Raw genomic sequence first — 445,632 nt, 5'->3', positions numbered from 1 at the left:
GCTGAGCAGGGAGCCCGATGTGGGACTCGATCCCGGGACTCCAGGATCATGACCTGAGCCGAAGGCAGTTGCTTAACCAACTGAGCCACCCAGGCACCCCCAAAAAACCCACTATTTTTAAATGGAATACCAATCAAATATTTCAAGAAACCTTCAAGCCCCTCCAGGGACCCCCAGAATACAGGTTGAAAACTTCTGAGGTAGATGAGTTTAAAGACTCCCAATACCAAAATTCTCTATATCCCTCAGTTTTACAAAAGACAGTAGACTTCACTTTCTAGCTGTAGGTATTTTTGCCTGACCTCTTTAACTATTCTCCAACAGCTTTTAAATATTTATTCTGCTTACCCCACTAATGGCATCTCTTCATCCCTTCATCCAGCTGCTGTTTATGGATCCTGCTGGCATCCATTTCAGGCATAATCGCCAACTCACAGGATCTGAGATGTGTTTGATTAGCTGTACTTCAAGATGGCTAGAGGTAATGAGACTTTCTTGTCATGTGACATATTATTTCAGAGGTGAAACCCTGATGAGCCTGTATACAATTCAAGCTGTAGATCCTGATGATATACATATGACAGAACAGTATTTTTAAGACAAGGGTTTGTGTTTATTGGCTATTTCTCCCTCTTCCTCCTATTTCAAGTTGGTAGCCAGGCCATTTGTATTTTTTTTGCTCCTGGACTTTTTACGGAGCTGGAAATAGAATCATCTCAAGGACAATAGCCATTCCTATCTTTTATAGAAGTATTAGCTCATGGATGAGATCATTTTGGCTGTCCCAGCAGATGAGGAGAGAGGGGCAAAGAGAATTAGGCCACAGAGGCCAAATAGAAAGAGATGACATTTCCAGAACGTGTGAAGGGGACCAAGATTTGTGGGACCCTGACTCTCCCTAGGTGGCAGCCTCCAGGGAGCCTGGACCCAGTGGTTTCAGTCTCTACAAGGATGGAGGACACCCAACAGAAGAGAAACCATAGCCACTGGACTGAAGGGACTGTGCTTAGTGGTATGATGTCTGAAATGGCATAAGACGCTGCAGACCCATTACTTCCGGGGGATCAGAGATACTCGACGTTGCACACAAGCTTTAGATTTTAGACCACCATGCATAGGGGGCATAAACCAGCAATGTCTTAGATTTAATTTTTTTTAATTTATTTTTTTATTTTATTATGTTATGTTAATCACCATACATTACGTCATTAGTTTTTGATGTAGTGTTCCATGATTCATTGTTTGTGTATAACACCCAGGGCTCCATTCAGTATGTGCCCTCTTTAATATCTACTCCAAATGGAGGCTTGGAGATGGACTTACGATAACTTAAAAAAATAAAGAAATATGATATGCATGTATATGAAATATATAAAGATTCATACCAAACGTAGGTCCCCCCTTCCTTAGGCAATAATGACCTTTACAAATATTAAAAAATAAGTTCTCTTCCTTGATGACATTTCTGTTTTACACAGAATGTTAATCAAGTACGAGCTGTTGCTTCAGGTTCTTGTAACTTCTGAACTTATTTCATTAAATATGGTTCTTAGCAATCACATTTATTCAACTAAAGAAAGTGACTAAAGCTGACATTCATCCAATAGAAATTTTCCACTTGGATTTTATACCCTCAGGAAATGCAAGTAAAAGGATGCACAGGACATTAGAATATCTTTAAAAGATTAATTACCCAACACCGAAGGACTAAGCAGACTAATGTCTAATTTCATCCATTTCAATATATTTAGTCTTTAAAAAATTGATACTTAGATTGATGGTATGACATTCAGGTCTAGGTTTTGAATCTGTACATTATTCCTCTGATGGCAATGCAGTTGGATACATAATTATCTTTAAAAGATGTGATGGGGATGCCTGGGTGGCTCAATTGGTTAGGTGTCTGACTCTTGATTTTGGCTCAGGTGCTGGTCTAGAAGTTGTAAGATCAAGCCCCTCCTTCTCCTTCTGCTCCCTGCTTGTGTGCACGCTCTCTTAAAAAAAAAAAAAAAAAAAAAGTGTGATGACTTAACACATTGTGAACTCGGGCAAGTTGTATTAGTCTTTGTTTTTGTTATCTGAAAAGTTTATGTGATGTGTTTGTGTTTTGTCTATTTAGTAATTGTAATTCACAGAATCTAAGGCCAATGTGCATTAATGGACACTGGATTGATTTTTTGGGTCTGCCCAATATCCTTCTTCTGTCTCCATCTAACCGTTCTTCTACAGTAATCCTGTTCAGTCTTTATAGTTTCGATAGGGCTGACTGTTGTCCATAGCTGTCTTTGCAATCCTGCCCACAATTCAACTTGAAGCGTGTGACTGGAACAAGACTAATCATAACCCTCCCTAGGATTATTGCTAGAGATAGCAGGAAAGATGCTCTCACTATTCCATGATCTCCGGCTGCAAGGCCCTTGTGACACCATAGCTGCTGGTGGCCGTCCTTCTAGTCACACAGAGGCAGTCTGAGAGAGAAGAGAAGGAAGCCAAAGGGTGACATGGGAGACCCTGCTGTTAGTTAAGTATCCAGCATGTTTGGAAAACCACTCCTGGATTTTTCAGGTATGTGAGGCATTTTATGCCATTTTTCATAAGCTAGTTTCCAATAAGTTTCTGTCACTCATGACTAATAGAATTTTCACTAGAATATATTGTTAAGTGTGCTTCAAAGTCAGACCACATGCAATGAAACCTCAGCTCTTTGACTTGCCAGGTTTGTGACCTTGGACAAGTTACTTTCTTCTTTTTTTGTGCCTCAGCTTCCTCATCTTTAAGTGGGGAGTATTAATTGAGATTGTGTGTGTTTGTATTATAGTACAATGTCTGGCCCATGATAAGTGCTCAATAAATATAAGCTATTATTATCACATTAAATAGCATACACACTGAAAACAAATTACCTGGGTGGGAAGAGATGCATTTAAAACAACCAAGTCATAGCATAGAAATTGGAAACAACACTGAAGCAAAGCAAAAGTAGAGAAAATATAACACGTTGAAATTAAAGGGCACTCAAAGAAAGGTGAGGAAATTCTCAGCAAAAATTGGAACATAAAAAAAACTGAATACATAAATTCTTGGATTTGATGACACCAGCAGCACAAAATCCATGAATCAAAAGTTGCCAACCAGTGGCCCAGACATTCTATTTATTTTATTTTTTAAATGGAATCTTTGATTCTGGCACTAAAACAAAAACTCTATGGATAGCACCAAACCAGCAGATATTCTAAATTGGCAGAATTTTTGTTAGCTATGTCAGTACCTTAGTTGTAAATTTTCCTTAATTTTTTTTTCTAAGAGTGGTGTTAACAGAGTTATATAAAACTTGAGTATTAAGTTTCCAGTTCCCTGAGAATTTTAGGCACATAGAGTAGACATTTCTACAGACATGTTGTAACAGATATTTAATGGAATATGGTTCCAGTCTGAGGCTTTTAATTAGTGTATAAAGCAAATAAAATGATAACACTTTAAAATCAAATTATTCTGCATTAAAATAAGAAAATAAATTATATGGCAGCAATAATTAAAATGATAATTTGTATTAAAATGTCTCATTTTTAATATAGCTAGTCAATTCCTAGGCTTAAATAAAAATGTAAGAATGTAAGCTGGATGAAAAATAATACAATGTAAAAAAATAGAACAAATCCTTAAACTTTTTAACTATAACATATATTTTTTCATAGCTGTTAACTTATAAATGCAACCACTTGTTCTTTGAACGTGGATCTTTTATGAATAATAAGATAATTTTTGTTAGTTTTTCTCTAACATGAATCCAGTAAGAATGCTCTAGGATAGAAATATAGCAAAGTATCACAAAGGACTGAAAATTGTACAGTTTTACATAAAATGAGTGAACTTATTTGACTACTAGAACTAATCACTTCTTACAATATAATATCAACACTGTCAAATAATTAAAAGAAGTATTGAAACAGTATAATCCCTACACTTATCTATTTGCAGTTCTGTCTCCAAAATGCCTGTGACTTAGATTATATATAATTATGTGCATACAGCTCCGATCACCAAGCTCTTTTAAATCAACAGATAATTATTGTGAAATTAAATTCACACATATACTACACAGATGTCCAAAGAATGCAAGCATCCATTATTATCTGTAGCTCTTCTAAACTACCCACAAGGAAAAACAGACACTGGAATTGGAGGGAAATTTTAATAGCTCATTATTTTTTGTTTTGCACAATGTCTTTCGATTTGAAAAAACTCTACTGCATTAAACTCCAACATTGAGATCCACAATTAAACCAACTGCAGGGATCTTTCTCCCTTTCACTTTCCTCTTGAAACTGAAGTTAGGGTATTGGTGAAACTTGGCCATCCTTAAGGCACGGGGCACATTTTCCCTAGTCTTGTGTGGTCCTTGTATCAGCGTTTGTCATGCAGAGCCAGTAAAAGTGCCCTAGCATTTTGCACTCAGCTCCTCTCAACCAATACTGTTTCCCCCCACCCCCCACCCCCCCACCCACCATGGTGGAGAGGGGTCAGCCTGTGTGTGGTCTACCAAGGTTTTGAATAGAAAACAAAGTGAAAGCTATTCTGTTTCGTACTTTCTCGAGAACATGTCTAATACATACCCCCATGATTCCTGGAGCACTAGCCTGGAAAAGGGGAAGGGAGAACATAGAACACAGGACACAGACCTTTACTTCCATGATGGCTGTGGTCTTATTCCTCCAACTCAAGTCAATCAGGCATGGTCTCTCTGTCTCCTCTCTATATGACAAGGACTGCCCCACTTTACTCTGATTTTGTTCGATTCTTGGCTTATGATAATTCTATGATCTGATCGTCAAGGGTTGGCCCCAGATATGTTAATGAAATCCTCTTCTTAACAAAGCCTGTCTTTCAAGTTTATTTTTATGTTATTGACTCAGAAATCCCATGTTGACTGCATCTTCCTCTTGGCATCCTTCCTTTAACAACTAAAATCTGTCAAGAAAAAAAATAATACCTGTACAAGATGAAGGGAGAAGAGTCGCATAAAAGGAATTTTTAAAAGGATAAAAATACACTAATGTATTTAAAAATCTATCATTTACCTTTCAATGAGAACAAGCCAAGAGTTCCTTTATTCAGAAGTATCGAATTGCATTGTTATGATCAGTAACAGCATCAAATTAAATATGTTTAGATATCATGAAGGTTCATGGAATGGTATGGAAAATAATGTTGATTGTAATACAAATTTAGCTGTATGAAAATGGAAGAGAGTGAATATATTTGGAGGATGTATGAGAGGTGCTACAATGATCTGAGAATTTTGGAAATACAACTATCTCTTTATACTCTAGAAAATATTAGATAATATATACTCTATTATAACCCATTTTTAAGACATTATTTTCAACATAAATAACTATTAGATTCAGAAATGTAATTTAACTTGGTGAGCAAATCCAAGGAAGATGCTCAAATGGCAAGGAATGTTGCCTACAAAAATGAAAGAGCCCACCAAACATGATGACTCTTTTGTAATTAGTGGGGAAAAAAAATGGAGCGACTTGCCTTTTTCCTTTAAGGGGTTTCTCCCCATGCACTATCTCCTCCTTCTTTTTAGGATTTTATAAAAATGTTGTATAAAAGTTGTCTTTAAGTAATACAATAGTCAGTTGAGCCCATGATTGAATCTGAAGACTAATTAACATAGCCCAGAAAGGGGACAGTGCAGCTGTCTTCCAGAGATGGATTCAGTGGGTATTAGAAATTTGCTTCCCATTTCGGGGAAACAGAAGTACATCTCCATCTGTATGAAGTATAGTTGCATTGCATTGGGTAGAAATAGGGAATTTCAAATTTATATCTCAAGTTTTAATATGGATACTGAGTAGTTTAGGTAGATTTGCTAGTTATTAAGCTATTCTCTCTCAGCTCCAAACCCATCCTTCCATATTCATTTTAAGATAATATGGCTGAAAGTCTGTGTATCACATTGCTGCCTTGCACTGGCTCTCTATTGTCCAGTTGGTAGCTGGCACTAGAGAGGGACACTCAGAACTTTAGGAAAGAAAAGAAACTTGTTCCATCCTGTTTGCTTCCTGGTCTTATGAGCATCATTTTATCAGTGCCTTTTTTTTTTTTAAGATTTTTAAAAATTTTTATTTGACACAGAGAGAGAGAGAAAGAAAGAGAGAGAGCACAAGCGGTGGGGGGTGGGGTGGGCAGCAGAGGGAGAGGGAGAAGCAGGCTCCCCGCTGAGCAGGGAGCCGGACATGGGGCTTGATCCCAGGACCCCAGGATCACGACCTGAGCCGAAGGCAGACGCTTAACCGACTGAGCCACCCAGGCGCCCCAATTTTATCAATGCTCTTAAAAACATTTCCAACAAAAGAAGCTGTGTGCCATTTTGCAGTAGTGTTTGCATCAAATTTATATAGAATCAGCCTCATCATACTGCCTTCAGAGACTCTCACAAAGCCAGTTTTGCTTTTTTCAGAGACCGTGGTTCTAAATGCAGGGGCCCCTCCAAGTTTCTAATTTTAATTAATTTTCCTAAGTCTAAGAGTGATACCTGCTTTCCTATGATACTGTAATGTTCTCCTTTGCCTTTTCAGTTAACTAGATAAAAATTATTTACATTAAATTTCTCCTTTTAAAATATAAATCCTTTCTTTTAAAACCAGATGGATACAAATAATACATTTTTATGATTTCCTATGTATGACTTTTCTTTTTTTTTTTTTAAAGATTTTATTTATTTATTTGACAGAGAGAGAGACACAGCGAGAGAGGGAACACAAGCAGGGGGAGTGGGAGAGGGAGAAGCAGACTTCCCGCGGGGCAGGGAGCCTGATGCGGGGCTCGATCCCAGGACCTGGAATCATGACCTGAGCCAAAGGCAGACGCTTAACGACTGAGCCACCCAGGCGCCCCAGACTTTTCTTTTCCTTATTAAAATATTTGCTATATTTTTGGGGTGTGATGTTCTATATAATAGTAATGACATGTTGCAGACATCTTCTAAAGACATTACATATAGTAATTCATTTAACTAAAAAAAGAGTAAGAAAGAAAGAGTAAGAAAGTAAGAAAAAAAGAGTAAGAAAGAGTAAGGTGACACATAGGTAGCATTATAACTCTCATTTACAGGCAAGAAAACAGAGGCATATAAACGAAATAACTCATCTAAGATCACAGAGCCATTAAGTGTTGGAGCTGGGATTCCAAATGTAAGAGCGGGCAGAATATTGCTTTTAGCTGCCATAGGTGATAAATGTGTATTGGGTTCAAAGTCCTATCAATCAGAGTTAGTGCAGAAAATAGAAACCCACCTAGATATTGCTAGCAGCAAAGGCTTGACTCCTAAGGGGGAGGTTTTTACAAACCCATTGGGTGAACTAGAAGGGCAAAGGCTGTAACTGAACTTTGTATTTGAATTTCACACCCTGACACAATAATCCAGAATTCAGAAACTATCGCTGCCATTCACAATTCTGGGGACTGCTGCTGTCACCGCATCCCTCTACTTGAGACAGCTATGCTGAGGCAGGTACTTTGCAATGGAATACCAATTCTCTTCATGCGCTGCTTGTTCCAATTTCCTTATCTCCAGACTCACAACTCACATCAAATCCCTGTGTGCTCCAGGTTTAGTAGGCTGAGTAACAGGCTGAGTAACAAGATGCCGGACAGCCCACTTTTAAGACTATGTGAGCAAACATCAATTCTCGCATCAGACAGCACCAAACCAAAAATGGTTAGGACTTGAGGATGGGGAAGGGCTTTTCCACAGCAGCTGCAGAAGCAAAACAAGGAAAATACTTGGTTGGCTATAGTTTAAGTGATTGCCGTATGTGGGAAAACTTACTTGGCTGTTTGTGATTGGGTGTTCTGAAATGTGTTTTCTGGGATGGGAGAGCATTAACAGGAACTGACTCTGGCTTAGGTTTCAGTTTGTTTATATAGGCTACTGAGGCATTAGAACCACCTCAATCAAATGGCCTCTTTGTTCAATTACTTTAACAATCCTAATCCTTGGGACCTTTGAAGAGGTTATTTTACAGAAGGGAATTTGCAGATGTGATTAAATTAAGGTTCTTGAGATGCGGGAATTATCCTGAATTATCTGAGTGAACTCAATGTGATCACAAGGAGCCTCATCAGAGGGAGGCAGGAAGGTCAGATTCAGAAAGAGAGATTCAAAGATGCTACACCGCTGGTTTTAAAAGTGGAGGGTGGGTCTCCGAGTCAAGGAATGCAGGCAGTCTCTAAAAGCTGGTAAGGGCAACTGATTCTTCCCTAGAGCCTCCAGAAGGAGCTCAGCCTTCCTTGCTGACCATTAAGGGCTACTGATATCCAGAACTCTAAGAGAATTAATGTGTGTTTTAAGCACTAAGTCTGTGGTCATTTTGTTATAGCAGCCATGGAAAATTAGCAGATCAGGGAACAAACACAAAGTCTGACCCAGGAGAAGACCGTTTATACTGGAAAAGAATTTCATGATTTTGCTAAATTATATAAAGGAATCAAGGGAATGTGTGTGAAATGGCCCAACTAATGCCATGTCCCCTCTTCTCTGATTTAGCACTTTTCAAAAATCCATCCCCACATGCCTGCTTCAGAGAAGGTCATCACTGGGTCTTTAAGTTAGGCAGAGCCAGCTCATGGGAGGTTGCAAGAGAGGTGGCCTCTGCTGGCAAAGGGAGCTCTGTGAGATTTGTGGATTCAGAACTCTTGGATTCATTCTACTCCAGTCTAACCCCAGCATTCCAATCCTCAGAGACCACTGCTTCTCAATCAACTCCCACACCTCCACATACTTCCACGAGTCCTGGAGAACCTGGGTAAATCTGTGATGGCAGAATCAGACATGTGACTATAGGATCCGACTCTGACTTCTGGCTTACTCTGCTACATTCTCACTTGCCACCTGCCCTTTACCTCCACTCTTCCTTAAGCGTGCTGCGCTTTCCCCACATCACCACACTGCTCCTCAGATGCCTCCCCTGCTCTTGTCCTTCATGTCTACTCCATTCTCTGTTCAAGAAAATTTCACCCATCTTTCAAGATCCAGATCATGTTTAATTTACTTTTTTTTTTAAAGATTTTATTTATTTATTTGAGACAGAGAGAATGAGAGAGAGAGCACATGAGAGGGGGGGAGGGTCAGAGGGAGAAGCAGACCCCCCGCCGAGCAGGGAGCCCGATGCGGGACTCGATCCAGGGACTCCAGGATCATGACCTGAGCCGAAGGCAGACATTTGACCAACCGAGCCACCCAGGCGCCCTGAAAGAAATATTTTTAAGGTGTTTCTAAATTTCAAAAATCAGATTGGCTGAGGTTGCGAGCTTGGCTTCCTAAAGTATTTTGATTTTCTTCATAGATTACCCTGCTTCACACGAAGCTTTAAACAGCCCATGGAAACAATCCATTAACAAAAAGCATCAAGGAGCAATTAAGAAATTGTTGAAAGTTTTCTAGGTATGATGGAAGGTAAGATTTAAATAAAAATCATTAAATAATTTGGTAAATTCTCATTACGTATGCCTGGTCTTTTGAAAGTCTTTTCTTAGCCATGCTAATCATTTTCTCTACCTTTAGGACAACACAGACAATCCCTCTACTTCTCTTCCCCACATTTCATTTTGCAGAGAAACTTCCTCCTGCATCTGGGAACTAACCTGAAATGCTTTCGTCCCCCTTAATAAGGTCATCAAAACAGCTTACTCAATAAAGCTATTTTCCCTACACTTGAATTGTTGTGCTATTCGCTAAAAACAAAAAATAAAAACATATTTAAAGTGTTACATCAGTAGAGATGGCTTTGTCTACGCTTATATGCATAGGTGATTATAGCTAATATATTGGCTGATGTCTCCTAGTTATACAATTTTATTGTACTGAAATAGTGACCTCTTATATCAACCATAATAGCCTTTTGAGACATTAATTTTTCTCTTCCTTTATAATTTCTTAATTCTCTTTCATATTCCTAACAATCTTTTTTTTCCCGCCCCATAGCAATCTTTTTTTAATCAACTCTTTCCCTGATTCTCTCCCTTCTGTGGCAAAGTGAATCTATTTCCATTAATTTTTCTTGATTTCTAATTACATTGTGGTTTTGCACACAGCCCTAGATATCTTAAGCCTTTGCATAAAAAAAAAAAACAGGAACTTGTTCAATTCAGAGTAGTTATTTCTGTAATTCATGGGGTGCATCTTCCTTCATGTCCTGACTCTTCATATTTCCTCCACTTCATTAACTTTGTAAGCCACATCAACTCTGGTTCCTGTTAGCTTCTATTTTCTCTTTCAATTAATGACAAGAACAGTGGGTGGTGAAATTCTGGGTAAACACACACACAGTATGCACCATGCTCTCTGTTCACAACTAGCCTCCAATACAGTAATGCAAAGGAGAAACTGAGAACTAAGTGGATCATGCCCATACAGAAAGCAAAAAAGGCACTGAAAGAAGGCAGATTCATGGCTGACAGACACTGCATGTTTTACTCCAAAGAAAAGGAAAAGCAAGTGGCTAGGGGAATAAAAGTAATACATGTGAGAAGTCATAAGGATTAATATCTTTTCCTTGAATGATTCTTACAACAAGAGTTATTTTAAAATAAACCCTAAACATTTGTGCTGTTTTTGTATTAAGCAAAGTATTGAGTGTGAGTTATATGATTTTCAAATTTCATCTGTGACATACTGCCTCTAGAAACTTTTGGTAAATTTAGGTATCTATGGCATGTCACAAAGAAAATATAAATAAATCCCAGTGATCTCTTGTATTCTCAATCACTCAATCAATCCTTTCCTTTGGATTTTAGCATAGAGATCACAATAGCCACGTATGTGATGGTTTTGTCTTCCTCATAAAATGCAGCTTCAATGACAGATGAAATATCAAGTCTAATTCATAGGTGTCCTGGATAACAGGAAAAGTTGGCACAGCAAGACCAGGAAAATGGGGAATTCCTGAAAAAATATAAAGCAGTTAGGAACAAGTTGGTCTCAAAATCTAGAGATTAGAAAACTCTTGGGGCGCCTGGGTGGCTCAGTCATTAAGCGTCTGCCTTCGGCTTGGGTCATGATCCCAGGGTTCTGGGATCGAGCCCCGCATCTGGCTCCCTGCTCCGCGGGAAGCCTGCTTCTCCCTCTCCCACTCCCCCTGCCTGTGTGCCCTCTCTCGCTGTGTCTCTCTGTCAAATAAATAAATAAAATCTTTAAAAAAAAAAAAAACTCTGAAATTCCAAAAAGGTGATATAAAAAAGCCACAAATCCAAAAATTCAGGTGTTTTTTTTTTTTTTAGCCAAACCTATCAATAACCACAAGATGGGAGAGTGCAACAGGGATTGAATGAAAATGCAAATAATAAAAGCAGAAGAATTGAGGCTGTCTGAGTCACTGACTCTTGTGTTTGTCTTGGGCCATTGTCACCAACGAATGAATAGTTTTCACCCAGCAACAGTCACGTGACACATGTCCCTTCTGTTCACTCCCATACCTGTACGATCAGGGGAGGCTGGGTTTCAAATCAGCACTCTCTTTGATGCCTGGGGAATAAATTATCTGGAGCGATATTATTTAAATGTGTTACATCAATTGAGAAATACAGAATGAATGTTAGTATTTAGAAACAGGAAATTAGCCTTTAGAAAGTAGAACTCTGTATGAGTAATATCAACTTGCCAGTAGAAGACAATAAAGGGGGGGGGGGAACCTGATTAATCCAGCAAAAGTGAAGAAAAGGAAAAAGAGGAAACATATTATAACAAATACAGTTTTTAAATAGAATAAAGCAAAATGTTATTCCCCCCAAATCTGCCTTTGCATTGCCATCCATAATTTATCCATCCACATATTGCTCTGCACTCTCCTTATGTGGGGATGAAGTTCTTAAGACACCTCAGGACACCAAGTCCAAAAGTCAATCCATTTGAGTCCCACAAGCTAGTTCTTAGGGTAATGCTTATCAGAATGAGAACAGAAGGCTGAGTTGGGGTAATAAAAATTAAATTTAGGGGTGCCTGGGTGGCTCAATCGTTAAGCGTCTGCCTTCGGCTCAGGTCATGATCCCAGGGTCCTGGGATCGAGCCCCGCATTGGGCTCCCTGCTCAGCGGGAAGCCTACTTCTCCCTCTCTCACTCCACCTGCTTGTGTTCCCTCTCTCGCTGTCTCTCTCTCTCTGTCAAACAAATAAATAAAATCTTTAAAAAAAAAAATTAAATTTACCCTGCACCACAGAGAGTAGCTGTAACTAGAGTATTACCCCATACAAATTTCAAGTCTTATTTGCCTTATTTCCTCCCAATGGCACCCACCGGTGATTTATCTCCTTCTCTTCCTTGCCCTTCCTTTTTAGTAATGCTCCCCAGGCTGATTAGCTTCACTTTTATGTTTTGCTGTGTTTATTATACAGGAAATGACTTAATTACTATCTTCTTCAGTTTGGGGATGCTGGAGCAAAATGTCACCAAGCTTTCTATATCATTAAGTTTTACCTATTTGTTCTAGCAGAAAAGGGCAGTTGAATTAAAGTCAGTCTCAGGCAACTTGAATCTGGAAAGGCACAGTACATCTCCCAAAGACATTCTTTATGTGTGCATCTTAGTAGGGAAGCAGTACTGAAATTTGAAATTCAGCAGAGATAAGCCCGGAACAGAACTAATGAGGATTTTGCTCCCCACTCATGGTGGACCCAGACCTTGGGGTCCACAAGAGTACCCTAGTCTCTGAACCTAACCTGATGGACACAAGGCATAGCAGAGGAGTAGGGTTCCTTCTGGTGGGCCATGGTTTTGTCAGTGAGCAGAACAGGCAAACAATATGAATGTGTTACTCCAGCTTTACCAGAGTCCATGGGAGAAGCAATAGGTGGGAGTGAGTAGAAGCTTTCTAGGCGCGCAGACATATAGACTCAGGCTGCCTCTTTAACACAGGAAAGGGTGGAAAAAAACATACTGAAACGTGTATCCATCCCTGTAAACCCAAACTGTTGTTCCCTCCAGGCTGAAAGAGGTCTGATTTATTTAACTTGCCACCAAGGGGCTGTTGGGTTTCTTGAAAAATGGTACCAAATTGGGAGTTGAACGTTAATTTTTTTCTTTTGATTGGTTGAAATCAGCACTGGTAGTAACTGTATAATACCTGGGCAGCCTTTGGCATACGTGTGCAAACTGTTATCCTTGATGTTCTGAGTACTCCATTTCAAGGTCAATTTTGCAAGCACTGTGCTGCCATGGATGTAGTCAGACGTCAAGGATATAGGCACATGCATATACTTACCTCAGACCACTTCCCTTCCACAGCTACTTGATGACTGGGTATACCATTCAAAGCTCTGCCCATAGGAGGGTTTTGTGTCACTGGTGTCTTTCAGGGCAACCTTGAGTAGGATTATAGCAGCAACACACTTCTGAATTTTACCTACATGACAGCCAGAACCCATCGTATTTTGTCAGCTGGTCACAGTGAACTTCCCCACTGGGCCATCATGCCGTCTGTGGGGTTGGCATTAGTGCAATAGAGAAAGATGTCTGGAAGGGAAATTTGGATAATCTTTAACTTTCTTATCCCCTCCAGGCTCCCTTTGGCCTGAACTTGAATGTATCCTTTCCATCTTACGCTAAACTTCAATCTTATTACTTGGTGGGTCTGACAACACCCAGATATGGATGGGCATCTCCATCCTACAGTCACCTGATGCTCTAAAGTCAGATGCCGAGCTTCTGTTATGGTGTAGTACCACAATAGGAGCTACTTTTCAAAAGATGAATAGTTCTCTGTAGTGGATGATGTCGTCTTGCTCCAGAATAATAGGGTGTCTGCGCAATGGCTCTTACTTTGGTACTTGCAGAATATGTACATGGCATGCTTATCAAGAAATCTGCAGCACATAGAATCTGCCATGACACGTGACCCAAATAGCAGCAGGGCTGGTAAGGAGCCCCATTCAAAACTAACAGCTTTCCATGTTACCCAATAAATGGTTTTACATCATCTGCCACAATTCATCTCTCTTCTGCAGGTACCAGACAGTCAGGTTAAATGGGGATATAATGGTAATTTTTATCCTTTCATGTTTTTGAGGTTAGCACCGATCCCTGTAATTCCACATAGAATGACGTATTGCTTCTGATTTATTATCTTGGCCAGAGTCAGCAAATTCAAGAGCTTCTACTTGGCCTTTTCTCCCCTTCTGGCTGTTACTCCACAGGCCAGGGAAATAGCAGGAGGGTACAGTCAGCTACCAAGTATATCCATACCAACTGAGCACGCAGAGACGAGGAAAATGACATCCTGGTCCCACTGTGAGACAAACTTTGAGCCAAGACACTACCACTGGCCCCCTGCATTCTTGCAGGGGAGCCATGATGATGTTTTTGTACCCTGTATTAGAGTCCTCTCAGTCCCTGTATTCAACTACCCCTAAAAGATTTGAGTATTATTCTCCTTTCCCCTTTGAATACATGTTACCTAGGAAATGGTCATAGCTCCCCAAGAAGGAGGACTAAGAGAATATCAATATAAACACCAACAGAATGGGAGAAGATATTTGCAAATGACATATCAGATGAAGGGCTAGTATCCAAAATCTATAAAGAACTTATCAAACTCAATACCCAAAGAATAAATAACCCAATCAAGAAATGGGCAGAAGACATGAACAGACATTTCTGCAAAGAAGACATCCAAATGACCAACAGACACATGAAAAAGTGCTCAACATCACTCGGCATCAAGGAAATCCAAATCAAAACTTCAATGAGATATCACCTCACACCAGTCAGAATGGCTAAAATTAACAAGTCAGGAAACAACAGATGTTGGCGAGGATGCAGAGAAAGGGGAACCCTCCTACACTGTTGGTGGGAATGCAAGCTGGTGCAGCCACTCTGGAAAACAGTATGGAGGTTCCTCAAAAAGTTGAAAATAGAGCTACCATATGATCCAGCAATTGCACTACTGGGTATTTACCACGAAGATACAAATGTAGTGATCCGAAGGGGCACATGCACCCCGATGTTTATAGCAGCAATGTCCACAAGAGCCAAACTATGGAAAGGGCCTAGATGTCCATCAACAGATGAATGGTTAAAGAAGATGTGGTACACACACACACACACACACACACACACACACACACACACACAGGAATATTAGGCACCCTTCAAAAAAAATGAAAATCTTGCCATTTGCAATGACATGGATGGAACTAGAGGGTATTATGCTAAGCAAAATAAGTCAATCAGAGAAAGACAGTTATCATATGATCTCACTGATATGAGGAATTTGAGAAACAAGACAGAGAATCATAGGGGAAGGGAGGGAAAAATGAAACATGATGAAACCAGAGAGGGAGACAAACCATAAGAGACTCTTAATCTCAGGAAACAAATTGAGGGTTGCTGGAGTGGAGTGGAGGGGGGTGGGAGGGATGGGGTGGCTGGGTGATAGACACTGGGGAGGGTAAGTGCTATGGTGAGCGCTGTGAATTGTGTAAGACTGATGAATCACAGACCTGTACCCCTGAAACAAATAATATATTATATGTTAATAAAAAATAATAAATAAAACACTGCACAGATATTTAAGAATCTTTCCTCAAGATAACTTAATTTTTTCCTAAATCCATGAGCTCCAGATCTGAGAATAGGCTCAGGTCTGGAAACTGGCAAGGGATCATGACTTTAATATAGCTGACAGAAATAAGCCTTCTGTTCTTGTACTCTTGATAATTTTTTATTATAGATCTTAACCAATACTCTTGCTGGCTGCCCATCTATCTTGCCCCTAGGATCACCATGTTCTATAAGCCATTACCATGGACTGATCCCTATGGGCCAGGGATCCCTGGTTGCCTCTGACAGTGCTGCCCACTACAGTAATTGCATTGATCTTGATTCTGATAATTAAGTGCCACCACCTGGCCTTTGCTAGTCTAGGATCTCATTACCTTCAGGGAACCCAGATCTGTACTGTTACGTTACCTATACTTTCAGCCCTGCCTAAAGAGTACCACCACCTGAGCTTCTCTACAGTGCTGGTCCTCCTTCATGAGCAGATTCCTAAGGTTCAAGTGAATGGAAGTTTTCTTTGAGACCTTTAGAGCAACATAGTCAACACCTTCTCCGGTGTTACAGAATAAATCCATTCTGACATGACTAGTTTTCTGAGCCTTTCCTCAGTATTTATCCATGCATTTCCAGCTTTTCCAGCTATCCGTTTTTTCCAGCTTCAAGGAGCTATATTAGTAGTCTATTAGGAATAGCTCTAGGGGTAATTGCTAAGACATTCAACCCTAAATCATAGGTATCCTCATCCACTACCCAGCATGCTCTTTTGATCCCTGCCAGTACACATTAATCAGGTCCTGCGATGTTTATGATGAATAATCTATTTCCTCCCAATGGTTTCCTGGTCAGGCCACGTTGAGACTGAATCTAGTTCATGGTTTAGAAGCCAGGAGGGAAGCCAGGGCAGATTTTGAGGAGGGCCAGAATCATCTTGCAAGGCACACATCTCACATGAGGACTTTAAGTGGTCTCCAAGCAAGGAGAGGAGGCTGTTGGACACCAAGGGGAAGGAGACAGTCCTGCTGGCTTTGAAGGCTCAGGGTAGACCTGAGAGTCTGGCTCTCAAGGATGTCCAGCCACAAGTTCTCATCCCCTATCTCAGGATCTCGCTCATTCTTTAATCAGGGCTTTGACATTAACCCAGATGACTTTTGAGGGCTGTTAGTTAGTTCAATGATCTTTGTCAATCTGCTCATCTGAACACCAGGTCCTGGGACTGAACTTTACAATAGTCTGCCCTGTGACTTCAGGAGACGAGGAGGTCTTTAAATGCTGCTACCGTGGAGGTCTTTTGGCTTTCATATGTTGACCTAAAAGTTAACTCATCTGCCACTGTTGTTTTCCTCCCTTCATGAATAAATAGCACAGAGCAGCCACTAATCAGCTTTAGAGCCCTTATAACTGCCCCATCTTTCCCAGAGATCTCGCTAGCCCTATCCCAATCCTCTAGCAATCAGATACTCATTGGCTCAACAGCTTAACAGCTCAAGTGGCCTTTCTTATGTGCCTCTGAACTGCATTTACTCCCCTCTCAAAAATAAACTGCCAGACCCTTCTCTTCTCCAACACCCCCCCCAACCCCAGACAACCTAATTTGATAAGGTGACTGCATGACAGAAAGCAGATGAGATTGCAAAACACTGAGAGGGAAAAAAGGCTCTTATGGAACAAGGTAGAGCTGAGAATGCATCTTCTCACCAGCTCCAGCTGGAATTGAGCGAGAAGAGAGACAGAGACACAGAGAAACAAAGAAATTGCCCTGAATGAGCTCCCAAACTTCCCAGTCAGATAAATCCTCCTTCTCCTCCTCCGAGGAGAGAGAGACAGGCAAGGAGAGGCTTCCTCTGGTAAAGAACCTCAAGAAGATGCATGAGGAGGTATGAAGAAGTCAGGAAGTATTCCCTGCTACTAGAAGGATAAACCGGTTTTTCTTTACAGGATTATCTTTGAATCGTAATTTGTTTTAAAAAAATCAATTCCTAATAAACAAACCATAGTATAAGAGCTCACTAGATAATACTATCTTTGAATGGCTAATGCTGGCCACTCTTCCATAATAATCAGCTAGAATCACCATTGAGTACAGTGTGCCCTGGGAATGAATCGATCCCACCTGCAACACACATGAACACTCTCAAGACACTAGAATATGACTTAGGAAGGTCTGTTTGCTATCTTGCAGTAGCACTGGGAGAAACTGGCTTCTTTAAGAAAGAGTTTTAAACCCAATAGGAAATAAAGGCCAAGCTATTGAGTCGCAATAATATTCCTAGCATACATCATGCACGATGGAATTTTTTCTACGTGCTGAGTTCATTCTCCCTTTCTGTAGAATTTGGTTTGGCCAGACAGTTGATTCTCTAAGGCACATCTGGCTATGTCATTAAAAGTTATTCCTGAATGTTTTGGCTATTGCCAAAGCGGTCTGCTGGTTTACAAAAAAAGAAAAGAAAAAAAAAACAAAAACCCAGAGTGCCATCTTGGGAAATATTACTCTTGCAGACTGTTGTTTACCATCCAACTCAGTTATCCAGACAAAACTATTTTTTCTGCATCTCTTAAAATCCTTTAAGAGAAAATGCAGTGAAGGGTTTATGTTTTTATTCATATTTAAGGTTAGTCACTGTAAAGTGTGTGACCTGTCTTGGGAGTATTGTCCTATTTGTTTTCTTCCTTATTAACAATACACTGATCAGAGGTGTCAAAATGCTCTTAAGTGCAGAGGTTCTTCCAACAGATTTCCATCTTTGGAAAAATAGAAAACATCCACCCAGGGCCTCTCCCTTCAAATTCCTAGTAGAAAAGGGGACGTAAGTGGAAACCCTAGATGTTCCTTTCATTTGCTGATGTTGGACTTTTTGGGTGTTCAAGTTGGCAAGAAAGTATTTCCAGTATGTGACTCATCCCCAGGTAACAGATAGAAACAGTGGAAACACTGTCCTTTTATTCTTACTCTAAATATATAACCCTCCTATCGGTGACAATTTTATTTTCAAAATTATTTAATAACCACATACTGATCTTTCACAAACTTAAAAGCTACTATTTTAACACTGCTGATATGCCAGACACTCTTCCAAACACCTACCTGATATTACTCATTTCATTGTCCCAACAACTCCATGAAATGGGTTATATTTTTGTCTTCATTTTATAGATGTGGAACCAAGGCACAGAAAGGTTATGTAACTTGCCCTAGCAAGCTGTAGAACTGGAATGGAGATTAGGCAGTCTTTATCAAAGCCTGTGCTCTTATTCATGAAATTCTACCCCCTCTGTGTTCACCTTCTTTATTTACATCTGAGAGGAAGCTGAACAACTTGATGGAAGAAGGAAGGAAGAGAAGATCCTTTCTAAGCCCCCATTTCCTTTCTCTTCTTTAGTACTCGCTTGGAGGTCTGATGGTCAATTTGACATGAGAAGCCTCGCAGTGTTTTCTCTTCTTTTTCTTTTTAAAGTAGGCTCCATGCTGGGCATGGAGCGTGGGGCTCCAACTCACAATGGTGAGATCAAGACCTGAGCTGAGATCAAGAGTCAGATGCTCAACCAACTGAGCCACCCAGGTGTCCCAGTCTCCTCTTATTTTCTAATGTCATACAAATAATGTTTTAGTGGATACACCTGCAACTTAGAGAACGATCTCTGACAGTCTATCTAAGTAAACAAACCCACCAAAACAAAATAAAAAAACTTTGGTTTTAGTTCAACCAATTGCACTTATAATTACCTCATTTTCTTCATTCTAAAATGCAGGGCATGTTCACAAACCACATAAGTGCACAAAGAGAAAACCAAATAAAACCAGGAGAAAGGAAATTCCCAACAAATGAACCATCCTGTCTCGTGTCTATTCCTATCCATTGTTACCATTCTAGTTCAAGCCACGAGCACTGCTCACCTGAACCAATTCAATAAACTCCTAACTGGTCTCCTGGCTTTTACTCTTGCTCTCCCTTCAATAATATCAATCCCAACCTTAACAGCTTCCCACTGCAGTCTGAACACCTCCGATCTTTTCAAGATCCTTCAATTCAGGTTTCCGGCTACTTCTGCAGTTAACAACTACTCTCTTATTAACAGCTCCTTCTATTAACAACTTGTCAGCCTCACTGAGCTTCTTGCAGTTTTTTTTTTCTTACAGTTTTTAAAATATATTGTTTCTGTATTCCTGAGGCTCTTTGTACTTGCTACTTCCCCTTCTATTAACTGCAGGTAAGACTGACTCTTATAATCATTTAAGTTTTAAATGTCACTTCCTTAAAGAGGCTTTTCCTCACTTCCACTTTCAATGAAATTTTTTTGTTCTATTCTCTTTATCACTGTTCTTATTCTTTGAAATTACCAGTTTGTTATCAAGAGCTTATTTAGGTCACTGTCTAAATCTGTCTTTTTACTAATCAACTAAGTACCTAGTGCACATATCACATTATCTGTCACAGAGCATCCACCACCAGGTGGCACCAAAGCACAGCAGGGATTAAGGTGGATTTGGATCACAAAACAAGACCTTTGGACTCCAGGTACATCATGGTTAAATTTCCTTAACCTGGTAACATTACCAACCAGCGTTTTAATTTTTGGACTATGCCCCTCCCCATATACATTACACTGAGGTTTAATTGTATTGTGTTCTGTTCTCATTCCATACTCTGGAAGAAGGTTGATAAATGAGAGAAAACACTTTTCATGAACTAGATAAATTCTGGTTCTAAAGACCACAACTCAAAAGTTTTAGTGATGTAGCACCTATATCAAAATAAATGACTATTCTAATAGTTAAAGTTATACTTAAACCTATTTTGGATGTAATGACTAAATCCCCGATCCCTTGAGTTGTTCAGTGAGAGACCAGATGCTCAGTTGCCCTGATGTGGTGTAAGAGATTGAAACTGCCGGAAGGAGGATGGGTTCGATGACACCAGAAATTTCCAATCTTGAGAATCTGTGCATCTAAAATCCAATATAAATGTTTAAAAATATATAAAAGTTCTTTAAAAACAGTTTAGGAACAATTGGTATTATTCTTCAGGGGAGTGACAATTCTCCTTTAGGGCCATAACATAGTCAAAAGTGCTTAGATATTAGAATCAGAATGATCTGAATTAAAACCCAAATTGTGCCCGTTTGTAGCTATGTGCCCTCAGACAAGATATTTTACCTGTTTCCTTATCTCTAAATGGACCCAATTACTGAGCTATCATTATGTCTCTATTAGGCTAAAACCATTAATTACATTTTGTTTTAAAAAGATAGTCCATTCCACTATTAAGGTATACAATAAATAAAAAAACCAACAAATGATCAACTACTACCACCAATGTAAACAACAAAAGCCCAGAATTTCTCTTTTGCTTATTCCAAAAACAAAGACGGTTTCTGAGTCATTTTTTAAATGGCAAATAATGTAGGAAGATTGAAGCTAGAGATTTTTTTTTTTTACTTATTAAATCTATTTTAAAAGTAGAAATAGTTTGGAAACTATTTTCCCCTGTTCCAGTAGCAGCTGGGCACAAATGCTCTTTTCTTTTGGTTTTCCATCCTCTGGATAATTAAGAAACAGGAGGATTTAGTGCAAGAGACCATAGAAAAAAATTTCTGTATCAACAGGAGTGCTACAGAGGCAAAAAGACCTTTACTTTTATTAGCTTCAGCAGCTTAGTGGAATTAAAAAGATCACCTGTGGCTCATACAGTGAGAGGTAATATCCAGCAGCTGAAAGACAAGTTGCAGGGGCTTTGACAATAAACCAGCCTAAAGCCAGAAGCTACCGAGGCTTAAGCCCTGAAAATGACAGTGACACTAAGCTAAGATTCAGGGAGGTTCATTCCAATATTCTGACCAAGATCCGTATATAAAGTAAACTTGAGAATAATATGAAATGTATTTAATTCTTTTACTAAAATTTATCTCCACATGTGACAGGGCACTGGACTTAGAGGTCAGATGACTAGATTATCATTGCAACCTTATTTCTCACTTGTGGTCTTAGAGTCACTGGATCTACAAATCCGTACGATCTGGGTCCCAATCTCCTTATCTGTGAAACTGGAAGGTTGAAGCAAATGATCGCTCAACTCTCAAATTCCACTCACTTAAATTCTCTGACTTAAATTCTTAAATTTTCTGATTCCATACAAGTTTATTCATTTCTTCAGTAAGCCAATCAGTCATTAGTTTAAAAATTCATCCATCATCAATGCGTTGGCACTTAGATACAATTTATTCAACCGCAAATTTGTAATGAGTTCTGACTACATGTCAGGTCCTATTCTTCGCTCTAAAGACAGTACTGTAAAAAAAAGAAGACAGAAGTTTGTACCTTCCTATGCTTTATATTACTATTTATTATTATTATTATTTATTTTTTAATTTAATTTTATTATGTTATGTTAGTCACCATACAATATATCATTAATTTTTGAGGTAGTGATCCATGACTCACTGTTTTCTAAAAGGGAAATGGATATAAAATAAGCAAGTAAGTAAAATATATACCATGTTAGAGAGTGCTAAGTGCTGTGAAGAAAGCCGGGAGGAAATGTCAGGGATTGAAATTTGGGATCTCCCTGGGAAGATCACGTTTGATGAAAGAGGAAGAAAATGAGCAACACGTGGGAAACATTTCAGAGAAAACATTTCAGGAGAGAAAACCAAATAAAGGTGTGCCTGGCAGGTCCAAGGGTCAGCACAGAGGCCAGTGTGGATGAAACAAAATGCACAAGAAACAGGATAAGAGGAGGTGATGTGTATCCATTCAGATCCTGGGAGTCCCAAGTGTGACTAGAGAAAATATGGTAAGTTATCAGTAGTGACATATCCTCCCCACCACCCCGAACCTTCTTAAATGAATCAGTCGTGAGATGCTTTTTATTGAGCAAGATGATAGATGAACATGCAAAATTGTGGATCCTGGAGAGAGATGCACTGTCCTACAGAAGAAAGGCACAAAGAAACAGGGGAAGATTCAGAGTTCAGGGAAGAAGAAGAAACACAGGAGAGAGGGGTCCTGAAAATAACTGAAAGAGAAGACAAGGAGAGACACTGAATGTTTGCAAGAACACTGGCAGTTGTCTTAGAGACAAAAAGAGTAGAGATGGTTAAGTGATGAGAACTTGACTCTGAACCATGAGAGGCTAGCTCCCTCGTCTGTCTCCCTAAAAATGTTTCACAAAAATCCTACCTTGGGTTTGTTATTTTTGTCATGGTTGCTGTTGTCTTATTAGTATTAGATGAGATGATCTGTGAGACAATTCCTTCTGGGTGTCATGGGAAAGTAGGTCTGTCTGCAGGAGACGCAGGTTCCAGCCTTTCTCCTTGTGGCTGTGGTGACTCCACGTTCTTTGGAGGCAAACAACAGCTAACTTACATATTTGTGCAAGCCTGCCTGCCTTCTACAAGCACACTACTGTGTTGGTGTTACCGTTAGTACTTCTTAGTTTCCTGCTATATGCATTTCAAACTCAAAACACACAATATAATAAAATTGGAACCAGACATCTTCTGACCTAGGTCTAGACAGCGCAGTGCTATGAGGCTGTATGCCGAGCTTCCGGTCTCTCTCTTCCTAGTATCACCAAATTCAGCACACAGGGGAAGCCTGTGGGCTCTGGCACCTGACTGTGCAGCTTGAAAACAGTCTCCATTTCTGAGCAGCCTTGGGTTACTGGGTTACAACGTCCATGTTCAGATTCTTCCCCTGTAGAAATTTGGTTAATTATAGTTCCTGCGAAAGCATGTAAAATCCTTAGCACTGTGCCTGACACAAATCCCTTCCTAAATGACTGACTTTGGAACATTCGGATCTCTATTTCTCATTAAGGCAAAGTCCAAATTAACTTTGTAACCTATATTTACTTTTCAAAATCCAAAGATACTTTTCAACAGGTATCTGGTGGAAAGAACATATACTGATGACTACAAATATTTTTGGCTTTATGTGTCCTTGCTTGTTTGTTTGGCTTGTGTATCAGAAAGACCATCAAACTCCATTTAAAATCATTCTTTCCTAAAGGTGGGTTTTTAAAGGATGTGTATGTCAGAGAATTTTATTGGTTAATATAAACAAATGATGAGTTTGCTTTCTCTCTTTTTTCCCCAACTACTCTTCTTTTTTTGTTAAATTCAGTTAATTAACATATAGCGTGTTGGTTTCAGAGGTACAGGTCTGTCATTCATCAGTCTTATATAACACCCAGTGCTCATTACATCAGGTGCCCTCCTTAATGTCCATCCCCCCCACCCCGCCCCAGCAACCCTCAGTTTTTTTCCTAAGATTAAGAGTCTCTTATGGTTGGTCTCCCCCTCTGGTTTTGTCTTGTTTTATTTTTCCCTCCCTTCCCCTATGATCCTCTGTTTTGTTTCTTAAATTTTACATATGAATGAGATCATATAATTGTCTTTCTCTGATTGACTTATTTCGCTTAGCATAATACCCTCTAGTTCCATCCACATCATTGCAAATGGCAAGATTTCAATTTTTGATGGCTGCATAATATTCTATTGTGTATATATATATATATATATATATATATATATATCACATCTTTTTTATCCATTCTTCTGTTGATGGACATCTAGTCACCTTTCCATAGTTTGGCTATTGTGGGCATTGCTGCTATAAACATTGGGGTGCACGTACCCCTTCGGATCCCTACATTTGTATCTTTGGGGTAAATACCCAGTAGTGCAACTGCTGGGTCATAGGGTAGCTTTATTTTCAACTTTTCCCCAACTGCTACTCTAAACTCCATAGCCTTTTACCCGTATTTTCATTATTTGTTTAAAAAGTATTATATTGTTGTCAAAATAAAACTTTTTAAAAATAGGATTATCTTTTTTGGGGGTGGGGGGGGCTGGTATCATCCACAAATAACTTTTCTGTTGTTCCACTGCTTAAGTATTTCAATGTTGGTCTCCAAATAACTTGGTTCATAATATGCCTACCAAAATCTATATATCTATATCTATATCTATCTCCAGGACAATTTCATAGTTACTCAAAATCCAATTACTTTTAAATGGGTTTAACTCTCTCCCATATATTTTGCATTATAATGTCTAGGTTTTTTTTTTTTAATTCTGTGGTGTTTATTACGTTCTGTTCCTGCAACTTAATTAATGCCTGTTATTCACATCTGATACTATTTCACTGTTTTCCTTTCCATTATTCTAATATTCTTTGTTTTCATGGTTGTAGAGTTACATTTTCATCTCATACAAATGCATGATGATACTTCTAAGATCTCTAAGAAGATCTCTAATTTTTTCTCCAGCTGATTTTAGTATTACGCATATTTTTGCAATTTTGGCACTTTTTAAATTTTTTCAAATTTTTAGAATGATAAAACTTATAAATACTTACATTTCCTGATAAATAGCTACTACCTAGTATCTGTCAATGTCAGCAATTATAGATTAAGAGGTTGGTTTTTTCTCTATCATTTGATGTTTGTGCACTTGTCATTAGGATCATACAAAAACCTCACCTAGCTGAAGCTGGAGGGAAAGAACCTAACTTTCTATGTGTATCATTGATTAATCCATCAATAAAACAGCAGAAAAGTAGGTAAATAGATGATAGATAATAGTAACATGAATGCTATGAGCTATTACTTGGATTACTAGAATCTCCATGAAATCTTTCTTGACAAAATGTTCCAAAACCGTATCCTTAATGTCACGGTAAGTACACCTTTCTTTAGTGAATTCACTGCAACTGTCTCACTGGTTGGTCTAAATGACTGCTCAGCTCCTTTGGTTTCTTTAATAACCTTTCCTTTGGAACAAGGGTGAACTGAACTTGACTAGTCATTTGTCTTGATGGTCCACCAGGATTATATAATTTACATTGAAAAGATCAACAAATGAACACTCTCAGGATTAAAGTAGGATTAATTTTCAGGAACAAGTTAACCCAAATTTAAAATGGCCCAGTTTAATAGACATTTATTTCTTGCTATCTTACTGGTCCTGGCTAGGCCAGTGAAAGGGTATGGTTGTTCATGGACCCAAGCAGGCTGAGATTGTCATTTCTACATCAGGTTCTCATGGTCACCCTTATAATGACTTTGTTTTATGGCAGATGAACGAATGGCAGTGAGATGAACAGAGTGAAACTTGAATAGTGAGTTAGGCAGTGTTAGAACCAACTTACTGTAATGGTTTCCAATGCTAATGGTTAGAAAGTTTGTAATCTGTTGTGAGATTCCATTTTTAACCTTAGAAAAGCATTTAGAGGGTTGTCTAATTGGCATACTATTTTCTAAGTTTTTACATCAAAGAATCTTGCATTCTTTCCCATTTATTTTTCTAAATGATATTTCTAGCACCAAGGCACGATTTTAGTAAATGATCTGCTCTCTAAAACAGGCTCCATTTCTTTTTAATAATCTAAAATTGTTGCAAATAACAACAAAATACACGTACTAAAAAACATGCCATCATCCTAGCATGAGTATCTCTCCAAGCTATAAAAGAAGTATAATTGATGCAATTTGCTTCTGAAAATTGAGTTAGGGACTGGTTGGCATCCAACTATTACAACTTATGGACATTTATTCTTCAGAGAGAATTTAAATTATGTAGCAGATTAAGCAAGGTCCATATAGCTCACATAGCAGTCAGTTTGGTCTTAGGCTTGGTACAAGTGTTCTTCCCTTTTAATTGTTTCTTTATCGTATTGTAATTCCATATTTGAGCCCATGGCTTCTAACCCCTGTATTCTTGGATAAGGATCAAATTATACTTCAGCCCAGATCTCTTCTTCTGAATGCCAGACCTGAATTTCCATTAACCTACTTAGCACATCCCCTTAGATATGTCAAAATCACTTTGGATTCATCATGCCTAAATTGAAGTCATGATCTTTCCCCCAAATCTGGCCCCAGTAAATGGGACCATTATCCGTCAAAATACATAGGCAGAGACTTAGAAAATATGTATTATGTCCCCAACTCTATCACCCATATATATCTCTAAGCAAATCCATTGATTAAACATTTTTTTCTCTATGTCCTTCTCTCATACTCCAATGCCACTAGGCTTGTCCAACTGAATATACGGTTATTGCATTCTGCCTCAAGACCAAAATCCTTAGACATGGACTCAGACATCTCAATCTTAGCTCATTCTTTTTGCTTCCATGTTTCTGCCTCACTGACCTTCTTCCAGTTCCTGCAATATACAAGCTCCCTTGATTTTCAGGGGCCTGTGTACACTCTTCCCTGTCAGAAGACTCTCTCTTTGACCGGTTAACACCCCTTTGTCATTCGGCTCTCACGTCACATGTCTCTTCCTTGAGAATTACCTGGCCACATCCCATACCCCATCTCACAGCAGCCTACAATTCCCTTCCTAGAATTTACATAGCAGAGTTTGTAGCGATGAGGAATAGTATTATCTTGGCTTATTTACCAGCGTACACCTACACTGTAGCACTACCTACTCTGTGTTTCTGGCCCAAGTAGTGAATAAGCATCTGTTTTATCAGTGAATGCATAAACAACCTAGCAAATGCACTGCACCTTTGGGCTTGGGTGTACTCTTCTTGGTCTTCTAGCACAGCTCCTGGGAAGCCTCAGTCAAAGGGAGAGGAAGACTGCCAATGTGACCCCAGGTACTACTAACTCACAAATAAGCAAAATGTTTAAAATGCAATTTTGTAAACATGTCTCTCTTGATCCTCAGTCAGTTCAAACAATTATATTTTTTTCAAATTTTAAATTTTTTTAAATTTTTTTTTTTTTTAAGACTTTATTTATTTGCGAGAGAGACAAGGAGAGACAGAGAGCACGAGAGGGGGGAGGGTCAGAGGGAGAAGCAGACTCCCCGCCGAGCAGGGAGCCCGATGTGGGACTCGATCCCGGGACTCCAGGATCATGACCTGAGCCGAAGGCAGTCGCTTAACCAACTGAGCCACCCAGGCGCCCTATTTTTTTCAAATTTTAGAAGTAACACTGGTGGGGCGCCTGGGTGGCTCAGTTGGTTAAGCGACTGCCTCCGGCTCAGGTCATGATCCTGGAGTCCCGGGATCGAGTCCCACATCGGGCTCCCTGCTCGGCGGGGAGTCTGCTTCTCCCTCTGACCCTCCCCCCTCTCATGTGCTCTCTCTCTCATTCTCTCTCTCAAATAAATAAATAAAATCTTAAAAAAAAAAGAAAAAAAAGAAGTAACACTGGCAATCTGGAAGCTTGAGACTAGCCAAAGATTGCGAAGTTAGAAATTGTGGAATTGGCTCTAGAAATCAGACCTTTGACTCTTTCTACAAGGTTATTTCTCAGCTGTTTTCTGTGCTGTTTTCTAAGTGAGCTAACAACCCAGAGACCAGTGGTTGACTCCTTATTCTCACTTATGTTTCAGGTAGGTAGCATAGGCTATCTCAACTAGCATATCCCTACCTCCCATCTGCCCTCTCCTCTACTTCCTGCTTCCCCCCTCTATGTGGCATCGCCACTCAGCAAACTATCCCTACTATTAATATCAGCTCATGCTTATCAATACTTCAAACACTTCTTTCCTGTTTTCAGTAGTTCAGCTAAATCTCATCCCAACCCTCAACAAATTCAGCTGCATATACTCAAGAGACATGAAATCAATTACTTGAAACCATCGTATTTTAGGAGTTACTTCAAGTGCAGTTTCACCTGAGATGAATGACCAGTCAGCGCCAGTGGGAGCTGTAGGAGACTTTAATATACTTACTCAGGGTGCCATCAGTTTTGAAGAAATTCAGACATAATAGTAATAGCAATTATAATTTATTAAAACCTCTTATGCTTAGCTGTATTAGGTACATTAATTGTATCCTTTTTAGTGATCTTACTACTTAAATATTACGTTTTAAAGATGAGGAATTTGAGATATAGAATAGTTAAATGACCAAGATGACCAAATTAGAAAGTTGTTAGACTAGGGGCGCCTGGGTGGCTCAGTTGTTAGGAATCTGCCTTCGGCTCAGGTCATGATCCCAGAGTCCTGGGATCGAGCCCTGCATCGGGCTCCCTGCTCGGCAGGAAGCCTGCTTCTCCCTCTCCCACTCCCCCGCTTGTGTTCCCTCTCTCGCTGTGTCTCTCTCTGTCAAATAAATAAATAAAATCTTTAAAAAAAAAAAGTTGTTAGACCCAAGATTCGAAGTCTGCTTTTTTCCACACCCCAGTACTTGAAGAAGTATCTAGTGCCAGTGATTAGACAATGCCAGACAAATGCCAGCTATCAGAATTCATTTAAAATATAACAACTGGAACAATAGACAGTAATAGAAAGTGAAGAAAAATGACAAAAATACCGGTATGAGAGAAAAGACCCCAAATGAAGAGGGATTTAAAAAGTAATAGTTTTTACTGTCATTTTTCTTATTTCCGTAATAATACTGGTTTGTTGTGGATAATTTATAAATTACAGATAATTTAAAACACATAAAAATACACAATTCCACAACCCAGAGATAGCAGTACACTGTTCAAAGCTTAGTACACCTTTCCAATTTTCATACACGTACTTCCTGTGCTTTTTGTTTATAAAAACATGATTAAAATACAGGCACTGATGTCACATACGGTTGTATGGAACGTTCACTGCACAACAGTACCCTACCAAGGGAGCAAGTGGGAGCTAAAATCCAATTTGCAGCTCCCTTGCCAATAGGGGCCCATCATGGGACTACATTCACCCATAGGGAAAGTTGCAGTTTTTTTTTTTTAAAGATTTTATTTATTTATTTGAGAGAGAAGATGAGAGGAGAGAGAGAGCACATGAGAGGGGGCAGGGTCAGAGGGAGAAGCAGACTCCCTGCCGAGCAGGGAGCCCGATGCGGGACTCGATCCCGGGACTCCAGGATCATGACCTGAGCCGAAGGCAGTCGCTTAACCAACTGAGCCACCCAGGCGCCCGAAAGTTGCAGTTTTTAATTAGCCCAAAGACATAGTCTGCTCTCCATACTGAATATGCAGAAAGCTGTATTGCCCAGAGGACACATTGTTTTCTTGTTAACACAAAAGATGCTTCTGGACTAGCAGTGACTCTGACTGTGTCTGCTTTCTTTATTCACCAGAGAAAGAATTTTGTATGCCAGCATCCCCTGGTATAACATGCCCTGATAAAAATGAATCTTATGGGGCGCCTGGATGGCTCAGTCGGTTAAGCATCTGCCTTCGGCTCAGGTCATGATCCCAGGGTCCTGGGATCGAGCCCCGCATTGGGCTCCCTGCTCAGCGGAGAGTCTGCTTTCCCTCTCCCCCTGCTCACGCACTTGTGCGTGCTCTTTCTCTCTCTCTCTCAAATAAATAAAACCTTAAAAAAAAAATGAATCTTATTATGGTAGTACATTGTTACAGAAGCTTACCTGATTCAATTATTTCCTGGTTTTATATATTTTTATTAACTTATTTTTTATATTTTTGGTAGCACTCATACAGGGTTTTAAAAAAAGCTTCTCATATTGAGTGAAAAACAACACAGATGTAAGAAAAATTCAGTATCAGTTTCTATTACACCCTCTTATTTATTTTCTAGCATTTTAATATTAATTATTCCTGTCTCCTTAGAGGAAAATTTGACTCCACACTGGACCTACAGGATATTTGGTGTTCAAACATGGTGCTCATTCTTGAAGGAAAGCCTCAGAGAATACCAGATTCCTGTCTACTAGCCCCTATGAACTGCTGGTCCTCTGGATTTCATCTACTATGTGCTGGTGTTTGCTACTTGGAACTTGAGCTGGTGTAGAAGATTCTGGGGAGATCTTGGCATCTTTAGTATTTTTCAGTTGCTCTGTGATTTTGACCAATCTTGAAATGTCTCAACATTTTTTATTCTTCCTGGGGTAAACATGAAATTAGGAGCTATAGATGCCTTTCGAGTGCTCTTTTCCCTGCTAGACTTTGTCAGCATTTTTGATTTTGAGCAATCCATTTAATCTCTTCTCCACATTGCTGCCCTTGGTGATGGCGATAGTAGAGATGAAGTTTTTCCTTGGGGGACAGGCCTGGCACACGATGCCTCTAGATTATAAGAGCCTCCAAGCAGCATGGAACCAAGGTCATGTAATCAGTGACCCATCTGTCATTGGGACTTAGCCTTCCAGAGCCTCAATTTGAGTCCAGCAGACCAATTATCTTTGTCCTTCTATCGTGTGCTGCCTTCTATGTGTCCAAAGACATTAAACCTAACCTCTTTGCCTGTTTCTTCTGTACTAACCCGACACACAAGACGGAATTCAGAACAAGCTGCTTCCCAAAGTGCTTTCTGCAGAGAGATGGAAAAGGAGCTCAACAAATGGGTTTCCAGTTCATATGTAGCCACTGCAGGCGGGTCAGATTCTCTCTTCAACCTAAATCATGAAGGCTACATCCCGCGGGGCACAGAAATGCCAGCCATGGAAATATGGTCTTTCTTGCCCATTTCTGCCTGCCACAAAGAGAATACTTCTGGCACACACCACCTTAGTCCTAGTCCCAGAAAGCTTGATCTCACTTCTTTTTACTGAAATTGTGATAAAATCCAGGTTTTACTCACAGCAGAATAACCTGCAGGGCTGGTTCCTTTAACTTTGGGGAAGGTATCTATACCAACTTTTTACACAATGAGCTTAGCATGAATGCCTAAATCACACTCATCATTATACAGCTAATTTTTAGTATAAACTTTTCATTCTTTTTTGCAGAATTTAGTTAAAATGCTAAGTTAGTGCTTCAATAATTCTCTTTGTTGAGTTCTGGGAGTTCCTCTTGTTTAATCTGTCAGGTTGGCCTGGATCTCTTATGTTTCTACCACCTCTTCTTGTCCCAAGATATTCTGCTCAAGAATGACTATTATTTGTGTTACTATTTTCAGATAATTCTCCATTTCTACAGCTGCAATTTATTCAAGATTATGCAATGTATACAAAATATTTATTCATTGTGTTTTTGCAGACATTGGTTTTCTTCATAAATATTGCCTATTCCCAGTGGGAAGAAATGCCTTTCTCTTTCATTTATTGTCCATTCACTTGCCTATAATTTTTGCCTTTCCAAATGTATCTACATTCTATACCTACCAAAAGGTTTCTTATGAGAAATGGACGCTTACACACACACACACACACATTTAAGAATATTAACAATTTAACAATTTTATGCTTTCTTATAGTTTACATTATTTCAGGTTATGACAAAGATTTTGTGTTGAAGAGGGTAGATACTATGCAAAATTTCATAATGATGTGTAACCTGAAGTTCATAGTTGAGTTATCCCCTCCAGAGAAGATTAATTACTCAACAAATAACAAAGATGGCTTAGAATCTAGTTTTAATAGACAGGCTAAACTAAGGAGCCCAGTGTCTTCTGTCTTGAAGCTGTGTCAATTTAGAGAGATTTTAATCTTAATCACAGTACCACTTATTAGCACATGATACTGGGTATGTTAATCATTGTCAGTTTTCTTATCTATAAAATGGGGATGATAATATTATCTACCTCCACTAGCTTGTTGGAAGGACTGAATGAGGTTATTCATTTAAAGCCCTTAAGACATGGACTTACACACAATGAGAGTTCAATAAATACTATAAAGTATAGTTGAATTAGAACATAAAATCTGGGTTCTTTCATCTGTTCACTTTGATGCTTTTGACTTTCTGATGTTGATTTCCAATTTTTTTTAAAGCCTACATTTCTTAAAAATTCCCTTGAAAAAGTGCCTGCTTTTTAAATATGAGTTGAGAAGACATGGAAAAAGCACTGATCCCAGAAAGCTGTGATGTTTGGAACCAGTCGCTATCTCCACTGATGTGGAGTGTTATAGAGTTAGTGGTTCAGTGGCTATCTTCAGAAAGTTGTGAAAATTTTGAAGGTAGCTCCCATAATGATCCATGGCCACTGGGTCCTTACAATTTTTTCTCTTCTTGTATTGCAGAAGCCCTTCAGAAAGATCAAAGGATGAGAGGTGTGTTGTAGCCCTAGAGATCCAGGGTATGGTCAGGCTTGATGTGAACGTGGAGAATTGGTCTAACGCTTATGGATTATGCAGAAGAGGACCTGCCAGTTCACGGACAGTTCTGGAATCCCACTGCACATTTTATCATCAGTTTTTAGCTCTCTGCTCAATGAGAGCAAATGAAACAGGAACATGCTGATGTGCATTAAAAGTCAGGAGATAAGAACTTGCATTTGCCACAAGGAAAGTGATAAAAATCAGTAATAGAGGAAACATATTTCATTTTTCAAATCTGTTAGCGGTGAGGTAAGATGAAAATATCTTTAAAATTACTTTGCATGCCCTTTTAAATGTAATCATCACAAGGCAGTATACCTAATAGGAGACCACATGTTGAGATAGAATACATAAAAGCAAAATGTAGCCTCTTACTAATGAAATAAATAAATTTTGTCTTAAAAGTTCTTTGAATGTTCAAGTCATGGATACTGGTCTTGCATATTTCTCCCCAGTATTGACTGTCTGTTTGGTGGACCAAGAGTGGATTACAAACCAAAGGCCACCTCACATAGGACACCTTGGTTTCTTTTTTTTTTTTTTTAAAGATTTTATTTATTTATTTATTTGAGAGAGAGAATGAGAGACAGCACGAGAGGGAAGAGGGTCAGAGGGAGAAGGAGACCCCCCGCTGAGCAGGGAGCCCGATGCGGGACTCGATCCCAGGACTCCAGGATCATGACCTGAGCCAAAGGCAGTCACTCAACCAACTGAGCTACCCAGGCGCCCAGGACACTTTGGCTTCTAAGAAGGCATAGGTTCTACCTTCTGAAATGATTCTCAGGGGAAAGGGAAAAGTTTCCTGCCCCTGAAACAAGACAGGTTATGTAATGCAGATGACTGTAGAAGAAAATAAGATGCAAGTGAGGAAGAGAAAATGCATTTCAACCTTGCCAGAGTTATTAATATTTGCAAGTAGAGAGCTACAGTTTACATTATTTTCTTTAGCATATACACAGCCACCTGGGATGAGGAGTAACAGCAAGTGTATGCGCAGAGATTAAGTGAAAAGCATCACCTTTAATGAAACCTTTTAAGTCTGCTTTAAAGCTCAATATTTCAGAGGCAGTACTATAGTCAAGGAGGAATTCAAACGTTGTTAATATGCATAAATATACATTGAAGACATTCATCAAAATTCCACTGAGAAACATAGCTTCTAAAATCAGTATTGCTGATACGGTCTCTCATAATTTATTCTCCAGCATCTATGTGCATGCTTCAGGAAATTCTTCTAAACCAGGAAGTAAAGCAGTTTTGTAAAAGTGAAAATGTTGTGCAAAGATATATTTCTCACTTTTAATGACCTCTTTTAAAGCAATTATATGATGTGGTATTTTTCATACTGGCATGCAAAAGAGAGCAAGGCTTATATATAAAAATGATCTTATTATGCCTTGTCACAAATAAATGGTTTTAACATGCACATAGAAGGATTCTTCTAAGTACTTCCCATTATGTTTTGAATGAAAACTTTACCTGTGAAATTTTTGGTCTCAAAGATAGAACACTCAGAAAAAACTAAGTAGGTCACTACTTCCTATTCTAAAGGCTTTTCTGCCAGTATTTCATTAGAAACATGTGAATGTCTGTGTGTGTGTTGTGCATAGATTAGAAGCACTTCTCAAAAACATCCATAATTGTGAAGATGATCTTGTAATTTTCATAAATTTTAGATACAAAATGTTAATATCTTGTCTGATACACTCCAAAATATCACCTTTGTATTTTTATCCAGTGTTGTATTGTTATATTTAACTGTGTTTTAAAAATGAGGCTCTTGAATGCTCTTTAAAAAGAACTATGACCCATTTAAGAATGAAGGCTTCTTGGATCAAAGATTAAACTATAAAACGCTAGGACACCTGAAAACAACAGTGTAGGTGTGCTGGCAATAGTCAGAAAGAAGATGGAGTCAAATACTCTTTGAAAGGTGAAGTGTTCTCTTAAAAATATAAAATTAAGGGCGCCTGGGTGGCTCAGTCGTTAAGCGTCTGCCTTCGGCTCAGGTCATGATCCCAGCGTCCTGGGATCGAGCCCCGCATCAGGCTCTCTGCTCAGCGGGGAGTCTGCTTCTCCCTCTCCCACTCCCCCTGCTTGTGTTCCCTCTCTCACTGTATCTCTCTCTGTCAAATAAATAAATAAAATCTTAAAATACATATATATATATATATATATATATATATATCCCTTCATGGTGACAAAAAGTTACTATGGATTCAGGAAGCATACAGGGAACAATATAGACTCAATCTCTGATAATGTGCATTAAGTAGAAACTTCACTAAAGAGAGAAAGGAGCAAGGTTTATCATGAAATGGGCAAGGTGAGTATCATTGCCTCTGGCCAAGAAGGACAAAGATCACCAGGTGTTTTAGTACTTGGTGAAGTTAGTTGCCTTGGAGCTAACTATGGATCTCTTCAAGAAAAATAAGAAAAAAAATCGGAGGGTTTTGTCCTGTTCAAGCTCAAAAGGACTACAAGTGGTATCTAGTGGTTCTTATTTGCATTTCCTTCATGATTAATGATGTTGAGCATCTTTTCATGAGCTCATTAGTCATGTGTATGTCTTATCTGGAGAACTGCTGATTTAAATCATTTGCCCATTTTTATTGGGTTATTTGCCTTCTTATTGTTGAATTATGATAATTCTTTATATTTTTAGAAAAATAACAAATGTTGACAAGGACATGAAGAAATTAGAACCTTCCTACATTGCTGTTGGGAGGAAAAGCCATGCTGCCTCTATGCAAAGGACTTCGGCGATTCCTCAAAAAGTTAAACACTGAGTTATATGACTGAGCAATTCCTCTTAGGTACATATCCAAGAAGACTGAAAACACATGTTCACACAAGCACTTGTGCACTAAACATGTGTCTATAAAAACTTGTTCATAGCCGCATTATTCACAACAGCCAAAAAAAAATGGAAATAACTCAAATGCCCCTTAAAGGATTAATGGATAAACAAAATATGTTATGTTCATACAATGGAGTATTATTCAAAATAAGAAAAAATAAAGTACTTATAGATAAACCTCAAAAACATTAAGTGAAAGAAACCAGACACAAAAGGTCACTTATTATGATTTCATCCATATGAAATTCCGGAATAGGCAAATACATAAAGTGGTTGTGAGCAAATGGGAGGAACTGGGAGTGGCTGCTAACAGGTAGGAGGTATTTTGCAGGATGGCGATGGAAATGTTCTGGAATTAGTTGATACTTGCACAATGTGATAAATACACTAAAAACCACAGAACTGCACACTTAATGGTGTATTTAATATGAATATATAAATATCTCAACAAAAAAGGCACTAGAGTGGAAAAGATGGCAGAGGAGTAGGGGACCCTATTCTAACTGGTCCCCAGAATTGAGCTGGATATCAACCAGACCACTCTGAACACCCACAAAATCAGTCTGAGATGTAAGATAGATCTGGATCTCTACCAACAGAATATTGCAGGTGGTTGGTTTCCAGGTACAAAGCAGGGAGCTGTGATTCCACCAGCAAATATCAGAGGATAAATGGAAGGGGGAGGGAGCCATGGGGATCCTACACCACTGGTGAGAGGTAGCCTCCCGCGCTGGAGACAGGGTACAGACTTGCAGACTGGTAGCGGCAGGGAAAGGACTTTAGGGCAGCCCCCTGGACTGAAACCCTGAGTGGCAGGGCTGTGCGTGCAAACTGGCAGTGGCTGGCGGTTTTAGAAGCACAAAGAGCAGAGATGTGCCCCGACCTGGAGGTGAGAACTGGGAGCGCTGCTGAGGGGCGCACAACCCAGGATGCTGCACAGACAGAAACGGAGATAGCATGGCCTGGAGAGCTCACTGAAAAACAGACTGCAATCTCTCTGCTCTGAGGCAAAAGGTTGGAAACGATCTCTTCTGCTCTAACTCTTGGAAGAGACGCGGAAAGCCACCAGGGAAAGCCGCCAGAGAACCAAAGCCCCAAAAAACCGGTTTTCGCTGAGCCCAATCCCCGCCACAGGGGACAAGGCAACTCTGCCCAAACAGGGTTGCCTGAGTAACAGCGCAGCAGGCCCCTCCCCCAGAAGACAGGCTGAGAGAACAAGAGGCCAGCAACCCTAAGGTCCCTATAAAACAGGTGCATCTTGCTTGGGTTGTGGTCAGTAATTTGGACTCTGTACATTCCCTCAACCACCCCTCAACAGAATGACTAGGAGGAGGAACCCCAAAATAGGAAAGACTCAGAGACTGTGACTTCTGCCACAAATTTACAATTGGTTACAGATATAACCAAGATGTCAGAGATGGAATTCAGAGTAGCAATTGTGAAGACAACAGCTAGAATGGAGAAGTCGATTAATGGCAACATAGAGTCTCTAAGGGCAGATATGAAGCTGAATTGGCAGAACTTAAAAATGCTATCGGGCGCCTGGGTGGCTCAGTCGTTAAGCGTCTGCCTTCGGCTCAGGTCATGATCCCAGGGTCCTGGGATCGAGTCCCACATCAGGCTCCCTCCTCGGGGGGAAGCCTGCTTCTCCCTCTCCCACTCCCACTGCTTGTGTTCCTGCTCTCGCTATCTCTGTCTCTGTCAAATAAATAAATAAAATCTTAAAAAAAATAAAATAAAATAAAATAAAAAAAATAAAAATGCTATCAATGAGATCCAATCTAATCTAGATAATCTAACAGCTAGGGTAACCGAGGCAGAAGAACAAATTCGTGATCTAGAAGACAAATTAATAGAGAAGAAGGGAAAAAAGCCAGGGAAAAACAACTCAAAATCCATGAAAACAGAATCAGAGAAATAAGTGACACCATGAAATCTTCCAATGTCAGAATTATTGGGATCCCTGAGGGGGTGGAGAGAAAGAGAGGACTACAAGATATATTTGAGAAAATCATAGCTGAGAACTTATCTAATCTGGGGAATGAAACAAACATTCACATCCTAGAGGCAGAGAGAACCCCCCCCCAAGATCAAGGAAAACAGGCCAACGCCCCGGCATGTAATAGTTAAACTCGCAAATCTTAGAACCAAGGAAACCATCTTAGGGGCAGTTAGGGGGAAGACATTCCTTACGTACAGAGGGAGGAACATCAGAATAACGTCAGATCTATCCACAGAGACCTGGCAAGCCAGAAAGGCCTGGCAAGACATATTCAGGGCACTAAATGAGAGGAACATGCAGCCAAGAATACCTTATCTGGCAAGACTGTCATTTAGAATGGACGGAGAGATGCAGAGCTTCCAAGACCAGCAGAAACTGAAAGAATATGTGACCACTAAGCCGGCTCTGCAAGAAATATTAAGGGGGCTTCTATAAAAGGAGAAAGATCCCAAGAGTGATATAGAACAGAAATTTACAGAGACAATCTATAGAAACAAGGTCTTCACAGGCAACAGGATGACAATAAATTCGTATGTTTCAATAATTACTCTCAATGTGAATGGCCTAAACGCTCCCATAAAACAGCACAGGGTTGCAGATTGGATAAAAAGACAGAACCCATCCATATGCTGTCTACAAGAGACTCATTTTGAACCTAAAGATACATCCAGACTGAAAGTGAAGGGACGGAGTTCCATCTTCCATGGCAATGGACCTCAAAAGAAAGCTGGGGTAGCAATTCTTATATCAGACAGATTAGATTTTAAGCTAAAGACTGTAGTTAGAAACACAGAAGGACACCATATCATTCTTAAAGGGTCTATCCAACAAGAAGATCTAACAAGTGTAAATATCTATGCCCCTAACATGGGAGCAGCCATCTACATAAGCCAACTGTTAACCAAAATAGTCATATTGATAACAATACGTTAATTGTAGGAGACCTCAATACTCCACTCTCAGCAATAGATCATCTAAGCAGAAAATCAACAAAGAAATAAGAGCTTTGAATGACACACTGGACCAGATGGACCTCATAGATATATACAGAACATTCTACCCTAAAACAACAGAATACTCATTCTTCTCGAGTGCACAGGGAACTTTCTCCAGAATAGACCACATACTGGGTCACAAATCAGGTCTCAACGGATACCAAAAGATTGAGATTATTCCCTGCATATTCTCAGACCACAATACTTTAAAACTGGAACTCAATCACAAGAAAAAAGTTGGAAGAAATTCAAACACTTGGAAGCTAAAGACTACTCTGCTCAAGAATGTGTGGGTTAACCAGGAAATCAAAAAAGAACTTAAACAATTCATGGAAACCAGTGAGAATGAAAACACATCGGTCCAAAACCTATGGGATACTGCAAAGGTGGTTCTAAGGGGGAAATACATAGCCATCCAAGCCTCACTCAAAAAATAGAAAAATCCCGAATTCACCAACTAACTTTACACCTTAAAGAACTAAAGTAAAAGCAACAAACGATGCCTAAGCCACGCATTAAAAGAGAAATAATTAAGATTAGAGCAGAGATCAATGAATAAAAACCAGAAACACAGTAGATCAGATCAACAAAACTAGAAGCTGGTTCTTTGAAAGAATTAATAAGATTGATAAACCACTGTCCAGACTTATCCAAAAGAGAAAAGACCCAAATTAATAACATTATGAATGAAAGGGGAGAGATCATGACTAACACCAAGGAAATAAAGACAATTATTAGAAATTATTATCAACAACTATATGCCAATAAATTGAGCAACCTGGAAGAAATGGATGTCTTTCTGGAAACCTATAAACTCCCAAGACTGAAACAGGAAGAAATTGACAACCTGAATAGGCCAATAACCAGTAACAAGATTGAAGCAGTGATCAAAAACCTCCCAAAAAACAAGAGTCCAGGGCCTGATGGATTCCCTGGGGAATTCTACCAACTATTCAAAGAAGAAATAATACCTATCCTCCTGAAGCTGTTTCAAAAAATAGAAACAGAAGGAAAACTTCCAGACTCATGCTATGAGACCAGCATTACCTTAATCTCCAAACTAGGCAAAGACCCCATCAAAAAGGAGAATTTCAGACCAATATCCCTGATGAATATGGATTCCAAAATTCTCAACAAAATCCTAGCTAATAGGATCCAACAATACATTAAAAGGATCATCCACCACGACCAAGTGGGATTTATCCCCGGGATGCAAGGGTGGTTCAGCATTCGCAAATCAATCAATGTGATAGAACACATTAATAAGAGGAGGGAGAAGAACCATATGGTCCTCTCAATTGATGCAGAAAAAGCATTTGACAAAATAGTTTCCTTTCCTGATTAAAACTCTTCAGAGTATAGGGATAGAGGAAACATTCCTCAAGTTCATAAAATCCATCTATGAAAACCCACAGCGAATATCATCCTCAATGGGGAAAAGCTGAGAGCCTTTGCCTTAAGATCAGGAACACGTCAAGGATGCCCACTCTCACCACTATTGTTCAACATAGTATTAGAAGCCCTAGCAACAGCAATCAGACAACAAAAAGAAATAAAAGGTATTCAAATTGGCAAAGAAGTAGTCAAACTCTCTCTCTTTGCAGATGACATGATACTTTATGTGGAAAATCCAAAAGACTCCACCCCCAAATTACTAGAACTCATACAGCAATTCAGTAATGTGGCAGGATACAAAATCAATGCACAGAAATCAGTTGCTTTTTTATATACTAACAATGCAACTGTGGAAAGAGAAATTAGAGAAACGATTCCCTTTACAACAGCACCAAAAACCATAAGATACATTGGAATAAACCTAACCAAAGAGGTAAAGGATCTACACTCTCAGAACTACAGAAAACTCATGAAACAAATTTAAGAAGACACCAAAAGATGGAAAAACATTCCATGGTCATGGATTGGAAGAATAAACATTGTTAAAATGTCTATGCTACCCAGAGCAATCTATACATCTTCAATGCCATCCCGATCAAAATTCTAATGACATTTTTCAAAGTTCTGGAACAAACAGTCCTAAAAATTGTATGGAATCAGAAAAGACTCTGAATCGCCAAGGAAACATTGAAAAAGAGAAACAAAACTGGGGGCATCGCATTGCCTGATTTCAAGCTATATTACAGAGCAGTGATCACCAAGACAGCATGGTACTGACACACAAACAAACATATAGACCAATGGAACAGAAGAGAGAGCCCAGATATGGACCCTCAACTCTATGGTCAAATAATCTTTGACAAAGCAGGAAAAAATATGCAATGGAAAAAAGACAGTCTCTTCAATAAATGGTGCTGGGAAAATTGGATAGCTTTATACAGAAGAATGAAGTTTGACCATTCTCTAATACCATACACAACGACAAACTTAAAATGGATGAAAAACCTCAATGTGAGACAGGAATCCATCAAAATCCTAGAGGAGAACATAGGCAGTAACCTCTTTGACACAGCAACTTTGTTCAAGATTCATCTCCAAAGACTAGTGAAACAAAAGCAAAAGTAAACTTTTGGGACTTCATCAAGATAAAAAGCTTCTGCACAGCAAAGGAAACAAGTCAACAAAACAAAGAAGCAACCCACAGAATGGGAGAAGATATTTGCAAATGACACTACAGATAAAGGGCTGGTATCCAAGATCTATAAAGAACTTCTCAAACTCAACACCCAAAAAACAAATAAGTCAAAAAATGGGCAGAAGACATGAACAGACACTTCTCAAAAGAAGACATAAAAATGACTAACAGACACATGAAAAAATGTCCATCATCATTAGCCATCAGGGAAATCCAAATCAAAACCACATTGAGATACCACCTTACACCAGTTAGAATGGCAAAAATCAACAAGGCAAGAAACAACAAATGTTGGAGAGGTTGTGGAGAAAAGGGAACCCTCTTACAATGTTGGTGGGAATGCAAGTTGGTACAGCCACTTTGGAAAATAGTGTGGAGGTACCTCAAAAAATTAAAAATAGAGCTACCCTATGACCCAGCAATTGCACTACTGGCTATTTACCCCAAAGACACAGATGTAGTGAAAAGAAGAGCCATATGCACCCCAATGTTCATAGCAGCAATGTCCACAATAGCCAAACTGTGGAAAGAGCCGAGATGCCCTTCAACAGATGAATGGATAAAGGAGATGTGGTCCATATACCCAATGGAATATTACTCAGCCATCAGAAAGGATGAATCCCCAACTTTTACATCAACATGGATGGGACTGGAGGAGATTATGCTAAGTGAAATAAGTCAAGCAGAGAAAGTGAATTATCATATGGTTTCACTTATTTGTAAAACATAAGGAGTAGCATGGAGGACATTAGGAGAAGGAAGGGAAAAATGAAAGGGGGGAATTCAGAAGGAGAGATGAACCATGAGAGACTATGGACTCTGAGAAACAAACTGAGGGTTTTAGAGGGTAGGGGGTTGGGGGAATGGGTTAGCCTGGTGATGGGTATTAAGGAGGGCACGTATTGCATGGAGCACTGGGTGTTATATGAAAACAATGAATCGTGGATCACTACATCAAAAATTAATGATGTATTGTATGGTGACTAACATAACATAATAAAATAAAATATAAAAAAAAGGACTAGAGTTACAATAAGCAGAGATTAGTATCTAGTTGGCATCTAGTGTTTATGGGTTCATTTGTAGATTCAGTAGTGCAGTTTTGAAACTCAAAGTGAATTTAGCAAACCTCTCAGAGGTTGCCATATCAAGAACTTAGCCCCTGACTAGTTTAGATTCAAGAGAGCTATTCCTGTTTGAGCCAGCTACTGAATACAGAAATGAGTTCTAAGGGGAGGACTTCATTTGTGACAATATTTATTGAGAATTTAGGTAGGATTCTGCCAGACAAAAAAAGAAAAAACCTTTTCTGCAAACCAGCTATTGTTTCTCTTTCAGAGAAGGGAGTCGGTAGAAGGACATTATTCTTATTACTCAGTTTTTTTCAGAGGTATATTTTTGTAGAACTTTTTTCTGATTCACAAGGTCCAATTTCATATTTTGAAAATTTTTTTAATAAAATGCTGTTGTCAAGATTTCTTGGCAACTGTCATTTTTTATTTTTTTGTTAGGATAGCATTTCCCTAATTGAGGTCAGAAGAATATACACAAGTTATTTGAGAAGAAGAAAAAAAATGTGCCTATTTGAGAGTGGGGACAATTCTGTGGTTAGGTAAATTTGGGGACACTGCAAACTCTAATACTTTCTTAGAGAAATCAATGAAATTCTTATCATCATATGAAGACTTTAAGTCTTACAAAAACCAAACACAATAAAAGACAAAAACAAATCTTTTCAAATTTGTTGAACCCAGCATCCCAAGTTTGCCATATTGCCATTTTCAAGGACTGCTATTAAAATCTTATCAATGGGCGCCTGGGTGGCTCAGTTGGTTAAGCGACTGCCTTCGGTTCAGGTCATGATCCTGGAGTCTCTGGATCGAGTCCCGCATCGGGCTCCTTGCTTGGCAGGGAGTCTGCTTCACCCTCTGACCCTCCCCCCCCTCATGTGCTCTCTCTCTCTCAAATAAATAAATAAAATCTTTTAAAAAAATAAATAAATAAAATCTTATCAATGTTCCTCTGAATACAGTTTGATAAACAACTTGGTGAGAACCTGGCTTTGCTCTACTTCTCAGTCTGAGATAAATGTGTAATTTTAGTTGGACATTTTGAAAATGCATGCTGTTTGTTTGAAACTCCAGGTCGATGTTTGGTGAAACTTACATTCAGAATCGGATGCTTTTTCTCTCTTTAGGAAAACTATATGCTCTACTGGTCCCTGGGCGATAGTGTGGTCTTTGTATACAAAGGACAGTATTATCTTCAGAGTAAGTGTGTCAGACCAGTGAGGTGTGTTACTCCTGAAAAAATTTTAAAGAAATGTGGTTTTATTTAAGAATGTATTCAGTAAAGGTAAACTTCTTTCTTACTTCACCTCACAATGTTAGAATTAATTTTTTTAAAGATTTTATTTATTTATTTGACAGAGACACAGTGAGAGAGGGAACACAAGCAGGGGGAGTGGGAGAGGGAGAAGCAGGCTTCCCGCCGAGCAGGGAGCCCGATGTGGGACTTGATCCCAGGACCCTGAGATCATGACCTGAGCCGAAGGCAGACGCTTAACTGACTGAGCCACCCAGGCGCCCCTAGAATTAATTTTTAAAAAATTCTAATACTTTAGAAAAAGTGACCTATGTGAGAATTTAATCTTAATATAGCTTGTTGTATTGTTGGGTTTTTTTTCCCCCCTCACTATGTACACATTTTGGAAGATTTTAAAGTCATGGCTATGCCCTGTTAATGACAGTGAAATTCTAATTTTATGAGAAATGGTGTTCATTCATTTTCTAGAAAATATTTGGACCCTAACTTGAACAGAGAATTTTTTTTCAGACAAAGCCTCCTGGCTCAGGTTAGTCAAGTTTGTTCCTTGCCGTCAACACTGAGAATGTACTAATTGTGGGAAAACAAGACTATCAAGTTCCAGCTTGCAATTAGCTCAAAAATATAATCGCATTTATAGGCTTTGCAAAATATTACTAAGATTTCTACTCTAATCACTTTTTTTTTTTCACAAATATGCCTGACTACTCAACTCCAGCTACTAACATTACATTTTAGGCAAGCAAAGTTTAATATATGGCGTACCTGGCCTCAAAGATCTGATCGTCTAGTGGTAAGAAACAGAACACTAAAGCCTTGATGATGGAACAGCTTGTTTGAGGCTGTCATAGACTATGCACGTCTAAAGCAGGAGAAGTTTAGAAAGCCTTCATGGAATAAGTGATACATGAACAGAATTTTTGTTTGTTTGCTTTTTAAAGATCTTATGTATTTGAGAGCAAGAGAAAACATGAGTGGGGGGAGGGGCATAGGGAGAGGGAGAGGGAGAAGCAGAGTCCTGGCGGAGCAGGGATCCCGATGCAGGGCTTGATCCCAGGACCCTGGGATCATGACCTGAGCCAAAGGCAGACGCTTAATGACTGAGCCACCCAGGCGCCCCTGAACAGAGTTTTAAAGAATAGGCAGGATTTAAGAAAAGAATGAAAAGCAAAAGAACTTGCAGGCAGAGGGCATATTAGAAATGAAAGTAAAAGCAGTAGAAAAATGCAAAATGAACTTGGTCAATCATTAGTAGTTTCTGTGGCTGTGTACCAACACATGGATAGGCAGGGCAAAGTGACAAAGAACTCCACCAGTAGTGGGGAGGATACAGTGTGTTCGGAGAGGAGTCCATGGAAAGAGAGTCAGGAGGGAAGAAGAACAATGAAAAGGCTATGGAAATAATCAAAGAAAGAAAGGAAAAGTCCACATGAATTAAGTAGCAGAGAGAATGGAGAAGATGAAATGCATAATATTAAGGAGACAGGATCCCCAGTACTGGGTGCTTGTTTAAATAGGACTGGAAATCTGTTACAAAATAAAAATGGAAAGCTCCCAGGCTACCCATCAGGCCTCCGGTTTGGGCCGGTGTGGTTTTTTTCAGAAGCAGCAAACAGGGGAGAGAAGTAGGTCTGGAGGACGCACTCACTTCAGCACAGACACACAGTGTAAGGCGCCTGCAAGCAAGCCATTCTGGTCAAATAATGTGAAAAGAGAACAATCGTGATGCCCTGGGAAATCGGTCACAAGTGGATTTGTGCGCACTGCAGACTGGCTTGTTATTAGTCCAGCCCCCTTCTTACATACTTTCCTGACCTGCAAAGGTTGGAAACTTGAGGCTGCCTGTCCCTTGTGTCTCGCAGGGAGGGTGTCAGAACTGAATGGGATTTTGCCAGTTAGATGTACTCTTACAAAAGACTTGGAGTGAAAAGTGATTAATAGAAGGAGACAAGGCAGGCTTGACCCTAGTTTTGCAGGCCCAGGATGCGGCAGAGGTGAACGGCTCTGGAGACACAGCGGGGGCGGCCACTTTGGGGTCCACAGCTGGTTGATCATCGCAGATGTGGCAGGTGCTTTTATGGCTTGAGGCTTAGGTATTGCTTCCATCCATTTTCCCTAGAAGCATAACCTACTCCATTTCTTCAGTTCTGCTCACCATTCTGGAAGAATAGTCGATCTTCCCCTTTGAAGTGAAGCCAGAGTGCCTGTTTCTGAAAACAATGCATGTCTCAGTTACAGGCATGTGTGTGGCTCACAGAATCTCCAGGAAACGGAACTCTGGGACAAGTCATGTTACCTGGGAAGGATTGTGCGAACCTGAAATGGTGGGAAAGTGGTCCAGGGAGACCACGGGAAAACAATTTTCATGTATGGTCATTTAATGTGAAATGAGGCTAATTCTTTGGTAGACCTAGTAGCTACTGCAATGAACCATTTGAGCATGAAGAGCACGAACACAGCGGGTGGCTCGCTGCTTCTAACCACACCGCGCAAGAGAGAAAAGAACCAACTCGTAGTTTTATGTTCTCAGTACAAGGCACAGTCAGAGGTCGAGAGAACTATGATTTTCCTAAAAGAATCTCTCATCACTGGCTACAAAGGCTGGTATAGCTGAACATCAGAAACAGTTTAGTATTATGGAAGGTTAAACCACAGTGGAGAACAATCGTACTAAATGAAAGGGAGGAAATTTGGGATGATTATAATGAATGTGAGATCTCAGGCCTTAAACCTCCACCGTGGCACTTGCGCCTCCAGCTAGGATGGAATTCAGAACATCTAGAACATTGAGAATAGTTAGCCAAACACGAAATCGCTCCAAAATACAAAACTGTCTGTTTGAAGGTATTAGAGAGTTCCCGCGGCAACCTGAACACAAGAAACAAGATCACAAAGAGACCTGAATTCTGCTTTTCCCCTCGAGGTATGTGATAATTATTGTTGGGGCTACTGGGGAGGCGGGCAGGGAAACTAGGTGGAGAACTACTGATAAGAAGCAGAGATGCCAGAAGAGCTTTGGGCAACCGCACGGGGCCGGAGGGACAAAAACTAGATGTGGGGTGGCCAAAATGCTGAAGAGAGGGGGTACGGAGGAGAGCCCGACACTTCAAGGCATCTCTCCTCGAGGTAGCTACACAGAGACAGAAGCTAATCAATCACATCGGAAAGCCTCTACAAAGGAAAATCGAATTTTGGGCAGTCGCACGGTGTTGAGAATACAAAAATTAAGGTAAATGCCCACCTGAGAGGCACTACAGAGTTTTACCTAGATTCCAGTCTTAATCTCAGCCCCACTAGGTAACAACTTTATTGCTCTGAGATAATTAGGGTCAGTCACCCAGTCCACGTATGTTCATATCCAAAAAAGAACATGTATCTGAACATAACAACAACCTGTGCAAATCAAAAAAGAAAAAAAGACAATGCAAAAAAATATTGGGCTGAAGATCTGATTAGACACTTCATAAATAAGACTATCCTGGTGGGAACACACATATTTAAAAGATGCGTCACTGTTTTAGGTATCGTGGAAATGCAAATTTCAATCACAAGATGATTCTGTACACACTCACTAGAATGGCTAAAATTACAAAGGCAGGCAGTGCTGAATATTAGCAGGAATGGGATGCAACAGGAATTTTCACATATTGCATAGAGAATTGCAGATTGGTACAAAAAGCATACTCTGTGACCAAGTGATTCCACTTTTCAGTATATATTAACCAAAACACATATGTAGATGGTACCCAAAGAAGCAATCCAAAAAATCTTCAAATAATAGATTGGCTAAATTGTGGCATATTTATAAAATAAAATACTGTGCAGTGTTCGTTCTTATCTGGGAGTGATCTTAAATGTCTGGACAACATTTTTGATTACCACAACTAGTGGCCATGCTGATGGCGTTTAGCGAATAGAATCCAGGGATCCTGCTGCTACACACACACAAAACACACACCACCTAATACAGGACACAGCATGTAATGACAATGATCCGGTCCAAAATGTCAATGGGGCTGAAGGTGAGAACCCCTGCATGTTAGTTTTCTATAAAATCACAAATTAACCCAAACTAGTACAAACTACCACAAATTTAGTGGCTTAAAGCCACACAAATGTGATGTCTTACAGTTTTGCAGGCCAGAAGTCCAGTGTAGGCTGTACTGGGCTAAAATCAAGGGTCGACAGGGCCGTATTCGTTTCTGGAAGCTCTAAGGAAGAATCTGTTTCCTTGTGTTTTCCTGCTTCTAGAGGACACTCACTTTTCATTACTGCATTTCATACATTTTTATTCCTTGGCTCCTGGACCACCTCCTTCGTCTTCAAGGCTAGCAAAGCCAGCCAAATCCTTCTCGTATTGCTCACTCTGACCTACGGTTCCGCCTCTTCGCTTCTAACGACCCTCGTGATTACCATGCGCCCACCTGGATAATCAGAAGAACCTCCCTATATTAAAGTCAGCTGATTAACAACCTAATTGTATGTGCAAATCAATTTCCCTTTGCCTTGGGCGGTAACATTTTCACAGGTTGTAGGTATTAGGATGTTGACATTTTTGGGAGACGAGATTCTGCCTACCTTACTGAGCTGCAGCAATGAGAAAGATCATAACGATTGCTGCGCAGAGCAGCAGGAATGGATCTCACAAACTGATGGTGAATTGTTGACATAAAACAGTATATAACTTATGGTTCTGTTTATATAGAGTTCAAAAATAGGCCAAAGGAAGCGTATTTTTAGCTGGATGGAGACTGAAGAATGATTTTCGGATTCAGCAGGTAGCGTCCTGAGTATAACACAAGCGCCAGCCGCTTGGGTAAAAGCTTCCCAGTTCGCAGAAAGCGTCCCGATTCTACACGGAATCGTGTAGAACCAGGATAGCGGCTTTTTGTTAGCATATTCTGAGGGTGGCTTTGGGCCTTTTCTAGAAGCTCATGCTCGACTCCATTTCTTCAGCCCTCCCAGACATTCTGGAAGTGGTTTAATCCTCTAAAAGAAATCCCTTTCTGCATAAAGTAGCTTGAGTGGATTAGATTCTCTGTAACTGAAATTTCACCAATATTATGAGGCATTAGCAATAGCAGAATCAAAGCTCTTTGTCAGTTTGGAGTATGAAGCCTTGCACTAATACTTTATAAATATGATCCCATTTAATCCTAACAATGATTAGGTATTATTATCATCTATCTTAAGTGATACCATTCAGAATCAAAGAGGTTAAGTCACTTATCCACAGCTAGTAATGGTGTTAGGAAGCAAATCCAAATCTCTGCAGGTCATGCCACTCTTCTTGTACTTTGTCGCTCAGTTTCGTTACCCTTTTAGAGTAGAAACATAAGTTCTTCCAGTCAAGATTCAAATGACTCAAAGAAGCAGCCAGACCTCGAATTTCCCCCCCGATTTATGAGCTAGCATGGTGTCTCAGTCCTAACAGATGTAAACAATAGGGTCTGTTCTGACTAGTTTCACCAGAAAAGCAATGTATTTAAGAATATCAGAAGGTTAATAGATTCACTGGGGGAGGGGGTGGGGGAGGTGGGAAAGAGACTCAAAAAACTAAGCTTCTAGCAATAAGCCTCCAAAACGCGACGTGGAACTGGACGATTGCGGAAACTGGGCCCCGTGCCTCTGTTGGGTGCCGAATACCAGACGTTCAGCGTGACGCACAGCCAGCATCACTAATTGTACTTCTGCACCAGGAACCCAGGGCTGCCACCTCTGGGCGGCCGACGCTGTCCCCGCTCCTTCCATGGCTCGTTTCTGAGCAGAAGGCTCAGCAGGTGTGTCCGACGGCGGCGCCCTGGTCACGTGCCTCCAGGCGCTCTGCAAAGGAGGCTGACAGTTTACTTCCGACTCACACTGCAAAGGTAATGATCGTACTGCAGACACTTCCTCCCAAAGAGAAAGGCCATCCAAAGATGATGGCGAATGAAGAATGGGGTAGATGTCCATGAGAAACAGGGTTGAAGTGTAGTCCCCACTCTACTTTCTACCCACCTACTGAAAGAGTTAAGAGTTGACTAGTCCTGACTGTTTTGTATCAGTAATTAGAGCTGGATCCCATTTACTGATACATTTTGAGAACCTGTCATTGGCTCTGCTCTATTTAAAACAAGCTGCTAGTTTAACAGAAAAATGTTTCTTAAATGAAAAATTATGGTAGACAGTATTCACTTCACCAATTACCCATCTCAGAAATGAATAAAACAAATGGTCATTAGCATGCTGCTGATTTCCCAGTTGTGCGTAATTTTGTTTTATTTTTGAGCCTATAGAAGCTCCTGTGTGTCTTGTGTTTGTAATGGAATTTTTTATACACAGATGTTAGAGTACTGTCGTGAAAATAATTGAAGAATTATGAATTGGACATGTAAATTTTAATCACCATCCCTTTTAATTAGGCCCATTTTATTTTTCTTCTGAACATATGATTTTCTGTGATGATTTCACTTCACTAATACTTCATAGACCTTTAAAAGATCACTGTTGATAACTACAGTGTATATTTAGGATTTCAGATTTCCACTTACTAGATACACATAGATGAATTGAGTACCTCTTTACATCAGGCAAAAATCAATTCCTTTCTCAGAGCTCCCACAGTTGGCGACTCTCCTCTGCTTTCCCTATTTCACTGGCTTGAAATAAACGTCCTAAATACACATCCTCTCATCAGGGAGGAACTAGGAATACACATTTTCTGAGCATTAAAAATGATTTATATTTTGTTGCATTTTTAAGGAATTAAAAGAAGATTTATCTATTTATTTGAGAGAGAGAGAGCGCACGCACAAGCAGGAGGGCCAGGGAGAAGGAGAGAGAATCTTAAGCAGATTCCCCGCTGAGGGAGGAGCCCAATGCGAGCCTTGATCTTGGGACCCTGAGACCAGGACCTGAGCCAAAATCAGGAGTCTGTTGCTCAACCAACTGCGCCACCCAGGCACCCCCAAGGATTTTTTTTATGTTAGTCTTTTGCCTAAATGATATCAATTAGCTGCCATGACCTGTTAACATAAGCATTTTAAGGCTTCTTTCAACTGTGATGAGAGGTAGCTCTTTATTTTCCTTATTAAAAATGATAAGCCTGCTTTATATTAAAAAACAGTGAAAGAGGTAATTAATTAATTTAAACAATAAGTATGACCTTTCTGTGATTTGCCAGCTAGGTAGCAGGTACTAAGAACATATAAATGGGTGTTAAATAGAGCACTTAACTCAAGGTACTTGCAATTATACAAGAAAGACAGACACATGGAAATAATGACATAAATAGATTTTTAAGCCACTTTCTTGGGTAGATGAATGTTCCCTGTTACAAAATCTTGACCCATCTTATGTTCCCTCCTCCCCAGTTATCATATCACTTCTCTCCTCCCCTATTAACTAAATTTTTTTTGAGAATTGCTATGGTAAACTTTCCATCTTCTACTTTATCTAAAACCACTTATATGTGAATTCTGCCAACCTCTTCCCCACAAGGTCACCGAAACCTTTCTCACCAAGGTCACCAAAGTCCCTTCTTTCTTGATCCCATAGCAGAATTTGCTAGAATTACTGCTGACCATTCTGTTCTTTTTGAAACACTTGCCCCTTCCTTTCTGTGACACTGCACTCTCCTCAATTCCTTCCTGTCTTTAGACATTCCACTGGGGCCTTCTTTGCAAACTCTTCTATTGATGTCTATCTTTTCAGGTTGCTTTTTCTTGGGAATTGGTCCTAATTCTCTTTCTCTGTGTGTTCCCCAGGACATTTCACCCATACCTACTGCTTAAATTATCACTTACACACCAACGGTTCAAAGCTCCAACACAACTTCATCACATATCCGTGTCCTGAAATCCACACTCACTATCTACCTGCTGTGGAGCATGCTATCTGGACTTAGAAGCACCTGGCACCTCACTTTCCCAAAATGTTCACAAGTGAGCTCATGTTTCAGAACAGTGATTTTCAGACATCTTGCTATCGGTCTTAACAACTATTGGGCCCCACAGAGTTTTGTGCATTACATCTATAAAATTTTGCCACATAGCCTTTGAAAACTTTAAAATGTATTTATTTATTTTAAAAATAAACCCATTACACATAAACACATTAAAATATAACATTTTTATGAAAAATAAAATATATGTGGAAAGCAAAAAGCTTAGTGAGAAGAATAGCATTGTTTTGAACTTTTTGCAATTCTCTATAATATACGGTCAAACATAAGATAGGTAGACTCTCATATCTGCTTCTATATTCATTCTGGAAAATTCAGCTGCATATTACTAAGAGTAAATGAGAATTTAAAGAAGCAAATGACATATAAGTATTAATATAAAATTGACTTTTACCTCACTGACCCCTGAAATAGTTTGAGGGATCTTGAGGGCAGCCCAGATGACATTTGAGGAAAACTGGTGTGAAGTATTACTAGAAACCAATGAGGGAATGGCTGGGTTGACCTACATTAAGGATCTCAGCTAGATAATTGTAACAGAGGATCAAAATAAATATGTAGTGCTGGTAAGAGTGGGGTTGAAAGAGTAAGCCTGGGCCCAAATTGGGTAAGGAAGGATAAAAGCCAGAGAGAAACTGTCAGTCTGGCCAAGTCAGATTGGGGAATAAAGTGTACATTTGAGAGGGTCCTGAGGGCCCAGCTGAGAAAGAAGGCTCATGACTTAATGATGTCCATGAAGGTATTGCTGAGATGGAGGGAAAATGATGCAGACTGGATAGTTACCAAGACATAAGAGCCTGCACCAATTTGAGTTAAGGGGATAAGACATAGTGCGGACAATAGAAAGAAGAGTCAAGAGCAAGGAATAAGGAAAAAGTACAAGAAGGATGGGAGCCAGGAAGCTACTTTTCAGCAAAAGGGGTAGGCATCCAGTATTCAACTTTGACTATATTCAGCAGGGACCCAGCCTCTTAAATATGATGTATCACATTAAATACGAAGAAGATGGAAGCATCTCAAGACTTGGGTACCACAATGCAAAGAGCTTTCAACCAGTAAGATGGTATAATTTTCTTTAGTAATCTAATGGGTATAGAAATACTGGATGACTCCAGGGTTTTCTGTGGTCTTTTTTTCCTGATGCTTCCAACTAGATGACCCCAAAAGAAAGCTTTCCAGTGGTTCCAATGGGTCTAAATCACCCCAAGAGCAGAGCCACCACAAATGGCAAATCAGATCATGCATTACACAGAGACCCAGGCCATCTGGCCAGGGGCAGCCGAAGTTCTGTCCTTGCTCTGCTTGCTACGTTGTATACCTGAGTGGTTGTTGTTACTCAGAGAGTGGCTCTTTTAATAATTCCATCCCAGATGGAGGCATTTTTCTAATTTGCAACAATGTGTCACAGGGGCAAGCTGTGGCCCTACATGAGAGAAATGTTTTCAAAATTGAACAGCATGATGGTATTTCAGTGGCCAATGCCATCTTTTCTCTTGGTAGGAAAAAAAGCCCCCAAACAAAGTTACCACGGCAGGAAAATCGATTTCTTGTGTTAAAAAACATGCTAGGAGTTGGTGGTGAAAGCAAAGCATTAGCTAGAATCCATACCTGTTGTCTTTGTAATTTGTCATTTCTATCTGGATACACACAGTTAAGAGATCACCTAATTAGAAATTTAGCAGGACTGGCACCTTGGGGAGGTTTTGAGGTGACAGTTGAACACTAAGACAACCAGGAAATCTTGATGACCAGCCTATTTCATCACTTTCTAATGTTTCTATTTACAGATCCCTAGAGCTCATCTAGGATAAGCGAAGGCTGAGTTTCAGAAACAAGAATGTGTAGAGTCCGTGCACTGGAAATAATTTACACAAAGCCATGACTGTGGCAGCTGAGGGATGTGGTTGAACGAAGCATACTTACCATCATTTGGGGAATCGGATTTCTTTCCCAGAATAATCATGCAAATCAGTAAGAATTCTTAATCATTTTCCATGTGTAGGAGACATTCTTTTAAATCTGTACATATGTATATATGTATTTATATGCATAGCTCTCCCAGCCTCCCTTCTTGGGAAGTAGAGTGGGGATTATTCCTTTCCTAAGCTGGATAATTTTGGAGGAATTGTGGGGCCCAGTCTACTCCTTACCAACACAAAGGTGGGTCCATGATCCATGCTAGCAAGTTAGACTCTCTGCTCTCAGAGTTCAGTTATTACGTAGAAACACCCAGAGGCAGAAGAAAATTGGAGGGGTTTGCCTGCTGATAAAGCCCAATGAGAAATTCCTGAGTCCTTACTATTAAAATACCTGAAACTATTCTGAATTTAGTCCGCTCTAAGATTTCGTTTTTTTTTTTTTTAAGATTTTATTTATTTATTTGACAGAGAGAGACACAGCGAGAGAGGGAACACAAGCAGGGGGAGTGGGAGAGGGAGAAGCAGGCTTCCCCGCTGAGCAGGGAGCCCGATGTGGGGCTCAATCCCAGGACCCCGGGATCATGACCTGAGCCGAAGGCAGACGCTAAATGACTGAGCCACGCAGGCGCCTCCTAAGATTTAGTTTTACAACTTGTCCTTTGATTTTGTAAGCTACATATTTTTCTTCTAACATACTCTTTCTCCCCAGGTAAGTTAAGCATAATTGGTTTCTGTTGATGACAACCAAAGAAATGTAACAAAATTAGAAATAAAAACTGGGTTCTAGCAAAAGACTCTCAGGAAAATGTGAGTTATCTGGATTTGGTTTTTAGATGAGGTGGAGTAAATGTAGCAGGACTTTTGGATGACCAGATAGCTGCTCATGGTCAGTCATGGCAATGGGATGAATCAGTTCATCAGGACTGTTCTCCTGGGCCAATGTGCCCCCTGAGGCTGACACTCTGGGATCACGTGCTAGTCCACAAGGCTAATTTAAAGGGGATAAGGAATGCCAGACAGTGGGATGGAATATTTGATCCTGATGGTCAAAGCTAGAGAAAACAAGCTCATAATGTATAATGCTCAGTAAAAACAGAGGATGAAACGATTAGCCTTCCTTTGACAGTCCTAGAAAAATACCTTATTGACTCCAGCAGTTGGTTGGAGATCACTGAAAATCAACCAGAAAGACTGATTTTTTTTGAGTTGCTGAATTACAGCAGCCTTTGGATTAATAACCTTGCCCAAGTTTTTCAAGGGAAACTTAGAGCTTAGATTTATTAAGAGTGAGTTTTTGATAACCAAAACAATGAAATCGGAGATGATCTTGAAGATCTTGAAAGCCCTGGACCAATGAATCCATCTGAAATGATTTTCATTGCTCATCTCTTGGCTGAACAAAATGTACCTCCCTGAAGAAGAAAAGCTAAAACTTCTACTAACACTTTATTCTAGTAAGTAGGATTTAAAAAATCTCAACCTTGCTTAGGTGAAATGAAAAATCAGACTAAAAATTATTACAGGAATTCGTAAATGTAAAGTGCCTGGGGGAAATGAATATTTTGCCTAACCAAGGATGATGAAAATAAATTTTTGGATTAGGCTGAAATTTTTATGAGTGAGCTTACTAGAGTCTCTGTACCAAACATAGTAGCGCCATGTAGATGTAAACATTTTCCAGGTTCATTAAGACAACTTATACTGAACACAGACCATAAGTAGCAAAAGGGATCAGAAACATCTTGACATAGTATGGAAGAAAGAGTTGAAAGAGTTTGGGAGATGGAAATGCTAGACTGAATATCCCATGCTAAAAAAAAAAAAAAAAGAAAAAAAACCCAAACCACAAAAAACAAAAAACCTTACCTCATTCTAGGGCTTTCACACTTGGGATGAAGAATAGATTGATGAGAGAAGGACTAGAATCTTTAAAAATGACTTTGATGGTTGTTCATTCTAGGCCAGGAATTCTAGTGGAAAAGGCAGCAATTGAAATGGACAAAATTGGGGGCGCCTGGGTGCTTCAGTCTTTAAGCATCTGCCTTTGGCTCGGGTCATGATCTCAGGGTCCTGGGATCAAGCCCTGCATCGGGCTCCCTGCTCCGCGGGAAGCCGGCTTCACCCTCTCCCACTCCCCTGCTTCACCCTCTCCCACTCCCCTCCCACTCCCCTCTCTCGCTGTGTCTCTCTCTGTCAAATAAATAAATAAAATCTTTAAAAAAAAAAAAAAGAAATGGACAAAATTGTACTCTATGATTTTTGCAAAAATGGGAGGAACCTGGAGGGCAGAGCCTACATAGTGGCAAATGAAGCAGAAGAGTGGAAAGAGGTGGTATCTTGAGGAATGATTTGACACTCAGAATTCTCTAGAATGGTTACATAATAATAGAGGTCTACCAAAATAAAATATTCAGAAAGTCAGTTAGGTATTATGTAAACTGTAAAAACCCCCATTCTATATCTGGTCAACAGAGGCCTGATTTGAGTCACAGCCTTAGAAAGTCCCAACCACTAACTAGGTCTCATGCCTGAGTGAGATCAAGACTCAGAGCACTTTGGATAAAGAAGAGGTCATGTACCATTAAGGAGAGGGTTATGAATTTGTCAAATTAACACTTAAATGGAACACAGGATGCCAGATGATGAGTTGCTGTGGTTCAACAACAGACCACAAGAGACATTGAAATACGTAAGTTTACTGCTCGTAGATACTGGAGGAAGTACCCAGCACACCTTGGGGGGCCACATGGGAGGTCAAGGCAGAGTGCAGACAGAGAGCCAGGACCTGGGGCATATGCCTTTATTAGGGTCTGTGGGTGGAGTGCTTTGGGGTTCCCAGGCTAAGGCCAGATTGCTCAACTGAAACTGAAAGAGGAGGGCTTTGGTAAGCTCTGTGGTGGGGGCTTATCTAAGGGGGCACACAATGGGAAGGTCCTGGGAGGCAGGGCAGGCTGTTCATCCCAAGGACTATTGGAAAAATCAGATCATGAACTTACATTTGCTGGTGACTCTCTGGGCTGTTATCTAGAGTATGTGCTTGCATGGAGGTGGGATGGCTTGTGTTATTTTAAAATCACTGCAGGCTGCTCGGCCAAACAAAAAGGATACCAAGGCAGCAATACATGGAGGAGATTAGCTAAACTCTGGACAGAGAAACCCTGTGATAACACATGTGGGTGTACCTTCATCTGCTCTTTCCTAAAGAAACTCTCGAGTAAGGAAGGACTTTTGTCTACAAAATAACATTACTTTCTGGAGGTCTAGGATCCCAGTTCACTCTGATAGTTCCAGTGGACATTAACTGGGATAAAAGTATGTCTATGTTAAGCTTATTTTATGGTAGACTGAAGGGGATCTTCAATATCATTTGTGGTTATTTCCCAACTCCCTTACTGTACACTTGGAATACATATCTTGAGCAACTGGAAGAATCTTTTATCCATTAAATAAGTCCTTTGGTCTCTTCTTTCTCCCAAACTAGCAAATTCAAAGCAAAATCATTTCACTGCAGGAAATGCAAGATTGACATCTACAGTCTGATCACATCCTCATTAGATTCCACTGATGGGGAGTTACAAATACTGAAAAGTCTTGGGGAATGGCAAAGGGTTATTAGGTGTTATTAGGTGTTATCAGGTGATGACGTGAATTGCAGTTTGTGTTACTGAGGCACCACATCCCTTCACAGTGTGGTTTCCACATTGATAACATCATGCCTGTATGTCCCGAAGAATAAGAAATAACAGGGACCCTAGATGTCTTGGTGTTATTTCCAACGGTGAAAGCCGTGGTCAGATTCCCCTATTTAAATCCCGAATCACTTCACATTTCTAAAATTAAGGACTTTTTTTCTTTTTCTCACTCTCTCTCTTTCCCCATCTCACCTCAGGAAAAAAAGAAAGGATATAATAATAGCAAAGAGTGAATGTTAAGCAAGTAAAATGTAGCATTTCAGAAAAATTAATTTCCTATGTTGTAGCAAATGGAACATGTGACATTTTCTGAGTTTCTCTCAGAAATATATTTCTCAAATAATGCCAATTTATATTAATGACACTAATAGAGGACAGGAGGGCCCAAACAATGAGCCTTCCTTATATGTAATGGTGAAGATTTGGTAGAACTCACCTGTGAAACCATCTGGGCCTGGTGCCACATGTATTTCCTTAGGGAATTGTCCATCTGGCCTAGGTTTTCAAATTTATTTGCATAAAGGTCTACAAAATAGTACCTGAGAATTGTTTAAAAATTTCTTCTGTTTCAAACATTATTTCCTACCTTATCACCCTTTATCTTGTATATCTGTGCTTTTTCCTTTTTTTCTTTGCTCAAGCTAGCTATTTTGATTGCTATTTTGAGCTATTTTGCTAATCTTTTCAAAAACACAGTATTCTGATTTATTAATTCAGTTTTGTGGTTTTTCTATCCTCTGACTCATTAATTTCTGTCCCCTATCTGGTGTTTTCTTTTTTTAGTTCTATGTTTTGCCATGTACCAATAATATCACATTAAAAAAGAAAATTTAGCAATATGAAGAGCTCAGAAATATTGTCCTCCTGGACAGAGATGGTAAAGATAGTTAGAATAAAATGTTTTCTTATTACAGTCTTGTATATTGTGCCTAATAAAGTCTTACTTGATTCATTAAACATTTATGTTACAAAATATATTTTGGAAGCCTTAGTCTGGACATAACATCTATTAACTAATAAGAGAAATACATCAGAAAAGGATGTGTTTTGCCTGAGAGACATATTTATCTTATTTATTTATTTATTTATTTATTTATTTATTTATTTATTTATTAGACAGAGAGAGCGCGATAGGGAGCACAAGTAGGCAGAGCGGCAGTTAGAGGGAGAGGGAGAAGCAGGCTTCCTGCGGAACAGAAAGCCTGATGCAGGGCTCGATCCCAGGACCCTGGGATTATGACCTGAGCCTAAGGGAGATGCTTAACCCAATGAGCCACCCAGGCATCCCATATCTCAATAATTTAAAAAATCTTTACTTCTCAATGACAAAAGAAGATTGATGGAAAATATATCTCACTCTTTTATATTTTATTCTTGTCAGAATATTTAGCTTATGAAACTTACTAAAAATGCAAATTTGAGGGTACTCTATGGATCTTCCTTCTTTAGAAGAGAGTGTGAAATTACATGAAATATACTGACACGTTGGGGAAAAAAGCATGTTTACTGTCTGGCTGATAATCTAAAAATAGAAAAAGACAACATTACTCTTTTTTTGCTGTTGTCTTTTTTTTTTTTTTTAAGATTCTATTTATTTTTCGACAGAGAGAGAGACAACGAGAGAGGGAACACAAGCAGGGGGAGTGAAAGAGGGAGAAGCAGGCTTCCCGCGGAGCAGAGAGCCCGATGCGGGGCTCGATCCCAGGATCCTGGGATCATGACCTGAGCTGAAGGCAGATGCTTAAGGTGCCCCTGCTGTTTTCTTTTTCTGAATGTAAAATGAATCCTCTCTTTCCTTCATCACTCTGAACCTTCATAATACTTAGCACATTGGAGTCAGGGATTATTAGCTAGTGTATGTGTGTGCATGTGTATGTTGGTGTGTTTTACTTTTGTTTTTCAATCTAGGCTGTAAATTCTAAAAGGACAGAGGCCAACAATTCTCTTTGGGCTCACCTGAACTCCAAGCAAAGCACCACACATATGTGTGGCTAATGAACACAGAATATATTTCATTCACCTGAAAGAAAATCTTTTAGTTATTCGCTTTGTCACGTTCATCCTGTGTTCCTAAATTGAAATTGTAAAACCCACCATCATGCTCCATATAAAGTAAATTCTGGGTCAGTTACATCCATTGCTAAGGTCACAGTGAGAGAGACTTGTTGCTGTGCATTGTTTTCCCATGGTGATGCAGGGACAGGCAGATACCGGAAGGTAACATCCTACCCAGGCAAAGACCAAGAACAGAGATGTGTCAGCTAGGCAGCAAGTCAACACTAAAGACTGAAGATAAAATGCCTAATCTATTTCTTTTATTTTTTAAACATGGGATTTCTTATGGTTAACTGTGTACTGATGATAAAAATGTCAATCTAGGTAAACTGAGATAGTAATTTTAGGCTTCATGCACCTGAGTATTCCAAAATGGAATTTTCAACTTCAATTTTTACTACATTTCAATTTAGTCACTTTAAGAACTTTCCTTTTTCTATTCCCAACAGTATTTCTCTCATATTCTTATCTTCTTCCCAGTAATGGTCAATTCCTCTATCTCAAAGAATTTATAACAAGGCAGTTAACATTCCATCTCAGGAGACTATCCTCATAAGATAATTTCACATTGAAAAACCACAGAACTCAACATTAAATTATTTTTAACACATTCTTTAGGAGACATTGTATTGCAAAGAAAAGCAACCTACCCTTCAGAAAGGATATTAAATGAAGATTAAAGATTTTGGAAATGCTTAGACAACTGTTTTGAAAAATCAACAATTTCTACCAGTACATACCCCAACACAAGGGAGAAAGAAGAAATATTGTAATAAAAAGAACATTTAAATGCACTCAGGAACAGCTGATGAAAAAGGTAATTTAAGAAATCAGAAATCTAGGGGTGCCTGGATGGTTCAGTCAGTCAGATGATTTCAGCTCAGGTCATGATCTCAGGGTGGTGAGATTAAGCCCTGCATCAGGCTCAGGACTGAGTGGGGAGCCTGCTTGAGATTCTCTCTCTCTCCCTCTGCCTTCCCCCTCCCCCAACTCATGCATGTGTGCATTCTCTCTCTCTAAAAAACATAAAAATGAAATCTAGAAATTTCTAGATTCCTAGTTTATAATTAAAAAGCACTAATCTGTTTTCTGTCTCTAAGATGCTTTGCTACGTGTACTTTCCATTATTTCTCAACTTTAGATGGCTGAGACCGTCAAAAGCTAAGGCTATCTTCCAATCTAGACAACACTGATGGGATTTTTATATCTATGAAAATACTCCTTATTCAGTGCTAGGGAGGGGGCTGGTTGGCTTCAGGGTTCAGGTGGGCTAATGGTAAGAGATGGCTTGCTGCATAGCGTATGGTGCATCAAACTGAAAAAAACAGAATTAATGCCTTACTTCCAGAAGATGTGACAAAATTTAATAATTTCTGATATCTTAATCCAAGAGTTACCATATTTTTTTTGTTAGTATTCCCTAAAGGGTTTGTTAAAAATGCAGATTTCAAGAACCCATTCTTAAAGTCCATGATTCTAGGGTCCAGAAAGCTGTTTAAAGAAAAAAAAAAAAGAGCTTTCCAGTTGGTTCTAACCTAAGCAGTCTATGTAGCACATTTTCACAACATTGGCTTAAACTACATTCTAGATACTATGCAGAACCATATAAATTTAGATAATCAAATACTCTATTATGATATTTTATATAAAATGCCCCATCACATAATTTTTATATTACTCCTACTGCTATGGATGACAAAATTGAGAAGCATTATAGACATTGAGGTAATGGAATTTGAAAGAGGTTCTCTGATATTTTCAAAAGGGCTTTAGGGGCAGGTTTAGGTCACTTGATGTGACTTGTTTTGTTGATGTTATTAGTTCACTGGTACGTTCTGTCTGGTGACTTCTTTTCCTCACTGTGGTTTTTCCTACGGTAAGCACAGACTAAGAGATCAAGCCCTGGGTAAGTCTGTCACCTATAAACGTCTTCCTGTTTGCTGAGGCCACCCCTTATTGACATTCTAGCTTCATGCTCTAGGCAGCCTGATGTAATAGTGGACAGAACTGCTGAAGACTTATGAGAAAATCCCAATTTTTGTACTTTAAATTATTTTGTCAGTTTCCTGTATTGTTTCACGTGTTCAACATCAAAGTTTTGGTCAAGTTTTAAACAAATACAGGCAACAATGTTGTTCCCAATTCCTCAAATCAACAGTATTTTTGCTCCATCTCCAAGCCCTACATTTGCCCAACAGTATGGCTCAAAAGACCGCTAGACCACTGGTTCCTTCAGTCAGTTTTGTTAAAGATTGGTTATGGCCATTGGCAGTACTGCCTTAGACTTAAGCAAGCGAGACCCTTGCTCTGGCTGCTCCTCAGAGGGTTCCATACTTCAGAGTTTCTGACTCAAAAATGTATAACTCCCTTTCTGGAATCTGAAGCTAGACTATGCCAGCAACGTCATCTAGGCTGAAGCCTTATGCCCAGCTAGGGACCTAGTGGATCCAAGGCCCTATTTTTCTCCTTTGGGGAGCTCTCTGACCTGATAGCCCTCCCAGTTATGTGAGGTTGACCAGATGTGCCACAAAGCTTGAGGACTCCGCCTGTTGGATCATTTCAGGAGCCAGTGGCCAGGTCCCAGTATCAAGTGGGCAACCTGGTGAGTATATCACTCCTGCTGCCAATACGTATGGTAATTGTCTTGTGAAATGGTGCAAATTTATGCCTCCAGAATGGAGTTGTCATGCTGATTGTGGGTGACACTCACTCATATTGGGTATGGGACAAGTGCATGGCTTTGGGACACTGAACTGCCAAATCATGGGCCATGTGTGTGAGCCAGCACTCACCCACCTGCATTCTAACCATGATAGCTTCTCTACTCTACAGCAGAGATGTTTTGGTCATTCTTTACCCTGTGTAGAGGGGGTTTCACTCGTACCCAGGATAGTCACACCAACTCTGCTTGCAAGCTTACCACCCTGAGTCGGTAGTCCTCCTAGAGGGGCCACCCCGATCTCTTCTGAGGGCTTGAGGGTTTTCAGGACTGTTGCTAAGACACAATTGGCTCTTCAGATAAAAGTCCTCTCTTGCCTCAGATCTAAGCACACTAAGCATTCTTAAACCATGTTGGAGGAAGGACTGATATTCTATTCACCTTCCCATGAATACCTCCCTTATCCTTCGCATTGTTGGCAACATGTGGAAGGAAAGAGTGTGGCCAACATTGAGAAAGATCACATTCCAGGAATGCCATGATTGTGTGCAGCCTAGAGAGAAATAGAAGATATACTATTCTACATTTTATGCTATAAAATTTGAAATGATGAATTTAACATGACCAGGTATAAATTATTGGTCTCATTTCCCTGCATACTCTGGGTACACATCCATTTTATGGTCCTTATCAGTGCAGCTCAGTAACAACCTTTGAGAGGATCGTCGGAAGCCAGTGTTCGTGGGCCACATGAAGGATTATGCACTGTCATGAGCAATGATGGAACCAGCAGTAAATAAATGGTGTTATGGAATTACAGAGGCAAGGAAGTCTATTTTGTTTCAGTACAAAATACAAACAGAAATTCTGAAGAGCATAGCATTGTCTATAATAACAGTGTTGCTACCGTTTTTCTCATAGTGGGAGACATGCAATTGGGATGGTATGTGTGACAGTAAAGGTCACAAGAAGTGGTTCTTCGACCCAAACAGGAAGAAATGGTATCTGAATACCACAAAGAATCTTCATGTGCACTGACTGGACAATAAACAAATATGTGAGGACCTTTTTTCTTCTCATTAGATATTCATCAATAAGTCAACAAACCTTACCTGTTTCAATAAATGTTATAATTGCTTTAAATCAAATTGTTTATAGAGACAGAGGCCCCATTCAAAATATTTGCTCAGGGCTCTCCAGTCCCAGGGGCAGCCTCAGCGGTAGGTATCAGTGACAAAGGACTGAGGATCCACAATATGCTAAACACTCTACGGCTGGTGTGTGTATTAACACTAATCTTTAATCCTCACAACCTCTCTGTTGGGTAAATTTTTTTTTAATCAACACTTCAAAGATTATTTATCTATTCTAGAGAGAGAGAACACTTGAGAGCAAGGGGAGGAGCAGAGGGAAAGGGACAAGTAGACTCTGTGCTGAACATGGAGCCCAACATGGGACTCGATCCCAGGACCCTGAGATCATGACCTGAGCTGAAATCAAGAGTTGGATGCTTAACCGACTGAGCCACCCAGGCACTCCTTTTTTATTAACATTTTAAAAAGAGGAACAATTGAGACTCAAAGAAGCTAAGCCACTTGTCCAAGGCTATAAAGACAATCGAGTCAAGCATGGATTTATTTCTAGTCTGTCCAACTCCAAAGCCCAAGCTCTCTCTTACTAAATCATAAATATGAGCAATGACAATGTAGAACTCTTCAAAGCAGATGTTTGGGAGGTAATATGTATATATTAGCAGTAATGCTGCTGCTACCAAAAGATATCTTTTGGGATCACCTCATTTGAAATGGCTTAAAAGAGTGTTTAAACCATAAAAATCACAACAATGGATAAAAGCCATTATCTTTTCACAGGGGCAGGGATAGTCATCTTTGGCCCCAAATCTTTCTTGTTTTCCTACTTCACTAGCCTGGCCCCATGGAGGAAGGATGGTGGAGGGTTATAGGAACACGTGAAAGGTTAGATATGCATGGGTCTAGTATCTAGAGTACATTAAGGAGAAGAGCAGATTGAGGTTCATCTTTGTGCTCTCTGCTGACAATGAGTACAGTCAATTGATAACACAGATTTAATTGGCTGAAGGCTATAAAAGAAAATTGCTGGACATCGTATTACTGTACACCAAGGTCTACTTATATGGTACATTTAACTTTCAAAGCACTTTGTATGAATTACATAATGTCATCCTCTTCAGGCTCTGTGAGGATGATGAGAAATGCAACTTGTCAGCTCTGTACTTTAAATGTGTTTGTAGTCTGCAAATACATACAGGATGCTAGTGCTGGTAAAGACTGAAGTGACCTAGGACTAAGTTTTTATTTTCTGATATCAGAAAAGATGTGTAAACTTGAAAGAGAAAGATGAATGATGTAATATTAAAGTTACCTATTTTTGCCCTCATGAGTTAGTTGGTCTTAGATAATTGTAACTATTAATTTTGACCATAGACTAATGTCCTATCATCTAAAACATTATATGAGTTATGTTAAAATGAGATAGTTTCCTGTGCATAGCTGTGTGGGACAGGAAGCATTGTCAACAGATAAATCATTCAATGAGATAAAAAGGACATTAAAATTCATTGGTTTTCCAATAAATCTCAGTATTTTCTCTTGTCATGATCTTGGAACAGAACGGGATTAAATGATGGGTCAAGCTGGCAGTTGTCAGAGTGGCTGCCCCCAAGAGACACTGAAACAGCATTGAAATTGATTAGAATCTGGCATAAAAACACAGATCCAGTCCATTTATTCAGGTAGTTCTTCATGACTATTTAGATGACCAGAAAAAAAAAATGCAATTTTGTCTCTCTCCTCTTTGAATATAAAAAAATGTCTTATTTTGAACTGAAATGTATTACAGTATTAAATATGTAAACCCAATTGCCTCTTAAGGAAGATGGGGCATAGGTGTGGGGGAATCTTTCATTTTCTGAGCATGATCAACATGTCTCCCCTCATCAAAATGGCCTTAGACACACTGAATGTATATGAAGTAGTGGGTTAAATTGAATGGTTTGCAGTAAGAATCAGGGATAGAGCTAAATTGCTGTGTATAATAAACCAAGAGAGAGAGAGTAGTGGTGGTGAGTAAAGGGGGCTGGGGTAACACAGGATGGAGGCAAGCGCTGTAGAGCCAGAGCAGGGAAAAGGGAAAGAGGACCCCTGATGGATGTGAGGCCAAGAACGGAAACTTGGGAGGGGAATATGAAATGAAAAATTTTGAAATGAATGTTATACGCTGAGAAATAGAATCCCTTTCCTTGTGACCTGTGTTAGGTTTAATAAAATCCCCATTATTTATTAATGCTCCTTTGCAAAGAGAGTTTTATGTGGGGAGAGCCCAAAGGAAAAGGCCAAGTCACAAAAAATTATATAACTTTTTTATCATTAGAGAATTATTTTCATGAAAAAACAAGCTGACAGAATCAGGAGAAAGAGACAAGACATTGTGGTTAGAGAGTTCTAGTACATTCTTCTCAGAAGCAGAAAGGTAAAGAAGACAAACCATCACAAATATCAAAGTTGAATAATGTAATTAACAAGCTCAAACTAATAGCTATAAATAAAATTTTATATACTGAGTGGAGAATACATACATTAAATAGTCACTAAATATATGTGAAATAGTTCAATTTCCCTAACTTACTCGTTGGTATACCAAAAATCTGGCACTTCAACTTAATTCAGCATAGGCTACCTTTGGGTCCACATTTGGGATGGCTAACCAAGAAAACTGTTAGAACCATTTCCAGGCCTTCAGTTTTGAATACAGAATCTCTGATGAGTGAACCCTATCACTTTATATTGCTTCTATCTTGATCCTATACTTTAAAAATCTATTCCTATATATATTTCCCAGCTTTCTGGAAAAGTCTTTACTTTGTGTGTATCAGATCTCATGGATCATACTTCCTGTTTTGTCCTTTGAGGCTTCTTGAGTCTTGAGCTTAGTTATAGGTCTGCAAGTAAAGAGAGATGGTGAGAGTAGATCCCGAGGAAGATCTGTAGTGCCTTGCAAGATAACTACCTCTGGGGAAGCCAGTACATGTTCTTTAGCCAAGGGAAGACTAATCTCATTAGGCAGAGGTTAAAAGTCTTCTTCTCTAGGCAAAGAAGGCTTGGCAGAATTTTGAGGTTCCAAGTACCAAGCTTCACTGGAATTTGCCTGTGTTACCCCTTTCCAATTATTCAGATTCTACTCCAACTATATCAATGATCTAACGTTAACAATAGAGATTCTATAGGATTGGGAATTTGATTTGCATTTGTAATTCAGCCATCCCCAGGATCAGACACTGGGTTTGATTTTGGGAATTATCTTCCCTATGGCTACAAGTGATGAGTTTCCTTTGGACAATTATTGAAGTTTCCTTCCCTTGGGCAGACTTTCAGCTTGGAATTTAAAGCCCTGAGCTCATTACTTTCTTTCCCTCATTTCTGTAGCACGATAGCCAACCAACTCCATTTTACTTTTTAAAAATTTTTCTTTTTAAGAGAGAGAGAGCATGAGCAGGTGGTGAGGAGCAGAGGGAGAGGGAGAGAGAGAGAGAATCCCAAGCACGAAGCCCCGTGGCTCGATCCCACAACACTGAGATCATGACTTGAGCTGAAATCAGGAGTCAGACGATTGACTGACTGAGCCACCCAGGTGCCTGTATACTTCTTATTTTCACTAAGATGCTCTACGGAAGCAATTACTAGGCCTCCCAGAGCATTGGCTTCAACGGACACATGATTACATTGTCTATAGGTGATAATTTAAGTAATCGTTGTGAAATTATGTGCCACAGATGACCAAGGTCCCTTTTCCCCTGGACATAAGGTCATTAATGCCTAAAAGTCTAATCTGATCAGAGGATCCAGTCCAGAAAACTCAAAGCCATTTCTGAGAACTAATCCTAAAGTTTCTACTCCTCTGGAATCACTCTTGGTACCAAATTCTATACCAATCAGCCTTCAATCAGAGCAGCAGAATCAGTAAGATATGTAGATATACATATGATGTAGATGGAAATATAGCTGTAGATACAGATGCAGATATATAGAGATAGAGGTACATAGATACAGATGTAGATCTATTAAAGGATTTGCTACAAGGATTTGACTTTATACAATTATGGGAGCCTGTGAGTCAATGTCTGTAATGTCTTTGCATTTAATGTTGGAGCCAAAGTCTGCAGCGCAGGCAGCAGTCAGGAAGGAAAGATGATGTAATGGAGGGAAGAGCAAAGACAAGCTTGTGACCCCAATCAAGAGCTGGAACCTAAAAGGATAGATTGAAACACACATCAGTTCTTGCAACCTGTGACCTTGATGGTATGGATGGTGTGTAAGAGAAGCTATTGCTATTGTCTGTCATCATAGAATTTGACACACACCTGGTTCAAGAGTTAGGGTAACTGAAGGAGGATCAGGGGAAGGTGGAGCTTGATGCAGCCCTTTTACTCTCTTATTGTCCTGCCTATTCCTGAGGGCAGAATATGGAAGTCTTCAACTATAATTGCAGATATGTCTATTTCTTCTTTAAATTCTATCATTTTTGCTTCTTGTACTTTGAAAGCTTATTATTTGGTGCATACTTATTTCAGATTGTTGTATTTTTTTTTTAATTGACTACTTTATCATTACATAATGTCTCTCTTTATCCCCAATGATATTCCTTTCTCTGACATCTATTTTGCCTGATAGTATATACCTATTCTGTATCTTTGTGCGTAGTGTTTGCATGGCATAGCTATTTCCATTCTTTTACTTTTAACCTATTTATATATTTTTTATTTAAAATGTGTTTCATCAGATATCATCTAGTTTAGCCTTAAGTAGCTGGGGTAAGGAACACTTCTGCAAGGCTTATTGCAAAATTCTTTTGTTGGTTTTCTACAACCAAATTCTCACTACTTGAAATGCTAATGTATTAAATTTATGTTTTCAGAAGGCCCACTTAAAATATAAATATGTACGTATTTGTATATATTTATATATATTACACATAAGTATATATATATATATTTTTTTCTTTTTTTAAGAGAAAAAGTGTGTCCACAGAGGGCAGAAGGCGAGAGAGAGAGGATCTCAAGCAGACTCTACACTGAGTGTGGAGCCTGATGCAGGGCTGGGTCTCACGACTCTGAGATCATGACCTGAGCAGAAACCAAGAGTCAGACTCTTAACCAACTGAGCCACCCAGGTGCCCCTGTAATATAAATATATTTCTTGAGATGAAGGGCACATCAACGAATTTGTTATCAGTCATCACCACATGAGTGGAAGGAAAGTTCCAGAGGGACTGGAACCCACTATGGGTAAACTCTGAAATCTACACAGGATTTGAGATGGAAATGGAATATGGAGGCTAGGAGGGATTATCCTGTAGGTAAGTGACCAAGCATGATATAAAATAGATATATAAGGGAGGACAGTAGACAAGAGAAAAGAAAGGAAGTAGTTGCCTAAAAAGCATCAAGGGAAATGAGACGAATTTCATGGTGGGTTTTAGAGTAAAAAAAAAAAAAGCCTTATCTTATTTATCAGTTTTTCTTAGGGCCAGAATTAGATACTATCCTCAGTTAATCTCATTTCAGCTGGTCTAGTTAGGATGTGGAAACCCTTGGAAAGGCCATCAGAAATAGGAGGACAGAAGTTTAAAACGCCATGAGTTAACTCGGTTCTGCAAAACAGTTCTTTTGTAACTTGACATTTTGACCTGTTAAATTCTGTATCATCTCCAAATTGCTCACTATCAAGAGATCTATCTCTTGCTTACACCAGCTATGTGGTTCCACTATATTTGTGTGTAGTTCAGTTTTTCGTTCTGTGGAAACTGTTCTATTTTTTTCTGATGGCACATTACTTTCATAATTCTCTTTTGCTTGGGGCACAAAATGACTTTTCCCATCATAGTTAGCTAGATACCCAAAGCCTTGCTCGTGTCAGAATACTTATGCTACATTTATTTTGGGGGCATAGAATGGCTGCATGATTCTCAATAGCCTATCTGGCTTTAAATTGTTTTACCCTAGTTAAAGACTCTCCCAGCAAATAGAAAACGATCCCCGCTTGCCATAGCAGAGGAACACAAAGACATAATGTCACTTTGGATTCCAGATAAGCCAGGGACATATATCCTTACCGATGGTCACTGCGTATGTTAACAACTGAAAATGCTGAGTAATCCAGTGTTACTCCACCATACCCTGCTATGCTTTCCCATTTGCCATCATTATGCTGCTGAGGAGGCAGTGGGGGTGGGCAATGGAAAATGACAAAATAAAGCTGTCTCTCTTTGGCAGAACACTGCTCACAAAGCATTCTTGCTGAATGTTCATTCATTTGATCAGTCCAATGTTGTGAAGAAGGCATGAAATGAGTCATTATTTCTTAATGGATGAAGAAGTTCCAGCTGAGTGGGAGACCTTCCCAAGGTCACTCACACCGGTAGGAACTGACCGAGGCTGAATTCTAGCCTCCTGACTCCTGACCCCGTTGTCTTTGCTGGTTGATTTTGCCGGGGGGTTGGGGAGAGATAAATTTGACAAAATTGTCTCTTTACTTGAGGCTGAGAGCTCAAGAAACTGACAGAGATCACTGTGTAAACAAATCCAAGCTAGAATTTCTTTCGCTTTAGTTATTAATTTTTTGTAGCATAGATCCATTTTCAGTTATTTTCTTAAGCCAAGTAAATGTCAAAAGAAAATCAACATTCACCTGTTCAGCACCCTCAGCACCTGCCAACCTCCACGGCATAGGGCACAAATAGTTTGGTCTGACTCACTTTTATGGGCCTGAAAAGTCCTTCCATTTATCTCCGCCTACTAAAATTTTACCGGTTCTTTCAGACCTATTTCAAAGATCCATGGTTTCTATGAAACCTCGGATCCCCCTCCACCAGGTATGATCCCTTCTCCTTTTGAACTGCCATTGTAGTTCACTTGTGTTTATTTGCCATTTTATACTTTCTATGTGCTGTTAAAGTAATCAAACAAGGAGGCCATTACACAGGGGGTGTTCTTATGCCATGGTGTCCTACACAAGCAAACCAAAATCTAAGCCTGGAAATGCCTCAAGGTCACGAAATGAAAACGTTAAGGGCAACCAATCACAAACAGCCAACTAGGCTTTAAGCTACGGACAATCAGTAATTTCTTTTCTTTATTTCTGTGCTTTCTCTACATAAATCTTTCCCCTAGTTCCCGTCCACAGAATGTCCCTAACCACTTCCGGTTTGGCACTGCCTAGTTCAAATCGATATTTGTTCAAATAAACTCTTAAAATTTTTAATATTGATCTTTAACAGTTCTGGCATCAGAAGAGGAAACCAAAGGAGACCACAGATAACCCCAGGAGCAAGGGGCTGACACAGGTGTTTGTCGAGCTCCTTAAGCGTTCTGCTCTCTCACCGCCTCCTGAGGTCCTGGGTAAGCCCCTCTCAGATCCTAGCTCCACAGCATTTGCCTTATGAGGTTTCAGACTTTATTTGAGCATTTCTTTTTCTGGACTGGGTCTGAAAGCAGCCAGATTTGGACTGGGTTCAGAGCTGGACTGGGTCTGCTTTAACCTGGACTGGGTCCAGTGTGAAGCCTCCAGTAAATAAAAATTTGTTTTCATGCTGAACAGGTAAATTAATCTTACCAAAGGTAATCTGGAATTATGGTGGCCACAGTGGAGAAATTTTAACCTAGATAAACGAATCCATTGATGAGATACTCTCTAGAAAAAGGGGTGTTGGCCAAGCACTCACTATAAGAGTAGAGGAGAGATCATCTTTCTTCCTCTACAGTTTCTGGTGACCAGATGAAATCCACTGGGACACCCCACTCACTCCAGAGCCTGCAGATGGGATCTGGTGAAAACCGACAGAACTCAGCAAAAAATAAGAATTTTTACCAAGAATTTATACTAACTCTCCCAGATTTCTCTCCATGGTGTGTGGTTGAGAAAGCAAGGTAGAATTTCATTTTATTCCTTCCTTTCCAAATTCAAATTGTCAGGAAAAACATTTGTAAGAATTAGATCTTTGAACCATGACATGAATTTGCTTTTGGGTACCAGTTGGTTATTGATCCTTTCCCAGAAGCAGTTATTGCCTTTTTATTTGTGTCGCGTGCAGAGAACCTAGCTTGGCTTTCTGCCTGCTTGGGGCGTGTGTGCAGGCAGCTCAACCTTCAGGTTGGGGGCTCCGGAGTATGGCTGGACAGAAATGTGAGATGCACCCCACTTACTAGTAGGGCTCTACTAACCATTGTTCACTCTCAGGGGAATTGCCCAAGTCTCTGTTTCTTTTGGTTATTTTTGAGAATGGCTCTGGATATTGCAAGGGTAGTATCTTTTGCACCTTCTGTGGGGATGCCTGTCACACCCAAGGGATTTTCTAATACTGCCAGGAATTATTATTGTTTGTCCAGGCTGAAACCTGATAAGATATTCAAAAGGATTTTTTCCCAAAGATTTTATTTATTTATTTGAGAGAGAGAGAGCGAGTGCAAGCAGGGGGGAAAGGCAGAGGGAGAGGGAGAGAATCTCAAGCAGACTCCACACTGAGTGTGGAGCCCAACATGGAGCTTGATCTCAAGACCCTGAGATCATGACCTGAGCCAAAGTCAAGAGTCAAACGCTTAACAGACTGAGCCACCCAGGTTCCTGCAAAAGGATTTATTTTTTAAAGTAGCGCTATGGTCAGAAGTTGGCCATGTTGGAAACTACTATTCAGAGCCTGATAGGACCTTTTTTTTCAGGCCTTCTCCCCTAAGTTAAAATGAAACTATATACCCAGAGGGAAAGAAAAATATCCTGAAGCTATTTATGGAAGGATTTACTAAAACATTCTAAAGACAAACAGCTCTCAATCTAGGATGCAAAAATCTTTGATTTCCATCTTAGCTGAAGATCTAATTTGTCTAATTTCACTAGAAATGGAAGTTTCTAAGAACGCTAATCAATATGTGTGTTTCAAACCACTGGGAGTAATGAGGCAAAAAGGAAGCAAGTGCACATGAAAATAGTTTTACAAAAAGTTGCAAGTATATTTGGAAAAGGAAAGTTATGGGGGACATGTTTTGTTGTTGTTAAGGAGAGAAAAGAGAGTAATTTTGACCTAAAGTAAAATGACTGCTCGTTCCAGAACGTGCAAGTGGAAAAACAAGAGTGGGTAAGAGCTCTAGAAAAGGAATCTTGGGGAAGGAATTTTATGTGTGGTCAAACTGGTTAAGATAGGAATGAATGTATTTCAATTTTGAAAGAATGAGTCTTAATATCAAAACTACCGTGGTACAAAATTAGAATTTTTTTTTTTCTCTGTAAAAGGACAAAATGTTCTTTGACTACAGGTCTGCTCTTGATAAGAGATTGTGGACGTTTTTTTGTCTTTTTTTTAACCATTTAAGTAATCTCCCTAGAAAACCAAGATCTTGTGTCTTGGAATTACTTCTTGTGTTTCATGTTGTCTTTATCAGGCTTTTCATTACTTAAGGAAGTCTACCCTTCTCAATATTAAAAGGGCTAAGTTTTGTCCAAAACTCTGAAACCTTCTGTATTTGCCTTTAAAATCTTCTATTGTCACTTCAGTTAAATCGATAATTATTATTTCCTAATGATGTGTGATCCTGTTTAGTCAGATGTTCAAAACTTCTGATGTTTTAACAACTTCCCCAAATCAAATTCCAAATGGAATCTGTTTGACTTCAAAGTAACTTGGAGATTTCCCAGAGGGTCCCTGAAAAAAACATCTCAGAGAATTTGTCTCCACCTTGTAAAGGAGAGATATTAAACTATTGTGGTTTATTTGCTATGTTAAATTCCATGGGAAGCCTTATGAAGCAAGAAGTGGTAGTACACCTTCTTAGGGCACATGTGTATGGTTATATGTTACTAATATAGGTATTCCAAAAATTGAAGTCTCTAAAAATTTGTCAGTACTCTCATTGTTCAATTATTATTCAAAATTATTGTATGTCATGGAAATAACGGCTTTTCCTTATCAAATGAACTCTCAGCAGATCTTTAACCATGGCCATTTTTTTTAAGAGTCCTTTTGTCATTTATAGTTACAATTTTACTCCGAAACATTTGCAAAAGTGCTTCATCTTCAGGAGATTCATGGAAAAGACTCTGACAACCACTCTAGAATACAGGTTTCTGATAACTTTAAGATCATGGAACCAAACTGGGTTAAGAATTTCTAGAACTAATGGAAAAACTGGATTCAAGCAAAACAAGAATAACAGGGTATTGAATGAAATGATGATGATGATTATAATTATTTTTTCAACTTTTTCTTTGAAGCATTCCTGGTTCCTTAATGTTTTGTTTTTCTAGATTTAAGGTAAGTTTTTTTCTCTTTTTTTCTTAAGTTACCTATGACTTAAAGTAATTTTGTAAATACACCTTTGTAAACAGAATGGAAACATTTACTTTTTCTCCCTACGTAATCTCTCCAGAATTCAGAAACTTATTGAGCATTCTTATTTTCTTAGCAAGATAGCTTTTTGCATAAATTCAATTGGAATCTGTTCTCCTTATAACAGGACACAACTGGAAACATTGGTCTATTATTAAGGCTTTAACTAGACTGTCATATTTGAGAATAAGCATAAAATCAGTATAACCAGACAGACTAAGGAACTAATGTTGACTTTATGGAGACAATAAAAAAGGCCCTTGGAAAACTGGCCCGATACCTGCTGACAGGATTCCTTGATGCCTTACCAAGTGAGTAAGGAGGGTTACTTCCTGGCAGTCCCAGGAACTTCAAGGTATTTTAGGGACCTCAAAAAGAGAGAATTTAACCCCAGATCTATAGATATTCCAGGTGAGGTCCGATGGTGAGTCTTTGACTTGGTCTCTTAGCCTTGAGAAGCTTTACAAGACTACACTAAAATTCTTTATTAATAGTTCTTGCAAAGCAGGTTTGAAAAGAGCCTATATGGTCAATCACTACTCTAGCTGTACTTATTTATGTAAATAATCAGGCCAACTTTAATGAGATTAGACTTATTTTACAAACAAATTAGTCTTACTCTCATATCTTTGATAGAAATGAGGGTTATTATAGAGTAAAAAATTACATTTCAGTAGAAAACTATAACACATCTTTGTGGATATCAGATTCTAGTCTTCAGTGGCCCTGTTTGGTCAGAATTTGGGATGTAGGTTGGTGGGTCGCCTCAAGTTAAGAGAGTAAAGAGCTTTACCAGCTTTAAAGCTGCTTCTCCTTCTGTATCTGGGCAGGGAATCTCCTCCCTCATCGCTGAATACAGCCTTCAGCCTATCTGGCCAGGGAACCAAACCAAAGCACACTGGATGCCACATAGCCCATTCAGCAGCCCTATGTACAGTGGCACTTGAATAGAGAGCACAGCCCATGGCTTCATCATCAACACACACAAATTAATCAATGTGATGCATCACATTAATAGAATGAAAGAAATCATATGATCATCTCAATAGACACAGAAAAAGCATTTGACAAATTTCAACATCCATTCATGATAAAAATTCAACAAATTAGGCGTAGAAGGAACCTATCTCAACATAATAAAGGCCGTATACAAGCCCACAGCTAAAATTATACTCAATAGTGAAAGGTTGAAAAAACAAGACAAGGGTGCTCATTCTCACCACTCCTACTCAGCATAGTACTAGAAGTCCTAGTTAGAGCAGCCAGGCAAGAAAAAGAAATCTAAAAAATCAGAATTGGAAAGGCAGAGGTAAAATTGTCAATATGTACAGATGACATGATTTTATATATAGCAAATCCTAAAGATTTAATCAAGAGACTGTTAGATCTAATCAATGAATTCAGTAAAGCTGCAGGATACAAAATTAATGTATAAATTCAATAGCAGTACACTTATAACAACAAATTTTCTGAAAAAGAAATAAAGAAATAGCATCTAAAACAACAAAATACTTAGGAATAAATTTAACTAAGGAGATGAAAGATTTTTATTCTAAAACTACAAGATTTGATGAAAAAAACTAAAGACACAAATGAGTGGAAATGTATCCCATGGAAGAATTAATATTGTTAAAATGGTCAATACTACCAAAAGCCATCTACAGATTCAATGTAATCCCTATCAAGATTCCAAAGACATTTTTTACAGAGGTAGAAAACACACTCCTAAAATTTATATGGAACCATAAAATACCTCAAATAGCCAAATAAATCCTGAGAAAGAAGAAAGAAGCGGAAAGTATCACATTTCTGGATTTCAAGATACACTATACAGGTACAGTCATCAAAACAGACAAAATGGATTAAAGACTTAAATGTAAGACATGAAACCATAAAACTACTAAAAGAAAACAGGAAAAAAGCTCATTGACATTGGTCTTGGTAATGATTTTTTAGATATGATACCTAAATCACAGCATCAAAATGAAAAATAAACAAGTGAAAGTACATCAAACTAAAAGGCTTCTGCATGACAAAAGAAACCATCAACAAAGTGAAAAGACACATACAGAATGGGAAAAAATATTTGCAAGCCATACATGTGATAAGAGATTAATATCAAACATATACAGAGCACTCATTCAATTCAATAGCAAAAGAACGAATAACCCAACTGAAAATGGATAAGGGACCTGAAGCTGTGTCTCCAAAGAAGATATATGAAAGGCCAACAGGCCCATGAGAAGGTGCTCAAGATCACTAGTCATTAGGGAAATGCAAATTAAAACCATAATGAGATGTCATGCCATCTTCATTTCCAATATGAAAGCTTTATTCCCTTTGCCTCTTCACTGCTTGCTTTTTCTCTCTGCTAATGGCCATCATAAAAAAGATACAAGATAATGAGTGCTGGTGGATGTGGAGAAAAGGGAAGGATCATGCACTATTGGTGGGACTGGGAAATAACTCCGACAGAGAAAGACAAATACTGTTCGAACTCACTTACATGTGGAATCTTAAACAAAATGTACAGAAAAGTAGATCAGATCTGTAGTCACAAGGGGTGGAGGGTCTGGAAGAGGGGAAGGTGGTCAAAGGGTATCGACTTCCAGTTATATAAGGTAAATGAGTACTAGGGATGTATGATATCATGATGACTGTAGCTAGCACTGACATTTGACATACATCTATATGAGAAAATGGATGTTAGTTCCTCCCCAGAAGCAGATAGGATCTTGAGGTGGATAGCTAACAGATTACAGTCTTCATCTCCGGTATGAAACCTTTATTCCATTTGCTTTTTCACTACTTGCTTTTTTTTTTTTTTTTGAAAGATTTATTTATTTATTTTAGAGAGACAGAGTGCATGAGTTGGGGGAGGGAGCAGATGGAGAGAATCTTCAAGCAGAGTCCCTGCTGAGCTCAGAGCCGGAGGAGGTGGAGGGGTGGGGCACGGGCTTGATCTCATAACCCTGAATTCACAACCTGAGCTGAAACCAAGAGTTGGACACTCAACGGACGGAGCCACCCTCACTACTTGCTTTTTGTCTGTGTTAAGGCATGTGATGACAGTGCTTCTTAACTCCGGCAGTGATTGCTGAATCTGCTGCTAAGGCCACAGCTGCACCCCAAAAGTCCCTAGCCTTTCTTGCTAAGGTGGGTCTTGGGTAATAGAATTACCTAATTCTTGCTTGGTAATTGCTTTCAATTCCTTATTGGCCGAACAAGGAGGAGTCTCTGCCAAAGCAAATGCCTCCTGCTGTACCTGGATCAACACTTCCGGTATTGTAGCAAATACAAGATATTAACAAACAAGCCCCCTGGGCAAAACAGGTTGATGCCCTTTCAGGTACGTTCTTTGATTTACTTGACGCAACAAACACATACACCGAATACAGCAGGATGCAATTTTAGAGCATAATTTTGGGTAAGATAGTGAAAACAATATTATTTTAAAATACTGAATGAAATTGAAAGAGTTCCCAAAATATTAAATGTGTACAATAATGAAAAGATTAATGAAGCTATAAGCTAGGCATGGTGATATCACATTTGTCAATATTTTATAGAATTTACAAAAATGCACTGGAATATTTGCTTTACAAATTCATTTGCAGGTGGTGGAACCAAGCTATCTCAGGAAACAAACACTACACAGAACTTTAAAATAATCACAACTTTCACCTTCTTTTTGAAAGGCAGCTCATTTAAGCCTACCCAGAGAAGCTCTCTGACGTAGAACTTTCTGAGAATAAGTTTTCATTTACCATTCAAGGATAGATAGGTAGATAGATAGATAGATAGATAGATAGATAGATAGATAGATAGATAGAAAGAATACAGTAAAACTGATATTTCTGGTGTATAGTTTTTAAAGTGGTAATACCTATATAGATCTGTGTATTAGCCACCAGAATTAGGACACAGAGCAGTTCCATCTCCCCCCAAAACACTCCTTCAGGCTGCCCCTTTGTAGTTACACACTCAAACCACCCAACCCTTGGCCACAGCTGATCTTTTCTTCATGGCTATCCTTTTGACTCTTGTCAAATACATTTTACTCAGCGTTTCCCACAAAAGTTCTTACCCTTCTAGGGAGATCCCAGAAATCTCTGACTCTCTGGATGAAGGGGGTAACATTAATCATCTCCTCGTGGATAGGTTCAGAGAGGAAAATGTATTGAAATAGAAAAAGGAGGTTAAGATGATGTCATGATTCACCCTCCATGGGCACACACACAGGTGGCAAGATGAAATGGGAAGGACTAACCAAATATTGATACTAATTCCTTTCTCTTTCCCTAGCACATCTGCTGTCATCTTCTCAACTGATTTCTATCTCAAACCTCACTGGCAGAGGTGAAGTAGCCTTCCATGGAGGGCAGGGACCATAGTCTACATCATATCATTCAAAGATGCTGCTCTTATCACAAAGCAGGACAGACTCAAAAGAGGTTTACCTGATCAAAGTGATTTTCTTCCTGTCTTGGAATGATAAAAAGTTCAAGTTCTGGAGGAATATCGTTTTAGATGGAGGGAGGAATGGAGATTCTCATTTCTTCCCAAGGGTGGGTGAAGAAGAGAAAGGAAGGTAATGTAAGTGGGTACCTTGAAAAATATGGAGTTTCTGAGAGATGAAACAAATTTGCTATTTCTTGGATATAGTTTGAGAGCAGAAACCTCAGAGATGCACCCCATACAGTGAGTTCTGGGCAAAGAGGAGAGATGAATAAATGGTATATTTAGACAAGATCTCAGTTCTCCCTGGCATTCCCTGTGGCTTGGGAAGAGCATTGAAGCAGTCTATACTCATCCCATGGCTCCAGGGTAAGCTGTGAAAATGAGCTTGGAGAGTGAGCTGATGACCATCTTAAGAGGCCACTTGACTAACAGAAAGTCACAGATTGAGGAGATGTGCATTACAGTGACACACGGGGACCTGGAGAAGGGAGCTGATGCCTGGCGAGCCCAGCACACCATATGGGTGACCACGGTGTCACCTGCAGGAGTCAGCTCCACAGAGCACTGATGCCATGGGATAATGAAAGGAAAAGGAATGCCACTCTCGCTGCCATGGGTGTGTGCATGATTATCCGGATGGACTTCTCCTTCCCAGACCTGTACCCCCTCCAGAAGAGGGTGTAGGAAACTCAGAGTCAAAATTTGAATTTGACTGAGACTGAATTAGTAATCCTGATAAATGTCTCCTTGAACTGAATTTTCCCCAAGACTATTTTTTCCGGAGGCAGATAAGTAGCTCCTTTGCTCCTCACTCAAGCCCTTGGCTGTAGATTTTAAACCAGTTACACAAATCTGGCATCAGATGGATTCATTTTGTATCTCAGAAACCAGCTTTAAAGACAGTATGTGGCAAGAGCGCTAACCTCTGACTCACACAACAATCCTGCTGACACACAAGAAAATCACTATTGCATTACCCATGAGGGCTCAGGTTTTCCCAGGATTTCTTCCACACAAAACACATTTCTAAGATTCCATTTAAAATGCAGTACCAATTTCAGCACGTTTTAAATATCAAGTACGTATTGAACAAAGATCGGCTTTTAACTATATGAAGGGTTACATTGCTCATGAATTTTGTATTCCCCTAGGACAGTAAAAAGGCTGGGGATAGGGCCAGGACAGAGAGATGACTTCTATCTGCCTTTTTGTTCCCAGAGGAAAATGCTACCAAGTGGACCATGCATTCATGGGAGCCGAGAGTGGGTGTCTCGGCATTCACAAAACAACCCTGGATAATGATGGGCCCCCTCATCCCTAATCCCCAGCTTTGAAAGAGTTTGCTAAGGAGCCCACACTCTTCAAGATCTTTTCTCAACCTTAAGAGAAAGAATCACTCGGGGAGCTTGTTAAACGTGAAGACTCCGATCTAACTGTCCCAGGATTCTGCATTTCTTAACAAGCGTGCCCCACAATTTGAGTAGAGACCGCATGGAGGACTTGGTTAATGAGTTCTGGGCACTCAGCTTGAACAGCTTGGTCTGAAGACTTCTCAGTATGGGACCTCAATTACCGTCACCTTCCCGCACTGAACACACTCGACAGTCTCGGCAGGGCTCTGCTCCCCACGCTAGGCCTTCATCAGCACAATTAATCACTCCTATTCTTTGCAAATTCCCTCATCTGTCAGGATTTCCATGTTCTGACACCAAAGAACTACAGTCCTCAAATTGTTTGGGAAGTACTTTCCCATCCTGGTGCACACCTGCCATCTGGTGGTGAGAAGTTAACTCCGAGATAAGGGAAATATAAGCCATCAGTTCTTTCCACTTGCCTGCCCCCTTGCTACGCACCTTCCCCCCAACCCTTGGTTAAAAACTCAGGAGTGTCTGCTCCGTGTATAAGTTAAAAACATGATGTTGCCACGTTGTGTCTTGGTGCCCTACCTGGCGGGATTGGAGAGTGGGCATTGGAGGGATTCATTCCAGTAATACCTCTGCTGCTGCGGTGAACCTGAAGGTCTGCCGGAGGTTATGTTCTCCTCCAAGTGGGTTTGAAGTCAGTGCCTACGGAACCAGGCTCCTGTCCAGGCTCTAGAGGAGCTGGGGCTTCTTGGGGCTGACGGCTAAGTTAGGGATGATCCGAGGCGAGGTTGGAGAAATCAGATCCCGTGCTCTGGAGCACTGTGATAGGGGAAGACATTCTACCAACGTTATTTACTAAGAAAGAGCAATTCATCCATGAAGGTTCTTAATCAAGGGGTCGAGGGTTTACTTCTTCTCTTACATAGAAGCCACATGAACCTGAATGGACAAACTGGCACAAGCTTATGGTGTTTGCGTTTCCTGGCGGAGGGAGCACCATCGTGTTTGCACTTATTTGAATTGTGCATTTTCTGTGTTCCCTCTGGGAGACTGGGGCTGAACGAGAACACACTGTGGGTGGAGGGGAGAAGAGAGAAACTGTTCCTGTTTTTATCAAGATCTGGAATATACCAAACTCACATTCCAGTTATGAGGACCTGAAAACGAGGCTGGAAAAAACATCCAGAACAGGTGCAGATCATCGAGGCTCTCACTTCAGTTTTTATTCAGACACATCTTTTGATGGCTCTGCGCCTCAGTCTCTTCTCTTGTCAAAGGCAGGTTTTACGCTTCTCTCCCAAGATCGTAGCCGAGAAGAAATGAGGTTGTGGAAGTGGAAGGGTTTCGAAATTATGAAACGCAGAAAGTATGATTATGTCTGTTGTGTTCCTATTGGCCAGAGACAGCTCAAATGAGGGCCAGATGAACAGGTCAGGTGTGTGTGCAGCTGGTATGGGGTTGGGGGAGAAACTTGCTGTCTACTGGTATCCGCTGGGAATCTTTCTGAATAACTCAAAAAATGGCTCTACAGTTGTGTATTTATGTGTTGATGATAATAGGCGAGGGGGGGGGGGCGGGCAAACCACAAAGCAGACTCTTACCTCCAGAGAACTGATGGTTACCAGAGGAGATGTGGGCGGGGGCGGGGGGAATGGGTTCAAAGGGTGATGGGTAATAGGAGGGACCTTGTTGTCATGAGCACTGGGCGTTGTGTGGAAGGGATGAGTCATTGGATTCCACACCTGGAACTAATATTACACTGTATGTTGATGGAGTGGAATTTAAATGAAAACTTGAGAAAAAAATAAAAAAACCTATTTTTAAGAACCAAGTTTAGGATTCATGAAAAAGTCTTGGGATCATATTAAAACATAAAACAATGGCAGGAAGTACAGTGGCATTATTCTCTTAACTATTGAGTGTTGATTGGAAATGTTTTAACCTTTAAAAATACATATGTTGAGAAAGTTTCGCTAACTGCCATTTCATTTATACCAACTGATGAAGTTTTGAATCTAGCCTGGCCCTTGTTTTATTATTCAGTTAAGAATCTAAACAGCGTTTCACCAACCTTGATGCGAATTCCAATGTGAGGGATTGTAGCAATTATTTCATAATCGGAAACAAATTAACAAGTTTAATTAGCATCAGAAGAATGCCTTCTTCTCTTTGTCAGGAACTTGAGAACAGTAAGTATAGTGTCAGTAAAACTGTGGGAGTGTTGAATCTCATTTCTTCTGGCCAAAGAAACCTCATCAGGGAACATTTTATACCGAAACCACCAATTTCCTAATTTAAAATATATATGTATATATATATTAAAAGATTTTATTTATTTGACAGAGAGAGACACAGTGAAAGAGGGAACACAAGCAGGGGGAGTGGGAGAGGGAGAAGCAGGCTTCCTGCCGAGCAGAGAGCCCGATGTGGGACTCGATCCCAGGACCCTGGGATCATGACCTGAGCCGAAGGCAGACGCTTAACGACTGAGCCAACCAGGCGCCCCTTAAAATATATTTTTAATTTCAAATTTTTCTTTTGAAAGAGCCTTTCATCTTTGGTTTTTATATACATATAATAAACCCACACAGAATTCTCTACCTACTCAGTATCTTTCCAGTAGGTCTAAGGCACTGAGGAAAAAATAAGAGCACCAGGAGATACCACATATTTGAGGCCGAGAGGAAGATGAGGCAAAGGAGAGATTCTGAGGTAGAGCATGAATCAGGACAGTACACGAGGAAGTCTTGCCCACTTCCTAAGAAGAGAGGGCCCGGTTTGCTCCTGAATTTTTCCAGCAGTCCGCACAAAGAAGGAAATTTGATCAGGTCGGTGAGTCATGGTGTTCCTAAAAGGAGAGCAGAACGACCGCCCTGGCAGAAAGCTGTGTTCAGGTTCTGAAATTGCCCACTTCGGTTGAATATTCTCACCTCAAGTTGGGCAAGAGCCTGGACTAAGTGATTTTTTGGAAGGAACCAAAAAAGTTACCTTTCCTCTACAGTCTGTGAGACTCAGTGAGTGTGTAAGTAGAAATCCAGAGAGCTCGAGATTTAATGGCCCTCTCTAATTAAGGTTTTAAAATTCTTTTTCATATCTGATAAAACTACGTCTTCGGTTTTATGAGGGGAGAATTTAAAAACTGCTAATAGACAACAGGTATAGGGAAAAGGGGAATTAAAAAATATTTAAAGGCCCAGAGAGCTAAAAATGGAGAAATTCTGACCGTACCATAGCTGACACCGCGATAGATGATTTAATATTCCTCAATTTTTAACCAGTTGGAGGTTGGGAATGGAGCAATCTCTAGGAATACCATTACTTTTGGCTTCAGCCTATTTTGTGGAGTAGAGACAGGGGTTTATGCCCAGGGTCCCAGCTCTGCCTTCGGGAGAATGACTCCAGGGCAGCCATATCGCTTTTCTGGCAAGATGCGCGGGACTCAAAACCAGTGGTTGCCGAGGGGAGGCGGGAGCTCCTGGCCACGGGACCACACTCCCGGTCATCAGAGCGGCTGGCTTAGCCCCTCCGCTGAAAAACGTCTCGGGTAAAATGCATTTTCAGGGGCTAACGGCCGGCCGTAAATTCCACCACCAGGTGGCAGGAGCGCACTCTGTATAAAGGGAGCCGTCAAGGGCGCTTTTTCTTTGTTTTCCACCCACTGAACTCTCCACTAGGTGGCAGCAACATGAATATAATTGGAATAGCCGTTAACGGGTTATGTAAAGAACAATTTCAATTCTCTTAAATCTGCGAGCAGCACTTTAAAACAGTATCCACACTTGGAATGTTTTTCTCTAGAAAATTACCAGACTATTTGCTTTTAGGCTTCCCACCCACTAACCTAATATCCGAAAACACAACACAACACAACAAAACAAAGCAACAGAATAAAACTTTTTGGTGGGGGAGCACCTTTGAAAGAGCCTGGGAAAGAATACCCTTTGAAACCATTATTACTGAAGAATTAGTGGAGCCCAGACTTGCTTACTCCAATTTAGAAAAAAGTAAGTGCCTAAACGAGTCACTTTTTTGAAGATAATAGTAGTTATTATTTATTGACTACCTATTATGTGCCAAGGATTGTATTTAAATGCTTTAAAAACATGGATTCACTGACTCTGGATCAGAGCTTTTTTCAAAAGCCCAGATTTGAACGTAAGCCTGCTTAGGGCCATCACCTCTGTATTTTCCATGACCTTATTGTGCTTTTTTTTGCTAGAGCCATTTTCAAAACCCATACCAAAGGAAAGGTTGGAACGGCTTTCACAGTATGATTTTGAGTGCACACAAGGATGTATTCACTCAACTTATGACTCTCCCTTTCGTGTAGATGCATAACATCAATCCAATGAGGGATAATAATATATTTTGATTCTACAGTTACACTGAAGGCTAAAGTGAAGATTGGTTTGGGAGCAAGAGCAAAGTAATAAACACATTCATGCTGAAACATAAAGGAAGGCTAGCATCACGGAAGAGAGCAGAGGAGGGCTGGAGAGATCAGGGGGGTACCAGGTGCTTGACTGGACAGAAGAGAAAGGTAACGAGATGCGGGGAGCAGGGCGCCAGAAGTTGAGGGGGGCAGCCTGGCACACTTCTCCTGTGGTTATCCCTGCTGAGTGCCCTTTCGGAGCCTTACCTTTGTGCGGCCCCAGACAGCTGGTTGTAACCTAGTGTGGCACAAATGCTTTCCACGCCCCCTGAACATAGTTTGACTCCCTTAGAGGCAAACACTGGGCAGTCAAGCTTTGAAAACAGAGTTAAGACCGAGCGGTCGTCTGCCAGGCATCCACAGTGAGTGGGCCTGCCCTCGGGAGTCCCCAGGACCTTTGTCTCTCCTTAATTCAGTTCTAAACTGGGCTAGAACCTATTATAGAGGAGAGGAGGAAGAAGAAGTTAAGCACTACAAATACGGCTAAGACAATGTTCTTTATTTCAAGTATCTTTAAGATACAGTAGAATGGTGTGGTAATCCCAAAGGCTGATTCATGGGAAGAGGAGAAAGTCCCTTTTCTGCTTTGGGCACTAAACTGTCTGGGGGGTGGGGGAGTCCTGAAAGAACAGAAAGGAGCAGGGATGAGGGACTTAGGGTCTGGTGTTCTAGGACAAAGAGAAGGCAGGGACTTGATTCTCCATCTGTGACCAGCATCACGTCCCCAGTTATCTGCAGGCAATGGCAGGTAGCCTCAAGGTGCCAAAACCTTAGCACATATTCATAGTAAGAACCGTCCTTAACTAGGCAACTCCTAATTAGGAGCCCGGTGTTGTTCTTACCTGTCTCTTGTTTAGTCTTTAGACGAGCCCCACCGGAGAGCTGAGTCTATCCTTTCTCAGAATAACTTGCCCAGGGTCCAACAGTTAGCAAAAGGCACAGCTAGGATTCAGGCCTATTCCCTTAGCTTTTCTAGGGCCTTCCTCTGAGGCCATGGCTGGTGATGCATACTTCCTGAGAGCCACCAGGGCTCACACTGGTCAATGTGGATCCATCAGTAAGCCCAGCTGGCTCTAAATGTAATTAATTATAGAAGTAGGGCCTGTTCCAGTTTAGGTCTACTGAAATTGCTACATCAAATGGAGGCATTTATAAAGCAATCCTGAGAAAATGAGAATAGGTTTGAATAAAGCCCCCCACCACCCCTTTCCCAGCTTAAACAGGAATAAAAGCAGATAAAACAGCATGAATTCAATCCAACAGGCAGCACAACGAGTTTTCATCTTGCACACCTGGGGCTGCCAAAAAATGCTTTGCTCAACTTTCCTAGGGATGACGGGGCGGTGGGGAGGGTAGTTGGCAAGGAGTTAAGACAAGCCTGCTGACAATTATTGGTGCTGTTTTGTTCTCTATCCTAAGTGTTTCGTTTGGGTTGTGTATAGCGGCTTTTCTGTGGTTTTGATCCCAGGAATTCCTGCTTCCCGAAGGACAAATATCACTCTGGAATTCCTACCAAGGCTTCTAGAACAAAGCAGAGAAAGCCGGCATAGCTCAGGGAACATTTGCATTCTACAAGACAATGACACTTAGCTGGACATTCCACAGTACATTCAGACCCCTGAGCATGTTTTTTCTGCAAATGTTTATTTAGAAAGATTTTTTAAAGAAATTTCAAGTGGCTGTATCTGCGGCAGTTTCTTCAGGTGAAAAATGTGCTAACAGTCACTATGAAAACCAAGACACAGGCAACAAGGAGCAAAATCAGACCTATGCGACGGTATTTTGAATGTTTCTCTTGTTCCTCTTCCTTTTTCAATAAGGTATCAAAACCGGGCGTGTACATGTCTCCCAACCAAAACCGTAGGTCATTAGGATTTTCCTAAAAAGAAAAAAAAAATTACGCAGAATAGGATCAATCAGTAATCAGTGTTACAGACTTACTGACACTGCAGAACAAGACACTCTGAGAGGTATTGAAGGTTGATATCTACACTGTCCCTAGTGAGGCTTAAAAGTGTCACAGCTCGGGGCACCCGGGTGGCTCAGTCGTAAGCGTCTGCCTACAGCTTGTGTCATGATCCCAGGGTCCTGGGATCGAGCCCAGCATCGGGCTCCCTGCTCTGCAGGAAGCCTGTTCTCCCTCTCCCACTCCCCTTGCTTGTGTTCCCTCTCTCGCTGTGTCTCTCTGTCAAAAATAAATAAATAAAATCTTTTTTTAAAAAAAGTGTCACAGCTCAAACAAGAGAGGCTAGGCTTTGAAGAGCATCATTATTTCTCATCAGCAATGGCTTGCGGCTGAGCTGCCCGCCCCCTCTCTGCCTCTCTCGTCTCAGTGGACTTTGAGTCAGCTTCAGAGGTCAGTGAATTAGCTTTGGACTTCTTAGCGCCCTGCTGGGAGCCGAGTGGGCACACACGTAGGGAGCTGGGCAGGTGCTGCTGAGCGCAATACAATTCCTCCAATACAATTGCTGCAGTATCAACTTCCTGGTCTTAGAAAAGCTAAAATAGTAAAATAAAATTTGGATGAGCTCTGCAGAAGGATAATCTTGCAATCCCTGTGTACTTGACTTGTATCATTCATTTACTTTGTGTTCTAATCAAAGGCAAGTCTAATGCCTACAATCCTCAGGAAGAACTTCCATAATTCCAGACTCCTCTTACATCCTGCTCCTAGTTAGCCCTGGTAACTGCATATGGGGCTTCTTTTCTCCTTCCTTACTTATAAAATTCTTAGTGATTTAGAAAAATGGTATTGACCCAAGGCACTTGGAGCTTTTATAGCCCGTAAGAGGTGAAAAGATTTCAGAAAATAAGTTAGGGGCTCTGTTAGTTATGAGATGCACTGGGATGGTGATGAAAGAAGTTGAATGAACGAAGTATAGAAAGAAATTCTAATGAAAAAGAAAGTCATGACTTTCAGAAGTATCCCTCAAAAGAATGCTAAAGAACAGCTTTGAGGTAAACCGTATGTGTGGAGGATGGGTGGGGAGAGGACAGACCCCGGGTTCAGTGAAGCAATGCACTCATCATATTTATATTTGATCTTCCTAAACATAGCTCACAGAATTTGCCAACAGGAATATTCCTCATTGCCAATGATGTTCAATCTCCTTAGCCTTCCATTCAAACACTTTTTAAAGTGTTTTTGAGCCTCATTTTCCCATTATTCTATTACTTAAATTGTAGTGTCAGCAAAACTGGACTACTTGTTGTTCTGCCAATCTCTCTCACTTTTTGGTATTTGTGCCTTTTTTCTTGCTACTCTGGACAGAAGAGCCTCCCCGCTCATGCAAACCATCCATATCTTTTGGAATTCTATGCATTCTTCAAGCCCAGCATAAATTAACTTTTTCATGAAGCCTTTTTTTTTTTTTTTAAAGATTTTATTTATTTGAGAGCGAGAATGAGAGACAGCATGAGAGGGAGGAGGGTCAGAGGGAGAAGCAGACTCCCCGCCGAGCAGGGAGCCTGATGCAGGACTCGATCCCAGGACTCCAGGATCATGACCTGAGCCGAAGGCAGTCGCTTAACCGACTGAGCCACCCAGGCGCCCTCATGAAGCCTTTTTATAATCCAGTGTGATTTTGTCTTCCTTTCGAATCTGCATAGCCCTTTCTACTATTATTACATTATCCTCTTCCTTTATTTTGTTCTATAATTATGGTTTTACTACTCTGATCAGTTAGATGAACTTTTTTGATGCAGGGACAGCAATACTTATCTTCATATCCTTTTGCCATTCAGGTAAACACTAAAGAGCAGAGAAGAGCCTCCGGCACTCAGTCAAGAAATGTTTGTGAAATAACACAATTCATACTTTCCTAATTGTAGCAAGTGACTTTTTAAGCAGCTGAAGTGTCCATCAAAAGATGAATGGATAAAAGGAATGAAATCTTGCCATGTGCAGCAACATGGATGGAGCTAGACAGTATAATGCTAAGCAAACTAAGTCAGAGAAACACAAATACCATATGATTCCACTCATGTGGTATTTAAGAAACAAAGCAAATGAGCAAAGGAAAGAGAGAGAGAAGGAGAGAGAGAGAGAGAAGCCAAGAAACAGGCTCTTAACTATAGAGAACAAACTGATGGTTACCAGAGGGAAGCGGGTTGGGGGATGGGTGAAGCAGAGGACGGGGATTAAGGAGTGCACTTTTTGTGATGATCCCTGGGTGAATTGTCGAGTCACAATATTGAGCACCTGAAACTAATATAACACTGCATTTTAACTACAGTGGAATTAAAATAAAAACTTAATAAAAAAAGAAACTAACTTCTTAGAGGACCTGATCTTCAGACTCTTGATTAAAAACAAACAAACAAACAAACAAACAAACAAAAAACCCCCACAAGATTACTGTTGCTATGGGGGAATGTTTGTTATGGAAACTTCTCTGGAAAAGAGGCTACATTAAGAAGGAGATACATTAAATCTACTAAGAGATTAAAAAACCTCAAAGACTCTGGACTACAAGATATTTCAAGAGTGCACATTTGAGGTTTTTCAAAGTGTAAGATTTTAAGGGTACACAATATTGTCCCCTTTGCAACAGAAAAAAATCTTCAGGTGCTTAAGGTATGGGGATCAGAGCAGATACACCTTCTTAAATGAAGTGTATGTGGAAAAAGTCACGCCTTCCTGACCTTAGGGCAGGGAGAGGCAAGGGGAGGAATCCAGTCCACTCAGAAAACAGAGGGCCACTCTCCTTGCTTTGCAGGTATTTCTAGATCTTCTATGTGATAGATGACACCAGGGGGGAAAAAAGAAACAAAGAAAAACTGAAGTTGGGTTTAAGCTGGGTGAATGAGTTCATTGCATACTTTTCCTGTGTTGAAATGTTTTTGTTTTGTTTTGTTACTGAGACACAGGAAAATGTCCAAAATGTAAATCTGCAATCTTAAATCACTGAGTGGGCTTGGAATAAGATGACCCTTGATGAGAACTTCTTTGCCCCGTGCCTAAGACAGAGCATTGAATAAATAGTTTTGAATCAATGTAGATGAGGGAATTCTTAAGTCTTCATGAAATAAATGGTCACAAAACTAGGGGAAAACATACGTCATCTGGCAAATTAATTTTCAAAAACATTTTACCTTCTAGGTCAACCTTTCTGTGTCACATTATTTCTTTCCCTCTATACCAAATAGGTGTCGGTAATTGCTGACATAGTAAAAGTCAGAACAAATCCATAAACACATGCTGCCTGGGAGCAAGAAAGGGATGCCAGGAGCCCACATGACCTGAAGTCTAATGATCTGGGTCTAGTGAAGAGTGCTTGTCACCTTAATACCCATTTTTTTAAAAGGAATATTTGACTGATCTTCATCAATTCAAGGAGGTGATTCTTTGCTTTGAGTACCTTCAGATGCCCAGAAAGGTTTGTGTGCAGGGAATGCCTGTCATACTCCTCAACGGTCCACGAGGGATGCTTTTTCCTTTCTTCCATAGCTTCCTCCAAACTTAGGTCACCATAGAGTGGGTTATTCTTCAGAACTGATGACAGGGATGGTGGGGGATGATCCACAGCACTCTCCGCACCAGACAGTCTCATTCGCTGATTGGTAATGGTCTTCTTTTCTCTCTGTTAGGAGACACAGTGACAAGGCTCCTCTTACCAATGGGTCACGGGTGGCAGAGGATGAAACGTGGAATAATGGCCCCTGAAAATCTGCTGATTCTGCCTGGAAACCCAACAGATTAGGACAATGAATGAGGAAAGGATTCTAGGATCTAGTCTGACCTAGAATCCTGCCACTAATTAAGCTTTTTTCTTTGTGTGTGATCTTGTTCAGCTTCAGTGATCATTCATTAAAATGCTCTTTTATAACCACAGAGAAAGAACATTGTTCTTTAATTCAAATAGCAGAATTCCGAACAAAGCCAGTGTTTTTCCAGCTCACTTGCATTGAGGTTTAATGACATTTTACTTCTATTTGTGCATTCCATGACTGATAAAAATATATTTAGCATTGCTGTATTAATCCAGCAAAGTTAAGAGTAAAAGGTATTTTATAGATATGCCTTGGCTTTCACAAAAACTCTCTTGAGACTCCTATTTCAGACAGCTTGGAGGACAGAATAGCATCGTACTCCTTTACATGTCTACACACCAGCTAGCTATTAGATGGCTCTAATATTGACTTTCAGATTTTTAAAATCTTTTTTTTTATTGAAGCAAAATATACATATAGAAAAGACACATATCATAAATGTATATAGCTCAATAAGAAACATAACATTACCAGCATACCTCCTCTTTCCTTCCATAACCCTTGTCCTCTCCCTGCCCAAGGACAACCAGTATCCCAAATTTAGCAGCTTAGGGTAGTTGTGTTTTTCCTGTGTCTGATTTGACCTTCAGGGTTTTACTTTGCTTTTTTTTTTTTTCTTATGACTATAAAATTACTATGGAGGTAGAAAAATTTAGCTTTAAAATTTGTTCATTGGCTGAATAAAATTAAGAAGAAACAAAAAGCTTATAGATTAATGCCTCAGTTATGGGGCGTCAAGGGAGATGAATTCTACACAACTTAATTTTCAGAAAACTTAGGTTTAACCCTTAAAAACTGGCGACACATTTCATGTATGTACAGCAATTTTTCAATACATGTGTTTCAAATACTTCAGCCTTCCTAAACAGAGAAGGTTCAATAGCAATTAATATTCCTCTGAGTCATATTTATGATCATCAAGACACTGGTTTCCTCAGCATATTGGCATATGTTGTGGTTTATAGGTCACATTAAATATGTATTTGTGTAAGCTAGGTTGTGAACTAATATTACATACAGTTTCCTTCTGAAATGGCTGATAAGCAAAAAAAATCATCTAGCTAAAACCATTCACATTCTCTTTGGTCTTAGGTTTCCCTAATTTTCTTAACCCGTACATTTTTTACATACTTAGAGGTCAAGTTGGAGATCTTCTCTGAATTTATTAGGTTGTTGGTCTGCTCAAATTCAATTTATATTCTTCAATACTGAAATTTGCAATGAAATAATACATCATCTTGACTTAGCATTTGTCTTTAAGATGGATGGCCTCATAAAAATGTTTCTGAATTGAGAAAAAACAATTTGATATGAAATTTAGATCATTTCAGCTTAGCATAATTCTGACTCAAGGTTTTTTTTTCCAAGGCTAGACATCTTTGATCATCTTTGAGAGAGATAATTCTTCAGACATTGACAAATTTGCTTTATCAGTTTTCTTGCCTGCTTGACTATTCCTTGAACTTCTTAAATAAGAAAGCTCTATAAATGAGGAAAATACAGTTTTGGGGGGTAGGAAAAAATAACAGACTCTATTACAATGTATAAAGGCCTTGAAAAACTAATAGGTATAAGATAACAAAATAATTTTAATAATTATTAACTCAGAGCTATAGTCTAAAAAGAACATTCAAGCCCTTAATTCTAAACCACATTCTTGAAAGTCTGAGGTTTATCCTAATATATGATGCCATTTATTTTTTGTGTTGCATGACAATTTCATGTCTAAAGGGCATGTGAAGAGAAAATTAACAGAATATCTTTGCTAAGAATTTGATGGCAGGATAAGAAATACTAATTATGGTTGAGGTTCATTTATATTTTGGTAATTTTTTTCAAATACCTTAAGAAAGAAAAAAAAGCATGTATTTGATTCTAGCTCTTGATACCACACTCTGGATAGATTACATTTACCAAAGGAAAACTCAATAGTAATTCTATTATTTTAGTCATATAAACTCTAAAATAATTCATATTTTAAAATATTTAAGGAATGTAACACTTCAAAGCTTACCTAGACTTTTCTGTATTCACCATTACTTTGTCCATTTATCTTTTATACATTTTAGCCATTATTTACACCATTTAGATATAAGTAAACTATCATACAGTAAAAAGAGTGAAATAGAATACATGTTTAGACAAACAAAAACTTAGACTACAGAATTAATAGGCCAATAAAGAAAGAACCTCTAAAAAAAGGTACTTCAGGAAGAAACTTGATAATAAAAGTAAAGATTAAGATGCAAAAAGAAATGAGCAAAAAAAAAAAAAGGAAAAAAGAAAGAAAATTGCTAAGTATTTATATCTAAGCAAGTATTGATTTTATGGTAAAATAGAGATAATAATTACTAATTTGTGATTTTTTAAATAGCGACAATTAAATCACTGGACTGTAAAATTTAACACAGATATTTTTGATTCTAACATTTTAAGAAATCACGTCAGTGAGAGCATAGAAATATTATGAAAAATAGAGAAAGAATATATAGCTTCTAAATCAGTAGAGCAGTAGAAAAAAGATAAAGGAAACTTGATCTTAAGACAATAAAACTGAAACAAAGAATAGGGGGAACTTCAGGAAAACAGAAAAATTTTAGAAATCATCATGTTAAATGTAAAAGACTAAACCTTCAATTTTAATGACAGAGATCGTCAGATCAGATTTTTAAAATTAAATGATGTAATATTTACAAGAGTAATACCTAAAATATAAGGGCTCAAAGAATGAGAGTGAAATAATGTGAAAAGATATACTGGCAAATAGAAATGAGAACTATGTATTGTGGTGACTGGTTAAATGCTTACGAATTTTATTCTCCCTTCCTGAGCATAAAGGATGACTGTCTTTCCCAGTCTGGCTTGACGTTACAATGGGGCCAGCTCTTTCCTAGTTGATGATGTATGGATAAAAGTAACAGAAACCACCATCGAACCTGGTCCCTGAAATCCCCCACAATATTTTTGATTCACTTTCCTCATTTCCATTTTTGTGTCACTATGAAGCAAGGGTTCTGTGATGGCAGAATTACAGGATGAAAGAACTTGAGGCTGTGAGTTATTTCTTGGAAAAGAGCCGCCACTAAAATCCATTTGTCCTGGGCGCCTGAGTGGCTCAGTTGATTAAGCGACTGCCTTTGGCTCAGGTCATGATCCTGGAGTCCCGGGATCCCTGCTCGGCAGGGAGTCTGCTTCTCCCTCTGACCCTCCTCCCTCTCATGCTCTGTCTCTCATTCTCTCTGTCTCAAATAAATAAATAAAATCTTTAAAAAAAAAAATCCATTTGTCCTTCCTCAGACTTTTCATGAGCAAGAAAATTCTTTTATTTTTGGAGTGCCCGGTGGCTCAGTCGGTTAAGCATCTGACTCTTGATTTCAGCTCATGTCATGATCTCAGGGTCCTGGGATTGAGCCCTGCATCGGACTGTGAGCTCAGCAGGGAGTGTGCTTCAGAATTTTCTCTCTCCTTCTGCCCCTCCCCCTGCATGCACACTCGCTCTATCTCTCTAATATGTAAAGGGATCGTAAAAAAAAAATCGTTTATTTTTAATTAGTGATATTTTGTGGGGATAGCTGCCATCACAGTAGAGCCTACCCTATCCTCCCTAATACAGAAAGTAGTATATCTTAAAATTCCACAAACATGTGGCATGGGCTTAGGAGCCAAGAAGTGGAAAGGGATGGAAAAAACAGCAGCAGCCGGAATGATGGTTATTCATATCCTATAGGAAAAAAAATTGGCATAAATGTCATCTGTCATAATTGGGAATCCAATCACCCATAGCTTTAGGAGAGATACTTGTAAATAATCAGAGCACTAATGTGATACAAGAAGGAGATGAGATTAGAGGAAGAGCGGGACAGTTGGAAAGAAGAAATGAAAGAGAGTAGAGAGGACCTAGAAATTTGATGCCTTCTATCTTACTGTTGAAAATCTGTTTGTAGAACCCAACACTAAGACACAGAATTATTTAAAAAAAAAAAAGCATTGAGCAAAATATGCCTATTGAAATTTCTCAGTCGAATAAAGTGATTCAAGATAAAGATGCTGTTAGGCTATGCTTTCATAACTCTTATTCCCGAGAGCCTCTCTGTGGTTGTCACTGACTCTAAAAATACAGAAACGGAGGCAGAAAAGTAAGACATTAAAGCCTACTTGAGAGTTATGCCTTCAAAGAACTTTAGGTGTGTTTACTGACATATAAAATTGATTGCAAGTACTCAGTCAGGTCAAGTAAGATTACATTAATAAATAGCTTCCTAAATTCTGTAAGAAATATATGACCAAAGTAATCACAAGCCTATACCTAAAAGCTTTTGAATGTTTAGAATTAAAAAGCAAAGCAAAACAAAAGAAAGCAGCGATAATAACCCTAGATTTCTAAATTTCCTGGAGTAGGAGTAAACTTTGAAGCTTATCCTTGAAGGAGGGTCTACTTCTGATGTGGCAAAAGAGAATAGTGAACAAAGGGATGCTTCCTAGAGGGTGGAATCAAGGACTATAGAGAACAGTACATCAGAAGTTCTTCTAAAAAGCAGAATCATGGCCTAATCAATCTTCCACACCTTCAAGGAAGGAGGCCACACAAACTATTCCCATGAGACCTCAGAATTACTTTGGAATAGTGACTGCCATGTTTCTATTTATTTATTTAGTTAGTTATTCATTTATAAAGATTTATTTATTTTTGCGAGAGAGAGTATAAGTATATATAAATATATATTATGTAAATGTGTTTAAAAGAATGATAAACTGTGGCAGAGCCTGGCTAGCAAATCCATTTCTTCTTTATGGGCATGCAACAGTCTATGGATTAGGACATAGGACTGGATTGGGACATATCCCAACTCAGGGTTGACCCCTGAAATCCCTGGAAAGATTCCTGGATTACTCTTTCCAGTATACAGGCCCAACAGAGATTCTGATATAGTAGACCCTCAAGAAGGAACAGTCTGGATTCCACTTGGAAGTCAGGCGCCTAGGACATCCATATCACCCATATCAGACCTTGTGTGAGAGATACATTTTATTGTGTTAAGTCACTAAAACTTTGAGTGTATTTGTATCCACAACATAACTTTAGCTACTATGAAGAAAGCATGTATATATACATAACAGACAAAATAGATTTTAAGATAAAAGACTTTGTTAGATACAGAGGATTGCTATGAAATGAATAAAGGTAGATATCATTAGTAAAATGTAATAATTCTAAACTTGTATGCATCTAATAGTCTCAATCTTTATAAGGCAAAACTGGAGAAAATTACAAGGAGAAATTTATACATACAATTTTTGTCAAGCAGACAAAACAATTACTAAAGATAAAGAGGATTTGAGCAATAAAACCAAGTTTGATCAAGTGATATATATTGACATCTTTATTAAACAACTGAAAGCATTAATTTTTAAAATATACCCTGCATATCTTCAAAAATTGATAATGTGCAAGACTCTAAAACAAATTTCAAAGACTCAGTATTATATGGATCATGCTGTTTGAACACAGTCAACTTAGTTAGAAATTTATATATCAATATCAAAGAGTTAATTTAAAGTACCACATTTTGTAGAAAACCAAAACACATGCTTTAAAGAAATAATAATGGAAATTAAGAATTTAGAACAGAATGAAAATGAAAAATGCTACATTTGTAATATTGTTGACTGGAGCTGAAATGATATTTTGAGGGACTAATATAGAAATATATGCTTGCATGATAAAAGCAGAATGAGAAAATTAATGAGGTAATAAGAAACAATAAAGATAGAAGTAGGGAAAATTACACTGTATGTTAACTGCAATTTAAATAAAATTTTTAAAAAGATAGAAATCAAAACATATTACAAAGGAAAAAACAAATACACAATGGAGAGGATGAACAACGTTGAAAGCTATTTCTCTGGAAGGGCTGGAAAGACTGAAAACACCTCTGGCAATACTGCTCAGGAAAAAAGACACAAATCCACAGGGCTAGAAATGGAAAAGAAACATGAGTAAAGACATAGCAGAGATTAAGAAATGTAAAAGGAGAATAATGAGAGCAATTTAAAAAAATTTACATGCAATTGGGCAGTTTCCCACATAGCTTAGCAAACTTAAGAAAAAAATAGAAAATGTTAATAAACCTGTGATCATTTGACTAACTGAATCAATAGTTTAAAATCTACCCCAACTGCACACAAATTGAAAAATACCAGGCCAAGCGAGTATTGCAGTCAACTTCTACCAGATATTCTTGAAAACAGATCATTCCTATTTTTGTCAAATCCTTCCAGAAAATAGGAAAACAATGAATACTCCCTGGTTCATTTTATGAGGTTGGTATAAACACCAGACAAAGGCAGTAAGTAAAAGAAAAGGTAATTTAATTATAGGCCAATTTCTCTTATAAGCACAATGCAAAAATCATGAATAAACTATTGCTAAACAGAATCCTACAATATGTAAAATTACACATACCAGGATAAGAAAGATTTATACCAGGAAAGAATTTTTACCTAGAGGGTGATTTAAAAAATTAGAAGATTAATATAATTCACCACATAAACAGGAAAAAAAGGTAGAATTTTGCAACAGATTTTGAAAACATTCAAACTATATTTAAAGCACACTTTCTTAGGAAACTAGAAATAGGAAATCTTTAAAAACTAATTAAGAGAATCTGCCCAAAATTTCCAGGGCACAGTTTACCAAATAGTTGCAATATTAGAAGCATTTGTTTTAGTTTCAGAATTAATACAATGATGCCAATAATCACAAACATTTATACGTTATTGTAATGGAAGCCCTAAGCAATACAATAAGAACAGAAAAGTAAATAAAAGGAAGAAGGGTTTTAAATAATGAAACAAAACAGCAGATGGCATGATTATCTATAGAGATATGTACTGTCAAAATAAAACAGATTAACAGATCAATATGTAATAATTACGTAGTCTATAATAATCAGTGCCATACATGAGTAACACTTTATTATGAAATATGATTTAAAAGGTTCTAATCTTAAGAGCATAAAGTGCTATCAATATTTAGATATAAATCTAATGAACTCTATGAAAACTTCTATGTGGAGAATTATAAGACATCATTGAGCCATATGAAGTACTGAAGAAATGAAGAAGATATACCATGTTTATGGATTGGGAAAATCAAGCAAATAAAGATTTCTATTTTTCCCCAATCTGTACATGCGATGAAATCCCTTTCATAATCATAATGCAAACAAGGCATTTTGTTTATTTATGGCTTGTGGGAGTACAAATTTGTGGTCCTCGTGACCACAGTAATTCTGCTTTCCAAATTACTAGAATGGCTATCTTTATAAAACACAGGTTTGATCGCGTGATTCTCTTGCTTAAAAATTTCACCAAGCCCTCAAAATTTTCAGGATAAAATTTAAAATCTCAAACAACAACTACCAACCCTTTGTGGTCTGACCCAGGCCTCTCTTGAACCTCGTCTCCTGCCTTCCTCTCTACCTGACCAGGGCTCTGGAGTCCCACACATGCTATTGTAACCCTGAGGGTGTCCTTCATAAAGCCTTTAGTGCCAGAGACATTTGGGTCTGGTCTGAGAGCAGTACGGTGGGACAGTTCGGGTGTTGTTTCTGGCAGCACACCCTGGGCAAGGCTAAATTCCAGACCCCACTGGAGACCTTGTGAAGTGCATACATTTAGCATAACTTGATAAATCATGTTCTGATATTTGCACGTAAATCCCTGAGCAACTGAGTGATGCCCCTCAATCTTCTTCCTAGATAATAATTTAAGGGCCTCAGAGGTTCTATAACATTTCTTTAAATGTAGGCTTAAAAATGGGAGACTATTGTGTATGAAGGGCTGTTCTTTTCAGAACAGTAAGTGGAGGATTAGGAATAGAGACATTTTTAGAGAAGGCATGACAGATCTCAAGGACCTATCCAAAGACAGATTGCTAAGAGGTACAATTATAGCCTACAAAACAAAACAAAAAAACCACCCAAAAGGGAAAAAAAACTGAGATAGAAGAGACATTAAAATTTACGGGGAAAGATTAGCTATTGAGACTGAAAATAAAAGCAAGGAAAGGTGATAATGGAATAAACCCAGGAAATGAAACTGTCTAGAAATCAAGGGAAGAAAAACCTCTTATCCTTGGCTTTTTGGTCCAGCTCACAGGTTTAGCACAGAATGCTCCTGGAAGCCAGGAAAAGATAAAACAAAGAGATTGGTCTGAAAAGATTATGAAGTCTAACTGCTAATGAAAAAAAAAAAACGGGGGGGCCCACTACAGTATCTGAAAAAACATATTTTATCATGTAAACTAAAAAAATTTTTTTTGCCTTTTCCTTTCATTACCTTGTTTTATAAAGGGATTGGCAGAAATATTTGGAATACAATTCCAAATGCCTTCATCAGATACATGGCCCAAATTATTTTAACAACCAGAAACATTAGATTTTGGCAAACGTTTGTTCATTGCACTGAGATGAAATTTATTGTGAAGCTTCTTTACTTCTTTAGTGAAAGAATTTAAGAAAAGTATAAATATAGTGGGATCAGAAAATACATGCTCATTTTCTCTCTCCCTGCAAACACGGTGACCTGTGGGTTTGCGCAGCATGAATTTCACAGTGTCTGGGGCTATTGGCAAGAGTGAGAACAGGGCTTACTTTTCTATATGCCCGGAATTGCTTCTGCATGTAAAAATGGCTGACAGAATTTCCTCTGAAAGTGGAATGTGAATTTTTAAAAAAGCTTTGAGAGATAAATCATGGATAGAAATATGATGCATATATTTAGGAATTCAACTTCATATTTGGGACTATAGGATATGTGTTTTAACTGCTGAGTTACCATTAATTTTGAAAGCAATAGTTGTAGGTTAAGTCCTTTGACATTCTTTGAGGTGGTCGGAATCCTAAACACCATGCACCTGGGTGGTGTGAGACCCAGGGGTAAGCCGACATGACTCTGAAGTCTGTGGATTTTGTGTGAGTATAAAATCTACTGCTTGAGTTATGGATTGACAGATGTATTAACTATGTTCCCTAACACCCCCATCTGCACACACACCCTCCTCCATCCGCACTACAAATAAAAAAATGCAAGTATTATTATCTACTGTTTTTCAAAATCTAATGAAAGGATAATTTCAACACAATTTGGAATATGTCAAATAATAATAATAATAATAATAATAATACACATTTCTTAAACTTTCATAGGAAACCTTTTCTCTCAATTGTTTTTACCTCATGTTATTTTTATTTGTTCTCATTTTTAAACAGATACATAATATTATACTAATTTTTCAAGTGGAAATACTGAGGCATGAATGAAATAAGGTCATAATAGAAGTCTCTTGAAGTGGCTTATTGTGGATTTGAGACAAGAAACCAAGTTTCTGGGGCGCCTGGGTGGCTTGGTTGGTTAAGCATCTGCCTTCGGCTCAGGTCATGATCCTGGAGTCCTGGGATGGAGCCCTGCATCAGGTGTGGGGCTCCCTGCTCAGCGGGGAGTCTGCTTCTCTCTCCCACTGCCCCTGCTCCTGCTTTCTCTCTTACTCTCACTGTGGTGCATGTGCGCTCTCTCTAATAAATAAAATCTTAAAAAAAAGAAAAGAAAAGAAACCAAGTTTCTAATCTCTTTAGCCAATGCTCTTCCTATTGGCTTAATGTATCCCCAACAGAGTGAGGGTTTTATTTTTTATTTTTATTTTTTAAAGATTTTATTTATTTATTTGAGAGAGAGCAAGAGTGAGAAAGAGCATGAGTGGAGGGGATGGGGAGCTGGAGAGGGAGAGGGAGAAGCAGGCTTTCCGCTGAGCGGGGAGCCCGACTCGGGGCTCGATCCCAGGACCCTGGGACCATGACTTGAGCCGAAGGCAGATGCTTAACCAACTGAGCCACCTGGGCGCGCCAGAGTGAGGGTTTTAAATGAAGAACTTTGAGACCTGCCACCTTATACATCCCTAACACATCGATACACCTGCTATACTCACTGCCTTCCTCCAGGAACACTCCAGCCCCTTAAAACTTTCATATGTCCTCTTACTTTAGATTTATATTTTATCCAACAAATACATCATTCCTGAATTTTAAGATCCAACCAGGGAAAGCAGAATTACTTATCCACATATTACAAATAAAAGTAGTAAATGTAAATCATACTCAGTCCTAATTTGTGTCATGCCTACCCAACTATCTGAATTTATAAGATTTATTCCCCCCCTGCATCATTGAAATGCATCATTTCAATAGTAAATTGGCCTTTATTCTGTCATTTAACATTTTTTTAAGAGTAAAAGGAAAACTAAATTTACTAAGTTTATGTGTAGTTTACAGTTACCAGTAACATTAATCTAAAGACACAGGAAGCAGATTTTTACCTCCTTGTTTTTTTCTTGGATAACTACTTCAGCTCATCAGGGCCTACCTGTTGAAAAAGATGCCCCTTAGAAATTAGATACATTTCATTCAGGTTTAGGAACAACCCGCAACAGAGCTTTAAACCATGAAGATTCACATGAAGGAAATAGGTCAACTCTAGTACCAAACAAAAGATGTTAGATTGATGTGTTCCAACCTCAAAGGAACTTATTGGATACGTTTTCTTTGACTAAACTTCACAGCATAGGAGGGCCAAGATTTTCTGAACTGATTTTTGAGTCATTTTGTTCCATGATATAAACAATAAGGAAGGAAAAGGAAGAATTTCACTGCATTTAACTTAAAATACAAAAACAATAACCAAAAAGGTGTGTACGGGTGGGGGAGAGTTTTGAAGATTACAAAAGGGAAGGATGCAAAATTTTTTACAAAGGCAGTTGTCATAACAAGCTGCCTGATGATGGAAATAAATTAAAACCCTTATAGGTGGAGGAAACACTTACATAATCATTTGAGTGTACTTGATTTTGAATGATCTCACGATAAAGGTCCCGAGGAGCCCACAAACACACCACAAAGGAGTCACTTTACACCAGGACTCATGAGTAGCAACTGTTTCTTAAAAGAAAACAAATTTCTGTTCAGGGAATTTGAACAACTCCAAAGGATTTAATGACTTGCAGGGGTTTGTAGGTCAGTCACATCTGTTCTGAAAAGAAATGCTTCTTCCTGTTTCTAAACTGACTAACCCTTAACCCCATTAGCCCTCACGTCTTAAAACAGATTATTCCTGTTTCATGGGCTGTCCAACAGTCAGGGCCTTTATGTTTATTCCAGCACATGGAACTCATCACAGTTTTATTCTTCTCTTTCAGTCAGCAAAGAGAAGGAAGATACAAAAGAAGAAAGCAACAAATAAAGTCTGCACTGGGTTTGAAGGTCGGATCGTTACATCTTGTCCACATGGATACCTGTGGAAAATAAGAGTATCTAAGACAATAGCCAGCACCTTTCCAAGGAGGAGAGTTCCTTCTATTTTCATTGCCTTCAATCATTAGGTTTCTGTTGTTGTGCTGAGTCTTCTCTGCATCCAACGAAAGGGAGCCAGTCTAAGGGAGGAAAAAGCAAGTCCCCTGGTTGTCTCAGAGGCTGTGTATGAATCCCTGGTGTAAGCGTCGGCTGCTTTGTGCTTAGAATACACCAGAACATAGAAGTAGGGCTGTCCCCCAGAGTCTAATTTGCAAATGTAACAAGTGGCTTGAAAAATTCTGAAGGAAAGGAGTAAGATGAAAAGTAGGCAATAAAATGAGGACAGGCCAAAAAGCGAGAGCTTGGAGGAAAATGAGTGGTCGGGGGAATTCACATATTTTATAAAATGATCAGAGACTTTCCATCTGATGCTAAGGAAGAGAGAAAGACCTTTTTTGTATTGCAAGAGTGAGCTGCTACCTTGTACCATGTTCCCTACAGCCTTTTTTTTTTTTTTTTCTGTACAAATAATGACCTGGTAGATAGTGAGAAAGAAACGAGCCCCAGCCCAGGTGCTTCATCTCCCTGGTCTCACCTGTGTGTACACGAGGTTTTGCCAGTGCTGCGCAGCAGGGTAGCTCCCCGCTGGAAACCTTGCCAGGCTGGCCTGAAGAAGGGCTGAGCTCCTCCTGAACGACTTCACATCGAGCTGCAGGAATTTGTCAGGATGGTTGTTGTTTGGCAAAACAGAGAGATCCATGTCTCCCTTCGTCTGCGGTGGAACACAAAGGAAGTGAGGCTGCTCTTGTCAGACTTGTCCATTATTAATGAGCCTGAGGATGCTCCGACTGGCATCTGAAACCAGGGCTCTCAGCTACACTGGGGAGCCACTCTTGAAAGGGCACACCAACACACAAGAACAACGCAGCACCCTGCCTTGCCTTTTACACACAATACACAAACACACACAACACACAGACACACACCACACGCACGCACGCACGGTGCTTGAATGGGACAGATGGGGCTACACTCACTAAATTTAACAAAATGCCAAAATCGGATATGTAGCGCTAAATGTCCCTCCATACAGCATCAGAAAGAAGAGTTCAAGAGGAACTATTCTTTGGATAAAGAAGATTGCCAGCATTTCAATGTCATAGTCCATAATCGGAGCACATGAAATATCACCTCTAAAGGAGAGCTTACTTAATTTTTCTCTCTGACCCTCCCCGAGCTAACACAGCTAACTTGGCCCGGCCCACGCAGCCTCCCACGTGATATGCGGGATCTTGTTTCTTCTCCTGTTTGGAGTCCCAGAGTCTCCGGCTCGTGTGAAACCTGACCACGTTTAGGTTGTCAGCTTTGGTCTGAATCGAGAAATGGCAAGAATTTGCTTTAGAGTTTGCCACAGTAATTTAGTCCCCCAGTCTACTGCCTTGATCCATTCACTAGCTGAGGCCCCTTTGACTCGGTTCCGAGCTACGTAAACTCTTCCTGTGTGTTTTGGTGTTCGTACAGTACACTTGGAACCAAAGGGGAACATGGATGCTGGGGTTGGATGATGTGCTGTCCTGAGCGAACCCATCTGCTGTTCAGAGAGCCAAGGTGGGAGTGAGGCTGTGGACCGTGTATGAAGCCAGGGAGTAGTGATGACTTAAATGGAGATAAGCTCTCACATTTCAAGACACGCTGCCTCGGGCAACCCATACTTCTCCTTGGGAAAGTATAGGTTTCCATCTAGGAAAAGAGGAAAGTTTCCCACTGTGAGAAGGTAACGGATAGACACATCAGCGGTTTTAAAAAGACATAGGTTGTTTGTTATGTTTGCACCTCTGTAAACCCATCTGATTCAGCAGGAAGGTTTCTCTTCCAGGGGTAAATGGGGTCACATGTGGAATGGATCAACCCAGATTTCAGAGGAGTGTCATATAGCCTATAAGCAGCAGCTAGGATGTTTTCAAATCACGCAAGACCCTAGAGAGTACTTACCTTCTTTATAGCAATAAACATGGGGGAGTTAAAAAAAAAATCATGTCCTACTTATAGTTGGAAAACAGGATTAAACAATCAACGTTTTCTGTAAATTATTTTTGGGATCCAAACTCTTTCACCGTCTTGTAATATTTAAAATACATTTGGGTGGTTTTAACAACACCTTTCCTGGAGAAAGTAAGAGGTGCTTCACAGTGACAGTTAACAACAAAGCAGTTAAATTGCAAGTGCTTCAAGAATCAAGTGTATTGGGGCACCTGGGTGGCTCAGTCGTTAAGTGTCTGCCTTCAGCTCAGGTCGTGATCCTGGAGTCCTGGGATCGAGCCCCGCATCGGGCTCCCTGCTCGGCTTCCTCTCTCACTCCCCCTGCTTGTGTTCCTTCTCTCACTGTGTCTCTCTCTATCAAATAAATAAAATCTTTAAAAAAAAAAAAGAATCAAGTGTATTATGAGCGTGTGCAAGTGCTTGGTACTTTCTGGATTTTCCGGGCGGCTGCCAGAATACATCTAATGAATAAATATTTCTCAGGCTGTTTGCTTTTCCTAAAAGATTCTTCGGGGAATAACACACATCTTCAAGAAGAACCTTACTTCTCTTTGGCTCTCTATATTGGCAAGTGGAGACACAGAACCCAGATCCAAATATATTTGATTAGGCCTCTTCTTTAGCCAAAGTATGAGGTAGGTGAAATGAGCCTTCAGTTTTCCTTAGGCATCCTTCCTTTAGATCCCTCCGCCATGTTCTAGATGCCTGGAGGCTTGTACACTGTCTCCTTCTGTTTATAAGTTTAGTTTCAGACTCTCCATTTTCTTTCACCATCCTCTGTGTACCCTCACCCCCAAACCATCAGTTCTTATTTCTCACTGCTATCCCTGTAGGTAACCTGAGTGACATACAGTCAGAAAATCAAGCTTTCTCCATTCTCTCCTGCTGCTGGCCATCTCTTCCCCATCCCTGGTCCCCACCTCCAGCCCAGCCCACCCCGAGCCTCTGGCAATGCCAGTCCTTCTGCCTGGAAGCCTTTCTTCCCAACTCTGCCTATTGACCACCTCCTACTTATCCTTCATGGGCCATTGCTGATAAATCACCGCTCACAAAACCTTCACGTGTTTTCCCAAGTAGGTATGGTTTCCCATTCCTTTGAAATCTTAAGAGTGATTTGTTTATACTCTCATCTTACTATCCTTTGTTTGATGGTGTATTTCATACTTTTCTTTTATAAACCGTACACCAGATGATACATTACCAAAGAGCAGTCCTTTTGGATGCTTCCTTTCCCGTGAGTCAGGTCTAAAGGCCCTCATGATGTCCTTTGTTCGATAAATAATGATGGCTCTTTTCTTTTCCAAAGCCCTAGGAAGGACTCTACTCTGGTTGGAAATTGATAATCCAATTAAATCTGATTAAAAATGGCTTAGTGCTGTTTTCCAAGCTCAGTGAAAAATGGATTCTATTGCCAAAAATGTTTATGACATATTCTCTATATATTCTCTTCTGGTAGTTTATGATGCACAGGCTCACACTGAAGACTCTGAGAAGTTCTGCTTTGGTAAGTCTAGGATCGTCCAAATTTATTTGGTCATATAATACCCATTTTTTTTTTTTGTTTTCCTTTTAACTCTTCAAAAAATTTACCCAAGTGTAACTGGACAAATACTGGATTAGGGTTTTTGTTTCTTTATTGTCATTAGTAACTTCAATCTCGAGTGACAATGATCATAAATAAATATGAAGAGTTCCAATTGCAGGGAAATCTGGTGGAAATGGGCATACCTGGGGCATGCAGGTAATCATTTGGTCTTTTTCTTTATAACAAATTTTTATAAAAGTATTACTTCCTTTTGGATTTGGACCCAGAATTACTGTTTTTTGAACATGAGAGTTGTAAAAATAGACTTAAATATGGTTCATTAGGCAAAGCTGTCTACATACTAGTTAACCTTATTTTCTTCTTTTCCTCTCCTCATTCTCTCTCTCCCGTTTTTCCCTCTCTCCTCCCTACTTCCTTTCCTCACTCCCTCCCTCTCTGGGTTGTACCAATAACCAACTGAAATGTCTGTAAGTATTTCCAGCTGAGAAGCTTGTACAGTGTCCGGATGAGCAGTTGGGGTTCATCAAATTATTTGAGAGTTTGAAAATTACTTGGATAGTTTCGACTATGAAGAAAGCCTGTGACTAGCTTATAAATAATTTTTTGTCCATCATAAAACATCCTCAACATCGGTGAACAAAGGAGGTGATCAGGGTAACTGAGTGCACAGAAGTTGGCATCCAATCAAGTTGTGTTCTTGGGCAAGTTACTGAATCTCTCTAAGCCTGTTTCCTCACCTATAATGTGAGGATAACAATAGTACCTTATAAGGTTGCTGTGAGGTTTTACAGGTAAAGTGGTTAACAGAGTGGTTAGCATATATTAAGGGCTTAAAAGGGGTTCATTGTTATTTTGAGTGGATAAGAATGTATATTTTTATTTCAATTGTCTCATACAAAGAAAACTGGAAAAAAAAAAAAAGGAGCTAAAGTCTACAGCCATCTTTAATTAAAAGGCAAACTACATTTCCCAGAATCTCATTTGTGTGATTCTGTATTAGAACTGGCTAAAGGGCACCTGGGTGGCTCAGATGGTTAAGCGTCTGCCTTCGGCTCAGGTCATGATCCCAGGGTCCTGGGATCGAGTCCCACATTGGGCTCCCCGCTCAGCGGGGAGCCTGCTTCTCCCTCTGACCCTCTCCCCTCTCATGCTGTTTCTCGCTCGCTCTCTAAAAAATAAATAAAATCTTTAAAAAAAAAAAAAAAGAACTGGCTAAAAGAGGAACTTCATTGAGATTTGGACAGCAACATGGAAACAGCACCATGGAAACAGTACCATCTGAAAGTCTTTTTGCAATCAGGTGCAGTGAGAGACAGAGGCAAAGGGGCCTGGAAGCTTCCAGGCTGCCTTTGCTCTCTTGAGTTCTGTGTCCATTTCTTCTTTCCAACTGTCAGTCCTGTTGACCAACAGCAAAGTCAGATCTACTACCAGGACTTTGGTACCTACAAAGGAGGAAGCTACACAGAGGCAACAGCATCCCACAGACCTCTTAACAGATTATCCCTCCTTACCTGGTTGCTCTGATTGGTCGGTGACTCCTCTGATTCTCTAACTCTGCTAATGGACCTTCACTTTCCCAGCTCCTCCTGTGGTTGTGTGAATTCAAATCCGGTGAATGATAAACCTGGGTTTTAAATTCACAGTTCAAGGTCTAAGTTGGGAACCAGAAAGCTTCCATGACTATCTTCAAATAAAAACTTTTAAATTGTACTGCTGATGTGTCACCATCCGTCATGCCTTCTAAATCCGCATCGGGATTCAAATCCTAGAAGATCTAAGGGTACCGGTAGGAAGTGTGACATGTGAGGTGTTATGCATGTCAAAGGAATTGCAAGATTTCACCAATTCATATTAACTGAAACCCAAAGTATATGTATGGGAATATTTCTTAATGGCTTTGTATTAGGGCAGAAGAAATACAATGCTGTATTAGCCTACGTGTTTTTGATATGGGTTCACTAAGTGGAGCTTCTGGATTCAAAGTGTTATTTCATGTGACTAGGAGTAACTCTAACAATGTGCCTGAAAACTAGACCCAGTGGTGGTCCACCCTGAATAAAATGGAGGTGCCCAAACTTCCTTATTACAATGTAGTCTATAGGAAAGTGTACAACATTTAGGGAGATTGGTTTTAATATGATAGATGCTCACCCACCTGTTAAATATGTCCCCTGAGAGGCTCCAGAGGGCATTTCCTTCACCAAGCTTTGAACTCCCTTCACATCAGCAAAGGCTGGATTGGAATCCTGAAAGAACTTCCTAGTGGCGTTTCTCGGAAAGTCTGGAATAAGGAAATGCTGCCGCAGAACTGGGCTTCTTAAATTTAATGAGGATGATGGAATTCCATAAAGGCAGGAACCAAAGGGCTGCATTTCACTATCAGAGACCAGATGGGAATGGTTACCATAAAGGGCAGCAGAACCAAAGGGGTAAACGGAATGGTTTGACTTGCAAAGATTTTGACTAATTGATCATGGAGTCCCTAGGACTGAAATAAGACGGGCATTCTACTGAAGTGTTAACTTTATTTGAATAAGTGTTAAATCTCTAGACTTTGTGAAAAGAGGTCTGATTTGGATCACCACATCAGGATATTGCATTCCCTTGGTCAATTTCCATATGAGAATAGGTTCACTGACTCAGACTCCTTGAATGAAGGGGAGGGTGAGTCATTTTAAGGAAGGATCCTGCTACACTGTCCAATTTTATACTGTGTATTTACCTTCAGGTTTTCCCTGATGGGCACAATGTACTTACTGGAGGAAGGGAAAAAAATCAGACTTTTTGATGATTACTGAGTCTCATCTGATACTATTCCTGGTGATCCTAAATTCCTACTGTAGCCCCAAAGTCAGAGCAAGAGCTTATGGAAGTCAGATAATTTAATCAAGTTTTGACTTAAATCTGCTCATAAGGAACCCAAGAGTCTCTGATCCCCCCACCCCATAGTTATTTTCCTAATTCTGGAAGGCATATTTGGAATAGAAATACTTAGAGACTGGCAGAACCCCTGCTTAGCTTGTTGGTTCCATGATCTATAGAATGAAGGCTTTAAGATGATGATGGCAGTGGAAGACCCTAGAACTGTCTCCACATCCCAAAACTGGAAACAAAACCAATACTGCATTTTTGGAGGGATTTCAGAACTACTTCTATTATGAAGGATTTGAAGGACACAGAAATGGTAATTCCCAACCCCCCAACACTAGTGCCAGACTGAATATTAAAAAAAAAAAAAAAAAAAGACAGACATGGCACTGTTCTGTTGGGCCATTTGCTTCAGGGTGATGGGGAACATGGTAATACCAGAAGTTTGCGTGAGCATGACAGCCCACTGCTTCCTTTTATTTGTTGTTTTATTTCAGGGGACCCATGTTACAGCAAATAAAAGGTAGCCCAGGCCTCATGCTCATGTAAATCTCTGGTATTACCATGTTCTCCCATCATCCTGAAGCAGATGGCCTGACAGAAAGCTGCAATGTCTTTTTTTTTTTTTCTTTAATATTCAGTTCTAGCACCAGCTGGGTGAAAACATTCGGATGATATTATATCTGGTCTGATTCATCCACCAATACGTGGTGATATTTCCACCTAGATTCATGGATTTAGGAATCAAGGGACTAACTGAGAATGTCTCTTACTAAGTAATTTTTACCTCTCTTATGTCCCTACTCTCTTACTTAAGATGTGTTGATATTGGTTAATTTTCTATCTCAGCAATTCAATGAAAGGATGTACATAAGTAAGGGGCCATCTAGAAACCAAATGCCCCCCCCATATTAAAATGAAGGTAAAACACATGAATGAGGAAGCGTCACAAACTGCACAGATGTTGAGGTTTTACTCTACTTACAACCTATCACGTGAGTCTGCACACTTTCAGGGCAAAAGACAGAAGACCCCTGAGTTACAGACAAAGGACTTTATTACTCACAGCAAGAGCAGTAGAAGAGAGTCAGCATTTTCTTGCACTGGTTTCCTGAGCCCCAATTGCCCCAGAGGGACACGAAGAGAGCCACATGATATTTGCACATGCAGTGGCTTATATCACAGGAGAGGGACCCCCATTTTAGGGCCAGAAACCTATTTATGATGAGAAGTCAGCGTATCTGCCCTTTGCTGCACCATCTCGATCTTCCAGGGCTGCTCATTACACAAACATTCCTTAGAAGACGCTCCCGAACAAAAGAAGACAGTGCCAAGATGCGTAGAGACGTGAGAGACCTATGAAGAACTGCCTCCCAACAGGAAGCTTCACATATTTTATTGAAAAAAATCTAAGAAATCATGTGAATCATGTACAACATTTTCTCACAAGAAAACATTTAAGCTGGTTCTTTTAACGTTTCACAGAATTGTAAAACTTTTTAGTTTTCAAAAGGAAAAAACACAATGAAACTACCACAGTATTATAAGTGTTTTGTTTTTTTCTTGTTTCTAGGGAAAAAGCTGAAAAATATTTGGTAAATTTTCTCATGATTTGTGAGGCTAAGTACTATAGTCTTTTATAAATCTGCTAAAAAGATACAAGGAGACGGGTGGATCACTACTTTCTTTGTTCAAAATATTTAAAAAAAAAAAGCTAAAATCTAATGACAACATGTTAAAATAATACATATTTTTGTAGGATGTTACCACTTCTATACTGATTTCTCTATACTATATCAACAGTGCAATGGTGATTCAGTGTAAATCATTACAGTGTTTCATTGTTAAAATACTTGTGTTCAAGTACATGTTCATGAACATGATCAAAGTCTCTATTTTGACTTTTTTTTTCCATTATTAAAATAAGGTTATAATTACAGTAGAATTTTTCCTATGGATATTTCTAAGTCTGAACCAAATTCATAATACATTCTCTAAAAACCTGTTCAACACTATGAGGTTTGTTATGTTTACACATTTCCTGTAGATTACAGAAAATGGGCTAATTCTGCATCAAGACACCAAAAACCAAAAACGATTTCTCTCCATATATAACTAAATGATTACATTAAGTTAGTATACATTCTGGATAACTCCATGGTATTGGCAGGGAGAGGAGAGCACCTTAGAGAGAGCCCTAACTGAAACAACAAAAAAAATTTTTTTAGAGCCTAATGATCTTGTTTTTTTTCCCTTTTTATTTTGATTCTGGAAACTGGATCCAACTTATTCATATAAAATTACTTATGAAGCCATATAGTATACGTCGAAATGTTTGTATAGCCCGGACAGACGCCATATTGGATGTTTGGCAGGCACAAAAATAAATTAATTCGATTAAATTATATGTAATCTGATACTACTTGGTCTGAAAAACATGCTAGTGTGTGTGTTTATAAATAATGTAACTGCAAAGCGCTGTGAGCCAGCCAGCCGCTTGAGGTCAACTCTTCTGCTGCAGCTTCTGGGCGTAGAAGTCCCGGCACGTACCGCAGCAGCGCTGATACCACCGCATGTCCTGACAGAGGTTCTTCTCGCGTATCACTCGGCAGTACACGGGCCACTGATCTCCCAGGCACTTGAACGTCAGCGCGGCTGCGAAGCAGAAATGAGGGAACTCAATGCATGCAGCTATCCTAGGTGTCAGGAGTAGAAACAAACAGCAACCATTTAAGTGGGGCGATTCTGAACATTCACTTTGACTCATTTATACTGCCTTCCGGAACTTAAAAGAGAGAAAGAAACACACACAAACACACACATCCTACGAGAAGGAATAAAATGAAGGCATAATGGTCTTACTGAGGAGCTCTTTCAGACTCATTAAAGCTAGACTTCCCAAATTCAGTGAGTTGTAATACCAACGGCTTTTAAGGTTCAATTTTATGGCTTTCATTTAAGCTTCTTTTGGATTTTTAGTTGAGAAGATTGAAAAGAAAAAATGACTATGCTCGCTATATCCACTTTTATGGGATACAAATGAATAAGTATGGTTATGGATGAAATAGCAAAACGAATATGCTCACACTTATTTCATATTCCTTATTTCTTGGAGAGCAGACATACTAGGTGGGCTGTCTGGGGATCTTGATTTCACACATCTTTAAAATCAGAGCTGATTATCAAAAGTGATTGAAATTTACAGTTATAAAGTATGTGGAATCTTTCTTTTGCCACCACTCTAAGATGAATCATTATTTTATTTTTTAAAACCTCAGGGTTTCCACTGTGCTTGTGTCGTTGGGGATATACCTTCAAAAAATAATAAATAGAGAAAATGCCATTTTAATTAAATTTTTCTTGTAATCCATCATTTTCTGCCACATGATACTTCAAGAAGGACTCCAGCTAATTGCTGGAGAAAGGGATTATGTTGTTCTGAATACATGGACTTAGGGCATCTGCTCTAGGATTGCTTAACTTTTTGTCTTAATTACTCTTAATTCTACTTGAACTGCTTATTTCCTAGAAATGTTAAGTATTTGGCTTGAAAAAGAGAATTTTTGTGTTTCTGTGAAGAACCAGACTTTTCCATTTGATTGAATCCTATGCTCAAAAAATATCTAAGACAATGAAACTCCTTTCATTTTAGCAATATTGTTCTGTACGATTAAATTGTTACTCTGTAGGTTGTACACACAGATTAAAAGTGAAGGTGTTAAACATAAATTAACCCAACGACAGTCAGGTGGCAGTGCTGTTAAAAGCCCCTAATTGCCAAAGAAATAAAGGCTAATTCATTTACGAAATTTTTTTAGGCAAGTGCAGGCTATATTTACTTAAAATACATAATCTACTTTTTGAGGATAGATTAGATTGAATAACACGAATTGAGAATATATACGAAACCATTTATAACATAAGAAACTATGTAAATCAATATGTTACTAGCATTTATTTGTATATAATATTATGTCCTTAAGGATTCAAAACTGTTACCTCTTTTTCAGTGGTTTAGATTCGGGTACCCACTCTTCTTGAAAGTCATTTTTACTCTATGTCTCTCCGAAGGATAATTTGTACCCAGGATCAAAAGGAAGGCTATTAACAATGGAGACACTGAAGATATATACCACAACCTCACCTTTCCAGAGACATTACCTTTGTCGATAGTTCTGCCACGAATCTGGTCAGAACCCAAAATATGGTTACATCCTGCAACCCTTTATAAGATGACCTTGAGAGGTGTGGCATTCGTATTTCCAGGACCAGGCACTGAGGAGACAGCTTCAGGAATCCTAAGTGTTTAGTCTTTAGGATTTTTTACCCCCTGACCATTTGCCCTAAACTATAGTTAAATATATCCCGTTTAGTCAGAACAAAACTAACTCCTATAGATTAAGAACTTAACTTTATAATAATATGCAAAACAGAAGAAGCCATAAGCATTTCCATGTTTCTCAAAACCATCCCCTTTTTGGTCTGCTTACCCAGCCTGGGTGATGTTATGGTATTTACATTAATCTTCTCATTGCAGGGTTGAAGGTGGCACGGTCTGTATGCTGCAGGTTTTTCTGAAGAAAAACACTCATTTCCATGTCTTCCTGTGATCTTATGCATGCACTGGATAACACGGGACTGCATTCCTTTGCCACAGGTGATTGAGCACTGGAGAGATACAAGATGTGTTAAAAGTCCTTGTTGCTCTTTCCTTTTTCTAGATTGTGAGCCGCCTTTCCCATCCATCCCTTCCTTAAAATTTAACATGAGTCACAACATCCAGAGTTGATGCAAAACGGGGGTCAGAAATGTTGATACTCATAACTTGGGCATGCCGCTGTTCAGAACCTCTGGCTGACCTCAGGCACAGCATTGGGTCATGAAGGACATAGGTGAGTAAAGGAGAAAGAAAGGGGGACAGTATGACTTGGAGGGAAAGACAGTGAATGATACCAGGGATGCACTGAGGTGGACAGTGTTTAAAGTTCTAATATCTAGTTTGCAACAAATTCATTATTTTTTTTGAAGATTTTATTTATTTATTTGAGAGAGAGAGAGAGCATGAGCAGGGGGAGGGGCAGAGGGGGAGGGAGAAACAGACTCTCCGCCCAGCAGGGAGTCCGACCTGGGGCTCGATCCCAGGACCCCGAAATCATGACCTGAGCCGAAGGCAGACGCTTAACCGACTGAGCCACCCAGGTGCCCATAACCTGGATTTTTTAAAATAAAATTTCCTTTTTTTTTTAAAAGATTTTATTTATTTGACAGAGAGAGTGAGAAAGCACAAGCAGGGGAAGCAGTAGAAGGAGAGGGAGAAGCAGGCTTCCCGCTGAGCAAGGAGCCCGATGCGGGGCTCGATCCCAGGATCCCAGGACCCTGGGATCATGACCTGAGCCAAAGGCAGACGCTTAACCGACTGAGCCACCCAGGCGCCCCAATAAAATATCCTTTTAATAAATTCCTTATACTTTAGCTAAATGGACTTTTCTTCATTTGTAAGATATTTTACAAAGAAGAACACATTTGATGTACAATGGTCTTTTATTAGACAAGTATTTTGGGTCCAAATGTATCACCAGATTTAATTTGTTACGCAAATAAGCAAATGCTTATTTGACTGTGAAAATACAACTATTCTATGGGATCAAAATTACATGTGAAAGAGTAAATATGGCTTTGTTTCTGAAAATAATGATTTATTTGCAAATCATATTATTTTCTGCATAGTAAAGATTTAGCCTTATGTAGCCAAATAGTTGTAAAGAATTATATCAACTCCAAAGGACATGAACAAATCAAAGTAACACATCATTTTTCAGGATTGTAAAAAATAAAAAAAAGTAACTATTGACACATGATGACTCAAAATATATAATTTTAGCAGATAATGGTTAAATAGTGCCTTTCATAAAATTTGAAAACTCATAAGAGAAAAAGATGTTAGTTGCATTCCTTATGCAAGTTAAGTTTTGTAACAATCTGGGAATAACCTGGAAATGAAAATAGTATCCAGGAAATAATGGAAGTTCTATAATTCATTTAAGTAAAACAGAATCATTTCTGCCTTTGGAACTAACAGAATAAGCTTTATCACAAAATTAAATAGTCTAAAACCTTTTTAAAATAAAAAATAAAAAATGAAAATGAAAAAATAGTCTAATAGCCTTAGGATCTAATTTTCATTAGCATACTTTAGTAATAAAAAAAATCAGGCTCTTACTAGTAATAATCTTCTTTATAAAATACATTTTGGTAAAAATTTTATAGGTAAAAAGTGAACAGATATTTGAAATAAAACAATTGAAATCACAAGGTATCTTCTAAATTAGCTCTTACTTTATTATAGAAGATACTACTAAACAGGTGGATAGTTCCTCAAATCATGTCACTATGATTAAAGACAGAGGTTAAAAGAAAAAGCCAAAAATAATTCTGGCCTTGAAATGAGGAGACTGGGCTCTAATATTGTCTCGTGCAACTAATTTACCTGGGACTTATTTTTCCTTTTTGTTAGGAAGGCATTGCAGTAGATTATAACTACACTTTCGGGTCTAAATTACTACGAAAGTAAAAATTCCCAATCACTGATTATGAAAAGTGACTGTAGTGGGGCAGTTGTTAAGTGGTGAAGCTTCGTAATAGGAATGACTCTCTAATTTCATCATCTAGTTATTCAGTGTGCCAGCCAACAATGGTATCATACAGGTTCTGTCAAGATTATAGTTTGATTAAATGTCTCAGAATATCCAATCGGCTATTGAATTTTCAAGTACTGATTGATCACCCATTATGTTCAGGATCCCATGCAGAAAATAAAGACAGCAATAAAAAAAAAAATATGATGGAGTTGGTACTTTCATCAGTAAACTTTATTAACAAGTTTACTTGTTAATAAAGTTTATATAAAACATATAAAACATATAAAACAGATGGACTCAGAAACAGATTATGAAACAAGGCAGAAGTTGGGCAATTTCATCCACTTTTAGCCAAGTGTTTAATATTTAATTAATTAATTAATTAATTTTTAATTTCCCCCTGATTATTTAGTATTTTAAACAATGAGTTGCCCTATAGAACGACAGTTTGCTGCTTTAAGATCAAGGGAAACTGACACCACTACTTCCAGAAGATTTTACTTCATATGATACTAACACTAGTTAGCATTTACTTAGTATTTATTATATGTCAGGGCCTGTGTTAGGCCATAATTATTTTGGTATCTCATATGAAGCCCATGAATACTAGTTTTATTCCTTTTACACAGATAAGATAGAGGCTCAAATAAGTGAAATACATTGCCTAAAGCTTTATAGTTAAGAAGTAGTGGAATTGGAATTTCAACTCACATATACTAAATTCAGAGATCAGATGCTTAAGCATTCCTTGATAGTAGAACATTGCTAATACTCCTCTTTATGTTAATAGTCAGATATCTTTTCTTGTCCCTATCCTGCCCAATGGACCTCTAATCCTCGTATCTTACTATCAACTTAAACATTAGTGAATTAGAAGGGCTTTTTTGTTTCGTTTTGCTATAACCCAGGTTATAAGATAGGAGATAAACTTGTTCGCCTTAAAGACAATTCACATGCATGATTTGTCATGAGACAGGGTGAGCATATAATTTCTCACCCAAATCAGGGCACTTGTGATAGAAGTGGTTAAAATTATTTTTCCTATACTATAGGCACACACTGGTAATCTGGGGCATACAGTCACCTCATCTACAGACATTTTACTGGTAGATCTGTGTATTAGATGATAAACACAAATGAGTGGACACCGGAAATAGCTATTACATTTCAAGCATATCTAATACGCTTTTACACAGAATGTCTTGGTTAAACTTTGTCATAATCCTCATAACTTTAAAAATGAAAAGAGTGAGGTTCATAAAGATTATTTCATTCTTTCACTCATTCAATATTTACTGCAAGTCCACAATGTGCCAAACACTGTTCTGGATATTGGGATACAACAGTACATAAAATAGACAAAAACACATGCCCCAAGGAGTTTACATTCTAATAGGAAGGAGCAGGAAAATAAAGATTTAAATTTCATTGTACATTAGATATTGACAAGTGCCATGGAAACACTAACGCTGGGAAGGAGAGCTTGGGAAAGTCTGGGGTCTGGGACTTAGTAATTCAAATGGGGGATGATCAGAGAAGGACTCATGGGAGGGGTGACAGACTTGCTCCACAAAAAGGAGAGACAAACATCAAATGCAAGTCTTTTGATTCCAAATATGCTGTTCTTTCCATTGTGTTTCTATACATCTCAGATTAATTTCAATGGCTTTTTCTTTCTCTCTCTCTCCTTCCCTTTTCCTCTTCTTTCCTACCTTCCTTCCCTCCCTCCCTCAGTCTTTTTATCTAATACATTCTAAATCTTGCTCTTCACAAAAGTACCAAGTAAATTTAAAATGTATTTGAAACAAGGCAGCACTCTAGACTTTCACTAAAGGCTAAAACGCTAAAATGTCAACATTAATTTGCCAGCAACTGGTAAAGAAACACAAGGTGTACCTGATAACTTGCTATTTGATATTTCTTTTACAAGGAAAGTTCCCTTTAAATAGAGAGACTTGTATTGTCTGACAAAAACTCAATAGTTAATCTTGCCCGGAAGGACCTTTGAAACAAAGCACCTCATGAATCAATTCCATGAACTAGAAGCCTTTAATTATGAACAGGAAATGCAACCTTGATGTCCCAGATTTACCAGAGTAAAAAGGAAACCGTAATCTTTAGAACAAACTTAAACCATTTAGAAAATCGCTCACATGATTTTGGAGTTAATTTTGACCAAGATAACAAGGTACAAGGAGAACTAGTGTTGGTAATCCCTCTTTCTCTGGAAGTGAAATTTGTTTTACTGACTTAGTGATATGCATCATTTCAGTCTACTTGAGAAAATTATGACCTTCCCTGAACTTGGGAACACATGGGCCATATCTTTAGATAATATCACCATAGATTTCTCTTTTAATGGAACAAATCCTTCCTGGCCCTGGAACATTAGTGACAACTTCTAACACTGGATTAAATTATGTTTACACTGTACCTTACGTATCAAACACTAAGCATGGTTAGGGAAACTTTCTCAATAATTCACATTTTGGACTATTAAAATAATTAGGGAAGTCATTTAGTAAATGAGAACCATGAATACAAATGTTGGCAATCAATAAGAACGCTTTATCCTCTTTTAAAACGAGATACACATTTATAGAACCTTATAACCATTTCTATTACCTGAAATTTTATTTTCTTTCTGTCATTCTTGTGCCAGGTAATAAGAACTAACAGACTTTATTCTAGCTAAGAAAATTTCATTTAAACTAACTGGAAGAAAAATATCTGGAGAAGCAAGCGATGTACAAGTTGGGGGAAGCGTATGTGGATGTTTCCTTGGCTCATATATTTTTCTAAAAATGGCCAAGGATGACCTGGTGTTAGATACAGATATAAATCTTGGAAAGTTATTTGTACTGAGTTAGATGATAGCCCTGCAGTGGACAGGGACCAGCTTGGTTTCACAAACTTAGGAATTGGCCTAAATGCAAACACAGGAAGGGAAACAGAAAAAACGTAGGAAAAACAAACACACTAAAAACTTTCTTAACAAACTCTTAACTATGTGGCATTATTATAGAAAGAGATGAAATGAACTATGAATGGCTGTGAAGTCCATCTCATGGGTAGGCCAAGGTGTGGAATCCTTCCTTCCATCACAAAAGATGGATGAGTGTTGAGGCACTGCCCAACGTGTGAACTGCAGGGAGAAACTTACCATGGACATTTCACTCCTGACATAATATTATTTATGGCATTATTAGACAGTGTTGCTCAGGTCTTGGTTTAAGACTTTGAAAAACATGTAAACACCTTAGAGAAGGTGTTCAAGAAAAGGCTGTATATCTTGAGACATTTTATTGATGCCTGATGAAATGATTTGTTTTCAAGTCTAATCTTGAAGGATTGAAGATAATTAGGCCTTAATTAGCACAGTGGTATAAATAAGTTTTTGATGCATCGAATACTACATAGAAGACATGAGTGTACTCTGCTGCTAAATTCTCATTATTTTATATAGAAATATTCCTTTTATGATAGATTTGAATATGTTTATCAAGAATCTGCATCTTTAAAAAATAATCTACATGTGTTGTTCCCTAAAGTTTCTATGAATACCATTATGCTGAGTGACATAAATTTACTAAATAGTAGTAAATGACAGCAAACGTGCTCTGTAATACACTTACATAAGTAAAACATGCTTAATTCAAAAAAAAGAGCTACATAAGCACCAAGAAATAGCCACATACAAATTTATAAAGTGTCAAAATCACAGAGGAGAATGATTTTCAGAGATTCTCAATGTTTATAGGTTCTTATCCATCGCACTACTTGAATTACTTTTGCAATGTGATAGAATTATCTTTCTGTCAATTGAAAATTCATGAATCATGTAGGAATTTCCATAACAGCTCATGGTAAAATCTACCAAGTGTCATATCTCTGTTAAATTCATCAAAGAACATTGTTTTCTTCTTGTCTAAGAAGTGATCCACATACTTCTAGAAAAGTTATTTTCACTTAAGAACCCTTTATAAATGGCATATCCACAAATATCTCTTAACTACCCACCTATGTAGAGAGGAGACTCTCATTCTTTGCACTGATCTCTGATTCTTCCAGTGCTTCTGTGCTTGATAGGTTCTGAGATCAAGTAGATCTACTCTGCATATGTGATTCTGAACATGGAGCTAAAAACCACTTCCACATCTAGTCCTAGGTATGGAGATTCTGTAGTAAAGCGCCAAACTTTAAAATTGTTGGTTAAATGATAGTTTCTTACCTCTCCTTTCAGGACATTGGAATAGTCACAAAGACAATGTTTTGGTGCTAGTTATTTGTTACCCTGGATATTTAGATAACTTGGATTTGGCAACACACCGGGACAGTGTAGTATAAATAAATTTGTAGACTCAGTTAAATAATCAACTAGTTTGCCAGTGAGTTTATAGAACTATTAATCTGTGCATATTAAACTGTAAAACTCTTCAAGGTGTAAATGCTGTCAAATGTCCTCTGAAACATCACACCAAAGAGGCAGAAAACCCAACAGTAAAAATGCTACCCTAAGATATTTATTTGCAGTTTTGTTGCCTAACAAACATAACTAACCCTGGTTTGCTTTTGAGTTCCTTAGAAAGACAAAATTTCAGTATATTCAGGGGTTAAAAATAATAATTCTCACACTTGGCCAGCAGAGAGATTACCCGAGATTCCTTCCTTCTAGACTGTGCCAAAGATATATATTTTGGAGAGCATGTGTATTCTCTAGGCCAACAGCGAAGGAAGGCTCTGTAATGCTTTACTCATTTCCAGCTGGCCTCTGTACGAAATAGGAATTCCTAAATTAAGAGAAAATTGTCACTGGCAAACAGAGTTCAAAAAAATTTTTGAAACCAATATAATAGGCAATCTCACAGAACCTGATATAATCTCTAATGATCAGTGCCAATCTATAACAAGGTTAACAGCATTGACTTGGATAATTTGTCTTTGGGAATAAGTGGATTATTCCAGAGTGGTTTAACAAGAGTGAATTAGCATTCGCAGTGGAGAGTGGACCTCATAAGGAAAGTAAATGATGACTTCTACTGGAAATTATTAGCACAGCATTCCTATTCATTTATGTATATGTTTGGCAGTTCCATCTTTCAACTTTTTAATAAAGTGAGTGTGAAACAAGCATACTAAGGAACAAAAGTTAGGTTTGTTTTTTAAGATTTGCTATGTATTTTGGTCAGTGTTTCAGTGTCTTTTTAAAGTAGTTCATCTGCCTTATTTAACACATGGGTATTTGGAATTGAATCTATTCCTAGAGGTCAGACGTTTGAGGATTTTTTTTTTTGCATATGTGTTTAATTAATTCATCATTTAGTTCTACAGTTCAAACTATTCTTTTCTCTTTAATGAAAATGTCTGCATATCATTAGAGCAAATCAAGGAAATGTGTGGCACAATCAAGCCGAATAGCTTATGAATGAGTAGCAGAGAAGTGAATATGTTATGAAAGGGCCATCAAATTAACCCCCCAAATCATTTTTTATATCAAAGTACACATTGATCACCACAATAATGGAAGAAAAAAGATGTTTTGCATTAAGAAGCAATTAATAAACACAGAGTCTTGAACACATTTGCGATTCTGCTAGCCTATGAATCACACGGTGTTGGAGAGTTGAAAAAAGACTATTGAGACATTTCTATTTTATCTCTATCATTCCAGTGAAACATCTTCCCACCAGAGAGAACTGTTTGGAATGACGGCGATTGAATTTCCTTTTCAAATAAAATGCTTTCGGGTCTAGTTGAACAACCCTGTGTCCAAAATGGATCAGATCCCTCTGTGGCCATGTGAGAGAAGTGTGTATGTTTTGTTTTGTTTGTTTTAATGAAGTCTTGGTTTAAAATAGCACAGAGAGCACTATGTTAGTTACCTTTAAGTTATGCCAACCTGAAATAAACCAAGTATTTGCCAGGCCACAGAGAAGATTCGTGAGTGTGCTCTGCTTCCATCCACTGCTTTCTTTCCAGGTTAGATGACTGCCATCTAAACTGATGGCAGCTCTTGCAGTCACATGGATTCCAGAGAATGCAGAATAAGTCCACCAGCTACCTCAAAGCTCAATGTTAAGCACTTTTTTGGCTTAAGCAATATGTTATTCAGATAAGGGTGGATTTACCTTTTTCTAAAAAAAAAAAAATCACATTTTTAAAGTAGTTTGACCCACCATACAGAAAAAGGTCAAGGGAGTCATATATTTACATACAATTATACTGATTGATTTTCCTGAAGAAAAATAAGCTAGTTACTAATCCTTTTGTAGTAAAATATATGCGACATTGTAGTTCTTACAGAATTAGAGTCAGAAAATAAAATGGATCAGAAGAAAAGAAATGCAATGTTTAGATGTAGACTACATTTTTTGCTTACTTGATGAAAAAGTTTAGTGGTCATTTATTCAATAAACATCACTAAATATAATGCAATATTCTGGTCACGCAGAGAGATTTGTGAGAAGGGTAAAGGGGGTTAAAATATTCTTTTTTTTAAAAAAAATTTATTTATTTACTTGAAAGAGAGAGAGAAAGCAGGGGGAGAGAGAATCTTAAGCAGACTCTGCTGAGGATGGAGCCCAATGTGGGGCTCGATCCCAGGACGCTGAAATCATGACCTGAGCTGAAATTAAGAATCGGATATGTAATCAACTGAGGGATCCAGGTGTCCCAAGATATTCTTAATCAGACAGCAAAACATAAGGCAGTAAATAATTAATAGAGACAAAGTAACATAGTCATTAAGTGCAAAGAAATTCTGTCATTTATTGTGGAAGCCTTTGAAAAATCAGACCTTCAGATGGTCCTTGAATGACTCAAGTATTGGAGGAAACACATTCTAGGCGAAGATATTTCAACAAAGACACAGAGAATGTACAAGTACAAACTGCTCAGGCCTCAGCTTAGTGGAGATACCCAATTAATGAGAATAATAAGACAGTTCTCAACAGGTAAGTTAGGACCAGAATATGGAAAGCTTTGAATACCAGCATGAGTATCAAAAGGCAATTCTCTGGAAATACTTAGGCTATAGGATAGAGTGATGAAGTCATCCCTGTGAGTGGATGGGTCTGAAATAGGAGCACGCGGGGAAGGAAGCACATTAGAAACTGTTACTCTAATCCTGGGGGAAAAAAATAAAAAGGACTGCATTATTATATTGGAAGCAAAAAACAACTGAAGCAAAGCCCTATTTGTATCAAGAAGAAGAGCCAAGGATAGTTTCCAGCCCGGGGAGCTGGGAAGATGATAATTGACATTTTTCAAGAAAAAGGAAATTGGGAGTGCGGTATGGTTTGAGGAAATAAAATGAGGAATTTTGTTTCAAATATACACAATTTGAGGAACTCTTGGCATGCTGATGGCGGAGTCCAAGGGCAACTGAAGTTTGGGCAGAGAATAAAGACACAGCCTGCCTCTCCCTCAACTCTCTGCAGCTACACTCCCTTTTCTAGCTACACTCCCTCCTTGGGCATAATTAGACTTGAAAAATTTAAACATCATCTAAATGTGGATGATTCCAAAATTTATATTTCCATCCCAATTTCTCTTCTCTGATCTGCCTACTAGATGTCAGTATTTAAGTCTTTTACAGGCAAATGAAACAGTTCAAAAGCGAAGTGGAAATCCTTCCTCTCCAACTTGACTCTTCTCTTAGGGTTTCCTATTTCCTATCACAGAAGCATCATCCGTACAAATTGTTCAGACCAGAAAGCCAACCTGGGAGTCCTTCTTAATACCTTAATACCTGCTTCTTCCTTATCTCCCCCCACAAATAACCAACCCCAGTTCTGTTCATTTTAACCTCAAAACAATTTCTCAAAGCCAACCATTTCTCCTCATCTCTACTTACACTACTATATGAATGGCCAGCATTTACTTGGTTACTATGTATCTGACACTATGCTAAGAACTTTCCATGAATTATTTTATTTGGATTCATTAACTTATCTGAACAGAAGATCCAGAATTCAAACCCAAGGCTGTGGGACTCCATACACTGAGCTATCATACCTCTTACAGATCCCAATCTTCTCCCCTCCCTAGGAATTTTGTAATTCTCTCGGCATCTTTCTATATCCATGACATCAGTCAGTTTTGACATGGTAGCCTGAAAATATTTGAGTATTAGGAAAGTATGAGTTTTCTTTTAATTTCAGACAGAAAATGTTAACCTGTTTATAAAATTAAAAGTAATATATGGATATGGTAGAATTATAAGCACAGAAGGCCCTTTTTTCCAATGTAATTCAAATAAACTACTCTTTGTATATCTGTGCAGAAAATTTTTTGAAAAAGATTTTATGTATTTATTTGAGAGAGAGCGGGAGCATGCAAGCTGGGGAAGGAGCAGAGTGGGGAGGGAAGGGGACAAGAAGACTCCATGCCAAGCATGGAGCCCAAGATGGGGCTTGATCCCAAGACCCTGAGATCATGACCTGAGTCAAAACCAAGAGTCGGATGCTTAACTGACTGAGCCACTCAGGCACCCCCAAATTTTTAATATGTATAAAAACCATACATGTCAACAACTTCAGTCCATACTATATGACTCTTCTGCATAATATTTGCCCACTTAATAGTAGGTCTTGGAGAAACCTTCCCATCATTATGTATTTATCTATAAATATATTTTTAAAAACTACAGTATGCTACTGTTTGAATATGGTATTATGATTTATATAACTAGTTAATGGACATATGGGTCGTTTCCAAATTTTTGTTGTGCCAAAGAAGGCTGCAATGAGTATCTTCATAAATACGGTTGGCAAATTAGGTAAGAATGTCTGTAAGGAAAATCTTTGGCACTGGAGTTGTTGAGTCAAAGAATGTGTGCATTTCAAAATGAGATATCATTTTTCTCACCTATCAAACTGGTTAAAAGAAAGTGTGATAACATCCAATCTTAGTAGTATGGGGAAACAGATATGTGGAGGCACCTGGGCAGAAAGAAGTAGAAATTGCTCCCCGTAGATGGAGCTTTCTGATTGTCCCATGGCACCCCTCAATCAACATCTCTTGTTGCCTTTCTGAGCCCTGAAGCCGCGCGTGCATGCATGTGCATGTGTGTGTTTATATCTAAACGTGTTTCCTAGTTTTATTTTCCTATATGGACTTGTACATATTCTGTATATAGTATATAAAGTTACAGGTTTATATATTTCTAATCCAACCAATTTGTGTTTTGTCTCTAAAGTAGATCTTTCATTTTAAGTAGCTCAAAATACTCTTCTTTGGACTAGGCACCATTTGGACCACTGTATCACTGACACTGGATTATTACTTTTACTTGCACAGTTAGAGCACTGTGATATTCAGAAAGACCTACAGTTGCTTTGGCACATTTTACAGATGTAGGAATGAGGTTAGGGGGCCTGTGGAACTGCTCTCTGGCATACAAGATTGATGCTGGTTGTGCTCCTGGGCTCTCTGGGTGCCCCAGACAAACTTAAGCAAAACCAGGGACCTGGTAAAACAATTTTCCCTTTTGTTACATTCTGCATCCAAAGACCCCATATGATGCCTTTCTAACTGGCTACTCATTTGCGTATGTTTCTTGCATTTTAAAGATGTCTTTCTCTGGTAGTCCTGGTGATCTGGTTCTATCTATCTCTGGATATCCTCTCTTTGGTAAACATATACTTCACTACATCTAAGCAAAAAACACTCAGTGCTAAGACTACTGAATTTAGAACATTTTTATCAAATTTCTTTGTATTTTTTAGTGGAAACTTTCCATCCCCATCCAACAACCTACTGACACTCAATGTCCCCAAAATGAATTTTGGCATGTTCCATGCTCTATACCCTAGAAAGAACAGCAAGAGTAATTTTTTAATTAAGTCATATTTATTTACTGAAATGCTTTCAGGTATGATTTATAAAGTGAAATTACAGATACCCTGGTATGTAGCAAAAGAGCATTGACAGTATTATTTTATAAGTCTAGCAATTTTTCAAGGATTTATTAAGAAGACAGTATAATTAAGCCTTGTAGATTAAAAAAATCCTCTTGCATTTTTCAATCCAAAGGATGTTAAATACATGTTCTTATATCTGCATTTATAATTATACATGTATATGCATATATAATATATACATTACGTATATATACACACATACACATAGACACAGAGACACCACTTCAATCTCTCTAAATTATAAATTTTCTCTAGATAGAAGATATAACACAGATAGTATGTGTGCATCACTTTTTAAGCTAATATATTTCTGGGCTATGTTCAATCATATCAGCCAAATGCTTTGACAACTTTGAGTAATTCAAACATTTTAAATTTGTGGTTTTTTTAATAAATTCATTTTTTAAATATTTATTTATTTGAAAAAGAGAGAGCAGAGAGAGAAGGGAGCATGAGCAGAGGGGAGGGGCAGAGGGAGAGGGAGAAGCAGATTCCCTGCTAAGCAGGGAGCCCGATACGGGGCTCGATCCCAAAACCCGGGATCATGACCTGAGTTGAAGGCAGACGCTTAACTGACTAAGCCACCAAAGCGCCCCCCACCTTTTTTTTAATGTACCTGGGGCAAGAGATCAGATTCTTAGGAGACTTTAAAACTAAAAATGGTAGCAATGCAAAAAATGCCCCACTCTCTTGCAGTATAAAGAGTCAGAGGCAAAACAATTTGATAGCCAATAGTTTGGGGATTTTGTGCATGGTTTAGAAGACAGCTATCTTCTCCAGATAGAATGGTGAATAGCAAATTGTGTAAATGCTCAGTGGATGTATCTGAACAACACAGCAGAAAGTCTTTCCTGATGAAAAGTATCCTGTTTATCACTAATTTCTTTACTATGAACAGCTTACTCAGAGACAAGTGTATTTCGAAGTAAATATTCCTATAATGTAAAATATGTCTTCTGTAGGACATCTTGCCCAAATGTTTAAAACCAAACCCACAACCTCTGATTTCTTTAATTCATTGACTATCCAACAATGATAAATTTCACGGTAACAGATTCATGTTCATTTATGAGGTAGCTGCTCAAATCTTCCTGTCTTAGGAGACTCTAATTATAAAAAACAGTAGGCAGTTATCTTTCCAATGACTTGTAGACATAATTAGAAAATAATGCTATATAGAAATGCTAATCCACCAAGAAGAGTTTTTTAGATTATAGATAATTTCAGTTTGGCTTCAATCTACAAATTTTCTCCTGTTTCAAAAAAAGCACTTACAAAACTAGTGTTTTAAATTTGAGTAATCTAATGTAAGCCTTGCCAGAGTGTATTACAGTAAATAACAAACTAGCTATATGCTCTGCAAAAGTGATCTTTGGTTAAAAGAAAAAAGAGAAGAGAAACACTAGAGTCTCTCTTTGAGATTTACCAAGTATAGAAAAACGTTAAAGAATCTGAAAGTCCTATAGCAAACAGTATTTGATTATCTTTAACTATATTATTTCTCACACCTGGAGACCATATCCCAAGGAATGAGTTTTCCATGGAACTTAATGTGGGGAATGTAAGACTTAAGAATTCATAGATTAATATAAATTTAGTCTTATAAAAATGATGACATTCGGATCTTTGGTAAATATCAGTCTTAGTAATGTATCTATTTAACAATATATTCTCTCCATTATAGCAGTTGTCATTTTATTCATTCCTTTGATTCTCTGATGTCAGCTGATACTTAACATTTTCTATTTTTACATTCTATTAAGGTATTTAATTTGGTTATTTGCAGCTAAGTATTTCTTTAAATTTGAATGGGAAATCCTCTAACAAGGGGTTAAACTTCCCTCTACTACTCTGTTACAAATCCACTTGGTTTATTTGTATTAAAAACCAGCAAGATAGGGCGCCTGGGTGGCTCAGTCGTTTAGCGTCTGCCTTCGGCTCAGGTCCTGATCCCAGAGTCCTGGGATCGAGCCCCACATGGGGCTTCCTGCTCGGCGGGAAGCCTGCTTCTCCCTCTCCCACTCCCCCTGCTTGTGTTCTCCTCTCGCTGTGTACCTCTCTGTCAAATAAATAAAATCTTTAAAAAAAAAAAACCCAGCAAGATATACATTTGGATTCTGTGACCTCCAGCAAGTGGATTTTAATTGGAGTGTGTGTATGACAGCATTGGGTCAGTCCAGATAATGCAGAATTCCACAGTCCTAAAGCCTCACCCGGCCATGGGTGAGGCCAAGAAATTCCTCCTTTGGGAATTCTGGCTCTGGTTCTTTTTGTCTCTTTTGACTTAATGCAAAAATACTAGGTTCTGTAGGTGCATGATTAAAAACATAGTGTCATCTAGTCATTTAGTTTAGGACATTCTTGATTGCATTGGTCAGGATTTCTTTCTTTAAGTTTCCTTCAATGATTCACTGAGCTTTCCTCCAGTGGAAGAAAAGGTCCTCTGTGATTATTCATAATTTCATAGTTTTTAGATTCCTCTTCAACTGAATATACTGGATATAATTATGGTTTCCTTTTACAGGATAAGTTAAAAATCACTCATTATACTGCAAGCTTTATATTTATCACTTCTAAAAAAAAGACAGACCATATTATTTGTACAATTAAATCATCCAAAATGATTTATTGTGCTTCCAGCATTATTTTGAATTATATCATCACAAAAGACTCATCATCTCTTGTCCAAAAATCTATTTATCATGTCATGATGTGAGATGTGGCCAAAACTATTCATTTTCCAGAATTTTGAAGGAATAAATTAAATTCAAATTATAGAATATGAATTGAATCTAAGGACAAACCAGGAATAATTATGTATAATTCCAAGGTGTTTTGTGTCTCATTAAAATTCACTTGAACTGAGTTCTCTTGTTAATACTGCACAAAAAGTTAATGCTATAAAAGCTTCAGGAAGGACCAAATTTTGTGTAACAGGTAGATAAAACAATACTTTTTATTTGCTCCTCTATAGGCCTCCAATAATGAAAACAAGAAGCTGCAGACGTTCAAATAAAGGCAGAAAGGTCAAATTCTGGCAGACAATAAGGCATTTCATTAAACATAAGGGACTATGTTATTTTTCACGTCAGTATTCTAAGGACGGCTTAATGAGTGAATACGGATTTTTTTACTGCCCAGAAACATATGGGTCATGTTCTGTTCTCCGGAGAAAGACCCCAAGGCCACATCTATATCCGAGATATAGTAGAATGTGGCATATAATTGTGTGAATAGTTAATGCAAGCCAGAGCTAAGCAGCCACACTGTTTGTATCCTATTTTTTGCCAATTTTCTAGTCTCAGTGAAATAAACATAAGTACTGTCCAACAAAGGCTGTATTATATCTACTTAGAAATCAGAGGTGATGTTTTTATGAGTGATTTTTCTCTTTTGAATATTCCTGGATTTATATTTTTCTCTCTCAAGTTGAGAGCAATTTCTCCACTGTTGACACAAAGCTACCAAAACATAAATGATGGAGATCACATAGGCTGATACGAATGCAGTGAACAGAGTTTGAGGCATAAACAAACCTTTTTCTTAGGAAGCTTCCATTTAGTCGACACACCACTGGCTCAACAGTGGTTAACGACTTCTAGCCAGTGGGAGAAGCTGAGGATATATTTGTCTTTTAACTGATTCTCTAGTGATTCCCCCATATTATGGAGGGAAGAACATGGTTTCATAGCTAGATTTTTGTGGATATCTCATTGAGTATCTCTGATTAAAGCCAATCCGAGGCTTCATTTTAAGTCTACTTCAGTTTATCAATAGCTTAAAAAAATACTAGTAGAATGTGAGTGAAACTGACAGATTAATTGAACTCCGGGGAGCACAGAAATCCACCCACAATTGCACACATCTTGTTGCTATTCCTGTGCCAGCGACACAGCTGATAAGAATAAGAAATCTATGTGCTCCCTCTGTCCATGAATACTTTAATCACTGAAACTTAATAATTGCAGCATTATTCCTTTTCTCTGTAATTATTGGGGGATGGTTTTTATTTTAACATGAAAGTGATATGTTAGGAGTGAAAAAGAAGGGGTAAAATCAATAAAATTCACATGAAGCCACTTGCTTTAATTGTGCATGCTGTTTAAATCTGTTATGCTGAGACCTCAGTCATAAAAAAGAACAAGGAAACAGGTTTAAAGAAAAGAGCAGACTTATATCCATATAAAGAAAAAAATGCAACATACTGAATCTTCTAAATAAGCAAACAAAAATCAACAGGCCAACAGACAAAGGTAAAACATCACAGAACAAAGATGAATAGTTATTAGAACTATCTACTCCTTTCCTTACCCGCAAAGGCTATCTATGTTCAAGCTGGGTAGCAATATAATAACTCCACAAAACCAACTTAAAGTAATTCAGTTTCAGTATACCTAAAAAGGGACACACATGTTACTCTGGTAAATTGGAAAAAACATCTTTTCAGGCTTAGGATGGAAAACCAAAAGTTACGTTTTTTATGATTTCCCCAGTTAATTTTGATTTTGCCTAAGATGTAACCAGAGGCCACATAATAGGCACGTTTATTAATCAAGAGCAATAGTATGGGTCACGCAAATAGGATTTGCTAGCCACAGTTCCACATGCAGCAATGAAGGAGCTTATAGTTCTGTGCCATAAATTTTAACAACACCTGGATCTTCTGTTTTTTGCAATTACAATTTTTCTTTTTTAGAGTTACCTGGAGATTAACACTTATCACTTAAAGTATTTCCTTTTTTTAAAGACCTCACCACCTGGAGATCTTGACCTGAGCCAAAACCAACAGTCAGCCGCCCAACTGACTGAGCCATCTAGGCACCCCTCACTTAAAATATCCCTATTAATTAATAAAGCTGGAAAAGTAGAGCTCATCTATTCTAGTGGTTTTTAAACTTTTTCTTAGAAAAAGAACTGTTTCACTTAAGGAAAACACCTCAAATTTCACTAGCCAAAATAAACAAATGTGGAGTGGCTACAATGAAAAGAGAGCAATGGATGGTCTTTCCCATACCCCTCCAACTAGGACTTTCATTCCCTTGTCCTATTTTATGCGTTCAGTGCTGAAGAAAGAGTTAATATACACAGAGCTTGAAAACTATGGTGTTACCTATTTTCCTTATTTCACTCATAGGGAAGCAAAGATACAAAGGTATTCAATAGCTTGACCAATTGGTCCATCTGTATAATGAGGGAGTCCAAACTATGCCCCTCCTGTCTTGACTTCCAAACCACGTCTTGCCCCTATCATCCCACTGTATTTCCCTCCCTTAGAATTAGGAGAACATTAACCCTAAAAATAAAATAAATTGTGGTTAATTTGGAATTCTCTTTTCCCTAAAAGTTGCTTCCTCTAAAGTGTGAAGTTTTCCTTCTATGGTTCACCAGTTCAAAGCTGCATGGATTGGGCTGAATATTTCCTAATTCTGTAGGGAGGAATCAATTTACATTGTCTACAAATGCATCCTTTAAAGAGTCCCAATGTAAACTTTAAATGTTGTAGGTCTTTGAAAGAAGAGTATAGGTTATGAGAACATGGGATGCTAATATGCAAACAGTTTTAGAGAGGAAAGACATCAGTAATCACAAGAAAATAGATTTTCAGTGTCAAGAATTTCTTTTGGGGCAACATTACACAAACTGGCTAACCACAGTGTGTTACACATTGAGAATATTTCTTCCAGAATGTCCTTTAGGATTCTTTATGAAAAGGCACCACACTCCCTACCATGCCCCAGCAGCTATCACTTTTTTTCTTCACATATAAAATAAAGGGAAAGAAGAGAGGATTTATTATGTCTCTTCTAAGCCTTAGTATTTTATGATTCCATGAGAATAAGTATATAATATCACAGCTGAATGTGGCAAGGCACAGGGGATTATTTGATTAATACTTACATTTTTGAAGACTAGTATTTGAGAGCTGTTTTCACCCAGAAATGATCAGAATTTTATCTTAAAACATAGGATTTATTAATACTGTATATAGAATGAATAGATGAGCTGTTTTCTATGGCTCACTTATATATGAGTTTTACTTTATTCATAAATTTAAATATTTTCACAAAATTAAACTTACCATTCACCTGCCATATGAATTGTGTCTACTTGATTTGACCAAAGACCTTCAAGAATGCCGTTACTTTCCATTTCTTCTATACACAACCCCAAAATTGGTGGGAAAAAGAATGCCTTTTATATATTAAGATGGAAATTGCCTCTGCTTGATGCTGTTACTACCTCCCTTAGTTATATTTTCAATGTACTTATCTGATAGTATTCTATTTATTAGATAAGTTTAATGCAAAAATATTCTGACAAAGAACGATATCAATAAAAATTCACAACAAAATAATAATAGATAGTATTTTTTGAGAGCTTCCTTTGTGTCAAACTACATTTATCTCACTTGATCTTTAAAATGGTTTTATAGAGCTCATGATCATGGACAGACAGAAAGGATGTGAACCTGGGAATATAACACTCCATCTCTCACGATCCATACCTCTATAGATCCCCTAATACTGAGAATGTACAGAATGAGTCTCACCTTAGACCAGTCGCCCATTCGCCACACATAGCATTTCGAGTAATCCTCACAGTCCTCAGCCTCCCTGGGTCTGGTGGAGAGGACGCATTTCTTTCTAGGGTTAGTACACCTCACAGTCCGATGACGTACACCTTTGCCACACTTGACCGAACACTAGAAGATAACACCAGAGTCTGGATGAGGTCGGGAATTAAGAGATATAGACCAATGGTTAAATTATGTTAAGTAGTATTTCTTTTTTTTTTTTTAATTTTTTTAATTTTTAAAATTTTTTAAAGATTTTATTTATTTATTCATGAGAGACAGAGAGAGAGAGAGAGGCAGAGGGAGAAGCAGGCTCCCAAGGAGCAGGGAGCCTGATGCGGGGCTCGATCCCAGGACCCTGGGATCATGACCTGAGCTGAAGGCAGACGCTTAACCATCTGAGCCACCCAGGCGCCCCTGTTAAGTAGTATTTCTAATCATCTCTCGTAAGCCTATCACTCACATAAAGACCATGTTAAAGAATAAAGAGAAGGAAAACACCCGTTATATCCCAATACCAGGAGCCAGATGAAGCTTAGCGCACAGTGTTGGAAGTAAATGAGTTTCAGGAACACAGGACCATTAATACACAGAGCAATATAACATAGGATTGTTGATGAAAGACAATATACGGTGGTCAAAATGTAAAATACTAAACTTGATTGACGTCACATATTTATATACAGTTATGTAAGAAAATTCAAAAATTTATTTTTGCTAAGATTTTCTCTGTTTTTGCTTTAAGAGAAGTCTGTGAGAAATAACACTCTAAAAACATTTTCATTTTTCACAAGCATTTCTTGGGGCTAAAACAGACTAAATCTTAGCAAAAAGAAAATATTTCATTGCATAATTATATACCCCTAGAAATCATCATTCTAAATGGCTATATGCATTGCAAATATAATTCAGTTCAAAAATAGTTTAGTTCATTTCATAAATAATTGATGCCTGATTTAAGATGGTGACATAACACATAAAGCACATATGTATATTACACCTATTTTTTCTAGGTGCAACTTAGCATCTCATTTTCATTTATGCTCCTTGTTAGGGAATATGTATAAAGCTTCTCAGTTTTACAAAGATACACCTCACTGACTATCTGGGCACAGGGACCAAAATGGCATTGGGCAGGAGAAGGGAGAGGACAGAGAGAAGGGAAGGGATGAAAGATATGGCAAAACTTGAACATTCAATGAATGATTGTGTCTGAAAAAAGTCCAAAGCAAGATTTGCAGGTATACATTTAACAGTGATATAGCATACAAATAACCATGTGGACTCCAACAGTTGTGTTCCTGAAAATCTGAGCATGGAAGTAATGATATTTTAAATATGATAAATTTTGCACAAATGAGTGATTGTCTCATTGGCTTATGTATGAACATGTTGGACTTTAAAGTGGACTACATGTGTAACTTGGCATTTTAATATTTATCTTTTAATTTTTTTTGCAACTGGAACTAACCCTGATCCCTAAAATCAATTTTTAAATTAAATAAAAACGAGAGAGAGATTTTTTAATTGGTAGACTGCATTGAGACATATTATTGCTCCCAGCTGGTGCCAAGAATCTGTATAGAATATTTCTGACCTATTTCCTCCTAAAGAGTTTGCAAAACTGTTATGGTTTGGCTGAAGGTGGGGTATGTTCCTTCGCTCATGTGAATCTTCTCTCCAGATCCAACTGATTGATTGTGATGTAAAATTAGATCCTACATTCATTGTCAAAAGTATACTTTACCAATGAGGAAGAATCTGTTAAACAGCAAGGTATAACCCAGAAAAGGAAGCCAACAGAAATCATGCTACTTGCGGAGAAGCAAGATGGCGGAGGAGTAGGAGACTTAAATTTCGTCTGGTCCCAGGAATTCAGCTAGATAGGGATCAAACCATTCTGAACACCCATGAACTCAACAGGAGGTCAAAGAAAAGAATAGCAGCAACTCTGAACAGAAAAGCGACCACTTTCTGGAAGGTCTCTTCTGATTTGTTTAGTGTATATTTTTCTGTGGTCGTTCTTACCCTGTTAGCACTTTGTTCTCTCATTCATCTATTCTCCTCTGGACAAAAGGACAAGATGGAAAAAATCACCTCAGAAAAAAGAACAAGAAGCAGTACCGACTGCCAGGGACCTAATCAATATGGACATTAGTAAGATGTCGGAACTAGAGTTCAGAACGACGATTTTTAAGATACTAGCTGGGCTTGAAAAGTGCATGGAAGATACTAGAGAAACCATTTCTAGAGAAATAAAAGAACTAAAATCTAACGAAGTCAAAATCAAAAAGGCCATTAATGAGGTGCAATAAAAAATGGAGGCTCTAACTGCTAGGATAAATGAGGCAGAAGAGAGAATTAGTGATATAGAAGACCAAATGATGGAAAATAAAGAAGCTGAGAAAAAGAGAGAAAAAAAATTACTGGATCACGAGGGCAGAATTGGAGAGATAAGTGATACCATAAGATGACACAATATTAGAATAATTGGGATCCCAGAAAAAGAAGAAAGAGAGAGAGGGGTAGAGGTATATTGGAGTAAATTATAGCAGAGAACTTCCCTAATTTGGGGAAGGAAACAGGCATCAAAATCCAGGAGGCACAGAGAACCCCCCCTCAAAATCAATAAAAATAGGTCAACACCCCCACATCTAATAGTAAAACTTATGAGTCTCAGAGACAGAGAAAATCCTGAAAGCAGCTTGGGACAAGAGATCTGTAACCTACAATGGTAGAAACATTAGATTGGCAACAGACGTATCCACAGAGACCTGGCAGGCCAGAAAGGACTGGCAGGATATATTCAGAGCACTAAACGAGGAAAATATGCAGCAAGAATACTATACCCAGCTAGGCTGTCATTGAAAATAGAAGGAGAGATAAAAAGCTTCCAGGACAAACAAAAACTAAAGGAATATGCAAACACAAAACCAGCCCTACAAGAAATCTTGAAAGGGGTCCTCTAAGCAAAGAGAGAGCCTAAAAGCGACATAGACCAGAAAGGAACACAGACAATATACAGTAACAGTCACCTTACAGGCAATACAATGGCACTAAATTCCTATCTTTCAATAGTTACCCTGAATGTAAATGGGCTAGGTGCCCCAATCAAAAGACACAGGCTATCAGATTGGATGAAAAAAACAAGACGCATCAATATGCTGTCTGCAAGAGACTAATTTTAGACCCAAAGACACCCCCAGATTGAAAGTGAGGGGGTGGAAAACCATTTACCATGCTATGGACACCAAAAGAAAGCTGGGGTGACAATCCTTATATCAGACAAAGTAGATTTTAAACCAAAGACTATAATAAGAGATGAGGAGGACACTATATCATATTTAAGGGGTCTATCCAACAAGAAGACCTAAAATTGTAAATATCTCTGCCCCTAACATGGGAACAGCCAATTATATAAGCCAATTAATAATAAAAGCAAAGAAACACATCGATAACTTTAGTGGAGGGGACTTTAACACCCCCCTCACTGAAATGGACAGATCATCTAAGCAAAAGATCAACAAGGAAATAAAGACTTTAAATGACACAATGGACCAAATGGACTTCACAGATATATTCAGAACATCCCAACCCAAAGCAACGGAATACACATTCTTCTCTAGCGCCCATGGAACATTCTCCAGAATAGATCACATCCTAGGTCACAAATCAGGTCTCAACCGGTACCAAAAGATTGGGATCATTCCCTGCCTGTTTTCAGACCACAATGCTTTGAAACTAGAACTCAATCACAAGAGGAAAGTCAGAAAGAACTCAAATACATGGAGGCTAAAGAGCATCCTACTGAAGAATGAATGGGTCAACCAGGAAATTAAAGAAGAATTAAAAAAATTCATGGAAACCAATGAAAATGAAAACACAACTGTTCAAAAGCTTTGGGATGCAGCAAAGGCAGTCCTAAGAGGCAAGTATATAGCAATACAAGCCTTTCTCAAGAAACAAGAAAGGTCTCAAATACACAACCTAACCCTACACCTAAAGGAGCTGGAGAAAGAACAGCAAATAAAGCCTAAACCCAGCAGGAGAAGAGAAATTATAAAGATCAGAGCAGAAATCAATGAAATAGAAACCAAAAGAACAGTAGAACAGATCAACGAAACTAGGAGCTGGTTCTTTGAAAGAATTAACAAGATTGATAAACCCTTGGCCAGACTTATCAAAAAGAAAAGAGAAATGACCCAAATAAATAAAATCATGAATGAGGGAGGAGAGATCACAAGCAACACCAAAGAAATACAAACAATGATAAGAACATATTATGAGCAATTATATGCCAGCAAATCAGATACTCTGGAAGAATTGGATGCATTCCTAGAGATGTATCAACTACCAAAACTGAACCAGGAAGAAATAGAAAACCTGAACAGACCTATAACCACTAAGGAAATTGAAGCAGTCATCAAAAATCTCCCAACAAACAAAAGCCCAGGGCCAGATGGCTTCCCAGGGGAATTCTACCATACATTTAAAGAAGAATTAATACCTATTCTTCTGAAACTGTCCCAAAAAATAGAAATGGAAGGAAAACTTCCAAACTCATTTGATGAGGCCAGTATTACCTTGATCCCAAAACCAGACAAAGACCCCATCAAAAAGGAGAATTACAGACCAATATCCTTGATGAACATGGATGCAAAAATTCTCACCAAAATACTAGCCAATAGGATCCAACAGTACATTAAAAAGATTATTCACCGTGACCAAGTGGGATTTATCCCTGGGTTGCAAGGTTGGTTCAACATCCACAAATCAATCAATGTGATACATTAATAAAAGAAAGAACAAGAACCATATGATCCTCTCAATAGATGCAGAAAAAACATTTCACAAAGTACAGCATCCTTTCTTGATCAAAACTCTTCAGAGTATAGGGATAGAGGGTACATACTTCAATATCATAAAAGCCATCTATGAAAAACCCACAGCAAATATCATTCTCAATGGGGAAAAACTTAGAGCTTTCCCCCTAAGGTCAGGAATGCAGCAGGGATGTCCACTATCACCACTGCTGTTCAACATAGTATTAGAAGTCCTAGCCACAGCAATCAGACAACAAAAAGAAATAAAAGGCATCCAAATCAGCAAAGAAGAAGTCAAACTCTCACTCTTTGCAGACGATATGATACTTTATGTGGAAAACCCAAAAGACTCCACCCCAAAACTGCTAGAACTCATACAGGAATTTAGTCAAGTGGCAGGATATAAAATCAATGCACAGAAATCAGTGGCATTCCTATACCACAACAACAAGACAGAAGAAAGAGAAATTAAGGAGTCGATCCCATTTACAATTGCACCCAAAACCATAAGATACCTAGGACTAAATCTAACCAAAGAGGCAAAGGATCTGTACTCAGAAAACTATAGAATACTCATGAAAGAAATTGAGGAAGACACAAAGAAATGGAAAAACGTTCCATGCTCATGGATTGGAAGAACAAATATTGTGAAGATGTCAATGCTACCTAGAGCAATCTACACATTCAATGTAATATCTATCAAAATATCATCAACTTTTTTCCAAAAAATGGAACAAATAATCCTAAAATTTGTATGGAACCAGAAAAGACCCCGAATAGCCAGAGAAATGTTGAAAAAGGAAAGCAAAGCTGGTGGCATCACAATTCCGGACTTCAAGCTCTATTACAAAGTTGTCATCATCAAGACAGTATGGTACTGGCACAAAAACAGACACATAGATCAATGGAACAGAATAGAGAGCCCAGAAATGGACCCTCAACTCTATGGTCAACTAATCTTCGACAAAGCAGGAAAGAATGCCCAATGGAAAAAAGACAGTCTCTTCAACAAATGGTGTTGGGAAAACTAGACAGCCATATGCAGAAGAATGAAACTGGACCATTTCCTTACACCACACACAAAAATAGACTCAAAATGGTTGAAAGACCTAAATGTGAGACAGGAGTCCATCAAAATCCTAAAGGAGAACACAGGCAGCAACCTCTTCGACCTCAGCTGCAGCAACTTCTTCCTAGAAACATCACCAAAGGCAAGGGAAGCAAGGGCAAAAATGAACTATTGGGACTTCATCAAGATAAAAAGCTTTTGCACAGCAAAGGAAACAGTCAACAAAACCAAAAGACAACTGACAGAATGGGAGAAGATATTTGCAAATGACATATTAGATAAAGGGCTAGTATCCAAAATCTATAAAGAACTTATCAAACTCAACACCCAAAGAACAAAGAATCCAATCAAGAAATGGGCAGAAGACATGAACAGACATTTTTCCAATGATATCCAAATGGCCAAGAGACACATGAAAAAGTGCTCAACATCACTCGGCATCAGGGAAATCCAAATCAAAACCTCAATGAGATACCACCTCACACCAGTCAGAATGGTTAAATTAACAAGTCAGGAAATGACAGATGTTGGCGGGGTGCGGAGAAAGGGGCACCCTCCTATACTGTTGGTGGGAATGCAAGCTGGTGCAGCCATTCTGGAAAACAGTATGGAGGTTCCTCAAAAAGTTGAAAATAGGGCGCCTGGGTGGCTCAGTTGATTAAGCGACTGCCTTTGGCTCAGGTCATGATCCTGGAGACCCGGGATCGAGTCCCACATCGGGCTCATCATTTTATTAACCTTCTTGGATTGGTGACTAAATATAAACAATATCCTAAATAAGAAATAATAAAAACAGAGTCCTTGCTTACAGGAGATGATTGTTAAATGTTAATGTCCTTTCTCCTTTCCCTTTTAAATGTTCAGGAATAGATGGTGAATCAAATGCGTATTAACATTAATGTCCACTAAAGGGTATACTCATGGTATATAAATGAAAAAGCAGCATTCTAAAATGTACATATAATATGTTCTTATATTACAATATTGACTGGGATGAAGTGTAAATAACTATTTTCCTGTTTGCAAAATTATATGTAATGAGTATATTCCTTTTATTTATTTTTATTTATTTTTTTAATAAAGATCTGATGTACTTACTTGAGAAAATGAGAGAGCTCAGAGGGAGAGGGAGAAGCAGACTCCTTGCCGAGCAGGGAGCCCAATGCGGGACTCGATCCCAGGACCCTGGGATCATGACCTGAGCTGAAGGCAGACGCTGCACCGACTGAGCCACCCAGGCACCCCATATATTCCTTTTATTATCAGAAAAATGAAGAGATGGTATTGACACTGCTGTGCACAGAGATTCTGAATGTGACAGCTCATGACTTCACACAAGCTGAGAGTCAGAGGAGAGCAAGGACATGCGAAGGGGCGGGGGTGTGCAGCGTACCTCAGACCACACTCCTGCCTCCCACACGGTCATGCAGTCCTGGCCCTCACAGCGCTGGGCAGAGGCAGGCTTGGGCCCGGCGCAGTCCCTCTCCCGGGCTCTGGTCAGAGTCCCATTGCTCAGTTGTTGGGTACAAGCCACTTGTCTGCTCTGCATCCCTTTTCCACAAGTTCGTGAACAGGGGGTCCATTCTGTCATCATCCATCTAAAAGTAAAGCAAGAACCACTGAAATCAAAAGATATCAACCCATTGTGTGTTTTGACATGTCTGGAGTTAAGAATTGTTGCACAGTGACTTTTACCCTTTTTTTATATATAGTTTTGTCTAAAACACCTGTCCTTTCTATCATTTTGACTTCTCTGTATTTCTAATGTCTGTCTTAGAATCTGAAAGACTGAGATTCTGTCCACGCCATACTACATGCTTTGCCTGTTACTGCTTATCACATTGGCCACACTGAGATACCCAGTAAGTACGTAACTAACTGCTAACATACATGAGTTATTCCTATTCTTTGTGTTTTAAATCTTCACAATTAACTCCATGTGTTGGGTGCTACAACTATCACAGCCTTTTACAGAAAGGGAAACCAAGGTAAGGGGAGATTTAGCAACTCACCAAGGGTCACAAGGTTGTAGAGTCAGCAATTGAAATGAGGCTGTAGATGATCTCACCATGAGACAAACACAGATATGAGCAAGGTAACAGAGCCCTGTCACTGAGGATACCCTCTTATGTGGGGGAAGCAATCATTAGTACATCAACAATGGCCTGCAACAAGATTCTGTGTCTGGGCCACATCCTCCGGATAAAGCTACGTGGACTTCTTTAGGCTGGCTTCTATGTAGTTGCCATGTAATCCCAGACACTGGAGGTGTGGACTCAGAGGGCTAAACACGAAGTGACCTCATTTTAGAGGTCCTCAAGAACTCCAAATCTTTTTCTTGGATTTCACCGATTCGGTGATTCTGCCAATACATAGGCATTTTAACACCTAGATGGACATTCTTTTCTCAAACAATCATCAGGGCAGTGATACATATCTCTGGCACTTCCATTTCGAATGAGTTGGGATATAGCCTAAGGACCACTAATTTAAACACCTCCCCAAATTTATTTCAGGAAGAACCAAGGCTTGTGCCAGAAAAGTGATTCATGAAATTTGTATGATTCTTGTCAGTAAGACCTTCTCTGCATTTCCCATTATTAGGTCAACCCTATAGGGGGATCTAAGCCCACCCCAAACTACCTGCACAATCCAATTTCAGCACAGTGCAGGGCAGTGAGAAGTCCCGAGCTTAATTTTGGGTTCCTTACTAGTTGCGCACATTCTTGAAACAATACTCATAGCTGTTAAGTTTCCATTTTGTCATTTGTAAAAGTGTTTATTATTATACTGTCTGACATACAATAGGGACTCAGTATATAGTATATACTCTATATATGACAGTATATTTATAGATAATTTATACTTACTCATTTCTCTAGCTTCATCTCTCATTTGTTTGGAAAAAAAAAACATATGCTCAGCTTGCTCCTCAAACACTTTCTATTTTCACCACATTGTACCTGTTTATGGAGCATCCACTGCCTGGATCCTTGACAGCCAGCTCCAAGTCCCTTCCTCCTAAAAGGGCTTCTCCATCCAACCCACAAGGATTGTGCTCTCCTTTGCCCTCTGGTACCTGGCTTGTGGCACTCATACAGCATTTGTTAGATATTCCCTAGGGAAGTGGAAGGGTTCACACCCTCCCTACAAAATTTGCCCTTCTTTTCCTGATTAGTATATAAACTCTTTTTTTTTTAAATTTTATTATGTTATGTTAATTACCATACATTACATTATTAGTTTTTGATGTAGTGTTCCATGAAAACTCTTTAAAGGCAGAGATCAATGTCTTATTCTTCTTTGCATCCATAACACATTGCATACAATAACTTGTCATTAAACATTTCTCAAATTAAACATCTACAGCCTCATTTCAAAACATTTCTGTTTTACAGAAATAGCATCAATTCTTCCAAATTTACTTAAGCCCAAATGCTCCTGGCAATGATCCAAAGTTTGGAAAGTCACATCTAATGCAATCTAGTTTTCTCATCTGTACAATGGTTTAATTCAAAATGATTCCATGCTTCTATTTCTGAAAAGGAAAAAAAAAATCCTGGTAATATTTGCATTCCAGTACTGCCTCTAACAAAGTTCTTGTCTGCTGGTCTATCAAGTATGATGCAGATCTACCATTTTGCTTGGGAGTCCCCTAGTGGATTTTTCCTAAAGTATTTATCTTCTAAATTTATTTAGTTTCTGATTCATCTTTCTACATGAGGATACACAGGTTATAAGCACAATTTAAACCCATTTTTGTACCTTTCCCTTTCCCTCCAATTATGGAACCAAGAAGATACGACCAAAAAGAGAAGTATTTGGGACTTCATCAAGATAAAAACCTTCTGCACAGCAAAGGAAACAAGTCAACAAAACAAAGAGGCAACCCACAGAATGGGAGAAGATATTTGCAAATGACACTACAGACAAAGGGCTGATTTCCAAGATCTATAAAGAACTTCTCAAACTCAACACCCCAAAAAACAAACAATCAAGTCAAAAAATGGGCAGAAGACATGAACAGACACTTCTCCAAAGAAGATATACAAATGGCTAACAGACACATGAAAAAATGTTCATCATCATTAGCCATCAAGGAAATTCAAATCAAAACCACATTGAGATACCACCTTACACCAGTTAGAATGGCAAAAATGGACAGGGCAAGAAACAACAAATGTTGGAGAGGTTGTGGAGAAAGGGGAGCCCTCTTACACTGTTGGTGGGAATGCAAGTTGGTACAGCCACTTTGGAAAACAGTGTGGAGGTGCCTCAAGAAATTAAAAATAGAGCTACCCTATGACCCAGAAATTGCACTCCTGGGTATTTACCCCAAAGACACAGATGTAGTGAAAAGAAGGGCCATATGCACCCTAATGTTCATAGCAGCAATGTCCGCAATAGCCAAATTGTGGAAAGAGCCGAGATGACCTTCAACAGATGAATGGATAAAGAAGATGTGGTCCATATATACAATGGAATATGACTCATCCATCAGAAAGGATGAATCCCCAACTTTTACATCAACATGGATGGGACTGGAGGAGATAATGCTAAGTGAAATAAGTCAAGCAGAGAAAGTGAATTATCATATGGTTTCACTTATTTGTGGAACATAAGGAATAGCATGGAGGGCATTAGGAGAAGGAAGGGAAAAATGAAGGGTGGGAAACCGGGTGGGGGGGACGAACCATGAGAGACTGGACTCTGAGAAACAAACTGAGGGCTTTAGAGGGGAGGGGGCAGAGTGGGGATGGGTTAGCCTGGTGATGGGTATTAAGGAGGGCAAGTATTGCATGGACCACTGGGTGTTATACAAAAATAATGAATCATGGAACACTACATCAAAAACTAATGATGTATTGTATGGTGACTAACATAACATGATAAAATAAAATAAAATAAAGAAGTATTTGCAGTTTCATGGAATCTCATATTTTTAAAATAAAATACATTTTTAGAGATCCTCAGTATAATGATAAAAGTTACTTTTTCTTTTTTAAAAAAATATTTTATTTATGGAGTGCCTGGGTGGCTCAGTCATTGAGTGTCTGCCTTTGGCTCGGGTCATGTTCCCAGGGTCTTGGGATCGAGCCCCACATTGGGCTCCCTGCTCGAAGGGAGGCCTGCTTCTCCCTTTCCCACTCCCCCTACTTGAGTTCCTGCTCTCGCTATCTCTCTCTGTCAAATAAATAAAATCTTTAGGAAAAAAAAAAGAAAAAAAAATTATTTATTTATTTATTTGAGAGAGAGAGAGAGAGCGAGCGCATGCAAGCACGAGCCGGGGGGGCAAGGAGGGGACAGGGAGAGAGTCCCAAGCAGACTGGGAGCTGAACACGGAGCCCAATGTGGGGCTCCATCTCACCACCCTGAGATCATGACCTGAGCAGAAACCAAGAATGGGACGTTTAACCCACTGAGCCATCCAGGTGCCCCAAAAGTTATTTTTTCCATTCCTTGTGAAAGCTGCTCAAAAATAAGAATTAGAATGTAAAATGCATTCTAATAAAGCTCTTTGTATTTTAGAATTAATCTAGTTTGGAATTATCCCATTTCCTTATCTTTAAGATTCCTTCTTCCAAAGTTATTTACTATTGCATTGATATATTTTATATTTGGCACATAGGGTTCCACCAGTCTGTTTAGTGACCTTTTCAATAAATGTAAATGGAAATTGGAATGAAGGTTATGCTATGCCAGTAAGTCACAGAAAGTTTTCCTACTATGACCCCCAATAATTGCTCATGTCCATTTCTTACTTTTCAGTATTTTGGTTAACCTCACTGACATTGCTTCTTGGTGGTTTGCAATATATTGACTCCTTTTCCAAGAGAAGGAAGATAATAATCTCTAACAAAAAAGACATGCAGTGTCCAGCTGCAAAAATTTCTCACTCAGAAGTGTAGTGACCTTTTAAAACTATTCATTTTACCAAGTCATTAGCAAGGTATTTTCCCCCAAGATAGCTGAGGTCAGTGAATGAACAATAAATGGTGTGTATTGTACATTCTGATCCTTTACAGACCAACTTAGGAAGTGACAAATATGCTCTAGTCCTCAAATCCAACTCCTCCAAGAATTCCTGATAAATCAGAAAAAGCCAGTGCTCTTTCATCCAAATGGAAAAGTTATACGGCATATGAAACAAATGGTGTTTTGAAATATTTTAGCAAATAATTTAACACAAGATAAATTAGCATTTTAATATCTATTAAAAGAGATAAAGAAAAAGATAATTCTTATGATTGGTAATAACAAAAATGATCCAAGTTCTCTAGCTGACAGGGCAAAGGCCAAAAATTCTGCTTTTCTATCTGTCCAGCACTGAACGGAAGGGAGTCAAAGACCCGACTGCAGGTAACAATAATTCCCTCGGTCAATTTTCCTGTTGATTACTACATTGCCTCAGAAAAAAGCTTAATTAGTTCCTCTACTTATGAAGTTACCCTGAAAAGCAGAGAGCCAGGTACTGAGAGTATATTAATGTGCTTTTATCTTTTTGCACATCCTTTTACGTCTCATTCTTCTGTCCTATTCCTTAGAAGCCTAATTTTCCTTGGGGGTTGGGGAAGGACAAGAATATTAGAGCAGGAGTGCAAAGGAAAGGAAAAGTTGATAATCAGCTTTTGTCACCTTAAATACACCAAAGCTACAGAAAAACAAACCTTGAAATTTCAGCATTGTAGGGGAAGAAAGGATTTTCCAAATTCTTTAAGCTCTCATTAACATAGCATGAGCTGGATCTGAAGGGCTTCATAACTGAGTTTGGCAGTAAGCCAGAAACAGAGGGCACTCAGGATCAGTGCTACATCAGAGGTGGGGAAGGGGGCGGGGGGCGGAACAGGGAAGCCAGAAGAACTGAGCATTAGCCTGGATGACACTAATTCCCAAAGAGATTAAGACAGAGAGGTTTAAATATAGTTAATTGGCAACTTTGTTTCTCCTCCCTCCATACTTACTGTAGTGGAGGGTCAGGAAGAATATTCTATTAGTTACAGACCACTACAAAGCCACAGATTCTTTGCATATCTGAGATGCAGGACCTGTAAATTCACATAGTGCAGGAGCCAGTGGGAGGGGCGATCAATCTCTGCAGCTCCCTAGGAACTCACAACTAACTACACCCTCATTCATTGAGCCTCAACAGATCTCTGAGTGTCAAGACCCAATAGATGTCCCTGTCCCTGTATTCCAGAGGAATCACTGCAGCCTCACACTTTTTTTTATCATTCTATCTCTGAAAGCTTTTAGGACCTTTGACACCAGGGGTCAGTCCCACTTAAGCCCATTAATTTTTATATGAAAGCACATGGATTTTCAAGGAGCCCTATAATGGGAACTGCTCCAAACAGCCTTGCTGCTAGCTCACTCCCAAATTAGACTCGGGCTCCTCATCTCTGAGGGTTATTAAGGCATAGTCCTCTTTCTGCACCACTTTCAGCTGCTCAGCATCACTGTCTTATTTCCTACTCAAGAGGTTTTTGCCGACTTTGTTGCCTCATCCTCACTGGGGAAGTCACAGGAGACCAAAACAGCTGACTGTTTGGTAACTAGGACCCAGTGCAGGGATCCAGCGAGCAGAGGTCAGGAATCAGGCAGTCAGATTGGGGGAGCTCTGGGAGAGGAAGTGAGGAGGCAGCCTGGGGAACCAGGAGGACCACACTGTCCCTGGCGTCCTGTGAGGGACTGGGTCCCAGCCAGTCCTGCTTTGGTTTATATCATCCTTGGCAAGTTCTAACACATTATTTCAGAGAATTCAAGAACAAATAGCTAAATTCAACTCATAACTAGATTTTTGAAGAAGTGACCAACAGATGACCACATAATTTTAATTACACCTCGTCCGTCCCACTTAGTTGTTTTCACACTGTGGAGAATACAGTGAAAGTTGAGGGAAATCCTAGGCTTGCTGCTTTAATACTCTTTCCATTCAGGCAATGATCTGTCTTTCCTAGACCTTGCCTATTTAAAACCCTACATTTTGGTACATATTCCTTTGCACTGTCTTTAGGAAAAAGTGATCTTGTTGATATTTTGAGTATGTTTTAAGTGTTAGTAATCTAGGGGCCACACGGAGTTTTCACAAGTGGTGGGACTCGGTTACCTTGTTTGGCATGGCTGCTCATGGCACTTGCGGATCTGTGGTTCAGGCTTGCTTAAGTATTTGCACTTCTTGTTGTCCACGATGCTGATGTTTTTGTTCATGATTTTTGTGCAAGACACTGTTGTCTTCCTTTCTCCTGAAAAGAGCAAACAAGCACGTAAAGAAATTACAGGCCTTTATGTAAATGACTTAGGAGGTGTGTATAGGTTTGTAATTTTCAGACTTCAAAAGGAATTTTAAGTTAGATCGATGAAGATATGATTTATCATTTACATAAAAATGCATCTCTAGGCTTAAGGAAGATAAATGGTCACTTTTTTCCTCATTAGAAATTACATGGCAGGGCGTCTGGGTGGCTCAGTCGGTTGAGTGTCTGACTCTTGATTTCAGGGTCATGATCTGGGTCATGGGATCAAGCCCCGAGTCAGGCTCCACGCTCAGCACAGAATCTGCTGGAGATTCTCTCTTCCCTCTCCCTCTGCCCCTCCCTCAGCTGGCACATGTGTGAGTGCTCTCTCTCTCTCAAATAAATAAATCTTTAAACAAAAGAAATTAAATAGCAAGTTTTATATTCCCAAGGGATTGTGGCAGCATAAGGTGCCAAGACATTAATTAAAGATTCGTTAGTTAGTAATGCCATCTTTTAGCATTAAGTGGTGGAAAGCTGTAATTTGTAAACAACCTGTATGTCTTCATGAAAGCACATAAACACACATGCATATTTTATCATTTGGCTGTACACCATCAGTACTATGTAGTAAGTTATGGAAAGCAAGCTTGTTTTCAGTATAACTCAGAACTTTATTCTTACTGTCTCTGATGAAGGTATTCTAGAGCAATGAGGAATTCTTGAAATCCTCATTCCCTGTTTATTGTGATGTTCTCTAAGAAAAGCCATGGGACTCCTGTATTTTTCACCAGATTTCAGAAGAATTGCTTTTCTACTTTCTCTGTTAGGATAAAGTCTGATTACAGGAGGTAAAAATGACCACTTGTATGGTGTATTTATTTTTATCTGGGCCCTATAAGCACACTTACTTGACAAGATTTTCATTATTTCTTCTTGCACCTAAAGAGCCTGCTAGACACGTGTTAATTCTCTCTCTCTACAAAAGTCTAAATATCTATATAAAATTTCATAATCTAATTTAACTGATTGACATTATGAAGTAATTAAATCAACCAACAATTTTAAAGCCAGATGGGTCATAAAGGATTAAGAAAATAATCACAAGTCTTCTGGGTCTCTACTGCAAGGCCATTAGTTAGGGTCCGATGACTGTCATGCAGTGATAATTAGGAAACAGAGCATTCATGCTGGTCATGCCAAATATGCCTGGGCTGGTGGCAGAGAGGTCACTATGTCATTTAATTAACAGAGAGGGAAGGCTGGTGTCAGGAAAGAAGGAAAGAAGGAATGTAGAGAGAGAGCTACTTTGAATAATTTTTGAGTATCTCTGACCTGAATGGGGGATGGGGAGAGGCAACAGGGTGGCCCAAGAGAAGGCAGAACAGGTATAGGTTTAGGATCTTTCCTTCCTTTCCCTCTCAACAACACTGAGCACAGTCCCAGGACAATTTTTAGTCTACAAAAAAATGACTACCTCTCTCACCTCTCTCTCTCCCCTGCCGTGTGTGTGTGTGTGTGTGTAGTAACTAACAATTATATCTATGATTATTGCATATCATTTATTGAAATCATTTAGTTTTATCTTCAGTTTCATGTCCCAGTACAGGCAGCACAATGTTGGCCAATTATGCCTTATCTGGAGAATTCCAGGTCTGGTGCAATGCAACTTATTCTATGGGAGCTCAATGCAGACAACAGAGTGCCAGGCAGGTAAAAGGTCTTTTCCCAGCTTGGAAAATAAAATGTGGGCTGAGCTGCAGGACTTTATGGCCAGTTGCAACGTGAATGAACATCTCCGCTCAGAAGTCCGCTAAGCCTGCCCTGTGCACCTCACACGGTCAGGCGAGCTGATGGGATCTGGTAGAGAAGAGACAACGTTTGACGCCTGGGGTAAATGCTTTGGGGCTGCCCAGGCTATTCTCTGGTAGGTAAAGAAGGGGGGGAGTGTGGCATTAGATTTACTCATAACAAGTGTTCAATACCTACCAACTTCAATTTTCAAATAAACTGCAAAAAAAGCAGAAGAGGCTTATGTTCATTCTTTCACAGAGAAAACTGGCCTCACAAGGTAGTTACCTAAGTGTAAAAAAGTTGGGACAAGGGGGTTGTAGTTAACTTCCTCCTAGTTTCCTATGCTCCAGGTGCTCCTTTATGACCTGATGCTCATACTAAATAGGTATCGTGCAGATTCCGTACAATGCTAACATATGTGAGTACAACTTCTACATTACAATGATGCCTACTTTAAAGCAGGATTAACATGCAGGTTACTCTCATTAAATCTAAATGTTAGCTTTAAAATCTAATTTAAAGCCTTCAAATTCATAAGACACTCTTTTGCATTATAGATGGAGTTGCCTAAAGTAATTTAAATAGTGGCTTTCTGCCAAGTACAATACGAAAAAAAATGACTAATAGACATTATCCAGAGGACTTTTGCTGATCATATATGTAGTTATGAGGTAAATAACTCAGGGCTAATTATACGGCATTTTTTTTTCTTTCTTCAGAAAATACATAATTTTAGTTATACTCCCCTAGAGCTAACATATTAAGCTCTTGAAAAATATCCTTTAAGTATTGATAGATCAAGAGGTAGAGATACCTGTGTCATTTCAGGGATCACCTTGGTGTTCTAAGAAAGTAGAGAGGCGGGCGCCTGGGTGGCTCAGTCGTTAAGCGTCTGCCTTCGGCTCAGGTCATGATCCCGGGGTCCCGGGATCGAGTCCCGCATCGGGCTCCCTGCTCGGCGGGAAGCCTGCTTCTCCCTCTCCCACTCCCCCTGCTTGTGTTCCTGCTCTCGCTATCTCTCTCTCTGTCAAATAAATAAAATCTAAAAAAAAAAAAAAAAAAAGAAAGTAGAGAGGCATGGGATTGTGAATTGGGACTTCTCCATCCACAGTGTAGCAAGGAAGCTCACATCGTACATGTTTTGGCAGATAGGATAAGCTTGGCCCTACTTTTTAAAAATTTCATTGAACAAAAACAACAGAATTGGGGGGGAAGAAATCTATTGCTCAGCTCCAGGCACACCATGCCTATGAAAATACAACTAGATCTTAAAGCCATATGGAAATGTTATTGTTTGACTTTTTTCTTTTATATATTTTTATGTTCCAGCCAACACAGGAAATTTCCATTCTAGCATCTAATAGCAGTATTAACAATGCATCCAATACTGTGGAACCTAGGGACGGGCAGAAAGTGATGAAGTAACTGGCTTCCTGCCTGAACCACGAGTAGCTGCAAGCTGTTGACAGTGGATTACTTGCTTTACGGCAATTAACTTCACCTCTGGCTCATTCCCATTAAATCAGCATTGGGGAAATCAGTTTCGATGTTCTGAATACAACTAGGTATATAAGAACATAACCATTATGCAATTGGTCTCATTACCGAGTGTGGGCAAAATCTGAAAACGAACGGTGATTTTTATGTATTGACTCTTTCTTTGTTCTCTGAAGATACTTAACAAAGACTAGATATTAGATCGGGTACCTTCTTTTCCACTCTCAGATATAAGCTGATATTTTTTTCTAGGCTCTGTGTTTAACCCCATGAAATGGATATTTTTAATAAAAGGATGTTCTATCCATGTAGATCACATTTCTAGAACTGGCATCATAAATATGGAAACCTGTTCTTGGGAGTGTGTTCAGTGTTTCAATATACATTATTGAAATTCTCTCTATCTTACTGGATGCTCCAAACTTTTAAAAACTTGTGAACCTCTATAAGACTGAGACTACATATGTTCATTCGTCTTTATAATTTTCTCTCAAATTATTTATTTATTTGTTATCGAACTAACAATGGCCAGCAAGTAAGTGAACCAAAAATAAGTGTATTTTACTGAGGACGAAGGGTTTTTCCCTGAGCACTTCTTAGAAATACGTAAGGGTTTTTTTTTTTTTAGCATACATTTATTTATTTTTTTATTATGTTATGTTAGTCGCCATTCAATACATCATTAGTTTTTGATGTAGTGACCCACGATTCATTGTTTTTTAAATTGAACAACATCCAAAATTGTGCATGCCATTTAATTTTTAGCCATTTTTTGACATTTTTATAAAAATTTTCCCTCAGGGCTTGGGCTTAATATTAAAATGACTATTTCATCTTTTTTAAATGAAAATATTTTTATTTTGTATTGTTTACAACACCCAATATATAATCCAACCTAACCTTATCATTCCCATGCACATAAATAGTTTAATGGGACCCCATAACTTTCAAGACAAATTTAACTCGAGTGCTAGCGTAACACTCGGGAATCTTCATGCACTAGCTTCTCTCTATAAAAAAGCAGAAAATGGTCAAAGTATCTCCCACTCCTTGATCCTCATATTTTGCACCCTAGAAATAAACATTCTCACAAACCTAAGTGCCTTTGCACCTATGCATATCCCTGGAATGATTTCTACATCTTCCCATATCACTCTGTACAGTGATTTTATTAGCTGATGCCTACTAAATGAACCGTGAATCCTCTAAAAGCAGAAAGCACTTATCATTGGACTACTGAGCAACAGTGAGTGTGTATTTGGTATTGGTAAAGAAATCGATGAGTGAACTACAAGAATGTAAGTCAAGGCCAAAGTGCTTTTTGTACTAAGAATTTCATCTTAAGACTATTTCCTAAAATGGTGAAATGTCATTTGCAAACCAAATGACTAGTTATGGGAGATAGTTATCTAAGGCAATTTTAACTAATGAATTTTGTAGGTATTAAAATATGAGTTTATAAAGAGTTCACATTAATATAAAAATGTTCATATTAAAGAAAGTAGAATTTAAAACTGTATTAAATATTACTGAAATGAAATAATGCAGAGAAAAAATATATTTTGGTGCATTTTCTTCAGGTAATAACATTTATTATGGTGCAGGCAATGTGTCTTTAAAATGGAAAAATGGAAACAAACTGCGCTGGCAAAAAGATAGGGGTATTCTACTCGGAGCCTTAGAATCTGTTCATGCACAAAGAAAGCCATGTCTAAAGGATATCAGAGTGAGAGTCTTCAGCTGGTTGGGTTTGGACTAAAGTGAAGAACGTGGAATATTGTCTTATTTTTTTTCCCCTTCAAATTGTATCTATTTAGATTTCCTAAAAACATGTCTATTCATTTATTTCAAAAGGGATTATTGAATTTGGGGGGGCTCTTACTCTAGGTTTTATATCACTAATCCATCCACCAGCTCAAAATAAATTCTAGAGTAACGCAGTTACTGTATGCAGTATGAGGAACGCTAATTCAACGCACAACCCTCAGATACTATGAAATGATAGATCTCGAATGCCTCTCAAAACCAAGATCACTTAAAACAGGTCTTTTATGTAAAAAAGAACTTTATCCGGTGAACCATACTTTTGAGGTGCCAAAATAAACTTAAAACATCCCTTCAAAGAGTTTTTAGATGCTTCAGAACACCAGTGCAAAGTAAACATTTATTTCCCAAATACATTTTAAGCTGTTTGAAAGTAAAAGGACTAATTTCAATGGCCAATGCTAAAATATGAAATGATATATATCCTTTCAAACAGTTCTAAAACTATCATTAGAATTTGAAAAGATGGTGCCAAAAAGCATACAGATGTTATACTGTTGGAAAAATTTTCCTGAGATCATCAACATCCATTTGATACTTAAAAATATTCCTTCTAAAAGGCTTTTCATATCTTGTAATAACTGATATTAATAAAAATAATTAAAATGCACAGTGAATTAACCTTAAGTCAGGTTTTCATTCTGAAACAGTTTGAGATTCTAATGTAAAAGATCATTACAATAAAAATTTAGCTACACGACAGTAGGTATCTTTAAAAAATTTCTTTTCCCACTTATTGCTGGCAATCTAATGCCTTACAACAGAATCCAAAAAAATAACATGTCAAACATTGAAATTTTATATTGCTCTGTGTTATTTTATTTGCTCTTGCTTAATACAGTCCTGTGAAGTAAAATAGTTCTATTATTTCTCTTTGCCATTGAAGATAAATTTTGCATGAATCTGTTTCCAATGTTCTGTGCTTTGAACTGACTGTCCTTCAATTCATGAATATGCTGAAAGATTACAGAGCTCTTTCAGGCTATAAAATGGACAATATGAAGTTAGATATGATGCGATTCTTAAAATCCTGTCCATCCGCTTAATTTATGAACTACAAAGGAAAATAATATCCAAAAGTCCAGAAATGTGTTGACACTGAAAGGAGTATGTACCCAATTAACATAGTCAGAGATAATTGAAAGCTGTTCACTAAACACAATGAAACAGATTTGAGATTAGGATTTTGATGGACTCCTGTCTCACATTTAGGTCTTTCAACCATTTTGAGTCTATTTGGTTGAAATAGAAGGTCTATTCAAGTGCAAATCATATAAAGGTTGTGTCTAATTAGGACTATTTTATGAAATAACCCATTTGAAATAAAAAATAGGGACATAACTACCACTATCACCACTGCTATTTAACATAGTATTAGAAGTCCTAGCCACAGCAATCAGACAACAAAAAGAAATCAAAGGCACCCGAATTGGCAAAGAAGAAGTCAAATCTCACTGTTTGCAGATGATATGATACTTTATGGGGAAAACCCAAAAGACTCCACCCCAAAACTGCTAGAACTCATACAGGAATTCAGTCAAGCGGCAGGATATAAAATCAATGCACAGAAATCAGTGGCATTCCTATACGCCAACAACAAGACAGAAGGAAGAGAAATTAAGGAGTCGATCCCATTTACAATTGCACCCAAAACCATAAGATACCTAGGAATAAATCTAACCAAAGAGGCAAAGGATCTGTACTCAGAAAACTATAAAATACTCCTGAAAGAAATTGAGGAAGACACAAAGAAATGGAAAAACGTTCCATGCTCATGGATTGGAAGAACAAATATTGTGATGATGTCAATGCTACCTAGAGCAATCTACATTTTAATGCAATCCTTATCAAAATACCATCCACTTTTTTCAAAGAAATGGAACAAATAATCCTAAAATTTGTATGGAACCAGAAAAGACTCCGAATAGCCAGAGGAATGTTGAAAAAGAAAAGCAAAGCTGGCGGCATCACCATTCCGGACTTCAAGCTCTATTACAAAGCTGTCATCATCAAGACAGAATGGTACTGGCACAAAAACAGACACATCGATCAATGGAACAGAATAGAGAGCCCAGAAATGGACCCTCAACTCTATGGTCAACTAATCTTTGACAAAGCAGGAAAGAATGTCCAATGGAAAAAAGACAGTCTCTTCAACAAATGGTGTTGGGAAAACTGGACAGCCAAATGCCGAAGAATGAAACTGAACCATTTCCTTACACCACACACAAAAATAGACTCAAAATGGTTGAAAGACCTCAATGTGAGACAGGAGTCCATCAAAATCCTAAAGGAGAACACAGGCAGCAACCTCTTCGACCTCAGCTGCAGCACCTTCTTCCTAGAAACATCACCAAAGGCAAGGGAAGCAAGGGCAAAAATGAACTATTGGGACTTCATCAAGATAAAAAGCTTTTGCAAAGCAAAGGAAACAGTCAACAAAACCAAAAGACAACCGAAAGAATGGGAGAAGATATTTGCAAATGACATCAGATAAAGGGTTAGTATCTAAAATCTATAAAGAACTTCTCAAACTCAACACCCAGAGAACAAATAATCCAATCAAGAAATGGGCAGAAGACATGAACAGACATTTTTCCAAAGAAGACATCCAAATGGCCAACAGACACATGAAGTGCTCAACATCGCTCGGCATCAGGGAAATCCAAATCCAAACCTCAATGAGATACCACCTCACACCAGTCAAAATGGCTAAAATTAACAAGTCAGGAAACGACAGATGTTGGCAAGGATGTGGAGAAAGGGGCACCCTCCTACACTGTTGGTGGGAATGCAAGCTGGTGCAGCCATTCTGGAAAACAGTATGGAGGTTCCTCAAAAAGTTGAAAATAGAGCTACCATACGACCCAGCAATTGCACTACTGGGTATTTACCCCAAAGACACAAATGTAGGGATCCGAAGGGGTATGTGTACCCCAATGTTTATAGCAGCAATGTCCACAATAGCCAAACTATGGAAAGAGCCAAGATGTCCATCGACAGATGAATGGATAAAGAAGATGTGGTATATATATATATGATGGAATATTATGCAGCCATCAAAAAAAGCCCCCACGAAATCTTGCCATTTGCAACGATGTGAATGGAACTAGAGGGTATTATGCTAAGCAAAATAAGTCAATCAGAGAAAGACATGTATCATATGATTTCACTGATATGAGGAATTCTTAATCTCAGGAAACAAACTGAGGGTTGCTGGAGTGGTGGGGGGTGGGAGGGATGGGGTGGCTGGGTGGTAGACATTGGAGAGGGTATGTGCTATGGCGAGCGCTGTGAATTGTGTAAGACTGCTGAATCACAGACCTGTACCTCTGAAACAAACAATACATTATACGTTAAAAAAAAATAAAAAAGAAGAAGATAGTAGGAAGGGAAAAATGAAGGGGGGGGAAATCGGAGGGGGAGATGAACCATGAGAGACCATGGACTCTGAGAAACAAACTGAGGGTTTCACAGGGGAGGGGGGCGGGGGGATGGGTTAGCCTCGTGATGGGTATTAAAGAGGGCACGTACTGAATGGAGCACTGGGTGTTATGTGCAAACAATGAATCATGGAACACTACATCAAAAACTAATGATGTAATGTATGGTGATTAACACAACATAATAAAATTAAATAAAAAAAATAGGGGCATATCTAAATTCTTATTGAACAGATTAAATAAAACATCTCTCTGAATCCAAACAAAACTTATACGATCTCTAAGGGACATGCTCTATTTTGTGAAAAGAAATGACATTTAGCCTTCTGAGCTGCTCTTGAAGAAAGTATGAGACCTGAGGAGGAGAGAAGATTTGAATTTAGGAGTCCTGGATTCTAATCTGACCTCTACCCCCACTGGGCATGTGGCCTTGAAAAGTCACTTAATCTCTATGCATTTAAATTTTCTCATGTTAATAATTAAGAAGTTATGCTTAAGAATATCTAAAAGCCATTCTGAATCTGGAACTTAAGGAATTTACAGCAACCTCTATTCCTTAAGTTTTGGCAACTGGCAAAACATATTCTACGTTGTAATTAATGTGATTTTGGGGAAAAAATGTTAACCCCCCCCAAATTTGTTTGTTCAAAGTGAACATTGATAAACCCTGTCTGTTTACTTCTGACGTAGCTCCAATTAGATAGCAACTACAGAAGCAAGAAAAAAATGAGGAAAACAAAATTTACTGGGCAAACATTTTCCTGTCTGGACTTTCAAATACAAATGGATTTTAATAACTGCCTTTTGGTGCTATAAGAACTCAACCTTTTTATCACTCCATTCCCCCACAGCCCACCATTGGATGGGGGCTGGTCTTTCTTGTCTGAGTTATATTAAAGAGAAAAGTCTAACCATATAAATTTTCATTTCAAATGTGTTTGTTTCTATTTGTGTTTTTGTTTTTTATTTGGATAAAGGATGTGAAGCATAATCCCCTAAGTGAAATGGCCCCTGGCATCACTAAAGAATGGGACTTTGGGTGTGTTATGGGAACATTAGCAGGAGGGGACGGGAAGGCAGAGGATCCCACGTCGCTTGGCAATAATGGGGGCCCAGGAGAAACATGGCCTTTGAAAATGTCACTGTGGCAAGGATGACTGATAACATTTTTTTTTAAACTTGACATCCTTCTGCTGTAATCACTCTATATCCTCAGGAGCTAAGTGTGTCCTATATAATCTCATTCCCTCAATTTTCTTTTGAACCCACTCCATTTAGTCTTTTGAGCCAAAAACTTCATTAAAATTATTTTTGACAAGGTCATAATTGACCTCTATGTCTCAAATATAAAATATAATAAATATATTTAGATATAATAAATACATTTTAAAATACAGTACGTATATTTAAATGCAATAAGCACATTTTAAAATATAATAAATATATTTAAATGTAATAGCCAATTTTCAGTCCACATTATTTTTTACTTTATAGCTTTGGATAGAGTTGATCATTCCCTCCTTCTTATAATACTTCCTCACTTGATTAACAGGAAAGCATTCTCTCCTGTCTGCTTCTTCTCCTGTGTTGGTGACCACTCATTTTAATCTGCTTTGCTGGTTCCTTCTCTCTCCGAATTCTAAATGGTAGAGTGTCCCAAGGCTCAATCCTTTAGTAGCTTCTCTCTCTTGTCACTCACTCCTTAAGTGACTTGATTTAGTCTCAGCATTTGAAAATATCATCCATACATTTTTTTTTTTTAAGATTTTATGTATTTATTCAACAGAGAGAGCGAGAGAGTACAAGCAGGGGGAGCAATAGAGGGAGACAGAGAAGCAGGCTCCCCACGGAGCGGAGAGCCTGACATGGGGCTCGATCCCAGAACCCTGAGATTATGACCTGAGTCGAAGGCAGATGCTTAACCATCTGAGTCACCCAGGCGTCCCATCCATATATTTTCTATCTCTACTCTGATCTTCTCTCCTGAATACCTGACTTATAGATCATACTTGATCACACTTAGGTGTCCAATAGGGATCTCAAACTTCTGTTGGAAATCAAACTCTTTCCTAATCCTGTTGTTGCACAGGCTTTCCTAGGTAAGGTAATGGTGACTTCATCCTGCCAGTTGCTTGGCCAAAACCATCACAGTCAATCCCTGACATCTTTCTTTCTCTCACACTCCACATCTAGTCTTTCAACATATTCTATTAGTTCTACTTTCAAAAATACACAGAACCTGACCACTGCCCCCTACGTCCTCTGCTACCATTGTGGTCAAACTACTTTCATCTCTTTCTTGGACTGCTGTAGTAACTTTCTAACTGATATCTTTACTTCTACTCTTTTCTTTTATTCCACCTACTCTCAACTCAGAAACAGAAATAACTTTTAAAAACATAAAACCAGAACAAGTCACTCCTTTATTCAAATTCTCCAGGGGCATCTCACATCACTCAATAAAGGAAGGCCATCCTGAGCTCGCCAGGTCTACTCCTGCCTCCAAGCCTTTGCCTGGAACTCATTCCCACCAGATACCCTCATAGGTGGTGCCCATTCACACTCACTGCAGATTTTTATTTATTTTTAATTTTATTTATTTATTTTTTTAAGATTTTATTTATTTATTTATTTGACAGAGCCACAGTGAGAGAGGGAACACAAGCAGGGACAGGGACAGTGGGAGAGCGAGAAGCAGGCTCTCTGCTGAGCAGGGTGCCCGATGCGGGGCTCGATCCCAGGACCCTGGGATCATGACCTGAGCCGAAGGCAGACGCTTAACGACTGAGCCACTCAGGCACCCCCCACTGCAAATTTTTAAATCAGTGTCATCTCCTAATTGAGACCTTTTGGACCACTGTATTCTGCACCTACCCCTTCCCAACTCCCAACCCATATTTATTTCTCAATCTTGCTTAATTTTTATCCAGAGTATTCACCACAATTTGATACTATGTTACTTACTTATATTGTATATTTTCTGTTTCCTCTTCCCCCAAACACTCTCCCCCACATGTTAGTCTAATGTGTACCTTTGCCCACTCTTGCTACAGTACACTTAGGCTATGTGTATCAACAGTTTCTTGCCTAGAGAACAAAACTGATATTCCACTTCTCTTGCACAAGCTAGTTTATATTATACACATAATATATATATAATATAGATATATACACATATTGTATATATACATTATCTATATTATATACATATGTGTATATATACGTTATCTATATAATGTGTATATATTATATATAATGTGTATAATATAAATGAGTTTGTTTTTATTATATATACATATGTTATATATGTCATAAACTAGTTTATTTGTTATATATATTATATATACTAGTTTATATATTATTTATATTACATATTGTTATATTATGTATTACATATATATTACATATATATAATGTATATATATTATGTATATATTATATTATGATAATATATGCACAATATATGATATATGTATATATCATATATAATTATATTATATATAGTCATATTATATATTGTTTATATTATATATTATATATACTGTTTTGTTTATATTATTTATATATTATATTGCACAATATATATATAATATACTTATGCTATATATAATATGTATTATATATAATACAATATACATATATATATGTTATATATGTTATAAACTAGTTTGTTTATATTATATATACATACGTTATATATACACATATATTTTATATATATAATATTTTTATAAAATTTAATATAATGCTTCCTTTCAGCCTTAGGAGGAAGCTATTACTAAAGAACTATAGAAAATTTGTTATTAAGTGCAGAACACAAATGGAATCTACACTGCTGACATATGGGATACAAAGGGAAGCTGGGAGCCTCATGACCTGAGATCTTGCCTTGGCCTCACTGGTTCTGAGAGTCACTGACCATCTGTTTAATCTCTGGTCCTCAAGGGTCTCATTAGTAAGATTAAGTGATTTGCTAATCTCACATTTTATGCTGAAGCAATTTGGTTTTTTTGCCTGCTAACTTCTAATATGAAAAAATAATTTAAAACTGTTGAGTGAAATTTCAGGATACATCTCTATTATAGAACATAGTGACAGACACTTTTGAAGAATCAAAATAAAGGAATAGGGAAAATTAAATGATTTTCTTCAGGTGCTCTGTCTATTCAAACTAAGTATGTGGATGGCACAGAAGCAAGCTCGATGTTACTCTTTCATAGCACCTTTATATTTATTGCAGGTCTGCAATTCTTGTGGGTAGATGTACTCTGGAATTTAGAACTTTGTAAATTTTATAAAAATAAAAAAGTAAACATAGAAAGTAAATAGAAAAGCACATATATATGGCAGAACAACTTGTGTGGTGTCTAGGGCAGTCCCTGTAGGCAAATGCATTAATATTTATGCAAAGCAATGCAAAGACTAACTGTAAATGGCCTTTCTTCAGTTCACGTCAGATTTTGCCACACAAGAGTTCAGGCATTTAGACATTACACGTGTCACAAAAATCTTTCAGTTTCCAATCCTTTATGGAGTTTGGAATTTCAGATAAGGGCTTGCAAATGTGCCTTAATTATCAATGATAAATCAGAAAGCAACTGCTGTTTTGATAAGATAAATACTGGAAAATCCCTCACCTCCTCCACACGTGGCATCACAATCTTCCCAGCCTGTGTGCGTCCACATGAAAAGGGGTTCAGGCGCTTTTGAGCTCTGATTCTCTGGAAGAGGGTCTGATGGGATAGTATATTCATAGTGAAGGCCGTAATTCTGGTCCTGAAATAGCAGCACCTATAAAATATGAAAGTGATCAAGGCAGCAATAGGGTAAAGGAGAGCACAGACAATGTGAAGTATAATACTAAGGATAACTGATACCTTAAAATGCTTATTGCATGGTGTGCACGCTCCTTTTATATGTAGAATTGTGACATGATTACTGAAATCTTCAAAGTGACATACTTCTGCAAAGTTTGGAGTTACACACTTACCCCTGAGCTAAAGACATCATGACAAACAGCCCACCTGAATGAGGTCAGAGACATCGGGTCATTTTTTTTCAAGTCGATGAATGGACCAGGCAGTTTCCCAAAGTATGATATATGTAGATGATGACTTTAGTAGAGGGGATGGGGTTATCTGTCCTATCTAACATCAAGATATAACCCACAATCTATTATCAAATGTAGCCTTTCCACTCATATAAAACAGAAAGATGGATAATAAGTCCCTGTGTCAGTGGAGGAAGAGGATACAAGACCACGAGAATCACTTCACTCCATAAGGGTAGAGAATGTCTAACTGACCAGAGGACCATAATACCTTTCCATGTTGCTTACTGTTAACTTTCAGTTTTGGCAAGATTATTAATTTTCCATTTGTAGGAAAGATCATTTCGTTTGAAAAGAAATTTATATTCAACTGAACTTTTAAAATAAATATTAACTTAATAATGGTACAGTTACGTACACATATATAAACAGTGCAATAAACCATGAGAAATATCTGAGAATGACTGAACTCTGGGCCACATACTGGACTAACCCATAGCGGAGACCATGTCTGTTTTGCTCTCCCCTGGTACTCACTGCCAAGCTTAGGAGTGCATCATCATGGGCAATCTGATTTATTTTATTTTATTTTATTTTTAAATTTTTATTTGTTTATTTGAGAGAGCGAGCGAGCACGAGAAGGGGGAGGGGTAGAGGGAGAAGCAGACTCCCTGCTGAGCAGGGAGCCTGATGAGGAACTGGATCCTGGGACTCCAGGATCATGGCCTGAGCTGAAGGCAGTCTCTTAACCGACTGAGCCACCCAGGCTCCCGGCAATCAGATCTATTTTAAATGAAAGAAAAAAATGCCTGAAGTATGCTCATTTTAAATGAAAGAATGAATGAGAATATATGTTCCTTTATAAATACATTTGCACAAAATATGTCAAACAACCCCATGGATTATATCACTTCTATGAATCTGAGGATTTACGAAAGCAATCTATATAATACAATATCATGCATAAAAATGTATCTAAAATTTAAATTATGTTAAATTGTTCAAGAACTTTGTTTGATATTAAACCTCTATCAAGGTAATTGTAATGACAGGTAATTCAGAGTTAATGCTCAGTGTGAAAAACTGGACACGAGCACAGGGTTAATTTTCTTTGCTTCTTCATCTTAATACTCTGCTCAATATATCAACAGAAATGCTAAGGTATATTTTAATACGTGGATTTGGGAACTAACATAATGGAATTGTAAATCAGCTCTATCAACAATAAATATAATAGTTTTCAAATTCACATATACATAACATACCGGGGTACTCATTCTAAGTACATCACAGTGCTTACTTTGGCCTTAAATATCTCATTTGATGTCGCCAGTTATAAGGGACCTCCAGCTAAATACATTAAAAAAGAGAGAGACAGAGATTGACTTATCTTGTTTATGGACATAACCAGACTATTACATAGTTCTTAAATTGATAAAAAGGACATAAATTATAGCTCTTTGCCAACTTCTTTAACTTAATAAAAACATGTCTATTTTTCCTTAAAAAACTACCTTTTCATTGATAGAACCTTAGATTGTCCTTGAATCTCTAATGCCACTTAAAATAAAGACATTGGCTACAAAATCATTAGCTCTTTCTTAAACCATTCGGATTTGGCAGTAGAGTTTTGCAAGAAGGAAAGTGTGACCGTGTTACAGTGGAGGGGGCACACAGGGAAGCATGGCAGCAAAAGGTCTTGCCTTTCAAAATCCAGTACTGGCTTTCAATCTGTAATAGTCATTAAGGAAAAATACCTTAGAAGTGCAGTTTCCCTTGGATTACTGAATAAATCCAGGTCACATAGATGCCTTCTTTTAGACATAGTTCACTGATTTTAATTATGCTTCATGCTTCCAGGAAAAACCTTGGTAATTACCAGTCAGATTAAGGATTCTGCAGCAAGGAGACTCCCCCGCCCAACACTGAGGTCTCATATACTGTTTAAAGATTTTGAATTGGAGGCTCAATAAAGAGCTCCGGTCTTGTTCCATAAAAAAAATGTAGGTTACATTCATCTAAGGCAGGTCACCTGATGGCTTTCTCTGCAAACCCATCCTTAAAAAATATGTTTGTTGTTGATAATGTTGTTATTATAAGTGACCCAATCATGGAAAGAGCCAGATATTGGTCATACAATGTTTGTTTAGTCATTTTTTTTTCTCTCTCCAGATGGCCCAAGGCACAGAGTAGAGCTTCTAATTCAAATTAAATAATAGGATCCAAAGGATCTGGAAGGAGATGAAGAACACAGTTATTGAAAGTATGTGTATACTTGGGATCCCACGTTGTCTGGTGTAAAGAGCTTAGAGCTGAGCCTTCCGTCAGAGAGGCAGCATCAAAGATTGATTAATACCTGGTTTATTCACAGCTAAATAACTTACTGGGAGACACTGTGCACATTACTTAACTTTTTCATATTTAGTTTTTTTTTTTTATCTGTACATTGGCGTAATAATGATACATATCACACAGGGTTTCTGTGAGGACTGAATGCTGTAATGAGCAAAGTACTTTTGAACAGTATCTGACTCAGTGCGCAGTGAATGGGATGTATTATCATTATTATGATGATTTGGAGCAGAAGGTTCCCATGCATCTATCTCACCTTGCTCCCTTCATTCCTGTGGGTCAGGCCCACGATTGCAGTTCTATAAAAAACTGTGACCTGAAATGTGGTCCCTGGACCAGCAGTAGTGACATCAGCTGGGAGCTGGTTAGAAATGCAGATCTCAGGTCCCTCCCAGACCAAATGCATCAGAATGTACATTTTAACAAGAACCACAGGTGATCTGTAGGCACATTAAAGCAGGAAAAGCAAACGGGCTGATAAGTGATTTGAACTCTGGCTACTAGACCAGCGACACAGATGTCTCCAATTGAAGACAAATTCAGCTTGAATCGTGCGGCGATATTAAATAATGTGGCACACCACACTGCAAATAAACAGTCAGATGATCGTGTTTTAGAGTTGTTTTTATGTGTGGACTTAAGGAGGTGTTGAAGTGTCTGAATTCCAGACTCTGCCACTAGGATGGAGAACATGCCAGCTATGCAGTCAGTCCTCAGGCTCCTGAGACATTACCACTGACTGCAAAGTTCAAGGTCAAAAGGAGCATGTGAACCAGCCACCAGCTTGGATGCAGAGCCCCACTGTTCGGCTTCCTTCACTCCATTCTCTGTCCTGCCTCAGACGCAGTCATCTACTACATAGTAAAGAAAGGTATCATCCCAAAGATTCAAACTTTCATAATTCTTAACAGGAATCAATTCATCCAGTAAAAACACAGAAGAGGGTAATTGGAAGCATTGTTAGATACATTTACCAAAGCTTTTCCCACGCAAGTTATCATTTTATCAAAGGCATTTTATGCAGATTCAGAAAATGCCCATTCCATGGATGCTACGAGTTGCCATATTATAACACTATCTTTACAGACACCGACTCCTGTTAGTAATTCACTAAGCCGCTGCTGGTAAAACTGCTCTTTTAGAAAAAACAGGCTCCTTATTGCCTGACAATTCACTTCTACTTTGAGTCTGTGAATTCCCTAAAATGTCTTGCTCTTCTCGCAATAATTTTTGGTTTTGACATCATGATTTAAAACACATTAAAATGAAAACCTAAACCCCCCCCCCTTAAATAATTTTGAATGTCTACCTGACAATTCAAACTTGGAAAAAAGATTAGAGAAGGTACAGTGGGAATGGCCTTTGATATAGGAAGTTGATTATGCAATGTTATCAGTTGGTCCCCTCATACCAGGAGGTGTAAAGGTGATGTAGTAGGACCTTTAGCGGAGATCTTCTCCCAGAGGCCTCGTCTTACATAATGGACAGTAGTGCCTGCTAAGTTGAAAGCTCCCGAGTGTTCGATCTTCCAGTCACTATTAATAGACTGTTTTCCAGTGTCTCGTAGAGCTATAAAAAGGTTCAAAAATATTACAATTGAACAAGTCAGCATCATTAATCAATATCCACTTCACATGATTTTGTTAAAAGCAGTTCATTCATTTCTAAACTAATGGGTTAAAACTCCCCGGTGTAAGACACAAGGCATCTCCTCTTTAGGGAAGTACATAGTCAGAGCACATGCCATAAGCTCGCCTTCCCTCCTCACGCTGACTACAGCTACGCAGGCACATTTATCTTTGCCTCTTCCAACCTCCTCTGGACATTTGACATCTGTAACCCGTATTTTGGCCCATAATTATTTATTCTTTAACAGACTGTTATCTTAAGACTATGTGTGTCCAGGGACACCTGGCTGGCTCAGTCAGTCGGTAGAGCACGTGACTCCTGATCTTGGGGTTGTGAGTTTGAGCTCCACTTTGGGTGTGGAGATTACCTAGAACTAAAAACTTAAAAAAAAAAAAAAAAAGACTCTCTGTATCTGTGTTGTCTATGCAGTAATCCCGTGAAGAATGTGAGGGCTGACGCTACATTTTTTACATGCCCTGTGTGTCCCATGCCACCCAAAAAAGTGATTAAGGAAAGGTCATTAAAAAGCATGTTAACAAACAGATCAGGATGACAAGGTTATATTCATTACAAAACAATTCAAACATATGTGTTGGTTTTATAAACAGAACTCAGGACTCTTGAACATCACGTTTGTGATTTGCTGTGTACAAGAATGGAAGATGAATGCTAATTCTTACCTATAAACAGCCATCATTTATACAGGATTTTACAGAATAACTTTGTTTACCTACATTAATTTTTTCTTTCTTTTTTCTTTGATCTGATCTCTGCTACTATTTAAATAAGATTCATGACAAGGAACTGAAATGTCATAGTTACCATTTTAAACTAAGGATTCCTTCTTATTTTGTTTCAAATGATTTATTTGTTTAAACTTCCAGGCTCTTGCATATAATTGAATTCTCATCCTAAGAGACATCTACATGAAGATTAATTGAAGGTTTTTATGTCATAATTCTATGAAAATGTTTTGAAAACTTAAGCCAATAAATCTTCCTAAATATCATTCAAACTAATCTCCATTTATTGAATATTTGGTTTCCCAGTTTTTATATTATAAATAATGTAAATAAGTATACAGATAAATACACTATATACTAAATATATGTGTATCTGATTATTTCCCTTGGAGAGAATCCCAGATTTGGAATTACAGAGCCAAATAATGGAACATTTAAAGATTGAAAAACAATTTCAAGTTGATTTTCACAAAGGTTGCACCAATGTAGGCTTCCATAACAGTCACTGAGAGTACCATTTTTGAATACCTTCTCTGAAGCAACTTTTTCATGTAAAATATTTCATCATGACTGAATAATTACTTATTAACCAATAAAGTACAAAGTAGGATATACTCAAAGTTGTGGGACCTCCCAAAATTAACAATTATAAATATGTTCTCCAGCTTTATGGAATTTATAATCTAACTGGAATTCGCTGGAACTCGTGTAGGAAGAATGAAGAAAAACTTGTCTGAAGGACATCATTTCCCGAGGCTATAAGCCAGGGGAAAAAAGAAGTAGAGAGAGAACATTCAGGACTGAGGGAGCTACAAATGGGAAGGTCTTAAAGGTCCCACAGAGGGATTTTTCTGGGGCTGATATTCCCATTGTTATAAGTGACATATCAATAAAATTACTGAAATTTTACCTTATCAATCTTAATTTCTCCCAAATAAGATCTTTGCCATATACTGCATATAAAGTATAATGTTTTAGATAAGATATTAAGCATACATATTTTCAGATTTATGAAAAATATATAAGTATTCATTTTTAACTTGAATTTTAAACTTGAAGAGGTAATATGTTGACAGAAAACTTAACACTTTGCAAACAGCTATTACCATCTATAAATGGATATACTTCAGAAAATGCTAAACTGATTAAAAAAGTGATTTTGCCTAAAGTCAATCAGAGAAAGACATGTATCATATGACCTCACTGATATGAGGAATTCTTTTTTTTGTTTGTTTGTTTTTTCACGTTAACATTCTTAGTTTATTGATCCTCTCATGAAAAATCTGCACAACCAGATAAAGCCACTGCAGCATCTTTACTCCTTCTGTTGTCCAATCTCCAGCTCACTTTTTGCCAGCACCAACATTGGCTTTTGCAGTCCCCCTGACTTTCTTCATTCTGTTCTTGCATTCCTTTCGCTGTTTTCTTGATGTATTTTTCTTCTCATACAGGCCATGTCTTGCAAGTCTGTGTTTGGGTTCATTTTTCTTAGCATAATCCAAGGAATCATATATCATGCCAAAGCCAGTTGTCTTGCCACCACCAAAATGGGTTCTGAATCCAAACACAAATATGACATCTGGTGTGGTCTTGTACATTTTGGCTAGTTTTTCCCGAATTTCTGAATTAGGTACTGTTGCCTTTCCGGGGTGAAGAACATCAATGACCATCTGTTTCTGCTGAAGTAGTCTGTTAGTCATGAACTTCCTGATCCGGATAATTACTGTGTCGTTCATGATGGCGGCCTGATATGAGGAATTCTTAATCTCAGGAAACAACCTGAGGGTTGCTGGAGTGATGGCGGGTGGGAAGGATGGGGTGGCTGGGTGATAGACACTGGGGAGGGTATGTGCTATGGTGAGTGCTGTGAAGTGTGCAAGACTGTTGAATCACAGACCTGTACCTCTGAAACAAATAATGCAATATATGTTAAGAGGAAAAAAAAAAAGAAGAAGATAGCAGGAGGGGAAGAATGAAGGGGAGGAAATTGGAGGGCGAGATGAACCATGAGAGACAATGGACTCTGAAAAACAAGCTGAGGGTTCTAGAGGGGTGGGGGGTGGGGGGATGGGTTAGCCTGGTGATGGGTATTAAAGGGGGCACGTACTGAATGGAGCACTGGGTGTTATACGCAAACAATGAATCATGGAACACTACATCAAAAACTAATGATGTAATGTATGGTGATTAACATAACATAATAAAAAAAAAGTGATTTTGCCTAAAAGGTAAAATACTTTCTTGAATTTCTCAAAATCTATTAAATATTTTAAGAAACCTTTTTGGCCTAGATTTGTAACTGTGACCACTATAATTCCATATTTTTTCTGTATTTCAACATACACTCAGGACATAATTATAAAGAAATAATTCCTGAAAATCTCTAATAAAAATGCCTTAAAAAACCCTCTGGGGTGGGGCACCTGGGTGGCTCAGTCGTTAAGCGTCTGCCTTCAGCTCAGGTCATGATCCCAGGGTCCTGGGATCGAGCCCCACATCAGGCTCCCTACTCTGCAGGAAGCCTACTTCTCACTCTCCCACTCCCCCTGCTTGTGTTCCCTCTCTCGCTGTCTCTCTCTCTCTGTCAAATAAAATCTTTAAAAAAAAAAAAATCCTCTGGGGCTATAGTATAATGTTTAGACTCAATTGATATTTCTGGAATTCAGCATTTCCCCCAAAATGGCACACACACACGTACCTGAAAACTCACATAATTTATAAGCTTAATAGCATATGAAGAATCAGTATGCTGAATAAGCAATTTTTCTTGTTCTATGTTTTTGTTTTTAATTCATTAACTCAAAAAATGTGTTTTTAGAAAACCCGTTTCTGGCCATACCTTAGTAAGTGGAATTGTACTATCTCTCGTACTTTCGGCAATGAGAAAACTGAACAGTGTATGAAACGACTGTTTTCAGACACTGGACAACAGCAAGAGAGAACTGAGGTCCCTAAGAGAAGGAGAACAAATGTGATCTCTAAAACTGCTTGACTTTCTGTCTGAAGATATTTCTCAGAACAAACCATAGGGAGGGGGGAACTCAAGCAGAGCACAGATAAGGGGGGCTTCAGTGAGAAGACAATGCAGAGAATGGAGTTCAAATCGCCTGAGGCATCTGGAATCTATTTTATGGAGTATTGGAGCTGCACAGACAAGCTCTAAAAATCTGCAAAGGTGTTCCTTTGAGCCTGTGTCTACATACCAAGCTGCAAATAAGTGTGGTGAGATTTCTCAAGGCTGGGAAAAGAGCAACTACATCGAGCCTAGAAACGATACAATTCCTGGAGCTCATGTAGGGTTGGCAGACATATGAGTTCTATTCAATTAGAGTGGATAGATCCTACTGAATATACAACAGAGACTTGAGTGGAACACCTAAAAAAATTTTGCACATTAGAAATAAGGTTGGCCTAGTCTTAGAATAAAGGCTACTCTGGATCCACTCTAACAAAGCCTTCACAAAACCTTCAAGAACTTAAGCTGATCTGCAATTCAATTAAGTGGACAGCAAAATGAAGCTCAACAATCAATAAAAAGAATAGCCATTTGGCACTCTCACATTAACAGTGTCCAGCATCCAACCAAAAAATTACTAGATATGTGAAGAAGTTCAGAAAACGTGACCCATAATCAGGGAAAAAAATCTGTCAATAAAATTAGACCCAGAAATAATAGAGATGATGAAACCAGCAGACCAAGACTTTACAAAAGCTTATATATATATGTTCAGTATGCACAAGAATTTAAAGAAAAACCTATAATATTAAAGAGAAAAGTGGAAACTATAATAACCAAATCAAATTCCTCAGAAGAGAAATATAAAATATCTGAAACAATAAATTCACTAAATGGGCTTAAGGGCAGATTAGACATGGCACAATAACCCAGTGAACTTTACGAGAAGCTGACAGGTTAGAACTAAGTGGAATGCAGAGAGAAAAATAAAGGCTGAAGAAATAAACAAGAGTGGGGTGCCTTGGTTGCTTAGTCACTTAAGCGTCTGCCTTCAGCTCAGGTCATGATCCCAGGGTCCTGGAATTGAGCCCTCACCAGGCTCCCTGCTCAGTGGGGAGCCTGCTTCTCCCTCCGCCTGCTTGTACTCTCTCTCACTCTCTCTCTGCAAATAAATAAATAAAACCTTTTAAAAAAATGAACAGAGCATCAGTGACCCATGGGAAAAACCTGGTAGACTCATACAGGTGTAACTGGAATCCCAGAGAACAGGGGGTAGGCAAAAAAATTATTTGAATACATAATGCTCCAAATTTTTCCAAAGTTGAAAACCATAAACTTACTGTACTAATCAATACAATGGAACCCAAGCAAGAAAAGCACAAGGAAAGCTCACCAAGGTACATCATAATCAAACTGCTGGAATCCAAGGATAGGGAGAATAATATTAAATCCTAAAAACGTACTTTATATATAAAGGGAAAAAAGATTACAAATTTTCTGGATATACCATCAAAACTAATAGAGGCCAGAAGACAATGAACCATTACCTTTAAAGTGAAGGAAACAAAACAAAATAAAGCAAAACCAAACAAAATATAGAATTCTATATCTAGTGAAAATATCCTTCAGATAAGGAGGAAAAATAAATACACTGTCAGTAAACACAATCTGGGAATTTTGCTGCCAGCAGATCTGCTCTGCAAGAAATGTTAAAGGATGTTGTTCAGGCTGAAAGAACATGGTTCCAGGTGGAAACGGTGGTCTATGTGAAGGCATGAAGAATGTTGGTACAAATACATAAGTATTTCTTTTTCATTAATAAGTTCTTTACAGGATGATTGACTTTAAGGCAAAAATGATTAAAATCTATTTTGGTGACTGAGGCATATATGAAAATAAAGTGACTATATGAAATGTAGAAATAAAACGCATAATAGCACAAAGGAAGGGAAACAGGCAAAGGGAAATACACTTTTAAGGAACTTACATTACATGCAAAGTGGTATCATATAATTTGAAAGGAGACTGTAATAAGTTAAAAATGTATACTCTAAATCCTAAAGCCACCATTAAAGATATAAAACAAGAGCTATATACAGCAAATAAGCAAGCAAGAAATTAAGTGGAATGCGAAAAACAAAAACAAAAACAAAAACCCTCAGTCCAACAGAAGACGCAGACATAGGGAAAAAGGAATAAAAAGGATTGGAAAACAGAAAATAATTCAATGTATCCATAATTATATTATGTTTAAATGCATTAAGGGTATTGGTTAAAAGAGAGAGACTGTCAGGCCAGAGGGGGAAAAAAGGCTCTACTATATTCAATTTAGAAGAATGCACTTTAAAAATAAAACATAGGTAGATTAAACCTAAAAGGATGGGAAAAATTAAGCATGAGACACTAATCATAAAAAGGATGTATTGGCTATATCAGTATCAGATAGCATGGACTTCAGGGCAAGGAATACTTGGAGAGATAAAAAGAGAATTTTTAAAAATGCCATTTAAATTTAAATTACTTTAAATGTAAAATTCTAAATGACATTTAAAACTTACTAAGTAAACCATACAATCCTAAATGTGTAAGAGAGCATTAAAATGCATGAAGCAAAGCTGACATAATTGAAAGGAGACATGGACAAATCCACAATTTCAGTTGGAGTGTAGTTCTCTTTCCCTAATTTATAAAACAAGAAGGAAATCAATAGGAATACAGAAAATGTAAACCAAATGGAGCTAAGCAATATTTAGAGAAGAGTCAGCAACTACAGAATATAGCTTTTTAAAGTATAAATGTAATATTAACCAACATGAGCCATGGGCCATGAAACAAGTCTCAACTGAAATCACACTCAGTGAATCCTCTAACCACATAGATTGAAACTAGAAATCAATAACAAAGTATCTATTTTAAAAATCTACAAGTATTTGGAAATTAAACAATACATTTATAAATAACCCAGGGGTCAAAGTAGAAAATTACAATGGTAATCTGAAAATATTTTAAACTAAAATTACAATACCCATGAATTGTGATACACAGCTAAAGCAGTTTTTAGAAGGATAAATTGTCATATTAGCAAAGACGAAAGGACTAAAATCAATTTTCTGAGTTTCCACCTGAAAATGGTATAAAAATGAGCAATTCAAACCTAAAGTAAGTAGGAAGAAAAATAAAGAGCAGAAGTCAAATTAAATAGAAAGTAGAATAACAACAAAGGCGATCAATGACATCAAAAGTTGGTTATTTCAAAAGATTGAAAACTGATAAAAGTCTAGTTTGAGTAAGTAAAAAAAGAAAGATACAAATTAACAATGTGGGAAATGAGTGAAGGAATATTGCTATAATGTTATAGACATTGTAGTATAATAGGAAAATGTGATAAACCACTTTAAGACAATAAATTTGATAAAGTAAGGGAAACGGCTTAATTCTTTGAAGACACCAATTACCAAATCTGACCAAAGAAGAAATCACCTGGACAGTCATATACATACACACACATGAGTGTGTACACACTCATTCACAGACACACACTAAAGAAATTAAGTTGGGATTTAAAAACCTTCCAACAAAGAAAATACCAACATTCAAACACTGAAGAAAATTTACTGCCAGTTTTAACAAAATATATTATAAAATAGAAGAGGAGGGGCTCAGAGTTCTTTAAATGTACTAAAAATAACTTTTAAGATGGATAATAAATATAAATACCTTTATTTTATTGTTTCCTTGATAAGTAATACATTAATTAAGAATATTTATTGGTATCTATTAGATATTCAGGAAAATTATATTTTTATATATTTTAGAGAAAAGTTTTTTTAAAAAGATAAGTTTTTTTGCAAATATTTTTCTGACACTGTGACTTGCCTTTTTATTTTCTTAGTGGTGCCCTTTAATGAGCAATAGTTTCACTTTTGATGAAATCAAACACATTCATTTTTGGGTGAAGGGGTTGGTATTTTTGCACATCTGTTGTAAAGAAATCTTTGTCAGCCACAATGTCTTGAAGGTTTTCTCTTATTTTTTTTTAAAGATTTTATTTGTTTAGAGAGAGTGAGAGAGAGTGCATGAGCGAGAGCATGTGAGTGGTGGGGGGGGGGCAGACAGAGTGAGAGGGAGAGAGAATCTCAAACAGACTCCTGACCAAGCCTGGAGCCCCACGTGGGAGCTGGATCCCAAAATCTGAGATCATGACCTGAGCCGAAACCAAGAGTTCCACATGCTCAACCAACTGGGCCACCCAGGTGCCCCTCTCTTATGTTTTTTTGCTAGAAGTTTTAGAGTTTTAGCTTTTTTGTGTAGATCTCCATTCCATTTTGAGTTAATTTTTGTGTATGATACAAGGTAGGAGTTAAAGTTCAGTTTTTGCCCCTCACATAAGTACCCAATTATTCCAGCATTACTTGTTTAAATAATTTTATCTTAATCTGTGTTGCCCAAACACGTTGGTTGGAAGTCAGTTCACGCCCATATTTAATGTATAATTTCACTATGACGGTAATTTGTTAATTTGTTAAATTTTGTCAATTTTTGCTTAAAAGCTTTCAAGCTAAATTCCTGGGTTCATACAATTTTAAAATTATAATGTCTTTATGATGAATTAAATTATTTTTTAATTATTCTGTGACTTCTTTTTATCTCAAACAATGCATTTTCCTTTAAAGTGAGTTCTGACTTGGGTGCCTGGGTGACTCAGTCGGTTAAGCATCTGCCTTCAGCTCAGGTCATAATCTCAGGGTCCTAGGATCGAGTCCTGCATGAGGCTTCTTGCTCGGTAAGGAGTCTGCTTCTCCTTCTGCCCCTCCACCAGCTCACGCAGGTGTGCATTTTCTCTCTCAAAAATGAATAAAGAAAATCTTTAAAAAAAAGTGAGTTCTGACTTATATTACTATGGCTCTATCAGAATTCTTTTGGTTTGTATTTTTTCTAGTATGGTTTTGCATTCTTTGATTTTCAGTTTTTGTGACTCTTACATGAATATCATATACCTGAATGATTTTTAAAATCCAGTCTGATAATTTTTGTCTTTTAACTAGAGATTTTAGTTTTTAAATGCTTAAGATTGCTGGTATGTTTTGTTTTATTTATACCATCTTATTTTATGCTCTCTTTTTTTCCTTTTTGCTGTATATTTCTGTTGTTTTTCTCCTAGTCTTGTAGTTTATTGAGTTTTTAAAATTTAATTTTAAAAATTGTATTTGGTTATTTAAATATGGTTTTAGTCAATTTTGTTTATTCTTATTTTTAAATCCCTTTTTCATATTTTAAAACAATTATACTATTTTTTTATTTTCTGTATATGATCCAAATACATATCTGACTCTGCTCTCCCTTATTTTTGCTGTGTCTGTTCCCTGTTGTGTTTCCTGAACTTTTTTTTTACTACAAAATTATATTTGTTGAACCTTATACAATTCCTTTGAGGCCTGGTTTGAAGGTGCATCACTTCAAAAAGGATTTGCATTTGCATATGCCAGCCACCTTGGTAACTTTATTAAAATAAATGTCTTGGAGTTTTGGACTTCCTAGTTGGGTAAATTAGTGCTACGAATCCATTGAGCATTTGCTTTGGGTTTGGAGTCCTCAGGGAAGTTCATTTTCTACTTCCACCCAGTACCAAAGTTAATACAGACACATTTCCTTTCGTTCTCCTTTTATGGTGCAAATGCATTTCTATGTCTCCTTCACACTGACCTTGTGGACCTTTGGGGTCCTGCTTTATGTCAGTGTCTCCTGTTCCAGCCTCCACTTTATAAAGCCTAAGGCTTTGTTTTCTGTCCACGGTCTGCCTTGGTGTTCAAAATCTAAACTAGTCACCAGGTTTAAGCACAAGTGAGGTTTCAGTCAGCCTAATACTCTGGTTTCCTGTTCTCACTTTGTTTTTGGCCTGTGAGGGTTCCTTAATTTCTTCTCAGTTTAGAGGTAACTTTAAAATGTGTTTTTTTTCTTCCTTTTATAATTTGCTCAACACTTTACATTGTTCTTAGCAAAAAGTTTTTCCATAGTGGTTTGCATGCAAAACTGCAGCAAGGTAAGTGGACCCATATGACCTTTATTTCTTTAGACTTTTACAAGTCCTAAGCTATAATGATTTTGTAAAGATGTATAGTCCATCTGAACTCCTGTACATTTTAGACTTTCTCATTAATTTTTAACAAAACAATTAAGCCATGATATTCAGAAACACAGATTATAATTACGTATGGGAATACAACTCAGAGAGTAATGAAAAAGAATAATTGTATTGGGAGGGAAGTAACTGTCTCCTTTGAGGTAATATATAGTTTTATGTATAGTTTGCCAGGAAATAATCCATTTTCCTAATGCTATTTCAAAAAAAAGATTTTCAATAACTTCCTTCCAATGCCCGAAAAGGCCTTTAGGAAATGTGTTTTATGATATGTATTCTCTATAATAGGTTTGAAATCTATGATTTGAGGCTTAAAATCTAGGATTTTAATACTGTATCATTTTTTTTTTTACCAAATTTGACCCCCATCCATGTGTGCTATCTCAGTAAATGCCATTATTATTTGCCTAGTTGTTTAATCCAGAAACCTAAAAGTCATCCTTGAATCTTCATCTTCTATCAACACATCCATTTGCAAAAGTTTCATGAGCTCAACTTCTTCAGTCTCTAGAAGCCACTGGGTTCTTCCCATTCCCATTCTTCGATAGGATTATGCAAGTGGTCACTTTGTCTGCATTCTTGCACCCTTCCTCTAAATTCATCAGGATAATTGTGATTTCCTCAGTTAAGCATAAAACTTAGTGGGTTCTTGAATAAACATGGTAACATATTATATTTTCAACCCCAATCTCTAGAGTAGTATTCAGGATGTTCAGGAGCACTCATGCTGTTTCCTTATGAAGTAAAAGACCCTAATAACTTATGCCTAATTCTAAGTACAAAGAAAACTGACAATAATGAGGCCAGATATTAACACAGACATGTGATTCCATTTTAAATTAAATGTTCTTTTCATAAGAAAAAGTAGTTGGAGATTTATGTTTAGAGATATGCATCAGGAAAAGAAGATGGGATCTGGCTGACCTGGAGGCAGTGATGAGAGAAGAAAACTGTCTTTTCATGATCTGTATTCCCCTGAGTTAGCTCTATACACTTGATCTCATTAATTAAGAAAGGGGGGGGGAAGAAGGGAGTTTGGGGGGAAGTTCAAGGCCAATGTGCTCATATATGACATGTACCTTAAAATAACAAGTGTAATGTGAGAGGCAATGAATAAAAAAGTAAAAAGAGATACTAGGAACAAGATACTATGGCCACACTGCTTGGTCTGAAATCCAAGATAACAGTTTTTTAGGTTTATGATCTTGGGAAAGAAACTTAAAACTCTCTTGTCCTTTAGTCTCTGATTTTAAAAAAAATTAGTGGTGCCTACTTCATAGAGATGTGAGGATTTATTTAACAGATATATTTAATGAAGTGGCCCATACTAATTACTATACAAGTATGAACCATCTTTTCTTAATTAAAATTCACTCATAAAAAGTCTTCATTACTTTCTGTGTGCCAGAGTCTGCTTGAGTTATTGCAAGTGAAGCTCCATGCAACATGATCCCTGCCTTCAGAATTAACCATGGAGATACACAATATAAAAGGACACATGTGAACAGATAAGAAAACTCAGATGGTGATGGTGGTAAATGCTCTAAAGGAGATAAAGCTGGACAGGGCAGCAGGGACTGACTTGGTGATGGGTCACAGTGGTTATGGAGAGAACTACTTCATAGAAATTAGTAACTGTGGTGGGATAAATAATGGCCCCCGAGAAGATAGCCATGTCCTAAGAGATAGATTACATTACAAAGTACCTTCTCTGACTATCAAGGGATGAAGTTAGATTAGAGATCAATCACAGGGAAAACTGGAAAAATCAGAAATGTGGAAATGAAATAACACACTCAAAAAGCCAACGGATTAAAGAAGAAATTACAAGGAAGTTAGAAAATATCTTGAGACAAATGGATATGAAAACCCAACACAGCAAAATGTAGAGGACACAGCAAAAGCGGTATGATGGGGGAAATTTAGAGCAACAAACACATGAAAAGAGAAGAAAGATCTTGGGAAGCCTGGGTGGCTCATTAAGTGTCTGACTCTTCTTTATGGCTCGGGTCATGATCTCAGGGTCATGAGATGGAGCCCTGAGTCAGGCTCCATGCAGAGCATGGAGCTTGCTTAAGATTCTCTCTCTCTCCCTCTCCCTCTGCCCCTACCTCCTCCCCACATGTGTGCACCCAATCTCTCTCTCAAAAAAAAAAGAAAAAAAAAAAGAACAAACATCTCAAATTAACATCCTAACTTTACAACTTAAGGAACTAGAAAAAGAATAAACTAAACCCAAAGCTACCAGAAGGAAGAAAATAATAAAGATTAGAGCAGAGATAAATGAAATAGAGAATAGAAAAATAATAGAGAAAATCAATAAAACCAGAAGTTGGTTTTTTGAAAAGGTCACCAAAAACAATGTAACTTTAGCTGTATTGACTAAGAAAGCAAAAAAAAAAAAAAAAAAAGAGACAACTAAAAAGTCAGAAATGAAAGTGGGGACATTACAGCCGATGCTGCAGAAATAAAAAGGATTATAAGAAAGTTAGTATAAATAATCCTCATACCAGTCAGGATGGCTAGGATCAAACAGACAAGAAATAACAAGCTTTGGCGAGGATGCAGAGAAAAAGGAACCCTCATGCACTGTTGGTGGGAGAGTAAACTGGTGCAGCCACTCTGGAAAACAGTATGGAGGCTCCTCAGAAAATTAAAGATAGAAATGCCATATGATCCAGTAATTCTACCTTTGGGTATTTACCCAAAGAAAATGAAAACACTAATTCTAAAAGATATCTGCACCTCTATGTTTATTGCAACATTATCTACAATAGCCAAGATATGGAAGTAAGCTAAGTGTCCATCAATAGATAAATGGATAAATAAGAGATGGTGTGTGTGTGTGTGTATGTTATGTATATATGTATATATATATAACAGAATATTACTCACCCATAAAAAACGAGCTCTTGTCATTTTTGACAACACAGAGGGACCTAGAGGGTATTAGGCTCAGTGAAATAAGTCAGACAAAGAAAGACAATGTGACTTCACTCATATGTGGAGTCACAAACAAGCAAACAAAAACAGAAACAGAAACAGACTAAAAGATACAGAAAACAAACTGGTAGCTGTAGATGGTGGAAGGATGGATGAAATAGGTAAAGGGGATTAAGAAGTACGAACTTCCAGTTATAAAATAAAGTTATGGGGATTAAAAGTAGAGCATGGGGAATATAGTCAAGCATACTAAAATAATTGTATGGTGACAGACGACAGCTACATTTGTCATGGTGAGCGTTGTGCAATGTATAAAACTGTTGAATCACTATACTGTGCACCTGAAACTAATATAACATTGTATGTCAACTATACTTCAACAAAAATTTTAAAAATTTGTATGCTAACAAATTGGATAACCTAAATGAAATGTACCGATTCCTAGAAACACAAAACTTACAAAGACTGAATCACAAAGAAATAGAAATCCTAGAAATACCTATAATTAGTAAGGACACCGAGTCAGTGATCAAAAATATCCCCCAAAAGAAAAGTGCTGGATGTTATGGCTTCATTGGCAAATTCTACGAAACATGGAAAGAAGAACTAACATCAATCCTCATATTTTCCAAAGAAGTGAATTGGAGGGAAGACTTCCTAACTCACAGTATGAGGCCTAACTCATTCTTCGCTACCAAAGCCAGACAAAAACACAGAGACACAAAAACAAAATTACAGACCGTTTCTCTTATGAACACTGATGCAAAAATTCTCAACAATATACCAGCAAACTGAATTCACAAGTATAAAAGGCATTCAAATCAGAGAGGAAGAAATACAATTATTTCTGATCACAGATGATACGATCTTCTATGTAGAAAACCCTAAAGATTCTACACACACATACAAAAGAGCCTGTTTTAAAAGTAGCAGGATACAAAGTCAACACACAGAAAAGCAGCTGCATTTCTATACATTAACAATGAACAATCTGAAAAGCAAATTAAGAAAGCAATCTATGTACAATAGTATCAAGAATAATTAACTCAACTGGTGGGGGGGGTGGTAAAAGACTTATACCATAAAAACCAGAACACATTGCTGAAAGAAATTAAAGAAGACATAAATAAATGGAAACACATCCCAGGTTCATGGATTGGAAGACTTAAAACTGTTAAGATGTCAATATTATCAAAGTGATCTACAAATTCAATGCAATCCTTACCAAAATTCCAATGGCCTTTTTTACAGAAATAATAAAACCTATCCTAAAATCCATATGGAATCTCAAGTAACCCTGAATAGCCAAAACACACTGGAAAAAGAGGAACAAAGCTGGAGACTCATACTTCCTGATCCGAAAACTTACTAGAAAGCTAGTGTAATCAAAACAGTATGCTGCTGACATAAAAACAGACATATAGACAAATGGAAGAGAATAGAGACCCCAGAAATAAGCCTTTGCATATGGAACCAAATGATTTTCTACAAGGGTGCGAAATCATTCAACAGAGAAAGGGCAGTCCTTCTACCAGTGGTACTGAGAAAACAGAGTATCCACATGCAGAAAAATGAAGTTGTACACTTGACTAACATTATCTACAAAAATTAACTCAAAATGGATCAAAGATCTAAATGTAAGACCTAAAACCATAAAAGCCTTAGAAGCAAACATAAGGCAAAACTTTACAATATTGAATTTGGCAGTGACTCCTTGGATATGGCATGAAACGCACAGGTGATAAAAGAAAAACAGACAAACTTCATGAAAATTAAAAACTTTTGTGTATCAAAAGACACCATTAACAGAATGGGAGAAAATATTTGTAAATCATATATCTCATAAGGGGTTAATATCCAGAACATACAGCAACCTCCTAAAACTCATCATCATCATCAACAGCAACAATGAATCAAACAAACAACCTATTTCAAAAATGGACAAAGGACTTGAATAGACATTTCTTCAAAGAAGATATGCAAATGGCCAAGAAGTACATGAAAAGGTTTTCAACATCACTAATCATTAGGGAAGTGCAAATCAAAACCACATGAAAAATCACCTCACACCCATTAGGATGGCTACTACCTGAATAAAGGCAAAACAAAAGTTGGTAAGAAGTGGGGCGCTGGGTGGTTCAGTCGGTTAAGCATCTGCCTTTGGCTCAGGTCATGATCCCAGGGTCCTGGGATTGAGTCCCGAGTGGGGCTCCCTGCTCAGCAGGGAGTCTGCTTCTCCTTCTCCCTCTGCCCCTCCCCCCTGCTAGTGTTTGCTCTCTCTCGCTCTCTCTCTCTTGCTTTCTATCTCTCTCAAATAAATAAAATCTTTTTAAAAAAAGAGTTAGTAAGAAAATACAGAAACTGGAACACTTGCACGCTGTTGGTGGGAAGGGAAAATAGTACAGAATTGTGGAAAAGGGTGTGGCAGTTCCTAAAAAAATTAGAAATAGAATTACCATAATATACAGCAATTCCACTTCTGGGAATATACTCAAAGAATGAAAAGCCGGATCTTGAAGAGATATTTGTACACCCACATTATTATTCACAACATTATTCATAATAGCTAACATGTGGAAGCAGCCCAAGTATCCATGGATGAACCAACGGATGAGCAAAATGTGGTATATGCATATCATGAAATACTATTTGGCCTTAAAAAGGAAGGAAATTTTGACACATGCAACAGCATGATTAAATCTTGAGGAGATTATCCTAAGTGATGTAAGATAGTCACAAAAGAATAGTTACTATTCTTATGAAAGAACAAAAGAAGAGATACCGCATATAGAGAATATGATTCCACATATGCAAAGTGGTCAAATTCATGAAGATAGAAAGCATAATGGTGGTTACCAGGGAATGGGAGGAGAGGGGAATGGAGAGTTACTGTTAAGGGGGACAGAGTTTCAGTTTTGCAAGATGAGAACAGTTCTGGAGATGGATGGTGGTAGTGGTTGCAAAACAAAGCGATGCACTCAGAGCCACTGAAATATACACTTACCATGGTTAAGATGGTAAATTTTATGCTGCAGGTATTTCACCCCAGTTAAAAAAACAAGTGTTATTAAGGAAAAAAAATATCAATTTCTGAATCCCTGGAACCTATGAATGCTAACTTATATGGCAAATAAATAAATAACTTTGCATATATGAGTAAGGATCTTGACATGGGGAGATTATTCTGGATAGTCCAAGTGGGTCTGAAATAAAATCACATGTATCCTTAGAAGAGGTAGGAAGAGAGAACTTTGAAGACAGAAAAAGAGGAGACGTCAAGGACACTAGGGAGGCAGGCAGGGGAATGATGCGGTCACAAGCCAAAGAATGCTGGCAGCCACCAGAAGCTGGAGGAGGCAAGGAGTGAATGCTCCCCTAGGGTCTCCAGAGAGAGCACAGCTTTGCAGATGCCTTGATTTTTGGTCCAGTGAAAGTACTATGGCCTCCAGAACTGTGAGAGAATACATTAAACCACCAGATGGGTGGTACTTGATAGAGAACTCCTAAGATACTCATACAGTGACAGACTATAGCAGGGTACGCTGAAGGAGGAAGAAGTACCAGCATGGGGTGAGAATACAATTTTTGACTTAGACTTCTTATTTCTCAGGTACACGAGATATCTGATAATTTACATCCAATAAACATGTCAAGCAACGGAGCTAGATGGGATTCCCTAGGGAGACAGGACAGCAAGGAAGGGGGCAGGGCCCAGGCTTGAGACCTACAGTATGGGAACATATGGAAAATATGTAGAGGAGGACAATCCATCGAAAGAGACCGGTAAGGGGCATCCAATGAAGTAGGGAGCCTCAAGTCTTCAAAGTCAAAAGAAGAAAGTATTGAATGAATGGTGGCCATTGGATGTGTTAATATGGAGGGCATTTGCTGACTTTATAGTAACTCCCTTTGCCAGAGGGGAGACAGAAACAAGACTGGATTGGTCGAAGAGCCTAGGAATAAGGAATTAGAGCATGGAGATGTCCCATTTGTAAAACTGGCTGGTTCTTCTAGTCACATTTGTTAAGTTACTAAAAATCATAGTACAATGTCGAGTTTTACAGAATATGAGAACATTCCATTTGAGACATCCATATTCCTTTCCAGCTTGGAAAAAAGAAAACATATTCCCAAGTGTAAGAGCCAATTGTTGGCTATTGAACGAATGTCCTGAAATTGTCTCGGTTTTGTACAGTGTCTCCAAAAAACAGGTATTAGTTTTAATCCCAATTTGGATATCTGGGATGATTCACTTGCACTTAAAATGAATTTAAAAACCTAGCAGGTAAAAGTAGATGAAATTGGTAATTAATAATAACAAAACTAATGAGTGTGTCACATGACAAAGGATTTCTTTTTACTGTCCCCTTTCCTCATATTTTCCTACCCCTAGAAAGCAAACCCTAATGAGAAAAATAACTCAGTCCAAGAGTAGACTATTTTTAATATTGCAAAGTAGAAACAATCATGTAATATTGGGTTATTTTCCACGTACAAAGTGTTTCCCTTGGGATATTATTTCTTTTGAGAAAGAATAATGAGAACATTATTTCTGTTAAGAAAAAAAAAGACATGCAGGCTTTCTTTAAAGACAATATAAATACAATGTTTAAATTCTGGGAGAAACTTCACTGTTTTTCAGACCTAATCACATTAGATCCCTTTATCCGGGCATGCCATAACTATAGATGATCATTTCACATGACTTAACTGGTTTGTAATTTTGATATATAAACAATATGTATTTTGGCAACTATTTTCTTTCATATATTTAAAATCACTAACTGGCCTAATTAAAATGGCTGATACAATTCTTTCCAGATGCAATATTTAAAAATTTAAAATACTCTCTTCATAGGTGAAAATACCTGAAGTGAAGCAAGAGATAGCATCTTTTCCCATGAAAAGATTAAGTCTGTTCAGTGTATCAGAATCTTTTTTAAGAATCCCACAAGATTTTCTATTTCTAAAGTAATCATTCATATATATGCATTTGCACATGCAAGAAATATGTGTATATGTATGTGTATGTATATATGAAATAAATACATTCATGAAATATATATCTTTGCATATATATGAAATAAAACATACCTAAATCCTCCAACAAGTGTTTTTTTTTTTAAACATGGACTAACATGTGGAAGCAATTTATACTCTCCCCAAAACATAGACAATCAGATTGCTTTTGCTCTGGTAAGTCCCCGGGAGAGAAGAAAAGAAATTCCTACTTGATATGACAAAAGGTGCTTCCTGGGATATTCAAACATGTAACTAGAAACAGACTGATGTCCTCGTCATCAGAGAACTGTCAGGGCAGGGGGAGGGGAGCTCGTACTTGGATCGGCTCTGTGTCAGGTTACCTAAATAGCTATGTGCTGGCTTTTCCTCCACAACTTTGATTCTTCTTGCTCCAGCAGGTATCACCAGCACTTCTACATAACCTGTAAGAGTCAATAAAACATGAAATAAATCACGAGTTCTTTTAAGATCTCTTTTCTTAATTGACTTGCCCCCCTCCTTTTTTCCTTTTGGTTTTGGTTTTTGCTATGATATTTCAATACCTACACAAAGAAAAAAAGTTGTATATAAAAGCTGTCATAATTTCAAGTGGAGAAGTTTCTTGGAAAGATGTTGAGTCTATGGCACTATTAAGGGCAAACAGGTAATTGTATGTTATGTAAAGAAAAAAGCTCACTGATATCTCATGAAGTATGAGGGTGAAAAAAAAGCACAATGGTCCAGCCCATTCAGAAACACAGTAGATCTTGGAACAAAGCAAATAACTTCAGATTTTGTTCATGAAACTCCTTTAAGTTAGAATGTGTGGGGAAGACAAAATGTAGCTGGAGAAAATACAGATGGCGGGATCAGGTGCCTGGGTAGCTCAGTATAGGACAAGAGAGACCAAGCACTCCCTTAGGAAATTAACAAAGGATTTTGAAACTGGGGCTGGAGACAAGTAAGTGTCAGGCCACACCAAGCAATCTGGCATCACCCTGGAAGATGTCAAACAGCTAGAAGGAAGACACATTTAGATGTTTCTTAGGAAAGGTTTTTCAGCAGAGGTTAGGGATGTAATACTCAAAGTGAAATAAGATAAAGTGAGAAAGAAGAGAGTTGCAGAAGTCAAAATTAAGACTTCATTTAGTGCAGAATAATGATAAGGCAGACATCTACTTAGGCTGAATAGTTATGTTTTAAATTATAATACATATGATGCATAAAATAATGTTTAATATCCTTCTTAATATCTGGATAGTTACATATATCTGATCAAAGTCTAACTTCAAAGTTAGTTTTTAAAAGGCACAAAAACAAGGGCGCCTGGGTGGCTCAGTTGGTTAAGCGACTGCCTTCGGCTCAGGTCATGATCCTGGAGTCCCGGGATCGAGTCCCGCATCGGGCTCCCTGCTCGGCAGGGAGTCTGCTTCTCCCTCTCACCCTGCCCCCTCTCATGCTCTCTTTCTCTGTCTCATTCTCTCTCAAATAAATAAATAAAATAAAATCTTTAAAAAAAAAAAAAATAAAAAAATAAAAAAAAAAAAAAAAAAAAATAAAAGGCACAAAAACAAATCCCAGAATTGTCATGTGTTGATTAATTATTCGAATTCCTGAAATTGTTTAGAATTATTGGTATATACCCAAAGGTAGCGTACACCCCACCTGGTGGCAGTGGCTGGAATTCGAGGCATGTGCTTTTCGAATAATAATTTCCACTAGCGAATGCTGCTTATCCAATTTAACCATTTTTAGTAACACCAAACCATACAAGCACTATCACTTTGATACATGAACAAAATACACAGCAATGAAAATAGAAACAAATGCTTACTTGCCAATTTATACATAGAAGTACAGTAAGAAGATCTGGGCACTCAATGAGCTCATAATGAAATTGGAAAGACAAGGCAAAAATACCTTTTACAAATAGGAGTTTAAAAAAACTTCCAAAATTATGTAAAAGAGATCATATGCAAGATGATATGGTTAATTCCCTGCTTAAGAATATAAACCAATGTTTCAACTGTCCTCCTAACCTGGTCACATCATCACTCAAAAGATTCACTGCTATTTTTAACTCACAGAATGGGATTTTTTCTTGTTTTCCTTTTAAATTGTTATATGCAGTACTCATGTTTGAGAAACACTGGCATCAGCTGGAATCACTCTAATTCACAGAACATTTCAGAGAGTCAAGGAAAGCTTCATCAAGAAGTAAACAGATGAACTGTCCCTGAAGAATGGACAGGATTTAGATATGTATAGAAAAAGTATGAGTTTGCTGTATGAAAAGAGAAGTAAGAGAGTCAGTAATATTTTTAGTAACATATCAATAAAATAATTCTGTCAGAGAAGATGTTAGAATATGTCTCTGTGAAAGACATATGCATGCCCAAGACGCTGAATTGATCCACCTGAAGCTAGTGAACATTCTATAACAAGGAACTTGGTAGTTAGACACTGGTTTGGAGAAGCTTTATCTGACAACAGTATGCAGGATACTTAGTGATATAGTTGTGGATAACAGTGTCAGGAAGTTACTGTAAAATCCCAGGAATATGAGAGGCTAAGGAAGAAAATCCAGAGGGCCCTGTGAAGAAAAAAAAAAATCTGAACTTGACAACCAACAGAAAGTGGGGAAATAAACACTGAACACAATGTGTTCTTATTACTTCTGTGAGAATGCAGCCATAGTTTATAAGAACATGGAAGTCAAGTTTTGGTAGTAATCTGATAAGTTCGACTTTGCAATCTGTACTTAATAAAACCGTGTAACACACTAGTAAAAAATATCTGCTAAGAACTGTGGAACATCTGGAACTCCAGACAAAAGTCAGGCAAGTGGAGTACTTTTGTGAGGCAGTAATATCAGCCATGAAAATAATTAGAAAAAAATGGAGAGAAGAGAAGTGCAGGACTCAACCTAGGACAGCCATCGCTTTCACCAGACTGAAAATAAGAAAGAATCCGGAGAAGGAATAATCACAAGAAGATCTGGAGATCTGGCTGTTTTGGTGCAGTGGGATCCTATGGATTGGATTATCTCCAGGGGAGCCATTGGTCAGCTGTGTCCATAGCTGTACAAGAATCAAAGAGAAAGGTGACAAAGGAGAGCCCATCGGATGTCACAATCAAGAGGTGACTGTTGGGTGCCTGGGTGGCTCAGTTGGTTAAGTGACTGCCTTCGGCTCAGGTCATGATCCTGGAGTCCCGGGATCGAGTCCCACGTCGGGCTCCCTGCTCAGCAGGGAGTCTGCCTCTCTCTCTGACCCTCCCCCCTCTCATGCTCTCTCTATCTCCTTCTCTATCTCAAATAAATAAATAAAATCTTGGGGCGCCTGGGTGGCTCAGTCGTTAAGCGTCTGCCTTCGGCTCAGGTCATGATCCCAGGGTCCTGGGATCAAGCCCTGCATCGGGCTCCCTGCTCAGCGGGAGGCCTGCTTCTCCCTCTCCCTCTCCCCCCGCTTGTGTTCCCTCTCTCGCTGTATCTCTCTCTGTCAAATAAATAAATAAAGGGCACCTGGGTGGCTCAGTTGGTTAAGCGACTGCCTTCGGCTCAGGTCATGATCCTGGAGTCCCTGGATCGAGTCCTGCATCGGGCTCCCTGCTCGGCAGGGAGTCTGCTTCTCCCTCTGACCCTCTCGCCTCTCATGTGCTTGCTCTCTCTCATTCTCTCTCTCTCTCAAATAAATAAATAAAATCTTAAAATAAATAAATAAATAAATAAATAAATAAATAAAATCTTTAAAAAAATAAAATAAAATCTTAAAAAAAAAAAGAGGTGACTTAATCTCTGAGCAAAAGAATTCAGTAAAGTATTTGGAGAAGAGGTTAAATTTCAGGATGTTAAGAAAGAAGAGTAGAGAGAGAGAGAAGTAGAGGGAGTAACTGTCAATTCCTATTCGGGTTTAGCAGGAAACTCAGAGATTTGCTGTGCATTAGGACACCAGATATATCTAAGTTCATGGATATATCTGGAGCAATTCTCTGTTACTCAACTGGAATGGCTTAAAGGACAGATGAGTTTAGACTGAGTTTAAAGAAGGAAGGGAGGGAGAGAAATACTGAGCAAAGACATTCGAAGAGAGATAGCCAATGACTGTGGGGCCTAGATAGTTTTCAGTAATGAAGTCATTTAGCACAATTAAGAATGCACTGTTTTTCAAGTTTTTATTTAAATTCTAGTTAGTTAACATATATTTAAATCAATGAATACGAGAGTGGCTATTGCCGAATTTAGCAGTTGGAATAAAGTCTGTGATGTCCACGTTGTAAATTTGATCCTCATGTTGGATAGTTGGCTTTGTACACAGGAACATCTTATTTAATAACCAGAGATCCCATTCTGAAACAGACCTCTTAAGATGCCAACAGCAGTCATTACCTTCGTGGTAATGATAATGATAAATGTCACATTTTGAACAACTGCTATGTGCTAGACACTACTACAGGCAATTTACATAAATTATTCATTTAATCATAATGATAACATCCAAGGTAGATACTACATTTCTCATTTGATAGATGAGAAAATGAAGGTAGAGGGAAAAAACACCATTTTCAAGACTGTTTTGTCAGTAATTAGCTGACCAAAGCTTTGACCTCAGATCTGATTCCACTATGTGCTTCCAGCTAGGACCCACTGCACTACTGCATAAAATAGAATACATAACACTATTTCTCTCCTTCCGCTATGCCAAACATACAAACCAAAAGTCTCAGACCATGTGTTCCTTATACAGGATCAGTATCATCATCTCTTCTCCTAAGAATAACACATTTTATGCCCAGTTTCTTCCTAGTATATATTGGTAACTATCTAATTCCACAACCAGCCAAAAATACAATTTATCTTTAAAAATTCCTTTAAAAACTTATCCTGCAGCTAGGCAAGTTAAAATGAAAGACATGATAAATGCACTAAGAAAAAAAACCTCCTCAAGTTTATTTTCTAGCTCCAACAAAAATGATTTAGCAAACTCTAAATAGAGCACAGGGACTGAAAACACCCACATGTGTCTGCACATGTGTTACTCATACAATATATACAGCGTGCATGGCCAACTGGACCAAAGAAGCCTGCAATTCCTTCAAGAAATTCTAGGAAGTCCATAAACTATAAGGATAAAATTGTCTCCAGAGAAATGAACACAACATTCTTTAAGTCACAAATAGATGAAACCCATGATATAATTAAGGACTTACACAGATTTTTGTTTTTCAAACTTACTAAAAAATAATGTTTCGTTATTAATTATGTTAGTAAATATTAATGGATCATACACTATGCTGGTCATGGGGAATATGGTGTTAAACTAAAGTAGTCAGGAGATTTTTCCGCATGATCTTAAAGACTACAGGGGAAACAAAGACGAGTAAATGTAAACTTACTAATGTGATTAGAGCCTCACCAGATGGATACAAATATGGTGTCACTGAACAAGTTGTTAGTGATGGGAGGTGGAGGATGTTCAGTGTTCACTGAAGAAGTGCCATTTGAACTGAGATCTAAGTGACGTCTAGAAATGAACCGAGCAAAGCTAAGAGAAAGCTAACAGAACCGTATTTTTAAATTCAAGGTGCTGGAGGGGGCATGGTGAGTTTGAGCATCTGTAAGAAATCTGGAAAGGAAAGGGACGCTGGTGTGAGATGATCTTGGAGAGACAGGTAAGGACAACACCACGCAGGACCTTATGGTCCAAGCTAACAATTCTAGTCTCTTTCCTGAGAGTCATGTGAAACTAGCATAGAGTTGGAAGGAAAAAAAGCAACATTATTAGTCTCCAATATTCCCAGTATCTTAGGCATCTCAGACATTTTCCAAATAATAGCTTCCATTAACACGAATTACCAATAGCAAATGAACAAATGAACAAAAGTAGAAATAAAAGTGCAATAAAAACAAAGGAGGTTTGAAGTAGAAATCTGGGGGAAAATGTACCCACACAACTGCAGTCAGAATGAAAAGCATCACTCATTTTTAAACTGGTATTTCTGTTTTCTATGCTTAGTGGAAAAATAAAGTGTTACTACAACTAAATAAAGATGTCAGTGCTGAATGTGATCAGTAATCTTCAGTGAACTGTTTCCATGCATATTAAATAACCATGCAAGAATATTCTTCAAAAATTCTTGTATCTTTAAAAATCTCTTCGGTCTTTCAGACTTCATCTGAACTTCTATACTGTAAGCCCTTCTCCACTACAATCATCCTGGAAAGCTTCTTATAATTGTAATTCTTAGTTGAAAGTCTGAGAGGCTATTAGAGCAAAGTATGATTTTTCTAAATGAGTTCTGGCAGATTTTGACTTGTAGGACCTGTCACATTTTTCACAGCTTTGGAGGTTGAGATTTTGATCTGCAATTTACCCTGGGCCTCAGTTATTTTTAGGCTTCAAGATCTTCAAGCTCACTTATCTTTGATTCTGCTGGGGCTATCAAAAAGTTATATTCCACTTCAGAGGGCTTTCTAATTCTCTTTTTTGAAGGACTCTTTTATTCAGAATGAACTCAGTTTTCTTGATTATTCAGACACAAATGGATTGGTCTTTGTATTCAAACTAAAACATTCTTTAGTTTCAGATTTTTTGATATTTGAACAAGAAAAGAATTTAAGATAGGAAAAAACTGAGGTATGTAATAGAAGCATACTAATAATGATGAAAATATAATCATAAATACTAAAGAATGTTGAGAAGATGCCCCGGTAAGGTGCTAATGTAAATGTCTGCTTACTCCCAGTAAGCTGGAGGATAAGGTGTTTTCTACATATAAAGCAAACCTTTGGGTCATTATATTTCAATACAAACACTATCACGTTTCGTTGGGGATCACTTTAAAACTCACACTACATGGATCATTCATGGCCATTTCATTCTCACATCTCTGGGGTACCAGTATTTATAGATGAGGATACAAGAGAAGAGGGGCTGACTTCCTACTATTAATGTATCTGGACCGTGATCCCACATCTCCTGACTGTCCCTGCTACCACTTCCACTCTACCACACTGCTATGGACTCTCTATTTCTAAAATCTTATTCCTTTAAATTGAATAAAAACATTTAAAAAAAACAAACAAAATGGAAAGCTGAAAACCTGAAGACTAGTACTCTCACTATAGCTGCCCTAGGCTGTTACAAATCTTTCTTCTCTGTTAGACATCATGCTTTGCATTGGAGAATTAGGTCTGAAGAAACCTGATAACATTAGCCAATGCAAATTAGATTATTCCCTTTCTGCTCCACTTTATTAAATGAATAACAGATGACTTCATATTTACATTAATGGGACATGGGCTTGTTAGAATCTCTGGCTCATGTCACATGTATCATATGTCATCACGAAAAATCACTCAATCCCCATTACAAAAGTCTTCAATTAAGGAGTCAGAACTGTGATTTCTAAGTCAACTTTAATGTAATCTCTCTGTTCTCAAAGACTGTTTGGATTAGTAATCTTGAAAAAATAAAAAAAATAATTACCTGCTCCTCTAGTATGATTAAAATCCCCTTTAATAATTTTGCATGATTTTCCATTGCCGTTGCATATGCCGCAGTGATCTTCCCTGGCAAGGGACCCTAATAAACCATCGCAGCCAACTTTCTGTAACAAGAGATTGACAGTAGATCATAAAGTGAGTTTTTTTTTCCCTTTTGCTTTTGTAACCACTGATTTAGAACAAACCTAGTATCTCCAAACTAGACATATCTAATTGACAAACTAGTAGAATGTCATATTTTCTGGTGCAAACTAATAGAGCAAGCTCATGTCGAATGATGTCATCAATAAAGTGACCAAATAGCAGGACAGTGATGAGGGTATTTTTCCCATATTAAGAATTAAATGGTATCCTAAAGCAATTTGGAAAAACATCACTGAGACAAATGCAATTTATATAAACCCCAAAGGAAATCACATTTCTATTAAATATAATATTATTAATCTACTTCATCCTACTTAACATAGAACAGATACACTTCATTATATGGAAGGCTTCACTTCTTAAGGTGGTCGCAAAGCAAAGGCTAAATATTAAATATTAACTTTGTGAAAATCAAACATAAATGTTTATTTTCACTACAGTTCACGAATAAACTTCTATCCCCATCTGCTTTGGCATCCAGCACATGAATGTGAGTAAGGCTGCTCACAACCCATGGCCCCATGGCCACTGTAAGAAAATACGAACAGTGGGGAAATTCATTTTAATTTGCTTCCAAGGGAATTATGTTAATATGAATTTTCTCGGAAAAAAAAATCATTGACTCTTTTCTCGTGAATAATGTTGGTCTCCCATTGATATTCAGAAAATATGATTATAATTTGCAAAGTTGTGCATACTCAAAGGGCAGAATTTAATGTTAATATTGTCAGAACTAAATGGTACGCTTATTCCGTTACCCTTAATCAAGAAGGAGTTGCAAGAGAGACTGATTTATAATGTTACAATTATTTTAGAGGAATTTTTAACATCTTAAATAAAACACGAACAAAAACAGGGTCCTTTTCTGTGGTTAGTGTTGGTAGTGTTCGGGTGGGGGAAGAAAGCAGATTATAAAATGCAGCTGCATGATGAATATCCTGAGAAAGCCCAAATCACATTAAACCTGCATAATATAGCATCCTTTCCTTTTATCAAGGGGATCTATCAGTGTCAAGAGGTAGACAAAGTAATGCATTAGTGGAGAAGTTTGATCTGCAAATCAAAGCTTATTCAGGGAGAAATAAAGAGAATGTCATGGATGAAAGAGGTGGCCACCACAGGAAATTCTCAAAATACAACAAAGGTACTGGAAGAGCTCACTAAGCAGGAGCCATAAAAAGACCTGAAAAAAAAAAAATCTCTCATTTACGTACAAATGAGGAAAAATTGACAGTAGAGTGTAGAGTGGTCTTTGAAATGATAAAAACAATAATAATGCTCTATCCCCAGCTTGTTTCTTGGCAAATACAACAAACCCAAGAAACAGTAGCTAAATGACTGAAAAATTAGTACCTACTAATTTATTAGTTCTTTCCAACCCTTGTAACTGGGATATTACAAGTCTGTAAACCTAAAATAAAGGCCAGGGATAGACATGATGTCATGGCTCAACAATCACGCATTTAAAAAATAAGAATAAAAGATTTTTTATTTTGGGGGTGCCTGGGTGGCTCAGTCATTAAGCATCTGCCTTTGGCTCAGGCATGGTCCCAGCGTCCTGGGATCGAGCCCCACATTGGGCTTTCTGCTCAGCAGGAACCTGCTTCTCCGTCTCCCACTCCCCCTGCTTGTGTTCCTTCTGTAGCTGTCTCTTTCTCTCTGTCAAATAAATAAATAAAATTAAAAAAAAATTTTTATTTTGTAACTGATAGTTTCAAGTATCCACACTTATCACAATATGCCCCCGTATCTCCAAAAGTTGAGGTTGAAGGACTTTGCAAAGGCAATATCATCGCCCTGGTGGTGGGCACCCGAAGCACCACCAGCATGCTGGAGTGGGCGGATAACATGATAATACAGAAAAGGGCTTTTTCTATCCTTTTCCACGACAGAAATATAGAGACAAAATGGGTCGTGAGGAGAAAGCTATCTATTTTCAACTGCCCTCCTTCGTCCCTCACCAAGTTTACAATTCTACATTCAGTTTCGGTGCTGTGTATTTTGTGTAGCCAAAGCTGAAAAATAGGAGCTTGTCAGAAAGAAAAAAGAAAGTAGCATGCTTTTAATTATATTCAAAGACAGAATGTAGCATTTTAGTTAAAAAGCCAGAATCTTGAAGTATTCCAATTCTGTCAGAAGGCACAATCTAGTTCATGGAACTTTAATTATAACCATCAGATTCACCAAGCGGTTAGGCAGAATTTTGTTGTTGTTGTTATAATTTTGATGTCTAGGGACTCTGTAAAAGATCTGGCTTACACAACACTGTTAAGTGAAAAGAATAGCAATTTAGGCTATTGTATTTGGCATATACAGTTAGGGAAATACCTTTTTTTGAAGAACAAATTCATTGAAGACATGCACTAATCTGACAGACTTACAATAATGATGAAATAGAGTTAAAAGCTTTAATTGCAAAACATACAGGTCTGAAAACAAAATATGTATAGGTAAATGCCTGCAATGATTTTTTTTTACAGGAAAATGAAAAATTACATTTCAGGTTACTGATACAGGCTGTTAAAGAATAAAGGAAATTAAAATGTAATTATAAGACTGTTTCTTATGTCAATGGTATTACAGGATTCTGTGCTTTAACCTCTATAGCAGAGGTAAAGGTCTATGATTCAACAGTCTTACACAATTCACAGCTATGGTGAGCGCTGTGAATTGTGTAAGACTGTTGAGTCACAGACCTGTACCTCTGAAACAAATAATACATTATAGGTTAAAGAAAAAAAAAAAAAAGAAGAAGATAGCAGGAAGGGAAAAATGAAGGGAGGGAAATCGGAGGGGGGGACGAACCGTGAGAGACGATGGACTCCGAGAAACAAACTGAGGGTTCTGGAGGGGAGGGGGGCGGGGGGATGGGTTAGCCTGGTGATGGGCATTAAAGAGGGCACGTTCTGCATGGAGCACTGGGTGTTATGCACAAACAATGAATCATGGACCACTACACCAAAAACTAATGATGTAATGTATGGTGATGAACATAACATAATAAAACAAAGAAAAAAAACTATAGCATGCTGGCAAAATATAAAATCTGAGAGCTGGGAAAGCATTTAAATTTCACAGTGTTTCCAAGTTTTTACCCAGAATTCCATAGGTCTCTATTGGAATACAGGTTGATCCACCCACACCTTGAAACTCTTTTCAAATTTTGGCACGCACGCTTGTGTGTGTGCACGTGTGCACAGACATGCATTTTTCTGGGAAGAAAGGAAACTTTTCATCAAATTCTCAAAGGAGTGTATTGCACAAAAAAGTCAATGACCACAGGTCTAAAAACTTCATTTGACGTGTGCATACGTATTTTAGGTGATTTTCACAAGAATACAGTTTCTTAGTGGCTGCCATGGATTCAGCGCTGCTCTACTCAGATACCTCTTTCATAACTAAGGGATTTATTTCCTTCCTGTGCCCACCCACTTTATCAGCTGATAGCTCTCAGCCATCAGCCCTTGGAAGAAATTGCCTAGTCTGAAGAAAACTGCCTTTCCCAAGGTCCCATCCCCCTCCTGGTGCAGTTTGCAGCTAGATGTTAGGGGTAAAAAGGCCTTGTTTTCTCACCACAAATGAGGACAACTCTGAAGAGCCATCCCGGCTTCCATGCCCCTCACAGGGTGGGCTGAGGTCCTGTTGTGACTGTACCATAGCCCCCTTTCTCCCTGTGCCCAACCCTGTCTTCTTCCCCTCCCAACATGGATGTTGATCCATGTGATGTGAAGACACTTGGCATTAATCTTTCTGCCTATTAATCTCCCAGGGGGGAAGCCAACTTGAGATAGTGGTAGAATTATAAGTAGCAACTTTAAAGTTCTAGCCTTTGATCTTCCCACTATGCTGTCCATACTTACTCTCCTTTTCTAAAGATAAATGAAGAAGCATGCATAAATGCATGTAGTAAATGGAGACTGCTTTTAAAAAGAAAGATAAGAACAAATGAAATGTTGAAGCATTTTAAGAAATTTGAATATACTGCATGGAGCACTGGGTGTTATGCACAAACAATGAATTATGGAACACTACATCTAAAACTAATGATGTAATGTAGGGGATTAACATAAGAATAAAAAGATGATTATGTTATGTAAATTATATCTCAATAAGTCTGTTAGCAAACCAACAAACAAAATCTATGTTTAACTATGCTTAATAAATGATATTTATATTTAAAAAAAAAGAAATTTGAATATATATATATTTAAAAATCAGTTGGTTCCAGTATGTTAAAAATACTATATTAAGTGAGTAACAAGACTGATTTTATAAGTTTTTGCCACATGGCTCAGCCTTGGACACAAGATATGGAGAACTGGAGTACTTGAATTTTGGGTCTGGAATATTTTGACAGAAAATGCCATTTTAGATGTGTAATATGTACATTCCAGAATAAAAATCTCAAGTTCTTTGAGCTAGTCATGGATTTTACAGATTATCTAGTACAAACCCTTCGTTAGACACATGAAGGGAATTTCAAAGCAGATCAGACTTGCTCAAGATGACAGTTGAATCAGGACTCCATCCGCAGCTTTTGAATCTTGGTGCAGAGCTTTCCAGCACTCTGTGGAGCTGCTCAAAGCCTCCCTCAGCACATACGGTCTCCCTCCTGGAGTGTCTTACCTGACACCTGCCATTTGCACAGACATCTAATCCCTGATATCCACAAGAAGTTCCATCCATCACTTTTTCTGACAGAAGAATAGGCTCTTCTTTTCCAACAGGAGAGCAAAACAAGGCACATGGTTTTTCTACACACAGAGTGGATAAAAAAAAATGAGCAAAAGTTACTCCATAAATATTTTTATCTCGAGCTTTATTTTTCAGGACAGTTGTCGAGGAAAAAATATAATTTGATGTGAATGCAATAATGTAGCTCTAGAGTAGTTATTATGAGTAGTAAATGAGAAGATGCCTGGGAAAAAATAGATGTCCAATGAATATTTATCTCCTTCTTAAGAAATATGTCTTCAGATTATTTTCAAAATGTATCACTTATTATTTTCTGGCCCCAAACCTCTACCTCTACCATACAAACCAATGATTCTTGCGCCCAAATATTTTAAACACCACCATTTCTTGCTCGTATCTTTTGGAATGAACTCCCCTTTATCTTAAGTACATCTGAGAATTCTGCCTATTTCAGATTTACTTCGTTCATGAAGACTTTCTTGATGTGTCACTTCTAAATTCCCATACACGAATTTGCAATCCGATGCATTTGGCATTTTCTAATTGAAAAATTACTAAATGGAGAAAGAATTTCTGAGATGAGCAATTCTCCTAAGATCTTCAATTACAAGGATGTGTAGAAACGCAACACAATCCCATGAGAACATCCACTGGAACGCACAATTGCTGAAGGGCTATCTAGGACTTAACTCCCTTCATTGCTTCCTTGGAAAGCATGCCAGTATATATGATATCTAGGGGGAGGAACACCTTTCTGGGTAAAGAGTTTTTGAATGGCTGGCAGTCTTCTTCAGTGCTTCATTAAGCAATAAGGTAGGATGGGTAGAGTTAAAAACGCTTGCCTATCAGGCTCAGTCAAGAGTGGCAAAATATTTTTAAAGGGCTGTTTCTATTTCTAAGCATCCTACAGAAGAACTGTAGTATTTGGTAACACCAGTAGGAGAATTATCCAAACCTGAAACTTCAGAGCAATTTCCATGCTACATTACTACTCTATTGGCTTGATACCAGTCAGGCCCTTTACTGTTTATTAAGCTCATATAAATAGAATGGAAAATAGTTTACAGTCTTTGACACTGATCTTCGCTTATGTCTTCAGTAAAGTTCCACGTAAGCTGATGGGAGTCTATAAATACCAAATAACAGCCAGAGGCATGGAACAGGGTATCACTTTGCAAAGAGAAGACAGACAGTTAAATGAGCCTTCAGAATTGAACATTTCAAGCAGTTTTCACATGTGGCTTCTGAATACTGCTCTGAACAATTCTGGGGAGTTGGAACATGGCCTTCAATGTGCATGGTTTTGAAATTTTCCTTTAAGATGCCATTATAAGCCGCAATAAAGCATTTCAGTATGCTCTCACACCTCAAAGTAGGTTATGTTTATTCAATGACTGCTTACTATGTCATATCTTTGGACTTAAAAACAGCTGTTATAATTGCAACACTTTAAAAGTGATATTTTATACATATATATATATATATATATATACATATATATATATGTATATATATATATATATATATATGTATAAAATTCTCTTTCTGGAGTTTTCATGAAGAGAGGAGCAAACCAGATATATGAATAATGTGGAAAGGAGCTCATCTAGAAAATTCCATTCACATTCCAAGCAAGAATTCAGATAAAAATCTATTTCTCCTTTTACAACATATTGTCAATTCACTGTGCTTTACAGATGACATAAATATTTGATCCCAATCTTCCCTCCTGGAGTATACCCTTGAGATTGTGACATTAGAGTGATCCATGTAACATGCCAGTACTTACTTGGCAGGCAGGCTTTGTCTTGATTTAAGAGACCAACCCTTTCCAAGATATGCATTAAACATGGATTTCAGCCAAATCTCAACACAGTGTATGTAAAATACCTGAATGTTAAAGCCATGCATCTTTTTTTTCCTCTAAAAATAACTGTTCACTACAGCACTGATATCCTGTATTTAATTTTCCTAGCCATAGATTCATGTATTACATAAGAATAGCAGAAATAGCCCCTTGCAATTTAAGGTGTCATATGCTATGAAGACTTGGGATTTTTAAAAGAATCATATATTCAGTTTCTCCCATAGTGCCATGTAACACATGAAAACTACTGTTGTGTATTTTATTTAACATATGGACTGATGTGTTTGATGGATATGTGTTGTAAAATTATAAAAAATGTTAGCCTACTAATTATATAAATATTTATTATGGATCATTCTGATGACAGACATCACTTTATAAGAGGTGGGGGCTTTTAAAATTGTAATTTCCAATGGCTTTAATATTTTAAATCGGCTCCCCTACAATCCCGTTTTTTTTGTTGTTTTTTTTTTTTTAATTTGGAAGGAACCTGTTTCCTTTCTCTTATTTCACTTCTGAATGAACAGGCTTCAAATGACTTTAATATTATCAAACTCCACAGCTAGTTAGAGGCAGAGATAAGATAAATCCTCTGAGGATCAGATGATAATTTTCATTGTTTGAGCAGTCATCATTTCTACAACAAAAATTTATGCAACAAATATTTATCAGAAGCTTAATAGCTTAATATCTGTCAGTCTGTCCCCTAAACACACGTAATAGAGAGAATACAGAAACATTAAAATCTCCGATATTAGGGTGCTTGTGCGGTGCTTGGAAGGAGCACATACCCAATTTTGGAGGATCAGGGGGATTCTTTTTTCCTAAAGGACTTGACATAAACTGAGTCCAAAAAAAAATCAACAGGCACTTCTCAGGTAAATAAATGGCGGGGGGGTAGGGGGGAAGGGGAGAGAGAGAGAGAACAAAGCTTGAGAAATAAAAGGTATTATGCCAAGAAACTAGCATATTTACAGGCCCAGATCTAAGAGAGCATGATGTGTATGAGGGATGGAATGGAAGTTGGTCTGGATGTGCTGGAGAACACAAAAGGGAATGATGGAGAAGAGGTGAGAGAAGCTAAAGGGGCAAGCAGAGAGAAAGGAAAGGGGCATGTTGAGTTAGAAAGAACGAGATGTTGAGTAGAGATGTCCACGCAACAGATGGCTAAGTAATGAAGGGTCTTGGGATGGAGAGATCTGGGTTGGAGAGAAATATCTGTGTTCCTTTAGCATATAGATGATAAATAAAACCTAGTGAATAAAGTAATATTATCCCAAGGAGAATGTTTAGGGAGAAGAGGGGCCAGGACAGACCAGTAGAAAATTCCTGTAAGGCACATCATTCATTCAACCTAGTTTATTAAGTGCCTATTCTGTTCAGGTACTGTTTACGATGCCACACATAGAGCAGTGCAAAAATAGGATAATCCCTGCTCTTCCAACAATTATGGGGGGCATATAATAAACAAAAGCAAAAGTATTATGGCGGATGGTGATGAGTTCTGTGAAAAAAGAATAAAGCAGGGAAAGGAAAGGCACTGTGTTACTGTTTAACCAAAGACCTGAAGGTGGTGAGAGACTGAAGCCTAACGATATCTGGAGATGATGTCACAGCAAGGAAAGCAAGAGCTTCCAAGACACTAGGACTTATTCTAGGAAGAGCAAGGGAGCCAGTGTGGGTGGAAGGGTGACGGGGAACAGTGGAGATGAAGTCTGAAGGTAAGAAGAAGCCAGGTAGCAGAGCTCCTTAAGTCCTTCCCTTAGAAGGAATGAATATGGACTTTGAGCGAACTGGGAAGGTACCAGAGGCTTTTGAATGGAAGAGTAACAGGACATGACTGACAATTTAAATGTATCACTCTGGCTGTTGAGACTGAAGGAGAACACAGGCATAAAGACCAGTTAGAGGGCTTATTGCAATCACTGGGGAAGAGAAGGTGGCTTGCGCCAGGGCAGGAGTTCTGGCGATGTTGGGAAATGATCAGACTCTGGATGTACTTCAGAGATAAGGTTCATGTCCATAAAAAAGAGTGAAATCTTGCCATCTGTACCAACATGGATGGATCTAGAGAGTATAATGCTAAGTGAAATAAGTCACAAAAAGACAAATTCTATACGATTTCACTCAAATATGGAATTTAAGAAACAAAACAAATTAACAAAGAAAAAAAGAGACAACCCAAAAAACGGACTCTTAACTCTAGAGAACAAACTGATGATTACCAGAGGGGCGGTGGGTCGGGGGATGGGGGGAAATAGGTGGAGGGAATTAAGAGTACACTTGGCTTGATGATCACTGAGTAATACATGGAAATGCTGAATCACTGTATTGTACACCTGAAACTAACATAACACTGTATCTTAACTACACTGGAATTAAAAAAGATAAGGCTAGTGTGACCTTACTGATATTCTGAATGTACAGTAAAAGAAAAGAAAAAAAATGATGACTCCAAGATCTTGTCTAAGCATCTGGAAAGAGGGAAGTGCCATTTATTAAGAGGACAGTGGGAACAGAAGATTGTGCTTATCATTTCCTCTCAGCTGAGGAAACAGTCCGTTTGGAGGCCATCATGGGGAAGAAAACAGGGCATGTTTGAGGCAGTCAAACAAGGCCAAGATCTGGAGTGCAGAGTGACAGAGAACAAGGTTCTAGAAGAGACATGAGGTAAGAGAAGGGAACAGATTACCTCCTCACCCTCTCACTGTCAAACACGTAACACTACTGTATTTATAGTGGAGTCATCTGCCTTGTTATCTGGCTGTTGACATTAGTGCTTCTGTGTTCAGAAGCCTACATGAAGAGAAGGTTTCTGTCAGGTGCACTGAAATTGATCAACAATGGAATTTAGGCTGTTGACAAGCATATTATTGAAATGATGGAAAAGCACAGTACAAATTGACTAAGTCCAAATCAGGACAGGAGAGACTAGGGGCATGATGGTCAGGTAAGTCAGAAAATTCACCACCATGTTTGGTAACTGTAGCTCAAACCCATAGCTCACTGACTGACCATGGGCAGGAACTATCTTAAGTAAAGAAGTTATTAAGTTATTTCTAAGTAATTCTTTTTTTTAAAAGATTTATTTATTTACTAGAGAGAAAGCACAAGCAGGAGGGACAGAGAGAGAGACAGAGAGAATCTCAAGCAGACTCCCTGCTGAGCGTGGAGCCTGATCCTGGACTAGGACTTGAGCCGAAACTAAGAATCAGATGCTTAAACGACTGAGCCACCCAGATGCCCCCCTAACTAATTCTTAAGTTATAAGGTAGCGTATAATTTACTTAACATTCTTATTCTGAAATAATTAAAGACTTACAGGAAGTTGCAAAAATAGTACAGAGATCTCATATACCTTGTCCCCAGTTTACCCCAGTGGTTACACTTTGGTAACTACAGTACAATAGCAAACCCAGGAAATGGACATTGGTGCAGGTGTGTGTATACTTCTGGGCCATTTTATCACATGTGTAGATTTTATAACCACCAGCACAATCAATATATTTAAGAGTTTTATCAGCACAAAGTTCTACCTTAATGCTACCCCTTTATAATAACACCCATCCATCCTTTTCCCCACCACCATCATTGACTTCTGGCAACCTTTATTCTGTTTTCCATCTCTACAGTTTTGTCATATATACATGGAACCACAGAATATATTATATATAAGTTATATAAATGGAATAAGTTATATAAATGGAAGCACAGAATATCTGATGTTTTGAGATTGGTTCTTTTCACTCAGCATAAAGCTCTGAAATTCACTAAGTCACTACACATTTCAATAGTTTTTTCCTTTTATTGTTGCATGTATCCCAGGGGATGGATATACCTCAGTGTGTCTGACCATTCAGGTACTCAGAACGTTTTTGGTTGTTTCCATTTTTTGGCTATTGAAAATAAAGCTGCTACAAACATTCATGCATGTGATGTTTTATGGTTGTAAATTTTCACTTCATTGGGAAAAATGCCCAGGATTGTGTTTTCTAAATTGTATGAAAAATGTATATTGAGTTATTTAAGAAACTACCAAGCTATTTTTCAGAGTGGCTGTACCATTTACATTCCAATCAGTGATGTATGAGATCCATTTTCTCCTCATCCTCACCAGCATTTCCTATTGTCACTTTTTTAAAAAAAATTTTAGTTCATCTAATTGGTGTGTAATAATATACTCTGCATTTAAAAAAAATATATACTTGGAGTCAGTGCTTGTGATTATTATAGGTCATTAGGGTTCAAAAAAAAGAGAGCTCTGAAATATTTAGAATATAATCTGTATCATCTATTATATAATACTGACTACTACTGTAAAACATTTTGCAAATCTAGAAGTCTACTTAATTAAGACGGTGGCGATGTGGGTTGTCATACCTTCATCCATGACAGCTTGCCACTGAAGAACATGCTTTGGGTATGAAGTTCTAACACTATAGGCCTGACATTGCCAGTCTCTGAATCCAGGCAAACCTGCAGGACAAGGTGGATTCTCACATATTCTGTATTGTTTTCTGGGACCATTACAATCCCTTGCTTCAGAACCTAGCCTAGAAGAGATAGTACAAATAATCAATTTTTTCTTATTTTAATGTTAACTACTCATTTAAAAAAATTAAAAGGCATTGAATTAATAAGGTATAATCCTTTATATTAAATCTACTTTTGAAAATGTGGATACATTAAATGATTGCTAATGGGAGGAAATCCATATATATATATATATATATATATATATATATTTCCTATTCTCAATCAATTAACTTCTAAAACACATGAGAAATAAAAGCCAACTTGCCATGGAAATGGAAGAGTAAAGGGCAGAGGCTGGGAGCAAAATAGAAAGCCTGTGATTCCCGTGAAGGCGTTTGGCATTTTTATATCCTTTCTTTAAAACTGCTTATGAAGGAATCGTGCCACTGAGCCCACACCAAGAGCAAAAGCATAACGCTGAAATGATTTTCTCACGCGCCTCCCTGGGATCACTCTAGGAAGCATGGGGTTGAGCAAGCGGACCCTGAAGTGCTCCCTATCTGCACACGTGCTTAGCACATCTTCATTTTTCAACACTCCTCACTTATATTGACGTTGATTTTGCTCTCCTTCCCTCCCTTCCTGAAGTCCCATCACCTTCCTGCCTTCTCACAGTGCCCTTCATTGTGGACTTACTTTTTCTAATGCATGTCTCCCTGCTCATTTAAACACACCAGTTTCTTTGATTTACTCCAGAAACCACCCCATGCAACATTTAATTCTTTGTTCTTAGAAGCGGTGGTCTTATTTTCTTCTTGGGAGATTTTTTTATCATTTAAACAATTTGAGGGATTTTTCTGTTTCCCAACATGGGGTGGGGTTTGAGGGGCTTCTTCTGCTTTCCAACACTGTTTATCAGTAAAACCTTTGCCTTTGGAAATTGAGGGAAAAAACGCCCTCCCCCGATCCAGGAACTTTGGCGTTTACCCAGGACATTCGCGCTCCCGACTGCTGATCCCAGAACCGCAGGTTCGGCTACAGGGGCTCCACTCGCTCCACTCTCCGGCCACATGTCCAGGTGCTGAGGTCCTGCTGGTACATTCTCCAGCCTTACACCACTATTCCAAAAGTTATGTCTTAGGTGAACAAATCAGGGCACAACGGAAAATCATTCACTGGCTTACAGAGTCACTGGGATTGCGATTAAATCACGCCTCCTAGAGCCCCACACATACAAATTGAAAAAGACCAAACATAAGTTGGCATTTGCTTCTTGTCACAGTGATATAATGGTCCGTTCTCTCAGTTCTCCTGTCAGATCATATGGTCTTGTTACGAAAACAGCGCACCCATATTCGCAGGACAGCCCTGAGAATTCAGTACGTACGACAGAGATGGGGTAAAGAGGGAAGTTGGGGTGGCACAGCCACAAAGGAAAACTAACACAGTCTAAGAAACATAACAGTTTTAAACGGACAAATGACAAAAACACAGAGTCATACATCAGAATGGAAAATAAAACCTAAATGTTCTTCCATAACTGGAGTGAAGCAGACATTTCGGCAAACCTAGCAACTGTGATTTGAAATGTTGGTGGTCTTCTTTCCTTGTAATTAAAAAAAAGTATGATTTAATTTTAGCACTTTCCTTTATGCCTTCTTTCTTTTTTCTGAAAGAGTTCCCATCAAATATAAACGTTAACATTACAGCAAGTTTTCTTTTGAAAGCCGTTTACTTGAAAGACTTAGGCAAATGGATTCTATGAAATTCCGTCACTTCCTTCCACTTACTCTGCAGCTTATTTTGTATTGATTAACTGAGAAAGATAACCATGAAAGAAGAGAAAGGAATATACTCATTCTCTTGTTTATATTTATATTTTCATCCACTTTAAACAAAGGCAGCCGAAGAGGCCGTTTCTGGGGCCGCCAAGGAATGGGTGCCAAGACTTGGAAGGTAAACTATAATAATTTCTCTTTACTTCTGAAAAATCAGATATATCACAGTCATGGCAAACATGTTAAAAGTAAAATTAACTGAACAAAATCATGTTGAGAATAATAAGTAAATATTAGCAAAATTCAGATTAATAACTATAGATGGAGTTGAGCAAGCTGATCCTTCCAGATCCAAACAATTTTCTGCACTTAATAGCAACATGATTTATAAGGGATTTTGCAGAAATTAGAGAAACACTCTAATCTTCACGTTTCCCATTTCAAAATGTGAATGATAATCATATTTACCTAATGGACTTTGCAGGAGTAGAATGAAGCACTAAGCACAGTGCGTAGCCCATACTAAACTTAATAAAAGTTAACAATAATTAATAATGATAATGACAAATTGTATGTACTATTATATTAATGTCATTAATTAGTTTCTAGAAGTCTAACCAAAACTCTATTCATTCTGATCTTAACTGATCTATATCTCTTTAGAATTTATTTTGAGATTAGGTTTTTAAATGCTGTTTTTAGAGGAGAGAATTTAGAAAACTATGCTACATAGGTTTGTGTGAGCCCAGATAATGCTTTTCTAGGCAATAAAATAATTAGTTCCTGCAGATTTTTTCCAATAATGTCAGATTTTAAATTCAACCTCTTTCAGATTTCAAGAACTTTTAAATTTATGCTTGAAAAAAAAATCTCAACAACTCAGTGTATTGATAGCACAGTACACTGAGATTTTGTATGAAGATTGTCATTAAATTGAGATTTTGTGTGAAGATTCAGTCTGAAAATTGCAGAAGGGGGGAAACCATGTCCTTTTAAACAATTTGCTGGCGTTAAGGATTAACAATCTAATGCCATTCATGGAAAAAAAAAATCCAACATGAAAACTGTCAAACTTCAGTTGGTCAAATCGTTCTGGCCTACTTGAAGGGTGTTTATGTTTCCCGTTGTGAATATCATAGCTCTTTGCTCATTTAGCAGCAAGCTGGCGTTGAAAGGCTGGGCTAGCTTTCACAGCAGACTAAAAATATGTTGTAAAAGACCAGCATCTGGGCTTGCACATCATTTAAACCAGACCACATGGGGCAGATGAAGAGAAATAGAGACAGATCTACAAGCTAAATTTGCATACAGAAATCAGTGAAATTTAAAGAAAGCACAGTATAGTATTTAAAGTTCATCACCTTGCAGAGAACCAGATCTCTGGATGAAACCAGGGAGAACCTGCCTTTGTGTCTTCTAGTTGGTGTTGTACTTCAACATTGAGGGAAGTGTTAAATGTTTTGTTTAAATTATAGTACAGTTTTGTTCCATTTGGTTTTTGTTTAAATTATTATATAATATATTCCATTCGGTTTATGTATAAAATGACCCTAATGATGCTTTTCATATATTTTCTGGCAGCATATTTTGCTTCATTTGTATTTTTGAGCCCCCCAAAAATGATATTACAACCTCGTTTTAAAAAGACAAAATTTGTCATATCTACTAATTCAGTCTGATTTATGAAAATGCTAAGGAAATATAAAATATAGGTTATTTCTGGGACAGTACATGATCTAAAAAACTGACTGTATTTCCATTCTGTCAAGTTTCTATGTGGACATGTCTGGAGAGTTCATGAAAACATCAGATTGGAAGAGGTCTGTGAAGATGACAAAGGGAACATCATTGTCTAATCAAATCTTCTTGTACATACATTGTTGGATGAGAGAAGAGGAGGACAAAAGGCAATAAACTCTCTACATATGCAAATGTGTGAGTGTAAGGATATTACAGTCATTATATTTTCAATAAAGAATCATGAGGGTAAATTTCAAGAATCTCAATTTAGGGAAGTAAATAACTAAAATATATTACGTAGAATTCTTCAAAACAGGCTAAAATTTTACTAAATTTGTATTTAACTTTCCTTTCCCCTCCCCCAATTCCTAGCAGGTTTTGTCAGTGAAAAAACATAGATTTCTTGGTTTTTACTACATCATTTACCAACTCTTTAGCATCTGTTAAATGTAGATGTAAACATAGGTGATAGAATTATAAAAAGAAGAGAAGAAAGAAAAAGGCTGCTTTTAATTTGGAAAAGGCTATGTAGAAAGTGTAGATAAATCCCTATCTTTACAATTATTTTGAATCATAAAATTCTGTAGGCACCTTCTCAGACTTAATTATACACTCCTAGATGACCTAGTTATATAGCTAGATTAACATCACTCTACACTATCAAAAATTACAAAATTACACAATCTTGTAACAAATTGTAAAAAAATTCCCAGTTTTGTTTCTTGGTTTGCAGTGTACCAGGCTAGCAGCGTTTTGTGTGAGGTTGAAAGCATTCAAATATTTTAACACTACAGCACTCCTCAGCCGAGTGTTGGAAACTATTTTCATAATGGCTCCTAGAACAGCAGGAACAGATGGATATTTGAAGAAGCCCACCTGGTCTGAGGAACTGAGAAGTCCATTAGTTATTTCAATACAAAAGCATTACAGAACCGCTAAAAGAATATTGTTAGCACAATTAGAGGGAAATAAAAACATTTTACTTTTGATGAGCAATTACAACTTTGATGGCTAAAAGAATTAAGTTTATTTTAGAGACCTTCAAGAATGCAAATCTTTCTCATAAATATCAGATGAAAAAAATAATAGAAAAATACTGAGGACATCAGTTTATAAAAATGAAGGGATTTTATATTGCTAAAGAACTAAGAAGAATGGGTTGTGTGATGTTTGAAGAAATACGGCTGAATAGTTGGTTATCTTTCTTTATTAGGGTTTTCATGTTTCAGGAAAGATAAAAATTATAGCTGGGGCAGAATTTTATGATTCCAGCAATAAATTACTCAACATAATACTGTGAGGCTTGCCCAATACGCACACATTTGTACTTTTGTGTATAATTAAAAAAATAAATAAAACCAACCCAGATTCTGACTCTCCATATAAACTCACAGAAAAACATCTGGCACAGTCTGTAAACAACTGGCTGATAATTCACAGAAATTCCCTTTCCAGAAAACATTTTTCTATTGATTGTATCTAGTGATAAAACATTTCTAGTCTTAAAGATATTTTGTATTTAAACAGTTTGTACATTTTTTCTTTTTTAATTAGAGAAATCATAGAAGTAATAAATGATGACACGATTATGTCAAACAACCCAAAAGTGTCTGGGAAAATAATTTTATTTACCCTCAGCTACCCTTGCTTTCAGCCATCAATCCCACTTCCCTCTCAAGAGCTAACTACTAATTACAGTTTGGAGTTTATATTTTCAAACCATTTTCTAGGAGTTCAGTAATATATACAATGTATGTGTGTATTCATAACTAGTTTTTTGGTAAACATCAAAGGGTATCAAAGTATTAATTTTTCTGACATGCCTACATATTAATCATCATGTCTTTTAGATCTTTTCAGTTTGTATGTATATATCTACCTCATTCTTTTAACAGCTACATTGTAACCATTCTCCACATCATGAATATTTTCATTGTTTCTCATGCTCATCATTGCAAATTGCATCCTTACATAAGTATTTGTGTGTGTGTGTATTTACATGCACACACATCTGTCTTTGTGAAAGACGTGCATTTCCTTTGCACAAAATTCTAGCAGTGGAAAGGCTGAATTTCCATAATGTTCATTTTTAAAAACAATGTGTTTTTAAGCTAGCATTCTATATAACTTCATTGTTTTCATTAAGTAATTCACTCCAAGTAAGCTTTAAGTTGTTGTTTCTTTTTAAATGTAATAAACATATATGTTCTTCAGAGGCAAGGTGTCTGATCTGATATCTATAATGAGTAAAGTGATTAACCATTCTGCTTTCTCTTTACAGAATAAACATTAGAAAATAATGTAAGCTATTGAATTGTTATCTTTTGAGTAAGTTTAACTATGGCTATATATTTAGATGGGATCTACCTCCTTCATATTCTTCAAAAGAAAATTATTTTTCAACAGCAATAATTTTGATATGAAAATCAAAAGAAAATTAATTTTCAACAGCAATTACTGTGATATGGAAATGTGTATTAATAAATATTTCTGTAACTTTATGAAACATATTAAACAACTCAGCCAAATATTTACTAATCTTCAAAATGTCAATTAGAATATTTTATTTATGATATTTGAAATGACAAGGAAAAATTATACTCAGTGGCTTTTCTGAGACAATGTTTTATAACTGAAAGGATTCATTAGCTCTGGAAGTTTGACTTTATGCTATTATTTGTGATTATTTACCTCTGTTTAACTTAAATACTAAAAATAAATTCATTTTTTTTGGTTAAAGTGATACACATATCTTTCAATGTTCTCATAAGCAACAATAATAAAAAAACTGCATTTATGTTAACAAAACAACCATAGATTTGGTAAAATATAAAAGTTAAAATTGAAAATAAGTGAAATACTGAAAATTTTTTATGTATTTACTGAAGGTATTCCACTGGTATTAAGATGAATACATATATAACTGGCAGAAGAAAGTGCGAGTTTCTTGAGTTTCATTCCATGTTCTTAATTAACTTCAGACGACTCAAATGACTTACCTTACCAGCGTCACAATCAGTTCCATCCATTGGTGGATCTAGCTTCGTTCTGCATTCTTTCTCACCCTCTACCTTGCACCATAACCCTGTGCAAATAACATGCTGAAAACAAGGCCATAATAACTAATAAGGAGAGGCATCATATTTTTGAGGTGAAGTCAATAATTTTTGAGAAAGCTGTTTTGATAGAACAACAGAAATTGTCTGAAGAAAAATATGCTTTAGGTACTTTTCATATAAACTTATCATTGAAATAGCATATGGCTGATGTATAGTGATGAGAATATTGATACATGAAAAACAGAAAATCTGTTTAATATATTTAAATATTTGTACATTTCTTAAATAAGACACATGTGATTACTCAAGATTAAGTAGCTACAACAGAACAGTGTAGGCTAAAAACCATTATTTGTACCATTCCATGAACCAGGCTGGAAGAATAAAAGTGATGTGTTTGTGGTATGAATTTAGTGCCCGGTGTCCTAAAGCCTGTCCTCACTTATGCTCTGCTTTATGCTGAAAGGCCATGGTTAGTATTTCATTATTTCACCAAATAGCTTTGGCCCTCGACACAATACAGACTCTGTTATCAGTCATTTTCACCTCAGTCTGAATGAGTTCTAGGTCTCCAGGATACAATGAACTTTTTCCAGGGAAAAGTTAGAGGGAATAGCAAAAATCCTGGGATTGGGCAGCAGAGACATAGTGACCGTGAAAGAAGAGAACTCTGAAAACAGGCAGGAAGGAAGACTGTCAGAAACCTAAGCCCCAGCTCCAGTGGCTGCCATCCCAGAGACAGAATGAGGCACACAGGACCCATTCACATTTCATAGAAGTATGAAATCCATGAGGGACATTTAAAGGTGATTGGAGTAATGCAGAGTGAAGATGACTGCATTACCTATCCAGATACGTGGAGAAGGTGGAGGAAGACAGATCAATAAAGAGAATAAGTCATGGCAATGTGAAAGGCACAGTCTCAAATGAGATTTTAAAGTAAACAAGATTTTAAAGATTGAAAAACCAAGTCTTGAATACCACGAAGGACGAGGGACTCCATATTTGGAGGGAAAAAGAAGCCACTTAGCAGTTGACCAGCAGGTTGAGAAGATAAAAAGGCTATTTTAGGGGGTTTACTCTGATGGTATAGGCAAAATAGATGAAAAATCACCACAAAGTAAAAATTAGCTTATGACCCAAATTTATTAAATACTTTGGGAAAGATATTTAAATGAATGCTTTAAGCAGGTTAGTTACAATTCTAATACTGAATTTGTCACAAGGCCCCAAATAATATTTTCCTATTCTTTCTTTCTTTAAAAATATAATTTCTCAGGGCGCCTGGGTGGCTCAGTTGTTTAAGCGACTGCCTTCGGCTCAGGTCATGATCCTGGAGTCCCGGGATCGAGTTCCGCATCGGGCTCCCTGCTCAGCAGGGAGTCTGCCTCTCTCTCTGACCCTCCCCCCTCTCATGCTCTCTATCTCATTCTCTCTCTCAAATAAATAAATAAAATCTTTTAAAAAATAAATAAATAAAAATATAATTTCTCTTAAAATTTATATAATGTATGGCAAGAGTGGGATATATCCTATTCCCCTTATTTTATCTGCTGTGATAGCTTTTCCGCTTCAAAATACTTCATCCAAATATATTGCATTATATTTAGGCAATGATTTAGCTTAACTTACATGCTTTGTTTACATATAACATTTACCAAAAATTCATCCAGGGATTTATTTTAAAGAATGTCAATGTCTAAATCAAATTGCTTCTCTGCAATATTTTAGACTCTTTCAAATAAACAGATAGGTTTTTTATCATGTACTTTTGTGCACACATTTATATTTGAATTAATGGATCTCTAACCTAAGAATCATAGTTCCTAAATGTATTTTTCCCCTTAATACCTTTCTGTTAAGGTTGTCATTTAATCATGGGATCAAATGCTAAATTTGCCAACAAAGAACAAGTTTGCTTTATGTGTATTCAATAAATCTTAGCTGTATTATTACATGAGTTATTTTTGCCAAGCTCATTAGTTAACAAATGCATATTGAACAAAAAAGCAAATCTTGTATACTGTAGTTTTATAATAATACTGATTTACTGAACACTGTTGGTGGTCTAAATTCTGACCTTCCACTATTATCTGCTATTCAAAACAGCAGGTACTCTAATTGATTCCCACTTGAGGCGCTGGGAGCATAAAAGCAAACTTGGCAGCTTTTCAAGATAAGCACAATCATGTAGAATAAATCTCTCAGAGAGGAGATCTCTTTACCCTTTATGTTCTGCAGGTCCAGGGATCTTATGGGAAGTAAATTACAGCCTCATTCTTAAAAATAACTCAGATTCAGGATTTCAAACTAAACTGTCAAAAGTAACACAAGAAAATGTTGAAGAAATGGTATGGACTGTTTTCACCTTGAGAAGTAGAATATCTCAGATGTGGATATGAAGGCTAATATCAAGCCCTTCTTAAGATATTACAAGGATACTATTAAGGGGCAAGGGACACCTGGGTGGCTCAGTCGGTTAAGGGTCCAACTCCTGATTTTGGCTCAGGTCATGATCTCATAGTCCTGAGATCCATCCCTGCCTCAGGCTCCCCACTCCGTATATGTTAGGCTAGAGTCAAATTTTTTTTTTTTAATAAGCCAATTGCTTTTTTTTTTTTAAGATTTTATTTATTTATTTGACACAGAGAGAGACAGCAAGAGAGGGAACACAAGCAGGGGGAGTGGGAGAGGGAGAAGCAGGCTTCCCGCCGAGCAGGGAACTGAGCCACCCAGGCGCCCCAGAGTCAAATAATTTTTGCAACTGAATTGCTAAAAGCACTTAATGTATCAATTAAGAAAAGAACTTTAAAACTTCAAATTCAAAGCTTTGCATAGGAATCCAGGACAGAAATGCACACCTCAGCTTTTCCTAGAAAACTAATAAATAATAATGCAACATTCTTTTTTAAAATTCTTCCATAATAAGAAAAGACCATTAAAAGCATATAACAGGAATTTGGATGTTTATCTCAAGTAGGCTTTTTAAAATGTTTACACAAAAATACCATATAGTTTAAATGAAATAATTTAAGTGGAAGATTAATTGTCCATGTATAAAAATCATAAATTTTATCTTCAAAGATAACCTATACTCATATCTTTCTTTATAACAAATAGTTACATTAAGATGTTCTGAAATTTATGTCAAAATAAAAAAATCTTGGGGTGCCTGGGTGGCTCCGTCAGTTAAGCATCTGCCTTCGGCTCAAATCATGATCCCAGGGGTCCTAGGATCGAGCCCCGCATTGGGTCCCTGCTCAGCGGGAAGCCTGCTTCTCCCTCTCCCACTCCCCCTGCTTGTGTTCCCTCTCTCGCTGTGTCTCTCCCTGTCAAATAAATAAATAAAATCTTTAAAAAATTTTTTTAAATTAAAAAAATAAAAAAAATCTTAGGTGCATACATATGGAAGTAACAATTAAATCTTGTATATGTAACTCCTTGTTCTACCACTTATATTATCTTCCAAAATACAATTTCAATAAGTTAACATTTGGTTGCAAATGTAATTCAGTATGGGATAATATTATTAAAAACATTCATTTCCATCACAGATCATCATAGTACTTTTAAGGGTAGAAGAGAAGAAAAAGGGGGAGAAGGGTATTTTAAAACACAGAAAACAAAGACTCTAAGGGAATAATAAAAAGGAGGAATATAGTTCTTTGTAAATACTAATAAAATGGAAAATTAATAAAGAAAAGAGAGAAGGTAAAAAAAAAACACCCTACTATTAGGAATAAAATGAAGGTATAGCTACAGATAATGTCAAGTTTAAACAAATAAAAAGATATGGACAACTTTCTGCCAATAAACTTGACAACTTACAGGAAATGAAAAGATATTTTTAAAAACTTACTAAAAACTTACTAAAATGGACTGAAGAAGAAAAAGAGAAGCAGAACTATTCTGTAACAATAAAATAGCTAAAAGTGATTGTTAAATATCTTCCCACAAAGGATACATCTGGTCCAAAAACTAACAGTCTTTCAAAAAACTTAGATTCTCATTTTATGTGAGCTCTCTAGAGAAGAGAAAAAGAAGGAACACGTTTGAACACACTTACAATATCCAAACTAGACAAGGATTTCAAAAGAAAATGAAAACAGTAATCTACCTTATTTATTAATCTAGATTTAAATATGCTAGATTAAATATGCTAAGTTTTAACAGCAAAGCATTAAAAAAATGCAATGCCATGGCCAAGTTGGGTTTTTCTTCAGAACACAAGGTTACTATAATATCAGAGATTTGATGAATATAATCAAGTGCATCAATAACTTTAAAATCTATGATTTCTGTATCTATGGTACAAAGTACATAATGCAATTCAGTATCTATTCATTAAAAAAAAAATCTTAGCAAACTAGCCACTGAAAGAAATGTCTTCACAATTACTGGACACCTATGAAACTCTACAACAAACAGCATGAAAAAGAGTGAAATGTTGAAAGTTTTCTTTTAAAATTAGGAAAATGGCAAAGATAGCATCTTGACACCCACATCAGCAAGTGAGTACATGGTGTATTCAAACTGGCAAGAGGAAAAAAATAACTGTCAATGTAAACTCCTGAACTCAGCTAAAATTTTATTCAAGACTGACAGTTAAATAAAGAGTCTTTCCAGGAAACAAAAACTGAATATTTACCACCAACCAATCTTCTCAAAAAGGAACTTCTAACTGATGTATTTCAAGAAGGAATATGATCTCATAGGAAAGGACTGAAAAACAACAGTGAGCAAAGAGACTGATAAAAATGAGGATAAGTCTAAATAAATGTTGAATATGGAAAGCAACAATAATTGGATTTTAGCCAATGTTATAAAACTTCCTCATAGGGGGAAAAAAATACTAGAAATGTAGCTTATTTACATCTCAAAAACTTTATTCTTTAACAGAGAAGATTTGGCCCTTGGCAGTCAAATAAGCTTGATGTTTTTTCTCTTTTCCCTCCTCTACTCCAAATATTTCAAGATCTTTAGTGGCAGAAGTTGAGTAGCAGACATGGGGAAAAATGCAGTCCAAGCCCAGCCAAAAAAATGAGGCGGCAAGCTGCAAAGGACTCCTGAACAGAACACATCAGAAAGTATGAAAGAGAGAGTCAGGAGTGAGAAGAAATGTAGAGAAAGGAAGACTTTCAGGACCTAGTTAATGAAGCTCCAAAGAAAAGAAAAAGAATGTAAAGTAAAAAGGAACTCTCTGAAATATTTCAAAGAAAAATGATGCGGAAATCCCTAGTATGAAAGAGAGAGAAAAAATAAAAAGATTCCCCTTTTGCAATGGTGGAGTCAGTTCCCCAAGGCCAACCATCTTGTAGATCACAACAATCATTTGTGGGCAGAATACAAAAAACAACCACCTGCTGGTTCTGGAGAATGAACAGAGGTAGGTGAACTTTTTAGGGGAGCTGAAGGGATTGGCACAAGTTGCGTTTACCACCTTTGTAGCTTTGATCTGACCATGGGCTGTGGTCATGGCATGACACTAAATGGCTAAAGCAACAGTGAGAAACATGCCATCTTTTTAGACTCGTGAAGACAGACACTGCTGTGGTGAAAGCTGTCAAAAACTGACTGGCCAATCTCAAAAGGAAGAGAGAGAAGCCTGTCATCAGCTTGCACCTGACCCACACATCCAGAGAACACACTCCGTATAGGCTAGATAAGGAAAAAGTGGACTGAAGGTATGAGCTGTTGTCCATGGTGGGTAAGACAAAGTTTCCAGTTTGAATCTAACACTTAATTCTCTGGGGAGGGGTAGGGGTTGTGGATGAGTGCGGAGAGGAGATACTCTTTAGAGGAATATAACAGAATTCAGAGTACCTGCAACAGGGTCAGCAAACTTACTCTGTAAAGTGCCAAAGAGTATATATTTTAGGCTTGTGGCCATATGGTCTCTGTTGCAACTATTCAACACTGTCACTGTAGCTTGAAGGTGGCCAAAGAGAACATATGAACAAATGGGGGTGACTGTGTTCTAGTAAAACTTTATTTACAAAAGCAGGGAGCCAGTCCCCAGGCCACAGTTTGTAGGAAATTAATGTATTAATATATAATGTGTTAATGTACTCATATTGCAGAACAAAACATGTCTACACAAATATTTATTCACAAGTGATCAGAGTAGCCTTACTCATAATAGCTAACATCCCAGATGTCTACTAAGGGGTGAGTTAATAAAGAAAATAGGTTATCTACCAGTGGAATACTATTTACCATGAGAGAAAAAGACTGATTCCTGATACACATAAAAGCATATATTGAATGTATGATTTTTGAATGCAGGGGGAAAACATGGTTTCTCTAATAGGAAGTGGTAAAAGAGAAAAAGAGGAAAAATAGAATATAAATATGAAACACTAACACAAAACAGGTTGACAGAATTAAAATTCCAAATAAAACTAATTTAAATAAATGCAAAAATGTTAAATTAGCTGATGAAAATACAAAAAAAACCCCTATTACATTGATTTAAACAGAAAAATACTGCTTTTCTCTAGTAGACATATCTATATCTAGATCCATAGCCATAGGTATATTTATATCTGGAAAGGCTGAAGATAGAGGTATGGAAAATATTAGCCAGAATAGAAGTTTTAATGCCAGACAAAATAGATTTTAAGGCACAAGTCATAATAAAATAGAAAAGGAAAAAAGGATCAAGCAAATGAAAAACTGTGTGTATATACCTAGTAATATAAATCAACATTATTTAATATATATAATTCTCTGCATGAATAAATTAAAAAACAAATCCAAAATGTCTCTGGTGCTAAAGAAATATTTAAGCTAAAAGAAAGGGAAGGTACTATATAACATTTTAATTCCAAAGTAGGGAAGAATGCGTAGAAGATGGAAAAACAAGGAAACAAACAAAATATATAAATAGCCCAACCTTCATGGAAGAATTTGATGGATTCGTCCACCACAAAATTAAGAGACAAAGGACAGTGTATAAAAAGTTAGTACACACACAACAAACACACTATTGCTAAGGCATAAGGAATTTTTACCTAGAACATAGAACAGCAAATCAGCAAGAAAAAAGCCAGAAAACTGAAAAAATGGGTGAAAATGTAAATAGGCAATTTACAAAGATAGGGACTTAAAAAGATAAAAGCCCATGTCAGTAAAAAGTCATGGGAAAAAATGAGTTCTAGGAAAAGAAGCAGCTGGATTACGCGGTCAAGTAAGTTGCCATGAAACTCATGTCCTCACAGACTAGGCAGTGCTAAAGCTCGAAGGATAAGATTTAGCTTTGATTAGAATACGACACATTCAGAATCAATTCCTGGTAGTTCTAACCCACCATAGTTTTACTGCTCTTATAGGAAGGAAGGATTTAAAATTTGCAACTTCATCAATCTTTTTTTAAAATTTTATTATGTTATGTTAATCACCATACATTACATCATTAGTTTTTGATGTAGTGTTCCATGACTCATTGTTTGCGTATAACACCCAGTGCTCCATTCAGTATGTGCCCTCTTTAATACCCATCACCAGGCTAACCTGGCAACTTCATCAATCTTGACAACATGTTTTATCAGTGATGCTATCTTAATTGCCCTAACAATTACTAGCCATCGAGGGCTATTTGATGCCACGTCTTTTCAAGTCCAAATTCCTGTTGCCTCTGGAATTTCACAAGGCCAGATCAAAGACTCAGCCTTTTAGAATTCTTCATAATCTACCTCATTTCAATGGCAGCCTCTTCACTGGATCACATGAGAGGTTTTAGAAGTCCATTGCCTTTGATGTACCAATTCAATATAAGAAAAATGTGAAACTGGAACTTTCTTCATTACTTTTTTAAGTCACCATATGATTTGATCAAAGCAGGAAGCTTTCTATATGATATAATATACATCCAATTCACTATGTGCCTACTCCAAAACCAAAGGCAGATCCTTAGGTTTCCTGGAGGTCTTCAGGTTTTTAGCATACTTCCTTCTCACTCAAAAAATGCAACTCTCATGCAGCCACTCCTTACTGTTTCTAGGGAAACACCCATACTTCTGAATTCTGAGCCAGGGTAAGTAAGTTCAGGAAGCTACTATGATGACTTGATGCTGTTTGGAGCTGGCTCAGCCACAAGATGCCAGATGGCCTAGAAGTACCAACTACTTAGGACTCAGGAACCAGCCTTCAAGAAGTTAGCACATTAAGCCAGAAGAGTGAGCTATTATTACTGGAGGTTGAGTTGTTTCACAATCATTTAAATATTGTCTTTATGCCTCAACAGATGTCTATTCCTTTAAACATTTTGCAGATGTAAGTTACGATCCTAAGGGTAAATTTACATCATTAATTAGATCAGCATGTATGTAATGTTGGAGTCTCTAGCACTTGTGTATAACTATCTGTTTACACATATGGAAAGCCATATTTCTTAGCTAATTCAAATACTATGGACCAACTGCCATTGTCTCTAAGACTCTACCATGACACACATGTAGAAGAGTTGCTATGAATCCTCACTCCATGCAACCTGATACTTATTTATAATTGATGGGAAATGGGATGATCATAGGATGCCTGATTAACTCACATATAAGATGTGAAACATAAGCCATCTGTACTTATAGTTGGTTTTTGTGTAATCACTGAGTTAATACTGAATAACATTTAGTTTATCTTAATGCTATCCTGACGTATGATATATCCAAGACTTGACTATGAGTGAAAATTTAGAATCATTATTCCATCATTCAACTGGTTCACTTCTTCATTCAACATATATTTTTTGAGCACTGTTTTAGGTGCCAGAGGAACAGTAATAAAAAGGACTGATAGATAATTTCTTCGATGTTACCAAGCCTGTCTTCTAAGAGACTTGTTTTGTTTATAAAGGCTGGATGACTGACTAGCAGATGTGGTGACTGCATGTGTATCCACGTGTGTGGCTTAACCAGGAGAACTCTCCAATATTCTACACTTCACAACTATTTCCCTTATATTTTTAAGTTATACCTCCTGACACTTACATGTTCAGGGATTTCCAGATGGCTCCAACTCACAGAGTACCAAATCTTGTGGGAAAAACAAATAAATTACATATTCTCAGACTTCTTTTTACTCTGCTCTTTTCCGCCTTTTCATTTCCACTTTGAAAAATGTCTTCACTGAGCCTCCATGATCTTGCTTTCTCTTGGTTCTGTTCCTACCAACAGATGTCTTCAGAGTTTTACTTGTTGGTTTCTCCTTATGTTCCTCGTCTCCAAATATGGTAGTCACCAACTTCTCTGTCTCTCCCTTGTCATTTTTATCTAACTCCATTCCTGCTGTAATCATCTAGTATCACATCTTCATTATCACCTACTTATTGATGACTTCCACATAAATATCTATCCCGGACCAACTTACAGCTCTAGCTGGATATTTAATGAGCATCTTAAACTTGAAACATGACTAAAACTTCATTCCAGGGCATTCTGCTTTCTCTTTTCTCTTTCCATATTCCTCCCACGATAAATGCATAGCCTGCTCTCTCACTGCCTTCAGATCTCAAAATAAATGTCACTTTCTCCAGGAGGCCTTCCCAGATCACCCTATAGAAAATAACATCACTCCTACCCTCCCAATCCCTGGTTTTACTCCTTATTCTTCTTACCTGGGTTTACACCTCTCCAAAACATTTATTACCAACTGACATGTTATAAATGTATTTGCTAATATGTATTTATAAATGTTTTCGCCTGTTTTTTGCAACAAAAATGTAAGCTCCATGAAAGGTGGGGGTCTTCGTTTCCTGCTCTATTATTAGTGTACAAAGCTGTGCTTGAAAAGTAGTTGGAACTCAAAGAAATATTTATAAACCAGTGACTATATTTGTAAATAATCTCTTCAATGGCTCTATTGATCTAGGCACTACACTTTGTACTCTGCACTAATTTGGAATTGAACTCATGATTTTCAGGAGTTGTATCAGAAAATGATTGTGGAATCACAGAGGTCCATTCTCTTAGCTCTAAGACTCAGAAAGATAACATAGTCCAACTTTTTGTTTTATAGAGTGTGTCTTAAAGAGAAAAAAATTTTTGACTAAGGCTACACAACTAATAAGAGGCAGAAGCATTATTAAAGACTGGGTTCATGGCCCTCCAACCAGTGTTCTTCAATCAAACCCTGACCCAGAGGTGTTGCTTTTCCACAGCAGTCCAATTCTTTCAGGATTGTTTTAAAAATAATTTTTAAGAAATATTACACACAGATAGAAATAAAGAAGAAACTGATTTTATCAATAAAAATGTCAGACACATAAAACTTGAGGGTAAAAAAAGAATATTTCTGAATACCTGAAACTTAATTTTATTTACAAAATGCCTAGTTAAAAATACAGCAACATCCTAGGACACTGAGAAATACAGATTTAAAATCCTATAATAAACACTTACATTTTCAGAGATGGAAGAAACTCCATGCAGGTAGGTTAGTGAGAAATAACATATAATAGAGGAGAATAGCTTAGAAAAATAAAATAAGTCAATTAAGATATTTCTTAACCCTGATGATGCAGATGCTATAGCAGAAGAAACGAAGTCAGTTAAATAAACAGGATATGATTTATGATTTTTTTTTTTTGAGACACAGAGAGAGCATGTGATGGGGGTGTCAGGGAAGGGCAGAGGAAGAGGGAGAGAGACAATCTTAAGCAGGCTCCATGCTCAGTGCAGAGCCCAATGTGGGGCTTAGTCTCATGATCCTGAGATCATGACCTGAGCTGAAATCAAGAGTCAGACACTGAACCGACTGAACCACACAGGCACCCTGGGATCTGATCTATGATTTTAACCCTTAAAGAAGTTTGAGTTCCCTAAGAGGCAGTAAAGCACAGTGGTCAAAATGTACTCCATTGTTTGGATCTGCACCTAACCCTCCCTCCTGATGGGTATAAGAACTTAACAGTTATTTAACTTCTACAGGCCTCAAATTTTGTTTGTAAAATTTGTTGTAAAACAGGGCCAAGTAATAACTATGGCATATAATATCTATAGGAATCAAATTAGATCACAAATATAATTAATGTACTATGAGGCATTTTTTGAGAGTTCAAAATATTGTAGAATGGTATTAGTACGATTTAACTAACTGCAATATAAAATAATTTCTAAAAGCTCTTAAATACAATGCTTGTGAAAAATAATCTAAAATTTACCAAAATCATGTTTGCAGTTGATCATTTGCAGAGTTTTTCTAACACTTGGGGTGCCTTCTAAAACATGAAAATTTTACATTTATCAGCACTATCAATTCTCTATATCGCATGAACTGAAACTACCTCCCACATAATACTACAATGGGGAGCAGAAAGAGCCTAGTCTGTTTTCCAAAACAATGCTAATCTCAGCACATGGAAATGTACCTCAAAACACTCGTTTTGCCATGAAGATTTAAGAAGGAAGACTATAACCCACTTTTTTGATTGTCTGAAGGCCCAGAATGAGAACAGTGAACAAGAAGGTCAGGGAGGTATCAGGGGCAGATTGTACAGAGCCAAGTTGCCTACTATTGAATCATCACACCTGAGACTAAGTCTCAAGGACCTATAACTTTGCCACATACAAACCCTTGGGAACCAGCTCACAATCACACACCTACACCAGCAGTTCCTTTTTTTTTTTTTAAAGATTTATGCCTGTGTGTGTGTGTGTGTGTGTGTGTGAGAGAGAGAGAGAGAGAGAGAGGAGGGGCAGAGAGAGAGAATCTCAAGCAGACTCCACACTGAGCATGGATCCTGACGCAGGGCTCGATCTCACAACCTCAGATCAGGACCTGAGCCAAAACCAAGATCAGTTGCTTAACTGACTGAGCCACCCAGCCACCCTGCCAACAGTTCCTTTTGAGCTCCACTATTGCCAGATGGATTCTATAGTCTACACATTTTTTGACATGTCACATTTAAGGCAGCTCCAACTCCTTCATACATTCACTTATATTAATCTTAAGTCAAACGCTCACTGAATGCCTGCCATGTGCCAGCCGCTGGGCTAGATGCTGAAGAAATGCTCTCTGCCCTCCTGGAGCTTATCCACCAGTGTGGGAAATGGATAAGAAGAAAATGGTAAGTAAAAAACTCCTTGGATAAGAACTACAAAGAAGAGAAAGCATCAAATATTTCATAATGCCGTATGCTTTTTTACTTATAATGGATTTTAATTATGCTGCTAGTACTTCAAAACAGCATTATCTTCAACAAAGCCAAAATCCTTTGAGGCAATCATAGAAACTCAGGTAGAATGAAATACAGCTACCAACTAACTCTAAGCATGACTATCAGTTTATTCCTGCAATACAAAGTGTGTGTGTGTGTTTGTGTGTGTGTGTGTGTGTGTGTGTGTGTGTTGGGAATAGGTGGGAATAGATGGGCAAGTAGGGGATGGGCAGCCAAAAGAAAAAAGAAAAGAAAGAAGGGAAAGTAAGAAGAGCTAAAATTCTTATATCAATTAAGAAGGTCATTTTGCTCAGTCTTTCAGACTTCATATTTTCTAGACTGATACCATTTGCCTCTCTGAATAATTAGTGACCATTTGCGTATTAATATATAGATATTACAAAGTTTACCATCATATATTTACCCCTTTCCTGTAGTTCAACTATTTAAAAATGTACTCTCTAGTTTTTGTTCTGGTAGAACATATTTTTAACACTTTATTTTCAGGGTTAAAAGATATAATTCTTCCTCTCCAATTACATGTTCATGTATCTTTTCCACTATATTTTCACCCGGTTACCTACCATGTAAGAAAGTAAGAGATTTAAAATAGAAGCACTGAACTGGCACAATATAAATACTTCCTTGACTTCAGTGCCCATTTCTGAAATTGAAATTCTTGGGTCATTCCTTCCTGACTTAGATTAAATGTCCACACCTTATTTCCATCACTTCTAGAAGTGCTAGGGGAAAAAATGCAATAACCTTTTCTTAGAAAACCTCTCTTTCCAAGATTGGGGTGCTCTCAAAAGAGCCACAAACTCTGAAATAAAGTTACCTTTCCTACCTCCAATCAATGCTTCTAAACAATGAATGTGAACATACACTTAAAAAATCGCATCTGGACACAACCCTTACCTGCATCTCTTGACAAAAGGAAGCCAATGGCCCAAAGAGAATCTGACATTGCTCGTCAGCGGTGTATGTCATCCCTGGCAACTTGGAGGGAACCATCACGGAATTGACACTCTGGGGGTTTGTCTGTAGCAAGCAGTTACTGGCCTTTGATCTGGCAAAATGCAGATGTGTGTAAAATTTTGAATTTCATGTAAAAACTTGTTATAATTAGCATAGCAACAGGAAACATTTTTATAATGTTAAAAATATGTTCTTACTTTGATTTATAAGTTCTACTGAATATCCATAGAAATCATCCCCTATATGAGAATCATTTATGTACAACTATATAAGATAATCCTAATAATAATAATATTCAAGTTAACAGAATGTTTTGTATTATAAAGGTCTTTCATAGGTCTTTCAGCTAAGCTACATAACACGGTAAGGTGATTATTATTATACACACTTATAAGATGAAGAAGCTCAGACTAGGAGCGTAACTTGCCCAAAAATAATGTGTAAAGGTAAGAAATCAATTATATTGGGGGGCTGAGAGAATATATGGAAGGCTCTGTCAAGTGAGTATTAATAGTACCGATACTTTAGTATTTGACATTGTAATACAACTTCCATTTACGAGGTGACATTTAATTTTATCATGCATCTGATTCTTGTGAAGGCCATACAATATCACGCATGTTCCTTAGGAACTACTCAAGGGTTACTGTTGCAGTGAGGTGGTGAGATTAGGTATTACAGGTTCTGCATACTGTTCTCTACATCATTCACAGAATGTACTGCACATAGCTCACACCAGAGTTATGGTATGGTAGAAAACATTGTATTTTGGTGGATTTTAATATTCATTGAACAGAAAAAACAGGCTTGCCAATTGAAATGGTATGGAAACCTGAATAAAATTTATCTGTATAGTGAACTTAGCTAGCTAGGTGCTCCTCTCTACCTTCGTGAGACTTGTGCATACTTGAAGCATCTCTCACTCACTTTGTATATCATGTACTATTTCAACTGCTCCTTTAATACCAAAGGGATAAGTAAATAACAAGGGCTTTAAAATGAAAAATAAAACAATAATAATATTTTTCATTTCTTTTTCCAACCAGAGAGAAACTGCTCCCGCTGTTGAAAGTGGGAAAGACGAGAATGAGGACTATTACAATGGTGACAACGATGTATTAATGAAAAAAATTCAGAGTTTAGAAGTATCACAATGGAAGAGTGGAGCTTGTGTTAAAGAGGTTCTTTGTGATAACGGATGTGCTGAGTGATGAGCAATGAGAATGTTTCCACGGGGAAATTTTGAAGAGGCAATTAAATACTGTGACAGATAATTTTCCAATCTTACAAATCATCTTGCTCATTCTTTTATAAGAAAATGTGGAAACTAAGAAGCAGATGGGTTAAATAATATGTTCCAAATCACACTATGAGTCAGTGGGAGAGCCAGCATTGGAACCGACTGCCTTGATCCTTAATCTGGTGTCCTCTCCACTCTACCGTGCCACCTTCCCTGGTTGGTAGCAGAAGCAGGCACAGGTAAACATTGACAATACAACAATAGTAAATGACCTCAGTACCTTAGAAATCTTTCCAAATCTTCCTTGCTACATCGGGACCATGAAACATCACCAAGATTTTGTCCTTTAATCCATTCACCAGACATGATATGAAGACCATCAGCACATGATGGGTGGTCATTGTCATGATTAATGCCCATGCTGATTCAGAATATAATTAAAATAAAAAATTACATTAGATAAGTATGTCTTAACTTTTTATAATGGCAATAAAATAACAGATAAATACTTAAAATAATGGGAGATGAATTGGTTTAAAAGGTCAAAAATAAAACCAGGTTTCAGATTGATTTATTTTTTAAAATTTTGTTATTTTGTTAAAGGTAAATATTTTTATTTAGTAAAAAACATTTTCCCAATCTATCTGGTAAATAACATATTTAGTCACCTTTATCAAAATGATCTGTAGATAAATTTTTCACAGAGTAGTATATATGAAACACATAGAAATAGTTAAGCTTCTATTCAACCATACAAAATTCTTGTTCTTGCCTGGAGATCCTTTATTCATACCTTCTATCAAATCTGAAACCACATTAAAACTATTATTTTCCCCATCTGCTTCATTAGACTGCCTTCTTCCACTCATCATATAACAAAAACTGTCCCTGGGAAACCTTCCCATTCCTGGCCATCTTTATTTTTTCTAGTGAATCTTGAAGCTGTTGCTTTAAGTTGAAACTCTATTTAAAAATCTGACTTATCTCCAAATGGATGTACTAGGAGAATGTTAAATTCAATATGTGGAAAAACTGCTCTCACTATTTTCTCTTTCAAACCTCTACTTACTCCTATATTCTATTTTTCCTTCACTCTCTTCTTTGTGCCTTTGCTGGCCACCCAGTCTGCCAAATCAAGAATCTTCAGGTCATTTATCCCTTCTCTCAGATCATCATCTCCCCAGGCTATTTTATTTACTCCGTGTGAGAGGGCAAGTCCTGCCAGTTCTACTTCCCAAATATTTCTCTCATCTGTCACCTCCTTTCAATTCCTTTGTTACTATTAAAAAGGATTATAAAGTATTTAGTCTCAACAATTATTACGGCGTTATTGGGCTCCGGGGCTCTAATCTTTACCAACATTCTCTCTTTTTCTTCTACTCTGCCCCAGTGAAGTTAATTTAAAACACACCCCATTGCCATTACCTTCCGCATTACCCCTATGGCACTTCCCAGCTCTCTAACATGGTACAAAGTCTCTTTATCTTCTTCCAAATCCTTTACTGCATTTTCTTTTCAGTAAATGATTTCTCGTGTCACAAACAGTGTGTTCTTTCTTATTCTTTTACAAGTAATTGTCATTTAGCATTTTCTGTGTGTCACACACCATACAAATGGGTTTATAAGCTTGAATTAAAGACTCTACGAGGTAGGGACTATTAAAACCCCATTTTTGCTGATGAGAAATAACTTTCCCAAGGTTCTACAGTGAGAGAGTGGAAAGTGGTGAAGTCTGTAGCTAGGTGGCTGCCTCTAGAATCATGTGACTGGCCGTGATACATTTGGCATCTACAAATTCCATTCCCTCTCCTGCCCTGTCCAAAGTGTCTCTCCTTCAATGTCTTTGCCTGGATAAATTCTACTTCATCTTCAAGGATATTGTTGATTACCTTCATGAGGTTTTCTTTCACTAACTTCCATCTTATGTATGTGTACCCTGTCCTAACATCGGATTCTGCGGACAACACTGTTACAGCATTTTCTACATTGCATTATCCATTTTAACTTCTGGTTAATGCTGCAACTTCTTGAGGATAGGAACTTGCTCATCTCTCTAAGATCATGGCATACTGGAATCATACTCTATAAACCGTACTTAAATGCTGAATCAAGTCACCATGTAGAATCACTTCTATTGCAGGAAAACGTTCATATAATCCACACTGAATTCTCATAGTGAAAGTTAATAGTGAAGACACAGGAGGAGGAAAGGTTTGATTTTGTACAGGCCAAGTTTGAAATGATGGCAGGATAGTCAAGGGTTCCCTTTTCTCATTCTGTATGATCTAGATAATAAAGTAGTCCTTTATAGTAAAAGTAACAAATAGCTAAAATATCTACATTATATTTTAAAATGTTAATAAAAGAATTGTGTGGAAGCTGCTAAGGGAAATCACAACTAGACTACGTATGTGTTCTCAAATCAAAATAAAAATTTTCATGATGATCAAATTACTTTTTCATTGAGATGAATTAAAACTTTGAATCAAAATTGTTATATTTAACATGTTTTGAAAGAAGAAAATATGGCTGGAATAAGTAATTAACTTCTGAGTTAAAAATAATGAATGAGGAAATCACTGTTTGCTAACTTTTGAAGACTCCAAAAATTCTGGTCTAAATAAAACTGAAAATATATGACTGAGTATCATTTTCCATATTTTCATGTTAGAAAAATTCAGCTCTATGTTGAATCATATTTTTCACTCCTATTCTAATTAATGTCTTTAAGGTCTGTATCAACACACATTAATAGGATGACTGACAGATTAGGAAGATAAATGTTTTTCATATTTTAATGATAAAGAGGAAAAGTAAGAGGTGATGTGGAGTAGGTATGGACCAGTTTAGTTACTGGGAGGTGCGGTGAAAGATGTTGAAGTTGAAAGAGATGTGAATTCTGTATCTCCCGCCCCCTTATTCATGGGACTAGAGACAAGTAAATAATAATAAAGAAATGTGCCTCGGTTTCCTCATTTATGAAATATACTTTCCCAACTGGTTGTTAGGAAAATTACATGAGGATGATGTAAAATGCCTGCACAGTGCCTGGAATATATATATAATGGAATATATATATAATGATTCTTTTAATGGGGGCAAGAAATCAGAGAAACCTCATCATTCTAACTTGTCAAAAAGCACAAAAAGATAAACATCATTATGCGAAATTTGCTGTTATTTGTAGAAGTTGCTTTGAGGGAAGTTGTGGACTTTAAGGAAAAACCAAGTAAAGAATAATGGCAAGAATTTACTTTGCTTTGATGTTAAATTAAGAAAAGAAATTGCTGGGGTGCCTGGGTGGCTCAGTCAGTTAAGCATCTGCCTTCGGCTCAGGTTGTGATCCCAGGGTCCTGGGATCGAGCCCCATGTCAGGCTCTCTGCTCAGCCTGCTTCTCCCTCTCCCTCTGCCTGCCACTCTGCCTACCTGTGCTCTCTCTCTCTCTGTCAAATAAATAAATAAAATCTTAAAAAAAAAAGAAATTGCAAATAAGGCAGAATCTCACAAATTGAATAAAATGCCTTAATGCATTTCTAACAGTACGGTTTGGACGCAGTCCTTGCCAGGATCACTGTCTCACCTCCACAAGGGAGGAATTCTGGCGGCAACACACGTTGCTGGGTGACCCTGTTTTATCAACAGCCAATTGCCCTGTGGAACATGCTCAGCTCTTCCATCTGCGGTGGTACAGTCTTTCAAACCATACACAAATGCTATTACTTCTGAAAGCAACTGATCTTTTTCAGAAACAATAAAACTTCTTAAATAATATGTCCATTTGAGAGAAGGAGAGGTTTTGTTTCCAAGATTTAGCAATTTGGAGATTTTCCCAAAGTAGTGTAATGTGATTTTCCAAATTGGGAAGATTACAACTTCTCATCCAGATGATCATTTTCCTTTTGGGATCCTGATTCTCATGTAAGAAATTAGCTCTAGCCATGGAGAGATCTGATGATTCAAGCATTGTTTACCATTAGTTCAATTTTCCTAAAGCTATTTAACTTGTAACAGAAAAGATTATCATTAAATTGGGATGGGGCTTTTTTTTTTTTTCTTTCAACCACACATCTGGAACTGTCAGGAAACATAGCTTAGTTCTGATTCTACAGATTTGAAATAAAACAAACTGTGAACCTTTATCTGCACCAGTCATTGTATTAATCATTAACAATGATGATATCACTTGATCCTCACAATATCCCCATCATGTTTCTATTATCATGACTTCTATTCTATACATGAGGAATGGGTAGAGGTTAATGGTGGAGTTGGGACTCAGAGCCAGGCAGTCCGAAGGTCAAGCAGAGAGATCTCTAAACAACCAAACCAGAGTGGATCAAAACTCTCCATTTATGCATATGATTTTTTTTTTTGTTTCCTGAATAATTTTAAATGTCTCTTCTCTGATAGCAGAAATACACCTCCAAATATATAGTTCTAAAACCAAGTCCCATGCATTGTACGGAAAACATTCTTTTTTTTTTTTTTTAAAGATTTTATTTATTTATTCATGAGAGACAGAGAGAGAGAGAGAGAGGCAGAGGGAGAAGCAGGCTCCCAAGGAGCAGGAAGCCCGATGCGGGACTCGATCCCAGGACCCTGAGATCATGACCTGAGCCGAAGGCAGACGCTTAACCATCTGAGCCACCCAGGCGCCCCGGAAAACATTCTTGAAGTAAGACATTAGCAACACCTCTCCTCATACTGTGCAACTGAGCTACATTTTAATAATCTCAGTTTAAATTCATTTTGACAAAGAGCCTTGGGCAAATAAACTCTCCACTAACATTGTACATGGTTGTCAAGTCAACTGAAAAAATATTTTTATCTTATAAAACTTCTCAACTTGTTTAAAAGTCACTGCCAGGAAGTTTTGTGATATCCTGCGGAAAGCTGGAGAAACATTTGGATTTTGAAGATGGTCCCTTTTGATGTTTAAAGAGTTAGAGAGGAGAACATTTATGAATTCACTCACAAATTTTGCATAATTAGGAAAGGATCAGATTTGTAAACAGTAGTTCTTTAGAAGAGTAAACTTTTTTGTGCTAACTATATTAAATATTTTGTCATGGTGTATTATTTCCCACTAAAAGCCATATATTATATGGAAAATTTTATTTTAAAAAAAGAAACAAACTGTCACAATGTCTAAGTGGAAGTGTATTATGTTTCCATGAAATGACAATTTCATACAATTCTGTGGCTGCATCTGATGTAATATAAGTTCACTGCTCATGGGAAAAAAATCAAAATATGTTTATTACTTTTTAGATTTTAAGTAATTTTAATCACTTAAATTTCAGTTTTCATAAAACAATTAAATATGAACCTCTACTGGAAGTCAAAAGGCAAGGTAAAGCAAGTCAGCCATGGTGTCAAAAATAAAAAAAAATAATAAGTAGAGGTACTGAAAGTGAGATTCCTTTCGACTTTGCTGTACATTATAAGACAGGTTTATCTAGGAACTGAACAAACACTTGTTGAGAATGCACTGTGTGCTGGGTGCTGTACTGAGCTGGGGTCATAAAAATTAGTAAGATCCACTTCCTACCCTCAAGGGGTTTACCATCTACTGGGGTTAGGACACACTATTCTTTGCTCTTAGGAAGCGAACCCATGCCTGGATTCTATTAGTTTTGTATTCCTTAAAGCTCTCCCACCTACCCCGCCCTTTCCACAACTAGTTATATCAACCAGGACAAGTGTTAATTCTCCTTACTTCTGGACTCTCATAACGTCTGTCTGACTAGCCTCATGCCTGTTAACTTTTTGCTTTATTAAACCATGCTTTAATTACTTTAGCTTGTTATGAATACATTAATACAAAAAACTAGTTTCCTAGACAAATTTTTTTTTTTTGAGAGAGAGAGAGAACAGGGTGGGAGGGCAGAAGGAGAGGGAGAGAGAGAATCTCAAGAAGACTCCCTGCTGAGTGCTGAGCCTGAGGAAAGGCTCAATCTCATGACCCTGAGATCACGACCCTAGCTGAAACCAAGAGTTGGATGCTGAACTGACTGAGCCATCCAGGTGCCACCCCACCTTGCAAATATTTCAGTATTCCTTGACAAGCAGTGATACTGAAAATGTGAATAATGAACCATGTACGTCAAAATCCTAGGGCATGCTGATGTTGGGTTAGTTAAAATGCAGAGTCCTGGGTCCTGCCACAGTGGATTGAAAGAGACTATCTAGAGATAAGGCCCAAGAAACTATATTTTAACTTGTTTTCTGATGATGCTTACTCAAAATTTGTAAGAAGCCATGATCTATAGGACAAATACCCAAGCTTTTATCTTATTTTTCAAGTGATCTGTAAACTGACTTCAACCTAATTTTTATTGGAACAGTTAATTCTGCCTGTCTTTTTGCACAATCCCTTCTTATCAAAATGCTTTCCCCATATTATCTATATTTACAAATGCAACCCAAATTTTAAGACCTTATTCCTATATAAAGGACTCTTCAGTAAATTCTAGCATATATTTCCCATGATTGTTAACTTTGGTGGCTTTCCAATATATGGCAGGTATACATATCAGAACTACCTTCTTTTTCTGGCAAATTTTAAGTAATACATATAAGCTCTCGCCATCTAGAATTTAAGTGCTTGGACAACAAGAATTCTTAACATTAAATAAATGTCTACAGACTTACCAAGTGATCGAGAATCAGAGAAGCAACTAAATATTCTGTAAATTTGACAGCAAGTTGAAACTAATGTGGCCTCTTCCTGACTTAGAGAAATTATAAGCCTGAAAAGTCTGTAGAGGATCTCCTCAAGGAAGGTTGCTTGCCTGACTCTGGACCACACATTTGCCAAGATACATTAGAGAAATGCAAACAGAAAGCCAATTCTTATAAGACCCTTCATTAGCTGGGTGATTTTTTTCCCCTCTTCCACCTACTCACTCTGACATCCAAACCTACATTTGGAGAGAGTCTGTTGCGGGAACACTGCCACATCTATACTGGCTGAAGGCCCATTATGATTATTAACTTGGACAAACTACTTATTACTCTAACTGGTATCACTGTCTAAATAAAGTATCAAATGCAAAAGCTGTGTTAGTGGTCTATAAGGGTCTCCATAATAAGCTCACTTCCTGCCAATCCAGTAAGAATTCTGAAGGATGTGAATTCAGTTCCTTGAATGAAGAGAGACATATATGGCCAATGGAAATTGAAGATCTCCTTTTTACATTACAGCTTTTCATAAAAACAAATACACTACTACTAATTATTATTATTATTCATGCTCTCTGTATTATGTGTCAACCACTATGCCATGCAATTAAAGCATGAACAATCGAACAATGAACCTTGAAAGGAAAACTTATCCAAATTGTAGGGATGAAGAAAATTAGTACAGACACATTGACTTGCCTCAAGTTTATTCACTGAGTAGCTGGCATGACAAGAATTCAAGCCCAAGTCTATTGCTCTAATATGTTTTCCCTAGCACCTGCCCACTGAGTAGTTTCTAACCTTAACCAAGGCATGTATACCTCAGGAAGATACTTGTGACTTCGGCTACAGGGAATCCTAAAGAGTACAATGTGGTAAAAGAGCACAATGTAGTTACATGTGGCCATTAACAATTTTAGTGGGTCAAGGAACATTAATTAAAGAATAATTAAATTTGAACATTTTAAGGAGCAATGGATTTCTAGGGGTGAGTAAGGGTATATTTATTTATTTATTTTTTACTATTACAGCAATTTGTTATTAGCTACTGCATTCCCATCCTAATAGCTAGATTATGATGTAATGCCTTTATCTTCATTTCTCATTTACTTTTTCCTGTTTGTCTACTGACCTTTAGAATATATCTTCTTGGGCGCCTGGGTGGCTCAGTCGGTTAAGCGGCTGCCTTCGGCTCAGGTCATGATCCTGGAGTCCCAGGATCGAGTCCCGCATCGGGCTCCCTGCTCGGCGGGGAGTCTGCTTCTCCCTCTGACCCTCCCCCCTCTCATGTGCTCTCTCTCTCTCTCTCTCAAATAAATAAATAAAATCTTAAAAAAAAATGTACCTTTAAAAAAAAATAGAATATATCTTCTTTCTTATCGTAGATGCAAATCAGCGTAGAATGAAAAGCAAAATTTTTACTCCCTTCTGAAAAGTACTCTTCTGGCAAGCTGAGAGAGATTAGGCAAATTTAGGTTTGACAGCATGTCTCCTGGGGCATATGCTAGCTTCTTACTGAATTAGCAGAATTTTAGATTAAATAATCTAACTAGCTGAAGTGCTGGATTTGACCCTTCCAAGTCCCTGACTTCAGAACTCACATGAAATGTTGGATAAGCCTGTACCCAGACTTCAAGGTAGATTCATCATAACTGATACATAATGTAAGTATTGCATTCCTAATAGTTAATTTCATATAAGAATACAAAATATCATCAGGTACCAAAAATATCTTGCCATATTTATATTTATATAGTTATAAAACTACACATTTTTTTTCTCTCAGTTAAGGCAACTGCATTCCTTGACCCAAACTAATTCCTCATTTCTACTTCTGGAACTCAGCTATCCTCTACTTTGAATTTCAAGAGGACTGCCCAAGAGATGAGCATTTGTACAACAAATGCTTACTCATTCAAACACATTTAACGTACAATGCACTCAGCATTGTGCTGTGGGAGAAAAAAATGTATCAGACAGTAAGTCTGTTTTCAAAGAGACTGCTGTTCAGTAAGATATGTGTGTAGCAGTTTGTAAATATCAGTACAAATCAGTATATATTAGAAATTAAGTGGTATTTACAATAAACAGTACAAAGGAGCTAAAAAAGGAAATATTTTTCCAGCCAGACTTTTAGGTCTAATTTCAGAAAAGTGATAGCTTTTGCCTTGGCCATTAACAGGTAAGTAAAATTGCAAGAGATATAAATCAGTGGGACTGGGGGTTGAAATAAGAAAAAAGCATTAAGAAAGACAAAGTTTGAAAATTATGGATTGTTTGCATTCATGAAATAGAGAAGTGGATTATACAGTGAGAAAGGTAGACAGGGACCACTATAAAACTCATGAATCTAAGGCTAAGTAATTTGGAGTTCACCTGGGGCACCTGGGTGGCTCAGTCATTAAAAGTCTGCCTTCGGCTCAGGTCATGATCCCAGGGTCCTGGTATGGAGCCCCGCATTGGGCTCCCTGCTGAGGGGGGGAGCCTGCTTCTCCCTCTCCCTCTGCCTGCTGCTTCCCCTGCTTGTACACTCTCTCTCTCTGTGTCAAAAATAAATAAAATCTTTAAAAAAAAATTTGGAGTTCACTTATTAGGAGGAAAAGGGCAATAAAGATTTCTGAACTAATGGGTGAGACAGATCCGAAAGATAAAGTGTTATAGCGTAAAGACCAAAGAAGCAGGTATTGCAATAGTCCAAGCCTGGAAGAATGACAGAAGTAACAGACAGATGAGACTGGGGGGATGGGTTAGCCTGGTGATGGGTATTAAGGAGGACACATGCTGCATGGAGCACTGGGTGTTATGCGCAAAGAATGAATCATGGAACACTACATCAAAAACTAATGATGTAATGTATGGTGATTAACATAACATAATAAAAAAATAAATAAAAATTTTAAAAAATTAAAAAAAATTAAAATGAAAAAAAAGAAAAATGAGTAAAATTTGGCAACTGATTATGAGAGGAATTAAGGGGAGAAAGAGTTAAAGATGTTTCAGATGTCTCAACTGAAGAACTGACAGCTGATGCCAGTAACAGAAATGCAGATATCTGAAGAAGCAGGTCTGGTCCTACCCTTGGTTCTATTCCAGGCAAAATTTCCAGCAGATTATGTAAGCAAATGTCATTGATTTCAAAGGCTTGTTAGTTCACAAGACATCTGCATTCTTGGTATGCTAGCAATACTTAAAACTTTAGCAGGTGCCCCAAATATTTATTGCCTTCAAGGAGCTAACTTTGCATATTTATTGCCTCATTATCCCAGTTCTGAACAAACTCCTGAATTGCCAATTTTGTGGAAAAGCCGGGGCTCCACGCCAAAGTTCAGTTAATATAGACCAGTCTTTTCCCCTGGTTCAACAAGTAAAACAAAATCCAAAAACACATAAGCATTTTTTTGGCCATATCAAAAAATGTTCTGTGTTTTTATAATGACGTGATTTATAATTTCCCCTCACTTATGTAATTTTATCCACTTATGTATTAGATTGCAAAGTGAGCACTCTAATTACCATATGAAAGTCTTCATCAGTAAATAAATTATATGCTTAATGCACTTTCTTTTAACTTATCAAAATACAGAACTCTGCTAGAGCTTTTTTATTTTCTTGACACTGTTACAAGTGTAAGTCCTCATAAATGTGCTAAAATCAAATTACAAAACTGTGTCATATACCAATCTCAAGACAAACAGTTTTGTCCACAACTTTAGGACCCTTGGACTATTTCAAAATATAACATACCTTAAAAGGGCATTTTCTATGTATAGGAAAAGAAAGTACTAAGCCACCAGATGCTAATCGCCAAAAAATAAGTATTGTTTTATTAATGTAAAACAATGACCATTCTCAAGTCTTTAGGATCATTTTTATTGGCTGCATGTTTTTTAAGTAATGGGACCAACTTTAGCTACTGAGAAAAACGTGAGATGTTCAACTATTCTAGTAAGCAGAGAAACACAAATACAAATTAAATTAGAATTTAAAACGTGTTATACTCAAATCTGGCAAAAGGAGCTGAAAATGTAGGCACAAGCAGTCCTCTAAATTTGGAAAACTATTGCCCACATGGCCTCCAAAAATAGTGCGGCACTTTATACTCCTCTCAAAAATGTATAAGAATATCTGTTTCCCCACACATTCCAACGCTTTATACTCACACTGTTAACAAAATATCATTTAATAGCTCTTTATTGAGCACATAGAAGGGTGTTAGACAATGTTAAATAACAACAGCCACAAAAAAGAACAGAAACAAAAAACCAAAACAAAACAAGACACAGCCCCTGTCCTCAGGAACCACAATCTAATTAGACACTGAGAGATCAAATAATGATACAAATAATGTAAACATACAACCGTGAAAAAATTAGGAATGAAAACTACAGAGAGCCTATGAGAACATATGTTAAGAGATTTAACTATCCATAGAGTACTTTTGTGACGAAACGATCTGAAATAAAGTAAGAGAAAATGGGGAGGAAGGCAGGAGTTTTCTTGCCAAGGGAAGGAAATGGTTCTTACAGTGGAAGTAAATATGGATAAGATTTATGTAATCTGATAGGTGAAAGGAGAATTGCTGTGGTCTGAACTGGCATTCTATGAATGATGCTAAGTTTTGTGTTTGTTTTGTTTTGTTTTGTTTTAAATAAAAGCCATGGATAGACCTCCATGAGCTGTGTGATGCCATTTTTTCTAACGGGGCTTTTGTCATTTTTTGTATTGATATATATGAGCTCTATTTATACTAAGGAAAATATTACTTTGTCATGTATCTTGAAAATACTCTCACTGATTGTGATTTATCTTCTGACCATTGTATTTCTTCCCTTGCAATGATATTTGAGTTGTTAATTTTATGTGACTTTTCCTTAAATATTTCTAGATTTTTTATCTAGAATGACAGACATTCCCTAGTTAAAGACAGAAAAAGAAAAAAAGCTAACAAAACAAAAAATGTCAATGTACACAATCATTTTGGTGTGTTCTGATATAATATATAAGGTATAGAATCAGATTCCTGTTGTATTCGTATACTTTTTTTTTTTTTTTTTGAGAGAGAGAGAGTGCAAGTGTTTGTGGGGAGGTGGGAGAGGCAGAGAGGGAGAGGGAGAGAGATAATCTTAAGCAGGCTCCATGCCCAGCGTGGAACCCAATGCGGGGCTCAATTTCATGACCTGAGCCGAAATCAAGAGCTGGACACTTCACCAATTGAGCCACCCAGGCACCCCAGATTCCTGTTATTTTTTTGACTGCATGATTCATTTCTTTCTACTGATTATAAGTGCAGCTTTTATTATATGCTACATTTCTACATCTTTTCCTACTTACAAGTTTACTTTTTTTACTCTCTCTTCCATTGACTTATTTCTTTATTCAAGCACCAACACAAACTGCGTTATCTATTATGAAATGTATTAGTATCTGATAGAGTTCACCCTTCTCCTCCCCATTGTTTTTTCTTTTTTAAAAACAAATTTCTTATATTGATTTTTCCACATGGGATATAAAACTGATATCTCTAATTAAAAAAAAAAGGAAAGAAAATTATATTGGCATTTTTGGGCAGGTCATAATAAATTTATATATAGATAATTGTCATTTTATAATATTGACTGTTCCTATCCCAAACCCGAAAATGCCTTTCCATTTATTTAAACCACTTTTATGACTCTCTGCGTGGATAAAAATTCTTCTTTTTGTAAGTCTTGTACATTCCTTTGTAAGTATTTTCCTAGGTATTTTATCTTTTTTATTTTTGTGTTATTTTATCTTTTGCTATCTTCAATATAATTGGATTTTTTTTCTTTCTTTATAGTGTCCAAGTGGCTCCTGCTTATATACTGAAAAGCAAAAATTTTCATATACTTTTGTAACAGGCCAAAAAAATTCTCTTGTTCTAATAGAGCTTTTTTTTTAGTAGGTTGTCTTGAGTTTTCCAGTTATACGAATAATGCTCATTTTGCCATTCCTTTCCAGTTTTAATTTTCTTTTAAAATTATGAAACATTTTCATGAAAACAAATATGTGTAATATATACATTTACACATATTATATATATTTGTGTGTGTCTATATGTGTTACGTAGTCTAATACAACTGAAGCATTAAGGGAAACCATCACACAAATAAAAAGTCTTAACAATCTGATCAATTCTAAGATCCATGTCAAATCTTTCTATCAGGTATCGTGTTTCTGCTTTCAAAAGAAGACACAAAGTATGTACTGTTTTAGAAATCATTTCAATCCTGAAGTCCTAAAGATAGCGTCATATATTTTCTCTTAAAAGTCTTGTCTGTTATGTATCAGTCTTTATTTTATCCAGAATTGACTTTTATGAGTAATCTGAAGGTATCCAATTTCATTTTTATATATGTAGTAAACCAACTGCATCATCACATTTTTCTGAAAAGTCAACTTTCTCTACTGATCTGCCAAACCTTGCTCAGGTATCAGGTTTTCATGTAGCCATAAACCTGTTTATGTATTTTGTTCTATTGGTCCATATCTGTCCATATTTGCATAAATGTCAAAATGTCTTAGGTACTGTACTTTTGAAATTGGTCTTGATTTCTGTTAGGGAAAGATTCCCACATTATTCTCCTCATCTTTCTCTATCTGTGCCTCTATTGCCATCTCTTCCTTCTCCATTTAAGTTTTGGTTATTTTATCTATTTGTACTTAAATACAAATTTTGAAAACATTTGCCAACCACAATATAAGAAGCTATGGTGGTCTATTTATTGGAATTTCCATGAATCTCTAAATCATTTACAGCAGAATTGACACCTGAAGAGAATAAATTTATCCACAAACATGGTATATTTTCATTGACACATTCAAAAAAATTTAATAATACTTTTTGTTGGATTCATTCCTATGTACTTGGTGTTTTCTATTGCTACAGTAAATAGTATTCTCTTTGTTAATGGCATTTTGTATTTTTGTGCTGACCACTGATTTTTGTGTATTTATCTTATATTTAATAATCTTACTAAATTCATAAATTAATTCCATACTTTACTTCTACATTACATCATGTTTTTATAGGGAGTCACGCCATTTGCAAATTAAAGTAGGTATGTTTCTCCCATTTTCATTTCTACAGCTCTTACTTATTTTTCTGCTATGCTTTGTTTTGTGTCTTCAGTACATATTTGGATATAGTAAGATCCTTGTGATTTTCTCAATTTTGTAGAAGTGTTTCTAATATTTCACCATTAAGAATGATGTTTCCCAGGGGTGCCTGGGTGGCTCAGTTGGTTAAGTGTCCAACTCTTGATTTCAGCTCAGGTGTTTATCTCAGGGTTGCGAATTCAAGCCCTGTGTTGGCTCCATGCTGAGCCTGGGCCTACTTAAAAAAAAAAAAAAAATGCTTCCCATCAATTTTGGTAAATATACATCATTAAATTTTATCTTGTTGATTTTTTATTAGGCATCTATTGAGATACTATAGTTTCTACCTGTAATCTATTAACGTGGGGAATAAGATTTTTAAATGACAAATGACCTTGGCTATCCTGACACAAAGCCAACTTTATTCCCTTGTATTACTTTGTTTACAGTGTTGCTTTATTTTGAAAATGTGTTTTTCATCGTTCTCAGATAAGAAAGGACTGTAGCTTTCCTTCCTTATAATTGTACTTATTGATTTTTATTTTTATTTTTATTTTTATCTTCTATATTTTTTAAGATTTAATTTTTTAAGATTTTATTTATTTATTCATGAGAGAGAGAGAGGGAAGGAGGGAGGAAAGGAGAAGCAGGCTCCCCACAGAGCGGGGAGCCTGATGCGATGCAGGTCTCCATCCCAGGACCCTGGGATCATGACCTGAGCCAAAGGCAGACGCTTAACTGACTGGCCCACCCAGGCACCCCCCTTATTGATTTTTATATTACATTAATACTAGCCTCAAATAAGGAGTTGTAGGGGGTTCCTTTATTTACTAGAAAAATTAGATTAATATTAGCATTATTTATTCATCGAACCTATTCCTATGTCTGAACTGGTGTTTTCTTTGGGAAGATTCTAATGTGCTGACACAATTTCTTTAGACGGTTATAAGGCTTTATGTCCTTCTATTATGTTTTCTTAGAATTTTCCCATTTCATCTGCTTTTAATTTTTGTCATGACAGTATTCAGTGTATTTTCATAGTATCTTTTTAATGCCTTTGGTATCTGTTATACCACCTTTTCTCATTTCTAATACTGATGAATTGTGCATTTTTTTCTTTAATTAATTTTATATTTGTTAATATTATTTGCATTTTCATAGATCTAATTTTGACTTTATTTTTCATTTTCATCACATTTTTCTATTTTATTAGTTCCTACTCTTTGCAGTTTCTTTCTTCTAATACCTTTTAATTTGTTGTTATTTTTCTAACCTCTTAATATGAAAACTTAAGATCATTAATTTCATAATTTATCTTTATATCTATGTTTAAAGTTACTAATTTTCCTCTATGTGCTGCTTTATCTTCAATGCTACAAACATGCAAAGTGGTATATTTGTTATTGTTTAAAACTGAATGTTTTCTGGTTTCCCTAATGCTTTCTTCTTTGATCTATGGGTTTTTCAAAAGTATGCTTATAAATTTCTTAATGTATGTATTTCTTAGTTTTCTTTTTGTTATTGTTTGTTTAACTTAATTGTGTTGTGATAAGAAAAGTTCATCTGTATATTAATTTTAGGAAACTTGTTTAGAATTAAAGAATATAACAATATACCTTATTCTTCTATTTATCTGGTGTTTTGAAAGAGCAGGTTTTCTTTATTAATTGGCTGCAAGTTTTATATCTAGCCCAGTATATCAATCTTTCTAGTTGTTCAAATCTTTTCTCTTCCACAGAGATCTTTCTGTTCAGTTGATCTAACAGTTAAAGAGAGCTGTGTTAAAACCTCCTACTATTGGGGCCCCTGGGTGGCTCAGTTGGGTAAGTAACTGACTCTTGATCTTGTGGTTGTAAATTCGAGCCCCATATTGGGCTCCATGTTGGGTTCCACCTGTGCATGGAACCTACTTAAAAAACAAAAACAAATTGGGGCTCCTGGGTGGCTCAGTTGGTTAAGCAACTGCCTTCGGCTCAGGTCATGATCCTGGAGTCCCTGGATCGAGTCCCGCATCGGGCTCCCTGCTCGGCGAGGAGCCTGCTTCTCCCTCTAACCCTCCCCCCTCTCATGTACTCTCTCTCTCTCTCTCTCTCATTCTCGCTCTCTCAAATAAATAAATAAATCTTTAAAAAAATAAAAAACAAAAACAAACAAAAAAACAAAACAACAACAACAAAAATCTCCTACTATGATTGTGGTTATTTAACTGTTTTGTTAATGTGTCCATTTATGCTCTGAAGCTCTGTAATTACAATCTGTTTGATCTCGATGGATTTTTTTTTCCATTCCATGCCCTGAAGCAAGCTACTTGCTTCCAGCAGGCTGTAAATACACATTGCCATGTAAGGGGCTATGAAACTTCGGCTCCCATTTACCAGAGTGCATTCAACCCTCACTCCTCCATCCAGGACCAAGATTTAGCCCCCGGTGAATGAGAAATTCCAGCTCTTTCATATGGAAAGATTCCTACCTCTCTAGCATGTGTAAGTTTCTCCTTCTGGCTCTTTATCCTGGCTATTTATATAAAAAATTCTCCTTTTGGGATTTTTGAGCATTTGTAATGGGAATGGGAGACTTTAATGTCTTTTCAACTTCCACTCAATCCAAATCTTAATGTGAATCCTCATGTGAATTTTTAATGTGAAAGGAAATGCCAACATATTACTTAGATATAAAAATGAAGTTCCTTAAAAAGAATATTCTTTTTCATTTCTGCCAGACAATTAGTACATTTGTATATTCAGCTCTTCAATAGAGCACAGGAGGTTATACAAACTACACTTTTAGAAATAACAAATTTATCTTCACTTAATAAATACATTTTTGAGTACATACTGTGCCAAGTATGCAAGTACTATTGTTCTAGGATGCTGGGAATATTATAGTGAACTAAGGAGTTAAGAATTCACTATACACATACAGATAGATTGAGAGATAGACAAATATATAGTTGGAATTGGAAAAATTTTATGAAAAAAATAAAAGAAGACAGAGGGTCATAAGCTGAGGCTGTGGGTATGTCTACATTTTTAAGAAATGTTAACAAAAAGGTCTCACTGAGAAGGTGATAGTTGAGCAGATACCTGAAGAAGAAAGGCAAAGGCTTTGAAGTGGGTGTTTTGAGTTACAGAAAAGAAGCTGATGCATCTGGAACCCTGTTAGTAATAATCCACCTGAGAGACGATGGTGGTTTGGTCTGCAATGGCAACAGTAGAATTAGTGAGATATAAACAGAATATGGACATATTATGAAGGCAGCTTCAACACTGGTGGATTGAATGTGGAGACTGAGAAACAGAGGGCTTAAGGATAATTTCACTGTGTTTGAGCAACTAGAAGGATGGAGCTTCCAATTATTGTGATAGGAAGATGTGGGGGGAAGCACTTCTAGGTTGTGGGGAGTCATTTCTGTATCTGCATAATGGAATAAAGGCTCACTCCATGTGGTCTTGGGTATATTTACAAATACACAACATTATTTTTAAAAAACTTTACCTGATAACTTCTTAAAAGTTTCATACAATATTTAAAAACAGTCTAAACACTCTGTGCGTACAGCATCTTTTCTCTAACAAATTTTCATTGACATTCTATGCATAAGAATATTTTACTAAGAAAATTACTATATTAAAGCATTCACTTATTTTATACATATTTACTGAATGCTTAGTATGTCCCAAGCACTAGCAAATGCATTAGGAATCCCACGATAATAAAAAACGGGCATGGTTCATTACCTCTTGGAGCTTACAGCCTTTGAATGATGAATGAATGTACATTTATAAAGAGATAGTGCCATTAAGTGTTTAATAGAGAGACTAACCTACACAGAACACATCCTGTAGGAAATGGTTATTGATATGGTATCTGAATTATGATCAGTAAGAGATAATAATGCGGCTGCAGTGCTGACAATAAGAGGGAGCGTAGTGTGAGGTATGGCTGAAGAGTTAAGGTAGGGACAGATAATACAGAGCTAGCCCACAAGTAAGCTGAGTAAAGTTAAGGTACTCAGAAATATCTTTCAGGGGCCACTGGGTGGCTCAGTTGGTTAAGAAACTGACATGATTTTGGCTCAGGTCATGATCTCAGGGTTGTGAGATTGAGCCCGACAACAGGCTCTGCACTGGATATAGAGTTTGCTTGAAATTCTCTCTGTCCCTCTCCCTCTGTCCCTCCCCCTCCCCACTAGCGCACACACTCTCCGTCTCTTGAAAAAAAGTATCTTTCAGGATTTGTGACATAGTACAGACTAACAACATGAACTCTGGTGTGGACAGCTTGACTCTGAGCATCCATGCGGGCACTTAATTAGCTGTGTGAGATTTGGCAATCAACTTCTCTAAGATAAAGCTAATATTACTACCTTCTGCAGGTGGGAGCAAGAGTCTTTGGTCTCGATGTGCTAAGTTAGTGTAGTTTTGCTGTTCAATAACTCTCCAGATTTAGCAAGGTCAGAAAAATACTCATATGGTTATGTTACTAACAATTATCTTTAAAACTATTATTTCCCTGATAATTTATATATTTACAATATCTAAGACCTGTCGATAAATTTTAGTAAGAGCTTATCCAATATGAGAGGCTATTTTACTTTTGGTTGGAATTCACAGGGAGGATTGAATTATTTATGACCATAAAGAAAAAAGGATGTGATATGTATATATGGTATGTATTTATATTTTTTGTTATATAAATTACATATGTATATGTATTATGTATATATGATACATATATTGACATTTTTGTTATAACATATATATGTAAAATATATATACATATATATATATATATGTATGTATATATAAAACAAAACAATCTAAAACACCACTAACTACTTGTACAAAAAAAACAACTTGTATTATTGGCAAAGGATTGTGTCTCAGAATTGAGAGCTAAAAGTACTTCACAAATATATGAGAACAGATGTACACAATTCAATTACAGACCACCTTTTAGGCTAAAAATAAAAATACTGGGCTCTCTACCAACTCAAACATGACTTGCAATGTAGCACTAACTTAGAATAAGTATTATGTGGCAGGGCTACTCAGAGTGTGGTCTGTGCCCTCCCTGGCTGCCATTAGATGAACTCTTTTTTACAGATTTGTATCTAGAAATTTTAAGACCACTGAATAGATCAAAGTGAAGGATTAATTTATTAGGATAGCCCCCATGGATAAAACTCCTATTGTATGGATTTGAATTCCATTGGCAGTTTGGCAGCAGACTGAATACTAGTCGAAGCCAAAATTTTCTCTTTAGTGTTTAGAAGCCCAAACAGGTTTTCCTTCAGGTTAATGGGAAAAAAAAAGAAAACAAACAACCAAACCCCCCCAACTATAACAGAACCCCATTAGCTTGACATTGAGTATGTTGAATGCAACTTGGCTTAGGTCACCACTATCTGCCATAGAATTCCAGATGATGAAAGCAAATTGGCCTATAGTAAAGAATTTGAAACCTAAGTGAGATGTAAATTTGTAAAAATTTACAAAAAAACTCTTTCTAACATAGCTGGCATTACAATATAAATCAACTATATCACTAAGCACACAGCTGAATTCAGCTGACTGTATTTTCTTTTTTTTTTTTCCTTTCTTTCTTCATTTCAAGACTTTTTCAGTGAAGCAAGCAATATGCTGTATTCTGGCATAGCCCTTACATCATCAGAGACCACAGTTTGAACAGTAAGATAATTTATTGAGCAGTTAATGAACAATCAAATTTAATGGAGAGAACTTTACTACATACACTAAAATAGGTTCTAGGTGGTCTTCTAGTGCTCAATGGTGAAAAAGGGAGAGAGAGAGAAGAATGAGAGAGGAGAGAGAGAAGAAAATATAAAACAAGTAGACAAAAATGTGTTTTTTAAATTTTAGAATGAGGAGGCCCTTCTAACTGTAAAAAGTTACAGAAGAAATAATAATACTAAAAACATTTGCAGTTCAAAAACATGAAAAAACAGGATTACATTAACTAAAAGAACTAGAGAAATCTTAACAATGTATTTGATTAAAAAAGAATGCTCTTAGCTACCATATGATCCAGCAATTGCACTACTGGGTATCTACCCCAAAGATACAAATGTAGGGGTCCGAAGGGGTATGTGCACCCCGATGTTTATAGCAGCAATGTCCACAATAGCCAAACTGTGGAAAGAGCCAAGATGTCCATCAACAGATGAATGGATAAAGAAGATGTGGTATATATATATATACAATGGAATATTATGCAGCCATCAAAAGGAATGAGATCTTGCCATTTGCAACAACGTGGATGGAACTGGAGGGTGTTATGCTGAGCGAAATAAGTCAATCAGAGAAAGACATGTATCATATGATCTCACTGATATGAGGAATTCTTAACCTCAGGAAACAAACTGAGGGTTGCTGGAGTGGGGGGTGGGGTGGGAGGGATGGGGTGGCTGGGTGATAGACACTGGGGAGGGTATGTGCTATGGTGAGCACTGTGAATTGTGCAAGACTGTTGAATCACAGATCTGTACCTCTGAAACAAATAATGCAATACATGTTAAGAAAAAAAAAAAAGAAGAAGATAGCAGGAGGGGAAGAATGAAGGGGGGAAATCGGAGGGGGAGACGAACCGTGAGAGACTATGGACTCTGAAAAACAAACTGAGGGTTCTAGAGGGGAGGGGGGTGGGAGGATGGGTTAGCCTGGTGATGGGTATTAAAGAGGGCACGTACTGCATGGAGCACTGGGTGTTATGCACAAACAATGAATCATGGAACACTACATCAAAAACTAATGATGTAATGTATGGTGATTAACATAACAATAAAAAAATTAAAAAAAAAAAAGAAGGCTCTTAGTATCAAAAGAACTCCTGAAAAATTAGTCTCTATTAGCTTCAGTTTCCTCATCTATAAAAAGACAGTAATCACAAAGGATAGCTCCAGATTTTTATGAAATTGTACTATAGAGGAATACACAGTATATAGTGCAATACCTTTTAATAAAAGAAGACATTATTATTTTTATTAGAAAGGTTTTAGCAATCTAATATAAATATGATATCTTAAAACTTAAAAAACATTATATAATTATGCAGTAAAAAGTTAACTCTGCAAGTTTGGGTGGTCCAAAACCTGCATATAGGTCTAGTCCTTGCCCAGCTCCTGGGAGGTAACCTGTAAGCCTTTGGAATATCTTTTGTGATAAGAATATCTTTGTTTACCTGGGGGCCCTAGGGCAAGCCAGATAGCTTATACTAATGATATGATCTTGGGGTAGGGCTTGGCCAGCTTGACCTCTGGAGGGGATGGAGAATGAAGGTCTGCCTTGTGGGTGGTCAGTCATGCCTCCACGACCAACATTACCATCTATTAAAAACCCTGGATACCAAAGCTCAGGTTAGTTTCCTGGGTTGGCAATACTTTGTGTGTGTGTTTTCACGCATCATTGTTTAGAGAGTTAATACACAGTTCATTTTGCACAACTCCACTGGGAGAAGACAACTTTTAAGTTTGTGCCATATGTTCCCTGGATCCTGCCCCATATGCCTGTTCCTTTGCTGATTTTAATCTATACCCTTTTACTGTAATAAACTATCATTTGAATAACATGGCTTTTTTGAGTTTTGTGAGTTCTGCTAATGAATCAGTGAACCTGAGGGTGGTCTTGGGAACACTCCCCAAACACAGTAATCTAACCACAATCTATATATCGATAATAAAGAATGGCTTGAAATCAAAGTAAAATTTCTTACTTTAACAAATTATTGTTTATAAAGATCATATAAAATACATAAAACATAGTGCATATGTATATCCATGTGCACTCAACAAACTCCATCAAATTTATGAATAATTTCCTAAGGTATTATTTATAAAAATAAAGTTTTAAAAATAAAGTTTTAACCTCTATCACAGTAAAATAATGAAGATCCCATTTGTATTTCATGGATATAAATACCTTTAATACCAATAAAAACATTCTATTGTTGAAAATTTTGGTTATAAGAAAAAAAATCACACCCCCTTGACCTACTGTTTAGAAAGGAAAATAATTTTGAAAAAGAATCATAAACATTGGTATAAATCACTTATTTCCTCTTTCTTGCTATGGATACTAATCTATACTTTTGTATATAATTAGAAGATTTTTTTATTAGGCAATTTCCCAAAGGAAAATTCGATACATTTTTACATTTAAGATTCCTTTGAGATAGTAAAAGAAGTATTTTTTTGTTCTCTTCAATTACTCAAATTGTCACCCTTAAGCCTCGGTTTTTATTACTTGGTGGCCCTTACTGACTTTTCCAGCCATATGTGGAGTTTCTCCGGGAAATTCTAGAAACCAAATTCAAGGTAACAAACATAAACACACTCATCCCAAATCCATGTAGAAACATTTCATGTGTGATTACAAAGGCATTCTTTAATTGGCAAGTTTAAATAGAATCATTCTGCCATTCTAAAATTGTGGTTTGCAGAATTATATGATCCATTCTCTGCATAAGGAAATAAATTAGAAAAAGTTATAACCTCTCCCCCACAAAAAAAAAAAACAAAAGAAAGAAATTAGAAAAGATAAAAAATAAGAATTTAACCGATTCACTTTAGTAGTTGACTTAATTATATCCCTAAGTAAAAGAGCTCTATTGATTTCTGTGCGTGCACACATAGGATCCCTAGATATAATTATCTAACGTTTGTGAAAACTGCCTATTTGAGAGGCTATGTGTGTATGAACATTGTTTTTTATTTCTTTTTCCTACGTTTTTCTTTCATTGTGCTTTATATCTTACACTGGATGATGATGATATAATTTATACAGATGACCTCTCTCCTGTCTGTATGTTCTTTGTTAAAGACACAATTATTCTGTTAGTGTATCCCACTTTCTAGCATTAAGAAGAACAGTAGCCTCTTTTGAGACAAATATTGCTTACAAGTAAGGAGGATTTTTTAGTAACTAAGTAGTTCAATATATATCATATGTCCTGGTCTTAATCCATCAAGCATTACCCTACCTTTGGCACATTTCTATTGATTTTGGGTACAGCTGTATAAAAGTCAAATAAAATAATATTTTACTGCCATTTTAGCCATTCCAACTTGAGTTTCCGGTCATAAACCAATGTTTCTACTACATAAAGCTCAAGTGGCCTTTCCTTAAACTATATCATTTAGTTTTTTAAGTAGTTGGAAGTTCTTGACCAAGCCTTTGCATGTTAATAAAGTAACTTGCATTGTGGCAGGTTCCTTTAATTTGTGTTTTTCCTATATTTTAGAATTCATCAGAGATTAAAGAAATTTATTTTACATATACTAAAGTAAAGATTGCTTCATAAAGTGAACCTTCTACTATTGAGGTCACTTGTCTGTTTCATAAAAATATACTGAAATTGCTTGTATACCATGCTGTTAATGCATAGCTAGAGTGAAAATTATATTATTAGGAAACTAGCATTTAACTTATAAAAACTGTACTTGTGATGAATTTGCCCTTGTGGTCTTAAAATTTTTTAATACCAACTTTTTCTTGCCTCTAAACATTATTTTCAGTATGTTTTGTTCAAATAAGGTACATGGTTTTCCTTAATATGATTAAACTGGAATATCTTTAAATTATGAAAATTATATTGGAATTAAGAGTCTAAATCCTATCATTCCTGGAGTGGAACACTGAATTAGGTTATTGCAGGGCATACTTTCCCTAAAGGATGATGATCTTAAAGTGTTATTTATCTTTTTTTTTGTTTCTTTTCTGACTAACAAATAAACACTCTGTATTCTAGAACACTCCGAACTGACTACTGAAAGCCTGCATGGGAGAAAATGAAAGTGTATTTACACGTTTAAAAACAGTGACATCAAAAATCAACCACTGGGTGCCTGGGTGGCTCAGTCGTTAAGCGTCTGCCTTCAGCTCAGGTCATGATCCCAGGGTCCTGGGATCGAGTCCCACATCGGGCTCCCTCCTCGAGGGGAAGCCTGCTTCTCCCTCTCCCACTCCCGCTGCTTGTGTTCCTGCTCTCGCTATCTCTGTCTCTGTCAAATAAATAAATAAAATCTTTAAAAAAAAAAATCAACCACTGTTGATAATGTCTTATTTCTTAGAATAGGTTATGGGCACAAGGTCATACTCAATTTCTGAGAACTCATTGAGCTATATAATTATAACTTGATCATTTTTCTATACTTCAGTTTATTTGAATAAAAAGTTATTTTAATCAAACACCGTTATGTCCTATGTAATTCTTCTTGTGAGCTTTCTTATACCAATCGAAGTCCATGGCTCAATTTACTCAGTTGTCTACCGAGTCCAGGCATATAATGAAAATAGAGTGAGCTGGGTCTACAGCACACTACAGTACTACAGAGCTGCAGCCTGTGATGAGCTGGGAAAGATGGGCCCAGTCTAAAGGGTACAGACGCTACTCAGCTCCAAGGAATGGCTGCCATATGGGACTGTAGGTCTAATGTTGCCAGGTCTGGAAATTTGCATTTTTATGTCAAATTTATACTTTTTAATGTTGGCAACTGATTCAAATTTTTAAACACTACCAGCCAAACTAAATATGTCTTTGACCAAAGAGGCCTCCATAAAGATCACCTCCCTGAGTAGGACCACTAAATCTGAGTCCAATTAAAATACTTTTCATATGTACTGCTGATCCTGCTAGCATGCAGGGAAGGCCACAGTCAAAATTCTGTCTGACTCCACACCATTTCTACTGTAATATACTGCCTGTAAATATGTCCTTGTTCTTACATAATCTGAATCCCAGACCAAACTCATAACACAGGTATTATCCCCATTTTACTCCTGAGGGATCAAAGGCCCAGAGATAGCAGATAAAAACACAGAACAGTATGACTTCATTTAAATGGACTGAGTTCAAATCCTTCCTCCAACACTTACTATTTTCATAACTTTGGGAGAACAAAGTAACTTCTCCATACTTCAGTTTTCTCCCCTGTAAGATGGGTACTCTAATAGCCATACCTCCCCAAAATGTTATGAGGATATATAAAGCACTTAGAAATGTCTTGGCACATGGTAAGTACTATATAAATGTTGCTATTACTAATTATGATTGCTATTAACATTATCTGTAAAATGAGATCCTTGCTTTTTGAATTTTAAATGAACCAAACTATGTAAAATACTTAGAATTGTTCCTGAGACCTACTGTTCATCACATAGTAACTATGTGATCAGATGAAGTTTCTTTCAAATACCTTACTCCAAGCCATGCAGATTAATTTCTTTACTCTGTATCAGGTAATAATAAACATGCTATTATAGGTTGGAAGGATTTTTATTTGTACTAAATGTTTTCTTTGAACATTTGAATAATAAATAACTCTGTAGTGTCATGATTTATTGCCATGTTTATACCATTTGGAAATGTGTAGTGAAATGAATCATGTGCCATGTAATGAATATCCTAATGTGAATGTTAATAATGTAGTAAGATTTTATTCAAAGTACAAGGAATGGCTACAGTATTCAGAAGACACTTTATTTTCTTTTTTTATTTATAGTTCCTGCTGTGAAGTTTGTTTTTTTTCTATTTATTTTTTATTTTATTATGTTATGTTAGTCACCATACAGTACACGTCATTAGTTTTTGATTTAGTGAAGACACCTTAAATTAGATGATATTCGCCATCTGTTTCCCTAAATTTAAAAAAAACCCTAACCCCCCCAAATACAAAATATATGAATGTAATTCAATAACTCAAATTACAAAGTTATATGCTAATATGTGGCATAGCCAGAATTTTTACTTACTTGTGACCCATTTCATGAGCAATTGTAAATGCAAGATTCAGGCCATTGTCTTCAGCAATAATACATTTTCTCTTTTCACTACACATTCCACTCAAATAAGCTATACCTAGAAAACATACACATGAATTACCATATGTCAGATTCAAATGTAAATATTTATGCTAGGCATCAGTAGAAGAAATGAAAAGTGATGGTATTTCCATTCAAATAATGTCAATATTAAACTATGATATCTAGCCCTTATAAATGGAATTTTAAGGGAAATTGTGTATGTATAAGTCACTCAATAAACTTAATATTCTTTTCAATTTCATATTTCAGATTAAATTATTTAATCAATTATCCAGTTCTCAAAACGCATGCTCTAAGAATATATTTTACAAATACCACTTGTCATTGTCATGTAAGATAAATGAATGGACACAACTTTGAAAATGTAAATCAAAAAGCAATGATTAAGTTAAATATTTTTCAATTCTTCTAAAGGACCTAGTTTCAGAGAAATATCCTAAAATAAAATAAAATACATATGTATGGCATTCTTGAACTTACACTGATATTGTGAGTTAATAAAATTTTGAAATTTTATTTTGTAAAATACCATTTTAACTAATATGAATAAGAACGACCTGTGATATTGGGAATATTGAAAAGTATTTCCTTTGAACATTTTTTGCTCACAAGATGGTCCAACTGCAGAGTATATGATAATGAAATATTATCTAAGACAACAATTGCAGTAAGATATTTGATCTTTTGGTTTAAATCAATGATAAGATAATATGTAAAATCACTGATATTCCTTAGTCAAAGATTTATGTACTATATTACTAATTAAGATACATCCCTGAATAAATATCATTTAACACAAAGAAATGTAACCTTCCAAATATAAGTTTTAATGCATTTTCAAAAAACAAAGGTTATTAAAGTAATATCTAGTGTTTATTGAATTATATGTATGTTCCATAATCCTCATATCCTTATAAAATACATTTAAACTCATTATATGAAGAAATTAAGGTCTGCAAAGGTGAAATGATTTGCCAAAGATCACATGACTACTAAATATTATGGAATGAGGATTTGAAATGAACTTTGACTCCACCTACCAACTAATGCTTATTTTCCTGCTAGTTACAATTTAGTGCAGAGTGATCCCTAGTTAAAGATGGTTAGCTGACGCTTGTGACTTTTCTTCTCTCTTCAGAAACATAAAAAAATAGTGTTATGAAATGATTACATTTATTTAAAGATGTAAATAAATCACCTTGCCCTTGTTTTGGAAATATAGAAGATTCATGGGAGAATATGAAATGATTTAGGGGAGCCACAGCCCAAATGACAGGGGAGAAGGATTTTATTACTATGGTAGAACCCCACAGAGACTCAAGACTGAAGCACACAGGTTTGAACAGAGGCATTATTCGAGGATTGAAAATGGAACATCTGAAATCCTCAACTACTACTCTCAAGGCCTGGTATCCATTGGCCTACCAGAAAAATGAAGATACATTTTCTAAGCAAAATATAGTGTAAACATACTATTTTAAAAACATAACTACAGGAAGAAACGGCCAAGAGATGAAATATGTAAAGATGTTATTTTATCTATATACATAGAAATATTTTATTAAAATATAAAATCAACAAGTAAACGAAATTACTTCCTTATGAATGGATGGACAGATGAATAGACAGGTGATAAGCCCTACTACTTCATTTGGCTGATTAACACAAATGGAATTACTCCCGGGTTAAATATGGTGGGAAGGAAAGATGAAGGTAGGGGTAAACACAGAGTGGTTAGGAAAGGGAGAAAAAGAGGAGGAGGAAAACGCATTTGTTATCTAGTTCCATTAAATAACAAATCAAATAAAAACTTCAAGAGATTCTTACCATAATGTGAATTTTAAAGAGAGCTAAGTCATGCATTTATTAATGCAACAAAATATGGAAAACAAAGATATGAGAGTGACTGAACTTGTGTTATGGTTGAAAGGAAGAAGGAAGGAAAGAAAGATGGAAGGAAGGAGTGAAGGAGAGAACCAAAAGTATCTTCTCTTAATAATTCACTTGCACATTTGAAAAATTTAAAACGTATATAATGAGAATAAATACAAAAATACTAAATTAAGTTCATCTATAATTACCATGTCAAAGATCATTGTTTGGTACAAATTTCCCTTAGGATGCACCTATATTTCACAACTACAATAATCTTATCACCATATGCAGATTAAAAGTCAGCCAATGTGGTTGTCATCACGTTATCTCTCTTTGCTGTATGGACCAGTACATACCAAATTTAGTCACTTTAATAAGTTTTACATTTCTTCTCCTGTACCCCTTCAAATATATTGTTCCCACCAAAAACAGTATTATCATCTGTTTCTAATTCTTACCTCTTCTATATTATTCTTTCCATTCTATATTGGTATATTTTTTCCATACTGTTCTGTACCTTACTACATTGGCTAGGATACCTTTTTAAAAAAGACTTATATATTTATTTGAGAGAGAGAGAGAATGGAGGGGAGGAGGAGGAGACAGAGAGAGAAAGAGAATCTCAAGAAGACTCCCTGCTGAGCACAGAGCCTGATGCACGGCTTGATCTCAAGACCCTGAGATCATGACCTGAGCTGAAACCCAGAGTCAGTCTTGCTTAACCAACTGAGCCATGCAGGCACCCCGCTGGAAGGCTTTCACAGATACCATTTGTTAAGTTAAAGAAATTACTTTCTGATATTCTTGTATGTCAAGTGAAAGAGGATACAATGTTAGGTGAGGTGTGGGTCAAATGTAGATGGGAGTTAGTATTTTTTGAAAAAGAAACAAACTGGAATAGTGAGAGAAACGGGAAAGAGAGCTGATTAAGTACTAGGGGAATAGTTAATGTTCATGATTAGGTATTGCCAGGATAACAGAGAAAGTTAGAGGTCATCCAGATCAAGGTCAAAGAATTATTAAGTAGTATTGGTTGGACTGATTATATGAACTTGAAATTGCACATGATCACAATGAACTCAGGAAGGGGGGGAGGTGGCCAACATCCACGTGAAACGTGGGTGAGGATCAAGGAGAACAACCTATCATGGTGACAGAGACAGTTAAGATGGTAAAGCTGAAGAGTTTTAGCTCCAAATGAAGAGTTTTTATATGAGGATGAGAGATTTTGACTTAGAAGCAATAGCGGGAAGCAAGAGGAATGCAAGAGGTATAGAACTTTGACATTTTCCTAGCACCAACCCTGTGGGATAGGGGAAGAGAAAGAATGAACAGTAATCTCTCTGGGGGCCCTAGATTCCTCACCAAGCTATGGGAAATCAATGACTACTGTGTAGTCATGAAAGAAATTTGCTGATAAAAATTATAATTTGTAATGTAAAAGACATATTTTATACCATAAAATATAAATTTATATACAATAAAATGTAATTTAAAAATGAGTACATATTGGCATAGAGGTATGATTACACCTAAGTATTAAAAAAATCCATACCATCACATTTTCACAGGAGAACAAAAAGACTACATAAAAATGGGGGCACCTGGCTGGCTCAGTCGGTAGAGAATGTGACTGCACCTCAGGGTTGTGAGTGCAAGCCCCACACTGGACATAGAGCTTACTTAAAACAAAAAACTATAAAATTACAATAATTTTTTAATAGCAATTGTATCATGTAGAGAGATAATAAGTAATTTTTCTTCCTCTTTTCCAATATTCCAAATTCATTTAAGTGTTTACAATACTTTTATAATGAGAAGATTAAAGACATAAATATGATAATCATGTCTATGAAATTTAAATAGTAATTAACAGAATCTCTTACAGACCAGGAAGTAGTTTAACAAACAAAATGATTCTCTCCTCCTATTCTTTTTTTACTTATGTGTAAAGTCAGAGTCTTCAACTAAGACTCTGATAAATTTGAATTTCATTGTCTTACATTTGGCACACCAGGAAGATTTTCTCTAACTTGAAAGTTATGGAGAATAATTATAACCATGACTAATTTAAATGACTTGCATTATTCTGTTTAAAAGCCTATGCTTTTCAGTTCCTTTCAAAAACTCACGTTTCTTATTATAGTAAGGGGTAGAGTTTAAAGGGGAAAGGATTTAACACAGCTGTTATTTAAAGATACATATAATACAGACTCTTTTTAAAACACTCTTTGAATATACAAAATTCTACAAACACCAAGGACACCAAAAAACCCTCTAATTTCCCACCTAAAAATAAATCAAGTCATGTATGAGGTGTCAACAGAATCTCTCATCTGAAAACAAAAACATACTATCCTAGGATGTAATTTGATACCTCTTCAAGATAATCATAGACCCCCCCCCCCAAACCCCACAGGAAGCATGTTATAATAATGGACTACTCAGGAAATCAGTTTTATGTGATCAGATGGACATATCCTAACAAAATTAAATTGTCTAGCTCCAGCCCTGCTGTCTTTAAGCACTAGCTAGACTACCTAAGTTCAATATCTTGTCTCTCCTGGCACAAAATCCTGCATAGTCCTAGGTAAGATATTTGCCCTAGGATTGTATCCTAGGAGGAAAGTTTTTTACCTCTAAGTCCTACTATTGCTTGAGGCCCTAATGGAACAAGTATTGTAAGAGAAGACAAGTACCAAAGGTACAAAGATGAATACATGCTGAGCATACCTCCAGGGGCATGAGCCACACAAATACTCATTTGAAAATGTGATCATTAAAACCTAGAGATGTACATAAGATATTATGGGAGAATAAAAAGAAACACCAAAGCAGAAGAGGCTTTTAGGGAAAGAAATAGCTTGGTGGTATCACTGAGTGGAGAGAGGTTAATGAGGGGAAAAGCAGAGGAAGTCTGGGGGAGGGGGCTGTCTGAACAAAGGACTGAGCAGGGAAAAGCCTAAGCAGATAGTGATGAGAGTTGCTATTGTTCACAGAAGGGTAGATTAAGTTCTTTAAATGTGCACGCCATGTAGTACATCTCTGCAGCAATATGTATTTAGCATATCCTCAATCAAGGGTATATGAAATGAATGGCAGAGATGAAATTCCTTGAAACAAAGACCAATATAAAGTGTAACTTAATGTGGGGCCTTAACTAAAATGTAATTTTGAAGAATCAAAATGTATTTCGCCCATGAATTAGAAAAAAATTTTTAGAATTACTTAATGATGGTGCCCACATAATATGAAACCCATTTACATGATTACATTCAAATTGGGCTTTGAACATATTTTAAAATAACTTGCCTTACTAGCTCGCTAATTATCTGCCTCTATTCCATTAAAAGACAAGATGATGATCTAGGAATATAAAAGTACAATTATGTAAGTTATGAGTTTAATATCAGTAGAGTTATAAATGATTTTAAAAAACAGCCTTCCAGATTCTCTTAAATGTTTAATCCATAACATTCTTCATAGTACAGTTTCTAAGAATACTAAGAAAAAAATGACTTCTAACAACAATAAATAGAATACCAGTTTAATAAAAACTACAGTAAATCTCTGTGGTCAAAAAGGCAGAATATTTTATAGACAGTAAAAACGTTGTTTATGTGTTCCTGCAACAGAGTAGACAGAGTCCTTTTGAGAAAAACACATAGAGGTGGGCCAAATAAAATCTAATATACAAAGTTTTTAATGTATAGTTAGTTTCGAGAAAAAAGATTCCCAAGTGCAAGAATAAAGCTTAAAATTTTTCAAATTTGGGGGCGCCTGGGTGGCTCAGTCGGTTAAGTGTCTGCCTTCAGCTCAGGTCAGGATCCCAGGGTCCTGGGATCAAGCCCCACATTGGGCTCCCAGCTCAGTGGAGAGCCTACTTCTCCCTCTCCCTCTGCCTGCCTCTTAGCCTACTTGTGCTCTCTCTCGATCTCTCTGTCAAATAAATAAAATCTTTAAAAATTTTTTTTTCAAATTTGGAGTGATAATATCATGAGTTAATGTTGTTAGAGTCTGCGTATCAGAAAAGACACAAGTCTTATTAAATAATGGGTATGGTTTCAAAATGTCTGCAGGGACAGGAATTAAGGAGTAAGGAACTGAGATCCATCAACAAATCAGAAAGCCTGAAATTGCTATTAATGTGTGAAAGTAACCTCAAAAATCCGTATGCAAGAGAGCAACAAGGAACCCTGGCTCAAAATAAATTCAGGGTATGCTAGAAAAGGCTCCACTAACAAACTGAAACCCAGACCACCAGCATGCATAGGTATGAAGCCACAGGAATATGAAGCCGTAAATACAATGCACAAATTGATCATACAATTTGGGGATCATACAAGGATTGGAAAAATCCTTGTCAGTTCAGAAAAAACAAATGAAGGATCTCACTATAACGAGACACTTTATCATCTCAGCAAGCATAGTGTTCCCACAGGAAAAAAAGTTCTACTGAAGATAAGCTCACAAATAAAAATGACAAACCAAGTAAAGAAATGGCTCACTGTGAGAAGGTGGCCACTGATACAAAAACTAGAGAGAAAATGATGACGAAACGAAGACATTTTCAACATAAAGGTGGGGAGCTTGAGATCCACATTCACTGGGCCACGGCAACCCAAATGAATCTTTTTGTAAATCAGAGAAAGAAACCATTTCTCCATGACACTTTAAATCAAAGTACTGGTGTAAAGAAATGTTAAATTTCTTCAAACAGAAGGAAAAATTCCAGACTAAAACATGAAAATAAAGAGGAGGGAATAAAGGACACCAGAAAGATTAAATGTATGAGTAACCATAAATTATTATTGAATACACAAAACACCAATTTTAATGTCTTCCAAACTTTAAAATAGTGAGAACTGAAGTAAAAACAACAACACATAGTTCAAGTGCTCAAGAGTTCTAGCAACAATCAGTGGTAAAATGATACATGTCAGAATATACAAGGTAATTGCAAAACAGTAAAATAATATATAACTAAAAATTATAATTACATAGATTGAAAATGGTATACAAATATTGGATTTACCTATTTTTAAAGGCAGGGAAGGAAGAAAATAAGAGAAACATGACCTAAAGGCAAATATAAAACAAATATAGAAAGATAGCATTTCATACCAGGAATTTCATTAAATAAAAAAGACTATGCCATGAGAACTGTGACTGCCAAATTGAATGGATATTTAAATTCTCTAAGGTGAGAGTTGTGTGAATTAACTTGATTGTAATAATCATTATACCATACATAGGTATATTAAAACATCATTGTCTACCTTACACTTATACAACTTTTATCTGTCAACTTCATCTTGATAGAGTTGGACCAAATGAATGAAAAATAAAGACTATATTAAGTCCAAACTAAGATTTTAAGACTGAATTAAAAAAATAAACCCTAACTGCATTGTGCTTATAAGAGATACAGCTTAAGTATAAGAACATAAATAAGTTAGGGGCGCCTGGGTGGCTCAGTCGGTTAGCAGCTGCCTTCGGCTCAGGTCATGATCCCAGGGTCCTGGGATCGAGCCCCACGTCGGGCTCCCTGCTCAGCGGGGAGTCTGCTTCTCCCTCTCCCTCTGCCTGCCTCTCTGTCTACTTGTACTATCTCTCTGTCAAATAAATAAATAAAAATCTTTAAAAAAAAAGAACATAAATAAGTTAGAAGTAAAAGAATAGAAAACAATATGCAAACATCAACCAAAATAGAGAAAGGGTGGCAATATAAATATTACAAATATACAAAATTAGACAAATTGAATTTAAGTGACAAGCATCTAGAGAGATAAAGGAGGATTTTTTTATGATAAAAGGGTCACTCCAACAAGAAGACATACAATTCTATATCTGTATTTACTCAATAACTAAGCCTCAAAATATAAATAGTAAAAATGAACCAAATTAAGAGAGAAAAATCCACAGTGAAACTGGGAGACTTAATAAGTCTCTTAATAGCTGATAAAACAACTATTAAAAACTTCACTCAAGACATGAGTTCTGAACAAAGTATTAGCAAATCTGTCTTAATTGATGTAATAGAACATCGCATCCAACAACAAAATTCATTATTTTTAAGTGGTTATGGTACATTTATAAAACTTGACCATATACTGAGTAGCAAAAAAAATCTCCACAAATTTCAAAAGTGGAAATAATCCAAACAAAGGATGTTCATTGGGCACAATGGAAATAATTTGGAAATCAAGAATGAAAAAGGTAACTAGAAAAACCCAAACTGCCTAGACATGAGATGATACACTTCTAAATAGTCCACAAGTGAAAGCAATTATAATGAAAATTAGAAAATATGTTAAACATAGTTACAGTAAAAATAGAACACATTAAAAATGTGTGGCCTGAAATGACAGTGCTCAGGGAAATTCATAGTATATTTTATAAAAAATATAAGAGACTGAAAATCAATGATTAAAATTCCTTACAGGAGCTGGAAGAGAAGAGAGCATCAAAGCTTACAAAAAGAGAAGGAAAGAAATAATAAAGAGCAAAACCAATGAACTATAAAACAAATGTAAAAGAAAATTGGCAAAACTGGTAATTCCCTAGTAAACCAATCAAGAATTAGAAAAAAAGAGAGACAAATACAAATTACCAACATCAACAAAGAATAAGGAAATGTCTCTATAATCCTAAAGACATCAAAGTAATCTATATAAATGTATGCCAATAAACCTTACAATTTGCCAAAGCTGTCAAAAGAAACACAAAATCTAGAATTTTCTATTATAATCCCATGTATTCATTCTATTCCAGCTACATTGGCTTTTTTTTTTTTCCTTCCCTTTTCTTTTCCCTTTTCTTGTCATTTCCATCTCAAGACCTCTTCACTGGCTTTTCCCTCTGGAACATTCCCTCATTAGATCCTCTCTCCAGATCTTCTTGATCACCAAATTAAATTACAAATACCCTTTTCCCCCACCCTGGAACTCCCAGATTATCTCTTACTTACATCTACTACTTTTTTTCCTGAGGGGGTTTATCTTTTAACGTACCAATTAATTTAATTATTTGGATATTGGCCATTCTCTTCATTAGAACGTAAGCACCACAAGGGCAGGAAAGTACTGAGAAGTCAATTTGTTCATCCCCAATGTGTAGAACTGTAGAGTACTATGTACACTACACATTTTATAGTGCCATGATAATACAGTTTGAGGTGTATTAATATACATTTCTCTTTTTCCACACAGATCAATCGCTTCTTGGCCTTTTGGCTAAGATCAAGTATTGTATTTCCACCCAGGTCATGTCTTCTTAGTCATCTACAGGCTTTGCTCTGAGGGCAGGTGCGAAGGGATAGGACTAGTGGTAGGTAACCTTTGGAACTCTGGAGGATAGCACATTGGGAAACTCCAGGCTGATATAGGATGACTCAAGTAGGGAATTAATGAAAACACTGGGTGAGTACGTGAAAAGAAGGGCTGGGCTGTCATGTCTGAGACTACTTTGACTCTCTTTCCAAGAAGGCAGGAAAGGTGGGCAGTTAACCTTGGGGGACCCATGAATGACATGACTGAGATCTGGCAGCATCTTCAGCAGCACTAAGACCTGGACAGGTAGGGACTGGGGAGGGTGGGAAGATAAAGAGAGTGGTGGAAAGAGTTGAACAGGAGTTACAGTGCCCTAACCAAACCATTATTTTTGAGTTGAACACACCAAATGCATTTGAAGGCCAAGTCCAGCATGTAGACAAAGGAATTCACTGCAAAGATGTAGATACCCAACATCTCAGAGAGCTCTGTAGGAAGCTAGATGCAACATTTTCTTTTCCTAATTTAGTATTATCTTTGACCTTATAATGTGTATTGAGGCAAAATTAACTAGAGATGAGAGTGTACATGTTAAAAAAAAAGTGTGTATGTGTTTTTAATTGGTTGCTAAAGGTAAATTAAACAGTCAATAATCACTCCTTTTATTTTATTATCCTAAGGTGTGATTGGAGGTATCTAAAGTCAGTGAAGTACTGGACTAGACAGCATATGGATAGCATGTCTAATTCTCTGGCAAGCTTTATATGAAATGTTAATATGATACAGGAAAAAGAAGGTGAAAGATGGTTCAAGTAAATGTTCATCATAAATAGTGAAAGAGAGTCCGGGGCGTGGGGGGAGTGGCATGCAGGGTAGGCAGCGGTGGCCAATTCCTAAATTCTGCTCTTTTGAGAGCTGGGGAGAATGTCATGGTCATGGACAAGTTCCAAAAGAGGTTTACTCATTGCTTTTCTTGTTTTCACATGTCCTTAATCTTTATAATAAACTTTCCCACCAAGCAGACCCACCTCCTCCCTACATTAAGATAATGAAAAGGACTGCTTTTGTATGAAAGGAAGAACAACTAGGAAAATTTATGTCTGCAGGCTGGTTTTGTGCTCCTGCTATTGTATTCTAGATTTATTCTACTTCACATTCACTTTTCTCTTTCAGAAAATTTAAGGGCAAGTTATTGGATGGTTTCAGAAGTTAAACTCTCAAATCCTTAGGGACTTTAAATTAAGCCAGACTCCACTGTACCTTACTGTAGTTTGGGTATATCTTTAATACATCATTAATAACATATACCATCTAAAATTCTTAATTTAGATTTCAGTGCAACTCTGAAAATATAATGCTTGTGGCACATTGATAAAGCCATATGTGGTAGATTATACATCTAATGCTTATAAATCAGAAATGGGAAATTTACTGTGCAGTCTACCACAAACATGGATTAAAATTGGTATTCGCATTGCTAAGTTAATTTAAAAATGATAAATCAGAGTTCTTAGGCTTTCTGTAGGACTTTGGCCACAAAAGCAAAACAAAAACAAAAACAAACTAGGCTTAATGATTTCATCTGCCTTGGAGATTAAAAAACTGTCATGACTTTAAAAAATAGGTAAGATGAATCACAGTTAAAGATTTTTGTGAAGTAAGTTGAAGGATACAGCTGGAAAAATTTAAAAGTGTTCTGATTGCATATAAATCAGGAATTTTGGCTAACGCATTTTTATAATGTTATAACGTAATCATATCCTGAAGGCATTAAACAGGGACAATTAAAACTAAAAATATCATGCTACTAAAAAGCTCTATAAATTGTTTTTTTAGAATACTAGTAAAAACACTGACAGCATACATTTATAACTATAAACCAACTCAAACTTCAAAACAGTGTGATACAACATTCTTTTTTCATCATGCCAATATTTAATCATTTTGCTGCTTTTTATAACTTGCTTTCTACTCAGTATGATCAGTGGCTTTTATTCAAGTAAAGAAAAGAAATAATTCTATAAACTGGAAAAATCTGAAGAATATAATTACAATATAATTACAAGTATCTAATATTCTTAAATCTCAACTACTGAAATTTAAAATATTAAGTTTAATACAGAGATTTGACATAATTTGTTAAATAAAACACATTTAATTAAGGACAAGTATTCCAACTTTAGATGCGTTTTTAAGATCTCAGCATTTTTAGGGCGCCTGGGTGGCTTAGTCGTTAAGTGTCTGCCTTCGGCTCAGGTCATGATCCCAGAGTTCTGGGATCCAGCCCCGCATCCAGCTCCCTGCTCTGTGGGAAGCCTGCTTCTCTCTCCCACTCCCCCTGCTTGTGTTCCCTCTCTCGCTGTGTCTCTCTCTTTCTGTCGAATAAATACATAAAATCTTTAAAAAAAAATAAATAAAATTACAAAAAAAAAGATCTCAGCTTTTTAAAGGTCTATACACCAAGGGAGTTAAGAGTAAACTGGTTAAAAACCTTCTCAAAAATGATTTGATGTTTTCTAAAATCCTGATTGGAATTCAACAACAAATTTTTCATGACCTGTTTATTATAGTGAAGGCAAAATGCAGAGAATAAAGCTTTAAGAATCTATGCTCTTGGGGCGCCTGGGTGGCTCAGTCTTTAAGTGTCTGCCTTTGGCTCCGGTCATGATCCCAGGGTCCTGGGATCGAGCCCGCATCGGGCTCCCTGCTCCGTGGGAAGCCTGCTTCTCCCTCTCCCACTCCCCCTGCTTGTGTTCCCTCTCTTGCTGTGTCTCTGTCAAATAAATAAATAAAATCTTTAAAAAAAAAAAAAAAAGAACCTATGCTCTTGTGTCAAAGATTCTAGGGCTTGAGTCCCAGGCTTGATTTTTAGCTGTGTGACCATAGGAAACTTACTTCTTTTTTCTGAGCCTCAGTTTTCTTAACAGTAAAATTGGAAAATTAACCATTTGGCTTAGGAATGCTAACTAATGTAGATAAAATATTTCAAGCCTATGTTGGCTTATGTGAAACATGGTAACCATTAAATATTAAACTTTCTTACCTGTCAAATGGGCTTAACAATCCCTTATGACACAGAGGTTTTGAAGGGTTAAAGGAGGTGATGTATTTAAGAACCCATGGCATGTGGTAGATTCTTAATAAGTGTTCTCCTACACTGACAACACCGTGTAAGTGTGTGGTGAATACAAAGTTGCACTTGTAGACCTTATAATAAGAACAACTCTTAAAAACTATAAGGAAGACCTCAGAGTATTTTCTAAATTAAGATGTGTTTTGTTTCCCAAGGATATATTCAGCATATTTTAATATTTATATAGTGTTTAACAGTACCATTAAAATATTTTCTAATATAAACAAAATCCTATAACCAAATGAAGCTTTAACAGTAAAGGATCTTGAGAAGGAAAGTATCTTATGAACAATCACTTTCCATAATAATTCCTTAAGAATTATGTATCCAAGACTTATCCCTGCAACATGTCATGCCAAAATAGAAATATAAAGTGTCTGATTTATGTCCTGGCCAGAGCCTAATAAGAAATACATCAGCAGCCAAGAGTTAAACGAGATAAGTTCAGCTTTGCTTTTATTGTAAACCACAGGAAAAATGTCATTTTCCTATCAGGAATTCCTTTCTATTCAGAAATACCAAGATGGAGTACCTGGGACGCTCATTACTGTGCTATGTTGCTGAGGACACAGACAAGCAGGGAGCAAGATCCTTGATCACAAAGAGATCAGAAGGAGAGGAAACGAACAGAATGCAAGGTATATTGAATTCCTCCAAAAACATGCCTGGTAGAGTCAGAGAGTCTAACAAGTCCAAAAGTGGAAATTAATCAGGGTTCTGAAAAATGGGTAGAATTTGAACAGGGATAAAGGAAAGAAAGGAAAACAAAGAAACAGACTTCCATTTGGAAATTCTAAAACAATACATTTGAACACACTCACTAAAGTCTGCAAAAATTATCAGCTCTTCAGCAGGGCCTCAGTTAGAAGAGTGCATTAGTGTGAATTTAAAAGGAGCACAGTGGGGAGATGAGGTTTTAAAAAGGCTCCCCAGTGAATGAGCAAAGGTGTTTGGTAGGTGAAGTCTGGGTGGGATTTCAGTCTCTTTTGTTCCTTAGGCCCTATAGATAGGTAATCTGTGCAAGATACAACCTGCTGAAACCTTTGGGAAATCCCTGGCTGGAATGCCAAAAGCAAATCTAATGATCACATAATTACTTTCTCTTTTTGTTTTAATTTTTAAATTCATTTACAGTAACATGTACTTTTTATTTAACAGTTATACGAATTTTAACACCCACACTGATTCATTTAAACACCATCACCATCAGGAGCCAGAAAAGGTCCATCACTCCCCAAAACTGTTTTGTGACTTCCCTTTATAGTTTTTTAAAAAAACTTGCCCATTTTTAAAACAGGAGTGACCACTGAATCACTGATCTGATCATCATTACAGGGTTGTCTTTTAGACAATGTCATGTAAATGGATTCATAAGGCAGATGACCTTACGAGACCAGCTTCTTTCACTGAGCATAATGCTCTGACATTCCTCAAATTACTACAGATTGTTTAAACCATTCGCCTCTTGAAGGCCATTGAATTGCTTCCAGTTTTTCCCAATTGTGAACAAAGTAAGTATCAACATCCATGAATAGGTTTTGTATGAAGATAAGTTTTTGTTTTTCTGAAGTAAAAACCCAGAAATTGGATTGCTGGGCCATATGGTAAGTATATGTATATCTTTATAAGAAATTGCCAGATTGTTTTCCCAAGGGGTTATAAAATTTTGCACTGCCAGCAGCAATGTTTGAGGATGAAACTTGATCCACATTATCCACAGCACTTGATAGTGTCAGTATTTTAAATTTTAGCCATCCAATCGGTATAGTGATATCTCCTTGTGGATTTAATTTGCATATCCGTAATGACAAGTGACAATGACATCTATGCAGTGTTTATTTGCCATCTATATATTCTTCTTGTGAAATATCACGTCAAGTCTTGCACATTTTTAAACTGTTTGTTTTCTTAGTGTTGAGCTTTGAGAGTTCTTTATATATTCTGTATATAAATCCTTGCCCCTGGATATGTGATTTATGACAATGGTTGCCCCTTGAGAATGCAACGGGTAGAGGTGCTGAGCCCCCCAACACACACACAGTCAAAAATCCACAAATAAGTTTTAGGGGATCAGTAGGTTAAGCGTCTGACTCTTGGTTTCTTCTCAGGTTGTGATCGCGTGGGTCCTGGGATTAAGCCCCATGTTGGGCTCTGCATTCAGCAGGGAGTCTGCTTGAAGATTCTCTTCCTGTGCCCCTCCCCTGGCTCATGAGTGCTCTCTCTCTCTCTCAAATAAACAAATAAAATCATTTAAAAAAAAATCCACATATAACCTTTGACTCCCCCAGAACTTAACTACTACTAAAAGCCTACTTACTGTGGGGCACCTGAGTGGCTCAGTTGTTAAGTGTCCGCCTTCAGCTCAGGTCATGATCCCAGAGTCCTGGGATCGAGCCCCACATCGGGCTCCCTGCTCAGCCGGAAGCCTGCTTCTCCCCCCTGCTTTTGTTCCCTCTCTCGCTACGTCTCTCTCTGTCAAATAAATAAGTAAAATCTTAAAAAAAAAAAAAAAACCTACTTATTGTTAATCAGGAGGAGGCTTACTGATTAACTGACACCTATTTTGTATGTTTTATGTATTATGTACTGTATACTTACAATAAAACAAGCTAAAGAAAAGAACAGGTTATTAAGAAAATCACAAGAAAGGTAAAGTACACTTACAGTACTGTAATGTACTGTATTTATCAAAAAATATCCACACATAAATGCACCCATGCAGTTCAAACCCATGTTGTTCAAGGGTCAATTATATTTTCTCCTGGTCCATAACTTGTATTTTAATCTCTTAACAGAACAAACGTGCTTTTGGTTTTGTTGTTTAATATCGATGAAATCCAGTTCACCAATTTTTCCTTTAATGGATCATGCTTGTGTTTTTATATCTAAAAACTCTTTACTTAATTCAAGGTCACAAAGATTTTCTCTTATGTTTCCTTCCGGGCTTTTATAGTTTAACATTTACATTTAGATTAATAATCCATTTTGTATAAACATTTACAAAATTTTATTTAAAAAAGTGAAAGAACTTTATTATTCTTCATTATGCATAATGATGTCCAGTGTTTTCAAGACCATTTCTTGAAAGATCATTTTTTTAAAGATTTTATTTATCTTAGAGAGAGATAGAGAGTGTGAGCAGGGGGAAGGGCAAAGGGGGAGGGAGAGAGAGAATCCAAGCTGACTTCACGCTGAGCATGGAGCCCAACATGGGGTTAAATCCCAGGACCCTGATATCATGACCTGAGGCGAAATCAAGAGTCAGACACTTAACCGACTGAGCCACCTGGTGCCCCTCTTTCTTTATTAAATAGAATTTGTACCTTGTAGAAAATCAACTGGCCATATTTGTGTGGATCTACTTCTGGAATGTATCTATGTATCTATTTCTTAATACCACACTGTCTTGATTACTGAAGTTTTGTAGTAAGTTTTAAAAACAAGTAGTATGATTCCTTCAAAACTATTTTTCTTTTCAAAATTGCTTTGGCTATTCATTTATTTGCCTTTTCATATAAATTTTAGAATCATCTTATTTATATCTACAAAAAAGAGCTCAAACTTTCATTTTGCGTTAAATCTATAGATCAATTTGAGAAGAGTTGCATCTGTGCTATGCTGAAGCTTCCAATCCATGAACATTGTATGTCTCTCCATTTATTTAGATTTTCCTTTATTATTCTCATCAGCATTTTACAGTTCTTATCATCCAGATTCCGCACATGTTTTGCTAACTTTATATGCAGATACTTCATTACGGAACTATGACAAATTATAGATATATTTATATTACATATGTATTTATATGTATATTGTATATATATTTGTATGTATACACACATATATTTAAAATTTCAGTTTTGGAATGTCCAATTCTAGTACAGTAAACCACACTGACCTTGTTGACTTTGTATTCTGTGATCCCATTAAGCTCAAATATTAGCTTTAGGTTTTTTTTCATATATACTTCGTCATTTTCTAATATGTAAAGAATCATGTTTCTTGCAAAAAGGGACAGTTTTATTTCTTACCTCAAATTATTTATGTTTTTCATGTATTATCATGTTCCACTTCTGGACATCCCTAGGAAGGATGCAGTGGACAAACCTGCCTTGTTCCAGACTAAATGCAAAAGTATTCCTTCTTTCACCATTATATGTGATGTTAAGTGTCAGATAGATAGATAGTAGATATTCTTTATTAAGCCTGTTCCCTTCTATTCCTAAATTTCTGAGAGTTTTTATTGTGAATAGATGATGAAATTTGTCACATGCTTTTTCTGTATCAGTTGATATGATCATGTCTCTTCTTTGGACTTTAAATAAGTTTAATTACATGAATTGATTTTCAAATATTTTATCAGTTTTCCTTTTCTGATATAAGCTCTATTTGGTTCTTTTCTGTTACTCTTATATATTACTGAGTTAAACTGCTATTTTTTATGTATGGTCATGGAGAATATTGGTCTGTAGTTTCATGGGTACTTTTCTCCTCGCACTTTGTGATTTGGATTTTATATCAGGGTAATGCTGACTTCATAAAATGAGTTGGGAAGTGTCCTCACCTGTCTGTTTCCTTAAAGAGATAATATAGAATTGGTATTATCTTTTCTTTGAAAGAGTTCACCAATGAAACTTTCTGGGCCTGAAGATTTCATTCTTGGATGGTTTTAAACTAATATGTATAAGATTATTCAGGCTATTTCAGATCGGGGTAAGTTTTGTTAGTTTGTGATTCTCAATAAATTGGTCTATTTCATCTAAGTTGTCAAATTCATATGCATAGATCTCTTTGTATTATTCCCTAATGATTTTTTTAAAGTCTGAGGTAGTAAGATATGCCCTTTTGTTGCTGATATTATTTTTCCTATTTTCTATTTTTCTTTGTCAACCTTACTAGAGGTTTAGAATGTATTGACATTTTCAAAAAACCAGGTTTTCTTTCATTAATTATCACTATTGTTTTTCTTTTTTCATTTGATTGATATATACTCTTTAGTATTTCCTTCCCCCCTTTTTTTTTGAGAGAGAGACAGAGAGAGCAAGAGAGCATGTGGGAAAGAGGGGCTTAAGGGGGAGGGTCAGAAGGAGAAGGAGAAAGAGAATCTTAAGCAGGCTCCATGCCCAGCATGGAGCCCAACTCGGGGCTTGATCTTATTACCCTGAAATCATGACTCGAGCCGAAATCAAGAGTCGGACGCTTAACTAACTGATCCACCCAAGTGCCCCAGTATTTCCTACCTTTTGTTTGATATGAATGTGTTTTTGTTTCGTTTGTTCCTCTTTTTCCATTTATTTAAGTAGAAACTTAGATTATTGATGAGACCCTTCTTCTTTTTAATAAAAACATTTGATCATATAAATTTCCCTCTAAACATTGTTTTACCTGCGTCCCATAATTTATATGTTGTCTTTTCATGGCTTATTTCTCTTTTTTTCAGTTCAAAGTATCTCTTTTTTTTTAAATTTCCTCTTTGACCCATAAATTACTTATAAATATTATTTTCTAAATATTTGGAGAACATTTTCTTCTTATTTTTCTATAGTTCATTATTAGTTTAATTCCATTATATTCAAGAACGGAATGCATATGATTTCATTCTTTCAGATTTCTAAAAGTTTGTTTTATGAGCTAGAAAATGTTCTCTCAGAAAATGTCACTTGAAAAGCACATGTATTTTGCTATTTTGGGTAGAGCAGTGTGTCCATGTTAGTTGATGTGTTGTTCAATTCTTTTACATACATGCTGATTTTCTGTTGACAATCAATTACTAAGAGAGAAATGTCAACATCTCCAAATATAACTGTGCATTTGTCTATTTTTCCTTTTAGTTCTGTTGGTTTTTCTTTCATGAATTTTAAAGCTCTACTGGTAGGTGCTGAAATATTTAACATCATTATATCTTCTTGGTGAATTGACCCTTTTATTATATAAAGTCCCCCTTAGTTTTTAGTAATTTTCTTTGTTCTGAAATGTACATTTTAGCCATTGGACTGTTTTTACTTTTTCTATTCATGGTATATATTTTTCATATTTTTACTCTTACCTTACCTATTACATTTGAAGCAAGTTTCTCACAGACAGCAAAGAATGAGGTCTTTGTTTTTTTCAATAGAATCTGGTAATTTTTTAAATTGGTGTGTTTAGACTATTTCAATTTACTCTAATTACTGGTATGTATGTTGGGATTTAGGTCTGCCATTTTGTTATTCGTGTTTAATTGTTGATGTTGAAAGCCCTCTGCTTTCCTTTCTTCTGTTTCCCTTTCCTGCCTTGTTTTTGTTCTTTTGAAATAAAAGCTTTGCTAAAAGGGAAGATTTCAAATTTTTTAGTATACCATTTTAATTTATTTATTGTGTTTTCAACTATATGTTTCTTTTTTTTTTTTTTAAGATTTTTATTTATTTGACAGACAGAAAGACAGCCAGAGAGGGAACACAAGCAGGGGGAGTGGGCAGAGGGAGAAGCAGGTTTCCCGCAGAGCAGGGAGCCTGATGCGGGGCTTGATCCCAGGACCCTGGGATCATGACCTGAGCTGAAGGCAGATGCTTAACAACTGAGCCACCCAGGCGCCCCTCAACTACATGTTTCTATATACTTGTTTAGTAGTTGCTTACTATAGGTTTTACATCATATATATTCAACTTTCAAAGTTTACTTAGAATCAGTATTTTACCACATCAAGTGAAATGTGGGAAGTTTAACTTCATATAGGTCCTTTTACCTTCTCCATGTATGTTGGAGTTGTCTTGGGTATTACATTTAAATCTATCAAAAATACCATCAGATGATGTTATAATTTTGCTTTCAACTATCTAACATATTTAAAATACTCAAGAGGAGAAAAAGTATATTATATATACCAATTTTCCATTTCTTCTGCTCTTTCTTTATTACTGATGTTCCAGTTTCCATTAAAGATAATTTGCCTTCCCTCAGAATTACTTACTTTGGCAGTTCTTTTAAAGATGCTCCTTTTGGTTATGAATTCTCTTAGTCTTCCTTCATCTGAGAATGCTCTTATTTTATCTTTATTTATATTGACAATCTTTTCTGTCAGTATTTTAAAAACGGTGTGCCACCCAACTGGCTTTCATGGTCTGTTGGAATAAATCTGCTGTCAGGAATATCATCGTTCCCCTAAAACTAACAGTTTGTTTGTTTTGTTATTTTGTCTTTCTCTTTAGTTTTCACTGTTTGTGATATCTCCGGCTATGCATCTCTTCAGGTATTCCTTATTTGGAATTTGCTTGGCCTCTTGAATCTGATGATTTAAATCTTTTGCCTAATTTGAAAAGTCTTCAGTCATATTTCTTCTCTTTCTGTCTCCTTCTGGGACCCATGATGATTACTTGTGATACTTCCTGCAGATCCTTAAGACTCTCTTCATATTTTTCCCCCAATCTTCTTTTCTCTTTGGTGTTCAGAGTAGATAATTTCTTCTGACCTATCATTAAGTTCACAAACTCTTTTATCTGTCCTCTTGATTCTACTACTCTGTACATGTAGGGAAATTCTTATTTTGGTTATTCTTGTAAAATTCTAATATTTCCATTTGTTTTCTTGTTGTTGTTGTTGTTATATATTCTACTTATTTCCTGAGACTTTCTATCCTTTCATTCACTTCAAAAATATGTACCCTTATTTTTTGGAATATCTTTATAATAGATATTTTAATCTTTGTCATATAATTCCAAAATTTGTAGCATCTTGGAGTAGTATGTGTTGAGTGTCTTTTCTAAGGCAAATTGAGATTTTCCTATTTCTTTATAGATGGTGTAATTTGGGGTTGTATGTTGGACATTTTTAATACTATATTTTGAGACTCTCAGTCTAATTTAAATCCATTGAAGAATGCTGATACTTGAAAATGTTTTAGCATAAAATGATAAAAGTTCCAGAATTCCAAGGCTCTATCGGCTTTGGTTTCATTGTCAAATTTCCATTGTCAATTTTCAAAGCACTTTACACTCCTATCCTATATGGTTGTCATCTAGTGACCAGGCGGGGAATTAGTGGCTCAGCAGCTTAGTAGCTCATTTTGCAAAGAAATTTTATGGTCGTGTTCACACATGCAAAGCTGAGGTGAGCAAGAGCAGTTGATAAGCAACTGTATGAGGTTGCTTTCCCTAGCTCTTCCCTCTCCATTATCTCCTTTGTACTTTCCATGTTCTTATGGTTCTCATTTCAGTAATGCTGCCAGGAAGTCTGGACTTTAGATACCCCACTCTGTAGTGCACTTTTCATGACTATGTCTAGGTTTGAGCAATAAAAGGGCTGAAACAAAAAGCCATGGTGTTCATCCTTCCTTCTTAAAATAAAAGCTCTATAGACCAGAGAGGAAGATTCACCTCAGATTTTTATGACTTCTGGTACTGATACTGTTGTTGTCCCCACTACCACTATCATAGGATTGCTTGGTAGATGGGGCAGGAAAGAATGCAGACAACTTTTTTGAAGGGGGGAATTTCCCCCACTTTCTCTGAGCATTAGGAGACCTTCCAGGTCCCTGATGCAAACCAAAGGCATTTCCTAGCTCCCTCTCTCGCTATGCATGCCCTAATGACCACTTCCAAGTTGGGGCTGTTTTGAGTCCAGGACATAGAAAAATAAACTTACTGCTGGTTTGGTGGTACTTCAAATTTTTGCCTTATTCTCAATCCTCACACTACTATTTACCTTTTAAAATCCTCAAATCATTGTTCCATTCTCCCATATTTTATAGGTACAGTCTGAAAGAAGGATGGAGTATGTTCACTCCAGCTTACCTTAAACTAAATACAGAAGTTTCTTCTCTGACCAAAAAACAAACAAACAAACAAACAAACAAAAAAACCAGTAAGAACTAGCATTTTGTAATTTAAAGAAAATTACCTATGAAATTGTATTATTTCTACAATGCAAATGAAGTGTCTCAATAATCTCAATATTCTCTAGAGTCATTACCATTTCCAACCATTTAAGAACCAGAATTGGGAAGACTATTGCACACGCAAAGGAAAAGATGTGCTGTATCATCAGATTATTTAGGTATGAAAGACACAAAGCATTGTAATATCTGAAAAAGCATTTTCTTCTGTATGGGCTTACACAGTTGCTGCATTTTTTACCATCTAATAATTGATAATATTCTATATATCCTAATAGAACTCACCTACTGAAAAATTTCATTAAAATTATATAGATTACATTGATATTAGTACATACTTATAATTAAACAAAGAGAAAAGATGATTTATAAATTCAATTTTCTTCAATCCTCTTACTAGAAGAAAATAAATGATATAGAAAAATTCTAACTGAGATCAAGACAGAATCTTCTGATCATGAGATTATTAAATTTTGATGACCCAAATTTTTTTAAAAAAAATACTAATGCTCTTTGATACTTAAGAGAGGTGTATCAATAGATTTATGCTTGGAAGCCATGATGATATAAATGTGGAGAGAAAGCGTGGTTCAGAGTAAAGGAAGACAAATGGGAAATACTTTTTTAGTTACCTAGGCAAGAATAACGAAAGGAAAGCAAAAAGGAAAAGATTTAAAAGATTGTATAAATAGTTTCATTTTATTCACCACTCTTGTCTTTAGCAACTAGCACCTAATATGTTTTTAGGCACAGAGCAGTTACTACAAAATACTGGAGAAAAAAAAAGGATAAATGAAAAACAAAAAAGAGAAGGAGAGAAAAATAAGTCAAAAGAAGATCATCTGCAATGAAAGAACCAAGAAAAATCGAGGAGGAAGGACAAATAAAGAAGCACAGTTCCTATTATCCTCTAAGTCTGATTTGAGGACTTTCAGAGATCAGAATTTAGAACATGATGAAAATCATCACCTTTTCCTGATGTATCTGACAGCACACTCAGACCATAATGCTCTGTGGAATCTGGATTGAAGGAAAGAAGGTTGAGAGAAATGGTATAAAACCAGCTTCCAACACATGTAGCAAATGCTCTTCTGTTGATTCCTACTAAGCTTAATTGTTGTGATTGGGGGATTAAGTAATGAAGTACCTAAATTACAGAAATAATTATATCTTAAGATTTCTGAATTAAGTACTTTGAATGTATAATTTACAATTCTGAATAATATGTAAAATCATGTCTGAAACATGTTAATAATAGAGTGACCATACAGTTAATCTGCCTGGGGCATCGTCTTATTTTATGCTTTTGTCCAAACATTCTTATTAATTACACCTCCTTTAACTTTTCGAAGTCTCTTAGTGTAAATTATAGGTTATATGATCACCTTATCAGTATATGAATGTCATGGCCTTTTTGTTGCAAAGCTAGAGTGGCTTAATCTGACTCCTTGGGTTTTCTTATTTTCTTTGCCAAAAGCCCAAACTTTGGTGTATTTTCCTATATTCTGATTGGTGCCACCTAACTGACTTCCATTGACACCCAGTTTTCCCCACACTTTTCCTTGCTGCTCCACAGGGAAAATGTTCAGACCCATTTTAATTTAGTATGTTTTTTGTTCATCACTGATGCAACAACGGGAAAAAATATTCAATGTGGAGAAATTGCAAAGATTGTAGGTTGTAGCAAATTCTTGCAAAATCCTCTTAAAATCCTTTCAATGTTCTACTGCTGGTAGGTATGGTATGGTAAGTGAAAATCTCCTTGAATGTCTCCTTTTAACTTTTATTTTTTAACACATATTTTCTTTTTTCTTACTCTGGTTTCAGAGGGTCATGAACTATAATTTCATCTGAGATGGCTTTATTTTCTTCCAGTATATAAACCCCCAACATATAATGTATAATCATACGCAGCCTTTAGTCTGACAGTGTTAGTTTTCTCTAACTGCATAGCAAATTACTATAAATGTAGCAGCTTGTAGGGGTGCCTGGGTGGCTCAGTGGTTCAGTGTCTGCCTTCAGCTCAGGTCATGATCCTGGGGCCCTGGGATCGAGCCCCATGTTGGGCTCCGTGCTCAGCGGGGACCCTGCTTCTCCCTCTCCCGCTCCCCCTGGCTTGGTGCTCTCTCTCTCTCTGTCAAATAAATAAATAAAATCTTAAAGAATGCAGTGGCATCAAATAACATCCATTTATTACTGTACAATCCAATAGGTCAAAAGTCTGGGATGGCTTAACTGAGTTTTCTGCTTAGCGTCTCACAGGGTCAAAATCAAGGTATCATCCAGGCTGGACTCTTAGCTCACGTCTGGAGAAATACCAGCTTCCATGTTCATATAGGTTGTTGGTACAATTCAGTCCCTTGCCTCTGCTTTAAAAGGTGAATGGAATTAGACCTCCAAATATTAAGGTGAATGGAGGGAATGTACTTAAATCTGCGAAATCCCTTCACAACAGTACCTAGATTAGTGTTTGAGCAACCAGGGAACAGGAATGTTAGGAGTGTCATCTTTAGAATTCTGTCTACCACATAGAATATATTCTGTTTGCATTTCTGGGCACATCCATATTATTAAATACTGAGCAGCAATTTATAACAACATATCTCATACCAATATAATAAATTCTAGGTATTTCAAACCTGGATCTAGTTTAGTAAAAGAGATTATTAAACCTGTTAGACACATGCATTGCCTTAACTGTGTATAATTTTATATAAACTAGATATATGCCACTAGACTGAGTGAGCAAGAGGGCCCACTGTGATTGTTGAATCTTTCAAGGCCTTGGAATGGGACTTTGAAGACGTTGAACACCCAGTGTATTTGAATTCCCCTGAAGACTTAATTACATTACTAATTCAATTAGAAAGTAAGATTTATACAGGAAAAATGGTAACTTTATTCTTTGCCTGGTCCAAAAGAATACAAATTTCAAAATCCTGAATATGAAACTAGCATGATTTTTTTGGTAGAAGAAATATAGTTCTAACCAAAAGGGTATTAAAATAGAGTTGATCTCAGTAATTACATATTTCCAGTCTCTAAAATTCTCTGTGCTTTAGGTGCCATAACGCAAAAGAAAATGGACAATAGCTATTTTAATGAAAATTAAGCTACTTAAAAAAATTGGCTTAACCTCTTCTTCTCACCCAATAAAAATGATTACTTCTGCTGAAATGTGGTTTGGAGAATGTACTGGTGTTTGGAAAGGGAAGTGTCTGGAGATTCTCACATGTACAGTGTCAACATGAAAGGGTTATTTAAGTATGTTTTAGTGTCTGAATATGTTTCTTCTTGGCAGTTGCTTTCTAGGTGGTCTGTATGCTTGTTTGACAATTTGCAAGTACATAAAATCAGAATTATTCAGAAGTGTGCAGAAGAATAAACCATCATTCCAATCTGCTAAAAGATAGGACAAGAAAGCTTATTAATAATGCAGGAGCATCCAAGTCTTAGCAACAGAACGCAGAGAGGATCAGAGCATCCCAGAATGGAAAATCTGGTGGTTAGGGATGCATAGCCTCTCTCCTGAACAAGAGCTAGAAAAATAGTCACAGCTAAAATCTCATAGTGACCAATGTATACCTTTGCCAGCTCTACATATTTACCCATGTTCTACACTTTAAAGTCCTTAGGAGGCTTCATTAAACACACACACACACACACTAGCAATCACTGACTTCTCACCATTGATTATCAATCATTCCCAAGTTACAGCAGAATTTCTCTAAGAGTGTTCTGCAGAATCCTGGGCTTCTATAAAATCTTTTCTAAGACCTTTTCAAGAGGTCCACAAGGTCAAAACCATCAATATTTGCACTGATGGGACAAAAGCCATGGTAGGTACAATGGCCTAGCTCAAATAAAGGCAGTGGCACCAAACTTGGCTCAGTCATTTTATTTTTCACTGACACTCGCTCCCAGTGGGAAAAATGACAATTTCCCTTTAAAATGTCCTAGATGAAGCAGTAAAGGTATTAATTTTACTAAATCTGCACCCTTGAGTATACACATCTCTTAATATTTCATAACAAAAAGGAAGTATAGGAACAAGATGATGGAGGAGTAGGAGACCTGGATTTCGTCTCCTCTCAGGAATTCAGCTGGATAGGGGTCAAACCATTCTGAACACCTACAAACTCAACAGGAGATCGAAGAAAAGAATAGCAATAACTCTCTGAACAGAAAAGCGACCACTTTCTGGAAGGTAGGACGTGTGAAGAAGTGAATCCGAGGCCATATTCGGGAGGATAGACGGCGGGGGAGGGGCCTCTGTCAGCCGCTTCTGGCAAGTGATAGAGCCACAGAGCACAAAATCGGAACTTTTAGAAGTCTGCTCTGCTGAGGGACGTCACTCCGGTGGCTAAGTGGGGGGTGGAAACCTCCGGGAGAGTGTGGTCTCAGGACCCTCGGGGTCACAGAAAGACCGGGGGTGCCTGAGTGTGGCAGAGCTCCCAGGGATCAGAGCGGGGAAGCCAGCTGCAGAGACGGAGCCAAGGCGTGGGCTCTCAGCTCGGGGTTCCCATAAACTGTGATCCGCGGCATAGTTGGGCCACTGCTCCTCCAGCAGGGACCCAAGAAGTGGCAGATCCGGGGAGACTCCCCTTCCCCCCCCGGGAGGAGCAACATGGGAGCACACCGCAGGGATCTGCTGGGTTTGGAGACTCCACTCAGAGTCGGGTGCCAGAGATAGAAACGCCCGGTCACAGGCTGGGTGAGCACGGAGTGCGGCCGGAGACTGGGGAGACGGGAGTGACTGACGGCTTTTCTCTGGGGTCTCACTGAGGAGCAGGGCCCGAGTTCTCGGCTCCTCCGGGGCAGAGATTGGGAGGCCGCCATTTTCACTCTCTGCCTCCAAAGTTGTACGGAAACCTCACAGGGAACAAAAGCTCCGGAGAGCAACCCGAGCAGATTACTTAGCCCAGACCGGGCAAGGGTGGGGCAATTCCGCCTCCAGCAAAGATTTGGAAACCACTGCAACAGGCCCCTCCCCAGAAGATCAGTGAGAACAGCCAGCCAAGACCAAGTTTACCCATCAATGAGAACGGCAGAACTCCAGTGCTAGGGGAATAATACACATAGAATTCATGGCTTTTTTTTCTTTAGTCTTTCAAAGTTAATTTTTCTTTTTAACTGTCTTTTTTTTTTTTTTTAATTTTTCTTTTTCCCTTTTTCAACCAACATCTTTTCAATCCCTTTTTTAAAAACATTTTTATTTTTCATTTTTAGAGTCATATTCTATCCCTTCATAGTAGTTACCCATATTTTTGGCATATATATATAAGTTGTTCTTTCTTTAAAAATTTGAGATAGTTTCTTCTAACAGATCAAAATATACCCTAAATCTCTAGTATATGGTTTTTTTTCTACTCCCCTACCTGATCACATTCACTCCCTTTTTTTTCTTTTTTCTTTTTTTAAATCGTCTTCTTTCTTTTTTCAAACAACTTCTTATCAATTCCTTTTATAAAATTTTTTATAATTTCCATCTTTACAGTCATATTCCATCCCTTCATCATATCAACCCTTATTTTTGTATATATATAAGTTTTTCTTTCTTTAAAATTTTGGGAGGCACTTTCTTCTAACAGACCAAAACACACCCAAAATCTAGTGTGTGGCGCTGATCTATATACCAGTCTGATCATATTTGATCACATTCTAGTTTTTTTTGTTGTTGTTGTTTTGTTTTGTTCTGTTTTTGTTTGTTTTTATCTTTATCTTTTTCTTTTTTTTTCTTTTTCTTTTTTCTCTCTTTCCCTTTCTTTTCCCACTGCTTCAGGTCTTTTCTGATTTGTTTAGAGTATATTTTCTGGGGACGCTGTTACTCTGCTAGCATTTTGTTCTCTCATTAATCCATTCTCCTCTGCACAAAATGACAAGATGGAAAAAATCACCTCAACAAAAAGAAAAAGAGGTAGTACCGACTGCCAGGGACCTACTCAATATGGACATTAGTACGATGTCAGATCTAGAGTTCAGAATCATCACTTTAAAGATACTAGCTGGGCTTGAGAAAAGCATGGAAGTTATTAGAGAAACCCTTCCTGGAGAAGTAAAAGAACTAAAATCTAACCAAGTTGAAATCAAAAAGGCTATTAATGAGGTGCAATCAAATATGGGGGAACTAACTGCTAGGATAAATGAGGCAGAAGAGAGAATCAGTGATATAGAAGACCAAATGATGGAAAATAAGGAAGCTGAGAAAAAGAGAGATAAACAACTACTGGATCACGAGGGCAGAATTCGAGAGATAAGCGATACCATAAGACGAAACAACATTAGAATAATTGGGATCCCAGAAGAAGAAGAAAGAGAGAGAGGGGCAGAAGGTATAATGGAGCAAATTATAGCAGAGAACTTCCCTAATTTGGGGAAGGAAAGAGGCATCAAAATCCAGGAGGCACAGAGAACCCCCCCTCAAAATCAATAAATATAGGTCAACACCCCGACATCTAATAGTAAAACTTACGAGTCTCATAGACAAAGAGAAAATCCTGAAAGCAGCTCAGGAGAAGAGATATGTAACCTACAATGGTAGAAACATTAGATTGGCAACAGACGTATCCACAGAGACCTGGCAGGCCAGAAAGGACTGGCAGGATATATTCAGAGCACTAAATGAGAAAAATATGCAACCAAGAATACTATATCCAGCTAGGCTGTCATTGAAAATTGAAGGAGAGATAAAAAGCTTCCAGGACAAACAAAAACTAAAGGAATTTGCAAAAACAAAACCAGCCCTACAAGAAATCTTGAAAGGGGTCCTCTAAGCAAAGAGAGACCCTAAAAGCAACATAGACCAGAAAGGAACACAGACAATATACAGTAACAGTCACCTTACAGGCAATACAATGGCACTAAATTCCTATCTTTCAATAGTTACCCTGAATGTAAATGGGCTAAATGCCCCAATCAAAAGACAAAGGCTATCAGATTGGATAAAAAAACAAGACCCATCGATATGCTGTCTGCAAGAGACTCATCTTAGACCCAAAGACAGCCCCAGATTGAAAGTGAGGGGGTGGAAAACCATTTACCATGCTAATGGACACCAAAAGAAAGCTGGGGTGGCAATCCTTATATCAGACAAATTAGATTTTCAACCAAAGACTGTAATAAGAGATGAGGAAGGACACTATATCCTACTTAAAGGGTCTATCCAACAAGAAGATCTAACAATTGTAAATATCTATGCCCCTAACATGGGAGCAGCCAATTATATAAGGCAATTAATAACAAAAGCAAAGAAACACATTGACAACAATACATTAATAGTGGGGGACTTTAACACCCCCCTCACTGAAATGGACAGATTGTCTAAGCAAAAGATCAACAAGGAAATAAAGACTTTAAATGACACACTGGACCAAATGGACTTCACAGACATATTCAGAACACTGCATCCCAAAGCAACGGAATACACATTCTTCTCTAGTGCCCATGGAACATTCTCCAGAATAGATCACATCCTAGGTCATAAATCAGGTCTCAACCGGTACCAAAAGATTGGGATCATTCCCTGCCTGTTTTCAGACCACAATGCTTTGAAACTAGAACTCAATCACAAGAGGAAAGTCGGAAAGAACTCAAATACATGGAGGCTAAAGAGCATCCTACTGAAGAATGAATGGGTCAACCAGGAAATTAAAGAAGAATTAAAAAAATTCATGGAAACAATGAAAATGAAAACACAACTGTTCAAAATCTTTGGGATGCAGCAAAGGCAGTCCTAAGAGGCAACTATATAGCAATACAAGCCTTTCTCAAGAAACAAGAAAGGTCTCAAATACACAACCTAACCCTACACCTAAAGGAGCTGGAGAAAGAAAAGCAAATAAAACCTAAACCCAGCAGGAGAAGAGAAATAATAAATATCAGAGCAGAAATCAATGAAATAGAAACCAAAAGAACAGTAGAACAGATCAACAAAACTAGGAGCTGGTTCTTTGAAAGAATTAACAAGATTGATAAACCCCTGGCCAGACTTATCAAAAAGAAAAGAGAAATGACCCAAATCAACACAATCATGAATGAAAGAGGAGAGATCACAACCAACACCAAAGAAATACAAACAATTATAAGAACATATTATGAGCAACTCTATGCCAGCAAAGTAGATAACCTGTAAGAAATGGATGCATTCCTAGAGATGTATCAACTACCAAAACTGAACCAGGAAGAAATAGAAAACCTGAACAGACCTATAACCACTAAGGAAATTGAAGCAGTCATCAAAAATCTCCCAAAAAACAAAAGCCCAGGGCCAGATGGCTTCCCAGGGGAATTCTACCAAACATTTCAAGAAGAATTAATACCTATTCTTTTGAAACTGTTCCAAAAAATAGAAATGGAAGGAAAACTTCCAAACTCATTTTATGAGGCCAGCAGTACCTTGATCCCAAAACCAGACAAAGACCCCATCAAAAAGGAGAATTACAGACCAATATCCCTGATGAACATGGATGCAAAAATTCTCACCAAAATACTAGCCAATAGGATCCAACAGTACATTAAAGGATTATTCACCACGACCAAGTGGGATTTATCCCTGGGCTGCAAGGTTGGTTCAACATCTGCCAATCAATCAATGTGATACAATACATTAACAAAAGAAAGAACAAGAATCATATGATCCTCTCAATAGATGCAGAAAAAGCATTTGACAAAGTACAGAATCCTTTCTTGATCAAAACTCTTCAGAGTATAGGCATAGAGGGTACATACCTCAATATCATAAAAGCCATCTATGAAAAACCCACAGCGAATATCATTCTCAATGGGGAAAAACTGAGAGCTTTCCCCCTAAGGTCAGGAACACGGCAGGGATGTCCACTATCACCACTGCTATTCAACATAGTATTAGAAGTCCTAGCCACAGCAATCAGACAACAAAAAGAAATCAAAGGCATCCAAGTTGGCAAAGAAGTCAAACTCTTACTCTTTGCAGATGATATGATACTTTATGTGGAAAACCCCAAAGACTCCACCCCAAAACTGCCAGAACTCATACAGGAATTTAGTCAAGTGGCAGGATATAAAATCAATGCACAGAAGTCAGTGGCATTCCTATACACCAACAACAAGACAGAAGAAAGAGAAATTTAGGCGTCGATCCCATTTACAATTGCACCCAAAACCATAAGATACCTAGGAATAAATCTAACCAAAGAGGCAAAGAATCTGTACTCAGAAAACTATAAAATACTCATGAAAGAAATTGAGGAAGACACAAAGAAATGGAAAAACGTTCCATGCTCATGGATTGGAAGAACAAATATTGTGAAGATGTCAATGCTACCTAGAGCAATCTATACGTTCAATGCAATCCCCATCAAAATACCATCCACTTTTTTCAAAGAAATGGAACCAATAATCCTAAAATTTGTATGGAACCAGAAAAGACCCTGCATAGCCAGAGGAATGTTGAAAAAGAAAAGCAAAGCTGGCGGCATCACAATTCCGGACTTTAAGCTCTATTACAAAGCTGTCATCATCAAGACAGTATGGTACTGGCACAAAAACAGGCACATAGATCATTAGAACAGAATAGAGAGCCCAGAAATGGACCCTCAACTCTATGGTCAACTAATCTTCGACAAAGCAGGAAAGAATGTCCAATGGAACAAAGACAGTCTCTTCAACAAATGGTGTTGGGAAAATTGGATAGCCACATGCAGAAGAATGAAACTGGACCATTTCCTTACACCACACACAAAAATAGACTCCAAATGGTTGAAAGACCTCAGTGTGAGACAGGAGTCCATCAAAATCCTAAAGGAGAACACAGGCAGCAATCTCTTCGACCTCAGCCGCAGCAACTTCTTCCTAGAAACATCACCAAAGGCAAGGGAAGCAAGGGCAAAAATGAACTATTGGGACTTCATCAAGATAAAAAGCTTTTGCACAGCAAAAGAAACAGTCCACAAAACCAAAAGACAACCAACAGAATGGGAGAAGATATTTGCAAATGACATATCAGATAAAGGGCTAGTATCCAAAATCTATAAAGAACTCATCAAACTCAACACCCAAAGAACAAAGAATCCAATCAAGAAATGGGCAGAAGACATGAACAGACATTTTCCCAAAGAAGACATCCAAATGGCCAACAGACACATGAAAAAGTGCTCAATATCGCTCGGCATCAGGGAAATCCAAATCAAAACCTCAATGAGATACCAGCTCACACCAGTCAGAATGGCTAAAATTAACAAGTCAGGAAACGACAGATGTTGGCGGGGATGCGGAGAAAGGGGAACCCTCCTACAGTGTTGGTGGGAATGCAAGCTGGTGCAGCCACTCTGGAAAACAGTATGGAGGTTCCTCAAAAAGTTGAAAATAGAGCTACCATATGACCCAGCAATTGTAGTACTGGGTATTTACCCCAAAGATACAAAAGTAGGGATCCGAAAGGGTACGTGCACCCCGATGTTTATAGGAGCAATGTCCACAATAGCCAAACTGTGGAAAGAGCCAAGATGTCCATTGACAGATGAATGGATAAAGAAGAGGTGGTATATATATACAATGGAATATTATGCAGCCATCAAAAGGAATGAGATCTTGCCATTTGCAACGACGTGGATGGAACTGGAGAGTATTATGTTGAGCGAAATAAGTCAATCAGAGAAAGACATGTATCATATGACCTCACTGATATGAGGAATTCTTAATCGCAGGAAACAAACTGAGGGTTGCTGGAGTGGGGGGTGGGGTGGGAGGGATGGGGTGACTGGGTGATAGACACTGGGGAGGGTAGTGCTCTGGTAAGTGCTGTGAATTGTGCAAGACTGCTGAATCTCAGATCTGTACCTCTGAAACAAATAATGCAATATATGTTAAGAAAAAAAAAGAAGAAGAAGAAGAAGAAGAAGGTAGCAGGAGGGGAAGAATGAAGGGGGGAAATCGGAGGGGGAGACGAACCATGAGAGACGATGGACTCTGAAAAACAAATTGAGGGTTCTAGAGGGGAGGGGGGTGGGGGGATGGGTTAGCCTGGTGATGGGTATTGAGGAGGGCACATTCTGCATGGAGCACTGGGTGTTATGCACAAACAATGGATCATGGAACACTACATCTAAAACTAATGATGCAATGTATGGGGATAATATAAGAATAAAAAAATTTTTAAAAAAAGGAAGTATAGATAAAGCATATCTGCTGCAGACTGAAAATACGATGTTATCTTTAGGAACAGATCTGTGAGGCAGTTTGAGTTATGAGCTGAACTAACTTTGTTTTTCACTGAACACCATTTTTACTTGAAAGAATGTCTAACAGACAAACACTGGTTATTCAGACTTGGGAATTGTGCTGACATTCACCCCAAAATGAACAGAATGCAACCTGCCCCTCTAAGGAAATGAACAGGTGGTATGTGTAGATATACATAATGAATATGTTACCTATTGTTATATATGTAATAGGTAATATATATAACTGATGGTGTGTGTGCATTTATCTACTTATATATATAGGCCAGTGACAAAAATCCAAACTATCAAGTGAAATCATAATACTGGAAAACTTTCTTTTTTTACTTTTAAAAAAATTTTTATGAAGTTATTTATTTATTTGAGAGAGAGAGAAAGAGAGCGCATGAAAAGGGGGAAGGGGCAGAGGGAGATGCAGACTCTCCACTGAGCAGGGAGCCAGACCTGGGACTCGATCCCAGGACCCTGGGATCATGACCTGAGCTGAAGGCAGACACTTAACTGACTGGGCCACCCAGGCGCCCCAAATTCTTTTTATTTTTTTTATTTTTTTATTTTTTTATTTATTCATGAGAGAGAGAGAGGCAGAGGCAGAGGGAGAAGCAGGCTCCCCGTGGAGCAGGGAGCCCGATGCGGGACTCAATTCCAGGACCCTGGGACCATGACCTGAGCTGAAGGCAGATGCTTAACTGACTGAGCCACCCAGTCGTCCCCCCAAATTCTTTTTAAAAATAATCTCTATGCCTAACGTGGGGCTCTAACCCACAAGCCCCAAGATCAAGAGTCACATGCTCTACCAACTCAGCCAGCCAGGCACCCAAATATCGGAAAATTTTCATCTGCCAATGTGAGCTTGGCAGCTTTCCAACACTTAAAAACTTCTCTGATGAGATTTAGGGTGATATCGACAAGTACGATTTTTTTAATATTTATTGCATGGTGAAATGTGCCAACATTTACAAGATCTGCCCAACTCAGTGAACTAATATTTTCTAACTGACCAACAAATGATGCTAAAATGCCAAGTACCCATCCATTTTCGAACTACCTATCTTTGTGAGGTCCTTATTTTCCTCAAACACTTCAACCAAAATAACAAATAGCAACATTGTATATGCAGAAGCACATATAAGATCTGCGCTGTCCTTGACAAACCAGATATAAAGAGGTTTGCAAAAATATAAAAGCCATGTCTTCTCGGTATTTTTTGTTTTGAATAATGGAGTGAATTTTTATAAAAAGTATGTTCTTTATGCTAACCTCTGATGAGTTTATTACTGATCATTTTAAATGACTTAAAATATTTTTGAGAATTTCTCAGCTTTAACTTCTAATATGGTGACAACTGACAAATTGTATTGACATAAAAAAAGCCCTTTGGGATCTTCACTAATTCTTAACAGCATAAAAGGGTGCTAAGACCAAAAAGTTTGAGAATAACTGGTTTATAGTCTATATACAATTTAAGTACCTACAAGGAAGCTTCTAAAACTATTTTTTTAAAAACTTGTGGGAGTCATCATAACTATTAACACAAATTCTCCAGAAAACATTCACAGCACATGTGAATGCTAACAAAGTGAACTGTGTGACCAAGAGAAGCTATAGTGTGTAAAATATATTTTATACATATATACATGTATATATATATAATAATGCTTTAAAAGTTTTTCTGGACTTCCATTTCTAGCAGCAAGACAATTCTGTTTACAACCCTATACATATAAATGCTGAATGAAAAATAACAAAAATCCCCTAAATTCAAGGCTGAGTATATAAATAAGGGAAATCCTCCGTAGGCCTAAGGAAAAGAAAGGAGAATGCGGAGTTTTGAGCTGGCACTAATATGTTAGCTCCTCTGGGTGTTTGCCAAACTCAAAATCAAAGGTGTTCAGGCCAAGTCATGACACTGAGACAAAAAGAGAGACTGTTCAAGGTAAGACATTGGAACTGAAACTTCTACATAAAGTTATTTCTATCTAAAGTGAGAAGGAGGGGATACCATTTTCCTTTCCCTCAACACAATGAAAGAGTAGTTTAGTAAAACAACTATTCCCTGGCAAAAGGTAATGGCATAAAACCTTGTCTACTTTGACCTAGACTCTCTTTTTAAAAAAGGCCTCCCCTGAGAACATTCATAGTTGGCATATCTAATTTACATTACCTGAATGGTCCAAGGAATACTAACCCAAGAAATTAACTCTAATACTCCTAAGGTATATGTAAATATTTTTTTTTCCCCACAGGTACCCCTGTGAATAAAAATTTTATCTTGAGAAAGGTACTTCTTTTCCAGGCCATACAGGATTCCCACAGATAAAAGAAATTAAGAAATAAGAACTCAAATACAAAATTATATGACTGAGTGACTAGTCACCAAAAACAAGATTCAACAAAATGAGTAAATAGGACTAGAACCACAAGAACGTCAGTAACAGAATTATTAGTTAAGTGAATGTTCAAAAGTATACCTTTAATGATTTCAACCTAAAAGAAGAGACTGAATACATGAGGAAGGCTCAGTATGTTATCAAAATGCCATAGCAGAGAGAGAAAAAAGCCAAATGGGGTATTTAGAAATAAAAGAGCTATTGAAATAAAAAATCCTTGATAGCTGAACATATGAAATTATTAAGAAATATATGAAGAGGGGCACCTGGGTGGCTTAGTCAGTTGAGTGTCCGACTCTTGGTTTTGGCTCCGGTCATGATCTCAAGGTCATGAGGTCTTGAGGTCGAGCCCCACGCTGGATTCCACACTCAGTGGGGAGTCTGCTTGAGATTCTCTCCCTCTCCCCCTCCATTTGCCCCTCCCACCCCTGTGCACTCTATCTCTGAAATAAATAAATCTTTTATTTTTTTTTTTAAGATTTTATTTATTTATTTGACAGAGAGAGACACAGAGAGAGGGAACATAAGCAGGGGGAGTGGGAGAGGGAGAAACAGACTCTCCGTGGAGCAGGGAGCCCAATGCGGGGCTCGACCCAGGACCCTGGGACCACGACCGGAACGGAAAGCAGACCCTTAACGACTGAGCCACCCAGGCGCCCCTAAATAAATCTTAAAAAAAAAAATACATGTATGAAAAAAAATAGACAATTGGTATAAACTGAGAAACACAGATGAAAAAGTTACCTGGAACACAGCACAGAAAGACAAAGATGGATATGAAGACCAAAGAGATACATAGAAATCAGAACAAGAAGCTGAAATGTGAATTTATTAAGATTTCTAGAACGAATGGGAGATTTTTGTTCTGATTTTTAAAAGTGCACTTGGTAATATCAGACTTTTTTTAAAAAATCATTTTCATTGGCAGAAACCTCCTTGTAATCTGAACGTCTTTCTTACTACTAATTTGGTTGACATCCCTTTCCTTTCATTTCCTTCCTCCCTCCCTCCCTTCCTTCCTTCTTCTTCCCTCCTCTCTCTCTCTCTCCTCTCTCTCTCTTTCTTTCTTTCTCTTTTAATTCACCCTTGATGTATTCTGTTCTAAAAATGGCTGTTGGAGTCTTTGGTTCTATTTGGTACATCTACTTCTTGTTTGTTTCTTATAGGTGTTGTTTTTTATATTCTGGGTTCTAATAATTATTGGTTACATGTGTTGCAAATACATCACTAATTCCAAGATTCACGTTATTTCACATTGTGATTTGCCTTACAATCGATAGTGTCTTACAATTAAGAATTTACCGCATTGGTTTTTTTTTCTCTTCAGCAGTACATTATATAATGGTAAGTCTTAAAAATCAATGACAATAAAGGCACCTTAAAATCCATGAAATATGGTTGTCTTCTACCTCAGAGAAGTCTGTTTTTTCCCCCGGTGTTATTATGATATCTTTTGATACATAGAAATTTCAAATGTGAATATAGTTGAATTTATCAAGCATTTCCTTTATAATTAGCATTTTTGTGTTATTTAAAAAAACTTGTCTCTACCTCAAAAATATAAAATTAATTTTCTATATTTTCTGTTCTAATTTTTTATAAATTCAAACCATGTGATTCATTTTAACTTGTCTCCTTGTAAACAAACTTCTTAACATCATGTGTTCTGCTCTGGGTGTTCTGGTGTCTTTGTCAATTTCCCAAACACATGCAGCTGCCTTGTCCTATTTATCACATACTGTGCTTGATATGTGATAAAACAGATTTCCCTTCCATATTCTTTCTTCACTAGTGTCTTGGCAATTCTTAGGCCTAAGCTCCTCCATAACATTTAGAATCAGCCTATCAATTTTCCTCCAAAACTCCCTTTAGAATTTTTATGGAAATACATTCCATCACTAGGTCAATTTGAGGGAAATGGCCATTTGGTTTCATCTTTAGTCTTTCAGACCATGGGTATAGTTTATATCTTCATTGAGTTATACCCTCTTGATTGAATTATAAAATAGCTCAATAATTTTCCCTATATATCCTATGCATTTTATTATTAGTTGTATTCCAAAGAATTTTATTTTTTCCATATATTTAATAGAATTTTTGAATTAAATGTCTCACTGAAAAATGCTGGTATATAAAATGCAAGTGGTTACTGAATATTGCTTGGATATCTAACACATCACTTTCCTGTTAATTTTAATAATTTAATTGCATATTCTTTATTTTTTGCTTAAATGGAGACAATCATAACATCCACTGCATTTTAAGGCCTAAAATTTCCAATGCACTGTTGAATAGAAACAGTGATAATAAAATCCTCTCTTTGTTTCTGATTTTGAAAGGAATGCTTTTAATGCTTCACTATTTTTCAAAAGATATTTATGCATTTTGTGTAAATATCTTTAAGTAAGTTAATAAAGTTTCTACTTTGTTCTCTTTTGCCAAGAGTCTTTACCATGAATGTGTTTTGAGTTGTATGAAGGACATTTTCTTTATCCATTGTGATGATCATATGGTTTTTATCTTTAATTGTATTACATAGTTACATTTTAAGATTTTCTAATGTTAAACTACCACTGTATTTCTGGAATAAATCTCAAATAAAATAACCCTACTTGGTTATTTAAAAATACCTTGTGAGATGATATCTGCTAATATTTGGTTTAGAATTCTTTCATTTCTTTCCTGAGAGAAAAGCTTATTGTTTTCTTTCTTACACTGTCCTCTTCAGGATTTGGTAAAAATTTATATGGTTTTAATTCACCTTTTTCTATTCTCTAAAATAGCTTGTATAATATTGGAATGGTCTGTTCTTTGTAATTTTAGTAGAACTCATCTGTAAAATCCTTAGTGCTTGGTATTTGAAAGATTTTAAAGAATTGATTACCTTTCTTTCACTGCTCATAGATGAGAGAGACTATTTTTTTAGTCTAGTCTCTCAGCTAGAAGTGTTCACCTATCATTAATCATGTTTCTTAGCACAACCCTCATTTGTTGCTCTTTACATATATTTATGTATCATGATACAAATTTCTATTTTTTATCTAATGCAAAAATCATTACCAGTTCTTAAAATAAACTATAGGGTGAGGATTGTTGACCAGCCCCCCCCCCCCCCAGTCTATAAAGATTTGAGAGCACTGGATTTCTGGATTCCTTCTCTCTAAGTCATGGGAGGAGGTAATTAGTTATTGGAAAATATATTATTTTTCTATGGCTACTGTAATATATTACCACAAATTTAGTGGCTTAAAACACCCAAGTCTACTATCTTAAATTCTCTACATTAGAAGCTTGGCCCAGTTCTCACTGGCTAACATCAAGGTATCACAAGGCTTTCTATACATCTTTCTGGAGGCTCTAGGGGAGAATCCATTTCCTTGCTTTTTCCAGATACTACAGGCTGCTGATGTTTCACTTTCCTCCACCTTCAAAGGCAGTAATGATGAGTTGAAACCTTCTCACATTACATCTCTCTAGGCCTTTCTTCAGTAATCACATCTCCCTCTAACTCAGCTCTTCTGCCTCCCTCTTCAGCTTTTAAGGATCCTGGCAATTCCATTGGGCATAGAAAGACAGCCCAGGATAATCTCCCTATTTTAAGGTCGGTTGATGGGCAGCAGCCTTAATTCCATCTGCAACCTTCATTTCCCTGTGTGATGTAACCCAGCATATTCCCAGGTTCCAGGGCTGGAACCCATACATCTTTGGGGATCATTATCTTGTTGCCACAGAAAGTAAGGCAATTTCACCAGCAACACCAATAAACAGTTGCCACTTGCATCCAGAATTGTATATTATTTCTCCTGAAATTTGCTGATATCACAGAGTTCACCCAACCTAAGATCTTAAAATTCTGAATTACACTGGCACAATTTTATAGGTCTCTGGTTACAAAATGAATCTCAACTTCAAGAATGTTAGAGAGTGAACATGCATATGTGTTAGAATTGATACTGTGTTGATAAAAACATTTAATAGCATTTTTTCCTCCAGTATCTATATACCTATCCACCAATCTACCAAACCATACATGTGACAAAAACAACAGGAAAAAGTGACTGAGAAAATGGTAAAACAACTCTTACTTTTTACCTTCTAAACAGCTTTTCAAATATAAGATTAATAAATATGTACAAATTATCAAATGAATCATTTATTTATAATATCCCACAACTCCAATATAGCCTAACACATTTAAGATGTACATATCTTTTGCATCAGCAAATGAGCAAAATATCTTATTGTTGCAAAGTTAAAATGCTGATAAATAAGTTTTTTCCAAGTGTATATTTGCCATTTCTTTATATATTTTAATTTATACAATTTTATTCTGTAACTTCATTCACACGTAGCACTTCTAGCTGTATTGTCCTCTATTATACAAGTATATTACATTATAGAGGAAAGCTGACTCATTATTCTAAGATCTGAGGCAGAGGCCAGTACCACCACTTACTAACAGTGATGCTGGGCAAATTTGTAACCTCTCACAGGAATAAAAGGATGTGATAGAACCCAGTGCATACTGAATGCCAATTAAAAATGAGCCGCTTTTGCAAATGTTACAGTTTCACAACATTCTGTGGGGTCAATAATACAGCTTCTATTGCAAAGGTGAGGAATCCAACTTCCAATGCGTTAAATAATGTGCCCACGGGCACCTGGGTGGCTCAGTTGGTTAAGCGACTGCCTTTGGCTCAGGTCATGATCCTGGAGTCCCGGGATCGAGTCCCACATCAGGCTCCCTGCTCAGCAGGGAGTCTGCTTCTCCCTCTGACCCTCCTCCCTCTATGTTCTCTGTCTCTCATTCTCTCTCTCGCAAATAAATAAAATCTTAAAAAAAAAAATTTAAAAAAAATGTGCCCACATCCATGTAGGTAATAAACAGCAGAAGTCTGATTTAAATCTGGATGTCTGACTTCAAAATCCATACTCTGTTCTATTCTGGTGTTTTCTTCACCTATAAAGTAATAATGATAATAAAAGAGTTTGGATTTTGAAGGAATTAAGTGAGATAATGTTCATTAACATGTTGCTCAAATTATAATGCATAGCCTAAGTCTAACCATTGTTTCTAAAATACAGGCATTCTTCTTATGAATAATTCATGTTAATACCATAAATTAAAAGTTTTGCCTGCTGTCTTTCCTCTCTTACTATACCTACTAGGAGACGTAAGGGAAATTATAATCTTAAAGTCATCATTCAGGCCTATATTATCCACACTAATAAATAGAAAATTCATATTCCTTTCTCCTTCCTCTCATGCAAAGTGTTCATTATGTAGTATCCAAAGTGAAATGGGCTTCCTTCACATCAGTAATAGATAGAAGAGGCAAGAAGGTATATGCTGACTTAAGAAAATCATTTGACAGGTGAGCCTGGGTAGCTCAGTTGGTTAAGCAACCAACTCTTGATTTTGGCACAGGTCATGATCTTGGGGTCATGATCTCAGCGTTTTGAGATCAAGCCACACATTGGGCCCCATGCTAGGTGTGGAGCCTACTTAGGATTCTCTCTCTCCCTCTGCCTGTTCCTCTTCCACCAGCCCCCACCTCCCCCTAACTTGTACGAGCTCTCTCTCTCTCTCTAAAAAAAAAAAAAAAAAAAGCATTTGGCAAAAATACACCCCATAGTATTATATAAGGAGATTTGTATTTTTTTATTTTTTTAATTTTATTATGTTATGTTAATCATCATACATTACATCATTAGTTTTTTATGTAGTGTTCCATGATTCATTGTTTCAAAACCAAAAGACAACTGACAGAATGGGAGAAGATATTTGCAAATGACATATTAGATAAAGGGCTAGTGTCCAAAATCTATAAAGAACTTATGAAACTCAACACCCAAAGAACAAATAATCCAAACAAGAAATGGGCAGAAGACATGAACAGACATTTTTCCAAAGAAGACATCCAAATGGCCAACAGACATATGAAAAAGTGCTCAACATCGCTCGGCATCAGGGAAATCCAAATCAAAACCTCAATGAGATACCATCTCATAGCAGTCAGAATGGCTAAAATTAACAAGTCAGGAAACGACAGATGTTGGTGGGGATGCAGAGAAAGGGGCACCCTCCTACACTGTTGATGGGAATGCAAGCTGGTGCAGCCACTCTGGAAAACAGTATGGAGGTTCCTCAAAAAGTTGAAAATAGAGCTACCATATGACCCAGCAATTGCACTACTGGGTATTTACCCTATAAGGAGATTTTTAAATGTGTGTCAATGAATACTTTATTGAGCCCTAATCTCTTTTGTTTTGTGATACTAGAGATTGAGAGCTGTTAAGATGACCTGCAAGCTACATATGTTTGTTTAACTTTGGGAATAATTCATTGAGGAGTTTACCTGCTTCCTCTTAATAATAGCAGAAATTATTAATATTGCCCCATATTCTTTTTTCCTTATAAATGAGTATATGAGTATTAGGGAAAATCTACGTCTTATGTCTTACATCACAAGTTACAGAAATAAAAACCTTAAGTTGGTTTAAATAATAGAGGTATTTATTAGCTCACACATTTGGAAGCCCAGAGGTTAGCCCAGGCCCCTGGATGAAGGATGCAGTGATTCAACAATGCCATCAAGAAGGTGACCCCAAGAATCTAAGCACTCAGAAATAACGAGAGATCTCAGGAAGGGCATTGGACTTTCCAAATCCTATGTTATAGTATTTAAAACCAGTTTCTACCAGCTCTTAATGGACAGGATGGATAGAGAGAGGGACTGATTACAATGCTTTCCTGATGAACTCTGATTGTCCAAACACATCAAGGTACTTCATTATTCAAATGTGCTTTAAACCAGAAAATAAGCTTCATAGATAATATATATCATGAATATGTATGCTATTTTCAAATAACAGATTTAGCAAGATGTGAAACACAGTCATAATCAAAAGGAAATTTGTTTGCCTTATGTTAGCACTTGCTTTCTTAGGCTGTGCATCCACACTAGAAAGAGGTGGTTAGCATGCATAATTATGGGAGATACTGCCCCAGCTGCTGATTTCTCTCAGGTACTCGAATGAGGCAAGAAGTGGATCTACCTATATTAAAGAAGGCTTTAGGGGCAATATAGTTGTTTAAGTGGAGGAAAAGGTAATTGTCTTGATACAGGATTCATCAGTAATTCAAAGCTTCTGTGGTTAGGTTGACTAAAACTCTACATCGAGATTTAATTTCTGGAGATTCCGACAAGAAGAGGAGAGAAAAAAAAAAAACAAACTGCAGGAAGCAGGTGAGTTAACATTAGAAAGATCATCCCTAAATCAAGTCAGCTTTTCCTTGGGGGTCCAGATCTTTTTATGCTATAGCCCCTCGTGAGCCAAACATTCCTTTGATTCCATCATTAACTGCTTAACACTATTATAACTATTTTCCACTTACTATCTCAGATTTTCCTCACCCATGGTTGATGAGAACTTAAGATGATGGAACTAGTTAGGATGGATTTTTTTAAACACCTGTACCCCTTTATGCTGCTTTTGCCCTTTTTGGGTTGCTCATCTTACCAAGAACATATGACACATCAAAGATGGTTAAGCGAAAATACATCCTACCCTACAGAAATAGACCCCACATGACATGTCAAAACCAGACCATGACTCTTAACTATACCTTACCAATAATGCCTTATTATATACAACTACATGATTTTAAACTAATATATGTACATAGCAATATAATTAATATATGGTTATTATATAAATACAAATAAGTAAATTATACAGATATATCACTTAGGTTAGCATATATGTAGCCATTCTCTCGAAGAGCTGTGGTTTCATGAATTCTACTGGCTGTATGTTATATTTTAGGAATTTTAGATATCCAGGACAAAATACAGAAAATTTACTACTTCATATATAGAAAATCCTCATTTGCTGGGGAAATGAGATGGAGTTTCTTGACACGGTCTGCAAAGAACTTCAAGCATACATAACTCAAAAAAAAAAATTCATTAGCCTGAAAAAGGTCAATCATATTGACATTAATACATTTTGTCGAACCTATGGTACATCTCTGTGATAAGAAAATAAAACTCATGATATTCTTAAAGCATCGTTTAAAATTTTTCTCCAGTATGTAGTATATTTATGTCTTTAGGCTGTGTCATTAATAACTGAAGTGCTGACCAATGATTAAACACATAGGTTGGAAATACATACCTCCAACTTTCTAAAAACATTCCATTAAAACCAACGCTCTCAAATAATTTCCTATATTTAAACAAATGATGTAAAAAGTGTAAAAAAGTGTAAAAAATTTTACGTGCACTCACCGACAGTATCACATGGTTCATCTTTGTGAACACAGAAATCTTTCCTAAAAAGGAAACAGAAAATGGAAGTAAAAATAAACTTTTCCAGTCAATAGAGATTATGAGACTCGTTTTTGATAGTTATGTGAACAATTGAACCATATACTTTATCTCCAAGAATTTAATAGAACTGGGAAAGTAAGATTAACTAAATTTTAATTCTAAGAAAATATGAGAATTATTAAATTTTTAATGACACATTTTTCCTGGTATAATCCTGAAGCATGTTGCCTTATTTCATTAAAAATATTTCAAAAATTGGGCGCCTGGGTGGCTCAGATGGTTAAGCGTCTGCCTTCGGCTCAGGTCATGATCTCAGGGTCCTGGGATCGAGTCCTGCATCAGGCTTCCTGCTCCTTGGGAGCCTGCTTCTCCCTCTGCCTCTCTCTCTCTCTCTCTGTCTCTCATGAATAAATAAATAAAATCTTTAAAAAAATATTTCAATAATAAAGTTCTATCTTGTTTTGAATTTTACAGGATTTCCTTTTTTTATCACAAAAAATAGTATCTGGTATTGGGACATGGCTTTCTATTTGACAAATATTGTAAGATCTCTGCTTCACAGGCACAAAAATAATCTCCAGATAGAAGATTCAAATGTAAAAAATACAGTTTAAAAGAGCAAATATTTTGGGTGCCTGGGTGGCTCAGTTGGTTAAGTGACTGCCTTCGGCTCAGGTCATGATCCTGGAGTCCCGGGATCGAGTCCCACATCAGGCTCCCTGCTCAGCAGGGAGTCTGCTTCTCCCTCTGACCCTCCTCCTCTCATGCTCTCTGTCTCTCATTCTCTCTCTCAAATAAATAAATAAAATCTTAAAAAAAAAAGAGCAAATATTTTATATCGTACATTGGCAAAATTTTTAAAAGACTGATAGTAATCATTTTAAAAAGGGCATGAGGAAATTAGTATTTTTTACACAGGCAGGGTCTAACCATGAAGAATATTCTACATTTTGCTATTTGAATACTGTATCTTGAAGAGCTTCAGAGACCAACTATATGAAAGCACAATTTTATCTACCTTTTGAATTTTACCAGCTATGTGACCTTAGGCAATTTACTTAACCTTCCTATGCCTCTGTCATCTCTACAAAAAAGAGGGGGTAATAATGACATCTATCTACCATGTAGGTTTATAGTACAGATTAGGTGATTTAACATATAGAAAACATACATACATACATACACACATTTATTTATTTATTTAAAAGAGACCACAGGCAGGGGGAAAGGCAGAAGGAGAGGGACAAGCAGACTCCAAGCTGAGCAGGGAGCCCAACATGGGGCTCAATCCCAGGACCCTGAGATCAACACCTGAGCTGAAGACAGATGCTTAACCTGACTCAGCCACCCAGGCACCCCCATGTATATAACACCTTAATGTGAGTTTAGTGAATGTGTTGGATAAGTTAACACCCAGAAAACTTTAAAAGAATGCCAGGCACCTAGTAAGCTCTCCAAAATTAATTGTTGATGTTTTTGTTGTATTTTGTTGTTCTTGCAGCTATTTCTATACTATAAGCAATTTCCTACTGATAAGCAAAGATGTTTAGATCCTACAGAATTTTTACTATTACAAACAATACAATAATTAGTCTTTGTGTGTGTGTGAGGGAGAAATAAAAAAAATTGTTATTTATTCCTCTGTTATAGCCATCTGAATGCTGTTCTAAATGAAAAATGATGAAAATTAAGTGCAACACTCCTGTCAATTTCACCAATGGCATCTACTTTGATGATTACAATGGTTAGTTTTCAATTCACATTTTGCTTGGCTCATCAGGAGCAGCTGTGATTTAATATCTGTGCATAGTTTTGTAAACATGCCATGCTCATTTAAAATGTAAAGAAATAAACAAAGAACCCAACTCTTAAATATAGAGAAGTGGTGGGTGCCAGAGGGCATGTGGGTAGGGGGAATGGGTGAAAAAGGTGAAGGGATTTTAAGAATACGTGTATGGTGATGAACAGTGAGTAAGGTATAGAGTTGTTGAATCACTACATTGTACACCTGAAACTAATGTAACACTGTATCTTAACTATCCTGGAATTAAAATTTTAAAAACGTATATTCTCAAATTGTTTGGAGCAAAGCTATACATGTGATCTAGCTATATAACCAATTCTGATATAAAACTGCTTAAGAGAATGAGAAATTCTGAATTTATTTTTAAACCTGTTACTGAAAAAGAGGTGTTAAAATTCCATTGTGGTTATACATTTATTGTTTCCTTCTGATTCTGCTGATTTTTCCTTTATGTTGAAACTAAGTTATCTCTCTGAATTTTTAGAATTTATTTTGAATTAGTTTTTACTATTGTATAGAAATCCTATGTACCCTAATGTTTTCTGAGTTAAAAACTATTATGTTTGATATTAACAAATACTAATATATTAGTAATACATTGAGATTTGCTTGGTATTATCTTTTTTCCTTGTTCTACTTTCAGCTTTCATTTTCTCTAGGTCTCTTATAAACAGTATACAGCTAAAATTATAAAACCTATTTATATAACATAGAAGTGAATTTAATATCTTATTATGGATATATTTGGATTTCTCTATTATTTGTAAATTCTATTACCCAAGTTATACTTTTGTTCTTTTCTTCTTTGTTTTTCTCTTCCTTCCTATCTAGTTTTATTTTCCTTTCTCTCTCTCTCTCTCTTTTTTTTTTTTTTTTTGCGACTGCTTAAAAAGTCACATTAGATTGTATTTAATTTATGGTTACTTCCACATTTAAATTACATTGTATTAGTTTCCTATTGTTGCTGTAAAAAATTCCACAAATATAATGATTTAACATAAGTGTATTATCTTACGGTTTCAAAGTCAGAAGTCTGGATTTCACTGGGCTAAAACCAAGGTATCAGCAGTATTGGGTTCCTTCCAGAAGCTCTAGGTGAGAATCCATTTCCTTACCTTTCCCAGCTTCTAGAGGTTGCTGTACTTCTTTTTTCTTTGTTTTTAAGATTTTATTTATTTATGTGTCAGAAAGATTGAGAGACAGAGCGTGCACAAGCAGGGGGAGCGGCAAGCAGAGGGAGAAGCAGGCTCCCTGCAGAGCAGGGAGCCCAATGCGGAGCTCAGTGTGGGGCTCGATCCCAAGACCCTGGGTTCATGACCTGAGCTGAAGGCGATGGAGCCCCCAGTTGCCCTGAGGTTGCTGTACTTCCTGACTCACAGTTCCCTTCCATCCTCAAAGCTGGAAATGGTATCACTTGCTCAGTCTCTGCTTCCATCATCACACCTCCTCCTTTGACTCTCTTGCCTCCCTCTTTCCCTGTCACCTTGATTACATTAGGCTCCCCTAGGTTATCCAGGATAATCTCCCAATCTCAAAATCTGAAACATAATCACATCCACAAAGACCCTTTTGCCCAGGTAAGATAACACAGTCACAGGGGCTATGGATTAGAACAGGGACATTATTCTGCCTACCACGTTCACTTGAAATGTCTAAAGTTAAAAACTATCTTCAGGCTCCTCCTGAAGAAAAGATGTCAAATGCTTTTAATCCAACCTCCCTTCAATCTTTTGTGTTATTTATATATGACATTATAATTCTATCTCAATTTTTCTAATCTCAATTTACATTTTCTAAACCATTATTAGATTTGCCCATGTATTTAACAATATATTCTCTCAGTAATATCTTGGATCTTTACTTTCTAGAGAGCTCATTATTCTTTAAGTACATCCTTCAGGATTTCCTTCAGTGAGGATCTATGAATAATAAACTGTTCCAGACTTGGTTGCCCATGTACTTATTCATAATGGAACAGTAGCCAAGTACAGAATTTTAGGTTAACTTTACTGGTCCTCAGCATGTGACAAATATTATTTCATTTCTTTCTAGCATTTATAAATATAGGTCAGTGTATATAAAAAAATATATATATATATATATACAAATAAATATATATATACACACACAAGTTGGTGATCAACTTGCTCTTCTTTCATGCATTGGGTTTCTGGTTAATTTTTTTTTTAAAGATTTTATTTATTTATTTGAGAGAGAGTGAATGAGAGAGAGCACATGAGAGGGGGGAGGGTCAGAGGGAGAAGCAGACTCCCTGCCGAGCAAGGAGCCCGATGCGGGACTCGATCCTGGGACTCCAGGATCATGACCTGAGCCGAAGGCAGTCGCTCAACCAACTGAGCCACCCAGGCGCCCTCTGGTTAATTTTTTATTGAGAAATAAATGACATATAACATGGCTTTTGGTTAATTTTAAGATTTCTTTTTGTCTTTGTAGTTCTGCTGTCCCACCTAGATGTGTCTAGGTACTGATTTTGTTTTTATTTATCTTCTTAGGTACTTGGTATGTTATCTAATTATCTATTTAGCCTATTCCTCTCATACTCTCTCTAGTGTGCTAGAACTCCTTTAGGTGTATTTTTGGTCTTCTCATTCTGATGTCTGTAACTCTAAAGCACTCTTTTGTAATTCCATCTCTTAACTACTCTATGCAGCCTTCTGGTAGGATTTCGCGGATTTTTCATCCAATCCACTACTGCTCTCTTCAGCTGCATCTAATCTCTCCAACTCAGAAATTGAGATTTTAAGTATAACTACATTCCTTTTATAAACGTTTTATTTTCCTCAATTTTCAAATTAACTTCTTTCCCAAAAAGTATCTTATTCTCATATTTCATTTTTTGGTGTGATCGTTCAATCATGTAAATATGATTTTTTAAAATAATCCCAGCTTTTTAAATTATTCTTTACTGGAATTCCTGGCTCTTACAATGGAAGATGCTGTCATTTTGTGCTTTGAAATTCTCTTGTGAACTCATTTAGTTGTACTTTATTTGCAGTTGCCTTGTGTGGTGTCAATCAAGAGAGGGCCCCTTCAGAGTAGTTTTAACTATGCTTTCAACAACAAGTGTTTCAATGTTGAAATCCTATTTGTGGTAATGAATACCCAGACAAGCTGTTTTTTTTCCTGACCTGGGGTAATGACTGAAACAGAATGCTTCTTGTTGACAAACTGTCCTTGTTTGCTGAGCTTCTACCAGATCCCACTTTTATCAAGGGTGGAGTTATCTAAGGGTTCTGGCTATATGCAATCATTTCAGCACCACTTCCCCACTTTGCAAAGCCTCAAAGTTTTTTCTTCATGTGTTAAACCTAAGAATCCAGATTTTTAGGTCCAACAAACTCCTCTCAGGGCAGCTACCACTTTAACTCAGAAGCTCCACATTTTTTTTCTCTTTCTCTTTCTTTCTTTTTCTTTCTTTCTTCCTCTTTCTTTCTTTCTTTTCTTTCTTTCTTTCTTTCCTTTGCTCATCTGTGCATGTAAAAGGATTTTTATTGTATTTTTTCTACAATTCCAAGATGTCTCTAATGGGAACACTTTATGATTATCTAGTAAGTCAGATTATCATATAATTAAAGGAAGTAGATACAATTTGTAACCTACCATATGGTAATTAATATAGAGAAATACATATCTACTGTTAACATTAGAACTTAATGTACATAGAATCAAGCCATATAGGTCTTATTCTATTATTACACTTTATATTATGCAGCTTCCTTTTCCAAACTATTAAAAAGACTGTATAACTGCCTCAATGAGATGTTCACATTGACCTCAAATAATATTTTACTTTTTTTTCAAAGATAGCTTCCTACAAGTGGAGATTATGTTAATTACGAATTATTGTAAAAATTAGTAATCACTACAATACTGCCATTTCCCTTCCACAAGGTTGCAGCAGAAAGAAAATTTGTGTGGACAGCCGTGGATATGAATGGACTACAGAATGAAGTAACTTAATATCAACAATTAATCATTATAACTTTTTACTATTCCTTCTGGCAAATATCTGACAGACATGATTTCTATAAAATAGATACAGAATCAATCCTTGATTACTAGAGTAAAGGAGAGAAGGGTAGAGTTCAAAAAAGATGAAACATAACCTTAAATAATATATTTTCAACACAAGGCACAAAATGGACTTAATATAAATTTAATACATTTAAATCATATTCAGTATTTAGGAATATGTTTACTGTTCTGCAGTTATAAATAGCAAAATAATACAAATTTGATAAGTAATCACATGAATTTCTTCACAAAGAATCATCTGAACTTTTATTATTCCTGTGGGTCTCTTAGCTAAGAACACCTCTCTGATATTTCACTAGGATTCAGGGAAGGCAGAAAAGGAGACCCTCTTGCAGGTTATAATTTCTTCTTCCTTTTCTCACTTAATTAATTCCACCCTTAAATATTTGGCTCTGGTTTGTTTTAGCAGCCATGCTTTCTCCTGTCTCTGGTTCATACTGCATATCAGAGATATCTTTGGTCTAGAGAGGACCTACTGCAGAGACCTCTCATTGGACTGCAAGGGAGTGGGTCATACCCAAAATGCAATACATACAATGCAGTGTTACAATGTGCTATCTACTGATAACTGTGTATTTCCAAACAACAAAAACAGCACAACATATTTTCACTACTTTAAATTTTTAAATGTTTTTTTTCAAATAGGCAATTATTTTTTATTCTGATGAATCTGAAAAAACTAGTTGATCCATTCTGGATATATGAAAGTTGGCTGTTATCACTTGATACATTAATCTTCACTGCACAAAACATCTTTTCTTTTGTATATAGAAGATAATCTTATCAATATTTGCATATGCCTTAAAAATCTACTGTTCCAACTGAATTAATGCTTTAAAGTAGGTTAATTTTTGTTAATTATTAAAAAGTAAATAGCAAAGAAAAAGAAAATTTCATGAACTAAACAGACAGAATGTCCGTCAGCACTGAGTGTCTTAATATTTAAACCTTGTTTTTGTAAAATTTAAAAAAAATCTTTCTGAAAACACATGCCCAAATTAGAAAGACAACTCTAAATAAATGAGGGAAGACACACTGAAATTTTATCCCATGAAAGTTAATCACTCGAAATACCATACCCTAAACTTCTAAGTTAAACCAGTGTACAGCACCCTTTTCAAATATTCAAGACACAAAACTAAAAACTTTATACATCTGAACAAAACATTCACTGGAACACTTGTTCCCAGGATTATAAGTGAAAAATTTTAAAATCCAAGTCATTGCTTGACAGCCACTGAGGAAGACCCTAACTATCCCCTACTCACCTCTCCACTGAGCAACGACCTCCAAATATATCATATTTCACCAGCTTCTAATCACAGAATCTGCCTCCCCACCCTATCCTGACCCAAACCCACTCTTTTCAGAGGATCTAAAGTGAATAATACAGTAGGAAAATACGAATGGCCCTGAATCATCCAAATCTAGTGGTTGACATTTCTAGAGTTTCCATCCTCACTGTCTTTCTTGATGTGTAGTTTCTCAATTCTTCCTCTGATTTTAAGTACTACATAGAATTTTCTCCCTCTGCCAAAAAATTCCAGAGAGACACCTCTTTCGGTGCTCAACTTGGGCAAATTTGGTCTCTGTGGCTCAAAACCAACAAAAACTGATGTAGGAAAATATCTCCCCATGGTGGTGGAACATATTCAGAATGAATATAACTACTGATGAAGAGGAATGGAAAAGGTTTGCTGACATTTTTATTATAAGTAAATGATGAGATATATTTAGCCCTTTTCTGCATCAGAAGATATAAAAATCAAATTTATCACAGGGATACCATGCCTGGATGTATAGGCTGTGCACTGCTTAATTCTCGGGGTACATTTACATACACAACAATGTAAAAAGTTCCCTCCACTGTTGCGTAGTGCACAACCTAAACAATTAGATGTGGTTGGATTCATTAGGTGCCTCTTATATGCCAAGCAGTGGATAAAAGGGAAGAACACAAAGATAAGTGAAAAAGGCTTCTACCCTGAAGACAAAGAAGAGGGTGACACACAGTCATTTCTGTAATGTGATAAGGGCCCCACAATCAGTGAGTTAGAGGCCTGAGGAATTGTATTAAATAATGAATAGTTCTATTTTGCAATTCCCTTTGCCAGCGAACAAATGGAGAAAGAAACACCCACGACAGATGATACTGAATAATATGGTAATGCAGAAAATTAAAGAATCACATAAAAATCACAATCTTCACCGTAGGGCCAAGAATCACTGAGTGTAAAGTATATTCAGATGTAGATGGAAAGGGATTTTTTTTCTTTTTCTAAACATACAATACATCATATCATAATGCGTGAGGCTGCAACATAACTATTTGATTTACATAATGTGAAACAAGGGACTTCATCTGCAACTAAACAACATGATAAAACTATGACAAATGCACTGCTTATTTTCAAGGGCACTTAGAGTCCTTGACCCAGCCAGTTTCTACTCAACAAACAAATGAATAAAGCAAATTATTTCAAAAAAAAAAATGCAAGGTCTTTTCTCCAAAAGCACTGGATGTACCCCTCAGTACTACTGAAGAATAAATTGTGAGCATCATTTTAAAAAACTTTGATCAGACTGTAATTCTTAATCTTCAATTCTTCCATTGTCAACCTCTTTCAAGAGGGCCCAAATAATGTATTTTTAACTTCATAATAATCAAAGTTTTGAGAGGCGAGTGATGGGGGATAGTGATTTGTTTGCTGCCTAGACCTGTGATTATGCAGATTGAAATTCTCTCATCCTTGGCTCGTGTGGGCTCAGCGCGCCTGAAGACTGCATCACAAAGTTTCATAATGTGAGTTTATGGAAATGATACTGTTAGAATCTGGCAACTGGGAAGGCCAATAAATTCTGTTCAAGTTCTGATTTATATTGAAAAAAATGAAATGTAGCCTTTAATTTCCAAGAATGAAGATGCATCTGAGAATAAGTCTCACTGTGCAGTTTTATAGTGCCCTGGAATATACCTATAAATGATTCATTCAGAAATTATTCTATGAGTTGTATCAAATTAATATATTTCTACCATTTGTATATCTTACTAAATTTTCTATCTTACTTGCCAATGGCATTAGTTTAAAACTAACTTTCAGAAGTATTGCATGCACATAAACCAAAAACATTTCAGTAAATATGAGAAGCAAAGCATCATTAACAAAATTAAAGTCTAAATTTAAGAGTATTTTCCAAAGAAACTTACGTCTTCTTCACGATTTCAAGGAGAACTGTGATAGTTACACTAAGAAATCATAGAGTTGACAGCTGAGAGGACATGTTTTGTGTTTGTTACTATGAGCCCATAAGCACTGGGTCAGCTTTAAAATATTCACTTCATTGTATCACACAGAACAATTTAATAAATTTATTATGGCAGATAGGTTTGGATTTATGAAAACATTATTTGTTTTACTTGAAACCCAAATTAACAGCTATCTAAAATTCCTTCCTAATGTGCTCACATAACATAACAATGTTTAATAATTATCTAAGATAAGAATATATTAGAAACTAGTCATTCTGAGGCTAGCTTGTCTCATGTGGACGAGACCACGGAATCCATGGAGATTTAAATTTTTATTTTATCTTTCATAACTTCCTTACAAAGCTAAAGATTTGATCACCTTTATGTTTACACTAACTAAAAAGGGATTCTTCTACTTCAATTACTCAAACCTTTAATTTAGACTTTACTGATCAAATGGTGCTAGGCCACTTAGAATAGACATAACACATTCCCTCTGGTGGGCTGATTTTCATTGTTATGGCACTGATATGGACTGATATGGAGAAACAGGGATCCTTCAAATAAGCCTGATTCCCAGGAGGAAATAAAAGGAGAATTATTAGTCAGCAGCTACCAGTATTTTATGTGTGTATATCCTTTGATAGTTTTTTCCTATTTTCAACCAAAAATTTTTCTATTTTCTATTTTATTTCTATTTATTCCCATGTGATCCAAAAATCAAAAGCAACCTATTAGGTCTTATTCTAAGTTCTAGCTATCAGAGTACAAAAAATTGAAATCAACATTTCTACTAAAGGATTGAAGAGGTGTACAAAGATTTTTTTTTCCATAAAACATGAAATGACAGCAAAACCATAGCAAAGTTTACCCCTCAACAAAGGTTTCTGCATTGGGTTTTGAACAAAAATCCTGTTTAGACAATGAAACGTTGATTTTCTTTTTTTTTTTTTCATTTTTTTTACTTTTTTATTTTATTATGTTATGTTAATCACCATACATTACATCATTAGTTTTTGATGTAGTGTTCCATGATTCATTGTTTGCATATAACACCCAGTGCTCCATATTGAATGGAGCACTGGGTGTTATATGAAACGTTGATTTTCTATCCATAACTAAAAGACCCCTTAGAAATAACCATGTCAGAATGCATTAGCCACAAATGAGTTTTATATACTTGTCGCCTGATGAGATCTGTCTTCCTTCTCATGGTTGTTAGGTGTTCAAAATAATGCTTCTGAGACTGAAGAGGATGATACTCATAATTTGATTACTAATTCATATATTTTTCTCATTAAAATGTAGTGTATTTCTTATAGAAATTTAAGAAATACAAGAATAAAGTTAAAACATTAGCTTATAATCCCACTATCTGGGAATACTTATAGTTAACATTTTAAAGTTTATTTCTCCAGTTTTATTTCCCATGTATTCGTATAACTAAATACATTGTATATAACTAAATACATGTAAAATACATATAATATTAGGATCATACTCTCTACATGCATGTCTTCCCCCACCAACACTGTGATGTTAATTTCATTCCTCATTTCTAATACCACTTTTCTCTTCAAAGTCCTGAAAAAAGAAACTGTTGTGTCCACTATTTTTTAAATATGTTATAAAGGTTTAAAAGCCACTCTTAACTAACCCTTCTTACCTCCCTTGTTGCTAGTTTTCCCTAGCAATATAAGACAAAATAAAATGATGATTCTAGTGATGATTCTTAAATGTGTTAAGATAATGTGGGATGAAATTATAATTCTTTCTAAATTTTTTTGAGTGTAGTTGACACACAATGTTACAAAATTATCATTTTATAAAAAAGGAAAGTGAATTTTAACTATGGGCTGACAAAACTATAAATATAAAAACACTTATAATAATACAACAAATGGTCTTTCTGAGAGTAGGTCTTCCACATGAGTACGAGTCTACACACAGGATCTTACACAATTATTTGTTTGGAGTAAAATTATTGAACATTCACTGTTTGGTAGATATTATACAAGATGTCTTATATTTTTGACCTGGTACTACTATCCTCATTTTGTTGATAATGACAAGACTCAGAGAGGTCATTTAATCAATTCAAAATCACCAGCCAATATTTGGACAAACACAGGTCATTTCTATTTGATCATCTTTCTTACTGAGTTTTAATCTTTTTTATATTTATATACTATATATGTGTATACACATACATACAAATATAATTTCCAATAAAAACGCTTTGGTAGACAGAAGTATTGCCACTATTTTCTCCAATCCAGGGCTTGTCTTTTCATTTTCATATCAATGTCTTTTGGACATAAGATGGTTTAAATTTTGAAGAAGTCCAAATGATTATTTTTAAGAATTTTTGATTAGTGCTTTTCTTGTATACTATCCAAGAAATCATTATCCTCCCTATAGTCATGTAGATATTCTCCATTTTTCTTTCTTTTTTTTTTTTTTACTAAGAATTTGATAGCTGTAGCTTTCATGTAGCTTTCTATGCTCCATTACGAATTAACATCACATAAGTTGTAAAGCAGGGTTGAAATTCATTTTTTTTCACATGGTTACCCAGATGTTGTAGAGTCATCTCATTGATAGACTATCTTCCCATCACTCAATTATATTGGTGGGTTTTTTGAGAGTCAACTGACCATATATGTATGGTTATATTTCCAGATTCTTTATTCCACTTCATTCATCTTTACCAAGTTTCTGCCCAAACCCCATTGTTTTGATTACCAAAGCTTTATAATAGGTTTTGAAATCAGATAATATAAGCCCACTCAGTTTATTCTTCTTTTACAAAATTGTTTTGACTCTTCTATATCTTTTCTTTTTCCAAATACATGTTGGAATCAGCTTGCCAATTTCTACAAAAAAAAAAAAAAGCTGGCACAAACTTTCATTGAGATTATAGTGACTCTCAGTCAATGTGAGGAAGATGGACATCTTGATAATATTTAGTCTTCCAATAAATAAAAACCTTTATTTAGATCTTTAATTTCTCTCAGAAGTGCTATGGAGGTATCATTTTAGAGGTTTTACACATTTTTTTATTTTTCTTATATCTTTTATGGTTTTGGAGGTTACCATAAAATTTTTCCAACTGTTCATTTCTACTATATATATAAATAAAATTGTTTTTATAAATTGACTTTATATTCTGTGGCCTTGAAAAATCCAGTTATAACTTCTGGCAATTTTGCTGCTTTATTTCTTAAAATTTTCTTTGTACCGAGGTGTATCATCTGTGAAGAGAAATGCTTTTAATTTTTTCTTCCCAATATGTATACCTTTCTTTTTCTTTTTCCCACCTTATTATACTGGCTCTGATCTTCAGTACAAAACTGAATAGAAGTATAAGAGTGGACATCCTTGCCTTGCTTCCAATCCTAATGGGAAAACATTTGTTTTTCACCATTAAGCGTGATGTTAGCTGTAGATTTTTTTGTGTATACATGTGTAGATACCCTTTCATAGATTAAGAAAGCACATTTAAGAATTCATTGAGAGGGGCACCTGGGTGGCTCAGTCAGTTAAGCGTCTGACTCTTGATTTCAGCACAGGTCATGATCTCAGGGTCCTGATATTGAGCCCGGGCCCAGCTCAATGTTCAGCAGGGAGTCAGGCCTGCATCAACCTCCATGCTCAGAGGTTCTTTCTCTCCCTCTTCCCCTCCTTCCACTCTCTCTGTCTGTCTCTTTCAAATAAATAAATCTTTTTAAAAAGTTCATTGAGAATTTTTGTTGATACATACATTAGAGATACCATTTTTATTGTCTTTTGGACTCATTTTTTTCTGATAGGAAGTCAGTCATCGATCTTAGGATTGTTTCCTCTGTGTAACGTATCTCTTTCTCTGGCCAATTTAAAACTTATTTTCGGTATCTTTGGTTTTCACTCATTTACCTAAGATACACCTAGGTCTATAAGGGTTATGTTTTTTTTTTCCATCAATTTGGGAAACAATTTTGCCATTACATCTTCAAATAATTTTTCTTACCCATTCTCACTCTCTTCTGTTGAGATTCCAATTACAATACTTTGAACGGTAAATGCAACATCTGAACTATCTCAGGGTCAGTTTTTATTGACTACTTTTCCTTGACCATGGGTCACATTTTCATGTTTCTTTGCTTGGCTAATTTTTATTATGTTTGAGACATTGTAGATGATAATGTTAAAGAGATTCAGGATTCTGTTATCTTCCTCTGAAGAGGGCTGACTCTTGTTCCAGAGGCAGTTCAATTACTGGCAGGTCACTCTGAACTTAGCAAGGTTTGAGTTTATTCCTTGGTAGGGAGGATCTATCTAAGCTCAAGATAATTCCCAAGCTTTTGTAAATTGGTGGGACTCAACCTCCAAATTCTATCTTCCCTAATTATCTTATAGGTGCTTGGTTTCAGACTTTGTTAGGGTAGGTCAGAGTAGACATTTCTCCAGGTCAGTGTCCCTACTATGAAGGCTCAGCCTTCCTGTTTTCTCAGCTAAGTACCAGGAGTGATGACAAGGTATTAATAAAGTTGCTCCACTCTTGTGGCCTGAATCTACTCAATTCCTAGCATCTTTTAAAAATCTAACCTCCATAGTTATAGCACTCTGATGCTTTTGGAAAGTTCCTATCTATATATATTCAGACCAACCTTGCAAAGTACTCAACAGATGGTCTACACATGGACTTCTTGGCACCATTCCTTGCATGGGACCCTCATCTATGGTATCCTCAGCAGGACTGCTGTGCTTTACCTAGATTCCAGCTTGCTGCACCAAAGAATTGTCCCAGCAAGAAGCTGGGTTGACTGTGGGGCTCATTTAATAAATTTTCCTTCTTTCAGAGATTGCAGTATTGCACTGCTCATGCTCCAATGACTAAAGCATTTGCCTCATGAATATTCTTCAGTTTTATCATTGTTTATTGTATAAGTCCAGTAGCAGGTCCACCTACATAGCTGGAAGTGCAAGTCCAAGTGTGTTCTTGCAATATATTTTTTTCACCTTTATGAATAATTTATAACTAGAATAGTTTTTATATAATTCAGCAACAAGAAGCTATCATGAAGTCAATAGACCCAATACAGAAAATCATGGTTAGGTGTTACTATGTATTTTGTGATGTGAAATGTCAATACTATTGATACTAACGTGCCAGAGAATAATGAATTACTAGTCATTTTTAATAACTCTAAGCAAGAAATTTATTATTACTAACATAGAGTGCTCTTATAGAGTATATTGTTGCTCATTATTTCACCTTTTTATATTTACCCTTAATGCTGCATTACAAATATGTGTTAGTAGTAGGGACATTCACAATGTAAACAAAAATTAATTAGCTAGAGATTTAATTGAAACTTTTTTCTCAGATGGTAACATTAAGTTTATAAATTGCTGAGTTTAACATATTGGGTGCTTTATTCATATGGTGATGACTGTTGAAGTTCCACCAAAATTCACTTATCATCATCAATGGCTATGTCTTCATATCAGAAATTGAGGGTAAAAATCTTTTTTGAATTAACTAGCCAAAAGTTTTGTCAATATGCCATCCAAAATGTGCCTGTTCAGAAATCAGTTATTATAAATTGAGGGAGATGACAAAAATCATTATGCCAAAAGTTTTTTGGAACACAAAACCTGGAATAAAAGCATTCTCTGAAGAAATTAATCCAATTAACAGCACAGCCATCAAATTAGGAATGTCATTTAATTGGCTTTGGAAAATTTACCTTGTTATAAGTATAGCTGCATCCACGGAAGTCATGTCCTCTCCCCAGCTTGTTGACATCTCTAAATGTATATCATTCTTTTTGCCAAATTCTTCATGCTGCCACTTACAAAAACTCTCTAGCATTTTCTCTCCATGGTGCCCAATATATAGATCTGCCTGCAAAAGAAGATATTTCACTTTAAGGCAAATTATTCTCAGATATACAAAAAACTAAAAACTGAGGAGACATCATGAATTACTAAAGCAGACTGCTGACCATAACAACATTAATTAGAACCTGGAAGACATTCAGAATTAATTTAGCCTGAGCTAAAAATCTTGAAACTTTGTGAGGGTAAAATAACTACAAAATCTGTTCCATACTATTCTGAAAAAGAAGAGCAGTGTATTAAAAATGTGGAACTTTGAGACTTAAATGACTTAATTATTTCTACAACTTAGAAACAAATGTTTTCCAAAGATCTAGTTAAGCAGCATACTAAAACAGTACCACAGAATATTCTCTGTCTAAAATGAATTACAGATAAGAAAAGGTTTCAAAAGCACATGTTTAAATAAGAAAATAAAACTGTCATTAAAAATCACTTTTAGAAATTACATCTTGGAAAGTTAAGGTCTGTTGTCAGGAATCTTGGAAACTAAGAACATTCCATTTTTAGAATAAAATTGAGGTATTAACCAAATCTAAAGGCCAGTTTCATGTATAGTTTAAGGGACTTAGTGGATATTTCTGGATTTTCAAGTCAATAAAAAACATACTCCTCACATTCGCTTTACTTAAAAGTACGTGAACACAACTTCTCACCCACTTAATTGAAAAAAAACTCAAGACTTTCTTACTGGAGTTTCATGGAGCAGAATAAGCTTTATCACACGAAGATTGACCTGCACACCAAGACTCTTGTGTTGGAAAAGGTTAAAAACCTAAAAACAAATAAAAATAAAAATCCTAAAATAAAACTGAAAATCATATTTATTTTCTTAAGGCCCAGACATGGGAGAAGTCTCAATTTAGTTGAGATATATATATATATATAATATATATATATATATTTTAAAAACATTTAAGTAACTTTAAAATTAGCTTAATAGGCAAGAATAACTTAGGTAATTCATTTTAAATACCAAGAAATTTAGACCTAGCTTCTGAGATACTCATCACAGCCTTGACTATCTAGGCATTTCAGTGGGATACAGAGGGAAGGATGGCCTTTCACAATACTGAAGACAAGCATTTTAGTAACTAAACCCTAGAATTTTTCTTAAGACCACAAAATGCCAGTGTCCTCCTTTCTTCTGAGAAACAGTCCTGAAAACTAAGCCTGCATTATGCCACTTCCCGATTCATTCCTTGGAGTATTTTTTTTCTCTCCCCAAGCTAGCTGCCAAAAAGAAAAAGGGTTTTCAGAGCTCTTCTCTTCAATGCTACCCAGGAAGACAAGCTTGCAGGCCACTGTTGATTAATGGTATCAGATCCTCATTATAACTGTTTTTCCCAAAGCATGGTGTGTGTAGTAATGCTGGAAAGCAAGGTGAATTTTTATGTGGTACCTTGATTTTTTGTAAAATATGGTATTGGTATTTTTTAAATTTGTAATAGAATGTAAAACCAAACCTCTACTTTCAGTTCTAGAACTACATAGAAGAAACTGAAGTTGGTAGGCTTATATTAGTCAACCCAGTAAAAGAATGCTGGCGGAGCGCTCTGGGGGTAGCTGAACATAGAAATGACACAAGTGTGGGAAAATCTGTTCACCACTCAAGTAAGCCAAATAGTAAAAATGAGCAAAAACAGTAAAAATAGAATTTTGTGAAACATCATATATTTACCCTCAAATCAGGGGTGTCTACCCTGCCTTATATGGTAACTGGAATCATAAATGGACATTTGCCTTTGGCTTTTATTTATGTTCATTCTCCCCTAAGAACCACTCTTCACTCCAACCTTCTAATTCTGCCTTGCAGGAGGTTTAACCAGCAGGGTATGCAATTAAGTCAAAGGATTCATTTGGTGGTAAACATCTGTAAGATGCTAGGTACAAACTAGATTTTTGCAGTCCAGAAATTGTTAACTGAACTTAGCCACATGTGATCCGGCTGCTTAAAAACTGAGCTATCTGCTATTAGGTCTTACTCACAAACTAGTATTATATCTGACATCAAATTTTACATACCTATGTAAGAGCTCAGTGGATTACCAACCTCCACTTTTGTGCCACCCCATAATGTATAATACTTTGGGTGGGGCCACACATACAAAGAAGTATAACATTTCTAATTTCAGCAAATGGCCTTTTATAAGAGAATGAAAAGAAGGGCATTAAAAAAAGGGAGAAAAGACAGAGAGTTTTGCCACATCAAAATCAACAATAAGAATGGTTTCTTTTACTAGAAGATGTGAATTATTATTTTGATATCTCTTTTGAGATGGAGCAATTTGGCATACCCAAAGCATTTTTTTTTTTACTGATGTCAATAAAAGAAAGGAATAGTAATGAGTTAATTTTTAAAGAATGTCATTATACTCACACATTTCTTCCTTAGAGTTTTCTTGAAAAAATTCCAAGCGCACTTTAAAGTTTGCCTACCATATTTAAGATGGTTAGAATGAATCTCCTGGCAGCATCTGCTCCATGATAGGAAACCATTGCTGGGTCTGCAACCACTACAGTCTCTATGTTGTATTCTTGAGGTAATTTGTATGAATATCGTTTCCCTCTTCCACTTTCTGTTTTTTTTTTTAGATCTAGGTCTTCCTTTATCTGCAACACAAAAATGGATTTTCCAATGTGACTCCATATTAGCAAAGCGAATAAAAAATTCCCATTTCTTCAATAATTCTAAGAAATGTTAACTTAATACCAAAATATGCTGATGATGATACAATGGTGAGCAAAAAAACAAATAAGTTCCCTGCACACATGGAATCTATAAGGGCATCTGGCTTTGGAGCATGACTTTGGATCAAACAGACCAGACTTCTACCATTTATTAGCCCTGCCACTTGGGAAACTAATGTCACTCAGTTAGCCTTGGTTTCCTCATCTGTAAAGTGAAAAACAATGACATCTACTTTCTAGCGTGGTTGATGTCTTACAATAAGATCGCATTACTCAAATTTCTAGCACAGAGTAAATAAAATAACCCAATAAAAAAAATCACAATTTTCTTTTTGAAACCAGTGACAAAATAAAGGTCTATTTGCAGAAATTGCTTTAAGTGATTGCCTCACACATCCTCAATTCAGGCAGAGGCCCTTAATTACTAAAACATTATGCATGGGTTACAAAAGACTGGGTTCTGTCTTCCATCAGGATCCCACAGTAGAAGTTCCTTAGGGAAATAAAGATTCTTCAAACAGAGCCAACTAAAAGCAGTAACCACAAATAAACATATTTATACATTTAAGTACATAAAATTAAAATTTGTTTATTAAAACATGCCACTATCAGAATGAAAAGCATGCCACCAAGTGGGAGAAGATAGTTACAATACTTTTCCATAGTAAATTAAAAGCTATTCTAAATAAGTAACAGATAACCCAACTGAAAAATTGGCAAAAGACTTGAACAGCCATTTCTCACACACAAGAAAAGACATCCAAATGGCTAATTAGCATATGAGAAGGTGCTCAGTCTCATTAGTCTTCAAGGAAATGCAAATTAAAACCACAATTAATTAAAATACTAAAATCCCCAGAATGGCTAAAATAAAGAGATTATATTAAGTGTTGACAAGAATGTGGGGACAAATGGAAGTTCTATACACATACAGGCTGGGAGTTTAAATTAGGATAAACACTTTGAAAAACTGGCTAGCAGTAACCACTAAAGTTGAACACTTGCATACCCAATGATCAATGATCTAAAATATATACTCATCAGAAATGCATGAAAACCACATGTACAAATTATTCACAGTAGTACTATTCCTAGTAGTTCAAATAACCATCAATAGTATAATGGATGAAAAAATTTTGGCCTATTAATACAATGGAATGTTCTAGAGCAAGGAAAATGAACCAACAACTGCAATGTGCAAGAACATGGATGAACCTCACAAATATAATGCTGAGCAAAAAAGCCAATTACAGAAGAGTAGGTAGTATATGCTTCCATTTATAGAAACAAAAACTGGGAAGATGTGATATTAGAAGTCAGGATAACAAATATCTTGGGGGAAGAGATATTAGTGCTTAGGAAAGGGCATAAGGGGGACATCTGTGGTGCTAATATTTTCTATATTGTGATCTGAGTGTTAACTACATGGGAAAACTTGGGGATATTTTCATTTTCATTTTGAGAAAATTTAGCAGTTGGACACAACATTTATGCAACTTCCTGTATGCATGTGATACTTCAATAATGAATTTATTATTTTAACAGCTTTATTGAGATATAATGTACATGACAACACATGGAGCCATTGAAGTGTACAATTCAATTAGTCTTAATAATTTCTACACTTGGGCAACCATCTCCACAATGCATTGTTAAATCACTGATTACTTGTTCTGCTCCTCGCCATTTATCAAAATTCTGTTGATGCCCCTAAACTGCTACCACCTCCTTTCCCAAACTTGTACTTGGGAGCCGACATCTTTATTATATTCTTTACTATAATTTTAATGGAATCCCTAGAAGTAAACATGGGTGTTTAGTAGACTCCCATGGGGATAAACATGTGTGTTCAATTGGTCACGTTTTCCTGGGTGTCTCTAACTTTGTTTTGAATTTCCAAGTATGTATTCTCACAGTTCTAGCCCATGATGGTAGGTTCTGAAAAGTTGCTTTCCTTGAGTCCTGTTCCAGGTACTGTGGCCTTGACCTGTCAATTCAATTCAAGGCTATTCCATTCTACTTTGCAGACTATCTATTCCACCTTTCTTGCCCTCCAACATCTTTTCATGGTGCCAGGATTAATTTATACCTTGAATGTCTGCATTACTGCTTCCCTTCTATTACTGACTTCTAGGGCCAACTGAGTTATCTCTGAGATCTAACATGAACTATATCCCACTACCATTGGTGGAAACTCTACTGTTCTGAGACATCTTCATAATTTACACTTTCTCCTTTTCTTCCTAGCAGTGACCCAGACTGAAGTCTATTTAATGAACAAAGTTTTACCCAAATTACCAAAAAGAATTAGTTAACTAAGTAAACAAAAGTGTCATAAACACAAATGCAAAGACTTCCTATTTAATAATTTTTTAAAAAGGCATTATGTCATGAAACACAACAATGTTTAAGAACAAAAACAACAGAAGCCATCTGCAACAGGACCACAAGAGTTAAAAGTTCACTTTATGGATCCATATTTAGTAATTAAAACCAAAGACCTTGATGAAAGACAACATAAGAAATTGGTTTTATCTGTATCTTGAGGTCTATAACAATTAGGAATGAATTTTGTAATTTTTCTAATCATAATCTCAAACCTATCCACAGTTAGTATATTGTTGTATACACTTGTAATATTTAGTAGGAGGCATTCCTGCAAGTAGATGAAAAGACTTGTCTTGGCAGGGTCAACACCAAATAAACTAACTATAGGGGAGAAATATATATACAGCTCTCTTACAAGGATATGTCACTGACTTTCTATGTGAAAATCATGCAATGGTAGGAACAGAAAGGATGAAAAGATAGGCAAAATATTAGAAAGTAGACATCATCACAAGGAAAATTAATCAGACTTAGGGGAAGAAAAGGGATGTGGTTAGAATTATTCTCCTTTGTTGCTGTTGTTATTTGTTTTGGTTTGTGCGGGGGTAGGGGGTTGTTTAGCTTTTATTTTTGAGTGACTAGGTAGATAGATGGTGGAGGATATCAGCAGGGGAGTTTGGGAAGGAAGATGATGGGTTCAGCTTTAGATTGATTAAGTCTGAAGTGTCTGAGAGACAGCTGAGTACCAGTGACTAAACACCTGGCAGGAGAGAGATTAAAACAGGGATTGGAACTAATCAATGTATAAGTGAGGTTGAAGCCATGGATTTGGATTATATCACCCTTAGGAAACTGTGTGGTGCAAGAAATAGAAGAGGAGGAAGCCCAAGGAAATGCTTACATTTCAGGGGTGTATGTATGGAAGAAGATATGCCCACGGAGGAGACGGAGATGCAAGAATAATAAGACAAGAAGAAAACCAAGGGGAGAGTTATAAAATGAGGGGCTTTTGAACTGTAGAAAGAATGGTAAGTAGACAAAGTAAGAGAGAGAAAAAAGTTTCCTTTATCACCCCAGCTAGTGACAGCCGTGTTAGCTCCAATCTGCCACAGTGCTACATTCTTATTTGCATGTTATATTTAAATAGACTACATGGAACATCCTAGAATGTTTCTTGAGAATCTCAACTAAATGGTAGACTCCATCATACCGGTTAACCATTGTATATGAATCATGCATATTGAAGTAATCTTTTTATTAAGTTGTTCTCTTTGATGGCTTCTTGTCTAGTTGATACCACACACTTCCAGTTAGTGAAGAAATTTTAAAATGTGTAGTCACCAATGCTCAATGTGTGCTCTCCATAATGCCCAACATATAATGACAGTAATCTCCACAACAGTTACAGATGGCATATGGAAACTATTTCTGGTTAAGTTAACTCTAAGAATAGAAGTTATCTCTATGTCCTGCTCAAATAGATCGGTGTTCTTCAGTTCTACAAATCTCCTTCTTGCAACAGTGAGTCCTAAACATATCCATAAGTTTTTACTAAAATGTTATTTAATATATATTGATGTCACTTGCCTGCTTAAAACCTTTCTGCTCCCATGTAAAGTCCTTACCATAGCACACACAATGAAGTCCCTTCAGCATCCAGTTCATGACCACCTTTCCAGAGTTGTATCTCATGTTCATACTGCAGCCATTTGGCTTCAGCTCCCCCCCCGTTGATGCTGTCTCCTGCCTTCATACTTTTGCACGCATTGCTCCTTTTGCCTAAAATGTTCTTCCCTGCCTAACAACATGCACTAAAAACTTCACAAAAGTTTTTCACCTTCGTATGTAATCTAATTTAATTCTGACAACAGCTCTGAGGTTCAGGTATCACTATCCCCATTCTGTATACTGTAGATGAAGCTTCTGAGAGAGAAAGTCTGTCTTCCAAAGTCGCACAGCTAGGAAGCGGTAGCATAAGTTTGTGAACATAGGCGGAGACTCCAAAGTCCACTATCAGAATCTGCACTCTCTGTTCCCTTTTCCCCCAGAGACATAAGTCTGTAATCAGGATAAGTTTTACTTGATCTTTGTGGCTCAGTTCCCTGATATCAGTTTCTTGTGTACTGACTGTCAGAGTTCTTACCATACTACAGTATAATTACTTACTCACCAGTTAGTAAAATAATACATTGGTTGCTTCTTAAGAATAAGAGCTGTGCCATTTAGCTCTATATCCCTGTGAAGTGACTGGTCATGCTTGTGTTGCAAATAAAGAAGCTAAGGTGCGGGCGTTTGGGTGGCTCAGTTGTTAAGCATCTGCCTTCGGCTCAGGTCATGATCCCAGTGTCCTGGGATAGAGCCCTGCATTGGGCTCCCTGCTCCGCGGGAAGCCTACTTTTCCCTCTCCCACTCCCTCTGCTTGTGTTCCCTCCCTCATTGTTTCTCTCTCTGTCAAATAAATAAATAAAATCTTTAAAAAAAAAAAAAAGAAAGAAAGAAGAAGCTAAGGTGCGAAAGTGGAAAACGGTATGGAGGTTCCACAAAAAATTAAAAATAGAAATACCACCTCACTCAGTAATTATGCTGCTAGGTATTTACTCAAAGAAAATGAGAACTTGAAAAGATATACTTACCCTTATGTATACTGTAACATTATTTACAATAGCTAAGATATGGAAGCAACCGAAGTGTCCATGGAAAAATTAATGGATAAAGAAGATGTGATATATATCCAATGGACTATCACTCAGCTATAAAAAAGAATGAGATCTTGCCATGCATGACAGCATAGATGGACCTAGAGGGCATTACGCTAAGATAAGTAAATCAGATAGAGAAAGGCAAATACTATATGATTTCACATACATGTGGAATCTACAAAAGATAACAAAAAACAACCAACCAAAGAAAAAACCAAACAAACCCACAAACAGACTCATAAATACAGAGAATGACCTGGTGGTTGCCAGAGGAAAGGGGTGTGGGGTGATGGGTGGAAGAGGAGAGGGGATTAAGAGGTACAAAAAATAATAAATAAATAAATAAATAAATAAATAAATGCAAAGTACAGCATAAGGAATATAATCAATAATACTGTAGTGACTCCGTATAGTGACAGATGGTAACTACACTTATTGTGGTGAGCACTGAGTAATGTACAGAGTGTCAAATCACTATGTGGCACACTTGGAACTAATGTAACATTGTATGGCAACTATACTAAAGTAAAATTTTTAAAAAGTTTAAGGGAATTGACAGAATACCGAGCTGGAGAAGAGTATCGAGCTGGAGTGAAACCAAAGCTGTGCCTTGGATCCAGCGGGGCCTCTGGCTCTCAACCTCATGTGCCTTCTCTCTATTATCTTTTATAGAAGAACACAGCAAGTCATCCTAAAGGATGAAGTTTCCTGTTCAGAAAAAATATTCATGAAGTCAATACATAGAAACATAATATACCTAAGCATTAAAATGATGAAGGAGAATAGTGCAAGGACCAATCTGAATACAAGGAAACTTTTTGATTCCATGGCATGAAGGCAAATACTGCAACATTATCCAAAGTTGAATCAAATTTTTAATATGTTAATACATCAGCCTGAAGTAAAAAGGGAAGAGCTACAATTAGACATACTGGTATAAGTAAATCAATATTTTATTTCACATATTGTTAATTTTAAAGCCATTTTTTAAATTCTAGACCTAAATTTAAAACATATTGGAAAATAGGTAAACTGGGTGAATCATCCAACTGGCAGCTTAATACTCCTTGCATGCAAGTGCCTGACCCAAATAGGTCAATTAATACCTAACAGTCATGCCTTAAAAATAAACATAAGAAACTTTATGAGCAATGTTTGCCAAATATTAACTGTTTTATGCTTTATAAACCTATTAATTATTAATTAATAATATTAATTATTATTTTCTAGAAACCTTTCTTCTGTGCAACATGGCACACAAAGCCTGCTTTGTGTCATCCTGTACATGAGTAATTAGAAGAGCTGGAACTTACTATGGTTTGAAAGTTGCACAGCGTAGATTTTTAGTATAATTCATACAAGACAATTTCCTTAAATGAACTAAATCCAAGTTGTTGCTGCTATCATTCCTCAACACAAGAGACTTTCTTTGGCTTGGTCATAATGCTATGACTTCTGTTCAGCAGTTTTATCTCCTTCTCTCTTCAAAGAGGGAAGAGGGATGTGTCTCACTTAAATTGACTAAATCATGTCCAGTGAATAGTGGGGCACAGAGATCCACTTAACCCCTTCTGAAGATGCTTCCCATACAGACTGATACCATGAGCTTTCACGGAAGAAAACAGAAATCGCGGATTAACTTGAGATAAATATATTTAAACAGAAATATATTGTAATTCTTTCTGAATCTGTACACCCTAAGCAAGCGATGATAGGAGTGGTGTATGCCTGCTGCAAATAATACTAATTGCCACAAGTCATAGACCTAAACTCGCCTCAAATACCATAACCAATTTTCGAATTGGTATCTTGGCCCTAACTCTACTAACACCTAATTTTAAATCTGCAAGTCAACTTTTTATGTCTTTACGACAAAAATTCTTGTATAAATTCATATTTCCTTAGATTCTAACTGGAAATGTTTCTCCTATCAGTGACTATTCACTGAGATGTCTGGATTAGATCTCTAAAATTTTTTCCTAGGGACACTTCTAATTATTTTCTGAGTGTTGGCTATGACTTTCAGGTCCTACTTACATAATAGAAATCATTCGTTTTCCTTACCGTTCTTGCTAACACAGACATCTCTGCCAAAGAAAGTGCACAAAACAGTCAGCCCCATTTTATTTCTGTGCAGAACTGGCAGACAAAGACTAGGATTTGATGGTTGGAAATGTTTATGAGCTTCTGAAATGTCCAGATTTAAGGTATTTTGATACTGAGAATAAAATTCAAAGAAATAAATCTTTACTCTTCTCCCTATTACACTGTTAATTTTAATCTCCAAGATGATTTTTACTTGGGCCAAATAAAAAAAAAGAAGAAGAAGAAGAAAGTAGTAGAAGAGGCATCTGGTCGAAGTAAAGAGATATCTATCATGTGCTCAAAGAGGTGGACTAAAATAAGGCCATGAGCTCAGTATTCAGTTTCGGGAGATCAGGAATTCTCTTGATGTCATTTCTCTGCCAGTGAGGTGAACAGTATACCACGAGGAACACTTCACTGTTTGAGAGAGATACAGGGCATGTTATACGTTAATCTCTGAAGTCCTTCCAGAGCTCCATCTTTTGATACTAAAATGTAGCACTTTGCAGAAGACTAAAAGAGAAGTCTAAAATCAATATATACAATTGTTACTAACCAGAAGAGATTCCACATTTTAAGAAAAGTATAAAGCCAGCAGTTGGATGGATGGACAGACAGGCAGAGGGACAGAGAGATGGACAGATAGGAAGAAAGGGAAGAGAAAAAAAGTCTTCATGTATTCATCTCATATTGCATATTTGTTAAACCCTTCCGGGAGAAGGCATTACCTGAAATGATACCACAGTAATGACTCTGAGGAGCTGACTTCTCTGTGACTTTTTCCTCCATGGACCTTTTCGGCCTATATACACGGTGTGGGTGACCTGTTACGGCCATTGTGTCATTGAGTGGTTCAATAAATATGAAGTCCTCATTGAGCTGTATAAATCCCATCTGGAATATACAACATAAAAAGATATGTAAGAAATACTATATGGAAAAATTATTTTCTAGGCTTTCCTACTCACACACACTCTATTTTCTTTCACATATGTGCACACATTCTAGGGAAGCTTTTTCAGCAATGCCACTAATAAGGTAACTGTCTTCCCATTTTATTACTTCATCTTTACATACTTTATTGCACTAGCATAAACTTCATTTAGTTAGACTTAGCCTGTGTGGGTGGGAGGCTAGATGCCAGCAACAGATGCACAGTAAAAATTCTGGAACAGTTAAAGGCACACTTTGGGAGACCCATGGGGTCACTTATATGTAGGCATGTATAGAAGAGCAATACGGTTTTTAATTGCATGCACCACATAGTCCAACTTCTCGACAATCACTATTTAATAAAGTAATTCATGTAACATGTCAAAGCAAATGCAGGGGACACAGCATTGAAATTATTATATAAAATACTCTTGGAGCTTTCTACTAAACATTTTTAAAAACTTTACACAGTAAATGACAGAAAAAAAATGAATCATCACTTACATAAGCATGCTTCATTTCATATAATACCATGTTTTCAAACTTAGCCAATTGTAGACAGAGAGCTAAGAACTGTAAAATATGGTTATTATTAATAAAAAGAACTTATAACAGTAGGTATCCCTTTATTATATTGAGGCTAAGCCTCGTCATTTCTTTCCTTCCTTCTTTAGAACATAAATTTATATTATAACTAGGAAAATATTCCACACAGAACATATGACTTGACCTTTTCGATTTTTATTATTTTATCCTGCTGTGGTATATATATTACATTTATAAAATATATAATACATAGACTATTCCGTTAACTCTTTAGCCAATGTTTTTGAAGAAATAATCCCTTAGGACCTGCATTATTCATATCCAATCTGCTATCAAAGTTCTTCATTCTGTTTTGAATTAATTATATAAAAATTATGTATGGTTCATTTTAATTTGATCCACATATAACTAACATAGTAATAATATACCTACTTCTTCAGATATAATAATACTTCTGAATGAATATTAAGAAAAATTAAATCTATACTACAAAGAGGTGTGTTTTCCTTAAAAGTACAGAAGAGACTTTTTCTTTTGTTTTAATCACTAAAGTATATTACATCTTCTCTCCAGAAAGACTAGGTGATTGCCAATATGCCATCTCATTTTATTCTATATCGAATTGATGTTAAAAGATATCTTAAGAATAAATCTAAAAATACTCATCACTTTTTTATCAAATTTTTATAACACTAATAAAATTCTCAAGTACTAGAATAACAGTTCCACCACCTCTGTCTGTTGTCCCCTTCTCTCTGTTTCTTCTTCTCCTCATCTTTCCTAGACACACACACACACACACACACACACACTGGGGGTGGCAATAATGGAGAAAATATTTACTGTGACAATTCTTGGAAAATAATCAGGCATGTATTATATATGTGGGCCATTTTTGGGGTAATTTTAATATGAATTCCAATGAATTCTTTTATTTTCCACACATGTGTTCATTGTCTCTGATGTAAAACTAGAATGAATCTTAAAGTAATTACAAGAAAGGCAAAAAAATCTTCCCTTGATAGAAAAAAGGACAGTAACAAATATTTAAAACTTGAAATAATAATCATTAAGATACAGTATATCTACACATGGACTGAGGGTGGATGGTATCACATTATATATATCACTGATGCATGTTGTGAAAATACAAAAATATGTTACTTTTATCTCATGTATCAGTATGCTTCTGAGGTTCAGTCAGTACTGAAGGTCACTAATACAACTGACAGTATGGCTGATGATTAAAATAATAAGTATTATGATGCTCAGTAAGAACATCTCAAGCAAACATGCTCAGTTTCCTTAAATCATAAATTTATAACCTGATACATTCTTTCAAAAGGTTATAAGTATAGTTGGATTTAGAACAATAAACCAAATAAAACTGAATTGCATACCAACATACAAAATTTAATGACTCCAAAAACAGATTCTGAACTTAAGATTATTTGGATTCATAACCTACTACTAGCTAAGTAACTTTGAGAAAGATACAGTGACTTAATCCACACAAGTGCTGCATAGGGCTGTCCAGAACATTCACTTTTGGGAAAAGCACATGAACATTCACTTTTGGGAAAAGCACATAGGATGTGATACTGTGTAACCCTTCAATAAATGTTCACCATAATTTTTATTTTATTAATTAGAATAACCATAATAAATCATAGCACCCAAACATTTTAGTATGAACTGGAGGCCTCAGGATTCCAAAGAATCAAAACGGATTCACCTTTGTACCCCCATATTACCATATTAAATATTTTCTGAAATAAAATTTTTTAAGTTAGGATTTGGAAACGACTTCACAGTAATTATGTGTTGTGTTAGAACTTTATCTACAGACATTTTTTAAAACAAGAAGGCCACTTTTGGAAAGGAAGAAAATGTTGGAATAATTATAAATGGTGACTCACTCATTCAATACATATTTACTGTCTGACTACAGTTCACTCTGGGGCAGAGTTAGCGCTAAGTGTTCAGCATTCTTTCTTCAGGGAAGGGTTTTCTATCTGAGACCAGAATACTATCCTACAGCAAAGGAAGTGCTCTAACTTAGATCAGTATCTTTCAAGATAATTCTTTATATTAAAGCAGACTTGCAGAAAGACTTGAGGTTTTCTGTGTCACCATAAAGGCCTCACTTTTCCTACTAACCAAACAGAAATCTGTATCTGCACTGCGATTTTACAAGCTATGGAAGAACATGAATCCATATTAACCTCTACGCACAAGGGTCCCTGTGTTCAACAGTCCACAATTGGGCAGCATTCACGTTAGTGCAAATATTGTCCTTTCAGTTTCAGAAGGAAAGAAAAGAGAATGTGAATGAACATCGTACAGCACATCATCTAAAATAAATGCAAGCTTTATAAGCATTTTTTCTCCCAGATTGTTCTTATTTAGATTTTTCAAAATGATTTTAAATATTTTGAGACATTTCACACAAAATTTGGAAATGAAATTAAGTTTAACAGGTGTTCCCTCCCTTATTTCTGTTATCATGTGCATATTCTCATATGGTAGCATCTGTTCTTTTGTCGCTGAATGTTATTCTTTGATTTCACAATTTAGCAAGAACTTCAGTATTTTGCAAATTTACCCTCACTTACATTAATATGTTACCACTCATTTATTTTCTTCCTAGTTCTGACATTTTATTTCTCTATGTAGATGCCTCTGTGCTTTATTAAGACAACCAAGAAAATGGATCTTCATGTAGGTGCATTGACACTGTCATTAAATTCTAATCACATGAAATTTGATTTGGTCAATGTGCCAAATACGCTGTTGGTGAAGTGCTTCAATTAACCAAGATAAATGTTTCATTGTGTTCAAATTCAAGTTAATTATGGTTTATTAAATAGATCCTAAAACTCTAATGCAAACATAACTTAAAAATGACTTAAGGGGCACCTGGGTGGCTCAGTCAGTTAAGCACTGGACTCTTGGTTTTGGCTCAGGTCACGATCTCAGGGTGGTGAGATCGAGCCCTGAGATGTCAGGCTCCATGCTCAGCAGGGAGTCTGCTTGAGATTCTCTCTCTCTCCCTCTCTCTCTACCCCTCCCCCACCCACGCTCTCTTTCTCTCTCTCTCTCTCTTAAAGAAATCTTTAAAAAATGACTTAAAAATTAGAAAACAACATGGCACTCTCTCCACTCTTGTTCCTCTTCTTCTCTAACATTGCTACTTTACTTCCACACCCTAACTTCCCATTCACTCACAGAACTGAAGCACTACTATAGTTATCTCAAATTTTCTCTTCATTCTTCCCTGCTTCTTTCTGGAAACTTATTTTCCAGAACCTTGGTTTTCTAGGTAAGTTTTCAATGGGCTGGCTGAAGGTATTTATCTGAGGCTCAAACTGCGTATTGTCAGGCTTTGATGATGCCCTATTTTTAAAAATACATAGCATATCATAAGAACTCCATAGTGTAAGTGCTAAAGGACATAAGGAAGGTGTTAGATCATTATAATTTTAGGATATCAGAAGAGTCTTGAGGGATAGCAGAATCTGAATACGATGAGGGCAAGGTTGTTCCCATGAGAGGAGATATTATGAGCAAAGGCAAAGAGGACATGGAGTCTAGCTAAGAGTTAAGAAAATGCCTGCCTTGAGTAGAGAGATGGGAAAATGTAACCCAAAAACAAGATGAACCCATATAATTGAAAACATCAAATGATGAAGTTTTTGATAGGAAAGTCAATGTCCTCAGGTTCTGAGGATGATTACTCTATTGTCTGACCATAGGTATATTAGAGAATTAGTGAGACACTGAAAGAAGCACAAGTGTTTTGTTTCTAAACAGCAATTACAGAAGTTGTGAAAAGATCTGGCATCTTGAGATGCTTGTGAAAATATTGTACACAAATGTCTGATGCTCCACATGATCTGAGCAATGTACATTTGGTTTTATTTGAGTATTTTTTGTAGGGTAATGTTACAGTATACATCTCATTAAGTAAATAAAGTATATAAAGCATTATATAGTTCAGAGTGTAAGTATAATATAGGGCTTGATGTAAATTATAATACTATGGGATTGTTGGTGCTTTATTCAAAAGATATCATTTTCAATAATACTATAAATAGGAGTGATTTTTCATGCATTTGTGTATTCAATACATACAAGCAAGTTTATGAAAATACACTTCTGACACCCTATCTATCCTATTGTCTTATAATGCTAAACTCTTCCTGACTCGACCCTTTTGATGTTTCCCCTTTACACCCACAGGGGGAAACTCTAAATCCTTAATGAAGATATATAAAGTTTAAGGTCATGATAAATTCTTGCCTACCTCTCCAGCTTTATTTTTACTACTTAAACTTTATATATAACTACAACAAACACATTTTTAAAGATTTTGTTTATTTATTTGAGAGAGAGAGATAGCGAGAGATAGAACACTAGCAGTGGGGAGACGGAGAAGCAGGGTCCCCACTGAGCAGGGAGCCCTATGCAGGACTTGATCCCAGGACCCCGAGATCATGACCTGAGCTGAAGGCAGATGCTTAACCAACTGAGCCACCCAGGTGCCCCCAACAAACACATTTTAATTTTGTGAACAAATTTTATATTTTAACATATTTCAGAATAACTTTTAGTTGTATGATCACATCTTGGTACACTGCACATAGTATTTTCTCTTTCCAGAAAGTCATTCTTGGTTATTTCTTCAAAATCAAGCCAACCTGGTCCTCTCTCCAAAGTAACCACTGCCCCCCAATCCACTTCTACGCTGTACCTTTCCCGTTATTACACTAATACGTCCACTATAGTTATGGTTTTTGTGTCCCTGATTAGACCATGAGCTATTTGGGGGAAGGCTTTGGGCATAGAGCTCAGTTGCATGCCTTCAATACATAACGTCTGGTACACAGCAGGTGCTCAAGGAATGTTGCTTTTACCTTAACATTTTCTTCCTTTTTGAGATCAAAAGAAAACATATCCATTCAATGTTCTTGATAGCATCTATTCCATCTACTCTACCTGTAACTCCATCTGAGGGGAAATTACTATTTGATTTCTCCCTTCCGGCATTCCCAATGTTGCCTTCTTTGTGAGCCCAAGTTCTATCTTTAGGAAAAGCTTTCATGGGACCACATTGTTAACATTATTCTGTTTTCTTTCCTTGCCAAAGGGCTTCAGAAAGTATTGTGAAACTACAAGGGGAGAAGCAAACCTAGAAATCATCAGGCCATCAGCGGAGTTTTAAAATCAAGAAAACCAAGACTTAGAAATATTGCATAACTTGCCTAGAATCACACGGAGAGTTCATTCGAGTGTCAGGGCTGGAATCTAACACTCCCAATTTCCAAATTTGTTTTTGGTTTTAATACATCACTCTAAATTTGCTTGCTACCTGCATTCTCCTTTCCCCCACTGAACGCTGGAAATTGTTCAGGGCCACCCACCATTTCCTGTCCTTTGTTCTCCTCTCTAAGGCATTTGACCCTTGACCGCTTTTCTTCTCCACGAATATCACATTGCTCTCGCTCTCTTCTCTAGCAACTGTTTCTGTTTCCTTAAACAGGTCAAGTTCCTCACTCCAAAGCAGGTCTTTGGTCAACAACTGCTGTCTGCAATGATCCTTCCCAAAGGTTTTATAACACCCTCTATGGAGCCCATACCCAAATCCCCAATCCCCCTCTTAGCCCACTACTTCCATTCAAGATCCATGCTCCTCCCTGCTCACTTCTCATCATCTCACGTCAGATGTCTGATCCTTCTCCGAAACCAGTGCCTCTGAGTGTGTATCTCTGTTCATGCCTCCAACTTGTTTCTAGTTACCAAGGCCGAAGAAATTAAGAAATTATAGAGTCCTTTTCTCTTCACTTCTTTTAAAATATTTATAAGAAAACAATAATGTAAGAAAATAATATGTCTGTGTGCCAGGCACTGTATACACACACACACACACACACACATATATATGATTTCATTTAATCAAACAGCAAACTTGTGACACATAGGCTAATCTCACTAGTTTTGTAGTTGAAAAAAGTGAGTTTCAAAAAGATTTACTGTGTCCTAAGGTCACACATCAGTATGTGGCGAAGACAGGATTCAAACCAAAGAGTGCCTTTGTGAGGCCATCTGAGGAAGTCTAGGCCCTGCCATATCATTGTTATTCCAAATAACTCTCATCTTTAAAAAATTCTGCACTGAGGATTTGACGTCAAGCACAACACCTCACAAATGGTAGATGTCCAAAATTTGATATCAACAGCAAGGCCAGGCCCCATCCCTCACAAAGCAAAAGACAAATATACTGCGTTAGGCTCTGAACTTTATCTTGAGCTGACTGTTTTATATGATGAGACATATTAGCTGCCAAAGGCACACTGGGTTTCCAAGAGGCCTGAGGGTTTCGCCCCCAGGCCTCCCTCAGTGCATCGAGCCCAATCACTCCCCCATGGCAGATTTGGGAGAATGTTTCAAGGATTTCATTTTTCTTTCTTTTTTCCTTAGTTTTACAACTCTCTTTTTATTTTCTTTCTTAAAATGTCTCCTGATCATAAAGCCAGAACATTTAAATAGCAGAACACTTAAAAAATATAATTAAAAAAAGCAAACAATTATCCCAAATCCCATTACATAGGATAATTACATAGGTATGTGTATTCTTCTTCCTAGTCTATTAACATACACACAGACACAAAAAGTATATATGTGGGTATGTACCTGTGTGTATGTGCATGTGTGTCTCTGTGCACACATTTGCTAGAGTTTTATATTCTACTTTATTTTCCCATTTAAGAATAGCTTAATTGTTATTTTGTTTCTTAATGATATTAAATAATCTTTATAAGCCTGGTTTTTAATTGCTGAATAACAGTCTACCCTCTAAATATATCATAATTTATTAGCTATTCATTCATTTGACCCTCTACTCAATAAATGAGTATTGACTTTGTACAGCCAGAGGTGGGGGGCAGCAGTGATGATCCAGGTTGGCAAGACCCATCACCAACTTACACACCCTCTAGGAAGGGATAGGATTTGCTATTTAAACGACTGAGTCAAAGTTACACATACAATTGCTCTATCACTGTTAATAAGCTTTACCTTGATAGTTTATATACTCATTTATGTCTGTGTTCTATTTCACACACAAACACACACACACACAGAGTTTCAAATATAGCCTGGAAGTATCCCCCCATATACCCAAGGGACAAGGCAGGCGCTGAAAGTGACCAACTAGAGAAGATGAACCAGCCTTCTTCAAAGAACAAGTGTGAAATCCCAAGAGACTGAGGGGCATCTTTGAAGAGGACAGCCTCCCAAGAACTCATCAGTGTGGCCCATGAGAGACAGAGAGTCACCATTTTAAGCACCTATCAAACATAATGCTCAGCACTACTGTCCCATGACACAATTACCATGCCATGACACTGTTGCCAAGCCATGACACCACTGGTCACCCAAACATACTCCTCTTTCCAGCCTCCCTAAAAGTTTCTGCCCCCGAGGAGCCAGAGGAAGCTCAGGGCACTGAGCAGAAGAAATGGAAGCCCAAGGTGGGGAAATAGCAAGGACTCTGACTTCACTCTTCCTCTTCACTGCAAGTGATTAGCTCTAAGCAAGCCTGAATGTGGAGGGCATGTGGCAGAGACACTTCAACTTTATGGGGGAATTTGGAGGGTTTGATGATTAGAGGATAAATATTTTAACTAAATTTTGTGACTAAATTTACCAAGTGACTTCTCACAACCTAACCCGTGAACACCACCAGAAAGAAGACCAGGGAGAACAAAACCCCAGTCTCATTATGGCATCCTTTGAGTCCTGTTTACTCAGTGAAAAGTTGTATGTGTACAATATGAATTCAGGTGCCAAGTATTTCAAGGGTTAGAGAGTGATGTGGGGAAGGTCTTTCGGGTGAGGTGACATCTGAGCAGAGATCTGAGAGTTGGCCAGGGCAAGTTAGAGGAGAGAACATTCTAGGCAGAAGGAGAAACAAAGACCCTGAGAGGGGACCAACTTAGCATGTGTAAGGAGAAGCAAGGTTAGAATGGCTGGAGCGCAGAGATCCCTGGGAAAATGACAACTGGAAAGGAACCCAGGGGCATTCCATGGCTGTATCACTTATCGGATTCATATTCAAAAATAAACCCTGATGAAATCCTCCTGTGGTTTTTAGACTATTTTTCTTTTCTTGGACACTGGCTAGAGATTTTACTATGGGATGCTTCATGATGACCTTCTGTGCTATGATCTTTCAACAGTCTTATTTTATCTTTGTAATAATTACTCAGGAATACACATCACTCTTACAAATGAAAAAAATACGCTTTCTCTCCCATTTTCTTGAAAACCATTGGCCTCCTCTAACTTTTCGCTAGCATTTGACAGAGATATGCATTTTAAAAGAATTTCAAAATGTTCCTTTTTAACTCCATTATAGATAAACTACATCACAAATATGATTATAAACAGAAGCTGTTCTATGTTGAAGATGTGAAAAGTGGTAAATGTGTAAAGTGAAAAACAAATGCTCCATCCTAACATTTAGTATCCAAAATTACTGACTTTTTGGTATTAGGATGGTTGTCTCATTTCTCATTTTATAGTCTAATTTTTGCTCAAATCAAGAAAAGCCATTGATCTTCATATACTTTCTAACATCCATTCACTTTACTGTAATCTCTTGTTGCTTAGAATGATTTTTAAATTAATTCCTCAGGGTTTTTTTAAAACATACTTATTTATTTATTTTAGAGAGAGAGAGAAAAAGAGCATGGGGAGGGGAGGGACAGACTCCTCACTGAGCACGGAGTTGGACATGGGGCTCAATCTCAAGACCCTGATATCATGACCTGAACTAAAATCAAACGTCGGATGTCCAAATGACTGAGCCAACCGGGTGCCCCATCCCTTGGGATTTTTATGGATTCTTTAAACATGCAAAAAAGTGAGTTGAGAAATAGGCAGCAAATTCAGTTTTAAATCTACTTCTAAGTTTATCAACCAGTCTAGCCCAAAAGCTATTATGTTCTACTGTATCTTCCTGATGATTACATGTTACAAATGTACCTACTGAATACCTGCTACATGACAGTGTGCAAGGCACTGAAGCTTCAAAAATGAGAAGAGATTTTAATTCCTATCTTCACGGGCCTTATGTATTAGGGGGAAAGACAGGAAAAATCAGGTATCCAGGCAAATATACTTAAGGAATTATAAATTGTGAAAAGTTTCATAAAAAGAAACAAAGTTCTGAGAGAAATAGGATGGAGACTGAGATGCTAGAGAGGGTGGCCCATGAAGACTCTTCTAAGGAAGAAGCATTGAAGGCAGGATCCGAAGAAGGAGCCAGCCATATAAAAAAGGCTGTAGGCAAGAGATAATTGTTGTATTAGGCAGAGGATGCCATATACCAAGACTATGACCCTGGAACATACATGGGAGGAACTCGACAGATTTTGTGTTTACAAAAATGTACACTTTTTAATTATTATTTATTACAATGTATGTTTGTGTTCTACATATTTATGCCACAGTAAAACTTATTTTAAAAATGAAAAACAAAGGATAAATAATGTAACAGTATTACTTCGCAATACAGAGGCAAGGGAAGTACTAAAAGAAATGCAATTGCTCCTGGAAGGCAGAAATCACGCACGGAAAGGAGAGAGCAGGATACTTTATTTTTTCCACCAAAATTTTTGTAAATATTAACCTTACAAACAATGTACAGATGTAACTTAGATTATACTTTAGTTTAAAAGGGGTTGAAATGGAAGGATATAAGACTTGTTGGAGGGGACACTGCTATAATTAAAGCAATTAATAATGGTGGCATTGGTGTAAAGTCTGTCAGTGAGGAAGACCTATAGATGAGCGAGGACAGCATGAAAGAATTGACAGGGAGACTGAGGCAGTGGCAGAAGTCACAGACAAATAATAATAGTAGCAAAATATAACAGAAGGGTTGGCAGGGCGTGATTCATGGAGAGCTCTGAAGACCATGAGAAGGCACTGAGATTTTACTGGAAATGTAATTGGAAGCAACTGACAGTGGGTGGCATAATCAGAAATTTTGAAGAAAGTCACTCTTGTTCTTTTTTTGGAAAACAGATTATAGGGTGACAAGAGGAGAATCAGGAAGACCAGTCTGAAGTGAGCTATAACGATTCAAGAGCAAGCCTATGGTGAGTAAGACCAAAGGAACAACATACAGTGGCTGAACTAAGGATGTGGAGAAAAGTAACCACACTTGAGATTGATTTTAGATGCTCATACAACCAGAGGGTGACCACTCCAATTGGTTAATGGTTTAGATGCTGGGACATGGAGGGACAATAACTCAGAGAATTAAGGATGACTTAAGGGTCTCTGGCTCACGTACTCCAGAAGGGGAGATACAGGTCTGTAATTGAGATATAAATCAAAGGACCTTATTAGGTTTGATGTATCTGTGAAATATCCAAGTGGAGAAATCAAGTAGACAGTTGGAGTATGGAGCTCAGTGCAGAGTTTTGAGATGGAGACATATGTCTGGGAGCTGCCAACAAAAAGATAATCTTTCAATCCACGGGGAAGAGTGACGATATCCAGAAAGGGAATGTAGATAAAGAGCAAAAGAGAGCCTAAAACCAAACCCAAAGGACCCTAACATTGAGAAACAGAGAAGGAATTAGCAAAGGAAGGTCCAGTGAGGTTAAAGGAAAAGTAGGAGCTAGTTGATTTTTTAAAATAAGAATTAACTCTTTCTAGAAGTGGCTATTAAAAAAAAAGACAGGAATAAGCTCTCATTCAGTTCACAATGTGCCCTAACCCACATTGCTTGGGTTAAAAATTCACTAGTCCTAGGCAAGATGATCAAACACATGTGCTCACGCTTCTGTTAAACTGAACAGCAAAAACCAAATGAAAGAACTCCCCTGCCTACATCAGTCAGGGTTCTCCAAAGTCCTAACAAGGCAACTTTTGTTTTGCGGCAAGTAAGAGAATTTTACATGTTCCATTTTTTTGAGTCATGAGGAGAATTTCAGTTTCTTAACTAACTCTGCTTGCCCTATGTACCTTTTTAACAGTTGGCTTCCAGCTCGCCACTCACCCTAGCACTTCATGAGCTGGTGCCTATTCAGTTATACACCTAGTTGTTAAAGGGTTAGTCACTCGGTGATTTTGCAGAGCCACTCACCATGGTGATGAGCCCCTACAGCACTTATCTCATGCAATTCCAGCCCAGTTCTGTGCTTCCAGTGGAACTGAATGAGACCACTGAGGAAGCCGCACAGCTGCGATGTGGGGCAATACTCCTCACTGCCAGGTCTTACTGGTGACCTCACAATTAGCAGAGATGTTGCCAACCTCCTACATACCCCTAGGGAGTGGATGCGAATTCGCTTTACCATGGAAACAAGATTAGTGGAGCAAACTCGTCAAGGGCCATAGCACTGGTACTCAGAGACATGGAAAATGTGCTGCAACTTGTTTTCCGGATTCAACTAAAGGTCAAATAAATAAAATAATGAATTTATTCGACAATATTTACTGAGTGCATACTATGTGTCAGCTAATGTGCCAGATGCAGGAAATACAGCAGTGCACCCAACATGTTAAAACAGCCAGTCTCAAGTATCTCTGATAATACAGACAGTCCCCCAATTACAACGGGGTTGACTTGTGAGAATACAACCTGACGATGGTACAAAAGCGATGTACGTTCAGTAGAAACCGTACTTCAAATTCTGAATTTGGGGGCGCCTGGGTGGCTCAGTCGATTAAGCGACCGCCTTCGGCTCAGGTCATGATCTTGGCATCCTCAGCATCAAGCCCGTGTCAGGCTCCCTGCTCAGTGGAGGGATTCTCCTTCTCCCTCTGCCCCTACGCCGCCCACTCGTGCTCTCTTTCTCACTCGCTCTATCTCAAAAAAATAAATAAAATCTTTTCAAAAAATTCTGAATTTGGAACTTTCCCTGGGCTGGTGACATTCATACAATCCTCTCTCATGAGTCTGGGCAGTGGGAGTATCCAGAGCTACCAGTCAGCCACGCGATCCTGAGAGGAAGAGATTGACGCGCCTACTACAACCATCCTGTACCCACTGAACCATTCTGTTTTTCACTTTCACTACAGTATTCAATAAATCACATAAGAGAGACAACACTATATTATAAAATACACTTTGTGTTAGATGATCTTGCCCAACTGTAGGCTATGGTAAGTATTCTGACCACATTTAAGGTAGGCTAGGCTAAGGGATGATATTTGGTAGGCTGGGGCATTGAATGCATTTTTTTTTTAAAGATTTTATTTTTATTTATTTGAGAGAGAATGAGACAGAGAGCATGAGAGGGAGGAGGGTCAGAGGGAGAAGCAGACTCCCCGCTGAGCAGGGAGCCCGATGCAGGACTTGATCCCGGGACTCCAAGATCATGACCTGAGCCAAAGGCAGTCGCTTAATCAACTGAGCCACCCAGGCGCCCCCATTGAATGCATTTTTGACTTACGATGTTTTCACTTTATGATGGGTTTATCAGGATGCAATCCCATCATAAGTCAAGGAAGATCTGTAAATAAGGAGTTTCCTTATTGTAGATTTTAAGTCTTCTTTCTCATTTTGCATGCAAAATGTGTTACTACTTTTCCATTTAGGACCCTTGAATAATTCAAATATTCTCCCCTACTCCCATTCTGAATGGCATTAGGTAATATACAAGAAACTATATTGGTGTTTTACTCCCTTGCAGGAAAAAATAAATCCTGTACCAACAAAGTTCTTCCTCACATGGCCTGTTTCTTAACTTTAGGATCCCCGAATACCCATCTGTGACTAGGCAGTACTGAAAAAGGCAATTGAGCGTCTTTTCTCCCCACATTTCTCTATTCTCTTTTGTCCCATCAATGAGTACATGGACTCAAAAAGCTACTGTAATATTGGGCTGACTTAAGAGATCATACACCTAAAGAGCTGAAAAAATCTGGTAAAAACCGGGAGACCCAAAGCACTCTGCACATACCAGACCACATTGGGAAAATTACGCCCATGCATCACGTTGTAAAAAAGACATTTATAAACAAGAGCGTATCCAAACCAGAAATCAGGGGTCACTTTGTTCCAAATTCCACCCAGAGAAGAAATCATTCATCAACACCTTTGATAAATATTTAATATTCTGCTTACACACTTCAATAGCTAATCGGGCAGTTACTGCTCTGAAGCAATCCAGGCCTCTACTGGACAGCAATAAGTCTCAGAAATATTTCTTTAATCATCACCAGGTTAAATCATGAGTTCTGACTGTACATCCTAAGCACCTTTTCACATTTCAAATACATGACAAATACTCTCATGGCCTTTCTGTATGTGACCAGTTACCTAACGATCCCTGATATGAAATCTGTCTTCATTCTTTTCACTTTACTTGGATGCTCTCTAGTTTATGAATGTCATTCTTAGGTATGATTTTCTTTGATTTTAAGGTATGGAAGTGAATGTTCAATAAAAAATGTCTAGCACTTAAGATGAGTTAAAATAATAGACTATAAGAAAAGTAGCACGTTAAGAACCTGGTAGAGACTGGTAGAGGACAATAAGAGAGAAAGTGCTTTTATTTATAATTATTTACCATTCTTTATTAGGAAATATTTCAGACCTTCAGAAATATACAAGACAATAGAATATCCAGGAATCCATTCCCGATACTTAAGAAATGTTAATATTTATGTACTGTAGATAATTTTTTAAAAATATAACAATTTCTTGATTCAGTTGAAATGGATCAGCACACATTCCCAAACCAATTCCCTTCTTTTTTTTTATTTTATTTTTTTTAAAGATTTTATTTATTTATTTATTTGACATAGAGAGAGAGAGAACAAGTAGGCAGAGAGGCAGGCAGAGGGAGAGGGAGAAGCAGGCTCTGCACTGAGCAGGGAGCCCGATGCAGGACTCAATCCCAGGACCCTGGGATCATGACCTGAGCCGAAGGCAGCCGCTTAACTGGCTGAGCCACCCAGGCACCCCCAATTCCCTTCCCTTATTGCAAAGAGGTTAACTACTACACTGAAGATGTGTGTATCTTTTGCACTCATGTTTTAAATTTCCACTACATATGTATTGTCTTTACAAGTACTACGATGAGCATGCTTGGACCTATCTAAAAAGGTTCACTCTCGTGGCTGTGCTGAGGGTAAACTACAGATGGGGGAAAGGTCACATGATGACAGGTTATCGGTGGCTCAAGTAGAAGGTGAGCTTGTGATGTGTGAACGTGCACTCTGAAGGAAAGAAAGGAATTCGGGACCACACTGTGATTTTTGGCCCTTGCCAAATGACCATCAGCAGGACGAAGAATAATGTGGGGAGAGGAGAATTTGGGGTTGGAGTGGGAGAGATGATCACTTCAGTCTGAAACATGTTAAGTTTGATATGTCTACTAGACCTCATGTTGAAAAGTCAAATACATATCTGGACATACGAACTTGGAGCTCAACAGAGAGGTCTAAATTAGAATTACTTATTTTGGAACCATGGGCGTACAGTTGGCATTTAAGCTATGAGACTGGGTAAGATCCCCAAATAAGTGTACACAGGGCAGAAAAGAAGGCCCATGACTGAGCACTATGTCACACCTGTTGGGAAGATACAGAGAAGAAGAATGGCCAATGCAGCCGGAGAGGGAGCAGTCAGGGAGCAGTAGGGTCCTGGATGGCAAGTGATAAAAATGCATATCAAGAGGGAGGGACAGCATGATCAGCTATTCCCAATGCTGCTGTGGGTGAAGTAAGAGAAGAATGTATCAGTAGCCCCAAGTGAATACTTGTCTTTGTCTGGTCCACATCCTCCATCCTTTGCAATTAACTATTCTGAAATATAGACATTTATTTGTTTATAATTCAAATAAAAAGTTAGAACAACTACCATTCAATTCCTTATTTCATTAATGCTAAATGCAATATCAATTTCAATGGAAGATGGGGAAAATTTCCTCTGCAAATTCTCTTAGTAATCTAGGATGGAATGACACATCTGTATCAGAACACATGGATTTATTTGAAGGGTTAGGGACTTTCTTGTCTCATTACCTAACTAGACTTCAGTGCCACATGGCCAGTACTTATTCCACCTTTCAAAAGCTTGAAATTAATTAATTTTTATTTGGTAGACTCAACATATGAATTTTAGCACTTTGTATACCTTTCTTACAATATTATGAATTTATTCTTACCTTGTAAAGTACTTAGCACAGTCCCTAGCTGTCTACCCATGCGCATTCTCTTCTCACTTCTGTTTCCTACACATTCTTCTGAAATTTTTGAAGGCTGTATAGGAAATTAAAGGTTACAGGAAAACAAAGAAATCAACCCATCATTTCTGCGGGTATGCATTTTATAGTTACTTTGATCACTTGACCATGAGAAGTCACCATGTCGTTTATTTGTACTTGAATGCGGAAGTGTCAGAGTCCTTTTGGAAATCAGATCCTAGAGGCCACTTTAGCACTAAAAATTTGAAAGGAATTTTGGTGGAAGAATGTTAGTGAGAGAACTTCATTTCACTGCTCAATCAACCAACAGACATTTCCTGGAATGCAAGGGCTAGTTAGGTTTATATGTTTTCTTTCAGACCTATTTAAACAAATTGATGGGGCGCCTGGGTGGCTCAGTTGGTTAAGCGACTACCTTCGGCTCAGGTCATGATCCTGGAGTCCAGGATCGAGTCCCGCATCAGGCTCCCTGCTCAGCGGGGAGTCTGCTTCTCCCTCTGACCCTCCCCCCTCTCATGTGCTCTCTCTCAAATAAATAAATAAAATCTTTAAACAAATTGATGTACAAGTGGCACATGGGTATACCACTACTTATCAACCTAATTTAATATTCCTCATTCACTTAATTAATAAAAAAATATCTAATAGGTAGCATTTCTAAAAGTCGAGAAGATTATTTCATGCACTGACCAAAATATTTTCTGTTCCTCATTTCCATTTTTCTTAAACACATTTAAAGCCCTTACAGTGATGCCAGATAAGTTCTAAGTAACTTACTACATCTTAAAAGGTGAAGACAGAGACACTGAGAGGATAAGTAAATTGTCTAAGGTTACACAGTACGATTATAATAGGGGAGTTTGGATTCAAACCCACACAATGGCTCCTAAGTCCACACTCTTAATATAAAGGAGCCAAGGAGCTTCACAAGTAAGCTTGTTACCTCTGGCATTCTGTCTGCAATTACTAATGACGAAGGTTTTTTTCCTGTAAACTTAGTACTAAACTTAAAAAAATATATATTCAGTTTTAGCTGCATGTAGAAGGAGCTTTCCCTAAATGGAGTTTTTTGGTGTTTGGGGTAAGTTTATAGGTTGTAGCATATGAAATTGCTTTTTATTGTATGTCAGACACTCATATATTGACAATTTCATACAATTCAACCTATCCAGAACAGACCTTAAGCATAAAGGATAAGGCAGAGGATATGACCACGGAAAGACTAAATTCAGGACTTCATCACGTGGGGCCAGTGTTAGCGTAAGCAAGTCATATAACCTCCTTGGTGCTTATTTTTTCATTGTTAGGGTAAAAAACACTAAGGTGTGTTGATCCCGATGCCTGAGAAATTAAGTTTAACCTGTAAAAAAAACCTCATCAACAACAATGTTCAAAACACTATGTATCATTCCAAAAAGAGAGCCAAAGCCCTAATCACAAAAGGTGGATGCTTCCAAAGCATCTGTATGACTCGGAATACGCTTCCTAGAAAATATGAAAACAAGCAATCTTGGGAAATTATAACTGAGCTGTGCATCCATCCAGGAAACTAAGAGCCAATGGTCTGGGAAAGATTCTCATAAAAGATAAAATGGAAGATATGAGATCACTGAATTAAAAAAGGAAAGGTTAAGGGCCTTGCAGTTCTGTTTGAAAACTGAAGCTACCACAGGCCAGTAAGTTTTGAAATGGGCTTGTTCACAGGGACTTCACTGAGCATCTCACCACAAGCTATGGAGACAAGATCATCGTGGTTACCAAAAGGACCTTACAGATGATTAACACATTCCAAATTACACAGATGAACACAGGAAAGAGAATTCAAGAGGCACTGTTTCCTCTCACTTCTGTCACATCACCTTTCTTTTTCTTTTGATAATGAGCTTGAAGATGAGAAGACCCACCAACAGTTTTAATTAAGTGTATAAATCATACTTTAATTTTCATAATGGGCACTCAATACATGCTAGCCCGTATGTGATAATGTCAGAATTACTACCTACTGACTTGGGTAGTAAACCAAAACTATGAAAGAAAGCTAGATAGGCCCAATTGTGACATTAAAAGTCTGATCTTCATAGACTACTGAGGCTTTGTAACATTTTTAAATGTATTCTATACTCTGGATTAATTTCCTTAAACACCACTCATTCATTTAAAGAACACTCATGCCAAATTTGGTTCACTTTTCAGCCTTAGGAGTTAGGCTGATGCTTGGCAGATAAAAATGGGTGTGAGCGTCTGTGTAAAGCTTAGCCAGGACAAAGGCAACATTAAGAGTGAAATTAAAGCAACCCTTTCCTATCTTATGAATTACAGCTTCCTGTCCATTAAATGAAATGATATATGTGAAAGCACTTTATACAACTATAAATCTCTACAGAAAGCGAACTATTCCTGTGTTCTACCTTACAGAGTCCTAAGTACTTTATCTCTAGATAACTAAAATTTTCAATTCAACATAAAAGCCTGGTATGTTTCTTGTGGGGACTGTTAATAGGATCTCTAGCAGAAAGTAAATAAAACCAGAGGCCTAAAAATCACACCACCCACACAATACAGAATTACAGTACTGCCTCATGCTTTCTTTGGGTCTTGTAATTTATCTGGCACTTATTATTTATTCAACTTATCCAACATGTAGACTTCAAATCCATATATGGGTATGAATCCCTTCAGGTCTAACTCAACAATTACCCAAAGAATACATATGAATTACAGTTCTCACTAATTCAGGATATGCCAGAGTAAATTGTTTTAAAGAGCTGAAGACACATGAGAATATTCCAAACTGAGAAATTCCATCTAGAAAATGTTATGCTATTTAGAATTCAATACAGATGCCAAGAGAAAGGATAAATGTATTTATTACTTTACATATACAAAAAGAACACACAAAACTTTAAAATTCAGTTATATTAATTAGTATATATGCTAATTATATATTTTTTATATATATTATGGTCCAAGAATAGGAATCTGACCATTTAGAACTGAATCAAGACACTATGCAAGATAGTGAACTGGATCTGCCCTATGTTATTATAAACTATATATATACATATATATATACACATATATATGTATATATATAGTTTATATATATACTATATATATAAACTATATATATATAGTTTGTATATATATATGTGTATATATATATGTATATATATGCACACACACCCATATATACTTACTATAAGACACACTTCTATTAAATTTAAAAACAGATCTCAAAGGCCATAAAATAGAAATACTTAATATTGACCTACTACAGAGGGAGGGTTTTTTTTGTTTTTTGTGGGGGAAGGGCAGAGGGAGAGAAAGAATCCCAAGCAGCCTCCACACCCAGCACGGAACCTGACATGGGGCTTGAACTCACAACCCTGAGATCATGACCTGATCCAAAATCAAGAGACGCTTAGCTGACTGATCCACCCAGGCACCCCTACAGAGTGAGTTTTTAAGCAACTTTATTTATAGAACTTTAAAATGGTAAGAGTTTAACTTTATGGTTGAAATGCACTGTTATATATATAATAAATAACATCATATGTTGAAAAATTACCATCTTGCTTTTTAAGCCTTGACTCAAATTTTTCTCTGCATCCTGACAGTGCCTTTGAAGAGAAGAAAATAATCTTGAAACTCCTCAGGACTTAAAACAAATGCCCAGGTTGTATAGATATCTAAGAAAGAAGTTTTAGTTGCCTCAACCTTACTGTTGAATCAGTAATAATTATATTGGAAAGAGTATCTCATTCAAGTTTCACATGTAGTAAGCTAAATAGTATGGGGACCTACAGAGGTGAGCAGGAGGATGCTAGAAGCAAAGGAGAAAAGAAGTGATGTCTTCTCTCTCTCTCTCTCTCTCTCACACACACACACACTCATTTATTGTAAATTGGCATTACACCTTTTGAACGTCCTAAACTCACTTTTTAGTTTTAGTAGCTATTTTATAGTTTCCTTAGGATTTTTCATGTATATAATCACATTGTCTGCAAATAAAAACAATTTTACCTCTTCCTGTTCTATCTACACATCTTTAATTTTTAAATTAGTTTATTTACTTCTGCTTATGGTACTGGTTAAGACTTCTGGTGCAAGATTGAATAGAAGTGGTTAAAATGGATATCCTCATCTTATTACTGATAATATACACACAGTCCTCTGCATTTAAAAATGATGTCAACCATGAGGTTTTTTTGTTTTGTTTTGTTTTTGTTTTTTGTAGACATGCATTGACAGGTTTTGGTACCTACAATCTCGTCTTAGTTTGCTGAACATTTTTATCAGAAATTAATGTTAAATTTTGTCAAACTACTTTCCTGTATTCATTGGCATTGTTGTATAGTTTTTCTCTTTCATTTGTTTCATATAGTGAATGACACTGATAGACATTTTTAAGGTTAAGCCATCCTTGCATTCTTGGGATAAACTCCTTCTGGTCATGATATATTGCTCTTTTTACCTATTGCTGGATTTGATCTGCTAATAGTTGGTAAGTATTTTGGTGTCTATGTTTCTGTGAAATTAGACTACAGGTTTTGGGGTTTTTTTGTTTTTTTCCTGGCAGTATCTTTATCTGTTTTTTGTTTGTTTGTTTGAGGGAGAGAGAGAGAGATGGGGGAGGGAGCAGCAGGAGAGGGAGAGAGAGAGAATCCTAAGTAGGCTCCATTCCCAGCACAAAGCCTGACATGGGGATCAATCCCATAACCCTGAGATCATGACCTGAGCCAAAATTAAGAGTCAGACACCCAAGTGACTGAGCCACCAGGCACCCCTCTTTATCTGTTTTTGATATCAGGATAATACTGGCCCCATAAAAGTATTGGGAACTGTTCTGTTCCTTCAAATGACTTGAAAGAATCTGTGGTATTTCATCTATAGATGATTAACATAATTCACTAATGAAGGCATTTGGGCCTGGAATTTTCTTTGTGGGAAAAGCTCTAATTACAAATTCAATTATACTATATTTAGGGCTCCACAGATGTTCCACATTATTTTTGTCAGTTTATTAATATGTATCTTTCAAGGATTTGTCCTTTTCACCTAGTGTTGTAAACTTTCTTGACATAAAGTGGTTCATAATATTTCCTTATTATAATTTTAATTCCAAAGGAACTGTTGTGATGTCTCCTTTTTATTCCTAATATTGATAATTTGCATTTTCTTTTTCTTTGATCAGTCTAGCTAGAGATATAGCAATTTTACTGTACTTTCCAGAAATTTTATCTTTCTCCACTTTTTCTGCTTTAACTTCAATGATTTCTGTTCTTACATATATTATTTCCTTCTATGCACTTTGGGTTTAATTTGCTCTTCTTTTCCTAATTTAACATTGAACTATCTTATTCCCTGACACTAAATATTTAATGATATAATCTTCCCATAAGTATTACTCAGCTGCATCCCATATAGTTTGATATAGTGTTCTCATTTTCATTCATTTCTAATTTTTTTTTAAGTTCCTTAGTGAGTTCTTCTTTGATCTATGTACTATTTGGTAGTGTATTGTTTCACTTAAAAATTTATACTAATTTTCAGGCATTATTTTGTCGCTGATTTCCATTAATTCCACTGTCGCCAGAGAACATATTAATATGTTTTCAGTTCTTTAAAATTTGTTGAGAAGAGTTTAACAGCCCCAACACATATGATCTAGCTTGATGACTGTTCTATGTGTATTAAATACAGAATTTTCTGGAAGTGCCAGTTAAATCAAGTGGGTTGGTGGTATTGCTCAGTCATTCCATTTTTAAAAACAAATTTTTCTACGGCACATGGGTTGAATGTCTGACTCTTGGTTTCGGCTCAGGTCATGACCTTGGGGTCATGGAATTGAGTCCAGGGAGGGGCTCTGGGCTCAGCATGGAGTCTGCTTGGGACTCTCTCTCCCTCTCCCTCTGCCCCTCCCTCCCCCCCCCACTCATGCTCTCTTTCTCTCTCTCTCTGTCATAAATGTTTAAAAATTTTTTAAAAAATTCTATTTGTTCTACTAATTACCAAAATGTGAGTAAAGATGAGAAGAAAAAATAACAGTTTGACAATACCAGGAGTTTGTTGGTATGGGTGTGGGGAAAATACAAGCTGGCAAGAGGAAACAGTATTATAATCACCATGAAGAACAATTTGATAATATATAATAAATATGAAGATGTGTATGTCCATAAGCCAACATATTACTAATAGGTATATACCTAAGAGAAACTCTCACACATGTGCACACAGAACTCACAAAAGGATGATCATTATTATATTGCTGGTAACTCCAAAATATAAAAACTAAAGGGGAGGGTGAGGTGGATAAACATCAATCAATAGGGGAATGGATAAATAAACTCTACTGTATACAAATAAATATTGCAATTTAAAGGGTGGACAAGACGTGCTCGCTTTAGCAGCACATAGACTAAAACTGGAATGATACAGAGAACACTGGCAAGGCCCCTGCACAAGGATAACAAGCAAATTCATGAAGCATTCCATATTTTTAAAAAATTAAATTAAAAAAACTCAAAAGTGCAATATGAATTTTTAAAAGCCAAGTTCTAGAAAGATGTGTGTAGTATGATTCCATTTGTGCAAATGTTTAAAATACAAAACAATGCTGTTATAGACTTTTATGGATGCATACCCATATAATACAATTATTAAAGTATGGATGGAAAATATGTATACAAATTTGAGAACAGTGGTTACATCTGGGGACTCAGAAAATAAAATGGTTGTGGAAGAGCACCCACAAGGGCTTCAACATCATGTGCAAAATTTCAAAATAAAAATCTTAAGCAAAAAAATGGTAAAATGTTAACACTCATGAAACCTGGGTGTTAGCTGTATTTAATCTCTGTGCTTTTCTGTACACTTGAATAGCTTTATAATTGGAGATTTAGGTGTAGCCTTTAATGACTAAAAGAGTAATAGAAAAATGGGCAATGATTATCTGCATGCAATCCACGGAAGAAAGGTGAGTTGTGGAAAGAAACATTAAAAATTCACAAAATATCTTTTCATACAAAAGGAATGTTAATATTCACTATGGATGAGGATATGAAGAAAAGGGTGCTCTTAGGTACAATAGGTGAGAGTGTAGACAGGTCTAGCATTTCTGGAAGGTGATTTAGCAGAATATATCAAAATTTCAGTATTGTAAGCTCTGTGTTGCCTCCCCCAACTAAAATAACATTTCCAGGAATACCTCTGGTACTTACACTCATACGGGTGTGCAAAGATCTATGTAACTGATTGTGGTATTGTGGGAAATTAGTGTTATTTGTGTTAGTGTAAAAATGGCACCAAAACCTAAAGCCTGGCAACATGGGAAGTTTTCTTAATGGCCACTACCAGGGAGAAGTATAGCAAGAGCCACCCACGATGTAGTCCATGCAAAGATCACCCCAGAGAACTGTGCTGTGCATGTGTCCAGCTTCATGTACCAGACTTAATATCATGTACCATACCAGGCTCTTCTCTCCAACGGTGATTCTCAGTGGGTATATTTGTATCCCCCACTCCAAGGAGGGGTGCAGAATCTGGCAATATCTAGACACATTTTTCGCTGTCCTGATGGGGCATCTAGTGGGTAGAGGCCAAAGATGCTATTAAACATTCTACAATGCACAGAACAGCTTCCCACAACAATTATCCTACCCAAAATGTCATTAGGGGTGAGGTTGAGAAATCCTGCTCTGGGAGTAATTTATTTGCATTATTTCTCTAATCTCAACTACAACCATATGAAATAGGAAGTATTTTTCCTTGTTTTAAGTATGAAGCAGAACGTCAGAGAGATGAAATATTTTATCCAAAGTAATAGACGTAACAGATGGAAGAGCTGCTTGTTCTTAACTAAGATGTTATATTAGCATTTTAAATAAATTATTGTGCTCTTGTATTATAGAATATTATATAGTTGTTTAAAAATTTACATAAATGGCATAAAATGATCTTGAGGCTACAAACTTGTAGGAGATATTTGTAATGTGTATAGCTAATAAAATACTAGTATCCCAAAAGAATAAAAATCTCCTACCATTCACTTAACAAAAAAGTTATAGAAGACACATAATATATAATCCCATTTGTATTATATAAGCAAAATTAAGTGTATGAAAATACCAGAAATGTTATTTACCCATGGCCCTATCTACACATCCAAAGAAAATCCTAAGAAGGGAATTTTCCTTAAAAGATAATGCTTTTATAAAAATTCATTTAGAAAATCTCAACATAAAAATATCTGATGAAAATCTGCCATCGTACATAGCAAATGCTGATGGTGTGATTTCTAGAAATGTAAAATAAAAGGTCAGTGATTAGTGGGAGAGGATGGTGTAGATGGTAATGGACAGTTACAGCGATGTCATGGAATATTATCGGTAACAGTTCTTGGTTCTTACAAGTTCTGTTGCAATGTAAACAAGTGTTTAGAGCAGCACTTAACTGAAATTTTACAAATCTATGTATAATATGATGGTACATTTTTTTTTTTGAATCATTGTGTTCTTTGGGAATTCAGAAACCTGGTAGCTCTCTTAATTTGGGGCAATAAAGGGAACAAAATACCCCATACGAAGTATCTTCCATTCCATGTATATGGAACAGAAAAATGAAAAAGGTGAGGGGATAATTCAACTTGACACTGTCTGGATGACTGAAGGCCCTTAAATTGATAGAATTCATGATGTGAGCCATTTTTGCCTGGAGAGAATTTATAACTACAAATTGAATTTCTCAGTAGAAATAATGCTGTTCAGGGGTGCCTGGTTGGCTCAGTCAGTTAGGCGTCTGACTCTTAATTTCAGCTCAGGTCATGATCACAGGGCCCTGAGATTGAACTCTGCATCAGGCTCTGTGCTTGGCAGGGAGTCTGCTTGAGATTCTTTCCCTCTGCCCCTCCCCCTGCTCATGCTCTCTCTCTCTCAGATAAATAAATAAATTTGAAAGAAAGAAAGAAGAAAAGAAAAGAAAGCTGTTCAGATTTACTAATTTTTCTTCAGGGAGTTTGGCATTTTATGACATTACTTGTCCCTTTCATCTAAGCCACTGAATTTATTGTCACAAAGTTATTCATTATAGTCCCTTGTTATCTCTTTCATGCCTATTGCATTTGTAATGATGTCCTCACTCTAATTATCTACATTGAGCATTTGCATTTTTTATTGTTTTTTCTTGAAAAATAGTTTATCGATTATTTTTATTTTTTAAAGCACCAACTTTTGATTTGACTAATTTTCCCTATTCCTGTTCTATTCTCTTTTTCATTGATATCAGCTTTTATTTTTATTTCTCCTTTCTGCTTAATTTAGGTTTCATTTGCTCTTCTTGTTCTAATTTCTTCATGTGTATACTGAGATAACTGATTTGAGATCTTTTTTCCTATGTATGTGATGCAAATATTTTCCTCTACGTACCAATTTAGTTGCAGTCCACAAATTATAGTATGTTGTATTTCATTTCCATTCACTTCCCCATATTTTCTAATTTCCTTTGTGATTTCTTCCTTGACCCCTATGTTATCTAGAAGTGTATTATTTCATTTCCAAATATTTGAGGATTTCCCAAATAGTTTTCTCTTACTGATTTCTATTTTTAATTTTGTTGGACTGAGAAAACTTACTTTGTAATATTTCACTCCCCTTAACTTCACGGAGACTTACTTTATGGCCCAGAATAAGGTATTATGCTGGAATATATCCTCTGAGCCCTGGAAAAATAATGTGTGCTCTGGGGTGGTAAGGTAGAATGTTCTACAAATGTCAGACCAGTATTCAGACAAATACACCAGAAGAACCCTCTGCACATCAGAAGACCTCCCTTAAGGCACTGTTGTGTCTTCTTTAGTCCTTTGGCAAATTCTAGCTTCCTCAGCTTCTCTCAAATTCCAACCCTGTCTCTTTAATTCCATAAGATGCCGGGCTCCATTTTTGTTCCCTTTCAGGACTGCAGCCTCTCTCAGGTTGTAAACTGGGACATATGCAGATTCTTCACCGGTATCTTTTCTCTGAGTAATGACTGCCTTGTGCTACCTTTTGTCCAATGCCTGAAAACCCGTTAATTCACATAGTTTGCCTGATATTCTAACTCCTATTTCATCATGGCTGGAAAGTTCCAGGAGTTCCAATAAAACTTTTTTATTCTACTCAGACACTTTTCAAACCAAATATTCTATGAAAATGACATGATATTAAACAGAAAACAACGGAGCTGAGGACACTCAAAAGAGCTTAGAATTCACCTCCTACTCTTAACCCTCCCCTTCATTCTCTTCCGCTCCAACACCTGAAACATAGCAACTTCTGAAACAATACTTCGGAACTTCATAGTCAACTCAGTCTTCAAACCACCTCCACGAAGGGTATTAACTTTCAAACCAGGAAGACCTAGATTTGATTCCAAGCTTGCTTCCTTGGAGACCTCAAGCAAATTCCTAAACTTCCTGATCAACAAAATGGGTGTAACGACACCTTCCTCACAGGATTACTATAAAAACTACTCAGGTAACTGTTTAAAAACCACCAGGTACAGTGCCCCAAACTGAACTGATTCATGAATTATCATTTGTTTGTAGCTGTTTTCAGTCATTGCTGACTATCATAAGAGAGATAAAGGATTCTATGTATTCCAAAGAACAAAACCAAGATTAATTCCAAGATCCCAGGATTTTCCAACAGCATTTTCCAACAATGAAACTGGCAAGTGACATTGATAAATTCTTTGGTTTCAGAAGTGTTATGGCATTAGACTCTGTCAGGCATATTTTAAAGAAAATCCCTCTACTGTGTGCTAATTTCTTGCTTTATAAATTTTTGAGAATACTAATACAAGGCAGCAACTAGAATGAGTAAGGAAAGATAGGTTACATTAAAAATCAGTAATTTCTGGGAGCCTGGGAGGCTCAGTCAGTTAAGCATCTGACTCTTGATTTCAGCTCAGGTCATGATCTCAGGGTTGTGAAATGGAGCCTGCTTAAGATCCTGTCTCTCCCTCCCCCTTCACTCCAGCCCTCTCTCTGCCTTTCAGAAAAAAATTAGTAATTTCTATTATGTCAAATTCTAGTCTTATACCTACTCCATGTCAATTTCCACCCTATACCTTCGATCAAAGAATTTAAATGATGCGAATGTAATACATCTCTGATAAATAAAACTGAAGCAACAAAATATTTTCACCACGTACACATGCACACTCCCACATGTGCGTGCACACACACACACACACAGGTGTGACTTTGAATTTCACCTCCCGGCCTTCCCAGCTGCCTGATATGGATGATTTACTCAATATCCATGAGTTTCAGCATCTCATCTATAAAATCGAGCCAGAGCATATATCTTAGTGGGTTTCTATGAAAGTCAGCCATACCAACGGTAGGATGAGTATGAGTATGAGTACAGTGCATGGTAGTGCTCAACAAATATAGCTATTATATACTGGGCCTCGAGTCTTTCTTTCTAAAAATTGATGCAAATAGAATTCTTTTCACTGATCTTTATTGATCTGAAAAAGAAAAAGTTGGAGGTGTCACCTGCTTCCTGCCCTTATAGGTATGATTGGTAGAAAAGTCTAGTACCTCTATTTCTTGCAGGCATGTCTCTTGTATGCCACTGCCAGGGTATGGAAAGCTACTCACACCTATGCATTCATTTGAACAAGTCATTTATTTTCTAAAAACATGGAGACATACCACAATCAAAAGATTTTGTTAATGCAGTTTATAAACTGTAAAGTACCTTAAAGACCTGTTATTATCACAGTTATAACCATTTATAGTATTATGGAGGTCCTCCATTGTCTTCTCTTGCACTTCCATTGTATTTTTTTAAATCTCCAAGATTAATTTATTGGAATCCATTTCAGAACTACAGGAATGGGAGGGGACATAAGCACTGAACAGAACTGAGTGTGTATCTTCTAGAGGAATGGGTAATGGAAAGAAATGAGAGAAGGATTAAGTAAACAGTTGATTATGCAGTTCCAATATAGAGTCTGATGTATTCTCTTACAAGTCTATGGTGAGTTATTAATAGGTTCAGAACACGTAAGACCATGTGACCAAGCACCCAAAAACTGGACACTGTGCACTTGTGGAGACTCCCCCGCCAAGGCAAGGGCAGCCAAGCTATTAGAACACTTACTCTCTTAAACCATATTAATGTGCAGTGCTGGGCTGTCCCCAGGGATGCTCTAGTATATTATTCCAAAAGAATTTCAAATAGAAGTAAGGGGTTTCCCAATTCTTAAGCTTAGAAAACATTCTAAATATGGACCAGTGGATTTGCTTCTCCTCTTTTTCATCTTTCCAACCACTGACCCCCTTCATGACTCTACCTCTCTCCAAGGAAGGTTGTGTCAATTCACATATATTACGTAAACTCTTGGGGCCTGACAAGGAGAAAAAACTATAGAAACTGAAAAGGCAAAATAAACCATCACGGGAATTAAGTTAGTAGTCAAACATATTTCTTTAACTTACTATTCTACCAGCTTACATTTGGACCCAAATTTCAAGTGGTATTTGTAAATATGTTTTGTCCATTTTCCCCTCACCACTCCAAAGCACCTATCCTGGCAGAATTCTTGGGCCATCATTTTATTTCTTAAAGCTCAAATTTAAGATTTACAGGGATGAAAATCTGGTTTAATCCTGACCTACAGTCAACTTACGCAGAAGAAATTTAAGCACATTAAAAAAAAAAAACTATAAAGATTTCCTGTGTTTATCTCTCTACATTATCATTCAAAACTAAAGATTTAAATATAAGTATTTGGATATCGTTACTTTTTATTTCACGAGCCAAGTTTTTCCAGAACAAGTTGCAACTAGGTATTCATAAATGTTCGCCTTCTAAAATGACACCAAGTCCACATTTGCTATCATATTAAATTTCATCAATTCTATGATGCTGTCAGTTTTATAACACACCCCTATGTAAGAGCTGCTAAAATGTGAAAAATTAGCTACTGGAATTAACTAAATACAATATTTCTATTTTTTATGAGTTCTCTTTATATCATTATTAAATTAATGACAAATACATCAACTATCTAAGGGTCTTTATTTTCCTAACATTTCCTCAATCATGATTCCTATAGCTAGAAGACATCTGTCTACACTCATATTACCAGAGAAATCATATTGCTTTGGTTTTTAATAAAAGGCTGTATACTGGAAATCTTGGCTCCGTTTAAATAAACAGAATTATTTGGATATAAGTTTACATTTAGGGAATAAGTCTGAATGTTTGTGACTAAAATCTACTTCCTGAAAAGGTTGATTTGGATTTTTTAAGTTTGTTTGAACTTACTTATTTTATTTGAACCTTGACCCTAACAACTTTGGTCTTTTTCACAGCAATGGGATATATGAAGCAGCACTGGAGTGTGATACCTAGATTCACATCCTAATTGTGCAAAGACATTAAGTGTAAAACTTCATATTTTGTGTATCTTATTTGTACAACTCCAAATGAGTGGTTTTCCTTGTTCTCATAAATCCCTATGAATTTTAAATCTTGTATACTATAATATGGGCTATCAGTAGCTAATTCTGTTCCTTATCAATCAACACAGTGTTCAAAAACGTCCCCTAATGACTGCTCCAGTAATAATAATTTCCAGATAACAAAAAAGCTTTTGTGTTGTTTCAGATGGAATCGCTCCCAAAATTGACCTTTAAACACAATTCCTATCAAAGGCCAGCAGACCCTATGTCAATATTAACAATCTGATCCTAAAATTTTGATAGAAATGTGAAGGATGGAGAATAGCCAAACATTTTTTGAAAAGAAATCAAACTTGAAGTTCCCAAAAACATATTACAAAGCTACATAAATCATGACCTTATGGTATTGACATAAGGATAAACATTTATATTTATATAAAGAAGAGTATTAATAATTCAAAAGTAAACTTGTATTTATGGTTGACTTTCAACAAAATTCCTATGGCATTTCATGAGGAAAGAACAAACTTTCCAGTAAACGGTGTTGAGAGAAAATTGGATATATACATGAAAGAGATTAATTTGGATTCTGCATTCACACCAAACCCAAAAACTAACTCAGAATAAATCACAGACCTAAATATGAAAACCAAAAAAGTATGTAAGAAGACATATGTGACCAATGGGAGAAAGTCTATGCAACTTTAAGTTAGACACAGAGTTCTCAGATACAACACCAAAAGTACATTTGATAAAGAAAAAAATGACAAACTGGATTTTTTTTCAAAATTTATAAAAATTAGCTTTAGAAGACACCATTAAGAAACTGAATAGAAATGCACAGACTGGAAGAAAACAGTAGCAAATTGTGTGTGTCTGACAAAACATTTACACCCAAGTATATAAAGAACTCTTAAAACCAAATAGTCAAAAGACAAAAAAAACTAACTTAAAATAGGCAAAAGATCTGATTAGACATTTCACCAAAGAGGATTTATGAGTAGCTATGAGACAGCACATGACAAGATGCTCCATACAGTCATCAGAAACATGCAAGTTAAAACCACAAGGAGATACCACTGCACAGCCATAGATTAGTTATGATCAAAATGAGAAAATAACAGGTGTTGTTGAGGATGTGGAAAAACTGGAATCCTGATACTTTGCTGGTAGGAATACAAACTGGTGCAGTACTTTGTAAAAGAATTCGCCAGTTTCCTAAAATATATATTTCCTAAAATATAGAAAATGACCTAGCAATTCTGCTCCTAAACATCTACCCCCTGGGAATGAAAATATATACCTACACAATGACTGTTCATATTACCATTATTCATAAGTGAAAAGGTGGAAACAACCCAAATTTCTACAACTTATGAAGAAATAAACAAAATGTAGTGTTACCTAAACAATGGCTTATTGGGGTGCCTGGGTGGTTCAGTCGGTTAAGCATCAGACTCTTGATTTCCACTCAGGTCATGATCTCAGGGTCATGGAATTGAGCCCTACACTGGGCTCCACATTCAGCATGGAGTTTGTTTGTCTCTCTCCCTCCCCCTGCTTGTGCTCTCTCTCTCTCTCTCTCTCAGATAAATATATAGAATCTTTTTTAAAAAAATTTTTAAAAATGTTTATTATCCAGCAAGAAAAAAAATGAACTACTGATACATGCCACCACATGGAAGAACCTCAAAAACATTACACTAAGTTTAAGAAGCCTTAAACACGAGAGTCCAAATTTTATATGACTTCATTTATATGAACTATAAAGGCAAATCTATTGAAACAGAAAGTAAATTAGTGGTTTCCTGGGACTGCAGGTAGGAACAAAGTGACTGCAAATGGGTATGAGTGACCACTTGGGGGTGTTAGAAATGTTCTAAAACTGGATAGCAGTGATGGCTGCACAATTCTATAAATGTACTAAAAGTCACTGCATTGTACATTTGGGTGAATTTTAGGGTAAATAAATCATACCAGAAAAAAAAAAGATAGTAGGAAAAAAAGCATTCACAATATCCTTTATGTTACATTTTAAATAATGATTTACCCTAGAAAAATCAGCTTGGCATATTCATGAATCTATCTTACTACTAAGAAATAATTATTTTTTTAATTTTATTTTTATTTTATTATGTTATGTTAGTCCCCATACAGTACATCATTAGTTTTTGATGTAGTGTTCCACGATCCATTGTTTTCTTATAACACCCAGTGCTCCATGCAATACATGCCCTCCTTAATACGCATCAGGGCTAACCCAACCCCATCCCCCTCCCCTCTAAAACCCTCAGTTTGTTTCTCCGAGTCCATAGTCTCTCATGGTTCATCTCCCCCTCCGATTCCCCCCTTTCATTTTTCTCTCCCTTCTCCTAATGTCCTCCATGCTATTCCTTATGTTCCACAAGTAAGTGAAACCATATGACAATTGACTTTCTAATGAGAAATAATTAGATTCTACTTAGAAAAATTTCTGCATAGCAACATTCAACTTAAGATACTGATTCAATACTTCTTAAAACATTACAAATTAGAACCGCCTATTTTGAACTGACAGAACTCTAACTGGAGTTCTACAAAGACAAAGGAATTATCCATGTTAGTAGACAAAACAGAGGATGCTAAATTAAATTTATTAAAAGACAGATATTTCCACAATGAATCACTCAGACATTACGCCTTGTTAGTTGTATTTTTACATAATGGTTACTTCCATGATAAATGACTCAAACTTTCTATTTCGTTTTAATAAAGTTCTGAAATGCTACGTATTCTATCTGCAAGCACACAACCAGAGTCAGAAAACAGCACAAAGATTCTATGCTAATTATACGTAAGTTCCTCAAGTCAATAACTGAACCGCCCATCTAAGAATTGGGTACACTAAAATATTTGCTGATAATATAACACTTTTATAATGAAAATGTACCTATCACATTTTACTTACATACACTGGCATCTAAGTAATAATGGAAATACACCATTTGCACCTACTAGATTAGTAGATATAATTATCTGCCTGGCCATTCCTCTTAGCAGGTTAATGTGTTGTGGCTGTTCATTCTAATGAGTTTTATAGGACTCATGACATCCAAATTCATAGAATATAAATTGAATAGATGAGACTTGTTATTTTATTTGTTAGTTATTTCTGCCATTTGAGATAGCTTACCATTTAATTCTTACACATCTCCCAGGTCCTCTTAACCCAACCACACTGTCCTGCCATTCCAGGGTAGATAATTTCTTACAAAGAGTTTATAATTTTCTCAGTGATTTTCTAATGTTCCTCAACAATGCACCTCAATCTTCATTTATCCACATCTAAACTGGCTGGCACCATAGACCCCTTTCAGTCTGAAGGTATGTTTCTTCCTTTGTTGCTGATCAACTTTATTTCATTACAATACCTATGGTGAAACAGCTGGAATAAGTCTCCTGTTACATTACCCATAAAACTGTTGATACTTTTGTTGACTTCCAAATTCTAGAATGGGAAGCAAGTTTCAATTTCTATCTACTTTTTCACCTAAAGAGTAGAAAAACATTCGTACTGGCATGAAGGTCCCATTATATCACCTTCCAACTAACTAGTTCACATTTATAACTTGTTGAATAATGATTTGAAACCCATAAAATCCTTTCCAGCTCAATGAGATCTGAGTGGGTTCCTGGGAGGATGTTAAAGGCAAGGACAGAAGGTATCCAAGTTCACTGTAGGAGCTAAAAAGGAACATTAAAATCCATTCAAGACACCTAGGATATAAAGTTTGGTGGATGTAACTCTAGTCTTTAAAGATGGTGAGTGCTGGAGTTTTCAAAGTTACTCAAAATTTAAATTCTAGTTGGTGAACATATGATGTAATATTGGTTTCACCAGCAGAATTTAGTGATTCATCACTTACATACAATACCCAGTGCTCATCATAACAAGTGCCCTCCTTAATACCCATCACCCATTTAGCCCGTCCCCCAACCCCCTTCCTCCATCAGTTTGTTCTCTACTATTAAAAGTCTCTTATGGTTTGCTTCCCTCTCTCTCTCTCTCTTTTCCCCCCCTTCCCATATGTTCATCTGGTTTGTTTCTTAAATTCCCAGTGGCTACCCTCAAATTTTAGCTTGCACAAGAAATTACCTTGGATTCTTTTTAAATTCATTTCTTGGGGGTGCCTGGGTGGCTCAGTCATTAAGTGTCTGCCTTCGGCTCAGGTCATGATCCCAGGGTCCTGGGATCGAGCCCCGCGTTGGGCTCCCCTCTCTGTGGGAGGCCTGCTTCTCCCTCTCCCACTCCCCCTGCTTGTGTCCCCTCTCTCTCTGTCTCGTTCTGTCAAATACATAAATAAAATCTTTAAAAAAAAATTCATTTCTTGGATCTGAAGCCCAGTCTGGGATTCTGATTTAAATGGAGAATTCCCAACTCCCTCAACCTCACCCCTACTGCCATGATTTTGATAAAGCTGTCTGCACACCAGATTAAGAAAAAAAGCACTGAGAAGCAGTGATGTGGGTTCACTGCAGAAAGTGGTCATATATTTTAGATGAAGCCTGGCAGAAGTAAGAGGCCAAAAAAAAAAAAAAAATCTGGGGCAAAACATCTTTATGTGCTTGTGAAGAAAAAAAAAATGTTTAGATCTTATTTATTTTTTTTTTTTATGGAAAGCAACAGAAAAGCAGAAGATGTTCAATAGTGCCAAAATTGGCCTGGGCTCATCAGCTTCATTTCCTAATCATCTGAGTTAAAGCCTAAACAGTTAATAATTTATTGCAGATATATGCACATTAATTATGAAATGAAATCAAGTTTCTCTTGTTGGAAAAGTCAAGTACTAAACTCTCTAACCCCTAAGGGCCTTCTCAACACCGTCATGCAATAATTCTGTACACATATCTGAGTAGCATTAAAATGGCTTAGTTCCCATTTTCTCACTTCTCTCAGTCTAGGGCTTGGCATAAGAATAAAGATGAGATGGAGACAAGATGATGTGCTCACTATGGCTGCACCCTAAATGCACTTTGAAGCAAGTTATGGTCCTCGCTTAGCCAAGGGAATCCTAACATTTCCTTTCAGGAAACCCCCCAAATCATAATCCAAGAGGGACAACTGGTTGTCCCACTGCCTCAAAATATGTCAAGATTACTTTCCTAAGGTAGACACTTCCCATCTATCAGGAACCTGGAACTCCTCTGATTATTCGTTACTTTGTACATAGAAAGCCATAAAACCATCTGGGATAAAAAAGGAACTGCAATTAAGCGGAAACATTCAATTGTGCATGAGTACAATAAGAATGTGCTATTTTAGTGTTACATAAAAAATACTTTAAGGCTCCTGTAAAGAATTTCCTGAATTTTAAAAGTATACCATACTATGATTCAGCTAATAAGTTCCAAATAAATATAAAACATTAATATTAATAATTAAATATTTAATAAGCAAGTATTATTAAACAAAATTTCTTCTCATAAAATTGGTCCATGCCTGAATTCCTCAAGATATTAAGATATAGATTAATATATGATTAAAGAATTATTGACTTTTAATGGACAATGTCACTTAACCACCAGCATGATGATTCTTATTAGACTAATTTTTTATTAGAATTTACTGTATGATTGCCTTAAATAAGACTGGAGTATCTGCACAATCTACATACAGAAACTTCTCGTGTGTCACCATTGGCAGAACCATGATCATACACACCATTCTGAATCTTAAACCATGAAATGCCTTAAACAGATGCGCTCTTTAAGGTGATAAAGAGATACTGAACACTTACTAAATCAGAGAATTGTGATGGACACAGGCAAGACAAGAAGTTGAAGCAAAGGGGCAGTTCCTTGAAGACTGTAAATACACTGAAGCAAGGAATTACTTCTTTTATTTTTTGTTCTCTGGGCATTCAGCACTCTCCCTATATATGTAAACAGCCCACTAATGATGAATACTTAAAATGTTCTGCCCTTGAAAACAACATTGCAATGAATAGGGTTATATATAAATCTTTTGCACACCTATGAATATTCCTGAAAAGAAGAATAAGCATTTAAAATTTAAGTACATACAATAGAAAAGCCTCGACCAATTTGCTCTCCTACAATGTATAAGATTAAGTGTTCCCCAAGCATGGATATTATCAATTGGCACAATTTGTACCAACCTAATGAACCAGAAATGATGTTTGAGGAAATCTGCTTTTACTAGCTTACCAATAAATTTGAAAACAATTGTGAGTGTTTATTTGATACTTATATTTCCTTTTCAGCATATACACTAAAAAGTGACTATATATGGATGGTAAGTTTACAGATGACTTATTTTATATATTTTCCAAACTTTCTACAGTCAGCATGTATTATTTTGTTATTAACATTTATCTTTTTAAAACACTAACACAAAAAGAGCTCTGGAATAGAAATGAAAAAGACTAAAAATCTTACAGAAAAATGAGTACAAGATATGAACTGTACATTTACAGGAAAGAAAGAATAAAAATATGAAAAGATTCTCATTCTCACAAAAAATACCCGAAAAATGTCCATTAAAACTACACTGAAGTAACATTTTTTTTGCCTATTAGATTTCACAAACATCAATGTCTTTAACACCACCCATACTGGTAAATGCATGGAGGAAAGATGTACTCTCATACTCTGATTGCCTGAAGAGTACAGATTGGTACCACCTCTGTGGGGTACAATCTGGCACCATCACCCCAAATTACCAATACAACATGCCCTTTGACAAAGATTTACATTACATAGGCAAAATGGCATATCTACAGAGTCCTATTTATTTAATTTAGCACTGTTCATAATAGGAAAATACTAGAATTGATCAAATTATGTCAACACTGAACTGATTAAGTAGATTATGGAACATACTTGCAATCAGATAAAACGGAACTATCAAAAAAAAAGAAAGAGGGGGAGGAGCAAGATGGCAGAGGAGTGGGAGACATGGATTTCGTCTGGTCCCAGGAATTCAGCTGGATAGAGATCAAACGATTCTGAACACCTACAAACTCAACAGGAGATCGAAGAAAAGAATAGCAACAACTCTCTGAACAGAAAAGCGACCACTTTCTGGAAGGTAGGACGTGTGAAGAAGTGAATCCGAGGCCATATTCGGGAGGATAGATGGCGGGGGAGGGGCCTCCGTCAGCCACTTCTGGCAAGTGATAGAGTCACGGAGCACAAAATCGGAACTTTTAGAGTCTGCTCTGCTGAGGGACCTCGACCCAGTGGCTAAGCAGGGGGTGGAACCCTCGCGGGACAGTGTGGTCTCAGGACCATCAGTGTCACAGGAAGACCGGGGGTGCCTGAGTGCAGCAGAGCTCCCAGGTATCAGAGCAGGGAATCCAGCTGCAGAGATGGAGCCGAGGCCCGGGCTCTCAGCTCGGGGTGGCCATAAACTGTGATCTGTGGTACAATCAGGCCACTGCTCCTCCAGCAGGGAACCAACAAGCGGCAGATCCAGGGAGACTCACCTTCCTTCCCCAGGAAGAGTGGCGTGGGAGTGCACCACAGGGATCTGCTGGGTTTGGAGACTCCAAACAGCGTCGTGTGCCAGAGATAGAAACCCTCGGTCACAGGCCGGGTGAGCACGGAGTGTGGCCAGAGACCGGGGAGACGGGAGTGACTGACTGCTTTTCTCTGGGGGCGCACTGAGGAGCGGGGCCTGAGTTCTCGGCTCCCCCAGGGTGGAGATTGGGAGGCCACCATTTTCACTCTCATCCTCCAAAGCTGTGCGGAAAGCTTGCATGGAACAAAAGCTCCAGAGAGCAAACCCAAGCAGATTACTTAGCCTGGACCAGGCAAGGGCGAGGCAATTCCGCCTCCAGCAAAGACATTTGGGAACCACGGCAACAGGCCCCTCCCCCAGGAGATCAGCAAGAACAGCCAGCCAAGACCAAGTTTACTGATCAATGAGAATGGCAGAACTCCAGCACTAGGGGAATACTGCACATAGAGTTCATGGCTTTTTTACCATGATTCTTTAGTCTTTCAAAGTTAATTTTTTTTAACAGTATTTTTTTTTTGAATTTTTCTTTTTCCCTTTTTCAACCAAAATCCTATCAATCCCTTTTTTAAAAAACATTTTTTATTTTTCATTTTTAGAGTCATATTCTATCCCTGCATAGTAGTTACCCTTATTTTTGGCATATATATATAAGTTGTTCTCTCCTTAAAATTTTGAGATACAGTTTCTTCTAACAGATCAAAATATACCCTAAATCTCTAGTGTATGGCTTTGTTCTAGTCTCCTGCCTGATCACATTCTCTCCCTTTTTTTTCCTCTTTTTTTTTAAAGCCTCTTCTTTTTTTTTTTATATAATTTTTTTTAAGATTTATTTATTTATTTATTTGAGAGAGAGAATGAGAGCGAGAGAGAGCACATGAGAGGGGGGAGGGTCAGAGGGAGAAGCAGACCCCCTGCTGAGCAAGGAGCCCGATATGAGACTCGATCCTGGGACTCCAGGATCATGACCTGAGCCAAAGGCAGTCGCTTAACCAACTGAGCCACCCAGGCGCCCTAAATCCTCTTCTTTCTTTTTTCAACAAACTTCTTATCTTACCAATTCCTTTTATAACATCTTTTATATATTTCATCTTTACAGTCATATTCCATCCCTTCATCGTATTAACCCTTTTTTTTTTAAGATTTTATTTATTTATTTGACAGAGGGAGACACACTGAGAGAGGGAACACAAGCAGGGGGATGGGAAAGGGAGAAGCAGGCTTCCCGCTGAGCAGGGAGCCCAATGCGGGGCTTGATCCCAGGACACTAGGATCATGACTGGAGCCGAAGCAGCTGCTTAACGACTGAGCCACCCAGGCACCCGTTAACCCTTCTTTTTGTACATATATAAGTTTTCCTTTCCTTAAAATTTTGGGAGGCATTTTCTTCATACAGACCAAAATACACCCAAAATCTAGTGTGTGGCACTGATTTATGCACCAGCCTGATCATACTTGATCATATTCTGTTTTTTTGTTTTGTTCTGTTTTTCTTTGTTTTTATCTTTTTCTTTTTCTTTTTTTTTCTTTCTTTCCCTTTCTTTCCCCCCAGTTTCAGGTCTTTTCTGATTTGTTTAGAGTATATTTTCTGGGGACACTGTTACCCTGTTAGCATTTTGTTCTCTCATTCATCTATTCTCCTCTGGACAAAAGGACAAGACGGAAAAAATCACCTCAACAAAAAGAACAAGAGGCAGTACCGACTGCCAGGGACCTACTCAATACGGACATTAGTACAATGTCGGAACTAGAGTTCACAATGATGATTTTAAAGATACTAGCTGGGCTTGAAAAAAGCATGGAAGTTATTAGAACCCTTTCTGGAGAAATAAAAGAACTAAAATCTAACCAAGTCGAAATCAGAAAGGCTATTAATGAGGTGCAATCAAAAATGGAGGCTCTAACTGCTAGGATAAATGAGGCACAAGAGAGAATTAGTGATATAGAAGACCAAATGATGGAAAATAAAGAAGCTGAGAAAAAGAGAGATAAACAACTACTGGATCACTAGGGAAGAATTCGAGAGATAAGCTATATCATAAGACGAAACAACATGAGAATAATTGGGATCCCAGAAGAAGAAGAAAGAGAGAGAGGAGCAGAAGGTATAATGGAGCAAATTATAGCAGAGAACTTCCCTAATTTGGGGAAGGAAACAGGCATCAAAATCCAGGAGGCACAGAGAACCCCCCCTCAAAATGAATAAAAATAGGTCAACACCCCGACATCTAAGAGTAAAACTTACGAGTCTCAGAGACAAAGAGAAAATCCTGAAAGCAGCTCGGGACAAGAGCTATGTAACCTACAATGGTAGAAACATTAGATTGGCAACAGACCTATCCACAGAGACCTGGCAGGCCAGAAAGGACTGGCATGATATATTAAGAGCACTAAATGAGGGTGCCTGGGTGGCTCAGTTGGTTAAGCGACTGCCTCAGCTCAGGTCATGATCCCAGGGTCCTGGGATCGAGTCCCGTATCGGGCTCCCTGCTCTGCGGGGAGCCTGCTTCTCCCTCTCCCACTCCCTATGCTTGTGTTCCCTCTCTCGCTGTGTCTCTCTCTGTCAAATAAATAAATAAAATCTTTAAAAAAAAAAAAGAGCACTAAATGAGAAAAATACGCAGCCAAGAATACTATATCCAGCGAGGCTGTCATTGAAAATAGAAGGAGAGATAAAAAGCTTCCAAGACAAACAAAAACTAAAGGAATATGCAAACACAAAACCAGCACTACAAGAAATATTGAAAGGGGTCCTATAAGCAAAGAGAGAACCTAAAAGCAACATAGACCAGAAAGGAACACAGACAATATACAGTAACAGTCACCTTACAGGCAATACAATGACACTAAATTCCTATCTTTCAAGAGTTACCCTGAATGTAAATGGGCTAAATGCCCCAATCAAAAGACACAGGCTATCAGATTGGATAAAAAAACAAGACCCATCGATATGCTGTCTGCAAGAGACTCATCTTAGACCCAAAGACACCCCCAGATTGAAAATGAGGGGGTGGAAAACCATTTACCATGCTAATGGACACCAAAAGAAAGCTGGGGTGGCAATCCTTATATCAGACAAATTAGATTTTAAACCAAAGACTGTAATAAGAGATGAGGAAGGACACTATATCCTACTTAAAGGGTCTATCCAACAAGAAGATCTAACAATTATAAATATCTATGCTCCTAACATGGGAGCAGCCAATTATATAAGCCAATTAATAACAAAAGCAAAGAAACACATCGACAACAATACAATAATAGTGGGGGACTTTAACACCCCCCTCACTGAAATGGACAGATCGTCTAAGCAAAAGATCACCAAGGAAATAAAGACTTTAAATGACACACTGGACCAAATGGACTTCACAGATATATTCAGAACATTCCATCCCAAAGCAACAGAATACACAATCTTCTCTAGTGCCCATGGAACATTCTCCAGAATAGATCACATCCTAGGTCACAAATCAGGTCTCAACTGGTACCAAAAGATTGGGATCATTCCCTGCCTGTTTTCAGACCACAATGCTTTGAAACTAGAACTCAATCACAAGAGGAAAGTCAGAAAGAACTCAAACACATGGAGGCTAAAGAGCAACCTACAAAAGAATGAATGGGTCGGGGCACCTGGGTGGCTCAGTTGGTTGAGCGACTGACTTCAGCTCAGGTCATGATCTCAGGGTCCTGGGATCGAGCCCTGCATTGGGCTCCCTGCTCGGCGGGAAGCCTCCTTCTCCCTCTCCCACTCCCCCCACTTGTGTTCCCTCTCTCGCTCTCTCTCTGTCAAATAAATGAATAAAATCTTAAAAAAAAAGAATGAATGGGTCAAACAGGAAATTAAAGAAGAATTTAAAAACTTCATGGAAACAAATGAAAATGAAAACACAACTATTCAAAATCTTTAGGATACAGCAAAGGCAGTCCTAAGAGGAACATATATAGCAATATAAGCCTTTCTCAAGAAACAAGAAAGGTCTCAAATACACAACCTAACCCTACACCTAAAGGAGCTGGAGAAAGAATAGCAAATAAAGCCTAAACCCAGCGAAGGAAGAGAAATAATAAAGACCAGAGCAGAAATCAATGAAATAGAAACCAAAAGAAGAGTAGAACAGATCAACAAAACTAGGAGCTGGTTCTTTGAAAGAATTAACAAGATTGATAAACCCCTGGCCAGACTTATCAAAAAGAAAAGAGAAATGACCCAAATCAACAAAATCATGAATGAAAGAGGAGAGATCACAACCAACACCAAAGAAATACAAACAATTATAAGAACATATTATGAGCAACTATATGCCAGCAAATTAGATAACCTGGAAGAAATGGATGCATTCCTAGAGATGTATCAACTACCAAAACTGAACCAGGAAAAAACAGAAAACCTGAACAGACCTATAACCACTAAGGAAATTGAAGCAGTCATCAAAAATCTCCCAAAAAACAAAAGCCCAGGGCCAGATGGCTTCCCAGAGGAATTCTACCAAACATTTCAAGAAGAATTAATACCTATTGTTCTGAAACTATTCCAAAAAATAGAAATGGAAGGAAAACTTCCAAACTCGTTTTATGAGGCCACCGTTACCTTAATCCCCAAAGCAGACAAAGACCCTGTCAAAAAGGAGAATTACAGACCAATATCCTTGATGAACATGGATGCAAAAATTCTCACCAAAATACTAGCCAATAGGATCCAACAGTACATTAAAGGATTATTCACCACGACCAAGTGGGATTTATTCCTGGGCTGCAAGGTTGGTTCAACATCTGCAAATCAATCAATGTCATGCAACACATTAATAAAAGAAAGAACAAGAACCATATGATCCTCTCCATAGATGCAGAAAAAACATTTCACAAAGTACAGCAGCCTTTCTTGATCAAAACTCTTCAGAGTATAGGGATAGAGGGTCCATACCTCAATATCATAAAAGCCATCTATGAAAAACCCACAACGAATATCATTCTCAATGGGGAAAAACCGAGAGCTTTCCCCCTAAGGTCAGGAACACGGCAGGGATGTCCACTATCACCACTGCTATTCAACATAGTATTAGAAGTCCTAGCCATAGCAATCAGACAACAAAAAGAAATCAAAGGCATCCAAATCGGCAAAGAAGTCAAACTCTTACTCTTTGCAGATGATATGATACTTTATGTGGAAAACCCAAAAGACTTCACCCCAAAACTGCTAGAACTCATACAGGAATTCAGTCAAGTGGCAGGATATAAAATCAATGCACAGAAATCAGTGGCATTCCTATACACCAACAACAAGACAGAAGAAAGAGAAATTAAGGAGTTGATCCCATTTACAATTGCACCCAAAACCATAAGATACCTAGGAATAAATCTAACCAAAGAGGCAAAGGATCTGTACTCAGAAAACTATAAAATACTCATGAAAGAAATTGAAGAAGACACAAAGAAATGGAAAAACGTTCCATGCTCATGGATTGGAAGAACAAATATTGTGAAGATGTCAATGCTACCTAGAGCAATCTACACATTCAGTGCAATCCCCATCAAAATACCATCCACTTTTTTCAAAGAAATGGAACAAATAATCCTAAAATTTGTATGGAACCAGAAAAGACCCCGAATAGCCAGAGGAATGTTGGAAAAGAAAAGCAAAGCTGGTGGCATCACAATTCCGGACTTCCAGCTCTATTACAAAGCTGTCATCATCAAGACAGTATGGTACTGGCACAAAAACAGACACATCGATCAATGGAACAGAATAGAGAGCCCAGAAATGGACCCTCAACTCTATGGTCAACTCATATTGGACAAAGCAGGAAAGAATGTCCAATGGAAAAAAGAGTCTCTTCAACAAATGGTGTTGGGAAAACTGGACAGCCACATGCAGAAGAATGAAACTGGACCATTTCCTTACACCACACACAAAAATAGACTCAAAATGGTTGAAAGACCTCAATGTGAGGCAGAAGTCCATCAAAATCCTAAAGGAGAACACAGGCAGCAACCTATTCGACCTCAGCCGGAACAACTTCTTCCTAGAAACATCGCCAAAGGCAAGGGAAGAAGAGCAAAAATGAACTATTGGGACCTCATCAAGATAAAAAGCTTTTGTTTGCACAGCAAAAGAAACAGTCAACAAAACCAAAAGACAACCGACAGAATGGGAGAAGATATTTGCAAATGACATATCAGATAAAGGGCTAGGATCCAAAATCTATAAAGAACTTCTTAAACTCAACACCCAAAGAACAAAGAATCCAATCAAGAAATGGGCAGAAGACATGAACAGACATTTTTATCCAAAGAAGACATCCAAATGGCCAATAGACACATGTAAAAGTACTCAACATCTCTCGGCATCAGGGAAATCCAAATCAAAACCTCCATGAGATATCACCTCACACCAGTCAGAATGGCTAAAATTAACAAGTCAGGAAACGACAGATGTTGGCGGGGATGCGGAGAAAGGGGAACCCTCCTCCACTGTTGGTGAGAATGCAAGCTGGTGCAGCCACTCTGGAAAACAGTATGGAGGTTCCTCAAAAAGTTAAAAATAGAGCTACTATACGATCCAGCAATTGCACTACTGGGTATTTACCCCAAAGATACAAATGTAGGGATCTGAAGGGGTATACCCCGATGTTTATAGCAGCAATGTCCCCAATAGCCAAACTGTTGAAAGAACCAAGATGTCCATCGACAGATGAATGGATAAAGAAGATGTGGTATAGGGGCACCTGGGTGGCTCAGTAGTTAAGCGTCTGCCTTCAGCTCAGGTCATGATCCCAGGGTCCTGGGATCGAGCCCCGCATCAGGCTCCCTGTTCGGCCAGGAGCCTGCTTCTCCCTCTCCCACTCTCCCTGCTTGTGTTCCCTCTCTAGCTGTTTCTCTCTCTCTGTCAAATAAATAAATAAAATCTTAAAAAAAAAAAAGATGTGGTATATATATACAATGGAATATTATGCAGCCATCAAAAGGAATGAGATCTTGCCATTTGCAACGTGGATGGAACTGGAGTGTGTTATGCTGTTTAAAATAAGTCAATCAGAGAAAGACATGTATCATATGAACTCACTGATATGAGGAATTCTTAATCTCTGGAAACAAACTGAGGGTTGCTGGAGTGGTGGGGGGTGGGAGGGATGGGCTGGCTGGGTGATAGACACTGGGGAGGGTATGTTCTATGGTGAGTGCTGTGAATTGTGCAAGACTGTTGAATCACAGATCTGTACCTCTGAAACAAATAATACAATATATGTTAAAAAAAGAAGAAGATAGCAGGAGGGGAAGAATGAAGGGGGGAAATTGGAGGGGGAGACAAACCATGAGAGACGATGGACTCTGAGAAACAAACTGAGGGTTCTAGAGGGGAGGGGGGTGGGGGGATGGGTTAGCCTGGTGATGGGTATTAAAGAGGGCACATACTGCATGGAGTACTGGGTGTTATACGCAAACAATGAATCATGGAACACTACATCAAAAACTAATGATGGTGATTAACATAACAATAAAAAATTTTTAAAAAAGAAAGAAGAATCTCTGTGCACTCATGTGGTAATCTCACATGTGCATGCATGTGTGTATGTGTATAAATAATGTAGGCTTAAAAAGTATAAATTTATACACATATATTTATTTGTTTATTTATCAACTGCTTCTAGACCACACACTAGAAACTAATAACCCTAGCTACATCTAGGAAGGAATATAGCAATAACTGGAAAAAAGGGGTTTGAGGAAGATTTTTCATTGCATACCTTTCGGAGGTTCTGTTTGGTAAAGTTTGAGACCTTATAATTTTGAAAATGGTATTATTTTGTCTTTAGGTTTGCATGGTAGTTTGGCTCTTAACTATAGAGAACAAACTGAGGGTTACTGGAGGGGAGGGGGTTGGGGAGACAGGTTAAATAGGTCAGATGGGTAGAAAGGAGGGCACTTGTGATGACCATTGGGTGTTGTATGTAAGTGATGAATCACTAAATTCTACACCTGAAACTAATATTGCACTGTATGTTAACTAACTGGAATTTAAATAAAAACTTGAAAAAAAAAAGAATGTTAGCTGGTCTGAGTCCTGGATTCCAAAGCACATTTCCTCAGAACTCTAAAATTACCAACTCATGATCCTCTAGCATCTAACACTCATTCCATTAGAGATAATCATTCCCTTATTAAACCTGTAGAATTTTCTCTTTCTCTTTGATTTTCTAATATTCTCCCACAATGTGTCTAGGCATGGGTCTCTACTAATACCACCGTGAGCTTGGTGATTCATCCTTCAATCTGAAGGTGTGCATCTTCCTTTATCTCTGGAAATGAGATTATGATACAAAAAAAAGCTGTGTTAACCTCTATCTAACCTATATTAGTTGTATCAGCCAAATCAACTGGAATCACTGAATTAAATAACACTCTCCACACCATCTAGAAAATATGATCACTGAGGCATACAACATGCAGAATGCACATAGCTCATAGATTCCTCTCGTCTTGCTACTTGAAATTATCTCTACCAACCAGCCTGTATGTTGACCAAGAATCAGCTGAATTTGCTTGAACGCACAAAGGTACAACATTCTGTAATCATGTAATTTAATCAGACACTAAATATTAAACAGCAAAATACAAGTGCAAAAGTGTCTTTGTTTCCTTGAAAAATTTGGAAAAACTTGAGAAAGGTAAGTTGCTAAAGGAAAACTGCTCTAATTTTATTTGGGATGAAACAACTGTAAAAGATTTGAAATTTTTAAAAGTCCAGGATTCTACACATAAGTTACGTTGAGTCTGTCTTTAGTTTTTCTTCCAAATACAGAAATTTATATTGGAAATTAGTTTGTATGCCTGCTGGGTGAGGCTCACCTGTACGACCTCACATCCAAAGCTTGGCTGATAAATATATATATATATATGATTTAAATTAGATTCAAATCTTTAGGGTACATTGCATGCATTTTAAAAATTCTATCCTTTATAAATGGACGGAGGTAAATAATCATATATGTGCTTAACGTTTACTGTATAAGGTGTTTATCATGGAGTTATTTATAAAAGTGAAAAATTGGAACAACAGGACATTGGTCAAATAAATTACACTACACTCACACACACAAAATTGTGTCCTTTCACTTACTTTTAAAAGTTAACCGCTATTAGATAAATTTGAACCATCTAGATCTAGGATTCATGGCTCACAACTTTTCTTTCATACTATGGATGCATTTGTCTTTTATATTATGTTCTGGGAGAATTTCTGGGCCTGATCTTCTAGGTCAGAAATTTACCTGTCAGTTCACTGATGGAGTTGTTAATTCTAATGACCACTTATTTTTAGATACATTGTATCTATCTTTTTTTTTTTCTGGACAGCAGCTGTTGCTGTATTTTTTTTTAATTTATTTTTTCCATGAATATATATCCACTCTTATACTTCTGTTAAAGTATCCATCTATTCTATTAATTTTGTTGCTCCATATACTAACAAGCCAGAGTCTGAGGACTCTCCTTTATATGGTTCATTTTCTTTAGAGTGTGATATTCTTGGGTGTCAGCTCATATCTTTTTGGTTTCCCTGCTCACCTATCTGTTGTGACTCCTCGGGTTATTTGGTGAAACAGGTGGGCCCTTCTTCTGGGTGAAGGGAGCCAATAGATCACCTTTTTAGAAGGGAGATGCTGTGTCCTCTGGTGTCACCAACATGTCTGGGAAAGCTCAGCCTTTATCCTTTCTGTTCTTGCCTAGGCATGCACATGTGGCTTCCACTGCTGGTCATAATTGGACATGAAAAAAAGCCAATGCCACCTCTGTTCCCTGCATTCCTGCTCCCTGCACTTCTGGTGAATCCCCTCCCAGTTCATGGAGGTTTCCTAATGTCTCCATGTTCTCCATTAATCCAGTCCAAACTGTTTTCAGTCTTTAAGGAGATATTCAACATGTCTGAGGTACTAATGGCATTCTTTTATAATATTGCTTTAGATTTACTTAGAAGCCACAGAAAAGATCTTCTAAGATTTGGCTTGAACCAAGAAGGTAGATGAGTGAGGTTCGTCTGCAGTCTTTACTTTTTTTCATTTGGATGATCATGCCACTTCTTTCCACTCTGCTAGTACACGACCCTTCCCAGGACTCTGCCAGGACACTCCCCTCCTGCCTTAGTACTGGTACCTGAGAAAGTGCCTTGTCTGGAATGGATACCCTAAAATATTTAACTGTTCAAAACTGGCTGTGGCATCGAATGTAGTGATGCAAAAAAAAAAGGAGTAAACTGCCAAAAAAAAAAAAAAAAAAGAAAAGAAACTGAATTTACACAAGGCTGCAGATTCTGTATAAAGAGCTAATCAAAATGACTACTGTATAAAACTTAAAAATTAAGGGGATAAAGTTTTAGTAGTCACTCTTTATCATCCTGGAAGAATAATCCAAATATTAATGATGACCATTTCAACAGTCCATTTAGAGGGAACCACAGGCAAGGTGTATCATGATCTAGTTTATCCTGTTGACATGTGCTTTAAAAAAAAAAAAAAACTAATGCGTTTGTTTTGAGCCAACATAACTGTTGCACTCTTTCATAATATTTAATTTGTTGCTTTTTTGTAGTTTAAGTTTTAGAGATTGTTATTTAAAACATAATAAAGTTCTGTATATGCTGTATTTTGTTCAGTGATTTTTATTGAGTGCCGACTCAAAACCAGGTATCTTACGATGTTGTGGAAATGAAAAGAAATGAGTAAGAAAGTAGCATCAAAGCACTTGGGGCATACCTATATTTGTACCTATCTCAAGCTATTGTATATCCTTGTTTCCATTTGTCACTGGCAAGGCAGGCTGGAAGCTCCCTGAAACATACATCAAGGCTTTTTCATCTACTTTTTGTATTCTCCGTATCTGCACAATGCCTTGCTCAGAGGACTTGCTCAATAAATGTTTAATTGCTTAGTATTAGAATATTTATGTGCCTACAGGATCTAATATGTGGCTCAAATAAGATCATTCTTCAATATTAGAGACTAAGAAGGGGAAACAGAAATAGTAAGAACACTTCATATATCTATTGCTAGATATGTAAATACAATTTGTGTGTTTTATAAATAGGAAAAATGAGATCCAGAAAGATTAAGTACTTTGAAGAGGCAGCACCTGACCATGTACCCAAAATATCTATTCTAGCACTTTCCCTTTCACAGCACAAGTCAGACTGATATCTGGAGAATGAATTGGCCAACCTTATAAATGTTTACCACTGTGCAATACTGGGTAGTTGATGATCTATGTCCTCTGATAGAGACTCTTGGGTCTTTTCAAATATGCACTAATCCAAAAGGTATGGAGGACTTCAGGCACCAGAAGGCAAAACTAGCTGCTGAGAGAGGGGAGGGGAAGGTACACTTAGTTATCTACTCTTGTTTGGCAACTAAAGATCAGAAAGCTTTCACTTACTGAGAAGAAAAAAAACTGTTGCAAACGAAAAGCAGTTGCATTTATAATTAATTCACCCCCACAGAAAGTCATTATGATTCCTCACATTAGAATGAGAGGATCACAGAATTCTGGAAATACAGAAGAACAAGATGTAGCCCCATGATAATCAACAGTTAGGAAAAGCCCATAGTCCAGCAGACAAGGCTTTTGAGGTCTGATCTCACCAAACATTTTAGGATCATCTCCCCTTATTGCATAGCCCAGTTACAGGAGATTCTTATTTTCATTTCCTTGATAGGTCTCCACTTTTATATCTTCAGCATCATGCCTCTATCTAAAACACTCTTCAGCCTTGTTCTTCCTGGGGAAAGCCTCCTCATGCTTCAGTTAAACTCTGCTTTGGGAAGCCTTCCCCAACTTTCCAAGCTGGATTTACCTCAGGCATAAGATCTGATTCAGCACCTCACTGTTCCATAGATACCTGGGTCATAACCACTTGTGTATGATGTCCTTCTCCCAATCTGTAAGTCCCTGATGCAGGATGTGGGATACATTTAACATCTAATAGAATTTCAATTCTATCCTCCAGTTTTTAATTAAATCATCCAATTCTCTCATTTAATGAGTGAAAACTGAAGCCCAGAGAGGTAAGGGACTTGTCAATTGTCAGGGTACAAGCCAATGTCAGAGCTCAGATAACAAATTGTGCTCTCTTTCCTTATCCACCCTCATAAGGGAAAAAGGCCTGGCATGGTAGAGTCTGGAGTAACAAACCTACTCTTCTTGGCTATCTGCCTAACTTTTTACTCAAAAGTCTGACTGCTATACTGTATTGCTGGCAACGTCACATTTCCTCAATAACAAAGACTTCCCAGTTCAGAACATATACATATGTGGCTAATAGGATAAGTGAGTAAAAGTCCAACATGATAAACAGGGAAGTATGTCAAACTCCTATTCAGTCTATGAAAAACCTACTCATAATTCTAACTTTGCTCCCTTAAGTATGGAGAGAAAGCACAGCTCATTTGGAAAATGTGACCAAAAGCCCACATTTCAACACAGTGAAATGCTTTATCCCCTATTGCCTCTACCACACCAGGAACTTTCTATATGTAATTATTTAATCCCTGGCCAAAAACTAGTGGACAATAAAATCCCCACAAAATGTTTCCCCCACTGAAGTGTTCAAATATCAGTTCCACAAAAAACATTTTTAAAAGCTTTTCGTGTATTTTTTCCATGCCAACTTTTTTCACTCATGGCTAAAAATGTCCATATTTGAATATTCATCATTATGAGCATCTGGTAAAATATAGCCCTGTCCAGCAATTTACATCATTGGACTTTGAGACCTTAGGAGGGCATAGGTAAAAATTTCCAGTTTCATTTTGTCTGGATTATGACCATCTTTTTCCATTTCATGGCTTTGGGTGGCTTTAATTGTGCGGATATTTTCTGCTCTCCATTACTATTGGGTTTTTCTAGAAATGAGCAGGTTGCTTTCAGACAAGTCTTTGTGGATTTCATCAATGGCTCATTAGGAACAGCAAAATGAAGCCACAAATCACATGAGCGTTTTCAATATCTTGTGGGTTTTGCCTTAAACCAGTAATAAAGGCCACAATGATGATGGCTGCGTAATAACATGAAGGCACTTAATGCCTCTGAACTGTACATCTAAAAATGGTTAAAAGGGTAAATTTTATGTTATGTGTACTTTACCACAAAATAAAGGCCAACTTACAGGAGGTAACAATTATCCCCAAACCTGGGTCAGAGCAGAGGAGAGAAAATCCCATGATGATCTCCATTGTTCAGATAGAGTAAATGATTTTTATTTTCAGGTTCCAACAGGCCTCTCAGCAAGGCTCCCACCTCTACCACCTTCTACCATGGAGTGGAGAAGAGAAGAACCAACTACAGCCAGGTAAAATGGAAACCTCAGAAAAGAAAAAGTTAAACCACAGAACCATGACCCTTTGCATACCTACTGGGTTCTAAGGTCAGACTGGGTTCTAAGGTCACTCATCAGTCCACAGCTCCCAGTCTCTCAGTGACTCCTTCTCCACTCCTGTCCCTCCCAGAACACTGAACAGGTGTCCAGTGTGGCTGTGCATGCGTTTAAATTCTAGACAGCTGTCAGAATGTAATTCCCTAGAGAACCGTTCTGACAACTTTGAAGTAGGACATGAAAAAAAAAAAAAAAAGATAATAAATGCAGAACTGGGGGTGGGGGCAGACCCAGAGGAGATTCTGCAGTGAGCAGATTGGTTGTCTTCCAAACTCCTAAAAGACACCACGTGGTGGGCTTATTTTGAAATACAGAAAGAAGTAAAACCAGTGGGAAGAGGTACCAGGAGACAGTTTGATACAGTAATCAAAAGAAACGTGTAACCGTATAGAAGGAGAAGGCTCTTAATCCATCCAGTTAGGCTTCAGATTCACTGACTGCCCTGGAGATTTCAATGGGAGCTAAACCGGATAGACTTCCTGCGTAGTGGAGACTAGGGTGAACTTCAGGGCGACCACTTTGGAAGGGGACGAGGTGCATGCAAACCAGCCTGGTGTGTGGGGAGAGGGCGGAGTGGCGGGAAAGTGGAGAGGAGGGGAAGCAAGGGCGCTTACCAGGCCACCTCCACAGGTGCTGAAAGAGGCCAGCGAGCCCGGGTGCCGCAGCACCGCTCCGGTGTAGAAGCAGGAGGCGTCGGGCGGCGCCGGAGGGCGCGGGGCGGCTGCTGCCCGCGTGGGGCCGGGGCCGGGACTCGGCCGCTGTTCCACCGCGAAGCGCGGCGCCAGGAAGCGGCCATCTCTCCGGAGCAGCAGGTACAGGTCCCGGGAGAAGGCCGGGATCCGCAGCAGTACCTCGTCGCCGTCCGGCTCGGCTTCCTGGCCCGGGGGAGGAGACGGGGGTGGCTGTGGGGGCGGCGGCTGCCACGAGGCCGGGGCGCCCGGGGACAGGGCGGCAGCCCCGCTGGATCCCCGCGGCAGTTCCTGCGACTCGAACTCCTCGTCCTCCTCGCCCGCCCGCGGCGACGGCGGCCGAGGCTGGGGCGGAGGCTCGGACTGGCCCTCCGCCGGCTCCACCGGCGGCGCCGGGGCCACGGAGCGCACCTCGCGTGAGCTGCCGGCCGCCTGCGCCCGGGCGCTTCCGCCGCGCACCCAGCCTGGGTCCGCGCTGCCCCCGCTGCCGCCGGCCGCGTCCACCGGCTCCCGGCGCCAGAGTGCAGGAAACACGACTTCCCACTCCTCGCGGTCGGGGGCGAACTGCAGCCCTGCGGGCGGGGCAGACAGAGAAGTGCGGGGCGTAAAGTGCCGCGGTTCCAGTAGCACAAGCATTCCCAGGCTCACACTCGGTTCAGACCCAAGGCTCTCGTGTTAATGTGTTGGAGACCACCCGTCTAGCCCCTGAAACTCTTGCAACCCCTGAAGCCTCGCGATCAGATTACAGACCCCAGCATTTTCCAAAATAAAAGTACGATTATATGGGGGGGAGGGGTGAAGGAGTGCGGCCGCAAAGTTTGGTGACAGCACTTAGTAGGTGAAGGAAAACCGGTGCAAAGACTCCAACCAGATAAATTATTTTCTTAAGTATACGTCAGAGCAAAGCATCGCTATCAATTGCTGTACTTCCCCATTTTCCCCCAGGTGCTGTAAACGTACCTTTGCAAACATTACTGCTCTCATTAATTCCACGATGCTTAAAATGAGGTCGAGAGAAGTGCATTTCGCTCGAGCATGACCCCTTCATCTGCACCCGTACGCTCCTTTTTATTGCTACCCACTGAGTCCTGCTCGCCGCGCACCGGCTGCACCAGCCCTGCCTCCCCGTGCGTTCCCGGTTTCCGCTGGGGAAGTTGGAAAGCCAGCCGAAAGTCTCGGCAGAACTCACCTGAAACGATCCCATTCGACAAGACCCCCAGCTGGTAAAGGAGGCAGCAGCAGCAGATGTGAGTAAGGCGCATCTCGAGGCTCTTTCCGGGACCGCGCTCCCGCGGCCGCGGCTCCCTGCCCCGCGCGCGCCTCCTTGCGCGATCCACCGCGGGCGCCGCCGCCTCCCCGGAGCGCAAGGAGGCCAGGCAGCGAGTTTGCCCAGGCCCTTTGTCTGCCGGGGGGTGGGAGGGGGGGCTGCTGTGTGACTCCGAGAGGCTGCTCGAGCCCGGGCGGGGGGGGGGGGGGGGGGGGGAGGAGCGGGGGCAGGCAGCGCCGCGGCCCCGCAGCGCTCGGGCTCCCTGGCGAATTAGGTGATGAGTCTATTTTCTGTGTTCTGGACGTTGCGAGAGTTTCCGGAGCCCCACAGGATAGACCCAAAGTTCAGGAGCGAGCCGGCAGGCGCAAGGCGGGCAGTGCTGCCTCCGGACAGGCGGAGGACTGCCCCGCGCGGGCAGGAGCGCCGTGGTGTCCGAGCCGTGGCTCGCCGCCTGCACCCGCGCGGAACTGCCAGGGGCCGTTCCCAGCAACCCGATGTGCCAAGCTCCGCACACGACTCGGGGCCGGAGTGCTGCAAGCTCTTACCCTGAGAGGCGCGGGGGGGAATTTGTGGCGGAATGAGGAGGAGACACGACGCGCGAGGTGGGTGTGGAGAAGAGATTCACGCAGATCTGACAAGAAAAATGGAGCAAGGGGTGCCCGCCTCGTGTGACTTTGTGGGACAAAGGTCCCAGAACACCACACACGTGCTCACACACCCAATTGGGGTGGGGGACCCAAATTCCCTCACCTGACTCCTGATTGGCCACTCTAGGGAGGCCGATTTGCATCCTTATTCAGTACCCACTCCCCCCTCCCCCACCCCCCAGCTGAGGTGTGTGCAGGTAGAAGCTCCTCTCCAGTCCATCCCACCCCCTGGTTCTCTCCACCCCCCACCCACCCCCATGCTCACATCACACAAAGCAGAACTTACTGCAGGCTTGAGCACAAAGCTGTGGCCCCACTTTCCAAAGACCTTTGATTTTTCTATCCATCTTTGTCTGTAGGAATTTTCTAAGCCTGGAGATAATGTAATTCGTCATGGAGTGTGCTTCAAAGGTTCCCAGGACAGTAGAACCCTGACATTTCAGAGCCCCTTATACCACCTTATCTTTCAGGCTTCCCATTCATCACTGCTATCAATTTCCGCCCCCCTCCCCTCCTCTTGCTCTCATACTCTCTCTCTCTCTCATAACAAGGGTGAGATTAAAAGGACTGACATTAAATATTGTGTGCTAAAGATCTCAGATAAGGTGAGGTTATTTTGCCTTTTTTACTTTTTTGTACATTAAAAATGTATCTTTGTTCTTTCTGTCTTTTGGAGGGAAATGCAAACTTAAATATTCTTGCTTCCTTTGTTACAGGTCTTCATGGTACCCACTCCCTTTTGCACACCTCTTCCTTGGCCACACCAAACCTTTCACATCAGACTCAAGAGGGTTTGATCTAACCTTCCATATGTATCCTCTGGACTAGGCCAGTCACCTAAAAATGAGTTCATGCAAATCGGTATTTTTTAAAATTCCAGCACTGGGAGATTGGTTCCCCACATCCTTTGTTATTTTACCTTCTGTTCCTTGTGTCAAAGGTGACTACTATGCCTTTAAGGAAGACAGACTATCTTATTTCAAAGGAAAGCCATTGTTTGAATAAGCTGGGTCCTAGAATACTTTCTTTGAGTTGTCCTGGGCTTAAAAACAAACACGAAGACACTCTAGGTGTGTTTGTCAAGAGTGCTCTGCCTCCAAACCTTGTCTTGTAAAATCCCCTAAAACCCGAGCAACTAGGGTGGGTGTGGATTTCCAGACATTCAAGAAATATCTGGGTTACTTAGAAACCTACACACTCCTTTTTATGGGACTCAATTATACAGACTTAAAACTAGGCAAGAAATCAAAGGCAGTTTATTTTTAACAAATACAGCAAGTATTAAGGCAGACGGCTAGTTTTACCGAAACACCTCCACTAGGTTATACGACTTAAATAAAATGTTTCTTATATAATTTGAACAACAATGACAACAAAAATATAAGGGTAAAATTGGAGAAGGAATGTATATTGTCTGTATTTACTGGAATACATTTGTGATTCCTTAAAACTAGATGAGCTATATGATTAGGTTAAATATGCTCAGAAGCACAGGTTGCCAATGTAAGTTCCTATCTCTGTCCTTTTTTGTCCCTGTAGACACATGATCCATACCAATCCCTAATGGTAGAGGTTAATAGTGATTGTTACGGAAAGTTCTGCCTAATTCCCAGTTAACTCTGATCTTTCTCCCATTTGAAATACTGTTGTAATTTATTTGTGTATTTTCTAAGACTTTTATAAATCATGTGGTTTTGTGTACATCGTGTACACATTTCTTTTACTAGCCTATCATTTTTTTTGGAAAGGTAGGATTTCCTTTATATATCTTTTTTTATTTTTTTAAGATTTGATTTTTAAGTAATCTCTATACCCAACATGGGGCTCAAACTCAAAACCCTGAGACCAAGAGTTGCATGCTCCACCGACTGAGCCAGCCAGGTGCCCCTCACATACATATGTATGTATTATAAATATAGAGAGAGATTTTTTTGTAAACAACACCCTGTCTAATTCAATGATTTACACTGAATAGGTGTAGAGATTCTAAGGAGATTCTCTAAGATCATTTAGAAGATGATAGAAATCGATTTCTGCATGGTATTTCATTCCAATTCTAGTTCCTTAATCCAGAATTACAACACTAACTCTGTTGGTGATCAGCTACTATCAGCATGATTTATCTGGCTTCAGAAAGAACAAGCCTCACAGAGAAAGGACTTGTAGGAAGTTTTTGTGCTCTAACTAAAGAGACTTAGATGTGCAAATAAGAGCATCCGTTAAAGTGGGTTTGAGTGTGTATGCATGTATGAAAGAAAGAACTAGCCTGATTTGGAATTGAGTAAATTGTGCATGGTGAAATCAAGGAGAAAAGGCAGGACTGTGACATATGTGTGCATGACTAACCTCAGAGGGAAGAAAGGAGCAGCTGGGAAAAATATGTTGCTTAAGACAGGTCACTACATATGTCACCAGATGGTAGCTAGCATCAACCAAGCACAGCTTTTGTGGGCTGGAGATAAGTGACAAAGCATCAGAGTAAGTGGAACCAACTGTTGTTATGCACAAGGTGCTCAAATGTTGCATTTTATAAACCATGATTCTCTACATAGAAAGTAGGCTTTGATGCCTTCAGCCCTTCCTCATTCTCTCAACTCATTGGCCCTAAGCCTCTCACAACCTAAAGCTTATCTTAAATCCCTTCCCTTTCAAAAAAACCTTAAAATATTAAGAAAATACAAGGAATGCTTTCACTGGGTTGCGTGAAGAGGCTTCTGCACAGTGAGGAGAAATCCAAACAGAACCCTGAAGACGAGCTGAGTAGAGAAGACACAACAAGATGACTAGAATTTACAGACCAGTGTGCCAGAGAGGAGGGAGCCGCATGGAGAGTATAGTAGTTTTCTACTGCTACATGACAAACTGAGCAGTTTAAAACAGTAAATATTTATCACCTCACTTCATTTCTGAGCATCAGGAATCTAGGAGTAGCTAAGCTGGATATTTCTGGCTCAGGGTCTCTCACAAGATGGCAGCCAAACTCTTGGCCAGAACTATTGTTTCTCAAGACTTAACTAGAGATAGAGGTTCTGTTTTCTAAATCACATGGCTGTTGGCAGGAAACCTGCCACATGGACCTCTCCATCTGTCTGTTCATTGCATGTGTTCTCTCAGAACAAGTGATTCAAGAGAGAGAGTGCACCCACACTGCAAGATTTGGTCTTTTTATAACCCAATCTTGATAATGGCCTACCATTATTTCTGCCATATTCTGTTCATAAGAAGCAAATCACTGGGGCGCCTGGATGCCTCGGTCAGTTAAGTGTCTGCCTTCTGCGCTCTCATCATGATCCCAGAGTCCTAGGATCGAGCCCCAGGTCAGGCCCCTGCTCAGCAGGGAGTCTGCGTCTCCCTCTGCTCCTCCCCCTCTCCCTGCTCATTCTCTGTCTCCCTCTTTCATATATCTGTGCTCTCTCACTCTCTCAAAATAAATAAAATCTTTAAAAAGAGAAGCAAGTCACTAAGTCCAGCCCACAGTGAAATGGAGAAGTATCAAAGAATTCATGGACATATTTTAAAAACCATCAGAGGGCATTTATGCCCCCTAGCCATAAATTATTTGCATTTCTTCCATGTGCAGAATGCACTCATCCCCTCCCAAGGTCCTCAAAAGGCTCATCCTATTAAAGCATCCCCTCAAAGTCCAGAATCTCACTATCTAAACCACATCAGGTGTGCATAAATGTTCTCAGCATCATTCGTTAGGTAGAGCTCCTCGAATTCAGTCTTTCTCCCTCTATAGACTTGTGAAACTAAAGGAACAGTATATTTGCCTCCCATACACCCAACATACTGTGGTGGGACAGGCAGGGATAGCTGCTCTAGCTGTTTCTATTCAAAAGGAAGGAAAAGAGGAAGCACAAAAGAGTCACGGGTCCAGTGGTCCACAAAAGGGGCCACTGGTCTACGGCAATTCTGAAATCCACACAGGAAAATGTTTAAAGTTCCTTGATTATGTCTCAAGGTCTGGGAATAATTCTCCATGGTGCTGGGTCTTCCCCCTGGGAACTGGTTTTTACTCTGAGTCATCCTTCCATTTTTATGAAAGATGGTATGCATTTAAAACTGATTAGTTTTCTCAATTGCCTTCCTGACAGTGGAATTTATGGATCCAGCAACTCCATATCATTTTATATAGTCTCTGTCCCTTTTTGTCCAGAAATATTTTTCACATTTAACTGTTTTACAAACTTTGCAAGTATTCTGTGAATCTTCATGGGTTTCACTTTCAATCTATGAGACAAAAGCCACACCTTCAAATCTCTTTAAGATAAACCCTTCTCTACCTCGAGTTTCTGATGAGAAGCTGAGAACACTAAGAAGTGTTCTTAGACTTGTTAGAATTCCTAGTGTTTGGTTGAAAGGATCCAGGAGACACAACGTAAACACTTTAGAGGACCTTCACTCTGACACAAAAATGCTCTGAATGTCCAAGTTCAATCTCAATGAGTTCTTAACAAAGGATTTTATAGTTACACCTTTGGCTTCATCATTATGCCATGCTTTCCTGAAAATGCCCCATATTTCATTTTTGTTCTGATGCAATTTCTTCTTAATTTTAGCATGAGTTTACAGAAAAAGAAGCTTAAAAGGTCCAAAGCCATCAGGTCCTGGCTGCTTTTTGTAAACAGCCTCCTTTAGTTTCTCCCCCTCCTTTCACATTTTCTATAAGCAAGAAAACACCAGGTAGCAACTTCCAAAATTTTTGGAAATCCCCTTAGCTTGATGAACCAGTACATTGGGCCCATTTTCTATAGCAGACAGCAGTCTTGCTAAATTTAATGTCAATGTATTACAAAGATTTTCTTTTCTTTAGTTTACAATATTTACCTCATTTTTCTACAACCCCTCAGCTATAGCCTAACCCAAGCTCATATGGCTTAAACTAAAAGCCTTTTCAAAGTATTAAAGAAATTACATTTGTAGTTTAAAAACTTTGGAAAAAGAAATCTCTAGTTCCTGATGCTTTCAGTGATTGCTAAACATTTATTTTTAAAGTAACACCAATTCTACATAATCTTTCCCAGAAAATAGAACTTTGCAACTTAATTTATGAAGCTGGCATTACCTTCATACGAAATCCAGAGAAAGTCAGTACAAAAAGTCAAAATACAGATTAATATATATCATGAATATAGATATAAAATCAACAAACTATTAGTAAAATGAATTCAGCAATATATCAACAGAATAATGTAATATGGCCCATGAGATGTATTTGAGGAATGCAAGGCTGGTTCAATATTCTAAAATCAATCAATGTAATCCATTATAACAACAGGCTACAGAAGAAAACCTGTGTGACTATATCAACTGATGCAGAAAGGGCATTTAACAAAATTCAGCATCTGTTTATGATTAAAACTCTCAGCAAACTGAAATAGGAACAGAAGTGAAATTCTTCAACTGGGAAAAGAATATCTGTTTTTTAAAACTACAGCTGAGAATGGAAGACTGAATACTATCCCTCTAAAATTGAGACCAAGGCATGGATGTCCACGCTCACCACTCCTATTCAGCATAGTATTGGAAATCCTAACCAGTGCAATAAAGCACTTAAAGGAAATATAAGTAATACAAATTGGAAAAGGATATATAAAGCTGTCCCTGTTTGCCAATGACATGATTGTCCATATAGATAATTGTCAAAATAAATGCAAAATAATTCCTAGAGTAATGAACAAGGTCACAGGATACAAGGTCAACCCCAAAAATTGACTGTATTTTTATATACTAGCAATGATCAACTGGCAACTAAAATTAAGATTCAATACCAGTTACATTAGCTCCCAATGAAATATTTAGGTGTAAGTCTAATCAAATATGTACAGGATCTGTATGCTGAAGACCACAAAACAGTAAAAATTAAAGACCTCAGTAAATGTAGAGATATAGTGAGTTGGAAGAATAAGGATATAAGAAGTGACAATTCTGCCCAAATGTTCTTTTTGTGTATAGCAATTCCTATCAACATCCCAGCAGAATTATTTTGTAAATATAGACAAATCGGTTTTTTTTTTTAATATACATGGAAACCACAGAAGCAAAAATATTGACAAAAGATAATAAAGTCTAAATACCACCTGAGGACTGAATACCACCTCATATTAGGGTTTAATCCACAGCTACAGCAACCAAGAGATTGTGGTATTCCATTGATCAATGGAACAGAATAGATAGAGCCCAGAAATATTTTCCACACAAGTACAGTCAACTGATTTTTGACAAAGGTACAGAAGCAATTCAATGGAGAAAGGATGATTTTTTTCAACAAATGGGGTCAGAACAACTGACACCAAGAACAAAATAAAAACACTCGACTTGAATCTCATATCTTATACAAAAACTAATCCAAAATGGATCATATATTTAAATATAAAATGTAAGACTATAAAACATGAAACTTCTAGAAGAAAATACGAAACAAAATTGTTGGTCCTTGTAACTTAAAGTTAAACAAAGAGTTCTTAAACATGCTCTTTGGAAAAGAACAGAGTGCTTTCCTAGAAACAAATAAAATAATAATAAATTCATTAAAAAGTAATAGATTGGGCTTCAGTTAAAAGCTTTTTTCTTTTTCCTGAAAAAGATTGTTAAGAGAATATAAAACTGGGCCACACAGACTGGGAGAAAATATTTGAAAACCACATATCTGACAAAGGACTTAAATCAGAATATTTTTAAAAATCTTTGAATTTACTACTAAGAAAACAAACAATCCAACTAGAAAATGGGGAAAAAAACTAGAAAAGCAAGTATATGCCGAATAAATAAGTGCATGAAAATGTATTAAATATCATTAATTGGTAAAGAAATGCAAATTAAAACCATGATTAAATATCATGAGATGCCTGTTAGAATGGCTAAAATACAAAATACTGACAATTCCAAGTGCTAACAAGGATGTGGAATCAAATGGAATTGTCATACATTAAATGAACTGTTGAATGGATCTCAGAGGTATGATGCTGAATGAAAGTCAATCTCAAAATGTCATATGCTCTATTATTCCATTTACATACTATTTTTGAAATTACAAAATTATAGTGATGGAGAACGTATCAGTTGCTGCCAGGGATTAGACTTTGTATCTATGTAGAAGTGGCAAAAGGAAATTTCACTGTGATAATAAAATAGTTCTGCAGCTTAATCATAGCTATGGTCACACAAATCAATACATGATAATATTTCACAGAACCACACACACACACAGCTGGTGAAATCCAAGTAAAATCTGTAGTTTATTTATAATAACAACATATAAAACATGTAAAAAATAAACATATAAAAAATAACAATCTTTTATATCAATATCAATTTCCTTGTTTTGATAATGTGTTATGGTTATATAAGACATTATCACTGATGAAAAGTGGATGAAGTGTGGATAAGAAATATTTGTATTATATTTACAAATTTTGTGAGTACAAAATTATTTCAAAATAAAACCTGAAGTAAACCTTCTTCAAGGTACTTTAGGCTTTCACTAATACACTCCCCAATGCTTACTACCCAGCTTCAAGGCACACTCACAATTTTTTTAAATTTTTTAAAAAATTTTATTATGTTATGTTAATCACCATACATTACATCATTAGTTTTAGATGAAGTGTTCCATGATTCATTGTTTGTGTATAACACCCAGTGCTCCACGCAGAACATGCCCTCTTTAATACCCATCACCAGGCTAACCCATCCCCCCCGCCAGAACCCTCAGTTTGTTTCTCAGAGTCCATAGTCTCTCATGGTTTGTCTCCCCCTCTGATTTCCTCCCCTTCATTTTACCCTTCCTACTATCTTCTTCTTTTTTTTAACATATAATATATTATTTGTTTCAGAGGTACAGGTCTGTGATTCAACAGTCTTACACAATTCACAGCACTCACCATAGCACATATTCTCCCCAATGTCTATCACTCAGCCATCCCATCCCTCCCACCCCCCACCATTCCAGCAACCCTCAGTTTGTTTCCTGAGATTAAGAATTCTTCATATCAGTGAGATCATATGATACATGTCTTACTCTGATTGACTTATTTCATTCAGCATAATACCCTCCAGTTCCATCCACGTCGTTGCAAATGGCAAGATTTCATTCCTTTAAGCCACATTCACAATTTAAGTTATTGTTATAGAAATACCTACCTGAAGGGGAGCCTGGGTGGCTCAGTTGGTTGGACATCCAACTCTTGATTTTGGTTCAGTTCATGATCTCAGGGTCAGGAGATTAAGCCCCATATCAAGCTCTGTGCTCATCACAGAGTCTGCTTATCCCTCTCCTTCCACTCCTCCCCTTGCTCTGGTGGTCTCTCTCTCTCAAATAAATAAATAAAATCTCAAAAAAAAAAAAACCCTACTTCAAGATACCAAATATGTAAGAGCTATGTACTGCTACACAACAAATTACTCCAAAACTTAGCATCTTAAAAAAACACTTACTTGCTAACACAATCTCTAAGTGTTAAGAATTCAGGGAGGGCTTATCTGGATAGTTGTGGTTTAAGATTTCTTATAAGGTTGCAACTCAGAAGGCGGCCAGAGCTGCAGGCCACAGTCACTGATGACTTGACTGGCCTGAAGATTCTGGCTTCCCTTGAAGCAGCTATCCAAGAGGGAGCAAAATAGTATACCCAAGAAAGAAGCCACAGTGTTTTGATAACCTAACCATGGAATTGATAACCCATCATTTCTGCCACAGTCTATTTGTCAGACATGGGTCACTAAGTTTAACTATGTGAAGGGAAGAGAATGAAATTCTACCATTTGATGGGAGGAATATCAAAGAATTTGTGGACATATCACAAAGAGAACTCTGGATGTTTGCTGAGAAAATTCTGAAGTAATTGTCTGTGTTCTGATTTGTGCAGGTATATGAAGAAAGTACCAACAGTGTGGTGGGGTGGGTGGGAAGCAGAAAATAGACAGAACAATATTTCAACTGCTGCATATTCCCACAAGCTAGAGTAGAAGAACCTCATAATTCAAAGGCCATTTGATAGTGCTCTCAGAAAATTATATGCTAAGGAGTGGGGCTAAATTAGCCCTGTAATTAAAACTGATTTGAACTCATTCCAACAAGGCTTAAAAGTAAGCCTCAAAATGATACATCTGATTCCAAGTAACTTAACAGCCTACTAGAACAAAATCCATCGTATTTAAAGAAATAATAATAATAAGCATCAAGGATGAAAAACTCTCATCCTGTGGCATACCATATAAAATTACAGGCATGCAAAAAGCAGAAAAATATTACCTATAACAAGGAGGAAAATGTCAGTTAATAAAAATAGATCAGGCATGACAGAAATAATGGAATGAGCCAACAAAACTATGAAAGCAGCTCTGAAGATATGCTGTAACTTCACAAGAAGATAGAGAAAAACATGAACTTGATGAGGCGGGACATAAAAAAGACTCAACTGTAAATTCTAGAGATTAAAACTACAATATTTCAAATGACAAACACACCAAGTGGATTGAAAACAGATAAGACCCTCAGAAAGAAAGATTAGTGAACCTGAAGACATAATAATAGGAATTATTCCAAGTGAAGCAGAGACAAAACGAACAACACAAAACCAAAAAACAAGAAGAAATGTCTTGAACATTGGTGAGTTGTGGAATAATGACAAATGATCCAACATACGAGGAACTGCAGTTATAGAAGGAGAGAAGAAATAGAAGGGGAAGAGAAACTATTTGAAGAAATTAGGCTGAAAATTGTCCAAATTTGTTGAAAACTACAACTGTATATGTATATATATATATATATATATATGCAAGCAGTGCACACATAATCAAAATTATGCCAACACATATCTTAGTCAAATTGCTAAAAACAAAAGACAAACAGAAAATCTCAAAAGCAGCCAGAAAAGGAATGACACATTATGTAGAGAAACAAGAATAAGAATGACAGCAAATTTCTCAACAAAACCTATACAAAATGGGACAGGGAGGTGGGGGAGTGGGAATCCTTGAGCAGATACAAATTTTATAAACCTTTTCTCCTAGTTTGTGGCTTGCCATTTTATTTGCTAAACAATATATTTTGAAGAGCAAACACAATTTAATTTCTGTAAGGTCTACTTTATTCATTTATCCATTATGTTTTATCCTTTTGGTTTCCTATTTAGGAAATTTTTGCATAACTCAATATCAAGTGTTTCTTTTTCCTACATTTTCTTCCAGAAGTTTTAATTTTTTTTTTTTTAAGATTTTTTATTTATTTATTTGACAGAGAGAGACACAGCGAGAGAGGGAACACAAGCAGGGGGAGTGGGAGAGGGAGAAGCAGGCTTCCCGCGGAGCAGGGAGCCCCATGTGGGGCTTGATCCCAGGACCCTGGGATCATGACCTGAGCCGAAGGCAGACACTTAACGACTGAGCCACCCAGGCACCCCTTCCAGAAGTTTTAAAAGCTTTCCTCTTACATTTACCTAAATGTAAATGCAACCCATTTTTACATAATTTTGGTAGATAAGGTGAGAAAGGGTTCATATTTTCACATATGGATATCTAACACCATTAGTGATTATAGAAATAAACATTAGGTCCAAATTAAAACCATCAACAGATAATACTACACACTCATTAGACATTAGATTGGAGAATATTTAAACTATTTGTAATACCAAATGTTTGCTAAGATGTGGAATGACTGGAACTCTCATGCATTACTTATATAAATGCCAAATGGTATAGCCATTTTGAGAAAAAAACTTGACAGATTCTTATGTTTCCTAAATATATATTTACCATACAACCCAGCAACTCAGTCCTAGATACTTACTAAGACAAATGGATATGTGTATATCCAAAGGACTACTGGCATTTTCATACCAGCTTTATTCATAATTGCCCCAAACTGGAAGCAACCCATATGTCCATGAAGGGGTGAAAAGATAAACAAGTTCCCTGTACCCTTGCAGTGGAATTTCACTTAGCAAAAAAAGGAAACAAATTTCATGTAATTATACGTAATGATGTGGATGAATCTCAAAAGCTTTATTCTAAGTGAAAGTTATGTGAAAGTCTACAAAAGAAAAAATTAAAGTGATAGATAGGCTATCAGTCCCAGGTGCCAGGAATGTCTGGGCGCACAGAGGATAAAGGAGTATGAGGAACTTTCTTGGGTGACAGAAATATTCTGTATGACGATTATACTGGTTACACAACTGTGTTTTCCAAACTTGTTCCAACTGTACCCTTAACATCAGTGAAATTTATTTTATGTGAATTATAACTCAACAAACCTATGTGAGGAAAGACTTCAGATGAATATGTGACATTCCCAATGCTTCAATTTTAGGTATCAATGAGTATATGAATAGCAAATATGGATTTTCCTCCAGGGTTCCCCAGGTAAGTAAGAGCTACCACCATCCATCCACCCAGATGCTCCAACCATGAGCCCAAGAAGCCATCCTTGACCTATCTCCTTTATCACTAACATCCCATCAGTCATTATTAGGTCATGGCACTTTTTTTTCTTTAAGTGGCCCTTAAATGCATTTACTCTCTCTAGCATTTCTAGTCCTAACCTGATGCAGCTGTCTCTCCTTGGAAACATCATAAATCCCAAGGTGCCTATCTAGTGTTCAACTTGTCTCCACCACAATCCCGTCTTTAGCCTACCGACAGAGTGGTGATTTCAAGTGAAAATGATACCCTTGGAATGAAATCCTTCAGTGGTTTTCCATTGTTCACAGAACAAAATTCAACATCCTTAACGTAACCTAAACGCTTGGGTCATGTTGAGTCCTTTCATATCTTCTGTTCCATCCCATTCTACTCTTCTAATTTTGATCTCTCTAAATTCTTAAAACATACTGTGATTTCTCCAGTCTCAAGACAGCACTGCTGTTCCTTCTGCCTGAAACATATGCTTTCTCATCCTGGGCATTAGCTCAGGTAGCACCTGCTTATTCTTGACACATAGCTCTTCTCTTCTCTTCTGCAAGCATCCTAAGTACCAGTTAGGTCTCATTGCGCTCTGCCATAGTAGGATTTGACTTCCTGCTCAAAGTCATCCCTGATCTAGCATTTATTTGTAATTGTCTTTTCAATATCTGACTTGGCCCAAATCCCTTGAACTGCCCCACAATTCTTCTTTCTATGAATAATCACTGCGTGCCCCTCAGACTATTATAAAACAAAAACATATTGACAAGTCAGTATAATACTATATGACAGACAAAATTAAAAAATATAAATAAACATAGCCTTCTCCCTCTCTTGCCTTCTAAGAGACAAGCTAAATTCCTCCTGCTCAGCACATGGGCCAAGCAGTTGGTTAATTGGATGAAAGCCTATCTTTCAAATTCATGTAGTGCAAAGAACTTTTTTATTAGAAAAAATAACATATCTGGGAAGGAAGAGGTAATTAGAAAGAGAGGATCCTATGAAAACTAGTTTTGAGAGTTTCATTGAACTTTTGGATAAAGTGAAACAAAGTGTTACAGCGGCAATTCTATGCTGTGATGAATGGGCTTTGGAAAGATAGATAAATGAAGATTATTATAAGTTTTGGTTATGTGTTATATGAACTTTACAGCATTTTATTTTTTTATATTTATTTATTATGTTCAGTTAGCCACTGTATAATATATCATTAGTTTTTGATGTAGTGTTCAATGATTCATTAGTTGCATATAATACCCACTGCTCATCACAACACGTGCCCTCCTTAGTACCCATCACCCTGTTACCCCATCCCCCCAACCCCCTCCCCTCTGAAACCCTCAGTTTGTTTCCCGGGGTCCATAGTCTCTCATGCATGGTTCGTCTCCCTCTCTGATTTCTCCCCCTTCAGATTTCCCTCCCTTCCCCTATGGTCCTCCGTGCTATTCCTTACATTCCACATAAGAGTGGAACCATATGATAATTGTCTTTCTCTCCTTGACTTACTTCACTTAGCATAATCCCCTGCAGTTCCATCTATGTCCATGCAAATGGTGGATATTCATCCTTTCTGTTGGCTGAATAATATTCCATTGAACTTTACAGCATTTTAAATAAACATTTTATTGCTATTCTTCTGGAGGAGTGTAAATATGGGACTTGCATTTTATTTGTGACTACGACATGATGGCATGAAGTGTCTCAGGTTTATCTGGAGTTTAAACAAAACTCAACACAGGAATTGGTTCTACGTAAGCAAGTATTTTAGGTTTTTTTTTAATAGTAACTGAGGCCAAGATTAAAATCTAAAAATGGGACTCCTCAATCCTCAAAATAGTGAAGTCCATCAGAATAAAGTTCTTCAGCTTCATCAACCCCGAAGACCATACTTTAGGCTTCTACATATACCACTTACATGTGACGTGGCAAGTTTCCGTGCCACTGGAAGTTTACAGAATTATTCTCAGACAAAAAGGACTCTTAGCAAAAAAAAAAAAAAAAAAACAACTTAGAAAAATCCTCCATTTGTTGACTAGTGATCTAAATAAAAGTAGAATTTCATCTTAGTGGGCTGTGAGGGACATTTCCTTTGTTGAGGTTTTGGCTGCCCATCATTTGACCTCCCTTCACTTTGTCGTGAGAATCCCCCTGTTGAGAACATGCTGGGATGGGAGGGTTCTCATTCTCCTTATCCAGTGGGGAGCAGGCTCATGACCTAGGGTCTAGCTAATTGAATGCTCATAGCTGGAGAACTGGAACAAGTAGCACAAAGGAAAGGAAAGCAGTTTGGAATTCCTTTCAACAGCAGTGACCAGTAGCTACGGTGGTGGTCCCGCCAGTACTTTGCTCAGTGTCCCGAGCCAGCTGCACAAGCATCCCACCCAGCTATTCCAGAGGTTGGGCCTTGGCTATAATGATACTGCCCAGCTTCCTGGGGTTTCTGCCTGCTTTCGGAGCTTGGTTTTCTAGCCTTCCCATCCATTAAGCTACACGAGGACATGATTTCATCAAACTCTTTTCTGCTAAAGCTAACCAGAATCCAATTCTGTTGCTACAAGCAAGATCCGTAACTGAAATCGTTGTCACGGAGTAGGGTGCAGTCCAAACAACCTCAGAAAAAGCTAGGGCGTTGTACATAGCTCGGGTTGGAGGCAATGAACATTCTGTAGGTATTCATCAGTAGGAATCTGTCAGTCCATGGTACACAGTGACAAAGTTTCTCTTTAAATTATTGTCTCTGGTCTACTGGAATGAAGTGTGCACTAAGATCACAATTTTCTGCAACTATATATTTACCGTATGGAATTTAAGAAGTGGGGGTGGGGGTGGGGGGTGGGGGGGTGGGGGGGTGGGTACCTGCTTCTAACAGTCCTATACAAGGTCGGTGAACAATTCAAATTCCAAAATTCTTGGCACAAAACACTTGCTGAATTCCAGGCCTATGAGTGGACTGAAAGAGTGTCTAACCTCTATCCATTCTAGAACTTCCTTGGGTTGTTAGGAAGAAGAAATCCTAAGGGCAGGAGATTAGAACACAGGAGGAAATTGATCAAGTGAGTTGTGTGCCCCCTGTCCCCGCTCCCCAAAGGCCTAGAAGCTGCTCCTTTCTTCAAGGCCTTGAAAAACAAATCTATGAGAGGACTAGCATCATCTCTGAAAATACATTAGTGACCGTTCTCCAAAGCTGCAAATTCTATTGTGGGCTGCCAGTGAAATGGTCTCTCTGACCCTAATAGGGCAACTCGGACCTTGGGTGACAAAATGGATCCTAACGTCAGGGGCCAGCCTCTGGTTATCAGCAATATAATCTAAATGTCCTGGCCCACAGAGATTTCGGTGATTTCTAATTTATCGTAAGATTATTAGAAGGCAAAGGGGTGGGCTGCTTACTAAATCCTGCTTGATTTATGTTTAAAAACAGAATGAACAAACAAAAATATCCACTATGGGCGCCTGGGTGGCTCAGTCGGTTAAGCGACTGCCTTCGGCTCAGGTCATGATCCCGGAGTCCCGGGATCGAGTCCCGCATCGGGCTCCCTGCTCGGCAGGGAGTCTGCTTCTCCCTCTGACCCTCCCCCCTCTCATGTGCTCTCTCTCATTCTCTCTCAAATAAATAAATAAAATCTTTAAAAAAAAATATCCACTATGTCTAAAAATCCATTATGACAGAGGAGCATGGTCTTCTTACCAAATTCGTATACCTGGCTCAGTACATAGCCCCAGCCCTTTGAATGAAGGGAAGCCTGGATACCCCTGAGAAGACCTATGCTGACATTGTCTATAAGCTGCCAGAAAAGAACTTGTAAATATTTACTAAGATTACTTTGCTTAGAGAAATAGAATATGCCCAGATCTTTTGAGTCTTATTGTTGGACACTAATTCTAACAAAACTCTAATACCTGGGGGCGCCTGGGTGGTTCAGTCCGTTAAGCATCTGCCTTCGGCTCAGGTCATGATGTCGGGGTCCTGGGATCAAGTCCCGCAATGGGCTCCCTGCTCAGTGGGGAGTCTGCTTGTCCCTCTCTCTCTGCCCCTTCCCCTGCTCATGCATGCTCTCGCTCTCTCTTTCTTGCTCTCTCTCTCTTAAATAAATAAAATCTTTTAAAAAATAAACAAACAAAAACCCCACTAATAACTGATGACCCAACATCCACTGCAATTTACTTGTTAGTGTTTGGGCTTCTGAAAGTCACAAATGAATTTCAACCAGAGTCTGCTTACAAGAGGCCCAGCGAAATCCTGAATTCACACTGTGTTAGACTACGGTAACTCTCAAATGTATGATATGTAAATATATATCATGCTTCAGTACAGTGTAACGAATACAATTCTCAATATATAATGGCTAAAACACAATAGAAATATTTCTCACTTTTGTAAAAGTCTGGGCAGGTGTCCCTTATACTTTAGGACCCAGGGTCCTTCCCTCCTGGGGTTCTTCATGTCCCATACCCTTGCTGCTTGTACCCCACCTATGAAGGGGAGGGCACATGAGGAGGCAGACATGTTTCCAGAAAAATACTCAGCAGTGGTACACATCATGCCTGTTTACATTTTTTTTGGCACAATCTGATTATAGGATCATCTCTACACGCAAGGGAGGGTAGGCAATATTGCAGCCTAGCAATCTCTGTCACAATGCTGTGTTTTATCCTCCACTTGCTGAATATGTACTAGGAATAGAAATACTGAGAACTGGCAGAATTCCCACATTAGTTTCCTATCACACAGGGTAAGGGCTACTGTGATAAGACACCAAGTGGAAACCACTGGAACCCTCCTCCAAACCCAAATTATGAATCAAAGTAATCTTGAATTATTGTCCAACTATAGGGATTAGTGCCTCTATCAAAGACTTAGAAGATGCAAAGTTGGTGACTTTTTTTTTTCATATTTCTATTTGGCTCACCCAAGAAGATGACAGATGGGCCCTGGAAAATAAATGACCATTGCATATTTAATTAATTTTAGCTGCAATTCTAGATGTGGCCTTTTTACTTAAGCCAAGAAATATAGCCTCTGATAATTAATAAGCAGCTACTGATTTGGTCATATTTTTTTCTTTATCCATATTAATGTAAGGCGATGGAAACAATTTGTTTTAAAGAGATCAAAGTACAAATTCCTCCTGGATTATGTCTACCCACTAATGTTTTCTGTAATTTGGTCCACAGGGACCTTAAACTTTTTATTCCTCCAAGCGACATAATGTTTTTCCTTAAATTAGTAATGATGCTGATAGAACACAGAGAGGATGACATAGCTGGTCTGGACAGAAAGCACATATATTAAAGTGTAGGAGGTTAAGGGCCTACCACTTCTGTTAAGTTCCTGGGAGTCCAGCAATTTGGGGCATGTCAGGATCTCCCTTTCAAAGTAAAGACTTATTTTGCTCTACCTTGTACCCCACCAATAAGAAAAACATTTTGTGGGTTCTTTGGATTTTGGAGAAAACATACACCTCCTTTGAGTTTGCTTTTCCAACCTATTTACTAGTTGATCCAAAGGATGACATAGTTTGAGTATACTTCAGAGCAATCAAAGTTTCTACAATTGGTCTTGTTATGGTGCAAATACCTCTTCCTCTCTACCCTATAAACCCAGGAAATTAAGCTAAGACACCCAGGCATGTGTGTATTATCTCATCCTTGTATGGAGTGGTAGCAAGCCATGATTAGAAAATCAAAATGGGGGCGCCTGGGTGGCTCAGTTGGTTAAGCGACTGCCTTCGGCTCAGGTCATGATCCTGGAGTCCCGGGATCGAGTCCCGCATCGGGCTCCCTGCTCAGCAGGGAGTCTGCTTCTCCTTCTCCCACTCCCCGTTTGTGTTCCCTCTCTCGCTGTGTCTTTCTCTGTCAAATAAATAAATAAAATCTTTAAAGAAAAAAAAAGAAAATCAAAATGGAAGCCCTTACAAATCTGGAGCATTGTCAAGTCCTCTTCTGCAAATAATTATTCCCTTCTTTAAAAAAAACTCTTGGCTGTGGCGCCTGGATGATACCGTCGGTTAAGCGACCAACTTTTGGTTTTGGCCATGACTAAGACTGAATATACCTGACTACGAAATGGCAAATGTTCAGATAAACCGAACTGCCCATCACGAATCAAGTGCTATTTTGTTCTACTGGAACATTAACACCACAAAGCAAGGGACTGGCCTGTCTTGCTCACCAATATCCCCTAGATTATGGAATAATACCAGGCATGTAATAGTTGTTTAGTAAATTCTTGCTGGTGGATGGAAGAAAGGAAGAAGGAAGGGAGGGAGGGAAGAAGGGAGAAAGGAATCTAGTTCAACTTGTCTAGAAATGCTCAGCAAAGAGAACTTGCATATACAGGACTGCATGCAAGCTGATGCTCACAGTCCCATTTTCGTAAACGATTCTCTCAGAAGATGAGCATGTTTGTTCACCTCACTGAAGTCCTTTCCACAAACCTTATCTGTTGTTCCTGGGAAATTCTCAAAGAGCAGTTGGTAACTAAAGAGGAATAAACTCAGCCGCGATTCACAGGTTTCTCTATGCACTTTGCTGGCACCAACCCCAAGTGGATTGTGGCATGGTACATCTCCACTCTGGAATCATCCTGAAGGACAGCAGGCTGCATTTCAAGCAGCACATCTTTTTTTTTTTTTTTTTTTTTTTGTCTAGCCAGCTGGAAAGAGGCATGGAATAAAGTTTCTATACTAATTAATGAACAGGGGTTAATGGTTTGCCAAGGTTGTAAGAAACTAGGAAGAAATCTGATGAAGGGAATGGTAAGAAAGTAGCCTGTGTAAGAATGATGGGTATGAACTTTTCCAAGTGGAAGTTCAAGAACTTTCAGGACTGGAAGACATGTGTCTGGTGTGAATGCTCCGCAAAGCTCCACTCTGTGAAAGAGGGGCTCATTCCCGGATTTTACAAAACAGCCTTCTCTGATGACATCAGCCAGCCACCTTTTTCTCCCCACACACATGGCTGATCAATAACCGCATTACTTAGAAGCACTGGGGGCTTGTATGGAACTCATCAACTTGCAGCATCTATTTCCCTCATGAAGGTTTATCCAGCTTCTACTACTGCTGATTGTCTGATATGCCAGTGGCAAAAACATCACTCATATTTGAATAATCTTTGGCCGGGGAAGCCTTTGAAACAATATAGAAAGGGTAAAAATGATCAAGAAAAAGAAAGACATTTGACTTCAATTATTTTACAATGTATATACTATAAAATATATTTTATAAAGTCAAAAGTGAATAAGACCAAGGGCTAATATTCCTAATATAAAGAGAACTCCTAGAAATTAATTTTAAAAGAACACCGGCAGTCAGGAAGAAAAATGGGTAAAGGACAGAATAAGCCATTGAGGAAAGAGAAAACAATTGAGAAACAATCATAGTGAGAAGTCGCTCAGCTTCACCACTAGGGTGAGTAGGGCAGATTGTTACAAAAAGATCCTGTTGTGATTCTTTTTTAATCTCCCCAAATAAAAAAAAATGGTAAGACTCAGTGCAGGTGAAATGTGACAGGTGGGAACAGTGTTACCTTGCTTCTGAGACCCTGTGTGCTAAGCCCTCTTTGGAAATGGTACTGGTCATCTATAGCAAAATTTAAAATGACACATTTTGTTGATCCCGCGATCCCACTTGAAGAAATGTGTCTTGGAGAGAAAGAAGCCCAGGCCCCTAAGGACATCACACAAAGTTTATGGCTCCATTGCTCAGAGTGGCACGGAACTGAATGAAAGCCTCTATGTTCGTTGTTAGGCAAATGACTGAATACTGCACATCTTACCATGGAAAATTCTCACTTTTTAAAAGCATTTATTTTCTTTCTACTGATATGGAAAAAAGTATAGAGCATATTATTATATTAATAATATAATAATTATAAAAACTTTAAAAAGTCATAGTGCAATGTGTGTAGCACTTCCTCTGATATTTGGTGGGTGTATATATGCATATTAATATGCAGGAAGGAATGGCAGAACATGCAACAAACTCTTGATCTCACAGCAAACACAGGTGAATGTATGTAAAGCGTAATACAGCTATAGAGAGAGAAACATTTCATGATGTTTTCCATTTAATTCCCTATAACCTTAGAATGAATAAAGGAAAAAAATTACAAGTATTCAATGCTTCTCTGTTTTGTTTCTACTTTTACCTCATTGACTCATTAATGTTTATTTAGTGCAAGTGCAAAGAGAAAATCAGTCATTCTAGAATAACTGCCTTCTAAGAGAAGACTTTAAATATTAAATACCACAAATTGTTCAGGAAAAGCTCTTTTTTTCGTTTTGTTTTGGTTTGGTTTTTTTTACTATGACTTAGCTGTTAATTATTTGGGCATGTGTTTTAAACCTATGACTGATGATGCCCTTGAGGTTTTTTTCTTTTTCAGCTTGGGAGACATTTGTTTTAAATTTTTTACAATTTAACAAAAATACACTTGATCTGTAGAAGAAACTACCCTGGCTGGAATACCTCTTACTACATTAAGGTCACATATCATATGACTATTTAAATTAGAACCAGAAACTTACGTCTTCCTGTTTCTGGAAAGCCTTTCAAATGTTATCTCAGGATAATAAACTTAAAAAAATTCAAGAAAGATTATAAACTGGTTTTGCATCTCAGAAGCATACATATATGTGCTCAATCTTGATTTTTATTCTAAAATGCTTTCTGAAAAATTGTGGTGTTCTCTTCCATGAGGGCAACAATGTATTTCTGTTCATCTAAACAGTTAATTTATATCACATTAAACTCATGATTTTCAAACTTACAATGTGTAATTCTATACTATATTTACATGCCTAAATAAAAGATTTATTTATGTATGTATACACAATATACATACATATGCATGTATTTAAGATTACTTCAAAAGCTTTTTAAAAAAATTTTAAGGAAACCTTGCTCTAGGACAAAACCCACTTGTAAAAAGGCTCAAATACAATACAGAAAAACAGTCAGGTAAAACAAAGACATCAAACAGCTGTGAATAAATAGTGTGTAGGTAACAGATGTTAATTCCTTCTTTCCTGCCTTTTGTTATCCAACTAAAATAGTTCTCTGTTCTCTGAAAATGAGAAAACAATTTTTGTGCTTAAAATATTTTTATTATATTACAAATATTTATGGATTTAATTGCAAATTCTCTGTGAAAAGTTGTCATGGACTTTCAATGATCTGTACTTAAACGATATTAAAGGATTTATTATAAATTGACATGTGACTTGTTTAATGTAAACTACCATGAGAAATCGAAAAACGTTACAGTAATATATTTACTTTATATACAGTGTTTTATAAGAATGAAGGGGGAGAAATGAGGAGAAAAGAGAAATTTATAGATGGACATAAGCCCCAAAGCTTCACACTAACTGACCTAGTTTATTCAGATTCCCTTGGCTGTCTCAGTTCTATTATAAGCCCCAGGTCAGGGACTCAACAAATAATAAATAGTACTATTAACAGCAGTACCTGTGGGTAGACTTTGTATGATTACTGTTTTTTTTAATAGCACTATTCAGCAGAATACTAATTGGATTGTCATTCAAGATTTTCTTGATTTTGTCATGTGTATATTATGCTGAGGAGAAATGCTCAAATTGACCGTTTATACTTTTAAAAATATGGCTTAATGAAAAAGCAATTTAGTAAATTGTTGAGGGCTGTTTTATATCACAGAGTGTTGTCTTCCCATTAAACAAGTCCATTTAATGCAATTCCCTGGGAAGTTTAGTCTAAGCTGAAACACAAAATTGTTGCTGCCTGAAAGGTTGCATGCTTGCTTAATATGCAGAAGTTTCTAGAATAAGCATTCATAGCGTCAGATACAAACCTTTTCCCCAATCTCTACACCCAAATCCAATCACTGAAAATTAGTGGCATTATGCACAAAATAATTCAGATGTTTTGATTAAATTTAAGGAAATCAGTTTAAAGGTGCATTTACACAAACACACACTTAAACACAGTTGAGTCAGTAAAATACCTTTCTATTGGATTTGCATGTTTTTATTTATTTTATTACTCAAGCAATCCAAAAAAATACAAGTAGGTTTAAAACCCTTGCCCAGTAAAATCAGTCTGAGTTCTTGTATTGGTAAAAATGTAAGCTAAGGATATAAAACAAGGTAAATCCATTTTCAGAGATATGAAATATGATATATATAGAAAACATCATTTCTGAATTCTAGTATTTCCATTAGCTTTGATTCTTTCCTATATTTTCTGGCTCTAGGTTAAAATTGCTTATCTGTTCTTGCATGTTGTCTATCTTTTCTCTCAGAGCCTTTAACATATAATTCATAGTTATTTTAAATTCCTTGTCAGTTCCAGCCTTTGGTTATATCTGAGGCTCGTTTTGATAATGACTTTCTATCTTCAGACTGTGTTTATTCTTGACTTTTCAAATGCCTTGTAATTTTTGTTGGAAGCCAGACATATTGTTTAGTACAGATTCTGAGAGACATTTATCTTATGCTTGGAGATGGGTACACTTTTCCTTCTCCTGCATCTTTAGCGTGAAGGCTTGTGTTAATCGAGTTAAACACGGGGTGGGGTTTGAAGTCTGGTGTTACAATTATACCCTCCGTGCCCCAGAGGCTTCATATTCCTTTAGCGATAGCTCATGCTTCGGTGTGGGCTAGTTTACCAGGGAGCGCTTCTCGATGTCTGTGTGCTGAGAAGCTGTTTCTCACAGTTCTCCCACCTGTGTCTTACTGAGTGTTTGCTACCTCCGTGGGGAAGTGGGAGAGGAGGGGCATCCTCTGACGTTCTGAGTAAGCTTCGATCTTGGCAGCCTCTGTGAATTGGTGGAGCATGGCCTTCACAATTGCCCCTGTCCCTCTTCTACCTGTAGTGCTGGCCTAGCAAGTATTCTTACTCTGCCCCCAGGTAGAGCTTTTTTTCTTTTTCCTATTCTCTTCTGCTAGTTGAAATGAGTTTCCAGTGTAGTAAGGTGAGAACTATTCTTGCTCTTTCCCCTGCAAATTAAGCTTCTGCGCTATAAGAAAGACTGGGGGTGAGGAGTGGGGGTGGCATGGGAGAGTCTGGTTGTGATTCCTGACATTGCCTGTTGTTCCTTTCTCCCAGATGACATGACTAGGAAGCATTCTCAAGAGTCCCCTCAATATTTCCTTTGAACATCTTCTGAGATTCAAGGAGGAAAAGGTGCAGTCCCCTGGAGCTACAAACTCTGACACGAGCCCACATTTTAGCTGAATCTTCCTTCAAGGCTATATGGCATCTGATGATCTATGCCCCAGGGAAGCAAATACCTTTTTTGCAGTAAGGTTGGTTGAATGGAATGGAATGTGAGATCACATGCCAGTGGATCCATCATTCCATAAAACTTTAATTAGCAGTGCTAGCTGGGACCCTATGAGTAGGAAAGGCAAACCCAAATTCTGCATTTTTATCTATTCTTTGGAGAACAAATTGCTGGCCTTTCCAGAATGAAAGGGGTCAAATATAGTTAATGGCACCAGCTGACCAGTTGGTCTTCTCAAAGATTGGTGCCAAAATGGCGGATGATCGTTGGTATTTACTGTTGGCCATTTGGACCTTTTTCATTGGCTTTAAGTAGATCAGCTAGTAAGAGCAAATGCTGCTGGGCACAGAGCCTCCACCTCGGCCAACAAGACCACATTATTCATGTGCCTAATGTAGCAGCACTAGAGTGACCAATGAGAGAGATGAGCTGATGTCCTGGCTGGGTTATTTTTAAATCTGGCCTCTTCTATGAGGAATGTTTTCTTGTGAACATTAACATACAACAATATTCACACCCCACGCCCACTCTCTTCTGTCTATTTGTATGCTTCTACCTCATATTTCCTCGTACTTCTGTCTAATCTTTCCCTTTCTTTTCCTTCCAGGCCCCTGTCAACCATCCAAAGCACTGATCACTACCAATTAATCTTTTTTTTAAAAGATTTTATTTATTTATTTGAGAGAGCACGCGAGCAAGAGAGCACAAGCAGGGGGAACAACAGAGGAAGAAGGAGAAGCAGGCTCCCCGCTGAGGGACTCGATCCCAGGACCCCGGGACCAGGACCTGAGCTGAAGGCAGACGCTTAATGACTGAGCCACCCAGGCGCCCCCCAATTAATGAATCGTAATATATTATATATTCTAAATTTAGGCCTCTTTTCTTTTAACACAGTGCAGGTAGCCAGATTCATAATCTGAAGATCTACTAATTAGAAGGGTTTTCTCTACTGTCAACCAATGTTGCAGGCCACCCCCGAGTTAGGTGGTAAATCCACCATCAGTTTTGTACCTATATACTGAGTTACTTAGGCATGATCTGAGGGATAGATGCTGCCACAACTGGTGTGGTGCCTTGGGGATTAGGTACCTTCTCATGCAGCTTGCTTGCGCTCCCTGGCATTGCTTATGCCTGATCCTGGATGTTTCCCTTTCAAGTTATGATGAATTATTAATGGGCATGCCCAACTTATGAGATTCACCAACATGTGGGTCTGACAGGATCTAGCTTATGATAGGCACTTGTGGCCACATCCTCACTTAACAGCCCATAGTCAGGTGCTCCAACTCTACCAAAGCCCACTAACATGCCAGTGGTTGTTTCTCAAAACAAGAAATTCCATTGCAGATGGCACATGCAGAACCCCCAAACTCTTCACTGAGATTCTCCCAGTGGGACTTGCCATAAGCTCTAGACAGCCCCTTTCATACTACTGATACCTCCAACACCACAAAGGTCTATTGGATCTAATGGCCCAAGCTTGGACCTGCTGCAGAGGCCATTCCTTCTCCAGAAAGGAACACAGCCCTGCTGACCCTTTGATTTTGCCCCAGGACTTCGAACCTAACAGAACTCCAAAACAATAAATTGTGTTGTTATAACCCACTAATTTGTGGTAATCTGTCATGGCATCAATAGAAAACTAATGCAACGTACCGAGAAGTCAAAAACAGTAATTAAAATGTTAGTTCAACTATTTAGGACAACCACAAGCTATGATAGGAAAAATAAGAGTGTGAGTTGGGAGAGAGGGTACTAATCCATGTTCTTTTTAAAACGACCTATAGGGTGCTTGGGTGGTTCAGTCGGTTGAGCGCCTGCCTTTAGCTCAGGTAATGATCCCAGAGTCCCAGGATCAAGTCCTGCCACAGGCTCCTCGCTCAGTGGGGAGTCTGCTTCTTCCTCTGACCTTCCCCCATTTTGTGCTTTCTTTCTTTCACTCTCTCTCAGATGAATAGATGGAATCTTAAAAAAAAAAAAAAACTACCTACAGAACATTAGGAAAATAGTTCATGGATAGTGGGGATGGTGAAAACAATTGGGTTTATCATACAGATTTGACTAGAGTATTTAGAGAGTTGAGGTATAATATTTTGGAGAATGTAAATACTGATGGATTTGCATTAAATACATAATAGGAAGAGATTCTGATTAGAAACAGTATCATTCTTAGTAATGGAACAGACAACTTAAATACAACCAGCTGTACACGGTTTTTTCCTAGTTCATGCTGAAAAAAAAATAGGAAGAGGTAAGCATTAAATTCCTTTCTTTCCAAGGCTGGTTTCGAGCAGACTACTATTTTATTTCTTCTGACTATTATACTCCATTTAGTTAATATTAAATAACAAACCTGAAGCAAACATGTTTTATTTATGAATAATAGGCAAGCCAAATGTCATGTGGCAAATTACCTTGCTACAATGACAACCTCCAAGTACAGCACCAAGGAAGTTATCCCAGAGGACACAGAACAGGAAGGCTCACAGGCTAAATTCAAACACTGAGATCATAGTTAGAAGGCACAATGAGGAACAAGAGAAAACAGAGCAAGCTAACGCACATTGAACAGTGCATAAGTGGGTGCAAGGACCTTACTACCCGAATCCTGGGGTGTGCCATATTCATATGCCCTGCCTTTCTCTCTCCTACCTCTGCTTTCCCTGCTGATGATGTGATGACTGGTATCAGAGTTTAGCAAGAGGGCCCACAGGTAGAAGGTATCCTGGACCAATGACACAAACTTCCTTTATCAGAGAATCACAGGGACAAGTGTGCTTGGTCAGAGCTGGAACTTGTCAATTAGGCTTCCAAATGGCTTGGATTTTATTTGTATTTCTTGGGCAGAGGAGATATGGGCCAGAATGACTGTCGCCAGTGGGGGACCAAATTAAGCACTCATGAATATTGAGTGCTTCATACGTTTCATGTATATTTAGAGCATTCTCAGTATGTAGTGTATCACAAATATTTTGTACCTGGGGCCTCGTGAATATTAGATAAATTTTTTTGCTTGTTCTTTCTCCTTTCTTTTTCTTTAGTGAGTTAGAAATTATACGCAAAACTGCACATATTTAATGTGTACAAGTCGACGAGTATGGACACGGGCATACACCCTTAAAACCATCACCACAATCCAGGTAAGAGACCTAGGCGTCATCTCTAAAAAGTTTTCTTGTACTTCTTTCACTGCTGTTGTTATAAGAACATTTAACATGAGATCTACCCTCTTAACAAATTTTGAAGTGTACAATATAGTCCTGTAACTATAGGTGCTATATGGTATAACAGATCTCCAGAATTTATTCATCCTACATAAATGAAACTTTATGCTCCTTGAAGAACAACTCCCATTCCCTCCTTCCCTCAGATCCTGGCAAATACCCTTCTATTTTCTGCTTCTATGATTTTGACTCTTTTAGATACCTCATATAAGGGCAATCATGTAGTATTTGTCCTTCCGTGACCAACTTATTTCACTTAGAACAATGTCCTTCAGGTTCATCCATGTTGTTACAAATGGATCACAAGTGTTGGTAAGGATATGGGGAAATTGGAGCCCTTATACACTGGTGACAGGGATTTAAAATGTTGCAGCCACTATGAAAAACAGCATGGAGGTTCCTCAAAAATTAAAAATAGAACTACCATATGATCCAGCAATTCCACATTTACCTGAAGGAAACAAAAACGTTAACTCAAAGAGATATATGCACCTCCATATTCACTACAGCATTATTTACAATAGCCAAAATATGGCAACACACCAACGTCCACTGACAGATGAATGGATAAAGAAAATCTGATATATCCATACATTGGAATACTGTCCACTCCTTTCTATGTTTAGGATTACTAGGCTACTAAGTACTTATCAATATTGAACACAGCCTAGGAATTGTGCCTACGTCTAACAAAATCTTTGCTTACAAGCTACCTATACTTTATCTGTGTTTTACAAACCAGACCTATTCACATTTCATAATAAAATTCAATATTCTGAAAAGTAAATGTACACTACACCAAGCCACAGAATTTCCTTTCGTGTAAGGTGACATGACAGTGTTTTAAGAGTGCCTGGTTAAATATGAATACATTATAATTGGTCTGTAACATAGGAGCAGTCCATCAAAGCCTGGAAAAAGCTGCACAAGAATCAGAGACTTCCTTTCTCTTGGTAAACTGAACTGTAGAGTCAGAGGCATTTTCTTGGTAGTGGGAACAGAGAGCTAAAGAGAGGAAAAGAGACCATAAATGGCTGAGCACAGACAGAAACAGGATCCATGTATAAGCACAAGCTGAGGAGAACGTCACTGGAAAGAGTGAGTGATTAGTCTGGCAGAGGGAACAGAAACCAAAGGTGAAGATACATGTGGTAAAGAGATAGAAATGTAGTGGGTAAATATTAACAAGGTGGATATTGGTAAGCTTCTTATTCAAAGGGGACAGTTAGTAGGGTCCCTTTGGATTTTGAAAAACTGGCCAGTCCCCAAATTTTCTGAGGTCTAACTCCTCTGACAGTGGTAATTTTCAAGATACCTAGCTTGGGAGCTTTGTCTACACTCACATGAGATATAGCCCAGGGATTAAGATTCCTGTTGTCTAGTTTGTACATTCACTATAATGGAATGGACTTAATTTTTTTTCAAGATGTACCCATATAATGACCTGAATGTCTTCTCAGGAGGAATCATCTCAACTTTATTGACTATAGAGTATTATTACAATGTATCAAATAATTCCCACATAAATGTTTAAAGGACACCAAGCAATACTTGGTACATAGACTTTTTTTTTTCTTCAAGGTTAATGTAAACATCAATATAAATAAAGCTACTGTCGTACTTCCTTGCATTCTTCAGTACATCTAGCATATGGTGGTGATATTAGGAAACTGACATAAATGATAATGCTACAGCTTGGTAAAGAATTGGTTTTGGAAAGGATATCTGCCATTTGGAAAATAAATGGCAAGTGTACCATCATTCCCTCTTCCCATTCTATGGTTGACATTATTAATTAATCAGGGTTTTGTTTCTCCCCAAATCCAGATAAGTTCGTAGACATCTTCACAGCATTATATTTCAGGTCTCATTACTAACAGATCTAAGCCAGCACTTACAATTAAAGCTCTTTGCCATCAGCGTGTTATTTCTTCCTTTGGACGTTTGCCTTCCGTGCTGGCTGTTTTCTCCAAGTGATTAATGTAACCTCATTAAGTTAATGAATCTGGTACTTTAGCATTTCTTCAGGGATAAAAGAACTAAAATTATTGGCTATGTACTACTCCGTACACTAATACATTTTCTTAATTTATTAAAGGTGTTTATAAAAACTTAAGCATGATTTAGAAGATCTCAATCTCTAAATAAGTACCAACCCTTAGGCATTACTGAAGAAGAAAGGGAACCAAGAAAGCTTAAAAGAATTTATAGATAGCAATGTCAAAATTAAAAACTTTTAAAGACCAAACTCACCTCAAAGAAATAAAGACACTGGGAAAAACATTTGCAACATATGCAATATCCCAAAATGATTGATACATTAGTAAATAGAGTATTCCTATAAATAAATAAGAAAGTCCCTTGAATGACTGTTTATGAGGTGTTATTAGGAGCACAAAAGTGAGGCCACATGCTGAAATACTTTTTCCCCTACTTGTATACTAGAATAAGTCCATATATGTGCAGGGGGTTTTTTTGTTTGTTTGTTTGTTTTGTTTTGTTTAGCCTTAAGAATTCCCCTTTAAAGTGATAGTACACTTAAGAAAAAAGGTGATTTTAATATGCATGAGCTGGAATTGGTTGGAAACAAAAATGTGACAATTTCCATCTTCAGAGCCAGGTAGAAATGGGGAATAATTATGCAAGACCTATGTAACTTTTAAGTACTCTTCAAATATTTTTGTACTGATTTGTTTATTCCAAATGTCATAAGATCACATATGAGTCTAAGCAATATTAACCAATGGCTTATACCATCAGGCAGATGTGGATGATGGAAGTACACACCACTATGTAGCACTGTCTTCCCCCAAGCAAATGGTAACATGAATGTGGCCAAGACTCTGAATCTAATTAGAAATGTACAGGATAAATAAGGGTCAGTGGAACATAGTAAACCGCACCAAGAGAATGCAATCTACGAAATACACACTGTGGGAAACTGTACGTGATAAGCAACCTGTTTCTTCAGCGAGCAAAAACTGGAGTGAGGGAGGGTGAGAGGAAGAGAGACTCTATAGATTAAAAATAGAACAGGGCGCCTGGGTGGCTCAGTTGGTTGAGCGACTGCCTTCGGCTCAGGTCATGATCCTGGAGTCCCTGGATCGAGTCCCGCATCGGGCTCCCTGCTCAGCGGGGAGCCTGCTTCTCCCTCTGACCCTCCCCCCTCTCATGTGCTCTCTCTCTCTCTCATTCTCTCTGTCTCAAATAAATAAATAAAATCTTTAAAAAAAAAAAATAGAACAAAATAATAAAGCCAAAAAAAAGTATGAGGCATATCAACTAATCACAATTTATGCACTTTAGTTGGATCCTAATCTGAAAACAAATTATTAAAAAAATATGACAACTCAAGAAAGTGAGCCCTGATGTGTTCTTTGATGAGAATGAAAGTTTGTAGGTATGTTAATAATATCTGTGATGACCAATTGTACTGCCTTTTCCAGGACTGGGAGGTGTTTTTTATTTTATTTTATTTAGATTTTATTTATTTGACAGAGAAAGAGAGAGAGAGTACAAGCAGGGGGAACAGCAGAGAAAAAGGGAGAGGGAGAAGCAGACTCTCCAAAGAGCAGGAAGCCTGATGCAGGGCTCGATCCCAGGACTCCGGGATCACAACCCCAGCCGAAGGTAGACGCTTAACCGCCTGAGCCACCCAGGCCCCAGGATTGAGAGGTTTTTTGAGACTTGGAACTTCCAGTGCTAAAACCAAGAATGTCATGCACAGGGCGCCTGGGTGGCTCAGTTGGTTAAGCGACTGCCTTCGGCTCAGGTCATGATCCTGGAGTCCTGGGATCGAGTCCCACATCGGGCTCCCTGCTCGGCGGGGGGTCTGCTTCTCCCTCTGCCCTCTTCCCTCTCGTGCTCTCTGTCTCTCATTCTCTCTCTCTCAAATAAATAAATAAAAAATCTTTAAAAAAAAAAAGAATGTCATGCACAAACAGTGATTTCCATCAAAACTAACTGGGATAGGAGTTATGACATTGGTGGGGCTAGAAATAAACTCAGTAGGCTTTTGGAGGAGAACTGTTCAAGTGTAGTGTATGTTTGAAAATGTCCAATATTTTTAAAAAGTCACATGGACCAATATTGCTAGTATGTGGAAAGATGGAATGGATTTTACCAATATTCAGAAATTTCATGAAAGCATTATATCTGGATTTCTTTCTTTCTTCCTTTCTTTTGTTCTTTCTTTCTTTCTTTCACCAGTTTTTTGTTGTTGTTTAGTTTTTTTTAGGTAGGCTCCACTCCCAACGTGGAGCCCAACATGGGGCTTGAACTCACAATGCTGAGATCAACACCTGAGCTGAGACCAAGAGTCCAACACTTAACCTAATGAGCCACCCAGGCGCCCCTGGATTTTTTTCAAAACAGACAGAAAATGAGTATGAAACATACTATCATCCAAGATAATGCAATGCTAACTTTGCCAGTAAACTTGATTCTTGCATGTAATAAAATGAAATAGGCTGGTGATGACTTCTGAAAGTCCATCTATCATTGTAAAGTTTCTTGTGTTACAGTATTGCTAACAGACAGTATTTACTGAGTGCCAAGGCCCTGTGAGATCTCCTGACATAGTCCAAGTATGCAAATTAACCATGAGGAAGCAAGAGATTCTGTGTTTTTATAGAGCTCACAGGAGGAAGCACTCACTGATCCACATGTGTATCTGAATATGTGATAAGTGTATGCATTTATCCGAAATTTAACAAGATCTATACATCCACTAATATTGGAAATGGATGCTTGTAGGTGAATTTGACTGAAAGGGATAGCTTGAAAATTTTCACAGAATATGAGAATTTGTGGGAGTCTATTTCTAAACACTGCATGTATACCTTTGATGTGTGCTTTTCTTTTTATCCAGTTCTCAGAGTACAAGTGATGAATTGTATAGTTTACTTCTTTTCCTAACAATATTGAATCAACAATGTAAAAAATGAAGTTATCGTAAAATAGCTTTTATAATCAAATCAGTGGCTTAGTGATTTGTGTGGATCATGTTCCAAATAGAATAGTCTAGCATCAAAGTCCAAATTTCTTAGTGGAAGAAAATTAATTAATCTACCAGCCATCCTTCATTCAAATTGTGTGACAAATATCCTCCTTGCTCTGTTTCCCTCTTAGAATGGAGAAAGATTCCATTATTCTTGGCAGAATAAAAAAAAAAAAAACCACAGTATTACAGAATTATGTTTTTCAAATGCATTTATTCATAAAACTGGGATGTGGAAGCTTGCAGAACAGGTTTTATAAGACCACATGAGTTGTGAGAGCCTTTGCCATGTTACACACTGTAGGTGCTGTGTCTTTAAGCTGTTCTTCAGAGGCAAAGCCATCCAGTGCCCGAAATGGCACCAGAAAAGTTTGAAAACATCAAGGAGTGACAGAGCAATGGAGCATAAAAGTATGGGTTCTTATAGTCATCCTGAAAAATGGGCCAAGTCCCACGGGCTTCAGATTCATACAACCCTAGACAGTCTCTTTCTGTGAAGCATGGGCAAGGTGCTAGGGCAAGGTGCTTTCTGGGGGCTTCTCACTTTGTTGAATGAGGACATCCAAAAAGAAAAGGAAGGCTGAACCACGGAAGACTAAAGAGCCCCCGACCAATTTACTTGTTCTCAGAATTTGCCCTGCTTTAAGTTCCTGCTTTTTATTGTGACTTTCTTCTGCATTCTTTCTTAATCCCCCTCAGTTACTTGTCTAACCTGACCTACCCTTCTGTCAAAGCCAGCCTAACTGTTTCTCCTGAAAAGAGTCTGATGAGATTCCCTCGAGCAGTAATTACCTCTCCTTCCCAGATATTTTCGCAGGGCTCTCCAGAGACCTTTGTTATGGCATGTGTTACAGATAGCTTAAATCCATTATTTCTTATACGTGTGTATCTTCCACTGAAGTGGAAGTGACCTTTTTTTTTTAAATTATAATATTTACAACAGTTCTAATACCACAGAATATATTTTAATAATATTGGTGGAACTGAAATAATATATGGGAATTGGTTGCTTGCATTAGGGTCTCATTAGAAAAAAAACAGAGCTGGTAGACTATGCCTCAAAGTTTGTTGAGCACACACACACGCAAAGGAAAATGAGCGAATAAAATATATACCTGAGCTATTGATTTAGTTTACTTATCTTTTACTCATTCTACATTTAAGCTGCAAATTTTAGAACTCAGCTAATTAAAATGACTGATTCGTGGGTTACATATTTTCTTTTTGGAACGTGATATAAAAGTTATGGAAGTAACTACTCAGATGTAAAGTTTAAGTTAAGAAACCCAAGTTTCGAACATATCTTTGTCATTTGTTTAAACTTTAACTCAACATTATCAAAATGTTTACCGAATGTGCCAGGGTTATAAATGCAGTCAAATGTCAAAGTTTGTATTTTGCTCTCATCCCTTTTATTTCCATATAGGAAAAATGCTGTTTAAAAAGCCTTTCAGTTTACATTTCTAAATGATTTCAGAATTTTAAAGACTAGTTAGATAAATTGCTTTTAAACTATAAAACTTTGCATTCCAGACCAGAAACAATTGTCATACATCTGCTTTATGATAAAAGGATGGAGTTATATCAAGATCAAATTACGTTACCCTTTTCAAAACTGCTAACAAGAGGGTAATTACTATGTTTCTGTCATTTTCTTTCTCTATCCTGCCTCTTTGTTTCTTTACTTTCTTGCTCTCTGTCTCCCAGGTCAGCAAATGAAATAAACACAATTTTGTGACTGCCTTCCTGAATCAATTTAAACCTTTCCTGGGAATCAAAAGCATGAAACAAAAAGCCTGGCAAAAAGTATTTCACTTACTACTGAATCATTTTATATTTATGTGTATTATACTTCTAAATTATATTTGAAAGATCTATCGTTTCTCCTGTATGTCACAAGTTCTTGTTGGTATAGAGAGGCCAATGTAGACAGATAATTTTTTAAACAGTTTTAATGAGACATAATTCATATACTATAAAATTCACTCATCTAAAGTGTAAAGCATAAGTAAAGTATAAGTTTTCAGTTTATTCACAGAAATATACAACTATCACCATAATCTAATTTTAGAACATTTTCATCACCCCTAAAAGCAACCCTGTACCCAAAGAGCTTTCTCTTCCATTCTCTCTTCCAGCCCCCAGTAACTACTAACCTACATTTTGTCTCTATAGATTTTCATATTTTGGACATCTCCTATAAACAAATAATATAATATGCAGTGTCTTAGGACTGTTTTTTTCACTTTCTGTAGAGTTGACAAGATGCAGCCCTATTGTAGCATACATCAGTACTTCATTTCTTTTTTTGACCAAATAACATTTGTTGTCTGGATACACCATGCTTCTTTAACCAGTCATCCTTTGATATGAGTTGTGTCCATCCTTTGATGATTATGAATAATCATTAGTGTATGGGTTTTTGTTTGGGCATATGTTTTATTTCTTGGGGGCAGCCAGATTATTTGGGGAATTTTACAAGAATGTTCATGATTATAACTCTAGTTTGTCAGGAATGGTATAAAGAACCTATTCACAGAGAAACATTGTGAAACTTGACTCCTTTTTTTTGTACACAGCTAGATTTAGATGTCATATATAAAATGTGAAATTCTGTGTAGACAGAACATTCAGTGTTATAGTGGTAGTACCATAACCAGTTTTATTGTTAACAAAAGAGTAGAGTTCAAAAATAATGAGAAAGAACAAAGCAGGCAAATTAAATTACAACCTACTTCCCTTTTTTCATGGGCACTGACTTGGAGATACGGCTAGAGGGTCTGAAATAACAAGGTTCTCATGATATTGGTTGAATTGTATCTCCAAAATATGAATGTCATGAATTAATTAATTTATAATAAACAATAAAGAAAAAAGAAAGAAACGAAGTCAGAAACAGAATAGGGCTTATTCAGATTTAAAAATTAATATGTGAAGGGACATGATCCAGAGTTAACCTAAGAGACACCTGTGGTCACAGCTCAAGAACTCAGTTATGTCTGCGGGCACCTGGGTGGCTCAGTTGGTTGAGTGTCTGACTCTTGATTTTGGCTCAGGTCATGATCTCAGGGTCCTGAGATCGAGCCCCTTGTCCATCCGCCCTCTCCCCGCTTTGCGGGGAATCTGCTTGGGATTCTTTCCCTCTGCCCCTACAGCTGCTCACACTCTCTCTCTCTCTTTCTCTCTCAAATGAATAAATAAATCTTAAAAAAAAAAAAAAGAAAAAAGAACTCAGTTACATCTGGAGCCCTGGTGTCAGTTTAGCCATGACCACTAGGACTATGGCTGAGCCCTTCATGCCTCTAAGCTGCAGTTCCTTTCAAAATGAAAACACTGGATTGGAAAATTATGAATGAGTCAGGTGGAATCCACACCCAATGGCTTTAGAGCGAGGTGTTTAAAATTTCCAAACCAACATCCGAACTATTAAGAGAGTCCAAACAGATAGTTCTGTTCCCCACTTGACTTCCCCAAATTCTCTCCCCTTCTCCAGAGCTAGATCATTTACATATTTATACAGTTGGTTTGTGTGAATCTCAATATAGATTCAGAGACTGTTACAACTGGAATCTCAGTAATCATTGGGCCAGTGATGCAACACTCTCATTTTACTGGTTATAAAAACCAGTTACAACTTGTGCAAGGACACATCCCAGCAACTGGGGACCCAAACCTGGCCAGAGCACCTGGCTCTTCCAACTCCATCATGACACTTTTCCAAAGGATTCCTGGGAGTCCACTGATCCAAACTGTATCTGCAACTCTCACCACCACAGAGAGAGGACAACTATAGTTGTTTTTTTAAATAGAAACAAAATAGCATTGACTTACTACCTATTAAAAACAATAAGTTACTGACAGACACTAAGGTTTTAAGTAAAGGTTATCCCTTGCTAAATTCTTCCTTTTTTCAAACACCTGGAACATCAATCAATGCATCATTCTGAATGAAAGAATGGACTCTTTTTTAAATCACTCATATTGTGCAGGGAGGTTGATGTAAAAATCTACCAATGATTTTTTTTCCTTCTTAGAAACCCTCAGCTATGTCCTTTATTGATGCCACTGCTATTGAAGAAAAGAGCATTTACAAATTACTTGGCTTTGAGTAGTCACCTTCCGATTGATTGTTCTCTGCAAGGTCACACTGTGTTTCTCCTTCATAACAACTTCCACCATCTGTAATGATCAGAGTTACTGATGTGTTCCTTTTTTATCTGTATGTTTATAATCTGCCTTCTTAAGCTAAAATGCTCATTCTTTGGGTGACAGGAATTCTGCTTGCCTTGTTCACTGAGGTGTCCGCAGTGCTTAGCATAATGCCTGGTTCTTGGGTCAATACTCTTTGCTGAATGAAAGATATTAATACTTATATCAACAAGGAGTCTGCACAGGAGACAGTGAGGAGCTCCATAGTTTTCTGCATTCCCGCGAACATCTGAATATGTGTAGACATGAAGATTGACATCTAGATATTTCAGATGTTTCTAGGTCAGCCTAGGGGCAAACGAGTTACATTCTTGTTACTAATTTCTGTACATAAAGATGACTTTATTGACTTACAACTAATTATTAATAGTGTGAATTATTAAAGTATTAAAATATTAAAGTATAACTTCAGGGGCGCCTGGGTGGCTTAGTCGTTAAGCGTCTGCCTTCGGCTCAGGTCATGATCAGGGTCCTGGGATCCAGCCCCACATCAGGGCTCCGCAGGAAGCCTGCTTCCCCCTCTCCCACTCCCCCACTGCTTGTGTTCCTGTCTTGCTATCTCTCTCTCTGTGTCAAATAAATAAACAAAATCTTTAAAAAAAAAAGTATAACTTTAATGCCTAATGAATGAAGCATATCTTTATTTAAAGGCATAGGTCAAAGAATGTAACTCTGGAATTAGGCCTATATTCAAATTTAGGTCTGCCAATTCTAGTCTACGTCATCTTGGGTAAGTAAATTCATCTCACTGAATCTCTGGACTTTAGAAATATAGATATTAGATATAATATTTTCTACAAGTTCCTGATACAGTATGAAAATATTCAACCTGTCACAAATGTCTTCATTTATTGCAAGAATTAAGCTTTAATAATGCAACAAAATTAGTGATAATCAGCACTAAATACAGTAGGTGTCTAACAGATGTATTTATTTTTATTATTACTGATTCCATGGCAACCTCAAAGATTCACACTATATAATCAAAAAGTGATCATGCCAACCTGGTCACGCTGTGATCATATGGCTTCAGTGTGAGCAGCACTGAGATTTTTAAATTAGTCTTTATCTGCCCTGTGGGCAAGGACTCCCTGTGGACAGACAGGACCTTGGTAGTGTTATCATCTCTTGCCAACCTTTGTCCAGGCCAGCAGAGTGGGTTTCAAAGTAATGCAGCCATGATGATAAACGCCTGGCTTTGTTACAGAATTCTATTATCAGCCTTCCTGGTTTGTGTTTTGCCAAATACAGCATTAAAAGTAAGAGATGTAGTGAGTTCCCCGTCACAGAACATGTTCAAACAGTAAACTGGAAGAGGACAATGTGGACAAGATTCAGTCTTTGCTGCTTTCTTTTTAAACTCAAAGCACATTAGGGGTAACATTTGGAGGGTCACAAATGCTCTGCAGTCATTGCTGATAGGTGTTTCACTTTGTGTTGGAAGTCGTCATAATATCGCTAATTGATTCCTAGGTGCGGCATGTGTTAAGGAAATCCTAATCAGAATCATAGACGGCTCCTGTAAGACTAAGGATTCTGTTATCTCTGACTACTCTTGGCACTTAAAAATTTCCAACGAAGTTTATAATGCAGTATCTTGCCAGATTCTCTGAAGGAGAATCTTTTGAAGTACTTTCGGTCTTCTAAGGACCGGCTGATCCTTTACTAAGGCGCGTGCCGACAGACTGCTCTGTTACTCTTGTGTGCTCTCTCACTAACCCCACGGTGAGGCTTTGATTTTCTCCTGCTAGATAAGGTCAAGAGTCAGTTTGTCCAGGATGCTAGAGAACCCTACGTCCTGGTGATAATTTTCAGTTTCCTGTTTTCTGTCAGCCTTAACAGCCAACTCACCTTTTATACATTTATTCCTAGGCAACAAATTGAACACCTATTATGGGTCACAGTTCTTCACTATAGACTCTGGAGACTGTTAGTGTGGTAGGAAAATGATAAATACTCACAATATATGTGATACGTAGCAGGAGGCTAAGAAACCTAAATACTAAGAGTGAGGTGTAAAGGAAGTCATTTCTCTTGGCCTGGGCAACAGACAGTTTCACCAAAGCTTCATTGAAGAAGTGAAAACCTAGCAGGAATTCTTCATGTGAGGATGAGGGCCAAGAGCTCAACTGTCACTGAGGCCCAAACCCACAAGCTTCCTGCAGAGGCAAACAGATCAAGAACTTGGGCACACCGAGTTGAGTGCTGGAATCAGCTAATAAAACTGGATAGAGAATTTTGCAAGCTGGGTGATAAACAGCCATTATTAAGTATCACATGATACAAAGTTATGATCAAATAAATTATGTTAAAAACAGAGATAATACTCAAACCTTACAACTTCCCAGTTATTTTAATGCAACTCTTATGAATGCTTTTGAGATTATTTATGTCCACTACATATGAATGGTAGAAATACTAAATAATCCTGTTGCTACTGTACATCTCTTTCTGACCCTCATACGGTGACATCATGTTGGTAGCTTGAATTTGGCCATGGTCGGAGCATTTATGGCAGGAAAAATCAGCAAACACTACCAATTGAGTTTTTACTTACTGTTTTATTGATCGTCTGGGCTTAAGAAAGTGATGGAGGATATGTTTATGCAGATGGCTCTTAAAATATGTTGTAGTAATAGCTGTTACACTGTAAATAGAGCAAAAAAGTTGAGTAAAGATACTTCCAGTATTACAAAACTATTTACTGATTAAGCCAAGTTGCTTATGTCATCGACTGGCAAGTGAAGTTCCAATATATGCCATCATTGTTCACGCTCATCTTAATCACTAATGTAAATAAAAATATCATTAACATTCACATCAGAACTGAAGCTGTTTATCAACCACAATCAGAGCTTGGCTCCAGATATAACAACAGTTCAGCAAAAATCAACAAAATCTGCCTATTAGAATCAATTGGCTATTTTGAATTTATAAAAGTATTGCCTGTTTATTTTATTTGTAAACTGTATGCTGTGCATGTATATGATGTACGCTTTACATCACTGAAATATACTGAACTTATGTTTATATATATACATGCACACACAAGTGTATGTATATATATGTGTGTATATTATACACATACCCTTTTTCCCCTCACGGAGAGCAGGTTGTTAAACACTTACAGACTTAGTACTATGCATACGTGTTATTGCACCTAGTATGCCAGGCAGAAAGCTCAGCGAAAGTTAAGGGAGCCATTTAACAATTTAAGAAAGGAAATACATGACTATCTACAATTTCGCAAACTCTACATTTAACTGAAGTAAGGAATGAAGACAAGAAAAAATTTAGAAGACAACTCATTTCGTTCAGGTAAATAAATATTGAGGACCTTAGGTTAAATCAGAAAAAAAGGAAGAGACGGATCCGAGAGACACATTCCAGTTAGAGTTGTAAGAACATGATGGCTGATTAACAGTGAAACGGGGACAACAGGAAGACCACCTCAGGTGTGCAGCTCTGAAGAAGAGCGAACAGCAAAGTAATTAAGTAGATTAAGTAATAATTTAAAAACCATAGACACATGCACACAAACACACACACGCACACACACACACTTTCACAATTTTTGGGAAAGGATTTAAGAGCTTAGTTTAGGACCCAGTTTGAAATATTTAAGATATTTAAACAGAATTACCCGGCTCACAGTTGATGATAAAGGTCTGAATGACAGGAAATGGATCTGGTTTGGGCTAGAAATTTTGGAGGCTTGGAAATTAGAGGGTGGGAAAAGACATGAGTTATGGAGGGAGGCATGAAAGAGAAGATGAGAATACATACCAGGGTACCTGGCTGGCTCAGTCAGTAGAGCATGTGACTCTTGACCTTGGAGTCATGAGTTCAAGCCCTACATTGGGTGTAGAGCTTATTGAAGAAAGGAAGAAAGGAAGAAAGAAAGATGGATGGAAGGAAGGAAGGAAAGAAGAAAGAAATAAAGAAAGAAAGAAAAAGAGAGAGGGAGGGAGGAAGGAAGGAATAGAGGGAGGGAGGGAGGGAGAATATATACCACAAAAAGGAAAGAAGACAAGATTCAAACCTGGGAACCACCCATATTTAATGGTGAGATGAGGAAGGGGCTCGAAAATGGAGATGAAAAAGAATGAAGACGTGAAGAGAATCAGGAGAGAGTGGTGCCTCAGAAATGAAAGTTTGATCTGCCTGGTAATGGGTATTAAAGAGGGCACGTTCTGCATGGAGCACTGGGTGTTATACATAAACAATGAATCATGGAACACTACATCTAAAACTAATTATGTAATGTATGGGGATTAACATAACATAATAAAAGAAAAAAAAAAGAAATGAAAGTTTGAAAAAGTTGTAACCACAGGTATCAGTGGAGTGGAGAGTCAAAAAAAAAATCCAAAAAACAAAACCAGTTTCACTGAGCACAGTGGGCTGACATTAGATTACCTGCTGTGCCAACTCTAGTAGGATTCTGTTTCGGTTATTAATTGCTGCATAACAAACTACCTCCAAAATTAGAAGCTTAACACAACTAGTTTATTATTTCTCATGATTCTGAGGTTTGGTTGTGTAAAACCTGACAGTTCTGCTCTACGTGGAGTCTACTGGAAAGTCCCAGATGACCTCCCTCACAGGAGGCTGCTGCAATGGCTGGGAGCCCTCTGGGTCTCCCTCTCTCCCTTTAGAGTCTTTCATGCTCCAGGAACGGTTGGCCTTCTTTAAATGGCAGCCAGTTTCCAAGATAGCAAAATGGGAACTTATAGGGTCTCTTAAGGTCTGTCACAAGATCACTTCTGCCATTTTCTATTGGTCAAAGTAAATTGCAAGTCTAGCCTAGGTTCAGTGGTTGAGACCGTACACCTCACTGATTGGTGGAAGGAGTGGCATGCTGAACAGGGATAGGAGAAATTGTTGGTGACCATCTTTGTTGACTCTCCATGTGTTCTTGTTTTGTGCAAGTTGAGTATTTTTAAGTCTTGGCGCCCCCTCCTTGTTGTAGTCCAGGCAGCTCCAGGATTAATACGATGCTCCATTTACATACAAGAGAAACAAAGTGAGTGTGTGTATCTAAGATCCACAAATGAGCTCCTACCCAAGTGCAGGTCTTACGAATCACAGAAATGAATACCAATGGCTAGTGGCAAGATCTGGATTAGGATGTGGGAAAGGGGCCAAGGAAGAACGAACACACCAGAGACCCTCATCTATATAAAGCTGAAGAAATGCAAACAGAGCTTACTAACTTTCCCACCTAGGAGTCTGGGTACGAATGTCCTAACAGCCTCATTCCATTTCTTTGCTTCAGCACCCAGACATCTTCGGATCACTTGTGGCCACGAGGTATCAAATAACCGAAAAGGGGAGAGGGGACTTTTTGTATTAATAACAGGCTCTTTGTCCACACTGAATGTGGACAGCAATATCTTAATATGCACAGAAATACTGTAAACAGGACCTTTCACAAGCCAAGCTTTCAGGACATATGTTGGCCTCGTTATATATCTCTCTGCGATATCACATAGGCTAGTGGATGAGCCTTCATGCTGACCATGCATACACAGATGACTAGAATTTTGTGTTTTGTTCATGAATTTCTAAAGTAAAGTAAGCTCTGAATATCTAGATAGGTAAATTGAATCACTGTTTTATTTTCCATTTTTGGCTTTCAAATGTGCCCACATGGGCTGATTTTATTATTTTATTATTTAGCATCATTTCTTAGGAGTAACAAATTTCCCTAACAATAAAACAAGTCCATAACACGAATGATTTGTACATGTAAGTACTGCATGATATATGAATGCAAACAGGCTGAAAGTCGTGATAAAATTCCAGACCCATAATTATAGTGGTTTAATTGTAGAGTCCATTTGGTGAAGTCCTTAATTATCATAGTTGGATATAGTCTAGCTGGCTGTGAAATCTTGAGCTACTCAGTTTAGGATTATGTTAGGACTAACAAATTTTTACACACACAAAAAAATCACTTTTTATATATGATACAAACAAATCAATATTCATGTGTAAATTCATAACCCTGAATTTTATGAAAAGAGAGTAAGGACTGGCTTTGGTCTAATCTATTCTGGCTGGATGTGAAACTGTGAGCTAGTAATTTAACTGCATTGGAATGCATTTTTACAATTTTCCATTGTTAAAAAAAGTGAATAGAAATAGATTATTCCAGTGGTCCTTCCCCAGCTCTAAAATTCTACCATTCCTTTGTTCTGAAAATGATTTAGAAGTAACCAAACAAAAAAACAATACAATTTCTAAGAACAACTTAATCTTTCTACAGTACACACAGCTAATTCATTTTATATGCCTCAGAGGATCAAAATGTCAGCATTAGAAGATTAGAATCTCATCTCCAACTAAGTCCCAATGAATCTTCCCCAAGACATCTCACTTTTCGACACAGGAATATTAAGGGCAAAAATCACTATCTAACCTTTCACATGGAGAAGATGAAAAATCATGACTTTTCAGAGGAAATGTTTCCACCACAGTCACACTTCACCTGCTTAAAAAGTCAGACTGTTCTAGATTTTAAAAGTACACAGGTGCTCACTACATTTAGCTTGATTTTCATTTGTTACAAAGACTTTAATTCTACTCTCATTAATGCTGATGGCTTTTGCCATCTTTTGACTACTACCAACATAATTTTTTTAATGAAGTTGTGTAGAACAAAAAAGGGGAGCTTGGATACTGACAAAAGAAAGGAAGGAACTGGCCATGGAAAGAAGAGGCCTTCTGTTGGAGAGGCTCCAAATCTGAACCCCTCTGTTTAGGGTGGCATGGAGATGAATAGCATCAATAGACTCTAGAGCATGCAGAACTGAGTTTGAATCCCAGCCACACTACTTATTAACTTCACGTTCTTGGGAGAATTTCTTCATAACTCTAAACCTGTTTCTTTTTGGAAGAATATTAGCAGCAGTACCATAGGCAGTTATTAGTGGGAAAATAGATCAAAGGAGCCTAGCTCTGAGCTTGACATATAGCTCATGCTCAAGTATTTGCTGCTGTTGTTATTCTAAGTACTACTACGACTATCATCAACATCACCAAAGCTAGGATCCAATTGATCTTTCCTTAAAAAGTCAAGTATCAATGAAATAATCATGAATGCTAATGACGTAATATTTATATACATCTGACTGTCATTATAAAAATCATTACTTTTATTTTTTATTATTTTATTTTAGTGTGATGCCAACATTTAACAGGAGATCTACTCTACTAACAAATGTGACTACTTCAGATACATCATATAAGTGGAATTATGCAGTAATTGTCTTATTGTGACTGGTTTATTTCGCTTCACATACAATCCTCAAGTTTTATCCCTGTTGTTGCATTTTGCAGAATTTCCTTCTTTTTAAAGGTGGCATAGTATTCCACTATGTGTATAGACCACATTTTCTTTATCCATCCATCGTCAGTAGACACTGAGGTTGTTTCCACATGTTGGCTACTGTGAACAGTGCTGCAACAAACATAAGAGGACTAATATCTCTTCGAGATGCTGACTTTAGTTCTTTCGGATCATTACCCAAAAGTGGGTTTGCTAGATCATGGAGTAAAAATATAGGCCACACACTGCCAAAATAATGCCTAAAACTAACCCAGGATTTTGACTCAGAATATATAAACAACATTTGTAGATCAATAAAAACAATTATCAAATAGAAGTGATTGAAAAACATCAATAGGTATTTCACAGAATCAATGCAAATGAATCACAAGCCTGTGTAAAGAAGCTTAGCCATATGCCTATCAGAGAAAGGAACTTAAATCTATAATAAAAGTCAATTTTATATTTAACAATTTAATGGTAATGAAAGTTAAATTAAAACCTATCAATATGGGGCACCTGGGTGGTTCAATTGGTTAAGACTCCGACTCTTGATTTTTGTTCAAGTCGTGATCACAGGGTCATGAGATCAAGCCCCACATTGTGCTGGGTGTGGAGCCTGCTTAAGATTCTCTCTCTCCCTCTCCCTTTGTCCCTGTCCCCCATGCCACACCCCAACCCCATGCTCTTGTGCACTCATGCTCTCTCTCTCTAAAAAAATAACAAACAAACACCAATCAATACTATGTGTGTCCTACTATGAACGGGATTGTGACTGACATACTTATGTTTGTTGGTTGGTTGGTTGGTTGGTTGGTTGGTTGGTTGGTTGGTTGGTTTTGGCAATTCTAATAAAGATGAACATGCACATTGGCAGTTATTCATTGAGGTTGACAGGAAAGCTACCTACTGGAACTCAAAGGAAATATCTCTTAATGTGAGCAATAAAAACATATATTTTAATATTATTATCCAATAAACTGAACTGACTCATTTTACTCGATTTTATCTCTACCATATATCACAAAAATATTCAAAAAGGAAACAAAACAAAAAAATAAATAAAAATCATTACTATTCACATGTTTGCCTATGGATGTGAAATTGAGCAAAGATATCAGGGTTAACCATTTACTTTCTAGGAATTAAAAAGATAAATCACTACAAATATTTGTGACCCAAGCTATACCAGTAAGTCGAGGTTTTAATTTTATGTGCAATCAGAAAGGACTAGTGAATGAAGTTTGTGTTAACAGCAGTACATGGGAGGAATCACCACGGTGGTTTTCTTTAGTAAAGGAAATTCTCTTGGAGAGATTAGACAAGTACTCATTATGTAATTAAATTTTCTGGTCACTAATGCAATATATGATTCTTGTGAACATTTTTAATATAGAGAAGCATACAGTCAAATATTACCAATAAATCAACTATCCAGAGATTATTGCTATTACTATCTTTTTCTAGATGGCTTCTATTTCCATCTTTTATTTTTATAGTCTTTCTCTGCAAAATTGGTATATATATACTGTATTTAAAATACTGTCATATCATAACATAAATACTGTCTGGCATAACAATTTATCAAAATTAATATGCTTGATTATTTAATGGTGGATATATACAGCTAATATTTTATTATGAATAACATTCTGAAAAAAAGCTCTTATGGATTTAATTATATGCCTAACTGACTGTTTCTCTAGAAAAATTCTCTTAATGGGAATTGTTGGGACAGAGTTGATCCTATTTAAGGCTGTTGATAATCTATGACAGGACTATTTGGAAGTTTCTTCGAATTATTAGAACAATTTGGGGATGGAAAGGGTCTTCTAGATTACACCAGCTCATATTTACCTTTACTTCCTCTGAATGTCATACCAACTGCTACATAAGCATATAGAGTATTGTCTGTCCTGACATTTAAATATCTCATGCAAGTGATTCTCATATCTACAAGAGGGAAGTTGTGGATTGTAGATAACATATCATACAAAGTTTAAATGCATCAATAGGGACACACAGAGCTGTGCTGTGTAGTGTGCTTTGCATACTCTCTGGTATACATAGTAACTCAATATCGAGAGAAGGTAGAGAATGAAGACAACTCAGAAGAAGGAGAGCCAACTGATGACAGGAAATACTTAAGTGAGGACTTTCTAATACCTGATAATAACAAAAAAGAGAATAATACTTTGGTGGGGTTTTTTTTGGCAAATGAGATGGAGTGAAACTCTCCTTAACAGTCCTTTGCAGTTCTGTCTTCCTGCTAATCAAGAAATAATATGCCTCTTTTTGGATAAGAGAGTGGACTTAACTCTACTGACATTTAATGCCAAAAGAATGGATAAATTAACCAAAGGAAGAGTATAGCGAGTGAAGAGAAAGTCTAGGATTTGGCCCTTGAAACTTGCAAATTTTACAGTACGGATTAATAAGGAGAAGCAAGATATGCCTAGAAGGAACTGTTGGCCAAGGTAGAAAGGCTCATAAAACCTAGTAGAGGAGAATATTTTGAGAAAAACTGATAGTGCAACTGTGTCAAATGCTGCTGAAAATCTGAATAACCTCAGTAAAAAAAAAAAAAGCCAGATGGGATTTGGAAAAGTGGTAAGAACTGATAAGAACAATTCCATGATGTTGGAGGTTGAAGCCACATATGGAACGTACGTGGATGGCTAATGAGGAAGCAGAGGTAGGTCATTCGATGCATTTTTCATAAAGTTCGGTGACCAAAGGGAGAGGACAAAACAGAACTCTAACGGAAGGGGAAGTGGATCAAGGGGACTTTTGTTTTTTTCTACGATGCACATTGTCCATTTCCCTCCAAGAATGATTTGCAGAGAGGAGAGAGCAGTGAATCAGGAGGGATAGGTGGTAACAGTAAGCAAAGTCCTAGGGACGGAGGAGGAGGGGGTCCAGCAGCTGAAGTTGTGTCGTGACTTGCTCCAAAAGCACTGCTGTGAGGAGATGGTAGTACATGTTTTTCAATGGGAGAAATGTGCTAATTCTTTCCCAGCTTCTAAAATCCTCCAAGCGAGAGTAAGCGACGCTTCCTCACTGCACGTAGTCAAGGTGAGGCCTACAAATTCCATTTGTGAGCATGTGATAGTGAAAGGCTCAGCAGAAGTGCTGTGATAAAGATCAAAGTCGAAACAGGACTGTTAATATTGTGCATGCCTTTTTTACCATTCCTGGAGAAATCGCAGAAGCATCTAGGATAAACCTGAAGCAAGACTAAGCAGACTCGAGGGTTACAGCCGGAGAGTAAGCAAAACAAATGTCCATTAGATCAAGATAATGTAAAGTACTGTGGACACAGAACAGATGTGAAACAAATTCACTTTGTTTCAGGAAGCATGGCAACTCTGCCTATTCAAATAATCAGGCCAACATCTTGCCGAAAACACAATCCATGAAAATGTATTTGCTCACATTTCAGATAACCTAAACCAGGGCTTCAGTGGTTTCCAAAATCCCAACAAGTTCCCCTCTTATTAATGCCACGGAGAGGGTTTTTTTTTGCCTTTAAAAATGAAATGAGATTACGTGTGTGAGAGTACGTAAACCAAAGCCTGGTACATGGCAGTCCTTTAATGATATGCTAATTAAATCCAAACCTTTACCCCAAGGGAAGTAAGCCAAGGAAATAAGGGACTATGACATTTGAGTCTTTATGAGAACTTCTGTGGTTAGGACTCTAGTAAAAATATTTCCTTTGATTTTATTTTTCTATTAAGGAGACAAAATAGTAAATATTTCATAAAGTCATAGTACTGGGGAGAGGAGACTGAATCAGCAAAATGGGACTTTTTATAGATTTGAATTAATTTTTGAGCACATGACACTTGGTACATGCTAGTGTTCTTGGTTAGGCTAAATGGTAAGTAATATTCACTGAGCCCAATTTATGGACTTGGTTTCTAAGAATAACACTTTAGTCCATGTATTTTGACTTAGCTTATGAGAGTAAGTTGAAATGAAAAGCACTAATCCCCATTAACTATCAATATCACTTTGAAACAATGTTCAGCCAAATTCGTTTTAATGAAAGTGAATGAGAGGACTTCCTTAGAAATCTGAAAATGTAACATTAATAAGCCTTGACAGTTCACTAAAATTTAATGAGTGACTTTAATGCATACTCAAACTATAGTCTATTATATATGCTTATATTAAATAAGTATTTCCAACTGTAAAAATTACAGCTAGAATATATTGAAAGATTTTAGGGTTTTAATGAAACACATGTCTTTTTCAGCCTGTAGCCTATCTTCTGATCTACTTGCAGTAGGACTGGATGCTTTAAGTTATTGCTTTTGTGCCAGAGAATATTCTGTTCTAAACAATGTACTTTCATTGCTATGATAGAGTTTATATGATGTCATGGACTGTGGGTTATAATAGTCTTAAATTACTAAAATATGACTATAATTGATTGTTTCAATTTATTTTTCTCTTTTAGAGAAAGGACAGAAAAGTTTATGCGTCATGAGCCAGGGATTTACCTGCTGACTTGGATGCATAGTCGAAATTACACTCAACAAGAGGAACAGTGGGGGCATGAGAGAGAGACCACAAAGATCTTGGGAAACCAGTCCGCCCCGCCTCCCCCCCATTTGCTCTGACTCCGGAGTCTTACCAGAGGCAGGGGACAATACATCCACCACTCAGCCTACATATTAGTGAAAGACATTATATGTAGCTTGATAAAAAGGTGCCTGAAAGACAAAGTGACAAGCCTTCAAATCACAAAAGTTTCAAAACGTCAACAGAGGTGTCCTGAGATTTCTGAGATCAGATACCACAGTTTCTTCGACATCTCTTATTAAGAGAAAGAGGACCTAACTGAGGAATCCCTGTGTTAAGTCTATTCTCCAGTCACAAAGGATATAATCATCGAGGCACAAAGCACTTGAGTTCCCCGTCTTACAGCTGCCAACCTGGCGTGAGCGGAGCGACATCTTCTTTGAAGTTATCACCTCATCAGTATTCAGTTCAGCTGCAGTTTTCCTGGCATGCCCTCTGCTCTTGCTTAAACTCACACTGAGAGGGGAGGCACCTGATTATAAATGAGAGGACTGAAGGATCTTCTTTAGATGTGACAGTTTGAAAAGAATGTTTGTGGAAGTGGTTACTTGAGAGTAGCCTCAAGGGCAAATTCCAACAAAATCAACTCTAACACTTAAAATTAGAGGCAAAGATTATTTAAACAAAGTGAAGTGACCATGGATTTGGATGTCTTGGAAGAATTTAAGGTATTTTCCAGTAAGTTTAAAGAAGTTTGATTATTTTTCTATAATTAAAAGGAAACACAGTGGGAGAGATCACCTAGTCCATCCTCAATTTCCTCTTCTGTAAAGCAGTAAAATCTTTAAGTATTTGACAAATTTTTTAAAATCTCATCCATGAAAGCTGTTACTTGGCATCTAGTGGCTTAAATTATCAGGGGAAAAAACCCTACATTTTAAGGCATTTTAATACTCTAAAACAATCAGCTCAAGAAGAAATAAAATATTCCTGTATTTCTCCACTACAGTTTCTCAGAGATATTAGGTGAAAATACCTTTGAGCAAAAATATGTATTACTCAAGGGGCGCCTGTTTAAGCATCCGACTCTTGGTTTCAGCCTGTGATCTTGGGGTTGTGAGAGCCCCTTGGGGGGATCCAAGCTCAGGAGGAGTCTGCTTGGGAATTTCTCTCCCTCTCCATTTGCCCCTCCCCCTTGCACATGTGTGTGTGTGCATGTGTGTGTGCGTGTGTACTCTCTCTCTCAAATAAATAAGTAAATCTTTAAACACACACAAAGAAGAAAGATATTACTCAAGCCATACCTACAGCAGACCCACTGCTCCACTCTGTGAACATAGGTGATATCAAGAAAAAACTAAACCACAGAATTTAAGATTCTCTCTGGTATCATTTCAGGTACAGAGCGTGATTTACGTTTCCTTGCCTAATAAGAGCTTGTTGTAAGAGTCAAAAGGTGTTTAGCTGGCAATGTACATTTTACTGTTAATTGTCACACAGTCTCAGCAGCAGATTGAATTATCATTTCACATTTAAATCATAGGAAAAAACAAATCTCCACTCACACTGTCTTCATTTGGAATGTTCTGGGATATCTGGATGACTTAAGAAGCTCTCCATTTCTCTCCTTTCTGCTTCTCCTGCCCATCTTCTTTTTTTTTAAGACTTAATTAATTAATTAATTAATTAATTAATTTTAGGGAGAGCGAGCAAGCGAGCGAGCTGGGGAAGGAACGGAGGAAAAGAATCTCAAGCAGACCCCCCACTGAGTGTGGGGCTCAAGGTGGGGCTCGATTTCAGGACCCTGAGAGCATGACCCTGAGATCATGACCTGAGCCGAAACCAAGAGTCAGATGCTTAACTGACTGAGCCACCCAGGCGTCCCCTCCTACCCATCTTTGATCACGCCCTTTGGCACCCACGCTCCCTATACTTCATCAGTCTCCAGCCTCCTGCCATTATCGAAGCAAGCTTGGGCTCTCTCTCTCATCAGAAGCAGCACACCTATTGCTTCTGCTCAGATCTTCTCCAGTTTGCCGGGTAACTCCACTTCACCTTCCATCATTCTGCCCACACCTTGTCATGGGTTTTCACAGACTCCTACAAGCAGAACTAATCATTCCTCTCCCTTTAACTCAGGGCTTGGTGCCTTTATTAGAGCATTTGTCATATCCTACTCTAATTGTTGGCAAGGTCAACTTCCATGTTATTTTCATCTCCTCTTGGGGCCACCTTTCTTTCAATAGTGATGCATGGTGTCATGTCATGATGGTGCGGAGTCAGTTGCATGGAATCAGAATCTAGAAAGATGTCCAACCCCCCCCCCCCGCCCCAATGTATCAGGGGAGTATTCCCTGGATGATCTCCCTGAAGCCTCTATCACTGGGTTTGAAGTAAGGAGGCCTCTGAGGGAGCCAGGGAGGGGAAATTCCTTAGCATTCCAACACACCTCTGCTAAGACATTCTCCAAGTTTCTTCAAACTCCATTCTTTCATATGTTGATTCGGGGTAGCATTACAGAAGTGGCGGTTTGTTTACTTCTACAAGCCTTAAAACTGTGTAAGGCACTTGGTTTTGAAGGGTGCACATAGCTGCTAAAGACTTGTTTGTTTTTAACCTTTTGGGGCTGCAGGTAAAATTAAGACAGAAAGTTATTTGGAGAAACAAGTTACTGCCAGGCAAGAGTTCTAGAGAAAACACCCTAAGTTTCCCATACCCTCAAAGTGGAATTTGAGGGCATGTAAAAATTGCCGTGTCTCCCGAGTGGGCAGAAATTTAGAACTAGTGGGCCTCCATTGTGTCATCCTTCCTGAAGAAGCACGGCAGAAGGAGGTGGGCTGGACAGCCCTTTCAGGGACTGAAGAAAGGCTCACAGCTCCATGGATCATCCATACTCGTGTGAGCTGAGTCAGTGCAAACGCACATTTGAGGGACAATCAGGAGCCAAGACTAACCTGCAGGGTGACACAGTGTGAATTAGGCAGATGCTCCCTGGGCTCCATGTACGCACAGACTGGAAGCAGAGTTCAGGTTATACTGCAGCCCAGATGTGTCCCCTCTGCTGAGCAGCATTACCTGAATGTGTGATGTCTTTCTTTTGAACATCTTTCTTTAAAATGAGTAACTGTCAACATACTGAGAAAACTGTAATAGATTTTATTCCAAGAACACTTTTCATAACTTAGGATAATATTTCAAAAGCAAGAAACATAACCAAACATAACTTCATTTAAATATCCTTTAAATACTCATCAGCAATGAGGAAAACATTGAGAGTTCATCCTCATCTCCATGGATGGCATGGAGATGACTCACAGTGTCATAAACATCTTTAAGATTTTCAGGCTAGTGCCACAAAATAGACAGGCATCCCTCATAATAAAGCCACATGTGACTGGCTGACATAGAATAAGCTGTCATAAAAAGTCCTTCTATTAGCAATCTGTGACATGTATTTCTAAAATAAGAGTTCTTTTGAAGTTGATACTTCTTGGCAGGGAGGCATTCTTAAGTGCACACTTAAAAAATTGGTTACTGTGCCCATTTATATCCTGGGGCAAGAGGGCTAGCATGACTTCATACCTGAGGGATGCTGCCTTCTTGGGATACTAACCCCAAGATCCTTGTTACTGTAAGATCTATAGATTTTTTTAAGTGACTTCTCCATCAGATGACTTTTAAAAAAAAGATTTATTTTAGAGAGAGCGAGCAAGTGGGGGGAAGAGTAGAGGCAGAGAGCATCCTTAAGCAGACTTCCTGCTGATTGCGGAGCCTGACATGGGTCTCCATCCCAGGACCCTGAGATCATAACCTGAGCCAAAATTAAGAGCTCTACACTCAAATGACCAATCCACCCTGGCGCCCCAAGATCTATAGATCTTTTTAATAAAATACAGGCACATTTTAGTCAGTGTGTCATATTTATACCAAATCCCATACAGGCTTTGCCTTAATGGTCTCTTAGGTTTTTATAATTGTGATTTTGGTGACTAAGAGAAATTGGGCATTTAGTCTGAGGAAACTGGGTATTTAAGTGTTCATCATCTTCTCTGTACATTTTTACAATAATTCACCAGAGAATTTCAAACAAAAGTACATATTTTAGTAAGTCCCCTTCTTATAATATGATTCCCTTTAACTCTGATACTTGTCCTAAGTTCTAGCAGATACTTGCTTATCTCCATCAAATGGCTTTGGACTGAACTGTTTAGAATGGGGAGAGGTTGGGAGAAAATGATTCACCTAATCCCTAACAGTTTCTATACATGTATTTGTATTTTCTCTCTCTCTCAGACAGTTCCTTAGAACATACCCACCTTCCAACTTCTGTGCTTTTTAACTCAGTCATCGTAAATAAATATGTATATATTTATTATATAACTATGTATTAAATTATATATAAATAAATTATGAAATATAAACCATCCATGATCATTTCTATGCCATCACACTCTGTTTAGATTACCCTCATTTTTACCATTTTTGTTTGTCTTCTTACCACCTGACACCTCCGATCTTCCATCTGAGATCCTGCGTATTCCTTCTGAAGAGGTGTTTTTCTTCCCAATGTTAAGCTCCACTATTAATAGTTCTTTCAGGAACTTTCATCATGTCTTCAAATTGTTCCTTCCATTTCTCTTCGTCCTTTAGGATTCCAACTCCAGTTATGTTAAACATTCTTTTTTTTTTTTTTATTCTCCTTCTGACATTGAACTTTTTTTTTTTATTCTTATGTTAATCCCCATACATTACATCATTAGTTTTAGATGAAGTGTTCCATGATTCATTGTTTGTGCATAACACCCAGTGCTCCATGCAGAATGTGCCCTCCTCAATACCCACCACCAGGCTAACCCATCCTCCCACCCCCCTCCCCTCTAGAACCCTGTTTGTTTTTCAGAGTCCATCGTCTCTCATGGTTCGTCTACCCCTCCGATTTCCCCCGCTTCATTCTTCCCCTCCCGCTACCTTCTTCTTCTTTTTTTTTTCTTAACATATATTGCATTATTTGTTTCAGAGGTACAAATCTGAGATTCAACAGTCTTGCACAATTCACAGCGCTTACCAGAGCACATACCCTCCCCAGTGTCTATCACCCAGTAACCCCATCCTTCCCACCCCACCCCCCACTCCAGCAAACCTCTTTGTTTCCTGAGATTAAGAATTCCTCATATCAGTGAGATCATATGATACATGTCTTTCTCTGTTTGACTTATTTCACTCAACATAATACCCTCCAGTTCCATCCACGTCGTTGCAAATGGCAAGATCTCATTCCTTTTGATGGCTGCATAATATTCCATTGTATATATATACCACCTCTTCTTTATCCATTCATCTGTCGATGGACATCTTGGCTCTTTCCACAGTTTGGCTATTGTGGACATTGCTGCTATAAACATCGGGGTGCGCGTACCCCTTCGGATCCCTACTTTTGTATCTTTGGGGTAAATACCCAGTAGTGCAATTGCTGGATCATATGGTAGCTCTATTTTCAACTTTTTGAGGAACCTCCATACAGTTTTCCAGAGTGGCTGCACCAGCTTGCATTCCCACCAACAGTGTAGGAGGGTTCCCCTTTCTCCGCATCCCCGCCAACATCTGTCATTTCCTGACTTGTTAATTTTAGCCATTCTGACTGGTGTGAGCTGGTATCTCATTGAGGTTTTGATTTGGATTTCCCTGATGCCGAGCGATATTGAGCACTTTTTCATGTGTCTGTTGGCCATTTGGATGTCTTCTTTGGAAAAATGTCTGTTCATGTCTTCTGCCCATTTCTTGATTGGATTCTTTGTTCTTTGGGTGTTGAGTTTGATGAGTTCTTTATAGATTTTGGATACCAGTCCTTTATCTGATATGTCATTTGCAAATATCTTCTCCCATTCTGTCGGTTGTCTTTTGGTTTTGTTGACTGTTTCCTTTGCTTTGCAAAAGCTTTTTATCTTGATGAAGTCCCAATAGTTCATTTTTGCCCTTGCCTCCCTTGCCTTTGGCACTGTTTCTAGGAAGAAGTTGCTTCGGCTGAGGTCAAAGAGGTTGCTGCCTGTGTTCTCCTTTAGGATTTTGATGGACTCTTGTCTCACATTGAGGTCTTTCAACCATTTGGAGTCTATTTTTGTGTGTGGTGTAAGGAAATGGTCCAGTTTCATTCTTCTGCATGTGGCTATCCAATTTTCCCAACACCATTTGTTGAAGAGACTGTCTTTGTTCCACTGGACATTCTTTCCTGCTTTGTCAAAGATGAGTTGACCATAGAGTTGAGGGTCCATTTCTGGGCTCTCTATTCTGTTCCATTGATCTATGTGTCTGTTTTTGTGCCAGTACCATGCTGTCTTAATGATGACAGCTTTGTAATAGAGCTGGAAGTCCGGAATTGTGATGCCGCTGGCTTTGCTTTTCTTTTTCAACATTCCTCTGGCTATGCGGGGTCTTTTCTGGTTCCATACAAATTTTAGGATTATTTGTTCCATTTCTTTGAAAAAAGTGGATGGTATTTAGATGGGGATTGCATTGAATGTGTAGATTGCTCTAGGTAGCATTGACATCTTCACAATATTTGTTCTTCCAATCCATGAGCATGGAACGTTTTTCCATTTCTTTGTGTCTTCCTCAATTTCTTTCATGAGTATTTTATAGTTTTCTGAGTACAGATACTTTGCCTCTTTGGTTAGATTTATTCCTAGGTATCTTATGGTTTTGGGTGCAATTGTAAATGGGATCAACTCCTTAATTTCTCTTTCTTCTGTCTTGTTGTTGGTGTGTAGGAATGCCACTGACTTCTGTGCATTGATTTTATATCCTGCCACTTTACTGAATTCCTGTATGAGTTCTAGCAGTTTTGGGGTGGAGTCTTTTGGGTTTTCCACATAAAGTATCATATCATCTGCAAAGAGTGAGAGTTTGACTTCTTCCTTGCCAATTTGGATGCCTTTGATTTCTTTTTGTTGTCTGATTGCTGTGGCTAGGACTTCCAATACTATGTTGAATAGCAGTGGTGATAGTGGACATCCCTGCCGCGTTCCTGACCTTAGGGGGAAAGCTCTCAGTTTTTCCCCATTGAGAATGATATTCGCTGTAGGTTTTTCATAGATGGCTTTTATGATATTGAGGTATGTACCCTCTATCCCTATACTCTGAAGAGTTTTGATCAAGAAAGGATGCTGTACTTTGTCAAATGCTTTTTCTGCATCTATTGAGAGGATCATATGGTTCTTGTTCTTTCTTTTGTTAATGTATTGTATCACATTGATTGATTTGCGAATGTTGAACCAACCTTGCAGCCCAGGGATAAATCCCACTTGGTCATGGTGAATAATCCTTTTAATGTACTGTTGGATCCTATTGGCTAGTATTTTGGTGAGAATTTTTGCATCCATGTTCATCAGGGATATTGGTCTGTAATTCTCCTTTTTGATGGGGTCTTTGTCTGGTTTTGGGATCAAGATATGCTGGCCTCGTAAAATGAGTTTGGAAGTTTTCCTTCCATTTCTATTTTTTGGAACAGTTTCAGAAGAATAGGTATTAATTCTTCTTGAAATGTTTGGTAGAATTCCCCTGGGAAGCCATCTGGCCCTGGGCTTTTGTTTTTTGGGAGATTTTTGATGACTGCTTCAATTTCCTTAGTGGTTATAGGTCTGTTCAGGTTTTCTATTTCATCCTGGTTCAGTTTTGGTAGTTGGTACATCTCTAGGAATGCATCCATTTCTTCCAGGTTATTTAATTTGCTGGCATAGAGTTGCTCATAATATGTTCTTATCATTGTTTGTATTTCTTTGGTGTTGGTTGTGATCTCTCTTCTTTCATTCATGATTTTGTTGATTTGGGTCATTTCTCTTCTCTTTTTGATAAGTCTGGCCAGGGGTTTATCAATCTTGTTAATTCTTTCAAAGAACCAGCTCCTAGTTTCGTTGATCTGTTCTACTGTTCTTTTAGTTTCTATTTCATTGATTTCTGCTCTGATCTTTATGATTTCTCTTCTCCTGCTGGGTTTAGGCTTTATTTGCTGTTCTTTCTCCAGCTCCTTTAGGTGTAGGGTTAGGTTGTGTACTTGAGACCTTTGTTTCTTCTTGAGAAAGGCTTGTATTGCTATATACTTTCCTCTTAGGACTGCCTTTGCTGCATCCCAAAGATTTTGAATAGTTGTGTTTTCATTTTCATTGGTTTCCATGTATTTTTTTAATTCTTCTTTAATTTCCTGGTTGACCCATTCATTCTTCAGTAGGATGCTCTTTAGCCTCCATGTATTTGAGTTCTTTCTGACTTTTGTCTTGTGTTTGAGCTCTAGTTTCAAAGCATTGTGGTCTGAAAATAGGCAGGGAATGATCCCAAACTTTTGGTACCGGTTGAGACCTGATTTATGACCTAGGATGTGATCTATTCTGGAGAATGTTCCATGGGCACTAGAGAAGAATGTGTATTCTGTTGCTTTGGGGTAGAATGTTCTGAATATGTCTGTAAAGTCCATTTGGTCCAGTGTGTCATTTAAAGTCTTTATTTCCTTGGTGATCTTTTGCTTAGACGATCTGTCCATTTCAGTGAGGGGGGTGTTAAAGTCCCCCACTATTATTGTATTGTTGTCGATGTGTTTCTTTGCTTTTGTTATTAATTGGCTTATATAATTGGCTGCTCCCATGTTAGGGGCATAGATATTTACAATTGTTAGATCTTCTTGTTGGATAGATCCTTTAAGTATGATATAGTGTCCTTCCTCATCTCTTATTACAGTCTTTGGTTTAAAATCTAATTTGTCTGATATAAGGATTGCCACCCCAGCTTTCTTTTGGTGTCCATTAGCATGGTAAATGGTTTTCCACCCCCTCACTTTCAATCTGGGGCTGTCTTTGGGTCGAAAATGAGTCTCTTGCGGACAGCATATCGATGGGTCTTGTTTTTTTATCCAATCTGATAGCCTTTGTCTTTTGATTGGGGCATTTAGCCCATTTACATTCAGGGTAACTCTTGAAAGATAGGAATTTAGTGCCATTGTATTGCCTGTAAGGTGACTGTTACTGTATATTGTCTGTGTTCCTTTCTGGTCTGTGTTGCTTTTAGGGTCTCTCTTTGCTTAGAGGACCCCTTTCAAGATTTCCTGTAGGGCTGGTTTTGTGTTTGCAAATTCCTTTAGTTTTTGTTTGTCCTGGAAGCTTTTTATCTCTCCTTCCATTTTCAATGACAGCCTAGCTGGATATAGTATTCTTGGTTGCATATTTTTCTCATTTAGTGCTCTGAATATATCCTGCCAGTCCTTTCTGGCCTGCCAGGTCTCTGTGGATAGGTCTGTTGCCAATCTAATGTTTCTACCCTTGTAGGTTACATATCTCTTCTCCCGAGCTGCTTTCAGGATTTTCTCTTTGTCTATGAGACTCGTAAGTTTTACTATTGGATGTCGGGGTGTTGACCTATTTTTATTGATTTTGAGGGGGGTTCTCTGTGCTTCCTGGATTTTCATGCCTGTTTCCTTCCCCAAATTAGGGAAGTTCTCTGCTATAATTTGCTCCATTATACCTTCTGCCCCTCTCTCTCTTTCTTCTTCTTCTGGGATCCCAATTATTCTAATGTTGTTTCGTCTTATGGTATTGCTTATCTCTCGAATTCTGCCCTCGTGATCCAGTAGTTGTTTATCTCTCTTTTTCTCAGCTTCTTTATTTTCCATCATTTCATCTTCTATATTACTGATTCTCTCTTCTGCCTCATTTATTCTAGCAGTTAGCGCCCCCATTTTTGATTGCACCTCATGAATAGCCTTTTTGATTTCTACTTGGTTGGATTTTAGTTCTTTTACTTCTCCAGAAAGGGTTTCTCTAATAACTTCCATATTTTTTTCAAGCCCAGCTAGTATCTTTAAAGTGATGATTCTGAACTCTAGATCTGACATCGTACTAATGTCCGTATTGAGTAGGTCCCTGGCCGTCGGTACTACCTCTTGTTCTTTTTGTTGAGGTGATTTTTTCCGTCTTGTCATTTTGTGCAGAGGAGAATAGATTAATGAGAGAACAAAATGCTAGCAGAGTAACAACGTCCCCAGAAAATATACTCTAAACAAATCAGAAAAGACCTGAAGCAGTGGGAAAAGAAAGGGAAAGATCTGCCGCTTGTTGGGTCCCTGCCGGAGGAGCAGGGGCCCGACTGTGCCGCGGATCATGGTTTATGGCAACCCCGAGCTGAGAGCCCACGCTTGGGCTCCGCCTCTGCAGCCGGCTTCCCTGCTCCATTACCTGGGAGCTCTGCCACACTCAGGCACACCCGGTCTTTCTGTGACCCCGAGGGTCCTGAGACCAGACTGTCCCGCGAGGGTTCCACCCCCGCTTAGCCACCAGAGTGACGTCCCTCGGCGGAGCAGACTTTTAAAAGTTCCGATTTTGTGCTCCGCGGCTCTATCACTTGCCAGAAGCGGCCGACGGAGGCCCCTCCCCTGCCGTCTATCCTCCCGAATATCGCCTCGATTCACTTCTCCACACGTCCTACCTTCCAGAAAGTGGTCGCTTTTCTGATGAGAGAGTTGTTGCTATTCCTTTCTTCGATCTCCTGTTGAATTTGTAGGTGTTCAGAATGGTTTGATCCCTATCCAGCTGAATTCCTGAGACCAGACGAAATCCAGGTCTCCTACTCCTCCGCCATCTTGCTCCGCCCCCTATGTTAAACATTCTTACCCCGTCCTCCATGTCTCCTGCAGTTTTCTCCCCTTTTTCTCTTTGTGCATCATTCAAGATACCTTAGCTCTTACACTAAAATTCCTTTTCAGTTGCTTTTAATTTATTCTTAAACCACCCACTGAGTTCCTCATTACAGTTATTTTTCACTTCTAAAATTTCTGTGCATTTTTTATAGTTAGCAATTTTCTCCTGAAAATTTTAATTCTGGCTATTATCACCTCATACACAGTATAATTATTTCAAAATTTGTTTCTGATATTTGGAGCCTCTGTTGGTCTGTTTTTACATGTCTTAAACCATTTGGGCTGCTATAACAAAATAACACAGGCTGGATGGCTTATAGACAAATTTATTTCTCCTAGTTCTGGATGCTGGGAGTCCAAGACTGGAAGGTCAGCATGGTTGTGTGAGGGCCCTCTTCCTGGTTGCAGACTTCTCACTGTAAATTCATGTGTAGATAAGGGCTCAGGAGCTCTGTGGGGCCTCCTTTATGAAGGCACTAATCCCATCAATGAAGGTTCCATTCTCATGATATGTAATCACCTCCCAAGGCCATACCTACTATTACCATCCCCTCTGTAGGTTTGGATTTCAATGTAAGAATTTTGGGAGGACACAAACATTCAGACCACTGCACTAGGTTTTGTTTTTGCTGTTGGCTTTCAATCATGCTGTTTTGTCTCCTCATTTATCTGGTTATGTTAGGATAATTTGATTATTATTATTATTTGGGGGGTTTTTTTGTTTGTTTTTGAGAGATAGAGAGAGAATGTGCACCAGTGGGAGGGAGGGGCAGAGTGAGAGGGAGAGAGAATTTTAATCAGGCTCCATGCCCAGTGTGGAGCCTGATGCTGGGCTTGATCTCATAACCCTGAGATCACGACCTGAGCCAAAATCAAGAGTCAGACGCTTAACCGACTGAGCCACCCAGGCGCCCCAGATTATGTGTTTGAAAAGTTGTTTGGAGAAATAATTTGAGACCACATATGCTGTCATGTTCCAAACATGTCATCTTGTTTCAAAGGCTTTTTGTTTTCCTTCTCTGAGCTGCAATGGAGCACTAGAAATCTGGGATTGCCTCAATCCATCTGAGGCACGAGATTCGTTGGATCTGGGCTCCAATTCCTGGAAAGACCTTTTTACATAGAGCTCACTTTTACCCCAGGGTGGGGCTCTTTTCACCTAATAAATGAGAAGTCATCCAATTCCTCTTCTTTGGAGGTTTCTGGATTCCAGTCCCCATCTCTTGGTCTACACCAGACTGTCAAAGTGCTTAATTCACCTCTGAGTACTTTGGCTCTCCTGTCTTGAGTGGCATAATTAGAGGGGAAAGTCAACCCCAAATTCCAGGCTTACCTCACTGGGGCTTTATCCTTTCCCAAATTCTGGTCTGATAAATTTTAACTCTCTTTCCCACCCTCCAGCATTTTCAGAATACATGAGTTTTCCCCCAGCTTCTCTAGATATTCTCCTGAGAGGTTGGTCCAAATTATTTTATCTACTCTACTAGAAGCAGAAATGCCTTCAATAATATTTTTAATTACACTTACATTATTCAAATATCATTCGTGATCCCTCATTTTGAATATCTGACCTTTGATTCATTTTAAATTTGTGTTATAACACATGTCCCCAAAGCCAAGGCATTATCATATACAAGAACAAATGAAATTTCTTCCTTCATTTGTAAAACTGTGATCAACAGATAGTGAATGTATTTTTATGGAAATAGGTAGCATTTCTAATTATCCAGAAAATCTGTTAATTGGAAATATTCAGCAGAGGCAACCTGATGTGAATGTCCATTTACTTGGATCAAGATTTTCCACTCACAAGATGAGTGACTTTGGACAAGTTTTTTACTTACATGTGTTTCATTTTCCTCATACATATTATGTGATAATAACACTTCCTTTCATGGGTTGTTAGGGTTTAAATAAAGTATTTATAGCATTTGTCACAAAATAATAAAATCCCTTCTTTTTCTAGGACTGGTAGTTTGCTATTTTTTTTTTTTCTTCTTGAGGCTTTCTAAATGACCCATTGTAAGAGAAAATTTATATTTTGGACACTGCTTCAAGCTAATTCTCTGTCATTATTTTCAGATCTTGAAAAGTGAAAATGAATGGTAAACACATTTATTCTCTAGCTGGATTTTGTCTTCACAGGGCATATCAATATCAACAATGCTCTAAAGTGTTGTCACAATTTCCCAATGTTCTCTCTCTAATCTACCACATATAACTTATGAAAGCCATTTTTATTTGTAGGGTCTCTATTATTGTATCGCGGTATATTTTTTTATAGAAGAAAGGAAAGAGTAAAGTTTTGTAATTCATCACTTTTTTAAACAAAAGTGGGTAAGCACAGTACAGCTCACAAAAGTGTGCGGGTGCTACGTATGTCCGTAAATTTTAGAAACTTTGATTTAGGACGTGGTGGGGAGTCTTCTTCATCAAACTGAAGAATGCTTTGTGGAATTCAGATGGTAGTAATGCTTAACAAAATAATCTTTACCCAAAGTTGAGGAATAATTAGAAGAATCTACTTTCTATTTTTATCTTTTAAACAATTCCATGCACCATACGGAAGTATATTTCTAGTTATAGAAATTCTTGACCTCTCTTATTAATAGGGTTATATATTTGAAAAACAACATAAACAGCAAAAAAGCACTTTGTACTCCAACTAAATACACAAAAATAAGTGGAATCATATTGAGCGCTAACTGTATCCCAGGCACTAAGAGCACTTTTACATGTAATCCATCATTTGGTGCCCAATACGAATTTGTGGTATCTGACTTGTGAACTGTGCAAACTGATAAGATCATAAATAAATACAGATAACTTCCAGACATAGCTGATTTTTCACATCATGCCTTTCCTGGCTCTTCTCTAGTTTTATTTTTGTTCAAGTCAGTCACATGCCACCTAGTGATATTATAAAGAATTGCAATACTTATTATTTATTAATGTACATTTTCCTACAGTGGATCCTTTTCCTCTAACAACCTTCTTTTCTCTTTCTTCTCTTTCTCTCTACCCCGCCCCACCCCCACATGCTGAAAGGCAGTTAATTATATGGTAGCACTGTGTGCCTACCCATTGATGCATGCTTGCCCCAGGCTACTCTTAACATAAGTTGTGCTACTAATTAATAGATAAAATCTCAGCTTTGATAGTCACAAAGAAAAAAGGAAGTGAGAAGAAAAGAAGTCAAGAGAAAATTTTAGTAAAAGTTAATATACTGAATGTCAATTACAGTTAGACAAAATACAAAGGGAAGTAACTTGTAATGTATTTTGATCTTACTGTGTAATACATAGCTGTATATCTTATGGTATTCTTCCCATCCCTTCAAGAAATCCTAATTATTTAAACATTCTCAAATTTAAAATTTCTCTCAAAGGAATAAAAAAACCTTGTCTTTGCTTAATATAATTTAAGCACAGTGTTTCAGAACTTAGCTGCCTTATTTACATCTTCCTATTTTTCAATATCAAAGAAAAGAGCCTATCAGGTTACAGATTGAAAGAAAAAAATGCTATAATTGCAATATCCATGTAATGAGGTACCTATGTAATGCTATGTATATTTTCCCAAATATTCCATATCGACTCTCCTTTAAAAAAAAAAAAGGTGATTCTACGCTGAGCCAGTTCACTTACATCATGAAAAATAACAAGGACAAGAATTACTACTTTGTGCTCAATGATTCAATAAGACTATAGTAGTAACCTCAGGGTGTGGAATCTTAAAGTACTTTCTAAAAGAGCATGGCCTTCAGGGCTTGCTATATATAAGCTACCTGTGATGGGTTATTTGGGGAAGCGTCTTTGTCACCCAAAATACCTCTCCAACATATTAGCTAGACTTTCAGATTTTTTTCATTTAGAAATTGAGTTTGGAGCTATACAGTTAACAGGGAGTTGAATGTGTAAGTGAGCCCACAGTACCAGCTAATGGATGTACAAAAAGGATGAGCGCCTCCCCACCTGTATCACAGCCTTTCCTCTAGCTTCACTTCAGAGCTGTCCTCGAGCCTGAGATGAAGCGGAGAGAAGGACACAGTGAAGAGTGGGAAAGTGCACAAAAGGGGATGCGAGAAAAGTACTCTGCCTACTCAACAATGTTCCCTCAAGTGATGTTCATTTCTCTTGCAGAGTTTAGAACTGAAGACTCCGCCAGAGCTTCTGGCCTTTACTTTTAGGCATGCCCAAGATGAAGGGAGGGCTGCAGGCGAAGGCCAGCCTCTGTCCACACGCAGCTTGGGGCTGCTAACTTCCTGGGACAGCTCTCATGGTGGGGCAGCTGTGAGAATGGCAACAGCATGGGAATGGGTTCCATCTTCCACGCCCCTGCCCTTAGCCCCAGATCCTGGTGTGGAGTTAATATGGCTGAGTCACTTACAGCACAGTCCTCAGAATAACAAGATGCAGCAACCTTTAAAACTAGTATTGTAGGCATAGGAGACCAGGAAGAGAGGAGCAGATTCAAGTCTCACAATTATAGGAAAGAAGCATTAACGCCACGTCCATGACGCCATTCGTGTCATTCCACATAAAGCCAGTTTCCATACAATTGTCTTTTTCACAGATGGCTTTATTTGTCTCTAGGAGGATGAGCAACAGTTTACGCCAGCAAAATACACATTTTAGGGCGCCTGGGTGGCTCAGTTGGTTAAGCGACTGCCTTCGGCTCAGGTCATGATCCCAGGGTCCTGGGATCGAGTCCCACATTGGGCTCCCAGCTCAGCGGGGAGCCTGCCTCTCCCTCTGACCCTCTCCTCTCTCATGCTGTTTCTCTCTCGCTCGCTCTCCAATAAATAAATAAATAAAATCTTTAAAAAAAAATACACATTTTATATATGTGTATGAGCTCTAAGGGATGTTCAGCCTCTAAGAGATAAAACATTATGTGCATTAATAACCAATTATGCCAATTTAATTAACAGGGAAATAAATTGCTTAATATTTTTAAAGAATAAATGACATTATAAGGAAAAGAAATTATTTTATATAAAATTTGTAGTGTTTCCTAAGTCTACCGATTATCTCTCTTGCACACACATAAACACCATACACACAAACTTCCTTTTTCATCTTCAATATTCTTCTAAATAAGCAGACTTCACAGGCCGGCCAGGCCTTGATGCCAAAATGAACCCCTTTCATTTGCTGATTGAGATCTGGCTCAACAGCCAATGTTTCCTGCTGGGTCCTTACAGAGGGTGCATTCATATTTTATCCTAATTTATTCATTATCAAACATCAAACCTTTGGAAGATAAAAAAAAAAAACTGAGTGAACAAGGTCGGCAGAATTGACTGGTTTGTTTTCATCTTCACCCTCAGAGGAAAGAATTCTTCAGTAGCACTACCCACTCTAACAATACATCATCCAGGCAATTGGGGGCAGGGGGTGGGGGAAATGACAGGCTGAGCCAAACCAAGCTTCTGCATCCACTGGGACACACAATAATCTCCAACATCAAAAGTATCTAATGAGAACCTGAGAATCCATGGCATTGTATTAGTTGACCCAATCTTGTAATTAAGTACCAAAAATCCCCAAGCTATTTGTGAGCACTTACAAGTTACACACCCAAATCTCTACATATGCAAAACAAAAGACCCAAGTCATACTTTCCTTCTGGGAGGAAAGCTTTAATAACAGCTCTGGCCAAGCATCAGATTTTCAGTATGAAAGATCCCAGTTTCTGTGTTAGTTCTGCTGCTTCAAGATGGCATTAATGATGGGTTAGTCACATATTCTTATCTATACAAAGGGATATTACCTTCCTCAAGGGTATTTGAGAAGATGGGTGAAATCATAATGTGAAAGTTGCTTACAAATGTAAAGTCGTATATAGACTGATAATATTGCTTGCGCCAATCTGGTAAAGCAGCAAGGACAGCAACATCCTCCGCTGTAGGTGGCCTCAAGTAGGAGTGGTTGCAAACCTGTTGGGACTTCACATACTATGTCTGCACCATAGTTGCTCAAATATGGAGATTTCTCCTCTACTTAAAATTCCAAAATCAAAAACTTATTCTTTGGCTTCAAATATGTTAGATTATGTCAAGGGTGTCCTAACAACATGAAGTAAACATAATTCAGTGACTATCATCTCTTGCGATTGTCACTAAAAATCAGGAGAGGCAGTCATAACAAGACAACGGTACACTGAGTGGGAAAAGAGGTAAATTCACAACCACTATGGGCAGAAGCCAGAGCGATCCTTAGAACCCTGGCTGGTTTGAGATTTTCTGGGGTGTTTCACCAGTGTTGACATCATTTTAGGTTAGTGTTGCTGTTCCAGGGTAATCAGGACAACCCTTAAAACTCATCTCTGTCCAATTTTTGGCTTACTTGATCATTTGCAGTATGAAAACAATGAACGTTTTATTGAAAAGACTGCTCAACAATGGACTGACAGTCAAATGATTTGATGGATTTCCCTTCTCACTACCACCCAAGGGCATCAGGTATTCCTGAATGTTGAAACACCTTCTTTAAAAATCAAACTAAGGGGCACCTGGGTAGGTGGCTCAGTCAGCTGTGTCTGATTCAGCTCAGCTCATGATCTCAGGGTCCTGGGATCCAACCCTGCATTGTGGGCTCCATGCTCAGCAAGGAGTCTGCTTGTCTCTCTCCCTGTCCCTCTGTCCCTCTTCCCCTACTCGTACTCTCTCAAAGGAGTAAAATCTTAAAAAAAAATAAAAAATGAAAATGAAAATCAACTCAAAAAGATTTCTGACTATCTCCATCACCTCCTACTGGTCCTCAAATTTATTAAAGCACCTTGGTCCCTTATTGTGGATCCAAGGAGAGAAGGACAATCTCCTTTTAGCCACTTCCTGTATAATGATCAGCTCAAAAGAAGTAGAGGGTTACACAGCAATTTGGAAAATTCAGGACTCTGCTAGGGCCATTTCTGGATTTGATGCTCCTTTCTTTCCCTAATTGTAAACTCAGGCCAGCCTGGTTGGTATGCTTTCCAGATGACACCTGGCCAAAAGATGATCTAAGGAATTCAAACTTAATTCTGGTTTGGCTATCTAGATTCTCTTATTGGAGTGACACGATTCTAGATCATAAAAATAATGACCACTCGGCTGCATATACTGCTCACTATGAGACTACATGTGCCAAATTGTGATCAATGGGTCTCTGTTAGATAAAAGTGCCCTTTCTCCTCTTGTACCTGTCCATTCTTGACACAGGTCTGGGCATAGATAGGGGATATCTGGGCCAAAGATGAAGTCAGAGCAGCTAAGATGGAACATTCTGATTCTGTAGTGGCAGAGAGATAACAACCTTGGCACCAGAGTCTGAGGGAATATCTTGGACCCCAAGAATATTAGGGAAGATAAGGATATGTTTTTAAAAATTAAGATTAAAAAGACCTGTGATAAAAGCTTGAGCTTGGGAAATCTGGAAATGCTGCTTAAAAAGTGAGTGAATTCAAAGAACACTCTGGAGTATCCTAGATTTGCAAGATGATCATATAAAAAATGGAGACACTTATTTGAAGACATGAACAGACACTTCCCCCAAAAAGACATACAAATGGCCAATAGATACATGAAAAAACGTTCCACATCACTTGTCATCAGGGAAATACAAATCAAAACCACAATGAGATACCACCTCACACCAGCCAGAATGTCTAAAATTGACCATACAGGAAACAACAAATGTTGGCAAGGATGCCGAGAAAGGGGAACCCTCTCACACTATTGATGGGAATGCAAGCTGGTACAGCCACTCTGGAAAACATTATGGAAGTTCCTCAAGAAGTTAAAAATAGTGCTGCCCTATGACCCAGCAATTGCACTACTGGGTATTTACCCCAAAGACACAGATGTAGTGAAAAGAAGGGCCATATGCACCCCAATGTTCATAGCAGCAATCCCCACAATAGCCAAACTGTGGAAGGAGCCAAGATGTCCTGCAACAGATGAATGGATAAAGAAGATATATATATTTATATATACAATGGACTATTACTCAGCCATCAGAAAGGATGAATACCTACCATTTACATCAATGTGGATAGAACTCGAGGGTATTATGCCAAGTGAAATAAGTCAATCAGAGAAAGACAATTATCATATGGTTTCACTCATATGTGGAATATAAGAAATAGCACAGAGAATCATAGGGGAAGGGAGGGAAAACTGAAGGGGAAGAAATCAGAGAGGGAGACAAACCATGAGAGACTCTTAACTCTGGGAAACAAATTGAGGGTTGTGGAAGGGGAGGTGGGGAGGGAGGGGGTAATTGGGTGATGGGCATTAAGAAGAGCATGTGATGTAATGAGCACTGGGTTTTATATGCAACTAATGAATCAGTGGCCACTACATCAAAAACCAATGATGTATTATATGTTGGCTAATTGAATTAAGAAAAAGATTAAAACAAACAAAAATGGAGACACTTGTTTGATCCTGGATCATGGAAGCAGATTGGAGCCACTGATGGTAAGCAAGGTGGCTTTACATATGGGACACATAATCTACTAATCCCCGTATGGAGTCAATTTAAAAATAAAGAAAAATAAATTAGAGAAGAGTTTTTTTTTTTTTTTTAACATAAGCACAAATATTTGCTGTTTTGATTCTTTCAGCCCTCTAGGATTAATTTATCTTGAACAGATGTTGATTTTAACAAGACATCAATTTAATATTTATTTAGAGATAAAGATTAAAGTTGATTTTTTTTTAAAGGTGCACAAAGGAAGGTGATGATCCTTTGGGCTTTAAGGAAGAATTCTAGACAATTGAAGAAGAATTCACTACAGTTCCCTACATAAAAAGATGAATGTAAATCTTATTTTTACTTCCATGTATTATAAATAAATGTACACAAGTATGTATAACATACTTACATGTACACACATATATATTTCTACATTGCACACATATATGCATATATATATAGACACCTATATACTTTAAATGATCATTGATTGAAATGTAGATATAGTTTTCTTCCGAGTATCTTAAATATATATCACTAATTAGAGCTTTTTAACTTTATTTTCATGTTTAAGATTAAAGAATTTTAATGATATATATTTTAAATACATCATATTGGAAAATACAGTAAGTATTCTCAAAGAGAACCAGCAAAGTACTAAAAGTAATTGATTTTAAATAATTTCTGTTTACTTTTTTTTTAAGATTTTATTTATTTATTTGACAGAGAGAAAGACAGCGAGAGAGGGATCACAAGCAGGGGAAGGAGTGAGAGAGGGAGAAGCAGGCCCCCCACCTAGAAGGGAGCAAGATGCAGGGCTTGATCCGAGGACCTTAGAATCATGACCTGAGCCTAAGGCAGACACTTAACCAATTGAGCCATCCAGGCACCTCTAGATTTATTTATTTTAGAAAGAGAGAGAGCGCACATGAGTGCACACGAGTGGGGCTAAGGACAGAGGGAGAGGGAGACAGAATCCTCAGACTCCCAGCTGAGCACAGAGCCCCACCAAAGCGCTCCATCCCAGGACCCTGAGATCATGGCCTGAACTAAAATCAGGAGTCGGGTGCTTAACAGACTTAGCAACACAGGCACCCCAAATTATTTCTGTGTTTAAAAAGCAATTGAAAACAACCGTGTGAGAGTGTAGTGCCCAAGATCTTTGCTATTTTTTTTTTTTATCTTTGTCTTACTTCACGGATTGGCCTGTAATTAATTTTTACCCAAAAGCATTATGGTAATTTGGCCTTGTCTCAAAGACACCAGTTCTTTGACTTCTCTCTCCTGCCTTCTTTTCCTTCTCTTTCTCTTGCTGCTGTATTTTGAGAGTAGCAAAGCTCTTCCAAAGCCACTGAGAAATAGTTTTTCCTTATAAAATCACAAAACATTTCCTGAAATACTAATTCCATAGTTACTAAATATCAATATACCAATCACCAAAAGGGGGAAAAGATTCATTATTTTCCAAGATCTAGAGGGGAAATACCAGAAGAATTTTGGAGGATTTTATTTATTTTTTTCTCCCTTGGGACCACAGGTTGATTCTTAATCTGTTGCTTCTGATTTAAAAAATATTTCTAGGGGTGCCTGAGTGGCTCAGTTGGTGACTCTTGATTTCAGCTCAGGTCATGATCTCAGGGTTATGGGACTGAGCCCCGAATCAGGCTCCATGCTCAGCGGGGAGTCTGCTTGAAGATTCTCTCTCCCTCTCCCTCTGCCTCCACCCCCCGACTCTCACTCTCTCTCTCCCTCTCTAAAATAAATAAATAAATCTTAAAAAAATATGTTTCTAGATCCTAATTTCCAAGCTATTTTCTCTTTTTAGAAGTTGGGCAGGCACAGAACTTCTGTTTTAGTGGCTATATAAAGTTACAAACTAGGAGTAAATGATATATGTATAAAACTAAGAAAATTGGAAAACCAAATTTACTAAAAGAATATGGTTGGGAGCACCTAAAAAACAATCTATTCTCCATTCCAGACACTTCCAGCTTTAAAGCCATTTTATTCCCTGAAAAAATACGTTTAATGCGAATAAACTTTGTGATAGAAGAGGTTCCCATACAGTTCTAAATTAAGATTTGCATATTTGTGAATACACTGGGTCTTATTTTAAATCATTTATAAAAATTCATGCCACAAAATGCCCAATGAAAGTCAAGTGCTTTTAACAGAGGACCCACATTTTATCACCACCATTCCTTTGGGGAGATACATTTTAACTTTGGCATAAAGATCTACAACATTTAAACATTGGTAATACAAAGAACAAGCTGTGTCCTATATCTGATGAATAATTTCAATGGAGTTTTAAATTACTACTTGAGTTTCCACTGCCCATTCAGATCACGTTTCCATTACTTTCTGTTACTGTTGAAATTGATGAACGATTCTAAGCAAAGGAAGTCTTTTGGAGGCACTCTGGACATTTTCAAGTCTCTCTTCTCTTTCTTCATTTAGGGCAGTTTCTTCCAAAAGCTAATGAAGCAAGCGCATTTAGGAAGAAAGGCTAAATTCCTGATGCTTAAAACTTTCATTTGAGGATCGAGAGTTTAGTTCCCTTTCTAAAAAAAATGCAGATCGAGAATCTAAGCTTCTCAGTTGAATTCCAAGATGCTTCCACACAGCAGAGTGGATGCAATAAAAGCATAACATTCTCATACCTGTCATAACACCTATTAGGAAGGAAAATTCCAAGAACAAAAACCAAACTCCAAGATCCAGGTGTTGATAGTGCCTATTCTAAATGTAGGGTTGTCTCTCTAAAAAAATGATTCATTTTTAATTGAGTTATCTTAGTTTGCCTGCACAGTGTGTGATCATCTACATTTTTCTGTATATGTGGATACTGTCCATGTACCATGACATTATGAAAATATTTGATTATACATATGCTTCGTCTTAAGCACATTCTTTAAAAAGTAACAAAAATAGATTTCATAATTTAATTGTGAGAGCTCTGTTCTGAATTTTTTTGAATTTCCAAAATAATATTGGTTCACAAAAATAATTCCAACGCTTTGGAAAGTTTTACAACTAAAACAATTCCCTTTTGCTTTTCTCCTATTCATAACATAATTCTGCAATGTGAACTTCTACGAAGAGTTATTGGATGCAATTTCAGAGATTTTTAACTTATATCCTGCATCAAAAGAGCTTCTGCAAGATTTCTGTATCATTTCACTTGATTTTTCTGACCACTGAACTTTATTTATTTGAAACGCTCTCAGCTTACATTACCTGGACTTAGTCATTTTGTTTTCTTCTGAAATACCCACCCTACTTCTTTCCCAGGTTCATCTACTGAAGTCCTACTCATCCTTCCATTCCTAGATGGAGTACCACTTTCTCAAGACACTTCTGCTGCAGTCTGAGACCAGGGCACTTAGTTCCCAAAGGGGGGGATTTCTTTCTCCTGTACAACACCTATCAGAGTGATCATTTTAAATTTCTTAATGAAGTATTTTGATTGAGATTCCTTCACTACTGCAGCATAATCTCTGAGAGGACAAAGAATATATATGGTTTGAGTTCTGTTGTATCCTCAACGAGTTGTGGACTTTCTGGAAAGTCACCAAGAACTTAAGAAATGGTTATTAAATAAATCAATGAATCAATGAGTAAATGAGTAAAAATTCTCCTAACAGGAATCAGAGGACATGTTCCATACTATTCAGAACCTCTTCGTTACACAGTTTAGATATATCTTTAAACTCTCTTGCATCTTATTTCAGACCTGTTATCTTCCATGATGAGCTTCAATTTGAATGCTAGGTATTGCTGGTTATGTTTATGAGGATGGACATGGGATTAAATTCATTGTGACAAGTACAAACTTAAAAGTACTTCATCTAATCATATTTGTGACAATTCATGTTACAATATTGAATAATGATTGTAAATGACTGAAACACAATCTATGAAAATACTTGGGCCCATGATGATAGTCAACAAAAAAGGAATCTCAAGTCTTTATTCAAAGAAACTACTACAAAACAGATGAACATATGGGAGGGGGATAACGAGAGAGAGAGGGAAACAAACCATAAGAGGCTTTTAACGATAAAGAACAAACTGAGGGTGGATGGAGGAAGGTGGGCGGGGGAATGGGCTAGATGGGGAATGGATATTACGAAGGGCACTTGTTAAGATGAGCACTGGGTTTTGTATGTAAGTAATGAACCAGTGAATTCTACTCCTAAACCAATGATGCACTGTATGTTAACTAACTAGAATTTAAATAAAATCTGAAAAAACACCCAACTTTATCCAAATTAAAAAAAAAAAAGGAACTACTAATTAACTCTTTCCTTTGAAATTTGCTAATCAAAGAGCAATAATTAAGAATTTACTCTTTGTTGAAATAGCAACTGTAGTTCAGGGCACTAACAAGCCCCATTAAATAAGGGAAAGTAGAGAATTCTGTGAAAGAATCAGGAGGAATAATCAATTTTTGCCAATCTTGATGACAATATAGATTCTGACACTAATCAATTGGTGTTAAAATTATAAAACTGGATGATGAATGGTTGATGGGAATGAGAAGTTTGTACAATACCAACTCATAAACTAGAGATTACTTTTGTTTACATGGGAAAAACTTTAATTGTACATTGGTCCTTATTTAAAAGAAATAAGAAGCAAATTAAATCCATGGTGTTGGGTTTCTCTTGGTTTGCATATTTTGGGGCAATAGGGCAAGTTTGAATTTAAATAATGATAATGGAGCATATTAAGACAGTATTATTTTATTTTATTTTTAAAGATTTTATTTATTTATCTGACAGAGAGAGACACAGCAAGAGAGGGAACACAAGCAGGGGGAGTGGAAGAGGGAGAAGCAAGCTTCCTGCTGAACAGGGAGCCCGATGTGGGGCTCGATCCTAGGACCCTGGGATCATGACCTGAGCCGAAGGCAGACGCCCAATGACTGAGCCACCCAGGCGCCCCAAGACAATATTATTTTAAATGAGGTAATATTATTTGGGGTATGGAGGAAAATACTGTTATTTTTGAAAGATGAACACCAAAGTTGAAGAATAAAGGCAAAATAAAGATATTTTCTAACACACTTAAATTGAGAAGTTTGTTACTAGTAGATCATTATACCAAGTAGAAAAAAAAATAACCCTGAAGGACAGGTGTGAGATGCAAGGAGTGAAGAACAGAGATAATGGAAAACCATAAAAAGACTTGCCAATGGGGCACTTGGGTGGCTCAGTCCGTTGATCATCTAACTCTTGATTTCGCCTCAGGTCATGATCTCAGTGTCCTGGGATGGAGTCCTGTTTTGGGCTCCCCACTCAGCAGGGAGTCTGCTTGAAGATTCTCTCCCTCTGTTCCTCTGCCTGCTCACATACACGAGCTCTCTCTCTCAAATAAGTAAATAAATCTTTTTTTTTTTTAAAGGACTTGCCAAACAACGAGAGTAGTATCTATAGTGGTTAAAAAAAGAAAAATCAGATAAATTTAAAACAATAATAGGTTGGGAATATGAATTATAAAGAATGAAGAAGTTATGTGGGTCTAAAGAGTTGCTATGTGTTTCACGGAGCAGAAACATCACACTCAGCTGGGAGTTTATTAGAACGTAGATTCTCCAGTCCACTCTACACCTACAGAATCAAAATCTAATCAAAATTTACTTTTCAACAAGGTCCTTGTGGGTGTTTCCATATGGACCTTAAACTCAGCAATCATTACTGTCTGGAAGCAGATGAAATATTATTAACTCTAGACTTCAATTATTTTTGTTTGAAATAATTTAAAATTATTAATATAACCAAGCCAATTAAAGAATAGAGATGTATTTCACATTTCCTAAACTAGAAGAGGGAGAAAAATGAAAAGGGACTAATTAAAAAGACAAGAAATGAGATAAAAATATAGACTAAGCAAAAAAAAAAAAATAGAAACAGAAAATGTGACATAAATTCAAACAACAGAGTACAAGCATTAACCCTTTAAAAATTCTCTTGAAAGCCAGTCATTGTTTCTCACTCCTCCTAGTCTGGGATGACATGTATGGTCCCTGCCCAAATGGTAAGAGTTAGAGAGTTTTTCCCAAAATTATGTCCACTCACTTTCTCCCTCTACGCTTCCCTGTTGATTTGAGAAGTCCAGAAAACCAAGAGTAAAAGCTGTGGCTGACTTATAAACTCTTGTCAATTTCTGATGGTGAGTATGGATTGCCATTGAACCCCTTCTTTCATTTTATAGCTGCTCTGTGTGGCTTAGCTTTCTGGTATTTACTCATATTTTGGGTAATACTTTTAGTTTTTGTAGGTGGTAGAGACTGGGGAGTTTCATTCTCCCTGAGAATTCCAAGAATACTTTTGGATAATCCTCACATATGCACGCATGAGTTATCCATTGTTATGTAACAATTTATCCCAAGATCTAAAAGCCTACGGCAGCACACAGTAATCTCACAATATCTGAGGGCCAGGGATCATGGTACAGGTTAGCTGAGTGGTTTTGGCTCAGGGTCTATCGTTGGGTTGCTGTCAAGATGTCAGCCAGGCCTGTAGTCATATCAAGATTTGTATGGCACTAAAGGATCCACTTCCAAAATTACCCCCGATTGTTGCCAGGCCTCAGTTCCTCATAGGCTATTAGACCAAGGTTCTTAGTCCCTTGTCATATGGGTTTCTCCATAGCACTGATAACAACATGGCAGGTTGTTTAGTCCATGGTGAGTGACCAGAGAGAGGAGAGGCACTATATTTTTTAACCTGAACATGGAAGTGACATATTATTTCTGGCCTATTCTATTTTCTAGAAGTGAGACACTAAATCTAGTACATAGTCACAGGTACTGGAATTAAGCATTAGAAAGTAGAAGAAAGAAGAATGAAAGCATATGTTGATGTAGTTTTAAAACCACCACAATGTACATTTGTGTGTATACATGAAGGACTATAATACAGGATGGTGACTAGATATGTACTTTTTTACCGAGAACAAAAATGAAGATACAGTTATTACAGCAATACATAAAAGTAGCAGATAAGACCATTTTTGTCCAATAAATTTTTCCAATAATTTTATATTCTTATTACAAAAGGGATTCATGTTCATTATACTAGAAAGTATAAGAAGATATGAATAAGAAAATGATGTAAGCTCCTATTCTGACAACTGCAAATAACTCTATATTTAGACCATCATGGTACCTTTTCTTCCAAACACTTTTATATACACATATTTTTAAATGCATGTGGGTGTGTTGGCAAACCTCTCTTACTCCATATCTCTGTTTCTTCCCAGTGGTTTACAATTTTTCATACTTTCACATTTAAAGCTTTCTTAGTCCCTGACAGAGAGTGATAGCTTCTACTTAGACATAAATCTGAAAGGCATAGAGTTTTGGTTTTTTGTTTTGTTTTTCCTTTTTTTGGTAGAAATTAATTTCCAATGGCATTGTTTTCCTTGTTAAAGCTGAATAAATACGAGCTGATTTGTGATTTTGGCTGACTTATTTTTAAAAAGTGTGTTAAAATGGCAGATTTCCTTTCTTTCTTTCTTTTTTTTTTCCATTCCAATTTGGGTTTACTTAAGACAGACCTATCAGAAAAAGAAAGCCAGAGCAAACAGCCAAAGATAATGCCTAATCACCATCTATCACAATTAAGCTTATGACAGTGCTAATCTTGTGGAACACTTGGGACCTGGCAGTTACTGGAAGCCTCTCAGTTGTACTTTGCCCATTGTTCTAACATTTTCCAGCATCATTCTCCAGCGCAGTTTTTTTTAAAGATTTTTTTTCTTTGCATTTGAAATGAATCCATTTCAATTTTGAAAGAGAATGATTCTATAGCAACTGTTGTAATCAAGATCCGTGAATGCCTGAGGATGAGTCATAGTGAAAATACAAACACTGTATTTCTTCTTCATATTTCGACTGTGGGTCCCTTTACTTACACGTGTCCTCGCAGATAGATGCATACATACGGTGCTATGCTTTTTGATGTTGTTAGTTTGGTTTTCGGATTATGGGAAAAGAGAAAAAAATTTTGAATCACCTATCTATGAAGGGTAATGAGCTAGGAATTATCTTGAGCTGCTTGTAGCAGAGACTTGGAAATGTAACAGAGACTTACATTGATTTCAGATTCCTTTTCTCTCATACAACATGAGCTAGGATAGTGGCTCCATAAAGTTATCAGGGCCTAGATTCCTAATCTAACCCTCTGGCTCTACCATCCTTAACGTAGTGCTTCCATCCTCACATTCATCACATGATCACAAGATGGTTACTGGGCTGCCATAATCATTACTGCATTCCAGATAGGAAGATAAAGAAAAAGAGAAAAGCAAAAGATCACCTGACAGTCCCAGAGCTCTTAAATAATTTTCCACAAAGCTCATTCGGTAAATTCTACTCCTATATCATTAGCCACCCCATAAGCAAGGGAGATTAGAAAATGCAATTTTGGAGATGGGCACATTGCTGCTCCTAATGATATAGAGATTCTGAAAATAATCAAGAAGTAGGGAATAGATAGTGAGCAGGTATATAGGTCCTAAGGGGGAAAAATCTGAATTTTTACCACATAAGTTCAAGGTTAGGAAAACTAAGTACTAAGATTTTTTTTTTTTTTTTTTTTTTTTTTTTTTTTGAGGATAGATGACATGCAATGTTACATTAGTTTCAGGTGTTCAAGTTAGTGATTTGACAAGTTTATACATTCTGCTGTGTTCACCGCAAGTGCTTCTTTAAATGCTGTCATCTAGATGCCATCATCATGCTATCATCAACAGATGCTTGATGGTCATGACTTCACATAAAACTCTATCCACTCAAATATTGAGGTTAATTACATATTAGATCAACATTAGAATAACACATATTTAAAAATTTAATCTATTATACATAAAGAGGAGATCTCAGGATTGTTTCATTTGAATTTGCTAATACTATGGAGGTTCTTAGTATCTGAAGAAATCCGAGGGGCGCCTGGGTGGCTCAGATGGTTAAGCGTCTGCCTTTGGCTCAGGTCATGATCCCAGGGTCCTGGGATCGAGCCCCACATAGAGCTCCTGGCTCAGTGGGGAGTCTGCTTCTCCCTCTCCCTCTGCCTCTCCCACTGCTCATGCTCTCTCTCTCTCTGTATCTCTGTGTCTCAAATGAATAAATAAAATCTTTAAATATATATATATTTATAATATATATATATAAGAAATCTTATATTAGTATATACTATATAATATATAGTATATATATTATATATATATAAGAAATCCGAGCTGCTAAAAGTGAGGCTGGCTATGTGATTGCTAACAACAGTCCTCTCCTTTCTAGCCTACCATTCTTCCAGACCTTAATGCATATCTCTGCAACTGGATTCTGGAAGAGAATAATCAAAAGAGGATACATATTGAAGAGGAAGTAAAATTACAACACCATTTTACATTTGTGCAAGATTTCAAACTAAAAGCAGAGAGAAGCTTTTTATGTATGTTATTTCTAAAAAAACACTTAACACTTCCTTGAGATGCACAGGTACCCTTATCCCCATGCCAATGATAAGGAAAACCATTCATTCTAGAAGGATCAAATAACTTGCACAACACCATCAAATACATTTGTGGTCTTGCTGGTTCTTGAATACAGATCATCTTCCAACTCCACGATTCTTACAAGAGTGAACAAAAACCCCCAATTGTTCTCTCTTAGAAGAGGACACTCAAGACAAATCAGGTATCTGAATTCATGGCTGCTGAGGAGTAGGACAATAAGATCATGAAAGCTGAGGCTTGTGAGTTAAGGGAACATTGAGCCCACTGTGCTGACAGGTGTGGGAGCTATGGAAGAGACAGGTTAGACCTACTTGAGTCACATGACTTTTTCAGTCTCAAGAATCATTTGGAACATATGTGTAGACTGTGTAGACATGGGGTATCAGTGGCGGAGGTGGTAACAGCTACTCAAACAGGAAATAACCGGGCAATATCATGACCTGAATCACATTTTCATTGTATTAAAATGCAAGTCTCCAGAATGAGAGACTTTTAAAGTCCAAATTTCATTTGATAGAAAACTGGATTGAAAATTAATTGATTATAAAGACAACTGCTGTCATTCATTTTCCAAAGTGAAAATGGATAAGGAAAAACAGCAACATTGGAGCTGAAAGTTCAACTTTTATAAGGCAATACTTGGTGCCAGACTGCTCCATAAAGACAGTATAGATGACTTACTAGTTACCTCTTTTAATAGACTGAATACAAACTCTTAACATCTGCTCTTGTCTTAAGCTATAGACTCCAGCTATGCATCACATAGTTGTGATGTTCAGATCACAAACAGACCTAACAGAATCAAGAAAACGACTCATCAGTGGCCATGAATCAGTCACAAACTGCCACTGTTAAAATGCAAATACATATTCATGCATAAACAGGAGGGTAGAGAGCATCATTCCCTTGTTATACTAAATCTTATAATGAATCCTTGACAAAGACTATAAACAATTTTATACAGTATCTTATACCGTATTTTGTGTGTGGGAACTTGGAAAGAGTATAGAGAAAAGTACAATAATGATTTAATGGGCAAAAAAGGAAGATAAATTATATTTATTTAGTTTTAAGAAGAAAAGTTCCAAGAGTACCTAATCTCAGATCTTCAAGTACTTTATATGATAGGAGATTTGGACCATATATTTTAATCTTTAGGGAACAATATAAACATACCTTAACAAGATACATTTAAAATATAAATATGTAGAAAATTGTTCATTGTAAGAGCTGTTCATGAGAATAGTTGACAAGAGGACTTGGAAAATTTCATTCCTTTTACTCATCTTAGGCATATGGAAAATAGTCAACAACTAGACTTGTTGGGTGAATGATGAGATTTGCATTTGTACAGTAATGTGGAATACCTGGGGGTAGTGACTAAAACATAGTTGGGTGCCATATTGTGAATGACCATGTAACACAAGCTAAGTGATTTGAAAATTATTTTGGAAGCAATGTAAAAAAGCGGAAAATAATTTTTAACTGGAGAATGAAATCAGTTTTACTGAAAGACAGGAACTTAAACAGAAACTTAATCCTTTTGCGAGGTCTAAGTTTCAATAAATTTTCACTATTTGTTGAGTTTTTTATTCTGTATGAGGCACTCTTTTGATAGAGTCAAAAACTGCCTATGAAATTGTTGGGAGGAGATATAAAGCCAAGTAGAATCCCTGCTTCAAAATTGTCAAAAAAATTCCTTCAAAATTCAAAATAAGAAGAGTTAAATTAAATATAATTTTACTATCTTTTATAACTTTAAATTCTCCAAGTCTATAGTTTTTAGGGATACATAACATTATTGTATCCAAGAATAATCAGCTGGAATCTACTGTTTTGTTTTGGTTTTGGTTTTGGTTTTATTTGAGAGAGAGAGTGAAAGAGAATATAAGCAGGGGGAGCTGCAGAGGGAGAAGCAGGCTCCCTGCTGAGGAGGGAGCCCAATTTGGAGGGGGGCGCTCATCCCAGGACCCTGGAATCATGCCTTGAGCTGAAGGTGGATGCTTAACCGACTGAGCCACCCAGGCGCCTCAGGAAGCTATTGGTTTTTAAAATACCAAAACATTAATTTTTTTGTTAAATATGTACTGTTCTTTGCTTTATAAAAGATGTCTTACTCTTCTGATACCATACCAAATAACTTAATGAGATTTATTACATAAGTGGTATTGCCAGATTAAGAGATCCTCAGAAAGTCTATTCCCTAAATTTAAAAGGTCCCTCCTACAGGACGCCTGGGTGGCTCAGTCGATTGAGCGTCTGCCTTTGGCTTGGGTCATGATCCCAGGGACCTGGGATCGAGTCCCACATCGGTCTCCTCCTTGCCCAGTGGGGAGCCTGCTTCTCCCTCTGCCTGCTACTGCCTCTGCTTGTGCTCTCTCTCTGACAGATAAATGAATAAAATCTTTAAAAAAGAATAAAATAAAAGGTCCCTCCTACTCTTAATCCAATCACAGTTAATTCGGACACAGGCTTAACTTTGCACTTTATTAGACATAGCCTCAAGATCTCTACAAGATAACAGACTCTTATGGGCCAAAAATTCTACCTATAATCGCAAGATTATAGAAGCTAAACCCACCAAGTTCATACTGACTCATCCCAACATTTACCCAGGCTTAGACACTACTATATGAAACCAGAAGTAAAAGACAGAATAAGATCCTTCTGGAAGGGCTAACAGACATAGGACTGATCCCTTGAGTAGCACTTGTAAGTTTCTGTTTTTTTTCAACTTTACCCAAAGCATATTTTATAGTTATGGATTGAGGTTCTGCTTTCTTTAGATCCCATTACATTTAGATAATCAACACTTGTACCTTTACTTGAGAGAATAATCAAGAATACATGGACTGTCACACCCCAGAGATTTCAAGAAGCTTTGTCTTAATTTTCACGGGTTTCAGGACCTCAAATTCCCCAAAGTTCTCTCCTCATTCAATATGGGGATCCCTTGTTACAAAACTCTGAAGATGAAAAGAGCTCCCAAAGTCACCTTCCACAGAAAAAGAATGCAACACGTCAAGGAAAAAACAACTACCTTTTGTCACCTTACTTGATGCATGGTAGGCTTCAGGGAGACAAGCCTTTTACCTCTAATCAACCGTAAGTTATTGAAAGCTTCCCTAGGCAAATAAGTAAAAAATCAGTTCTAGAGAATTCTTGTTCTCACCACCTCCTTCAGACACTGGGCTCCCATCTTCCATGAAATCATTTTTTCTCTTCATGCTTCCAACATGAGGCTGCATTTTGCAAACTGAAGCGAGCTCTAACAACCCCCTCCCCTCCTCTAGTTTTGCCTAACTCCATAAACCTTTCTCTCTGTACACTCATAAACCATCTGGTCAGGCTTATAGCTAATTATAGTCTTTCTCTTTATCCATTAACAAAGGCTAACCCATCTTTCCTCAAGGCTATAGAAGCTGGGGCAAAACACATGAAAGCTTCTGCTGACATATTTTTGGGGTCTTTCATGAATCTAATGATCATCTGGCTGAATACTTTGCTGGTTAATGAAAAATACCTATTTCCTCACAAGCTGGCTTACATTTCATGACCGTTGTTATGTCATCCTTTATATATTGCTATTCATAACAGTAATGCCTAACCATGACCTCTCCCCTTCTCTTATCAGAGAAAGAAAGAAAGAAAGAAAGAAAAAGAAAGAAAGAAAGAAAGAAAGAAAGAAAGAAAGAAAGAAAGAAA

The 445,632-nt window shown here is 37.5% G+C and overlaps 3 protein-coding genes and 1 non-coding gene across 4 annotated transcripts; 1 reads left to right on the top strand and 3 right to left on the bottom strand.

Annotated features, from left to right (window-relative positions):
* Positions 1–84,935: 84,935 nt before the first annotated feature.
* MINAR2 (membrane integral NOTCH2 associated receptor 2) lies at positions 84,936–101,110 on the bottom strand. Its single transcript, XM_021702152.1, has 3 exons — positions 100,946–101,110; positions 88,597–88,818; positions 84,936–85,115 (listed from the first exon to the last, which is right to left on the bottom strand). The coding sequence occupies exons 1-3, from the start codon at positions 101,108–101,110 to the stop codon at positions 84,936–84,938; spliced, it is 567 nt and encodes a 188-aa protein (XP_021557827.1).
* Positions 101,111–107,847: 6,737 nt separating this feature from the next.
* ADAMTS19 (ADAM metallopeptidase with thrombospondin type 1 motif 19) lies at positions 107,848–365,659 on the bottom strand. Its single transcript, XM_021701899.1, is given in 24 exon segments — positions 107,848–109,459; positions 111,295–111,472; positions 129,916–130,068; positions 137,225–137,429; positions 143,939–144,074; positions 157,261–157,414; positions 161,437–161,594; positions 179,799–179,879; positions 186,924–187,044; positions 191,711–191,838; positions 198,027–198,199; positions 199,110–199,240; positions 204,640–204,741; positions 217,772–217,922; positions 219,352–219,492; positions 244,641–244,746; positions 287,761–287,804; positions 302,645–302,802; positions 303,487–303,570; positions 305,235–305,387; positions 305,389–305,408; positions 313,327–313,492; positions 364,314–364,960; positions 365,578–365,659. Coding segments are annotated over 24 exon segments (3,615 nt in total). The 5' UTR covers positions 365,651–365,659; the 3' UTR covers positions 107,848–109,307.
* On the bottom strand, positions 163,651–164,133 carry LOC110591009 (40S ribosomal protein S24-like). Its single transcript, XM_044916779.1, has one exon. The coding sequence runs from the start codon at positions 164,131–164,133 to the stop codon at positions 163,741–163,743; it is 393 nt and encodes a 130-aa protein (XP_044772714.1). The 3' UTR covers positions 163,651–163,740.
* On the top strand, positions 335,705–335,811 carry LOC123325356. The gene has a single exon (XR_006540375.1). It is a non-coding gene; the product is annotated as a U6 spliceosomal RNA (small nuclear RNA).
* Positions 365,660–445,632: the final 79,973 nt, after the last annotated feature.

Source organism: Neomonachus schauinslandi, chromosome 7, assembly GCF_002201575.2.
Source record: "Neomonachus schauinslandi chromosome 7, ASM220157v2, whole genome shotgun sequence".
NCBI classification, from domain to species: domain Eukaryota; kingdom Metazoa; phylum Chordata; class Mammalia; order Carnivora; family Phocidae; genus Neomonachus; species Neomonachus schauinslandi.
This window is presented reverse-complemented; position numbering and strand designations above follow the sequence as displayed.

Bases quoted from the DNA above. Each gene is read 5' to 3' on its own strand.
- LOC110591009 (XM_044916779.1), bottom strand. From the start codon at position 164,133: ATGAACGACACAGTAATTATCCGGATCAGGAAGTTCATGACTAACAGA.
- MINAR2 (XM_021702152.1), bottom strand. From the start codon at position 101,110: ATGGATCTCTCTGTTTTGCCAAACAACAACCATCCTGACAAATTCCTG. The intron at 88,819-100,945 runs GTGAGACCAGGG...GTCTCCTAACAG, and splicing joins AAAACCTCGTGTACACACAG to AGAGAAAAGAAGACCATTAC. The intron at 85,116-88,596 runs GTACTCAAAGCA...TTTTCTTTTTAG, and splicing joins ACCTTTCTGGGCATCTGAAG to GAAAATCCTAATGACCTACG.